At 41.8% G+C, this 553,384-nt stretch overlaps 1 protein-coding gene across 1 annotated transcript; it reads left to right on the forward strand.

Annotated features, from left to right (window-relative positions):
- The first annotated feature begins 110,922 nt into the window (after positions 1–110,922).
- Positions 110,923–473,910, forward strand: TAFA1 (TAFA chemokine like family member 1). The gene is made up of 5 exons (XM_050957609.1): positions 110,923–111,366; positions 113,518–113,638; positions 400,021–400,161; positions 467,505–467,629; positions 472,112–473,910. The coding sequence occupies exons 2-5, from the start codon at positions 113,521–113,523 to the stop codon at positions 472,127–472,129; spliced, it is 402 nt and encodes a 133-aa protein (XP_050813566.1). The 5' UTR covers positions 110,923–111,366; positions 113,518–113,520; the 3' UTR covers positions 472,130–473,910.
- Positions 473,911–553,384: the final 79,474 nt, after the last annotated feature.

Raw genomic sequence — 553,384 nt, forward strand, 5'->3', positions numbered from 1 at the left:
GTTTTTAAATAATGTATTTAGTGTATTTTCAAATTATTACAAGTTAATTTTTGAATGTATTTCACTAGTTATTTTTTACATTTCCTTATACATGTTACTATAGTATTGCAAATGTTTTATGGAAGGGGACCCCAATTTTGCTTTGCCCAAGGCCCCCTGAATCCTCTGGGCAGCCCTGCCTGAGTTTTAAGCCCTGCTGCTGTGTTTTGCCTGCAACAGGCAGGCCTAAGCCTGTGAGTGATCCCCATAGCAGCTGCCTGAAGAAGTGCTTGGGGGAATCATGCAGAAGGAGCGTGACATTTATTTGAGTTCTCTCCTCATGGAGGCTGCTCTCCACTTGGTGCAGGACAGCAGTCTCAGCAGGACTCTAGGCCCAGCACCTTGCCTCAGTTTGTAGACTTGTAAGCTCAGTCTGGCACTGTTACCCCTCACCAGTGCCCAAGAAGCAGTCAAAAAAGTTGGATGGACTGGTTAGGTTAGTTGTCGTGCTGTTGCTTGGCCAGTGTAGAGACCACTGAATGCATAATATTCCTCTGTGATGTTCTGTCCTGAGCACAATTGGCATGTTATGAGGTAGTGCCTGTGAGGGACAGGTGTCTGTTTGTGTCATCCAGCCATCATGTCTTAGGTCTTCTTGGTGGGGAGCTTTTCCATCCTGCTTTCATTGGATCAAAGTCAAAGATTATTTTCACAGGGAAGTTAGTAGGCATTTAGAGCAGATGAACATACCACCAGAGAGCACTTGGCAACCATTTGAGTGTGTGTGACCTATTTAGTTAGAAAATGGAATTTTTCATTCAAATTGAGTTTGTACCATTTGATGTTTTTAATCATTTGGAGGTGCACGGCTGGTTAGGCAGAATGGGTTCCGCAACACTCCCAGTCAGATTTTGATATGAAGGAAGGACGTATACGTGACTAAAAAAGGTGTATTTCTGATTACAATCAACATTGCTTAATTTTAAGGGAAAGTCATCTTGATCTCTTAATCAATATTTACGTCAAACAGTTGATGAAATTCAAATAGTTAATTATAGTAAGTGACATGCATTCTCTATCCTTTACTTTTAATAGTGAACAAGAGAAAGAACTGATAGAAATAAAATTTCATTTTTTTTCGTTTGCAGTTGATGCAGCTTCATGGCAGATAACAACAACAAAAAAGGTCTGGGGCACAATTTCGTGACCGTGTATTGTGTATAATGTATGTGATTTTTTTGCGGGGGGGGGGGCGGCACAAGGTGGAAGTTTCGCCTAGGGCGCAAAATATCTTTGCACTGGCCCTGCTGCCATGCATTTCTCTACTTTCTCGCCTACCTCCTCGGTCTTCTGATTGGATTTATCCTTCTGCTTCTCCAGTTTAGAGAGTTTGGGCCTGAATCTCTGCTGTGCTCAAGGCACAGCATGGGAGTAGGAGGAAAGCAGGTCATCAGGTTCCTAAGCATAGGTTAGAGCTGCCTGGGGGCTGCTCTAACACATGCTAAGTGACACAAGGCCTGCCCTGCGAACTGTGGGGAGAGTGGTGCAGCAGCATGAGCAAAAAATCTGCCCCTTTATCTGCACTCCCTTCTGCCTTTGCTCTTTGTTCTGGAGAGGCATATTCCTTCCCTTAGAGGGTCTATGGCGTGAGTGGGAGTACATGTGTGGTTTTGCCTTTAGATTTTGCCACTATAAAGCTGGTTGGTTGTAAAGTCTGGTGCTTAGTCCAGGTAAAAGGCTGTGAAGCAAACCATGCCCTCTCACAGAGACACTAATGGAGGGTTGAGAACAAGCTCAGAGCAATGTCACGGGGTTTCTGGTAAATCGTCCCTTGTTGGAAGGAGCAGCTTCCAGGACTGTGTAACACAGATTGTGGCCTTCAAGACCCACAGCTGTCATAGATCCCTTGGAAAAATAACCCGCAACGCTCACAAGTTTGACCCCTCTTGCTGCTTTTTCGGTCCATTTCCCTGGCAAGAGCCATGCTGCCATTGGCCTGTCACCTTGGGCCTGTACAAAGCCTCCTGGGCTGACAGGAGCCCAGGTGCAAGTCACAGCGAACACTGCTTCGAGCAGTGCTAACTCAGGTGTGGGTTTCTGGCCCTGGCTCCATCACCGCTTGGGCAGAGTGTGCTGGCGAGAGCAGACTCTCTTGTCAACCTCAGCCTGAAACCTGAGCCTTATACTGCACCAATAGGGGCAGAGAGGGGAGCTACTGTAGCACAGTGCTGACGGGGTTGCAGCCCCAGGAGTTCCTCGCAGGAGGGCATGACTGGAAGGAGAGTTTACCACTGATACCTACATCTGAATGCTAACGCAGAAGCAAACGTCTAGTTTTTCCCTAGAGGCTAGGCGGCACGCCACACGGCTCTTACTTTAAGAGCTATTGACCAGTGGATCAACATGACTGAGGTCTGTTCTCCTCTCTGTGTCACATAACTAATCACAATGGGAGTCATGTTCATTTATAGACATGCAGAGCACAAGCTGATTTACTAGTCCCTGGTGATATACTGCTCTATTTCTTTCTATCTCACACTTTCACCTGTTGGGAGGTCTAGTGTTCCTGCATTGAGCTGTGGTATAAACTAGGTAGAAACACAGGCTGGATCTAGCCATGCTAGGCATTTTTCTTGAACTCTTTATGTTTCCATCTTTTAAAAAATGTATTAAAACATTATTTATGTCAGCTGTTAGAGTAGCAAATGGTGTTTGAGCAATTCAACATCTGTGAGCAGTGAAGGGAGGGCCGTACCAAGCAATAAAGTAGCTGCTAGGATAAATAGTTGCGTTTGTCAGCAATTAGGCTATTAAATGACTGTGAGGAAGAGAAAATGCTATTAGGTGTTTATACAACCCTTGATTCTATAAAGTGTCTTCCCGTTCAGCCCAAGGTTTATGCTTGCGGAATCCCACAAACTCCTTGCCAGAGGGAGCTAACAGCAGAAACTCTGAGAGGAAGTTCTGTGTCCCTATAACATATTACATTAGAGAAGATGCACATTCTTATAGTTAAGGCACCTGTTTAGGAGTCAGCTCTGCCACAGACTTTTTGTGACATTGTCCAAGTCACTGAAATCGCTCAGCTTTCCATCTGTAAAATGGGAATTCCATTTCTTCTACCTTTTGTCTGTCTTGTCTTATTTGACTGTAAGCTCATTTCGGCAGGGACTGTCTTACTGTGTATGTGTGTACAGAGCCTAGCACACTGATATCCCCATCTTAGCTGAGGCCTCTACATGCTATGAAAATATATATAATAATATTAATATATATTAAACTTGTAACTAATAAGGGCCAAATTCTGCTTGTCGATACTCACACTAACTTCAATATGTTCCAAGGGCAGAATCTGGGCATAATTTTTTGTTTGTAAAGGGCTGTACTTTAGTAGAGGAAGAGTATCCCTCTTATTGGCAACATGGCTGTGAGCAAGAGTCAGCCAGAGTCGCACCTGCATCTCAGAGGGCAGCATTCAGCCCTTTGAAGACACAGTTACAACATCAACTGCCTCTAGGTTCTATAAATGAGTGAAAGATTCAGTTTCACTTGGTAATATTTTGATACGCACAAGAGAAAATTACTGTTATTACATTAGAATGCTAGTGCTAATAAAAAAAAATCTACAGAGGATCTTGATTTCAATTATCCGCAATTGTCTGCTTTTCTCCCCACTGAAAATAACATCACAGGGTCTGTTTGTTTTAATTTCCTTTGAGTGATGGTAGGAAGCACTGCACATTTCTTATTTGCTTAATGCACTTTTGAACTACAGTATTTAATGGCTGAAAATAAGCCCTAAATATCTTATACTTAATTGGCACATAGGAAAGAATTTTGGAAGGAATTTGGGCCTCTGTGACAGCTTAAAAGTTACAGCAAGACATGGTTTTATTGTAATGTCTTGATTTATCTAACTCAAGTTGAATTCTCATTGCACTAAATGAGCAAAAATAGGTTAAGGGTTACAGAAGCTTTACTGAGAGACAAAATAGGAGTATGTATTGAACTAACAGAGACTAGAAAATCCTACTTAACTAACTCATTGTATGGAAGGTCATAAATTAAATGTGAAGATAACCATGCAAAAGGGCACTGGATGTTTAGGAAAGCCATTGTTAAAATTCCATGTGACGAGCTACTGTCTACAACCACAGATACAGGGATTCAGTGCAAACAAAGAATCAAGGCCTTGATTCACTCAGAATTTGCACAGTTCACTTATTAATGGATCTCATGACTTTGGAGGCCTGATCCCTAATACTATATCAGTAGTAAACCAAGCTCTAGAAAGACATGGCTGCCGAGGCGCTGGAACAATTTTTATGGTGCAGGTGTCGAGAGCCTTTGAACCAAATTGTAAACCCTGTATATTATGGAAAACACTTCAAGCCAGGGGGGTGGCAGGATCCCCAATATCCCTATTTCCAGCATGGACGTCAGCTCTCAGTTAAGCCAACCTCTTTAATGGTAACTGCTCTGTAATGGTGGGTGGCAAGATGCCTGGGGACAAATGGATCAGAAGGCAGCGGAGCGTTCTTATCACCTGGAAGCATCAAGAAATCTCTTTTAGGCCTTGTCTTCACTGCTAACAAAGGTGTGTTTTTTACCTCAGAGTGACTAACACACTTGAGCAATCCTGAGGTAAAAACACTTGAGCCTAGGCATTTTCGTTTTGAGTGTGAGGTAGATGAGGCGAGGTCAACCCCAGATGGGAGTATAGTGCTGACCTTGGGGGACATAAGGGAGAAAATGATCCCAACGTGGCTAAACATTAAGAGGGAAACTGTAAAAATAATTTTGTATTATAGTAGCCTCTTTCCTGACTCCTCAAACCAAGATCAGGGCCCTGTTGTGCTAGGTGCTGCACACATACTTACTAAAGGTACATCTACACTGACAGTGATGTGTAAGTACAGACGCTGCATGCCCAACTAGCACGGGTATAAACAGCAGTGTAGACAGTGAGGCACTGCTTAGCTGAGTAGAGTGCCCTCCACACCTGAACTTAGGCCACATACCTTCCATGGCTTTCTACACATCCAAGTAGATGTAGTAGCCAAGTAGCCATGTCTACACTGCTATTTTTAGTGGTGTAGTGTCCCCTTTATGGAGCCTTCCCCTGCTGCCTGTGCTCTACGCACTGCCGTAAGTGTAAACATAGCTCAGAGATAGTCCCTCCCCTGAAGAGTTTAATAGTCTAAATAGACAAGACACACAAATGATGGGAGGGCAACTAGCTGTCCCAAGGCCACACAGGAGAAAGTTCAGTGACAGAGCTACTAATAGAATCCAGGTCTTCGAGTCCCAGCCCAGTGCCATACTGGCTTCCCTGTTTACTACCACCTGTCATGGTTCCTCAGTGCTTACCTGAACCCTGGTAGATTTACAAGCTGCTCATCAAACTCTTAGCATCCGGCAATGCTGCTAAAAAAACACACCAAACTTTAACATTTTCCATCATTCCACATACAGTCAGTGGCAGCTCCAGGCACCAGCACTCCAAGCGTGTGCCTGGGGCGGCAAGCCATGGGGGGCACCCTGCCGGTCCCTGCGAGGGCGGCTGTCAGGCAGCCTTTGGCGGCTTGCCTCTGGGAAGTCCACCTGTCCCGTGTATTCCGTGGCAATTCAGTGGCGGGTAAGCCAAAGCTGCAGGACTGGGGACCTCCCGCAGGCTGCCTGCCTGCCGTGCTTAGGGCGGCAAGAAAGCTAGAGCCGCCCCTGCATACACTATTATCCTATTATATCAACTGATTAAAAATGAACTCTTTCATCAATCAGGTGTCACTAGAACAAAGGCTCTATCTGAAACTGACAAACTGATTCCCTTTACAAAAGACAAGCAAACGGAAGGGTCACACCACAGTGTTTCTGTAATCCTACAGTTACAAGCACAAAAGCCCACTGAAGACCGGGGGTGTTTCTGGGGTGAGTGGAATTGAGCCTGAGGAGACTCGAGGATTGAAGTGGCCCCATGAAAAGCCATACAGAGCCAGGGAATGGATGACTCCTGATGGGCTTGGACTACTACAAAGAGCCCATTTCTTCCCTCAGGGGCAATAGCATAATCCTTTAGCCCACTGAGAGGGGGTAGGAGAGAAGCAGGTGAGAGACCATTCTGCCACTGCTAAGAGAAAAACAGCCAGGAGGGCCAGTTTTTGGTAGTGGACCTGCTCACTGGAAGGCTCTTGCCTTGCCAGTCTCAGGCCAGCTCTTCAGAAGCAGCATTAACCATCATCAGCTCCCTTTTCACTTGTGTGTCCTGATGTCTCAGCACCATCCTCACCAAGCCTCACCCTTGACCTAGGAAGTGGAGGCCAGGCCACCATTCCAGTCCAGGGCAGGAATGATGCTGGGTGCTTTAAACCACTGCTCACCTCCCTATATGCTCATCCCGGCCAGGGGCCTGTTCTCTGACGTAAGATAGAGCAGCCAAGAGGCTGCTTTTTACGTTAAGAGTAGCTGCCACAGCTCCATGTGTCTTGGTCAGTGGAACTGGAGTCAGAGGGCCCATGTTCTGTGGAGGGACTGTTATTGATGGGACGACAGTGGGGAATTAGACTGGAAATAACTCGCCTCATATACAGAGCCATCCACAGGGTTTATAAAAGGGTTTATAAAAGGTCCACTTGTTCCACTTAGCCTGCATTCAGTTTTGCTCACTGCTAATGAAACACGCCAGCTGCCATTGCATCAGATGAGAACAGCTGGAGTGCAATGGGGCGCCGGCCGGGCCTTCTGCCAACACATGTCCTATCCTGGAGCCTGCACCTGGGGAAGCCTGTATGATAAAGGTGGGCAGGTTGGCTGCCTTTAGGGTCCATTTACCTTGCTGGAGCCTACCAGGCAATGGGGAATCATGAAGCAGAAAACACTGCTGGAAATTAAAGATCTTTTGTGTTTTCAGATCCAAAGGAGGTTTCTCTATCACTTCCAGTAGTGACAGTGTGGGTCAGTGGGTGGGATATTCACCCATCAGCTGCCATTGCATAAACTCCCCTTTTCATCTTTCACAAATGCTGACTCCCGTCAAACTAAAGAGAGTGAAACTCAAGTCTAGTGCTACCTGCTGGTCTAGATGCCATGGCACATATGTCACATGAAAGCCACATAATCCAGCTTGTGGTTTTGTCACAGCTACAATACAAATTGATATTGATCTAAGTTCTAACATCAAAATAACTATTCACCCTAGTGGACACGGTTGCAGTCTGAGATAATTCATACTCAGTTTTATTACATCTTCCTTAAAATTCCTTTGCAGTTGATCTCTTGGCTATCTGAATGCTCTTGCTTAGCACAACCCTTCCAGTATTTATATCTTCAAGAATTTTGCTGCTATGAAAGAAGATTAGTGATAAAATTCTTTTGGACAGATGAATATAGAGATACATGACAGGAGTCATTCACCATATAACATCCTTTTAGGATGTAGAATAGTCAATGTATTGTGGCCTCATTCAGCTTCTTTTGCATGTGCAGTTTGTTCCTTCCCTTGGTCCATGTTGCTTGGAAGGTCTGCAGAGCTCATGTGTCACTCTGCCATGTATGTGTAATAAGATCATCCCAGCCTCACTGAGAAGGGAACCAGCCACAAAGAGAGCTTTTTATGTGTTTGGCATGTCGGGGACCCGATCCCTGATATATTCTAGTAATACACTGGTGAATCAAAGAAGTGAGGGCTTCAGGGCTTGGAAACCAGAAGTTCTGAGTTCAAGTCTTGTGTGTTCAGAGAGTTGTGTCTTGTTATTTTATAAAGAAAATTTGGATCTAAATTCAGATCCAAACTTCCCTAGAGTATATGGGCACTGAGATCTGGTGTTTTGATTTAGGTACCTATCTTTGAAACTCATGGCAGCACAACCTTAACAGAACCGTCCTCTCCCCTCAACATTATCATATACTGTCCCTTCTCTTGGCTATGCACATGCAAGTCATTTAAACCATCCCTTATGTCAAGAATATGGAAAGAATGTAAGTGTGAAACCTGCTTTCCTCATATGCCAAGAGAAAAGCTGCAGCAAGCAGTAAAGAAGCTGATGACAGGAAATGTGTCTGGTGTTATCAAGGTAAAAGACAGGATTGTAGATATGAAAACAAACTGAAGCAAGGCAGATATGGTATTTTATCTATTTCAAGATAAATTTGCTAGGTTGTAAGATCCCAATTCTTTAAGGCTGAAGGTGGTGAGAGTTTCCTTGTCAATCCACATGGCGTCAGTGAGGTAGTGTCAAAGAAAGAGTCCTTCCTGCCCTCCCAATGGGTTACAGAACAATATTGACCACTAGTACTGAGAGAAGGAAGTCTGAAGAAAGTTGAGTGACGGAAATAGAGGGCTGCATTTCAACAAACAAATGGATAGGAGCGGACTGTTTGGGATGATGGGATCAGAAGGAAGGGGTCAACCCCCCATACAAAAAAGTGAAAGAGGAAATGGAAAATTCAGAGCTAAAAAGCTGAATAGTTGTAAATAAATGTGCAGAAAAAATACTGCATCCAAAATAAATAATGCAATGCCTAAAGAATTTAGGATCTGCCTTAAATGTTACATGTGAATCCAGGACCTCTCATAATAATTTTAGAAAATATCCATAATCTTGTCATTTTAACAGCAGTACAAGTTTTCTACCCTTTTTATCTTTCCCAGCAAATTAGGAACTGAGAAGTGGGGACCTTGTCCACATAAAAATTGTATTTGCCATTATTATTGTCTTTGCAGTTGTACAAGTAACAGACTATTTGATTTCAGATGAGTAAAGTAAATTAAGAGAGGACAGCTCGGCGTCGTGGCTGAGAAGACCTAGCCATCATAAAGCTAGCTTGGAGTTGCTTTATACTGCAAGACAAACATAAACCAATCCCCAGGCCCAATCCAGCTCTGATGTAAGCAACCACAGTTACATTGACATTAACAAGCCTGTTCCTGCAAGGTAGCAGGGCTGAATTTAGCTCACTGGGTTTTAACATTAGTGGTGAACGGGAAATATCAGACTTTCAAAAGCAAAATTAAATGTCAACCATGCAGTAATATTATGAAGTCATCCAAGCAAGGAGGCCTGATCTTGCATATTCAACATCAGTGAGACTACTCAAATGAGAAAAGTGAAACATGACTGTTAGTCTGTGTATGATTAGTCCCTTGACTGGTCCGTGTTCTTGTAACATCTGCAGGATGGAAACAGAATTTATTTGTTTTTCTAGTTTCAAAATATGTCCCAGATTATAAAACAAAGAGCAAGAAAGGTGTCTGAATGAGAAAAAACAATTAGAGGCAAATTCTTTCTTTGATGAAGTGCATGCAATTCCAGCTGATTTCAGTGGGACCTGCATGTATAGATTTAAGGGCATTTCAACATGGATACACATGCTGTATGATAAGCTGGGGTGAATCTACAGCGCTTTAGTGTGCCATGTGGACGTTCCTGCCACGCATTTCCATTTCCATAGTGTGCTTTGACATCCATCCATTTCATGAACAGCAGCAGATCAAAGTGCACTATGGACCGTTTCATGAACAGCAGTAGGTCCTCATGGCCACTTAGTATGTGGCAGTCTAGACCAGTGGTTCCCAAACTTGTTCCGCTGCTTGTGCAGGGAACGCCCCTGCTTGGCTGGGTTGGTTTGTTTACCTGCCACGTCCACAGGTTTGGCCAATCGCGGCTGCCAGTGGCCGCGGTTCGCTGCTGCAGGCCAATGGGAGCTGCGGGAAGTGGCGCGGGTCGAGGGATGTACTGGCAGCCTGGCTTGTCATGCACGAACTCTCCAGATATGCAAGCCCCTAAGAACATAATCTGGTTTTAAATTTTAACAAGGTGCTCGGCCCAGTCCTGAAGTCAACGGGTGTTTAGCTATTGACTTAAATGGGAGCCTAGCTGGTCCCCATCTCTGTGCCAAATCAATAGATAAAACATTATGCAGATTTCATGTTTCTCCACTTCATTATGCACCCTTGAAACAGCTGGCTTTGCTGTGCTAAAGGCTGAAACTTTTCTTTGGTCTGATATATTATTAAATCAATGGTTAATTGAATTAACCTTAAATATTATATTCAAGCTAAGAAAATATAGTGTATTCTCCTCTGTAACACCAACCCACACCCATGCAAACCAGAGCAGACAGTGAATATATCTGATATACTGTCATGGTGGTTACCTCTTTATGACCTGAAAGCAAAAAATACAGTTATACCAACACTTTTTTTCTAAGTGTGATATCATCAGTGTAATAGTTAATTATCCATACTGACAGATGTACCAAGCCACTGCTCCTCAGATATAGCTCCAAGTGATCATAAATAAGTGGTTCAGTGGACAGGGCACTGGACTGGGACCCAGGAGACATGGAAGGGATGTATCCTTGACTCTGCTGGAGACCCTGGGCAAGTCATTTACCTCTCTGTTTCCCCCTCTCACTTTTTGTATGTTTTATTTATTTTGTCTGTAAGCTCTTTGGGGCAGGGCTGTGTGTCTCATTATGTGTCTGTACAGCACATAGCACAATGGGCCCCAAATCTCAGCTGGAGCCTGTAGATGCTAGTGTAATACAAATACATACATACATAATGAAAGGCCCTCTCAACCCACTAATCTAAAACTCTCTCCCCTTTCAGTCCATCCCACCTTCCCCTCCAGGAATCCTGGAAACCCCTGGAAAAACAGAGCAAATTTGGAGGCCCTCAGATGTGGGCTGTGTTGGTCCAATGGAGGGAATAAGTGTTAGAATGAGCAGAACCTGCTCCCTAAAAGCCCCCTCTTGTTTGAGCCAGGGGTCAGGGACTCAGCCACATCAAATGATCACAGCTGCTGGAGAAGGAGATGGGAAAAGAGGTGCCCTCCAAGGACCCAAACTGTTTCTACACCAAAAAGTGACACCTTAAACTTCCCCATAAGCAACTAGCAGCCAAGGAAGGTGCAGATCGTCAGTGCACTGAATATTTAGCCAAGTGTTTAATGACATATGCAACAACAATAAAAACAAAGACATTTAAAGGGCTTAGTATTGCAATTTCTACTCAGTCAGAAGTCCCGCTGACTTCAATAGGAGTTTTGACTAGGTAAAAGTTCCATGGTTAAGCCATACGACCCTCATTCAGCAACACGTGTTTATGTTCCACTGAAGCTAAGGCAAAGTTAAGCACTTAAAAATAAGAATATGCTAAAGTGCTTTGCTGAACTGGGGCCTTCCACTGGTTATAAATGTGCTTTGAGGAACACACACACACACACACTTAAAACAGAAAAAAAGTCTATAGAGAGCTATTTAATTTGGAAGTAATAAATCATACCAACAATGACTGTCACTTCCTTGGTCTGCGTTAGACAAGGGATCCCTTTAATAATAGGCATTCCCTTCGAGAAGTCAAAAATGGCTTCCCACAGCCAGTAACTATTACAGTGCCATGTTTATCTGCGTGAGAGAAGTGAGCCATGGCAGTGTTGCCTTATTTACATTGTCATTGAAGGCATTAGAGTGCAGGTGAAAGCTGAGGGAAAAGGAATGTATTAGAAGAGGAAAAAATTGAGAATTAAAAAAATCCTTCAGCTGTTAATCAGATTCCTATGTTGATAAAATATGTATGAGAGCTCCTTTAATTAATTAGAATAAACTATGTAACACTGTAGGAAACAAATTGAAAATTTAATAAAGTAAGTTCACTTCCAATTTCTTTTGAAGACAGAAGCTAATTATATTTAGTTCTGTAATTATAACTTTAATTAAAATATAATGCAAAATAGTCCATAAAGTAAAAATATAAAATGGAGCCTTTAAGACAATTTGTTCTTCAGGTAAAAAATCATAATTTCAAATGAACACTTTAATATCCCTGTTTCTAAAATTTTCATCTTTTCAGGGTAATTTGAATTTTAAATCCATTTTATAACAGCTAATTAATGTTAGTTTTCTTTTTCAAAATTCTTGTCTTATATTCCTGCCTATATTCAGGGAACTTTTCTACTCTGTCTTTTATATGCTGTATTTAAAACTGAGTCACATGCTTTATTTACTGTTGCATGTTGCCTCTGACAAAACCCAGTTTTGATTTAGAAGATAATTTGAAAACGCATTGAGAAGTATATCCACATAGTAACTTCACCTGAGCAAGGAAGGAGAAGAGTGCCTGAGGCGGAGAGACTCAGACGGATGCAAGAAAATTTGGATACTGTAATACAAAATGAGATTGGTGACGAAGTGACCTTCTGTTGGTGTTTTCAATGCTCATTTATTAATAACTATGTCTGAACGGTACGAATTTGTAGTTATAGCCTGTCATAAACAGATAGTTAAGGGTTAATGTCTCTTTTACCTGTAAAGGGTTAACAAACAGGGAACCAAATACCTGACCAGGGGACCAATCAGGAGACAAGATACTTTCAAATCTCGGTGGAGGGAAGCCTTTGTTTGTGTTTTTTGGGTTTGGCTTTGTTCTCTCTGGGTTCTGAGAGTAACCACACGTACCTACAGGCTCTCTAATCTTCTGTTCAAATTTAGTAAGTACAAAGGTAGAAAGGCGGTTTAGTCTTTTTAATTGGTTTTCTTTATTTGCAAATGTGTATCTGGCTGGTAAAGTTTTAATGTGTATTTGGCTGAAAGTATTTTAAATTGTATTTCTGTTGGAGGAGGCTTTTTCTCCAGTTTCTATAAGCTGACAGACCCTGTAACTTTTACCATCTAAAGTACAGAGACACCTTTTACTTTTTTCTTTCTTCTTATTAAAAGTTTTGCTTTTAAGACCTGTCTGAGTTTTCCCCCTTGTTGAGGCTCAAGGGAATTGAGTCTGTACTTAACAGGGAGGGAGGGGAGAAGGGGGAATCCCTTTGTTTTAGATTCACGGAGCTTGAATCTGTTTTGCCTCTGGGTGAGGGAGAAAGGGGAGGGCGGGGGAAGGGACATTCCTCCCTGTTTTAAGATTTAAGGAGTTTGAATCACGGTAATCTTCCAGGGTAACCCAGGGAGGGAAATCCTAGGAAAGGCAACTGTGAGGAAAGGGGTTTACTTTCCTTGTGTTAAGATCCAGGGGGTCTGGGTCTTGTGGGTCCCCAGGGAAGGTTTTGGGGGGACCAGAGTATATCAGGCACTGGAATTCCTGATTGGTGGCAGCTTATCAGATCTAAGCTGGTAATTAAGCTTAGAGGAATTCATGATGGAATTTTGGACTCTAAGGTTCAGATTGGGGAAATATACGACGACATAGCCAAATAAAGAATCTTACAAATTGTTTCTAATGCATGGCTCACAAAAGCTTCCGTGATGTCCTTGAAATGTTTTTGTTTTCAATTTCTTCACACATCTTGTGTCTATCAGAGCCATATTTAAAATCTCCTTGCATTTCTCCTGCTTCTTTAGCAGCAAAGTACTTACGCAAGTCCCACTGAAGACACTGGATGTATGCACATGCTTAAGTGCTCTCCTGAGTAAGAGAAGACCTAAGTGCTTTGCTGAAATGGGGCTTTAGAGTCTTGGACGTTTAATATTCCACTTGTTGCTGGTAGGGGTTGTCATTTCTATGCCTGGAGCTCAGATCTTGTCAGCTCATATGGCTTCTGCTACCATCTCTATGCTGATGAATCACAAACCTTGATTTCCAGTGCCAACCTCTCTGTCAGCCCTAGAGCCCTGCAACCCAAGCGTGATGGAACCCAACTACAAGTGTTGGGTTCAGGTCGGTTTAGTCTGAAAACAATCCGTCCCTCTCAAGCTTGTGTCAGGTGGTCTCTGATCCCCTGGACTTGATCTCCTCCTCTTGCCCTTGCTGGCCCCTGTTGCCTCGCTGCGCTGTGTGCACTGCAGAGTGAATGTGCCAATGAGTCACTCCACACCACGGCGAGGGGAAGGCGGATGGCAGTAGTGGGGCATGCAGCACCACCATGCCAACACCAAAGGCAGGAGACAGGTCACGGGCACATGGCCTGGGAAGCAGGAAACCTCCACCAAGCTGAGCCTCAAGGACGAGGCAGTGGCAGAGGTGGCAGCCCTAACACAGGTTTGGAAGCCAGGTGGGGGGAAGTGTCAGATTCAGATGAAACCTGAAAGCCACTTGACACTCTCGCACTCAGCTGGACTGCAGGTGTAGCTGGGTTCAGGTTGGGCTGTAAAATTAGGTCCAAGCAGATCTCTACTCAGCCCATTTCTCTGTCATTGGATGGGTCATATAAACAACTTCACATGGCCAAATGTGCACTCCTTGTTTTTTCTTCCAAACTGTCTCCAGTTCCCACATTCTCTGCCCCTATGGGCACAATCAATCCCACCTAGTACGTAGGTGGTAGTGGTCATGTTCAGGTCTACCCTCTTCTCTGCCCCTTGCATACAGGCTGTTTCCATGTTCTGCCACTTTTCTCTCCAGAACATTTCTACAAGCGGAACTTTTCACAAATGCTTGTGTTTGGGTCTTGACTATCTCCTGCTTTATTACTGCAGAGCCCTCCTTTCTACCCTCTCCAGTCTGTACAAACCCAACTGCTCGTCATCTTTTTGTCTGTCAGCCAAACCAGGTCAGCCCACCCTTTTGGTGACCCTCGCTGTATCTCTCCAAGGGCTCCCTCTGCTCTGTGTCAACAAGTTCAAGCTTCTGTCCTTGCCTCCGAAGCCCTACACAACATGGCTTCCAACTACTTACCTGACCTAGTCCTTTATCACGTCATCCCACCATTCACTCCAGAGCATCAGCATTGCTAGCCCCAACCCCCTGTGCATCTCCCCCCTCCCACAACTGTTTCCACGCCCTCCTTACACTCAAAATGCTCCTACTGAACTGATTCTCAAGCTGCTACCACCCTTTTATTCAGACCGCACTGTAAGGCCCATTGCAAAAAGTTAGTTAATCCAGATATTTTTATTTTTTGTCTTAACATTCATTATAGATCACATTTTGGACACCAAGGGTCAGCAACACAAAGATTCAGCAACACGTGTCTTTGCTGAATAACCATGTTATTGCATTCATGACGCCTCTGTCCCTACCCATCTTTACTCCACTATTTTGTTGCCCCTCTTTTAAGTTATATGTGAAATTAGTTCACAAGCTCTTCCAGGCAGGAACTACGAGCAATTTGCCCTGGGAGGTACCTAGCACAGTTAGGGTCATTGTAAAATAATAATACTTGGTGATACCTTATTTGGCACAAACAGATATGTATGTGGCATCTTTGCAACAGGTAACATATATAGCTATTTGCATGGCTGCGCAATCATATTAGACACAAGGCTGCCACTGTCAGATACATTTAGTCCTATGCCAGCTTTTAAATTTCCCCTACTGTTAGGTATCTTTTTTTACTGGAGGCATCCTTTCTTGCTGCCATTTTGGGTTATGGATGGAACATCAGGCCTACTATTTAATTTCCCGACTTTCATCTGTATGTGTCACAGCTTTACAAGTGTTTAACTGTTGATTTTAGTGTTAAAACAACACCACATCCACCATTCCCTCCACGCAGATAAGAAGTGTCAAGCGTGAGTCAGGTGTGGTAACGATAACTGAACAAACCAGCAACCAGAAATAGAACAGTTCAAAAGAAATGCTGGATTGACATATGCTGTTTTCCTGCATTTGTTGAACATTATCATCCATTTCTAGCACTGTAGTTGGAAAGCAGAAAAATAGCTGGGCATGTTTATTTTGTAGGGTTTACACTACATAGTTTGCAATACAGTCAGAGCAGATCTTTGCGGTGGGATATGAGCTTCATATTCCATCTAAATGATCACATACTTCATTTTCTCCTCCTCCACCTGCTTCTGGCTAAAAGGATGCATGTTGAGGTTTGTAGAGTATTCCTGCCACTAATTGACTTGAAAGCTGAATGTGCCACGAGAACCCACTGCTGGGTGTTACAGGTTTCTCTCTGTGCCAGTCCACAGAGGCTACAAAAGTTTGACCTTTTAGCTCAAGAGGTAGTAGCTCATGCTTTTGTCTCTGGACGACCCTGGTTTCAATTCCTGTTGCATCAGCTAAGATGGTAGCCATCACACCACCAAGTCCCAAATCCTGATTCTGCAAGTGCTTTCCGTGGGTGAAGTACAGAGGTTCAGCTCAAGATCTTGGCATACATTAGACTCATTTAAGCCCTATCTTACTGAGTAAGGTCTTGCGCTGGCTCTCCGAACAGGGGTGAATTTTTCCTCATGTGCAGAACTGGAGAGCTAACAGATTGGACTATCGGGGCATTCTGAAGTCAGTGGGCCTTTTGATAACACTTTAGTGCAAATCAGGAGCAACTTCACTGAAGTTGTTGGAATTACTCAAACCAGTATGAGAGTAGGATTAACGAGAATGTGTCTATCGCTGCATTGGCAACATAGAGCCAGATTCTGCCACCCTTATGTTCCATAGTACCTTTACTCCATAAGTAACCTTAGCACATTAGGGGTACAAGGCAATGTGAGTAAGGGTGACAGAATCTGACTCTTAACTTCAATGGTGGTTTTACATGAGTAAAGAAAGCAAGATTGGGCCCAATTGGAGTGTTCCGCAGGTAAACGAACCTTTGGGATCCAGTCCCTTGAAAGCAAAGATTAATGTATGGATCTTTTATTTAGCAGTTTCCTCTGTAACTTATTTTAAACATACGGCTAGATTTGGAAAGAGTTCAGGCCCCAGTAGCCCCCATTGTTGGAGGCTGAGCCCAAGGTGAACCATGGTAGGGTGACCAGATAACCTGATTTTGTAGAGACAGTCCTGATTTTTAGGGCTTTTTCTAATATAGGCACCTATTACTCCTCCACCCCCATCCCGATTTTTCACACTTGCTGTCTGGTCGCTCTAAACTATGCTGAGGAAGAAACATTTGTGGAGTATCTAGATCAGCATTTACAATCATATTAGTTACCTTGAGTTACAATGAGCCCCAAGCCTCTAGTCTGTAAGAGCCCCCGTTACATACCAGGACCCCATTGTGCTAAGCACTGTACAAACAATGAACACAAAGATGGCCACTGCCCCAAAGTTTACAATCCAAATATTAGTCTACGATTTAGGTATAATTGTAAAACTTCTTCCCAGAGTTGTTGGCACAAAAAAGGACCAGTTTCAGTTTTCTAGGGCAGTATTTCTCCACCTTTTTCCTGCCTTCCTAAATTGTGTCAGGGAGATCTTGGGGACCGGTGCCGGTCCATGGACTGGTCATTGAGAAACACTGTTCTAGTGGTTCCTTCTGAAAACTTAAGCACCAATTTGAGGCTCCACTTAGAAACCTATGAAGCTATTTATATCACCCCACCTGCAAGCACTGAGCCCAGGGGTTAAAACAAAGAGAACTTTACTAGGAGGAAAGCCAGCAAGCAATATCCCAAGTATCTTAACAATAGCCCCAACCTCAGATCTTCTCTTGCAGTTGGGAGGGGCTATAGCATTCTAGTCACTTCCCTCTTCCCCATCTCCCACACTCACAATTTGTTGTCCAGGGTCAGAGAAGTCCAAGAATTCTGGCAGATCAGAGCTGCCTGTGGACCTCCTGCCTCTGTATTCAAAGCTAATGTCACGTTAGATGGGTCCGGTAGCCATCTAACGTGACATTAGCTTTGAATACAAGGGCAGGAGGTCCACACCAGAGTTCCTGCAGTAGGTTGCTGCCATCAGCTGATTCAGCCCCAGCCACCTAAATTACCATCAGCTGCTTCAGCTCCATCCACTCCCTTGAAGCCACCTCTGCTCAGATCTCAACTATCTCAACTCTGCTCCATTTTCTGTCTCAGAACAATCTACTGTGCTGAGTTTTTGAGACTTCAATAGCATTCAGAATGCTTAACAGAGTCCTGATCGCCAGAAGGGCATTCCCAGTAGAAAGTAGGAACTAAGCCTGTCACCTCCCTTTAGCTGTGCCCAGGATCACTTATCCAACTGCACCTGATAGTGGTCTTGGACATGGGGACATCTCACCTCAGACCCATTCGATGTAGATCTCTTGCCCTCTCATTTCCCAACAGGATAAACAGCATTTTGTTGCCCCCAAACTCAAAACGTAACTGTCATTTAACCAAAATGCCCCAAACTGTCACATAAATGAAATGCAAATGAGGCATGGCTTATCCAGTCATAGCCCTTGCTCCCCAAGGGATGCCAGCAGAGAACTCCACCCCCTCGTGGAGCCCCTGTCCACCTGGAGCCCTTAGACAGTTTTGGGTTGCTCTTCTCTCTCTTCATCAACACGAGTCAGTACTGAGCTCTTTAGTCTGCAGGGCTTCAAGCCACAGGATTAATACAATCTGTTCCTAGCTCTGCCATTGATCTGTTGAACAAGACACTTCCTCTCTGTGCCTTTGTTTTCCCTCCCATCCGTTGCCTTGTTCACTTAGATTTTAAGCTCTTCAGTACAGTGACTGTCTGACTGTGTTTGTACAGCCCCTAGCACAATAGGGTGCTGATCTCAGCTAGGCACTCTAGGCACTATCATAACACAAATAATAATAATAACTTAGCCCATAATCTTTCTGATCTAATTGTCATTATTGCTCACGTGCCAGAGTGCTGGGAGTGAACAGGCAAACCAGCACTTTGATCAGTTAGGCACTGGTCCATTCCCCGGGAGAATGGCTGACTGAGGATATGTACCTAATTAGTTGATCAATCTGAGAGAGCTGATGAACCAATTAGCCATCAGCCAATGGGTCTGAAAGAAGACACAGGAAGGGACTGAGTAGGTGGATCTGTGATAGTTGGTTCTATTATGTACTGAGATCTTGGGTAAATGTCTGTATCTCCTTGCCCTGTGGGAAATTGCTAAAAGGCAAGACACACTGTAAATGCTTTGTGCCATGAAACTGTATTGGTGTTGGTGATGGGAGCATAAATAAACCTACATGAAATTGCCACTTCCTGGAAAGTCTGAGGGTTTCTGGGAGATCAGAGGAAATGGATGGGGTGTGCCAAGTTATACATCAAGAAAGAGAAACCTATGAAGAGAAATAGGCAGGGTTATAACACAAAGAATGTGAACATCTAAATATTTTCCTTCCTCTTCTTTTTAAGAAGTAAAAGTTCATGTTTTGTTTTGTTTTGTTTTTTGTTTTTTTCCCCATCTGTGTTAAATGAAAACATCTTTACTTGAAATTCATCATTCTGCAATGACCATTTCATCACCTAGACAACATAAATAAAAGATACTATTCTTAGTCATTACTCAGTCAGGGAAAAGAGAAAAATTGAACGTTTAAGAACATTTTACTTTTCTATCATTTTAGAGTAAATGACACTCTTAAATGATGGCCAGTCAAACCTACAGAATCTATTAGTAACTTGATAATAAGCGCAAAGGGATGGTGGGACCCAGAGGAATCTTAACGTGGCATTCATCAGGCACGTCACATCATTGCTACTGGTAATGAAAGCATTTTTGTTTTATGCTGCCATGTCTATAGAGAATATTTTTGCACATAGCTAGTAGTGATATTGCTACATTCATCACATTGTTTGATATGAAATAGCCTGAAAGCATTGGAAATAGGCTTTCATTATTCTCCCCCTCACCCCCAGTTTAGGAGCTACTACATTGGTGGAAAAGTTTTCCTAGCTTTCAAACATACACTCAAAAAGATTTTAAAGTTTCAAAAATCCAAGCATTTGTTTTTACTACAGTGCTTGTGTTTTGTTGTATTTTCAGACAGAATATTGATGCTTTGGTCGTGTTGACTGCTCTTCTGAATGACTCTTCAATGCCTTCGGTCAAGTCTTTTAATTCTCTTTGCAGGCAAAAGTCCATTGATCTATGTGAAAAGTCTGTCTGTATGCGAACTACATGATTATATCTCCCTATCTTAACTTTTCAGGAAATAAGCAGCAAAAAGGGGTGTGGTGACGGGCCTATAAAAATGGGAAAGAATTTTTAAATGTTCATCTGATTAGTTAATCTGAGACAAATTTGAACTGGGACTTAAATCTTAGGCTGAAGCATTATTGACGGTCATTGATGGATTCACATGGGCACTCATTTTTATATTGTTAAGTGCAGAATATATCAACACAATATATGGTCAATATGCCCCCTGCGCCCCTAAAAATATAGACAAGTACAGAATAAATAGAGCTGTCTTTTTAGAATCCTGGAATAAAGATGCTCCATCTACTGCCTTTGACTGATGAGCCAACGAACAGTGGCATTACGCTGCGTGTCCACTCTGCTGCTGCTTTGAATTTGCATGGTAAAGCTCGTGTGATTTTCTCTGGAAATATAGGGCTAGGATAGGCAAACTGCTTCACAGGGGTTCATTCAATAGCAGAGACCACAGAATACATTCATCATATTGAATTCATTCCCACTGACATTTCATCATTTGCATGCAAGAAGTGCTATCTGATTTTCCCCCCTCCCATAAACCCGTTGTGATCTTTTTTGTTGAAAAAAAGAAGTCTTTGTTGATTTTTCAAAACTTATTGTCTTAAGCCCTGCAAACCTATGGTTTTTAAGCCCTGCAACATTTTTTGGGAAAAACCCCACACTACAGGGTTTTGAAGGACTAGTAAAATTCAAAGAACTCTTTGTTGATCCTGCTTGTACTGCAGGAATGGATTTTTGAATTACTCAAGTCTGTTGTTGGTGTGGTGTGCTCTTTGAAACTAAATTCAGCCCGGACCATTTTATCAAACTACAGAAGTTCTCATATTGATCATCTCCAGTAAGATTCAGGAGCTCTTATTAACACTCTCCTCAGTAAACCAACCCACTCTCTGTCTGTGTGTCATAACATTTCTTCCCAGATCTGGACCTTAGCGTCCAAAATATGGGTGTTAGCATGAAAACTTCCAAGCTTAGTTACCGGCTTGGACCTGGTAGTGCTGCCACCAGCTAGGAATTATACAGTGCCTAGCTCACTGTGATCTCCCCAAAACCTTCCCTGGTGAACCCCCAGACTCAGATGCCTTCAGTCTTACAACAAAGGGAAATAACCCCCTTCCCTTGTTTCCTTGTTACTTCCTCCCAGGCTCCCCTCCCTGGACGACCCTAGGAGATTCCCTGCTTCCAGTCCTGGAAACACAAGTACCGAGAGATCTAATCTCTCTTCCCCCTCACCCAGAGGGTATGCAAAGTCAGGCTTAGCAAATCTAACACAAAGAGATTTTCCCCCTGACTTCTTCCTCCCACCAATTCCCTGGTGAGCTGCAGACTCAATTCCCTGGAGTCCCCACTAAAGAAAAACGCCAACAGGTCTTAAAAAGAAAGCTTTATATAAAAAGAATGAAAAAGGACAGACTGGCTAACCTAGTAAGGAGGGCTTTAAACTAGGTTCGACGGGGACAGGTGAGCAAAGCCCACAGGTAAGTGGGGAACAAGACCTGGGAGATGAGTTGGAAACAGGAGGGAGCACAGGCTATAATGGCAGAGAGAAAGGAGGGTCAGGGCAAAGCTGGGAGGCAAGATCAAACCAGTATCTTAGATGCCTATATACAAATGCAAGAAGTATGGGTAATAAGCAGGAAGAACTGGAAGTGCTAATAAATAAATACAACTATGACATTGTTGGCATTACTGAAAGTTGGTGGGATAATACACACGACTGGAATGTTGGTGTGGATGGGTATAGTTTGCTCAGGAAGGATAGACAGGGGAAAAAGGGAGGAGGTGTTGCCTTATATATTAAAAATGTGCACACTTGGACTGAGGTAGAGATGGACATAGGAGATGGGAGTGTTGAGAGTCTCTGGGTTAGGCTAAAAGGGGTAAAAATACAGGCCACCTAATCAGGTGGAAGAGGTGGATGAGGCTTTTTTCAAACAACTAACAAAATCATCCAAAGCCCAAGATTTGGTGGTGATGGGGGACTTCAACTATCCAGATATATGTTGGGAAAATAACACCGCGGGCACAGACTATCCAATAAGTTCCTGGACTGCATTGCAGACAACTTTTTATTTCAGAAAGTTGAAAAAGCTACTAGGGGGGAAGCTGTTCTAGACTTGATTTTAACAAATAGGGAAGAACTCGTTGAGAATTTGAAAGTAGAAGGAAGCTTGGGTGAAAATGATCATGAAATAATAGAGTTTACAATTCTAAGGAAGGGTAGAAGGGAGTACAGCAAAATAGAGACAATGGATTTCAGGAAGGCGGATTTTGGTAAGCTCAGGGAGCTGATAGGTAAGGTCCCATGGGAATCAAGACTGAGGGGAAAAACAACTGAGGAGAGTTGGCAGTTTTTCAAAGGGACGCTATTAAGGGCCCAAAAGCAAGCTATTCCGATGGTTAGGAAAGATAGAAAATGTGGCAAAAGACCACCTTGGCTTAACCACGAGATCTTGCGTGACTGACAAAATAAAAAGATGTCATATAAAAATGGAAACTAGGTCAGATTACAAAGGATGAATATAGGCAAATAATACAGGAATGCAGAGGCAAGATTAGAAAGGCAAAGGCACAAAATAAGCTCAAACTAGCTATGGGAATAAGGGGAAACAAGAAGACTTTTTATCAATACATTAGAAGCAAGAGGAAGACCAAGGACAGGGTAGGCCCACTGCTCAGTGAGGAGGGGGAAACAGTAACGGGAGACTTGGAAATGGCAGAGATGCTTAATGACTTCTTCGTTTCGGTCTTCACTGAGAAGTCTGAAGGAATGTCTAATATAGTGAATGCTTACGGGAAGAGGGTAGGTTTAGAAGTTAAAATAAAAAAAGAGCAAGTAAAAAATCACTTAGAAAAGTTAGATGCCTGCAAGTCACCAGGGTCTGATGAAATGCATCCTAGAATACTCAAGGACTTAATAGAGGAGGTATCTGAGCCTCTAGCTATTATCTTTGGGAAATCATGGGAGACAGGGGAGATTCCAGAAGACTGGAAGGGGGCAAATATAGTGCCCATCTATAAAAAGGGAAATAAAAACAACCCAGGAAACTACAGACCAGTTAGTTTAACTTCTGTGCCAGGGAAGATAATAGAGCAGATAATTAAAGAAATCATCTGCAAACACTTGGAAGGTGGTAAGGTGATAGGGAATAACCAGCATGGATTTGTAAAGAACAAATCATGTCAAACTAATCTGATAGCATTCTTTGATAGGATAACGAGCCTTGTGGATAAGGGAGAAGCGGTGGATGTGATATACCTAGACTTTAGTAAGGCATTTGATACGGTCTCGCATGATATTCTTATAGACAAACTAGGAAAGTACAATTTAGATGGGGCTACTATAAGGTGGGTGCGTAACTGGCTGGATAACCATACTCAGAGAGTAGTTATTAATGGCTCCCAATCCTGCTGGAAAGGTATAACAAGTGGGGTTCCGCAGGGGTCTGTTTTGGGACCGGCTCTGTTCAATATCTTCATCAACGATTTAGATGTTGGCATAGAAAGTAAGCTTATTATGTTTGCGGATGATACCAAACTGGGAGAGATTGCAACTGCTTTGGAGGACAGGGTCAAAATTCAAAACGATCTGGACAAATTGGAGAAATGGTCTGAGGTAAACAGGATGAAGTTCAATAAAGATAAATGCAAAGTGCTCCACTTAGGAAGGAACAATCAGTTTCACACATACAGAATGGGAGGAGACTGTCTAGGAAGGAGTATGGCAGAAAGAGATCTAGGGGTCATAGTGGACCACAAGCTTAATATGAGTCAACAGTGTGATACTGTTGCAAAAAAAGCAAATGTGATTCTGAGATGCATTAACAGGTATGTTGTAAACAAGACATGAGAAGTCATTCTTCCGCTTTACTCTGCGCTGGTTAGGCCTCAACTGGAGTGTTGTGTCCAGTTCTGGGCACCGCATTTCAAGAAAGATGTGGAGAAACTGAAGAGGGTCCAGAGAAGAGCAACGAGAATGATTAAAGGTCTTGAGAACATGACCTATGAAGGAAGGCTGAAGGAATTGGGTTTGTTTAGTTTGAAAAAGAGAAGACTGAGAGGGGACATGATAGCAGTTTTCAGGTATCTAAAAGGGTGTCATCAGGAGGAGAGAGAAAACTTGTTCACCTTAGCCTCCAATGATAGAACAAGAAGCAATGGGCTTAAACTGCAGCAAGGGAGATTTAGGTTGGACATTAGGAAAAAGTTCCTAACTGTCAGGGTAGTTAAACACTGGAATAGATTGCCTAGGGAAGTTGTGGAATCTCCATCTCTGGAGATATTTAAGAGTAGGTTAGATAAATGTCTATTAGGGATGGTCTAGACAGTATTTGGTCCTGCCATGAGGGCAGGGGACTGGACTCGATGACCTCTCGAGGTCCCTTCCAGTCCTAGCGTCTATGAGTCTATAAAAGGGTCTCTGTATCAAGGTGACAATATATAGGGTCAATTGCTTAAAGGAAAAAAATGAATAAACAGCCTTATCCAAAAAGAATATAATTTAAAACATTCCAGCAACTACACACATGTAAATACAAAAAAACCCAACAATATAAACCTATTGTCTTACTATCCTTGTACTTACAACTTGGAAACAGAAGATTAGAAAGCCCGAAGATAGAAAAATCACTCTCAGAGCCGAGAGGGTCAGACCCAAGACAAAGAACATAGAACTCACAGCCAAAACTTCCCTCCACCCAGATTTGAAAAAGTCTTGTTTCCTGATTGGTCCTCTGGTCAGGTGTTTGGTTCCCTGTGTTAACCCTTTACAGGTGAAAGAACATTAACCCTTAGCTATCTGTTTATGACACTGTGACATACAGTTGGGCAAGATAGCTTGAATAGCTAAAGCAACCTTTGCACTTCCTAGAGGCATGGTAGTGGCAATACAGTGAATAGCCTTCTACTCTTCCTTCACATCAATCTTATTCCGTCTTTATAATGTGCAAACATATCAGTTGGCTCCAAAGCACATTCCCGCTAATAAGAATATGAGGTTATGACAACTTAATACAGGTTTTCAGAGGTTCATGCAGACAGTCAATAAAATAGAAGTACACCTTTTTATTACAGTGAGATATTGAAATAATATAATGGTCAAATTTATGAGTACGATTGTATGACAGGGTTGCTAGTGATGGGGTGGAGGCAGGGCTCAGTAGCCCTGGTGCTCACTTCTGGTTTATGTCTTATGTTCCTAAAACTCATGCTTCAGAGTTTCAGCTTGACACCTGCTGGGGTGAGGAAGGAATATAATCTGGGAAGGTTTTTTATCTTCTTCCTCTAAAGCATCAGAGATGGCCACGACTGGAGATGGGACATAGGACAGGCTGGGCCAGTGCTCTGAGGTGGCCCCGAGCATTCTCTCTCTTTCAGGTACTTGGCTGGCTGGTTCTTGCTCACATGCTCAGGGTCTAATCGATCACCAGATGTGGTGTCAGAAAGGAATCCTTTCCCCCAGGTAGATTGGCAGTGAGTGGGGGTGGGGGGGAGCGGAGGGGAGTTTGCCTTCCTCTGCAGCTTGTGCATGTGGGTCACTTTCCAGGGTTATCTGGGTATATCTCACAATCTTTTCCCTGCCATTGCAGGGGTCTTGGACATGGATTGACCTTGGTCCATCATCTTCTCTGTCTGTGGCACACAATAGCCTAGTCTGTAATACTTTGGTTTAATTTGGGTTGTTGGGTTTAGTGCACAAGTGCTGGGAGGAGTTTGTAGCCTGTGATATGCAGTGAATAGTATACATGCTATACACTGAATAACTGATTTGCAAGTGGCTTTTTACTCTCTTTTTCTCACTCCTTTTATGCCAGATGCTGGCTGTATTAATCTGATATTATTTTAAGACTGTAAAATATGCTAATGAAGGGCCAGGTTCTGATTCTCTTCATTCAGCAAGCAGGCCTCTTGAAGTCACTGGGACTGCTTGTGGAGTACCGAGCTTTGCAAGTTGAGTTAAGGGGATCAGAATCTGGCCCTAAACAAAAAAAACAAAACTACTTGCCAGATTAATGAACTCTAGGAATCAGAGTATGAATCTATTCAGCTTTCATGAACTCAGTCCTACTTTCAAAATAGTGTGAAGGGTACAATAACTACAGCTCCCAGAAATAATACAGACTAGCAGCAGCATCTCCCTTTGTGAATGTCAACTCCCTGTGGATACTTGCTGCACAAATGGAAAATTATAGACTCTCCTGTGTGTGGCTGTGGTCTCCCAGAACAGACCATGGGACATATAACAACTCAATGCCCGATTACCAAATCCAAAGGAGGCATCACAACAATGCACTGCTCTACTCCAGATGCAATGAATTTGGTTTAACCTTCTAAATGTAAAATTATAGTTGTTGCTCTACATTTACATTAGCCATACGAAGAAGACGACTCCCTACTAACCTTCTCTAGTTATAAGACTTTATTTTCCCACGTGCTGGCCCTTTAAATTTGGCAGAGGTCAGCTGCTGCAGGCCTATAATGGCCTTTTTACTCGTTGGATCACTTCCTCCCTCCCACCTGATTTGCATTCTTAATTCCTGTAATGTTTTCCCTCCTTTTCCTGAGGTAATGGTGAGTTCTCACACTGAAATTATTACACTTCAGTACCCTCTTCGATTGCCCATTGTAGCGAGGTGGTTGCCTGCTCCAGCCCTGACAGGGTTAAAACCAGCCCTGGGAGAGCGGGAAGCAGGGTCAGCTGGAGCCACGCCCCAATTAGGGCCCAGCTGGCCCTATAAAGGCTTGAGCCAGAAGCTCAAGCAAACAGTCTCTCTCAGCCTGTAGAAGGAGAAGGGCTTGGCTGCAGGGAGCTAGAGGCTGGGTACCTGAGTGGAGCAGGGTTGGGGAAAGGCAGAGGAGCTGGGGAGCTCCAGCCTGGAAAGCAGGGCAGGCGCTTCCATTTAGGCGACCTAGGCGGTCGCCTGGGGCGCTAGGATTTGGGGGGGTGGCATTTTGCCACCCTCGGCGGCAATTCGGCGGCGGGGGGGCCTTCTGCGTTCCGGGTCTTTGGCGGCAATTCTGCGGCGGGTCCTTCACTCACTCCGGGACCTGCCGCCGAAGTGCCCCGAAGACCGGGAGCCGCAGAAGGACCCCCCCCCCAGCAGCATTGCCGCCAACGACCAGGAGTGCGGAAGGACCCCTGCCTAGGGCTCCAAAAACCCTGGCGCCGCTCCTGCTGGAAAGCCCCAGGCTGCAGACTAGCATAAGGCCAACAAGTACTGGGGGTTGCAGGGGGCAGCCCAGGGGTAGGCAAAGGCAGCAGGTCCAAACCCTCCTTGCCAGTGATGAGTAGGCTGATACTGCAGTCTGCCCCGGGGCGTGGGGGGTAGACAATGACTAGCAGTAGCCGTATACTGAGGCGAGGTGCAGATAGTGGGTGGCAGTTCCCCGGGGAGGGGAAACCTTAAGACTGAGGGGCTACTGCCAGGAGGCAGCACCCCAGGTAACAGGACACCTGGTCCGGGAGGGATGTAGGGGCCAGTGGCAAGGCGGATCACCAACTTGCAGGAGGTGCTCCAGATGCTGGAAGAGCTAATTCCCTGAGACGACCAGCAGGAGGCGCTGCAGGGTGAGTCCACTCGCTTACACCAATAAGAAGAAATAAACCAGGTGAGGAAAATGCCCATATTAATTCCAGGATAGTCTAGATATTTTAAAAAGTACATATGCATTCAGAAATGGATAGTGTCTGAATTGGCTTTTTTTGAGGGAAGTGAATTTTAATATGCGTCAAGGGAGAAAGCAAAAAAAGTTCTGTAGTGGAAGAATATAGAGACTGCAATCGATTGTGCAGAGAATTTCTTTTCTTTTCTCTCTCTTTTTTTTTTTTTTGAATTACGTAGCTTCATCACTTCAAAAGCTGATGTGCTGACATACCTGTGGTTCATGTTTAGCTATTCACAGTTTGTGTTCCATGGTTCTTGCAGGCTTGAGCTCATGTTCTGTTTGCTTGATTCCAAAACATATTTCTCCTTTCAGGCCACAGTTTTTTTTCCCTGCTGATTTCCAGTCTTCCCTCTTCCCTCTCTCTATTTAGCAAATTAGAGCTCTTCAAAATGACTGACTTTTGCTGTGTGAATATTTGTTTGCAAAGCTGGAGATGTTTTCCAGAGAATCTGCAAATATATTCCACAAGAAAATGTTGCCGTGATTGCCAAGAAAGGCAGCTATTCTGTGTTAGTGCTGCGAAATTACACCAGGAGCAAACCTCCAATTTGTTGCAATGAGGCAGCTTGCCATTTTTTTAATAGCCCCACTATGCAGTCTCTAAAATGTCAGTTCTTCTAGCACTGCCTGCCTGAATCCCCACTGTAGGTTCTGCTAGGTAAGGCACACTCCTTGCATGTGTGGGTTGGACACTTCCTAGACCAACATATCCATTGGGACCATAGACACGCTTCAGTCCCATCTCCTAGCAGAGGACATACATGGGGTCAGAATTTATGGAAACATGATGTTTTGTTAAGGGTGAAATTTTTCTTGCCTATCTCTATCTAGGATATATATTCCTCTTTGTTTCCACAAGTCCTTTGTCCTCTGCTCGCTCTCTCTTCTGCTGTCCAAAAATATTTTTTCTGTTCTATGTACCTTGTCTCTCTCACTCCCCCGAACCCTGTTATAGATTCTTTACTCCTTCAAATCTGCATTGCTCCCCACTCCAGCCTCATCCACCTTCCCTAGTACAATTGCTACTGATTATGCTATCCCCGGAGCATATCCTGTAAACACTTACTACTACCACCAATAGGTGGACTGGCCCCATGTTGAGCTTGCTACATGAAGACTGTTTTCTGGCACCAAATACTCAGCTATTCATTCTTTATTTTCAGATCAAGCACAGTCCTAAAGTACTTCAGAACAATGCATAAAAATGATGTGGCTATAACCAAATATTCCCAATTGAGGTGCTAACAAATAGCACTTACTTCTTTGGGCTGACTAAAATTTCAGAAAGCACAATCTAACTTTAGGACTTGAAATAGACAAAATGGAATAAGTTTCATTCCGTCAAAATGACTCAATTTTGCTCTGAAGTCAAATGGGAGGTTTTGCCATTAACTGTAATGGCAGCAGGACCAAGCAGAACCCTCTTGCTTGGTTTCTTTGAGGGTGTTCAGTAGATAATTTTGATGTTCGATCTACTTAACATTTCTCTGGTCACCTTTAAAACTAACCTTAAAAAAAAAAATTCTTCATACCAGAAGTGAACAGAGATAAAAGGACTTTTTCAGAAAAGTTCGAACCAGAGCTTCAAGGCAGATTGAAGTAGCTCTGGAGAAGTTTGTTCTGTAGTTATATAACAGTTTGAATGTGTCTGACCCGTTAAATTGCTAATCCTGGCAACAGCATTATTGTCTAGTGGTCTTGAGCTTACAAAGGTCATCTCCTGTGTATCCTTCTTGCTTGCTTTCTAAGTGGCTTAGGAACATATATAATAATTTGTGCTGTAGTGTAAACTAACCAAAAGCCATTACATAATATAAACCTTTATAAATACTCAGTTAGATCTATCTTGTTAAATATCCTGTTGCACTCTGGTTATTGCATTGCCAGCTTAGCACAGTCCAACTGTCTTTTTAAAGGAGATTGGCATGTTGTACCTGGATTATTAATGGTAGTAATAATCCATGGTGCCCCAAGTCTAGGGTGCACCATTTGATCAGGTGGGCTCATGGCAATGGAAGAGGGGGAGGAATAGCTCAGTGGTTTGAGCACTGGCCTGCTAAACCTAGGGTTGTGAATTCAATCCTTGGACTAGATGACCTTCTGAGGTCCCTTCAAGCCCTGATACTCTATGGAATCAATAGCAACAGAGAGAGTTCCAGCGGCCAAAGTGAGTCTGAGGAGCAGCTAGGCATGCATATCATAGCTGCAATTGGGCAAGACATCAGGAGAGGAGTAGGAAACATGATGCCTAGTAGGGATGCGAAAGAGGAAGTGGGCATGGTACAGCAGGAAAATGGGACAGGTATGCTAAGGAAGGAGCAGCAGAACCAATGGAGAAGAGCAGTCTGTCTGAAAAGAGCTGCAGTAAAGAGGCAGTGTTGCAGCTCTTGGCTGTCTGAACTAGCAAAGCACTGCCTCAGTGCTACTGAGATTACAATACAACATTTCAAGGCCTTATTGGTGTGACAGGTTGGACCCCTTGAGAAGCTGCCTGGTGTGCTGAGATACCACTGAGTCTACCTGTTCTGCCAGCCTGGGACACCCTTTAACCTGTCTTGCTGAGTCAGGCTCTTAAAACCTCCTCTGATACAGGCAGGGCCACACCCAGCTGCAGATCTGCTCTGGAAAGACTCAGCTTCAGGGACTTGCCCCAGCACTCAGATGTCCACCTCCCTTGGAGTGCAGACCCAAAGATATATTATGAAATTTGCCCCCTCTCTCAGTGGGGAGAGAGGTGTGCACAGTTCTTACCTCCCTCCTTCTTCCCCCCATTAGAAATGACAAAAACTAGGTGTGATAATAAACAAAGCAATTTTTATTAACTATAAAAGGCAGATTTTTTAAATGGTAAATGGGATAACAAACAGAACAAAACAGTTTACTAAGAAAATGAAATCAAACATGTAAACTAAGCTATTTTAACTAAATAAATTGGTTACAAATAGTATTTCTCACCCTACATGTTGTTGCAGGCAGTTTGCAAAGCTTCCGTGGTTCAGAGTTCCAATTATATTCCTTTTCAGACTAGATCCATCTCTGTCTGGACTCCTCCCTCACTTTCCCTTTTGCAGTCTTTCTTCTTGGGCAGACAAGCCATGGAGAGGAGGAGACCGTTTGCCTTCCTCCTCACCCTTAAATAGGATTTACAGAAAGCGGGAATCCTTGTTTCCCAAACCTGGTCACCCCCTTCCCTTCCAGTGGAAAGTTACAAGAAGTCCCAAGCAGGGCCGGCGCTACCATTTAGGCAGCCTAGGCAATCGCCTAGGGTGCCAGAATAAATGGTGGGTGCCATTTTGCCAGAGGGGCGGCAGGCAGCTCTGGTGGAGCTGCCGCAGTGGTGCCTGCAGAGGGTCCGCTGGTCCGCGGCTCCGGTGGAGCTGCTGCAGGCACGACTGCGGCAGCTCCACCAGAGCCACGGAGCACCGGACCCTCCGCAGGCACCACTGCGGCAGCTCCACCGGAGCCGCGGGACCAGCGCACGGGGCAGCGAAATTGCCGTCCACCTAGGGCGCTCAAACCCCTAGCGCCGGTCCTGGTCCCAAGTAATATTTTAGTATCAGGTCATGAGACCACCTGACTCTGTAGGATCTCATGTCCATGATTCAGCAGCAATATGAAGCGTCCACAGGAAGGCCAAGCCTTTTCAAAGTCCATTGTTCTTGCTGATGGGCCATCCGCCCTGTTTGGCTTTTCCATTGTTGTACCTGAAGTGTTAGCAGTGGGCATCACCCCAAATAGTATAGTTGAAATACAGATACATAGTCAATATTCCTAACTTGAGATACAGACATGATACAGGCATGCAAACTGGATAATCACATTTAGTAAATTATAACCTTTCCAATGATATCTTACAAGACCCATCTTGCATAAAGCAGCAAAGAGTCCTGTGGCACCTTATAGACTGACAGAAGTTATGGAGCATGAGCTTTCGTGGGTGAATACCCATTTCGTCAGATGCATGTAGTGGAAATTTCCAGCGGCAGGTGTATATATATGCAAGCAAGAAGCAGGCTAACACGGCTACCCCTCTGATATCTTGCATAAAGTACATCTCAGTTATGTCATATTCATAACATAAGCATATTTTCATAAGGAATATGGAATGGGATGTCACAATCAGCATTCATGGAATTGCAACAATCTTGAATACACAGGATCTGTGGGATGCGGGGGGAGAGAGGAGGAGACAAGGCGAACGTCCAAGCACAGAATAATTTGCATCACAATACAAGGGAAGTCATGTGACTAGTTGAAACACAAGGTATGAACTTCCAGGTCAGTGATCATGGTCAGTTGAACAGAATCAGAAAAGCTGTTTTTAAATGTGTAAAAGACAACAGACTGGTCTTCCTCCCCACAAATCTCATGCACAGCAGATTTATACTCTTCTGTCAATCATTGAACAGAGCCTAGCATACCTGATGTTTTCTAACTCCACTGACTTTGCTAAGGTGTTTAACAGCTTGCATCTGTTATCGTCAGAAGATATTATGTATAGTGTTTGGGCACCCATAGAATGGACAAACAGATTAGACAGACTGATAGATTTTTAAGGCCAGAAGAGATCATTAATGTAAATTAGTATCATACAGAACATTCAAATCACCCTGAACATTCAACCACAAATTAAACCAGAAACTTTTTAGGTTTGAAGATAGTTCTAGGGGGGGAAAAATCATTGACTTCTTCATCTTCTAGTTTCAGCCAGGTTCAGAAGTGTAAATACCACACAAAACGCAGACCAAGCAGGTTTGGATAAACAGCTAAAATTTGGAATCTTTGAACTTCCAAAGCTTTAAAAGTCCACATAATGATTTCCACCCTAAATGCTTTCATAAAATAAACCACTAATACACCTCTACCCTGATATAGCTACCCAATATAACATGAATTCGGATATAACGCGGTACAGTAGTGCTGTGGGGTGAGGGGCTGCACACTCTGGTAGATCAAAGCAAGTTTGATATAACGTGATTTCACCTATAACAGTAAGATTTTTTTGGCTCCCGAGGACAGCATTCTATCAAGGTAGAGGTGTGTTAATGTACTGATATGGAGATGAGAGTTGAAATCAGTCATCTAAAGCAGTGGCCTTTCCACATTACTGTACCCCTTTCAGGAGTCTGATATGTCTTGTGTACCCCCAAGTTTCACCTCACTTAAAATCTACTTGGTTACAAAATCAGACATAAAAATACAAGTGTCACAGCACACTATTACTGAAAAATTGCTTCCTTTCTCATTTTTACCATATAATTATAAAATCATTGAAATATAAATATTGTATTTACATATTGGATATTGAGACTGTAGAACAGTAAGTGTAAGTAAATGTAAGACAGTAAAATCCCTGAATAAATGGGAATAAAAGAGTGTTTACAGTTTATCAATTTATCGTGACATCGTGTTACATTATTTGTTAATTAGCCTGGCAAAAAGAGACTAATTCATACAAGAGAGACTAGAGCCAGTTGCATTAGCTTCAGTTAGAGATATGAGTATTAAAATGTCTGCCATCCTTGTTTACATGCAAGCTCAAGGAAAATAGTCACATCCCCACCAGTTTGCTGCAGTGACCACATTATTCATAGCACTTGAAAGTTGATACCTCTGGGACAACATTACAGCCCAAGAAAATCAGCATTTCCATCTTCTAGAAGATGCACATCCAGCAATGACATATAAACAAAAAAGTGGTACCCAGGTGGGTAGTAATGCTGCAGACATCCTATTTCCCAGTCTGACTGTGAGTAGCTAGGTATGCCTGTGCTTAGAGGTACCTAAATCTCGGCAGATGTGTCCATAACATCTTTTATGTTTGTTTATATTATTTGTGTATATGTGTTTCCAAATCAAACTTGATGAAGGTAAGAGAAATAGGGGCAGACAGCAGAGTAATGTTTGCAGGAGAAGAACTGAAAGAAGTAGAAAATTTCACTTATCTGGACAGCTGAATTGCAGAGGAAGGCAAGATTTGATGGAAGATCCATGCAAAGATTAGGTAAGAAAGCAATGCATTCTGACAGCTATCAAAGATCTGAAGCTACAAAAAGATGACTCTAAGTTCTACAATAGCAACCTCTTCAACTGTTTTCCATAGAACAGAGACTTGGCAGCTAAAACAGATAGGTAAGTGGAAATTGGATGCTTTGGCACTATGTTTGTGAAAGATTTCTGGATTTGAAAAACAGAGGGGGAAAAGTTACTAAGCAGGTGGTTTGCAGCTATTGGAAGCAAACACTGTACAGCAAAGAAGACTGCAATTTCTAGTGCATTTACGACTGCTCCATAATTCAAAGCTTGAATAGTCAAGTTGTCAACTATTGCTCACAGGAACGGCAGAGAAGTGAAAGACAGAGTGTGACACAGTGGGAGTAACAGGACTGAATACTGAAACGGTGGACAGCATGTGAATTGAATATGAAAGGAGTGCATAAATATACAATGTGGAAGAAGTTATGGTGGCCCCTGATTCTTAGTAAACAAGAGAAGTTAAACCTAAAGGTAAAGAGAGAAGGAGTGAAATCAGCTGGTACCATAAAGAATAAACCAACCATGTCACCAATGGATGTGGTGAAAGGATACATGATTACACCGTTTCTAGAACTATCGCTTTGGATAGATAGTTTATTCAGGTACACTGCCAGAAGTAACCCCCATTCCCACTACTGTAATTTTCATTCTGGCACCAAAGCCAGGTGGGAACCATTCACCCTTCTGGGTAAGAAAATTGCTTACACTGTAGAGAGCAGGCCTCTGAAAATACTCATATTTCAAAGGATTTTCTGCATACATAAGCAATGTATAATGGCCTAACCTAGTCACATGGGATATTTGTTTGGGGAGACCTGCTTAGCTAATTGCAAGAAGACTGCAGTGTGTCTATGCTCCTGAATGGCTTAAGTATCCTTAATCATTACTCAGAGGGTTAGATTTTTTTGTTGTTGCAAGTTAATAGGGATCAAAAGGGGAAAAAGAAAAATCTTACTGTTTGCCCACATATAGCGAGATCAAGGCCATAGATTTCAGGTGCGGTGTACTGTATTAATATAGATGGACTATATGGGCTAAATATGTTAACATAACTCAGTCACTGTCCAACATTAAACATGGTTCAGGATTTGATAGAGATCTCAGCCTGCTTAGCACCATGGCAAACACACCGTTAAAAATCCTTGACCTTTTACTAAGATAAATAAAAGAAAAAGGAAAAGCAGTTGAAATGTAAAGTATTAAATAAGGCTTTCATTTTAACAACATCCCTTGTTCCCTTTCCCTGTAGCTGAAGAACTTTTATGAAGGAACCCCTCCACCCTTGTTTGACAGTCAGTTAGGGGATATTTAGGGAGAAAGAGAAAAAGTTAGCTGAGATGGGCTGGAGCTGTTACAATCCATTCCTGTTTCATCCCAGGTGGTGTCCGGGATTCAGCTGGAGCCAGAATAGGTGGTGATGTTATCTGGGTCCCTCCCTGTGATCTGGTCTGGTCAGGACATCTTTCAAGATCAGTATGAAGATGGTGTGGGCTCCCATGGTGGTGCAGCAGCCATGATGCTGATGCTTGCTCTTTCTTTAAGGATCCGTAAAGGGAATGGTGGGTGGAATAGCTCATCCCCTCAGCAATTTGTCCACCAAGTAGGACTTTTTTCTGACACATCAACTTTGGTTCATTCATTTGTTGTTCCATACTTTTCTTGTCTACTAAGCATGATCTTAACACATTCTTGAGTCATGTCAAGCAGCCTTTTTTGTTTGGACTAATTCAGTCTGTCTCTCTTCTGTACTATGGCTCACAAACATTTGTGATTAGGGATTACTGTGACATCTGAAACTTTCACCGAGTTTTGGCAGTTGTGCTAACAATTAGAGTAAATATGCAGGGTCAATTATTAGAACAAGTGGATATAGCGTCTTTTGCTGGATTTCCTGGGTTTTCATAATGATGTTACCTACATACAGCTATGGTGCATGGTTTCAGGTACTTTTTTGTATATATCATTTAAATAACATTGGGACAAATTCTATCTTTTGTAGGCAGGGATGTTATCACAGAGAGTGGGCAGAATTTGTCCCTGTTTTTTTCACCTTCCTCTGCAGCATATGGGGCACAGCTCACCTGCTCAAACCATTTGCGCATTTCTCACCTTATCAAATCTCTAGTCTAATCAATTGTTTGCCATTGCAGGGGCCTTAGGCTTTGATGTTGCCTCTGTGTCCTGATTTCTGCCTGTCCAACATAACCGTTTGATCTCCTGTGGATTTATTTGGCTTAATATAGGGGATAGCTGAGTGAAATTTAATGGTCTGTGATATACCACAGGTCAGACTAGATGATCTAATGGTCCCTTCTGGTCTTAAACTCTCTGAATGTGATTGAATACAATGCAAGCGTGTCTAACAAACCCTCTATTTAAATAAAATGCCACCAATTTCTCCATTGTGTGTAGAGTTCCCTCTCAGTTTTATGTCCCTAGTCATCCAGAGCATACTTCTTGAATTAAATCCTTGGTACTATTAAAGTCTGTGTTTGCTAATACCAAATCTGTAGCCAGGTTGCTGGCTTTACCCAGCTCAACTTTACTTTTGACTCTTTCTTCCTTTGAATCATAGAATACCAGGGTTGGAAGGGACCTCAAGATGTCATCTAGTCCAACCCCCTGCTCAAAGCAGGGCCAATCCCCAGACAGATTTTTGCCCCAGATCCCTAAATGGCCCCTCAAGGATTGAGCTCACAATCCTGGGTTTAGGAGGCCAATGCTCAAACCACTGAGCTATCCCTCCCCCTGAAAATCATCCTTGAAAAATGATTGTATAGGCCTCTGGCTTGCTGCTCTGTGTCCGATGAATTGGCATGCTATTTGCACCTATTTGTCAAGAACAACATGAAAAATAAAACCTGAGCTCTATCTGTGGTTAGGTTTCTAGAAAGAAGTAGTGTATTTAGTAATATACTGGTAGGATTTTACATTTAATTGATTGCAGCAATGCATTAAAGCATGGCTTAAGAATACACACACTGGATGGGATATGCACTTTTAAATTTGAAGCAGTAAAGACACTTCATACAATTTAAGTAAACTAAGAATTTTTTTCATCATATAAAAACATAATTGTGTGTATAAATAAGTATTTATTCTTTTCCTTGAGTTTTCTTGAACGCCTTCAGTGTTTGTGGTGACTGGAATGTCACCATCTGTTCTAGAAGAAACAGAATAAGGCGGTAACTCAGCTGTGTCAGGGCATGAAAGCCCAGTAATGTTCAGAAGTTTCACGTTATGAGAAATCTATTCTGCTTCATGTAAATGTACGTCTCCACTGGTTATTATTTACACCCATTTCAAGGCCCAACCAGAACACACATAATTGAGATCCATTTTCAAGAACTGAATGCATATCACTGAAGTCAAAGGGAGTTTTGCTATCAACTTCAGTCAGGCAAGGATTTCACTAATAGACTTCAAGGATACATTTTCCAAAGCCCCTGTTCAAACTTGTGTAGGGTCTGGTTTAATAACCACTTCAGATCAGAACATAGATATCACACTAGATCAAACCCATGGTCCATCTTGTCAAGCAATCTATCTCCTACAATGGCCAGTGCCAGCTGTATCAGTGGAACGTTGAAGAAACTACAGTACACAGCTATTTTTATCATTAGCCATCATTTAGAGATCGGCTTATGCTATGTTTTCAAATCCAAGTTCTGCGTACTTAAAGTTACATACACAAAGTTGTATCTGCAAATTATAGAATGTGGTTTGTTACCCCTTTTACAATTTAGCCACTGAAGTACAATGTATATCTTTTATTGTTTATCAAATATGCGCATATATATAGTAAAATATATTCATATATATGATTACATTTGATGTCAAATTTTCAAAAGCTCTGAAGGAGGAAATTGCCATACATAGCAATAACTATTAGACCAAACTGCTGATATTGCTTTATAATCAGTCATAATTGGGGTTTCATTTTTGAATAAGAAACCAAGTATGATATTTTAAACACAAAATAGGTGTCCTATCATGAAGAAGAAAAGTACCTACCCCACAATTGGTTAGGAATCTTTAAATAAATTCCCTAACCAGGTCTCTAAAATGCATCAGTGTTAAATTCCAAACAGGAGTGGCTCCAGGCACCAGCACACCAAGCACCTGCCTGGGGCGGCAAGCAGGGAGAGTGGCCTGCCAGTCACTGTGAGGGCAGCAGTCAGGCAGCCTTCGGCAGCATGCCTGTGGGAGGTCCACTGGTCCCGCGGCTTCGGTAGCAATTCGGCGGTGGGTACGCCGAAGGCATGGGACCGATGGACCTCCAGCAGGCATGCCGCCAAAAGCCGCCTGACTGCCATGCTTGGGGTGGCAAAATACATAGAGCCACCGCTGATTCTAAATCATAGGTACCAATGTGTCAGTCTTAACCTTACATTTGTCTCAAGAAGGCTAGTGCACCAGTCCTTCGTCAGTGAGTGTTGGAGGAGAAATTCCCCATGAATCCAGAAGAGTTCTGTTTTCAAGACCTTATTAGAGTGTGAAAGATCCTGCCTGTAACTCAAAATTTATTAAAAATGTGTCTGAGTTAAAGCTCATTCCGTAGCCAGCCAAGCACTACTGCAGGAAGCCATTCCTGCCGGAGTGCTCAAAACAAGCCATAGAAGTTAAAATATTTCAGGAAGATTTGACTGAGGAATTTTCAAATCTCACTGAGCTCGTCAGTGGCTGGATTAGGACTATCCTTTGCAAATATCTATAAAAGTTGCATCAGAAAGATTGATGCTGTTATGCATTTCTGTGTACAGAGTGTGACTTTCCCAGAATCCCCATATACACATTCCAAAAGTTACAAATGAAGAACCCAATCCTGAAAAACAAAAAAAGAAAATTTACTATCAGGAGTAGCACCCACTCATACTATGTGTAAACCAGACTAACTGACGGGAGTCAGCAAGGAGATTTCTGTATGTGCAGGCTATTCCATAAGTACCGATACAGGATTTCTTGAAATTTCATCTAGTACTAGTCACTGCTGCTGACAGCATGCTGAACTACATGGACCTCTGCTTTGGCAAAGCCTATGTTCCTAAATATCAGCTCTCTTAAATATCAATTTATATGTTCTTAAAGCCACTAGAAAAGAGACAAGGAGAGATCTCAGAAGGGCTTGCACCCTGATAAGATAAAAGCAAAATTGCCAGAGCCATTACCAAGGTCATCAGAAGAAGTTACTTTGTGTGTCACAGTGCTCCCTTCATACACAGAATTTTTTTAAAAAGTTTTAACCAGTGAACTCTAATGAAATTGCAAAATGCTGGATAGGATAAAGCATTTAACTAACAAGCCTGGACTCATCACTGCTATGTCAACCTCTTGCATATACAGTATGTGCAATAAAAATAATTTTAACTACCCTCCAATGCATACCTACATTCCAGTCTGTAAATACAAGCAAATAAGGAATTCCTTCAGGTGATGAAGTCACCTTGTAAAACTACATATTGGGGATAGAAAATCTCTGTATAGAGAGAGCAAACATAATATATTAAAACATCTTCACTTGTGTGGCACACGGATTCAGCAACTGGTTTATGCTCAATGAGCAGGGGATCAGATATCTAAAAAAAATCATATTTTAGACAGAATTGTCATTTTGGTAACATTATTTTTCCTCCAAAGTGTGAATGGTACATTGTTCCATCTGGATAACAGGGCTTGTGCATTGCTCAGGAGAGGGCTGAAGCTGGATCTGAACAAACTGCATGGTTAGAAGTAAGCAAGCTCTTGAGATATTACATCAGTGCAGCAACTCCTGTGTAAAATAGCATCCACATAGGTAACCCACTGCAAATCTTCTTGATTTACTGTATTTAAATTCAATCTGAAATATGAAGCATATCAATATGCTTCAATAGCCTCCATGAAATAGAGAGTGAAGCATCTACACTTTGACATAAAAGAACATCTGTATAAAATGATGGTGTGAGATGACAATCTTTGTAATCCCCAATAACAATTTTATGTATATTGTATAGCCAAGGGCTCAACTGGGAGAAGGAAATGAACAGAAGAGGCTTTAGCTGTAGCATAGGTGAATAGAAGAGGCTTAGAGATAGAGGACAAAAATCAAATTGAATGATGAAAGACTTGCCCTATGGGAAATAACTAAGACCACAAATGAGAGATTTCCTATCCACCCTGTCAAAATCCTTTTTCACACTCAATGATGTGAATGTAACCCTTCTGCTAGGTGGAGCCAGCAGCAACCAGTGCTAGGTTCAATATGTAGGAGTCCCTTTCTATTGATATAACACAGAACCGGCTTGAGCCTCCACCCAGTAACCTGGGAAAATTACACACTGCCCCCGGGTGCCTCTGAGAAGCAATACTTCCCCACTTGCAAGCCCAGAGTCTGAGTGTAGAAAAGAGACTTTTAATAAAAGGAGGGAAGTAACTCAGCATTAATTTGGTAAAACATCGCAAACAGGTTCATAAACATAAACCATGAGCAAAAGACCCACCCCCAAGTAAGTTTGGAAATGTCCTTTTCAGCTCAGGTTCTTAAGTCCAGCAACTCAAAAGTCCCTTTCACGAGCCCAACCCTTTGCTGCACCCCACTCACAGTTGCTGTCCTTGGTCAGTGCAGATCCAGAGTTCAGAGATGCATCTGCAGAGTTCACCTCCCACCCTGGTTTGGGGGGATGTTAAAGAGGCATCTTACCCACTCTGCTGCTCAGGCACTCACTTGCCGCTCCTCTCTGCGGGGCTGTGCTCTGGCCCTCTCTGCCATCCGCCCTGTGGGCCACTCGCTGCACCTCTCCCCCTCACCAGCACTCATTCACCAGCCAACTGTCAGTCACATTCTGCTGCCACCTCCCTCTCTGCTGTGACCTCTGCACATCAGTCTTTTAGTAATTTTCACCTCTTTGCAGGCTGGGCAGAAACACTCTCCCATCTCAAGTTATTTCATCTCTCAGTGGTCTTTAACTCTTAGCAGGCAGGGCAGAAACTCAGGCCTACCACAAGCTCTGATAGAGCAGCTCTGTTTGAGCATTTCAGCTTTGACTGAGTATTTAAAATAACAAAGACACTCCCAATGAAGCCTATTTAGCTCTTTCTTTGAACGGGGTGGGGGGGGGGAAGAGGGGGAGGGAAACAGGTTAAACCAGTCCAGGAAGGAACCTTGGGGGAGGGTCTACACTTCTTGGCTGGGACACCTATCCCCACCTCTCTTAGGGTATGTCTACATCTACAATTTTGCAGCGCTGGTTGTTACAGCTGTATTAGTACAGCTGTATAGGGCCAGCGCTGCAGAGTGGCCACACTTACAGCAACCAGCGCTGCAAGTGGTGTTAGATGTGGCCACACTGCAGCGCTGTTGGGCGGCTTCAAGGGGGGTTCGGGGAACGCGAGAGCAAACCGGGGAAGGAGACCAGCTTCGCCGCGGTTTGCTCTCGCGTTCCCCGAACCCCCCAGCAAACCGCAGGGAAGGAGACCTGCTTGCACGGGGGTTCGGGGAACGCGAGAGCAAACCGGGGAAGGAGACCAGCTTCGCCGCGGTTTGCTCTCGCGTTCCCCGAACCCCCCTGCAAACCGCAGGGAAGGAGACCTGCTTGCTCGGGGGTTCGGGGAACGCGAGAGCAAACCGGGGAAGGAGACCTGCTTGATTATCAGAGGCTTCCTCAGGTATGCTGGGATACCTGCTTATTCCACGGAGGTCAAGAAAAGCGCTGGTAAGTGTCTACACTTGATTACCAGCGCTGGATCACCAGCGCTGGATCCTCTACACCCGAGACAAAACGGGAGTACGGCCAGCGCTGCAAACAGGGAGTTGCAGCGCTGGTGATGCCCTGCAGATGTGTACACCTCCTAAGTTGCAGCGCTGTAACCCCCTCACCAGCGCTGCAACTTTGTGATGTAGACAAGCCCTTACTTTCACAGCAGGACTCTGGAATTCTAGCCACTGGCTTAACAAGGTCCTTTCAGCTGAGGGTGATCCCCTCATTTGGGACAAATCAAGCACAGCTCGGCCTTCCTGTACCCACACAACAATACCAACAACATTGGAAACAGCATCCCACCATCCCTGCACTCAGCACCAAAGTGACTTGTAACCCAACACCAGCCAAAGTTCATTATTTTGAGCAGCCCTGATCTATCTGTTGGATATCTAAGCAGAGTAGGTGTGTTCATGTAAAACATTTTGTTCCAGAAGTCTCTCCACATCCCAGCTAGCTGTCAAGGAAGAATTCATTCAGACTCTGAGGTACAGTACAAAAATCAAATCAAATGGTGAAAGACTTGCCCTATGGGAAATAACTAAGACCACAAAAGGGAGATGCTGATCCAGCCTGTCAAAATCCTTTTTCACTCTCAATGATGTGAAGTATAGTGAGATACCTCTCTCTATTCATGAACTGAAGTATGTGAAGACATGGGCAAATGTTTCAGGACTTCATGAGTTGTTATATGTTTTGTTGGGCTTCTGATCTCTTTAATGGACAGTCCAAATGTAGATCATATCATAGTCAGGAATGCAAAATTATAGAGTAACTCAGATAAGACAAGAACTGAGATCAGACCTCTAAATTTTAAGACTATTTTACCCATCAGGTCAGGTCTTATGTCTCCATTCTAATGATCAATATCTGACTCAAGGGAATGGAAAAAGTCATAATAGAGTGACCCAGATGTGATATGTTGTAAAAAGGGGAAAATCTATTCCTGACATCTGCAGTTTGATTGCCTTGAAGCATAATATTTAATTCAACATATTTTAGCATACATAACAAATGTGATTGATCACTTTACCTGATCTGGATCTTTAGCAAAACAAACCAACCCAAACACAGTATCTGAATACCCAGTACTGAACTGTTAAACTGCTAAACAGATGACGTAGCTTCCATCTCTAAAAGGAAATGATACTTGCTTTCATACTAATAGCTTTGCATTTGTCAACTCTCAGTTGCATTGGCATCTGCTGGCCCATTCTCTTAATGATTCAAATCCTTCACAGTCAGATTGCATTTTCATTTTTACTTGCTACTTGCAATTTTAGTATCAGCTGCAAACATGGAGACAATGCACATTTACTTTCAGGAGGCTTTGGTGTTAAAACTTGTCATATGCTTTTTGAAAATGTAACTTTATGCTATGTCAGCTGAATTTCCCCAATTTGTCATTATAGCATTCTTCAAAGAATCCATATCAGATTAGCTATGCACTCACCTACCCTGAATCCATGATGGCTTGGCTGTCTTTCATCCTAATGTACTCCAGCAAGTGTATTCTTCCCAAATCCCTTAAAAGTGTCTCCAAGACATTGTTTGTGTCTTTCCTCTGAATCCCTCCACAATCAAATGTAATGTAAATTTGTCTATTAAAAGCTCACCAGTTTCCTTCCTTTTAAACACTCATAACTGAGGAGGAGATTTTTACCCAAAGATGCAGATAAATGCCTCATGGGATTTTAGGGGATTGGGCACTAAGGTGCTTTTGAAAATCCTGCTAAACACCTAGCTGCATCTTTAAATACCTTTGAAAAATCTGGCCCTGTGTTTTCTGAGCCTGATTTTTATTTATTTTAAGTGCATATAGTCTTGTTTGTACCATCTATATTTATCTATATACTGTGGAGATCCATCTGCTGTATATGGGAAAATTAATCGGATCCAGTCCTGCAAGTTGTTGAATGTTCTCAACTTTCACAGGAAGTGAGGCCAGACAGTTCTGTTGTGATCATCTAGTTAGATCTTCTCCACCCCACAGAGCCTAGAATTTCACCCAGTGATTTAGAATCATAGAATATTAGGGTTAGAAGAGACCTCAGGAGGTCACCTAGTTCAATCCCCTGCTCAAAGCAGGACCAAACCCCAACTAAATCATCCCAGCCAGGACTTTGTCAAGCCTGACCTTAAAAACCTCTAAGGAAGGAGATTCCACCATCTTCCTAGGTAACCCATTCCAGTGCTTCACCACCCTCCTGGTGAAATAGGGTTTCTGAATATCTAACCTAGACCTCCCCCACTGCAACTTGAGACCATTGCTTCTTGTTCTGTTATCTGCCACCACTGAGAACAGACAAGCTCCATCCTCTTTGGAACCCCCCTTCAGGTAACTGAAGGCTGCTATCAAATCACTCACTCTTCTCTTCTGCAGACTAAATAACCCCAATTCCCCCAGTCTCTCCTCATAAGTCATGTGCCCCAGCACTCTAAACATTTTTGTTGCCCTCCGCTGGACTCTCTCCAATTTGTCCTTCTCCAATTTTACTTCTGCTCTGTGAAAGGCCCTTCCTCTACCAGACCAGGCCTCACTCTTCCTGAATCAGCTCACTCCTGGGATAAATTCTGTCCAAGCTCTCCCAAAGAAGCAGTTTCCAGCAGTTACTTGTTTTATGGAAGCCTTCTTAACAAACAACATCAAAACTTTGCAGAATCTTCCCTCAGAAGTCTGTGCAGACCAACTAGACCCATCCCCAAGTCTGTCCCTCACGTCAGTAACCAAAATTTCCTCTCTCTTACCTCAGAGCCTCAGCAATGGACTCCACACAGACTCCCCTCTGTCCATTGGTTTCTGGAGCAATTACTTTCTGCAGTGGCTCCAGTAGCAGTCCATTGAGAGCACTGCCCCTGGCCCCTCAGTCTTCTAGAAGGAGTTACAGTCCCTGTCTCCATTTCCTGCTGCCCTCTTTTATAAGCATCAGCTAACTAAGTCCCAGCTCTTTCTCGGGTGCTGGAAGTGGGGTAATCAGCCAGTCAGCTGCAGGCCTCTGATGCCAGAGGAATGGTATCCTTTATACCTTCACATGTACCAAGCAGTGGTTGAGCTAGCCCATGGAAGTCAACGGCATTTGGGCCTATATGCAGATTCCCATCTATTACCTCTGTAAGGGCTTGATCCTGTTTGGTTTCTATGTGAAACACTGCATGCCTGCCACCCTCACTGAAATTGAGAAGAGTTGAGGGCACGTCCCAGCATCAGCCCTTGCAGGTGGAAATACTAGTACTGTGGAGTAACAATCCAACAGTGTAGCTGTTTCTTCATTTGCTAAAATGGAACCTGGTCTGGGATTGTCAACGGTGCCTAGGGGAGTTGGGCACCTCATTAGACGCTCTCTCTGCTCTTATTGCTCAGTGGCTCACTGTCAGTTTTGCATGCCTTTGAAAAGTCCATAGAAACACTTTCTGGAATTTCACATTCATTTATTTTTACTCCTCTAACGTTTCTATTGAACTGTTTTTAATAAGGGTGTCCATTCCTCCTCCTTCACAGTTTCTGTGTATTTTTAAATGCCATCTGTTTGTCTCTGTAACAGATACTTGGCTTTGAGGTGTGTGCGCCTATCCCAGAGCACCTGTTACAGCCCTTGGATCCTTTAAAACTGGCAGCTGTAGTCACAGGGCATGTGACTGGAAGTGAGTTTATGACCTGCATGAAGTCAGGTATAAGGCTTAGGCAGAGGAAGCAGACAAGAGCGACTTAGAAACAGGGAAATCCCAGTACTGGTCCAGCCTTAGCTGCCAAGAGAAGGGCTAGCTGGTTCCTTCTTTTTTTCATACGCAGAAAGCAGGGAAGGTCTCTGTTACCAAGTGTTCTGTGTTATTATGGGCTTTTTTTGCATCTTGTTTATTAATAAACGTGCCCGGAGGAGAGAGATGTAGGATTGAAGTCAACCATTTGTGTTTTATTTGGAATGCCTCCGCTGGTGAATCTGGCTTGCCATCTCATCCTGCTAGGCTCTGTTAGCTTTTGAATGGCACCAGGACAAAGTTGGAGGAACAGATTTCTCAACACCAGCCCCTCCCTTGTATTTATCCCTAGAATGGTCGTAATACAGACAATGACGGTGAAGTTCTGCCAATGTGCTTCAGTCATGACCTGGAGGGAGAAGACCTCTAGGGTGAGGTTCTCCTTTCCCATACACGATGTGTGTTGTAGTGATGGTGTGGACAGAGACCATCCAGTTCATTTCCCATAGACCTCAGAAGGGGCATCAGAAGCTTAATCTTTTAGCTATCATGACATGGACTGGATTTGGACTGTCATCCATAAAGTTCCATGACCAATCCTCTAAGGTTATTCTTTATAGAATCAAATAATTGGCGTATGTAAAGGGACGTTCATCCTCAGCTGACTTTTGTCCTAGATGTGTCTTTCAGAATGTGGCCGTGTTGATCTGGTAAAAGATAATGAAACAATTAATTTTACACAGCATGCCAACACCCAGTATCATTCCCTATAGCTGACTCTGGTATTAAGTAGTATCATGCAACTATTCGTATCTGGTTCTGTGCATCCATTAATTATTATAGATCAATTATTCAGTCCTTTTAAAGAATTCTAATGATGCCTGCACTACGGAGTTGTGAAATTAAAGCAATGGCACAATAAACAGAGAAAGAGGATGCATTTACATTTGCATCCTGATAATTGTATGTTATATAATGCTGGGATTGCTAGTATAACAGCATCTTTTTCAATGAAAAATTAAGTAAATCCATATATACATCTCCAAATACCATGTAACTTCAGGCTCTTCTAGCAAACACAGTGATTTTCATGCAATTTTGAGTTGCAGCAATTCCATATCTTTTTTTAGTACCTTAATCAAAACATGTACAGCAGATCTAAATATTACCCCTTAAGAGCGTGACAGAATGGGAACCAACTGCATATGACAAAGAGTCTGTTAATCACTAAATGCATATTTCACTGGGTTCCACACTTTTTCTAAGATGAGTACATGACAATCACTTGAAAAGTACCAGCTGTTGTTTTATGAAATGGATCTTAAAGTTCAGTAAGAGCTGGTCTTGGATGATCATTCCATGAAATCAAAGACACTAATGCCAGCAAAATTTGATCATTTGCTACTTGACATTTTGGAAAAGTGCTACCCCCACCCCTCCCCTGCCCCAGCCCCAGCAACTGGACTAAAAAAAGATTTCTGGTTTCTTGTAACTATTGAGCTTAAAGCAATATTCTCTGCTGATCAAAGTGTCTTGCAGTCATGCTTTTCATGATCATCTGAATACAGGCTGTGTCCGTCAAGACCTCTCTCTACTTTTGGAGAGTGAAATTTCCGGTGACGTTCTTTGTCAGTGAGTTGGCAATGGCGGTTACAGAAAGCAAGTTTGCTATTTAAAATGTGTTCTATGGTTGTAAGAACCCAAATAAAATCTATACAAAAATATTTTCATAAAATCAAAACCATTAATGAACAATATATAAAGTGTCTGCTTTGCCAGTGCCCTGCAATTTGTGCAGTCACATCCACCAGTGCAAAGTGACTATGCCATGCCAACAAATCCAAATGGCAGCATTTTTTATCACTGTGCACTGGAGAACCATGTAACATTAGGCTCATTGGTCTGAATTATCTGCCATCTTAAAAGTTCCTTTTTTTTTTTCCTATAAAAAGCATTGCATTCCATGTCTGACCTTCCTGTGATTAATTACATAATCTATTGTAATTAAATCATCTTTATATATGCTAAGATTGATATATATATATATATATATATATATATATCCACATACCATACATATATACATATACACAAACTATATGCTTTTACCAAACATACTCATCCAGCTGCTTCCTAGATTCTAGCTCATGAATATCTCTATATTTTGACTGTGGTTGGAATGGATTCCTCGCTCTGTTTTTATAAGTCCAAGTCTTCTCTATACCTCTTATTACATCAGAGGTGATTCTACGTAACCTATGTACTGGGATTTAAGCACTGCTTAAAAATGTATTGTGTAATAAGCATAAGGTCTGCTCCTCAAACATTGAAGTCAGTGAGGTGAAGTTCTAGCCCCATTGAAGTTAATGGGAATTTTCATCAGATAGATTAATTATGTCCCAAATGCTACACAGTCCCTGCCTAGGTTAGAATGTTGGCATGAAAACTTGCATTGACTTAACTGAAGCCTCATTTTCAACCTGGCATGTTGCTACTGAATCGGATCAGAAGTTATAATAGAGAGCTTAGAAATATTTAACTTTAGAAAAAGTTACATTGGTGCATTAAGGAGTGTGTAAATTTAGAAATAATGGGATGGAATGTGGGTGATTAACTCCCCTGAATTCCTTTGAAAACCTCAACCCAAACATGTTGGCTAGTTTCTTCATAAAGTACATCTTGGGCGTAAAAATTGATGAAGGTTGCTCTGCATGATGCGTTGCTTTTAATTCATTGACAAGTGCCTGGTTTTGGCATGTGGATTAATATAGCCATTTTCAGTGAGAAAATTCAGCACCTGTAGACTAGCCAAGAGCATCCTAAAGTGCTATTTCTCCATATAATGGAAATATCAGTGCACCCTTCCCGCCACCCCATCTTCACACAAGAAATTCTTTGTCTCTGAATGAGAAGCATTTATGTGTTGTACAAATCAAATATAAGGAAATGACTCTTTCATGCTTCCTGATGGATTATTTTGTGAGGCCTCATTGTAATGTTTAGCCTGCGGTTTGTAGTCAGGAGACCTAGTTTATAATCCCAATTTTCCTAATGACTTCCTGTCTGACCTTTTGCAAGGTCTCTCTCTGGGCCTAAGTTGCCCTGTCTGTACAATGGGGATGACACGTGCCTTTTACAAAGCACTTCGAGGAACTCAGAAGAAAAAATGCCTCAGAACAAAGTATTTTTATTAGATCTGGTTGACAGTGTTTTAAATTCAAAATTTCAATGACTTCTTTTTTCAACAATTTCAAAAAACTTTTCAAAATATTGTTACTAGGCTTTTAATGAGCTCTAATTATTAGTAACAAAAATAGCAAATTTTACTCCTATTTCCTGTTAACCCTCTGTTCCCCAGATGCTTTCCTAATTTAGATGAAATTATTGCCATCACTTCCATGAGCAGATCATTGATGGCCACCCTGCACAGCAGCAACCAATACAAGGGATTGGATTTTACCCTGTGACTCACTGAAAGCAGAATGTCAATGTGTGGAGTTCCCCAGTGCACTACTCCATTCCCCTCAGGGCTGGCGTGCTGTGCTGTGTTCTCTCCTAGGCGTTCTTATGTTCTTTCCTGTGAAATCAGATGCTAGAGGAGCACAGCTGAGCACTAACCTTAGCAGTAGTCACAGCTTGGAGGAAATGGAAGAATATATGGAAAACATTTCTACCTCAGGGACTGAAAACAGTCAGGGGGAACCTGAGCTGTCACTCAAACAACCCTGGTGCTTTGGTAGTTCTGAGATGCTATCCATCACTGTACTAAGAGATGATTATTATATACAGTGACTAGGGTGCCATTTAAATAGTATTTACATTTTAAAAAGTATTACAAAGCACTAACTATTGTATTATGATTTCTGTCATGATCACAGCTATGAACAAAAAGAGCAATCCAAAGCCTAGATCATAAACACCAAAGCCATGCAGATATTTGGCCTTGTAGGCAGTACATGGATAATAAAAGCAAGGCCAGTATGTAGTAAGCACATAGCAGGGTGAATATATTTATACCTAATTAATTAATTATTTTGATTTTGACTAGAAATAGCCATCCATGAACTCTGAGCTCCCTGCCAATTAATTCAGTTTACAAAAAAACAACAACATGCAATATGAAAATGCAGTACATACTCCAGTACTCCCACCTCCATTTGTCAGCCAGTACCTCAACCCATCTACCTCTCTTCTAATGCCTGGTCACACAAATGGAGACTGCCACCCATTCCTGATAGCTCCATCAGGAAACTCTTCTGTCTTTCCACACCTTTCTATTGAATGTACACAAAGTTGCCTGCATTCCAACGTCAACAATACATGCAATAGCAAGCTTGTAGTTTTTAGTGTACGGTAGGTTTACTGTAGTTTTATTCTTTGCCCAGCACTGAGCTTATGTCTATATGAAGGGGACTGATTTTTCTCTCGCTTTTGGTGCTTAGCTAATTGATTGTATGTGGACCTGACATCTCCTTCCCACTGTATCCTTTCAGTCTTTTTGCTTGTTAAACATCTAGATAAGGGATGATCATAGGGTCTGTGGTGAGTGAAAGACGTGACAAGCTGTCTCTGTGTCTAGCTAATTTTTTCCTTTAAACTGGCCAGAAGTTAAAGACAAGGGTGGGTGGTTTATTATGCCCAAAGGTTAGATATCTCATTGCCCTACAATGACCTGTAAAGTTATTGATATGGAACTAAATTTAAATATGGTCCCAGCTAAAATAGTTTATAGCTTAGTTTGCCCAGACAGCATGGAAGAGTTATAGCATGTTAGAACAGTTATTGAAAAACTAAGGGTGAAATACTGGGCTCAATTAATTCAATGGATGTTTTGCCATTGACTTCAGTGCGGCCAAGATTTCACCCCAATAGTCTAACCTACCCAGGTCTTGCATTGCATTTGGGAAACAAATGATTTATGTGGTGAAAATGCTAACACATGGGATTGACTGTAACTGGTGAACTCAGCAACTGAGAAAGAATTTGAGACTAATTTCTCAGTGATTGAGAAAGTTGTAGTGCTTTGATGCTATTGATGAGTTCAGTCTGCTGATGAGAGATTTCATGAAAGAAAATTAAGTTTAAGAATGGATCAAGTTGAAACAACACTAGGAAAATAACAACATTATATAATTGCATGACCAAATTTGCTGCCAATTGATACCCTGCGAACTTTTTTGACAATATGACTGCTTTAGACATTAGTATCTTAGAATTTCATGGTTTTCATTGAATATATTTCATAGAGTTTAAGGCCAGATGGGACCATTTGATCATTAATTCTGATCTCCCGTGTATCACAGGCCATTACATTTCACCAAGATATCCCTATATTGGGCCCAATGCTTTTAGTTGGACTAAAACATTTCAGTCCTCATGATACTTAACTGTTGTGTGCTATAGGCAGAAAACAGGAGTGACTGTGCCACCAATTCCCAAGACCCCTGCAATGAAAGGGAATTGATTAGGTGAGATATGCCCAGATGATCCCAGCAAGCGAACCCTGACCCATGATGTAGAGGAAGTTGACCCAGTCTCCTCACACTCCAAAGTCCCTGCCAATCTGACAATTCCTTCCCAACTCCAAATCTGGCCATCAGTTAGACCCTGAGTATACAAGCAAGAACCAACGAGCCAAGCAGCTGAGTGATAATTCTCTGTACACTCAAAAACTCTGGTCTACATTGTGTGGTATCCCATCTCTAGCTATGGCCAACCTCTGATGCTTCAGCGAAAGGTGAAATAAAAACCCAGGATACAGCTGGTAAATTGTGAATCTGTTTAAAAAAAAATTCTTTTCTTCATCCTTGCAGATAACCAGCTGAAACCCTGAAGCACGAGATTTGATTATAGTCATTGTCTTAATGAAAAACTGTGTGTGTTATGAGTATTTTTGAGAGCAAACCAGGAAATCCTGTGGTCCATGAAGGAAGGAAATAAAGAGGGGGGGGGCGGTTTAGAGTCACAGACTCCAAAGCCAGAAAGGACCACCAGCTTGACCCCTGCTCCTCAAATACTGGGCTAGAATTTCTCCCAGAAGCTGGGACTAAAGTATATCTTTTAGAAAGATATTTAATCTCACCTTAAAGGCTGTAACTAATAGTGAGTCCACTCCCTTGGTAAGATCTTCCAGTGTGCAATTACCCTCACTGCTAGGAAACTGTGTCTTATTCCAAGGCTGAATTTATCTGACTGCAACCTCCAGCCACTGAATCTTGACATGCCTTTGTTCACAAGATGGAAAAGTCCTGCACTTTCAGGTATCTTTTCTATATGGAAGTACCTATACACAGTGATCAAGTTACCTTTCAACCTTCTCTTTGGTAAGCTGAATAGGTTGAGTTCCTTAAGTCTAATGTCATAAGGTTTGCTTTTCAGCCCTTGGATCATTTTTGTGGTCCTCCTTTGAACTCTCTCCATTATTTCCTCATTCTTCTTGAAGCATGAATGCCAGACACATTGTTCTAGTAGCAGTCTTACCAATGCTGTGAACAGAGGCAAGATCACTTGCCTACTTCTACTTGAAATTCCTTGTTATATACCCAAGGATCCCATTTTTTGACACAGCATTGCACTGAAACCTCATTATCTACAACAACTCCTAAATCCTTCTCTGAGTCACTGTTTTCTCAAGACAAAGTCTCCCATACTGTAGATACAGCTGAATTCTTGGTTCCAAGAAGTACTAGCTTGCATCTGGGGCTATGAAATTTCATTTTGTTGGATTTTAACCATTTAATCAAGCAATATAGATCACTCTAACAATAGCCTCTCCTCATTATTTACTGCCCCACCCATCTTTGTCATCTGAAAACTTGACCAGCAAAGATTTTATATCATTGTCTAGATTATTTATAAAAATATTAAACAGCATTGGACCCAGTATCACGCTAGAAATGGAGTACCCCGCAAAAAATGGCCCCACTCATTGATATCTTCCCATTAGCAACCACATGTTGAGATCTGTCAGTGAGCTAATTTTAATCCATCTAAGGGCTTCTCTACATGAGGAGTTATTCCTGATTAACTGTCTCTGTGGATACTCTTATTTCAGAATAAGAATGATTTATTCTGAATTGGCTTAAACTATTTCAGAATAAGGTACTCTTACTCTGGATTAAGAGCATCTACACAGGGACTTAAATCAGGAATACCTGTTTGATTTTAAATTCACACCCTAACTTAATCCAAATTAATTTTCCAGGTGTCATGGGCAACCAGACCTACTAGTCTGAGCCAGAGTCCACAGTCACAGGACAGGAATCAGCTGGGTCAGGTTACCAGGAAGTCAGAAGCAAGAGACTAACAAGAGGTCAGAACCACAAATCAGATGCCACAAGTCATGCTGGAATAGAATGCCAAGAAATCAAGCCAGGGGGGTAGGCAGAACAGAGTAGAACCCAGTGGTTCAGAGAGCTGTCTGTTCCTGCTGTTGGCTAAGTAGGACCAGTAGGCCAATCAGCTGCTCTGGGACTCCACCAATAGGACAGCAGGGGTGGAGCCTCAAACTGGGGCTGGGCATCATGGGTCACAGGTAAGCAAGCATTGACATGTTAGAACATGGTTGTGCCTACTAACGCTGCAGACCTTTGTTTGAGATACAAGGTAGACAAACCCTAAGTGTTCCCTGTTAATTCTATATAATGCAAGTTTTTAATCAGTATGTAAAGTAGCACTAATTCAAATGCCTTGGAAAAATCCAAATATATTCTATCAACACAGTTTCTTTATCAACCAACCCATAGTCTTGTCAAAGGCAACATGTTTGTTTGACAAGACCTAACTGCCATGAAACCATGCCAGCTGGGATTAATTATACTTTTAGTCTCTAATTCTTTGTTAATAGAGTCCTGATTTGAATCATTCCATTATTTTACCCAGCACTGATGTCAGATTAACCAGTCTATAGTTCCCTGGGTCATCTCATTTACCCCTTTTAAATATCAGAATATTGACAGTCCTCTAATCCTTTGGAATTTCCCCAGATTTTCAATATTTGTTATGAATTAACATTAGTGGTTCAATTAACTCACCTAGATCCTTAAAGGGTATGTCTACACTACAATGTAAGCCTGTGCTTGAGATCAGGGTCAAGTCTAACCCATTTTGCATCTACACTGCAATTGTACAACTGCCTGCAATCCACTCTATTAAAAACGGAAACCGCTCTCCCTCCACTTTGCGAATACTGTAGAAGCAACTCAGGTCAGCGTTAAACCATTCATTTCTGATCACCGATCTGCAAGCATGTGATTGGAGAGCCTCCTGGGTCTGCAATGGAGAGTGAACTGATCAAGGCTTCTGCAAAGCGAGCTGCTTCCTGGTCACGTGCAGTGTGGGCAGTAAACTTTTCCCATGGTGCACTATGTTCCATGGGCTAGCACAGCCAAATTTCAGGGGAGATGCTAGGAACTTTGGGATAGGGTTACTTTGACTTGGGTCTGTGCCCTGCAGTGTGGACACCAGAGCCCTAGGTTCAAGCACAGGGTAAAAAAGCCTTATCACAGGGTTAAAATAAAACATAGATGGGCAAGCACAGAGTTCCCTAATATGGTTCAGCTGACTTGAGTCTCACTAACTCTTTTACACAGGAGTGTAGATATACCCTTAGATGTAAGTTATCTGGGCCTGTTGATTTTAAAATATTTAATTTTAATAGATGCTGCCTGACATCCTCCTTTGTTACAGATGGTAAACTTTCTGTTCCATTGACAACATCATATGGCATGGATACATCCTCCTGCTCCATTCCAAATACAGTGTTTCTAAGGTACCATGAGTACTATAATTAATTAACATGAGCCAGAAAAAGGATTTTTCTGTTTCCAGATTTGAGAATTATAATATGATCAGAATTCTGTAGATATTAAAATGCACAAATTCATTTTTCATGCACGGTGCCAGTGCACAATAAGCATTAATAATAATAATCACATTTCAAAGTGGACATTGCTGTGCCAGATCACTGTTTGCAGACTAAAGATTTCTGAGTGTCATATGAAGACAAGAAAACAAACAAAACAATCCCTGAATGTGTTCCAGGTGGATTTTGATGGTTCTGTAGATTTCACATTTGAGTACCTTACACGACGCATTTGCAGATCCACTTCCTTCCATCCCCAGTGAATGATAAGGCCTCCCTTCAGAAATTACTTGGGTCATGCTTCTTGCCATTATGGACTCCTCACATTCTAACTGTGCACCTGTGTATAAATGAGAGATAAATCAGGCTGACGTATTAGGAGAATAGATAGAACTTTCTCTGTGTCTTAACATGTGCCCTGACCATACAATACTATATTTACAGGTTATGTTGAAGGGTAGTTTTCTTCTTAATCTTGTGTAGTGAGTCAACCACTGTCCTGTGGTCTACTATGCATGCTCCCTGGCAGTTATCAGTATCAATTAAATACTACATTTGGATGGGCAGGGAAGGGGGGATCTTTAAATGAAAATGTAAAAGGATAATAATAAAAGCCACATTTTTCATTGCCTGTTTTTTTTGCCAGGCTGTTGTTAGTGGAGAAAGGATGGGTAGGTGAGATTGATGGAGCTATAAATGATGATAAATGCATTTTTAAGTATTGTCAAGTGTGCATAGAGCGGGAGATAGAGGGTGAAATCCTGGTTCTGCTGAAGTCAAAGGCAAAACTCCCATTGATTTCAATGGGGCCAGGATTTCACCCTCTTCTATATGCATAGGTGGTGAGTTATATGGGCCTGTGGTGCCCATGCTCCACCAATATATATGAAGGTGGGCCCAGCTTCACCAATGTTTGGGCCTTGGGCCCCAAGTCCCATGCTTTGGGGAGGCCCAGGCCATGGGTCAGCAACGTGGGGTGCTCTCACCTCAGGGGCAGCTCCCCTGTCCCTGGAGTACCTGCCTGCTGCGGAGATGCCCCAGCACTGACCCGGCTCCCGGCCCATTGGCCGGGAACCCCAGCCAATGGGAGCTGCAGAGGGCAGTGCCAGAGCTGCCTGGCCATGCCTCCACAGCAGGGAGTGGGAGGGAGCCAAAGGCAGAGAGAGCCCAGAAGTCTGTCACTGTCAGAGACACACAGACACAGCCGGGGGTTGTGGGGACAGACACACACACAGACACAGCCGGGGGGTTGCGGGGACAGACAGACACAGCCGGGGGGTTGTGGGGACAGACAGACACAAGGAGACAGCTGGGGGTTGTGGGACATACAGACACAAGGACACAGCTGAGGGTTGTGGGGACAGACAGACACAGCCAGGGGTTGTGGGGACAGACGGACACAAGGACACAGCCAGGGGTTGTGGGAACAGACAGACACATTGACACAGCCGGGGAGTTGTGGGGACAGACAGACACAAGGAGACAGCTGGGGGTTGTGGGACATACAGACACAAGGACACAGCTGAGGGTTGTGGGGACAGACAGACACAGCCAGGGGTTGTGGGGACAGACGGACACAAGGACACAGCCAGGGGTTGTGGGAACAGACAGACACACTGACACAGCCGGAGAGTTGTGGGGACAGACAGACACAAGGAGACAGCTGGGGGTTGTGGGGACAGACAGACACAAGGAGACAGCTGGGAGTTGTGGGGACAGACAGACACAGCCGGGGGCTTGTGGGGACAGACAGACACAAGGACACAGCCGGGGGGTTGTGAGGACAGACAGATGGAGCCATGGGCGGGGGAAAGGAGCAGCGATTGGTACCCCGGGGCTGACATAAAATACACAGTACAGAGGGGGCTTCCTGAGGGGGCTATAGCAACTCTCCCCCCGCAGAGCAGACCCAGGCTCCAGCTGCCTCTGTCCATCACTCCCCCCCGCTCCACAACCCTCTGCCCCCTCCGAGAGACCAACAGCCCTGTGCCCCTGTCACCCATTTCCAGAGAGTCTCCCCTTTGTGCTAGACAACTCCCCTCCCCCACTGCCTCCCCTGCTCCAGAGCTCCCTACAATCTCTCACTTTGCCTTCCGTCTGCCCCCTCCCCCCATCCCAGCCCATTGTCCAGGAGGCTCCCAGTCTATTGGCCAGCGCGGCCAATGGAAGTTGCACCTGAGGCAGGGCCCCTTCTTGCAGATGCAGACCTGCCTGGCTCTGCCTGCACAGGGGAGGGGAAGCCACAGGTGAGCAAGCCCTGGTCATCATCCTCATCACAGGCACAGCAATTCTCTGGATATTTAATTTCACTGAGGCAAGTAATTTAATCTACTCTTCCTTTCCACACAGTTTGTGACTTTTCCTGTAAGAAAACTTACAAAGAAGTCCATTTATAGTTCTTTCACTTGAGAAGTGTATTTTCTGGTTGTTCATAAGCTCATTTATTTTGTTAACTCAGTTCATAGGCAATTTTAAAAGTTACTTGAATTATACCTGGTTTTTTTCCATTGGTCCAAAAACACATGGAAGATGTGCAGATTTTTATTTCTGTGGGCCAAACCACCCTGTGTGTAAATGTAAATGTTGAAGCTAGAAAAGCTCTGCAAGGGTAAGAGTCCCTTCAGGAAATTGTCCTCAAGTCATTCATTCTTCTGGGCATTCCGTTCTATTGTTCCCTCCTGTAGTGATAGTGATCAGTGTTTCCACCCACAGTGGAGAGTCAGATTAACCCTGCAGCAACTCTGCCTCTACTCTTGTTCTCTGCTCCCTTTGGTCTCCCTAGGATTGTCCCTACCACTACTCTCTCTGGGTCTTCTTTCTCTGGAGCTTCTCATAAAGTAAAGTCTGTCATGACAGGTTCTTATCTCTGTAATGTATTTAATTTTGATGTATTTATTAAGTGCTAATTAATACACTGTGGGAATCTCCTTCAGTCCTCTGTATAAATTGATCCTCTTCTTTCCATATATTTTTGCCCATAGGGTTTTCTGCAGCCCTAGGGCAGACAGCAATAACCCCTGTGCCTTTGCAATGGGGTGAGGGAAGGGGACCATGGGTCCCCTATTTATGTGATTTGCAAGAAATGTTGTCATTACTCAAGGTACCAAATGTGTTTAAATGATATAAGTGCCTTGTAAAATCCCAAAGCAAGCTCATTTTCATTTCTCATTTAATCGCATATACAGTATACACACATTTTTTATTAATTACATGAGTTGAATTTATTATTATTGTTATTATTATTAGCTAGGTTGCTGTGGGGTTTTTTTTCAGTGTGGCAAAATATGTGCTATTTTATGAGTTGAATGATTGAATGACATAATACCCCCCACGGCCCCAATGTCCTTCACTAAGTCCAGTAATTTTGTCAAGTGTTCGTCACACAACATGGTGGTGCCTACCCCTGCCTTGTGCTTCAAGGGGTCAAGGGGTCCAGGGCAGCCTAGGGAGTTAGCAGGGGCCTGGTGTTGCCAGCAGTGAGTGACCTGGTCCCAGCCCACTCTGCTCCACCTTGCCAGCTCCCGGCATTGCTCAGGGGTGGGGGCTTTGGGGAAGAGGTGGAATGGGGATGGGGTGGGAAGAGGTGGGGCGGAGCAGGGTTGCTCACTGCTGTCAGCGCCAGGCACCCTGCTAACCCCCCAGGCCACCCTGGACCCTGTGTCCCCCTGAAGCGCGGGGCCCCCCCAAAGTGCGGGGTCTGGGGCGGTTGCCCCAGTCCATCCTATGGATGGGACGGATTCACTTGGGGACTACCAAAAATTATACAAATTTGCCACCCATGTCTATGTATTTTGTATAGATCTAAAGAAATGGATGCATTGTATATGTATTTCTGTACCCGACAGACATGAGTGTGTGACTATGTCTCTTGCGGGCTTCGGTAGGATATACCTCATGTAACCTAAGAGCTGAGATAGCACATAACTCTTATTTGTGCCTACTTCTTACGAGGCTTGATGTACGAGAACCAGCGTAGGAGCCATGGAGTTGCTCAGTCAGTCTGGGAGGCAAATGGCCCCGCCTCAGGATATGGACCTGAATGAAATATATGGTGGGCAGAGACTCGTGACAGTTTTGAGAGGCTGCAGAAGACAGGATAGGGATTTACATAGCCATGTAAGGGAGCTATTTCTGTGGCTGTGTAGCCCAGGAGATTGGCTAGCATGTATTTGGGGATGGGCAGAACCCTATGAAAGTACAGCTGGCATCCAGAAAAAAGGCAGTTTGTTACAATGATGTAATTAATGCATTTGGATGCTACTATGTGTTAAGCAAATATTTATTACCATTACTATTTAGTATTTGCATGGCAGTAATGCCCAGAGGTCCCCATCAGTAACAGCGCCCCAGGGTTGAATGTGTGTTGTGTGAAGAAGTACTTCCTTATGTTTGTTTTAAACCGGCTGCCTACTAATTTCATAGGGTGTTATGTGAAGGGGAAATAACACTTCTTAACACCATTCACTTTCTCCACACTATTCATGATTTCGGGGATCCTAGTTTTTCATGATAAACCCCCCCAAAATTCTCCAATAAAAAAACATAAAAATCCACATTTTTCCATGATTAAAATGAAACACTGAACTTTAGTTTCCCTAGCCACAATATACATAGGTATCAGTTGAACACAAAGTTTTATTGATATATTTACAATTTTTAAGCAAGTTCAAAGCCTGCCAGTGTCCTCAATCATTATAATAAAACAAAATTAATAGAAATGCAATTTATATTTCTTACATATACCAAATATTTGGAGAGTCGGATAATGGAGGCTCAGATAAATTGGGTTCTACTGTATATGTTTTTTTTTTTCACACAATGTAAAAACTAAAGGTTCTCTGTAAAAATGCCAGTTCCACATTTTTCCATGGCAAATGGACTTCTAGGATCCTGGTGATTTTATAGAGCCCCATCATATCCCCTCTTAGTCATCTTTTTTCCAAGCTGAACACTCCCGCTCTTATTTAATCTTTCTCATACAGAAGCTGTTCCAGACTCATCATCATTTTTGTTGCCTTTCTCATTACTTCTTCCAATTCTAATATATATATCTATATATCTCTATCTATCTATCTATCTATCTATATTTGAGATAGGGCAACCAGAACTGCACACAGGATTCAAGGTGTGGGTATACCATGGATTTATATAGAGGCACTATGATATTTTCCATCTTATCATCAATCCCGTTCCTAACTCTCCTTGGTCTCCAGCAGATGCTGGCAGAGAGCTCTGTTGCTAGTGGAGCTTCTACCTATTTGCAGTTCTTAAGCAGGTCTTGGCTGCTCATTTTCCATTTCACCTACCGGTGACTGCATGGAACCCCCTTCTCTGTCAGGCTTCAGGCCACAGGGGCTACATACATAATATACCAGGCAGCAAATACTTATGTAACAAGTCAGTAGAAGAGCCTCTGGGAACAGAACCCTAGAGTCCTGCCTTGCCATCCTTCTTGTTTAATCAGTCGATTTCGTAAACTCTGCTAGATCTTCTGAACTCTTCAGAATTCTCAATTGCCATAGCTTTGAATAACAAAATTTTCACTCTCATAAATGGGCTGATGTTGTTTTTAAAGTTAAGTCTCTTGTGTAAATGCATGGCAGGACCAGACCCAGACTATCCTCTTCCCTGCTACCCACAGAACATTGTAAATCTGAAGGAATTCTATTCCACATCTTTGTTAAGCTGTTTATGTAATAGTCACGCATGACTTGAAAATAGCAAACAGCTTCAGGTTTGTATTGATACAAATGCCTGGTCCAATGGGCAAACACTGATGAAATGTCAGATACAGTACATTGGGCGATGCTGTAATTAGATGTTCCTCCATATTCTAAACACACAGGCTGAAGATGCAAGTTTGTATTTAAAGCTCCTAAATAAAGATTGCAATCAAAACGACCCAAGAGTGCTATCAAAGATGCTAACTAAATTTTCTAACTCCTCTTTATCAGTGGTTGCGAAGCAGGTGGTGTTTTAGGAAAGTGTAACCTTATAAATATTATGCTTTTCATAAAACTTAAACTGAAACACCTGTTCTGTTCTGACAAGTGACCATAAAAATGGTATTTTGATACTCTGTGTTGACTGGCACTCAATCTCATATCAAATCTACTCAGTTTACAAGGAAAAACATATTTTGTTTTCCTTATGCAACTGATAGCCTTGTAAAACTAACCTGGGCTCTGAAAGTAGAAGTGTGTTCTTTTCTTCACTCACATTGTCACCTACAATAAAGGTTCCTCAGGACAGGTTAGATACTAAATAAACCTAGGCAACTGCATTGCCTTAAATGTGTCTGCACAGGTATAACTGTTTGGAATTTAGTATTCGGTGTTGTTCTAGCCATGTTGTTTCCAGGATATTAGAGAGACAAGGTGGTTGAAGTAATATCTTGTATTGAACCAACTTCTGTTGGTGAGAGAAACATGCTTTCAAACTACACAGAGCTCTTCTTCAAATCTGGGAAAGGTGACACGCCTACTACCTTTCCCAGACCTGAAGAAGAGTTCTGTGTTGCTGGAAAGCTTGTCTCTCTCACCAACAGAAATTGGTCCAATAAAAGCTATTAACTCAGCCACCTTTTCTCTCTAGAATGTAGTAAACCGTTCTGCCAATGATGAAAATGGAATGGCCTCCACCTGTTGTAGTCCTAGTCCTGAAGGGCTGAGAGCAATTAAAACATACTTCTGTCACATGAGTCAACAGACATGCAATGGCATTTTCACATGGTCCTTTTCCAGTCTGGAACTATACTCTGATTTTCTTTACAATGTCTGACCATTATCTCCAGTGCAGACAATCCTCCCTGAACTACAGCAAGGATACCCTAGACAATCCATCATCCGGAAGAAAAGGGGCCTACAGTATTGTAGAAGTTCACATTTAATCTGTTTAGATGACTTTTAGAAAATAGAAAGCTATACATGACTAAGCAGCAGACTCGTAAATAGCTGGATAAGGTCTATTACTTCTTTAAATGCACTTCTTTCAACTTATAGTGGTGCCTAAGTGTTTTGCTAATATGGTTTCAGTTTTCTTTTCAAAGTTTTGATCAGGAAATGTAACAAACACATATTCCTCACTGTCAAACATTTCATACATTCTTCAGTCTAGACAGTTTGAAAGCCTTTCCTTCTGGCATTGTCAGAGCAATAGTAGCCTTTATTGTTTCCCAGCAAGAGATGTAGATACTTGATATGTGACAGCACCTGGCTTAATGTTTTTGGCACCATCACCTCATCTCTTGAAAGACCTTCTCAGCTGGATCTGGGAGGTTTGCCACCACCAGTTATTAAATTACAATGTACAGAAGACAACATCACTCTGCAAGTCTTTTGAGAGTTCTTTTTCAAGTGGCATTTTCATCTGTTTCTGTTCTCGAGTTAAAAGTAAAGTTCCCATGTGAAATTTCCTCCTTCAGTTGGTGTTTAGAGAAGCAGTTTTCCAGCTGAAGCTTAGCCGGGATGTACATGAACACTACGGAATACATTTTAAAATACCAAACTTTTAAAATTATAACACTAAGTGTGTGTACATTGCACATCAAACACATAGAGCTGTTAGCACAACTCATTGCCCTTGTCTGCCCACCGTCTCTTTCTAAGTTTCCCTGCAAGCATACTTATGCTATTTATGCATTCCTAAAGCAGCGACGTAAAAAGTACTAAAATTAGCCCAGCCATAAAAAAGATCTGTTGCCTAGAACTTACTGTATGTTGCCCCAGACAGATAAACAGTGTGAGCGGCAGGTATGGAAACCTGGCTACCTTTCATACATTCATTGGAATTAAGCATGGTAGCCAAACCCCAAGTCTCAGCTTCAGTCAGAATATGGAATAGTACACAACATTGTTCTAAATGTCCATGTTAGCCCAAAAAAAATATATATCTCAGGAAAAAAGCTAGGTCTGGGCGAACTCTGTGGGTCACATATACTGGACCATGCAGGTTCTGTTCACAGGGGTGAGCAACCAAGCAATCTCTGCAAGTTTGCTTGGAGTGTGGAGATCCACAAAGCCTTCCCTCCTAGGAAACCACTTGCTTGTCACACTCTTTATGCTACAGAGATTCCCACTTCCCCGTATGTAACACATGCTTGTATGTTGTGGCTCTCTGTTCTCATCTAGTGGTGGGATCCCAGAAAGGTTTATAAGTCAGCACTGCCAATGACCCACCCAGAGTATAGCATTATATTTACATGTCTTCTGAGGAGGGGGAGCAGTTCCCAACCATTCTCTTGTCATGTTGGGTATCTAGTGGCTAGTCCCTAGGACTGGGTCTATGGTCCTCATGCTGGTAGTCTGTAGAGAACTGGATGGTCACATGATGCTGGTGCTTCCTCCTTTTCTCCAGTTGCTAAACTGCATTAAAGATGGTTAAAATGCATTAAACTCTTCCCTAACATTCCTTTTTATGTAAGCTATTACTGTAGCTGCTGCAAAGAAGTTATACTTATCTCATTTCCAATGGGACGGCAGGGAGGCCCATGAAATTAGGGGATGGAAGCCAGGTGGTCTGTGAGACAATTTGTGTTAAGAAATGGTCCCAACTGTGGAACAGTTTGAGAACCGTTTTGAATCATAGCTCACTGCTGGATATAATCAGTGCTTCTTGAACACTGCAGTGTGGATTTAGAATTCTCATCATCTTTAAATTCTAAAATGTTACTTCCTGGTTCAGGTCAGTGGGTCCCATAATTAGACACAGAATATAAGCATGGTACATGCGTGATAGATGGATACCTGATAATGGAGGTAGATTTTTCATGTGAACACCAGGATTTCCAGTTCTTTGTCTACACATGGAGAAGTCACAAGTGAACTCAATTTCATCCAAACAGTTGGGGCAAGCCACCTATTCCCTTAATACTTTCTAGATGGGTCTGAACTTGTTCGAGGCATCCAGTTTTAGTTAATGATCTAAAGTAAACTAATCAATGTGATACTGCAGTTAATACTCCCTTTGCAAGCGGGGTAAATGGAAAAATACAGTTTAAAGCCTTTTGTTCAAAGTCATGCCATTTCTGCACCTCTCGTGATTAGCAATTATCAACCCATTGTTTAAAAATTCCTTGGCTTGGCTCTGCTCATTGTGCTTGAAAAGCTAGCTTCCTCTGGGTAGCAGAAAGCTTTTTTTGCTCCACTGCATGAAAATAATAAGGGCGAGTGATTTTATGTTTAACCTCCCACTGCTGACTTTTCAAATTTGAAAGCGTTAACAAAGGGGGCTGCATGTTTTTGGTATTGAAAGCTCTGATTATGCTATGGCACAAATATATAAAAAGCAAACACATGCGGAGCATAGTGGGTTGTGATATGTGACTCACTGTTTAACCACTGACCTGCTATACTGTAAATCAAGCTTCCGTAGTGAAGAAAGCTATAACAAGAGCCTGTTGGACACCGTCTGAGTCTGTCTCAATTTTTTGATAGGTTTAGTTAACCTATCAGGGAACAGCAGTATCAACATACATCACTCTGGAAAAAATGGGCAATTGGAAGAGATATTTTTGTTTTCCTGGTTACATTTGAAAGCTGTGTCATTTGTTCTGGGTTTATTTCCCTCCTGCTAACACATGCTGTATTTTATGATTATGTGTTCACCCAGAGAAATGCTGAGGGGATATTGACAAGATTGGTTTGAGGAATGGGGGCATGATTTGAAACTGTATATGTGACACATGCACATTTGTTATCATCTGCATAAATTTATGAATTGGGAATCTGAAGAGGTTAATGAAATTCTGATTATAAAGTGCCATACAACTGACAAATAGTATTTGGGGGGAAGAGACTTTTGGATCCGCTGTTTGCTTCAATTGGCATCAGGCATGGAAAAAAGAAAAAATGAGCCTGGAAAGATGTTACTAATTACATTACTTAAATTCTGGATGTTGCACGGGTGGGATCTGTTTTTGTAATTATTCACTAGCTGGCCCTGCATCTTTTTTATCTTTTGCCGTGATCCTCAGGGTATATAAAGGACAAGGTCCCTGGTCTTTTCTAAGCCATCAGTAAAACACTGTGTGTTTGCAGCTGTCTGCCCAAGGAGATCACAATACAGGATTGGGGCCTGAGATTTCAAGATTCACATCATTTAAAATTCAGCGCACGATCAGAAAGAAAATCGAAAATACTAATGGTGCCACCACTGCTCTGACTTCCAGCGTGTTTGTTGAGGAAAACCAGGGATTAAGACTGGTGAGAAAGTTTGATGTGAAGAAAACATTTAAAACCATTTTCACCCCCCAGATGAAATAGGTAGGCAGACATGGAAGGCTGCCTATGCAAAGCAGGCTCCAAATACGTATGTACAAAATCTGTGTATGCACTTGTTTGTTGATTGAAAAATCCTACATTTGGCAAGGGAAGAGTTTGGATCACACAGATAGGTCACATTTGGTGATTACATGGCCCTGAATATTGAAGTGAGCCTTTGAAATGTAACTTTGTGGCTAGGGCTCTGAGCAATGATCACTGCTTGAGATTAGATAGTTCTGTCCTTTGTACAGGGAAAGCCACTAAAGAGGCTGATTTTTATTCAGCAGTGCCTTCAACATTACTAGCTGTTGCTAGTAGCATGGAACAGCTTGGCTGTCAGGCCAGAGCCAAAAAGCAGATGTGTGACATGCTTTTCACTCAGCTGATGTGCATGCCATATGCCATCAAATACAGTAACCCAGCTTCCTCTCACGTTTGGATAAACATCTCTTTCCTGTGATGTTCAAAAACTCATAAGAGAAAACTATTTGCTCCTGGGAGAACTACAAAATCTCAGAGATTGGATTTTAAAACATCTCCCCGAGTTTGTAAGTGATGAGGGTTGCTTATCCTTTGATATTTCAGTATATATACAAGCCTCCATCCACTAAAAGTACTTGATATAGTGCTTCACCTTCAGCAAGTGAATGGTCCAGAGACAACAGAATTGCTCACATGCCTAAAATTAAGCACATGCTTAAGTGCTTTTGCGGACTACGGCTGTATTTTCTTTGAAATTACAGGAAGCACAATTATTGTCATGAAATTTTAATCCTCTTCAACTCAGATTTTTAAAGGTACGGTGTTTAGACATTTCTGTGCTCAACATTGCAATGCCTAACTGATTCAAAGAGCAAAGTCTCATTGTCAAAAGGGATTTGGGCATTTAGGAGCCTAATGTGCCTAAATTCCTTTTGAAAATGAGATTAGACTCCTAAATCAGTGAGGAGTTGGAATGCTGAGCACAGCAATGCCTAAATTACTTTAAAATCCTGGGCCTTCATCACTTAGGGTACGTCTTCACTACCGGCTGTATCAGCAGGTAGCAATCGATTTCTCGGGGATCGATATATTGCGTCTCATCTAGACGCAATATATAGATCCCCGAACGCGCTCCTGTCGGCTCCAGAACTCCACCAAAGCGAACAGCGGTAGCGGAGTCGACAGAGGGAGCCGCAGATGTCAATCCCATGCCATGAGGACAGTAGGTAACTCTGTCTAAGATACTTCAACTTCAGCTACGCTATTCACGTAGCTGAAGTTGCATATCTTAGATCGACTCCCCCACTCCAGTGTAAACCAGCCCTTGGAGTCTTTAAAACAAGATTGGATGTCTTTCTGCAAAATATGCTTTAGTTCAACCTTGACCTGATGCTGGAATGACGGGGAAATTCTATAGGCTGTGTTACGCAGCAGTTCAGACTAGATGGTCATAATAGGGCTTTTTGACCTCAAAATCTCGATATCTCTTACATCTATACCAGAGTGCATCAATAACGACAAAAAATGTAGTAAATAAATTCTGCTTTTTTATATGTGTGCAAGTTGTCTGTGAACAAGTTATAGCATTCTTACATTTAGCTATTCATTCAGTGAATCTCTTCAGCAAATAATGCTTGGTCTACAAGATCATTCATGAACAGTTCATTGGAAATATCCCAAAGTTGCATTTGTGTTGATGAGTTACTAAAGTTGTTTTCATTGCCAGCTTAGATGACTTTTGTACATCAATGCTGTTCATTTCAAAGTAAAATCCCCATTGTCAAATTTGAAGTTCTCAGTGTTATGCGTAGGGCTATGATTTTGACTGCAAGATTCCAGTGGTCAAGAAAATTGTGAATTTGGATAAAGAACATGAAATCTCGGTGATGGCTGTAAAAATAAATGTAGTGAGTCCCCCCAACTGAGTGGCATTGTGAGCTGGTGCACAGGGTCACAGTGCCAGTCGGGTTTGGCTCATGTGCCATTCTTTCTCATTTATGGAGTGGGAACTGGGTCAAACTCAGGGGCAGCTCTAGACATTTTGCCGCCCCAAGCACAGCGGCATGCCACGGGCAGCGCTCTGCTGGTCGCCGGTCCCGTGGCTCCGGTGGACCTCCCCCAGGCGTGCCTGCGGAGGGTCCGCTGGTCCCACGGCTTCGGTGGAGCAGCGGGACCAGTGGACCCTCCGCAGGCACGCCTGCAGGAGGTCCACCAGAGCCCTGCCTGCCACCCTCCCGGCGACCGGCAGAGCGCCCCCCGCGGCATGCCGCCCCAAGCACGCTCTTGGCGTGCTGGGGCCTGGAGCCACTCCTGGTCAAACCTAAGTGGTTCCGTGACCCCATACAGCAGGCCAAAAAGCAAGGAGCTGGGCCCAGCCCTGCAGGACAGGACCTGCCACTGTGGGGTGGGCTTGCTCTCCAGCCCCCACTCCCACAGGCCTCACCTTTCAGCACCCCCACTATACTCTCGTGTATATTGATATAGTGAAAGCGTCGTGATTTGGTGACCTTTCTGTGACTTACTGTTATTCCCCCCTCAGCTCTGACATGATATTTACTAAAAATTCCCATGCCAAAATTGTACCCTTAGTTATGCCATTCAATATGTGCTTTGGGGATATATTTGAGCTTAAAAGTGGCTTTCAAATTGTGTTCACATTGGTAGGGCCTGTTTTCTGCAACATTTGTGGCAAGCAAACCAAAACAGGGGGGCAAGTCAAGTTTAAGTGGACTTCCTTAATGAAATGAACAAACGTTGACAGCCTAGTGGATAGAGCACAGGCATATGACTCAGCAGACCTGGGTTCTTTTCCTGGCTCTTTAAAAATACCTGCTGGGTGATTTTGAGCAAGTCACTTCCTCTCCGCAGGCCTCAGTTTCCCCATCTGAAAAATGGGTGTGATGATATGGGCCTCCTTTGTAAAGTGCTTTGAGATCTATGGGTGAAAAGTGCTGTATAAAAGCCAGGTACTATTTCTACCCAATCTACAAATGTGGCTAAGTGATAATGTTTGCGATGGGACTTTTTAATTAGCAGATATCTAGCAGCAGGGAATGAGATTTGGATGTCCAGTTCTTGTTAATTTTAATGGAAATGGAGTCTCCAATCCCTAAGGCAGCTTTGAAAATCCCTGCTAGGGAATATATGGATAAGTCATGTTCCACCTTGTTATTTATGATCATTTTCTCTTTTGGTGTTTTTTTTTGGGGGCGGGGAGCAAGTAGATTTGTTAATGTTATTTGGTGATGTGATATAAGACATAGGATAAATAACATTATTATTATGATTAATACTTCATTCTCACAGGGTGCTTTTCATTAGCTGTTCTAAGCATTTCACAAAGCAGGTTTGTACCATTATTCCTCTTTTACAAATGGGGGAACTGAGGCACAAAATATTGACATGGCGCTCAAGGTCGCCCAGCCAGTCAGCGGCAGAGCCAGGAAAATAACTTAGGTCTTCTGAATCCCAGTCCAGTGTTCAGGCACCTAAACTCTGTTGCTTCCCCTGTTTTGCCCTCTTTTACAGCTGTACTCTTCCATTAGTTTCAGTAACATTGCTATGATGTAAGAAAAGGATTGCTAGCCCCCTTTCCTTATTCATAGAGCTAATATCACAGGAAACTAACATGCTAAACCATTTTCTGTATTTGGGCAGTAGAAGTGAGGCCAAAGCACAGAGCAGAAGTAACAAAATGCAGGGTGCAATTTGTTGCGTGTCATTTAGCATCACCGAGACAAACAATAATTCATCATTACAGAGAGTGAGATTCCTATCACAACAGGAACCAAATTTGGGCAGCAGCTGCCTTTTCCCATTTTGGTGCATGGCCGTAAATGTCTTTACATTAGAAAAAGAAAAGATATCATCATGATGAAATGTGGAGCTTGAACAAAACCATTTGTGCTTTGTGTTCTGACTATTTATTAAAAGACATGTCTTCTCTATGCAAGGTAGTGTTGGGTTTTGTTGAAAATGTGCAAAACCAAGACTGGGTTGAAACTGATTCCCATTTCGTTTGTGCCATTCCTCCCTCCAGAAATTTGGCTTCATTCAGATAAATGGTCTGGGTTTAGGCTGGTGTATATTTTAAACAGAAATGAGGCAACATTGGACGGTGGATTTGATTTGCAAAACTCAGTCTGGTTTTGGTTTTGTCACAAACCAAGACGGTTGGATCTATGTCCCATGTTATCCAAAGCTCCTAGCCACAGGTGGATGAACAATTCAGATTTGGACGCATTTCTAGAGAGAGTGTAGTATAATGTGAGACAGTGGCTCCAATAAAACCAATGCAGATTGACTAATATAGACTCAATAAAAGCATGAAAGTGAGTGACAAAGGTTACCATAGTTTGTACTTGTATTTGTTAAGGGCAGAATAAATAAATGGAAAATGGCATAAATTGTCTGGGCACAAATTAGAGCTGCTCCTAACGACTCTAATTTGTAAACTGGCATTTTTGAAAAAATAATGTTTTTCTTTCTTAAATAAGAAAGTTATCATTCTTTGATCATGGTCAAAAGGATTTTCATTTGCCTAAATCTCTGCCCACTCTGGTTGAAGTCTTCCTGCAGCTGCAATAAGGGAGGAAGGAGGTTATGAACAGAGAAAATTGTGCAGTTGTTTTGTTCTGCAGGTTTGTACTGGCAATATAAGAAGATGGATATAAATACTCTAAAGAGTGCAGCTCATTTGTGAGTAATGGGCCTAATCTTGAAGGATGCTGAGCAGGGAATGGGAAGGGTGGGACTGTTTTGCTCAGCAGTACTCAGGATCAGCCCCCAATCAAGCACTGGCAATTCATGCACAAATCTAAAATCATCCCCAAGTTTGGGATGCGGCTAATCCAGCAAATCCCCTTTAAAATGCCAGCATGCATTACAGGGCCAGATCCTCAATTGCTGTAAACAAGTGTAGCTTCACTGAAGGAACTGACAGGATGAAAGTAGCGTTTGGCCTGGATAGATCAAAGGGCGAGTAGAACTGAGCGAATAATACACAATGAGTAATTAATCTCTGGAATATCCACAAGAAGTTCTCAACTTCCTCAGATGCATTTATGTTAGTCTGTATCCGCAAAAACAACGAGGAGTCTGGTGGCATCTTAAAGACTAACAGATTTATTTGGACATAAGCTTTCGTGGGTAAAAAAACCCACTTCTTCAGATGCATGGAGTGGATTTTTTTAGGCATGAAAGCTTATGCCCAAATAAATCTATTAGTCTTTAATGTGCCACTGGACTCCTCATTGTTATTGTCAGATGCATTTGTTATTTAAATGTATTTACTAATACACCCCACATGAGTATTTTACTCTGTTCATTGGTCTGAAATATTCATTATGCATGACATGTTATTTAATTATGACCAATATGATAAGTCATCTAACACTTTTTTCTGTCCCCTGAATGGATGAATGTGTATGTCATGGGGATATTTGCATGCACTGATTTAAAATTCCACATTTGAGAAAACACAGCCAATATGATTTTCAAATTTGTGTTCCCCAGATATTTTTTTGTCAGCGAAACTCAATTGCTCAAATATTTTCCTAAAATGAACGCAAAAGAGGCATGATTGTGGCTCAAGAGGCTGCACTAACATTTTTGGACTGATAGGTATGAAATTTTTTTAATCCCATCGTGAAAGGTTTTTCCTCTCCGTTTTCAGTGTAAGCTTCCTGGTGCTGGCAAGTTAGCTGTGCCTTAAATAGACTCCTACCCCACCCTAGCAAATCTCTCACTGCCCTTGTAAAGTGTGACAACCTTTAAATGAATCATTTGATTTCTGAGTCTTACTGACCTTTTCTGAGGAGCTTTTCTAATAAACAAAAGTAACCGACGCCTACTGGTTACCATGTTATGGAGTGATTGGTGAATAATTAATTTTGGCCTTTTCTCTATACACAACCAGTCCTGACATGTGAAAATGTATTTGTTAGTTGCAAATATCCACCAAAACCTTTAAGCAAATGAATTTCATTTACAAGGCAGTAGAACTATTTGCTATCTGTAGTGTGATTATTCACCTCAGCCACAGCTATCAATTCTGCTTCCTGACTGAAGACTGAATCTTGTTTTAACAAATAAAAAAATGTGAATAATGAGTAGCAAATGATGAATACTTTGGGCTATGCACAAATATCCTTGGTTTGCATGCAAATCCAGTTATTCGTGTGGGGGCTGATCTGAAGTCATTGAAATCATTGGAAAGATTCCCATTGCCTTTTGGGACAGGCACTTGGAGAAGAGCTGTCTCCCCAACCTTTACATGACCAAAAATCCTGGGAATATTCATGACAATTGAAAAATAAGAGGTTCAGACAGGATCAAACTAAAAATTGTGCTGAAATTTGAGTGTACATTCATACACACTGTTGTTGAACAAATCCACTGTTTTTAATTCTCATCGGCTACAATACACAGAAGAAAAGCAAACATGCAAATACCAGCAGTCTTATGAACAAGGGGACAAAGTGGTATCATGATTATAATACAAACAAGCTACTTGGCATGCATTCCATTTACTGCACCATACAAACCTTCAGGAATTTGCACGTGTAACTGGATTACAGTTTTAGTTACTCAGCATCAATGGTGTGCCTAAGTTAATTAAAAGTGTAAATAATTTCCAGTGGGCAAGGGGACCCATGCTGGGAATATCCTTTGTCCACATGTTGATTACAAGTGCATTTTCCCAGTTCTTCATGTGATAAATCCTATAGGCGGCAGAAATTTTGGGCCAGATCCTCAGCATTTAAAACGGCATAGCTCCATTGACTTCCATGGAGTTACACTAATTTACACCAGCTAAGGATGTGGCCCCTAAATTCTTGGGGAAACCAAAATTCAATTGCAAAATTCTCGAAAATCATACACTTGGAAGTCTTGTTTTTACTGTCTTCTGTGAACATTCACATAACAGTAATAGAGCCAACTGCCTTTGGAATGATGCCACTTTTCACCCTGCACAATTTCGATCATAATGCATTCTTAGGTTTAATGCTGGGCTAAAATGTTTTTTTAGTAGGTTATTAATTATTTTTCACTCTTCCTTCATTATAGTCTTAGTTTCCACCCCCTTGCAAAGAGGCATTGAAACATCTTTTGACAGAAAATGTACAGCAGGAAAGGTCAAATCACAGGAGTTATTTTGCAAGTGCCTGAGGTAGAGATGAATAAACAACTGTAGTCATCTGTAATATCGCTTCATGCAACTTTCTCTAGCCACTAGTTAGGCCTTAATATACTTAGAAGGTTGCTATTCTAATTTGAACTGTGTGAGACTCTGGCTGGAGGCTACTTCTGTGTCCCAGTGATAAAAGGAGACATAAAACAACCCAGTGCCTGATCATTCTCCCTGGCTCTCAGTGAATCATGTTTAATAGCATCTCCATTGCAGTTTTGGCCAATTTGCTTGCAATGGCATCCTTTTGCATGGGCTTACTGCTCAGCAGGCCCTGAAGCAATCTATGAATAACTTCCCAACAGATGCTGTTTATGAATTGAAGCAAATGGCTTCCCTGTTTCTCTTTTTTCTCACTTCAATAATTTTCAGTTACATTACGATGAATATTTATAGTCCTATAGCAGTGCATAAAAATGGAGAACAAGCAGACCTATGCATTGTTTCATACGTGAGTGCTGTTCTAATGGGTTTTAGCTCACTGGTTTTAATAATGTTCTGTTGATGGACTGAAAAGAGGATGCAAATTGTAGATCAGTCATTTTCATTTACTGTTTTAGAAGAGTGGGCATTGATGGAAGACTACATTAGGGGCATCTATAGCAGGCCTTATCTTCTGGAAATAATACACCCCCTAATATACGCATACAATAGCTCTTTGCTTTGCTTCCTTTGATTAATTTCAAACACATTATTAAATACAGGTTCTGACACTAACACAACTGGTACTCACCAGGTTTATTGTACTACAGATAAAATATCATGCAATTTATGATAAAATTACTGTCTACTGGTAGGAGTAGCTGTTTAGCTAATGTAACATTGCTATGAATTAAAATGTAGAAGTCTAAAGAAAGATGTTTCTGATTTGTGGTTAGCCAGCTTACTCCAGCAGCATAGTGCACAGTCATATTTCAGTGTTTAAAAGGCCATTTCAAAATGTTTTATAATTCTATAACAATTCTTTTAAGTTATTCTGCAAAGAGAAGTGTTTAGATTTATGACTGAACATGTTTATTGAATTTTATTTCAAAGGAACTTTGCTGCGGCTCCATTCATTTCCCGATGTCTGATCTACTTGCCATTTCTATTAAACAATAAAGATCCCCAAAATGTGAGTTTTCTACTATCCAATTATTTCAAAGATTAATAAGCAACTGTAAATATCCTAAATACACATGTATAAACATAATGTGTGTGTATATACACACTACATACATAGGATATATATTAAAATACAAGACACTTGTTAAACTGACCCATTTCCTATGGCTGTTTTACAAAATACATACATACTATAAACGGTGTGCATTATGCATAGACACTAGTAATATCTACCCTACATAGCTTTATTTTATTTTATTGCACAATAGCGGACTAGAAAAGAGGAAACAACTTGAATAATTTCTTGTATTTTCATATGATTGTAGTCATGTAGATTGTACCTTTTAAAATCCAACATAAACAGAGCACGTGAAATAATTAAATATTTTTGAAAAGTGAGTGCTGTGAAATTCAGTTTGTGTAGCTCCATCACTCTTCGCTCTTCATTAATGAATAAAAAACATATACTATACCATGTTATCTTATATTGCCAGTCACCTTCTCAAAAGAGTAAACTGAGAAACGCAGGAAACTGCCTTTCAGAATAATGTAATTGTGAGCAGGCGACTTTCAAAAACTGCTCTAAAAGTCCACGTGCTTTGTAGAATAAAACCCCCAAACTCAATCCCTCTGTGTGGTTTGGTTGTATTAACAATAGCATAAATTCAGCATGAGGCTTCTTCCCAACCATAGCTGCTCTTACTTCATAACCGCTTAGCCCACACTCTGTGTGCTCTCTCTCTCTCTCTAGAAAGCTATTCCCTTCTCCTTTGTGTCTGGGTGGGGGAAAAAAATCACCTGCTTGAGCAAGTCAGCAGAACCAACTTAACATTATCCAGCAAGGCCAATGCCTGCTAACAGGTTGCGGTGTTGCTCTCTAGTTTTCTCTCTCATTTGCAGCCCCTTTGGGATCTACTTCTCAGAGGCTCCTGAGAATGCCAGAGGTGTAGCCATCTGTAGTGTATCTTTTTCCACAGTCATGAGCCCAGTGCGCAGAGGACACTAAAAATGTACCTACCCTTGCCCCCAACGGTAACAGGCCAGGGCAACAGGTGGGTCATCTTCCAATTTGTGGTTAGCCAGCTTACTCCCGCAGCATAGTGCAGAGTTACATTTCAGTGTTAAAAAGGCCATTTCAAAATGCTTTATAATTCTATAATAGTTCTTCTAAGCTATTCTGCAAAGAGAAGTGTTTAGATTTATGACTGAACATGTTTATTGAATTTTATTTCAAAGGAACTTCAGTGTAGCTCCACTCATAGCAGAATTACAACCTGCCCAAAGATGGACAGGCCATGCCATGCCCTCCTACAGCAACATTTAGGTGCCTCCCAAGCCGACTAGGCCAGTACTCTCCTCTGTTTGTATGGACAAAATACAGGGCTCCCAGACAGAGCAGGGCTTGAGCTTCCAGAAGGACCAGGGCTTAGGATCCTGAAGGGATTCTCCCTTAATTCTTATGGTCTCTCCAAGACCACGTCTGTTCATCGTTGTAGACCCAAAAGGGACAACGTCTTTGTATGTTCTGCCAGTCCCCCCACAAAACAAACCACAGAGGAGTTTGTAGCTCCCCCTAGACTCTGACTTAGTGTATCTTTCAGAGTCCCAAATTCCTTTCATTTTTATCCTTCATGTTCCTTTGTCCATTCCACTGCCTTTCTCTGGTCTGCAGCCAGGACTGTGGTGATTTCTCTGGGGGCTCAGCGTCCATATTGCTCTGTGTCCAGTTCAGTCCCTTCCTGTCTACAGGGCTACTCTAGTCTTCACCTTCCTGTCAGATCCCTAAAAACTGTGCTAGAACAACTAAGTCCATCCACTTTCCCACACATATTTCATGGCAGCCTCCTTGTCCAGGCCCAATATTCACCTTCAGTCTCTCTTGTTGAAAAAACAAAGTATACAGATGTCCCAGGAATCTCTGGCTACATCTACACTGCGAAAAAGCCTCTGTGGCAGCAAGTCTCAGAGCCTGACTTGGGCTCATGGAGCTCTCACTATGGGGCTAAAATTAGCAGTGTAGACATCCCTGCTCTGGATCTGAGACCCAGTCCCCTCATGTGGGTTTCAGTGCTTGAACGCCAGCCTAGCGGGAACATCTACGCTGCTCTTTGTAGCCCATTGCGCAAGCTTGAGTCAGTTGAACCTGGCTCTGAGACTCACTGTCACAGGATTTTTTATTTTTTTTTACTGTGTGGTCATACCCTGGGTCCCACCTAGCAGCATGTCTTTCTGTTCAAAGGTGCAAGGGAAGGTCACAGAGTTACCACATGGTCCCATTTTCTACAGGCTGGCACTCACAGGCAACCTTCACTCAGGGTAACAGACCTCTGCTACATACTCCTGGCATTGCCACTCCTGTTGTGCCACCGCCTGGACCTGTTGGGCTTTCAGAATTCGCAGCAAGACCTGCTGTTCTTGTGGTGGTTCTGCAGCCTGAGCCACTTGCTGATAGTCCTTCTGCTATTTTATCTTCCACTTCATGGTCTTTTCCATTTTACCTTCTCGCCTCCTTCTCACTTTGAGTTCCAAAATTCCCACAATGTTGTGTTTGTGCTGGTGTCTTTTCCAGCCTGCTGTAAAACAAAGTCCTTCACACTATGTAGAGTCAAGAACTCACCTTTTCCTGGGAATTTGACTTCTTTAACAGAAATGGTAACAACAATGTAACAGAAAGTCCTAATTTAGGATGTTTCACCATATTTTGAGGATGAGAAAAAAGCATTATACCAACTGGCTAAAGAGTTACAAAAATATCTCCACTGTTTCAATCACTTGATACGTTTTTTTTATTAGACCATATAATTTGCTTTCACAGCTCTGAAGCCTAGACAGATTATTGAACTGTTTTAGGAAGCAGTTTTTAATGGTGATATATATTGTCTATGGTACATATTTAGGGAGTTCTTACCAGAGATACTAGTGAAATTCATAGGAGTTTGAGTTGTGCAAGCAATACAGGATTGGGCCCTCATCACTATAGTATCTAAGCACCTCACACTCATTAGTAGATTTTATTCCCATACACAGATCTGAGGTGAGGAAATATTATTGATGGTACAAGGTAGATTAATGGACAAGCCCAAGGTTACACAGCAAGTCTGTGGCTGAGCTGGCTATCTAACCCAAATCCTCTAAGTCCCCCCCAGTGCCTTAAAAATCAGGACCCTCTCTCCTTCTAAATAATGACCTACAAAAAGCAACTGTAAAACTTCATCCTATAGGAATTCTACACCAAATTTAGGTTATTCATCTCTTATAACTTAATAAGTAAAGATAAGCTATGATTAAAAAGGATGGTTTGGGAGTGTCTGAAAGCTTTTCTCTTTACTTCATCACACAGTTTGAGAATACTGAAGAATATTCCTATTAGCCTTTTTTTTCATTAAAACAACTTTTTTTGCTATTGGAATAAGATCAAGACTGTAAAGCCAACTGATATACCCTCTCTCCCCATAAGCCACAAATAGAGATGAATGATTAATCTTAAATAATTTATTTTTGGAAGGAAATCTAAATACCAACTGGTCAGTGTCAAGCAGGGCAGCGTTCAGGATCACGTGCCAGTCAATTTCCAAACAGGACCTTGGGGCTTCTAGTAGCTGACTGGAAACATCCTCTAGTTTTGGAAATTATGGATCAGAGGTGGGGACCTGAGTGATCTTTCGAAGGAGCAGTGGGCCAACTTCAGAATGTGGAGTGGCTCTCAATTTTGAAATATGCACATCTATAGTGCTTTAAATTTATTTAATTATTTACATGTAATTGTGAACAGTTTACTGTAAATTTAAACAATTTAAATTCCTAATGTTTCTAATGACTTGTTTATTGTTATGGACCTTCAATCTAGTGCCTGCTCAGCAGGCTATAAATATCTACCTAATGTAAATTATTAATAAAATCAGTGTCTTTTATCATTTTCTTGTCTGACAAACTATGATAAGCTGAAAGTCTTAGAATTGCTTTTAAGCCCCTTAATATACACAAAAAAGAAAATGTTTGCTTTTATGCAACATTGTAAATGCTTTTTTAGGGGCTAGAGTGAATTTCCTCAATCTTTTTATACTGATACTAATAATCAAATGGCTTTGTTATTAAGTAACAAAAGGCTAACATCCTTTAGTTAAAAAAAAGCCTCTCTTCCTATATCATCCTTTTCATCTCAGCCTTGTTTTCTGTTATTGTTTATTATTTTTCCCATAGACAAAATAAATCCCATTAGCACTAGGAAGATTCAGAGTAATGGTTCACAAAGACTTGGATCTTAATGTTAACATTATTGTGTGTGCAGGAATTTATCAGTCTGGGATTAAAAATTAATCATTAAAAGTATTTTAGAAACATTATTCACAGTAAACACAAAACATCAATGTATTTAATTTGATTCTGCATAAAGGACACCTTTTAACTTTCTGGGACCTACTCTGGAAAATAAAAGGAAGGAGTATGTCTTTACCAAAGCTCAATTTTAAAAAAGCACAAGTGATAACTTCATTTCCCTGCTTTTTTTTTTCTAAATTTCTTAACGTGAGATGACTCAAACAGAAATAACAGGGTAATATGGCAGATGTTCTTTTGCACTGATCACTAGTTATTGCTTTCCTCAATGATGTTTCAATACAAACACACAACTGTTCCTTCTGTTTTATCGCTGTCAAAAGTTTGTTTCATATTTAACAAATGGAAGATGATGAGCAGATGTGTCATCAACAATTTGCTTCCTTCACTGGGTTCATAGCAAGCTAGATGTCTGAAAGGATGTTTGTCACATCCACATTTTTACAGTATCTAATGTTATGCCTTCTTCATCCGTCTGCCACCCTCTAGTCAGCTATAATGACCAGTGCAAACAGCCACTAGAGGAGAAGCAGATTTGGAAGGCTACTGGTAGCTTAGTGCTCTATAAAAAACTAGCACTACCTCATTGGAGGTTCCTTATTGTCTCCCTGGGGAATTTTGAGTAAATGTACTCTTCTTCTCACAGATGTTTCCTGAAAACATTATCAATCACTACATTTATTCCAGATTTTTTAGTGTTTTACAGAGCAGCCCCCTTAGCTCCAGCATAACTTTTGGTCTTTGTCTAAGATGTGCTCAGATAATGCAGACTTTGCCAGCAGCCACCAAAGCCATATCAATGGAGGGTTTGCAGCCTCTGAGATATCTCAAAAGATGGCTATTGGTGGAGAAGTTTGTCAGTTTCAAAGAATATAACTATGGAGGAGAGTTCTGATGGCCCAGGCGGCTAGAATTCAGGTAGCAAGGTTTCTTTTAATATGATAATTTGCTGAAATAGAGAGCTGAACGAATTCTGTGAAAAGATCCAGCAAGCAGACAAAAATCCCAAGAAAGAAATGATCTCAGCATAACAACAGCCAAGGCCATAATACAGAATCAAATAAAATTTTATAAATATAAAGTGAAAATCTAAAATACTCCAGCAATTACAGCTTTCACATGATTTATGCTTTGCATTTATCTAAATCAGAGTATTGGCAGAAAAAGCTCAAATTCAGCAACAACGTAAATTATTGTGAGGAAACAGTGAATTTTTATTAGTTATCCTTCTGCCATTAACTCACCGTATCAGATGAATTTCTCCCCAAGTGAGGCACAATGAAGGGTTAATCTTTGCCAGGATATTATTGATCAATGATTTTGGCAACATACTTATCCTTAAATGAATTGTAGAAATGGGGAATGAATATGAAAGAGACAGCATAAGAATTATTCCCTCCCCCTAAAATTTTTCTGAGTTGTACTTGGTTTCAGCTTTATGACTCTGTTCAACATTCATGGCAGTTTTGTGTCTAAAAACATATGTGCCACTTAGAACATTGATGGGATTTTTCAATAAACCAACAGTGAGCTAGTATTATAATAATCTAATTGAACAATTGGTCATGCTTCTCTGAAATCAGTGGATTTCAGTGTCACATGGCATAGAATTTGGTAGCATATACCACTTGTCATATTTAAGATTGTCTCATTGAGTGCTCTAGTGAAAATGGGTCTGATCTTAAAAAAAACCCCATTGATGTAAACAGGAGTTTTTCCATTGATTATAATGGGCTTTGGGTGAATTAGACAACAGGGCTCAGCTCATCAGGTGTAAATATCTCGCATAACTTAAGGACATGCCATTGTGTTTCAAACTGGGTATTTTCATGCATAACTTGGGTACACACCATTGTGCAGGTGCCAATGCGCAAACTGAAGTTTGACCATCAGGCCACTGGTGAAGTCTTCCCTTATACTAAACTGTACTTGTCTTTTCCCCTGCTGCAGTGGCACTGAACCATGAGAAGCCCCCATGCTTCTGATGAGGACACTTTTTTTTTTGCATGCATAATTACTAGCACAGAGTGAAGAAGTTATGTCTACACAGGGTTACAAAAGTCTGTCCCCTTTTGACTAGAAGCAGCACAAATATTCCCCGGACATTATATTTTCTCCAAGATCTGCTTGTTTTTCCCTTTGCAAAATGGCAGCAATTTTATGAAGGAGAAACAAAAAGCCTCTCTTCCAATATGCTATGAGTTAGCTAGCCTGAAATGTTAGAGAGAGATGCATGGTCTATTCATCTGAGCATAAGAACAGTTTTAACGCCATCTGAGACACTGACCTCCTCTGTGGCCTTTAATAACACAATTAACCTGTATGCAACCTGGAGGGAACTTGGAGGGAGGCGCTCAGGTTGCAGGGGACGGAGGGAGAGTTTGGAAAAGGAAACAGGAAGTCAATGAATGCTAGTTCTCGCTGCAGCGCCTCTGTTAATGGTCGCTTTAATAAAGAGCCAGTGTCGTTTTACAAGCACGGAGTCCTCTCAAGTTATTGCCCAGCAAGTAGTACATGGAAAACCTGTTTTCCCACCTGTAAACTGGCAATAACTGAAAGGTATTGTGAAAAGTTAAGGTCTGTGAAGTGCTGCAAAATTCAGATGCACTATATAAAAGCTATGAAGTCATACACAGGAGGCGCATTAAATAATTGTCCTGTTTAAATAATGTGAAATGTGCAATTATTAATGAACTGGGCCTTAAAGATGAGCTATTAACTTTCAAATATTTGTTCTTGTTCCAAAATGATGACTTAGAACCATCTAAGGAAAAGCTCCCCTATTCATTATGCAGGGCCGCCCAGAGGATTCAGAGCGCCTGGGGTCTTCGACAGTGGGGGGCCCCCGCTGCGTCGGTAATTTGGTGGTGGTGGGTCCTTCCGGTCTGGGACCCACCGCCGAAGTGCCCCGAAGACCCGTGGCGGGGGGCCCCTGCCTCTGAATTGCCACCGAAAACCCTGCACTTCGGCAGTGGGTCCCAGGGCGGAAGGACCTCCTGCCGCGGGTCTTCAGGACACTTTGGTGGCGGGTCCCAGAGCGGAAGGACCCCCCGCCACCAAATTGCTGCTGAAGACCCAGAGCAGAAGAAGCTCCGGGAGCCTGGGCCCTGCGAGAGTTTTCTGGGGCCCCCGGAGCAAGTGAAGGACCCCACTCCAGGAGCCCTGAAAAATTCTTATGAGGGCCCCTGTGGAGCCCGGGTCCTTGGGCAAATTGCCTCACTTGCATCCTCCCTCTGGGCGGCCCTGTCATTATGTGAACATTCTTCACGTGGTCCTTTAGAATTCTCTGATATTCACAGCACTTGCTACAACAACATCATAGGGTGAGTGTCTCCACTAGTGTAAATCAGCATTGTTCCATTGACTTCAATGGAACTAAACTGATTTATATTAGCTAAGGAACTGCTGGCTCATGCCACATCAGAACCCACCCCCCTGCAGAGTGCACTGTGAGTGCCGGAGAACTCCAATCCCTTCTAGATGTTTGTTGCACACCCTGAACTCAAAGGCATGCACTGTAGGTGCTTCAAGCATGGGGACTTCTATACACGCATACATTTAAAATAAGTTACCCATGCCCACTCTGCTAGGACTGTCAAACATAAAAGGTTTCCAAAGCCTAGGCACAAAGACTTAGCAGTTATAGCCAAAGATCAACTGAACAGTTCCTAATCCATCCTCTACAGCAGTCCAGTAAACTAGAGTGGTATGAAAGAAGCTAGCGCTCCATGGACATCTTCAGGCCATGCATCTGGGATACTTTCTCCAGTTTATCCCTGTGCAGAAGGCAATCAAGCTCTGGCCTACAGCCCCACTGGCCAGGGATTGGTTTCTTTTCTCTCTGGTCTCATCAGGTCCTCTTTGCACTGTTCTCTTGGTATCTACACATATCCAGTTGTCCCACATTTCTGGCAGCAAATCACTGTCCTGTAACCTGTTCTTGCCACTACTACTGCCCTCTGCCAGAGATAGGCAACAAAAGCATTACACTCACGTGCAGCCTCTGACTCCCTCCTGAGCCTCAGGATGTTACCTCCTTGTCCTGTGCTGCAGGGATTGTGATGCCCTCTGCTGATAAAATGTTGATTTGGGTATCAAAATTCCCTCCACTGGTGAGATACTTTCTCTCCAGCTCACTATTCATGTGATGAACATACCAGCAGATTCACTACATTGCAACACAGGACTATACACGTGATTAGAAAGAAGAAAATGGCCTGTGAATGTAGAGTTGATTCCAAATTCTGCCCTGATTTTCACTCTTTGCAATCTCATTGACTCCAATGACTTCTGAAGCCAATGGGATGGCATAAGATTAGAATCTAGCCCCACATCTTTCGTAAAGACACATTTTAGTTAATACAGTGGTCTCCATTGCAATGTTAATGATTACTATCAAAGTCCAGATTGGATTCTCAGGTAAAGAAGCATAGATTGCCTTAAAGCTTTAATAGTGCTTGTTGCATGCCAAAGTTCATCCTAGAACATTTTTTACAGCATTTTTCCCTAAAAAACTCAGTAAATTAGGGTTTAGAAATGAAAACCCTGACAGATCCTTGCTTAAAGTGGAACAGAAGGCACTACTGTAGTAAAGGAAAATGGGATACAAAAAGAATTGTGTCACTGAACTTCAGGTCCGTTACACTTACTGCAAGGCAAGACAGCTTTACTACTGAATATAATACAGCACGCCATTACTTAAAGCATTAAAAACCAAGGAGAAGTTGTACGGGGAGACTTTGGCAAACCAGTAAAGTGCCTGAAACCACTATGGCTTATTGTTAAAGACAGCCTAGTCAACACGCTGTTAAAAGCAAGTCTCAGCTTGACCGAGGCAGGAGGGGAGGGGGGTTTAGAGTGCCACCGAAAGGCTGGCTTGGCCCTGCATCCTTCCTGAAAAGAATTGAGCTAAAATTGCTGATACATGCCTTTTCAAAGAGTAGGATATGCCCCAGGAATGTCTATTGAGGTCTCAAGGCTGCAAGTTCTGGAAAGACCCACACCTGGTTAATCAATAATCAGAAGGAACCTCTTGCTTGAAACTGCTTACTTAGCAAGATTTCTTTATACTAATGTATAAATAAGGGAGGAAAGCTTGAGACAGGTGGGACTCATTTGGGGACTCTTTTGGGACTCTCCCTCTGGATACATCTTGCAGTCCCCACTGGCAGATGGAAGATTTGGCCACCGGAAGCCTGCCGCTGTGTCACTCAAGAGCCACACTCAGCTTTGGTAATTATCAAGGGTTGGGGGTGTTTTACTAACTTCTTGCGGATGTATGTAAGTACTTGAGACTAAGTAAAGTTTAGCTTTAAGTGAAAGCACTCTTGTGTTGCCCTGTTTGTGCCAGCCATCTATAGGTCGGATGGCCATGTCTCCCCTGATTTATTTCCTGACACCTCCTTGCACAGAGTAAAGTTACCAAGAGCTTTGGGTTGAAAGAACCTCAGGTAACAAAGTTAGCAAATAGCAACAGAAAACCGTGCATCAATGGGGAAAAAAATATTGTATTTTCTTGGCCCTCGATAAGCACAGTGAGACTCATTAAAGCATGTCCGAATTCATTAACATAGCCACAACTTTCTCTTTTAATTTGGATTTATTCACCTCGACAAATTTTCATAACCTGTAGCTCTCATTTGTGTAACTAGAATTTATGCTTGAGTCGGAAGCAGAATGTTACATATTCACTTCTTGATGCAAGGAGATTGATAGGTAAAAGTCCTAATATTTCTAAAGGGACTCAAATAGGAAAATCTTCATGTTCTAAGGTAGGAATATCTGCCTGTAAGTGGAGGATTATATATATAGTTCATTATTAAATAACTGTGGTTAACGTGACATACACTGTAAGTTGTGGGTTGATGAAGCAAAGTTTGATCACAACAACAGGTTCATGATGATAACCATAGCTGGGATAATCACTTGGGTTAATTCCATCCATAACCAGGTGGATACAGAATATGATCAGTAAATGCTCTTTAAATTAAAAATAGTCTGTGGACTCAGACTTTGCTAAACCTGTAAACTGAGATGATACATTCACAATACACATTTTGATGAAGGAGATGATTGCTTTAAAAAAAAGCAATACCCCTTTCCCGAAGGGAAAAGAGTCTCATCTTATGCGGGGGTTCTGTTCCACGGTTAGCGCATAAAGCGAAAACCATGTATAGTCAAAATTACATTGAGTTGAATGGCGGGCGGAATCGCCCGCACTACAGTTACAGTATTAAAATTGTTACTTTTCTCCTTTTTTTTTTTTTGCCGACCACGTAAGGCTGAAATTGCGCATGTTAAATGCGCGTAAGATGCGACAAACAGTACTGCATTTGAATACAAACCTCACCTCAGCAGTGAGTTTTGACTTACCACAAAGGGGTGAAGACACTAGAATTTTAAAAGTAAGTCACAATGAAATTTGCATTCTGGAGGGTAAAAAGGAAGCTTTCATTCTCCTCTTGACCAATTTCATTACACTGCTCATGTTAACACACTGACTTAAAAGAAAGCCATCTCACTTGTGGTTCCTTTTAGTAATGAGGCAAAAATAACTTAAAATGTCTCCTACATTTGGTAAATACTAAGAATGACTATTACTCCACAACTGCTCATAGCACTATAGCACCAAAATAACTTGATTGTCTCTTCTGTTATGAACACCCATTTTTCAGGTATAGCATCTTGATTTCTTCTATTTTCATTGGACTGCAACAGGGAGAGCAACAAAAATAATCAAAGGTTTAGGAAAGTTGACCTATAAGAAAAGGTTGAAGAAGCTGGGCATGTTTAGGCTTGAGAAAATAAGACTGAGGAAAGACTTGAAAACAGTCTTCAGATATGTTCAGGGCTGTTATAAAGAGGACTGCAATCAATTATTCTTCATGTCCATTCTAGGCAAGACAAAGAAGTAATGGGCTTAATCTGCAACAAGGAAGATTTAGGCTAGATATTAAGAAAAATAAGTCTGAATAAGAGTAGTTAACCTCTGTAATAGTACAGAGGATATTTCAGATTCTACCACCCCATAGTCACACTGAGTAGGATCTAACTCCCCAAGTAGTTTCTCAGCATGAGTAAGGGTGACAGAATCTGGCCTATATTGAGTTCAGTTGGTGCCAGTTATCAGGTTCCTGCCTCATACTCTTGTGTGAATGACACTCCTCCTATCTGTATTGAATACGGACATTTAAGATTTGGCTAAATGGATGGCAAACCGTTAAGTACGCTGGGACTGTCTGACCCAGGAGCTCCATGATAGGGTTTTCACAAGTATTCATTGCTGGTCTAACTCTTTAACCACTGATTTCAATGGGAGCAGAAGTAGATTGATGGATTTTTGAAAATCTCACACCTATGATTGTATCAGTGGCAGACAATTGTCTTCCACAGTGTCATAGCACCGAATTTAGGCCTGGTCTACACTAGAAAATTAGGTCGGTTTAATTACAGTACATCAGTCGGGGTGTGAAAAATCCTCACCACTCAGTGGTTTCATTAAACCAACCTAAGTCCCTGTGTGTAGACATCACAAGGTTGATGGAAGAATTCTTCTGTGACCTTGTGGAGGTGGATTAGCTGGACCGACAGGAGAAGCCCTCCTGTTGAGGTAGGTAGTGTCTACACTGTAGTTTTTTAAGTGTAACCAAGCCCTTAGTTTTAAACTCAGGCTGAATCAAAACAGACTACAGCCCTCTCTAATCACGAAAACTGCAGTCAGTATTCTTACTGAGGTGACATTTTCTTTGTTAGATTTAAGGCAATGTTGTTGTCTTGGGTCAGTTCCTCTCATCGGTTAGAGTTCTGTAGGCCTGTCTCATTGCAATGCTTAATACAAACACTTAAAGGTTGATTCCTTTGCAGTTTTTCAGCATGCACTAAGCAGGGATGTCCACTTACTCTGTTATAATATGAGTTAATAATAGGGCCTGTTGCTGACAAAATTTAAAAAAAAGAAACAAGACTATTGGAATCTCAGGGAAGCGACATGCAGTTGATGACATCCTTTCTCTCAGATCCACAAAATTACAATCCACATTTTGTCAACCTGCTGGGGCGGTATAGGAATATATTCAGGGCAAACTATATTAACCAGGATATTTTTTTATTCTCCTAAGAACTGCCTTCCTAGGAATTGCACTGAAACGTTCTATGAAAATCTCCAACTTTGTAAAGTAAATTCTTTCAGGTGGTGAGTGTCATTTCTTTATTGTTGAAATTCTGCCTCTAGCTCCTTGTGAACTTTCACAAAATGATAGTGAAATTGGAATGCTGTTAACTCTTCCAATTTCATTGTCAATTCTTTGAAAAGCAAAAGCCAGAAACCACACACAGATCTACCCATTATTCTGTTTGCTGCTATGCCTTTTTGTTCCTGAATATTTGCATTGAGATATGCTTGTACTTGTTGGCCTGCTGTCATTTCTCTCTGAGTTATGGTACCAAGAGACTGAGGGTTTGTTACAAAGTGAAGAGAACTCTAGGCATGTCAGCTATCTGGACAAACGGTAAGAGCAGGCTAGCTGGGAATAACACTTCACGGTGACACAGATTTAATTCTGGTTGTATTGCTTTCACTTTCTTCAGCAAAGCTGTATTTTATAGTGCCCTGATTTCAACTGAGTGTTTTACAAGTTCCCATTGTTCCCTATCACAATCACATTGGATCCTTGGGTGCCTGCAGTCAGAGCCTTGCAGAGAGGAAGGTTTGCTTTCTTTGTTACCTTAGCTGCCTGCGCAAACACCTTGACTGTGCTACAGTTGGCATAGAAGGAGGCAGAGTCTCTTAAAGCAGCCACGTCCAGCAAGAGTTCTGGAGAATTAGAAGCATCATGACTTTTTCAGCCATAATATTCCCTGGTCAATGTATTGCTTGCCTATTCCAGTTTCGCATGTACTCACTATTTTGCTCTGCAGCTTTGAGAATACATACTTTGTATTTTGACTTCATTTTTTCATTTGATGGTCTAGCTAAACCATGAGCCTGGGTGAGCCTAAACCATGAGCCTAAGAGCAGCAAAAAGGGTGAGGTGTATGGAATGGCTGCCATATGAAGAGAGATGAATAAGGCTGGGACTTTTCAGCTGGGAAAAAAGATGACTAAGGAGGGGTATGATAGAGGTATATAAAATAATGACTGAAGTGGAGAAAGTAAATAAGGAAGTGTTATTTACTCCTCATAACACAAGAACTAGGGGTCACTGAATGAAATTAATAGGCAACAGATTTAAAACAAACAAAAGAAAGTATTTTTTCACACAACACACAGTCAACCTGTGAAATTCCTTGCCAGTGGATGTTGTGAAGGCCAAGACTATAACAGGGTTCAAAAAAGAACTAGATAAGTTCATGGAGGGTAGGTCCATCAATGGCTGTTAGCCAGGATGGGCAGGGATGGTGTCCCTAGCCTCTGGTTGCCAGAAGCTGGGAATGGGCGACAGGGGATGGATCACTTGATGATTCCCTGTTCTGTTCATTCCCTCTGGGACATCTGGCATTGGTCACTGTCAGAAGACACAATACTGGGATAAATGGACTTTTGGTCTGACCCAGTAGCCGTACTTATGTTTTGGGTGAACTATTCTTCATTCTATTGATAACATTTTGATGTTCTTCATAAATGTTAATATGCTCACTGAAATGATTTACATGCTGTATGTGGTCAGGAAACTACCTTGCTGTTTGCATCTTCATTTTGCTAATGTTCTTGTCTCAGGCAAAATCTTTCTTCAAAGGCAGTTTGATTTTTCTTCTTTCGTTTTTTATTAGGGAAATTAAAAATACAGAAGAACAATGTCTTATAGAAAGCAAAACTGTAAGCCCAGATCCTCCCAGATATTTAGGCACCTTTCTAATCTCTCATTGATTTCAGTGGCAGTTAGGTGCCTATAAATACCACAGCTGTAGATTCCAGAGGCCACAGATGTCCAGAGGAGCTAAGTCCTATTGTACTTCTCAATGACTTAAATCCTGGTCCCACTGATGTTAATCTTGGGTAACATTTTCAAAAGCCCCTAACTGACTCAGGTGCCTAAGTTCTACTAACTTTCAACAGGACTTAGGCTCCTAAGGCTCTTTAACAAACATTATTTCCTTGTACTCTAGGGCCTGTCTATACTACCCACAGGATCGGCAGGCAGCAATCTATCCAGCAGGGGTCGATTTATCTCTTCTGACATGATAAATCAACCCTGAGAACTCTTCTGTCAACTCCGGGCAAGAGGCGTAGGGCAAGAGATGTAGGCGGAGTCAACGGGGGAGTGTCAGCAGTTGACTCACTGCAGTGAAGACATCTTGGTGAGTAGATCTAAGTACGTTGACTTCAGCTACATTTTTTACGTAGCTGAATTTATGTAACTTAGATCGTTCCACTCCTCCCCCCGCCCCGTGTAGACCAGCCTAAATGTTGCGATATACATGATGGGTAAGTGCATCTTCTCTCTGAAAACTAAGAAAAGGCGGTTCTGCCCTTTAGCACCCTCTTCTGGTCAAGTGTGGTTCTTCATCACCCTGCCTCAGTTTTACCTTTTCTCAGCACCCCTTGAGAACTCCACATATTCTGCAGGTACAAGACAAAGTCCCCCTGCTGGGGTTCTACTTTATTAAGTCCAAATAAACTAGAAATAAAGCTTCTTCCACTCATGCTCAAAATAAAGTCTGCCAGGCCTATAGTCTGTCCCCTCAGGTTCAGGGGTTGCACACCCCTCCTTCTTGGGTTCTGTGTTTCTGGGTTCTCAGCAGCTCTTCCAGCAGCTTCCCTAGCTGTTTCCTTTAGGAACCCTACCAGCAGATTTCCCTTTCTTCCCTGGGACAGGCAGAGAAAGGTCCACAGGTAACAGTCCCTCACTGCTGCTGTCCTCTCCTTTAGAAGGCCCAGTTGCCTTCCCTTAAACACAATTGGGCACTGGACCCTGCGTCTTCTTAAGGGGCAGCTTGTGACAAAGGCCTTTTCACTTCGGCTCAGTGGAGTGATTTTAATAGTGACTCACTCTTACAGTCCAATATGTTAGTCTAGTTCAGATTAATGTGATTTTAATATAGCTTAATATAAAATTCCCTCTTGCACAAATGAGGCTGGTATGTTGAAACTTGCCCTGCAATAAATTTTGTTACTGAAATTCTGTAAACAATTTAATAAATCTGCAAAATCTAGTGAAATTCAAAACAAAGCAGCAGATACTTTGTTCAGCACTGGCAATAAATCCTCAGTCTATCAGCATATACTGTTTACATTTGCCTAGGGGCCCTAAAACATTACGAGATTAAATGATTTTCCTGTTCCTTAGTGTCTGGCTGCCACAGAATTAAAGTGTTTCATGAATTTAATTGTGAGAACAGTTTAACATTTTTCAACCTCCTATGGGGAAATGAGAAGAGGAGGAGCCCAGTTGGATGTTATGCTGCTTTTTTAAAACCTGCAGAGGATGAATACATATGGTGAAATTCAGAGGACCAGCACAAGGCTTATGGGCCATTAAAGACCCTCTTAAAACATCAAAATAAGGCTTAAATGTGATGAAAGGAGTGCATATAGACCTTGTGTTGGGTCACGGCTTGTGGGGTGAATATCACTCCTAGAGAATTAGTTGTTTAAATATCTTTAATAATTGAAGTATTGAACTATTTTGTAGAGTTTTCCTGAAAATCAAATGGAGTCGCTTTTAGTCCTCCATAAGAAGGTATCTTCTTTTATTGCACGAGCACTCCTCTGCCATTCTTTGTGGAGACGAAGCAAGTAAAATCTTGTTAAATACACAATTGCAATCTTTTGCTGTGGCAGCCAGGATGACAAGAACTACACCACAGCTTAGATGTAGAAAGAAATGTATTTTTTTCAAATAAAAAATTATTCTAGTTTATCTTGATTATCAAACCAAAGCTTTAAGTATACTGTACCATTTATTGGTACAATTTAGAGACTGAGAGAAAGGATTGCTTGAAAAACTAGAATAAAAGGCAAACCACTAGTTGAATCTCTTTTAAACAGACATCCTTTTATACTTTCACTTTCCCAATCTCTACTTACTTTCTCATCTTGCTCATCTTTTATTCTCTTTTATGTTTTGCAAGCAATATGGGGAGAATTTCTTTGCTGGCTGCATGTACTTGCTTCTTCTAACTTCTCAGCTTGGAATACAGAATTCAGAATGTGACATCCACAACAATTTGATGCACGGAGTTTATGACGCCAACAAAACCGTAGTATTTTATTCAGCTGCAAACAAAACCAAATTTTTTAAAACCTAAAAAGAGATTGGGGGAAAATATAAATAAGGATCTAAGGAGATAATTTTCATTTTGTGAGTGATAACATAGGCCTGTTTCGTACAATTAAATTTGTAATATATTTCAGTGAGAGATATCGCATAATAAGCTTAACTTAAATTATCCTCTGTAAAATTGTCTCCAAACAAAGAATAGAATTAAATGAACGTCATCTTATAAATATTCCAAATATCCAAGGCACTGATGCAAAAGCAGCAGTAAGTCAAAGTGTTCTGCTGACAATTTCAGTGCAAAGCCCAGTGAATCAACGACAATACACATCATCCCATATTTACTGTGGTAATTAGAGTCCTACATTCTGTACAACATGATGTGCATGGCTGTATTTCGTTCAAAATACTAACAGTGTTGTTCCTTTGATAAAAATCTTGGGTATTTGACACCAATTTAAGGAGATAGATAGATAGATAGCTTTAAAGCTCAATAATCAGATGTGGAGTATCCTGTCCTTCCAAATGGTGTAATCCCCTCTTTGACTGCAACCTCTATAATATCAAAACAAATGAATTGCCTTTAACTTATACCACCAGGCTAAGGATTATATTGGTGCAATGACATAGCAGTACTCATTCATCAAAAGCCTGGATACCAGTTCAAGAGATGCACTCAGTCATTGAAAATTAACGGGAACGTGGGCGAGTTTGCAGATCTTGTCACTAACATCAGAGGTAACGGATGGCACAGCCTGGGTGTTGGGAGTTGAAGGAAATAGGAGAGTAAATCTGAAAACAGAACAGACTGGGCACTGGAGCACTCCTCTCTCTCTTTCTCTTCATGTGGCACTGTGCTTTAGCAGATGGCAGCCTAAAAACAATATGCGCTGAGAGAACTGGAGATGCAAGGCAAGAATTCCAACACCTACGCCACCATTCAAAGTAGAATTGTCTGTCAGGGATGGTGTAGGAAATTACTAGTTGCTTTTGTGTAGATTTCTAAAGCTATTATCTACATATGATCAGTTATGAGATGTTGGAGGTAAATTTAAGACAATTTTTTACACAGTGAAATATGAGAACAAGTCACAATATTAATCCATATGTTTTCATTCCGGCACTGGAAAAATTATAGAACAGCATAGGCATTCTTATTGGTAGATCATGTAGCTATGTGGCTTATGAGAGACGGCAGTGAATTGAAACTGAAGAGCAAATCGTGATCTTACCATCTGCCTGCAAGGAATTATTATATAGGGTTTGCTGTCAGTCAATCAACCTGCTCCGAAGCAAAAGCAGGACAGTATATGAATCTTTTCCATGCTCATTTCATGCACTACTTACTTACTCAGAAACTAACCATCTACAGCATCAATAAAGTGCACAAGCCTATGGTGGCTGCTTTCTATCCAGCCCAGTAAACCAGGAGATGGTATTTGGAACTGGATGCTCAAAATGCTATTTTTAAATAATGACCTGGAGTACAATGCACATGAATTACATGTGGAATTAAATATGTAGGCCGTACAACATGGAAGCTCATTGTGTGTATGATGAGTGTAGGATCAGGTCCAGAATATTGAAACATACTGGGCAATATTCATCCTTTCTAGATACAGAGCAGTTATATCAGTGATGTATTTGGCCCACTGTGTTTTACATATTCCATATTGACTATTATTTATTTTTGTCCTCATTGGGGAACCTTCCCTACCCTCTATTTTACACTTCCTCCTTAAAAGTGGCTTCATTCGTGTTGCCTTTCCTTGTTGCATTTGCATGGATTTAACTGAAGACAGAATTTGCCCCTAGTAGTCTGAACAACTTGACCTACTAATGGGCTGTCTCACACCCCTTTATTCAGGAATATTCTTTGTTGAGTTAGGTGCAGTTTTTTCTAACCTGTTCACAGTAATAATAGTACTCTACTTTGATGCGTCTTTCATCTGAGGATCTCCAAGCACATTAAAAATGTGAATTTAAGCCTCACAATCCCCTGTAAATGTCAGTGAATTTTACAGGTGAATAAAATGAAGTGCATATTGGTTGAGGCCACATAAAGAATCTGCAGAAGAGCTGGTAACAGACCCCGGTGTCCACACCCCTGCCACGGGTGTACAGAAAAGAGATATAGTGGCAGCTAGCAAAGAAATATCTCAGTTAGTCAATGTTGTTCCACCACTAACTTACTTTGTGATAAAATAGAAGCTAATAAACAGGTTTTCAAATAAGCTATTTGGTCAATGACTAGGTGATATATTAAACTGAGATTTTCCCCTTCCACTGTGGACCAGTGCAGACTCTAGAGACCTTTATCGTTCACTGACGAGACAGCAATCTATTCTTATAGTGCTTGTAAAAACCAGAACAGTTGTCTCACACAGCTGTCTCATACACTCACCTCCTTTTTAATATGTACCAATGAGGGACTCCTTTCTGATGTTAGCTATTTGGGACAATGTCAGAATGCACCATACAGCAAGTATGCAGTGCTTGGTTTTCCAAGAAGATTGTTGATATGCATCTGAGTACATGAGACCACATTTTTCTCTAAAGACTTTTCCAAGTTAAAAAATGTATTAAACTGATAACAGAACTTTATACAGCATTCGGTATTGCACAACACACACAACTGTATTACAACACAACTGTATTAATGGACCAGTAAAACCAGCCCAGTCATGTCTTAGTATCATGATCTTAGTTTGACCAATAATATTATTTTAGCCCCAAACCTGCTTCTTTCTAGCCATTCAGAGATGTAAGGTCATTAAGGCAGCAGAACCGATGCCATTCCCCTCTACAGAGATAGCTGAATGAAGAGAAGCCTTTCAGAAAGTATTGTCATAGAACTGTGCCCCTCACAGGCACTATCTGCTTAACTAGCTCTCTTTATGGACAGGCTCTAAGTCCAGCCCATCTCTGCTTCAAGTCTTGGCCCCTTTAAAACCTAACTGAGTGGGTCATGTGACATGGAACAATATAAGGCTCCTTGTTGCTCAGAATTTGGAAAGAACTGAAGGGAGCAGTAGCAGATATTAGGGCCTTTCAACAAAGGGCCTGGGAAGAGACCTATATGTCTGTTGAAAATAACCCAAGGAAAGAGATGGTGGGATTAAAGATGGCTGTGGAAAAAGCCTTGTAGCCAAGGGCTGTTTGTGAGCCCCAGCAGTGAGGGGTGAAGGTCTGTGTTTAGGAAATGGACTTTTGAGCCTGGGGTAGTTGGATCAGTGTGGGCCTGAGGCCTGGCCTGTGTTAGCTCTACTTTCAAGGGTTCCTAGCTTGGTCTTTCAGAAGAGTGTTAGAGGAAGCTGTCCCTGTTTTACTCCTCTGTAACCCATAGAAGAGATTTTGTCTGGGAAGAGCTAAAAGATGGTTTATTTTGTTATTTTTGTTTATGCTGGAAGGAGATCCTTCTGATTTGGCTTATAGGCCAAATCTCCCCAACCAGCCCTGGAGAAGACTGTCTTTGGGGGGAAGTTAAGACACAGTGGCTGCATCCTGATGCTGGACTGGGTAAGCCACTGTTACAGTGTGAATGGGATTTGGGAGTCCAGGGGTATGGTGGATCTAGCATCTGAACTCCCAGGGCTACTGAATTATTTGATGTGTTACTCTGGGGAAGATTCTGTTTCCCAAACCCCTCACTTGTCTGCTGGTAGTTTTGGGAGGGAAAAAAAGTTGTTGTTTTTTGTCAAATTGAAAGAATCTGGTTTGGGTCAAATGGATCCTCTTTTGTTTGACCCAGAACAGATATTTTTCATGCTTTATTTGACCTGAACTGGACCATTTTGAAAGAGCTAGATTCACAAAACAGCCAGAGGAGGATGGGATGGCCTCCTTATAATTTTTAGCTAATAGTTAGGAAACTCAACTTGGATGTGTACAATCCAGGTTCAGTTCCCCTGTCTGCCTGATATGAAGAAGGGATTTGAACCTGGGTTTCCATTGTAGGAGAGTGCCCCTACCATTATAGATGCTAGAACTAGAGGTCTTGAGGGTGCTGCAGCATCCCTTGGCTTGAAGTAGTTTCCAAAATTTAGAGGGTTTATTGCTTGGTTCAATGGCTCTCAGCACTTGTGCTAATCAATGGCTATGGGTTATTCTGGTGTGAGGAGAGATGCCTTTCAAACCTTCCTCTTGAAAATGTATTCCACTTTGTACAACTAGTGATTGGAGAAGGGTCTTGAACTTGGGTCTCCCACATCCTAGATCAGGGGTTCTCAAACTTCATTGCACTGTGCCCCCTTCTGACAACAAAAATTACTACACAACCTCAGGAGGGGTACTGAAGCCTGAGCCTGCCTGAACCCCACCACTGCAGGGCTGAAGCCCTGGGGCTTAGGCCCCAGGTAGTGTGTGACTCAGGCTTGGGCCTCAGGCCCAGTAAATCTAACACCAGCCTTGACAACCCCATTAAAACAGGTCATGGTCCACTTTGGGGTTCCAACACACAGTTCGAGAACTGCTGGAAAATGCACTAACCACTGGACAATAGAGTCATTCTCTCTTTCCTTGACTCCATGACTATTCATTGTTATTACGAATGACGATGAATTGCTGTCACTATGAAATGCCACCCTGTTTTGCGTATAGCATCAAAGTCCTGAAAAAAATTGCCTTATGCTATTTGGTGAAATTGAGTCAAATAGTTTCTTATTGTCCACAATTGCATTTTTCATCAAACTATTTGTCCAAAAAAATGTTGCCTGCCTCCCTGGAATTTGGCCAATTAGACTCAAGTGTCACTTACTCAGTATCAGACAAACTATTTTTCAGCAAAAAGACCCTGCATTATTGTTGCTCTATAGTGGAATTCCCATGGATGTCAATGGGACCTGAATGCAATATTACCCTTTTTCACCCTAGCTGCCAAGCTACCTTGGAAAGGAAGCCACAGACTGAAACTACCCATGCTATTGCTATAAGAACATAAGAACAGCCATAATGGGTCAGACCAAAGGTCTATCTAGCCCGGTATCATGTCTTCTGACAGTGGCCAATACCGGGTGCCCCAGAGGGAATTAACTGAACTTGGAATTAACAAGTGATCCATTCCCTGTCACCCATTCCCAGCTTCTGGCAAACAGAGGCTAGGGACACCATTCCTGCCCATCCTGGCTAATAGCCACTGATAGGACTATCCTCCTTGAATTTATCTAGTCCTTTTTTGAATCCTGTTGTAGTCTTGGCCTTCACAACCTTCTCTGGTGAGGAGTTCCACAGGTTAACTGTGTGTTGTATGAAAAAATAATCCTTTTGTTTATTTTAAATCTGTCTATTAATTTCATTTGGTGGCCACTAGTTCTTGTGTTATGAGAAGGAGTAAATAACACTTCTTTATTTACTTTCTCCGCATCAGTCATAATTTTATAGACCTCTATCATATCCCCCCTTCATCATCTCTTCTCCAAGCTAAAAAGTCCCAGTCTTATTAATCTCTCCATATAGCCATTCCATACCCCTAATAATTTTTGTTGCGCTTTTCTGAACCTTTTCAAGTCCAATATCTCTTTTTGGAGATGGAGTGACCACATCTGCATGCAGTACTCAAGAGGTGGATTTATATACAAGTGTGATGGGGCATCTGCCTGACACTGGTGGAAAAAGGGTTAAAAGCAGCTTTGTGGAGGCTGCACAGCAGACAATCAGTGAGGGGCTCCAAGGAGCAGCTAATCAGGGCAGAGCAGGCCTATATATAAATAGAGCTGCAGGGTAGCTTCCGTCTTGGAAGCCCAGGAAGAAAGGACTGGGTTCCTGAACGACTGAGGGAACTGCCAGCACCCTGGACAGAGCTATGCTGGGTTGGGTCAGAGAAGTGAGAGGGAGCTCCAGCCTGACTGGCTGAAAGACTGAAGCCTGGATATAGGGGCAGAGAAGGTGCTAGGGTAATGGGGAAGTGGCCTAGGGAAATGCACAAAGGGAGTCGAAGGAGATGCAGCATGTGGCTGCCGCCTAGAGGGTCTATGGGTTGGGATCTGGAGTAGAGGATGGGCCTGGGTCTCCTCGCCCTCCACTTGCCACTGAGGGGAGTGGCCAGTGACCAGTGAAAGGCTGCAGTTTGTCACAGATGCGAGTGACTAGAACCTTGGGATGCAGTTGGCCACAGAGGCGAGAGGCTGGACAGAGGACTGCTGCTCCCCCGGAAGCAGGGGGAGAACGAAATGGGGCATGGCCAGAGGGCTTTGTCTTGAAAAGGATGCCCTGATCCTTGAAGCGATGCAGGTCCGGAGCGGAAGTGACAGTAGGTGAGACACCAACGGAGGATGTTGCCCTGTGAAAAGACTGAGCTAATTCCCAGAATGACCAACAGGAGGCACCATGGTGATGAGGCGGAATTTTTGCAAGAGGCAATATATTTTCTGTATTTTTATCTATCCCTTTCTTAATGATTCCTTAATATTCTGTTTGCTTGTTTGACTGTCGTTGCACATTGAGTGAATGTTTTCAGAGAACTATCCACAATGACTCTAAGATCTCTCTCTTGAGTGATAACAGCTAATTTAGGCCCCATCATTTTATATGTATAGTTGAGATTATGTTTTCCAATATGCATAAGTTTGCATTTATCAACACTTAATTTCCTCTGCCATTTTGTTGCCCAGTCACCCAGTTTTGTGAGGTCCTTTTGTAGCTCTTTGCAGTCTGCCTGAAACTTAACTATCTTGAGTAGTTTTGTATTATCTGCAAATTTTGCTACCTCACTGTTTATTCCTTTAACATATTCATAAATGATCTGGAAAAAAGAGGACTGGGCCTAGTACAGACCCTTGGGGGACACCACCATTTACCTCTCTCCATTCTGAAAACTGACCATTTATTCCTGTACTTTGTTCCTTATCTTTTAACCAGTTACCAATCCACGAGAGAACTTTCTCTTATCCCATGACTGCTTACTTTGCTTAAAAGCCTTTTGTGAAGGACCTTGTCAAAGACTTTCTGAAAATCTAAGTACACTCTGTCCACTGGATCTCCCTTGTCCACATGCTTGTTGACCCCCTCAAAGAATTCTAGTAGATTGGTGAGGCATGATTTCCCTTTACAAAAACCATGTTGACTCTTCCCCCCCCAAATTATGTTCATCTATGTGTCTGACAATTTTGTTCTTTATTATAGTTTCAACCACTTTGCCCAGTACTGAAGTCAGGCTTACCAGCCTGTAATTGCCAGGATCACCTCTGGAGCCCTTTATAAAAATTGGTGTCACATTAGCTATCCTGCAGTCATTTAGTACAGAAGCTGATTTAAATGATAGGTTACAGGCTACAGTTAGTAATTTTCGAAGAGGGGAAAGGCCTTATTTGCGCACAGACTGGCTAACCTAGTAAGGAGGGCTTTAAACTAGGTTCGACGGGGACAAGTGAGCAAAACCCACAGGTAAGTGGGGAACAAGACCTGGGAGATGGGTTGGAAACAGGAGGGAGCACGGGCTATAATGGCAGAGAGGAAGGAAGGTCAGGGCAAAGCTGGGAGGCAAGATCAAACCAGTATCTTAGATGCCTATATACAAATGCAAGAAATATGGGTAATAAGCAGGAAGAACTGGAAGTGCTAATAAATAAATACAACTATGACATTGTTGGCATTCCTGAAACTTGGTGGGATAATACACACGACTGGAATGTTGATGTGGATGGGTATAGTTTGCTCAGGAAGGATAGACAGGGGAAAAAGGGAGGAGGTGTTGCCTTATATATTAAAAATGTACACACTTGGACTGAGGTGGAGATGGACATATTAGACGGAAGTGTTGAGAGTCTCTGGGTTAGGCTAACGGGGTAAAAAACATGGGTGATGTCGTGCTGGGAGTCTACTACAGGCCACCTAATCAGGTGGAAGAGGTGGATGAGGCTTTTTTCAAACAACTAACAAAATCATCCAAAGCCCAAGATTTGGTGGTGATGGGGGACTTCAACTATCCAGATATATGTTGGGAAAATAACACCGCGGGGCACAGACTATCCAATAAGTTCCTGGACTGCATTGCAGACAACTTTTTATTTCAGAAAGTTGAAAAAGCTACTGGGGGGAAGCTGTTCTAGACTTGATTTTAACAAATAGGGAGGAACTTGTTGAGAATTTGAAAGTAGAAGGAAGCTTGGGTGAAAGTGATCATGAAATCATAGAATTTGCAATTCTAAGGAAGGGTAGAAGGGAGTACAGCAGAATAGAGACAATGGATTTCAGGAAGGCGGATTTTGGTAAACTCAGAGAGCTGATAGGTAAGGTCCCATGGGAATCAAGACTGAGGGGAAAAACAACTGAGGAGAGTTGGCAGTTTTTCAAAGGGACACTATTAAGGGCCCAAAAGCAAGCTATTCTGATGGGTAGGAAAGATAGAAAATGTGGCAAAAGACCACCTTGGCTTAACCACAAGATCTTGCATGACCTACAAAATAAAAAGGCGTCATGTAAAAAATGGAAACTAGGTCAGATTAAAAAGGATGAATATAGGCAAATAACACAGGAATGCAGAGGCAAGATTAGAAAGGCAAAGGCACAAAATGAACTCAAACTCGCTATGGGAATAAAGGGAAACAAGAAGACTTTTTATCAATACATCAGAAGCAAGAGGAAGACCAAGGACAGGGTAGGCCCACTGCTCAGTGAGGAGGGGGAAACAGTAACGGGAGACTTGGAAATGGCAGAGATGCTTAATGACTTCTTTGTTTCGGTCTTCACTGAGAAGTCTGAAGGAATGTCTAATATAGTGAATGCTTACGGGAAGAGGGTAGGTTTAGAAGATAAAATAAAAAAAGAGCAAGTAAAAAATCACTTAGAAAAGTTAGATGCCTGCAAGTCACCAGGGCCTGATGAAATGCATCCTAGAATACTCAAGAAGTTAATAGAAGAGGTATCTGAGCCTCTAGCTATTATCTTTGGGAAATCATGGGAGACGGGGGAGATTCCAGAAGACTGGAAGGGGGCAAATATAGTGCCCATCTATAAAAAGGGAAATAAAAACAACCCAGGAAACTACAGACCAGTTAGTTTAACTTCTGTGCCAGGGAAGATAATGGAGCAGGTAATTAAAGAAATCATCTGCAAACACTTGGAAGGTGGTAAGGTGATAGGGAATAGTCAGCATGGATTTGTAAAGAACAAATCGTGTCAAACTAATCTGATAGCGTTCTTTGATAGGATAACGAGCCTTGTGGATAAGGGAGAAGCGGTGGATGTGATATACCTAGACTTTAGTAAGGCATTTGATACAGTCTCGCATGATATTCTTATAGATAAACTAGGAAAGTACAATTTAGATGGGGCTACTATAAGGTGGGTGCATAACTGGCTGGATAACCGTACTCAGAGAGTAGTTGTTAATGGCTCCCAATCCTGCTGGAAAGGTATAACAAGTGGGGTTCCGCAGGGGTCCGTTTTGGGACCGGTTCTGTTCAATATCTTCATCAACGATTTAGATATTGGCATAGAAAGTACGCTTATTAAGTTTGCGGACGATACCAAACTGGGAGGGATTGCAACTGCTTTGGAGGACAGGGTCAAAATTCAAAACGATCTGGACAAATTGGAGAAATGGTCTGAGGTAAACAGGATGAAGTTCAATAAAGATAAATGCAAAGTGCTCCACTTAGGAAGGAACAATCAGTTTCACACATACAGAATGGGAAGAGACTGTCTAGGAAGGAGTATGGCAGAAAGAGATCTAGGGGTCATAGTAGACCACAAGCTAAATATGAGTCAACAGTGTGATACTGTTGCAAAAAAAGCAAACATGATTCTGAGATGCATTAACAGGTGTGTTGTAAACAAGACACGAGAAGTCATTCTTCCGCTTTACTCTGCGCTGGTCAGGCCTCAGCTGGAGTATTGTGTCCAGTTCTGGGCACCGCATTTCAAGAAAGATGTGGAGAAATTGGAGAGGGTCCAGAGAAGAGCAACGAGAATGATTAAAGGTCTTGAGAACATGACCTATGAAGGAAGGCTGAAGGAATTCGGTTTGTTTAGTTTGGAAAAGAGAAGACTGAGAGGGGACATGATAACAGTTATCAGGTATCTAAAAGGGTGTCATCAGGAGGAGGGAGAAAACTTGTTCACCTTAGCCTCCAATGATAGAACAAGAAGCAATGGGCTTAAACTGCAGCAAGGGAGATTTAGGTTGGACATTAGGAAAAAGTTCCTAACTGTCAGGGTAGTTAAACACTGGAATAGATTGCCTAGGGAAGTTGTGGAATCTCCATCTCTGGAGATATTTAAGAGTAGGTTAGATAAATGTCTCTCTGGGATGCTCTAGACAGTATTTGGTCCTGCCATGAGGGCAGGGGACTGGACTCGATGACCTCTCAAGGTCCCTTCCAGTCCTATGAGTCTATGAGTAGTTCTGCAGTTCCATATTTGCATTTCTTTAGAACTTTTGTGTGAATACCATCTAGTCCTGGTGGCTTATTACTGTTTAGTTTATCAATTTGTTCCAAATCCTCATCTAATCAATCTGGGACAGTTCTTCAACTGTGAAGACTGATGCAAAAAATTCATTTTGTTTCTTTGCAATGGTCTTATCGTCCTTGAGTGCTCCTTTAGCATCTTGATCATCTAGTGGCCAAGTGGTTGTTTAGCAGGCTTCCTGCTTCTGATGTAATTCAATTTTTTTTTTGCTATTACTTTTTGAGTCTTTGGTTAGCTGTTCTTCAAATTCTTTTTTGACCTTCCTAATTATATTTTTACACTTTGTTTGCCTGAGTTTATGCTCCTTTCTATTTTCCTCACTAGGATTTAACTTCCACTTTTAAAAAGATTCCTTGTTATCTCTCACTGCTTCTTTTACTATATTGTTTAGCCACAGGGGCTCTTTTTTGGTTCTCTTGCTATGTTTTTTAATTTGGGGTATACATTTAAGTTGAGCATCTATTATGGTGTCTTTTAAAAGTTTCCATGCCATTTGCAGGGATTTTACTTTTGGGGCTGTACCTTTTAATTTCTGTTTAACTAACCTCCTCATTTTTGTGTAGTTCCCTTTCTGAAATTAAATGCTACAGTGTTGGGCCACTAGGGTGTTTTCCTCACCACAGGGATATTAAATTGTATTATGGTCACTATTACCAAGTGGTCCAGCTATATTCACCTCTTGGACCTGATCCTGTACTCCACTTAGGACTAAATCAAGAATTGCCTCTCCTCTTGTGGGTTCCAGGACTAGCTGCTCCAAGAAGCAGCCATTTAAGGGGTCAATAAACTTTATCTCTGCATCCCATCCTGAGGTGATATGTACCCAGTCAATATGGGGATAATTGAAATCCCCCATTATTATTGAGTTTTTTATTTTTAATAGGCTCTCTAATCTCCCTGAGCATTTCACAGTCACCATCACCATCCCGATCAGGTGATCGGTAATATATCTCTACTGCTATATTCTTATTATGTGAGCATGAAATTACTATCCATAGAGATTCTTTGGTACAGTTTGGTTCATTTAAGGTTTTTACTTCATTTGATTCTACGCTTTCTTTCATGTATAGTGCCACCAGCACTCCCCCACCAGCACAACCTGTTCTGTCCTTCCCATGTATTTTTGTACCCCAGTATTACTGTGTCTCATTGATTATAGACTACAAAATTTTTATTTAACATGTTCTTAATTCTTAATATTCTTTTTTAAGAGTCTGAGAGTCTACCAAAGGACACTAAATGAATATCTAGGATAAATAGGGCATGAGAAAATAACATGCATAGTGATGGCTGTCTCTCTGATGTAGTCTAGTTCAACCAGAGAACTGTGCTTGCAGCAGGAATTGCTGGATGAAATTCTAGTGCCTATGTTATTCAGGTGGTCAGATTAGATGATCAGCATGTCTCTCTGGCCTTAAAACCCATGGATCTATTGTTCTTATGATCTATAACATGCAAGATGGCAATACTGTTTCTTCTAACTGATGTGCCATACGTGTAGAGTAAATTGTTTCCCCAAGTTCAAAAGGATTCCAGTTACAGCATAAAGCTCTTCTTTCCTAGCATTACTGTCCAGAACTTCCTGTCCTGGATGGTTGTATTTTGAATATATTGGTTGTTAATTAAATTTCATGCTCCTTGATGATGGGAGGTACTGTATTGTTGATTCCTTTTGCTAGGAGTTAGCAGAGACCACATGTCCCCATTGCTTGCGGCTGGCAAATTATTCATGACTATTGTTATGTACTGTCCTATGCAAAGCATTCTATTTATTTTAACAAAACTTTCAGTACAAAATTCCTTGACAACTATAGCTTTTTCCCCTCTCCCACTTCTATTGTAGATTCTATTGATGAATCTTTAAAAGGAACAATATATCTGTCTCCTATGTATATGGATCATGGCTAGATCTCTCTTTAAAAAAGAATAACACTTAAGGTAGGTCAGGAACAATAACTCTTGAAGTCTTTCCTTTGGCCTTCTACTTTCCTCAGTGTACAAATTAATTATTTTGTACCTTACACTTTCCTATTTTAAAAAAGTGACGTGATATTTTTATCTTTTTTAAGCGGTTCTAGCTAAGCTAACATGCCTGTAGACCTTTATCTATGGAAGAAGGGATTGGCAAAACAGCTGCTTCTGCTGAGCCATGTGAGAGCAGCTGAGATACCAGTTGCTAACTGCATTACAAATACTATAGCTATCTAGAAGCAGCTATTCTTGCACTGCCTGGTATGCTGTCTGGTTGTACTCTGCACAGTTAGCAGAGTCCAACTATTAAAAGGAAGCTGGGCCTTTCTTTCTCCCAGGGGATACCATATGCCATCATATAGTCCTGGGTGGGCATAGAATCCTTTTAAACGGTCACAGGGGGTATTTGTGTGTAGGTAATATTTCTAAACCAATATAGTTTAAGTGGTACCAAAAACTGTATAGACAAGACCTTCAGCTTGTGTGGGAAGTGGTTTGCCTTTATGTCCACTTGCTTCTGCCCTGCTTCCTTCAGTCTGCAGGTCTGTGTGACACATGCTGGGGATTGAGGCTAGATAGGAAATTGCTGGAGTAAGAGGGCAAGGAGTGGCAGGGCTTGTGTGCCAACACCACCAAGATCTTGGGCTATATCCTGGGCCCCTACATCCATTCTAAAGAGCTGGGGTTGAAAAACAAACTTTTTGGGGTTCAGCTCTTGCCTCGGGCCAGCAGACACAGTAATTCCAGCAGAGAGAGTCCATGTGCCCCAGATCAGAGCTAGAGAGAGAAACTCTAGCAAAAGAAATGCAGTTCCACCAAAAGTGAAATGCTTCGCAACATTTTGTTGCAAAAATTATGTTTTGGAACTTTTTTTCTGAAAATATAAAAACAGCTCGTTTGGACACTTTGGGGATAGGATGTTTTTATTTTTAAATGACTTCATTTTGAAATTTTTTAAATGCTGTATTATAGAACGTAAAAAAGTTAGAATTGGAAGATTTTGATAAGTCTTCATTGAAACAAGACATTTCAGTTGGCCCTTAAATTTTTTTTTTCTTCACAGATAACTTTAGAAAGTTTGGGGTTTTGTTCCAATTCTGAACAAAGCCAAATCTTTGCAAAATGGGAGTTCTCTCCTCTACTTCTGAGCAGTTATGGCTGGCATCTCTCACTGCTCTCTCTGCTGGTTTTCACTTGTGGGAGGCAGGCAGAGTGTCCTGTCCTGAGGAGACCCCATCTTGTGGATCAGAAAGGGAGATGACAGGATGGGAGGGAGAGTAGGGGATTAGCAGTATGGGAAAGAACAGAATATGATACTATAAATGAAGGGGGATTTGGGGTAGTGGAGCACCCTGTAGGAGAGGAAAAAATGATGGAGGGAGACTTTGCACAAGAAGGGAAAGGCTAATGAGGGAGGAGAATGGAGACAAGGGGCAGGCATACCAGAGGGACATGGTGGGAACACAACTGGAAAGTTTAAGGTATGTTGAGGGGATATGCCCCATGAAGATCTCAGAAGAGAAGACAGACCTATTGTGTCCCTATTCGTAGAGGCCAGCATGCAGACCACAAGCCTTTCCCTCCAGCAACAGAAAGTGGGGGCAGACATTGCTTCCTATAACCATGGCAGAGTGGGCTAGGAAGAGAAGGTGCACATGCACTTTTTGCTTTGGCACTGTATGCTTCATCTCAGAACCCACAATACTGCAGGGGAGGAGAAGAGAAAGTTGAACTTTCCCCAAAAGCTCAGTCATTGGAGTAAATGAAGGAGGCTGATGTGACTTCTCATCAGTTTCCTGGCATCTGAATTCACAGTACTATGAGGGTACGGGAGGGGAGTGGCCTTTTCTGATGAACAGGCAAATACTCATGACAAGGCTACGCTAAATGCAAACTCCCAGAGAACTAGGACCCTGACAGAATGGAGGAATAAAACAAATGGATAATCAGGGGCACAAGGCAAGCAGTAAAAATCGGTATGAAAGGATATTCTGGATAAGAGGATTTAACTATCTCTGGTCTGTCTATGGGTGGTCAGTTTGTTACCCTTGGAAACACAAATGAAAACAAAGCTCACAAGAATGGATTTCAGGCAATACCCACATCTGTCATGCCTGAAAGGGATATTTAAAAATTTACTGAAGAGGACATTTTAGAGAAACTTGGCTAGTAAAGTCATGATAATGTGATTTTAAGCCAGATCAGGCATCAAGGACTTGTGCATTTCTAAAGGAGTAAGCCAATTACATTCCCTCTTAAGTATAAATAGATACATAAACATGGGCAAACAGAAATATCTTTCACAGAGTGCAGATTTCTGTCTTCAAATGTTTGAGGCTGTGAATACTTTCCAGAGGAAACTTTAACACATTAATTAAAATGCAGTCGTTGTCTCCAGTTAGGGTGACTGGATAGCAAGTGTGAAAAATCAGGACAGAGGGTGGCGGGGTAATAAGCACCTATGTAGGAAAAAGCCCCAAATATTGGGACTGTCCCTATAAAATCGGGACATCTGGTTACCCTATCTGGAAAAGTAAACTGCTAGCGTATTAAAGATGCACACTTTTTAAAAAGAAAATGAGTCAAACTTCTTTGCACAAACAGCATTAACATACAATGTGGGTGTTCTTAGAAATGACATCTCTGTGTAGGTTACGTGTTACTGAGTTATAAGGAGATGTGTGATATTTTTGGGCCTTGCATTTGAATTGGTTATGCTCCAGAATCCCCTCTCCTCCCTCCATATTTTGGTCCTTGAATCCCTCCCCTGTTGATTTAAATCTATATTTGGACCCTAACTTTCAGAAAGTGGAGGCCAGAGGACCTTTTGTGGGTGCTTTTGTCAGCCTGCTCTGCATATGAAATTAACAGAAATGCATGTACAAAGCAATAACTTGTGTAACTGCATATGCCATTATCACATGGAGTTCAGGCTTTTATCATCTCGCTGCCCTCCTTACTTAGGTGGTAAAACCAAGGGGAAGAAGCGAGTGAATTAAATAGTTATTTATCTAGAAGGCCCCTCTTTAAAATTTGCTTTTGAAACTGTCCGGCTTCTGCTACCAGCCTGAGGAAACCTAGCGCTGCCGTCAACTCAGAGCAGCTGAGTATTGGGCATCTCCCGCTCCTGTGATGCTCTGATCTTTGGCAGCCCTGAGATGCCTGCCTGCATCCCATCTGAGATCTTGCATATTCAGTGGGGCTGTGGACGGGGGTCAGTGGCCATGGCTTCACTGGGGCTGCTGTAGCAGACAGGCTTTGCTCCTTTCTTCCTGCTCGCCCTCTGGTGCCAGGTCAGCATGGAGCTCTCACTGAGGTAGAGAAGAAAACTAATGGGATGAGGGACAGACTTGCTCCATCAGAGATTCCTGCCCTTTCTCCAGTACCCCTGACTCCTGCCAATATCCTGGTCCCCGTTGTCTCCCAGCAGCCCAAACTATTCGTGGGTACCCCACCCCACAAACCCTCCTGATTTCTGAGGTGTATGGGGAATAGGCTTCTGTTTCCCACACACCTGCTGCCACTCAATAGGGGGAATCCTGTGAGGGGGAAATCAGGGACTCCATCCCCCACATCCATGGAAAAACATCCCACGCGAAGCAGCTGAGAGTATGGCATCTACATCAGCTTGCCCTCCCCAACCTCCTACTCAGCTCTAGTTCCTCCTCCATGAGGGTCACGTCTCTCTGGCCCTCTTTGAGGGGGTGGGATGATGGCCAGGGAGAGCTCAGCTCCACCTTTAACTCTGCTCTCTTATGCGGACCTTCTGCTGGAAATCCCTCCTATCAACTAATCAGCCTTAAGATGGGTGGAGTTTTCCCACAGTTCTCAGGAAACTCTGCCTGTAATTGGCTTCCTCTGCCCTATGAGAAATTCCACCCAATGGCACAGGCTGATGGGCATGTTTTTTTTCTAAAATAATTCAATCTTGCCTTCAATTCCCCTCCACGTTAATCAGGTAGGGGGACTTACTCGGCCTTGGTGTAGGTTTCTCATGCTCCAAGCCCTCTCCTGCAGCTCCTGGCACAGGGGTCTTCCACCTTCTGCTGCCTGTGGGGTGTGCTTTCCCTAACCCTCCCCACCAACCTTTCCTGACTTCAGGACCCTATGAAAGACAGCTGGAAAATGGCTGCCTGCATCCATCTTCACCTTTGAATTCCCCTCTTGCAACTGGGGAAGAGGGACATGGAGTGGGAAGACAGAAGCACATAAAAGAGGAGCCTGTGGAGTGACCCCTTCCAGTGGGGTTTCTGGGCTATGTGATTTGATTTGCTAGCTGGATCCGGTTTAGTTGGAACCTTCTTCCCTTCCTCTGTGAGGTGCTGTCCCTCCCCGGGTGCAGCTGCCCTTTTAGAGACTGACTGACCTGACTGTGCAACCTGGAGGCCTTTTGAGCCCTGTATATTTGCTGCGGCTGCTCCCCCCTCTTCCCCTCCATCCCCAAGGCTGTGGCACAGACCATGATAATCTAGGAGGAAACATGTCCTGACATGCCTGCTGTGTTTGAAACAGTCTCAAACCATCCCTGGGGGACATCCAGGGAACAGCAAAGCCACCTATCCTTGCCTGTCTCAAGGTGTTTATCCCACCCCTCAGTAGGGATTCGATCCCTCCAGCCCGCTTCTCTGGCTGGAGCTGCCGTTTCACCTGCTCAGTGACATGACCCCCCAACCCTGGGCGTATCTCAGATTCCTCCTCCTGGATTCCTTTTGCGAGGCAGCTCACTTTTCTGTAAGTCTTGCGCTTATGGTATTTGCCATTCAACATTCACACTGATAATATTTTTCTCTCTCTTCTATTATCGCTCCTAAATTTGCAGCCCTGAATTTGACCTGAGGGCTCATGGTTGCAGGCCGGTCTTTCTCCCTCTCCCCTAGAAGCCGCTGACATCAAAACTGGATAGGCAACGTGCTCAGAGCCAGTTGTCAGTAGCTGGGAAACATGACACTGTATCTGGCTGGAACAAGGCAAGCGGAGCCTTCCCACGCCTTGTCGGTCCATTGAAAGTTGGAATTGGCAGAAAAGACACCTAAGCAGGTGTGAGAATGCCACGGCAGGAGTTGCCAAGGACTCCTCTGTTCATGTCTGCGATGCCAGGAGCCAGGGCAGGGGAGAGATGAAAAGCGCAGGCTATTTAATATTCCCTCCTCTCATGAAAGCAACATGTCCCCTGTTTCTGAAGAGCTTGTCCTGTGCCACAGTGGCAGCTGTTAGAAGTTGTGGTGGCATTAGCCTCTTTGTGCTGTGAGTTAGCAGCACTTGGCAGGGTGACAGTTACACTGTACTGTACATAATTGTGTACCTTGCATTGATCTGCCAACGCCTACCCTGCTAAGGTGTGTGGCCTGATCATTTACCCTTCTACCCCTTCCTACCTCCAGAGGATCCCTCCTGCACCCTTTCTCCTGGCAGTTCAAACACTCCTCCTCGTTCCCAGGCACCTCTGCAGCTCCCCTTTTCCCATGTTCCTGCTTTGCCTCCCCCAAACACCGCCCGCCCTGTATGTATTGCTCACACAGTGTGGTGGGGAAAAGCTTGTGCTAAACAGGCTCCTTACTTCTGCATACTGACACTCAAGCTAAAACTACAGCCAGCAGCTCTTGGCCCGGGATTCAGAAGAGCCCTGCATTAGGGGTGACCTTTTGAACTCTTCAGCTACACCCAGCACCCTTAAATAATAACAGCAGCTGCTCCACACTGTCCCCCAGAGGACTTTAACCCCTCCACCTCCTCTCCTACCAGCTTTTCCAGACCACTCCTTATCAGTGATTTGCTGCAGCATCCGCTCCCCACAACTCTTGCTGCCCAAGAACCCACCATCCTCAGTGACTGCTTCTATCACCTGTAGATCCTCTCTTTGAAGCAATTTCCACAGATCCATTTCCCCAGAGATGCTCCACCCTTCCTGGCCTCCCCATGCCCTAGTCTTCTTGTAGCTCCCACATACCTCCCTCTCCTCCACTCCATGCAATGTCTTCCTGCACATGCTCCTGGCTCCCCAAACACCTCCCAGGAGCTGAGTAAATGGGTGAGGACAGTGATAGGAGTGAGTGACCCCTGCCACCGACCCACTACCAGTTTTATTAAAAACCTAGGGAAAGTCCAGGGAAATAACATTGTTAAACTGGAGATCAGGATGCACAGCTGCACAATATTACATACCTTTACTGAAAGTACCTAAAAGACACCATAGACTTTTAAAAGCATAAATATTCAGTGTTAGCTTTCTACTGAAAAACAAACAAATGTAATGGTTCTGTGTCCGTTGCAGTGAGTATTGCCATTATATTGCCAAACAAGAGGCCTCCTATTTTTTTTTTAAGTTTGTCTGAAAATAATAAATCGGTCCTTGGGAAAACTCAGGGTCAAATTTAGCGGGAGTGTAAATGATGGGGCAAAGTGTAGTGTATGGATGTAAGTGCTAAGACTAGTGAAACTTGCACTTGTTATAACCTTAGTCCCAGATTTGGACCTTAGCATCCAAAATATGGGGGTTAGCATGAAAACCTCCAAGCTTAGCCACCAGCCTGGACCTGGTACCTGCTGCCACCACCCAAAAAATTAGAGTGTTTTGGGGCACTCTGGTCCCTCTGAAAAACCTTCCCTGGGGACCCCAAGACCCAAATCCCTTGAGTCTCACAACAAAGGGAAATAATCCTTTTTCCCTTCCCCCCTCCAGGTGCTCCTGGAGAGATACACAGACACAAGCTCTGTGAAACTACACAGAGAGACTCCCCCTCTCTGTTCCCAATCCTGAAAACAAAAAGTACTTTCCTATTCCCCCAGAGGGAATGCAAAATCAGGCTAGCAATCCAACACACAGATCTCCCCTTGATTTCTTCCTCCCACCAATTCCCTGGTGAGTACAGACTCAATTTCCCTGAAGTAAAGAAAAACTCCAACAGGTCTTAAAAGAAAGCTTTATATAAAAAGAAAGAAAAATACATCCAAATGTCTCTCTGTATTAAGATGATACAATACAGGGTCAATTGCTTAAAAGAATATTGAATAAACAGCCTTATTCAAAAAGAATACAAATCAAAGCACTCCAGCACTTATATTCATGCAAATACCAAAGAAAAGAAACCATAGAACTTACTATCTGATCTCTTTGTCCTTACACTTAGAAACAGAAGACTAGAAAGTAGAAAGTACTTCTCCAAAGCTCAGAGAAAGCAGGCAGACTCACAAAAGACTTAGACACTCAATTCCCTCCACCCAAAGTTGAAAAAATCCGGTTTCCTGATTGGTCCTCTGGTCAGGTGCTTCAGGTGAAAGAGACATTAACCCTTAGCTATCTGTTTATGACAGCACTGACCCAGCATTCTGTAGGTGAACCATGTAGCTTAATTTTTAAGCAGAAGTGGGTCACTACAGGAATTGTAGCAGGAAAAACCACCACTAGGAAGGTGTACGACAGAATAAGTGGTAGAAGAAAAGGGCTGATTCTTTATATGTTCCTGGCAGCTATTTTCCTGCCACACTTCTTTATAAGCAGCCTTGACAACTCATCAACTCATCGTGAGCCTCATGATACCTGGTATTCTTAAAGCCCCAGTTTCTGGAGTCGTGTGGTTATGTGAGACTCTCGGCTTTCTTTTCTTTTTCTTTTCTTAGAAAATATGTTTTTAGCCCTCATGGCAGTGGAGCATGGGTAACTGGAAAACATAGGCAAACATAATAACCCGTTTAAAAAATGTTAAGCCTATCTGATGATTTTTGGTGGCCTGCTTCATGGTTTTTGAACAGCCGAGTCATCTAATGCTGTATAAGTAACACTTATTTTGTACACTACTCACTGCCAAACTGGTGCACACTACACTGCCCTTACCCCTTACACCAGAGTTTCCATTGCTATTGAATTTGGCCCAACACACTGCTAAACAACAAAGGAGATTTAATATTAAACCAACTTTCTAAAGACAAGGGCTGGAGAAACACCAGCTTACAGTTAATGTTTACTCACCCTATTATGCCTAGAGCATGTTTAGGGTCTCAAAGCAATAGCATGGGTCTTATTCTTGGCTCTGCTGATGCAAAGGGGTCATAGCCCTAATCAATCTGGCCACCTGGGGATTCCCTTGGTGTGTCAATCTGCTCACAGTCTCTGCCATGGAGTGGAAGCAGTTACAGGAAAAGAGTATGCCTGCAGCAGCTCTGCATTTCTGCTAGTCCTCGCTGCCAGATGGCCCTCTGGGCTGTAGGCAGTTGCGTGTAAATTAGAGCAGTCCTAAGGAGGCTGAACCAGTCCCCACGGAGTCCTGCAGTTGTGGAACCACAATGTTGGTATAATAGCAAGTTTGTCCTCGCCCACTCTGGGTTCTGTATGAAGCACAGCTCAGCTGTATGTTCTGCAACAGTGACTCACATTGTGGTGAATTCAGGATGGCACTGAAACGATAAACTCTTGAATTCCCTTCTTTGTCAGTGCAAGTCACGCCCATGTTGCGTTATTATATCGGGGCTGTAATAAAGAGCGGTTATGATGCATTGTGTCACAGATCAATGTAATGGCTCTGTCACTCTGTCAGGCCAGTCTCTTCATATGTATTACACAATAAAATAGAATGGCTCCAAAGGAGGTATTAAAATCAGTCAAGTAATCACAAAGCACCTTCTTAATAAGACTCTCCAGGAAAGCTGTGCACCCTGAATGTTTGGAAAGGAAGTGTTTGACAGTACAGGTAATTATTATTGTTGTTTGGTGTGTGCATTTGGTAAGCAGTGGAAGTAAGATCTTTTTTATGCCAGAAATGATTAAAACATATCGTGTTACAAAGAAGGTGTTCTTACATATTATTGTATGTACTGTATTACTTAGGCACTGTGCACTTAAAGTGAAGGTTTCAGCTTTAACTTCCAATATCCTTGGGTTTTTGTAGGCTTAATTCAGCGCCTTAATGTTATCAGAGTAGTATTTAGTGGTGCAGTGAGTATATAAAATGCTGTTTAAAAATAATTACATATAGCTCAAGACGGGAAAAACCAACACATTCCTGTAAACAACCACTTAAGATGTGGGCAATAAATAAATGACTCTAATAAATAATTTGTCATGTCAGAGCTTAAGCATTTGGTAGGATGTTGAAGGAGTGGAGGGTATTCTTTTTCCATTGCATCCTGAGGTACCTTCAAAATGATTGGGGGTTAGAAGAGAAGATTTTACTGAGCATTTGGACAAGCTTTTGGAAAGCTTATACAAGTGTATAGGACTCTTCACCTTCCCGCCCTCCCTTTGTATTCCCCCTTCCCACCCTCAAAAAGACACTATCGCAAATATATGTTGCTTTCTAACTTGTGAAATTAAATAGACTTCCTTAAATTTGTGGACTGACTTTATGGATTATTTCTAGCAAATCGGTGGAAGAATGAGCCCTGAGAGTAAAGGGTCAGTAAATGCAATTAAAGGGTCTCTAATTTCTCATTGGCTACTGCAAGTTAAGTGTTTTGTCTTTCCACATACACTGGTAGCCTGCTTGTGTCACACTTTTCTGCCCATTCTTTTCTTTTCAAACATGACCTCCTTGTGGTGAAAAGGAGTTTTTCTTTCTTTATGTATAATGTAAAAAATATCAGATGTGCTGGCATTTAAATGCTACTCCAGTTGTTAACAGATCGTGGGCTAGTATAGCAATTCATTGTAGCTTGTAATAGAGGTAATGTCACTTTAAGACATGTGATACTTTACAGAGCAGAGATGTATTGAAATAGACTACCGATACAGCATTGTATAGCAATCCTGCTTTGTACATACAGCTGCTTTACTCTGCATTGAATGGGCTGTAGTGAGGCTGCTCTGTCATTAAACATAAACTGATCCTCATCTTTAAGTACACTGGAAGCTGCAAATTATCTCAAGATCACTTCAAAGGTCTCATCAAACAGAAGGTGACATTAGGAGATGATTTAAAGGTGAAAATGACAAGGTTTCCACCCCTCAAACCTTGGCCACTTTTCTGACAACACAGTCTGAGAGCTCTGATGTCTTCTTTACTCTGGGAATAGGATTGGTAACGAAAAAGAGAAATTTTTTTTTAATCCTGATAAAGAAGATTATTTAAAATCCCTTATTGTGGTACAGATGGATTTTAAAAAGTGTTAGATCTTTCCAATGAACACTAATAGAGTACTCTGCTCTTGGTTGGATTACTCAGGTAAGGAGCTTCTCTAGGATTTAAGATTCAGAAAGCAGATCTTGAACTCATCTGATAATAACTGGAGGAATACTCACTGTTGTGTGTGTGTGTTTGTGTGTATATTTATATTAGCAAGAGGCTGACTTTGCATAAAAACAGTGTGTTCGACATCAGTTGTAGTGAGCTGACTAACAAGTACATGAAGAAATGAAATGCTAGCAAGGAAGGAATGTTGGGGCTTAACAAAGTTAATTAAAATAACCTAGTTTGAAGAAGGATAGAAAAGATGTAGCAGGCGAGTGAAAACATGGGGGGGGAGGGATTTCGAAGTCATCTATTCAGTGTGGTTAAGAATATGATCCCTGGAAACATTTTAAAAAAATAAATAGGAGCTATTGGGAGACTGTAGAAGTTTGGCTTTGCTTCACTGTTTGGCTTGGATTTTAAAGTTCAGGTTAAATAAGAGCACTTTATGCTTGAAATATCAATGCATGTTAGAGTCACCTTTCCCTTTTATGTCATTGTATGAAAGCATGGGAGCACCAGAAATGACTAAAAAAAGCATTAATTTCTGAAGACATGAGAGGTCTATTGTGAGCTATCTGTTTGGAGGGAGTTGAATCTATGTTGCAGTATTACTCAATCCGAAAATGAAGGAGGGAAAGTATACAAAAGTGAACAGCGGGAAGGAAAACTAATTGTATGCTGAATAGTGCATATGACAGGGAAGCAAACAGCCTCATGGTTAGGGAAATAATGTTTTGCTATTTTGCAGTTAATTATACTTGGGTTTATTTGGGTTTTTTTTTCATCCATTAGTCTTTAAAACAATCATCAAATACCATGCTTATTGATTAAAATAACAAAAATGATCTGTGCATATATTTTATTGACCCTTAAGCATCTCTATTATTTTGAATAGTGTGTATTTCCCCAATAAAGAAATCCTGCTGATAGTTCATCTTTTGGATTTTACATTGGTTGCCTCGATCTTTCCTAAATGCATAGAATGTTCAGTGTGAAGAGAAGATTTTTAGCTTTAAAGTCTTCCATCTTCAGTGAACATGATGTTCTGCTGATTGGATTATTAGATAGAAAGGGGCATCATGTTATTGGCTGAATAAGGAGAATGCCTGAAGTTTGATTAATTTGACAATATGAAATGCAGCAGAAGGTGTTATTAAAGGAACTGGACGATATGTAGCGTAGCTGAGCCTTGCAAATTCTACAATCCTTGCAGGTATTGAGAAGGAGCTGTTAAAGTCACAAAGTCTGAGAAAATTTAATCAATTAGCATAGTAATAAATGTATGGAAATATTCACCCACATACAATATATCAAGTAGCCAAGTGTACCAGCACTGGGAGACAGAGAAAGTACACCATTCCTTTTCAGCAAGAGTCTGTCTTTAAATTTTGACACACTCTACCTTATGAAAAGATCAAACCTCCTATTTGCTACATATAAAATTCAGTCTGCCCTTACTATTGTTCTTTATGAGCATAAGCCAAACAAAAGGAAGCTGATTTTATCTGGGGATTAGAACACAATTCTGAGAAACAATTACTTTGTTTAGCAGACAGCATTCATTGCAATTAAAAATTAATGTGCACAGAAGTCAAAAACAATAATCTGTTACCTACTGGGTAGGTATTTGCCTTGAAGCCTTGGGGAAGGAGGATGCTTAAAAAGCATCTCGGATAGCTGATAATGTTGTATGACTATCCGTAATGTATTTAAAGTAATTTAAATACATTACGGATTTCCTTAAAGTAAATTTCCTTAAAGTCTGAGGAGCTCTTTTTTTGGATAGTATTGTAATTTCCCCCCCTGGTAAGTTAAATTGCAGAACAGAGTGGGAATATTTCCCTGGCTTCTATTTATGTTGTTTTTCTTCAAGTACTTGGATCATTATAGTTTCATTTGTGCCACTGAATTATTAAAGTTACCAAGTCTCCCATGCTGACATCTCTTTACCTCAACTCTCCTTGTTTTTGACACGACCTTTGTCATATAACCATTGCAGCCTGCAAGGGGGGGTGGGATCAGAGGGTGGGAGAGGAAAGAAACAAAGACTTTATAAAGGTAAAAATACTGTTGTAATCACTGCTAAATACTGTGTGTGCTCTAAGGCTATATATAATAATGCCTGTCTAATATTTCATTTAGAGAATGGCAATGGTCTCTGCAATGTCTTGGGTCCTGTATTTGTGGATAAGTGCCTGTGCAATGCTGCTCTGTCAGGGGTCTCTTCATCACACTTTCCAGCAGCATCACCTGCACAGACCAGGTAGGACCAATCAGCTACAGGATGTTGTAAGATTACAGGCACTCTATCCGTGCACTTGTCTGCCTTGATAAATGGTTGAATAATCATAAAAGTCCCATTTTGTTATTGAGTTGTTTGTCTATGTGTCTCAGAGTATCTTTCTGATCATCCTAATGTATGCCTGTTTGGTATTGGAATATGCCTCCTGTTAACATCCTTTTCCAACAACTTCTCAACTCAGGAGGCTAATCACGGGAAACCTATTTTAGATGAGAATGTAATTTCTCTATTTATTTATTTATTTATTTATTTATTGGTGTAATAACTGAATAAGTTTTGTCCCCCAGAAGAAATCCTGGTGGCAGAGCTTTATTTAACTTTATTTGCTGTATCTATGCCAATCTGGGCACAAACTGTACACTTGCACTGATATGAGCCAACTTCTGATAATAGCTGAGCCTTTTCACTCTTCCTGAGGTCAGTGGGGTGGGCTAGGTCTCGATGAGAGCAGAATTTGGCGTAGAAGTTTTAATCTTACTGATGACTAGCCATGAGGTTGCAAAGGTGCAACTCTGAGTAGAATTCAGGCCTGGGTTTCAGTGGGGCTGGATGGGTGTTACTGAAAGCAGGTTATAGTTTCTTTGTGTATGGAACGGAAAAGTCAGCTGATTTTCACTGACACATCAGAGACTCTTTATAAATATTTTCTTTACTTTGACATTCTTCAAACAGAAATTGTTGGTGTTAATTTGGTGTAATTACTTTGTGAACCACATATCATATGCAAAATGTTGAAGAAATGGCATATTAAAGCTCATTATTACCAATAAGTTAGAAATGAGAGAGCCTCATGTTGTAATTTCACATACTCTGAACCCAAGGAAAGGAGTGAAAGTTCTTCCCAAGAGAATTAGAGATGAAACGGAGACTATTAGCTGGTAATTACACATTATTTAATTTGTAGAAGCAGGTAGATCAAAGCAGAATTATGATAAGGCTAACATTTCCAAAAGTCATAGGGCTTAGCCTTCTAAATCACTTAGGCACATTTGAATAAAATTACCCTTAATCTTTAGCAGTTCTAACGTGCTGTATTGTTTTTTTTTCCAATTGTTTTCACTGCCCAAAAGTGTTAGGGTTTTTTTTTGTTTTTTGTTGTTTTTGGACATCTTCTTGCCTTCTCTCAATAATGTAACATAAAATAAGTATAATCAGAGCCTGGAGGGGAATGGTTCTAAAAATTTGACTCACAGGCTTTATCTAATGAACAACTATTATGTGTTTTATGTTGGCTTTAGTAGTGAGTGTTTTAAAGTTAAGGAATACATCCCGTTTTGAATGTTCTTTTCTGGAGTACACAGTGAAATGCCCATTAAAACACAACAGTGAAATCACCATTGGTGAGCTGAGACTGTCCCCTGGCTAAATAAACAAACAAACAAAATACTTGCATAAATAGGTAAAAGGAAAATGTAATCTCATTTTGTAAAATCTGTTGAAACAAGCAACATTATGAGAAAAAATGAGAGCCTGGCAGATCCAGAGCTTTGCCACATTTGCCTAAGCTTGAAAAATCACTTCTTTTATGAAGCAAGAACAGTCAGACACTGAATGCATACCAAGTATTGGGGAAATGTGGAAAATGACAAATCTTTCACTCAGAGCTGTGATACAGATACAGTGAAGGTTTTACAGCTGCCTCATCACCTGCTTAGGAATCTCAGAGATTTTCCTCTTGCGAGCCTTTCTCAGGCAGCTACTCCACACCCTGCACGAGTAAGATTGATGATGTTCTGATCCCAGGCAGCCAATTTCAGTCTCTCAAGAAATAATCCAGTACATTGACAGATGAGTGGAATTTGACATGGTGTTCACCTCTGATTCAGATTGCTCTGCACCTGGAAAGTACCAGCCAGGGAGGGTCCTTTAGAGGAAACAGAGATTTTGGACGTTTTCTACTGTCAGAACATGATATCAGGATAATATTTTTATAAGGCTATGAATTTTCAATCAGCTTACTGAATGCAATAGGTTTTTACATAAAAGGGATGGAAATATGTTAACTAGAGAACAGACTGATTTTAATGTATTCAGCTATAGTCCCTACGCTCTTCCAATTTATAATATTAGAAATGTGTTTGTTAGTCACTGTATAAGTAAGATTAAAACATTCAGCCAAATAAGGATTAACAAAAATGATGCAGATGAACCAATGTACAATTTCAGTAACTTAATATTTCTGTATATGGAATTTTGAGTCATGGCAAAAATGGCTGTAGTCAATAACAGATTCAGCATACATTTTCTCATTTTGTGGGATTACATGGATATTAGTCTGATACTGAATTTAAGAGACATTCTGAAAAACTAAAAACTCAATAGTAGAACTACTTTGGTATAGGCAAGGGTAATTAAAAAAGACAGATTCCTCTCTGTCTTGTGCCTCTTGCACTTGATGAATGCAAGAGTATCCATTAAATACAAGTACATGCAGTGTTAAAAAAACAAATTCTGATTTAGTGGATTTAGCCTAATAAACTTGAATTTAACTGAATGGATAAATACTGAAAGTATCTGTTTCTAATACCAAGGGTAATTCAGTAATGAAACACTATGGATTTCCGGCATGAGTCATTGAAAGGTGAATTTATCAAGTACAGTAGTCCTTTTTTTCTAAAACTTTCTTAAACATTATAAGTCTTTGCAAGAAGCTGGGAATGGGTGACAGGGGATGGATCACTTGATGATTCCCTGTTCTGTTCATTCCCTCTGAAGCACCTGGCATTGGCCACTGTCAGAAGACAGGAATCTGGGATAGATGGACCTTTGGTCTGACCCAATATGGCCATTCTTATGTTCTAATGTTTTCAGATAAACTTTTGCACATCATACATGCAAACGCAAAGTTTAAATTTTCATTTCACTGCAATATATAGTTCTATAATTAATCATTTTGGTAACCTATAGATGACTTGGCAGAAGGTTAAAAATTGCAAACAAATTGCAAACCATTTTATGTGACAGGATTTGTAAGTGACTGTAGCTTTATTTTCTGTGAAATAGTGGCTGAAGGACACATATACGATATATTAAATATTACTATGGATATTACATTGTACGTAACATATTGCACAGGTACATGGACTGTGGTCTCCCTTGTCACATTAACCCAAATGCTTGAATGCATATAATTATGTCTTAGTAAGGTATGTATTGGAGAATATACTTTTAAATGAAATAGATCGGGTGCGTGCGTGGAGTTTTTCCTTCCTCTTGACTAAGACTCAAAGGACAAAGTCTTCATTTGGTGTAAACTGACATAGCTCCAATGCAATATAATTCTCTTTAGGTAATATTGTCTTCTGCAGATCCTTGTATAAATATATTTCATTTTCAAGGAGATTATATTATACAAAGTATGTATGAAAACATGCATAGTGTATAACTTTAGGAAGAAGCAATCAATGTTCTCTGAGTACTTAGTTTGGTTTGGATTTAATAAAACACAATGAGAACAATTCCACATTGGCTATTTTAGACTCTAGCATACATACTAGTTGTATGGCTGTTGAATTGGCCTGAGAATTAGACTGGACAGGTTGTGATTTAAAGAGTTAGCTGAGTGCCAGTGATAGTTCGTTGATCATCTGATTGACAATACTGACTCAATTCTACAGAAGTAGGAAGTAGACATTAAGATTTGGCAAGACACTAAGGTATCAACAAAGCATAGCTGAGTCTTAAGAATGCAAATAAATTAAATATTCACATCAGTGTCACAAATATAGAAAATGATCTCTCATTGTTTTATTATGTAAAAGAGATTATATTTCAATTCAGCAAAGAACCTTAATTAGCATTAAATCTAAATGGAATATATACTAGTTAGACCTTGAAGTTAAAAATAAACACAAAAATTTCAAGTTACCATCACCTGGATATTACACCTTTTAGCCCATATAGAATAATTTGTTAAACATTCAGGCCGCCAAGTTGGTCCTACATGTATTCTGTAGAATATAAAGATGCAGGCTAGAAACATAGACATACTGTAACAAGGTTGACATTTGCAAAGATGTTAATTAAAAAAATAGGCCTATTCAGAGAGGGAAAGATAGTTGTATCAGCATGAGCTGGCTTGGCTTGTATCAGTGAAGTTGTGGTTAGCTTTCTCAAGGCAGTATGCCAAGAAAGTGTCTAGTAGTTTCTTCCACTTTTTTTTCTATTGGCAGTGTTTCATGTGTTACTTTGTACTGTAACAGAAATGCATCAGGCGATTAAGTTATATAAATGTTAAAAAACAGGACTTTAGGTCATACGGACACCTACTAAATACTAAGCGACCCATAGTTTTATTTACTGTGGCAGCAGCAGATCTTACATGAATCAAAAATCATCTTGAAGAGTTTGCCCATAAATACTAAGAAAAAAATCACTACGCCAAAGTAATCTTATAGAAACTCACATCAAACAAGGACCTAGGAGTTCTCTGAGCTTGTTTCATAAAAGAAAGGCAGCATCTTACAATGACTTGAGCTATGGTTGTGAGCAGGGACTTTAGTTTTAATCCTGGCTCTGCCACTTACTTGGGAAGCCTTAAGGACGTCACTTAGGTCCAAATCTTCAAAAATTGTACTAATCTGTAAAGTAAAGGTCAAGTGATCACAAAAGTAATTGCCAATATCACTTGATAATTTATCTTAACACAAACAAAAAAGACATGGGATCAGATTTTGATCTTGTTTACATTGGTGTAAATATGAACTAAGTGCCCTGAAACTAATCAACTTACTCAGGTTAACACAGACATAAAGAAGATCAGAATCTGGTCCAAAACTCAATATGCTCTAATCAATGAACTGGCTACAGATAGAATATACCTTTTAATATCATCCTAAATCTGTGTCTGCAAATACGTAAACTGTCAGCTACTGAGTTAAGAGTGGTAATATAGAGCAATGTAATTACCCCTGCTTGCATGCAAAACAGAATTGATGCTGTGTGTGTAGGAACCAAGCAATAAATGGCATAAACAGTTGTGGACTGGGCAATGTGAACAGCTAGGATGTGACCAGGCAGGACTATACACTGATCTGTGCTCTTGTGAATTGGTTGTCTGGGGCAGTGGATGTCCTAAGAAGATGTAATATTGACATATTGCTTACAAAAATCCAAGGAATTAAACCTCCAAAAGATGACATGGGCCAGGCATAAAAGGGTCCTAATTGAAGACAGAACAACATGCTGTGTAGTACTGAGTAACCTCTCTATATTTGTCTTTTGTGATATGATAAATAACTACCAGCTTTTTGGAGCTGCATTTTGTGTACTGGAGCTGTAAAGTTAATGAGACAATCTTGGATATTGGAAAGCTGTTTTCAGATCTGGTAGCTTCCCTCTTAACTTTAAAAAGTAGATTGTTGTTCGGAACATCTAATAGTAAAATATTATTGTCCTGATGCAGTAAGTACTATGCCTTGGACCTTGTGCCTTCCTCATATTTCTGCAGCTAAGTATGGCCCTGGCCCTTACATTTACAGCAGTGCAAAGGATGTAAAAAGCCCTCTACTCCCCTTGTGTGGCCTTCAAAAGAACTGTGCAGAACTGCAGTCCTTGCACCTGGGAATGCAGAGGTTGCTCCATCCCTACTCCCGCTCCCCCAGAGGTGCGGCGGGGTGTGTGTGTTTGTCATCTTCTACTAGTCTCTTTTAATTTTGCTAAGGCAAGAATGAGAAATGATTTGCTCATTGGAGAACCTCCAGACACTTTATTCTTTAACCCAGTTTTGCTAGCAGTGTTAGTTAGCATTTCTAATGGCTCATCCATGCTACTTTGGGAAGCTACCATCATGAGTTCTGTAATTAGACCATGATCTGTCTTTTGTACAATATTTCAACACATGGCTATGGATCTAGCTTGGTAGGGGAACATTGTTGATGTCTTATTTATTATTTGAATTATTGTAGTGTCTAGACATTCCAGTCACAGACCTCGACCCCACTGTGCTTGCCATATGCCTTTACCTCAGGGCAACACACAAGGTTATTTATTCTTTGCTGGTATTCAGTTTTACATCCTGATTTCACCTAGCAGATTTTCAATGTATTATTTATTATTTGATATTGTGACAGTGCCTGGAGTCCAACCATCTTGGGGTCTTATTGTACTAGATTATCATATAGTAGCTGCCACGCCTTGCCCCAAAATGCTTATAATCCAAAAGACAAGACATAACAGGTGGATGAAACAAACAAGCAGGCCGGGATCCGGTTTGGAAAAGATGGGGTAACAATAATAATTGGATGTGTGCAATTCTTAGCCAATCAAGAGCAGTAATCACAACTCACCATCTGCCTAACCATTTTTAGATTGCATATATGATCCATTGGTTATAGCATATCAAGTTATGGGCCAGATTCTCATCTTGTTGATTTCTGTGTTAACCTGGAGTAAGTCAATAGGTAACTATATCTTCCATTCACACTTTTTTGTATAGTGTACCATCTATCATCTTTGTGATCCATACCTCACATGGAGTAATTGATGTTTGTATTCTCCATACACACTATTTTGTATTCCCAAACCTGAGCCATTCTTTTTAGGTGACAACTTTGAGGAACTGTCCCAGACTGAGGTGTCATTAGAGGAAGCTTTGGAACAGATTGATAAACTAAATAGTAATAAGTTACCAGGACCAGATGGTATTCACCCAAGAGTTCTGAAGGAATGAAAATGTGAAACTTCAGAACTACTAACTGTAGCCTGTAACCTATCATTTAAATCAGCTTCTGTACTAAATGACTGGAGGATAGCTAATGTGACACCAATTTTTAAAAAGGGCTCCAGAGGTGATCCTGGCAATTACAGGCTGGTAAGCCTGACTTCAGTACCAGGCAAACTGGTTGAAACTATAGTAAAGAACAATAGTAAAGAACTATAGTAAAGAACAAAATTGTCAGACACACAGATGAACATAATTTTGGGGGGAAGAATCAATATGGCTTTTGTAAAGGGAAATCATGCCTCACCAATCTACTAGAATTCTTTGAGGGGGTCAACAAGCATGTGGGCGAGGGGGATCCAGTGGATATAATGTACTTAGATTTTCAGAAAGCCTTTGACAAGGTCCCTCACCAAAGGCTCTTAAGCAAAGTAAGCAGTCATGGGATAAGATGGAAGGTCCTGTCATTGGTCAGTAAGATAGAAAACAAAGGATAGGAATAAATGGTCTGTTTTCAGAACGGAGAGAGGTGAATAGTGGTGTCCCTCAGGGGTCTGTACTGGGACCAATCCTATTCAACATATTCATAAATGATCTGGAAAAAGGGGTAAGCAATGAGGTGGCAAAATTTTCAGATGATAAAAAACTACTCAAGATAGTTAAGTTTCAGGCAGACTGTAGAGAGCGACAAAAGGATCTCTCAAAACTGAGTGACTGGGGAAGAAAATGGCAGATGAAATTCAATGTTGACAAATACGAAGTAATGCACATAGAAAAACATCATCCCAACTATACATATAAAATGATGGGGTATAAATTAGCTGTTACCACTCAAGAATGAGATTTTGGATTAATTGTGGATAGTTCTCTGAAAACATCCACTCAGTGTTCAATGGCAGTCAAAAAAGCGAACAAAATTTTGGGAATCATTAAGAAAGGGATAGATAATAAGACAGAAAATACTCTATTGCCTCTATATAAATCCATGATATGCCCACATCCTGAATAATATGTGCAGATGTGGTTGCCCCATCTCAAAAGAGATATATTGGACTTGGAAAATGATTAGGGGTATGGAATGGTTGCTATATGAGGAGAGATTAATAAGACTGGGACTTTTCAGCTTGGAAAAGAGATGACTAGGGAGGGATATGATAGAGGTCTTTAAAATCATGACTAGTGTGGAGAAAGCAAATAAGGAGGTGTTATTTACTCCTTCTCATAACACAAGGACTAGGGGTCACCAAATGAAATTAATAGGCAGTAGATTTAAAACAAAAAAAATGAAGTATTTTTTCACACAATGCACAGTCAACCTATGAAACGCCTTGCCAGAGGATGTTGTGAAGGCCAAGACTATAACGAGGTTCAAAAAAGAACTAGATAAGTTCATGGAGGATAAGTCCATCAATGGCTGTTAGCCGAGATGAACAGGGATGGTGTCCCTAGCCTCTGTTTGCCAGAAGCTGGGAATGAGTGACAAGGGATGGATCACTTGATGATTCCCTGTTCTGTTCTTTCCCTCTGGGGCACCTGGCATTGGCTACTGTTGGAAGACACGATACTGGGCTAGATGGACCTTTGGTCTGACCCAATATAGCCGTTCTTATGTTCTTATGTATAGTGTACTGTCTACTATCTTTAAGATCCATATCTCACATGCAGTAATTATTTAGGATGGTGGTAGAGCCTATAAAGTTTCTGTAATTGGATTTTATGGCTTTCAACAACTGGAAAGAGATGTGGTGTGCCCCTCAAGAGTTCCAGGAATCAAAGGGACTATTGCAACACTACACCTTTTAATGGGTATGTCTATACTAGACTTTTTTTAACCTTGAATTAATTGGCTGTCAATAAACTCAAAGTAATTAACACATTTGTAAATGCTAGTCAGGACACTCCCTGATCAATTAACTCCAAGTGAAAATATCTAATGGAGACCAGCTCTGATGCTTTATCCCCTTATGTCGCAGAGCAAGAATTTTACGAAGGCTGCTGTGCCATCGCTGGTTTAAACAGATGCTGCAGATGTAGAGCTTTCTGGCTAAACAAGCTTAGGAGAATGCTTTGGCCAGAATGGTTGATCCATCTTCATCTCATGGGGACCCATGTACATTGGACAAAGGGGATGGGCTATTGCCGCAGAAAAACTAATGCTTGGTTGGGAGTCAAAGGGTCTACAGAATTTCTCCATTTATGTACAATTAGGCATTAGCAAGGATCCTGTCAGTTACTCAGTGTTGCAGCTCCTCATCCTGCCTCAGGTATCTGCCTAGCATCTCCAGGCTGCAGGTGTGTGGAGCCAGCTGCCAGTCACACTGCTGAATGTAGTGGTTTGTTACTTGTGATCCAGTAAGGTGAATTAAACTGAGGGGAAGTGTGTGCTGCAGTCTGATGGGCTGCCAACAACAGAGGGTCCAGCGTATGCCAGGGGGCACCAAGCAGCTGGCTGTGAGAGATACAGTTTCAAAGGAACGGTTGGAAACATTTCTGTATCTCCTAACATCAGCCCTTCCGTACACACTGTGTGAAAGAAAGAACTCCTGGGTGATAACAGGAGTATTTTGATACTAGCTGATACACGTACCTTTTGGATGCACAGGAGTTGCACATAAACCCTTGTGCCCTCAGTACACTTTGTCCCCCCTTCCTGGTGTGCCCGCTTTCACTCTTCCCCAGTGCTCGGTTGAGAGTAGACACAGCAGCTTGATCTCTGCCATTGGGCATTCTGCGTATTCTCTATGTGTCACAGAGGTCATTCTTTGGAGGTGCTAAATAAAAAGCAAATACCCAGCGCTAGTGCTTTGCCTCACATCAGCACTCAGCAGCATGAGGGATTGAATCCCTGCTGGATATTTTCTCTTCCCACACCCATGTGTCAAAACTCAGTCTCTGTTTGAGAGCAGCAGGGTGTGTGTGTGTGTGAGGGGAGGGATGATGTGAGTCACAAAGGGACCTTTCAATGCACCGTAATGCTTGTATCTTGCTGTCACAGTATTGCAAGACTGTGGGGATTCATACTGTGGTGGCTAAGCCCCAGGAAAAATTAGACACAAGTATAAACCCCAAAGGCAATATACGCTATTCTACATTGACATGTTTCTGCTGATAACATCAGAAACCTGCCTTAATTACTGGCCTATTTAAGTTCAGCTCTGATTTGTATTTGAAAAGAGAATATCAAGTGCATTTCCTCTTAACATGCAAGTGATCTCACCCTTTTGTTTTAGTCTTCTCTCCTGTAATGTTTTACATTTCCTTTTGAGTGTTTTCTTTTCCTCTCTGTTGTGAAATCAAACCTTTACTATGAGCAAGATTTATTTTTCTTGTGGGATTCAGCATTTCCACTATTCTCCAGTGTTCTAAACAGAACTGTTCTTCCAAGCTAAACTTATTTTAGCTCTGGGCAGGCACTGGAGACTCCTTTCCACAGTGCTTTAGGCAGGTACCACTGGGGCTGCAGCCCAGCTCAAGTCTAAATGTATTAGTCTCAGTCAAGGATGCACAGTGGGGAATTGGGGTGTAAGTTAAAATGAATGCAGTTCCAAAGTACCACATATAAATTTGTGACTCATATTATTAGGCTCTGTTAATAAGATTATTTTCTGGCATCTATTGCTGTACATCTTACAGAATGTTCCAAAGGGACAGCCTTCTCATTTGCTTTGTTAGTTTAAAAACTCAGTCCTGCTCCTGTCAAAAGAGACCGGAAAATTCTTGCTTTCAGCTAGTGCAGGATTAGGGCCTATGTTACTGGGTTGTCATAATCGGTAGCAATTGTATGTTCATATCTTACAGCTGTTCAGCTGCAATTCTTCCTTTACTTCAGTGGAAGAAGGAGACATGCTTTGCATTTAGAGTAGCCTGATTTTTTGGAGAACAGACTGGTGTCAGAAATGGAAGGGCCCAACCCTGAAAACTCTTGCTCATATGCTTTGTCCCATTCAAGGCAACGGAATGACTCATGAACAAGGACTACTTGTGCACATCAGGACTTACAGGAACAGATCTTAAAATGTTTATCTTTGGAAAGATCCAGAGTACCTGCAATTCCCATTGAAGTCAATGGTTGTTGTGGGTGCTCAGGTCAAATCTTAAGGCCCAGCCCCGCAAGGAATTGAGCAGCTCCCACAGGGCACTGTGATACTGAGATCAGAGAATGGGGCAGCATATGGCTTGCACAGCATGGCTCACTGCATATATCCAAAGAGACCACAAGCTATGGAGGATCTATGGACTGGAGAGGCTAGGTTTCCCTCTGTTACAATGGCCCCATCGAGATGACTTGTATGTGGAGTGTGTACTGTATGGGTGGATTCGGGCCATGAAGAATGTTTATGAATATAAGGCTGTCTTCAAAAATGGAAGGCACAGCCAGTAACTCCCATTGAGAATTGTGGTTGCTGAGCTCTTTTGAAAACCTGTCTCAAAGATTTTTCTTTCACCACTTTCAACTACTTTTTAGGGGGTGTGTGGGGGTGTGTGCGGGCGCACACACACAACAGACTGTACTTAGCACTGGCTGAATAGTGTATTCTACTGTTAGAAAACACAAGGATTTAAAATCCTTGTATCTCTGCATATTAGCATTGCTATTAAAAACATATAAATTTAGAATTGTTCTTCTTAACTTCTGAGGGTAGGACAAGAAGCAATGGGATTAAATTGCAGTGTATGCAGTTTAGGTTGGACATTAGGAAAAACTTCCAAACTGTCAGAGTGGTTAAGCACTGGAATAAATTGCCTAGGGAGACTGTGGAATCTCCATCATTGGGGATTTTTAAGAGCAGGTTGGACAAACACCTGTCAGGGGAGGTCTAGATAATACTTAGCCCTGCCTCAGTGCAGGGGACTGAAGTAGATGACCTCTCAAGGTCCCTTCCAGTTCTATGATTCTATAAGCTTATCCAGCACTTCTTGAGAACTCAAAGTTCCCATTGGTATGGAGCAGAAGTGGGCAAACTACGACCCATGGGCCGAAACTGGCTCGTGGGACCCTCCTGCCCAGTCCCTGAGCGTCTGACCCAGGAGGCTCACCCCCGGCCCCTCCCCTGCTGTTTCCCCTCCCCTGCGGCCTCAGCTCGCCCCGCTGCTGGTGCAATGCTCTGGGAGGCGGGGCTGCGAGCTCCTGGGGCAGCGCAGCTGCAGAGCTCGGCCTGACCCCGTGCTCTGTGCTGTGCGGTGCGTGGCTGTAGCACCACCAGCCCCCAGTGCTCCAGGCAGGGCGGTAAAGGGGCAGAGAGCAGGCAGGGTTGGACAGAAGGCAGGAGAGTTCAGGGTGGTGGTCAGGGGGCAGGGGTGTGGATAGGGGTTGGGGGGGTCGGGGGAACAGGGGGATTGAATGGGGACAGGGGATTGGGGGCAGTCAGAAAGGAGGGAGATGGCTGGAAGGGGCAGCTGCGGGCAATCAAGGGCCGGGAGTTCTGGGGGCGGTCAGGGGACAGGGAGCGAGGGGGGGGTTGTCGATGGGGCAGGGGTCCTGGGATTCTGTCAGGGAACAGGGGGTGTTGGATGGGACAGGAGTCCTGGGGGTGGGTCGATGCGGCCGTCAGGCCAAAAAGTTTGCCTGCCCCTAGTATAGAGTCCTGTCCTTCATATGGAGACATAGCTTTTCTTTTCTTGTAATATTACACGCTGGGTATTGTTCCTCAGATATTTTTTCTATCAGCCAATGAATTTAACACCATGGACAAAAATTTCTGCTGGCGTAACCCCGTTTAAATCAATGAAGTTATGTGAATAGTAACTTTGGCTTTCAATATTTTAAAATGTTGTAACAAATGCATTGATCAGGAAGAAGGAAATTTGGTCTTACTATTTCATGAAGTCTAAATAATACTGTCAGCCTGCGAGCTCTATAGCTCAAATTGAGAGAGGGCAAGAACCACATTAAAGTAGCTGCACACACTTTGATAAAAGTTTATTACCTTTTTTTAGTGTCCTCATTAATAGACTTCAAAACTGCAGTTAAGTATTTCTGGCAAGCAAAGCTTCAGTGTAATTTTACAGTATTGTAAAGGATTTATTAATTATAATCTTTTCTTGCAGAGTCTATTTATATTTGATCATGACATTAATTGGTTGCCAAAACAAACTAGAGTTAATTGCATTTAATTAAGTTGGAAGCAAGTAAGGATAGTTTATTTAGCAAAAAAAAGTTCCACTGATGTATTTGTTTATTTTTTAAAGAATATGATTAAACTAAGAAAATCGATATCTATTTTTATAGGTTAAGTATTTTGTGGAATGCCCTGGTAAAAACAGATGGGGGAATCTGTTAAATGGGATGCAGGGTGATAAAAATATAACAAGTATTCTTACAATATATTCTTACCTGAACCTCTTAAATCTAATAGTCTGATTCTGTATTTTTTAGAATTTTAAGAGTTGGTTCACTGTTTCTTACTTCAGTGCCATTACTCTATATTTACAGATGGTGCAACTGAGATCAGTTCTATGAACAGGTGAGGTTTTACACACACACACACACACACACACACACACACACACACACACACACACACACACACACACATATCAATCAGCTTTTCTATTAAGAAGCTTTTCAACACTAACAGTTGATTCTAGAATCAGAATGGAATGAAGAATTCTATAAAAGGTCTTGGCACCTTATGGGAAAATTGATTTAATAAGATGTAACTGGATGTGTTTATTTAAAAACGAGGAAAGCTCATAGCTTTTTATGTTTTTCTTGGTTTTTCTTTGTGCCCTTTTAAGTAAATATTTCTACCAGTGTCAGGATTTCTTTGTTATCCCAGGGAAAAATATAAAGTCAGTGATGAAGGCATTATCCTTTCAAAGGATAAATCCTGTCAGATAGCATATAGCCAGTACATTCTTCCCAAGAGAAATCCAAGCAGCACAGAGAAGGTTGGCCTGTCAGGATGTCCCTGTGTGCTTGTTATCATTCATCTCTGGAGTAACTATCTCATGACATGTAACTGTGTCTTTTGGTGGTTTGAAATGAGTGTGAGGTGTTTTCTGGCTCTTTCTTCTGCGATAAGTAGCATTACCCACATATAGCTCTTTTTATGCTTATTTCTGTAGTGGGATGCTTTAAGTTTGGGGGTCTCAAGAGGAGACAGGGAGCATTGCTATGTATTAAGATGACAAATAACGGGGTATAATATAATGGAAGGCTTTCAAAGGGTTTGTTTCTGGTTTGAATTTAGGGCAAAGGTTCAGGGAAGGGATCTGGTGGGGAATTTTTCTATCCAAACCAGTCGCCGCATCACATCTGTAATGCAGTAATTACTTTAGTTATATTAGATAATTTGAACTGAATTAAAATGTAGTTGGTTTTCCTAGTGTACTGAAAACTGACTTTCCATGACTGAAAAGCCAGTGCTTTCTCCCCCAGCCAGCCTGGTATTGTTTGCCTTAACTTGTGTACTGTCTCCCCCCACCAATAAATGGATGATCCCTTTTGTTCTAGCCTAGTTTTTCTTTTTATTTCTATATTCTGTTTCTAGTTAGTGGATGGGGAAATCAGTTATGGATCAAATGAAGCCATTTGTCATGGATTAATGCATGTAAATGCCTTGATGACAGCAGGAGACAAAGGCATGTAAGAGTCTGGGGTGCTGACTTTGGAAGAAAAAAATTAATGAAGCCAGCAAAAGAGTGATAGTATACAGCATAGTAATTTTAGGCTCTGACTGTATTCAGACTCTAAGAGTAAAATAATATTTTCTTCTCTCTCCTTCATCCTCTTTGCATTTAATTAAGCCTTATCCTAATGCACAGTGACCTCTACTGAGGGAAAAGATGTTTTTGGCAGCATCAGGTTTCCTCATAGCTATTATATGACAAGATTCTCTCCTTATTAGAACCCAACTATATGGGGTAGGGAGAGACAGACACGATTTATAGTTAGGAAAGATTAAATGAAGAGAAGCTAGGAACAGAGATGCTCATTCCAGTTGACCAGCACTTCACCATGCATGTCCCAGTTTGGCATTAAAGTCATTAAAAGCAATATATTTGGGAGCATCTGAATAGTTATGGACTATGCCATGTAAAGGTGACATTTGACTGTAGCAGCCAGGATGTTCTCATCTGGCTCTTGTTCTTAAACGTTTTACCTTTTTTCTCCCTCCGTGGAGGGTGCAATCAGGTAATTATTTGGATGTGAGGGCATGTTGACACTTACTGATAGATCGACACTGTTGCAATCGATGCAGTGAGTGTTGATTTAGCAGGTTTGGTGAAGACACACCAAACTGATAGGCGAGCACTCTCCCAGCGATTTGTGTACTCCACCTCCCTGCGAAGAGTAAGGGAGTCGATGGTAGCCACCGTAGTAAGTGGATCTAACTACGTCAACGTCAGATAAATTATTCACATAACTGAAGTTGCATAATTTAGATCGATTTAGTGCAGTAGAGTAGACCAGCCCATCTTATACTAATGGTAGTACACTGATCAGAGCTATTTAACTTCAATTCACTGGATTTTTTGCCATGTTTCCCACTCAGGTACTTACGTTAGTTTAGTTTCATTATTAGCTTGTGTTTTGACTCTCTGCAATCTTACAGTGAACTGACTTCTTTGGTCAAAAGGTAGGGCTGGTGTACATAGGGTTACCACCTTTGAAATGCAAAAAACCCAGTACCCCTCCACCCCCTTCTCTCTTGGCCCGTGCCGCTTCCAGCAGCTCCCATTGACCCAGAGCAGCGATCTGCGGCCAGTGGGAGCCACGATCGGCCGGACCTGCGGACGGGGCAGGTAAACACACCGACCCGACCCGCCAGGGACTTTCCCTACACAAGCAGTGACCTCTGTTTGAGAAACCCTGCTCTGAATCATTTCCCTTCTTCTTTATGTCTTTATGGAGGTCCCTTTGAAATGAGACACGAAGACCTGCTCCTAGGGTTGCAACCCTTCAGGATTGCCCTTGAGTCTCCAGGAGTTAAAGATTATGTCATCTGAAAAAACCTCCAAAAATACGGCCAACCAAAGTTGGCAACCCTACATGCTCCCCTTGAAGCCAATAGCCTTCGCTGCTCTATTCAGTGGGGATAGGAGTGAGCAAGAGGCGCCTGGAGAATGAAATTGCCATTTTGTGGAAAATTCCAATCTGTTGACAAAAAGTAGAAATTACAATCTGAGGCAAAAAGTGGAAATATTGGGAGAATAAATACTTCCAGAAAAAATCCAGTTGGAAACGTCAAAATGAAAGATTTCGACATGTTGAAAAGAAATTTTAATTTCAAAATATCAGTTCCAAATGAGGGGGGGGGGTTGTTTCAAAACGTAAATGAAAAAAATATTTCCTAAGGGGAAATCAAAAAACAAAATAAAAATCAACTGTTTCCTCATAGACAATTTGATGTCAATGACCCCCCATTTTCTGACAGCACAATTTTTATTGGAAATTTTTGACCAACCCTTGAGCAGGCTCTTACTGCATACAAAAAGTATATATACCCCATTATTGTTTGAGTTTCCCTTTGCATCGATTTTGTGTATTTGTGTGATAGTAAGAGCTTTTACCTTCACATCCCAAACCTCTCCTCCACCTTGATCCATCCACGAAGTAATATTGCTGTGTGTATAGCACTATTCTTCTGACATGGAGGTAAGTGTGTTGTGTGGGTGACCAGTTTATCCAACGAAGTGGGTATTCACCCACGAAAGCTCATGCTCCAATACGTTTGTTAGTCTATAAGGTGCCACAGAACTCTTTGCCACTTTTACAGATCCAGACTAACACGGCTACCCCTCTGATACTTGACAGTTCAATATAGCAACTCACGATGAGGTTGGGGGAATTGGTGCTGGAAAACGGAAAGCTGTTTAAAAGGTCTATTTTTTTAAAATGAACAAATACTGAAGAAAAAGTGTGACTCAGTTTAAAGATAAGTGGATTTGTGCTTTGTTTGAATTGTTTGAAAGTTTCTTTTATTGAAATAGTTCTTTGCTGTTTTAGCTTGGATTTCAGTTGGCTTTGGATTGGCTGTCGCTGTGTAGTGTGTTGTGGTGGTGTTTTGTCTGAGCACTGTGATATAAAGAGATATTCTGTTGTATTGGTTCTAGTTTTCTTTGGAGACTCGGGTCTTGTTTACACAGTGGGGTAATGCACTCTATGGGGGTGTGATTTATAAAGTGCACTAACATGTTGTGTCTTAATTGAGCCATGTAGACCCTGCTGGTGTGCACTAAAGGTTCCCCAGTGTGCTTTATTATAGTACCTGTATATTTAAATGTTCTAGGGAAACTTTAGCATACACCAGCAGGGTCTACACAAGTGGTGGGCAGCCCACGGGCCGCATGTGGCCCATCAGTGTAATCTGATCGCAGGCTGTGAGATATTTTGTTGACATTGACTGTCCACAGACATGCCCCCCCTGCAGCTCTCAGTGGCCACAGTTCACCGTCCCCAATCAATGGGACCTGGGGGAAGCAGCGGCCAGCACATCCCATGGGCTGCAGGTTGCCCACCACTAGTCTACATGGACCAACTGAGGCACAATAGGTTAGTTTGCTTTAGAAATCACACCCTTGTAATGTGCATAACCGCACCGTGTTGGCAAGCCCTCATATTGTGAAAATCTCCACTGGGTAAAGTGGGCCACTCTGGGAATTTTCACCCAGCTAGGCAAAAATGCTGTATCATTATTTGTATTGCTTTTTTGCTGGCTGAGAATGGGTCCTCGTTCAGCCAGCTGTGCATATTATCCCTGCAACAAGTTATCCAACCTGAAAAGGTACGTGCTGGTCAGACCAAGATGGGGTAGAAGATGTCAGCTGGTAAGTATGTGGCCCAGGACCTTGTAACATTAATCCCACCTTGGAATGTCTCTCTGCAGTTTACCACATGGGGGTCAAGGGGACAGTATTAGACAAACAACAGTTGCAACTTCTTGTCCTGCATACATGTGTGGTCTAGAGTATCTAATTGGGAGCTCTTGGCTACATGTGATTTCACACATATTCCAGACCACATCTAACATTTAAGGACATCATGTATTATGACATTCCCTGGATATATTTGTGTTCCTGACCTAATAACTTTTTCATGATTATATGTCATCTTTCTATGAAGATCTTCATTTAGTAAGTAATCCAATGCTAATATCAATACAGCAACTAATATAATTTAAATCTATTCCTCATTTTGTTTGCTGTGTCAGTATATTCTGTGTGCAAACAAAATCAAATTGCTATTCTAATCCTTTTACTGCAATCTCAAACTCCTAGTCCACCCCCATTACTTTGACTATTACATCTGATTGTTGCATTTTGCCTGACACTTGGAGTGTTGGCTTTCTAGTTGTCTTTGTTATTTGTCTGCTTAGTGCCTAGCCCAATGGGTCAGGGTTGGTAGATACTATCAGAATAAAAGTGATATGAAAAATGATATTGTAAATTGCTTTACAAGGTGAATATCTGTGCATTTTTAGTTTGTAAAACAAAGGGGCTGGATATCAGAATTGAGGGGAACAAACAATCTACCAGACTAGATGAACTAACAGTCCCTTCTGGCCTTAAAATCTATGAATTAAAATCTATAAAAAGGAGGCAGATACTATGCAAATGGAGTTTTAAATGGAACCCTTAAGTTGCAATCTTAAACATACCAAAATTAGTTTCTCTGTATAATTATATAAAACAGAATATGTTGGCCAAGTTCATTGATGCCTGCAGTTTTAGAGTTCCTGCACTGGTGTATGTTCTGTCTGCTTTTTAAAAAATGTCTCTGAAGCCCCAGTTGGATAATCAGAACAAGGCACATGGTGCCAGATATGTATAAGCCCCCATCCCCATGTACTTTAGTCAAAAGCACAGATCAAATGATTTTGCTCTAGCTGCACACACAGATCTACCCAAACAGCAGTATAGGATGTAAGATGTGCTGCCTTTACAAAGGACACACTGCTCTACTGTCTTTTCTGAGGTTTTCTTATGTTTTGAACAAGGAACAAAGTCAAGCAGTTCCATGAAGTCAGTGCAGTGGAGCTACTGATGTGAAGAAGGTTACTCACATGAGTAGAGCTTTGCAAAATCAGATCTTTTATTTGTAAGATACATGATCACAGAGCCAGAAGTTTCCAGTCCAGTCATGTTTTCTCCACCCATAGGTGCTATTTTAACAAATGTTTATTTTGCTATTTGAAAAACATCAGATGAAAGAGGGAGGAAGCACATTCTCTCAGGACACTGTTAGACCAAAGTGGAATCTCATCAGGGGCTGCTTCAAAGATCTGCTCTTCATGTCCATATAAACAAGTCAAAATTATTGTAAGAGCCATCTGTTATTTGAAATGTTGCACTACACATGATTCTCACTTGTTCATGCAATTAACAGGCTACATCCTATTCTATTTGTACTTTTTTTCTTGGAAATATTTGATTACATTTCAATGTAATGGTAAAAAGAAATGATCAAAGCAATGCAAAGCTATGATTCACCATAAAATACGATTTTTAAACAAAAAATATGCCATTTTGTGATTATACCGGGACCAAGGCATAACATATATGCAGCATGCATGATTTAAAGGAATCCCAGGCCCAGCAAGTGACCTCTGGATACTCAGAGTTGACTTTAACCTGGGCTGCTGTTGCTGGTTTTCTGAGTCGTATGGGAAAGTTTTGCTGATCACCCACTGGCTTCAAGAAACTTTCCCACAATGTAAATTGGCAAAAGGCACTGGACATTTTTCACTTTCCTCTGGGCACCCCACTGGCACAGTTGAGATGCATTTTATATTTATGTATAAGTTTCACTACAGCTTCTATGCAGTAGTAGCTGTGTCAGTCCCAGGCTATTAGAGAGACAAGTTGTGTGAGGTAACATCTTTTATTGGACCAACTTCTGCTGGTGAGTGAGACAAGCTTTCGTGCCACAAAGAGCTTTTTTTTTCAGCTTGTCTCTCTCTCCAACGGACGTCGGTCCAGTAAAAAATATTACCTCACCCACCTTGTCTTTCTACGTGCTGCTTCTAGCAGGAGTCATCTGACGTGGTGCTGTAGCAGGGCTGACTTCTGGAATCCCATATTATAGCAGAGGGTAGTATTGGTTGGGGCTTGATGATGGGAGGTGAGAGTTTCAATGTCTTACACAGGCTGAGGTACTCCTTGTCTGCAGCCCCCAACAACCCTTACATGAGGAATAAGTGGTACGGATTTCAGCCGAGGAGCTGAGGTTCCTTTAGCTGGCTTTCACGGGGAGGGCAAGCCACGCCATAATGAGTTCATGGCCTGGAGAGCCAATCTGGGACCACGCTGGATCGGTATTGCTGGATAGGTGTGATGAGTACTGTTCTAACCCCCCCAGGGTTATGCTGTGTTATGAGTAAATAAAGTTATGGCCTTTTGCTTTTACCATGTTCCTATGCCAGTGTTTGCATACCCTGCTGTGTCAATGTTTTTTTCAGATTCTTTTTACAATAGAGAGGAAAATACAGGGTAAAGATATTACATTTTGCAGGGCAGGATTTATTTTATTGTCTGATAGTCTGATGTGAAACCAAGTGTTGATTTTTGTTATATAGTCCATATGTACATTTTTGTGGCTTGATATGGGAAGGAGAGTAATGTTCAGTGCAAAGAATGGGTGTGGAAATTAAGATTGCTCTTTTGGTATGATCCCTATAGGCAACTGGGCTTTATGCTGTCTGTTAAGATATAGTCACTATGATGGCTCACTACCCATGGTTTAGTGTTCATCCTTAATAGATTACATGTCTCAATGCCATACTCGATCCTTTCTCTAAAGGTAGGGTTGCCAGCTTGGAGATGCAGAAAAACTGGTCACTTGCTACCCCTTCTGCTCTCCACACCAACAAAACGGGTCTTAATGACATTAGCTAATTAGTACTGACATGTTGGAGAGAACTATTTTACATGCCTTTTAAGCACGAACACACACAAACGTGTAGTTTTTTTTATGTTTGATCATTTTTCTTACCTTATCCTAACATGGCCCTGCAGTGCAGACCAAGAGGGTGTGAATTGTAGAGCTCTGTAATGGGTCCCAAGTGGGAAAGAACTGGCATAGCAAATCTTTAACAAGCAAGGCAGTACAAAAACTGGTGAGGACAGTTACAAACCGGGCAAGTGGCAACCCTGTTTAGAGAACAATGGTATGCAAATGGTGACCTAACCAGTAAGTGAGCCATGGAGCACTAGGAGGTGAAATATTTACAATCAAATAATGGAACACCAGTATAGTATGTGCATGATGAGGAGCCTGAGCTCACTGCCCACCAAAGGCTGTGAGTGTGGGGTGCTTAAACTGTAGACACACATTAAATATACCTTTCTGATTAATAGGACAAAATATAGAGAACTAAACTTTTTCCTGCTGGCATGGGTGGTACAGTATGTGGGCCTGCAAGAGAGGAGATACACTCAAAGGACAGAATGTGCAGGGTTTACACTGTCATTGTTAATTAAGAATGAAAGAAGCGTAAAAAGAATACACCTAAAATAGTTAAAATGAAGATGTTAGCAAACAAACCTGGCATTTTTTAAATGATGTTTATGGCAAAGTTTATCCTTTGGGAAGTTTTGCTTTTGCTTCAAAAGAAACACCTGATCCATTGCATGAAAAATGTAAAGCCATTTATATTATGCATAGAATTTTCTTCAATTACCACATTTGAAAGTTAGGTTTTTAACAGAGAAATTTTTCAGTGAATGGAGAAGGGCTGCATGTCAGCTTCCAGTAATTTCAAATTAAATTCTCATTAACAGCATTCAGCATTTATGCATCTCGCTCTTTCTCCTAGTGTTCAGTTTTGGTTGACCATTCTGAAAACTTGTAGGTTACAATAAACCAAAGTTTGTTTTGAGGTATTTAGCTAACTCTCAGTCATTTTAACATTTTATTTTCTAATTTAATGAGGCAATTTCACTCTCTAAAGTGAAGTAGTTATCAGTGTCAGAAAACTCAAATGAGTCCTTCTTAAGAAAATACACACTTGGAATATCTTGTTTTATTTTGTTCTTAAAGGAATGCAGACTAGAGTGTCTTCCTTTATATTTTCTGACTTCATTTCTGTACAGTTTTTATGAGAAGGGTATTCACTATGCCAAATAACAGACAAAAGCAGATCTATTTTTGACAATTTAAGATTGTCAATGAGTAACTGAGTTGATCATCATAATTCTTTTCCTTTAAAAGAATCCACTTAGTTGCTATTGTCTATCAGCTATAATATTCCACATGCCAGTACTATAATATCCACATCCCACTCATGTTATCTGGACTGTAACTATTTGTGCCTATTAATTTTAAGCTCTTGGGGCCAAGTCTTCCTTTTATTCTCCAATTTGTCTCTGTGTATAGATTTTACCAGTTGTAGAGCCTGGTGTTATACGCACATAATAATAGTGAGCCATTTTCATCTCGATTTACTCCAGCATCTTCACCATTAATGAAACTGAGATAAGATCACATGGATCTGAACAGTCCCCCAAATATGAGGGGAAAGGAGGGTGTGGTTTTGGATTCTGAAGCTGGATTCAAATTTCATTATAGGAGGCCTGTGCTCAGAGACGATGAGCATCTGCAGCTCCCATTGACTTCAGTAGGAGTTAAGTGCTGAGCACTCATCAGGGGCCTCTTGGTCCTGTGTCTGTGATCAGCTGAGCCAATCCCCTGTGCACTGCCAACACTAGCAGTGGGGCACTGAACATAGGAGAAATTATCTCCTCTATCCCAATTCTGGTACTCTGCACAACAGCAGCCCCCAGCAGCTAGGCAGCACAATTGCACAGAAAATCCCACTCGGTGAAAGCCAAAACACGCTCAGTTCAGAAGGAATCTTCAGAGAATTTAGCTCTAAACACTAACAAGTCTTTGTTCTGAAGGTGCATAAACTGAGATTTTCAGAGGCTCATAACTTGGCCACATCTGGGTAGATTTTCACAGGGATGGCACAGGCACATCCTTGGCAACAGGGTGAGACCCTCTGCTAAATTTCAAGTCCCTGCTGCAAAGCATGGAGGTGCTAGAGGTTCTCAATGAAACAAGCATTTATTTTTAACATGGGTGAAACAACTTATATTTCCCTGGACTGTGGTAGCTGAAACTTGCTAACAATATTAAGCCTGAGGCAGCCATCTGACATGGAAAATTTCAACTCAAACAGTTCAAATTTGACAAAGTTATAAACACCTGAAAATGGGCTTATGATGGAACACCTCAGGCAATCAGAACTGTCAGTGCTGCTACTGGTGCGGCCTACAATTCAGACTTGGTTGGTGCGCTAAGCAGTTTCAAAAGCATGGTCAATTATTATTGGTTAGTTGATTTAGTTGTGTGAAAAGATATGGAAAATTAAAGCTATTGACCAGAGTCTCTTCATTTTAAATTGCTTATTCTTTAAAATGTAAGTGGCGTTTACACCCAAATTCATATTCATATCAGTTCATTGAGGTAAGGTGGGAATCTGTTCTCAATGGGCCAAAAACCTGCATGGTGTTGAAACCCCTCAGCTATATTGTATCTCTCAGGATTAAGATCAATGCAATTAAATCCATCATTTAAAGAGGCTGGTTAAGTAGCTGTACTTGAGTGAGCCCTTCAGTTTCTTCCATTTTTTTTGTTGCACATACATAAACATTACATATATATATATTTTCAGTGTTAACGCACACTGACATTTTTCAGCCTGCTTGCGAACATTAGGTCGTGTTTTCAAAGAGTCTGAAGGTTGGTATTAATGAAAACAGCAATTAGTAAATAAAAGGATATAGTCATTTCTTTTGTGATAGGGACTCACCTGAATACTCTAGCATATTGCTGATTGGATGCACAGAAAATGCTTTGTACAAGAAGAGTTTGACACTCATGTTTGCAATTAACCAGATCAACTCTGTTGAGAGTTTAAGTGACAGCTGTGACTTTTATTGAATTTATTTAATCAAGCAGAAATCTTTCTGTGTTATATGGCAGTAAAACTTGTCCAATGCAGCCACTTTGATTTCACTAAGTGACCATATTGAGTCACAAACAGGGACCCATAACAATGGGATTCCATCTGAAATGGACATTTCAACCCCATCGCCAGCCCTTTCCTGGATGAGGATTTAGGCCAAGATTTTCAAATGATTTCGGGATGCCTCAGTCTCAGGGGCTCAGAAATACCTTAAAGAGGCCAGGTGTTCAGATGATGAGTATTCAACCTATTCTGAAAACCAGGCCTCTTTCAGGTGCTCGGGGACTGAGACATTCTGCAATCACTAGTCAAATTTGGGAACTTACTCTTTCAGCCCTGACAAAGGATTCCTGAGGTCTGTATTGAAAACTTAAAGCCCCTTTCAGCCTCCTAACACAATATAAACAGCTCACTTGCTTCAAGTACAGTTTTCTGGTTTGGAATAAAATAGACCCCACAAACAACTCCAGCTTGTATAAAGACATGATATCCTAAGTCCATGTATGTGAAAATACAGGATGGCCAGCAATATGGTGGTTAGTTGTAGCCTAAAGCATGCTGGGAAACAGAACTAGCACTGTGCCAAGAAGGACAACCAAAACGATAAATACATGTGCTGTTAATTCCTCCTCCAGGTGAAGAGGTGCAGGTGAGGAGTTGATTCTTGATTGGCATCTGGTATCAAGCGGAGTGCCCCAGGGGTCAGTCTTGGGGCCAGTTTTGTTCAACATCTTTATTAATGATCTGAATGATGGGATAGATTGCACCCTCAGCAAGTTCACAGTTGACACTAAGCTGGGGGGAGAGGTAGATATGCTGGAGGGTAGGAACCTAAACAAATTGGAGGATTGGGCCAAAAGAAATCTGATGAGGTTCAACAAGGACAAGTGCAGAGTCCTGCACTTAGGAAGGAAGAATCCCATGCATTGCTACAGGCTGGGGACCAACTGGCTAAGCGACAGTTCTGCAGAAAAGGACCTGGGGATTACAATGGATGAGAAGCTGGATATGAGTCAGCAGTGTGCCTTTGTTGCCAAGAAGGCCAATGGCATATTGGGCTGCATTAGTAGGAGCACTGCCAGCAGATTGAGGGAAGTGATTATCCCCCTGTATTCGGTGCTGGTGAGGTCACACCTGGAGTATTGCATCCAGTTTTGTTCCCCTCACTACAGAAGGGATGTGGACAAATTGGAGAGAGTCCAGTGGAAGGCAACAAAAGTGATCAGGGGGCTGGGGCACATGACTTATGAGGAGAGGCTGAGGGACCTGTGGTTATTTAGTCTGCAGAAGAGGAGAGTGAGGGGTGATTTGATTATAGCCTTCAACTACCTGAAGGGGGGTTCCAAAGAGGATGAAGCTCAACTGTTCTCAGTGGTGGTAGATGACAGAACAAGTAGTAATGGTCTCAAGTTGCATTGGAGAGGTTTAGGTTGGATATTAGGAAAAACTTTTTCACTAGGAGGGAGGTGAAGCTCTGGAATGGGTTACCTAGGGAGGTGGTGGAATCTCCTTCCTTAGAGGTTTTTACGGTCAGGCTTGACAAAGCCCTGGCTGGGATGATTTAGTTGGTTTTGGTCCTGCTTTGAGCAGGGGATTGGACTAGATGACCTCCTGAGGTTTCTTCCAACCCTAATCTTCTATAATTCTATGATTCATCAATGAGTGGGAGCAAGTGTACGCTTCCTACCCCTGCCTGTGACCATTTAACTACAGCCAGGGAAGGATGGGCCCTATTGAGGCACAGTGACTGGGTTTCCAAAATTCTCCTGAGGCAAGCAGATTTTTTAGATCTGTCTTGTGAGCTCAGGTGGGAATTTGGATCATGTTTTCATTCACCATGAGACCCGCTCCCTGTGTTTTCAATGACAGATACACTCCCGTATGCTAGGAACCTGTCTGACCCTTTGTATTCATTCAGACATGAAACCACAGCAACATTCAGGGCACCAGAACCCTCAAAATCTGAGAGAAGCTTCCCATGAATTGCTGTGGTCTGTAGCTGCCAAGTCTTGCACTGCCCCAACTGGGACAGGTTTTCTGTGAGCAGAAATAGAATGGGGTGTAAAACACTATTCGTTTTGGGGGTTTGGTGACACTTCATCATTTCCAATAGAAAATGTAAGCTCATTTCAGAGCTGACACGTAGCTGATTATTTATATTTCTTACAAAACATCTAAAAATGTCTAAATCTTTTTAACAATATAAATGACTTTCTCTCTGTTTTCACATCTTTCTTTATGGATCGTGACAAACTGAGATTAAGCAACGAACAGCCCCTGAAATCTGTCATTTTTTTGCTGTGATTTACACAAGACCATATCCATAAATTATAAAGGCCACTACCAGATACTGTGAATAAAAAGCTGCTTACTTTTTGCAGTGTAGGGTTTTTTTCTAAAGCAGCCCCCGAATTGAATGCACTTATGATAATGAAACTAAAATATTAAAATGCTGTTTAACTTTTGAATAAATCACTGTGCCTTGCCCTAAATGTTTGTAATTTCTTTTTGACATTGCCCCTCCTTCCCCCCCCCGATAATTTGTCATAAATCATATGAATCTTCAGGGCTGGATTCTGTCTGTCTACATAGCTATCTGCTTATATCACACCTTCACTGTAGTGTGTGTGTATGTGTGTGTATTCACATCCTATAGCAACAACATTTTTAATGAAAATATTCAGCATTTCATAACATTGCTCCAGTTTCATAAATATTTCACCAACTTGAGAACAGGTAAATTTTGATTTAACATATATATATTTATCAGACATATTTTTCAGCTTGCTGTAGATACTGTCTTGGTTGTGAAGCTCAGTGGGTGCTGGGAACATTTGAAAGTTGCTCTGGTGGATATGTGTTTTGCGCTGCTCTGGTGCCAATACATAGATCAACACTATCAGACTCCCGGGCAAGCTACTTCCAGAACTCCTTGGGAAGGTTACAGGAATGAGGGGCGTTTGATGGTGGGGCTGAATGAGTGGGGGCTGAACATGAGAGATCTTGGATGACAAGCCATCATAACCAAAACAGTCTGTGTATGTATCTGTGTGTATTATATGTTTACATGCATACACACACTCCCACATTTTTATTTTCAATGGGACAGACAACATATTGAGGGTGTGTGTGGGGGTGTGTGACTCCATATGCAGTCTCTCCTTCTGGCGATAAGATAAAGGTTAGTCTTAGGTTCAAACGCTGCCCTCAGTTTCTTTGCAGAATTTAGCCCTTAGTTCTTTACTTATTTCTCATCTTTGCAAATGTTATATATACAGTAATGTTAAAAAGGTCAGCAGGGATTAGTGTAACTCATTGCCACTACATAGAAAATATTTCATGCCAAATGACCAGCTATCACAGTGTTATTGAAAATGTCACAAGCTTTATGGGACTCTGTGTAATCCTGCTGGATCTTGATGGAAACAGAATGTCACAAGCTGTGCTGCTGCTAAGAATGTCTTTTCTTGTGTTTGAGTGCCAGTTTAGAAAGCAATGCTTCCCCTACTCCATTTGTCACATGCTGAAGTGATAGTGAATGACACACAGTGGGCCAGGTGACATCTCCCTGCGCAAGCAGGGAGGGGATTACCATTGCCTGCCTTCTTCAGACTGTTTTCAGAGGGAGAGTAATTTTAATCTTATATGAGTGCTCCTTAGCAACCCCACTGGCAGAGAATGCATCTCCAGGCCATTGCTAACTGCGCCCTTCCAAGAAAACACTACTGACTTTTGAGGCTGCCTAGATGCAGGTCCTCTGTGGAGGGGACATTACTGACTTCTTGTGCCACCACAAAAGCTTACACAGAGCTCTTCTTCAGCTTGTCTCTTTTACCAGCAGAAGTTGGTCCAATAAAAGATATTACCTCAGCCACCTTGTCTTTCTAAGTCCTTTTTTTAGTGAAATACTTAGAAACATAAAAACTGTGGTTAAGCTGATGAAACATGACAAGATTATAGGTAGCATTCTGCCTTTCTTTTTCTTTTTATGAGAAACAGTTTTCTAATTGGTCCTATATTTTGGATTGCAATTGCTGAAAGATTCTAAACAATCTACCAAGCTAAAGTGGAGCAAATAATGTCTATCCAAAACAATATAGAGCTTGCAATGTGCTGGTTTATGTTGAAAATACTTAACATCAATGAATGTGAAATCCAAGTTGTAAACAAAACTCATCCTTAGCTGGCTGAGTGTGTGTGTGTATGCTTACACACACATCATGGATCAAATTGTTTGCTGATTTACAATCCCTGCAGTTCCCTGGACTTCGTTCGGTGGAGATGGAGAAGATGTAAATCAGCACAGTATTTGGCTTTTTAACTTTAATCTAGTTATATTTGTAGGCAAGTGTCAGAAGTTGCAAATCTGTAAAAAGTGATTATTCTGTGAACCTTTGGTAAATAACTCAGAAGGGCTGTATAACAAATATTTGTTCAGTGTTGTGATAGACTGAAATTTGGGGGTTTACAACCATTTGCCAGCTAGCGGGTACAGCGGTAAATATCCTGCCCTGTGGGAGGTTCAGGTCCAATTGCAATCCTCTTTTTGCATTCTGAGCAAGTGAAGAGTAGATTCATTGGCAAGGTGAACATATGACTTTTAGAGGGGAGGACCTGGCGTATCACTCTTACAGCACCTCCATTCAGTTTGGTTTCATCTGACCCTTTTGGCAGTGATGGATGGATTCATCGGTTTTCAGCGGATAACGGTCTATATCCTGAAAATATCAAACACTAGATCAATTTGCAGATGAGACTTAACCACTGTGACATCACTGCTTTGAGGATTTTTTTAAAAACACTTTATTTTCTTTTACTTGTCTATATTATTAAATCACTATAGTTAGAGAACTCTATATCTGATCTCCAGGTTGTTTCCCCTCTTTAAATCTCATTGATATTATAACTAGGGAAGGTATGGTGTGGCATGGGGGATAAGATGAATTTGGCTGTAATTTTCTTTTCTTTTCAAATGGAAAATTCCATGTTTGTAAAGGGAGCATGAGGCAGGCTTCATTTTGTTTGTTTGTTTGTTTTAAATGGCAGCTGTATGAAAGTGCTCAGTGGTTTGGGATGTAAGAAAAGGTCCTCAGGGAAATGGATTAGCAGGCAGTGAGCAAGTAAGGTGATCAAAATGCATAGTAAATTCGTTTATTACGGAGCCCTGCAATTTATCACATAGAAATCACTCCCAAATATGAAAAGTCACATAAGTATGTATGCAATATCACTCTAGCCTTAAGTGTGCATTTTGGTGATATGATTCAAATAGGCTCAAATCTTTGTGAGTTCATATAGCACTTGTCAATGATTATGAAACTTTAATTATTGCACATTCTTGTTTTAACGGCGCTGAAATATTTAGAAAGTGCAATCACTTGTATTTGCTTTTGTTACAACAATAACTTATATTATCATGTCAATATGATAACGGTTCCCTGCTCAAACACAAGACAATTATTCGACAGCTTAATTAAAGAAGCAAAACTCAGAGGTTTTTTTGTCTGTAGATGTCAAGGAATCTCATCGAGACAATGGAGACTCATTACAAAAAATGTGAAATGAGTTGAAGTGTCCAGAGGTACAAAATCACTGAGTTATCATAACAAAGAATCCTTTTTACAAGGGTATAGGGCCAGATCCAATGTCCATTTAAGTCAGTGAAAATAGATGCAATTGAAAAACAGCATTATACAGCAAGAACCTTCTCTTTCTGTCTCTTTCCCTCCCTCTACTGCCAATTTCCCTAAAGTTTGCATAGCCGCCTCATCACTGTTAAACCCAGGCTTGCCACGCTGTGTGGAAAAACTTCCAGTTCTATCCTTTTACCAAGGTTAATGGGTCTTTCATTGCAGAAGCAATTTGGGGTGGGGGGCTCTAATTCTATTTTGCCTATGTCTTCAATATATACGTTTTCAAAGACTTTGGGGCTAGATTGTGCAGCCCTTGCTCATGTTGATGAGCACGTGCTCAGAAGTGTCGTCCTACAGCTTCCAGGGGAGTGCTCATGGCGGGTAGGTGCTCAGCAGCAGCATGGGGAAGGGCTGCACGATCTAACTCTCAGTTTGCATACTGAAACCGTTGGAGTGGTTAGAAACTGGGCTCTGCTAGAGTCACAATAAGGGCAAGACAGCAAAGAGATGAGGATTCGGCAGGGAGATAAAACAAAGGAGACAACAGAGGCAAGGATTATAGGCCTCCAAGTCAGAATTAATGCAGGTCAGGGACTCAGACACAGATTCAGCTTAGCCGGGTACTTGGAGGAAGAAGCACAGCATGAAAGGAAGTAGACAACGAGACTGAAAGAATAATATACTCTGCTACACATTGGGGGTTCTCGATAGTTACTTAAGTGATGCATGGAAGAAAGGAATCAAGTCTATGGTTGGCTGGAGTGTAACTGAATGGAAACTGTGCTGTAAAAATCTCAGGACACTTGCCTCGGAAATCAGATATGAACTTGAGAGAGATGTTAAGGACGGTGGGAGAACAGTGTAATTGTTCTGGATGATATTCCATTTGAGATGGACTCACTATGGTTAATTCAGTTAGGCTAAGCTGATCCCAGCTGTTCATTGAGCAACTTGACTCTGCATTACGAAGAAGTGGATTAGTCCATTCCTATTGCCAGGCACGATCCTGTTTGAAATGATTGTTCAACTTTTGTCTTCTGAGCAGCTGACTGCTTTAGTTGGAATCCCTTTATTACTCAGGCTTCTCTAATTAATTTACTTATCTCCAGGTCTTTTTTTTATAAATTTGGTAATTGGTGTATGTAGCTGGTTGGATATTCATATTTCCCTGAAGTCTGAAGTCATTTATGTACAACTTATCTGAGCCTACAATCAGCTAAATTAATACTAATTATCATTTCTGAGACTCATGAACTGTTCATTTTTTGGAATGAGAGACTTCTTGAAAAAAAGAGAGTAGAGGTCATGCAATATCACATTAATCTTTTGTTGTCTGATTACTAAAACCTGCCGGCTAGGATTTCTTCTTTCTAAAACACATTTGGTTCTGTTAATTTGCCTTTATCTCTGCATCTAATAGGCTCTCATCTTCTGTACGAAATCCACCTGCAGCCAAAAACTCTTTTTTGTTACTTAGAGGTTCATTCTCAGTGGAGGCAGCCATGCTTCAGTTTGGAAAAATACCAGCATGTCATTATGCAGAATTCAATGAAAAGGAAAGAGAAAATTCTCTTCCTCACAAAACTGAGTTTACCCCAGGATTAGAGGGGTGAAAGCCTGGTCCCACTGAAGATGATGGGAGTTTTGCCATTCACTTCAGTGGGTCTAGGATTTCACCCATAATATTGTCTTCCTCTTTAAAAGGACATTGTAAAACCGATTCGCACCAAAGCTCTGCTGTCTTAAAACTGTTATCTGAGAAAGAACATATTTTTGGTTTCTAAATGTTTGTGTTGGGGGGGGCTTAAAAAAACCCAACAAACCCTAGCCCTTTTGCATATGTGAATTGTATCTGAATTGATTAGGTATCTTTCCAGATAATAAGCAAGTCCCAGATGGTTACATCAGGGCATGGGAGCTAAGGCCTAGACAAAACCAAGAATTGCAGCTGAGGTTGCTGAGTGGCTTCGGGAAGGGGAGTTTACATTCATGGTTTCCTTCCTCTCTCACACCAACACTCCTTATTGTGGATCTACATAGGCCCAAATCTGGGGCCAGGCAGAACAGGGGTATTTGAATACCCTTATGATGGGGGCTGCACTCTATCACTAAGCAGAGCAACTTAGTAAACCCAAACCAGTAAAACATTTAGCAGATGGAGCACTTTACTGAAACTCAGGAGACCTGCATTTGGTTCCCAGCTCTGCTACTGGCCCGCTATTGTGACCTAAGGCAAGTCATTTTGCCTCAGTTTCCCCATCAGTAAAATGGGGATAATGACCCTGGCCTCCTTTGGAAAGTGCTTTCAGATCTACTGGTGATAAATGCTATAGAAAGGCAATGTGTTCTTAATAGTGTGTGTATGTGTGTATTAAAAAAGCATACTCTTAGTGGTGGTGGTCAGTGCTGTCCACGCACTGTGCGGTACAGAAGTGTGTGGGTGCGGGGCCTGCCCATTAGAGAAGTTGTGGTGAGTTACCACACCTCTTTGATTGCTACTGAATGACATTTCCCCAGATGAAATTTAAGGCTCCCCACCTTCCTTGGCATCTCTAGTCCTGTGTGGGAAGTAAATATATAGCTCATTGGGCTCAACCCTGTTTCACTGCTATTGTCCATAGATGCACCATGGTTTGGGCTGCATGGACCCTTTTAAGAATTTATTTTCTGTATCACAGCCATGAAGGAACCCATTCCCCACATTAGGATGTCACAGTAAGTCCTTCGGTCCGCGCCGCTTCCAGCAGCTCCCATTGGCCCCGAGCAGTGATCCACAGCCAGTGGAAGCCACGATTGGCCGGACCTGTGGATGAGGCAGGTAAACACACCGGCCCTACACAAGTGGCAACCCCTGTTTGAGAAACTCTGACTTACACTTTCCTTGGGCATTTCAATGCATCCTGAGATCTCAGCCCTTCTCTTTGCTGAAAATATTAAAAGTATGTTATTAATTATTGTTCACCTTAGTTTTATTGCCAAAACTCTTGTGTGGCATGGCAAAAATCAAATCTGGGTAGCTACTATAATGGCGTATAATATGGAAAGTTTATGAATTAAAAAGAATCAAATTGACCTAAATTTTACTCTGAACAAAAAGAATGAGAGGTGTGGTAGCAACTATGCATGTATCCCACTTACTACAATAAGATATTACAAAAGTGAAATATGAATATATATGTGTGTACGGAACAGGTATTGGTGTCCCACAAACTGGGGCCATATAACTGAGGTTTGAGGATTCTGGTGAAAAGATCTTTCATAGAAGTGCATGCCCTCATTTATGACAGTCCCTTCTTTGTTAGAATATGAGCTCTGCTGGCATCCAGACACCATGTCATGTCAGCCCACAGCTAGAATTTAATTAGCATCTGAACCCCATGTCAGATAAAGCCTCTAGAGTGACCTTCAGAAGAGGGGAAGAATCAGACCCTTTTAATTTCCTAATTAGTGAGTTGGGCTTAAGGGGTGCATGGTGAAACATCAATCCAACAAGAACTCTTCTTGAGTTCTTCGAATCACTTTGCTTGTATTGTTTATATCTTTGACCTAAAGAATTTGTAGTCAGTATGAAGGAAAGTTATTCTGACCCAAGCAGCTGTGTGATCACTGCCTTCTTTTTTTAAAAAGTGAATTAGATTCCAGGGAGAGATTTTGTCAGTGTAAGACGTCCTACCTCCTCCATTGAAAGTAAAGTAAATCCAACCCCATCAAAAATATATGGACAGGAAACCTCCCCAGAGATGAGATGGGAATGACCCTTGTAAAAAGACCTTCTTAACTAGTTTCAATCAATAATGCACGTGATGCCATCAAGAACAATCTTTTAGACCTGAGTCTCCAAAAAAAAGTAAAAACATGCACCAAGTTAAACCCCAGGGGATGCAACTTGTACAGTAAATAGATGGGAAAACTGGAGCCTGACGCCCACACTGTTAAACCTCAGTTAGAGCTGAGGATAGTCAGCACCTCTGAAAATCAGGCCACGTATTGAGAAACCTATATAACGTGCTTCTAAAGTGTGGTGTTCCAGAGGATAACTGACTGCTGCTAGTTTAACGTATTTAGTGCTCTGGCTCGGCTGGCAGAGCTAGAAGATCCTGGGTTTCAAACCCTGCTGACAGTTTGTGATTTGGGTCATGACACCTACATGTGGATTTAGGTCATAGTGGCAAACTATGTTTTTTTAGTAGCTCTGGAAGATGGGATGCTCATGTTGGAATTTATAATCCTTTTATACATCTCAGTAGCAAAAAGTGTACACTTTGAATTGAGTGTGTGATGCACAACCTGAGGAGACATACTCCAGCTAGTTGTCCCTGAGTTAGCATGCTAAACATAGAATGTAGTCGTGGCAGTAAAGCAGTGATAGGGCTAACTGCCTTCAGTGCATGCCCAGGTGTGTACTCAGGGAGGTTAGCCCATCCCAGAATTTGTGCAGCCACAGCTATCTCAGGGAGAGCTAGTGCAGGTGTGTCTTCTCATGCTGGGAATCACAACCGCCATCTTGAAGTCTTGACACGCCATGGTGACCTAGAACCGAGTCATTACCATGTCTGGCATTACTGGAGTACGCTACTATCTTGCGGCATTGAATTCCACATGCCATTTATACCTTCCTTTTTCTTTAATATCCCTTTAAATCAGTTTTAAATGTGTGACCTTTTAATTTTCTCTGGTGTCTCCTTGTTTTTTATTGTGAAAAATGGTAAATAGAGCTGTCTGCCCAACTGTCCATTACCATTTGCTGTTTTATATGCTTTTCTGTTGTCCTCATTTACCTCCTCTGTAAATGAAACAGACTCAGTCCTTTTAATCTGTCTTCATATGGGATCTTTCCATACTTCTCCTCTCTTTTATTCCTGTTATTTCTCCTGTATCATTTTTCACTTGGGTGCCCAAATTTTGCCCCAGTTTTGTATTTTCTTCAACTATATCCCTTAAGTAACAAACTCCTTTCCCAAGTGGGTGTTTTTCTAGCTACTGAATTAAATCTCTTTGTGACTGAACTGTTCTCTTTCTAACTTGGCTTTGTTTTAGATGTGAAATATCTTGGATAAAATGTGTATTTACACAGTCGACCATTATAGCTCCAAATAGAATTGCATCTGTTGATTTTATCAACTCTCTTATACAATTTAATGAGGTTTTCTTCTTCTTTTTGTCATCTTCTTCTTTTAAAGCTGAAAAAAACCAATTCAAATGCAATTAAAAGAATAACAATTCATCTTGGACTTAAAAATTAGGCAACGGGCCTGATCCAGATATCCTCCCTATAGGCCTGGTGCAATTTTTCTCCCTACACTGATATAAACAAATTGGAGCCACTTGAGCAGACCCTATATGAGGCAGTGCAAAAGTGTGGGAATGTGGAAGCGTCAAAAGAAATGTAATCTTCATCCCACAACAACGAGTCATTACAGCAGTTAAATTAAACAGCTCTTCTAAATGAAGTACCCGTGTAGAGGCAGCTGTTCTAGTGCCACATATTACGTCTGAACATTCGAGTAGGGGGCTTGCAAGCAGCATCAGGATCGAGTGCTACTTTCAAGTTCACATGCAGGTTAAGTGAGTTTCAATTCCCCACTTCATAAAGTGACTTCAAGCCATCACCAGTAATTGTTCCTGAGCAGAGAGAGTAGCAAGAGGATCTGGATTCCACGGAGTTAGGGGGAGTTCCCAGGCTCCACAGATTTTGAAGTCACACCTCTTGTTCTTTCTTTGTCCTTTCCCCAAATCCCTCACTTCTGAGCGGAGTATTAAGAGGTAGCTCCAGTAAGTGAAACATCTTTTGAGCGATTTGCCAGCCTCCTGCTGGTTTCATCACCAGAAGAATACAATATGGCCCTAATTCATCTTGAAGTCAGTGAGTCAACATGAAATCGATGAGGGAGTTCATCTAGCTTTTATGCGGATTGCACTTTGATGTTGCCGTGATGGGCATCAATCATAAAATCATAGAATATCAGGGTTGGAAAGGACCTCAAGAAGTATCTAGTCCAACCCCCTGCTCAAAGCAGGACCAATTCCCAACTAAATCATCCCAGCCAGGGCTTTGTCAAGCCTGACCTTAAAAACATCTAAGGAAGGAGATTCCACCACCTCCCTAGGTAACCCATTCCAGTGCTTCACCACTCTCTGAGTGAAAAAGTTTTCCTAATATCCAACCTAAACCTCCCCCACTGCAATATAAAACTCTAAGACAGACGAATGGTTTTGTCTTCATAGGAATAGCCAGATTGGGTCTAATGTGAATGAAAGCTGAAAGTTCTTCCTCAAACCTCTTATGTTACTTATATATCATAGCAGGATCACCCTCTGCTCCCAGGCTCCTGCCATACGTATCCAAATGGGTGAAGTTCCCCATAAGTGTGAATTTCTTGGCTTTGGTCAATTCCAAACTGTATCATTATTTAAATACAGATTCTGGTATTTATGAAAATGTAGCAACTGTCAAACAAATAGAAAAATAGTCATTCCAAATGCAAATTATTTCTAAAGTTCAACTGCTGCTAAATGAGAAGCTGTGCTCCTATACTTAGAAATGCTTAACATAAATTATGACCTAATTAACATTTGAATGGTAATCTAGACTTCTTACAGCTTATTCTGCTAATTAACACATGACAAATGATCAAGCATTAATATTTCATGGAAACATAACTTGACCAAGAAAGCTTATTAATGCCATAAAGAACACTCTATTCCCACACATTTTTATACTTGAAAAGTGTTTTGTGATGGTTAGGACTATTATATAATTTTTATCACAAAATTATTTTATATTATCAAAATTAGTGTGTGAAGAAAAGACTGCAGGCATGCACAATAGATTTTTCCCAGGTCGACTTAAAAATAAATCTCATGATATGATCTCCTTGGCTAATTAAAATGTGAGCTAGTTGGCACCACTCAGTAATATCACCCTGAACTTTGAATAGTAACACTCAAAACTGTTGAAACAAGTAGCACCAAGTGAAAAAACTGGGTTCTGTTTTTTTCTTATCATTATTTATTATTTGTATTATGGTAGCTCCAAAAAGCCCTAGTCATGGTCTAGGGCCCCATTGTGCAAATTTTATTGTTTTCCCTTTATTTTATTGTATCATCTCATTACTTCACCCTACAAGCTGCATAAGGGAGTTTAAGGCACCCCCTTACTCTCCTGGGTGAGCTACCTGCACTGCAGACCAGTGGGGCTGCTGCTCATCATCCCATACGGGTAGGCAGAGCACGGGCAGGCAGTGGTGGAGAGTTGCTAGAGACTTGACTCCATCTCCAGCAAAGAGGAGCTGGAGCACAGAGCTGGGGTTGAAGTAATCTTCTCCAGAAGGAAGTAATCTGTGGCAGACTTTTACTTGGTTCAAAAGTGTGTCTGCTTCCATGTTGGGAACCCTAATTTTAATAAGGTTGGACCGTTGGTGTAATTCCAGTCCTCCCATGATTAAGGACCTCTGAGTGTCCACTTAAAAATCCCCATGGTTGAAATTTTGATAATGAGTTAGGCTTAAATAAATAAATATTTCAGTGTATTTAACACGTCCACTTCTTGCTATTTCAAATTGTCCTTAGGTTCAGCACCACCACAAGGTGCTCTCTGAGCACTGAGGGCCAGCCTGCAGGGCGGTTCCACGTGGAGTGGGAGATGAAAATCTGTCTAGGCTGGAGAGCTTCCCCTCCATTGGTTTGGGTTGGTAGAGCTGTGAATGCAGTGACCCATCTCTAGCATCCACTCCTCAATCCCACTCGAAGCTGTAGGATATACAACCGCCATGGAACACAGCATGTAGGGACAGCCGTACTAGGTTAATACCGCTTAAGGCCAAAAGAAGCCATTATGATCTAGCCTGACTTCCTATATAACAATTTCAGGATGGTCACCTGCATCCCATCCCACCTGCAGTAGAACTATGCCCAGATCAATGCCTTTTTAGCAGCGAGTGGCAACTGAGGTGGAGCAGAATATGGGTGTGAGAACTTCCGTTGTGTTGAGCGCAAGGACAGTAGCACTGTCTAGAGTCAACTTTAGCAAGGCACTCAACTGGATGGGCTTTCGTACTAAGCTGTGAAAATAAGCCTGGCTCTGTAAAACCCTTGTCATTCAAATTGCAGACTTTCACCAACAGACACTTCCCGCTCTGAGTGATCCATAGTTTTGTGGTGCAGTATTGAGATTAGGCTTTCAGGTCACTTGTCATGTTAGGCAGGATGGAAAGTGAAGGTTGCATAGACACGCACTTAAAAAAAAAAACAACAACTTTTTTGGAGTGTGTCTAGAAGAAAAATGATCTAGCATTGAAACACTGGACCAAATTCTTCCCTCTGTTGAAGTCAGTGCAGTTGCAGTAGGTGAAACTGAAGGCCAGCATTTATCCACTCTCTCTGCAACTCACAGTGAAAGAAATAGATAATAACATTACTAACCAGTACTGTGTCCCTCGTCTGTGACGGTTAATTTCACTTTTTAGGAGTTTTTTTTTTTTTTTAATTTAAAGAGCAAACACACGTTTACCAGCACAAGCAGGATTTTATTTATTTATTTTTTAGTATCCTTATTTTAGAATCACAGGAAAAGGAGAAGCAGCAATGTGCTTATCTAAATAGTTAGACTTCAACTGAAGTATAAGCTATAGATAATTAACAATTAAATAATCATTAACACGGGAATCCTGTCACCAAGGAAAGCGATGTTTAAATGAGCATTAAATACATGATCACTGTAGTACAAAGAAGAATAAACGAGCTCCTTGAGTATCAGATTCAAGATGATTAAATACAGGAAAACAAATATTAAAAATACAGGCCATTTTGCCATGTTTTATAAAAGTGAGGTTTTCTATAAGCAGAGCACTGGTTATCAGAACTGAGTCTAGCAATGGAAATTCAAAGGGAAATTTTAATAAACAGAAGCAGGTCAATTTTTCTCATTAGATTATCCTTGAGTACTCCAAGTTAAAGCAACAGTCATGCTTCATCTCACTATTAGTTTCCTGATTATCAGCCCCAATTCTGCAGATATCAGCCACTCCTCTTCTTTCTGATAATACATTATCATTTCTCCCTTAAGAGCACAATCCTGTGTCCATTATCAATCAACGCTCTTGTTGTCTTAAAGAGAATTTTGACTGACCAAGGAATACAAGTTTTGACTCTTAAGGCGCGAGGAGAAAATAATACACATTACATCAGCGTTTGCCTCATTTTAGAGCCAAGTAGATTTAGCATTGCCCAAATGTGAGCAGGATCTTAATCTGCTGTAACTCTTCCTGACGTTTACTTCCATGTGAACTTCCAAAGAGGAAGGAACACATCAGCTATATTTTTCAAGAACAAATGCCTAAATTTCCACACACAGCTGTACGTAGCATAATGCACAACAGAGAAGAAAAGTTGTCCCATTGGTTTTTAGTTAGCTTAAAGTTTAGTCAGCTTGAAGTTTCGTCAGTTTAAGTTGTCCCATTGGTTTTTAGTCAGCTAGTCTCTATCCTAGTAGCCAAACTCAGAGTAGTAGAGTCTTATGTGTGTTGTCCAACCGTAACTCTTAACCTTCAGTCTTCTAAAATTTGGAACTACCTGTAAATCTTGATCCTTTGTCTACCCAGAACAGCAAGGATGTCAGCTTTTACCAATAATCATCTCATGGGTTGTGAAACTGTTTTAATTTCTTTAAAAAATGTAACAGGTTCTAAATTCCCAAACTGCTTAAATGTAGCAGTAAATGCATTGTTTGAATCTGTTACCTTCAGCAATCATGCATGTTCAGGACAGGATTTTCTCCCTTAAAATATGCAGAATACAATGCAGGTGCATGAGGTTCCAGGATAGGGGAAGGAGAATGGAGACCAGGTGTAAATCTGAATGACAATCATTAAATGACGCACCAGCCTGGTTAACAAATAACTAGCTTAAAGCCTGTGGTCCTTATTCAATTTTCCATTGTCTTCTCAGGACAGAACCTGCGTGAGGACTGAGTAAAGAATTCAGGTACTGATCCACTGTACAGCTATAGTTAAGATAACTATTCCAGGTTCAGCAGAGCTATAGCTCTGAGCCTCTGGAAAGAACAAACATTAGGAGAGTTTTCTTTGTATAGAGACTGGGCAGCAGATTGACATCAGTAATAATGATCTGCCAACAGTAACATTTTTACAGCTGGGTCTGGAAGACATTGTCTCCTAATGTCTCTCTTTTTGGCTTATTTAGGCTACTACTGTTCTGTTTGGGTTTTTTTATGTGTTGGCTTTGATACTCACCATTTTGAGAGAACTGACTGGAGAGCTGTTCATAAAGTCAGTAGTTTGTACCTATTTACACTTCCCTATTATACATCAAATTCCAAAAAAAGTTTGACCTTGAAAATATCTTCATTAAAATGTGTGATATCTTGTCATACATTGTTTATGGCAGTATCATACAGGTAACATGTCAAGGAATCTTGTCTCCTAAAACATGGCTGAAGGAGAACGTTAGTAGTTACACAGAATTTTGTGTCACCCATTCCAACTACAGGTTGGCCTTTAAATATTACCATACCTCTGTGTTCTGTATGAATTTTTTCAGGCTCTGCAGCAAATGCTAAAGGGTTTTGTAATATAAAAGTTGCACCCATAATACTAAGGAAAATGCCATGCTGGCAAGACAACTGTTTGTACTCTAATGCTTTCTTGACCTGATTAGGAAATTGATTAAATTTAGTTCAGGGATACTGCAATTCTATCTTTAAGTCTATTGTAAACCTAGAAACTGCAGCTGTTTCAGTAGAGCCCTAATGAATTTCTTCTATTTATTTGAAATCCTAAGGTCTTTAATAGGTGGATTTTTCAGAGTCAAATGGTGTTTTCTTACTTCCTAAGAAAGACCAGCAATTATGGCAAGATATTGTCTAGGCAGATTAACATTTTGACTCCTAGAGTGCTTACTACTGGATGTAGTAGGACAGTGGTGGTGTTGATATTACAGATAACATTCCATAGTTAATATTCCCCATCCAACCAAATCTCATAACTGGAGTAAGCTGGTTCATTTAGGGAAGTGCCATTCAAATCCAGTAGATCTCTTTTGCAAAACACTTCCCTTGAATCTTTAAGGAACCCCTCCTGGATGACTTTGACCTCACAGAGAGAGTTAAAAGTTTAAGATACAACATGGATGGCAAATCATCATGTGGATCTGGGGGATGTAAAGATATTAACCAGACCCCTGAATGTTTTGCAATAAGGCTAATTCCCTATCATCTCCAAATGTGGAGTTCTCCTGTGATCTTATCCATGGCTAGCTTTCTGAGTTTCTCAGGTGAACCATTTTAGGGCAGATTTAATTCCCTCTGCAGCCCACTATCTAATTGTGTTTGGAATAATTAACTGTTGATTTAAATGACTGTCCATGAATCAAACACAATAGCTGCTCCATTTGGGCAGAGCCCAGACCTCTCCTACTAAAACGTGGGGGAATCAAGTAACTTTTAAGTGATTTTGTTTCTTTTTCAGAGGAACAGCAACCTCTTCTCTCTGATATTCATTAGATGCTAGTTGAATTGGGTTTGCGAGTAAAGCCAAACTATGTGGCCTAGCACAGGGTTTAAGACTAACCAGCTGTATGAGGCAAAAGCCATTTGTAAATAAATAGTGAGTCATTAACCATGATATCTGAGAAATGCTGGTCAATGAACTAAAGAAAGACTCTTCCAATGTGGATGTCTGAATGTAATTAAATGCTTCTAGTTTTGCCACAACAAACTGCTAAATTGTCACTGTCATCTACTGAGACACCTTAAGTTATTGAGGGCATTGTTCATTTCCTAGTTTCAGATAAAGAATCTGTCCAGCTGTCATGTGTCATGAACTGTCAGGAGACTCAGCTGTGTGCCTTGACTTCTGAGGATACAAAGTGTTTGGATAGCAGTTTTCTCCCTTTGTGTATTGTGCTTTGTGTATGCTTTTGCATTTTCTGTTTGCTGAGGAGCCACTTCATACTGCAAAGGAACTTGTTAAAGGTTCAGAAAAACACCAAAGAGTTAACAGTCATTTCAGTGGGTAAAAGTTTAAGGATTGTGATGTTTTCTAATATACCATTTGGACCTGTTTCTCTAAAGTACCTTTATATTTGTACTTCTGCTCCATGCCTGTGACCACTGAAAATAATACCTTGCTATGTGTTTTTATTTTTTGTTCTTTTGGGGGAGATGTTTACATAAACAACTCGGTATCCATACTGTTGTGAGTCTCTGTTTTGAACAGCAAAAATAATATGTCAGAAGGTGTTGTGAAGATTAATTAATCTCTGCAAACTGATTTGAGGTGCTCAAATGAAAGGCATTTATACAGTGGTGCTAGGTAGTAGATGTATTCCAAACAGGGTTGGATCCTCATTCGTTCTGGGCTGCTGACTCCCTGCTTGCTCAGGCTGTTGTATCTATCCTACATTCTCTCTTGGTGAAAAACAGTCCATTATCTCAACTTGGAGCTAAGCTATCTCTTCCTTCTACCCTGCTTAACCCATGGCAGCTTGAACCAATGGAAGCAGATGTGTGCATGCTTAGCTACCACAAAATGGAAGAGCTGCTATGCAGAAAGCTAGGTACAGATGTTTAAAAAACAGTCTGAAATGTTTAGCACGCGCCAGAGATGCTTTAAGTCTGCTGGTAGGCAACATTTTGGCCACCAGAACTTGAGCTGACATTTACAGCATTTGTGTTTATTAGTCTTGCTTTGAGGACTCGCTAACTGAATGTGTTACCCTGGACAGAGTTTTTAGACAATCAATCTCTCAGCTCCTACTTCTTTGACAAGATTTTTTTTTTCCAATAGAGCAGTGGTTCCCAAACTTGTTCTGAACTAGTGCAGGGAAAGCCCCTGGCGGGCCGGGCCAATTTGTATACCTGCCACATCCACAGGTTTGGCCAATCGTGGCTCCCAGTGGAATCCCATCATAGGAGGTTTTTAAGAACTGGTTAGACAAACGTTTCAGGGATGCTCTAGATGCACTTCGTCCTGCCTCAGCACAGGGGACTGAACTAGGTCACTTCTTGAGGTCCCTTCCAACCTGACAGTTCTGCAATTCTATACTTCCTTAATATGAATATCTTGTTTTCTAGAGGGACAAAAGTAATTTATTCCTGAGTGTCTCTTTCACACGGATATACGGACAGTTCGGGTATGCATAACTTTCCAGAGGAAATGTTGTTCTCTGGCAGCGTTAGCCTTGTTTACCAATGAGACATCATGTGTCAGCATAGGGCTCAGTTGTGGCATTTAGCCACAAGTCCTGACTGGATGGTGATGTGGACTTGCACTGTCCCAGAGGAGCATGGAAAGATTGTACCTAAAGAGGACCTAAATTCTCCCAGTGTGAGGACATGTGCAGGCACACATTTTGCACCGGCTATTGGTCTGGTGCTGAGTGCCTTTTGCAGAGCGTGCTCCACTGGACAATGAAGAGAGAGGTGAGGATGTTACCCCATTGCCTTCTCCTATCCCCTTCAGACACCTTGCTTCCTTGCTGATAGAGAAGGAGCAAGCATCCTCTGTGCTCTCCAGAGCTATTGTATGCTGAGCAGCAACACAGATGGGGGGTATCTTGTGTCTCCAGCACAGCTGAGCGAGGTGTGTATTTATCCCAGCAGGCCTTTTATTTCTTTAATGTGGTCAGTCTTTTCCATAGATATTGGAATTTCACAATGTGACAGAGTTAGTATATTAAGTATATTTTGGACTTATTTTTTCACCATTGCATAAAATTGTATTTTGTGCATGATTCACACATGCAATACAAATTAAAATCTTTTAAATCTCTTTCTTCATCTCTAGCTTTCCTTTTCCGATCATTTCTGGAGACTTTAGCTAGTTGGCTAGGAGCAAAACTGTAGGTTGGATTTTTGTATTTGTCAGGTCACTGTCCCATATGATGCCCACCAGCAAAGTTCAGGCAGGGTTGCAAGCTTTGGATAAGTGGCTCTGTTTTTACACCATTGTTCTTCACTTTACAGAGTGTTCCATTTGCAGCATTTGTAACAAGTTCTCTGCTGATGATCTCCTATGATCCTTTCTCAGAAACACTTGTAAGTCGCACATTATTACAACAGAAACAGAATGTGTTGGCAAAATTTCCTTGACTCTTGCACTGTTGCTTTTCAGACCTGCCAGCACATTTAAAATATCCTGCATGGTTAGTTCAGCTTTTATTTTTCCTCTTTTAGTAGCTGTGATTTGTTGCATTGACTATTGTGAGCAAGGTTGTTTAAAGATGATGGCTTTTACTAGATCAACAAATAAGCTTTTAGAGCTAGATTGCGACTTGAGATACAACCCTGGGTTAGTGTGTAAGCTGCACCACTCCAGGAGTAGTCTTAGATTTTATGACTCAGACACACACTATTGTGTCACAAATTCCTCTCCTGCTTCCTCCTGGCTCTGGATGGTCAGCAGCAGCGTATTGTCACCTAGGGTGGCAAATTTGCAGGGGCGGCAAATTTATAATAGCAGCATTTTTGTAATTGCATCAGTGATGCTGCGATTCTACCAGTCATAGCATGTATTGAAACCACCAATGACAGTGCGACGCCATTTAGCAAACATACTCATGAGAATCCTAAATGTTATTAATATGACCAGAAGGAAGAAATTAACCTGTTCTCAGTTTTGGATCCATGCATGGTCCCGCGCTATAAGCGAAACTGTGCATTCAAGCGAGAATCCGCTGTACTTGTAATTTTATTTATAATAAAACTTGTAAATGTTCAATTATTTTAATGATATTTAGATTAATTTTAGTTCAAATGAATTTGTAAAAAAACTAAAACAAGTTCTTATGGGTCTGGAGTGGCAAAATCATTAATCAGCCACTGGTGGTCAGCAGGGTGTAGGAATTTGCTGGCCTTTACCAGCAGCACATTGACTCCCATGTACTGTCCAGCAAGTGGTAGGGAAGGGAGTCAAGACTCCACTCCTCTCATCCCCTCTAACTCTCCACTCACCTGCTACACACCTGTGTGGGCTACCAGGGTCCTTGCCTATATGCTGACACAAGGGAGTGTGAGGGATCAAACCACAATCTAGCCTTTACACATGACGAAGATTGATTCTAAAAAACTACCTAACAGAGATGAATATGGGTTCTAATATATACATGGTGGAGGTCATAAGATCCTTGTAATGGGCATGACTGGTTATATAAACGGTATCTCTTTTTCATGAGGACTAATATGCATGCAGACATTTGGCCAAACCCTGGTGCCCTCAGGAAGTTTTATTTGCTTTTTACTCCTTTCCTGCCCTATTACATTTCAATGGGAGTCTGTCTGAATAACAACTGAGTAAAATATGAGAGAGGATGTCAACTTTTGGTCCATTTTCTATTGTGCTGCTAGAGGTAGGTATAATAGGGGGTTAGGATGTGTGTGTAAAAAAATAAAATAAAATAAAAGTCCCACACAGTTTTACCAACTCTTCTGCCTCATACCTGACTTGGTAACACAACCCTGCTATTTTAGTTCTGGGCTTTACCAGAAGGGAGAGTGCCAGTCATGAAGGATTAGATGAGTTTTATGATATGGAGAAATATCTACTAGAGATGAAGTTGCAGTTCGCTTACCTTGTGTTTGGACAGATCAGTCCCAAATTATTAAACATGAGAAGGTAGTGCATTAATGCATTCTTCCATCGTGCCTTCAGTTCCTCTAGGTATTCCACATACCAACTTCCTCAAAGGTATGAAAATCTATGTGGTGTAATGTCATGACAAATATATGAACGTTATTGTATGTATTTATAAACAAATACTGCATGGTGTCTACCAAAGTTCATTTTGTAGTCAAGCGACTGTTTTCAACTCAATTTGTACTGATTTTCTGCCTTACTTCTAGCCCTCCCATTGGTTTCCTTGAACTGTTGCCTTTAATGATGTCAGAATATTAGGAGTGACACCAATGACTCTACTTCTTTCCTCTTAATGACAGCTGATAGGTAATGATTACTTTTATTTCAAGTTGCCAGGATTCTTAAGCTGTCAGGTTGATATCTACACGTTATTTGCATCTATCGTGTCAGTTCCCAAAAAGCACAGCTGTGCCAAAAGTTGTCCCCTTATAATCTCCAAAAGGAGAATAGTGTACGGTATCTGAAACTGTGTATATCAAACTCAGCTTGCCCTTTATAACCTCTTTAAATTACATAAAAACATCATTTCTCCCTGATCAGAAACACAGAGGTTAAAATTCAGAAGGTTTGAACACTATCCTACTTGTATGCTCATAATGAATTTTTATCTGCACCTTGCAGAGCAAAAAGGGTCTTTTTGACAAGATGCCCCCATGAATTGCAAGACCACGATTACATTCTTTGAGATGGAATTGTTGGCTGTGTCCACACATTTCATTGTGTCTTGAAGAGTGGTATGAAATATTTATGTGTTGTTCAAATGGTATTGCTTAGTTACTATTTAGATACCTACTGTTGTACAAGGATTGACTTTAGAATTATGGTGAGTCTGATTTGCAAAATACATAAACCTTCTTTGCACGCACAAAGAGCTCGATCCTGCAGTTTATGGATGCAAAATTTCCCTTTACTTCAGTAGGAGTTTTACCTTTGTTTGGCTTGCATTATCAGAGATGTCTATGCACATTTGGTGACCCTCTCTTACATTTTGTTATAGCAGTAAAAAAATAATCTTACCTGGGTATTCTACATATCATACAATCTACTCCATTGGGAAAAGCAGGTCAAAAGGCTCAGTTTTCAGCCTTAATTGAGTCTCGTTATTTTCACTACATATTGATACCGAGTGGCTGGATAAGGCCTGATCCGATAAGGGGTTGAGCTGTTTCTGTGAGAAGCTGAGAGGGACTTAGACTCAGCCTTACTAAACCTAAAATGTAGGCACCCTGCTGCCTAATGGAATCCATAGCCCTGAGTTAGATGCCCAGGTTCCTATAACTTTTGGGGAGAGTTAGATGCTTAAGAATGGGATCTGAGTGTTGAGCTGCCCGAGCTAGCCCATAGGAAATGCCAAGGACAGGAGTATGGTCTAGGCCCTCCCCACAAAGGGAGTTAATGTCTAATGCTGGGATCAGAGGGAAGTGCCTACCTCCACTCTGGATTCCCAGCCAGGAACCCTCTCCTGGAGGTAGGTGTCTAAGTTCTTTCGTGCAACATACAGTGGTGCTAGCCCTTCTGTGTAACTTCTCTTCTAAGGGTTAGGGCACTCACCCAGCATATGGGAAAGCAAAGTTTGATTCCCCACCCCGCCTGATGTGGAGTAGGGATCTGAACCCACATTTCCTCCATCTCAAGAGAGTGTCCTCACCATGGGGCTCTAGAGTATCCTGGGGTAGATATCTGTCAGTCTGTCCTGTTGAGACCATTCCACTTTGTTAAAATAATTAAATAGACACTTGGCCAGAAAGAGAGTGAGTAAGCGATTTGATAGCCCAGTGGTTAAGACACTCACCTTAGACTTGGGAAAGCTGAGTTCATCTCCCTTCCAATGACTTATTTATACAAAGTGGAATGGCTTCAACAGGAGAGATTGAAGGAGACCCATCCCAGAATTCCCTTTTGCCAGTGGTTGGGGTTTGGCCTCTCTCTTGAGAGATAGGAAATGTGTGTTCAAATCCTTGCTCCCCAATAGTCATCTCCTGTCATATACTTAAATTGTAAACTCACTGGGGCAGGGACCATCTTTTTTTGTTTTGTTTGTACAGTATCCAGCACAATGAAGTCTGGGTCTGTGGCTTGGGTTCCCAGGTGCTAGAGAAATACAAAGAACAAATAATATTTCTTTGTAAATCTGGCTTCTTAGCCTGAATAGTTTCTTAAAACTTTCCAAATTGACTAAAATTATAGCATTTGGTGATAGTACTTGGACTTTTATTTCCGTTTGTGCATTGGTTAAAAAAATTGCTTTGAATATTGTTCTCTGGCAAGCCTGTGTCTTTTTTGGAGCTATGCAAGATCAAATGGCTTTATTCTCCCTTGATGGATGCATGTAACTGTCAGTATCATTAAAGGGAATTCATTTTGCTCACCCAGAGGTGAAGAGACCCTTAATAATGATAAATGGATGATAATGATAATGCTTTTAACATTTAGCATACTGAACTAAGAATTGTATTAAAGCTTTAATATGAATTGTTGTCATTTTATTCTTTTGTACTTCTGTGTGCCTGAAAGTTTGCAGCCATCTCCTTTATGTCTGTTAGATTCAGGGCCACTGTTGTCTAGCTTCAAAGTCCTTATTCAGTAGAATGACAAGCAAAGATTGCTAGAGCTTTTCTGAATTTTTGACTAAAGTATTTATTTTCATTTATTACTTTGTGATTTTAATCTTTGTTAGTGTGTGTGTGTGTGTATATAAAATTTTATAATGTACATACGTAATATAACTTGTGAGTATACATACATCCATTTAATTAAATATGTATCTTTTTACAGAGGGAAGTGTATATATGAATGCCAATTAAATATTTATATAACAAAATTACATCATATAGATATATATACAGAGTGGTCACCATTAGCATTTCAGCATTTGCCAAAAATACCACACCTTTACCATTGTTTTCTAATCTAAGTGCCTGGGCAAACAGTGATCCCAAATAACTGCAGTGACTGTTGGCGGATACAGTGGTCACAGTTAAAAATGCTGCATGTATATGCAGTGTCTGATCTTTAAGTTTTTATATTCCAGTTGGGCCCAGAAGCCCCAGTTAAGAGTAGGAGTTAGTTGTTATACAGACACGCATGGAAACCTGCCCCAAAAAGTTTACAATCTAAGAAATAAAGTCTTCAGTGACAGCTGTCCTTAATGATCTCTCAGCAGATATTCATAAAGTGGTTGCTTAATAAAGATGGCCTCTTATTAAAGGTGCAGTAGCATTGTACAATTAGGAGTGCTTTCAAGTTGCTCTCAGGGCATGAAGTTAGCTAATAAGATTTCAACATGCACAATAAAACAGGAAAATACTATAAAATGGAAAGTCTTCTTATAAAGCTATTAAGGGATGTTTCCTTATAGTTTCTTCTCACTTTGAAATCAAAGAGTTAAACACAATTTACAGTCCAGTGGTAGTAGTGAAAATGATGTCTTTTAAGTTGCAGGGATTTCTGTGTTTAAATGGTAGCTTAATAAAATACAGCTTCTCTTTGAAACATCTCCTGTCAAAACTAAACACCTTGGAAACTTTGAAACAAACATCAGATGAACTCACTGTAATTGGCACCAGTGGATTGAATACAAAGCACGTTGGTATTGCAGGGCTTGCTTTCTTTTAAAATCATATCAAGATATTGGGTGGTATACTCTGAAAACAGTTTAGCATCAAGGAAAAATAATGAGTGAAAATGACTAGTAGCAAAAATTAACATGTGCCAGCAAGTATCTACATTATACCTCTGAATAAACATTATCCACTCTGTATAATGTACTAAATCAACCACTGGGTTCAGACATCCTTGATATTTTGCGTAATTTCTGATCTGAGTCAGAACTTTGGCTCTTTCTAATCGTGAATAATTTTGTCATTGAAAATGTATTTTGATTTTTAGCATAAGCAGAGATCAAGTCAGGCCACATGAATAAACTGGCTATACAATCCTGATGTGATTTTGACCATTTTGTTTATCTTCCCCCACCTTAAGCCCCTCCTAGATGGATTCTTCTGTTGTCCCAATATCTGATTCAAAGCTCATTGACGCAGAAAGTGACAGGTATGTCTAAATTGCAATCACAGGGTATGATTGCAGTTTGAGTAGACATACCTGAGCTAGCTATCATAGAATATCAGGGTTAGAAGGGACCTCAGGAGGTCATCTAGTCCAACCCCCTGCTCAAAGCAGGGCCAATCCCCAGACAGATTTTTGCCCCAGATCTCTAAGTGTCCCCCTCAAGGATTGAACTCACAATCCCAGGTTTAGCAGGACGATGCTAGCTTTGGTGCTGGATCAGTGAAGCTGTGGCAGTACACATATCGGCACGAGCTAGCCCTGCAAGTAACTACTTCAGGTTCTGGACAGGCTTGTAGAGCCCATGCTCAAGTCTGTGCTCCTGTGGCCTCACTACTGATAGCTAGTTGAGCTGCAATCACCATCTGTGACTGCAGTCTCAGCATACCCCATGTCCCTTTCTCAGTTGCTTATCTGTACAATGGGTTTAATAGTATTTCTTTACCTCATAGAGGTGTTGTGAGGATAATACATGAAATAATACATGAGGCTTCCAGTTAATGTAATGGGGACCATATAACTACCTTACACAGACAAGGGGTTGAGGTAACAGAGGAACAGAAAAGGAAGAATAAGAGGATGGTGGTGCAATGAGAATAGATAGGTGGCTGGCACTAGTGGAGAGAAAAGCAGGGAGTGGAGAGGGAACAGGAAATCAAAACCGTGAGGATGAAAAGAAAAGAAGATAGGGCACAGGGGAGATGGAGTCATGGGAAGAGCAAAAGGGGAAAGTTATTGACTCACTTGCAGTGGAAATCCTTGGCAGACATGTGAACCTTTCAAAATATTGGAGTCCTGGGGTTTTATATCATTGGTGAGACACTCTCTCTCCTTCTGAAGTGAAGCCTTTAGAAGAAATATTTGCTGGGGGGGGGGGAAGAGAAAGGCTTTATGTGCCTTGGAGCACTGTAGCAAATAGAATCATAGTGCTGCATATTGAGAAGTAAAATCATTAGGGTTGTCACTTGATTTCAATGCTGGCTCTAAATTAAAGTAGACTTCAAATGCTCCAGCCTTACAGTGGTTTAAGTCATCCTGAGAAAATTCAGATTTTTGTTTTTTAAAATGTTGCTGGTCAGGCATTGCAGCGTATTTTCCCGGCTGTAGACCCGTGGTGAAATCTTGACCCTATGGAAGTCAATGGCCTACATGCTGTTAGCTTCCTGGTGGCTAGCAATCTGTGCAATCCTGAGGACTAGAACTGGGACGGCAGGAGTACAGAAGGTATGCATTGACGTGCGTTAGGAATACTGCATTGCAGCTGTTGGCATTCATGTCTGCTCGCTCACAACTCACTGAATGAGTTATGCAATGGAAGTGAACTTCACCCCGTTCAGAGGATTGGCACGAAGTCTAAATACTATTTAAGTTCCACTCAAAACAGGTCTTAAGTGGGACTTCCAGTGTAGACCTTGTGCTGGTCCCTTGCAAAAACCAGCCACTTTCCATTCCAAGCACAAGGCACATTTCTTCAATCTTCACTTCACTATTAAAAACCCAGAATGCAACATTCACAGGCAATTTTTCCCCTGATGAGAGGAAAAAAAGGACCATTGACAGATGCTAGACATATCACTGGTGGTACATCTACCATCAAGCTGGAATGTGTAATACCAGCTCAAGAACATACACCTGCATTAACTCTGATCCAGCTAGAAACTTAGAAGTGTTGCAGTAGCTCTGTGAGTAGCAGGAGGGATTAGCCACTCCAAGTATTATCTTCTCTGAGACATTAGGCATCTACCCGGGGGAGCTTAGCCATCCTGCCTCTCATGCTGCCACACATACATGTCTACTTTTAGTATGCTAGCTGGATCAGAGTTAATGCAGGTGTATGTTCTTGAGCTGGTATTACACATTCTAGCTTGATGGTAGATGTACCTTGAATGACATGTCTAGCATCTGTCACATGGTCCTTTTTTCCCTCTCATTGGGGGAATGTCTACAGACAGGGATATGTCTATTACATCTTCAGTTTCACTGTAGACATCCCCTTAATACGTAGTTGGGAGGTGCTCTGATACCTTGATGACGAGCACAGTGTAGGAACTTGATTAGAATAGAATGGATTTGACCCTACTTCAGACCTGTGTTAATCAACAATTTAAAACATTATTTCTAAAAAAACCTCAGACCTGTTCAGAAATGTGTGGGTTTCTGAAATAAATGTTTAAAATCTTTTACTGGAGACACTGTCTCTAATACTTTTTTTTTTTTTTTTTTGCTGGAAAAAGACAATGGAAAACTGGTTTCTTTATTTCTTTCTAATTTGCTTGTGACCAACCATCTATCTTAGCTACATTCTCCTTCCTGCTAAGTGAAAATACGAGTTAATATCTCCCTCCTTCTTTCTTGCACAAAAGTTACTCACATGGATACCTTTTGAATCAGGAATATGTAGAGTAACAATATGAAATCTTCACTAGCCTGTTTTGTGGTCTAAAAATAGCAGTTAATAAAATCATGGCCCTTCTGATATGTAGTTGAAAAAAAATGTGTTTTGGAAGTTTTTATTATTTTAACTGTAACTCTGAAACATTACTGTGGAAAAACATCACTTTCTCAGTCAGTAAATCTGTTCCCCGAGTCACATCTGCTGACAATAGTGACAAAATAAGATTATTTTTTATTCCTGTTATCCCTAAACAGCCAACACAGCTGGGAGAGTCAGTTGGATTCTGTTTCTTTATGTCCATCAGAAATAGAACTATTTTATCAAATTCCAATCAGTTTCAACTGTGCAAGTCCACAGAAGGCAATGGGATAGCACAGATGTGACCAAGGGCAACAAATGTGATACTGTGTGTTGAGGTAAGAGAAGTAAAGATCCCAGCTTGGTTCTCAGCTCAAAGTCTGAGTTTGTAGGGCTAGCCTTTAAGAAACTCTATATTTGATCTGGGAATCACTAAATGACAATAAACTTGAAATCCCACAAAGACATTTTGACAACTTTCAGAACAGCAACCAAAAAGAATCATTTCCCCCCAATTTTGACCTTGTATTAGTGTTTCAAAGGATTAGTTACAAAAATGTACACAACTGAATAAATAATTGGGTCAAACACTGTTGATGGACTTATGCAGTTAAATGATATAAACAGGCACACAGCCTAGGACACAGAATATACCTGTAGTCATATAGATGTTTGATGCAACCAGGTACACAGATAAAGATGGAAGCAGGAGGCAACGCAGGACTATTCACTGCCCACTGTTACCGATATAGCAGGAAATCAAGTTGATATTTGCTCCAATAAATCAATTGGTAAACAAAGTAGCAAGAAGACAAGCCGGTGAGCCAGGATTTATACAGAGCTGGTATGTCATCATTTTGCACGAATAGGCATTTAAGATGTTTGGCGTGGTTATGTCTCATTCCCCTGGGAAGGGAAGCTAGAAGCATTGTGTGTGTGTGCGTAGTTTAGTTGAGGTCTGGAGTTGTTTGTGTTTTATTTTATGTGCTATAGTGAAAATAGTGGATCTGTTATCGTCTATCTTTTCTCCCACAGCCACGCTGCTTCCATACTGCCTTATGGACCCTCCTCAACTGTTCTCCAATCCGCCTCTTTCGATACATTGAAATCTCTCCTCAAACATCACTTCTGCCATATAGCTTATGAGATGGGAGGGGAAGGATGGTTAATTACAAAATAAATAATGCTTTTAAAGGGATCTGAGTCAGTGTGATGTGTATCGATGCCTCACTTAGTAAAACTACACACTTACTACTGTTGCCCTTGTCCTTTTCATCCCTTTCCTCTCTCTTGTCTATTCATGACTCCTACTGGTCTTGTCAAATGTAGGCACCAGTGCTGCGACAACTTAGGCACATTCTTAACTTTATGCATGAGAATAGTCCCATTAGACTTTGATGGGGCCAGGATTTAATGGACTGGGACTACTCACCTGTTTAAATTGTAGAGAGACTGGGGTGTAGGCAGTCTGGCCTACCAGTCACAGCGGGGCTGGTATCCACAAGTCAAGGAAAGCCAAGAGATGGTAGTCAGGAGGCCGGGATCACAGTAATCACTATAGCCAGGATCGATAAGCAAGAGGTGGTTAGGCTGGGGTCAGAGACTGGAGGTCAGAGCGCAAGGTATGGTCTGGAGTCACAGCAAATCAGAAATCTTTGTGGTTGCCCAGAAAACTTCCTGAGGGCACCCTCCAGGGTTAAGTAGTGAGCAGGAGCCAGTCGGAGGGTTGCAGGGTGCTGTCACTCTGGACCCTCTGGATGGTACTTCCTGTGGCGCCTAATCTCCACAGTGCTCTTTTGAGATGACTTTGCATGGCCTCCAAGCAGTGTTGTGAGACTGTCAGCGAGCCCAGGCTTCGCAGAGCTGGGGTCTGGTGCCACAGATCCTTGCATAAATTTCAGCATGTTTGCAGTGCAGAATGGGGGCCTTAGGTTTAGACTGTGTGCAGTCTGGGGCAGGGATTTGTTTTGTAAAGTGCCCAACACTGTTTTGGGATCTCGAACTGCAATAATAATAAAATAACCATTAATCTTGGGATTCCTTGATCTGGGCTGTAATTTAATTAATACAATTTATAGGAGATTATATTTCAGCAAGTCATGTCATAACGGCAGGTTTCTCTTTCCATGGTTTGGTGACACTTTTCCTAGGAGTTATTGTTAATATTTGAAAGAAGTATTGTGTGTGTGTGTGTGTGCGCGTGCAGGGGCAGCTCTAGGTATTTTGCCACCCCAAGCACGGCAGGCAGGCTATCTTCCGCGGCTTGCCTGCGGGAGGTCCCCGGTCCCGCGGATTTGGCGGCAGCCTGTGGGAGGTCCGCCGAAGCCGTAGGACCAGTAGACCCTCTGCAGGCATGTCGCCGAAGGCAAGCTGCCTGCTGCCCTTGCGGCGACCAGCAGAGCACCCCCCTGTGGCTTGCCACCTCAGGCACACGCTTGGCATGCCGGTGGCTGGAGCCACCCGTCTGTGTGTGTGTATATGTGTGTGACCAAAATGTTAGATCTCTGGGCAGTCTCAGAAAGAGGGTGACCACAGCCACTGCAGCAGAGACTGGGGACATTTGAATGTATTTTGTTAATGACAACTGGTAAAACCGAAATGGGATTCAAGAAAGCAGCTGCTGGCTGCACAGTTTAAGCATTCCACAATTAGCTCAGATTAAGAAACCACTGGTAGTTTGGTAGTAGGCCTCACATCACCACTTTGCTGATGGGCAAGTGGAATTTAGACACATTTTTCACAAATTTGAGACATAATAGGGTGTGTCTACATTACCCACTGAATTGATGGGCTGTGATTGATCCAGCAGGAGCCGTTTTATCTAGTCTAGCTGCAAGAAATTGACCGCTGAACGCTCTCCCGTTAACTCCGGTACTTCACTGGGCCAGAGGTGCAGGCGGAGTCGACGAGAGAGCGTCAGCCATCAACTTACTGCAGTGAAGACACCGCGGTGAGTAGATCTAAGTACATCGACTTCAGCTACGTTATTCACAGAAGAATGTACACAAGGCCTTAGTGACCATATCACAAAACCACTACAACAGCTTATACCTTTGATGGCAGTCTCAGGAGAAGAGTCAAGGGCTGGGTTGGGTTGCCCTGGGTTGGGTTGCCAGAGCAGAGTTAATGCGGTGTAGGGAAATTTGACTCTCTGTATTTGTGCTACCTGCTCCCTAGTTGGAAATTGTGCAAAGACTATGTGCTATTTAAGCCCTCAAAAGTGGTGCATAGGCCTGGTTCTGGCCCTTGGACAGTGCAGAATTTCACTCTAGATAAATACAGATCTGCATTGCCCAAGGTTATCAGGTCAATACTTTTTATAAGCAAGAAGATTCACAGGAAAGTATAATACAGAAAACCACCTCTGATTTTCATATTTTTACCCACGACACCAAGCAACATATAACGTAGCCCCTCTTGTATGTTTTGAAGCAGTTCTGATGATGCAAGGCCCATTACGGCTCCAAACTCTTAACCTTGAACAGAATGGGGAAAAAACAGAGCAGGATCATTTGCTTGGAAATTAGCATAGTTCCCCTATCCCCATCCCTTTTACAAAAATGCCTAACTACATTAATGCTGAGATGATTCATTCAGAATCAGAATACACTGTTCTTCAGCCACTTAGTATAGAGCCTGAGATAGAAAAGAGAGCCCAAATCCTGATTAAAACTCCCTTGGAGAACCAATTTTTTATTGAACATGATCTACTTTTAATAATGGAAGGATCCCTCTTTTGGCTTATATTTATGGGGAAAACGAAAAAGCAATTTTACAAGAGCAATAACATACTTCAGGGCATGCAGTCATAATGAAACAGACAAGTTTCTTGAGTGCTGGATTCATATCCTAGGCATACTTACATGGTATTATGACTGCATAGCCAGCTGCATGTCAATTTCTCATTCAGGGCCCAATCCAGCAGGTATTGATCTAGTATTTTACACAGGCAGCATCAGGTACGCGTTTTGCCATTAATTGTATTTACTTAACAGAATTTTTGGATTCCCCAGTGATTTCCATTATCACCACAGTGTGAGGACTGGAAATATAGCTGTTCCTTATAATTCACTACCTCAATGCATTATGGAAAATCCTTCTCTTTAATCAGAAAATGAGGCTCCACAGTACATGTGACAATAGGACATTGCTGCTTATTCTTTGGTAACTTTCATCAGGTTTAGCCTTCAAGACCAAAGTGGGAGAGAGTGATGAGGTAAAGCAAAGAGAAGGGCAGCTTACACTGATGAGGTCTATTGCTGCACAAAAGGTGAAGGCTGCCTTGCACAGGTTCAACATACACTGAGCATTTTTATTAAGTCAGTGATAAGAGTTCATGGAGGATGACCGTTGGGAGTTCTTGCAACCTATGCATGCACCAGGAGGTACTGTGACTCCTTATATAAAATATATCACTTATTCCTCACTGCAACAAGATAACCATCTTTCTATCATTTCCTGCAGAATGTTGACTACTGTATAATATTATTATATGCCTGCTACTTGTCTTCCGTTCTAGTTCAGTAACTGATTCTCCCTCAGATGTACATATAATATACTATTGCATCTTCAAGATCGAGTTGGATGGGAAACTGTGTGAGACAGGGACTGTCTTTCTGTGATGTTTGTACAGTCCCCATCACAGTGGAACTCTGGCTGCTACCACGGTACAAATGGAATAATCAGTTCCCTGAGTATAATTGAGGGACATTTCCAGTTTAATCCCCTGATTTCAGTGTATTTTATGATATTGAAAAATTACTTATTCCTTCTGGGTTTCATCAGCCCTTGTTGGAGTTACGGAGACTCGGGGAAAAGTGTTTTTCTACCTGTTAAGGTACTTTTCTATTCTCAGATAACTTAAAAACAAAACAAAGCAATGGCAGCCCCCCCCTCAAAAAAAGGCCATGTGATCTGTAATGTATTAACCAGCACATAACTGTCTGTAATATAATCCAAATGAACCACATATCTTTTCCGTAGCCACAGGTATTTGGAAGTAATATTTTGTATTGGTGGCTGCTTATATTTAGAGATCATGAGATGAAACACTTTGCTGTAATGTCTCCACACAAGGAACTGGGATAAAGGTTGTAATTGGATCCATTAATCTGAATGTCTTGGCTTTTTTTTTTTTTTTTTTTTTTGCATAATGAAAATCTCAAGTTTAATGCAACTTTAATAGCTTTTCCTCTCCTCGCTTGGGACAGACAAAAACAATTTGAAGTAAGTACATTTTTGAACCTGGAATACAAGAGAAACATACTGATTTCAAGATTTCCCTTCTCATTGCAAGGACTATATATTCTATAATAGCCCCAACTGATCTTCCTTGGGATATGCAACATATGGCACAAATTGTCAGTTCAAGCTTCATAATCCACTGCAAAAGAAATGTCTTTGCTTTTCAGGCTTTCAAAGATCCACACCAACCTGATATTTCTTAGTCTGAATGTATGTTTCTGATCTTCCGCTAGATTTCTCAAAGCCCCTGCTCCCCAGTGTTCTCAGTTAGACTAGTGTTGTATTTTCATTTTTTTTCTTGCAGACTTTCATTTCCAAACCACTGTTTTTATACATCTTATTCATTGTAATCCCTATAGCTAGAGTTGTGCTCTTAGCTACTAACTTCTTACTCAGAAGGTATAAAACGATGATTCACATCTGTACCCCCTTATCGAATGACCCTCACAGTGAACATGCTGGACTCCCTGCTAGTGGCAAGCTGAGGGTAAAAAGAGAAAATATGACAAGTTCTGGTTTATTGTTTGGCATTTTGGAATATCTGTCTTCTCAGGAGCAATCTTCAACATATATGTGCAATTTAAAAAAACGTTAACAAAATTGCGAAAGTACTATATTCAATACAGAGAGTCAGATTGTTAAGGCTATTTAAAGGCCTAGACATGGAGATACCCACCTAGTAGGGTTTTCAATAGCACCTAGGTTTTGCCAACATGCTTTTGGAATGCCAATTGGGGTTAGGTGGCTAGCCACTTATCTGCATGTTTAGGCACCTAAACACCTTTAAAAATCTGGCCCGTAGACACCTAGGAGCCTAAGTCTCCTTGAAAGTCAATGGGCCAAATTCATAAAATTATTTATGCACCTAAAGATGTAGATACCACCTAACAGGATTTTCAAAAGCCTAATCCCAATGGGAGCCTAAATACCTTCCAAACTCTTGTCCAATGAGACTTAGCCTCCAAAGTGCCTAAGTCCCTTCTGAAAATGAGACATAGGCTCCTAACTCATGTATGTGCTTTTGCAATATTTGTATGAGACACCTCCAGCCAAAGCCTAGATGCTGTATACATTTATATAGGTGTGTGACAGGTTGGACAAGGCCTAGCACCCCCTGCTGGAGGCCTCAGGGTCCTGCCACACCCCATCCCAGAGAGAAGTAGAAGTCCTCCAAGTGGCCTAGAGTGCCTGCAGGGGAAACAGCCAATCAGGGGCCAGGAGCACCACATAAAAAGGAGCAGCAGAGACAGAGTTAATTAGTTGCTGCCTGAAGCTGGAAGAGAGAGGGAGGGAGGGAGGACGGACGGACTATGTTCCCGTCTGGCTGAAAGAGTAGCGGGATACAGACAGCTCAGTGTGGGCAGGGACCAGGGGCACTAAGAAGGAGCTCCTGGCTGGCTGCTGAGATTGCATAAGGACTGAGCCCAGGGAGGGCTGCAAGAAGATAGTGTCTCCAGGGAGGAAGCCCTGGGGTGCACGGCACTATACTAGGGCCAGGAAAAAGTAAAGACTGTATATTGCGGAAGGGGTTTGTTCTGTTCCAACTACAGACAGCATGTGAGACTTGGCTGGAGGGCTGAGTCACTGAAGACTCACTGAAAAACCATTGACCAAAGGATGCTCATGAGAGGCAGGTGCCACAAACTGAGAGACTGCGGGCATACATACTCAACCGAGGGGGTTGCTTGTGAGAGGTGGGTGCCGATCCCAATACAAGGTGAGTCAGTAAATGTTACTCCTCTCTATGATTTAACACTCAGCCAACACTTTAGCATGGTGTTCATGGGCACGGAGCCACTGGAGGTGCCGTCCTTGACATGAGATATAAAACCTGTGCCTTGAGTGCTGATAGCCATTGAAGTCCCAGTGGCATTTTTCACAGGGATGGAGATGATTTATGTATCCGCATTAAATTTCACTGTGTAATTACATTAGACCCACCCAAATTCCTTTAGTTTTAACTAGATAAGGTACTCTTTGCTTTGTTATTTAACAGTGATGTATACTGCTTAAAGGGTGTCCCCTTCCAACCCACGGGTCACTGCATTCAGTGGTGGGTTGCAATGTTCTTTCCATCCATACTTTGTAATCATCCTGTAAGGTTTCTCAAATACCTTGAGGTTGTTTATTATTTTTATTTAGAAATCAGATTCTGCTTTTGAATTGAATCTTTCATATAAAATTGAGTACTGGTTAGCAGACTTAAAAGCAATATTTTAGACTAACCATTTGTCCAGTGGCCATGAGAAGCAGCAATTGAGTTTGCAGAGCACCTTTTTTTAACAGAAAAAATAATATACCAATCTCTACATCCTCATTTTTTTCTTTCTTCAAAATTTTTCAGCAAGCTACTACTTTACTATTTAAATAAACGTTCACTCTTATAACCTAGTCATTTTATTGCCATATCATTATTCCCTAATATTAGTGGAACTGTGCTGTTGTAACTTTCCAAAATGTTGCTGTACTCCATACCACCAATGTAGTTCTGGTTGGATACCTCAATACCAAACATTTATTCTTCAGCCTTTTGTGTATTGCCATCTGTAGTAAGAGGAGGCCCTAAGATATAAACCTTGGTATCAGAGGCCCGGTATGAGGCCTGAACTAAAGTAATAGTCAAGACTTTGCTAACATAAAGCAAAGTTAAGCTGTGAGCCAGAGACAAGCCCTGCTCACAGAAAATGGCAAGGAAAGGGTTGATGCTGCAAAAAGAGACATACTTAAAAGGTACTGGACACCAGATATCAGAACATTTGCATACTTGTACACTCCACACAGATAACAAGGAACAAGCTGACCCATCCCAGTGACAGGGCCAAAAGGGTAATATGATGGATGGAGTTGTTTTGTTCGAACCAACATGTACAAGGTGAGAGGCACCTTACTACGTAGAGGGGTTGTACCTTGCTACATAGAGAGGTTGCACCTCAACACGTCAGGAGTGATGTGTAGTTTGTGTATAAGAATGCATCCCTGGGGCGGTGTCTTTGTCCAGCCTAGGGGGCAGTGGAAAGTCCCGCCACTGACTGAGCTGAGTCCATTGCCACGGGGCACATACTCGTAGTATGTTCTGTAGAGTAAAATCTGGAGGGAACTATTATTGTGCTTCGTTTGACAATAAACCTGGCCTTCATACCTTACTAGACTCTGTGGTCATTGAGGGTTCTCTCGGGGTCTGCTGTGTCAGCTATCTTCAAAGAGCTGAGACAGCACACATAGGGAACACACGCACGCAGCCAAGTGATATCAACATTGAACAGAGCAAAGCACCACGCTGGTAGCATCTGACAACACCATCTATGTAAGTGTAAAATTCCAAGCTAAAAATGTTAATGCTTTGAGGAACCAATTCAGTAGGACATATCCCTGATACCTAGCAACACACAAGTTGTAGATTATGGCTCTGTAGGTGTCCAGTTTCTCCAGGAGAAAGATGACCAGCCCTGTAAGATCTAGGAGTGAAATTCTGGCCCCTTTGAATTCAGAGGCAGTTTTGACATCATTGACTTCAGTGGAGCCGGGATATTATCCTTGTGGGAGAGCATTGTCTGTATTCAGCCATGGTTGCTGAAACTTGCTCTAGCAAGAGTCCTTTCTTCTCTGCCCATCTTCAGTTGTGCTTTTGTGGACGGGAGAGAGTGCTTCTCATGCACAGCCATCAAACCTCTGAAATGTCACTCGTTCTGAAGAACATCATTCAAAATTACTTGCTCTTCACACAAATTTGGTGTCCCCCTCACTCTGGTTGTTGAAAATGGTTTACAAAACAAAAAAAAATAAACAACCATGAAGCTGAACTAACAAAGAATTATTTTACACTAAAGGAACAAATCCCACAGCATTTTAAATTTCCTGCATAACTAATTGCTTGAATTCTCATTCTGGGCCTTGGTCACACATTGCATTCCATATTTGAACCGTGGCAAAGCTGAGAAGCTTATGAAACTAACACTTTGTCAACTCAGGAAGGATCTACCCATATGAGGATGTAAGAGGACTCTGAGCTAAGTGAAGTCTGTTCCCTGCATTCTTTCAAGTTTGAGTATCAGACATGCAGATATGAGTGGATAAAGCCAGAGACTGATAGGGAAGAATCCCTGAGTGCATTAGTGAGATTGTACAACCAAGGAATAGAGAACAGCTTCTGTGTCGTAGAATCCAGTACACCTGGGCTTGGAGGTTGGTGGAAGATCCACAGACTGATGATTATTTCTACTCAATAGGGCCACTGAATCTAATTTCCTCTTGGTCACAAAGGAAGACTTCGACAAATTTTTTTATTTCCTTATTGAAAGCTGAGTAGACCTCATTAGTTGCAGCAGTCATTCAGATTTTCCATTAGTGCAGAATGTATCATTCTTTCACTTCTCTAATTCTTTGCTCACTAAACATAGCATATATAGACAGGTTTAGGCAGGATCATTTTCTATTTACTGTTGCAGTTGTTGTCGTCTTCTTCTTAGCGTAAGTACAATGTGCCTGAGGTGGCACGTGACCAGGATTCATCACCAAATTTGGTCCCCTGGTTGGATCATTAGCTTCCCCGGTTTGGGCTGGGTACTGACTGGGAGTGTGACATGAACGCTGATCCATGCCCCCGACACTGAAGACTAAGTATGAGTTTTTAAATTTACCAACAATAAGCTTAAAAAATTAAAGAATTGCAAAAATCTGATCATATAAGATATTTGGTTTAATTGGAGCCAACTTTTTGGGTCTTTGAAAACAGGCTTCCCTGATTCTGCAAATCTGTTCATTTAAAGGACAATCTCAGCTTTCTTCCCATTTTCAAAAAGTTTGTCTATCCTTTTTGCTCACAGTGGTTTTGAATATGCAAAATGATGATGTAATTCAGTCTATAGGATTGAAAGTTTGCCACTGATTTTTTTTTCCTTTACATCAAGAGTTATCCAAGAATGAGGACACTGACCCTCCCCAAATTTCAAAGGCATGATCACTGCGGGCAAAAGTCAGTTATATTGGCAGACAGAAGAACCCTTAGAAATTGTTTGGTGAAATCTTGCTCTGGTTTTAAGCTTGGCATGATGACTGGGAACCTTTTTAAAAAAAACTAACTGGAATTATACAAAGCAGGCTTGGGTTCCCCATTAGTTCAATCATGTCAAATTCAAGGGATGAGTTTCCCCTGCAGAGTCCCATTGATTTTAGGCTCCTGGGTCTCCCTTCATCGACCCAATAGCAGAAATGGGCTCTTAATCTGTGTTGTGAAAAACATGGTATTATCTTTAATTTAAAAGACTACCATGCAATATGATTCAATAAAACCCTGATTAAACACAGAATAAAATGTTATTGGAAGGTTGAAATGGATATATGTAAACTCTTAGTTACGATTTTTCAAACTAAAAAAATAAGATAAAACGTTTTCATTGCTAGCATGGGAACACCTGTAAGTATTTTCTAGCATTACTTTTACATTTAGCAACCGTGCATTAAATTGCCTTGTATATCATTCTAATCACTATGCCTGTGGGCTATAATACTCTGTTGTGATAGATTACTCAAAATTAAGTCTGTAACCTCACGACTCCTTGCATCAATTATTTAGATAGTGGGTAGATTTTGTTTTTTTGTAGAAAGGGTGATCTTAATTGTCTTGATGAAATATATATTTGCAGTGTTAGTGTTTAAATATTTGAGAAGAGCTTTGCAAAATAAACTAAAATGCTATTTTAGTATTGTATGTGCTGCAGCTGCTATGGAAGACCCTAATACAATCTGAGAAATACGAAGGTGGATACATGATGACAGAGTACTACATTTCCCTGACTGTCATAACTGTTCCCAATTCTGTGCATGTTGCTAACTGGTATCCATACTGGAATTTGCCAGAGTTGGTTGCTCATTGTTGATACGTTTATAAACTTACCCTCCTTAAGACTTTTCATAACAGACATTACATTTAAAAAAAGACAAATTCCACACTTGGAAGAAATCCTAGGCCAGGATCAGATATTTTGGGGTTTCTTTTGTTTTAAAGTATAGCCATATCACTAATTAACAAAACAAGCTTTTAAACTCAAATTAAAAAGAGTTTTTGAAGCACACAATTCAGTGTTTTTTCAATTTGTTCATATGCTTTCATTGATTTTTAGGGGGCTGTTGGATAGTTCAGTTCTACTCATTAAGATCCTAATTCTCTTAACTATTTATTAAGCACTAAATTACATTCTTGTGCCAGTTCTTAGTAATTGATTGTATTACATAATAAGGAAGAGACTGCAAAGAGTGACAAACTGATTGTTTGGTGTGTTGTTTTTTTCCCCCTAATTGTACTGGTTGGGAGAACAGTGGCTGCCACTTAAAGTCAGCATTTGTGAATATTCACCACTTTTGTCCCTTACGCTTAGCAAAGCAGGAATCTCTGGTATTATTGGCAAATGTTGACTTCTAAATGGGAGGGCAGACATTGTCATTACCTACCTTTTGGAGGATCCTTCTTGGAGCACATTCCGTACATGTAAGATGTACAATACTTAATTCCCATGGCCACATATGGTACATTTGGAATTTCAAAGTTAAATCATCATTGTGCTTTAGGAGCACCTGAATATTTCTTTAACTGCCCATATTGATCGCCTGCCTGGGGCACTGGTGAGTTTTGAAACTAGGACCTTGAGCACTATATACCTATGCCTTGGCCATTTCAGTTAATAGAGTAACTCCACTAGCTAGTAAGAGTAATGAAATCTTATCCTCCTATGTGCATCATCCACTACAGGGGGCCATGACTAGCTGGTAGGATCAGAGGCTAAAATAGGGAAAGAACAAATTACAAATTATTTAGACAAGTTAGATGTCTTCAAGTCACTAGGGCCTGATGAAATACATCCTAGAATACTCAAGGAGCTGACTGAGGAGATATCTGAGCCATTAGTAATTATCTTTGAAAAGTCATGGAAGACGGGAGAGATTCCAGAGGACTGGAAAAGGGGCAAATATAGTGCCCATCTATATAAAGGGCAATAAGAACAACTCAGGGAATTACAGACGAGTCAGCTTAAATTCAGTACCCGGAAAGATAATGAAGCAAATTATCAAGCAATCAGTTTGCAAACATCTAGGAGATAATAAGGTAATAAGTAACAGTCAGCATGGATTTGTCAAACAAATCATGTGAAATCCACCTAATAGCTTTCTTTGACAGGGTAACAAGTCTTTTGGATGGGGAGGAAGCAGCACGTGTGGTACAGCTTGACTTTAGTAAGGCTTTAGATACTATCTTGCATGATCTTCTCATGAACAAACGAGGGAAATATGAGCTAGATGCAGCTACTACAAGGTGGGTGCCTAGCTGGTTGGAAAACTGTGCCCAGTGAGTAGTTGTCAGTGATTCAGTCAAACTGGAAGGGCAGTTTGGGGGTCCCACAGGGATCAGTTCTGGGTCTGGTTCTGTTCAATATCTGCATCAATGATTTAGATAATGGCACAGAGAGTATACTTATAAAGCTGCAGACTGTACCAAGTCCTTTGGAGGATAGGATTAAAATTCAGAATGATCTGGACAAATTGGAGGAATGGTCTGAAGGAAATAGGATGTAATTCAATAAGGACAAATGAAAGGACTCTACTTGGGAAGGAACAGTCAGTTGCACACACACAACATGGACAATGGCTGCCTCGGAAGGAGTACAGGAGAAAGGTATCCATGGGTCATAATGGATCACAAGCTAAATGAGTCAAGCGTGTAACGCTTGCTAACTGTCAGAGTAGTTAAGCACTGGAATAAATTGCCTAGGGAGGTTCTGCAATCTCCATCATTGGAGATTTTTAAGAACAGGTTAGACAAACACCTGTGAGGGATGGTCTGGATAATACTTGGCCCTGCCATGAGTGCAGGGGACTGAAGAGGTGACTTCTTGAGGTCCTTTCTACTCCTATGCTTCTATGACACACACTGTATAACACAGACACTTAAGATACTTTGCTGTCCCAAATTAAACAGCAAATCAACATAAAGGCAATACAATGAGTTATAGACACGCATGAAAGATCTATCGCGAAGCATGAGGTCCAAAACAAATGCCTTTGAGTACCCAAGATATGTACTGGGTAATTTGCAAGCTAATTACCATCAGCAAAGTGTTGCATGCACTGATGTGGCTTATTGTTATTTTAAAATCTAGCCAATGGTAAACTAGCCTTCTGCAAAGCCTGAATTTCTATGGCTGAAAGCAAAAGGGCAAAAATATGTAAATGAAACTAAATAGTTCAGTCTTAATGGTACTGTTAATATGCCAGAACATTAACAACAGATTTTGAAGGGAAAAAGTCTAGAAAACAAGTTTATTATTATTGAGGGGGGGATCAGCTTTGTATAACAGGTGAAACCAAACTTGCCAGAAGGAATACTAGGCAGTTACTGAAGAGATAACAGGTCAGGTGAATGGGTTAAAAGTGCCCTGGGGAAGAACTGCAATCTCCTTTCCATTAATAACCTATAGGTCGGGTTCCGTGTCTGTCATGGAGGTCACTGAAATCATGGATTCCGTGACTTTCGCAACCTCTGCGACTTCTGCAGCGGTCAGTGTGGCTGACACCAGGGCTGCCCAAGCGGCTGGCTCCGGGACCACCAGAACAGTGGCCACTGCAGCCGGCACCGGGGACCACCTGAGCAACAGGCCTGGCGGTTGCTGAAGCAGCCGCTGCTCAGTGGTATCTGGTATCCGGCACCCGCCCCAACAGCGGCATCCAGTTCCCCACCAAGCAGCGCCTCCACCCCAGCTAAGATTTAGTCAGGGGTATTTAAAGTACAAGTCATGTACAGGTCACGGGCAGTGAATTTTTGTTTACTGCCCATGACTTTTGCTAAAAAATACCCATGACTAAAGTGTAGCCTTACCTATAGGAATGTTGGAGCAAAGAGGCCATTATAATGCAGGAGAAGCTGAGATATTACTTCCAAGTGAGAAATAAGATCAGTGTTGAACTAGTTTTTGTTTGTTTATTTATTTGCTTTTCTCTCTGCCTCTCTTAAGTAGAGATCAGCTTTGAGCAGTGTGCTGTTTGGGCTTCTGAGGATTTGTCGGCTTTGTTTCAAGTGTCTTTCTGTCTATCGGTTTTATAGACTCACTTGCAGAAAATCACAGCAGAATGCAAATCAGGGCATATTTAATTGTGTATAACTTATCAATTAATCTCCAAAGTACTACCTGACAATCTTGTTTCCACCACAGTAAATTCACTGGTGTTTCACTATTACTCTGCTTATTAATTGAAGAACTATGTCTGTAAATGGAAAATTCTCTCTCCTAAGTGCCATCTCCCTAGGGCAGTAATGTCACATCTTTGGTAGTCTCGATTATTCCAGTGACAGTCTTTACCACCAACTCCTCTGCAAAACCTCAGGCAGCTACCGCCTGCTTATTCTCTGTCAGCCTCTCTACTTTAGAAGTAGCTGAAACACCCCTTAAAGCATCACAGTATCTTTCATGCATTTTGAGCCTGCCACCACCACCTCTGAATGGTTACCATGTACGTCTTCCCAGTGGGTAATGAGGCTGCCTTCTCTCTAGGTTATATCCCAGGAGGACAATGAATTTCATTCTGTCTCTTCCTTTCCTCCTTGTTCTTCTCCCATTTGTTCTTTGGCTCATTTATTCCCTCTTCCTCTTAAATGTTTCCTATACCTCTGTCCAGACTTCCCCATATGTTACCATTTCCCTCCTCTTCTGCCCCACCTCAGTTTCTTAAAAACATAAGAACGGCCATACTGGGCCAGACCAGGGGTCCATCTAGCCCTTCTGACAGTGGCCCATGCCAGATGCTTCAGAGGAAATCAACAGTACTCGGCAATTATCAAGTGATCCAGTCCCAGCCTCTGACAGTCCAGATTTAAGAACACCTGGAGCATGAGGTTGCATCCCTGACCCTCTTGGATGATAGCCATTGATGGACCTATCCTCCTCCATGAACTTATCTAATTTTTTTTTTAACCCATTTCTACTTTGGGTCTTCACTACATCCCCCTGGCAATGAGTTCCACAGGTTGACTGTGCATTGTGTGACGCAGTACTTTCTTATGTCTGTTGTAAATCTGCTGCCTACAAATTTCATTGGGTGACCCTGGTTCTTGTGTTACGTGAAGGGGTAAATAACACTTGCCTGTTTACTTACTCCACACCATTCATGAATTTATAGACCTCTATCATATCCCCTTTAATCATCTCTTTTCTAAGCTGAACAGTCCAAATCTATTAAATCTCATCATTCTCACAAGCTTTTCTGCTTCCTTTCTTCCTATCATCTCAGCACTAGCTCCTCATCCTCTACTGACAGCCATATTCCCCCACATACTTTGGCTCCACCTTCTCACCCTGGTGATCTCTCTCTCTTCCAGGCCTAGTCCACCCTTCATTTCCATTCCTTTCCTCCTCCTGCTTGAGCTCTCATTTCCATATCTGCCCCTCAGGCTCATCTGTGATCACTCTCAGTCCCTTCCCCTGCAATCCCCGCTATCTTCCTTTCATCTGCTTATTCCAGAGCTGGTGCTTCCTTTCACAAAGGTTGTCTACCCAAAAATGGTGCAAACCCTTGTGTGGACGTTCTTAATTTGGCTTAAGTGGCTTATTTCAGTTTAGCTTAAACCTGCTCTTTATTGACTTCAGCTGAACTGAAGTTTTTTCACCACTTTAACTACACTGATGTAGATAGACAATTAAAGCCCTAAGAAACTCATAAGTCCACGCTTCTGCTCCGGCTTCCACCAGCTTGCTTTTGCTGAAACTAGGCTCTCTCCTTCCAAGTTAGCCATCTCCTCTGGTTGCTTCTCATTCTTTCCCTGCACCTCCACAAGCCATCTTGATTCTCTAAGTGGCCAAAATGTCTGGAGTTTTTTTTAACAAGGTAATGGAATCCATCCAATAGCTAACTAGCAAAGATTCAATCAGCTCTACTCAACACTCTGAAGTACCAGAGTTGGTCTTGACTATAGTTATCTTGCCTAAATTAAACTGTGAACCACTTCTAGGCTGGCTTGTTTTTCTCCAATATGTTTGCAAAGCCAATGTCATTTCAAAGCATTATAAAATTAATAGTAAATAATAACTTTGTCTACACCTTGTTTTTTAGACGCACTTGCTTTTCATCTGAACATAGCCCATTGTGCCCTACAGGATCTCTCTCTCATTTTTGTTTCTTGTTAGAAGCCCTGTTTAGGTATTAGGCATCAGTTTTGAAAAGAGTGGACTCTATCTTAATCATGCTAGTCTTGTTTTTAACAAGGCCACCCTGCGGTCCTTTAATGATGTCCTGGTGTCTCTCCATGTATGGCAGAGTGTCACAGTTTCAGGGCAACTGCACCTGTATTTCTTCTTTGTGGTCCACAAAGGGCACCCACGTTAGGTTTCTGGCTCCCAGGCATCCATCACCTGTCTTGGGAGGAGATACATGTCTCACTCATTCCTGATCAGGGATTTTAAGGCACAGCTAGAGCTCTGCCTTACACTGTTTATAAACCCAGCAATCCAGACTACCTAAAAAGGCGAGTGTCTGTGCTTTGCTTTCTCTCCAAGGGCTGCGGCCGGTGTATTTCCTGCAGTTATAAGTTACTACACAGCTCCAGCTAAGCAAGCACATTTATTCTTAAGGTAGAGGAATCACAGAGATTAAATTAATAGAAGGACCTACATGCATGCTGAAAAGATGAACAGATCACCCCAGCTCCAACCGAGCGCTCTGGTAGGTTTAGACCTTCCAAATCCATAAATGGGATTTCCTCATGGTTACGAGTTCATCGGTCTTACAGCCAGCACCTGAACTAGACTAGGCAGATCAGCTGTTTCTTTACATGGCTCAGGCTTTCATACAGTTGGTCTTCTGTAACAGGTAATCAGCAGAGAATAACCCTCTCCTCGGGGCATAGCTTCAAAAGGCTGCATTTTTGCAAACCCAGAGTTGGGGAATTTGCATTGATGTTTCCCTAGGAAATCCCCAGGAAATCTGCTTAACTCTTACTGTCCCAAAAGAATCTGCAAACCTTTTACTGTCTGGCACAATTTCACAATAATCTTTTTGAATTTCCAGGTCTCAGATCTGTCACCCCTCCTCCCTAGAGAGGTTACATACAATCTTGTCCGACAATAGTACATAAACTTAACACAATTGGGTCTTCCAAGGCTGTGGCAAAAACTAGCCGTATCTGTCATGCTGAGCATACATCTCTGTCAACAGCAGTGCTACCTATTTATAAATATCTGTGATTAACCACATTTTTATGGCTGTCAATGGAATGAGATGCCTTCATTTGTAATTGAATACATCTTTATGGGTATGTGATTTTTTTTTGCTTATTCAAACCAATAATTGATATTTGCTGCATCATTTGGTTGGACATAGGACAACAATTTTGTCTCTAATTCTGTGTGAGGGGAATCTAGGAAATGCTACATGGTATTTCCTCTTTGGCAGAAATGGTGTAAGTTCTACTGGCACCAGCATAGTCAGGTCCATGTGCCTGGAGTCCTTCAATGCTGAAATTCTGGTTACATTTGCTGCTTCACTGAGCTGGTCTACTAATCTAGATGTACCGAGGCTTTTTAAATAAATGAACATTGCCTTCAGCTTAATTGATTAAATTTTGTAATTGGGCTGGCTCTTAGCTGCTGTACTAGCAAGTAACTGGCGTTTAATTTATAACTTTCAGTAAAAAGGTTTTTTTGTTCTTTCTTGGCATTTTTTAAAGAGAGTTTACTTCTTTCCCCAGTCTTAGGTAGCTCTAATCCTCATGGAACCAATAATGTTAACCTGTGTCAAATTGTGGGAAAGCAACTACCATCTACAACACATTAAGCCCACAATCCTGCCACGAGCTTCACGCAGGCAGAGCGCTCCTGATGTTGAAGGAGCTCCGTGTGGGTGCGGGTAACTGCTTGAACTAACTGCAGGCTCAGAGCTTAGATGTTTGTGTGTTTAAAAAATCTTTTAACTCTTTAGTGAAACTACGTTTTTTAAGCCCCCGCTGACAATTTGATCTGTACTGGCAGACAGTGGTGCCTCTGTGGAGTCCTATTGACCCCATGGGATTCTGCGTGGATGCAGACATCCACCTCTTTGCATCAGGTTTCAAAATCAGGACGACAGATTGATTGCTTAAGCCTGACATCACCTTGAAGTGATTTCATTGCACCTGTGAGTTCTGTATCAAGAGTCTGCACTGGGCTTAGTCAATTGTGATACTGACATAGATAGAAACTATACCTCAATCCTAGATTTGCATGTTCTGTTTAACAGAGAAAAGAAAAGAAGAAACACTTGAATGACTCTAAGATGTTCTGCTTTCTGAGTATGGTCTTTATTATCTAGAGAAGTTTTATATTTGGTAATCTCTGCTTTTGTAACATGTCTTTTGAGAGTTTCGGGTATTTGCTGCCAATCAGGGTCAAGACTAAGGGCTTGTCTGCATGAGGAAATTTACTGGCAGAAATACCCTGGTATAATTATATCTTTATAATGGAACCAGACTAATGCCCCATGTGGACACTTATTCCAGAATAAGAGTATCTTTTTGGCCTTGGTTTATGCTACTTCCAGAATGTTTGTCTAAAATGGTGCAAAATTCTACAGCAATCTTCACCTGTAATAGAGATGTGGCTCGCCTAGTCCTATGCTGTGCCAAGCAGAGGCTGCTCAGATCTGTAGTCTCTCTGAGTTACAGCTCTGTGTTTAAAATGAGATTAAGAAGGCTGCAGGATGCATTTTAGAACCCAGTGGGCTGATACGGCCCATGAACTGCACTTTGGCCATGTCATAAACAGATAGCTAAGGGTTAATGTCTCTTTCACCTGAAGCACCTGACCAGAGGACCAATCAGGAAACCGGATTTTTTCAACTTTGGGTGGAGGGAATTGTGTGTCTGAGTCTTTGTTTTCTGCCTGCCTGCTTTCTCTGAGCTTTGGAGAAGTAGTTCTACTTTCTAATTTTCTGTTTCTAAGTGTAAGGACAAAGAGATCAGATAGTAAGTTCTATGGTTTCTTTTCTTTGGTATTTGCATGAATATAAGTGCTGGAGGGCTTTGATTTGTATTCTTTTTGAATAAGGCTGTTTATTCAATATTCTTTTAAGCAATTGCCCTGTATTGTATCATCTAAATACAGAGAGAACATTTGTATGTATTTTTCTGTCTTTTTATATAAAGCTTTCTTTTAAGACCTGTTGGAGTTTTTCTTTACTTCAGGGAAATTGAGTCTGTACTCACCAGGGAATTGGTGGGAGGAAGAAATCAAGGGGAGATCTGTGTGTTGGATTGCTAGCCTGATGTTGCATTCCCTCTGGGGGAATAGGAAAGTACTTTTTGTTTCCAGGATTGGGAACAGAGAGGGGGGAGTCTCTGTGTAGTTTCACAGAGCTTATGTCTGTGTATCTCTCCAGGAGCATCTGGAGGGGGGAAGGGAAAAAGGATTATTTCCCTTTGTTGTGAGACTCAAGGGATTTGGGTCTTGGGGTCCCCAGGGAAGGTTTTTCAGAGGGACCAGAGTGCCCCAAAACACTCTAATTTTTTGGGTGGTGGCAGCAGGTACCAGGTCCAAGCTGGTAACTAAGCTTGGAGGGTTTTCATGCTAACCCCCATATTTTGGACGCTAAGGTCCAGATCTGGGACTAAGGTTATGTCATGGTGTGCAGCTGGTGGGATATAGACAGAATCCAGAAGCCAGTGGAAATATTTTATTTTTCTCTTCTCTGCTAAGGGCTTTTTAGCAGAGAGAAGCAGTTGGTTTTGAAAGGGAACCAGAGAGAATTTTTTTTTTCTGCTCTCTCTGGCAGTTTGTGGCTTGCATGTTAAGCGAGAAGCCATTACCAATCTGTTGAGGGTCTTTTGTCATGCAATAGCCCTCCCATTAGGACGCAAGTACCAGCACTTATAGGCATGCAAATAAAGTGGTTTTTCAGGTTTACTTAACATTGAAGATTAGCTAAAGGCACTGTTGCTAGGCAGACTTCAGGAGGCAACAGAGAACCTGCAGTTCAAAAGATAAACACCGGAGGGCACCCCAACACAAGAAAACAGGAACCATGACTTCTAAGGCAAAAATTGAGGCCGAAGAACAAATCAAAGAAGCTGAACACAGGCGACAACTGGAAATAAAACAAAAAGAGATGGAGATGAAAGAAAGAGAAGAACAGATCAAAGAGACAGCCTACCAAAGAGAACAAGCAGCCCAAGAGGCAGCACACAAAAGAAAACTAGAGGAAGAAGAGTTCGCCCACCGAAGGAAACAAGAAGAAGAAGAGTTGGCCCACCGCCGAGAAATGGAAAACAACAAAAAGAGAATGAAGAGAAGGAAAAACAGAGAAAACATGAACTGGAGTTGGCAAAAGCTGGGCTGCATGTGCCAGCCAACCCTAACAACCCGGCGCCAAATATTGCTCCACAGCACAGGAAATTTCCCACCTACAAGGCAGGTGATGACACCGAGGCCTTCTTGGAAAATTTTGAAAGAGCCTGTCTTGGGTACAGCATTCCCGAAGACCAGTACATGGTAGAATTGAGGTCACAGCTCAGTGGACCTTTAGCAGAGGTGGCAGCTGAAATGCCTAAGCTGCAAATGAATGACTATAAACTTTTTCAAACCAAGGCCAGATACCGAATGGGGATAACCCCAGATCATGCCCGTCGGCGCTTCAGAACCCAAAAGTGGAAACCCGAGGTGTCATTTCCCAAACACGCCTACTACATTGCAAAAAACTATGAGGCCTGGATAACAGGAAACAACATTCAAACCTTGGAAGAACTGAACCTCCTCATACAAATGGAGCAGTTCTTGGATGGTGTTCCTGAAGACATCACACGGTACATACAAGATGGAAATCCCAAAGATATCGTTGAGGCGGGGGAGATTGGAGCCAAATGGATGGAACTGGCAGAAAGCAAGAAAGCTACTGTCAAGGGGAACGATTACCCCAGGGGGCACACAGACCATAAACCCTACAACCGAGGACAGCCAAAGACCCCACATACCACCCAAGTAAAGCCACAGATACCCTACCCTTCAACCTCACCAGTCTCCAGTAACTCACCTCGGCCCAGTGACCCATCAGATGGAAGATGCTTTAAGTGTAATGAACTGGGACATATCAAGGCCAAGTGTCCCAAGAACACCATGCGAGTGCAATTCATTACACCACCATCACACCAAAGATCCCCAGGCCCAGATGTCTCTCAAATACCCTTGGAGCGAAGGGAAAATTTGAGAGTGGGCGGAAAGAAGGTTACTGCGTGGAGAGACACGGGGGCACAAGTGTCAGCTATCCACCAATCCTTCGTTGACCCCAAATTCATCAACCCAAAGGCCAAAGTTACAATTTACCCCTTCATGTCACAAGCTGTAGACTTGCCTACAGCTCAACTGCCTGTCCAGTACAAAGGCTGGTCAGGAATGTGGACTTTTGCAGTCGATGACAATTATCCTATCCCCATGCTACTGGGGGAAGACTTGGCCAACCAGGTGAGGCGGGCCAAGAGAGTGGGAATGGTTACACGTAGCCAAACCAGGCAAGCTTCCAGACCCATTCCTGTTCCTGAACCGTCCACAGAGGCCCCGTCTGTGTTACCAGAGACCCAGACAGAGGTAGTGGACCCGGATTCCATGCCAACCACTGAAACAGCCACAACACCTCCAGTCCCAGGCCCGGAACTGGAACAGCAACCAGCACCAGCAAGTGCAACCCCGTCTTCAAACTCAACGCCAGAGGGCACCAGCGAGCCACAACTGGCAGAAGCAACAGACAGCCATACCCAAAAGGCTCAGCCAGAGCCTGAAATACCCTCAGGTGCACCAGCGGAGAGCGGTTCACCAGCAACGGAAACAACCCCATCACCTACATCGCTTCCAGAGGGACCAAGCCCAAGTCCACAGTCTGAGGAAGAACTGGTGACCCCAGCCTCAAGGGAACAGTTCCAGACTGAGCAGGAAGCAGATGACAGCCTTCAGAAAGCGTGGGCGGCGGCACGGAGCACCCCACCGCCTCTCAGCTCTTCTAATCGATCCCGGTTTGTTATAGACCAAGGACTTTTATACAAGGAAATTCTTTCTGGTGGACACCGGGAAGAATGGCAGCCGCAAAAACAGTTGGTGGTTCCAACTAAGTACTGGGGGAAGCTCTTAAGCTTAGCCCATGATCATCCCAGTGGCCATGCTGGGGTGAACAGAACCAAGGACCGGTTGGGGAAGTCCTTCCACTGGGAGGGGATGGGCAAGGACGTTGCCAAGTATGTCCGGTCTTGTGAGGTATGCCAAAGAGTGGGAAAGCCTCAAGACCAGGTCAAGGCCCCTCTCCAGCCACTCCCCATAATTGAGGTCCCATTTCAGCGAGTAGCTGTGGATATTCTGGGCCCTTTCCCAAAAAAGACGCCCAGAGGAAAGCAGTACGTACTGACTTTAGTGGACTTTGCTACCCGATGGCCGGAAGCAGTAGCTCTAGGCAACACCAGGGCTAACACTGTGTGCCTGGCCCTAACAGACATCTTTGCCAGGGTAGGTTGGCCCTCTGACATCCTTACAGATTCAGGGTCTAATTTCCTGGCGGGGACCATGGAAAAACTGTGGGAAACTCATGGGGTGAATCCCTTGGTTGCCACCCCGTACCACCATCAAACCAATGGCCTGGTTGAAAGGTTCAATGGAACTTTGGGGGCCATGATACGAAAATTCATCAACGAATTCTCCAATAATTGGGACCTAGTGTTGCAGCAGTTGCTGTTTGCCTACAGGGCTGTACCACATCCCAGTTTAGGGTTTTCACCATTTGAACTTGTGTATGGTCACGAGGTTAAGGGGCCATTACAGTTGGTGAAGCAGCAATGGGAGGGGTTTACGCCTTCTCCAGGAACTAACATTCTGGACTTTGTAAGCAACCTACAAAGCACCCTCCGACACTCTTTAGCCCTTGCTAGAGAGAACCTACAGGATGCTCAAGAAGAGCAAAAGGCCTGGTATGACAGACATGCCAGAGATCGGTCCTTCAAGGTAGGAGACCAGGTTATGGTCTTGAAGGCGCAACAGGCCCATAAGATGGAAGCATCATGGGAAGGGCCCTTCACGGTCCAAGAGCGCCTGGGAGCTGTAAACTACCTCATAGCATTTCCCAATTCCTCACTAAAGCCTAAAGTGTACCATGTTAATTCTCTCAAGCCTTTCTACTCCAGAGACTTACAGGTTTGTCAGTTTACAGTCCAGGGAGATGATGCTGAGTGGCCTGACGGTGTCTACTACGACGGGAAAAAAGACGGTGGCGTGGAAGAGGTGAACCTCTCAACCACCCTGGAACGTCTGCAGCGGCAACAAATCAAGGAGCTGTGCACTAGCTTCGCCCCATTGTTCTCAGCCACCCCAGGACGGACTGAACGGGCATACCACTCCATTGATACAGGTAATGCTCACCCAATCAGAACCCCACCCTACCGAGTGTCTCCTCATGCCCAAGCTGCTATAGAACGGGAGATCCAGAACATGCTACAGATGGGTATAATCCGCTCATCTACCAGTGCATGGGCATCTCCAGTGGTTCTGGTACCCAAACCAGATGGGGAAATACGCTTTTGCGTGGACTACCGTAAGCTAAATGCTGTAACTCGTCCGGACAACTATCCAATGCCACGTACCGATGAGCTATTGGAGAAGTTGGGACGTGCCCAGTTCATCTCTACAATAGACTTAACCAAGGGGTACTGGCAAGTACCGCTAGATGAACCTGCCAAGGAGAGGTCAGCATTCGTCACCCATGCGGGGGTGTATGAATTCAATGTCCTTCCTTTCGGCCTTCGAAATGCACCTGCCACCTTCCAGAGGCTGGTAGATGGTCTACTAGCTGGACTGGGAGAATTTGCAGTTGCCTACCTCGATGATGTGGCCATTTTTTCAGACTCCTGGCCCGAACACCTACTACACCTGGAAAAGGTCTTTGAGCGCATCAGGCAGGCAGGACTAACTGTTAAGGCCAAAAAGTGTCAAATAGGCCAAAACAGAGTGACTTACCTGGGGCACCAGGTGGGTCGAGGAACCATAAACCCCCTACAGGCCAAGGTGGATGCTATCCAAAAGTGGCCTGTCCCAAAGTCAAAGAAGCAGGTCCAATCCTTCTTAGGCTTGGCCGGATACTACAGGCGATTTGTACCACACTACAGCCAAATCGCTGCCCCATTGACCGACCTGACCAAAAAGACCCAGCCAAATGCCGTTAAGTGGACTGATGAGTGTCAAAAGGCCTTTACCCAACTTAAGGCAACGCTCATGTCTGACCCTGTGCTCAGGGCCCCGGATTTTGACAAGCCATTCCTAGTAACCACAGATGCATCTGAGCGTGGTATAGGAGCAGTGCTCATGCAGGAAGCAACAGATCACAACTTCCATCCTGTCGTGTTTCTCAGCAAGAAACTGTCTGAGAGGGAAAGTCACTGGTCAGTCAGTGAAAAGGAATGCTATGCCATTGTGTACGCCCTGGAAAAGCTACGCCCATATGTTTGGGGACGGCGCTTCCAACTACAAACTGACCATGCTGCACTAAAGTGGCTTCATACTGCCAAGGGGAACAACAAGAAACTTCTTCGTTGGAGTTTAGCTCTCCAAGATTTTGATTTTGAAATTCAACACATCACAGGAGCTTCTAACAAAGTAGCTGATGCACTCTCCCGTGAGAGTTTCCCAGAATTCAGTAGTTAAAAAGTGTTCTTAAAATGTAGAAGTCTGTTAGTTATATACTTAGGAGTATATGTAAAGGTGTATGTGTTGTATTAATCTGTTTATTTTCAAGTTCTAGAAGGAAATCGCCGCCAGTGAGCTTCCCCACTGTCTGCAATTTGGGGGGCGTGTCATAAACAGATAGCTAAGGGTTAATGTCTCTTTCACCTGAAGCACCTGACCAGAGGACCAATCAGGAAACCGGATTTTTTCAACTTTGGGTGGAGGGAATTGTGTGTCTGAGTCTTTGTTTTCTGCCTGCCTGCTTTCTCTGAGCTTTGGAGAAGTAGTTCTACTTTCTAATTTTCTGTTTCTAAGTGTAAGGACAAAGAGATCAGATAGTAAGTTCTATGGTTTCTTTTCTTTGGTATTTGCATGAATATAAGTGCTGGAGGGCTTTGATTTGTATTCTTTTTGAATAAGGCTGTTTATTCAATATTCTTTTAAGCAATTGCCCTGTATTGTATCATCTAAATACAGAGAGAACATTTGTATGTATTTTTCTGTCTTTTTATATAAAGCTTTCTTTTAAGACCTGTTGGAGTTTTTCTTTACTTCAGGGAAATTGAGTCTGTACTCACCAGGGAATTGGTGGGAGGAAGAAATCAAGGGGAGATCTGTGTGTTGGATTGCTAGCCTGATGTTGCATTCCCTCTGGGGGAATAGGAAAGTACTTTTTGTTTCCAGGATTGGGAACAGAGAGGGGGGAGTCTCTGTGTAGTTTCACAGAGCTTATGTCTGTGTATCTCTCCAGGAGCATCTGGAGGGGGGAAGGGAAAAAGGATTATTTCCCTTTGTTGTGAGACTCAAGGGATTTGGGTCTTGGGGTCCCCAGGGGAGGTTTTTCAGAGGGACCAGAGTGCCCCAAAACACTCTAATTTTTTGGGTGGTGGCAGCAGGTACCAGGTCCAAGCTGGTAACTAAGCTTGGAGGGTTTTCATGCTAACCCCCATATTTTGGACGCTAAGGTCCAGATCTGGGACTAAGGTTATGTCAGGCCAAATCTGCTGTAGCTGCTTTCATGGTATTCGGACTAAGAAAGGAGCTAACCCCCAGGAAAATGTGTTATTTTTCTGTACAGAGGACTCTTTAAAGGACCGAATAGGATGCACTTTTTACAGACATGATACTGTAGCAGATTACCATACAACTGAGGCCCAGAAGACTTTACAGAAGTACAAAAGCAGCGAGCTCAGCAAGTCTTACTTTCAGGGCTAGGAGAAATCAAGGAATACACTCATAGCTTTGCTGTGAGGCTGAGGAACTCTGAATGATACAGCAGTTACTAAGAAGAAATAATTTATTTGCAAACGTTTCCCCTGCAAGCTGTTGTTGAAAGCACCAGAACACTTATTTGTGTAACCACTATTATTTCTAAGTTGTTCTCTTCGGTGTGATGAAGTGTTGGTCCTTTTCTGTCAGTCAGTGTCAACAGCCAGTTGGAACATGTCTAAAAGTTTATTTTTTGTTTGTAATTATTATTTTTGATTAAATAAAAAATAAGGACCTCAGTTATGTTTTAAGGGTCCATTTGGCTGCATTTCTGACATTGGTAGAAAGAATGGTGTGCACTTAAAAAAAATTACTTCAATCATTAATTAGCTCCTTCGATCCACTTCTCCTAGGAGGTGGGATGCAAGGGACAGATCTGATTTTAAAAAAGATTTTGCTGAAATAGGCCACTGTCTATGCTGCACTACTCACAAAGAAATTAATGTTTTTTTACGTGGGAGTGTGGTATAAGTTTTGTTCCAGTCCAAAAGGAGAAGAAAAAACAAAAAAACTGTGATGACAGGTTGACTTCAGTAGGAGTTTTACCTGGGTAAAGATTGAAGGATCAATCCCTGTACTGTATGTGAGTTTCTTCTAGTAATTATTCCTCAGCTGAACAGGTTCACCATGGCAACTTCTCTACATAACACTCTTGGTATGCTCACCTATTTTTAAAAAGCATACATTAGAATATAAGTTAAATATATATTGAGCCCTAAGGAAGGAAAAATGATGGTTGAGGGGCAAGCAGATATCTATGGGATTCAGATGAAGGTGTCCTTTCCCTACCCCCATCCCCTTCTCTGTGTCCTAGAAGGAGGGAAAAAAAAGAATGTTAAAAATAAACTCACTATCTTGTCTCCATGTCCCCTTGCTGAGCCCCTGAGACATTATGACACACTCCTGATCAATCATTCCACAACCACCCTGTCACTTCCTAAGACAAACTTTGTTCTCTGTGCTTTCCTGAGCCATGAACATTCTGCTTTCAGACTGGCAATTAATTTTTTCTACTTCTCTCATTCTGACAAATACATTTCCTTGAGACACTTGTACTGAAGGTCAGGAATAGTTCGGTGCATTTGCTGTGTTGCACCTTCTTTCTTAAAAGGAAGGGAGCTAAATATTCCGTTGCTAAGTTTTTTCTCTTCTGTCAGGACTTATCCCACTCGTTATTTGAAATATTCTTGGCATACGGGTGCTCTTCCATTGTTTCCAAGAATCCATAATACTACATTTTGTATCCCGTCTATTTGAATGGTCCTGTGTGGGTCAGTGGGAAACCAAAGCATTTTAGCCAATATGCCTGCTTTCTCTTTGACATGGTAACCATTGTTTGAAACTAAATCCTCAAGAACAAAAGGATTCATACAGGGAATCCTTTTCTGTTTAGGTTCTATTGTTTGGGTCTCTTGAGCTAGGTCTACTTGTTGAAAGAGTAAATTCTACTGGAAGATATTTCTCTTGACATGCTTCCTAATGCAAGATTACTGCTGCATGTTGGACTGGTAAAGTATTGTCTGATTGGAGAAGGATGGAGCAACATGTGGGTCATTCCTTGTTGAGGGAAAGACCTATAAGCAAGCGCTGGCCGTATAACAATTCATATAGCCCAATGAAATGGCTATTTGTGTCACTGCGTGCTATAGGAACTCCCCCTATATGTGGAATGTCTTCTGAGCTGGTTGTGGCATCTATCATCTGTGCATCTTTCTTTGAAGAAATGCTAAAATAATAAGTACAAACCATTTTAGAGCTGGGGTTCTCAGTATTGCCACCCATAAGCATTCAAAAATCATGAGTCAGGCCACAAAACATCACAAGAATGACTTAAAAATCGTGAGTTGTTTTTTAAAGGCTTGTGATGGGCTGGGCTTACCACTGGTGCCACCTCATGATTAGATCAATGGGTCACAGCTCTCCCCTATCTCTGGTGCCCCTCCCTAGCAGTCACACCAATGCTGTGGTGGTCCACCCACCTTTCTGTAGGCAGCGACAGCCCTCCAGCCGAGTTAGTTGAGTTTGCCCCCTTCCACCTAGCAGTGGCCTTCACAGCCTCCTCCAGCAAGGAATGACCTTCAGTCTATCTCCCAGCCCCACTAAGTGCCTCGTCTTTGCCGTAGAGCGTTTAGCATCACTACCCTCTCTTTACTTCTGGGAGGGGGTGGAAGTGAGGCTTATACCCTGGTACCGCAAGGGTGTTTGGTAGGGGAGGCCAAGCTCCTGGCTCCTACCCACGGCCATAGGAGAGGCAATAACATCAAGCACCCTGGATTGCCTCAAGACTGCCTCCCGGGGCCACTTCCTCCCATTCACCTCCTTCCACAATCTGACTGAATCTTCGGCCAGGGCTGGGCTCCGCAAATAGAGGCTTCTATGGCAGCCGCCTTCAGTTCATGTTTAGAATTTTCTGTGCAACCAGGAGAGCCTGAAACTTCTTGTTTGAATGAAACCTAAGAGTCTCACCCATCACATGACTCCAGGAGCTAGGGTTTTAAAATAACACCAAGTATCACAAGAGTTAACAGCGCTTAGTTCTGGCCATTTTAACAACAGATAATCCCATTCCGCAAGAACAGCCTTCGAGTTGCAATAGCTGTACCCATACTCTTTGTAGCTTTGCTATAGGTATACTCTATAGCTATACCAACACGCTGTATAGTTTGTCACTGTTTCCTGCATACCACATTGATACCTATTTGCCACCGAGCCAATCAGTAAAAGGGCTGGAGAGGCAGCATCCAGAAGTTTGCCATTACATTTAAAATCACTACTTTTGTGTCCCTTGCAACAATCAAGGTAGAGTGAATAGTTAATAAAGCTAAACTAGTATTTTCCAGGCAAAAATCTGCCAACCTTTTGGCAAATGGCATACCTTCATTCAGATGTCTGAGAAAGCAGCTAAGTAATTAATGTTAAATGAAGGAGTTTTTACTTTCTGCCAGTCCTTACCATTGTCAAAACAATGCACAAGCCCAGTAGACATAGCAACAGTATCTAAGGTGGGCTGGGCTTCCCTTCAGTCATTCAAGATATTTTTTTCACAAGTGATATTATACCATCGGATGGCAGAAATGCAAGTTGAATTTCAAGCAGGTGGAATACATTATCAAACTGCCATCCGATTTTATTTCCCCGAGGTGATTCACATGTCCATTCGAATGTCTTTTTGTGTTTTATATTTAGCCAGCTACAAATAAGAATAACAACCTAAGTTTTATTTATTTTATAGTTCAACTGCAATAGTCATTCAATTATATGCTGTCAATCATATTAAAGGAAGTTACTTAACTCCTAAAGCTGCAAGTTGGAATTTCAGGTTTTCCCATTGATTCCACATTATCTGTTTGTTGTCACTTACTCCATGCGGTATGGTAATTAATTCCAAACTGCTATGTTGAAAGATAAATTTCCTCTGCTCTCCGGCTGGAAATGATTGAGGCCGTTCTGATGAGGGAAACAAAAATAAATGATAGCCTAGGGCATGTGCTAAAAAAATCATGTAAAGAATTACAGGATTTAGGTGCTTTGGGCAAAATTGTGCCTTTGAGCAAATTAGCCATGCTGAGGTTGGTTGCTCTTTCTGTGCAGTTACAGTCTGATTCAAAACCCACCGTAGCCAATGGAATCAGCAATGGAATTGTAGTGAAAGAGCAGGGGCACCACGTTGCCTGCTCTGAGAAATTCCCAGCATTCACTACTCTTTGTTTTGAGAGATACTCCACCAGAGGCATTGCTGCATGAGTGTGGAACAAGAGAAGGAGACTCTCTACTGCCACTTCTCCCACCACTGCAGGAAGAGTCACAATCTCACCCATTCTGCTTGTGTTGTTGAAAGAGGAACATCTTGATTCCCTGTGGTGGTGTGCCCATCCCACACAGGTGCTGAAAGGGTTAATGTAGGCTTGAAGCCAATTAACCTATCTGGTTGCACCTGAAGGCTGGGTTGGGCCTAATTAACAATGGAAAACCAACTGGGGAGGGGCTCAGTGGTACAGGAAACAGAAGAAGTTGGGAGCAGAAAAGGCTGCAGGGAGAAATTCTGGAGTTGCTTTTCTGGGAGTGGAAATGAAGAGAGCTGCAGGGACTAGGAAGGCTTTTGCAGAATGAGGATAAAGTCAAGGGAGGTGGCAGCAAGGAGTCTGGGGAGTAGAGAAGGAGGTGAAGCTTGACTATAAAGGAGATATGGGCTACAGGAAGCTGTGAGAAAGTGGCATATGGACCACTGGGCCTCAAGTGGCGGATGGCAGACTAGATGGAGGAATCAGGCATTTGTTTTGTTGGACTCTGTTACCTCAGAAGGGGAGGTTCTAAACCTGACCTGGGGGGAGGTCTGAGTTGTGAGACAAGGCAGACCACTGCAGGGCTGGAGTGGCCATCAGCATGGACCACTAGATGAGGAGAGAACCTGCTTGGCTGTGCCCAACCATGAAGAGGTGTGCCAGCAGAGAGCTGACTCTTCCTCACACTCCCCCTATGCCTTCAGATTAATGTAATCCTTAAATACTTGGGAGGAAAAATAAACAGGGGAAACTTAATAAAGTCACTGGGTGGAAATCAGCACTGACTGTATAATCCCATTGATTGCACAAAGTGTACATGAGCAAAGGATTTGGCCCAGTATTCTAATTTCTCAGTATGGAGAAGAACAATATTTTTATCAGAAAATCATCTGGCACATATCATTGTTACTATTAGTTTATATTACTAAAGTAACACCCAGAACCCCTAATCAGAGCCCTGTTGTGCTAGATGCTGAAAAGTACATTTATCCTGCTCACCGCAATGTAGGCAGAGTTTGGACAAAGATTAGTCCTATCTCATCTGGGGATCTCCTGAGCTGCCTCCCCAGCTGAGACAGAACTCCCTTAGGGCTTGTATTTTCTACAGGATACCTGTATCCTTCATTGTGCAGATTGGATGGTGAATGAGCCCTTATTGTGTAGTGAATTCAGCAGGATTGTTGCTTCACTGATGGCAGGCTTGGGATTTTATGTCGTGTATGAGGCGTGGGGTCTACACATGGAGGATAAGAATAAATGTTGAATGGCTTGTGTTATTCAATAAGCACCTTCCAGACCACATACAGGGAACCCTCTAGAACAAGGAATATTTGATCATGTAAAGATTGTATTGTAATGCACATGCACAAGGGGGCAGTATTAATGTTGCATGAGCATCCTTAACTCTGTCGTGTCCTGACTTTGGAGTGCTTCCCTTTGCAGCTTTAGAGTTCTTTTAATGTCTAATTGTTTGTGTGGAGATTGCTTATGGAAGAAGGACTTTATGGACCTACCAGCCACTTTGTTCAGGTACTCCTTTCTATCAAAACAGTTTTGTCCCATTTAAATCATGATCTGCCCTATCACTTCCAGTGAAGAATGCTTCCTGTTTCTAATTGAATAGAGGGTTTGGCTTTACAGCTGAACCAGGAAATCCCTGTTGGGCCAAGTTGTGACCCAGGTTGCATGCCCACAGAGGGGACGAAGGGTTGTTGGGATGTCTAGTGAGAGAGGTTATCACGTCTAGCTTGCTGCTAGAGAAGGACACACATGGGCAACCCTCTTCTGTAGGTTTAGACTTTTTTCCTTCTGTCTATGCACCTTCCAGATACAATGTTGCTTGAATAGTGCTGTTGAGAGATGCTGCTGCTGTCTCTCCATCAATTGTTTAGAGTACCCCTTTGCTGGTTGAACAATGCAGTTATCACCCTTCACCTGGTATCCTGCTGTGTCATCGTGCCATCACAATTAGTATATAGCAAACCAGGTCTTAAGTCTTCTCAGATGAGAGCGTCCCAGCTGGTAACACAAATTAATGACACCAAAGCACCAGACTAGATGTGAAAAATTGCTTAATGGTCCAACAGACAATTTTGAGACTTTTTTTAAAAAATAATTGAAAGTAGAGCCTGAACTTGAAAATGCCTGTTATATGTAGTATGCCTAACACATGCTTCCTCTCAAATTAAATTTCTGGCATTATAAAGTATATGAGCAGATTACAGTTTCATTTTTTTCTCAAGGCATGTTTGTTTAATCTCCATCACAATTCAGCTGCAAGGTCTGCTCTCTACATATGTTTAGTTGTATTTTTTTTAACATATTCCGTACATATATTTAGATAATATAAGCAAAAAGATTGTCATGCATCTAACAGCTAAAATGGATCCTGATTTTTTAAAAATCTATTAGAATTCATAATAATATAGTGACTTCGGCCAATAGTTACATGCCTAAGAAATCTATATGTATTTAGAATGCCTGATAGGGTAATTGGATTAGCTGGGCTTGATATTCCACTCACAGTGGGTTAACAAAGGGATGGATCATCTGTTTCTATCTCTGAAGGGATGTGACTTAATGGATTTTTAAGTTGCAATACTTATCCTACTAAGAGTATGTCTTCACTACTGGTCAGATCGGTGGGCAGCGATCAATCCAGCGGGGATCAATTTATCACGTCTAGTCTAGATGCGATAGATCGATCCCCAAGCGCTCTCCTGTCGAATCCTGTACTCCAGTTCAGCGAGAGGTGCAGGCAGAGTTGATGGGGGAGCAGCAGCAGTTGACTCGCCATACTCAAGACACCGCGGTACATAGATCTCCGCCAAGTTATTCACCTAGCTGAAGTTGTGTAACTTAAATCCTGCAACATGAGTAGAATTAACTTGCAGGGAGAAATTCCAATTTTACAGGAGAGAGAAGAATCACCCAATAGCTTGATTTTAAAAAACAAATAAAAAGCTGGCTATTTTGAGACTGAGGGGTTGATCTGTTAAAAAATAAATTCCAGAGAGATTGATTAGTGGATAGATTTCGTAGTCATGGATATGTGCTAAATTCCATGATGGTGATAGCCATGTGATAAATTGCACAAGCGTGTGTTTGTGTGAGTGCATGAGGATCAGTTAACCTGTATACATTAATAGCAAAAACCAGCACAAAAAATGTACACTATGAACTCGGAGTTGAAAAATGACAGTGAAAACTGTAAGCTGCGTCTTTTACATATAATGAAGACAAAGATGTCCCTGAAATGTATAGAAAATCTGGAACTATATAATGTGTCGATTGAATTTCCATTTCAGTCTAATCTTCAGTAGGAGAACAAACTATCTCTAGGAGGGAAAATATTGAGGATCCTTCCTTGCTACAAACGTAAAGGTTTGATTTTTATTATTTACTAAGACAGAATATGAATGTTTCTTTTTTTAACTGAGATACTGACCTGTCAGTGGTGAAATATTACTGCAGGAAAGTTTTCTTTTTATAAGCTGTGGTTAGAAGCATGGCTTCCTTTCTCGGCACTTCAGCCACAGATGCTATCAGCTAAACCATCTGCGGTGACAGATTTGTATTCTATCACTTAGAGGCTAAGCGAAGCTGGTAAAGCCTCTTACTACAGGATATAAGTAGCTTCTGTTAAGGCACGGGTGGATTGCTGTTCTTCTGGTGGCAGTGGTGTGTGATGGAGGCTGATGATAGCTCTCAATAATAGTTAACACAGGCCTGGATCTTTCCTTGTGTGGGGAAGGGGATAGGGAGTGGAACTTGCCCTGTACTGAATAAGCCATGTGGTTTGCCCACAAACCTCAGCAGAAAATAGAGTCCCAGAAAGCGTTCACTTTTTCACTTAGAGTGGGCTGGAGTGTGGTTTTTCCTGTCTTGTGTTTTCTCTCTGGCCTGTCCACTCCCCACGCCTTTCCTCATACATGACCCTGATCTGCAAATTACCCTCTGCAAGGCCTGAATGAGGGAGTGAATAATGCTACATCAGCAACTGGTCTCTCCAAGTTCCACACGTGTCTCTGGAGGCAGGGGGATTTGGGCTTGGATCCGATGGGGGAAGCAATCTAGGCCACCATAAATTATGCGCTCTGCAATCTAAATTTCCATGTATTACCGATGCAGAGTCTCTGCCAAGATTTGCCATGTTCAGCTTTCACAGAGGATGATTACCAAGCTTTGTATGGCTCTGCTGATGTGAAGCACCAGCTCAGGGCTTTATGAATACCTTTTGATCTGTGCTAAGTCTGAAATAATGCCTCCACCCATCATGCCCAAGTATGGAAAACTGACTAAAGCGATGAGATGAAAAGCATGGAAGTGAACATGCCAAAAAGGGTATACTGAAGACCTGTGGTGCCAGCAGCTTCTTGCAGTATGGCATACAAGGTTTTGCAAGATTTAGTGTGTTAAACAAAAATGCAGAGAGCTTTGTGGAGCCTAGAGTAAGAATTCTTTGGGTTTTTTCCCCCCGTCACATGTATTTCAGCCCACTGCATTTGGGGAATGTTAGGCTGGTGAAATCGGATTTTTTTTTTTCAACCACCAATGAGATGAAGTGTTCTGGGGGAAGAGTCTGAGAGTAGTTATTACACTATCAGCTGTTCTCTGGCTGAACCAAAAAATGGGGTTGGGGAGTGGGAGAGGGCAAGGGGGAAATTTTTTCAGATTGAACTGAAACAAAAGGTGTTCAGTTTATCTCTGAAAAATAAAAAGCATTTTGGGTCAGACAAAACATTTCATTTGACCTGAACCGAAACAAGGTTTCATTTAATTTCATATGCAGTGTTGTAGCCGTGTTGGTCGCAGGATATTAGAGAGAAGGTAGGTGAGATGTAGGCCTTGGAGAGAGAGCACTCCCCTGAGATGTGGGTTCAAGTCCTTACTCTGCCTGATTCATAGTATACCATATATTCCGAGAAAACCATTGGGCTATAGTGTATTCCGGGATGGACCTCCTGTCTTTCTCCTGCTGAAGTTGTCCCTCTTTAAATCAAGAATTCAATAGTCACTGGCCCAAAGAGTGTGAGAATTACTTTATAGTCCAGTGGTTAGGCCTCTCACCTGGGATGTGGAAGACACAGTTCAAAATCCCTGCTCCAACTTCTATCTCCGCCATTCCAGTTTTGTGAATGGTGCTTAAATCCCGTTGTGAATCTAGCCTGATTTAAGTCCAAAGCAGACTGTGAAGAGTTACAAAGGGATCTGACAAGACTGGGTGACTGGGCAACAAAATGGCAAATGAAATTCAATGTTGATAAAAGCAACGTAATGCACGTTGGAAAACATAATCCCTACTGTGCATATACAGTGATGGGGTGTAGTCAAAAAAGAGATCTGGGAGTCATTGTGGATAGTTCTCTGAAACCATCCACTGAATATGCAGCGGCAGTCAAAAAAGCGAACAGAATGTTGGAAATAATTAGGAAAGGGATAAATAATAAGACAGAAAATATCATATTGCCTCTATATAAATCCATGGTATGCCCACATCTTGAATACTGCGTGCAGATGTGGTCGCCCCATCTCAAAAAAGATATATCAGAATTGGAAAAGGTTCAGAAAAGGGCAACAAAAATTATTAGGCTATGGAACAGCTTTCATATGAGGAGCGATTAAGAAGATTGGGACTTTTCAGCTTGGAAAACAGATGACCAAGGGGGGATATGATAGAGGTCTATAAATCATGAATTGTGTAGAGGAAGTAAATAAGGAAGTGTTATTTCATCCTTCTTATAACACAAGAACTAGGGGTCATCCAATGAAATTAATGGGTGGGAGGTTTAAAACAGAACGAAGTATTTCTTCACACAGTGTTCCAACCTGTGGAACTCTTTGCCAGAAGATGTTGTGAAGGCCAAGACTATAACAGGTTCAAAAAAAGAACTAGATAGACCTATCCTCCATGAATTTATCGGTGGCTATTAGCCAGGATGGCCAGGAATGGTGTCCCTATCCTCTGTTTGCCAGAAGCTGGGAATGTGCAACAGGGGATGGATCACTTGTTGATTACTGTTCTGTTCGTTCCCTCTGGGGCACCTGGCATTGGCTGCTGCCAGACAGGATACTGGGCTAGATGGACCTTTGGTCTGACCCAGTATGGCCATTTTTATGATTTCTTTTTTCCCCAGAAACTATTTGGTGAATACATGTCAATTCAGGAATAGTTTTGGTCAACACTTAACTGCATTTTTTGATTGTTGAATAAACTATGTCTGAAAAATATCTCCTAGCTCTTATTAGACCAGAGAACAAAGTTTTTTGCTAGGAATATTTTTATGGGCTTATTTGCATCACTGATCTTGTCCCAGGTCTTAAGCCCTGTGCATGGAGCAGAAGAGGATTCATTTGGCTATAGGGAGAAGCATGAGCCTGTGACCTTTTGGCAGTGATAAATCCCATAAATGTAAATTGCATGCTGTAAAGAAATACTTCATTTCCAGAGGGACAGCAAACGCTAAGTTGTCCGTATGAATTTGCAAAATGCTACTTTAAAATTTTCACAGTAAAACCCTACCTATAAATTATAATACAGATTCAATGTATAAAGTTCCAAACAGATGCCCACATGAGATTTTTTTTCCCTATTTTGCATTAGAAAGGCCAGCCTGGCTAACTATCAACCCCCCCACCCCCACCCCCACTTCCATCCCCAATAAATTGCAAGAGGAGAATCATAGTTTCCCCTGTACAGTTTCCATTCACTTTGTGACCTAATAGTATTTTTTAGACTGATGGATAGATACCATGAGAGCCAACTTTATGTGTACAGCATGCAGTAGTGTCACAAGTCTCTTGAAAGATTAATTGTGAGACAAATAAACCCCCACATTGGAGAGCTACCTTAATTGGTTTTAACTATTGTCATCTAAGAGAACATAACCTCCCTCTCCACGTCTTCTATCTTATTCTCCAGTTTCTCCCTTCTTCCTGCCCACTGTTCCATCATTTTCCTATCTCTCCTCCCATCCCCCCATTTTCATCATTTGGACCCCCTATTCACCAAAGACTTACACATGTTTAACATTACGCACTGTGAGTAGCCCTGTTGACTTCACTGTGATAATTTGCAATGCGTAAAGTATATGCAGAATCAGGGACGTAGGGACATCTCCTCAGTGCGGCTACCAGTGAAAGCTGGCTAGGTGTCCCCACCCAAAAATTAATTAGCTTGATGTTTTGGACAGTTACAGTGTATTTCCTCCCAATTATGAGGTTGGTAGAAGTGTTTATGGTTACCTATGAGGCTTGCAAAGTATGCCTTGATAGAATATGGAAATAGGCACTACATGAAAGACTCATAATAATAGTGTTTGTTTGTTTATTTATAATCCCACCACTGAGATTTTTAAGTCATTCTTTTTATATCAGACTTTTAGAAAGTAAAATTTTTTTGCTGTAAGAAAGGCAGGGAAAAATCAATTAGCCCCAATAGAAAAAAGACAAAATTGGCGGACAAATAAATTAAATTTTGAAACGTCTAAGGCATTGAAAGACAATAGATGTACATTATAAACATGAGAAGGAATTAAAAAGAAGTATCTGAGGTGTCCCTTTAAATAGGCTTATTACTTTATCAGGTATTTGTCATGAGTGTTTGTCTTGTTTGTATGTATCAAAGAGGATTGAGCTAAGCTTCTGCACAGCAGATTTATTAATTTAACAGGTTTACTTGTTTTTCTGCAAAGCTTTCAATACAATTAACTTTTTTTCTTGCTGGTTCTCCACCATTCCTGCTGACATGGCAGAGGGGGTATCTTAGTCATGTCTCTCAGAAAACATATCAGTATAATGGGGTGATATCAGGCCACACATCTCATGCTATCTGGAAGTTTTTCCACAGAGACCTTAACAAGGTCCTTCCTGTTTGGTTCTACATTAAAATTCTCAGGGCACTTTTTGTGAAGATAAAATTTTACCTTAGAGTCTTTGCCTAGAATTTTCTCTAACCAGCACAGCTGTGTAACATGGATGTGTGCTTATATAGAGATGGATATGTCTCTGTATCTAGACATGGAAGGATATACATATATCCCTTCCAAAAAAATGATGAACCTTATTTTGCCACCCTTACTAATATTGTGAATACTTTCCTTTGCAGACAATCCCATTGATTTTGAACCTTGTTAGTCTGAACACCCATAATTTGCAAACACCAATCTATTATCTCTCCAGACTTCAGCAAATGTATAAGAGCACAGTGCTGCAGCAAAGCCTCATGTTACTAAGATTGAATTACTGTTACAACATGCACGAAAGTTATTATTTATATTACAACAGAGTTTAAAGGCCCTCACAAATATAAGGCCCCATTGTGTTGGGCATTGTTCAAACACATGGTGAGGAACAGTCACTGCCACAGAAAGTTTACTGTCTAAATAGCCACAATAGAGTAGGAAGGGCAATATGGTCAGAGAGATGAAGTGACTAGCCTGAGGTCACACAGCAGGTCAATGGCAGAACTAGGAACAAAACCTTTGTCTCCTGAACCACCAGGCTGTCCACTGGACCACACTGTCTCCATGGGATAGTCTACTCAGAATTACTATTAAAAATTAGATGCACTCTACTGCACTTGGCTGAAGGTAGGATGTTCATCGATTTATTTTTATATCAACAACTGGTGTAAGTGTAGTGTCTTATTATGGAGTTTTGGGGTTCTAATGCTAAACCCCTTTACTTAGAATGATGTGAACAGAGGCTTGCTAAGGCCTTGTCTACGCTTATGGCAGCATGTAGGGTATGTGTAGCTACACGCCTCAGAAAAGCAGATTACATCCATTCTGTGCTGTGTAGCTACACATGGCAGTGAAAGCTCTGGCAGCAAAGCAGGTCCTCCCTCTCTCTCCCTGGCCAGAGCCTTTTCCCACTGTCAGAGCCTTTCATTGAGGCAGGGAAAAGCTCCTCAGCAATGAGGCAGCAGGACACTACAATAGTTTGGATGTGGAAGGCGCTGCTTGGGCGTGTAGAGAGCCATGTAGGGTATATACCCTATGGGTTCAGGCATGTCTTAGTCAAATCACCTAATCAGTGCCTCATGGTCTACACTGCTATTCACACCCATGCTGGAGTGGGTATGCGGTGTCTGTACTCTACACATGGCTTATGTGTAGACAAGTCCTAAGAGTGAACCTATAGGGACAAGAATAAACAGTTTCTGCATAACTACTCTCCTCCACGATGGGAAGAGCAATGATCCACTTTATCGGGACGTCAGTGGGAATGCACTTGTGTGATGTTAGGGCTGAGCTGTGGGAAGGAAAAGCATGACTGAGAGACTCCCTCATGTTTTATGTAAGGTCCTGCTGGGATTGAAATAAAATCTTTCTCAATGACGAGTTAGTTGATGAAACAGAAGGTCCAGCTCCGAGGAGATCATCACTGATTGACATATAAAAGAAAACAAAAAACCCAGATCACAAATTCTGATCTCCTTCCCATCTCTGCAAAAGGTGGAGTAATGTCATGGAAACCTTGGGGGTTACTCCATATTTCTACCAGTGGAACTTGTATCAAAACCTGGACCTTAGGGTTCTATCCTATGATGGAGACATGATGATTCATACATAAAAGTTGCTACTTATTTAACAATATATTTAAGTTATGCCAACTGTCAGTCATTCACGAACTTTTATTGACTGTTAAGTAGAACTTGAATGATATGGGGTTTTTTGGCTGTCTTTCAGTGGTGCTTTTGCTTTCAGGTCTATCCTAACCTGAAAGCATGTAATTTGTTTCATTTGTGGTGCTGCATAGGAAATTAAGCTAGGTCTCTAGTGCTCAAAGACAAATGCAGTAATCATCTGCATGACTTGATTCCTTATTCCAGTAATATGAAAATTGTCAATTATGGATGAATTATAGATGCTACTGATACCTGTAATTTGGTTCTGCAGTTTTGTAAACATATGCAGCTGCATTTAATTGTATTTTACTTGTCATGTAATTCATTAACATGCACCTGTAATCACCTAAGATACAAAAATTAATGAAGAGCAAAGCTGTATTTTATTGTCTACTATTTATATTGACAGATCTTACAACTATTTGTGTTTAATCATAAATTTGTGACAGTTTAAAAAAAAAAGCCAAAATTGGGCAATTTAGCTGCTGTATTTGAAACTGTCTGAAAATACTTTGCCACGTGAAGCCCAAGACGGGAGGAAAGCTATAGAACTGATTTTTGCAGTTGTTATGGTAGCTAAGATGAGTAACTACTGATTCCAAGGGTATGATATGCTGACTCCTTACTCCATAGTTCCATGGTTGACTGGTAGGGCATGCTACTCCACTCTGCCCAAGTGCAGTGCACTTGCCACTTAACTTCCATCCAGTCATGTTGGGCCTCAAGGTCACACTTTTAAAATGTGTGGCTGAGGACTTGGATAATAATACATTTAATTTGCACCTTCAGTTTCTCCCACTTATTTTGATCATGTCTGTTGCTATCACTTTGTTTAAAAGAAGCAGCTGGTCTTGTTATCCATATGGCCTCCTGGTGCATATCAGGCTTGGCACAGCGCATGGAGGAGCTGCTTATTATATCAGTAACAATGACTGAAATATGTTCTTCTGTCATAGGCACCCTCTATGATCACATAGTCTTCCCTGTGCTCTCTTCTTTCAGCTATTCAGAATATCTGGTTTTCTGTAACCTCCAAGGGCAGATCCTGTTTCTATTGAACTCTTACTGTTCTCAGCAGGCCCAGGGTATAGTCTTAAATGTGAACTCTCGTCTTCCACCCTTCTGTAGGCACTCAAGAGGGACTCTATTACTCCCTGCATGCCACAGAGAATTGTGCAGCCATAGCTCTCTCTGTGGGAGTATGCAAAGTCGGGTTCTGGTGCAGTAACCCATCCTTCCACTGCATGGCCACAAACCTGGTGTTAGGAAGCATCTAGGTGGTAATAAGAGCTGTTAGCTGTCCACATAGGTGACCCAAGTCCTGCCACGAGGTTGGAGGAACTACTTCATTCCCCTGCTGCTGTTGGTCCCCCATGCTTTCCTCCATTCTACCTTCAGATCTTTTCCCATATAAACCCTCATTACATCCCCTGATAGGAAGGGACACTCTTCTGCTTCTTGTCTTTGACTGACTGACTTCTCCCGACAAAGAACCTTTTACCCCATTTTTGTCTCCCTGAGCTAAAAGCTTCATTTCCCTTCTTTCCCCCAAGCATGTCAGACAGGAATTATCCCCAATAACAGCCTACAAGACAAATTATTTTAGATAAAGCAATACTTCCTGGAAAATTAAAGAAAATCATCGTTAAAGAGTCTAGAAACTCTGAAAAGTCTTTTCCCATGCTAAAAATCGCTGGGTCAAACCTTGAATTTGCGCTGCAGTAGCAGTCCTTTCTCTCTAAAGCAATTTATTTGCTGAGGGTCTTGTCCTGGACTCAACATGAGCCTGAACCTGCTTTTGCCACGCAGTGCCATCGTCCCTTAATTCAACGTGCTCCCCACTCAAAAGAATCTTTGCATCCCTGTTCTCAGCTCGAACCACTAGGCTACACTCCCTGCCTTTCCTAAATCGATGTTGCACCAGCCGTGAGATTAAAAAAATAGAATTTAGTCCTTTTCATGCTTCTTAAAGTGCTTGGGAATTTGTATAGTGTTTTTGTATTTATTATTTCCAGGTGTCTAAAGTTTTGATGTTCTGAATGAGAAGGGATATATACAGGGTGGATGATGACTCCACTGTTCTGCTGAGAAATCATTTTTGGCCTTGTGTTAAGATTCTGTAATGGGTACTTCTGCAATGACAGTCATAAAAAGGGCTAGTTCGATCGCTTGGATGATGTACCTTGTAGTGTGGAATCATTTAACTTTATACTGATGTTTGTTGTTAGTGGAGATTAATACTCCTCATTTTCTCTAATCTATTAAGTGCTTCCAACCATCCCACTTTGATAGGTAGCATGGCATTCCTGAAGGTGCTCTATAGATCTATTTTCAACTATGAAAATGTCAACCAAGGGGGAAGAGCTGTGATACAATCAGAATAGCAAGGATTTCATAAGAGGGCATACAATCTCCAGGTGGATGGTGCAGGGATCTGAGCACCAGGCTTCAATTAAAGAGGAATTAAAGATCAGTGTTGAAGATCACTTCAGAATAGGGGGGACTCACTCAAATCAATAATCTGATCATGCCTTCCAGAGAGCTGTTAAACGTTGGCTGCAAAAAGAGCTCAAGCACTACAGAAATAATCAAAGAACTTGTTTTCTTATTAAAAGTTAACAACATATAACAACAAACAAAACAGTGAATCATGTGTTTCTTCACCATATTCATATAGAATGTACCAGTTATTAAAAGACACAGGAAAGAATAAGGAACAATTTTTATATAAATTCTTTTTTAGCTTTACAGAAACTCTCCCTTAGTACTGTTCACTAAGGGAACCCTGTTCAGATGTCAGCTTTCAAATGGGGATCTGGCTATCTTATAAGTCTATACTGATGATTTTACAGCTTTGGGATCATAAAAAAAAAAGTAATGAAGAAAAACAATGGGAATGTTAGGGACACACTTGGAAATTGCTTAGCTTGAGCTGCTCACTGAGTTCTTCAAAAATGTGACATGAGGGGAGGGCAGATCGGTAACACAAATCTGTGGCAAAGGTAGGAGAGATGGAGGATAATTTTTTTAATCTGATAAAGCAAAAAATGTCTTGCTGGTTTTTTTTACCATTATTCTAAAGTCATTTTAGAGCAATTTTTTTTACAAAGTGCTTAACAAAAGCTTATCTGCAAGTATTTGCATTTGGAAAATATTTAGAGCCAAATCCTACCCTTAGCTAAGGCCTGATCCAAAGCCCTGACTCAACTGCATTTTGGATAAGGTCTTTAACACCATTACAACCCCACTGATTTAAATGGGAAAGGAGAGCAAGATCCGGCCCTTAACCCTGGAATGGAGACATCCGATGAGGCATCAACTGTATTGTTTGCTGAGGTGCTGTTTATAGCCAGTCTTACAGGAGGATAGACTACAGAGTTAAGTGGTTTGCTAGAATTCACCCAGTGTGTGAATGGCTCCAGACACCATGAATTGGAAACTTTCTTGGTTTCCTATCCCTTGCTGTGGCTGTCAGGCAGCTGATGCTGGATTCAGCTGCACCAGTGTCTTGAGTTTTATGGTAACGTTTCAAGCACCGCAGCACACGTCAGACAGTAACAGTGATGCAACAGACTGCACCAGCATGGTGTGATTGGACGCCACCCTTCTAACACTTTACTCTGTACTTTGATATTGATCAGTGCCAGATAGCAGGGTATCCAGAAAGGAGAGACGTCTGTAAATCTCTGTTGACCAGGAAGTGCCCATATATAATTGATTCTTTAGTAGAGAGTGGAAATTGAGTTTCTTGGCTTAGCAAAAGCTATCTGTTTCTGGAGTTGCTGAGTGTTTGTAGCTCCTCTGTTTAGAGCAGTTGACATTGCCCCATGGTAGTGTCATTTGCTTGATGTTAGTGGGTTTCCAAGTACACTGAACTAATGTACTTTGGTTTAAAATCTTAATTCCTGTTAGTATAATTGAGTCTTGCCAGCTACGCCTCTGACCTGAACATTTACTCTTATGTCTTAAGTAATTTTATTTCTGACTCCACTTGTATACTTTAATGATGCACAGTTTTATAGGCCACAGAATAGTTCAGTACAACACTACTGGTAATTCAGTGTTGGTTTCCTGCAGTATATTTCCATGATAGCTATCCTAAACTCAGTTTGCCTTCCGTAAGGACACAGCTATTTCTCAGAGCTGTAGCTGCTATTGGCCTTGATAGATAGAATTATTGTATTTTCACTTTTCAAAGACTATTGGGAACTTCAGGGTGCCACAAACATACTTTTCATTAACTTTCAACTTCCGGCTGTCCAGAAGTTATCAACCGAGTATTCCTACAGAGCCCCAATATGCAACATACATAATGATGGTCTTCCTATCAAGCTCTGTCTTAATTTGAAAATGCATATGGGTTAGCTTGTGGCTTTGACTATTTGTCTCCACAAGGCAGGTAGAGGGAGCAAGAACCACCTCCCTTTATGCAGCTTAGTTGTCTGTGTACTCCCTCTAAAGAGCAGGTAGGCAGGGAGTGGGTGAGTAAGTACAGTGGACAGGCAAAAAGCTTGGCTCTAGCCTTGTCCTTGCAGGACCACAGTGGCTGGGCCAGGCAGGGATAGCTCAGTGGTCTGAGCATTGGCCTGCTACACCCAGGGTTGTGCGTTGAGGAGGCTGTTTAGGGAACTGGGGTAAAAATCTGTCTGGGGATTGGTCCTGCTTTGAGCAGGGGGTTGGACTAGGTGACCTCCTGGGGTCCCTTCCAACCCTGATATTCTATGTGAGTAGATAGTAGTTTGGTCTTATTTAGGTTAGCAATAAATTGCTAACCTTCTCCTCCTAGAGCAACTAGGAAGCAGGCAAGGAATTGTGACATGGCACCTCCTGGGGTGCTGCACCCTTCACAAGGTAGGCGTGTGTGTGTGTGTGTGTATATATAATATATAAAATATAGTATTATGGTCCACCTACTACAGTATAGCCTCTCCAACTGGGGCCAGCACGAGCTGCTTTAGAGGAAAGGGCAAGAAACCTTGTGGTGAGTAGATGTGGGATAATTTAGTGTCACATCCAGTCCCTAATAGTTAGAGATTGACTTACACCCTGAAACATGTGGTGGTTTAGATCCCTCCCAAAACTTTCAAATTTAGCTATGATAGTTGTTGCCAAAAACAGCTCAGTGTATGTGGATCTATACAGAGTGGTCAGAAGTCTGCTCTCACTTATGCCCATGCAACCCTATTGATTTCCAAGAGGTTGCATTACTGAAGATGAGAGCAGCCTTTGGACTAGTATGTCTAATCACACTTCTAGCACACTGGCTAAAGAGCAAAAGCATCTGTAGGTCAGATTGTTATGGCAGGTGTCACCAGGTGGTCTTCTGAGATATTTTTCTTAATATGCAAGTAAGTATTCAGATGTGGGAAGATGTACAGTGTAGTGGTTAGTTTGGGGTTATACAGGGTTCTATGTAGAGGCACTTTCCATAATTCTCAGATTAGAGTTGATTCCTGAGGCAGAGGTCCTTTCTGGGAACCAGGTACTGGAATTGTGTGTCTGAGATTCCGCAAAGGAGGGATTGCCCTGCATGTTGTTTATGATCACTTCTGTTCCAGGACTGGTGTGTATCTATGTAAATAACAATAAGCTACATTCGAAATAGACTCCAACCCTTCACTACTGATTCCCCTCCCCCTGCCCCCCCCCACACCCCCGTACTGGGAAGTAGAACTGCAAGGCTCCAGACAGCTGCTAACCTTCAGCAGGGGGGAGGTGTTGGTGTCAGAAGAAGGGAGGGAACAGTATTGTTTCTTGTGCCTATACTGCTGTTAGATATTTGATTAGCTGGTTTGGAAGCTTATTGAAACCCTGGAAGTATGATATCAAAGGAAAGCAAGAAGGTACTGGGCTGTGCTAGCAGTAATAAGTGTCTGGCAGTAGTGCAGTGCACTTCTCATTCCAATTCTTTATGCAGTGTGATGCGCAAAACCACATGTGGCTCTTTTTCTCTCTCTCTCTCTCTTCATAAAGTGAATTTGGCACTTGTGAAGTCTCAGTTCTCGGCACTGGAGAGACTGAGGAAGTACAGCATGAGAAGTAGCAGCGGAAACTTTTCAACACTGGCAAAGTCTCTTTGCCCTGATCTTTAGGAACCACTGGTAGAGGAGAAATAGCAGCGTAGGCTTTCTGGTCATTCAATCAATGGCTGTTCCCATCACACTGCCCATAAGAATGGCCATCAGTTCCGGGTACAGTGTGTTTTTGTGATGCAGGCACTTGTTCGTTAGAAACCTCCAACCCCATCCTCCACAGGAATAAGCCCTCCAAACCCATTTCAAATCAGTAAGTAACATGACTGCCTTCAGCCTCTGGGGCCAAATTCAAAGCAAGAACTATTGTTCTAGTGTGAAATTCTAGCGAACGAAGCAGGATTGGGAAGGACGGAATTCAGCCCTTATGCCTTCCAACTCTTGGGCTGGTGCTGGGATCATAGTACAGACACTATTGCGGCCTATTGATTGGAACTGTGGTTACTACAAATCCTTGCAGGGGGGAAATATGGGCAGCTGAATTAACCTAATCACTGATCCGGCCAGTGCTCCTCTGAACTATCCTCAGCCTCTCCCTGAAGACACCTCCATGTTGACTCATTTGAGGCCAGTACAGCTTTGCCCAGGCTCTCTTCGGGCAAATGAATATTCACCTTATCCATCTATAGCTCATTGGACGGTTCCCCAGTTACATTCTTAAAACTCAGGTTCCACTTTATATCAAACCCTTATGATAAAGTAATTGTATCAAGTTCATGTGTTGTACTTTTTGTTTCACATAATTCTGCAGAAAAATTGAGAATGGTTTTTTATCATTTAGAATACATTTATAAGGAAGGGAGAAAAACAAAACAATAATGCATTCCTCTCTCTAGAATTACTTTCTCTTAAAAAAAAAAAAAAACTGGAGTGCTTGTCTGGTGAGCTCTGTGTCCCGAATCAAAATGAGGAAAGACAAATTTTTTAAGATAAATTGGTTTGTAAAAAATTTATGTGCACTTACTGGCACAGGCAGGATGTAATCTGTTTTGTATTGAAGCTGCTCGGGAAGAAAAACACAATGTTAATGAGATTTTTTTTTTTAAAGGCACTTTTTAATTCGTGTTGGCAAAAGACAAATAGTCAGGACTTTTAATTTCTATAAACTTAACAGCTGGGGACAAAATGAAGCATTATTAACTTAAGGGGCAGGGGAAGTTGCTTTTGTTTTCGGGACAAAATAAGTTATTCTAAGGTCAGACAAATAACACTGAAACATCTGTTCCAGTGACCTGTAGAGAGATTGTTTAGACAGGTCTCCTTTATTACTTGGGAAGAAGTGGGCTGTGTCCCATAGAGTATCATCTTTTTGATCTTTCTGTTCTCCATCCTTGTATTGCTCATCAGGGCGCTCAGATATGAGTCTGTGGTTTACAGGATAACTTGTGTATATTAAATGGAATATTTACCATACTTTAAACATTTAATGATAGCCCCAAAATAGTGAGGTGTATCTTACCCTTATTTATTGTTCTTATTCTCTAATGTACCAGCTGTTAATGATAAGACATTTGCCATTGTCAGCATATGATTTTGCACTAGCTTCAATTAAATTAAATGGATAATATGACTATTGAAAGGTGAATCTAAAGAGCTATTTTTTTCCTTGTCACAATTTACCTTAAGTAATGTTTAATATTTCATCTATCATTTTTATTATAAATTTAGCAGTAAATAAAAATATCAGCCGTTGAAATCCGAGTTTGCTTTGACAAATAGTTCATTTGCTGCTGAATTTAGTTCCATTAATAAATTCTGATTTTATTGTATTCTGCCAATATATATTTTTGCTTGCAACCATTACATTTACCTTATACTTTTCCCAGACTTCACTACAGTCGTAGTTCTAGAGTATATTGTGTTACAACAAACCACAAGTTGATGTTTACAAACCAGATCTCCCTTGAGTCTCAAGTCTTCACTAACTGATCTGCCATGGAGGTGAAGGCCACAACCTCGATGTTTATGAAATCAATAATACTTGCCATTTCCGTTAAGCAAGGTTGGCTGAACCTGTAATATCTAGTATATTACACTGCTGTCAGTGTATGCCTCGTAATTCACTTGTGGCCTAAAGCTTTTAAAAAAAAAAGACTGAAAGTGGGAAAAGTTGTTTGTCAGAAATGAACTTATCCCTTCTCTAGTTCAAGTTGTGAAAATACAGAACTGATCTGAAGCTTGAGAAGAGAGGGCAATTTGGCTAGCTGAAAAGTAAAACAGAAAAGTGTGTTAATGTTTTTAATTAGTTATAAATGTCCAATTAAACCACAGCTGAGGACTGGGCATACCTTGTTGATGTGATAAAGGCTAACTAGTATTCATGTGGGGCCATATTACTGCACATCCAAATAATGCAGAGCAGCTTATGGTGGTAACCTTGGTTATCTTAAAAAGTGGATGGTATTGGTTTTTAATGGCAGGAAATGGAAAGTATTGGAGAACTAGGAAAATAAGTCATTTGCTACTGTTTAAATGGTGATTTACAGCGCTGGAGTTTATGCAGTATATGTATGTTTTACATAAAGAAGGTTTTGTTTGGGCCATCCCTCTTTCTTGGCACGCTGGTCCTGCATGCTGTGGCTGTCTTGTTTTAGTGATCATGGACATCAAGATGTGCTCTGCAGCTGCTTATCTTTAAGCACTTAGAGTTTGATAATGGCTCAAGAATGCACACCCTGGAGTGACTTGCTGCATTATAACATGGATCTGTACTGCTATAAATTAGAGAGAAGAGGTAGATTCATAAATAATTTCAAAAGCCAGCATTCTGGACTATGAAATCATACTTGTGCAACACATGTAGCATAACTGTGCAAAACTGCATACAACCCATGCTCAAGTCAACCATCTCATTCTATAGTAGATATGAAACTACATCTATCAAGAACAAGCTCCCTCTCTCCTCCCAGTCGGTTCACAACTTACATGCTTAATATTGGTGTTGTCTCTAGTCAGCAGATTAGGTGGGGGATTGTAGCCCTCCTTCCATGCTCTTTAGTTGCACACATGGGCCCTGATCATGCTGTAGGGTCAACGAAGGTAGATTCTGCATGCATTCAATTGCAGGATTGAGGTTGTGCTCATTGTTTAAGAGCAGTCCTGAAAGTGTCCTTCGTTCCTCTGCCTTGGTGTCCAGGTGGCTCAATGAAGTTGGAATGCTCATCGGCTGGTTTGGAGCAAATTACACGGTTATTGCCACATAGCACCCTTATCCGAAGTGCAGTAGAAGTGCACTGTTAAATTCACTGCTGTGAATGTTGCCAAAGGAAAATTTATTCGACATTGCTTGTATTTTATCATTTTTTTTCTGACTGCCTCAATTGCAAAACTGCCACTGCTCTTGAGCACTATGTAGTGCCAGGTCTTATACATTCTCACAGTGTATTTGAAATACTTTTGCTGACCATTAGCAGAATGCAGTAAAAATTCTCTGCTCCTGAATGGTTCTCCCTTCCCCCTCCACACTCCCAAGGTAGGTAAATCACAGTGATGATGCATTTCAGCCAACATCATTAAAGGGGCATCTCATAGGAATGCAGCAGTTAAGGCTGATTAAACATCTCCATTTTAACCTCTATTTTCAAGGATTTGTGATTTGGCCATAAAAATTCACTCAGCCTTGAAACTTGGCATACAAGGTCTCATTCCAGAATGATTTAAAAAAAAACCCATAAAATTAAAAAAAAATAAACCCATAGTTTAAATGTGTATTAACTCCCTTTCCCGCTGCACAGCATATTGGAACGCTTGCAGAAATGTCACTGTACTTTAAAAAGAGCTCTTAAGGCAATGTAGCTTACATTATCAGCTGAAACATTGCTCCTGCATCTTTGGAATGGGCTCTTGTATGTTTTGAATTGATGCTTTCTTCTTTTTCATCAAAATGCGCTTTTTCAGTTTTTTGTAAACTTTGGAAAGTATCAGCTTTGAACTTCATACACACATTTTTGAGTGCATCCATATATCTAAGGTACTGACATATACGGCCCTCATGATTCTGGTATCTGAGCAGCTCAAAATCATTAATATATTTAAATATATCACCACTGTGAGATAAGGAAGTACAATTATCCCTATTTGAACTCAGGCACAGAGAGACTAAATCATGTGCTCAATTCCCTACCTGTGGGAAGGTAGGGAATTGTACTCACGTTAGTCCCTTAACTGCTGGACCATGCTTCTCTCCAGAGCCCTAGATAGACCATCCTATTCAGGAAGCAAGCTTAAAATTGTACAGAACCTGAATGACCACAGGCTATTCCACAGAAGTTTACATCACAAATAACATTTGATGTTTAATTTCTAATTTTTCACTGTAAGGCATCTCTGCAGCTAGACTGTAAGCTACACACCTATAATTTGACATAACTTGATGTAATTGACACACTGAGGAGGTTGAAGGGTGGGGTTGTAATACGAAAAGCAACCAACTGGAGAATGAATGAGATACATTGAATTATCCTGCCCTTCCTCCCAGCCCCTCAGGTTGGCCTAGAATTGTCCCTGGCCCTTGCATGGGAAGGTAAAGGGACCAAGGCTAGATGGTCTGGGATAAAGGGCAAGCACTCTATTGGAAGGTGACTTACTTAATTGAGGACCGGTGTGAACTCTTGGGAGGGAGATGTCACGAGGCCCTTCTCTGCCTGGACAAGTCATTCCAAGCTACCAAACTGACCGACTCATGCTGAGATAAGACACAGAAATACTTCTGGGTCTGACCAAGGACTTTCTGCTACTTAAGAGTTTTAACTATATAACCCAATACTTCATAACATGCCCCGTGCTTTGCTAGCTGAGCTTAGGGAATTTCTAGACCAGGTATCTTTACTTTATTCAACTTTTGTCATGCTTTTCTTTCCTTTTTGTAGTCTACCAAGAATATTTGCTGTTTGGAATTGGAGGTGAACACTGTTACATTAGGTTTAAATGCTTTGGGGCTGCTCTCGACAAAAGTAACTGGTCCAGAGGAGGTGGTGTCAGTTGCAGAGGCAGCAGTCTGAGGATCTGATCGTGGGTTGTGGTTCCTTTCCTCAAACTGGCCTAACAGAGAGCTGGTGTATGCTAGTACGTTGGCATATGGAGAGCTAAGTTACCTGAAGAGAATAGGTAAGGTGGAGTAGCAGCAGTGTGACTTGTTCACAATGCCCTGCTAATTTGACTCTACTTTGCTCTGGAGGGATCACTTTAATGGCTGGATTTAGTCTCTTTGCCTATTTTGCTGACTGTACCATTGAATTCTGCTTATACGAATCTGTGATGATTGTAAGGGTGGGGTTTTTTGTAGTACAAGCAGCTGCCTCTAGGAACTAATTACCCAATTATTTACTCACATATTTATTTTCATTTTTCACAGAATCTATCTTGACACCAGCACAACTAGGATAAGCAGTATGTTCCACTGAAATATCTTACATCCCATATCTACTTACCATAGCTGATAAATGGCAATTGGCTACCATGATTTCAAAAGAAGGAAATTCAAATGATATAAACAAAAAATGCTTGGCTATAATAAACGGTACCATTTTGAGGGATCCTCCCAGGCCCTTCTCCTCCAGATTCCAGGAAATGCACACTTAAAAATGAAAACTCCAGTTCTGCAGCATTGACTTGTCTAGGATAGGTAAGTTCACAGCTGGCAATTAAATCCTTAATTCGGAATTTCTTTGCCCTTGTAGATTTCTCTCAGAAACCGAACACTTTTAATCATACTGTTTGCCATGGAAATTGTTGTTGGTGTTGTTCCTGTTCCTAGGGTGACCAGATGTCCTGATTTTATAGGGACAGTCCCGATTTTGGGGGCTTTTTCTTATATAACCCCCTCACCCCCTGTCCTGGCTTTTTACACTTGTTGTCTGGTCACCTGGCCTGTTCCCATTTAAGCTGGTAGGAGTTTCAATGCTGCCTTAACTAGGAGCAAGATTGAGCTTTTTATTCCTTAATGCAGAACAAAATCTTGTGTTCACAATAGTTATCTCTGTATTCCTGTCCTTTTTGCCTAATATGTTTGAGCCCTGTGTCGTTTTGATTTCATTGGTATTTAAACTGCTTGACATCTTTTGCCTTCAAGGATGCTCTGAGCTGTAAAAGCTCCTTGCTGAAACTACAGTTCTGGAGTGGTATAGGATTGGCTGGCTGCTCCATCTCCTAAGGAAATCAGAAAGGGTCTAGCTTTTCCCATTACAAATTAACACTGTGCAATGAGCAGTAAAGCCCTTAATGTCAGGCCATAAAGTAGCAAATAATGGGGGAAAATTCCTTTTTCTCGAAACTGAAGGCCTATTTAAAGCATTGGTTTCCTCTTGTTGGCGTGGTAAAAATAGCCAGCATTCAACAGCTGGGATGTGATGATCACATATTTATGCATATGCAACTGTGTGCATATATTTACTCACACCAAGCTCTGCATGAAAATAGCCAATATGTGCGCACAGATAAAATATGTGTGTGCCTGGGGTCAGTTAAGCACCTAACTGCTCATGTGTGCATGCAAATAGCTGATTGCACAAGCATGTTGGATATCTGTCCATATACATTTGGGACATATAAATCTGCATGCAGAGTGTGTGCTAATTGAAAATTACAGCTGTGGGAAATTGGGCTTAGACTATTTTCATCAACAAATGCAGGCTGTTGGCATGTGGATTAGGCCCAAAAGATAACTGATCGTAGGAGCTTCTGCTACTGATCCTTATCTATCTATACACACACAGCAATTGATAGGCCCTCCAGCTGTTATACTGACCAAGGCCTGTCTTCTTTGGCAGCTTCATTATATGGCCCCTTTCCAACTTGTTTAATATTTTGTCTTCCTCTCAGGCCTCTTGCAAAAGATATATAAAAATGTCTATTATGTTCTTCAAGTCTGCCCTAAGAACCTCCATTGGAATGTTATCCACACCTGGTGCCTTTCCACTGTTCAGCTATCTACTTTGGTGATAGATTCTAGCTTAACATCCAGATCTTCCACTATATTTGAGATCTTGGCCACTGGCTCACCATTCAGTAGTTCACTAAAGTTCTGCCTCCATATATTTACTTATTCTGTCATTAAGTTACCCTTGCTGTTTTGAACCAGTCAGTTTGTATTTGTTTTGGGTGAATTCATGGAATAAATATAGTGACTACTGGATATTTGTGCAATGAGGGGGGAGGGCTATTCAGTCTGTTTGACGAAATGGAACTCATTGGTTGGACTGTAAAAGCAGCAAAGAATCCTGTGGCACCTTATAGACTAACAGACGTTTTGGAGCATGAGCTTTCGTGGGTGAATACCCACTTCTTCAGATGCATGCTCAAACCACTGGGCTATCTTGCACACATGCATCTGAAGAAGTAGGTATTCACCCACGAAAGCTCATGCTCCAAAACGTCTGTTAGTCTATAAGGTGCCACAGGATTCTTTGCTGCTTTTACAGATCCAGACTAACACAGCTACCTCTCTGATAATTGGTTGGACTGTGATATTGTTAGATGGAGAAGACAGCATTTTAAAAATTGCTATTTTGGAAATTTTTGTCAAGTTTACAAATCCTCGCCATGTAAATATCAGAAACAAAACTATAATCATTGCAATGGTCAGCCTTTTTTGTTTTGTTTTTGTTTAGAGAAATGTTATGCAGTAATAGAATCACTGAATGTCTCTGTTTAACAGGGTATTACCGTATTACAAAATTAGCCTCTCACTTAGGAAAAATGCTCCTAAATGGATTGGGATATTTCTATTCCCAAATGAGAAATCAGTGTTTTGCCACTGAGTGTGGAAAGCAGCATTCAGAATCTCTAGTCTGACTTGGAATCGTATTTACTCATTCATAAGGACAGTGCAATTTTTGTTTGAGTTGAGGAAGTCCAGTGGTGATTAATTCTTGTTTATTAGTGTTAATTTGAGTTACATAAATCAAATATATCTGCTGCTATCCAGTAATAGCACAGCACCGGTTCACCAACATTTGGAGGGGGTTTGCCATGGAAAGATGCTTCTTTTCATGATCGTGGTCTTGTTTTACCCACGTGTTCTAGTCATCCTTAGTGTGCCCACAACTTCCAACAAATATCCTTTGAGGAGTGAAAAAAGCAATGTCAGATGCACAGAGTTTAGACCAACTTTACATTTTCTCAGTTAATTGCTACCATAATCTCTAGATAAGCACTTCTCAGGTCTATGAAGACTGGCTGCCTTTGAATTCAGAGGACACTTGGTCTTTTTGGATCCTAGCCATAGATTAAACTTCTTTGGGCTGAAGATAGCTGCACTCTCCTGCAGTTGATTGAAATAGGCTGCTGGGCGTTTCTAATGCTGGATAACCCTTCCAAAAACACAGACACTTCCTGGCCTCTGTGCAACCTCTCAACCTGAGCTGCAGATCGTTATAATTCATTTCAGTGCAGATGTTCAGTCCCAACCCCATTTTTCAGCATGCAAGAGGATTTTCCAGTTATGCTGGGAATACTTCCCCAAGACAGATAGTGACAAAGAATAATTTCAGACATGTAACAATTTATAATATACACCTAAATAAGTGAATGATCATTATAAGAAGATTTTCTTGTATATCCTCATAGTAACCTAGCTTTGTGCCTTTCTTGCTGTAAAATTACAAGATACATAATATAAAGTAATAGTTTTGTGACCATAGACACTTCCCTCCCGTGATCTCAATGCAGTCTACAAAACAATGTGTTCCTCACAAAATTCCCATGAGGAGTTATCTTCCTTTTATAGATGGGAGGAACTGAGCACAGAAAGGTTTGCTTGAGGTGACACGCAGCATCTTCTCATGCAACTGGTCAAAAAAACTTGTAGAAAAAATGGCTTTTCTGCAAAACAGAAAATTTTACCAATAATAATAATAATTCAGTTTTTTTCTAGAGAAAGCTGAAACCTTGAAAATTCCAAAAAGGTGTTCATGGTTTTGAGGGAGCAATTTTTAATGAGGAAAAAAATAATTTCCTGTCTAGAACAAAGATTCCTATCTCAGCCCTGTCTTTTAGACACAAGAATAGCCTTCCTCCTTTATAAACATGAATACTCCTATTGGAGGGCCAGATTTCTCATGCCTTTAATATCTTTTAGTAGTACCATACTCCATGAGTAGGCCATGTCATCCTTGGCAGTACTTGTGGAGTGAGATGTTTGTTATAAGACTCTAGCCCTTAATTAGGGATGGATGATACAATTTAGATTAAATAAGTCTCTGCTTTCTAACTACCCACAGCTCACTGCAACATAAAACCAATGTTTGATGTTCAGAATTATTCAGAAAGTGCCTTTTTCACTTTCAGTAAGTGGAAGTTAAGGAAATTTTTTAAATTGATAGTTGTGCCCAGTTCTGCAAACTCGAGATCTGATTATTTTGCGAACACATTCAAACCTCCACCTGGCTTGGTCCTGTACGCACTCGGTGAATAAACCTAAGATAATCTATGCACTGGGTCTAACTCAAAAATACCACGTATACACAATATGCACCCAATATGCATTTAGATTAAAGTTAACACACCTTACATAACTATTTAAGGAAGTATGGTATAACAGACTGAGATGGAATGTCACTACTAATTTAAATCAGCAAGGGGCAGTTCAGTAAATCAATTACAAATATAGTTGTAAAATGAAACTTAATTAACTTGCATTTACACTGACCTCATCCCAGAGTGTGCCCTCCTCTGGATTTTGGAGTGCTAAACACCTGCTTGCATGGGCATGCTTGAAAGTTGAGACAGTGCACCATTGGTCCAGTGAATCATCCAACCAAAGCAACAAGTTCATAGAATAGCAGGGTTGGAAGGGACCTCATCTAGTCCAACCCCCTGCTCAAAGCAGGACCAATCCCCAGATGGATTTTTGCCCCAAATGGCCTCCTCAAGGATTGAATTTATAATGCTGGGTTTAGCAAGCTAATGCTCAAACCACTGGGCTATCTTGCACACCCCTGCTGAAGATTGCAGTTGTTTTAATTGGAGGTCTGCAACCATGGGTTCTGATTTGATGAGAAGACCACACTGCCTCTTCTCAGACAATCCCTTAAAGCAGAGGTTCTCAAACTGGGGGTCACAAGGTTTTACATGGGGGTCACAAGCTGTCAGCCTCCACCCCAAACCCAGCTTTGCCTCCATTTATAATTGTGTTAAAACCAATTTTCTTTACATTTAATTTATTGTGGGGAAGAGGTGTCACATCAGAGGCTTACTGGGGTCACCAATACAAAAGTTTGAGAACCACTGCCTTAGAGTTTCTTTGCTGTTCCCGCTCCTTGCGAGCACTTTCCCCAGCAAGGATGGTGGTTACTCAAATTGTCTTCACTGCAGACCCAGCTCAGTCAGCTCTGGGCACAGCAACACTCTCTGCCCTGACTCCAGTGAAGCCCGTCAACAATCCCTACAAAATCTCCACCAAGCATTCTCAAAACTACAATACCCGCACAAGGAAATAAGGAAACAGATCAACAGAGCCAGACGTGTACCCAGAAGCCTCCTACTGCAAGACAAACCCAAGAAAGAAACCAACAGGACTCCACTGGCCATCACATACAGCCCCCAGCTAAAACCCCTCCAACGCATCATCAAGGATCTACAACCCATCCTGGACAATGATCCCACACTTTCACAGGCCTTGGGCGGCAGGCCAGTCCTTGCCCACAGACAACCTGCCAACCTGAAACATATTCTCACCAGTAACTGCACACCGCACCATAATAACTCTAGCTCAGGAACCAATCCATGCAACAAACCTCGATGCCAACTCTGCCCACATATCTACACCAGCGACACCATCACAGGACCTAACCAGATCAGCCACACCATCACTGGTTCATTCACCTGTACATCCACCAATGTAATATACGCCATCATATGCCAGCAATGCCCCTCTGCTATGTACATCGGCCAAACTGGACAGTCTCTACGGAAAAGGATAAATGGACACAAATCAGACATTAGGAATGGCAATATACAAAAACCTGTAGGAGAGCACTTCAACCTCCCTGGCCACACTATAGCAGACCTTAAGGTGGCCATCCTGCAGCAAAAAAACTTCAGGACCAGACTTCAAAGAGAAACTGCTGAGCTTCAGTTCATCTGCAAATTTGACACCATCAGCTCAGGATTGAACAAAGACTGTGAATGGCTTGCCAACTACAGAACCAGTTTCTCCTCTCTTGGTTTTCACACCTCAACTACTAGAACAGGGCCTCATCCTCCCTGATTGAACTGACCTCGTTATCTCTAGCTTGCTTGCTAGCATATATATATACCTGCCCCTGGATATTTCCACCACATGCATCTGAAGAAGTGGGTATTCACCCACGAAAGCTTATGCTCCAAAACGTCTGTTAGTCTATAAGGTGCCACAGGATTCTTTGCTGCTTTAACAATCTCTGAGGCTCTCTGCTTGATCAAAGCCCCCACAGGCTCCCAGCAGCAGCTTCTGGCTTCCTAGCAGCAGTTTAGCAGCAATTCTTGGTTTGGACAGGGTTCCATCAAGCTCCTCTCCCCAAATGAAGCCCCCCACATGATCTCCCTGCATTCCCTCTCTTCCCCAAAGGCATCAGAAAGTTCATAGTCTCCCAGGCTGGATTGCAGCACTCAGGATCTTCCCAACTGGAACAACCTCAATTAAGTTCAGAGGCTCCTCTAGTAAAGGGTGCCTATATTCTCCCCCACCCGAAAAATCCTTAAGAGACCTGAAGAAGAAAAACAGAGGAATTCAGAACATAATATATACATTCGTAATTCCTCCAGCTATCTGGGGTAACATTCAATGCAGGGTTAAGTATGGGCCATTTAGAATAGGCACAATTTAGGCATCTAGCCTGAGGCGCGCACCACTATGGCCAACAGTTGAGCCCATCCTCAGAGGATGCACATTCTTGGTATGGACTCTACTGGTGTTTTAAAATCTTTCAGCACAACCCACCCCATGATGTACTGTGGGGCTGGATACCTCACTGCTGACTCCAGCTACATCATAAGGAGGGGGCCTGACCTACAAAGTACTTTTCCCAAAGAGTTTTAGCAACTGAAGAGGCGCTTTGATATTTAATGGGAAAGGCCTGTGTATATCTTGTGAAATGATCAGTTATAAATAAAACAATACATTTTGTAATGTCAGCTTCTGGTAGGGGAACCACACTTGTAATGCTGACCCACAAAGGTCATCTGCAGCAGGGATCAAACCTGGGACTTTTAGAGCTTAATGCATAAGCTTCTACTGTGTGAACCGAAAGACACATCTCTGTTAGCCAAGGTTGTCACTGGTTTAGCAAGCTCTAGCGGGCCTAGCCACCACTAGAGAGAGAGGGACAGTGTACTGCACCAAGCAAGCAGGTGTTACAATTATCTTTTTAAAAAAATTCTTCCTGTAACAGAAAAAAATAAAACGGCCACTTTTAAAATAATCTTATATTAAAATCCATAATCCCTACTTGCAGCTCTTTGGTTCACCAGCTGTCTGTGTTTTCAGAAATGTCAGTATTATAGTTTTGAATTAATGCGTGGAAAGAATAGCGATGTATTTAAATATAGTGTCATAGAGGCACCTTGCTACAGGGAGCTAATCTTATTGTTTCCTGTGTAAGAAAGTCTGTCGTCTCAAATGCCTTTCATCCTGTACAAGACTGGGATTTTCAAAGTTCTCTGTAAAATAAAACTCAATACAACTGCAACCTGCTAGTGACTGGTCCAGAGCCCTCTATGCCTGATCCCCAGAGGAGGTGAGCAGAGCTGGTCAGAACCTTTATGAGAAAATGGAATGTTGGGTGCAACGCTTATGCTATGGAGCCTGGTGGTTAGGGCACTAGCTTGGGACGTAGGGATTCCAGGTTCAGATCCTGATTATGCCAGAATCAGAGTGATAGGCAGGGGAAAAAGCTGTATTCAGAGCCAGGAGCTGAACTTGGCTTTCTCCAGGCTCTAGAAACCAAATGTGTGGTTTTGTTTCAATACGGAAGTAAAACGCCCGTCAAGTCTAGGTGTGAGTCTGTTGCAGCGCAAGCTCCAGAGTCTTTGCACTGCAGTGCAGGCTGTAGCCGCTCACATTTGTAGCTCTGACAGTCCTTCTTTCAATCCACAGCGTGGTGGCCCTCACACAACTTCCCTGGCCTACATCCAGGCGGGACGTAGACAGGGTAGTTGAGATGATCTAGGCATGCCCCTGCTATAAAGCCACTTTTCACTGCCTCCTTCCTCTATCTAGTGCACGAATTCTTATGCATGTGAAGTGGGAAAGGAGAAGTCCAGCAGTCTATAACCTGTGGTGTGATCTCAGCTGGGAAGCCTATTTACCCCCTTCCCGGAACTTCAACTAGCAACTGGAAAGGGTCTTCCCCCATCGTTGATTTTTTTTCATGTGGTGGCTGCTAGACATGCCGGGAGTAGAGGGATGATCCCTGGTAAATGGAGAGTGCGTGTTCTTAGCATGCTCCCCAGCACTCTGAAAAAACCCTTCAAAAAGGATATTTTTCAGAGACTAGAGAGAATTAAAGACTACAACAGGGAAAGAGCTTTTTAACTTAGCGGAGCAGCCTGAGGAAACTAGCTCAACAGAGACCAGAATCTAAGAGTATTTTCTAGCAGGATTACTTCATTGCTGGCTACTCTTCCATTTCTGTAAAATGGGAACAATACTTACTTCGTGAAAGAGAATTTAAATAGTGTTGTGAAAAGCACTGAAGTTGTACAGGGCTCTATATTATTTATTTATTAATGTCCCAACTTGTTCAATGCAATGCTGCCATTGCTCCAGTCATGTTACATACAGGGTTCACAAGTAAAACAGCAGGCAGCTATATATGTGCCCAATCTGACAGGGTGATGAATGACCTCAGCTTTGCAGGGTTGGGCCTAAGCCATTATTAATGAAGAAAACTCATTACTGAATTTTCATATAAGGCGGGGATAGATTGAGTAACATTGTCCATTTAATACTGTGAGCTAGATTCCCCAGCTGGTGTAAAGCACCATAGCCCCACTGAAGCTAACAGAGCTACACTGATTTAAACATGTATAATGCAGTAGTCTCATAAATGCCACAGTTATGCCCGTAGATCATTTTTATTGTTAAAATATTAACTATTACAGGCTATTTTCAGACATCACAAATAAGAAATTCTCAGACATTTTTAAAAGTGCTTAAAAGACTTCTGCAGTGTCAGAAGGTAGTGTTACTGAATGCAGTTTATTGGTCACATAACTGACAAAGTAGAAAGCAATTCATTACGGTGGTGTTATTCATACTGCTGTTGTTAATATCAGCATTTCAGGGGCTTTTTACTCAGCTATAAAAATGTACAGCGAGTTCTGGTATCATTTGCAAAAGGAGCAAATTTTTAGCCAAATTTAGGAGGAAAAATCAATATTTTGGTCAGTGACCAGATAGCGGTGTACAAAGGAAGTGTTCTGGTGGTCACATTGTGGTATCAGGGGTTTTGCGTTCCTCTAATAATTAAAACCTAATGTGTAAATGATGCCTTAATAGATTTAACTACCAGAAATGCAAATATTAAACTAGTTTAGTATGTTCCATTTTTGCAATATATTAATTGTTGTAAATATGCAAAAGTATGCAATTAAAAGAGCAAATGAGCATTTCTAATTAGGATGGGATTGAACAATAGCACATTTCAAAGTAGGACAGAGTGTGCTACTTAGCTGCATTTGTATTTTTGCCAATTAGTCAACAAGGAATTCTTCTATGAATGACTGCACCTTATATAATTAGAAAATCAGCACTAACACACCAGAGTCCATAAACAGCATTTATATTGCCAAGTAACACAGCATTGTTCTTTGGCCTTCTTCACCCGTGGGGAAAAATATAATTCATTGACAAAAAATGAGTATGGAGGTTTCTCCTCTTTATTATTGTATTGCAGTAGTGTCCATAGAGATTCCAAGCAAGATCAGGACTATTGTTCTAGGATTTGTACAAACACACAGTGAGTGAGAGAGAGAGAGAGTCCCTGCCTTGGAGAGCATACAAACTAAATAGACAGAAGATGGTAGGTGGAACAATGTCACAGAGGGCCAAAGTCACACTGAGCCAGGATTTGAACCCAGAGCTTCAGACACCCAGCTTTATTGTGATCTACCAGCCCAGGCGGCTGTGTGTATTTTCAAGGTTAAGCAACAAAGATGGCCCCCTAGCAATGAAGTTTGAAACTGAGGCCAGATTAAGACTTCCTTGCAGGAGGGAATGGAAGACTTTTCTTTGAAGGAAGGGGTGTGGTTCTGCCAACTATAGTGATCATGCCTGAGCCAGAAGGTTTGAAGCTAGAGCCAATCTTCAGGAGTATTCAGAACTGGTGGTTTGTGCCTGTCGTTTAATATCAGCAGTAACTGCATTTTTCCTTTTTCCTTTCTTTCCATTGGGCCCTTTCAGATATCTAAATGGATGAAGGGGCTATGGGAATAGTCACCCTTCACGTCTGGCCCATCGATGAGACTGGAGTGATTCCCATCTTTTCAATCGGAACCTTTTCCTCTGGTATTAGAGAAATTATTTGCTAGACATAGTTTATTATTATTGGCATAATGTCATATTATGGGTTGCACAGCGCTTTAGCAGCAAACATACAGACAAAGGGCTACATTCTGCTGTGGGAGAAGGAGAGTTCTCCTGAGATTTACGCATGGAGGGTCCCTGTGCATGCAGATCTCCCATGTGGCATGGAGGTTTCTAGAGTGGGGTGGGAAATGGTGTTCTCATCCCATTTTTCAAAGCTTGCACTGGGCTATTGGCTATTCTGGGGTGGGTCTTCCCCAGTCTCTCCTATTGCAGATGTTCCATTTTGTATAAATAAATATTCTTTGGGCCAGAAAGAGCGAAACTGATCTATAGCCCAGTGTTTAGGGCACTTGCCAGGGATGCGGGGAGCTCAGTTAAAGTCTCTGTCTCTCCTACCTCCTAAGGTGAGTGCTGTAACTGCCAGGCAATAAAGCAGTCTCTCTGGCCCAAAGAACATTCAATTATATTCAAAGCAGAAGAGCTCCAACAGGAGAGCTTGAGAGAGACCCACCTCAGCCTAGTCAAGTGGTAAGTGAGGGCACTCATGAGGGACGTGAGAGATTCAAGCTCAGGTTCCCGCCCTAGGCTATACTTTTGCTGTTGCTCTATCTTTGGTTTTAACCAGAAACTCCACCCAGATGAAAGTTTCATCAGAAACCAAAAGTTTCAGTTTGAACTAACTGGCATTTTTGATGGGGGAAAAGCTGTTTTGCTGAAAAATTCCCAAACAGTGGTAGAGTTTTTTGGGTTTGAAGAGGTGGGAAGGGCAAGGAGACACTAGATAGGAACTCTACCCAGTGGACATACAGCCCTAGGATTTAGTACCTTTTATATAGTCTCTGTGTAGTGAAATCTCCTTCATAGGGCAGTGTATATGTCTGTATTTTGGGGCTGTGGATTCCAAGAAGCAATCATTGGTTGGGAGAACCATGCTCTTTTACCCGCTATGGAAAGCCACCAGATACCGAGAGTTTGCTAAGTGTCACGGGACCCAGGTGGATCCACTGAAGTTGGATGCTGAATCCACTGTTATTTTCAGAAGATAATCATGTCCTTGATTGAAGACATTGGAGGAAACTTTGAAGAAAAGTCCTGTGGTATGAACTGGGTATCAGTTACACTTCAGCAGAGTGACTCCAGATTGAAACTGGTTTAGCAGAGAGCTACAGTTTGCTGTCGGTCCCTGCACTGAGCACAGACGCATGTTGTTCTGAAAAGCGAATGAGAGGGCAACAAAATATATGAGAGGGCTGGATGGATATAAAAGTCCATGAAAGTCCATGAAAAATCCAGCCCCAAGCTTCAAAATAAGACATTAGTTTGCTGTTGCAAGTCAGACATTGCATTTGCTGTCTCTGTAACTCTTTGCTGGCATCTTAGCTAATAAAGTTTCATTAAATTGGCAAGAATTTGGAAATCTAAGTGAGGAGATCTCCTTAGGGGTCCATTAAAAAAGGAAAAAAAAGTAGTTTCTCATTTGTATTATTGCTTTTGGATACAGGCATAGTGCAGGATTTAATGTGTTGTTGGAGAATTGATTGACATCCTCAGTGGATGAAAGAGATGAAACAGAACATTCTGGAGTTTAAGAATAAAATAATGTCATTTGTAATATACAGGGCAGGCTCCTGCCTAGAGTCCCAAACCCTCTGCAGTCATCCTTCTAATAATTTCCTGAAATGCTCTCAGTGCCTCTTTCAGGGTGAAAGGCATCTTTGTTTAGTGCTTTTCTTATGATCAGAAGACATTGGCTTGTTTCTATTAATAATTACTGGGCACTTGTCTTTGCTAGGTCAAATTTTTGATTTACATTTTCATTCAGACATCTCCCTGGCCCATTCTTTGTTTTGCTTGCTTGCCTGCTTTAACCTGTAATAGATCTATTTTCTACCTCCACTCTGTTCAATCTCAGATAAGGATCATCAAACATCAAATGAAATGGACAACATTATTCTTAGCAAGGGAAAGTTTCTAGAGACAGGGATTATCCAAGGAGTCTGTGGGAGTTAGATTCAAGCTCCAATTCAGTGAGACCTGGGTATCTACCTTTCTTAGACTCCATTGAGAATCCCAGCCCAAGCTTTTAATGTCTGCTTCTCTCTTTCATTAGCACAGCTTTTCTCAGAAAGGCCCTGATCTGCTAGTGCAGAGGTCTATTGACTTCAGTAGAACTGCATTGGCAGTTCTTGATGCCAGACTCAGGTCTATGGCTCTTGAATTTCTTTAACTAGGTTTAAAGAGATGCATTTGCTGATTTCACGGAATGTTCAATGTTTGATTAGAATCTACTTATTTTCCACTATTCTTGTCTGAAGTGAAACAAAAGAACATGAGAATGGCTGTGCTGGGTCAGATCAATGGTCCGTCTAGCTCAGTATCCTGTCTTCTGATTGTGGCCAGTGGCAGACACTCCAGAGGGAATGAACAGAATAGGGCAATTATTGAATGATCCATCCACTGTTGTCCAGTGGAAGGTTTAGGGATATTGAAAGCTGCCGCTGGGCATAAGCAGGCAAAGCAGTTGCTTAAGGCACCAAGGAGCTCAAGGGGGAGTACCCTATTAATTATTAGTGTGTGGAGGGGAAATATTACTGCTTAGATCTCCCAATAGGCTAGCACCAGCACAGGGGACACCTGGCACATGGGGTTGCATTCCTGACCACCTTGGCTAATGGCCACTGATGGACCATGAATTTATCTAATTTTTTTTTTAAACCCAGTCATATATTGGGCCTGCAAAACTTCCCCTGGCAACAAGTTCAACAGCTTGACTATGCATTGTGTGCATCTATATAATTGTGTAACTTGATCAATCTGCTACTTTCCCATGCACCGCAAAACAAGTACTGCATAGGCATTTTTCAAAACGTGGTTTTGTCATCCCAGATGTGCAAATTCAGCATTGTGCTGCTGAAAGGTGCAGCACAGAACACCCAGCCCAGGTGGAGTGGGGGGCTATAGTAGCTTAAAGCCATCTTTGTGCCCTCCCAATTCTGGGCTATGTTGGAGGGGCCTTTGGTGAACTGACACAGATCTGGAAGGCTCTATAAGTTATGAAAGGATCTCCAGGCTGGCCAGTGGGCCACAGAGGCTCCTAGAATCTCTGCAGCACTGTATGCTCTGCCCTCAACCCCCAACGTGCCCATCACCATGCCAAGTTTGCCTCTGATACCAGGGCTTGTAAGGGAGTCCTCACAGGGTAACCTTATGGCTGTTTTCCATAGGGCCAGCACCTGGGGAGTCATCTTCCTAGACAGACACAGGGTTTGTACTCCAGCCCTTTTATCCAGTGTATATGAGTTGGAGCAGGTTGAGAATCTCACTCTGGTCTTCACTCTAGTCCTGTTTTCATCTGAAAACTTGGATATCAAAAGTATGAATGTTTGCAGAGATCATGAGAAGCAAAGGGAGAGAGCTAATTGAAACAATACTCTTGTACATCTCCCTGGTATGTATGTATTTTGGGGGAGGAAATATGAATAGACAACATGCCTGCAATGCTAATGGAAAATAAGACTCTGCTAATCTAATCTAGCTCTATTGACCTATATAAAACCACCTTCCCATCTTTCATTTTGATGGGACCACACACAAAAATGTTCTATGGAGAACCACTTTTTAAGAAGGCCAATTATATTTGACCACTGTAACATATCAAATGCCTCTCTGAGCTAAGAACTCACACAGTGGTACTTGTACAAGGATTAAAGTATTGATTACTGAACTCACTAATGATGCATCCTTCAAGTTAAGTAAACTGAAATATTCTGGGTTTGTCAATAAGGAAAAACATTTTATATCCATTTGACTTGCAAACTATTTTGCAAAGGATCTTACTCGGCATGATTTGCATGACAGGCTTTGCAGATATTTGGTTTCATATCTTGAGCAAGCATAGCTTTCATGATGTATTGAAGGTGTTTAGCACTTTTGTTTGACCTTAGCTTTGATTTGTTCATATTCGTCGCAGGGAAAAAGGTGATTAGGAAGATATATGTTACCCTATATTGATAGTTTGCAGAGAGCAGGTATGCAATACTATCCAAGTAGGCAATTGCTGATAGAAGAGTTTCAACTTTACAGTTTGGATTGCAGGCTACTGACTCAGTTAGCTCTATTTCAATATCTCCTAACATCATTTCAATATTTACATCAAACAGAATGAGGAACATCTGGAATTTATGCTGCTGCTCATAGAAATAAAAATAAAAAATGATCCTGGAGCCCTGTCTACCAAAGCTTTAACTTTCTGAGCAAAGTTAAATGGAGTTTGGCAAACAGTATAGTGGAAAACTAGGAGCAGAATGGCATTCCAACTCCTGTTAGCACTGAATAAAATGCCATATTGGGGAATTCGTGATAACGGAAACCAACCTCCCCTTTTGTGTCCAGCCCCTCAGATAAAACAAATAGGATGTAGCGTGTACACTGTATTCACTAGTGCTTCTGTATATGTATTTAAATTGCCATTGTTTTATGATACCACTATGGATTCCTATCACCCTCACTTTATCTGAACAACTCAGAAATAATATCACCACAGCGTAAATGTCTGCATGCATGGGGTTGGAGCTTCAGTTTCAATGCAGGTAAGCTAGTTTGCTTCAGCTGAGAATTTGGCCTAATGTTCTGTTCCCTTTCTCTTTCCATCTTCCCTCCTCCTCTTATCTGTGTTGCTTCAGTTGTGATTATGGGAAAGCTAAAAGCTGATGGGTGTTATACTTTGCTTTGTATGTCTTGAGGGCTATGATAGTGAATGGCTAATGTTACTGCTGCTCCTTTCTGCCTGTGTATTTTGCAGGTGGAAATGATGGTAAAGGATCATTAAAAATGATGATGTGCCAGATCCTTTGCTGGCATAAATCAGCAAATCCCACTGACGTTAATCTGGCTGATTCACCCTGGCTGAGGATCTGACCTCTGTTTGTTGCAGAAATCCAGAGCTTTTTAGTATACACCGCTACCTTGATATAACACCACGTGATATAACACAAATTTGGATATAATGCAGTAAAGCAGTGCTCCGGCAGGTTGGGGCTGTGCACGCCGATGGATCAAAGCAAGTTCAATATAACATGGTTTTACCTGTAATGCAGTAAGATTTTTTGGCTCCCGAGGACAGCGTTATATCGAGGTAGAGGTGTATCATGGTTTCCCCCCATAACAAGCTTCTACTGTCCTAGAATTATTGTCTTTTAATTGAATTTGGGTAAGACACAGTATCATCACAAATGTTTGAAGTGATCACATACATTCCATTGATAAGCTGCATTAAACCTGAAGCTTTATGTTAAGCCTAACATTCCAGCATAACTGCAAAGCAATTCTACTTTTGTCCTGCTTTCTTACTCTATGAATCCAGATTCTTTACCTAGCTCAGAAAAATTATTAGCATCAGGCCATGCCTGAGCTGACTAATCCCAGCGTGGTAAAGCAGCTCCGCCTGAGAGTTCTGCAAGAAGGAAGAGCTATTTGTAAGATAGAGTGGCTGATTTTATGAAAGAGCTAAATGTTACTCCATACTCCACCTCCCACATATGTTATGAGCCAAACTCTACAGTCTGTACTCAAGCAAAACCCATCCGCCGCTTCTTCCTGTACAGGCCAGCAGAGTTGACGCACATATGGGGGAGCACTTGCTGTACCCTGAAGAATGGAGCATGTCCAGCATACCATGTTCCCTTTATAGTGCAGGGAGGTATTGTGCCTGCCTGGAGCACGGTGCCTGCCAGAGCTTCTGCAGTGTTGAGACCTCCCCGAGTCTCCCTGTACCTCAGGCTGGGCCTTAAAGACAGAGATTACCCACGGTTTTATTAGAAGCATAAATGCATCTCAAAATAGGCTCTTCTGCCATGTGGAGTTCAAGGAAAAATGCCCTTCATAAGATAAAACAAAGTAACATGCTGGCAAAAGGGTGTGTAAGCAACACATTCGTCCCCTGAACAAACAATTCATGGAGCAGGTGTCTATTCTCTAGATTTCCATGCAATCCATGTGGCCATTGCTCACATTATACCTTGCTTTAACTTCCATTTCCATTCAGTAATAATTCACTTTGATTTACTCCTAGCAGTGTGTCTCTTGTTTTTATGTGCACATGATACGTAAATAAATCCAGGGATGCTTTTATTCATATTAATAGACCATCAAAAGTCTGCACTTCTTCTAAGCAGTGAAAAATGTGAATGATGCTGAGTATTATGAATATGTCTATAGATCCTCTGAGTATTAGTATCAGATTCTTCTCTTGCCTTCCAGTTTTCTCACGTTTCTGGCAAGTTGTGTCTTTTTTGACACTTTTCTTCATAAGCACAGTAGTTAGACATATTTTGTTGAATAAATACTGGTCTATATAAGCTAGTGTACCTCTGTTTTTCAGCACTAACTTCACTGTAATACAGTTAAAGGTTTTCACTCTGTTTAGTCTAGTGCAGGCCTGCACAACATGCAGCCTGTGGAGGCTCACTGTGCAGCCCGCGACAGGAAAGCAATGGCTAGGTTCAAAAGGCTCTGAGCTGCCTGCAGCGGCGGGGAGCCCAGAGCCCTTTAAATCTCAGCCACGGCCGGGATTCAAAGGGCTCTGGGCTGCCTGCAAAGATTCCCGGGGTTGGCTGAGATTTAAAGGGCTCAGGGCTCCCCACGGCTGCAGGCAGCCCAGAGCCCTTTGAATCCCGGCCACGGCTCCAGCAGATGGGCTGGGGCTGGGATTTAAAGGGGTAGGGCTCCCCTCAGCGGCAGGAGCTCTGGTCCCTTTAAATCCCTGCCCCAGCCCCGCAAAGCTCTGGTTTCCCCCAGCCGCCGAAGCCCCGGGCCCTTTAATTTGCCCCTGATAGCTCCCAGCCACCTCTTCATCTGGGAGCTCCTGGCTGATTTAACATCAAGTATCACTTCCCCACCCCCAACCTTCCTTTTTGGCCCACAGCTGTTTTGGTGGGGCGGCGCTGGGGAAGGAGGGTTTGTTTCTGCAGGGCTGGGCGGTGCTGGGGTGGGGTGTTTCTGCGGGCCGGGAGGTCCTGGGGGGGTGTTTCCGCAGGGGTGGGGGTTTTTGGCTCTCAGCTGTTTTCTTTGGAGTAATGTGGCCCTCGCCACTTTACAAGTTGTGCAGGCCTGGTCTAGTGTATCCATATTATTGCAATAGTTTCTTCTAGCTAGCTGGTGTGTGAATAGCATATAAAACTAATATAATATCTAATACATATTTTATTTAAAAAGTAGCTTTTAGATGACTACTCTATTGATAACAAACAATGGATGCACATACACAAACAAATATTTCAGCATAAATCGCTGTAAATGTTCAACCAGCATAACAGCTCCTGTACATTGCTCTCATCAATCAATCAATATGCCACATGTCCTGATGCATCAGATTGGAATTATTTTCTGAGATTTCTTTAACTTCACAATGTCATCTGCTCACAAGCTTATTTAAGTTCACCTCTTTTATGTTTTCCCAGGACTTCTCATTGTCCATCAAATATGTCAAGAAGGTCAAAGGTTAATGTTTCTTAATTGGCATTCATTAAGTGGTAAAATAGCACCAAGTATTGAATAGCAATGTCATAACATTAGGGTATAATGAACTAGAAGTCATGTAGCACTTCATCACCTGTTACGGTTCTCTGTATTGTCTCTAGTGAGGTATAAAGTGTGATGCATATTAATATAGTGAAATTCCAGTTTGGAGAAGTAGTTTAAACACATTTTTACAAAATGTGATAAAAGGTTTCTGATTGATGTTCCTAAGCAAGTCTGTTGCCATATAACTTTTATTGGTGTATTGTATACACATTCTCGGTCTGTTCTTTGTTATAGCAGAATACAAAGAGTATTGTACTTTTCGTTTGTGGGTAGTGCAAGTCAAAGCTTAAAAAAAAAAGTCTTTTGATCATGTGTCACTTCTCAATTTTATGGTTTGCATTTTCCACATGATTTTCAGCACTATGTAGTAGTACAAAAAGAATTAAGATATTGCATTTGTTAATAAAGCCATTCTGTTCAGAGATGTAATTGGTTATACTCAGTTTTAATTCAGAGGATGGGAGGCCATGCCCACAAAATAATCATAAAACTAGTTCATATGCCCAGAAAATAGATGAACAAATGCTGTGTAACAGCATGTGCCTATGAGATAGCATGATTTCCTTATTGTTGTTATGTAATCCAAAATATATGCACTCGAAAAGATATTACATTGCAGTAACATTAATTGAATTGCAGCTGAAAATTAATAAACTAAAACAGCTTATCCAAACTAACATTACAATGCAGTTTTAGATGATGCATGAGACATGTCTTTATATTTAGTTGGTATAAGCAGTAAGCTCTAATATAGTTTAAAATCTGAGTTCTCACTGGTCTTTTAAGAATTCTTCATATACTGTATATTCAAGCTTTTTTAAATAATGGGAACTAAAAACACATTAGTTAGTATATAGGTAAATGACTCATTCACATTGCTTTTACTTGCAGAGTTAGGTTTTTTAAAATGTTGTTGACAAGCACCAGTGTACAAAAGTTTTTTGTGTTCGCAATGTTTCACAAATTTATACCAGAATAATGTTGTTCATTGTTTATTAGTTGTTCATGACTTGTCATTCGTTTCTCCTCCTGTTTAAAAGCTTTCAATCAGGGAACAGAAGCATTTCACATGACCAGTCACAAACCATAACTTGTGAATAATAGCTGTAGTGAACAGTTTGCAAATATCTCATGTATCTCAAAATTATTCCTCCAAACTGTTCTGTGAATACTTAATGAAACACCACATTTGAAAACATCAAAAATGGTTTCTGAATGATTCAAGAACCAAACTCAAAACTACTTCCGTACCTTAACCCTCTGCTACTCATCTGTCAAAGCCTCTAGCTAGAGCTTGTCAAGTATTTTCCATCAAAAAAATTTTTTCAAAGGAAAATTAATTTTTGACTCAATGAAGAAGGTTTACATAGAGTGTCTGCTTTCCTCAAATTCAGATTTTTTTCCCTCCATTGAAATACCACAAATAATTTTTTTTGGAAGCTTTTGGCTGAAAATGTCATGTTTTGGCAGTTTTCCGATCACTTTTATTTGGTTGGTTGGTTGCTTTTTAGATTTCTGATTACTTGAGTGTGGTCGTATTTTTTTTAAATGAAAGATTACAAACAAGATAGGTCTAAACTTAGGTGCGGAAATGACTGGCTCTAATTTGGTTTCTTCTTAAAATATGCCAGTTGCCTTTTTGATTCCAAGTGGAAACTAACTTTAAATATTTTCAAAAGTAAAACTAGTTTTCAGATGGCAAAGGAAAACATTAATCTCTAGGCTGATATTGACCATTTCCTTCCGGTCTTCCAGTTCTTAGGAAAAGAGGTTGAGGGTTTTTTCAGGAATCCTGCTACATGTGCTGTCAGGTATCCTGGCTTGCATCCAGTAACTGAGTTCAACAGCCTCAAAAGGGTATAAAGCCCAAAGCCCAAGATTTGGTGGTGATGGGGGACTTCAACTATCCAGATATATGTTGGGAAAATAACACCACTGGGCACAGACTATCCAGTAAGTTCCTGGACTGCATTGCAGACAACTTTTTATTTCAGAAGGTTGAAAAAGCTACTGGGGGGAAGCTGTTCTAGACTTGATTTTAACAAATAGGGAGGAACTCGTTGAGAATTTGAAAGTAGAAGGAAGCTTGGGTGAAAGTGATCATGAAATCATACAGTTTGCAATTCTAAGGAAGGGTAGAAGGGAGTACAGCAAAATAGAGAATGGATTTCAGGAAGGTGGATTTTGGTAAGCTCAGAGAGCTGATAGGTAAGGTCCCATGGGAATCAAGACTGAGGGGGAAAAACAACTGAGGAGAGTTGGCAGTTTTTCAAAGGGACACTATTAAGGGCCCAAAAGCAAGCTATTCTGATGGGCAGGAAAGATAGAAAATGTGGCAAAAGTCCACCTTGGCTTAACCACGAGATCTTGCATGACCTACAAAATAAAAAGGAGTCTCATAAAAAATGGAAACTAGGTCAGATTACAAAGGATGAATATAGGCAAATAACACAGGAATGCAGGGGCAAGATGAGAATGGCAAAGGCACAAAATCAGCTCAAACTAGCTATGGGAATAAAGGGAAACAAGAAGACTTTTTATCAATACATTAGAAGCAAGAGGAAGACCAAGGACAGGGTAGGCCCATTGCTCAGTAAGGAGGGAGAAACAGTAACAGGAAACTTGGAAATGGCAGAGATGCTTAATGACTTCTTTGTTTCAGTCTTCACTGAGAAGTCTGAAGGAATGTCTAACGTAGTGAATGCTTATGGGAAGGGGGTAGGTTTAGAAGATAAAATAAAAAAAGAGCAAGTTAAAAATCACTTAGAAAAGTTAGATGCCTGCAAGTCACCAGGGCCTGATGAAATGCATCCTAGAATACTCAAGGAGTTAATAGAGGAGGTATCTGAGCCTCTAGCTATTATCTTTGGAAAGTCATGGGAGACGGGAGAGATTCCAGAAGACTGGAAAAGGGCAAATATAGTGCCCATCTATAAAAAGGGAAATAAAAACAACCCAGGAAACTACAGACCAGTTAGTTTAACTTCTGTGCCAGGGAAGATAATGGAGCAAGTAATTAAAGAAATCATCTGCAAACACTTGGAAGGGGGTAAGGTGATAGGGAATAGCCAGCATGGATTTGTAAAGAACAAATAGTGTCAAACCAATCTGATAGCTTTCTTTGATAGGATAACGAGTCTTGTGGATAAGGGAGAAGCGGTGGATGTGGTATACCTAGACTTTAGTAAGGCATTTGATACGGTCTCGCATGATATCTTTATCGATAAACTAGGCAAATACAATTTAGATGGCGCTACTATAAGGTGGGTGCATAACTGGCTGGATAACTGTACTCAGAGAGTAGTTATTAACGGCTCCCAATCCTGCTGGAAAGGTATAACAAATGGGGTTCTGCAGGGGTCTGTTTTGGGACCGGCTCTGTTCAATATCTTCATCAATGACTTAGATGTTGGCATAGAAAGTACGCTTATTAAGTTTGCAGACGATACCAAACTGGGAGGGATTGCAGCTGCTTTGGAGGACAGGGTCAAAATTCAAAATGATCTGGACAAATTGGAGAAGTGGTCTGAGGTAAACCGGATGAAGTTCAATAAAGACAAATGCAAAGTGCTCCACTTAGGAAGGAACAATCAGTTTCACACATACAGAATGGGAAGAGACTGTCTAGGAAGGAGTATGGCAGAAAGAGATCTAGGGGTCATAGTGGACCACAAGCTAAATATGAGTCAACAGTGTGATACTGTTGCAAAAAAAGCAAACGTGATTCTGGGATGCATTAGCAGGTGTGTTGTAAACAAGACACGAGAAGTCATTCTTCCGCTCTACTCTGCGCTGGTTAGGCCTCAGCTGGAGTATTGTGTCCAGTTCTGGGCACCGCATTTCAAGAAAGATGTGGAGAAATTGGAGAGGGTCCAGAGAAGAGCAACAAGAATGATTAAAGGTCTTGAGAACATGACCTATGAAGGAAGGCTGAAAGAATTGGGTTTATTTAGTTTGGAAAAGAGAAGACTGAGAGGGGACATGATAGTAGTTTTCAGGTATCTAAAAGGGTGTCATCAGGAGGAGGGAGAAAACTTGTTCACCTTAGCCTCTAATGATAGAACAAGAAGCAATAGGCTTAAATTGCAGCAAGGGAGATTTAGGTTGGACATTAGGAAAAAGTTCCTAACTGTCAGGGTAGTTATAAACACTGGAATAAATTGCCTAGGGAGGTTGTGGAATCTCCATCTCTGGAGATATTTAAGAGTAGGTTAGATAAATGTCTATCAGGGATGGTCTAGACAGTATTTGGTCCTGCCATGAGGGCAGGGGACTGGACTCGATGACCTCGCGAGGTCCCTTCCAGTCCTAGAGTCTATGTATCTATGAATCTTTCCACAGTTACAAATAATCGGTGCAATTTCTCTAGATTTTGGGACAGAGTGAGGCCTTCTCATTGCCGCAGGATTTACAATATTTATAGTTTGTATTCTAGATTCTCTTTGCCGTCCTCTCCCTCATTCTCTGCCTATGAATAGTAAATCTATAAACTGAGCGTAATGTTGAGAATTGGTTCAAGCAAATGATAGGCCCTGCACATTAGCCATTCTTCCTTAGAAATGCCCTATATATACTCACTCAGACAGTTTTATCCATTAAAAACAAAGTCATGGACCCATTTTCTTTCTTCTTCTCAGTTTATAAGAGCAATAACATCCCAGAAAATATCTTTTGGGCATAAATGTCCAGCTAGGAAGAGAGTCTTTGGACTTGGACACGGTTAACCATTAACAGGGCCGCCCAGGAGGGGGAGAGGGGGCAAATGGGGCAATTTGCCCCAGGCCCTGCAGGGGCCCCCACGAGAGTTTTTCAGGGCCCCTGGAGCAGGGTTCTTCACTCACTCCGGGGGCCCCAGAAAACTCTCGCAGGGCCCGTGCTCCTGGAGCTTCTTCTGCTCCGGGTCTTCGGCGGCAATTCAGCGGTGGGGAGTCCTTCCACTCCAGGACCCGCTGCCGAAGTGCCCCGAAGACCTGCGGCAGAGGGTCCTTCAGCTCTAGGATCCGCCTCCTAAGTGCTGGGTCTTTGGCGGCAATTCAGTGGTGGGGGTCCCCCGCCGCCGAAGACCCCAGCCCCCCTGAATCCTCTGGGCGGCCCTGACCATTAACACCGGTCATTCATTACATCACAGGGAATGTCTATGTACCCTGGGAGCTTCCTAGTCTGTGACTGGGGTTCTTATGGGGGAACCAAATGAATTCGCAGGGAGCCATCCCTTCTTTTGTGCCTCAGTGACTCCAGCCACTATCACAATCCTACTGATCTAGTGAGCCCACAAACTGCTCCTGCCAAAACCTGCTGGGCACTAGCCAACCCAAAGGGGGCAGAGGAGAACCATGGCTTTCGCAGGCCCAACCTCTCTCCCAGAATACAAAGCTGACCAGCCTCTGGGCAGTTATGGATTCAGTTGTCGTCCTGGTAGTCCCACTGGGGCAATGCTGATCCATGCTTTCCCAGGGTCACAAGAGTTGGAGACGAAAAACTAATCAGACTATTCATCTGTTTTTAAGCTGGAAAATCCCCATTTTTAAAATGTTTTTTGCCCCTCTCCAGTGCTGAGACAATACTGGATGTGGTTTTGTCCAGTATCATGGGTGAGGGACACCATCTTGAAGTGGGCTGCTCTCCTCCCCCTGAAGAGTGTGATGTTATGCCAATGAGGGCAGAGTGTTGTACTCTTAAAATAGCATTGTCTGTGTGGCATGACCTCTCATTCATAGGTCCTCTCATATAAGGTCATGCTGCCAAGGGCAGGGGCAAGCAGGCTTGTGTGGGCCCACGCCATTCCCAGAAGTATTGGAATGGCCAATATTCTGTGGATGTGCCAGTGGCTGTCCCAGGAAAAACATCTACTAAATCGCTATGTTTTTAATCTTTGTTGTTAAATGTATTTATTATAATACTGATGCCTAGGGCAATGGCCAGTGAGGATTACTGATATGTATCCAAACTCCACTGAAGTCAATAGAAATATGTCTATTGATTACTATGAAAGATCAAGCCCTTATTTATATATTTTTAAAACCACTTTGAGTCAAACTGTTAGGTTTTGCACTCAACTTTTCTGTGTCATTACATGTTCTTAGCACTGTTATCCTCATTCCCCCCATCCCAATCCCTCCTGTTTGTTATACCCACTGGTTATTTCTTGTTTTAAATCAGATGACATGCTCTTCAGGGTATGAAGTGTCTTTCTTTGTATTTGTACAGTACCTCACACAGTGGGGTCCTGGCTGTGATTTGGCTTTCAGGGCCTGTTGTAATGCAGGAATTATCATTCTAGCATCTGCTAATTTGTTTTAGATAACGATTGTGTAGAAACAAAAGTAATGGGCATGTATGGTACACGAAGGAAACCAACTCCTGTGTGTTTCCTGCATAGATTGTTAAGATATTTTCCTAGAGCATAACGTATTACTGTTCTTTTAAATTTGTGAAATGTGATACAAATAACCAGTGGCAGCAAGAGAGATATTTGTTGTATGTTCAGGTAGGGTTCATCTAATGGAGTTCTATCACAGTTTTAGCTGATAGATTTATGACAGTTCAATCAGTAGTACAAGACTCTCTAGCGTATGCCCTATACCCACAGGGACAATACAAATTTCAGGAAATGCAATGAGCATTCCCGGCAACAATCACTATTCAGGAAAACAGTGTCTTCCCTCTAGATATCAGTGGCAACATCTAATTATAAAGAAGAAAATGTCCATCCTTTCCTTTTATTACTAGCAGCGTGGCTGCATTAAATCTAACTTTATTTGACAGGGACTACTCAAAATTATCTCCTACAGAAATATGCTATCGGACAATAAGAGAATGTGTCTTTGTCAAAACAGCAAGCCATAGCTGATGTTAAGCAATTTAATAAATATAGTACCTCCAGGCTCACATAGAATATTTCATTGCACATTTACTGATATAGCAATTAGCCTTCATAGTGAAGAGATAAAATGGACTATGGATGCAAATACAGCTATTTATTTTCCTTATTTTGATTGTATATGATCACAGCCAGATATTGCTTCTCAAAGTAGTCAGTTAAATACATTTAATTCTTTTCTTAAGAAAAAAGAGAAAAAACTGACAGCAGAACACTTAACTGCTCAGATTTGTATGTTTACATTATGACTATATGAAATGTTGTTATTCAAGTGCCTGCGAACATTTTCTAATTTGAGAATTCAAGCTTACTTGAGCTTCCTGTAGAAAAGATTAAATTAGATCAACTTGATGATTTCTTCTGAGTTGCCTGCTAAAATTCCATGGAAGATTCCATGACTGCATTCATACCAAAGCAGCATCAGACACCAGCTCTCCCAATGTAAAAACACAGATGAATCCTTTCATCCGCAGATGGTGAGTAATAAATGATTGGATAGCGCACGAGTGACTGAAGTGAAGAAGGCCTGATATGGAGTCAATATGCATATATGGAGTGTTCTGTTTGCACCTTCCCAAAATTTCTCTCCTCTTCAGAATCTGAAATCAGTGGTGTGCAGGACTATAAAAACTTTTTGGCAAAGTCCTGAGGTGTATTCCCAGAGTTGACTTAGATGATTTTCTGGAAAGTTGGCAGGAATTAATTGCTAGTCATCATAGGAAAAATCTCATTTTTCCTGTCTCCCACTTTGGAGAATACACCCCCCACCCCCCAAAAAATCTGTCATTTGCCAGTACTATGCAAGCTTCCTCAGTATCAGATTTCACCTGTCATGGGAATCTATTGTGCTCAGCTCTGCAGTGGGACAGATGCAGTTTGAGAGTTCTAGGAGATACTGTACTTCAATGGTGGTGAACTCCCAGACATAGGGATAGTGAGGCCATAGTTACGCCCTTCCAGAGGGCACATCATATTTTTCTCTGTGCAGTCACGGATAGCCTGTTGTGTCTGGTGCAGACAGGAGAGTGGACCAGCCCTCAGAGAGTACAATCCAGGAGCAGGCTCCATAATCAGAAGAGACTTTTGCGCCTTCCCCACCAGGGCCGGTTCCAGCATTTTTGCCGACCCAAGCGGTGGAGCGGAAAAAAAAAAAAAAAAGATAAAGCTGAGCTGGTTGGCGGCAGCTCAGTGGCGCTGCTTCATTCTTCGGCAGCAATTTGGCAGCGGGTCGCCTCTCTTCAGCAGCAGCTCAAAGAGAGAGAGGGACTGAGGAACCCGCTGCCGAATTGCCGCTGAAGACCTGGACATACCCCCTTTCCATTGGCCGCCCCAAGCACCTGCTTCCTTTGCTGGTGCCTGGAGCCGGCCCTATTCCCCAATCCCTTTCTTTTGTGTACCCAAGCAGGCACTGGCCATGATCTGGGTGCATCTAAACTGGGAACCTCTTATCTTTCTAGCAATCTTCCAGCTTCCACTGGGAAGGTAACTGCAGGTGCCTACTTGCCTTCTGCTGTTTCTATCTGGGACTGTCACTGTTAAGTTCTGCTGACATAACCCTGATAGACAGAGGCTTGCATAAAATTGGAGGCACTATGATCCTCCATGGCTTTAACCTGTGCTGACTCTGTAGTGCATTAATTCAGAGCAGATTATCATCACTGGAAGGCAGCCATCCCATTCAGATTAGTTACAAGACTACATGATTTTCACCTTACATTACCAAGTGTGAGGCTTCTGGAATTTCCCTGCCTACAGATCTCTATCACTTAGGGTGACCAGACAGCAAATGTGAAAAATCAGGACAGGGGTGGGGGTAATAGGAGCCTATATAAGAGACCCAAAAATCATGACTGTTCCTATAAAATCGGGACATCTGGTCACCCTACTCTTCCTGCTCCCCTGCCATGCCAGCTACTTGTTTCCATTTCTAATCTCTCACTCCCATCAGACTTACTGCCTCTCCCTTCTCCCCCAAAAAGCCACGATCAGAGGCACTTTGGTGGCTGCTCTACCACACCACTTCATTCTTCAGTGGCAATTCGACGGCCAGTCCTTCCCTCCGAGACAGACTGAGGGACCCGCTGCCGAAGATCCGGACATGCTGCCCTTTTCCATTGGCTGCCCCAAGCACCTGCTTCCAGTGCTGGTGCCTGGAGCCAGCCCTGCTCACGTTCAGCCTCCTCTGCTGTGGCAGGATCAAATATACCGAGACGATCATTGGCAGGTGTTTGCATAAGCTCTTCTGAAAAACCTCCAATGATGTTTCCCACAGCCTCCCTTGGAAGACTCTTCCAGTGCTGAACAACCCTTAGAGTTAAGAAGATTTTTCTTGAATCTAACCTAAATCTCCCTTGCTGCAGATTAAGCCTGTTTACTTCTTATCCTACCTTCACCAGACATGGAGAACAATTGGTCAGTTTTCTTTAAAACAGACAACCTATTTGAAGAGTGTTATCAGGTCTCCTCTTAGACTTTTCTCAAGACTAAACATACCCAGTTTTTTAACCCTTCTGCATAGGTCAGGTTTTCTAAACCTTTTATCATTTTGGTTGCTCTCTTCTGGACTCTCTCCAGTTTGTTCACATCTTTCCTAAAGTGTGGCTCCCAGAATTGGATGCAGTATTCCAGCAGAGGCCTCACCAATGCTATGTGGCTGCTCCTCCTTGACCCTTGATCTTTTCAGGCTATAGCTGCAACAAGCAGTAGCAGCAGCATCTCTTTCCTGTCTTTCTCAGCAAGTGTTGCTTCTTGCTGGTAAGATGGTTTATTATGGGCTAGATTGTCCAGGGAAGGAAGGCACAAGAAGACATCCTGTCCCACCACTGTAGCATTTAACTTCTAAAAGGGCACTACACAAAAATGAGGAAACTAGTTAAATGGGAAATTAACAGGAACAGTCACGAGAGTGCAATGCCTGCAAACTGCCTGGAGAATATTTAACACCAGAACAGAAGCTAAACTAAATGTACACCCCCAAATAAATAAAAAAAAGTAAGAGGACCAAAAAGTGCCAATGTGGATTAACAGAGTAAATGAGGCAACTAGAGACAAAAAGACATCCTTAAAAAATTGGAAGTCAAATCCTAATGAGGAATATAGAAAGGAACATAAACTCTGGCAAGTCAAGTGCAAAAGTCTAATTAGGCAGGCCAAAAAAAAATTTGAAGAGCAACTAGCAAGACAAAAAATAATGGCATCTTTTAATAGATCAGAAGAAGCAGGAAGCCTGCCAAACAATCACTGGGGCCACTGGACAATCAAGGTGCTAAGAAACACTCAGGGAAGACAAGGATGTTGCGGAGAAGCTAAATGAATTCTTTGACTCAGTCTTCACAGCCGAGGTTGTGAGGAAGATTCTGACTCCTGAGCCAGTCTTTTCAGATGACAAAGCTGGGGAAATGTCCAAGACTGAGGTGTCAGTAAAGGGGTTTTGGAACAAATTAATACATTAAATAGTAATAAGTCACCAGGACCAGATGGTATTCACCCAAGAGTTCTGAAGGAACTCAAATATGAAATTGTAGAACTATTAACTATGGTATGTAACCTATTGCTTAAATCAGCTTCTGTACCAGATGACTGGAGGACAGCTAATATGATCTTGATGTAAAAAAAAAAAAGCCACCAGAAGTGAGCCTGGCAATTACAGGACAGTAAGCTGTGGTGTTTAGATGTTGCTTTTAATTATTAGAACTGGGAGCACTGGCTGTTAGGAGTCTGAAAGGACAGGAAACAGGAAGGAGAGGGGAGGAGTTGAGGAGGCAGAGTGAGAGTTAGAGGGTGCAGCAGCAGCTTGGTAAAGAGGTTTCCACTTTAAAAATAAAGTCCTGTTGAAGTTTTAGTATCTTGCCTGGTTCATACAACATTAGCCTAACTTCAGTACCAGGAAATTTGGTTGAAACTATAGTAAAGAACAAAATTAACAGACACCACAGATGAACACAATGTGTTAGGGGAGAGTCAACATGGCTTTTGTAATGGGAACTCATGCCTTATCACTCTGAGAGCATTGACAAACATGTGAACAAGAGTGATCCAGTGGATATAGCATACTTGGATTTTCAGAAAGCCTTTGACAAGGTCCCTAACCAAAAGCTCTTAAGCAAATTAAGGAGTCATGGGATAAGAGGGAAGGTCCTCTCATGGATCAGTAACTAGTTAAAAGATAGGAAACAAAAGGTAGGAATAAATAGTTGTTTTCACAGTGGAGAGAGGTAAATAGTAGGGTGTCTCAAGGATCTGTACTGGAACCAGTGCTGTTCAACATTCATAAATTATCTGGAAAGCAGGTAAATAGTGAGGTGGAAAAATTTGCAGGTTGAAGTCAAATTTGGACTTAACTAAGAGATATAAAGGGATCTAACAAAACTGGGCAACAGGGCAACAAAACAGCAGATGAAAGTCAATGTTGATCAATGCAAAGTAATGCACATTGGAAAACCATATCCAACTATACATGCAAAATGATGGAGTCTAAATTAGCTGATACCACTCAAGAAAGATCTTGGAATTGTTGTGGATATTTCTTGAGTAGAAGTTTTCTGTGTGCAGTAGCAGTCAAAAAAAGCTAACAGACTGTTAGGAATCTTTAGGAAAGGGGGAGAGAATAAGACAATATATAATGCTACTTTATAAATGCATGGTACATGTTCACCTGGAATACTGTATGCAGTCCTGATCGCATCCACTCCTCCAAAGATATTAGAATTGAAGTAGTACAGAGCAGGGCAACAAAAATGATGAAAGGACTTGAACAGCTTCCATGTGAGGAGAGATTAATAGGACTGGGAATGTTCAGCTTGGAAAAGAGATGACTAAGGGGGGATATGATAGAGATCTATGAAATCATGAAGGGTGTGGAAAAAATGAATAGGGAAGTGTTATTTACCCCTTCACATAAGACCCAGGGGTCACCCAATGAAATTAATAGGCAGCAGGTTCAAAACAAACACGAGGAAATACTATTTCACACAACAAACTGTCAAGCCTAAAACTTGTTGCCAGGGGATGTTGTGAAGACCAATAGTGTTATTGCGTTAAAAAAACAATTAGCTAAGTACATGGAGGATAGGTCCATCAATGACTTTTAGCAAAGATGGCCAGGGATGTAACTATATTCTGGGCATCCCTAAGCACCTGACTGCCAGAAGCTGGGATTGGATGACAGAGGGTAGGTCACTCAATAATTGCCCTGTTCTGTTCGTTACCTCTGTAGCACCTGGCATTGGCCACTGTTAGAAGACTGCATACTGGTCTAGATGGACCATTGGCCTGACCAGTATGGCCACTCTTACAAAAACATAAGAAAAGCATAAGAATACCCATTCTGGGTTGGAACAATGGTCCATCTAGTCCATTAGTCTGTCTTCTGACAGTGCCCAATGTCAGATGCTTCGGGGGAATGAAAAGAACAGGGTACTTATTGAGTGATCCATCTCCTGCTGTCCAGTCCCAGCTTCTGGCAGTCAGGTGTTTAGGGATGCCCAGAATATGGGGTTGCATCCATGACCGTCTTGGCTAATAGCCATTGATGGATCTAGTTTCCATGATCTTATCTAATTCTTCTTTGAATCCCATTATAGTTTTGGCCTTCACAACATCCCCTAGCAATGAGTTCCACAGGTTGACTGTGCATTGTGTGAAGTTATGTCCCTTTTGAGCCGCTCCTTCCTTTATACACAGTGTAACAGGTTGGGACTCACCACCTGTGGCACCTCCTACTGGTGACTCCGGGAATTAGCTCAATTCCAGTGGAGCGCCCCCTCCTGGTGGTGCCCATCCATTGTTCTGCCCTCTACTCTCTGCTGCTGTCGCTGGACGCGCGTTGCTCCCTGCTCGGCAGCATCCTCTTCGAGGCCACTGCCCTCCGGCAGTGTCCCTTAGTCCATCTGGACCCCCTTCCAGGGATCGGTGATCAGCAGTCCTCCACTTCAGCCACCATGTGCAACACCCCAAAGTCTAATCCCTCTTGTCAGGGATCAGGTATAGTCTATAATGGCCGCTCCCTACGGCTAATGGCTGGGTGTACTGCAAGGAGGAAGGGGGGGACCCAGGCCCACCCTCTACTCTGGTTCCTGGCCCAGGGACCCTCTGGCGTCAGCCTCACTATCCTCTTTCTTTCCCCTCCTTTGTCTGTTTCCCTGAGCCGCTTCCCCTACGGCCCCTTGCACCCGCTAGGCCCTTCCCTTCAGGTCCTGCAGCCTGGCAGCTATGGGCTAGAGCCTTCTAGCCTCCCTTGGCCTGGCCGTGCCCTGCCCTGCCCTGCCCTGCCCTGCCCTGCCCCGCCCCGCCCCGCCCCGCCCCTTGGAGACTGACCATCCCCTGTCAAAGAGTGACCACTCCTGCTCTGGGCAGCCTTTATATATGGGTGAGCCTGGCCCTGATTGGTTCCCTCCAATCTGGGCCCTGATTGGCTCCCCATAAGCCCTTTTCTGATTGGCTCCCGGGCTGCACAGGCTCCCTGGCCTGCCACAGCCCATCCTCCCAGGGAGTGGGGCAGTCCGCCCCACTACAATGGGCTAGGGAAGAGCACTGCCCCTGCACTCTGGGCACAAAGATTTCTCCTTCTTAGGGTCTCCAGGAGCACAAATCATCTAAAAGAGGACTGGGTTCATGTCCCTTTTCATAAACATCAGCTGGTAGAAGTGACCAGGCTTGGAGAGGGGAACATAAGCATCTCTCTCAAATGTGGTGAAGTGTGCATGCTCCCCTATGGGTAAGGATACTCTCAAGGGAACTGCTCCTGCTCAGCTGGATGACACAAAAAGGAACAGATATCCATTTGCAAGAGAATTAGTGACACTTCCCTTTCTGCAAAAACCCCAAACAAACAGAAAACCAACACATTTTGCAAACAAAACAGGCAAATCTGTGAAGCAAATGTGACCTGAAAGCAGGGAAAGGGGGATGTAAACTCTTACTAAGCCAATTTGTACGTGTTCATTGAATAAATATTTGTGGAAACTTCCTCCCCACACCTAGTATTCACACAGCTGGCAACATCTGAACTGGCTATTGCTATGTCAGGATACACAGGACCTCAATTTGCATGATTCTGAGGAATCATACAAACTTTGCCTATTAGCTGTAATTAATCTGCATCTTTCTGGCCTGGATCCTGCACCAAGAATCATACAAGAAGACTCACACTAAAGTTAGTGAGGCTCTTTACAGATCAGGTTGATTTCTGTGATTTCTGTTCTTTTTGTAGGATCTGGGCAATAACTATTACCTAATGTGCTAATGAAAGTTAAATTGTAAGTTACTAGGCTGACCAAATTAGCTAGAGCCAAGTGCCCCCAAATTACTATCTGGTTCAAGGAATTCTTTTTTTGTTTATTGTGCTCTATGGTAATACCCTCTACTTGGCACTAGTGCAAAAGATAATGCTATTTCACTGGTGCCCCACTGATCTTATCCCTTCACTCACATCAATGAGACTGAAATGATGCTACATTCCTGGACTTAGTTGTATAAATAAGTCATGTACAGAGGCCAAGGACAAAAAGGAAGAAAGTTTTTAAGGAACCATCCATGCTATGAAATTGAGCAACTGTAAAAATAAGATTGATTGGCATGGTTAGAGACCACCATGTAAAAGACTTATGTAGTCTGGACTAAACAGTGGGATAACCAGGTTTAAAAACATACTTAGATCTACTATGTGGGTTTGACACCTAATTATTGTATTGGTTAGCTTACATACATATGTACAGAGCCAAAGCATGTTCTAATGTGGTTAAAGAAGCACTCTTAAACAGTGTCATTTTCTTAGTGTAATTAGGTCCCTTAGAGCAAGACAGCTGGGGATGCCCATTGAGAATTAGACTATCCACACCCAGGAGAGTTTCTGTGCCATTTGTTTTATTTATAACAGAAGGTAAACTGGTTTTCTTTCTCCATCTAATCAGCAAGTGAAATATTGCTGCTAATATTATGGCTGAGACTGGAATGGCCCATAAAGAAAATCCTCTGAGTCTGAGTACTTACCTGACCTTTTTCATCTGTACAGTATGGATGTTAAGAACTGGTAATACAGAGCACTATGAGTTACACACATTTGGCTTCTACACAGGTATGCAATATGCACATTGTAAACATACAACTGTGCTAAGAGAGGCAGATTTTTTCCTCCTTTATCAAGCAACCACATTTTATTGCTGCAAAGCGCAAGACAACCTCCACTATGATTAGATATTCAGTCCAATATCATACAACCTAGAGTTAATGCTTTTAGAAAGACAGTGTTCTCACATTCTCTTAGAGAACAGTACCTCAGATTAGGGCCCGCCATTTTAAATTTTCACATCGTAATAGCTTTTGGCTCAAAATACCTCTCCCTATCCAGTTTCAAAAAAATCAGACAATAGATATTTTCAGCAGACCATGCAGATACTTATATAGGGGAAGGTTAGTTCATGTGTCTAATACCAGATTAAAAGGTCAAAGATTCAACTTCTGTTTGTTCTCCACTTACGTGTGTGAGCATAATAACAAAGAAGGAAACTGCTTCTGTTCCTCCTGAACAAACAGGACCAAATTCTGTCTTAGTATCAAATTTCAGCTCTAGTTCTAGGCAACTTAGTGGAAATTTTGCCTGTGCAAGAAGTGCAGAATTGGGCCCATGGACTGTGGGACTTTACCTGACAGCTGCAGGGATCTCAGAGTTATTCTTATTGCTAATAGGAAATCTATGATAATACATTTCCTGTTGAAGTATATCTTTCATTCCAAAATAAATAAAAGGCACTTGGTAAAATACACTAGATAGATTCTGAAGTTGGCTTACTTAAATGCTTAAATTACTTAAATGCTTTAACAACTACCTGTTATAACCTTAGTAGTCCCAGATTTGGACCTTAGCGTCCAAAATATGGGGGTTAGCATGAAAACCTCCAAGCTTAGTTACCAGCTTGGACCTGGTACCTGCTGCCACCACCCAAAAAATTAGAGTGTTTTGGGGCACTCTGGTCCCTCTGAAAAACCTTCCCTGGGGACCCCAAGACCCAAATCCCTTGAGTCTCACAACCAAGGGAAATAATCCTTTTTCCCTTCCCCCCCTCCAGGTGCTCCTGGAGAGATACACAGACACAAGCTCTGTGAAACTACACAGAGGGACTCCCCCTCTCCGTTCCCAATCCTGGAAACAAAAAGTACTTTCCTATTCCCCCAGAGGGAATGCAAAATCAGGCTAGCGATCCAACACACAAATCTCCCCTTGATTTCTTCCTCCCACCAATTCCCTGGTGAGTACAGACTCAATTTCCCTGAAGTAAAGAAAAACTCCAACAGGTCTTAAAAGAAAGCTTTATATAAAAAGAAAGAAAAATAAGTACAAATGTTCTCTCTGTATTAAGATGATACAACACAGGGTCAATTGCTTAAAAGAATATTGAATAAACAGCCTTATTCAAAAAGAATACAAATCAAAGCACTCCAGCACTTATATTCATGCAAATACCAAAGAAAAGAAACCATAGAACTTACTATCTGATCTCTTTGTCCTTACACTTAGAAACAGAAGACTAGAAAGTAGAACTACTTCTCCAAAGCTCAGAGAAAGCAGGCAGCCAGAAAACAAAGACACAGACACTCAATTCCCTCCACCCAAAGTTGAAAAAATCCAGTTTCCTGATTGGTCCTCTGGTCAGGTGCTTCAGGTGAAAGAGACATTAACCCTTAGCTATCTGTTTATGACACGCCCCCCAAATTGCAGACAGTGGGGAAGCTCACTGGCGGCGATTTCCTTCTAGAACTTGAAAATAAACAGATTAATACAACACATACACCTTTACATATACTCCTAAGTATATAACTAACAGACTTCTACATTTTAAGAACACTTTTTAACTACTGAATTCTGGGAAACTCTCACGGGAGAGTGCATCAGCTACTTTGTTAGAAGCTCCTGTGATGTGTTGAATTTCAAAATCAAAATCTTGGAGAGCTAAACTCCAACGAAGAAGTTTCTTGTTGTTCCCCTTGGCAGTATGAAGCCACTTTAGTGCAGCATGGTCAGTTTGTAGTTGGAACCGCCGTCCCCAAACATATGGGCGTAGCTTTTCCAGGGCGTACACAATGGCATAGCATTCCTTTTCACTGACTGACCAGTGACTTTCCCTTTCAGACAGTTTTTTGCTGAGAAACACGACAGGATGGAAGTTGTGATCTGTTGCTTCCTGCATGAGCACTGCTCCTATACCACGCTCAGATGCATCGGTGGTTACTAGGAATGGCTTGTCAAAATTCGGGGCCCTGAGCACAGGGTCAGACATGAGCGTTGCCTTAAGTTGGGTAAAGGCCTTTTGACACTCATCAGTCCACTTAACTGCATTTGGCTGGGTCTTTTTGGTCAGGTCGGTCAGTGGGGCAGCAATTTGGCTGTAGTGGGGTACAAATCGCCTGTAGTATCCGGCCAAGCCTAAGAAGGATTGGACCTGCTTCTTGGACCGTGGGACAGGCCACTTTTGGATAGCATCCACCTTGGCCTGTAGGGGGTTTATGGTTCCTCGACCCACCTGGTGCCCCAGGTAAGTCACTCTGTTTTGGCCTGTTTGACACTTTTTGGCCTTAACAGTTAGTCCTGCCTGCCTGATGCGCTCAAAGACCTTTTCCAGGTGTAGTAGGTGTTCGGGCCAGGAGTCTGAAAAAATGGCCACATCATCGAGGTAGGCAACTGCAAATTCTCCCAGTCCAGCTAGTAGACCATCTACCAGCCTCTGGAAGGTGGCGGGTGCATTTCGAAGGCCGAAAGGAAGGACATTGAATTCATACACCCCCGCATGGGTGACGAATGCTGACCTCTCCTTGGCAGGTTCATCTAGCGGTACTTGCCAGTACCCCTTGGTTAAGTCTATTGTAGAGATGAACTGGGCACGTCCCAACTTCTCCAATAGCTCATCGGTGCGTGGCATTGGATAGTTGTCCGGACGAGTTACAGCATTTAGCTTACGGTAGTCCACGCAAAAGCGTATTTCCCCATCTGGTTTGGGTACCAGAACCACTGGAGATGCCCATGCACTGGTAGATGGGCGGATTATACCCATCTGTAGCATGTTCTGGATCTCCCGTTCTATAGCAGCTTGGGCATGAGGAGACACTCGGTAGGGTGGGGTTCTGATTGGGTGAGCATTACCTGTATCAATGGAGTGGTATGCCCGTTCAGTCCGTCCTGGGGTGGCTGAGAACAATGGGGCGAAGCTAGTGCACAGCTCCTGGATTTGTTGCCGCTGCAGACGTTCCAGGGTGGTTGAGAGGTTGACCTCTTCCACGCCACCGTCTTTTTTCCCGTCGTAGTAGACACCGTCAGGCCACTCAGCATCATCTCCCTGGACTGTAAACTGACAAACCTGTAAGTCTCTGGAATAGAAAGGCTTGAGAGAATTAACATGGTACACTTTAGGCTTTAGTGAGGAATTAGGAAATGCTATGAGGTAGGTTACAGCTCCCAGGCGCTCTTGGACCGTGAAGGGCCCTTCCCATGATGCTTCCATCTTATGGGCCTGTTGCGCCTTCAAGACCATAACCTGGTCTCCTACCTTGAAGGACCGATCTCTGGCATGTCTGTCATACCAGGCCTTTTGCTCTTCTTGAGCATCCTTTAGGTTCTCTTTAGCAAGGGCTAAAGAGTGTCGGAGGGTGCTTTGTAGGTTGCTTACAAAGTCCAGAATGTTAGTTCCTGGAGAAGGCGTAAACCCCTCCCATTGCTGCTTCACCAACTGTAATGGCCCCTTAACCTCGTGACCATACACAAGTTCAAATGGTGAAAACCCTAAACTGGGATGTGGTACAGCCCTGTAGGCAAACAGCAACTGCTGCAACACTAGGTCCCAATTATTGGAGAATTCGTTGATGACTTTTCGTATCATGGCCCCCAAAGTTCCATTGAACCTTTCCACCAGGCCATTGGTTTGATGGTGGTATGGGGTGGCAACCAAGTGATTCACCCCATGAGTTTCCCACAGTTTTTCCATGGTCCCTGCCAGGAAATTAGACCCTGAATCTGTAAGGATGTCGCAGGGCCAACCTACCCTGGCAAAGATGTCTGTTAGGGCCAGGCACACAGTGTTAGCCCTGGTGTTGCCTAGAGCGACTGCTTCTGGCCATCGGGTAGCAAAGTCCACTAAAGTCAGTACGTACTGCTTTCCTCTGGGCGTCTTTTTTGGGAAAGGGCCCAGAATATCCACAGCTACTCGCTGAAATGGGACCTCAATTATGGGGAGTGGCTGGAGAGGGGCCTTGACCTGGTCTTGAGGCTTACCCACTCTTTGGCATACCTCACAAGACCGGACATACTTGGCAACGTCCTTGCCCATCCCCTCCCAGTGGAAGGACTTCCCCAACCGGTCCTTGGTTCTGTTCACCCCAGCATGGCCACTGGGATGATCATGGGCTAAGCTTAAGAGCTTCTCCCGGTACTTAGTTGGAACCACCAACTGTTTTTGCGGCTGCCATTCTTCCCGGTGTCCACCAGAAAGAATTTCCTTGTATAAAAGTCCTTGGTCTATAACAAACCGGGATCGATTAGAAGAGCTGAGAGGCGGTGGGGTGCTCCGTGCCGCCGCCCAAGCTTTCTGAAGGCTGTCATCTGCTTCCTGCTCAGTCTGGAACTGTTCCCTTGAGGCTGGGGTCACCAGTTCTTCCTCAGACTGTGGACTTGGGCTTGGTCCCTCTGGAAGCGATGTAGGTGATGGGGTTGTTTCCGTTGCTGGTGAACCGCTCTCCGCTGGTGCACCTGAGGGTATTTCAGGCTCTGGCTGAGCCTTTTGGGTATGGCTGTCTGTTGCTTCTGCCAGTTTTGGCTCGCTGGCGCCCTCTGGCGTTGAGTTTGAAGATGTAGTTGCACTTGCTGGTGCTGGTTGCTGTTCCAGTTCCGGGCCTGGGACTGGAGATGCTGTGGCTGTTTCAGTGGTAGGCATGGAATCCGGGTCCACTACCTCTGTCTGGGTCTCTGGTAACACAGACGGGGCCTCTGTGGACGGTTCAGGAACAGGAATGGGTCTGGAAGCTTGCCTGGTTTGGCTACGTGTAACCATTCCCACTCTCTTGGCCCGCCTCACCTGGTTGGCCAAGTCTTCCCCCAGTAGCATGGGGATAGGATAATTGTCATAGACTGCAAAAGTCCACATTCCTGACCAGCCTTTGTACTGGACAGGCAGTTGAGCTGTAGGCAAGTCTACAGCTTGTGACATGAAGGGGTAAATTGTAACTTTGGCCTTTGGGTTGATGAATTTGGGGTCAACGAAGGATTGGTGGATAGCTGACACTTGTGCCCCCGTGTCTCTCCACGCAGTAACCTTCTTTCCGCCCACTCTCAAATTTTCCCTTCGCTCCAAGGGTATTTGAGAGGCATCCGGGCCTGGGGATCTTTGGTGTGATGGTGGTGTAATGAATTGCACTCGCATGGTGTTCTTGGGACACTTGGCCTTGATATGTCCCAGTTCATTACACTTAAAGCATCTTCCATCTGATGGGTCACTGGGCCGAGGTGAGTTACTGGAGACTGGTGAGGTTGAAGGGTAGGGTATCTGTGGCTTTACTTGGGTGGTATGTGGGGTCTTTGGCTGTCCTCGGTTGTAGGGTTTATGGTCTGTGTGCCCCCTGGGGTAATCGTTCCCCTTGACAGTAGCTTTCTTGCTTTCTGCCAGTTCCATCCATTTGGCTCCAATCTCCCCCGCCTCAGCGATATTCTTGGGGTTTCCATCTTGTATGTACCGTGTGATGTCTTCAGGAACACCATCCAAGAACTGCTCCATTTGTATGAGGAGGTTCAGTTCTTCCAAGGTTTGAATGTTGTTTCCTGTTATCCAGGCCTCATAGTTTTTTGCAATGTAGTAGGCGTGTTTGGGAAATGACACCTCTGGTTTCCACTTTTGGGTTCTGAAGCGCCGACGGGCATGATCTGGGGTTATCCCCATCCTGTATCTGGCCTTGGTTTGAAAAAGTTTATAGTCATTCATTTGCTGCTTAGGCATTTCAGCTGCCACCTCTGCTAAAGGTCCACTGAGGTGTGGCCTTAATTCTACCATGTACTGGTCTTCGGGGATGCTGTACCCAAGACAGGCTCTTTCAAAATTTTCCAAGAAGGCCTCGGTGTCATCACCTGCCTTGTAGGTGGGAAATTTCCTGTGCTGTGGAGCAATATTTGGCGCCGGGTTGTTAGGGTTGGCTGGCACAGGCAGCCCAGCTTTTGCCATCTCCAGTTCATGTTTTCTCTGTTTTTCCTTCTCTTCATTCTCTTTTTGTTGTTTTTCCATTTCTTTTTGTTGTTTTTCCATTTCTTTTTGGTGTTTTTCCATGTCTCGGCGGTGGGCCGCCTCCTCTTCTTCTTGCTTCCTTCTGTGGGCCAACTCATCTTCTGCTTGTTTCCTTCGGTAGGCCACCTCTTCTTCTTCTAGTTTTCTTTTGTGTGCTGCCTCTTTGGCTGCCTGTTCTCTTTGGTAGGCTGCCTCTTTGATCTGTTCTTCTCTTTCTTTCATCTCCATCTCTTTTTGTTTTATTTCCAGTTGTCGCCTGTGTTCAGCTTCTTTGATTTGTTCTTCGGCCTCAATTTTTGCCTTAGAAGTCATGATTCCTGTTTTCTTGTGTTGGGGTGCCCTCCGGTGTTTATCTTCTGAACTGCAGGTTCTCTGTTGCCTCCTGAAGTCTGCCTAGCAACAGTGCCTTTAGCTAATTTTCCTTTTCTCTCTCTAGCTAATGTTCAATGAAGGGAAACCAGAAAAACCACTTTATTTGCATGCCTATAAGTGCTGGTACTTGCCTCCTAATGGGAGGGCTATTGCATGACAAAAGACCCTTAACATGCAAGCCACAAACTGCGAGAGAGAGCAGAAAAAAAAATTCTCTCTGGTTCCCTTTTAAAACCAACTGCTTCTCTCTCTGCTAAAAAGCCCTTAGCAGAGAAAAGAAAAATATAATATTCCTACTGGCTTCCGGATTCTGTCTATATCCCACCAGCTGCCACTCATGTAATAACCTTAGTCCCAGATTTGGACCTTAGCGTCCAAAATATGGGGGTTAGCATGAAAACCTCCAAGCTTAGTTACCAGCTTGGACCTGGTACCTGCTGCCACCACCCAAAAAATTAGAGTGTTTTGGGGCACTCTGGTCCCTCTGAAAAACCTTCCCTGGGGACCCCAAGACCCAAATCCCTTGAGTCTCACAACCAAGGGAAATAATCCTTTTTCCCTTCCCCCCTCCAGGTGCTCCTGGAGAGATACACAGACACAAGCTCTGTGAAACTACACAGAGGGACTCCCCCTCTCCGTTCCCAATCCTGGAAACAAAAAGTACTTTCCTATTCCCCCAGAGGGAATGCAAAATCAGGCTAGCGATCCAACACACAAATCTCCCCTTGATTTCTTCCTCCCACCAATTCCCTGGTGAGTACAGACTCAATTTCCCTGAAGTAAAGAAAAACTCCAACAGGTCTTAAAAGAAAGCTTTATATAAAAAGAAAGAAAAATAAGTACAAATGTTCTCTCTGTATTAAGATGATACAACACAGGGTCAATTGCTTAAAAGAATATTGAATAAACAGCCTTATTCAAAAAGAATACAAATCAAAGCACTCCAGCACTTATATTCATGCAAATACCAAAGAAAAGAAACCATAGAACTTACTATCTGATCTCTTTGTCCTTACACTTAGAAACAGAAGACTAGAAAGTAGAACTACTTCTCCAAAGCTCAGAGAAAGCAGGCAGCCAGAAAACAAAGACACAGACACTCAATTCCCTCCACCCAAAGTTGAAAAAATCCAGTTTCCTGATTGGTCCTCTGGTCAGGTGCTTCAGGTGAAAGAGACATTAACCCTTAGCTATCTGTTTATGACACTACCATAATGAAAAATTACTGCAGCTGAAACACTGAGCTGATATGACTCAGAGTAGACATAACAAATAGTGAGTGTGAGTAAAACTGCTGTGTGAAAGATAATTATTTAAGTAAGGTGGTTCTTCACAGATGTGAGGAATCTCACAATTCAGTTCTCTCTGCTAATATTAAATTCATGATAGTTTTCTCTCACTGGTAAGTCAACTTAGAGCAATTTGTTTTGTAATAAGTACTTTTTGTTTTGATGGTGGTTTTCTATTTTATTTTGATTCTGGAGGTTTTCATGAAAGACTTTGAAGTTCTATATTTTTCTGTAAACAATTTACTTTTACTGAAAAAAAAAAACCAAAAAACCAACACTCTTCCCAAAGGACGGGTCTTTGTAAGTAAAATACGTATAAATAAAAAACCCAAATCCTATGTTTGTAGCAGGATACCTTTGTTGGTTCACAACAGTTCAGAAGAGAATATAACCCATATCCACATAGCAGCATTCTGACTCAGCAATAAGCCACAGTACCCAAGACCAGAGTTCAAATGTAAAAAGTAGGAGTCCCTTCTAGTGATTCAGGGCTCATTTATACCTGGAATCAGCTATTCCTGTATAACATCGTGTGGATGCTCTTATTCCGGAATAAAAATGCTGCTTTGTTCCACTTTTTAGCATAACTGGGTAACCTTGGTGTGTCATAAATGTTCTTTCAATAACCTCAAACCCATAGTAGACAGAGACCCTTTTAGTAGATCTACCCTTCAAACACCCACAGGCTGACTGATTGAACCACTTATTAACCTTCAGAAGCTGAACAGTGCATGTGTGATCTAGAGATCTTCTCCTCGACTCAGGGATGAGGAAAAAGTGTAAAGCTTGACTTTGATCTTGGCTGAAGTATCATGTCTGACTACATTAGGCCTGTTTTGTAAACATTTTATGCCTTGTTTAGTAAGTAATGCAGGATGATTAAGATGATATGAATAACAGTGAACAAGGGAATATGCAAATTTTAACACGGAAATTGAACCTTTTGTAAACAAGGATTTTTTCTCTAAGCTCATCTTGACATTCAGGGAAGCATTCATAATACTTGCATTCCTGCAAACAAAACAAAACAAAAAACCCCTTTGTATTACATTTAGTGTCAGTATTTTGGAATAGGTTATGTGGGACTTTTATAGATTTTTAAAATATCTTGCTGTCCCTAAATCCTTCAGCCTTCTTCATGGGAGAAAAGCAAAACATTTACAGCTCTAGTGCTCTTGTTTGCTGATATGCAACCTGAGGGCAATTTTCATCATTAAAATAAAATCATTGGGTCAAATCCTGCCCCCTTTCACTTCAGTGGGGCCAGGACTTCACTGATTGTCTCCAGTGGATTGACGCTAGGGTTAAATTGGACCCACTGAGTGATTGTAACTTTTATCTTGAAGACCACATCCTAAACTCATTCCTTTCATTAAAACAGGAAATGTTGAGTTTAATAAAGAATGTATCTAAGAAGCTAACAAATGGACTCAGAACTCACGGTTTGATCCTACTTTTTACGCCCCCCCCCCCACTCTTTGTTCAGAAGCAGCAGTGCCTTCTACAATAATTGTCATCCATGTCTATTTGTCTGCCTTGGTAGTCCCCATCACTAACTGAAGCCGAATAAACACTGCGGGCTAGATGGAGTGTGAACCCTGCCTAGGGGCCTATCCAAAGCCACGTGAAGTCAATGGAAAGGCACAAGCTGCCAAGACTGAAGTCTCTGCACTTTCCCTGCCAGTACTTCTGACGTAGGACCAGCTCCAGTTGAGATGGGGAGGATGTAGAGCTGACCCTTCTTCCCACTCCACACCTGCCTGTGGATGGGAGCACATGAAGTGGGTTCGCAGTAGGTATGCTCTCCCTGCAGACCCAAACTTGTGGGAAACTTCGTGGCCTCCCATGCTCCAGCTCGGAAGTGGGGCTCTGAGCAATGTCCAGCACAAGGTTGCAGCAAAACACAACAGCAGAACTCTGTGCATGTAATGTTTATTCACTACATGTTTACTGTACGTTCAAAAGCATGCAGCTGGTGGTTGATTATTAATACATTTAATTAAGTGATTTAATATTTAAGATGTTTTCTAAATATTTAATTCCTAAATCACTTTTTAAAGTGGGTGACATTTATTAGAGATGTTTTATCCAATGGGCAGTTATTTTTACTCCTTTAGGAAGCATTTAATTGGCTAGTCAACATGTCCAGTTCAGCACAAACACATTTATTTCAACATGCATTATATTTATAATACCCAATTTATTCTGCAATTGATTATGGTGCACCATCTAAGGTTTTTATTAGTATTACTGTATGTCAAAGTAGTTAATGTACCAGTTGTAATGTATAATATTCATATATAGTACTTCTGGAATAAATGGCTTTCCTGTGTCCATAATATTTTATCACATCAGTAATAAGCTATTACACAAGTATGAAACTAGTTTAATGTGACACAAAGACACGCTATTAATACACCATACCATTACATTCTCATATCAAATTAGTGAAGGTATGTTTGAAAACTATTTCTAAAATAACATCACACCATATGTTTCAAGATGAGAAATGTGACCATGAAAAGTTGACACAGTAACTTACAATCATGATAAATGGCCCATTACTTCTGAATAAGAAACCTTTGTTTTATATATTTTTACATTTCTCCATCTGTGATTCTAAAAATTAGAGTGACTAGGCCACTAAAAATGCTTGCCAGGTAGCCCAATGAGATACTGCTTTAGCCTCCCGTTACCACAGATCTAATTTAATTAATACCGTGACTTAACTGCAAAGCAAGAAGGTTGAGTGTTCCCATCTTAATCACCACTTATCCACACAACAACTAGATATGCTCTCATTCAAACAGGAATTATTTCAGGTAAGTTCTATGGTCTGTTTTATGCAGGAAGCCAGGGTAGATGATCACCGTGACCTCTTCTGGCCCTGGAATCTATGAACAAAACTATTGTATGATTTGATACGTGTAAGCACAGCATGTCTCCCAGTTTCCACTGCAGAAGAGCTCCAGGACAGGGACAGCATGTGCCTTGTCAGGATTACAGTGTGTTTTATATTGCTTCTTGGGGCAGTTTGTATGCCGGCTGTTTCTGTTAGCACAGCTGACTAACGGACATTTCCATTTCATGGCAACTTTTGAGGTTTCCCACTTGGTTTTCGTTCCATATTGGAATGAAACTAAAACCTTCAGAAGAGTCTTTCAAAAACAGATGTGCATATACCATTCGATAACTTGGCGATTAGGGTATGATCCCGGGATGTGTGAGATCCACTTTCAGGTCTCTCTTCTGTCTGATTCAAAGCAGAGTTTTTCAGCCCCACATGTAATGAACTCATATTCTGCACACAACTGAGACAGTTACCAGATAAGGTGCATGCTTATGCCTGGGAAACTGGGACCAGAGAAACCTTCAATATTAGCTCCAAAACCACAGCCTTTTACCACTTGAGCTAAAGGAGACCTCTAGTTTTCACTAGAAGTAGGACCTGTATCTCCTCAGTGGATTACCTTATCCAAATGGCTGAACTACACTGGATATCAGTGGGTGTAGCCTCCTTGGGGGTGTCATAACTTAGTCCCAGATTTGGACCTTAGCGTCCAAAATATGGGGGTTAGCATGAAAACCTCCAAGCTTAGTTACCAGCTTGGACCTGGTAAAGCTGCCACACCCAAAAAATTAGTGTTTTGGGGCACTCTGGTCCCCCCAAAAACCTTCCCTGGGGACCCCAAGACCCAAATGCCTTGAGTCTCACAACAAAGGGAAATAAACCTTTTCCCTTCCCCCCTCCAGGTGTTCCTGGAGAGATACACAGAAGCAACTTCCGTGAATCTAAGCAGAGGGATTCCACCCTCCCCCGTTTCCAGCCTGGAAACACAAGCACTTCCCTCTTCACCCAGAGGGAATGCAAAGTCAGGCTAGTAAATCTAACACACACAGATTTCCCCCTGACTTCTTCCTCACACCAATTCCCTGGTGAACTGCAGACTCAATTCCCTGGAGTTCCCCACTAAAGAAGAACTCCAACAGGTCTTAAAAGAAAGCTTTATATAAAAAGAAAGAAAAATACATAAAAATGGTCTCTCTGTATCAAGGTGACAAATACAGGGTCATTTGCTTAAAAGAATATTGAATAAACAGCCTTATTCAAAAAAAATACAATTCAAAGCACTCCAGCAACTATAGACATGTAAATACAAAACAACAAACCAACTTTGTACTCACAACTTGGAAACAGAAGATTAGAAAGCAGGAAATAGAAAAATCCTTCTCATAGCTGAGAGGGACAGGCAGAAGACCAAGAACAAAGGACCCACACACAAACTTCCCTCCACCCAGAGTTGAAAAAATCCTGTTTCCTGATTGGTCCTCTGGTCAGGTGCTTCAGATACTTATTTCCAGGTGAAAGAGACGTTAACCCTTAGCTATCTGTTTATGACACGCCCCCCAAATTGCAGACAGTGGGGAAGCTCACTGGCGGCGATTTCCTCCTAGAACTTTAAACTAAACAGATTAATACAACACATGCACCTTTACATATACCACTAAGTATATAACTAACAGACTTCTACATTTTAAGAACACTTTTTAACTACTGGATTCTGGGAAACTCTCACGGGAGAGTGCATCAGCTACTTTGTTAGAAGCTCCTGAGATGTGCTGAATTTTAAAATTAAAAATTTTGGAGAGCTAAACTCCAACGAAGAAGTTTTTTGTTGTTCCCCTTGGCAGTATGAAGCCACTTTAGTGCAGCATGGTCAGTTTGTAGCTGGAACCGCCGTTCCCAAACATATGGGCGTAGCTTTTCCAGGGCGTACACAATGGCGTAGCATTCCTTTTCACTGATTGACCAGTGACTTTCCCTCTCAGACAGTTTTTTGCTGAGAAACACGACAGGATGGAAGTTGTGATCCGTTGCTTCCTGCATGAGTACTGCTCCTATACCACGCTTAGATGCATCCGTGGTTACTAGGAATGGCTTGTCAAAGTCCGGGGCCCTGAGCACAGGGTCAGACATGAGCGTTGCCTTAAGTTGAGTAAAGGCCTTTTGACACTCATCCGTCCAGTTAACTGCATTTGGCTGGGTCTTTTTGATCAGGTTGGTCAGTGGGGCAGCAATTTGGCTCTAGTGTGGTACAAATCACCTGTAGTACCCGGCCAAGCCTAAGAAGGATTGGACCTGTTTCTTTGACCTTGGGACAGGCCACTTTTGGATAGCATCCACCTTGGCCTGTAGGGGGTTTATGGTTCCTTGACCCACCTGGTGCCCCAGGTAAGTCACTATGTTTTGGCCTATTTGACACTTTTTGGCCTTAAGAGTTAGTCCGGCCTGCCTGATGCGCTTAAAGACCTTTTCCAGGTGTAGTAGGTGTTCGGGCCAGGAGTCCGAAAAAATGGCCACATCATCGAGGTAGGCAACTGCATATTCTCCCAGTCCTGCTAGTAGACCATCTACCAGCCTCTGGAAGGTGGCGGGTGCATTTCGAAGGCCGAAAGGAAGGACATTAAATTCATACACCCCCGCATGGGTGACGAATGCTGACCTCTCCTTGGCAGGTTAACCTAGCGGTACTTGCCAGTACCCCTTGGTTAAGTCTATTGTAGAGATGAACTGGGCCTGTCCCAACTTTTCCAATAGCTCATCGGTGCGTGGCATAGGATAGTTGTCTGGACGAGTTACAGCATTTAGCTTACGGTAGTCCACGCAAAAGCGTATTTCCCCATCTGGTTTGGGTACCAGAACCACTGGAGATGCCCATGCACTGGTAGATGAGTGGATTATACCCATCTGTAGCATGTTCTGGATCTCCCGTTCTATAGCAGCTTGGGCATGAGGAGACACTCGGTAGGGTGGGGTTCTAATTGGATGAGCATTACCTGTGTTAATGGAGTGGTATGCCCATTCAGTCCGTCCTGGGGTGGCTGAGAACAATGGGGCGAAGCTAGTGCACAGCTCCGTGATTTGTCGCCGCTGCAGACGTTCCAGGGTGGTTGAGAGGTTCCCCTCTTCCACGCCACCGTCTTTTTTCCCTTCGTAGTAGACACTGTCAGGCCACTCAGCATCATCTCCTTGGACTGTAAACTGACAAACCTGTAAGTCTCTGGAATAGAGAGGCTTGAGAGAATTAACATGGTACACTCTGGGCTTTAGTGAGGAATTGGGAAATGCTATGAGGTAGTTGTGTACCAAGGAGCTTTCTTCACTCCCAGTTCATTTGTGTCAAGGGCCAGGCACAAACCCATTTGGCCCTGATTCAGAAAGGCACTTAAAACTAAGCACATGCTTATGTGCTTTGCTGAATCAGGGCCCCAGAGAACAGAGTCGCTGTTCCCTCTTGGTGATTCTTGGATGTTAGCCACTTGAAAGAGGGCATAAGCGGCTGGGGTTGGGGCCATCATCCCCCGCCAGACAGGAGATCATTGAGGGGAATACACACCACACCCCTTGAAAGGGTGGTGGAGGTGCCATTTCAGCATGAATTTTCTGGGAAATAGGGTGACCTCTGCCCGAATCAACCAGAATTGCACCTCAGGATTCCTGCTGATATCCTATTCTGTTTTACCACCAACGTGCTGGGCTTCTACACAGAAAGTCATAGGAATTACCATACTATATCAGCTGAGTGGTCTGTGCTGGCTAGTGTCATATCTCTGGCAGTGACTAGAGCCAGATGCTACAGAGGAAGTGTCAGGAAACCCCATAGTTGATCATTCTGGAATAACCTACCCTTAGGGCACTTTTCTTCCTATCTCCCTGGCATAGCTGGCTTATGGCTGTGAACATGAACATTCAATATCTCTAATCATTTTCATTTCTTTTCAGTCCCATCTGATGTTCTGATCCATACAAATGTCTAATCATTTTCAGATTCTTTCTTGACTCCTGGTCTCAATTATAGCTTGTGGCAATGAGTACCATGGATTGATCCTGCGTGGTGTAAAACAGTTCTGTCGGGAAAAATGCCTTTTTTACAGACCTATACAGTTTACCAGAGTCCTGTGCTGCTGCTGTAGAATTCTCTGAGTTGGCCTGAAAATCCATAGAATATATGTCATTCTTTTTTAATTTTTTAATGAGATTTGTAGAATCCTATTTAATTTCTTTAGAACCCACTGGTTTGCATCCCTGTTAAATTTCATATGATGTATCCAGATGTAGCCTCTTTGATAAAATCAATAACTTAATATAAATGATTATGAAGCAAGGACCCAGTCCTGCTTTCATTCATGTTCACTTACAATTTTTTGTGCAATAACCAGAGATTCTACATCAAATTTATGCCTATTGCAAAGCCAGTTATGGAGTCACACCGAGCATGAATCTGATCTACTGCAGCTGTTTAGTGTGATGTGAATCTGCATAGCCTACTGAGGCTTAATCAAATTGTTTCATTTTTGATATCATGAGCTTCTTCCACGTTTCAGCAGAAATCACTGTATCGAGCAAACATTTACAAGACGTCATCCTCCAAAAAATGAAGGGTCAAAATTAGAGGTGCCCTGAAGTAGTCATTAAAAGTGCATAAATACACACACACAGAGAGTACCCCAGGGTCGAGGTAGCTCTATTCATGGAGAGTTCTTATTTCCTGCTATGATCTTTAAGACGCATGAATTCAGGAGACAATCTAGCCCTAAGGGACAAATACTATGACCTTTGGCAAGCTTGAATACATAGGCTAGCAGCAGGGCATTCTTTATCCTTAATAGGTTTCCCCCACAGGCTTATCTGTGATTGCTATTGGGGACTCAGGACTGCAGTAGTCCTGTTTGGGGTGTTTTTTCATACATGGCCCTAATGTGACTGTAAAAAGGAACCTGAAATATAGGGTCCCCAATGACTAGAGATATAAAGTAGTCAGCAGAAATCAGCCGTAGTACAGTAGTCAGTGCTTATATTACAAGAAAGATCCAGGCAAATATACTGCACTCTGTTATTTTGCTTCGACTTCAGCACCACTGTTTGTTTAGAAGATCCTACTTACTTCAATGGCAGACATCATTTTCCCCACCATGATCTTGACTCATCTTCTTATTGACCTGATGTGTAGCACTCAGTAAATCTTTTCACTGTTGGAATCCAACAGTGAAAAGATGATCTCTAATTTTCTTCCCATAAGCCGGGAAGTTTGGTTCCTAAGTGGCCAGTGAAAACTGTGGCTCTTTTTCAACTCTTTGACTTAAAATGTGGCCACCCTTCTGAGTGTCCTTGAGCTTGGTGCAGCATTTCTACACAGCCCTACATTCTTAAGCATTCCTTTAAAAAAAAAAATTTTTTTAAAGCAAGATGTTCTCTAAAAGAATTTATAACTTACCATTAAAAATCCTCTTCATTGCTTTTTAGCCGTTTAGGATTTTGCAGGGATTTCTAAAGGGATTTTTATCACTAGGGAAATGTGGCTTCAGCCATTTTATCTTAAAAAAATAAATGTTAAGCATGGCCTGTCAGTGAAGCAAGCAGCGCATTTATATTCCCCTCTAGAATAGCTTTCCGTGTACCACATTTCAGTGAGGTGTTTTAATTTTGTGTCAAAGTAAAACGGTTCTGCCTGAGGCAATCTACCTGTACGTAGAAATTAGTTTAGAACTCTCTCTGCAATTGCTTGACTATCAAGACTTTGGAATATTTAACTAATGTGTATGGGTTTAAAGGTTTCATTGTAATGCTTTCATCTACTACCTACCTTTGCAAGCGGGTGTTATGAAGGCCAACACTATATCAGGGTTCAAAAAAGAACTAGATAAATTCATGGAGGGTAGATCCATCAATGGCTATTAGCCAGGATGGGCAGGGATGGTGTCCCTGGCCTCTGTTTGCCAGAACCTGGGAATGGATGACAGGGGATGGATCACTTGGTGATTACCTGTCCTGTTCATTCTCTCTGGGGCACCTGGCATTGGTCAGTGTCGGAAGACAAGATAATGGGCTAGAGGGAACATTGGTCTGACCCAGTATGGCTGTTCTAATGTTAATGCTTATATACTGAAGGCTGACATTCACTAAGAGGTAAGTTATGACTTCATGCTCACCTGCTCTGGCCCCAATTCAGCAAAGGATTTAAGCATTGCTTAAATCCATCTCTATACAGCAACTCACTGGGACTTAAGCATGTGCACAAAGTTAAATAAACACATGCTTAAGTTTCATGCTGACTCAGGGTCTCCCTTCTTACATGCTGTACAAGCCAGAGCAGGGAGAAAAAGATGCCCTACTCCTGCTTAGTCCTGCCTGCCCAGACCCCTGGTCTGGATAGCCCATGCAAGGAGAGTTCTTACTGCCTTTTATGCCCATTTGTGAGCATACAGTCCAGGGCACAATCTAGCCCTCAGGGACAAGGACAAGTTGAATATGTGGGCTATGAGCAGGGTGTTGCTTATTCTTAATGGGTTTCCTCCATAGGATTCCCTGTGACTGCTGTTGTGGACTCCAGGCCTGTAGTAGTCCTGCTTCAGGCATTCTTTCATCTCCTACCTACACATGTAAGGGGAATGGCCAGTAGATCCATGTAGTCACAGGTTTTCATGGTCTAACCCGCTGTATGTGTAGTGTACAGGCTACATAGTTCAATATGTCCGTAGTCCTGTCCACCACCTGTTTGTGCCCCTCCATTATATCCTTTATGCCCCAAGATCAGGATAAGGAGAGTCACTCTTGGTAAGAAATATTCTTGAACACAGCACAGAAAAGCAACTGCAAGTTCATCAGTCTTAAGCACACGCCTCAGAGTTGCAAAAGCTGTAATAGATGCAGCAGTGGATTTGACCTAAAAAAGATTCTGGCTGCAGCAGATTCTTTGTTGTTTGTGTTAAAGAAGGAAAAAAATGAAGAAAAACTCTTCATTCCCTGCCCCGCAAAAAGAAAAAAGAAAACAAAAAAGCACAAAGCAATGCACATAGAGCCAAGAGTGTTTTCAGTATGCCCTTCCCCACTCCTTCACCTACAAAGCAAAAACACATCTGATAATGTGGACTAGATTGTTGTCCTAAGATAAAGGTTCTGAGTCAAAGCTGTGGCAGACTCTCTTTAAAACAGGAGGTGTTTGTGCTGTGACAGCATTCTGTTTCAACAAGTGTTTTTCCAATGGATACGTTTTCTCTAGAAGGTTGGCTCTGTTATCGGATCTCTGTGTTCTAATGACTGAGAGAGGCTGTTTGTTCTGTTCAATCAGTCAAAAAACTATTTGGAAAAAAAATTAAAAATATGGGCTTTTATGGTTTTGTTTACTGCATGATCAGAAATAAATATGCTGAGTTTCTGACCAGGAGAATGTATTTTTGAGGACTAAATAACGGTTAGCCATCCAGCAACCTGACTGACGTTGATTTAATTGGATAAAATACATAACACTGCAGAAACTGATGGGCCACATCAAATCTCCGAAGGCCATCTTCTGCTTTTTGTTTTAAAAAAGTTCATTTAAAATTGTATGTCTGGGGACATGCTGCCAAATCTGCCTTATGCCATGTCAAATATCATTATTTAAATTAACTTTAATCCATTATTTCTTAGAAGGTCTGAAATCCAGCTAATAAGAATTAAACCTTATGAGCACAGCTTTTCTAGCCACTAACCATTTTAGATTTGGCAACTTTCCAGTACATTGGGGAGTTTTCTCTTTCTGAGCTTTTTCTTCTTATCTGTGTTCTGAAAGCTTTCTGGAGCAGTGCTGTCAACAAGTAAAAAATATGGAAATTCTACAGAAGGGTCCAAAATCCTCACAATAATTAGCCTGGTCCATCTGGTTCTGTGTTCTGAGACCCTTCTTGAGCAAGGGCCAGGGTCTGTGTGTGATCCACATGCAGTGTTCTCATTTACAGCAATTTTTGGGATTTGCTCCAGCTAATTTTTGACACATTTCATTTGGTTGAAGAGGGCTCGCAGTAAATAAATGTATGAATTTTTCTGAAACGGATGGATAAAATCCTCCCAGCTGGTTGTTATATGATGTTTGCAACGTAAATGATCTCTCTCCCTATGTATTTATTCTGGGCCAGATTGTGGTGAACGCCTGGGAGGTGTGGGCATGCAGAAGCCTGCACTATAGGGCATTCCCACAGGAGCAGTCTTTCACGCTGAGGTGTACAGGGGTGGCTTGCTCCCTGCCACCCCTTCAGTAGCTTCTGCACCAGCCCACAGAACAGGGTTGTTGCACCAGGGTGAATGCTCTGCTCTATTCCTCTATTGCTAACCTCAAAAATCAGGGGTCTGGCCCCCCAAAATCACAGGCTTGGCTCAAAGAACATGCATTTAAAGAAATACTAAAAGTTGCAAGGCTCAGTGAAATAGCAAGGGTTGGCTACACTGGTCCTTGGTCCTCCTCTTTCTTCCTGCTTCGCTCTATGAGAGCTGTGAAGTCATGCTTCAGCCCGGGAGGGGAGGGAGGAACAACTCCTGCACTCTGAAAATGGTTAGCATCAGACTCAGATCGCCCCCTACCCCTCATTCCCAAAAGGACAGAAAAGTTCTCCTACTATTCACTGGGAAAGAATCCTAGAGTGGCTCAGGATACTTAAGTATTAAGAACCATGGGATATAACCTCATGAGTTCTAGCAACATAGATAGGTGTGTAGATAGGTACTGTGTCCTCACAGTACACACCTAACATCAGTATAGCTTCCTAGTGTGGGGGGCTGAGACTGGGTTACCCAATTTTATATTGCAACGAAGACCTATGCCTGGAGAATACAAGGCAGAAGTAGTTTTAACCCATATTAGCTAGGTTTTACTTTGGTCAGCCAAAGCAAGTTAAAACTACCACTGCCTTGTCTTCACTAGGTTGTAATACCAGTTAGTGAATATGGATTAGCTTCACCACAGTTCAAAATATACCAGATATTGCCCCATGCAAGACACAGCCACAATGGGTCAGTGGTGCAACAACCTGCATGGAACCTGTAGGTAGCAGCGTGGGTTGCAGAAGGCACGATAAAGTGAGGGTATATGCACATTGCTGGGAATGCCAAGAGGGAGCTGGAGCAGCTTTGTCAACAATTGCTTTAATGGAGCCTATTTTAATAGGAATGGAATCCTCTCGTGTTATCTCCTAGCACACAGCCCATGAAACAAGTAGTGCCGCTCTCCATAAGCAGCCCCGCTGACATCAGCTGGACTGCCTGCAGAGAGGGGTATCAGTCCAGATGAGCAGGATGGATAGTCCTAACTCAACAAGACCATCTGCATGTTCTCTAAAAGCCTAGAGTTTGAGATAGCTGCACTATTTTGAAAGGGTTAAACCAACACTTAAAATGCCTATTTTGTATGGTTTGCAGTTTGGGGATCTTGGATAAAATTTTCAAAGGTGCCTAAGTCCCATTTTCAAAGGAGGCTTAGCCCAGATCCTCAAAGGCATTTGAGGATCCAGTTAGGCCCTTTCGAAAATCCCACTAGGGAACCGATTTGCATATTTAGGTGCCTAAAGGACAGATTTTCAAGTGTTCAAGAGCCTGAGACTCATGGGACAGAGGCTCCTCAGGGGAAGATTGCAGTGGGTGTTTTGCCACAGTGTGCACTGCAGGATTAGACCTTTTGGTCCCACTGATTTTGTTTACAATAATTTTACAAGTGCAGTGGACAATGGCTAGCCTTACTGTCTATAACAGCAACTCACAAGACTGGTAAGGAAGTTGAAATTATTTTTTTTGTCCTTTCATAGGCAGAAGAATAAAATCTCATTCTGTCTCTTTTTCTCTCTTTATTTTATTATATTTTTTAGTTTGTTTAAAATTTCATGTCTGAAGATATACTGCCAATTCTGTCATAATGCCACATGATTAAATATATTTATTTAAATTAACTTTAATCCATTCATTTCTTAGAAAGTCTGAAATGCAGCTAATAAAAATTAAATCTTTTAAGCACAGTCTTTCTAACAGCACACCAACACTATCCAATACTCCCAGTACCTCGGGGAGCTTTTTAGATTCTTTTCTAGCCATTTTCCAGAGGTCTTTGCCCAGTTTAAAAAAAAGGGGGAGTCCGTGCTCCAGATGCAGAAATGATGGACCAGAGCCTCGGCTGCTGAAAATCAGTTACTTTATTTATGTCAATGGAGCTATGTTTATTTATACTCGCTGAGGACCTGGTGCAACAGGTGGCAAAGCCAACAGCTAGGTGAATACTGCAATATTTTTTAGTGAATATTAATTGAATGATTTAGTGACTTCACTCTGATTGTGGTCACACATGCTTCTTGTATTTCTGCCTACAACTATTTTAATGATGAGATGAATAGCAGGAATCCATCCATAACGCTTATCTAGCCCCCAATGAGTACAGTATTTTATCACCTCATGCTACGTATTTAATGTATTTATCCTCACAACTCCCTCCGACATAGGGAATTACTTTTCTCCCCAGTTTCCAGATTGGGAACTGAGGCTCAGAGATTAAAGGTCAGATTTTTAAAGACATTTAGGTGCCTAAAGATGCCAGAACTAGGCCCCTATCTGCATCTTTCAGCGCTTAAGTGCCTGAATGCCCAAGGTCACACCCAACATCTGTGGCAGAGTAGGGAACTCAGCCTAGGTCTCCCAAGTCCAGCGCTAGCAGGCTAAACACTGGACCACCATTCCATTTTCTCTCAAATGTTAGATTGCTTCTGGGAGCAGCACTTGTTAAGGGACTACCGCAGGATTATGGGGAAAATAACATGTTCCTCTTGGAAAGATGAGTTTTTATGGAAAAAATTAAGTTACACTCATCCAATCTTGCAATTGAGACATGCCACGTATCCTGTGTCTACTGTATACGAACCTGCACCGCTCCAGTTTTAATATTGAATACTTGCAACTTCTTGCTCACAAATAAACTATAGATCAAGAATTATTTACAGAAATCATTAGGCTAATAACAAATATATTTGATTTAAATCATAACCTGTTTGTCACCCAGCTCTAGGAAAAAAAATACTTCTGCTGTTCCCACAGTGAAGTGTTCCTCCACACAGTATATTTCTAGTGCTTTATCCAGTCGAATTTGAAATGTTTCAGGCAACAAAGCTTCCCACCCCGGCACTTCAAAGAACATTTCCACAATGTAATGAATATTTACAAACAAAAGTCTTTGGTAAACAGAGATTAGGTTGAAAGTGTGTTTCAAGGGAGTCCAGCTCATGCCCCAAAACATTATTACACTTTCTTTACACAAATTCTCTATTAAATTTACATTACCCACCCAACATTAACTTATCCCTTTGCAACTGGCAAAAATAAATGCAAATGACAACAGATTATTGAAGATCCCAGTAATGGCAAGGAATGTCTTTTTTGTTATATGCTTGTCCAGTATCTAGCACACCACTCCTGGTCCATGACTAGGGATCTTATCTGCCATTTACTTCAGTAAGGCAAGGATCCACCCATTATGTTTTAAACACCATGGGTCAGTTTCTAAGATGCTGTAGCTGCACTGAAGTCAAAGAAGTTATACTAATTTACACTAGTTGACGATCTTGTCCCATAATTTTAAAATTGCTCTTCTGCCTTTTTCCAAAGTTAAGAAGAAATTTTACCCTAGAATGAGGTGTACAGCATTTTGAAATTTCTTTGACATTGGATTCTTTTGGTTAAGGGGCACGCTTGAAAGTTCAGAGTTTTATGAAGGAAAAGCGATCGTTTGCCTTTGAAACTAGCATCTTCATCCCAGAATTATACAAAAAGATTAACATCAGAGTGCTTACTTTCCACACAAATGTTGTCTATAACTAGTGCCAAGTATAATACCACACAGTTCATGTTCCTTAGCCACAATTTTTAAGTTAAATTTGCATAATTTCAAAAGATACTGTTTACTTTAGTCTCAGGCTGGTTTATTAAATATCACTGAATGATATTTACAAGTTTGCAATACTCCCATAGACCAGGTGCAAATATATTTCTGTGTGTGTGTGTGCCCGTGTGGGTGTGTGTGATCTGAGTGGGAAATCAATGACAAATTCACACCTACCACACAACAGGTGAGCTGCAGTGTTCAGTAGATAGCACTGAGTATCATAAATTTAATCTAATTTTTTCTCCAGTCAGCTTAGTGTTCAGTGAAAGGGGCCAGACTTTTCAGTCCCAAAGACTGAATCATATAAAGTATTTGCATGTAAAATTGTACTGAATATTAAGCTGTTCACACCATGTCATGGATTTAGGTCACTGCGTCCTTCTACACATCTACCACCAGCCTCATCTCATTCCCTTTGCAAATCCTGCAGCTGTTGGTATTAGAATTTTCCCCTCTCTCTAGTTCCAGCCATCTGGAGGAGACTCCATGCCGCTCTCCACTTTAATAACTCTCTTTTCAAATCTCATCCATAAATGTCTTCTTTCCCTTGCCTATAACCCTTCATTTCTCTCCCCATCTGCATTCCCTTTTTGAATGTTGTCAGCAATTGTATCATTTGATTCTGTGCAGTGTTTTGGGATGTGGGAACCAAAGCATAGTCCTGGTGCATCAGGTCTGATTTGACTGCATGACCATGGATCTCTTAGCTGATCTTGAGTAGGGAATACAAGCCCAAAGGAAGCTGCAAAACCCCACTACCTGCCCATAAACTCTGCCCCTTCCTTTCTGATGCTTTAGAGATGATGTCCAAGAGGCACTGTCTACACGTGGGGTACCTCTGACTCAGTAGTGGGATGCTTTCCTCCCTAGCTGCCAGTCAGCTGGGAAATTGTGTAGGCGTGAGCTCCTGAATAGGATAGTCCAGTGATAACTTCTATCTGGCAGCTCTGGAGTGTTTGACCAGATGCTAGATAAAGCCAAATACAAATTTAGGCCAAGATTCTCATTAAATTTAGTCGAGGATTAACCTATCACTAGGCACTTAGCAAACATCCACTTCTGGGCCCCTGCCTTTTAATACGAACAACGACAAACAGCAATAAATGGAAAGGGGGGAGGGGAGGGCAACCCTTCAGTGATGTTTCCTCTCATACATGCCACTGCAGTAAATTTCCATCCCAGCCTCTTCACTTACTACTGTTGAAGAAGGAAGCCATTTCTTTACCCAGTACCCTCCTGTTGGGAATGGCAAAGCGACTCTCAGCCATCTGTGATGACTATGTCTGCCCACTTATCCATTGGTGCAGATTTGTGTGCAAACTGAAAGAATTTCACTCCCTTGAGTGAGCTGGCACTCGGGGCTGCAACGCCACTCAAATTTGGTCCACCCCTCCTTCATAATGAGGAGCAGCTGGATTTGGCCCATCCACCCCCCATCATGATGGAGGGGGCAGCCGGGCCAAATTTGAGTGGTGTTACAACCCAGTGTGCCAGGTCCCAGTGCCACTCACTCAGCTGAGTGAAGTTTTCAGGTCGTGTGCAAATCCACATTGGTTTAAAAACAACAACAACAAACAAAAAACCCTACCACCATTTTGGGCTGCCAACAAATTCGGGGCTTAGGGACATGCCTAATTTGCCTATTCATTAATCCAGTCTTACTCAAACAGGCCTAAATACCTTTGAGGATCTGGTCCTTAGCTACCATTGGTCTGACCCAGCAAAGTAGTAAGCACTTTCCGATAGGTGCTGATCTCCTTCAACTCTCATTAAGCTCAACTGACGTCTCAGGAGGTACTCAGCACCTTGTACCTGTCGAGCCTGCTGGTACTGGTAGAATTATTCAATGCCAACAATTTCTTCTGCAAGTTTTGGCATTTCTCTTTAAATAAACTTGCAGTTAGTTTTTCTTTTTTTGGCTGGCTCAGTTACATTAACTTATAATTAGAAATAATTGGACACAGTTTCCCCCTAAATTGTCAAATAAAACTATTCCTAAATGTTTTCCTAAAGAGGATCAACTAAATGTCAGTTTAGTATAATATGGCACCAAATAAAGGCTCATCTTAAAATATTTACATATGCAAAATAATCACCATAACCACAGAATAGTTTAGACCAGGGTAGTGAATAAGTGGACTGGGGACCAAAGCCAGACTGCCAGATGCTTTTGGATGGACTGCAAAAACTTTTTATTTACTTCTTATTGTTATTTTTGTATTATTTTCTCTGGAGTCTGGACCCTGACTATACCTTGACAAAAAATAATTGATTACCTCAGGTTTAGACCTGAGTCCTTCATAGGGATCCTCACACCCACACAGAGCCCCACTGAATCTTGACCTCATAGGTGCTCCGTGAGAGTGAAGGAATCTGCTTGCACATTTCTCTTTGTAGGATAAAGGCCTTAACCATCCAGATTGCTACATGAGGTGGTTACTGTCAATCTTAAAATGTCCTTGGTCGCATCACTAATCAGTTTGCACCTGAGAGTCAAATTTCCCTTTTTAATTTCACCCATTTTAGGTGGGCCCAGGACTAGCTTGTCTGCACAGAAGTTATTCTTTGTGCATCCCTGGTAAATTTTTAATTCTTATGAAAATACAGTTACAATATCAAACACTGGAGACAAATGTATTATAGTGATTCTAATCCAAACCATGTTCATGAATTCAATCCACCAGAGGACAGAGAAAGACTATTTGATTGATAGAAAAAATGTGTGATCTATCAGTCTCTAGGGCGCCATCTTTTCCCATTGTCCCTTTGAGCTCTTATATCTGACACAATTAAAAACAAGGGGTCAGGTTACTGCTCAAAATGGAAAGATTTTATGCCACCTACTAATGCTATTTCCTTGTAGGCCAGCTGTAAAGCTGGAAGTGTTTGACGTGCTTTTATGCCCCTTACAATAGGATACTGAAGATCTTATTAACATACACATTTTCTCTGTCACTTTGTTTTAATGTTTAGATGATGAGATCTAATATTACTATTAAGAAGATTTTGTTGTTCTTACTTGAAAGATTTCTTACCTTCATCTCTAAAATACAAATTCTTAACGGTACTTCAGAAACAGTAATGAATAAGGACAAGTGATCTTAATGACAGGACAAGTGATATCCTTGTATGCAGTGTTGTTGTAGCTGTGTTGGTCCCAGGATATTAGAGAGAAAAGGTGTGTGAGATAATGTCTTTTATTGGACCAGCTTTGTTGGTGAGAGTGGCAAGTTTTCGAGTTTACACAGAGCTGTTCTTCAGGGCATCACGGCTAACTACAGGGGGAACAGGTTATTCAGCATATGTAGTTAACAGATATTTCAAGGGCCTATGCAAGGTGAAGTGGCCAGTTAATATCTTTCTAGTCATTTGGGGGTGAGGGAAAAGGAAGGAGAAAAAAAGCTTGGGGGAAGGGGAAGTAGTGGGTTATAGGTTATTGTAATGGTTTTTAGTGTCTAGCAAAAGTTATCTCCCCATACACCAGTATCCCTCACAATGATGGCGTTGCTGCTTACCTCAGATGCCTACTAAACAATGGACAACACTCAGATATTCGCCACTCATCCATTTCATCCTCACCCATAACAGTTTTACATTCAACAACAAAAACACTTTGTCCAAACCATGGGAACAGTCATGGGTACTAGGATGTCTCAAATGTTAGCCTCTTCATAGGCCACTTTGAGGAAGAATTTCTGGACAAATGCGCCACAGAAGTAATAATATTCCTGAGATGCATGGTGATATTTTCATCCTCTGGACAGATGATCTAAACTCCCTCAGATTTCTACCACAACTTCAACAATGACCCCTACCCACTAACTTTCTAGAACACCTCCACAATAGCATCAGCTTCATCAGTGCAACCAACCCAAACCCACTAAGAAATCTGTTATCTACAGCCAGGCAGTCATACCACAGAATATGCTCTGAAGAGGAAGTCTGGGATATACACATTAACACACTTGAAACTGCCTTCACCAAACAAGGACATCCTGCCATAGAAGTAGAGCACATCATGGAACGGGCCACCCAAATATCCCCAAGAGAACCTGCTTCAATATGGAAATAAACTCCCCTCCAGCTGCATACCCCTAGTTGTCACCTACCAACCCACACTGGAATCCATACAGGGTATCATCAAACAATTACAACCCATACTCAATGAGAACGACATCCCGAAAGAAATCTTTCCTAACTGCCCTCTTCTGGCCTTCAAACAACACCACCAACTCTCCAAGCTCATCATCAGAAACAAGCTCCCCACAGTCCAGGACTCACCAACTCAAAGCTGCAGCAGACCCTGCAAGAACAATAGATACAAAACCAGCAACCTAACATCCTTCACAACACACCTTTCAAAATCCAGTGGTCCTACACATGCTTATCACAACATGTGGTATATCTTATCCTGGGCACTATGTGGGTGAAATCAAACAATCACTAGGCTCTCAAACGAACTCACACAGAAAAATGATAAAAGACAGAAACACTGTATCACCAGTGGGTGACAACTTTTCACAAAGCAATCACTGTATATCTGACCTCTCAGTCCTCATCCTCAAAGGAAACCTGCACAACACTTTCAAAAGACGAGTCTGGGAGCTTAAATTCATAACTTTGCTATCATGGACTGAATAGAGACACTGGATTTATAGCTTATTACCACAATCAATAACCCACTAAGCTTCCCCCACCCCCCCTGAATTCTGAGCTGCCAAAATGGAATAGAAACACAGTTGTAGTGTTTTTGTATTTTTCCTTTAATCATTCAGGTGTGTGTGTGCACGCTTCACAAATTATTATTTGTTTTGCATAGCATTTTTCACAATGGACTGCAATGTGCTTTATAGGCTGGCTATGCTTAATTTCACTTGCAGCTGAAATACAGACAATTCGGTGAAGAAGCAGCAAGCCAGCAAAACACTTAAAAACATGCTTAGCATTAAGAGCATCCATAGTGCCATTATGAAGTCTAGTTTAAGAGTGCTAAGAAGCTTGATGTTAACTAGGTGCTTACGTTCTTTGCCAGATTAGGGCTTAACATACAGCACCTCGGAGAATATACACCATTTTAGGAACAGCAATGAGGAATATTTTTCAAAGTAAAACTAGAGATGGGACTGGAGTTGAAGAGGTTACCCACCCCTGCAGCTTTGTCATCACAACTGGCATTTCTGCTGGTGCCAGATCATTGTGACTGTAAACCAGAAATCTTTTTAAAACAGATTAACAGAGGGAGGAAGAAGCAAGACTCTTACTTCTTCTATTCCCATTCAAATCTAATTTTCCTTCACTGCAAAATTGCCCCAAATGATTTTTTGATGAGCGTTCAGGCAAGTGAAACTTGACTTTCAAGGTAAGCGATTTGAGTAGAAGCATCAGCATAATGAATCAAAACATTTTCTAACACAATGTAAATATACTGATGGAAGAAGTTTCCATCTTTGGCCAGCTTCAGTGGCTAGGCAATGCCAAAGTGACCAGCTAGGAAGGCAGTAGAGTTGGTAACAGTTAGTCAGGTTCATTCCATTCTTGGAGCTCACGATGGCACATGATGAAAAGAAGGGAGGAAGTTCAGCATTTGAAGGATATTTTGTTTGAACGTTATGATAAAATGTGCTGATTTAATCACTTATGAATATAGGTGACTGAGGGGCCTGTGTCCAGGTTGAGTTTAGGGTTTGGGGAACAGTTTCAGGGACATCACATAGGTCAAGGTTAGATTTGACAATACAAAAATCTTAAGTATATTTGAGAGGCTTAAGTTAAAGCTGTGAGAATTGTGCAAGGTCAGCAGTTACCATAAGGTTTCTGATATATTGAGCCAAAATCTCACGTAACAAATATAAAACAGGACTTTTCTGGTTTTGGGTGTGACCCAGAAAGACGACTGCAGGGACTGTTTGGCTCTTGGGCTTTAAATTTGAATGCCCCTAAGCCCCTGCACCCCTAAAAAAATTCTCAGATGTTTTCAGGTTTAAGATACTGGTTTGGGCCAATCTTTACTTACTGGATTAGAGTAGCAACTAAGACTTTGCAAAGTGAGGCAAATATCAACTTATGAAATACCTAAATTAATCAACTTTCCACGTTAGCTATAAGAACCCAATGTTCCCTCCCTCACAGTAATTAGTACAGCAGTAATCCAGTGGAAATACATCAAGTGGACGCCAAAGACAATTTTTTTCTGTTCAGAATGTCTATTGCTTCTGCCTAATGGTTTCAATATAACTTGTACAGAACTCCCTGAAACTTCTTTTGATGTCAGAACAGTTTATACATTTGGGAATTTAAATTAAAAAAAAAAGAGGCACCAAGAACCTAGACCTGTGAAAACTAATCATTAAAATAAATAAATAATTAAATAACATTCTGTCTTCAAATAGGTAAAACATGTTTTGGGAGATAATTGTTAAACAAATACCTATTACCACATAACCAGCTGTAAATAAACTATACATTTCAAGGCTCAAATGTGCATACAATCCTAAATCTCCATCCGAAATAAAATCTACAGGAGGAAAGCACAGGCCATTAACAAGCATTAATCGTTTAAACAAAAAAATTCCAATTAAAATATCTTTTTTTTTGTACTATATAAGTCCTTGCCATCTATCTTGCAACTGAATACTATAAATAAGAAAAAGGATTTTTAGTTTATTGTAGCTTTAACTGCAGAAAACAAAAAATCAGAGACTTTCCCTGATGTCAACAAATCTTCCCCTGGCACCCTGCAACAATTTGACTGCATTCTTGCAGTGCTGTGTGAATTAATCAGATAGAAAGAAAGGCAGCTATAGTAGTCTGAACATGAGGCAGGGAGCCAGATACCTGTAAGTTCTAATCACTCGTTGACATTGTATCCAAGGAAGGACCCATCTCTTAACTTTTCTGTCTCGGTTTCCTCACATGTGAAATGGGGATGATGGTCAATAGAGATGATCAGAATATTTTCCCATACACAGAAATGTTGATTTTCATCAAAACTTCAAAAAATGAAATATTATGATTAATTTCATGCTCTCATTCTTCTCTGCAGGCTGGGGTCCTTCCTCAGACTACATCTTCCAGGATGCACTTTGTTTTGTCAAAAACCCAATTTTCCATGGAAAGACAGTTTCAACAGAAAAATTTGTCAAATAGCCCTAATGATGAGACTTGTCTTGCAGAGATGATGATGCAGTGGGAAGATTAATCTTTGTGAAATTGTATACAAGTGCTAGGTATTGTGATTATGACTTATTAGCAGTAGTTATGCTACCACTTTCCACTGTCTCTTGACCCTTCTGAGGTTAATATGAATGGAATATTTAATCACACAGGTAGACACAGTGTTTTCCTATTTTAAAGATGGTGTTTCTTTTTGGTTTACAATTAAATGCAAATGGGACAAAAAGCAAGTCATTAAGCCCATCTGTAATAGGTGGGAGACACGTTAGAAGGGTCATGGAAATCACTCATCACTGCTTCATCAGGCTATGCCATGGTATTCATTGTTACGCTGCCAAACAATTATAACATTTCTTTAGACTACGTCTTGGGAAGATCAGCCCTGCACCTTTCTCTTTGATGTGTGCAAGAGCATGTTAAGTGTCCTGAGATCCTTTGCCTTTATTTCCCCTAATGGAGTCAAACATATTTATTTCCACAACCAGCAGAACTAAAGTCCCTACAAGCTATTTCTACCCTGGCACCAAGCTATTAAGCTGGGCCAAAAGGACTCTCTGAGTGTACAAAAGCTGCAAACCCTCTGATTTGGACAAGCCTTCAGTTGTTATGAAAAACACCACATAAAAATGCAATTCTGGGGCCAAAGTTTTGTTTTTCTCTCTTGTGATGTTAATTTTGTTTATTATCAATGTCCTTCTTGTGAGGCAATGACATGCCTCACTCGGCGAATGGCAGTTTGCGGTAAAGCTTTCTGGGTACCATGCAACTAAAGACTTGTAGATGTGACTGCAACTCTGGAGCCACATTCTGAAGCAGCAGACGGAAGGAGAGGAGGGGCAGAAGAGGTTGCACTTGCCTGAGCTTTGACACTGATATTATTTACCATTCTGGACCTACTATGGCATTAAAAAGTTCAGCTGCCTATGTGGGCCCTGCTCTTCACAAATGGCCTTGAAATTCACATATGCCAGGTCCAAAACCGACTATGCATGTTCAAATCAGCTAGCTGTCCAACTACCAGACTCCTCTTCTAGTGCACACCCTTGTATTAGGGTTGCCACCTGGACAGTTTTTACCCAAACAGTCCAGTTTTTGGCTTCTGGGTCCGGGTGCCATTTTGGGTTGCCAGGTGCCTAGTTTTTGGGGACCCGGCAACCATAAATGGCACCTGAATCAAAAGCCCAGCCACTGCTGGGTAGGGATCATTAATCCATGCTAGCCCCTGCTCAGATAGGGCTGTCTGCAACCTGCAGGCAGGTTCCTTGAAATGATCCAGTGAGCGATGGGGCTAGGGGGCTTCAAGGGGAAGAAGCAGAGCAGGGGCTTGGCACAGCTCCAGAAGGAAGATTTCAATCTGGCTTTGAGCCACCGTTCCTGACTCAGGCTGGATGATGGTGTAAACTGGAACAGTCTGACAGCTCTGCTCTAATTACAGTGGCTTCTAATAGTCCCGAGGGGCCAATCTACCAGCTGGAGACCACCAGGGATTAGGTAGCCCAAGCCACACCCTCTTTCTGCTGGACACACCCCTGTGCCTGCAGGGAAGTGGTGGTGGAAGCACTGTAAAATACCCTGATGCCAGGAATAAGCTCCCAGGAGCTGGATAAGCAAGCCTTTAGGGCAGCTTTGCTCTGGGCTGGTGGCGATACGCTGCCCTAAGGCACCAGGAAATCTGTCCCATAGCGCGTGGAATGACATGAGCAGTTATAGAGGGTGAGCTCACTTATAGATTCCTGGAGCCAACTGTACGGCTGATATATCCTTGACTAATATTTATTGCCTGTTAATAAAGGGTTCAAAGCTGCTATTGATTTGGGCAGGAATAGATTCCAGACCTATAGTGAACCTGCATCAGCTCTAGCCACCAGCATCCCAAACATGTGCTTGGGGCGGCACTTTTCAAGGGGCGGCGCTCCGGCTTTTTTTTTTTTTTTTTTTTTTGCTTGGGGTGGCAAAAAGCCTGGAGCCGGCCCTGACCTGCATAGTGTACTAATTACACTGGTAGGATACCTTATCTCATTTAAAGCACAGCTGAGGCCTTCCTACTGCTTAGGAACTACAGTATTAACTGTTCTTATTTTGCCTGTTCATTTTAAATAGAGTGAAGAATTTTTTCAATAGTTTAGGGTCAGGGACACAGGGCAGGTGTCCTGCAGCATTCCTAGCCTTGCTAGCAAGTATACGGGTGGGAATGAAGGCTATGTTCCCACCTTCTCCCATCCCCTCCCCAGCCTCTTTAGAGCAAACATCATCTTGGCCATAGCAAGGGACAAAGCTGGGACACACCCAGGCCAAAGACATGAGCCTCTAGAGCCTGAGGTGAAAGGCCGAGTAGCCTAACTGGCATCTAGCGCAGTGTCAATATATCATCTGTGGATGAGGAATCGAGGGGGAGACATTGAAGAATGAGTTAGTATCACCCCAGGGCACGAGGGAAGACCGTCTGCTTGAGGTACTGCAAGATGTGTGCCATGCCCTTATATGATGTGTTCAAAGCCGATCAAGTTGTTTCTGTTCTCCCCTCCAAACCACCCCCGCACAAGGGCCAGTCATAGTCTAGCCCTTTTCTCAGGTAGTGACAGTTTGGAATTTGGTACCTAAAAGAAGGGCAGGAGATGCAGTGCTGTGAAATTGTAACATAGCCGAGAGCTGCACTTGCCCCTTTCCTGTTTGGAAAGGGTAATAGGAGGAGAAACTGGAGACGTGTCCTCTCAATTCTGCTTCCAAGCAGCAAAGAATATGTGCTAATTTGATTGTCCTTTCCTTGCTTCAGTTAAATGACCAAGATCAGTTTGTGTCTAATGGATTATAAGATGTTCCATGGTTACTAGTCATTTCTGAGGCATTGATTGAAAATCATATGTTCTGGGGGGCAATTGTCACCAGCTGGTATACAGTATATGTGCGTGTGTGTGTGTGTGCGCGCATGCACGCATAGCTCATGCAAAAAACCCTATGGTTAGAGAACACTGTTAAGTTCGCAAAGTGAGGCATTGTAACATGCCTGAAGTCGGGCAGCCTTTGCACCTTTAATTCTGTCCCTATGATGTGCTCTTTAGTTGTACCCTCACATACGATGTTTCCCACAGTCCTTTTTTAGAGCTGTACATCTGGACATTCTTCATTTTTCTAACAAAATGCCTTTTTTTTTTTTTTTTTTTGCCTCATCCCCCTGTGATGGGGCACTCCACTCAAAGCTGGATGGCACCTCCTCCTAGCAGTTCTGGGGATTAGCTCTGCCAGGCTGACACCCCTTTCTACAGTTGCATGCCATCTCTCTGTCTCGGTCTGCAGCCTCTCTCTCTCCACAAGCAGCATCAGGCAGTCCTCAGGCCCACTTACATGACTGTGTCACTCCCACAGTGATTGCAGCAGCCTTCCTTTCCACTGCTTTTAGCAATACCACTGTCAGTGGTTGGCAGGAGAACCCAGGCCCATTCTGTATGCTGAGTATCAGTCCAGTACCCCATAATGAACAGTTAGGATCTGCAACCTTATGGCTTTCACCCCTGGATTCCTTCCTACCATGCTTCTTCTCCCTTACCTCAGGGAAAGGGACTACAGGCTTCCTCACTCCTGCTCCCCTACACTAATTGCAGCCTCTTGGTTTAATAGAAGCCCCTGCCTGTTCCCTCACAGGTGAACTTCTTTCTAATCAAGACTCTCCACACAGCGTAAATCTCCCTTGTTTGCCATTTAATTGGCTGACTGGGCCCACCTGGCCTAATTCAGCTCTCTCAGGGCCAGTGTGGAGAGTACACCCCATCACGCCTCCGTTCCTCTGTTGCTTACTGCTAGTAATCTCATAGCTCAAAAGACTCCTTTATTAACTCTGTTCCAAACGTACCTTGTCAAGGCTTGACCACGTGTTTTCAGGAGTGCTTTAATAAGCAAGCTACAACTCCACCTGGACTGGCGTTACTATGCCTCTGTCCCCTTTTGCATCACAAGGGGTATATTTAAGAGCTAACAATCCACTTGTTATCTATTTGAATAACTTCTTTAATTCTCTCATCACTGGTTTGATGCCATGAATTTATTCCAAAGGGACCCTTCATTTTATAGATTAGTGATACCCCAATTTTTCTAAATACCTGCCAAATTGGTCCCATGATATCCGTCTTACGGCTTTGGACCGCTGAAACATTCTTTCCACATCCTGCACAACTTTTCTCTTATAAAGTTCTGTACCAAGTTTGCCACATGTATTTGCCATGTTATTTTTGCTTTCTGTACTAGCTTTATTGCGTGCAAATCTGTATATCTGCAATGCTATAGACATCATGGCATGTTGTGTCAATACAGAGACAGCCACACATGCACACAAACTCCCATTAGCATTAATGCTTAACACTGATGGGAGCTTTGCTAATGGGAAAGTCATTTTACTCTGTGCAAGAATGGCTTCTTGCATCCATTAAATGCTTCATGTTTCTTGTGTCTAAAAAGTCTATCAAAGGGTGGGTGGGAATAAACTACAGAAAAATAAAGTGAATTATTCAATGCCTCAGCTACTGTATGTTGACAATAATATAAAACATATTTATTAGGTCACTCTGGGCTTTCTACTGTAGTACCAATATCATATTATAAGCCTTGGCAATGTCACCAATATTTAGCAAAGCCTGTCTGATATATCAGAGCCATAGAGAAACAAGATGGATATGGTATCAGATTGGTGTTCACGTTTAATTGCGCGGTCTTAGGAAAATGATGGAGTATATGGATGGATACTGTGTATCAGTGGTTCTCAACCCAGGGTACATGTACCTTTGGGGAGTACACAGAGATCTTCCAGGGGGTACATCAACTCATCTAGATATTTGCCTAGTTTTACAACAGGCTACGGAAAAAGCACTAGCGAAGTCAGTACAAACTAAAATGTCATACAGACAATTATACTGCTCTATATATTATCCACTGAAATGTAAGTACAATATTTATACTCCAGTTGATTTATTTTATAATTAGATGGTAAAAATGAGAACTTAAACAATTTTTCAGTAATAGTGTGCTGGGATACTTTTTAATTTTATGTCTGATTTTGTATGCAAGTAAGTTTTAAGTGAGGTGAATCCTGGAGGTACGCAAGACAAATCAGATTCCTGAAGGGGGTAGAGTAGTCAGGAAAGGTTGAGAGCCACTGCTGTATGTGGTCTTAACTGGTGCATGTTATGATGTTTCTCAGATAGAACCAAAGAAAACATAAGGAAAGATGGAATATGTGTGAATACAGCCCTCTCTGCTGGACACTGTCCCCCAGATATTTGGTTATCTCAGACACTTTGCTTCTCCCAGATTTTGGCATTTCTTAAGTCAGTGGTTCTCAACCAGGGGGCCAGGGGCTGCAAGTAGGTTTCAGAGGGTCCGTCAAGCAGGGCTGGCATTAGACCTGCTGGGGCCCAGGGCAGAAAGCCAAAGCCCACCACAGGGGGCTGAAGCTCAGGGCTCCAAGTCCCGACACCTGGGGCTGAATCCAAAGCCTGAGCAACTTAGCTTTGCAGGGCTCCGTGTGGCATGGGGCACAGGGCAATTGCCCTGCTTGCTACCCCCTAATGCTGACCCTAGCTTTTATATGCCAAAAAAACAGGTGTTGTGGCACAGGTGGGCCATGGAGTTTTTACAGCATGTTGGGCGGGAGCGAGCTCAGAAAGAAAAAGTTTGAGAACCTCCACCTTAAGTGTCTTATTCTGGTTTAAGTTTGGGTCTGAGTCAAAGGCAGAAGGCAGGGACTAGCCGACCTCATGGATATAAAAATCTTTTAGAGTTTTTCTTTCTTTGTCATGCAGATAAGGTTTTACTAACAATCTAGATCCCAAATGAAAACAAACACTCCAGATTGAAGCCTACAGGCTGATAGAGGTTAAAAGCTTTCATACATAGCAGGGACATAATGGATCCAGGTAAACATTTTGTGACTGGCAAAGGGATTAAAAAAAGTGTACAACTTATCTGAAAGCTTAATACAAAGTTATAGCTGAAGGGCTGCTAACTGAAGCTGATGCATATTGAAGAATCTCAAAGCACCCACTGGAATTTTCTTAACAAAATGTTTCACATTTATTAAACAAAGGAAAAGTTTCCAAGGAGTGGCAAGGATTAAAACAAAAGGTTAACTAGTTTCTAGACAACTCTCTCTCTAGTAAGTCACAAACTGTTTATTTACAGAGCTGTCTCTCCAGGCTAATTAGACACACACACAGGAGAGCAGTAGTTGCAGAGATGTATCATCTTTTGTCTGTTCCCAGGCACTTCAGTTCAGTAAGAAACAGGGGGCATGTGGTATTCTAATTAAACAGTGTGCAAGAGAGTTAGGGTATTTCAGATGCAGAATTATTTCACTGCGCAAAGCCCATATTGTTTCTAGTATACCGAATGCTAAGTGGCTTCCAAGGCAGATTTATGGGTTGCATTGTAGTTTCAGGTCTCCCAATATGCAGTTATGTTGCTTCCAGGAAGACTATAGAATCCACATATTTAAATTCACAGGCAGGCTCAGATCAGCTGACTCCGAGGAAGCTTTTTTGTCCTGAACTTTAAAATAAACCACATAAGAAGATGACCTCTGTGCTAAGCAGGTTTCCGACACTGATCTTACCAGTCATTTTTTCATGCATGTGAATAAAAAACAGGGCACAAACCAAAATGTATTTGTTTAAAAATTAAAACAAATCTTTGTGGGATTTTGCTTGATAGCAGTCACCCAGATCTGTTAGGAACCCAGAGCTTTGGCAACATAAAGAGGCTGAACGTACACTTTCACTGTTGCCTTTCCGAAAGTAATAAAGCCAGCTCAAGCCACTATTAAAAATATTCCTGACCACTTCAAAAGACTGAGAAAATATACAAGAAAAACCTTCGCAGCATAAGCACTCATCACATTTGCAGTATGTTTTTTTGTCTTTTCGAACCTGCAATCTTTTATGCTGTTGCCCCTACGTCTTACACAAATGCCCTGTCCTGACATCAGCATCACCCCTCTGCTGAGCGGCACAGCAGCCAGCAAACAGAGCTGTAAACAGGGGAGTTTCAGTGGGAGTTCTGTTGGAGGAGCAGGTTTTTGTATTCGGTGTCTTGTATTTTGTAGTCTGTATGTGTGGAGGCTGGTAGGGGCAGTGTGCTGGGAGAGGAGCTGACCCCTGATTAGGGGGCGGGATACCAATGTGGACACAAGAACAAATGGATATAAACTGGACACTAGGAAGTTTAGACTTGAAATTAGACGAAAGTTTCTAACCGTTCGAGGAGTGAAGTTCTGGAACAAACTTCCAAGGAGAGTAATGGGGACAAAAGACATATCTGGCTTTAAGACTAAGCTTGATAAGTTTATGGAGGGGATAGTATGATGGGATAGCCTAATTCTGGCAATTAATTTAGCAATTGATCTTTGATTATCAGCAGGTAAGTATGCCCAGTGGTCTGTAATGGGATGTTAGATGGATTGGGATCTGAGTTACTATGGAGAATTCTTTCCTGGGTGTTGGCTGGTGAGTCTTGCCCACACGCTCAGGGTTTAGCTGATTGCCATATTTGGGGTCGGGAAGGAATTTTCCTCCAGGGCAGATTGGCAGAGGCCCTGGAGGTTTTTCGCCTTCCTCTGCAGCATGGGACACGGGTCAATTGCTGGAGGATTCTCTGCAGCTTGAGGTCTTCAAACCACAATTTGAGGACTTCAGTAACTCAAACATAGGTTAGGGGTTTGTTATAGAAGTGGATGGGTGAGATTCTGTGCCCTGCATTGTGCAGGAGGTCAGACTAGATGATCATAATGGTCCCTTCTGACCTTAAAATCTATGAGTCTATGAGCCATAACAGATGTTCAGAGCCTTGCAAGTCAGCTTTCCAGTGGAGGAGAAATCAGCAATGTGGAGTCTAGATATGTTCTAAGTGTGTCTTACTTTATTTACACACACACACACACACACACACACACACGTTCTCAAGTGAGATGGTCGAACAGCATACTGGAGAATCCCCTCTTCCAGGAATCTCAGCCCAACACCATTGCCTAGTTTCCAGGGAACTGTTCTGCCTCAGGAATTGACACTAAGCAGACCTCAAGGCAAAGCGCAAAGTCTCCAGCTGCTCACACTGCTCTCTCTCTCCTGGAGGTGCCCCTACATAAAGACACTGCATAATTCAAATTTCACAACTGCACAATATGTTGTTCCAAGATCCAGAACTTGTTTGTGCACTAAAAAAAAAAAAAAGAACTTTGAAAATGATGTGTAACAGTGCCACCAGATGATATCTGCCATAACGATATTCGATACCTTGGGCCAGAGCCTCAACTGATGTACGTTAGCATAGCTCCATTGACATCAGTGGAGTTACAATGATTTACAACATATGAGGATTTGGCCTCATACCAGTATGACAAAGTACAAACATAGTTCCTAGTGTTTCATGGGTTCTACTAAAACACCCCATCCTCACATCAGTGCAGGGTCCTAGTGCTTAGTTACTACCATACTACTACCAGCAGTATTTCTGATCCTGCAGTCATATCATGGAGCATAGTCAAAGTGATGAACCCTGTGCTCAGTGAGAACATTTGCAAGATTGGTCCCTTAGTTCACACACACAAAAAATTCATATATTATGTTATACAGGAAATACTGTTGTGTCAGACTGAGATTGTGCCATTTGTCTTCCCTCTCTCTCTTTGATTGACAAGCAGTTTTCACTTTCCTTCAAATATTTGTTGACTATGTTTCAGTGAAACAAAGAAGTTCAAGGTATCCCTTTTGTTTGCTAATCTAAACACTTCAGCAAACAGCTATGCTTGGCTGAAAGTAAGAATTGTTGATGATCCTGTGAACCTAAGGGGTATAAACACACAGCTGAATATTTCCAACAAATTTTTCTATTTGCTGCAGTCATGAGCAAAGGTGTAACATGATCTAATGGGTGGAAGCCGAAGCTAGACAAATTCCAATGGGATATAAGGTGTAAATTTTTAACAGTGAGTGTAATTAACTGTTAGAACAATTTACCAAGAATCGTGGTGGGTTCTCCATCACTGACAATTTTCCAATCAAGATTGGATGTTTTTCTACAAGATCTACTCTAGGAATTATTTTGGGGAAGTTCTCAGGCCTGTGTTCTACAGGAGGTCAGACTAGATAATCACAACGATTCCTTCTGACCTTGGAATCTGTGAATCTATGATAATGTCATTGTTCTTTGTTCTCTGACTTATTCATTTAACCAAACTTTCAAGCTCAGTAATGCTGACATTGATGCTTCTTACTGAGCTTATTTAGTAACCCTTCCCCTCTGTGATTGAACGCTGAAGGGCAGGCAGTCATCATGACCCTAATGCCACTGTTGATCTCATAGTCTTGCACAGATTCATCCATGGGACATGGAATCATTCTGGTTTCCTTCTATGACACTGGCTCTTGGCAGTAGAATTGCAGGTGGGCATACTGTGCATAGTAATATTGTGATATAAGCAATCAGCATTGCTGTCTCAGAACTGCCATGATTCTAGTCACTTTCAGTTTGATATGAAGAGTTTCATTTCTAGGTTACTGATTCAAAAGCAACTGAGGTTGGTAGTGAATATAAGCCTTGTACTCCTGACAGCTGTTCTGTGATCCTTGTGAGAACTCAATGGACTTAATCCAGATCTTAATGAACAAGTCTCCACATCCCAAAACTGCACCCTCATTTGCCAGTCTGAACAAGAGGCAACTGAGTGGATGAGTACAGAGACCGAACTCCACTTTCTGTCAAAGCGGTGGTTCCTACAGCTATAGTGAGAACAACTGTAAAAAGGCTTGCACAGATGCTGTCTGTGCCACATCTATCTCCCATTCCTTTTAATGGAAACCTTTTGTGAGTGCTGAAAATTCATTTAAAAAGTAAATTAAAAATCCCATATGGAAAAATCCTGTAGAATTTAGTAGCAAATTATATCCTTTCTATGGCAAATCTAAAGAAAGCTATAAAATTCTGTTAAATTCTCTGTGGTTTTTAAGGTAATTTCTATAGAAACCTATTATTTTCATCCTTGTGAAATTCCATAACAGCTCCTGTAAAAAGCTATTAAAGGACTTACAGCTGTAAAGTAACAAGAAATCCCTTTAGAGAGTAAACTATTTTAATCAGTGACACAGCTATATATTTGGCACATTTCCTAATTAATAGCATGTATATTGGTGCTATAGGAAAAGGATAAATAATAAGAAGAATCTACTATATACTGTGAAAAGGAGATTGCTTGTGAATACATCCATAATAAATAAAGTAATGTCACACTGAGGGTTTTGTCCATTCTCCCAGTACCCTCTTTCTGAGTACTTCGGTCTGAGTGATCCACTTGTACTGTCATTCATTGACTTTTGAAATAAAATAATTACCCTCATGGTAACGCTCAGTGTAATTACTAAGGCCACGTCTTAAATAACTGCTGGAGTCATTCCACCTGTGAACTGCATGAAGCTATGTAAAATAATTCACAACCCGTGTAAAAGAAAGAGAGGGACATATAGGGAAATTGCAGATAACCCCAGAGCTTAACAGCAGGTCTACTACAATTAAATAAAAGAGTTTCTGAAGGTGACCTTGCGGATGTTCATTTCTTACTCTTGTCAACACTGGACCACGATGACAAGGCAGGCAGAAGGTAATAATGAGACCGTTTGATTGATCGGTGAATGGCAAATTAATTCATCTGGAAGCTTGCCAAAACAAAACACAAAACTGCCTGGTGCAATAAATAGAAGAGTGGATTTGATACTTTGTCTAGAACAATGTCCTGATACCAGTGAAAGGATGGCCTGGGCATGGAAAGGTAAAAATGAATTCTGTAATGAATTACTTGTCACTCACGACAAATTTGGTTTTACATCAGGAGATAAAAACAATACCTAGTCTCAGCAGTCTTGCCAAAATAGAAATATATCAAAGGAGCATTAGTGGGGCAGAGGAAGAATAGTCTACATTTATCTTTAGGAAACCTACAAAATCATTCTTTCCGATGAAAATCAAAGACACCAATCTGGAGAGTTCAGTTGCCTAAAACAAGGAGAAAAAAATTATTTGGTTACATTATCAAATATTATTTGGCTCTGTTAATTTTTCATTTATGAACCTTATTAATCAGTCATCTTCAGAACCATTTTAAAGAAGGTTGTCCCATTAAAGGTATTTAATTAGATTTGATGGCAATTGACATTTATATTTATGAAATTTTTATAATGAAAATTTGTAATTACACCAAGTGTAATCATGGTCCCATTGAAATCAATGACAAAACTCCCATTGACTTCAGTAGGGTCAGGATTTCACCCACTGTATGTAAAGACATAAGACTTCACCATGGAAGATCAGTTTTACTGAATTCAGCTGTAGATTCGATACACATAACCAAACCTGGTAAGTGGTTTTTAAATCTATGTATTTCCATTTACTATGCTTTGCTTTGAAAATGCATGTTCGATGCCCAGTTATGACTACTTCCCCACTCACACTCTTCACTTGTTTCTGCTCATTATAAATGGTCAACACCTTTCTTAGATACCTTGCTAGATGTGGAAAAATAACTTAACAGCTCAGCATGGGAAGATGTGGAGTGCCATGACAAGGAAGGATGAAACAGTGTACCTCATAATGTACCCTTGCCCTCATTTAAGCTTTGCCTACACTCCATTTTTCTTCTGCAAATATCCTGTGAAGCAGAACAAAAGCAAATTACCAACCCTCAATATGCCTACTCCTTTCTTGGGTGGTGTTTCTTTAAAAACTGTGTGAATGGTTCTGTTTAATTGAGCAGTTGTCATGGTAAATATGAGTGCTCAGTGAATGTTTTCAAGCAAAACTTCACATCATGTAAATGCCAAAAGCACAAGTTCGACCAGCCTCTGGCAGCCCATAATTACATAGCTGCATATTGGGAAATGTTCTGTTTTTCAATCAAAGGTGCATTTGTCCTATTTGGACTAAGAATGCTTCCTTTGCAGCTGTCTCTATCACAGGGTGGATTTTAAAGGCGAAATGCTGATCTCCATGGGAATGTTGCCAGGGACTCAGAGGAGATCAAGATTTTGGCTACAGTTACAAGACCTACTGGTGTCAGTGTAGGAAAGTATCTGTGTTCTGTTTTATCACATCTTTATGAATGTGACATTCGACCACTGCTGGAGGTCCCAGAGTTCAGTGGCTGCAGTGCAGTGTTGATGTTGGAAGTGCAGAGAGAACTATTGTTGTTAGAACTACTTAAATAGCACAAAAGTCATCAGAATTGTGAATGAGTTTGCTTTGGCCATCACTGGGGTTCATTTGTGTTCATTGTCGATGAACATTTCTGCAATACACTTTTACCAGCACAAATGTTGGCAGAAAGAACATTTCTAAGCTGTGTGCATGAATATATGTGGTAGTTGCTTGTCACAAAGATACTTGTGCAAGTATTTGTTTTGAAAACACTGTGGTGCTCATCCAATCAAGAAACCAGAACAATACCATGTGACTTATTTAATCAATCACAACTAACCAGCTTTGAATAGTGAGCAATCGCAGAAAGCTATTTGTCATCAGTAGTGGTGTTTTTTTAATTCACAAAAGAAGTTGAATAATTTCAAACAACATCAGAATTTGAGGGAACTGAGAGGCTAAAATAGTCAAGTAAACTTGGGAAAACTCTGTCTCAGTCAGTGGCTCCTGCATCCTCACATCCAGCTGAACTCCATGAGATTGGAAGAAGTTTATTACTTCACAGGCTGAGACCCTAAATACTTAGGTGAATGACCTTTCTCATATTTAGTGTGATATTTTAAAGCGCACATGGAATGTGGACAGGGCTCCAAACCTGCCTCATTCTATATGACAGAGTGCTCTAGTGCCGTCTAGTCACTAAGTCCATGTTATAGAATTTCTTGTTTTTAAAAAGACCTAGAAAAATACATTTAAAAACCTAGATGAGAAGACCATTAAGGTTGCAAAATTAAGCAGTCACAAGTAAGGAACTGCTGACATTGCACAACAGTAATTCTGTCCTATTGTGCATATATAGAGAGTTGGTTGGAAATTTTCCACCAAAACAAAGTGTCAGTTTGTCAAGCCCAGAATGTTTCACCCAGAACTCCAGGAGTTGATGAACTTTCAGTGAATGCAAAGAAGGGTTCCCACAGAACTGTAGATTCTGGGAGCTGCTAGATGACAAAAACAGAAGTTTCACGCAGCAGCTGCAGAAACACCCACGTTCGGCATTTACAAAAGTATTTCTTTTTAAAATGTATTTCTGTATTTGATGAGAACCCACAACATTTCGCCTTTGGTGAAATCTGAAATGAATTTTTTTCTGGTTTCACAATTTGTCCCCCAAACCAAAAAAATCAGTTATTCATTGAGCTCTAAATATTCATCCAATGCAGTCTTTGGGCCAGATCCTCAACTCCTTTCTGGCAGCACAAATGCACCACAAAGGTAGCTTTAATAGCTGAATCTTTGGGTGGTGTACAAGCTGGCTTTTAGACCTGCCCCCCACACCCCCCCATATACTTTAAAGATTGCTTTGGGGGAGTGGACAAAGTTCCACTGTGCTCCCATGTTCTCTAGTTGCCTGAATGGCCTCTGGGGGCCATTGCAGTGAGGTGCATGGTGGAAAAGCCCTGAGGCTGCTTTATGTTGTGCCAGGGAATGATCTGGCCTCAGGATGTTAGGAATGCAAAGACTGAATACAGCTACCTATGTACGCAATCAAGGTCCTGGGCTGAAGCGATGTTCAATTATTGCTACTTCTGCACTACCCCTGTTTTTTCAGGGCTTGACCTTGTAAGGTACTGTCAATACTCGTGCTTAAAGTTAAGCATATACTGAAATGCCGTACTCGTTTGGGCCAGAATACAAGATCAGTCCTGCAGCGCTCATTTTGATCAGTGCACACTGAATGGGGCAGGTCGTGAATAAGACACAGGTCCTGCTTATTCTGTCTGCAGTTACCACCAGGAAATAAATCTGGAATAAATCCACTGATGCTAATACATTCACTCTGAAGTTACAGCAGTGCAACTGAGAGCACATCTGGGCCTTTGGTGCACAGATTGGATAGTGTGTAATGAAAGAGACATAAAAGATTTGCCACTGATTTCAATGGGAACCAGATCAAGCTTAAGATTTCACCTTGTTGTGCATTCTCTACACTGATTCATATTTTAAGAAGCCAAGGACATCCACTAGCCACTAAACTATCTGTTTCTGGGCTCCAACTGTTCAATTATCAGCCAGAGAAGTATTTGTCCCCATCTGTTGGTGGTTCACATTATCACTTGATAAATATCTTAGGACATGATGCATCTTTAATCTAAGTTTACACCTTTGAGACTTTTTGCGTAGCTTCTCTCCTCCCAATTCTAGAATTTTCATGTAGCAGTACAGAACATTGTGATTTGATGTGACACATTAGAACCTGAAATACCTTTGACATTGTATATGAGGTACCTTTTCAACCTTCACACACTACAGGTTTTTAATGGCTTATTATGTTTCTATTGAAAATCTTTACTTTTTTCATTTGAATGGAAATTTATCATATACAGCTGCACAATTAGTCATCTTGATAGAGCTATGCAGTTTCTTGATTCATTATGTATAATTATGTGACCTTTCTCAGAGTCTGCACTTGTTCTTTTACAGCATTTGCAAGTGTATAAAAGGACTTGGTGGGGGAGGATGGTTCGTTTGGGGGTTCTGTGGGGTGTGTGTGTGTGTGTGGTTTTTTGGGCTATGCTCTTGATAGACAGCAAAACTCCCATTTATTTGAATGGATTTTAGTGCACGCACTGAGTAGTATAATGCCTTCAGCATCTTTGTACTTTAAGGGATATATTTTCTGAGATGCATCTATTTACACAATTAAAACTTGCCTTAGCGCATCAATATCAGGGAAATCCAATTTAACTTTATATATAACACATGCAGAAACAGCATTTTGCCTTTGCAAAGTTAGTTCTATACACATAGAGGGGCAGACACAGTGCTGCACTTGCAATTTCCGTGGCCAGTCTTGAAAATATGATCCCTAAGAATTTCTGATCTTCGAAAGCCATAGGGCAGGATTTTCAAAAGTGCTTATTGTTAGAATAATTCTACTCCTCTTGAAATCTACGCACAAATTCCTGTTGACTTCCCTGGGAGCAGACTAAGGCCAGAACTGAGTACCTTAGAAAATCTCACCTATAGTTTTGTAGAATATTAACATGTAGCCTCATCTCCAGTATAACACTACTTAACGCTGAAATTCATTTTAAATATATCATCCCCTAATATTTACTATACTGTTAGAACATTTGTGCTTAGTTCTCAATTTCCAGATAATATCTCTAAGTCTATATGACAACGTTTTGATTTTTTGGCCAGTGTACATTTCTTGGTAATTCCATACATGATTGCAGAGCCACTTCCCTGCATTCCAAGAGGGATACAGTAGGACTGAAACCAACATAAATCCACTTTTAAAAGGCTTTTATCTTAAAATGAGTCACAAAAATCAAGTGCAAAGCATTCCATTGATTAAAGATTATTTAGCATGTCTGAATAGCGTTCCGAAAAAGCCAAGTATCTGAAATTTTGCAGCATTTCTGTAAGCCTGTATTGATGTGCCTAGCATGATTTTTATTAATGTTTAAGCAAAGGAGATGTGTTTGATTTGTTCCAGTAGAAAGCAGTGAAAGGACAGCCATCCTTTGCTGAGACTTCAGTCAATGCTGCTGTTTGGATGGCCTTTGGGAAGCCCAGAACAGCAACAACAACAAAAAAGTCCTTGTGCTGATTAGTTTAGATGAGGTCATATTCCAACATGGCATCCCTAGAACTCTCTGAGGGGAACTCTGTGATGCTTTTTGCCTGTATCAGTCTGAGATGAGAGAGGTTCCTAATTCTCACGGCATAGACTTTGGCATGATATCCCACTGTGCAATCAGCCAAGCCACTGAGTTGTTCACATGACTCACCACATTCAAAAGTTTGCATTCTGCAGTGACCTTATTACTAATTAAAGGGTCAAGCAACAGCAGTCAGCTTTCACTTGTGGAATGTTCATAGCAGAGATATGTCAGTCACACGTTTAGTGAGTAAAAGTTTTAAACAAAGAAAAAACTACACCAGATTTCTGCTTCTTAAGTTTCTAAACTGACACTGTGATAGTAGAGGAGATTACTGCAGTCGGGTTTTCTTTTCTTCTCCTTAAAATGTTTCACCACAACATTTTTTCAGTGTGAAACATTTTATTTTTCAGTGGCGGGCGTGGAGCAAGGCATTACAGATATGGATTCTGTTAAGAAAAGTGGTCAACTTTGGAGCCGACCAGCAGGACAAGATTGAGATAGAACTGCAGAGTCTGATTTTTCATGTCATGTAATTTAATTTAAGACCATGACTATCACTCACACTTTTACACATTGTAATAAATGCCTGCATGCAGCAAGTACATTTTAGTAGCATCTGATACATGGAAAGTATGAATATGATATTAGGCTCTTTTAATTGCTGAATATTTGGTGATTTTTAAAAGAGTATCTCAGGGATTGGGGTGTTTTTTTAAACAGTCTTTGCAGGGCCTTCTTAGTTCTTCAGTGTGTATTGAGATATTGAAAGCAATTTAGAGTTAGAAAGCATTGAAATTTTAATATTTAGATATGCTAGTAAACCACCATTTTTCTACAGTAACATGTAATATAATATACTACTTTTATTAGGCTACTTTAAGTGGCTGTCCTAAAATAACCCCAAGCATATTGGCCCAGATTCCCTCCTGCATCAAGCTCTCATCAGTGCAGTAGGGGGTAGGGCATCAGCTCTCTGATTCACAAGCCACATCTGTGCCAGTCCTGCGGTAAATTAGAGCACCTTAGGGGCTTCTCTAGCTTGCACCCGGTGGCCACAGTGTGTTGGAGACCTGTTAAGAGTTGGTGGAATGCAGCTGTGTTCCTTCCCATGCCCTCTCCCTACACCAATGTCAGGGGTGTAGTAATTGCCATTGGAATAGCCTATGCCAGCTGTGTACCGCCAGAAAGCTCCCCATTTAGGGCCATATCCCACCCCCCAGGGGCACGCTGAGCGGTGGGGGTTAATGCAGAGATGATATGGTCCTTTGAGTATAATTCTACTCCACATTTATTAGATGACCACCTCTCACCAGCCCTCCTGGCCTAAAATGAAATAATTATTAATGGTATAAAAGAAATACAGCAACAGCACAACATGACCGTAGTTCGTGGTTTTGGTTTTGTAAGGAATTCGTTCACAGTATGAAAACTTGATTGAACCCAAATTGAATCATATTTGTATTTGTGTTTTCTTCTGGTAAATAGATATGAGTATACAGTGGCTGAGGCATATTGCATTTACTCTGTTGTACAAACTCCATCAGAATAGCATGGTCTGGAAAGGAAAATTGCGGACACCGTGGTAGTATTTGCTTCAGTGACATTAATGCCCAAAGGACATGACCAGTACTTTTATGTTTACGGCCAAACTTTTCATGCAGTCCATCTGAAAACACCAGCCTACAATTTAGAGCACACCATAGTCTTGTCACAGAGATAAGAAGGATTCTGACAATTACATACATGATTATCTCTAATTTTAAAAATTACTTGTGGCAAGTAGGGTTGCACATAATTTGAGCCAGGGGAAAAACATATCCTTATGTCCATGGAAAGCAAAGATGGCATCCAACCAAAATCTGCCTATCTAGCGGCTTAAGAAGCTTGGCTCACTTGACTGAAAAACACATGATCTGACTTCATAACTGTAATTGCCAGAAACCGGAACATGTTACACAATAGATTTGATAGGCTATGAGAAGCTTTTAGGGCCAAATCCTGGTCCCATTGAAGTCAGTGGTAAAACGCCCACTTACTTCCATGAGACAAGAATTCGATCCCTAAACTTGATGACAAAAAAATTGGAAAACACCACCCTTGAAATTAACAAGGATTTAAAAACTTGTGATGAGGGAGAGCTCAGGCTTGGGAGATGATGCTATTTTGGATGAGACATTTATTTTAAAAATACAACAAAAAAGCAGTACTAAATAAGGCTGATATCCTTAAATATCATGCTAGTTTAAAATTTTAAAATGTGCTGTTCTGCTCGATCAAGTGGAATGAGGAGGTCCTAGGAAATTCTTTATTAACTGGTTCACTGAGAGTTGAGGCATCTGAACCCTGGAGTAAAAACTGAATTTACCTTGGCTAGAAGAATTCTTGCCAAGAGAGGTTTTACTTTAACAGCTGTGAAGACTATACTAGTGATGTGAAACGGTAAAATTACTAAAAGACAATCTTCCTGCTGTAAGAATCAAGGGCAAGCCTGAAGTTAAAGAGAATTGAATCAGAATCTTTTAAAATTATACTCCTGGGCTGGTGAAGAGGAAAGTTTTTTACTGATGTGAAAAAACCCAGTTCTGTGAGTCTAATACCTGGCATTTCCTTGGTGGTCCTATACTCTGCCCTTTAGAGCATTGGCTGTGCTGAACAGGTTTCTGTTTAGGGCCTCTGAGCAGATTCAGGACTTTGATTCAGCCAGACAAAATGAAATCATATAGGGGATACCTGAAGGAGACATAGGAAGAGCTACAGGCAGACTTTGTCTCTAGTGCTGGGTGTTGTGTTGTCTGTACACACTACAGTAACTACAGTGTCAGCCTTCATTAATAGTATTTCCTTCAGTTTGTTCTTCCAGGAGTGAAACTCCCAGCCACGAACAGTTTATTCTAATCTAAAGGCGTGATATTTTGGACTAGTCTCCTGAGAGTTCCTTGATAAAATTCCAATCACTGATGGAAGGGAAGGTTGGGATGAGTTTATCCCCTCTCTGGATACTGTTAAATCATGCCTGCCAGAGATGACTTTTCCCTGGGGCTCAGAAGAAATGCTCCACTCCAATGAGCACATTTTTTTTCTTTTTTGCCTTTGGAAGGGATTAGATTGCACTTAATGGGAAGTATTTGCAAAATAATTTTCCTGGGGAAGACACCCTGATTGCTGTACAGGGGGTGTGACCCGCTACTTCAGATTAGCACATTGAACCCTGTGCTGCACTATCAGCATATACAGGATAATTTTTCATGGACAAAATAGAAAAAACATTCTTGGCAGAGTGGATCTTAATATAATCTGTTTTTCCTTATTTTCTTATTCGCAGTTAGTTATAGCTATGAGAGAGCAATTTTGTTTCATTTCCCAAACCCTCACCTCTTTTCTCCATGTGCCTGCATTCCCCTGAGTCACAGAATTTATCCCGGGGTCCGGAAAAAGAAGGGATCATGGAGGAGACCTTTCCTGTGCTTATTCCCTCAGCTATAGATTTGCCAATGGATTCCTCATTTCATTTCCTTTATAAATCACACTTTCCAAACAAACTACTGGCCACTGACAGTGCTGGGTGTTCTAGGACATACCCGACCGAGGAAGATCTAGTTCTTTCCTGAGTTGGAGGGGATTCTAAACTCAGAAGCATTGTGTTGCAGTTAGGAACATGTTCTTCCACTCCATTTGCCTTCAAATGCAGAGGGGATCTTTTTTGAAGAGTGGTTGCACTGGCTCCCACTTTTAGAATTCTGCATAAGTGAGAGGAGATTTGGTTTTAATAGACAATGCTTAAACTTATAGGTGAAATCACAATGCATGGATGGTGTTTTCCATTTTATTCTGTCCATACAAATCTAGAATTCTATTTTAGCTTTTCTGGAAGAAGTACTAGGTGAGAGTGAGGGGAGAGAATGATCACTAAATTTCTAAAGGATGACAGAATCATGAGCAGTCTGTAGCATTATTGTATGATGTATATTATACAGTTAATATTTAGCTTTTATATAGCCCCTGCCTGCAGTATGCTCAGCACCATGCAAAATATACATAACACTGTTCTAGCATCAAGAAATTAAATACATGGAAATTGATCTAAATCTAAAGACTAGATTCTGCTAGACAAAGATTTCTTTAGATTCATGCCTACATGCAATATAGAAATATCTTAGTGGATGATGGGAAGGAGGTAGAGCGAACACATTTGAATTCTATCATTCGTAAATGTTGTAGTCAATTGCTTGGCTACACTTTGGTTCATTATGAAATATGTTCAAGTGACCAAATAACCAATATCAGCTAGGTTAATTGTTAAAAAGTCAAGAAGAGTATAATACAGGAAGAAAGGCTCCAGTCTTCAGTAAGCCATCTTGAGCAGTGTTGTTGTATTCACTTTGCAGAAGGCTTGTTTCCAAAGTTACACCCCCAAAGCTATCCTTTTTATACCCACCCTGTTTGCAATAAAAAGGAACTGTGTGCATATCTCAAATTAGATTTTACCAGTCAGTTTTCTACCTTGTTTTTTCTGCTTCCAGGGTGTACAGCGTATCTCTTTGTTCTGAACAAAAGCATTCCAGGAACACAGGGGTGCGTAGGCACTTCCTAGATTTCTACCAAGGTAGAACAGTCATATGTCTTGTTCTTTTTTTTCAATACATTTCAGTACTGGTCTGTGAGACAGACACCCTACCTGTCACTATAGTAAAATACCCATATGTCCAGTTTTCCTATTTACTTAAGCCAAAGCTTACTGCAGCTAATACAAGATACTGTGGGATACTTAGCATAAGTGAAGAGGATTATAGAAAGACATAGGCCAATTAACTTCTAGAAACATATGTAAGTTATAGTGATATTGTGTGCTTAATGCTTATTAATATAATTGGTGTGAATAATACACATTCCGGATGTGAGATGTGTGTAGGAACAGCTATCTGAGGAGCTTCTGAATCATCTCAGAAATTCTAATTAGACAGACTTCTATGGACTGTATGCTGGCTTTGAAGGCCTTCAAGCTTCATGATGCAGTGGTGGACACCCTTTCAGACTGGACTGAGCTTCTTGGGTCAGAGACGGCAGCAGGAGGTCGGTGGCCTCCATTAGGGGGGCTGGAAGCTGGAACAGAGAGCAGCTTCTGCCTTCGGATCTGGGCTGAGGAGAAGCTGTGAGAAGTTGTTGAGTTGCTGGGGTTGAAGACACATGACCAGGGTGAAGACTACACACCAGCTGGCAACTTGTTAGTGTGAAGCACTAGCTCACACACTCCTTCTCCACAGCTAAGAAGCTGGAGACTGTCAGTTGTGCAGCCGATCTGAATTCCACGTACAGACAATTGAGGAAAGAATGAGTTAGCCCTGCTCTATTTCTCTCTAATGTGTCGGCTGTTACTGCCCGCTAGTGCTGGGCAACCTAAGCTGGTCACAATTAAAAATTGCCTCACTCCTTGTTCCATCAGGACTGCCTTTGCCAGATTTAGAGAGTGCAGGTTTGAACTGCCCACCCACTGTGCCACCACAAGAAAGAACCCAAGACCATAATGTATATATTAGCCCAGCATATAGTGTTCAACAGTAGTCAAGTGTTTCATCAACTCATACTCTCAAAACTCATTAAAATTGGCTTGAATATGCTGTCATGTGGTCTGAAAACTGGCTGATGGCTCATAGCTGAAAGTAACAGTAAATGGTAAAATATTGAATTAAGGCAAAATGTCCCGTGGGGCAAAACAGGAATCTGTGCTAGGGCTGCTCTAACATTGGTATTCATAATATAAAAAACAGGACAGAGGGACCTCACGTTGCCCCAGGTGGGAGAGATAGGAGGAGAGGCAGATGGAGGTCATTCCTCTGTCCCCTCCATTGCACCAGCTCTTGGAGACAGCAGAGTGAACCATGGGAAGCACTGTGCTCATTCATTGCTCTAAGGAGTGTCCTTCAGCTCCTCCCTTCCTGATGCTCCTGGTGTCCAGGAGGTGCTGGGAAGAAATGGATCCCCCCAGTGTTGACAGAGCTCAGAGTGATCGTGGATTACAAACCACATACCAATTTGCAGAGCAATCTGGTAGGAAAAAAAGGCCAACTATGTTCTGAACTGAAGAACCAGAATTCTGAGATGCAGTTTTCGTGCTGAATGCTGTCACAGAACAATGCAGCAATAGCCCCTCCCTTGATGGGCCTGTTGTGCCCATGCTGACACGACCACAGTCAGTTCTGGGCATGTCGTTACTACATAGAGATGGAGAAATGGAGCCGATTCAATAGAAAAGTGGCAACTTGTTTGGAAGCGGGAAGGATTGACGGACAAGGCAAGACTGAAAAGAGCTAAAGAGCTACATCACAGCTGGGCTAAGCGATGACTAAGGCCAGAAGCGTTGGATGGCTGCGAACACCCAGGAGGGTGAGGATTTCCTTCAGAGAGTTCAAGGGGGCCCGACTAGATGAAATTAAGCTGAATACTAGGCAAAACTTGCTAAGTGCAAGATCGATCATACTACGAAATAGCTTCCCGAGGGAAGTAATGGACCCTCCACTGCTTGGGCACTGAAAAAGAGACGGCTCGAAACCTTTGTAAATACATTGTAGGTAATGAGCCTGCATTGGTGGGTGCAGCTGCTAAGTGACGAGGCTGCCGGGCGACGGGGGCTTGTGCGGATTCTGGGTGGAGGCTTTACTGGTGGAGACAGTCGTCCACCCTCACAGCCCTCAGTTAGGGGGCTGCATCACAGAAAGAGCCTCTGAAGCCAGGCTTCCTCTTCCCTGGTGAGCAGGGGCTGATGTGCCTCTCTGGGATTTGGTGACGGGCAGAGCAGTGGCAGAGGCAGCAGCAGATGAAAGGGGGAATGAAGAAGCTGCTTCTGTCTTCTCCCCAGACTCCTAGGACCCCGTAGATTATGCTGTTTTCTTCCACCTGCTCTGGAGGCTCTAATAGCTCTTTTCTGTCTTTAGTGTTGTGCGCAGTGATTTGCATCAAGTGCTTCCACCTTCTGTTCTCCCATAGGCTTTGTTTTGAAATTTCATCTCAGTCTGGAAAGATGCAAGCCCCAGACACTGTATATTTTTATTTATTTATTTATAAAAGCTGCTTCACACAGTAAGTGCAGATCTGGCACAAGGTACAATGACACTATAACATTTTCCACTGTCTCGCAGCGGGGTTGTTGAAAGGGTCAGGACTGCACAGCAGAATGGACACACTTCCCGCTGGGTTTGCAAAGCAAAGGAAATTCCCTAATTAGGGCTTGGATTTATTTGCAGCCTCTGGGGACTCAGACTAACAGTATCACAATCCAAAATCTACAGCGATTTTGTGTCTTGCTTGCTTGATTTTAACCGACACCCAAACAACATCACACACATTCACACCAACTTTGTAATTATCCAGCAGGCTATATTGGCTCCCACCTCCCCAGCCACGGATACCAATCTTTTCTCCCTAACTGACTGGCTAGGCTCACTTTTTAAGTCTCCTTAATTGGCTTGTTGGGATCACTGGAGTTTCCCTACTCTGCCTGGCCGATTTGCTAACAAGGTTCAGCTGCCTCTCTTCAGCCCCTGACGGACTGGAGAGGGATTTATAAAGCTTGGCTACGCTGATGGGCTTTTGAATTGCTCCTTTCAATTCCCTGCTCCTGGTTTCTAGTGTGGCCACTAGTGGACTGTATGTGTCCTGATGGGGGCACTGAAAATGCTGACTTCCCTGGAATCGAAAAGTGGGCAGGTTGTTTGTCTCAAGTGGTTTCCTTCCTTCTTCCTCCTGAAGAGCTTGCAACCCCAGCAACAAGGACTGTATGCTAAATATAACTAATAATTATCCTATATATTTTGTTGTCTTGCTATGTGTATGTATTCTGCAATCAGATTCATTGAAAGTAATGAGATTTATAACACTATTATAGTGCTGTTAGTTGCCTGTCTCAATGGTTAATCTTATTTTTCTCAGAGCGTCTCTGTCTTTCATTGTGCTATGATTTGATTGCTTGAGTGTAGTAATATCAATCTCCAGTAGGCACTGTTCTGCCACAATTAAGGTTATTAGATGATGCTGTACATAAAATGAACAAAAAAAACCACGACTTGATCCTAGAGTTTTTCTTAGTTACAGAATCATTAGAAGAGTCTTCGCCTCTTGTTCTTGGCAGTTGAAAGCACATTTAATCAGGGGTTAGTGTGATGAAATCCTAGCTCACAGCATTTGTCACAGACCTATTTCATGATCCCTCTAAAGCTCTATATTATAACACTCTCTCTAAAGTAAAACTGCTGACCCATGGCACCATATTGCAGCACATTAAAATACAGTGATAATTGCCCTCATTATGAGAGCACCTCTTCATGGCAGCCAGCATGCTTGGCTCCACAAGGAAGAGGCTGGAGTGCACATGGGGATATGGTCTACAGTGGGGGAGGGCCAGAAAGTCCAAAATAAAGCTCCACTAGACACAGGGTAATCACTGGCCAGCGTAATCGTGTCAGGAGATGGTTCCCTGGTTGCTACTACCTTCCTCTCAGTGGAGAAACATTGTCAATCTGCTTCTACAATGTGCCTCTGAGAGGGCGTGTACTCCCCACACCGAGAGCTGCAAGCTCTGCATTAGCCAGGTGGGCTCAATCAGCCAATTAAGCTGCCAATGAGGGAGATTTAGGCTGTGGGGAGTTAATTAGAAGGAAGCTCACCTGTGAGGGAACACGCAGGGGCTTCTATAAGCCAGGAGGCCAGCAACAGTGTAGGGGAGCAGCAGGGGGGGAAGCTAGCAGTCCCTCTCATTGAGGTAGGAGAGAAGATGTATGGTGGGAAGGAGTCCAGCATGAGAGCAGCAAGACCAGTGTAGGCATAACCTTAACTGCTCACTATAGGGAGCTGGACTAGAGCCCAAAGTAGAGCGTGAGGCTGGGTTCCCCTCCCAGCCACCGGAGAGTGGCATTGCATGGGCAGGGAACAGGAGTGACCTAATCAGGGCAGCAGATGTGGGAACTGTCTGACACTGCTGGTGGAGAAAGAATTTGAGAGACTCCCTGAGCCCACGTCCAGACTACCCCGCCGTATCGGCGGGTTAAAATCGATTGCTCGGGGATCGATATATCGCGTCTAGTCTAGACGCGATATATCGATCCCCGAGCGCGCTTACATCGATTCCAGAACTCCATCAACCCAAACGGAGTTCCGGAATCGACACGGAGAGCCGCGGACATCGATCCCGCGCCGTCTGGACGGGTGAGTAATTCGATCTTAGATATTCGACTTCAGCTACGTTATTCACGTAGCTGAAGTTGCGTATCTAAGATCGATTTTCCTCCCCTAGTCTGGACGAGGCCTGAGAAGGGGGAAATCACTGTGTGACCTGGCTGGAGGGCTGAGTCTCAAAGCAGCCATACCGTGACTCTGAGTGGGAGGAGGGCAGCATCTGGGGAAAGAAGAATGGGGGTGCTGAAAAGGGTGGAGCTAATCACCAGAAGGAGGTGCCACCTAGACGAGTAAAGCACATTGTGACAGCCTCCTTGCAAAACATTACCAAGTGAGAGGAACATGGGTGCAAATCATAAATGGCAGACTTAAGATTTCCAAGCACATTCAGATCCTGGGAAACAAATGGCTGAATCCTAAGGCCCTATGTTTGTCCTCTTCCTCCACTTGGTCCCCCAATTCAGCACTGTTGCCAGGGAAGCTGCTAATCTAGCCCAAATCCAAGTGATTTCAGCAACGAAGTAGACTGAAAACTCTTAAGGAAGAATAATTACTTATCTCTATATCCAAGCAGGAACAATCTGGATTTCCTGGTCTGCTACATGGAAGAGATTATTTTTTTTTTGAAACTACAGTGGAGGAGAAAAAAGAAATCTTCTCTACCACTGCTGTCACAGCCATGGAGCTCAGTAACCATTCAAATGTAGTGACTTGTTATAGCAAATTATTTTTTTCCTGATGGGTTGAAGAGCGCCTGGACTACAATAAAACTGCTTTCCCTGATTCCTATTTTTTCCCTGTCTCACGTATGTCAGATGTAAAGCTGGTCAGAAAGGGTTGAGGTTTTGTTTTGTCCCCATCCTCCATGCCCAGAAAAATATTTACTTTTAGTCAGAAAACTAAAAACTTGTTTTGTTTTGGGGTTTTTTGGCAGTTTTCAAACTGCCAGAAACTAAAAAGATTTTGGTGGAACATGAGAAGGTTTTGCATTTGGGGGGTTTTGGTTTTCTGATGAAAAATGTAGAGTTTTCAAGAAAGCAGATGCTTTGCATGAAAAGCTTTGTGTGATGAAAAACCCAATTATTCATTGGAAAAAAATTGATGGAAAACGTTCACTACATTTTAGACACATGTGATGTGAAAAGATTGCTTAGTTTAAGAAACTTTCTTCTAGTGAACTACGTTCTAGAACTAGCCACAGCATTGAGCAGTAAAAGCATCCCTCAGCATTTATTACTTACTTATTACATCAGTGAGGCTGTACCAGTGCAACTGGCAACAAACTCTGGCTCTTTATATATGTACTATGTGTGGTGTAAAAGTTTGCTGACATCTGTGCTTGCCGCATTTTATTGCTCATTCGTAGACTCCCATAGGCATATTAGTAGAAAACCAGTCAGTTGGGTAATCATGGTAATTAAAAAAGATGTAAAGTTTCAAAGTAGCTGACACTTAGTCATTACACCAAGCTGTCGTGCTTGACTGAGCTAACATTAATTTCAATATCCCATTTTATCTAGTGGATATGAGTTTAAAACATGTTTGCTGCATTTCTTTGGAAACCTGCAACTGTAGTCAGAGTATTGATTGTAGTGCAAAGTTGACAGATGTGAGCTGTGTTTGAGAGGAGTTATGGCTTAGCTATTCTTTTATGTAAACTGTTCAATGCCATCAGTCATAAAAATGTATTCTCTTTCCTGCATTTCACCTGTGAAATCATGTAATCATCACCCTGCCAACAGGCTCAATATGTGGGGAGACACCTTGTTTACCATTGCAGAAAGTCACTCTCCAGGCTAGTAAAGAGCAGAGTCCAGATCTGCCTAGCGTACATTTGTTTGAATAATTTCAAGGTGCGTTTTGGGTTTTTTACTGCCATCTGATTTTGTCAGACCTTGTGAGATAAGCAGGGTTTTATATGTTTAGGACTTGAATGAGTGACCTCAGAGGAAAATGCACATGCTGGGTAATGTGGTATAGGTGGTATCCTGCAATATGATGGCTCTGAGGTATATATAGCACTTTCCTTTGCTTCATGAATGTGTGATCATGTTCCCTAACAGTGACTGGCATTCAATTACTTTAGTTGTTTGAGGGCTAGATAACTTTGGTCCAAGCTGGAAGCTGAAGCTAGACAAATTCAGCCTGGAAATCAGGTCTAAATTTTTAGCAATGAAGGGAATTAACCATTGAAACAACTTAACAAGGGTTGCAGTGGATTCTCTATTAGTGGTGACTTTGAATTAGAATATACCTTTTTAGACCAATCTTGACTTAAAATGGGAATTAATTCCAGGAACTTCTATGACAGGAGGGCTCAATAGATGATCACAGTGGACCATTCTGGATTTATAATCTATGAATGAAATGTATTTTGGGACTGACAACAGTGGCGATGGTGATTAAAGCCAGATACATCTCATGATGAGAGATTCACATGTAAGTTGCCTCACTGCATGGTATCTGCTAACTTGAATACTAGCCAAGCTGTTCATTCATGGGTCTGATGCGAAATCAGTGGGAATCTCTTAATTGACACTAGCAGTCTTTGGATGAGGATCTGTGTGCTGTAGATTTCTGTCCCTAGAGAACTATCTAAATGGTATAAAGTTATTTTAGCACCTGCTTCATGTTGGTATCAAATCATTCTTCCAGTGGCTAATAATTTTTGGCCTCGTCTTGTTAGATTTCAGTGAATGTTAAGGAGAAAGTTGATAGGACTGGCTAGAGAGACATAATATAAGCACATACTATGTAGCTTCCTTTTGCAGGCCATAAACGCTATGGAAGTCACACGAGTTGTCATGAAAATTAGCCTTGTTTTAAACAGATGGTTACAACAGTTTCCTTATTCAACTCTGAAAAGGCTAATAAAATCATTGTCAGGTCAAGAAGCAGCTCAGGTAGGTGTCTCCTCAGACCAGCATTCCACTTTCCACCCCAAGTCCAAATGTGAACTTTGAGCCATACAGTTACCATGACTGAATTTCTCTCCATCAGGAGGAAAATGTTGACAACCTTCATGCAGTTAAAAACTGTGCTGCAAAAATAATTCACTGTTCATGCTGAACTCTCTTTTCTGTCTTTTAAAATGATGGTTCAGTTCACAGCGAGGCGTGAAAGGCCTGGATTGAGAGCATAGACTTGCACTCACCTGGAGACTGTAAAGTGAAATAGGCAAAATTCTCCATATGTATATTTGTCGGTTTGTGTAAAAACTCCTGCTTGAGCACAGCTGCATAGACTGGCATGCCAGCACTATGAAGAAGAGGCCTAAGTTCAACTTTGTCTAACGATTCGAAAGCTACCTTCAGATCAATGTATGCCTTGCAGCATTGCTTGCAAAAATCGTTTTGCCACTAATATCCTCAAGGACAAGATACAGTTTGATTTGGCTCTTCCAGGAGTTATTCTTGATTGGTTCGGAAAGCAATATTTTAAAGGTATGGGGCTGGGGGGTTGAGCTTTATGTTTAAAGCTCAAATAAATCACAACATAAGACAGCCACAGAGACCCTCTTCCTTTCTTATTCCGTCTCAGCTCTTCTACTTTATGCCAGATTGGAAATTGTTTTAATGAGAACTTGGCTGTTTTCTGGAATGTCTTAAGTAGGTTGTTTATTTGTTTGTTTTGCTTGGTTGTATGCTGTAGTGTTAACATTTTTTTCAGTTTACCCAATTATGTAGTAGTCAGATTTAAAATACTATCCAATGCTGCTTAGGAAAGTGCTGTTTACGATGGTCTAGCTGTTTAGTTCTCATTTGTTGAGGTGTTATAATGGGGACCGAGGTTTTGACTTTGTTTTAGATGCTGATTGACACAGAAAATGAACATGGTAAACAAACATTTGTGCTACATTATTTTAAAGTGGTGAACAGGCTTCTGGCACACATCGCAGAGGTGTGATAGTAAGATTTGTGTGCAAAGTTCCCACACGGTGCTTTGAAAATATACCCCTTGACATGCAAATTTGCAGCCACCCAGCCATTTTTAAGTGCAGGAGCCTAACATGCCTAATTCCTATTACTTTATTCAGTCAGTGGTGCTTTATTATTGCTGCTGCTATTATTACTATTTTGGAAGAAAAATCTTCTCTCATTTTGAAAAGCAGTTTTTTTCCCCTTCCCTTCATCATGACTAAACTGTGACTATTACCCTGGCCAAAGCAGAAATCAAATGCATGTTATGAATTATTGATATAGAAGTACTTGCTAGAAAAACTCTCCATAGAAAGCATTAATCACAAAGGACTTTGCTCAAGGGATCCTGTAAGGACTAACTACTGCAATAGGAGGGTTAATGGGATGAAGTCTCCTTCCAGGCAAAAGAAAGCGCTTGCTTAGAAGCTAGGTTCACTGGGTGATGGTAACAGTTGGAGTTCCATCATGTAGCAGAGCAGCTGGATATCAAAAGGGTCAGTGCCCAGGCCTCCCTGAACCAACTCCTACTCAGTATGGAGAATGCTGAGGCTGCTTTTCCCTGCTGAGAATGCCGGGATCAGTGTGCTGAAAGCAGGACAGAGAAGCCAAAGTCAGAGGCAGCTTTGGCTAGAAGACTGCAATACCACTGCCTTAACTGGGGGTAGTTTTTCTGTTGGTTTTGCCATCAAGCTAGGCAGAGCATGTCTTGTGGATAAAACCAGGCTAGAAGAAAATACTCACCCAAGTTTGTGTGCACAAGCAAAGAGCCCATAAAAGAGTTATTCCATTTCCTGCAGCAACAGCAACAGCACTTGCTTGCCTCAGCCATCAGCTAAGATTATATGCAGAAGAGAATATAGAAGGAAATCAGGATTGGGCACAGCTGGACAAAACCACTTCTTTCTAGTTGCCCTTGGCTCAATCCCTGGATCTAAATAAGTGTGTCACTTGGACTCAACAGAGTCTTAAAATCTATCCAGCATGTATTGTTGATCATTAACATGACAAATAAAAAAACACTAGTTGGCTTGCATTTTTCAGTTTTGTTCATTAAGGCTTGTCACTTAAGCAGCCTCTGAAAAGTCACTCCAGCTGAGCTAAATTGGAGATCACCTCGGATTAGTCTAGTCAGCCAAAACTTGCGATGCTCAACACAGATTTTCTACTTATTTCTCATCTATAAAATAGTATTGCTTCAAATCACGTGACAGCGAGTCAAAGCTGGAGTTATTTGATCCTAAAAAGGCTGCTGGGTAATTTGTTGTCTTCCTGTCTTATTTATCATTTATATTAGGGTAATGACTAGAAGACAATAAGGATGGGGCCTTACTGTTAGGTGCTCTACAAACTTCATCAATAACAGCCCCTCCCCCAAAGGGCTTATGGTCTAAAAGACTCTATGTAACATATGGCATAGACAAACAAGTGGGGGGAAGGGAAGACCTGGATCCACAAAGAGCCTTAAGTGTTGCAGTGCTGAGCACCGCAACACCTAACTTTTAGGTATCTTGAAATCACTGGGATCCACGAAGCCCTGAGTCAGGCACTGAGGCTCCCTGTACAATGCCTGGGGAGGAGAGGCCCCTAAGAATGGGAGCCACAAAAGCCAGCAGGCTGTGAGGAGCTGCCTTGTCTAGACAATCGAAGATGCTCAGAAGAGTCTCTGAACTCCCGCCCCCTCATGGAGTTAGGCACCGCCCTGAAACCCAGACTTAGGTGCCTATTTCTACTAATCAGGGGGGAGCCGTTTTAGTCTGTATCCACAAAAACAACAAGGAGTCTGGTGGCACCTTAAAGACTAACAGATTTATTTGGGCATAAGCTTATGTGGGTAAGGTTTGTTATCTCTACTAATGCTCCACAACCAGGAACCCCTCCCCTGGAGTCATGCAGCTTAGGTATCTACCCTGTTTTTGGCAAGAAATGAAGGTGGTGTTACTCTTATGATTTTTTTAGCCTAGTGGCTAGAGCATTCACCTAGGAGGTGGGAGGGCTGGATTCCATTCCCCACTCTGCCTAACGGGGGCAGTAAGGATTTGAACCGAGACCTCCCACCTTTCAAGAGAAAGGTCATAATGACTGAGGGACCCCACATCAGAATATCCTCAGTCTCGCTGGTTGAAGCTGTTCACTTGGGAGAAATCACTAAATATTCATTGGCTCAAGTGTCCCTGTCCCAGGTGAGTGCCCTCATGTCCAGACGTTGGTCAATCTCACTCCCTCTTTAGGGCCCAATGAGTATTTAAGTAGTTATACCAATTATACCAGTTATACCAATGGCACATCTTCAATAGGAGAAATTGGAATGCCCAATGAGTAGGGCATTTACCCAAGAGGTGGGAGACCCTGTTCACATTTCCTCTCCCCATCAGGCAGAGGAAGGAATTGAATCCAGGTGTACCACATCCCAGGTGAGTACTCTGACTGCTGGGATAAACGCTATAAGGGAGGCCCCTCCTCCTTCTGGATTTTGAATGGGGGCTTGATGTGATAGGCATCTTCTGAGAACACCTGCCAGCTTGGGTGCTGCAGGAGAGATAGTTGGGGGCAGTGGGGACACCCTCCTTCCCCTTGTTTGAGGATTGTGCTGGGGCTTACTTAGGTATGAGCAAGCCATCTGGATGCATGGAGTGAGGCATTGTGTGCATGCCCAGAGTCCAGAACATACCCAAGGGAAATTTCACATGACAAATGTAGGCACTGGATGAGTTTAGGCACCTATGGACTTAGCAAGCTGCTGAACAGGAGAGTTATGAATTGCAGTCATACCTAAATCTGGGATTTAGGCGCTTAAGTGCCTTTGTGAATCTGGGACAAAATCCTCTGTTTTTGTGTATGCCAGTATATACCCCACAATGGCACAAATCTGGATTATTTTGCCAGCTCTGTTCTCTAATGTGCCTTTCAGTATGATTTTTGAAGCAGTTAGTACTTAGAGGGTATAGCTGTCATCAGAGAAGTGACTGTGTGAAAATGCTGCCTTCTTTATTCAACAGATTCCCTTCCAGTATCTGTTCAGAATCATAGCTGCTTATTTTAGTGACATCTACTTTAATTACTTTTTACTCTGTTAGCACCGCATCTCAAGCACCACCCTGAGAGAGTAGCTGGATTCAATTCTTGTTCCTGCGCCATCAAATGAATTTAATTAAGTTCCAATTACAGCACCTCTGGTGTTGCAGGATGAACCAGAAGAAGCACAGCTTGCAGCAGGTGTGAGCTTGCAGCAGGGTTGAGTTTAGAGCCCGAGCAGTTAAGCGAAACATCTTTTGACTTGAAAATACAGCAGAGTTGATATGAGAGTCACTGACAACTTGCAATGCCATTTTTACAGTTGCTTTTCAGTCCAGCTGCACTTCATGTACTTAAAGGATGCCTGTTAGTCATTGCAGAGTGCTTTTATCAGTTAAAGAGGATTGGAAAATACTGTTTAAAAAACCCCCAATATTTTGAACTAAAAAATAATATTACAGCATTGAAATCTTTCATCAGTGACCTTTGGAATGCTAATATTGGGCTGGTAGCTGTAATTGTTTCAGTCTTTAAGGTCAATAATGTAGTTTATCACAACTCAGTCTCTCCATACCATTGATCATTGTAACAACCCTAGCTGACAGTCGCTCCAGGTATGTTACTGTTGTTGTAACATATTAGCATGAATTCTGAATGATCAGGAAGGTGTGGAATCAAAGGACAAAATTCTTCACTGAATTACGCCCCAAGTAATCCCACTGAATTCAGCAAGTTTACATGGGCTGTAAATCAGTGAAAAATTTGGCCCTGAGAGTGCATTGTTCTCTATTCAGAAGAGACATGAAGTGATCACAGAAACAGCACATAATCCTATCTCCTGTATTTACAACATAACATATATAATTAAAATCAGACAGTTCTTCCAGAAGAGAAAAGGTGTAATAGAAGTGGATATTAAATAACAAAAATGGTACAGTTGAAATGTATTTACTTTATAAAATTGCTGCAAGACGGGTTCTTTTAGGGCTAATTGCCATCTGAGAGAGCACAAATTCAATGGGCAATTCTTGGTTTTAATTTCTCTTCAGCACATGTGGCCCTACTCATTGATATTACACTTTATATTTATTACAGTAACACTATCCAAAATCACACTTCTACGTGATTTTGTAAATCTATGATTGTTACAAATAATGCCTAAAATGACACTAGCTGTAAGACTGGTGCAGGGAGGTTTATTCTCTTCTGGAGTTTGTTTTCTTTGTGCATTTGACACTTTATAAATAGTCAGTTTCACTGTTTCCCCTCTATGTTCATCCCAGGAGGCCCACTGAACTCATGTTTAATAAACAGCTGTCTGGAGAGCCAGGCCCTTAGTGTCTTGTTTTGGTTGTATGGATCTAACAGGTAGAAAAACATTCTAAAAACAGCTGATTTTGATTGTAGAGCCACTGAAGGACTCAGAATTGCTGTTAGATTGTCACTGCTGGCCAGGGCCGCCCGGGGGGGTGGGGGCAAGTGGGGCAATTTGCCCCAGGCCCCAGACCCCACAGGGGCCCCCACAAGAATATAATATTCTATTGTATTGCAACTTTTTTTTTATGGAAGGGGCCCCCGAAATTGCTTTGCCCCAGGCCTCCTCAATCCTCTGGGCAGCTCTGCTGCTGGCAATGGGACTGCTAACATGAATAAAGTCTAAACGTGTGTATTTGCAGGATCAGGGCACCAGGCACTAGTTTCTATAGTCTGTATTGCCCAGTAGGGGCCAAACTTACATTAATAGGAAATAGAATTTTTTGGCTAAATACCTGTTTTGGCCCAAACTTTCAAACGTTTTTAGGTTTGCTCACCGCTCCCTTTGGGTTTGCAAATGAGCCTAACTAATTAATATTCTGATGTGGACTATGAATGCAGGGAAGTGCGCGATCGGTGCTACATTTAGTTGTTAAAGACCCTCTGACCTCTTGTAGGGAATTGGCGGGGAAAGGAGGTTCATGTGCACAGAAATAAAATTCCTACATTAAATCACTTTTTTTATTTTTAAATGTAACTTTTCCATCATGACTGATGATAGAACAAGCTACGTGAGAGATTTCTCTATATAACTCAGGCATGCATGATTTTATTTTGTATGCATATTTCATGCCAAAGCCATGTACATGGTACTGAGTGACCCAGAGGATGGTAAAACGGATGTCCTACAAACCCCCCTGGCTTTTTACTTTTTTCTCTACCTCTGGTCACAACTTTAAAAATACACATGCACTAATCATGGACACAAGGAGCCAAAGGCAGATTTTTCTATTTCCACCCAGCCCTACTGACTTCAATGGAAAACTGTACAATTAGAGCCGAGGGCAGAATTTTGCCCTTCAGTTTAAATTTTCAATTTGAGAAACAAAACAGCTGAGTTCTGGGAGCTCAAAATAAATTAGAAACCAACATTCTGAAAGAGATTCTCCTTCTCTGAACTGATCACTTGAAAACAGCCTAATATATTTTTCATATTTTCCTTGCTTTGCCTCTTGCATACCACCTTCTGAATCTGAAATGCCACTACCAGCAGCAAAGCTGTCAAAACCTGAACTGTTGTGTAATTGCATAAATTAGGGCGTTATTAAATACTTGTTAGATGAAGTTAGGATTTCATTCATCATCTGATAACTATGAAAACCTAATCAAACGGCTTTGTACTTAATGCTTGTGGTGCCTCTGACCTTTTTGCACTCCCCTTTCATCCTCAGGTAGGTGAACTGCATTTTGGGTTGCACTTGCAGTGCATGTAAATCACAGTAAGTGGCAAAATGACTTTTTCTTGATTTGACAGAGAACATTAAGTACTATGTCTTTGTTCCTTACACTACTGAATATAAGAATTGGCTAACTATACATACTGTGAAAGCTATCGTATCACGCTGTTAAAACCTAAGGAGTTTTTTATTGGACTTTCATGCTAAATAACTGTAAAAGTACCTCCTAGTGTTTTTATACAAATTTTAAATGTTTAAAAAATGCATCAGGAAAAAAAATACTTTAATAGCACAATTTCCTAGTGTGGAGTCCCATGCTACGTAAATTTTCAATTAAGGCTATTTGTCCCTTCTCCCTCCAAAGAGAGGCTGTTGCGTAAGATTCAATTATAGCTGTTTGTTCAGTTTGAATAAAAGATTTCTTCAGCGCTGCAGCCCACAAAGTCTTAATCTTTAGCATTTAGGCTTGCTAGGAAATTCCAACAAACTCTTCCTCTGAAATCCGCCGTTTACTTCTATGAAATTTGGCATAATGATATCCATAGAACTCAAAAACAGGGTACTGGCCGACTTAAGAAACCTTTTCTACATTAAACATCAGATCCTATAATTTTTTTAACATGAATTCCCTGCCACTTACCCCCACATGAGCTTTACTGGGAGCTGTGCTTATGGAATTAGACACTCTGATGATCAGCATTTTATACGTACAATAGGTAGGTGCAGAGACAGTTAAACAGGTCAGATCCTGAAGTTATTTTTTAATCTGTGTATATCGTGGCTAAGGGTAAGTAGTGCACAGCAGTCAGTTTAAACAGAAATCCTACTGCTGCCTTAACTACTTAGTCACTAGTGCTCCTCAATAATAATAAAAAAAATTTCTAGAGATCACATTCTGTTTCACACATTTCTTTATGCTGGGAGTTTGGTTGTTCCAATGCAGAATAATCTGTAACTGTCTATGATAATGTCTAGAGTTATAGAAGAAGAAAATATTATCCATCAGTGAAGGGTGCCTGCCCTGGAATATGTTGTACACCACACATGCTACCTACTCTTCTTTCCAAGTGTGCAGTTGAAAGTAGTTTATGGCAAACAGCACCAGTCTGAACATTGCCGCAGGCACAAAGAGAACATTTATTATTTAAGCCTGTGCACTGAGATACAGCTACCTTGGGGCATGAATTTGTATTAGTCAGTGAAAAATGGCCTGGACAGGGAGAAAATCAAGGTAGACAAAATGCACTTGTAGAGAATGCAACATTTTGTTGTCCACACTCCCTGAAAGTAACAAGCTATACAATTACTGCAGCGTCAGAGTAAACTTTACCCCTGCAACAGAGCCAGCAATGGCCAATGTGGTACTGAAGCCTCCAAAATGGATCTTAAATGAGATTTAAGTGGTTCATAGATGGTGCTATTTGTTCGTTTAACCCATTTCAATCCTTGTTTGTAATCTAGTCAATTTCTCTCCCTCAGTTTTCCCCTGTACCTATTTCTACATTAATATTGACTCTAAAAGAATCTCTTGCATCCTACTAGAAGCATTAATAATTTTAAACATAAAAGTCTTCCTCAGCCCAAAACACGTAGATGGACGCACACAATGTTACTCAGTAAGGAGATATTTAATCAGAATTATAGTACTTAGATGATACTGTGAATTTAGAAATGAGTTGCATGGTAGTCCATACTACATATCAAAGACATGTTTTTGTCATTCCAAACAGTTACAATCTCTAAGGCATACCTTTTGTGATAAAAGTATTGTTTTAGATTGTCTCAAAACTGCTGTCTGAAGTTGGATGTCAGCTGTTACAAATGTTGACAGAAGTGAATAGTATTTTGTAACCAATGTAGAGTTAAAAATAAAATTCTTACTATGGCACTTGCAAACACCCAAACCTGGCAAATATTTCTCTCTGCTTTCCTGTTTATTCGTAATTTATAAATGGCAAAATGTCTCTTATCTGCCCTTTCTCAAGGGCAGTTCCCTGGTGCCATAATAATTGAAAATTAAGAATTTACTGTGTCATGATTAAATTCTACCCTTTGTACGCTTGTAGACTGTAGCTGCATATTAACAACATTCCACTCAGATCATGAGTGGCAAGGAGTATTTTGAACACCAACTGCTACAAGATAACATAACAAGCTTTGACAGCTCCCTAATTACCAGACTACCCAGTAGTTAAAAATTCTTTAATACAGTAGCAATGTCTTCTTTGCACAGAAGTCAAAAGGTGTAGCTAATTTGCTCTTTAATTGATATCTGTATTGCTGTTGTTTTGTAAAAAGGACACTTACTTCTCCAATACGCTAAATTATTAATGTGTAACCAGTGATCTGAATGTGGGAAATAATTAGAGTAGCAGAACACTGTAAAACTTGCACCAGGTAACTTTTATCCTTAGAGTTGATCACTACTGCCCTAATTCTGCAGCCTTTGTTCCTATTGGGTAGTATTATGCAACTATTCTCACTGGGACAGATTCTCTACTGCCTTGCACTGTATGGCATCTGTAACGAGGGGACGTGGCCTCCCTCCGAGACCTGAGGGAGGGCCATACACTCCTACACATCAATCGCTTCTGAGCCAGGTGGAGGTAAAAGGCTTCCAAATGAGAATGGTAGGATTTTTCATGTACTCTATCTCGGTGTAGATGGTTGAATTATAAATACTAGGAAATTAAGACCCAGAGTAGGAGTTGTAGAATTGCAAACCAAACCACGACTAAGGGTATGTCTGTCTTGCAATCACACCTGATGATTTCAGCTTGAGTAGACATCCAAGTGTAACATTTTGAGCATTACTCAGATTAGTATGGGGTGGGGGGATTCTGTCCCAACCTGCCCTGTAGCCCTGGTTGCCTGAATGTTCCGCTGCTGTAGCTCAAAGGTCTGACACCAGAAGCCAGCCTACAAGCATTAGGATCTCATCCTGGTTTCAGCCTACCTGCTTATTCCTTGCAAGGGTGACCTCAACAGCTCTTCTGGTTCCAAGTTTTCCCAAATCCACTTACCCCAACTTCTTAACTACTAAAACCTTGGACTTTTCCCCTCTGGGTCATCCAGGGCCGGCTCCAGGCATCAGCCCAGCAAGCAGGTGCTTGGGGCGGCCAAGGGGAAGGGGTGGCACATTGGACTCTTCAGAGCAATTCGGCAGCGGGTCCCATGGTCCCTCTCGGAGCGAAGGACCAGCCGCCGAATTGCCGCTGAAGACTGAAGCGGCGTCGGTAGAGCTGCCGCCGAAGTCCCGCAGATCGCTATCATGGCTTTTTTTTTTTCTGCTTGGGGCGGCAAAAGCCCTGGAGCCGGCCCTGGGTTCATCACTGCCAAAAGAGTGAAACCTTCTTCCCAGGTTATCAGTTTGTCCCTGCCTGCAGGTATATGGGATCTTGGGGAGCAATTACCACACAGCTGGGGTTCCAATTAATTTCTTTATTAAAGGAAAAAAAAGGAAGTGGTGGGAATTTAATAATGAAATACGATGGGATGGGGTGTATAGGGTGTTTACAATAGACAATGATGGGGGGGTTCTTCTTATTGAACAGTGTAGGGAGTTCTATTAGTGGGCTACAGCAAGTGGGGTTCAGCACAATGGGATACAGTACAGTCAATAAGCAACTCTAGATACAGTGTGGAAATGCAAAGCGTACCCAAAAGAAATGCAAAATAAAATGGTAGCTTCTATATGAGTTAATAGCTAGATACACAATGTAACACAGTGGCATCAATGTAAATACAAAGTATATCAGAAAAGTGGAGGCAACCAGTGGGGTGTTATAATTACAAGTAAAATGTGAGTTACAGTACAACAATACAATATCAATATAAAGGCTGGGTCAAGAAACAGGAGGGGGGGGGAGTGAGTGATTAGTGGTATGCAGACGAGCGGCTGGAAGCAGCGAGAGACTCTGAAGCCCTGCAGGGTAAGGACAACGGAGTAGTGTGATGGTGATCTTCGGTAGGGGAGGGGCAGCGGGGAAGTGTAAAGAAGGGCTAGAGAGAGGTTTAAGCAACAAGCGGACACCAAAAACAAAGGTAAAAAAAAACAGCAAAGGGTTTGGGAGGTTTCACAGGGGGAGAAGCAGCAAGGGGTTTGGGAAGTTCGGAGAGAGTGCAGATGCGGGGGGAAAAGCAGCAAAGGGTTAGGGAAGTTATACAGGGGGAGAAGCAGCAAGGGGTTTGGGAAGTTCGGAGGGTGATGCAGACGCGGGGGGGAAGCAGCAAGGAGTTGGGAAGTTCGGAGAGAGTGCAGATGTGGGGGGGGAAGCAGCAAGGAGTTGTGAAGTTCGGAGGGAGTGCAGATGCGGGGGAAAAGCAGCAAAGGGTTATAACAGGGAGACACGGAGGAGCACACAGAGGGGGAGAGTGGAGCGGGGGAAAAACAGACACTGGAAAGTTCAGGGAGAGATCGGGACAGCAGGAAGGCGAATTTAAGCAGTAAAAAACCTTATCTATCTTAACCAACGACTAGGCAAAACAACAAATATCACAATTCTAAGCAAAGCTATAACAAGCAACTATACGGAGCAACAAAACAGTAAACTATAACAAGGCAGCTGAAACTTACAAGTTCTACAATCTTAACAAACTATGACTTATTAAACTAAAAAAAACAAGACCTATGGTGCACCTTATGCTATGGGGAGGTTACAGAGGGCAGAGTGGTATGTGTCCAGGACCCAGCTCCCAAGGAAGCCAAGGGATGGTGGCTACAGCGGTGGATACAGCTGAAAGCAGAGAGCCCCAAGGCAAAGCCCACAGGAGCGGAGCTTAGCAGCAGCACAAACTTATTTTTAGCGGCAAAGAGCCCTGGAGTTTGAGAGAGGTTATAAGACACCGACCAAGGTTTAGCTTGAGTCTGTGTGCTGGGGAAACAGAGCCAGCAGCTAAAATAATAAAATAAAAGTATAGAAAGTTTTACAGAGGGATTCTTACCAGTCCCCAAGGCAGCAGCAAAGGCAGAAGCAGCAGCAACATCAGAAGAAGCAAGAAGGGCTCGGTACAGTCTCAATAATCAGGAGATCTCTCAGGTAGCAATTCGTTCTTCGTGGGGGGGGGCGTTCAAAAACGGGGGTATGCTCAAAATAAAACGAGAGCGGAGAAAGGACCCCCCAGAACCCCTGGCTGATCAGACCAGGTAGCAATGCAGGAACCTTTCTGAGGTGTGTTTCAAAAATGTCTGGTTTTAAAGGCAAACTTGGGCAGTTTCCCGCCAGTAATCCTGATAGGCTCCCTCTGTCACAGGGGAGGGGGCACAGGGAAAAAACTGAAGGTAAGCCCAGAGACATGCCTGGACATAGTCCTGTGCAATAGGTGACTCAAGAGCACATGAGGCCTATGACTCATGCCCAGGATCTTAAAAACACATTAGGTCTTGCAGCTCTGGACATTGCCTACCCTACACCAAGCCCAGGCTCAACGAGGTGATAACAGGACTAACCCTTTGAACAGGGCAGTGGTCCCACTTAGCACGCAGCACAAGTGGCCATCCCTTTGAGAAGGGCAATGGCTCTTGTTAAACAACTTAAGGGGCCCTCCCTTTGAGAAGGGCAGTGGCCCTGCTAAACAACTTAACAGCCAGGGAAGGGCGACCACAGGAGAACAGAAAACAAAATGGAGTCTGGGGACAGCTGTAAGAAACAAAATGGAATAGGGGATAGCTGTAACAGACACAGTTCATTTTGGAACACACATACTCCACACAGTTTGCAAGCAGAGACCCCCTTGGGGCCAAAATAAACCAAGTTTACTTAATAGAAAAGTCAGAGATTCAACGGTGAAATAGTGAGGGAAAGCAAATGCAGAAAATCAACATAAAGATGCAACTTCAGGCTTTACACTGCTGTATTAGCTAAATTCCCTTTTTTCTAATACAAGTTACCTATTGCCTCTGAACAGTTGCCCAGTGTTTGCCCTCTATCACAGAGAGGATTGAATGGACAAGACCCCACCTAGATGCTGGCCCTCCATTTCTGGATAAAATCCTCAGGCCCAAGCCTATTTGTTTGGTTCTCCCCTTCCCCCCTTTTTCTTAATAAGATGGCTCATGCTCACTCAGAGTAGGAGAAATTCCTCCTTTCCAAGACTGAGGGTTAATTTTCAGTTTTGATGTCTTTCCTTTGACTTAAATGGTCCACCACTGTCTCTTCCTGACTAGACAATGGGTGGGTATTTTAAGATAGTTGTGTGTAAACAACTAGCCTGGGAGGAACACATACCTTCATGCATACATTCATCTGTAACCATAACCTGTATCCATATCTCCTAATAACGATCAAATTCAGATATTAAAAAGACTTTACTTGATGTATTTTTGCACACACTAACATTGTCTACAACTAGCTGATTTAATTGAGGGTCCATCCCCTCCCTTTTCCCTTTGGGTGTCTGGACCCTCATTGCCACACCAACCTAGGATCCCAGAACAGTGAATCCACAGCAGCACGGGTTATATAAATGTACCCAGAACCCGAGATAACTACCTGTGGGGCTTGTGACTCCATGCTGTGGCATGTGCTGGCATGGCCATGCTCGCTAGATTACAGCTATCTCAGGTATGTCTGCTCGAACTACAGTCACACCCTGTGTCCACCCCACATGGGACTGGAAAGGATTAAGGGGGCTAGGCAGCCTATGAACTCCACAGGCTGCACCTGGATGAAGAGCCGGGAAGCAGGGAATTGATTGCAGCTGTGCAGGAGCAGGTGGGACCTATAAAGCCAGAAAGCTGGCCACAAACAGGGGCTGCTGCTGGGAAAGTGTAGTCACTCCCTGGGAAGAAGGAGTAGGGGTTGGAGCTGATACTCCCAGGGAAAGGGAGGGGAACCAGGAGTGGTAGGAAGCAGTCCAGGGAAGGAGCAGTGAGGGCTGGGAGAGGAAAGCCCATTATTGCTGGGTTGAGGGTCCCTGGACTGGAACTCGGACTACAGGGTGGGCCTTTGTTCCCCTACCAGCCACTGAAGGAGGAAGAGGAAGACTGCATGGGGCTGCAGAAGGAATGTAAGGACTGTACCCTGGAAGGGGGACTGCCTAGTGACCGAGCCAAAGGGCGGGGTCACAAAGAGGATGCTGCAGTTCCTGGGACAGGAGGAGCTGCAGGCCTGAGAAAGACAATATGACAGCATGCAACCACAGCATGGGGCGTCGACCTTGAGAGCTAATCCCCAGAGTGAGCCAGAAGGGGTGACAGAGAAGCGGTGAGTGGTACACCCCATCCCACACCCCAGGGTTGCAGTATAGATATACCCTGAGATACTTGGAGGCACAGAGGCTGATGTATTCCAGGAAAGGGCCAGAAAACACACTACTATAATCTCATTTCAGACACAATATGAAAGAATATGCATGTAATTTAATGTATATGTACATGGTGCTGTACAAAATAAATAAACCAAGGTCCCGGTTGTGGACAGCCTATAGGTTAGCACAGTATAACAAAACCTGTCACAACAGTTTGGATGCTGGCATTTGAGGAGGGTGTGAAGGCAGCTTTAGCCAGGTGATCAGCATAGGTGGGAGTCGCAGGCGGGATGTGAAAGTGAGGGAGTTAATAGGTTGGTTAGTCCAGGATGCTCCAAGCTACAGAGTGCCGTGAGTAAAGACCTTTTTCACAGTCCACTCAGCGCCCAAGTATCGCCAGCTTCACAAGGAAGGAGGGTTCACACTTGGGCAGTGACCAACAGTATTGTACAAATCCTCTGAGGGAGGCAATTTGCAATGATTAATATGTTAATCTGCCTGCACAGCTATTGGAGATGAACAGGCTTGGGACAGAGGTGCACAATGACTATGCTGTGGGTTTCTCAACTATTTCTGGCTTTCTGTTCTTCAGCACTTTATGATCAGGTCGTGACAGAAATAGTCTTTTAAAGTACACAATCGAAGGAGGGGGGAGACCACTGATCAGGCAGTTCTTAGGCAACTTCATTGTGCTATATAAATACCCCTTGGAGAGCAATGTCAAAAACTCTGCTGTGCTGTAAGCAAAAGCATAGTTAATTAACGGTGCTTGTTTCCTTTCTCTTTCTTTTTATTTTTTTTCTTTTCAATACATGGAGTAAAATTACTAGACAATGTTACCGGCACTATTTGAGATTGCACATTAATCAGACTGAATGTTTTCCACTTAATGACAGTGGGCCAGATTTTTTTTAAGGTGTTTATCTGCATGTTTGGCACATAAATGCCTAGGCGCCTAACTCCAATGGAAGTTCCAAAAGCAAATAGGTGCCTAATTCCCATTGGACTTAGGTGCCTGGGTGCTTTTGAAAATCCCACTAGATCCCTATCTGCATGTTTAGGCACCTCACATACCTTTAAAAATCTGTCCTTAGCTGCCTGTGCTGATAGAGAAAATGCATGCCGTACACTTTGAATATTGTCACATCTAAAACATATCACCCACTATATGCAGTTCTTTTAATGTGTAACTGTTGAATTGAAACCAGGAGCATGCTTTCCAATGTGACACCTAGATCTATGTACACTTGTGATACTTACAGATTTGATTTATCTGAGTGCAAAAAAAAAACATTTTTAAAATGTCTTGACTGGTGAACACTGTTTTTCATGCTTTAGTCTCTCTCAAAAATGGCAGAGCAGAATTTTAGCCAACTTGCCAGCAACACTTTCCTCTGAGAAGAGGACAGGCTAACAGAAAGCTTAGCCAGGAAAAGCCAACCCCATCAAGCAAAGAGGCGCGAGCAAAATGGATGTGGCTTCAGAGACCCACTTATTGATAAGGATTGAAACTCTTTTGTCACATGGTTTTCTTAGTGTGGGATTTCCCGGTTATGCTTTGTGGAGCAGGGACTGTCTTGTTTCCTGTTAGGACAGTACCTAGCACAATGGGCCCTGGACCTTGACTAGGGCTCCAAGGCACCGTGGTATTACAAACAATAATAGTGGCCTCCATAGTGTGTCATGAGCTGGTTTATTTCTCAAGGCTGCATATGTGAGAAAAGGAAGTAACCAATCAAAGGGTGACAAGGTGGATGAGATCTTTTATTGGGCCAGCCTCTGTTGGGCAGAGAGACAAGATTTCCAGTTTACAAAGAGCTGATAATGGATTTACTTCTCATCTAGGAAGAGAAGGCAGTTGAGGATATGAATGTGATGATGTAGTAGAAGACTATGTACCACCACCAGCAGAATTGTTAGACTTACAGTGTTTCTGAGGAGAAACAGAAGGATTGCTAGCAGTCCTTTAAGGCATGACCAGTGTTGGAGGAAAGTTTTCAGACTAATAGTTCATTTACCAAAAAATGCAGTTGCAGATTGGCTGAAACTGTTTGTGAATTCGGGTTGAATTCAGTGAGTAATCTTGACCAAAACAAAAATGGGGGGATGCAAAACATTTCATTCTTGGTTCAAAATGGCATTTCTTTATTAAATTTAGTTGGGTTTTTTAAATTTTAATTAAAAACAAAACAGACATTTCAAGCTGAACAAAAGGTTTTATTTGACCTGAAACATTTTTTTTTCCATTTCGGCGAGAAACTGAAAAAAATGGTTTGTTCGACCTGAAAATATAAATATAAATATATATATTTACTTTTCTGTTCAGCCACCAATTATTCGCTCATCCCTAATATAGGCTCCTTTCTGCCATTCTACAGATTTCTGCCCACAAAGAGAAACCCAGCTTGGTTTATAGATGTTTCCAAAAGTCTTTCCAAGGACAAACCAAGAGATTAAATATAAGCCAGGCATTGGCAACAGCATGGAGAGGCAGCAAAGAATCCTGTGGCACCTTATAGACTAACAGACATTTTGGAGCATGAGCTTTCATGGGTGAATACCCACTTTGTCGAATGCATGAGAGGGAAACAGACAATCAGCCAATAAACTGGCATATACAGTTGTCATAACTTTAGTCCCAGATTTGGACCTTAGCGTCCAAAATATGGGGGTTAGCATGAAAACCTCCAAGCTTAGTTACCAGCTTGGAGTTGGTACTGCTGCCACCACCCAAAAAATTAGAGTGTTTTGGGGCACTCTGGTCCCCCTGAAAAACCTTCCCTGGGGACCCCAAGACCCAAATCCCTTGAGTCTCACAACAAAGGGAAATAATCCTTTTTCCCTTCCCCCCTCCAGGTGCTCCTGGAGAGATACACAGACACAAGCTCTGTGAATCTAAACAGAGGGAGTCCACTCTCTGTAATTCCAGTCCTGGAAACAAAAGCACTTTCCTCTTCACCCAGAGGGAATGCAAAATCAGGCTAGCAAATCCAACACACACAGACCTCCCTCTGACTTCTTCCTCCCACCAATTCCCTGGTGAGTACAGACTCAATTTCCCTGAAATTTCCCAGTAAAGAAAACTTCAACAGGTCTTAAAAGAAAGCTTTATATAAGAAAGAAAGAAAAATACATACAAATGGTCTTTCTGTATTAAGGTGACAAATACAGGGTCAATTGCTTAAAAGAAATATGAATAAACAGCCTTATTCAAAAAGAATACAAATTAAAGCACTCCAGCCACTATATTCATGTAAATACAAAAGAAACAAACTTTTTGGTACTCACAACTTGGAAACAGAAGATTAGAAAGCAGAAACTACTTCTCCAAAGCTCAGAGAAAGCAGGCAGACAGAAAACAAAGACTCAGACACAACCTTCCCTCCACCCAAAGTTGAAAAAATCCGGTTTCCTGATTGGTCCTCTGGTCAGGTGCTTCAGGTGAAAGAGACATTAACCCTTAGCTATTTGTTTATGACAACTGTGTTGTGAGAAAACAGCACTTAGAAGTGTAGCACTCCATATCAGCAACAGTTAGCTAAATCTCCATCGCAGATATATGTTACACAGTGGGTCAAGTTGAGAAAAGGTACTCCAGGATTTAGTGCTTATTCTCAAACTACAGCACACAGGCGCAGGGATACTATTGCTGAATTCAAGAACACATTGACCATTATGTATTTCTTACAATGAGAGCCATGATGGTGACTGACAGGAACCTTGATGACTTATAAATCAAAGGAATCTGACTGTGCACTCAGGGGCAGGCTATGTTCAATGAAGGATACTCCACTATTTCACTGTATACATTGTACATCTTAACTCAAAGATGACATCCTCTACATCCTCCAATAGTTGTGTATAATATGTGCAATTGACATTGAGTACTGCTTGATTGCCCCTCTGGAGCAACAGCTGGCGTAAAGGTTGAAGCTGTGGTCATAAATGGACATAGAGTTAAATTAGAATAATTCTTATAGAGCTTTACAGATAGAATGTGATGGGTAATGGGGGAGTTCCCAGTCGCTGTAGAGCTGGAACTGGTTTCCTGACAATCCTACCTCTTTCTGCTATACTGAGCACACTCAGGATAAAGTAGGGAATCTAGCCTTCTGCACTGACTTCTGCAACATGTGCTTGTATTTTCCAGACACACCTTCTGATAGAAATCTATTCTTAGTTCAGTTTCTCTTCTGTATTAAGCGAGCGCCTTTGTAGCATTACTTTTTATATCCTGTAATTATGTTTTGCATGAATCTTTCATAGTCATCTAACATTTTAGCAACATTTTGTCTCGTGTTGAGACTTGATGTCTTCTCTGCCATCAAAAACTAATATATTATGACAATACAGAAGCTACCTCTAAGTACTGTTATTACTTGTTACTGTTGTTCAGCAAAGAAAAAATTACTTCTGGTTATTTCAGGTAGTCAAAATCGGATGTCAGCCAGCCATGAAGATTACATAAACAATGGATATATTCTAAGAATATCTATGCAAAGTACATTGTTAAATACACCACTTACTGTGAAGTTCTTAATTTATTGTCTGCATCAAGAAAACAACACACACAATACAACGAACAAGAGAATGAAAGCAATGCTATCTCTCATTGAAGACCTGAGTATGCTTTTTAACTGTCTGCCACATGCACCCAAGCTTAAACTCTAATTGATTACATATATATATGTGTGTGTGTATATGTATACAATATACACACACATACTTGCTAGCTTATACAAATGATGTACTGTGTAATTTCTAGAATCCTAGAATCAATAAAAGGAGAATTCAGGTGAACAGTTTATAGAATGAATACCTTATTCTCATTAACTTATCATAGGGAAAAGAAGTGCTTCTCTCTCTGTGTGTGTATTTCCCTTCCCCATCTGTGGTGGTAGACTCTAGCCTACAAGTAATTACCATTAAACTGGCTAAATTTCAAACAACGGTTTAATGATTTAGTCTATTAATGCTTTGAATATTTTAACATTTTCATTCAGAGAGAGAGAGAGAGAGAGAGAGAGAGATCTTGTAGAAACCATGAACAACTGTTTGAGAGAGTATCATCTGTTTGGCTGATGTTTCTTTAACAGAAAATGTTGCTTCTTTTTTGTTGTTGTTGTTCCTTGTTTAACCTCTCCTCTGGATCTCATTAGCTAGTAACATAGTCGCTACCATTTCCGCCTTAAGGCAAACCCTGTGATGCTCACTGAACAAAGAGATACATTATGAAGTGAGAGACAATACTGATAGGACACAACAATAATTCTGAATAGTATACTTTTTTAGCTTTGATATTTTGCAGGTGACAAAATAGTTGTTTGAAAAGCACTTTGAAGTATATATCTGTTTCCTCATGGCCCTGACAATAATATTAGACCAAAACGATTTTAAAAAAAAGCTTTTCAGAGACTATAACCTGATGAGTCTGACTTGAACTTGCAACAGCAAGAAAACTGAGAGCAAGGGCTGAGTCAATATTGTGTGTAATTTAAATGATTCTGTCTCAATCACGGTAAAAGCAAATGGCCTTCAATAAAGAGAGACTGTCTCTTATAAAGATGGTTTGAAAACCCACTCCCAGTACCATACTTGTTGGCTGCATTAAACAATAGTAACTTAGAGAGGGTCCACTTCCTTTGTACTTGTAAGACAATTGCAGCAAACGTAGGGCCAGCCCATGTCCCTAAACTCACCTTGGAAAGTTTCCCTCCAGGAACAGATTGGCCCTGACCATGCAATTTAGGTCCCCCATACCTCAGCTATTTATCATCATCAGCCTCTTTTTCTATGACCCCACATGCTACTCTGTGCAGGTCCTGGATTCTGTGCAATGGGAAGGGGAGGGGACCAGGGAAGGCAAACATCATAGGCCCCAAAGCCCCCACGGAAAACACTTGCTGGCAACATTATGCAAATTCTAAAAAACTCTCTTCAATGTAATTGAAGGAGCTGGCACGCTGGGCGAGACAGACACTTACCAAGCCACCACCATCAGTGTGACCATCCTGCAGGATTGTTTTGCTGAGATGACACTTTATAACTCTGGTGGCTTCAGGTTCTCTTTCCAAGGGTAGTTTATTGTGTTCTGTGAAGTGAAGGGCTGTTTATTATAACAATTTGGCAATTAGAGCAAAGTACACTCATGCTCTGGCATACCACAGTACATTTACCCAATGCCTTATTTCCAGACTGAAAGAGAACAATTAACTATATTGTATCCTTGCTGGATGGCCCATGGATATAACAACAGTGCTATAAGAAAAGGAATATTTGTTTTCTAGTACCTTTTTTGCTCAACCACCATTCCACTTTGATGGGCTAGAGAGGCCCCACAGTGGAGGGGATTAAGGAGGCTGATGTGCTCCCTGCTGGCAATGAAAGGTTGGGAAAGCCAGTGGGCCCAGCTGGCCCCACCCTGCTACACATACAACCATTGTCAAGCGTGGAGAGGGGAGATAAAAAGAGAGGGCCAAGCCCAGTTGGGTGCTGACCAGAGCTTTGCTTGCAGTCCTGAGACCGAGCTCACTTGCCAGCTGCATCAACCCTCCTGGGAGGGACAACCAGATCCTGGCATTGTCAGAAGCATAAACTGCTTTGGAAACCAGCCCTGACTAGAGGGGTGAGGCCCCACTCACGTTTTGTGGGATGACCCTGGCTTCGAGTTGTGTTTATTTTTATTCCTGATTACCTTTGAACTTCATAGCTCAAAAGAAAGTAAAAGCACCATTACCCTGAGGCCTGGTCTACACAATGCGTTTATACCGATTTTAGCAGCATTAAACAGATTTAACGCTGCACCCGTCCACACAACGAGGCCCTTTATATCGATATAAAGAGCTCTTTAAACTGGTTTCTGTACTCCTCCCCGACGAGAGGAGTAGCGCTGAAATCGGTATTACCATATCGGATTAGGGTTAGTGTGGCCACAAATCGACGGTATTGGCCTCCAGGCGGTATCCCACAGTGCACCACTGTGACCGCTCTGGAAAGCAATCTGAACTCAGATGCACTGGCCAGGTAGACAGGAAAAGCCCCGCAAACTTTTGAATTTAATTTCCTGTTTGCCCAGCATGGAGCTCTGATCAGCATGGGTGGCGATGCAGTCTCAAATCCAAAAAGAGCTCCAGCATGGACCGTACAGGAGATACTGGATCTGATCGCTGTATGAGGAGACAAATCTGTTCTATCAGAGCTCTGTTACAGAAGATAAAATGCCAAAGCAAAAAAATCTCCAGGCTATGATATGGAGTCCACAGCACAGTGCTGTGTGACAAGCATAACGGAAAGCCAAAGAATCAAATGGACACTCATGGAGGAAGGGAGGGGGGACTGAGGACTCCAGCTATCCCACAGTCCCACAGTCTCCGAAAAGCATTTGCATTCTTGGCTGAGCTCCCAAGGCCTGTAGGGTCAAAAACATTGTCTGGGGTGATTCAGGGTATATCTCGTCAATTTACTCCCCCCCGTGAAAGAAAAGGGAAAAAAATCATTTCTTGACTTTTTTCAATGTCACCATATGTCTACTGCATGCTGCTGGTAGACGCGGTGCTGGGGCACTGAACAGCAGCATCCTCTTCCGTCCCTTCCCAGGTGGCAGACAGTACGGTGCAGTAGGACTGGTAGCCGTCATTGTCATGATCCCATGAGTGCTCCTGGCTGGCCTCAGGTGAGGTCGGCCGGGGGCGCCTGGGTAAAAACAGGAATGACTCCCGGTTATTCCCGGCAGATGGTACAGAATGGCTGGTAAGCGTCCTCATCATAGCAACTGGGGGCTGAACTCCATCAGCACCTCCCCCTTTCATGTCTAAAGAAAAGATTCTGTACTGCCTGAACTATCATAGCAGCAGGATGCTGGGCTCCTCTCCCCTCCATCGTTTAATGTCCTGCCTGGACTATCATGGCAGCTGGAGGCTGAATCCCTCTCATTTTATCTCACTAAAAAGTCAGTGTTTCTTATTCCTGCATTCTTTATTACTTCATCATGCAAATGGGGGGGACCCTGCAACGGTAGCCCAGAAGGGTTGGGGGAGGAGGGAAGCAACGGGTGAGATTGTTGCAGGGGCACCCCCTAGAATGGCATGCAGCTCATCATTTCTGTGGGATCTGACAGGGAGCGGCTGTGCTGTCTGGTTCTCTGGTACACTGGTTCTCTAGTACACTTGCCCCATATTCTAGGCAGGACTGACTCTATTTTTAGATACAACATAAAGGTACAACATTTAGATACAACATTTTTGCCTTTGTGCCCCCAGCCGACCTCAGCGAAGGTCAGCCAGGAGCAACCATGACAGCAGCAGATGGTACAGAATGACTGATAACCATCTCTGCTACCTTGCAAAGGCAAATGAATGCTGCTGTGTAGCACTGCAGTACCTCCTCTGTCAGCGGCATCCAGTACACATACGGTGACAGTGACAAAAGGCAAAACAGGCTCCATGGTTGCCGTGCTATGGCGTCTGCCAGTGTAATCCAGGGAAAAACGGCGCGAAATGTTTGTCTGCCGTTGCTTTCACGGAGGAAGGAATGAGTGACGACATTTACCCAGAATCACCCGTGACACTGTTTTTGCACCATCATGCATTGGGATCTCAACCCAGAATTCCAATGTGCGGGGGCGACTGCGGGAACTATGGCATAGCTACGGGATAGCTACCCACAGTGCAATGCTCCAGAAATTGACGCTAGCCTCGGTACATGGACATACACCACCGAATTATTGTGCTTTGTGTGGCCGCGTGCACTTGACTTTATATAATCTGTTTTACAAAACCGGTTTATGTAAAATTGGAATAATCCTGTAGTGTAGATGTACCCTGTGAGACAGAAGTAGACCAACAGAGACCTTCAGCAGAGTGAGTTGTGCCCTGAAGGGCCACAAGAGGGCACTACCCCAGCAATGTCAGAGGTATCTCAGGTGCTGGAATAAAGTAGATAGTGTTGAAGACGTTGTTTGCCTTTCTGTACAGTTTCTAAAGAGCACTATCCATGTGAAGATCAATGAAGGACATGTAGAAGTAGTTGCATCTTCTGTAATTAATGGCTTGTTTTGGTTGAAATGCCATTTTCTAACCAGTTTTGCACATTTTTATATTTTTTTTTATTTCACACCAAATCACCCATGAAACATAAAAACGCTCTCAGTTGTTATATTCATTAACCTAACAAATGGCACACACACAGCCCCATTTAAAACATGCGTCCTAAATAGTATTCTCATTATGTGGAATCAGATTATAGTCCCTAATCAAATTTGGTTTGGAGCAAAAGGTAATGAAGTATGACCCATCATGTAAAACAATGATAGGTGAAATAAATCTCGAGCGCCACACAACCTCCATTTTGTGCTGTGCTAAATAATTCTGTTTTTAAAGTATTTTCATTATTTAATTATAAGTAGAATTGTACTCCTGTAAATATAGTTCTTCATATACATATATGGCATCTGTTAGGATATTTCCAGCTATTTTTTCCAAACATCTTAATATTTTTGCATATCGATGGCATCTTTGTGTTTATTAAAAAAAGGAATTTTCTGCTATTGTTTATTATGGTAGAACCTGAGGGTCAACCAAGAATGGGGTCTATCATGCTACAGAGTAACAGACTCTGCTCTAAATAATTTAGTCTAAATAGCTAGACACCCACAGGGTGGGGAAAGGGGTAGAATACAGAGCGAGCGAACTATCTCTACCAGCTTATTGAGCGCGTCAGCTGGAACGAGCTATGCCATCCAGGGCAATGTGGGCACTTTTATGTACACCAGGGAGGGATACAGGCACAATTATTTGGGGTGGGTGACTCTGCACTGATGATGCCTGTTCAGCACAATTTGGCCCACACTGAGACAATGGCAGGGACTGAACTAGTCACCAGTACCCTTTGTTCCAAGTCCTTAGTTCTAACCACTAGATAACATCCCCTTACAGTCGATCTACCATCTACTCTAGTTTCTCATCTCCTGTATGTTTAGTGTTGCAGCTCAGAGGGTATATGTAACCTTCGTATTAATACATATGAGTTACAACAGATTGATTCCATTGGCCAGATTCTGACATCCTACTACACAGCAATAAACTCCACCAACTTTGGGCTAGGGCATTCACTTTGGTGAGCAGTTACTAACACGATTTCTTCCCTTGAAGTAAATGGGACCACTCGTGAGTAACTTGCTCACTAGCGTTAATAAGGGACTCAAGATCTGGCCCTTAGTGAGTTGCCCTGTTGAACTGATGCTGTAAGTCAAAGTATCAAAATATGTCCCTGTGTAATAAAATAGCAACATGCCTGGGATTTTCTGTCTTGTGGAAGTTCTCAGTCCTGTCTAGTTGAAAACCGTTTGTGGATTTGCTAATATTAAGTCCTTTCAAACTGTCCTATTTCACCCACTACAGTATGTGATTTTTGTTACCATTAGCCACTTAAATTCACAGCTGGTTCATTTGATAAATGAACACCATAGCCTCCAAGTCATTTTAGATCTTCACTCATACATCAACAGCAAGAAGAAGGAAAATACTGCATTTAGAAAAGAGGATGGCTAATGAAAAAAATACACCCTCAGATATTTGGAAGTCTGCTGTTTGGAAGCTGGAGACAAATTCTTTTCAAATGTGGTCAAGGACATGAAGTGAGCTTCTGCAAAGCAATTTAGCTGATAAGAGAGCCTGCGAGGGTGTTGAGGTCATTGCAAGCCTGCTCACGTGCTGTTACCAAACTGATTTGTGATGGAGTTTTATATCTATAATACTCATTGCAATCATCCTATAGCATCTAATGCTCTATCAAGGTCTTGTATGTACGCTCCTGTTTTAGGGTATGGCTTCTTCCTTTTTTCCCTACCTGATCTGGTCCACTTCACTGATTTTCTTATTTATCTTAATTTTCCATTATGAATTTTTAAAGTCAGCCTTGAGAGTTTCCGTTGTTGAATTTCTCCTGCTTTGTTATAAGCTTTTTTTACTTCAATAAATAAATAGGCAGACCTGGCAAAACTACTCAGTCTGCAGCAGAGTTTGCTTTAAAATCAAACTTTGCAATCCTTTAACTTTTACACTGCACTTGCAGAACTGATTCAGTAATAAGAAGCTAACTCTGGGATAGGCTCCAGACCAGCCCGAGTGATTTGTGTTTGATGTTCAGGAGCATGCATTACAAAGCCATCATTCTTAATTTGGCACTGATGCTTATGAAATGATCAGGACCAAACTGATCTACTGAAAGCTGGTGTGGAAAACGATGATCCTAGGTATGCTGGAGCTCTAGGTGAAGAAATTCCTCTTCTCATCAAATCAGTTTCCTCCATCTCTTTTCCCTTCCCTCTTTTCAGGTAATTTTTCCCCATCCTTCTCATTTCCTTCCCCCTCCCAATCAACCACAACTATCTTCCTGTTCTCAATATAAGAACAGAACACTTGTCTTGTGTGCAACCTTCCTCCTTCTGCAACCCATTCACTTGGGTTGGACTCCCATCTTCTGCAGGTCTTCAGCTGGGATGGCTGCTTGTTGCAGTGAAATTCTAGCCTGGGTCCTGATTCTCCTCTGAAATGTGGTGCATTGCCTAAAATGGAACACACGCCTGTCTGAGAAAGGTGGGCCATCCAAGGTCAGGGTTAGTGATGGTGGTGAGCCAATAGGAAAAGTTCTGTGTAGAGAACAGCCTGGTTTGTGCCCAAGGGAGTGGACTTTAATAGCATTTGAAATAAAGTTCCTTAACTAGGTAGCTCATACACCATATCCTCTCACAAAGAATTAGAAGGTAAAAATAGGTTAGTTAGGCTGAAATTTTCAAGTAGGTACTATACTGGAGAAAGAATGGGACAGTTGATTGTCTTGTGATTTTTTTGTTTGTTTTTTTCCTTTTGTGTGTTTGATTTTTCTAAAACTGTATCATTTAAAATTATATATGTGTATAGGGTGAAATCCTAGACCTGTTAAAGTAAATGAGAATTTTACTGTTGATTTCAATAGGGCCTGGATTTTACCCTTTGTTTCTTCATTAGAAAGGACAGAGCATTTGAGCTGGGTCAAGAAGCTTTCTATCTGCAAAAGTCAAAGGGCCACGTTCTGCAACTGTTAGGATAACCTAACTCGAGTAATCACCACAACTACTTGCAAGTAGCCATAGCTCAGCATGAGTAAGGGTGGTAGAATCAGGCCCCAAGAAATCCCTTTCAGCTAAACAATAGTTTGAGAAAGAATAAAAGTAATATATAGCATGGGTTTAAAAAACCAACCACCTTACTCCTATTTGTGTTGACCCAGGACACATTCATAGGCATTCTGTAACTTGAAATACATCCTTTATATGAGAGCCCGACTACATATTGAACACCTGGTTCTAACAGAAAACATAGCTACATTGGATGGCAACACACTGGCATGTGGGTGAGTAGGCAAGTGCACTTTTTTATAAAATCCAAACAGGGAACACCTGTTCCTGCACACAGAAGGATGGATCATATGTTCACAGTTGGAATTTATTTGAATACTTTTATTCAGAAACGAATGCAGATCTGCCTTTTAACTGTGCAAAACAATAAAAATAAAACCAAGCTTCATGTAACAGCCTGGTAAAGAATTGTTGACACTTCAGCAGTGCCATGCATCCACAATTTGCAACTTTTAGTTCCCTTAACTGTTTAATATGGATGGAAGAAAAATATGTTTTTATCCAAATAAACCATGTTGGATACCATGGACCATACATAGTGTAATAATCAGTTAAATGTGCTGGAAGTGAGAAATATGCAGTAACACTTCTGCTAGGGGGGGAAAAAGCCTGTATAGTAACTGGGTACTGCATAGCTAACTATGCTACAGAGGTCCACTCCAATTTGGATTTGTATTGGTTTCATTTCAGTTGATAACTCAGCAGATGAGACCAATGGTGTTCATGTGATCAGGAGCATTACTCTGGGAAGGATGCAGGCAAGGTAAAGAGTGAGAATATTCAAAATGATGGCCTTCTTTATCTAAACTCTGCCCCAGTTATATGCTTGTAACTTCCAGTGGAAGAATTGAATGTATATTACAAAGTAGAATTTGGCCCATGGGGCCATGATCCAACTACGTACTTAAGCATGTGCCCAACTTTAAGCATGTGAGTAATCCTATAAATTAAAGTGGGCTACTCACCTGCTTAGATACCTTGTTGGATCAGGGCCCTAGTGAAGTCTAGTTACAGCACCTTGATAGAGAACTTTAGGCATGCACTGATATTTCCAAAGCAGCAGATGATTTATTATTATTATTATTAAGACTGCACTGCATTGTATGATTTATGAATGAAATCGGAGTAGGAGTTTAGGGAGGAAGGAATAAGATATCAAGAGAAGTTGCTTTTTCTTGAGATTGTCAGCCTCTTCTGTTGTAGGATTGCTAATAATCCTTCCCAGCATCTCTTTTGATAAATAGAAGAACCCTGGGAAAGGTTGACCTTTCTCTTGCTTCTAATGGTTTTTTTTCATTCTTCTTTTTCACTTGTTTTTGTTAGGATTGGATCAATTCAGCTATCATTCCTGCCACATTTCACTTCTTGAACCAGGCTTTCCTGGAAGTGATGCTACCTGTCTGGCATTAATAAAAGGGTGTCTTACTTGTGAGAGACTTTTTGTTCTGAAGCTCTTTCCCTATGGAGAAAGGGTAGGACACAGCAATGGTCCAGCATACTTTAGAGGGTATCTTACCATAGACAATGAGGTTGTGCGCAGAGTCACTTGCAATTTTGTGTCAAAATGGAGATTACAATAGGCAGACCTATATTTAGATCCCTATAATATTCCTGCAGTTGGTGAGGTCATGTGCATTTCATTATGGAGGGTAAAGAGCTCAGAACTGTGTTATGCACTTCTAATAAGCTCTTGAGCACATGGGACAGGCTCAGGTAATCAGGGATTCTGAAGAAATAAACTGTGACTTCATCCAGCTGTGGAAACCCAACCAGCTTAGAAAGAGCTTGAGAATACACCACTAAAAGCTGCATGGACACTTTAGTTTTAGTCCAAACAGGGTAAATAGTTAGCACCATACTGCATGTCAACAAAGTTTTAATTGATGTGAAAAATGTTGCAGGAAGAACACAATTTTCCTGGAAGTTCCACAGACACAAAAAAGGCAACCAGTGGGTGTTTTTTACACAAGGCAGATGTCTACAGTTCTATGTAAAACAGTGCCCGATGCCTTGCACTGTCTTTACAAAGAAGGCCTGAAGTCAGGTAGCGGATTTATTTTTCGGTTTTTACTTTCAAGCAGAACTTAACATTCCAGAGTGTACTTCTGTGATTCATAATGGAGGGAGAGAGAGACAGGCAGACACACATAATATCACTTTCTTCATTCCCCTTTTTGTGAGGCTGAGAGTGGTATGGCAGGCAGGAAGAGGATGGGAATGGAGGAGAACAGACAAGGAGACAGCAGGCGCACAATAGCTAATGGAGGCCAGGGAAACGGAAGCCTGAAGAATAGAGTTTGTGCTGGTACAGTAAATGCATAAATGTGGGAAGGAGGAATTTGTGGTCCCAGTCACTTAGAGTAGATGGCTGTTTAATTTAATATTAAAGTCATAATGAGATGCAGTGGTTGGAAACTGAAGGTGAGCAAATGCAGACTTAAAATAAGGCACAAATTATCAGTGAGGCAAACTGAACGCGGGAACAACTTACCTAGGGATGTGGTGGATACTCTAGTTGTAGTCTTTAAATCAAGACAGAGTGGCTTTCTAAATGCTGTGCTATCACTCAAACAGAAGTTATGGGCCTGAAGTAGGAATTATTGGGTAAAGCTCTGTGATCTGAGTTATGTATCTGGTCACACTAGATAATCAGACCAGTCCCTTCTGGATGTAATCTCTATGAATCTATCGCATTACAGGTGCAGCTCAAGACCACCCATAGAGTTGTTTTCAACTATGCCTGTAGCCTCATTCTCTACTAAGAGAACTGAGATGGCAGCAAGGGCAGCATTGGCAGCAGCAAAAGTCCATTAGGACAATGCCTAGGATCTCTGCTTCTGTCTAATGGTGTGTGAGTATAAAGCTGGTGCCAGATTATTCATGTAACTCTATCTTTCTTATCTTTCTATGATACTTCTGTTTTTCATTGATATGTTCCATGGTACATCTGAACATTAAAATGCATTAATCCTAACAGGCATCTGACGAAGTGGGTATTCGCCCACGAAAGCTCATGCTCCAATACGTCTGTTAGTCCACAGAACTTTGCTGCTTTTACAGATCCAAACTAACACAGCTACCCTTCCGATACCTAATCATGTGGTTATTCCATGGTGTCACCACAGGGCGGTGTTAAGGTTGTTTGCGTGTCTTGATTAGTGCTTTTCCATATCCTTCATATGATTGGATTTTTTATGTTACTAATATGCACTCTGAAACTTAGCTCCATCTTATTATAATTTTTTTTGATTTGGAATACATTTGTAGCATGTGGACACAATAAATTTTTCTGACTCTGCCCTTTCATGCTTTAACTTGAGTTGACCACCAAGAAGCAAAACACTCCCACAAAATCCAGTGCTCTGAAATGTCATGAATGAAATAGTGTGGGCATAAAATCTTCTTGGGTGAAATGGAGAAATGTTCATGTGGGAAGATGATTTGCACAGCTCTAGCTTTACCTGGGTTCTAGGATACATTATTCCCTGAGCACATAGCCCTTATTTTCTAGGTCAACTGTCTTGTAAGGATTCTGCATTGCTTTCAAACATCTTGTTCTGGAAGGTGCCTGGATTGGGGCCCAATGTAATTCTCCAATTAAATTCAATAGAACCAATGAGTTAAATGGCCATTGGATCTGGTCCTTTGAAAAAGTGCAGGTTTTTTTTTTTTTTTGGTATAATGAAATTGCCTGTGTTATTTGTACTTCATAATACTTAGATATGTTTCCTTAGAGGGCACACATGCTTTCTCTCTCTCTGTCCAAAAACATGACTAATGATCGATTTCTAACGTTTATTATTCAGTTCAGCTCACCCTTCCTGCATGCATGTGCAGAGTTCTGAAAATCTGAACTGTCGCTACAGTGATGCAATACATTGGGGTGGTTACACAGAAACTTGCAACTATCCTGGAATCTGACAAATCAAATCATGTTAATGAACCACAGCAAACAGCTCATGTTGAAACAGCTGTAAGCAAAACATGCAAATCATGTTTACTGGTAGCTTATGCACCAGAGAAATAATCTTTATATGACTGCTTTATTATTTACAGCAGTTTCGAAATTTAATTTTTGTCAACATTGACAGATGCTGTCCATGTGAATACTTGGACTGCTATATATGGAAAATGCTAAGCATATGCAGAGATCTCATGTTTGTGAGCTGATAATATGGTTGACAAATGGGTTTAACAATATCCAGTCATTTCTGAGCAGTCGACTGAAATTCACCTGAGGTCTGTGGTAACAGAGTGAAGAGGAAGGTCAGAGGAATATGAATGAAGAAGAAATAAAGGAATGACTCTAGAGAGCAGTGGGTATAATAAAAGCTTGACAGAAGATGATTAATTATATTTTAGTTAGATAATTCCCAGAGAATATATGTGCATGAGAAAAGTTTCTAACCGTTCGTGTTGTAATTAAAAGAGAGATACACTAATCTAGGGAAGTGTAAAGACTATTCTGTTCCTAAAGCAGCACTAATGCCCATATTAAAAATGTGTTATTTTAAATAAGCAATCCTGCTCTGTGTGCATAAAGTTGGAGGAATTGAAATGCAAATGTTAGAAAGGAGAGTACACCACTGAATTAAAAAAAATTAATGATCTACCCATAAAGCTGTAAATCACAACGTGTGGAATGCAAGGAATAGACTTATTAGCGGGAACAGCCTTCTCTAGAAGATACAGGGATATACCCTCAGAAAAATAATTCTTGATTTTGTACTATTTTATGTTGTGAAGAATCCCATTTGGAGCTGGTTTTGCATTCTTTGAGTGTGCAAAAGTTCTTGACTTCAGTGGATGTTTTAGGGGCAGAAAGAATGCAACACTGTGATCTTTTGATCAAAGTCTCAGAGGATGTTCTTAGGTTGTGGGTTTGTTTTTGTTTGTTTGTTTGGGGTTTTTTTGATAAGACTCTTTAGACACTGAGCCTGCAAAGGCTTCAGCATGTGCATATCTGTATACTTACAACATGAGTAAGGGGGGCCATGGATCAGCGTTCATGTCACACACTCAACAGTACCCGGACTAGGGAAGCTAATGATTCAACCAGTGGACCAAATATGGTGATGAATCCTTGTCACATGCCACAGGAGGCACGTTGCACATATGCTAAGAAGAACTAGTAACATTTAAGCTGTTCTTTTGGATCAGACAATATATGTGGGTGTATCTGAACATGTCCTCTCCTGTTGCTTGGTTCCAGGTTAGACAACTGGTTCCAGATCTGAAAACTCAGAGCTGTTCCTTTAGCTCACGTGTAGAGGCCTGGATTTTTGGCACTGATGGACCAGGCTTTCATTCCCAGCTCTGCACCACATGTGAGGGAGTAGCTTCACCATAGTTAAGGTTGCAATGTTTCCCATTTAACCATATACTTTCAAAGCAAATGTTTGCATACTGAAATAAAGATAACAAAAATAATACATTTTTAAAAACAAATCTTGGACCAGAGTTAAAGTTTTGATATGATGAAGTATCTGTGTCTTTATATTTGATTTTGTTGGGAATGCAAGATGTGACGTCTTTTACTATTCATAGACTCATAGGTCAGAAGGGACCAATATGATCATCTAGTCTGACCTCCTGCACAAGGCAGGCCACAGAACCCTACCCATCCACTTTTATACAACCCCTAATCCAGGACTGAGTTATTGAAATCCTCAAAACTGGTTTGAAGACCTCAAACTGCAGAGAATCCACCAGCAAGCGACCCATGCCCCACGCTGCAGAGGAAGGCGAAAAACCTCCAGGGCCCCTGCCAATCCGCCCTGGAGGAAAATTCCTTCCCGACCCCAAATATGGCGATCAGTTAAACCCTGAGCATGTGGGCAAGAGTCACCAGCTAGCACCCAAGAAGGAATTCTCTGCAGTAACTCAGTTCCCAACCCATTTCCTTGCTTGCAATACTTGGGTTTTGTAAATCATGTTTATATTGGACAACAGTGTTGTCACTTATCAACCATAACCAATTTCTGAAGCAAAGGTTTTGGAAATTTTGTTTAGTTCCCAATTTTCAGTTTACTGTACTAGACGAGATATGTAAGCATGATGTTTTTGAGGGCAAGATTAATTCTGCAACTGGTGCAAGCATTGTTTCTCTAGGATGTCTTGAGCTGGGTTAGTGTTCCGAAAACATCACATTTTTGTCAGTTTTGCAGTCTGACCTATCTGCCTCAATGAGACACCAACTATTATGAGACAGAGAAGCTAATAAGACTGCAGAGCTCCAAATTCTAGTCTGGGACATAGTCTCCTTGGGAATTTTTCTTCAAAAAATGCACCGGCAGTAGGCTGGTCTACCTTTGGAAGAAGAAAACAAACAGCTTTTTTTTTTTAATTAGCTGAGAAAGAAGGGTTCTTGGGGTCATGGCAAGGAAGGTCTTATTTTTTGTTATCTCCTTGTGTTTGATTTGTTAGAAAGCCTTGAGAAAGGAACTCTGGAAGGGAGTGACTAGGAGGTTCAATCTTTTCCTTCTACAACCCCCTGAAGGTGTTCCCTTTTCAATTTGTAGTTTCTTCTCAGTGCTGGAAATCTCTTCTTCAGCTCTTGGTTGATGTGCGAGACACAGTGAATGAAATGTATTTAAATGTCGCTCTTTTTCTTTTCCTCTTCTGTGGTATTTTGTCTGTGTAGTCCTTCCTCAGAACACTGAAGGAACCATCCTGGTCACTTTGCCCCATTTTCTTGTTAATCGGCAAAGGCACTGTGTGGTTTCAGCTCAGCTGAAGTTGCGGAGAGGCTGCTCCCTAACGATGGGAGAGGAGAAAAGCCATAGATTAGTTTGTGTTTTCCCCCTTTGCAGTCCTTGGATAGAGGAAAAACTATGGTACCAGATCAGGACATTGTAGTAACCTCGTGTAGTAGTATCCATTCTAAATGAAACCTTTTATCAAAATAACTGATTTTAAAATGTGTCTGGTCCACCAACCTAGCATTGATATTAGTATGAAGAGACACTTGTCCTGTTCCTTATCATTTAAATCATATTAAAGTCTTGGGACTATTGCTTATAAGATAACATGCAGGAACAGCTATTATTATTTTTATTTTTAAGTGTAAATTTCCTATTGTGATCAGATGTTTATCGTCTAACGGATTTTAAAACATTATGATGTCAGTAGAATGAAGGAAATTTTTTTTATACCAGTTATCATCCAATGAGTTAATAGGAAATAGGACTGAGGCCTAAAGTTTGCATCCATATCTGAATTTCCCCTAAATACAGGAGATGGTTGAGCATGTGTTTAAGTATTTTGCTGAACTGGGGCCTTATTTGATCATGGTGGGATGTGGACTTGTAACCTTTGGATGGGGTAGAGTTTATTTCATTGCCCTTTTCCAGTGCCTAAAAAGCCCAAGTACATGGAATCCCAGAATTCTGTCATTTGGGATCTTCTGCAAGACTTGCATGGGGCCAACCTCCCCACAACCAAGTCCAAAAGAACAAAAGGAATTAACTTAATTCTTAAATACCAACATTATGAAAATCATATGACAGAAACATAACAATAACTTAATTCCTACAACATAACAAGGCTATTTCATAATCCACATACATTATCTTCAGTTATCCATAAATAAAGACAACAAATTAAATATAAACAGGTCAGTCCCCACAGAAACATAAGTAACTCAGCTCCCAAAAGCTTAGGTTGAGTTCACCTAGCTTCGGTCTTTGATGACTCAGTAGACAGTATGGATTTTGGTAAAGAGCACCACAACAATATCTTCTCTCCTCTTGCTTGCAGAAACCTCCAGCTGGAATCCATACAGACTCTTCTTCCTCCTCTGCTGAAGTCACTCAGCTAGCTAGTCAACTAACTAATTAGCCAACCTATCAGATTAAGTATATACATTTAAAAAAAAAACCTGTTACAAGAAAAATACACAATTGAGAATAGCAAAATCATCATTTAAATAAAAGAAGAGTTGGTAAATCATGCTAGTTGAGACAATTGAACTAAAACAGTTTGGCTAAAATCAAAACATTCAAAGTATGCAATTAAAATAAAAGAAATTAGCTTCCCCTCACAATTTCCCCTTTCTGTAATTAACACTGCCAGGGCTTCCCTGCTGGAGGGTTAATCAATATCACTAACCTGCTGCAAAGTATTTCAAAATTGGGGTGGCAAAACCTTGCCTGCTTTCTGCTCCTGTGGCTCAGCTTTTCCCAATCCACACAGGTCACGTGGCCTTTTGTAAAACAGCTTCCCTGACTACTTGCCCTCAATGGAGTCTGAGTCCTGCTACAGGGAACCTATTGACCATGCCCCAAACTACCACACCCAATTCCAGAAAGTTCTGAGTGTGGCGTGTTAATTGTTTGTTTGCCTAGCAACAGTGACCCAGACATAACTCATTTTTACCCCTTCTCTATAGATCTCTTAAAGAGGTCTCCCTATTAGGCATGTGGATTACAGACTCACTCCAGTGTGTATCAAGTTTATTTTCAAGATTTCTAAAGAGCAGGTATTTTTTTCTGAAGTTCTTGTTTATTTTTAATATGCAGAGTAGAATTATGGTTATCTTCTCCCTCTGATCTTGTACTTCTTAATGTCATGGGCTTGATTAGCAAATTTAAAATCAAAGCAGTTCCTGTGGCTTCTTAGATTAAAGTTGAAAAATGCAGTTCAGCTGTTTATATATAAACATGCAGCAGTTATAATGAAAAAGTTACCCACAATGCCACTGTAACTATAGTAACCTGCATTCATAAAGATCTCCATTTAGCAGTGGTTAAAGCCAAATATCTATTTCTTTGAAATAAACAGTGCAGTTCCTGTAATAACAATAACAGCAAAGAAATGAAGATAATAAATAAAATAACCCAACTTGCTCATCCATGGGAGAGTGGGAATCAAAAAGACAATACTATAAATTGTTTTTTCTTTGATAGCATTATTTTTAAAAACAGACAGTTTTACAGAGATACACAAGTGCACGCATCCATCAGGTTAAATGTATCATGCTGTGTTTATTTTCCTGAATTTTACAATTACTACATATTAGAAACACCTCAAAAACCTTGGTTATAAAATAAAGTTAAATCACCAATTCAGCAATTTTCAGGTTGCTTCTTGAGTTTCCAGTCTTTGGAGCAGAATTATTTTCTTAATATAGATTAGTTTGGTGTCAAGTTTCCTCTACAAGCTTGAATGCTGCCTACACACCTCCAAGAACAGCTGAATTCCTAAAGAATTCCCCAAACATGCTTGCAGACAAGGTCTTACAAAATGTCATAGAATCGTAGGGTTAAAAGGGATCAGAAGGGTCATCTAGTCTAATCCCCTGCCAAGATGCAGGACTTATTGTGTCTAAACCATCCAAGACAGATGGCTATCCAGTCAGTACAATCATACAGGCCAAAGAAGTCTGGCTTATTAGGGCTTTAATCCTATATTGTGATTTCCCCCTAGTGCAGACTTCCTCTCCCATGGAATCTCATTCACTTCATGTCAGCAGGACTGTACATGGGTGATATGTTCTGTGCTAGCCAATCCCAATGCAAAATCAGGGTTTAGGTATGTGACAAGTCTGATTCATCAGGTACCAGAAGATGGGAGAGGAAAATAGTAAAGAAGAAACAGAAGGAAAACAGGGGAAATGATCAGTGATTTAGATAATGGCATGAAGAGTACACTTCTAAAGTTTGAGGATGATGCCAAGCTGGGAGGGGTTGCAAGTGCTTTGGAGGATAGGATTAAAATTCAAAACGATCTGGACAAACGGTCTGAAGTAAATAGGGTGAAATTCAATAAGGACAAATGCAAAGTACTCCACTTGGGAAGGAACAATTGGTTGCACAAATACAAAATGGGAAATGACTGCCTAGGAATGAGCTGTGCAGAAAAGGATCTGAGGGTCATAGTGGACTGTAAGCTAAATATGACTCAACAGTGTAACTGTTGCAAAGAAAGCGAACATCATTCTGGGATGTATTAGCTGGAGCGTTGTAAGAAAGACACGCAAAGTAATTCTTCCATTCTACTCTGCACTGATTAGGCCTCAGCTGGAGTATTGTGTCCAGTTCTGGGCACCGCATTTCAGGAAAGATGTGGACAAATTGGAGAAAGTTCAGAGAAGAGAAACAAAAATGTTTAAAGGTCTAGAAAACATGACCTATGAGGGAAGATTGAAAAAACTGGGTTTGTTTAGTGGGGAAAAGAGAAGCCTAAGAGGGGACATAAAAATAAAAGTTTTCAAGTACATGGAAGATTGTTACAAGGAGGGAGAAAAATTGTTCTTCTTAATCACTCTGAGGACAGGACAAGAAGCAATGGGTTTAAAATGCAGCAAGGGAGGTTTAGGTTGGACATTAGGAAAAACTTCCTCACTATCATGGTGGTTAAACACTGGAATAAATTGCCCAGGGACGTTGTGAAATCTCCATCTCTGGAGATATTTAAGAGCAGGTTTGACAAACACCTGTCAGGGATGGTCTAGATAATACTTAGTCCTGCCATGAGTGCAGGGGACTGGACTAGATGACCTCTCGAGGTCCCTTCCAGTCCTATAATTCTATGAAAAGAGAAGAATAAATGAACATAAAGCATGATCAAGTGGGAATCACTTGTTTGTGTGAGTTTTACATCCTAATAATATATCATTGTGGTATTAGATAAAAAGAAAATCCTTTTCAGTTCCACTGTTCATTGAATTTTTCACATGATTGATATATTGATTTGGTGGTCAAATTGAAAAGAATTTGGTTAGTTTAGAACCAAAACTAAATTTTTCTTGATGAAACAATACACCAAAAAAAGTCATTTGGGTCAACTTGAATCAAAGTTTTCAATTTTGTTTTTGTTTTTGTTTCCAAAAATGTCAAAACCAAACTTTTTTTTTGAAAATTGTAACTCATTTTATATTCAGACAAAACTATTTTGTCAAGTTTGTCTTAAATTTGCAAATAGCTTCTTTTGCCTCTGAAAATGCTTTTTTTCAGTGCATTTCCTATTTCGTGTAAAAACAAACAAACAAAAAACTACCCAACCCTTTTTACAACAAAAATAATAGTAAATTAAATTTTCAGGTGAGAGTCTGAACTGTGAATTCTCAAGATATTCACTGGGCATAATTATGGAGACTGTATAATGAATGTGTCAAAGGAGCTGGTAACTTGTTTGTTTTATATGTAATTCCATATTTATTCAACAGGTTCTTTGTATGATATGTGTTTCACTTAGTGTACTCTGCCCTTTCAGCGTGCATAAAAGTTATCAGCCTAAATATATTAAATTTTGATGTAAAGAATTAATTTGTTCATGTTTAATTGGAATGAGTAATTAAGACAGGATACAGTTGATTACATGGCCATTTACAATTTTTCAAAGTGTTTCAATGAAAACTACATGTATGTCGTGTATTCTTAAGCAATAGAGTCCAATAACTATAATATCTCATCCCTAAAACATTCAATTCCTGTAGCAAGTAGGTTGGCAAATTCCCTTCATAGCAAACTTAACTCTATATGGGCTCAATTCTCTTTCTATATATATTGCTGTAAATCAAGGGACAGTCCATAGTGTAAAAACCCGTGTGAGAGGACAACTGGGCCCACCGTGTGTCTTGTGAACTATATATCAATAAATCCAAAGGAGCTTGTATCTAAAGTAATACAATGAATTGCAGCTAATTCTGAATCTGGGGAGAAGAATATAATGTTAAGTGACCAGGAAAGAGCCCTTGCTCGTGACATCCATTGCATATAAAAGTTGAATGCAAAGCAATCCATAATATTAATAATAATAAGAGAGCACAAATGCGGGTGTGAGGGTTGGTGGTGGAAACTAACATTTTAATAGAAACAGTCCACTTTCCATTAATATATATAATTCCCATCCAGTCTGAGGCAAAAATGAGAAAGTGAGTAAATATATAAAGCACTTATATAAATAGAAGAATTAAAACTCAGAAGTAGGTGGCAATATGGTCAGAAGGTAATAGACATAACAATGTTCTCAGCACAGAATGTAAGTAAAAAGTTGTTCCTAAATCAATAATAGACAAAAATTACTGTACTTGTTTTCTCTCTAGTCAAATGGCTTTGTATTTCCTTTTCAATTGCAAGGAACGCAGGTAGCCATAACAACAAAAAATTATCAAATCTCTCTCTATTTGTATAATTTCTGAATATCTGTAGACAAACAGCTGAAATTTGTCTTTCACTTCCACTCCAACTTGGAAGCTACTACATCAGTTGTAAATGTGAATCCCCTGGTTGTGTTCAAGAATAGCTGGCTCCACATTATCTAAGCTTATGCTACCTAGATACAGGGTAAAAAGACTGGGATGCCAGAAGGCCAGGTAAGTCTGGGTCAGAACTAGAGAGCGTGGATATATCATCCTATATAATGCACTTCAAGAAGGTACCCACCTATGTAAACCAAATACCAAGGGTTGATCTGGTGTTTGGCATGCTTTTATGTAAGGCTTGGTCTACACTACGCGTTTAAACTGATTTTAGCAGCGTTAAACAGATTTAACGTTGTACCCATCCACACTACTTTATATCGATATAAAGGGCTCTTTAAATCGGTTTCTGTACTCCTCCCCGACGAGAGGAGTAGCGCTAAAATCGGTATTACCATATTGGATTAGGGTTAGTGTGGCCGCAAATCCGGGCGATATCCCACAGTGCACCACTGTGACCGCTCTGGACAGCAATCTCAACTCAGATGCAGTGGCCAGGTAAACAGGAAAAGCCCTGCTAAATTTTGATTTTCATTTCCTGTTTGCCCAGCGTGGAGCTCTGATCAGCACGGGTGGTAATGCAGTCCCAAATCCAAAAAGAGCTCCAGCATGGACCGTATGGGAGATACTGGATCTGATTGCTGTATGGAGAAACAAATCTGTTCTATCAAAGCTCCGTTACAGAAGATGAAATGCCAAAGCGTTTGAAAAAAAAATCTACAGGCTACACAGTGCTGCGTGACAAGCATAACGGGAAGCCAGAGACTCAAATGGACGCTCATGGAGGGAGGGAGGGGGTACTGAGGACTCCAGCTATCCCCAGTCCCCAGCAGTCTCTGAAAAGTATTTGCATTCTTGGCTGAGCTCCTAATGCCTGTCGGGTCAAACACATTGTCCGGGGTGGTTCAGGGAATAGCTCGTCAATTTACTCACCCCACCCACGTGAAAGAAAAGGGAAAGAAATCGTTTCTTGACTTCTTTCAGTGTTACCCTATGTCTGCTGAATGCTGCTGGTAGATGCGATGCTGCAGCAGTGAAGAGCAGTATCCGCTCCTCTCCTCTCCCTGGTGGCAGATGGTGCAGTAGGACTGGTAACCGTCCTTCTTATCAGCCCGTGAGTGCTCCTGGCTGGCTTCAGGTGAGGCTGGCCGGGGGTGCCTTGGTGAAAATAGGAATGATTCTCGGTCATTCCCAGTAGATGGTACAGAACGGCTGGTAACCGTCTTCATCATAGCCACTGGGGGCTGAGCTCCATCAGCCCCCTCCCTTTCCTGTGTAAAGAAAAGATTCTGTCCTGCCTGGACTATCATAGCAGCGTGATGCTGGGCTCCTCTCCCCCGCACCGCTTAATGTCCTGCCTGGACTGTCATAGCACCGGGAGGCTGCCTTCCCCTCATTTTATCTCACTAACAAGTCACTGTTTCTTATTCCTGCATTCTTTATAACTTCATGACACAAATGGGGGGGGACACTGCCACGGTAGCCCAGGAAGGTTGGGGGAGGAGGGAAGCAACGGGTGGGGTTGTTGCAGGGGCACCCCCCATGAACAGCATGTAGCTCATCATTTCTGCAGGATCTGACACGGAGCAGCTGTGCTCTCTGATACACTGGTTCTCTAGTACACTTGCCCCATATTCTAGGCAGGACTGACTCTATTTTTAGAAACCATAAAGGAGGGATTGCCTCGGGGAGTCATTCCAAGTTTTGCCTTTGCGCCTCCGTCCGCTCTCAGCCAGGGGCACCCATGATAGCAGCAGACAGTACAGAAGGACAGATAACCATCATCTCATTTCCAAATTACACTGGCAGCAGACGGTACAGAATGACTGGTAACTGTCTCTGCTATCATGCAAAAGCAAATGAATGCTGCTGTGTAGCGCTGGAGTATCGCCTCTGTCTGCGGCATCCAGTACACATACGGTGGCTGTAAAAAAAAAAAAAAAAAGCTGAACGGGCTCCATGGTTGCCGTGCTATGGCGTCTGCCAAGGCAATCCAGGGAAAAAGGGCGAGAAATGATTGTCTGCCGCTGCTTTCCCGGAGGAAGGAATGACTGACGACATTTACCCAGAACCACCTATGACAATGATTTTTGCCCCATCAGCCACTGGGCTCTCAACCCAGAATTCTAAGGGGCAGGGGAGACTGCGGAAACTATGGGATAGCTACAGAATAGCTACCCACAGTGTAACGCTCCGGAAATCGACGCTAGCCTTGGACCATGGACACACACCGCTGAATTAATGTGCTTAGCGTGGCCGCGTGCACTCTACTTTATACAATCTGTTTTATAAAACCGGTTTATGTAAAATCGGAATAATCCCATAGTGTAGACGTACCCTAGATTGCCTTTGGATTATCTGCTCTTATTGCTTTCATAACTTCTGGTGGCCTTTCTGAGGGGAATAGGTATCTTTGGCACAGCTCTGTCCCTATTTTTTAGGTTTGGCTCATAGTATACTGCTAATTATACTTCTTCAAGTATCTACCCTTGGTGTTGCTGCGTTTAAATTCTGTCTATAGTGTTTTCATCCATCTACCACACAATACAAAAGGATGTTCCAATCTGACAGCCAGCACTCACATGATTTCTCCACAAGTGAACAGATTTCAGTTGGACAGTTCACCTGCATAAGGGCTGCACAGTCAGACTCATGTTTTGCACTGTTTTGGACATATTACTCATATGAATACATCCTTCCTAGCCAAATGCAACAAATGTAATAATTCTCTTGCTTTTGTCACAGCCTTAACTGCTGTTCTTTCCTGGATGAGTAGGAATTGCCCAAATTAAGTGGGGTTAATTAAGATACCCATAGGTTTCACTAATGTTGCCAATCTCTGATTCTGCTTAACCCATGAGAACTTTGTAGATAATTTACACATTACTTACTTACTCAATGTATTTAGGTCTCTTTCTATTCTTGTGTAATGTTCATAAGTAGAGCTGGTCAATAAATGGGAAAAGATTTAAAAAATTTATGATTCTCTCTCTCTCTCACACACACACACACGCACACACATGCGCGCACACACACACACACACACACACACACACACACACACACACACCCCTTTTGAGCAAATTTCAAAGTGTCAATAAAAGAATCCAAATTTGAATTCTATCCAGGAGCTGATCATTTTCTCAAATGTATTGTTTAATAAATCTGAAGAGACAAAAGTCTCAATGCTTTTGTAGTGTAATGACTCAGCCATTCCCAGTCTCTATTCAAGAATGGCTTGAATCTATTTTCTTATGATAACTATCCTTACACCTCTTGTCAACTGTCTGTAATTGACCATCTTGATTATCACTACAAAAGTTTTTTTTCCTGCTAATAACAGGTCATCTTAATTAATTAGCCCCTTAGAGCCGGTATGGCATCTTCTCTGTATGTGTATATATATACTCTTCTTATATGTTCCATTCTATGCATCCGAAGAAGTGGGCTATAGCCCACGAAAGCTTATGCTCAAATAAATGTGTTAGTCTCTAAGGTGCCACAAGTACTCCTCTTCTTTTTGCAGATACAGACTAACACGGCTGCTACTCTGAAACCTTACTTTAAAACTACATTAAAGTGAAAATCAGTGGAATCGTATGTTGTAACTTTTTTGTTCTACAGAATGCAGAAAAAATATGTGCCTTTCTTTCTAGGCAGAAAATTTATTTTATTTAAACTAGCTTGTAATCATCAGTCCAGTTTTTGTGATTTGTTTAATATGTCCCATGAAGGAGTGTGGAGGGAACTGTATAAATCAAATGTATATTTTATCCTGTTTACACTGTGCCTCTAGCAGCTTGGAACTAGAGAAGAGCAGCATGAAGGCTGTTGGCCCTCCTACCAAACATCATTAGGTTACTAAAGATGACTTTGTTAGTTTTCTAATCGCTTAGAACTTTCTTGTCAAACTAGATTAGCTGCTGTTCAGGTTCTATTCGATTTAAGCTTCCCTTGCGTATAGTTCACTTAAGTGTGGATATGTAGAATCTTTTCTCCCACGTGACCTCTGTTCTACTGCTTATAGATCCTTCTTCCTTTAGTCAAGCGCAATTAGCAGAGTGTATGCTATGGGGAAGGTCTAAGTATCTTGTACATTTAGTTCTACTATGGGAGCCATTGGTCATTTCTTACTGACTTCTCCTTGTAGCCTTTGAATCAGTTGTAGTGTTCTCTCTGTGTTCAGAACTGTGGCTCTGCATTATTCTGAGCAATCACATCTATTAGCTCCAGAAAAAGAGTACCTTTTAGCCAATTAGATTCCCTAGTAGGGTTGCCAACCCTCCAGGATTCTCCTGGAGTCTCCAGGAATTAAAGATTAATCTTTAATTAAAGATTATGTCCCCTGATGAAACCTCCAGGAATATGTCCAACCAAAATTGGCAACCCTATTCCCTACTAGAAAAACTAGTCCTTTGCTTTTCATTTATTCCCCTGTTGTCTTTTACCTGGAGAAGGAAATTAAAGGAGCGGGGGCGTGGAGGTAAAAGTTGAGATTTTCTTTCCCCAGTCAAAATGCCCATCAGTCGCATGCTTTTATTGGTTTTCATATCTGAAGATGACATGATCCAACAAATTGGGGTGTTGGTTTTTTTTAATTTCTGATGTCCTCTCTCTGATTTCTTGTCTTTTTCTTTTAAAAGGCATCTAGTGTCTATATTCTCTGCTTGGTAAATGTCCTGCTGAGAACAAGTAGCTTTAATGCTAAAAGCAGATAAAATCCTTCAATCATCTCCACCCATGCAACCATAATCAATTTGCCACAGATGGTGAAAACCGCTCAGAAGCTTCACATAAACAGGTGTGTGTGTATATGTGTGTGAGTGTGTGTGTGTGTGTGTGTGTATATATATATATACACACACACACCTTTTTGGTTAAGAAATCAGTAAGGTAGAACCCAGTCCTGCAAATCCTTACTCCTGTAAGTAGACCTTACTCTAACTAGTAGTCCCACTAGAGTCAATAAGAATACTTGAGAGTAAAAGGATGATTTCCATAAGTAAATCTCTATGAGATTGGTCCACAGTTTGTGCAATACATCTGCAGTCACTAAGAAGACTAAACCGAATATTAACACTTGAGGAGAAAAGTATAGTGTCATAAGTGTCTTGAACTTTAATGCTTTGGGGTGGGAATTTCAAATGCACATAGCATTTGTTAGTTTAGCTCTGCTCCTGTTGAAGTCGAGGGGAGTTTTACCATTGTCTTTAACAGGAGCAGAGCTAGACCAGGGCTTCTAAAAATCCCACCCTTACCTTTGACATTTTAGTTTCCCATGGAACTCTGCAGTTCCTAACAATGGCAGTTTCTCATTGATAACTAGAGCTAAATGGAATATTTCATCAATTTCATTTTGGAGAAATATGCTGGTTGGTTTGAAGTTGCCATGAAAGTTACTTCAGGAACAAAGAATTTTGAAGCCTCAAAAATTGCTACAAAACAGAATTGTGGTCCTCCAGTGAGCCTCTACTCAAGGAGGGAAGGATGTTAAGGTCTGGCCTGCTCCCATTGATATCACTGGTAAAACTCTCCCTGAAATAGGTCTGTTTCCTTGCGAGAATTTGCAGTACAGGTTCAAGCATCTGAAATGCATGTAAATGTTTTATGTCCATAAATAAAGGGGCTTTGTCTCAGGCATGTTACGCATATTATATATTCATGTGAGAGATGCATTATATCTGTAATTTGCTTCAAAGGATGCAACTGCTACTGTGTTATGCACCCACCTCAGAAAGTTGTTTCTGGAAATATGGGATAGGTGCCACTGGGCACAGGTATTGCAACTGTTTTAGGGAGTGCTGAAACCAGGCTGCTTACTGCAAACATTCCTCCTGGACTATTTACCCATGAAATAGTGCAATTCTCCATGCTAGCTGGACCTACTGCCATCAGGGGGGACAATATTGGACCAAGGAGAGAGATGTTTACTTCATGGCTGCAAAATGCAGATAATACTGGCTAAACTGAACTTTAAGGTTAAGCCACATTTTAAAATATTTTTCTTCTGTTTTAAGCATAAAGTCCTGTTGAAAATAAGATTTTCACATCTTAATTGTAATACAGAATGTGTCTTATTCTTCCTATGCTTGAGATAGCAAGGCAATTTCAGAACTGAAAATGATTGTCTCAGACATTCACCACTGAAATATTTAATCTAAAGGGGAAAATTCCCACAGTACTTCTCTTTATCACTTAGTTCTATAGAGAACAAAAGCTCCAACCTTATATGATCTGATATTATTTCCATTATTGATACACCTCTAACCCAATATAACGCTGTCCTCGGGACCCAAAAAATCTTACTATATTATATCGAACTTGCTTTGATCCATCAGAGTGTGCAGCCCTGCCCCCCCCCGGCGCACTGCTTTACCACGTTATATCTGAATTCATGTTATATCAGGCCACGTTATATCAGGATAGAGGTGTATTCTGCTGTAGGCAAGTATCCTTCAAGAGGTAAAATCCACTTCTCCTCTGTTCAGCAAGTTAAGTGTCACAAAGGCCCAATCTGTCCTTTTACACTATATGCTGGAGATACCTTGTAATCAGTTGAGAAATTAATAACAATACTTTTATCTCATAGTGTAGAGGCTTTAAGATGTAATATAAAATTCGTCTGTAGCCTAGGGTATCTTTTGCTTCATGAGACTGTGAGAATGGAATGAATTTTTCTACAGATTTAAAAGTTTAAATAGAAAAGTGTGCATGTGTGTGTGTGTGTGTGTGTGTGTGTGTACTGCATGTGTATATACATACCTGCATGCACACACTTCCTCTGTCTACACTCACCCTGATTTTATCATTTAACTATATTCTAGAGCAACCTGTTACGTAATGGGATGACACAAACAATTCACTCCTATGCAGTCGATAAGTATTTGGATTCTGATCACTGGATATGAAAATAAAAGTAAACATGTACTTGCATATTAAGCAAAGTCTTATATTTTGTCAATAACGTCTCGACGGTTGTTATGCAACAATAGCTACCATCTCAGAGTGATAGAACAGCCAGATAAGAAGCTGTAGATGGCATGCACTGTAATATGCCAAACTACAAGATACTCGCTATTTGACAATTGAAGAGTATTATATTGTGCCTTAATTCTAATACAGAGAGGATCTCTTGATGATAGCAGACAAAATTCTGATGTCTTTATTCAATCCTGACTGAGCAAAAATCCTATTGATTTCATTGCTTCAGTAAGGACTACATGATTTTATCCATCATGCATGATATCATAATTGTATGAATATGGATTTATTTTTCTTTTTTTATATATATATATATATATATATATATATATATATATATATATATATATAATTTTAAAGAAGCAGGATTCAGAAAGTTTCTCAGTCATTGATCACTTGTAGACACAGAATGAGATTCTAGAGAAGACTGCTGAATCCTGTAGCACAAAAGTCAACCTATGGACTGTGAAAAGGAGTTACAAAATCAAATCGAAACTTTGAAAGTGATAGGGAGACCCTGTCACTAAAACACATTGCTTTCTGTCTGGAAAACATCTTTGGAGAACTTGTTTGTCAAGAAAGGCACCTTGAAATAAACAGAGTTGCTGAGTCACCACGTTTGCAGATGACACTATTTGTCTTTGATGAAACAAAATAGATACAGAATTGAACACCAAAAATAAGAAATTGTGATGTAGGAGACCTACCCAAAAGGCTCATATCAGTGCAACTGAACAAGAAGAGAAATCACAGAATATGTCAAAGAACAGGAAGTTGTTAATGTGATCTAAGTTGTCCCTCGTATTAAACAAGATGAAGAGTGGAATCAAGGCTGAAAGAATGAAAGGCTGAACAATATCGCAAAGAACAAGTTCCCTTTCTTTTCAAAGGATTCCACAGCTGTGTTCTCCTAGTTGTGATATGTGGAGAAGCAACATAGAAACATGTCAAGTTGTAACCTTGACTTCACATGAGCAGATAAAACAATACACTAAGCTGAAGGCTAATTAACTGCAAAATGTAACTAAGGTAAAATGGCAATGATCTAAATTTCTCCTTAAAAGAAGAGATGACTACAATTAGAGTGATTTTTAGGCTCTTATCCAACCCCTATTGAAGTCAATGGAAGGATTAGACAATGGGTAGTAATATATGAAAGCAGTGAGGAAAGAAAGCAAAATAAATTGCCATTTTGCTGAACGTTGTGGTTTGACAGGCAAAGGTATGCTTGTGATGACTCTCTACAGTAGTGGTGCTTGGTATATTTTGCTTGAACTAGCTAGTTGAATATTTTGATATAAATTAGCATAAAATCATTTCTCCAAAAATTTAGATTTGATTGTATAAATCATCTGCCTAACCAATTGAATTGAACAAGATTATCTTAATTGATCTTTGAGTAGGAACCAACACTCAACTGCTCAGAGTGATGAGAACCAGATAAAATTAGTAAAGTCAAATATAATGACTGACACAAGCAAATAAAGATAATGACTGACAAACAAATGCTGTAGAAAAACAGATTCCACTATCTGACATGCTGACATTCTAAACGAAGGTCTGCAAAGACACTAGAAGAGAACTGAGCAGAAGTACAAAATTGTAACAGAAAAAGTGAATAACTCCTAAGCTAGCTGTGTAGTTAATGGAAATGTTAACTCCGGATCCCAGAACCTTAGCTGATGGAAAGTGGTGTAGTTCCACTGAAGTCAAAATAGCTATGTCATATTATGCCACTTAAGATATAGGCCCAAATTCTTGCCTTTTGCTCAAAAGAGAGAGAATAGAACTGCAAGTCCATGATTCATTAGGTCTAACAACCTTAATTAGCATAAGCATAGATATATAGATCTAGAAGGAGGACCCTGAGAGGTCAAATCCAGCTCCCCATAGTGAGGCAGGACTATCCCTGACAAGTGTTTGTCCAGCCTGTTCTTGAGAACCTCCAATGATGGGGATTCCACAACCTCCCTTGAAAGCCTATTCCAGAACTTAACCCTACCCTTATTGTTACAAAACTTTTTCTAATATCCAACTTAAATCTTCCTTGCTGCAGATAAAGCCGATTACTTCTAGTCCTACCTTCAGTGGACAAGGAGAACAATTGATCACCGTCCTCTTTATAACAGCCGTTAATGTATCTGAACACTGTATCAGATCTCCCCTCAGTTGTCTTTTCTCAAAACTAAACATGCCAATCTTTTTAACCTTTCCAGATGGATCAGGTTTTTATCACTTAGATCAGGTTTTTATCACTTTTGTTGCTCTCCTCTTCACTCTTCCAATTTGTCCACATCTTTCCAAAAATTTGGTGCCCAGAATTGGAAACAGTGCTCCAGCTGAGGTCTCACCAGTGCCAAATAGAGAGGGACAGTTTTCCTCATACAACATAGTCACCACTGGAACACCTCCTTCTGACTACATCTGGGGATTAGCTCTGACCAGCCAATGCCTTTTCCTTTGATTGCACTCTGTCACTTTCTGTCTCACTCTCTCAGGACTCAGCTGCTCCTGTTTGTGGCTTGGCCCTCCAGTCAGATCATTGTAGTTTTCCCCTTCCAGGGGAGCAAGTTGGTCAATGCCTCAAAGTTTCTCAGGACGCACTGTCTCCAGCAGGCTTCTCTTTCTCTGACCCTTAAGAGTGCCACTTCCTCAGTGGCTGGTAGGGGCCTGCCCTCTACGCTGGGTTCGAGCCTAGGGATCCAGAACAAGCAGTCAAGGTCTGCACGCACCGTCCACAACCTTACTGCTGTATCCCTGAGTTACTTCCTACCTTGTCTTCTCATCCTGAGAGTGACAGCAGATACATGCTCTCTGCCCATCCGCCTCTTCTCTCAGCTACTGGACTTTATACAGGCCCTCTTGTTCCTGTCCAGCTGAGCCTCCTCTTTAATCCTCATTGCTCCCTGGCTCCCTCTCCAGGTGCAGGCTAGGCAGTTAACTGGCCCACTAGCCATCTTAACCCCTCAGGCTTTTTGTAGGGAGGACACCCCAACACAACCCCCCTGAGTGATATTAGTCTTTTTTACGACTGCATCACTTTGACTTGCATTCAATTTGTGATCCAATATAACTCCTGGATCCTTTTCTGCAGTACTACTACCTAGCCAGTTATTCCCGTTTTGTAGTTGTGCATTTAATTTTTCTTTTCCAAGTGAGATACTTTGCACTTGTCTTTTATTGAATTTCAAACCAATCCTCGAATTTGTCAAGGGCATTTTGAATTCTAATCCTGTCCTCCAGTGTGCTTGCAAACTCTCCCAGCTTGGTGTCAGCTGCAAATTTTATAAGCATACTCTCCACTCCATTATCCAAGTCATTAATGAAAATTATTAAATAGTATCAGACCCAGGACTTGCCCCTACAGGATTGCACTAGATACACCCTCCCAGTTTGACAGCAAACCATTGATAACAACTCTCTGAATACAATCTCTCAGTCAGTTGTGTACCCTCCATACAGTAATTTCATTTAGAATAGATTTCCCTAGTTTGCTATTGAGAGATTCTCCAAAGCTTTACAAAAATCAATATATATCACATCTACAGCTTCCTTGCTCCCATCCACTAGGCTAGCAACACTGCCAAAAAGAAAGTTAGGTTGGTTTGGCATAACTAGTGGACACATCTGTGCTGGCTATTACTTACTGTTAGCAAATACGTACATGTTAGTGTATACTGTGCCAATGTTAATAAGTGTATGGTATTTACATAATATAGTGTGTGTGTTGGGGAAAGTCAGGAATCTCACAACACTTTGCAAAGCTGATGTCAGGAAATGCCTCAAAGACAAAATACATTCATGTTTCACCCTGGTACAAGTTGGAGAGGTACTTTCATGCACTGGTACCTAGACTGCTAGTGTCCAAAACAAAGATAAGGAAGTTACAGAAAACCAAGTTGAGGAACAGGTAGAAACTGGTGGGTTGAATTTTAGTGACATATAGAAAGTTTTGTAATTTGTAAAACTGCACTATACATAGCGCTAGCTGAAATGAGTATCTTCAAAGCACACCTTCTATGTAAGGTGAACACGCTGTGAGAATTTCCTTTCCAGAAGAAGGATATGTATGTCTCCTTTTTGTATCGTACTGTTGTCTTTTTAGACCAGTGGTCTCCAAACTTTTTTTGATTGCACACCCCATCAGTAAAAAAATTTTGAGCACGCACCCCCTGCTGCGCTAGCTCTACCATTTTTGCTGAAGCACCACCAAAAAAAAAAAAAGAAAGAAAGAAAGCCACTCAGACTCCTGCTCGAACTGCTGAAGCAAAAAAAAAAAAAAAAAAAAAGGGGGGTCCTCTTGCCACGCACCTCCAAGGATCCTCTTACCCTCTGGGATGTGCACACCCCACTTTGGAGACCACTGTTTTAGACAACATATTTGGCTAAGCTTGGTTATTTGTTCTCTTGAACATTTTTAACAATGAACCGTGAGTGAAGTCAAACAATTGGCTAAACCTTTGCGTTAATGAACCTTACCTACCAATTCTGTGAGTTTGTTAGTCTGCTTTTTTGAAATCTATTTTCCTTGTTCTGCCTTCTTCCTTCCTTAGAAATATGAAATCTATCATTTCATCATCACTTTCACCAAAATTGCCTCCTCCTTCAGATTTACAACACATTCCTCCTTGTTGGTCAGAATAAAGTCTAAAATGACTGTCCCCCAGTCACTTCCTCCACTTTTTGAAACACATTGGCCCAAGAATGTTCTAATACACTCCAAGAAATTGTTAGAACTTTTGTGTTTTGCCATATTACTTTAACTACTCACACATCTGTTGGAAAAGTCCCTCATTACTATCTAGTCTTGTGTTTTGGATAAACTTTATCCACCTCCTCCTCCTGATTTGGTGGCCTACAGTAGACCCTTATGTCACCCCTATTTTGCCACCCCCTTATCTTTACCTATAGACTTTAGATCATCAGTTTGGCCATTACATTTGTGGGATGGAGCAAGAAAACTGATGGACTTATGTGAATTTAGTATTCACTTGGTGACCCAGAACCTGACATTTTCCTCTAGAAAGTGATCTGTGTACTTAATTTCTTGACCAGCTTGCAAATCACATGTAAATGTCAGAATATGCCAGATGACATTATGAAGGTTATTCAAGCAAAGAGGTCCTAAACAAGTTACTACAGCCTGTGATGATTTTTAGCTGTAGAGAAGACATCTACTTGTTTTCCTCTTATTTCCTAACAATATAGCAAATGAAGGAAGAGTGCTCCTTCATTTGGTAGATACATCAAGCTGCCAGCTACGCTGCACAGATTTTTTTGATACAGTGAGTGACTTTTTAGGAACAACGTGAAATTAATCTATATCTTGCATGCAAAACCTGAGTTTAAAGATATTAGGTTTCCATCAGATGCCTAAGTTTGAGCTATACTGCCATGTATGTTTGTTTATACCCTTCAACTGGCATTAGAAATACTCCATTTAAACACAGAATAGGTCAGGCCCAAGTCAGCACATGATATTTCAAATCTCTCTCATTCCCTTTCTTTTGATTTTCAAAGAAGAGGCTTGTAAGAATGGAGTCACATTCAGGCTCTTGTTTTTTAGGTAAAAGTAGATAATATCCCTTTGGCACTTTATTGATTACCCTCTTCTTATCTCCTCCTACTTGCTCTGTTGAACAAACATAATGCAGCCTATTGTGGCATGAAAGCTGTAATAATAATGTCCATTTGGTGGCTTGAAAATAGATTTCTCTTGCTTTAATAGAATTGGTGGTTCTAAAATGGGTATGTGGGTAAGTACTCAATTTTGTATTTATAGCAACTACTTGCTGCATAATCTGGCTTTTCAGAACAGAGCTCCAGGAGAGGTCAATATTCAGGAACAATTGTTGGACAATTCTAAAGATTGAAATGAATTAGAGGAACAGCAGGAAAGTAATAAATAAGAAAAGAGGATGAGTCACTAGGAAAATGGTATGGTGTTCCAGTTACAGGGAAGTCTGCTTCCAAAATATTAACACCTTGTGATCCATCCTAAAGTATCTCCCCAAAGACACAAACACAGGGCCAGATTTTGACCTCAGTTGGTGCACAGATACTGCAGTGTCTGGCACCTTTATAAATACCATTGATATGTCCATAATAGCTAGGTAATGAAAATAGCGTCTTTCCACTGAGCTCACTAGGAGAAGCTCAATGTATGAGCTCACTGGGACAGATCCTCAGCTGCTGTAAATCATTTTCATTCCATTGATGTCAGTGGAGTTATGCCAGTTTACACCAGTTGAGGATCTAGTCCGTGATACCGACAAAGTCAAGTGGAAAGTCACAGGTATGAAAGTACCACAGGTATCCACGATTTAGTGTGTTTCGGCAACTTCCAGTTTCCTGTAAAAAAACAAACCAGTTAAAAGTAATTTCAGACTTTTTGTTAAGATTATAGCCTTCCCCACATAAATCAATGCATTGCCCTGTTAAGTCAGCCATGCAGAAAACAGTCTTCAGCCAGACAAACAATGGCTTTGTTAAAGAAAATGGACTGAATTCAAGGTAGCACAGAAATGATGCTTTGGACCACAATTCTATCCTTAATAGACACCATCTAGAAAGATTACACACAGTTCTCCGCTAGCCCACCAGATGCTCTAGGATCTCCAAAATTGGGAATTTTGGTAATGCCACTACAGGAGACCCATTCTCCCCTTCCCTTGGAAGGGGGGTACAAGGGCCAGGATAGATGAGCTGGGTTTCTCTATGGTTGTTCAATATGGATCACTCAGATCATTCTTCAATAATCTGATATGATAATTTGGGTCAGGCCTTCTCCATACTATGTTTTTTGTGGTAGGTAACGTGATCCCCTTGTGTGTATACAGCATATTTCCAAAACTGCATGTATTAAGTTATGCACACACTTTACCACATGCATTCAAACCCTGATTTGTGAATGTGCATAGTTTCTGCTTGCACAAATCAGGGTTTGCATGTGTCAGTGTTTCTCAACCCACGGGCCGTTTGTGGTCCAATCAGCATACAGCTGCGGCCCATGTGGCATCCTCAGGGCCATATAGGCAGTATACAAATTGTGTAGATGTGGCCCACACAACACGTAGAGGGCCGCATATGTGGCCCACAATGGTAAATACGTTGAGAACTATTCCGTGTGTTCACAGGAGTTTAAGGGAGAAATTACACTAATACAGATGGCCAGCACAAAGCTTATGCATCATTTTTGTCCTCAAAATAGGGTTGAAGTTTGACATAAGGTGTATACACCTTGTGCTGGTCCTCTGCATGGGATGGATTTCATCTTACATGCGCAAGTCAGGTTTATGCAAAAGGATATATTCAATTTAGTTCACTCATCTTCCTTGTGGAAAGCTAATCCCATAATTTATAACTGCAGGGTTACTTACATACTCTTCTGAAGCATATGGTCAAGGCAGGCTTTAGCATGGGTTTATAAGTGCAGTTGCTCCTACAGAACATGGGGTCACAGCACCCAGCAATGGGTGGTATTTTGATCTGACACATGGCACTGCAACCTCAATCAAATTTGGCCTGTCTGCCAGTCTGTCATGAGGGGGGCAGCTGGGCCAAACTTATGTCTTGCTACAACTCCATGTACCAGGTTTCACCTCAAATGTGGCCTGGCCACCACTCCATCACGATGGCGAGGCAGCCAAGTGAAAGTGAGTGCCACTGAGACCCCATGAAACAAGTCACAACACCTTGAGCAGGGACCTGGGCCTAACCCTATGGGACAGAAGCCGTCACTCGGTGTTGAGTGCAGGGAGGGGTTACCCTTCAAATCCACTCTCCCTCATACCACCCCTCTGTATCCATTGAATCAGGAGGCTACATTCATCTCTGCGATGGCACTGGCCACAGTTGGAAACACCAGCATTACCAGCTCCACATAACAGGAAGTCACCAGACAAACCCCAAAGATTCGCTAGATGTAGATGTTTAAGCACTCAAAAAGAGTCAAAAATGTCGCTAAGCAAAACGTCCAGAGTTAGTCAATGTTACGTCTCTGCTGAGTATGTCCTCAGAAGGAATCGCATTCCAGGGCTTCTTGGGCTGAGATCACTATAATCTGCAGGCGAGAAAAAGACCTTTGTGACAGCTAATTAAATATTATGCTAAAGTCAGGTGCACTTTGGAGAGCAAAGCATGTTAGCCAGGGCTTGTTTATAGCCAAATGTGTTCTTTCTCACTGCTCCATAGTAGGGAGCACATCCTGTGATGCAGGGAAAGATGGCTAATGAAGTGGGCAGTGTTGGGGAGGCAAGTTAGCCAGCGAAGAGAGCCACACGGATGGAAGGTGGGGTGGGATGAGACAGGGCCATGTGCCCCAATGGGGTAGGGGGCACCATGCCTCCAGGGAGGAAGCCCTTACTACAAGAGCAAAGGTGGAGCTACCTTGATTTCGGCTCGCCTTTACTCCTTCCCCCTTAGTTGCCCAGCTCTTTTCAGAAATCAAACTCTGGAAACAGGAGGAAGGGGTCCAGCTAGCAGATTTTTGTTTTTAAATCTACTTTCTTGGATCCCTTCAGTACTGAGCACAGGTCAGGTGAATACCTTCTTCCCCCTCAGCTCTGGGCCCTCCCTTTCACTAACCTATGGGTTCAAATCCAGGCTGGCAAGAAAGGGAGAACTGGCAACCCCAGCCGACCTGGGCCACAGTGGAATGAGGATATTTTGCAGGTTTAAGTATGCGCAGTGCTTAATTTGTGCTGAAAGAGGTGCCAGCTGCCCTCAGTCCCGGCAATCCCCGGCACAAATTAAGCACTGCCCAGAGGTGCTGGGGCTCTGACCTGCCAAATGTGTCTGATTGGTAGGAAGGACCCTCCGCTTTGGGGACTAATGAATATTCCCCCTTTAATTATGTGTGTTTCTTTTATAAAGCAACACCACATTATTGCACCAGTGGGTTTTTGTTTGTTTGTTGTGCTTTTAATTACAACGATTTGATCCAGAGGGGAAGTGGAAGAGGAGGATTTACAAATCTCAGCTGTACAGACTTTGCTGTTTGTCTAATTGAGAGTCCAATTTCCACCCATTTAAGGGGGCCTGGCTGCAATGGCAGAATCTTCCCTGGCCCTGTTAAATGCTCTCCCCCTCTCCAAGCCTAGTCAGCCGAGGGCTTAAAGTTTGTCAGTGCACTAGTGGCCTTCTGCTCGTTGGGAACGGCTTTCTGTACACTGCAGCCTAGATCGGCCAGGTTGGTTAATTTCAGCCAAGAACACATCTGTCTAAAAACAAGCTGCTCTCTCCAAAGTAAAAAGAACGAGGAGTGCTTGTGGCACCTTAGAGACTAACAAATTTATTTGGGCATAAGCTTTCATGGGCTAAAACCCACTTCATCAGACCCACAAAAGCTCATGCTGAAATAAATTTGTTAGTCTCTAACAAAGTACTCCTCGTTCTTTTTGCTGATACAGACTAACACGGATACCACTCTGAAACCTCTCTCCAAAGTGCGCTTGTCTTTAGCAAAGTATTTAATTAGCCTCCACAAATTTATTTTGCTTGCCTGAAGATTATAATTTCCAGCCCAAGAAGCCCTGGAATGCAATTTCTTCGGAGGACATGCTCAATTGAGAAGTAATGATGTTGACTTGGTATGCAAAGGAAAGTAGTAAAAAGAGCATGGAACAGATTTTATGAATGCTACTGAGCTGCTTGTGAATGATTTTGTGACCCTACGTACTGGTGACTTCTTTCTCTGAATGTCACTGTAATTGGCAGTAAAAGTCACTAGATTTGTCACCAGACACTTTGACACTTATTTTCTCACTAGGGAAACCAAAAAGTTGCTAAATCTAGTGACAAAGTAGCTAAGTTGTCAAACAGAACTTGTCTGATCCACTATGAAAATTCCCATGCTTATGTTCCCATGATGATTTGACCCACAGTTTTGCATACTTACATATTTATAGTGTAGACTGTTTGGGGGTAGGGACTGTTGTTTTGTAACATGTTAGTACAGTACCTAGTACAATGGGGCCTTGATCCATAAATGGGATCCATAAGCAGTATAAACAATTAATATCCTAGAACTTTGGGACTTGTGACAGAATGTACCTGGGTCCACACATTGCACTCTATTGCAATATACTTTCTGCAAAGTATGCCTTGTGAGGTATCATTTGAAAACTCATAATTTGCTGATCATTATTGCCCTTGTAAAATATCCGTGTTAACATTGTCTGAGAAGCTGTACAATTCCCCTGTATAATGTTATTAATATATGTTCCAAACCACAGCTCTGTGTGAGTAGAAGTTGAAAAATAGATCTGTCCTAAACAAAGGAATGTGTGCTATGCTTAACTAGCATTTAAGCAGTAAACTGAGGCTTCAGTCAGGAAGGGGAGAAAAAGAAGCTCAAACAAGTGAGAAAAAAGCAGCAGGGAGCATCCTTCTACATAGACTTTTTGTCTCCCAGTACCCAGCTGGAATTTTTTTCAAAAGGGGGACTGAAACTATAAAAAGGACAGGCAAACCCCCTACGACACCTCCCTCTCTCTCTCTCTCATTCATTCTTCTCCTTCCATTCATGGCACCAGAAGTGACAAAGCATTTGTTGGATTCTGGGAGGAGAGTCCTGACCTAGAGGGTTTTGTCAGTAAGACTACTGAAAGCATAGTGGATTAAACTTTGCTTGAATTGGATATAGTTTAAGTTAGGCACCAGTGGTGTGTTAACTTTATTTTCTTGTAACCATTTCTGACTTTTATGCCTCAATTTTTATACTCACTTAACTGCAAAGAGAGATTTTAATAAACTTGTTTGATTGTTTTATCGAATCTAGTGTGTTTAAATTGAAGAATCTGGGAAATTCCATTTGAGATGACAAGTTGTGTCCATATTACTTCTAGGTGAGAAATAACAGACTTCATATTGTCCAAGAGAGTGCTGGGCAGTACAGGATGTACATTTCTGGGGAGAAATCTAAGATTGGGGGGGGTGTTGGGGTCACCTGGCAGAATAACCAAAGCTGGTGAGAGCCAGTGTGTAACCCAAATGTGTCAGGCAGGCTGCAGCAATTCACAAACACTCAAGATATGGCTGGAAGGCTGTTTGTGAGTGGCCCAGGTAGGAACTCCTTCAGCAAGGCATCATAAGGCACCCAAGGTTGTAGGGCAAAGGTGGCACAGCTGCTCACTAGTTTAGATTGTATTCTGGTGTGTCACAGGCTCCTTTCAGATAAGTTTCCTAATACATTTTAAATATTTATATTAATATTAATTTGTCAAAAATGTTTCACTTGAAATTTCACCTCGGACAACATTTTTGACATTTCACCAGAAAGACTAATTCTTAGTATTTTTCATAATTCTGTTGCATTGCACTGTATGTGCAGTACCTTTGCAGTACTTCATGGAAAATTATGGAATACCCAGACATTTTTACTACTGAAAAAATGGCAAAAATTTCTCCAGCTGTTTCCACAAGTATCACAGTTATAGATGGAAAAAGTCAGAGCTGAAGACTGAAACTTATGACTCATGAGAACTTTATTATCTTGCTGTCCAAGATAACATATTTTTATGCTTTTAGTGTAAAAACGACAGTGTATCTTCATTATCAGTATTCTTTTGCCTTTTTCATAATCCTGTTGTTTGGAATAATTTTACTTAGAGTTCCTAGTTCAGTGCTGACCATAATCACCTATAAAATGTATAGATATATCTTTTGAGACCAACCAGATAGCTACATGCCCGTCATCTTTCCTAATAAATTCCAGTTGTGGTTTGAAATATTCCATTTCTTTACAATAATTTCAGCAGACCTTAGTTGTATGCACAATACTTCTTTACTGTCTTTCATTTCATGCTATCCAGTGTACTGATTTTATAAGTTTCTCCTTTTGGACAGAAATCAGAGGCTTATAAAAGAACTTAAAACATTGTCCAATAGTGAGTCCATAATCATGGTATGTGGTTTGTTTCTAACAGAACGGTTCTATAGCAGATGAGTCATTCTGTATGTAAGTTACAGGTAGCTGGGTAACTGAAAAACAGCATCAAAATGCATTGGGTTTTCAGCTGACTAGCCACATGTTCTCAGAGAAAGCACTTTAGTCAGGTGCTCAGTCACATCTTCAGTGGTTGAGTTCTGACTTTTACTTGGTTCCGGTTGTTGCAGCCCAGTAGTAGTATTGTCATTACTAAGGCAAGGTTTCCTTTAGTAACAAGATGACAATTTCAGTTGTCACCTGACAAAGACTAACAGACTAAAGGATCTATGGATAGAAGGAAAAGGGCAAAACTCACCTCATTAGTAACTCAGTAGGGATGTCATTTAATGCAATTTCTATCACAACAGCTCACTCAGCGGGCTGAGAATTTGTCATATTTATATTACTAATATTGTTGTAGTTAGTCATTTGAAATACAGTCTATACCAATATATATGACATATGCCGTTATTTAAATTCACAGTTTGGCATCATACTAACACACAAACATATTAAAAGAACTGATTTATATGGAAATCCTAACATTTTATGCTTAACAAGAAATCACTGTACTATACATTAGCATGCTGACAACATAATGCAACAGGGTAAAAAAAAGTGTTATAGTATTCTAATGAAAACAACAATTTATTAACCCCAGTTACTGTTTACATGGGCTTGGGCAGCAGTATCTTATCCTCTAAATCAAAAGATTTGGAGTCCATGAAAAATAACTACACTGTCACTTTCGGGCTATTATTGCATATAACACAATCTAGCCTGTCATTTTACAAAGGAAGACTAAAGGACAGCCATTTAAATAGACTATGCTCGTTTCAGTTGGTGAGTTCACTTACATTTATATAGCCAAATTCTACAATCGGTTATCCTGATGTTAATCCAAAATAAACACTATTTTTATGTAAATGTAAATGAGATCAGAATTTGTCTCAATGTCTGTTTTACTGAAGCATAAAATGTGATTACATAGTACAGCTATTGTGGATAGATAGATAAATATAGATATAGACATTTTTAAGGACATAAAAATACCACATGCCTTTATTTAAAGAGTTTTAGGGAATAGTGATCTGCATCACTTCTGGCTTACCCTTTTGAACTGCTAAAGAAATCCCCCAAAACATACATTAAAATAGACTTTTCATGGGAGGGAAGGTGGTTGAGTCCCTTCTGTTCCAAACAGACACATTGATCTGGTGTTGAATTTCCCTTTGAACTTTTTATTTCATCATTTCTCTTTTTTTCTCCCACTGCTTGGCTAGAAAACAAATAAGCCTGTCTATTTGGTGAGGAGCATAACTGTGGGAAGCTACATCAGTAAAGAAGTTGCTTTTGTGATCATTCAGTCGAGGAGAGACTTCGGTTCTGGGTATTGCATTGGGTAGACTTTAAAAAATTTTTACAGTTGCTCCTTTGTATTTATAAGTCATCCAAGTCTGTCTTACAGAGAACGAGCTTTCCCACTTGTTTTTCCTTTATAAGCAAGAACTTAATACAAATTCTAATGGGTTAACATGATTCCTGGGTAAAGCCAGGATTTTATTTTTAAATTTATCAAACCAATTGTCCGGTGCACTATGGGCAGTCTGCATCCACCCTCTCTATCTCAGAAACCTCTCCTCAGTCAGCTTCCCCTGCTTTGAACAAGGTGTAGAATTCCATTGTTGATGCTGAATCAAGCAGTACAAACATTTATCAGTTTTGCTGTGCAATAGCTTTTTACCTTTTCTGCATTTGCTCTTTGATTGGCATCAGGAATCAAGCAGTGTTGTAGAAAGTCATTGACATATCCCTTACTGACATCCATTACCTTGTGGGCATGGATGGTATTCAGTAGAATAGGTTTCCATGAATAAAATTCTAAAGCTTCCATACAAAAAGCCCAATGTCAAATATTCAAACTCTGCCACTTCAGATATAATACACAGACTTCCAACATAGCCATTCTTGAAATATTGCTACTCTGGAAATTAAATTTGTGAAGAACACTGGACATACACTCCACTCCTCTTACTCTATTGTTTAGCAACATTCTGCATTGTGTACTGTAAGTTGTATATACGGTATAAGGGTTTTTTTGAATGAACTGAGCTAAAAACCTGTTTCACAACTATGAAAAATGTACTGTCCATCCCTTATTGAGCCAATTTTTCTATCATGGTCCAAGGGGTGCATCTGTAATCGCTCTGTGACTAAGTCCACAGTCAAGCATTTTGCATGTACAAAGCAGGTGATTGCACACACAAATGGATACTGATGTGCACAATTACTCAACTTGTGTATGCACATTCAGAGTTTTTGAAGACCGACATGTACATCCACAATTGATAATTTGGACATTGTGCTATCATGCATCCTGTTTTGACAGTATGTTATTTCTTGTTGCGAGTATATCATCCTAGATTTAAGATCTCTTATTTAGGTAGCCAACAATAAGTTCATCCATGCTATTTTGAATATTCACTTTTAATAATGGAAAGGTTTTGAGTTTTACATGGTAACAAAGGCAATGGAAAAACAAAGTAAAAATCTACATTCTGTCCTTAACTTGCTGACACTATCGTTAGGTATTTCCAGAGTTGAACAAGCACCTTGCATCGATTGCATCATATACATTTATATTATCTATTAATCTTCAAGTAAACACATTGCTCTTAGGGAAATGAAACTTCTCAAAGATTTCAACAATGCCCTTGTAAGTTGGCAAAGGGGAGACATCAAAAACATTTTCTCATGAAGCTTTAAGGGGAGATTTAATTAGTGGACAAATCAAAAAACAAAGGAGGCAATTTTGTTTAACAAGTATTTCACTGGAAGAGTAGATGCTTCACAAGATAGACTGTAGAATATGGAGGTTTTCAATGCTGGGTCATGGGTACAAATCAGGCTCAGACTGGTTGTAATCCAAAGTCATTGTCGTCCGACAGTCACTTGATCGCTCATATGAAATAATTGGATGATCTTAGTCCAGTTGCTAATGGGCAGATATCCACCGTCCCAAAGTCTGAACCCTTGAGATGGTCGTCACCAAAGATGCCTGATGAAAATTTGTCCAGATAGTTATCATGTGCCCATTATAATGATTTCTGGGTGCTAGAGAAAATTGTCAGAAACTTCACAGGGACTTAACAAAAGTAGGTTGAATGGGCAACATGATGGTAGATGAAATTCAGTGTTGATAAATGAAAGAAAATTGGAAGGAGTCGTTTAATACACAGTGCTCAGATTTAAATTAACTGTAATCTGTCTGGTGAAAGACCTGGGCATTCTTTTGGACAGTTCACTGAAAACATCTGCTCACTGTGCAGCAGCAGTCAGGAAAAAAAAGTGAGGATGTATTAAAAAATGGGGGGAAAATGACTGTAAATATTTTAATGGTATTATAGTTATCCGAGATCCCAGAGAAAGCTGAGATAATGAGTTAAGTTCTGGCTGTCATAGGATTCTGAAACAGGGTATTAAAAAACAGGATTAGAGACTCTAAATACTTCGTATGGACTTGGGACTGTTTGGTTTAGTTAAGAGATGATGGGTGGAGACATGACAGTGATATGAAAAATGAACAATGCAGAGAAGGCAAATACAGGTGCTCTTGTTTTCACTTTCTAGAACAATGAGACATCCAGTGAAAAGGAGAAATGCGCAAGGAAATGCTCCCCCCCACACACCCAATCACAACATATGATTTACCCGTGGAACTCAGAGCCACAATATATTATTGAGGCTGGTGCACAGTATTATTCAAAATAGCATTGAACCGCTGTATGGATCATGAGATCTTTCCATCAGATTGGATTAAAATTGTTTAGAAGGCATATAAACTCTCATACTTAGGGGACTCAAAGGGGTTAGGCATAAACTTCTCCTATGTGCAGACTATTCCGTAATTGTCCACTAGAGGGTTTCTTGCACCTTCCTCTGAAGCTTTTGATATTGACCTGTCAGAAGGAGGACAGTGCCCTTAATGGAGAGAGTCTGATCTGCTTCAGCAATTTTTATTCCAGAAGGAACATATTTGCTATTAATAAATGCTAATATTTAAAGGAGAGTTTTGCAGGTTTGTGAGGCACACTAGAAAGCGAACTGGAAGTTTTTATATTTAATTCTGGGTCATCGAGTTTTCTGAGGAGATGGAGTGTTATCGTCAGAAGCCAATGTATTAGAGGAGGTTTGTGGAGAGAGTGTGAAAACCTCAACACTTTCTGATTTATTTTCTGTCCTATGATAGTGACACAGGACAGAGTTTAGCAGGGCAGGCTGACAGATAGTAAGCAAAATAAATAAACTTTATTAAACAGTACTCGTGGTGGTGTTTAATAGGATCAGGCTTGTGAGAAAGAATGTCAAAATGGATGTAGCAACAATACAAAGAAAAGAAATGAGGTGGAAGGTTGAAGGAGATTATAGACTGGAAACTGAAAATAAAAATTCTCCCAGTGTAGCAGTATTCTGGAAACACCTGTGCTAATCAGAACTGGTTGGAATATTCTAATGAAACCCTGTTTGATCAGCAATTGCCAATTCTTCAAACTCAGAACGTTTTGCAGAAATGTATCTGGTTTGAACTGTTGATGAACCACAAGCAGGTTCTGATGGAACCCTGCCAGTTTTCTTTCTAGCTTGGCCTGGGGGGCTACCAGAAGTCCAAACTTTCAGGGTTCATGACTCTGGGGAAGCCATGCCATGTGGACTGCCCCAAGGCTATAGACTCGAGGTCTTCCTGGCTGCACTGCAGGTTTCCTGGAAGCCCTGAGAACCCCAGTTCACTGCGAGCTAGGAGTCTGGGAGTTCTGGGAGCCACTGCTGAACCAAGAACCTTAGAGCCATTAGGATTTTAAATATTAGGATTATTATTTTTAAAATGACACATTTTGTTTATTTCTAAACTTTTGGATTTCCCTTCTGTGGAATCCAAAATTCTGCCCTTTCATTCCTAAGTTAAATGAACTCTGCCCCCCCTCGAATTTGAAATTACTCATGGAAGGGAAATTGTGGCTTTCAACTACCTCTTGTGTTAAAAAACTTGATGCTAATTCTCAATGGCCACTTTTTTCAAAACAGCTGGCAAATACTACAAACAGTTTTTCCACCAATATTTGTTCTCATGTTTAAATGAGTGTAGTTGGGCCATGTTTGTGCCCCTTTTGGCAAGCACTTTCTCAGTTTTTGGTCTACTGAGTTTTGTTACACTATCAGCTATTTAATATAAATTAAAGCAGCAGCTAGGGCTGAAAGTGGCCTGATTTTCAGAGAGTTGGTCCATAGCACTTTCTGAAAATCAGTTGCCCTTAAAATAATTCAAGTTGGGAAGCCAAAAATAGAGGCACTCCAAATCACTAGTCACATCTTGGTCTAGACATATTGTTAGCCATCTGTTTCCGTGAAGAGCTACTTTGTTCATAGGAGTTAAGTGATACCATTCAGTAATCCATAGACTGCGGATGGCAGAGTTGCTGTTTTGCAAGATCGGTTGCTCAGAAAAAAGGCTGTCAAATATAGCAGCTGCATTGCAGTTGCCACTCAGTTTCCTGCAATACTGAAAGTGCGTTCAAGAGTTCTTAAGACTGTCTGTCAGCACCTTACCTTCAAGGTGCATGTGGGCTTCTTTGAAGTTTGCATTTCTTTGGTTGTGCATTCTGAGTACACTGCAAAGCATGATTTTTATATGTTAATAGGACCATTCATCCTCAGATCTCAAAGTATTTCACATATAACAGGGCAAACTCATCCCTGGTGTAGCCCTACTGACATGAGTGAGCTTGCACCTGGGGTAGATTTGGCCCATTAATCAGTTAAGCCTCTCAACAATGTGAAGTGAATAAGGGATATATAGAGCTCGCTTCAATCACCATTATAATGCAGTCTTGTGTGGAGTGCAGCACAGTAGCTATTTGAGTTCTCAGCATGTGTTTATGATGGACTGGAATAATGAGCAGGACACGAACAATATCTACCTGAAATTATAGGGGGAAATTGAAGGTGTAGATAGAATGCAATTCTCTAAGTTAGAATTTTGTCTTATCTACATTCTTCTTGCCTAAGTTTGTAGTCTAAGTTCTTATATTAGCACGCATTATGATAGTATCTGACATCTCCCAACAGTACCGAGCCACAATCCTATTGCTATCTTCTTTCCTTACTGGCAACAAGCAGGGGCGGCTCTAGGTATTTTGCCGCCTCAAGCACGGCAGGCAGGCTGCCTTCGGCGGCTTGCCTGCGGGAGGTCCCTGGTCCCACAGATTCGGCGGCACGCTTGTGGGAGGTCCACCGAAGCCCCGGGACCAGCCGACCCTCCACAGGCATGCCGCTGAAGGCAACCTGCCTGCCACCCTTGCGGTGACCATCAGAGTGCCCCCCGTGGCTTGTCGCCCCAGACATGTGCTTGGCATGCTGGTGCTTGGAGCCGCCCCTGGCAACAAGCAATTCAGGATTTGTGTTTTTGTTTCATTATTATTGCATAAGAGAAGAGTATGCGCACTAAAGGTGGGTGATCGTACTGCTGCAGGAAAGCAAGGCAAAGAAGCTGACTCTTCTGTACCTCTGAAGGTGGCGAGGGCAGTGGTCATTCTTATGTCATCTGCAGAGAATTTCATAATCTTGATTCAGCTCCCTAAATGTTTTGTTTCCCACAGACACAACCCTCCACCTATTGGCTGGCAATGAATGCAACTATCGAAGGAGATCATAACTGTGGTGCAAGAAATGGTCTCTTGGGTAGTTAGGACCAGTTCCACACATAGCAGCATGGCGACCTAGACCCCATGTTCCTGCAGTTGTTCCAGAGAGGAGTTCACCAGTGTGGTATTTCCTCAAAGATCCGTCTTGTTGAAACGGCAGCTCCTTCGTTTTGAACCTCTTGGAATTTTCATGAGGCTTCATTCCTAGCTTTGGGGAATTTGGCCAGGACACCAGATTTAACTTTATGTCCTACTCATCTGAAAATTGCCAGGTGAATTTTTTTTAACTTGTGAATTTACTTTTATCATATTCAGTTTAGCAAAGCTCTTGTTCTTACAATAAATCAAGTTTTAGATTCAAATAAGTCCTGCTTCTTCATGAGGCCCATGCATTTGCCATTCATCTCTGCATAGGAGACAAGTGAAAAAACCAAAGTCAGGTGACTGAAAAGACCACATGCCAGATGATCAGAGCACTTCTGCCCAGTTATCATACTAATGCTCATGCCAGCCAATGAAACTCAGAGCATAATTAAAGGAATATTTATTGAGTGAGGGTCAGTCCATGAACAGCAGCTGCAAGGAGCTTGTTTGTCAGGACATTGATCAGCGCATATTTTATATAATCTTAAGTATCAGCCTTTACAAAGCAGTCACTTTTAGTAATTTATTTAGGACACAGAACCTCTAACACAAACAGGAATTCATCTGGAAGAAAACTAACAAAGACAACAGCTTTGTTCTGTTCCTTTTGTTTATTTAATTAATGTTCAGCATTAAGTGTTCACTCAGCTGATACATGCAAGGTACTGGGGAAGTTAATTCATTCCAATGCAAACAGTTTCTGTCGTATTGTTTTTAGGACTAGGCAGTACATTTGTTCAGTTCCCCAGCAATGCTTTAAAAGCTAATTAAATTGAAAAAGTAAACAAATGAGTATGCAAATTTACATCCACAAATGCCAGTTGGTTGTCTTGAGTTTTCGGCTTGAAAGAAATCCAGTAAGATAGAACCAGGAATTTGCTAAATTGACTGCCGCAGTAGCCTTTGAAAGTACATTGCCTATTGCCATGCTCTACAATAGTTTCATCATCTCACCTGGTTAAAATGAATTGGAGCTAAAGGTGCAGCTTTGTGAAAAATTTCACACAAGGGAAACCAGCAAGATGGACAGTGCTGATGGCATGACAAATGGGCGGGAAATTAATTTGTTTGACACAGAATGCTTGGAATAATCAAGACTTGTGAGAAACTTTGAGCTGAACCCATAAAGCCGTGTTCATCGCTTGGGCTGGCGAAGATATTATTTTAGTTCCCAACAATGAAAGTAAGGAGGAAACAAAAACTCACCCAAAAGGATGGGCAATAAGCAGCTTCCTAAAAGAAAAAAAATTAAGAAGCAGTGTGGGCTAATGCCTGGGGCACTGGACTGGGAGCCAGGACACTTGGGTTCTGCTTATGACTCTTGCTGACCTTATGCATGACCTTGGGCAAGTCACTTCATCTCTTTGTGCCTTTGTTTCTCAATCCACTCTTTGTCTTGTCTCTTGAAAGGCAAGCTCTTTGGAACAAGGTCTCTTACTACGGATATGTCTACACTGCAGTTGGAGGTGTGATTGCAGCATATGTAGACATAACCTGCTGGCTCTAATCTAGCTCGAACAACAGCACAGGCTTCAGCATCCATGCTAACAGAACTTCATTGGTGCTAATATCTGAGCTAGCTAGATTAGAGCTATTTCAGGTATGTCTACATGGGCTGCAATCATACACCCTGATCATTGTGTAGATGAGGGGTGGGCAAACTTTTTGGTGTGAGGGCCACATCAGGGTTCCGAAACTATGGAGGGCCAGATAGGGAAGGCTGTGCCTCCCCAAATAGCCTGGCCCCCGCCCCTTATCTCCCCCCTCCCACTTCCTACCCCCTGACCATCTCAGAACCCCCGACCCATCCAGCCCACCCGCTCCTTGTCCCCTGGCTGCTCCTTCATAGGGTCCCCTGCCCCTAGCTGCCCCCCGCCCCCTGACAGGCCCCTCGAGACTCCAATGCCTATTCAACTGCCCCTGTTGCCTATCCCCTGACTGCCCCCCCAGGACTCCCTGCCCCTTATCCAACCCCTCCCCCACACTCCCGATCCCCTTACCATACCACTCAGAGCACTAGGGCTGGCAGCCGCGCCGCCTGGCCGGAGCCAGCCATGCCACCATGCAGTCTAGAGCACCAGGGCAGACCAGCAGCTCTCACAGTCGTGCTGCCTGGCAGGACCTTGCAGCCCCGCTGCCCAGAGCACTGGCGGCACAGCAAGCTGAGGCTGTGGAGGCAGGGGGACAGCAGAGGAGAGGCCGGGGGCTAGCCTCCCCACCTGGGAGCTCAAGGGCTGGGCAGGAGGGTCCTGCAGGCCAGATGTGGTTTGCGGGCCGCAGTTTGCCCACCTCTGGTGTAGATGTACCCTATGTGTTTGAACAGTGCCTAGCACAATGGCACCCCAATCTTGGTTGGAATCTCCACTTTCTACTGTAATACCAATAAATAATGTTTGTTTGGACACCTCTTCATCTCCAGATAAATAGCTGCAAAGTTCTATGTCATTAATTATTTAGTTTATACCAAACATCCTGGGGCTCAGTCATGACTATAAAGCTCCTGCCTATGTGTGGGGAGGTAAACTGCCTTCTGAAATCTTATTTGTACGCTCATTCAGCCCTGCTAAGGGAGGAGAGGCCATGGAATCTACTCTCCACCTCTCACAACCCGCTGTGGATTTCCAGAAAGCACAGGGACCATAGCTGTGTCTGACAGCTCTGCAGGGCTACAGAAATGGGGGTGCATGAGAGCACATCCAGAGAACAGACAGCCACAGTTTGGCCCTTTGTTTTAGTGTATCCAGGACCATGATTTCTAAATGGAATAAGTATACTAATAACACTTAGCACCCAGAGAGCATTTCTCACTGGACGATGTCAGTGGTTAACACAGAAGGACAAACATTATCCTCATTTGACATGTGAGGAATCCAACGCAAGGATAACCTAAGGTCAACATTTTCAAGGGCAAAGTTAGGCACCTACATTTCTTAGCCCTATCCAGACTCCTGAGTAAGTGGTCTGTTCAGAGGAGTCCAACACTCACATTGACAATCTGGCCACTTAATTAGGGTCCTAACATTAATTTTCATTGCATAAAAACTTTGGTTTAAGTAGGTTTTTAAAGGCTACGCAATAAGTCTACTGAGACTAGCACTCTGGTTTCCTGAGTTCTCTTCCAGGACCATAATCCAGGATCCTGTACTTGCCACAATTGCTGTTTTCTCAAAACGGCGCTGAAGTCTAAAATTTCAGTAGATTATAACTAAATATTAGATGTTTTGATATTCAACACATCTCTGATCCTGAAAGTACTTGCACACAAGCTTAACATTAAGCAACTGAGTTGTCCAATTAAAGGTTTAAAGCCATGTAATGAACAAATTTAAGCCAAAGATTGGAGACTGGGTTATACTTTTTAAATAAGAGTACAGCTAAATGTGCATGAGATAATAAAGAGATGATTGCAAAGTCTAAGTAATGAATGGATTATATGAACTTTTTAGTAATTTTAATTGCTGACCAGCTCCAGACAGTATGTAAATATATTTTTTGATCCTTCATTGACTATAATTTATTCACATCCAGGACAGGTGAGAACAGTCATTTACTTTGGATGTGTTGATAGAGTGTAACATAATTTTTTTTAGATATTCTTCCTGGTAGTGATTTCATATAAAGCCCAGGTTATAATCTATTGTGGCAGCATCGTGGAATTTCTGGTTGCATTACCTTTTCCCAGATGGTTAGCCTTTGCCCCAGCAATCGGATTGTTCACTTCGGCAAAACGTTAACATAGATCAATAAGAAAACTGTCTTACAGAAATAACACTTTTTTGCCAACCACAACTGCCTTAAAGGTATCTGGAGGTTATAGGTTGTTGTTGTAGTTCTGTTCAGAGCCTGTAGTTTCATAGCTGCTGAGTTACATGCCCTCTTTGTTACTGTGGTTTAGTGAGTGATTTGGAGGGGCCTCCCTTTGGGGGGAGAAAAAAGAGCCTTACCTTTATGACTTCTGTGATGTACTTTCTGGCAGAAATGATAGTATCAGACGTAGATTAGGCTTAATGAGATCTTGGTTTTGTACTGTTACAATTACTCCTCCTCTTCACAAGACCATCTCTGATAACCATTGTAACAAAATCTGCATTCTGCTATTGAATTTAACATCATCTCTCCAAAATAGGGGGCAGGGGAACTTTATGTAGCCTGTACATTTTGTGCAAAGCATTACAAATCACTACATACAAAAATAATGTTTAAAAATTAACTTCCCTTGAGAACTCTGGAAGAGCATTCCAGAGACTGTGACCAATCTAAAATTGAGCAACTGCTTTATGAGTATAATATAAGAAATGATGAATGGAAGTAATATGACAGTGTGATTCTGGTGTCCATGATAATATGGGCACCTGAATTGGATGAATTTACATAGTTTTCGAAGAGGGAGTAAAAACAAAATAGTCATTTACTATTATTATTATTTTATTTATTACAAATATTTTTATTATTTGTATTATGATCAAGCAAAAGGTCTCAATTGAGATAAAGATTCTATTATGTCAGGCACTGTGCAAACACATAGAGACCTTTCTTGATCTGAAGAATTTACTATCTAACTTGACAAGACAAAGGAAGAGTGGGAGGGCAAATGAACGCACACAAATATTAATTGATTTTCTCAGGTTCATACAGTTGGCTAGTAGCAGAACTGGGAATAGAAATCAGGTATCCTGACTCTCTGCCTGGTGTCCTGTCTAGAGGACCACAAAGGTGGCACCAACTATGAAGACAAATTCCAAAGTCTGTTAATGGACAACAGCACCCTTCTCACAGGACAAGGAGTCAAGGACATGGTAAATCATAGCCATTCTACATTGGCCTTGGTCATTGCCATGCTGAGCCTCCAGATGGCCCATCCTCCCCATCACACACACAGTTGAAGTTGGATTTCTGACACACTGTGGTGGATGAGGAGAGAGGGGTGGAAACTCAAGCACCAGTGGTGGGGGAAGGCTGCTTCAGGCATGATGAAACTTAGCATAGGCTTTGAGGAATTTGTTGAGGCTGTGTTACAGGCCCAGAGAATCTTCCTATCACCTCCTTTGAGGCTGCCAAATCCCACCTCCAAAGAGTTATCCAGATTGGTAAATCACTTTGTCAATCTTGAATGCCTACAATCTGCAGAAAGCCAAGCACCAAGTGCAGCAAAGAATTATCATCTTACTCTGCTGGAAAGATCCTACCCATTCAGAAAGTCATCTCAAACAGCATGGATCCATTCCGCCTACAGCCCACTTGCATTCCTAGAGTTCATCACATTCACTCATTAGGAAGTTCTGGACACTAAAGGAGTCTTGACCCAAAACTTGTGAAGCAGAGCAAGGTCCTTCCTATCTTGAGAAATGGAGTCATGAACAACTGGTGCCTCTTCTGAAATAGCCATCACCTCATTCAAATAAAGAATCTTCCCCTCCTCATTCAAACACCAATATTCCAACCAACACTGACTAACCCACCTGGATATTCAGTCCTAACCAACTATCCCCCAGTGTCAAACCTCTCATTCTGAAGGAAGCTAGCTAAAAGCCAAATGTAAGCTTACCTAACTGTGCCAGTCTAGAGTGCTGGCTTCAATTTGGATTCAGGCCAGGACACGAAACTGAAACTGCTTTAGTGTGATTGATAGATGCTCTCATCCTGTCAATGGATTGAGGACAGACATTCATTCTCCTCCTCCTGGACCTCTCCACTGCATTTGACACTGTTAACCTTGAGATTCTGGTGTCTTACCTGAGGGAGGTGGCAGGAGCCCAGAGTAATGAACTAAAATGGTCTGAGCCCTTCTTGGATGGATGTACCCAAAGAGTGATGGGGAACTGCATCTGTATCCCTAGACCCTCACTTGTGGAGCTCCACAAAGATCAATTCTCTCTCTGGGCCTTTTCATCACATACATGCAACCACTAAGTGAACTGGTCAGACGACATGAACACAAGAGCCAGCAATATGCAGATGGTGATATGCAGCTCTACCTATCCTTCACCAAATACCATCACAGCACAACCCCCAAAATGGCCCAGTGCTTGGATGTGATCAGCTCACTGATGAAGAACAGCTGGACAAAACAGGCTATGCTGGTGGGCAGAGGAAAACATTCTGAAGTGTTTGTAGCCACAGTGTTGTCTCCTTTGACTGAAGGTTCACATCCACAATTGGTCAACTCAGTCCATAATTTAGGTGTACTCTGAGATTCCTCACTGACATTGAGGTCTCCTATTGCAACAGCCATAAGTAGTGCTTTCTGTCATCTCTGATTGGCTAGGAGGCTCCATCCCATCCTGGAAAACAAAAGACCTGGACTCAGCTGTTCTTGCCTTCATTACTTCTCGGTTCTACTACAGCAGCAGTTTACGCCTGGGTATGGAACTGTCAGCACTTAGGAAACCCCCACTAGTACAAAACACACTGCAGTGCATCTCCTCAGCAACACAATCTACCACTGAGCACATCACACCTATTCTCCTCTTAATACACTGGCTCCCCATAGAATTTCAAATCAAGTTCAGTGTCTCAGTCCTTCTCTTCAAAGTGCTCCAAGTTCTAGGGCTGGGGTACCTGAAAGACCCTAACTCTCTGGGATGAAGACCATGGTCCACAACTTCACTCCTTTTCCACAATGGAACTCTCAACAACAAAAGTAAAACTCATCTGAGCGGGAGAAAGAATAAATCAAAGTTTAAGGCACATTTCTTTGATCTTGCCTTTGCTAATATAAACACAGAGCAACAGGTATATTTATTAAATAAAGAATGATTACAAAATCCTACCAAAATACACTCCATTGCACATGCTTCTCCTTCTGGGGAGAGGACGAGAGAATAAACAACATATGACAGATGTGTAGTCACATGGCTTAATGTGCTTCTGGAAGGCATTCAGATAGTACAGAGATGAATGCACTACAAAAACTGAGATACAGTAGAATAGACAAATAAAGCAGTATCCCCACAAAAAATGGCCTTTTGAGTTTACTAGTGGTCACTATTTAAAAAAAACCCACCATTGTGAGAGAGCAATGTGATCTGCTGGTAAATTATAACTCTTTAACATTTTGCAAGTGATGTTAAACGCCGTGGTGTGGCAAGCACCAGGGAGCACGTAGTGCTAATAATAAAAAGAATCAGAGAGATTTGGAGGGGAAAAAAATAGGCACAGGAAATAACAAAATTGAACTGGCCAAAAATGTGAGCTAATTCATGTATAGAGAAAGTAGTATTCAGGTATTAATGCTAGAAAATAATTAGTTGTTCTATGGCTTGCTTTTTTTAGGTCCACTATGATTAGCATATTGTGAAAGACCGGGAGGTAATTGTTTTTCTGTGTAGTGATGGTGAAAGCATTACACATCTATAATACCATTTCAACTGGATATGGTATTCCTCTTCCAGTCCTAAAACTGTTGGCTAGTTTTTTTCTGTTAAAAAATGTCTGTGGCTCTATATTTGTACCTAAGTCTCAATCCATCGTAACTGAGTGTCTCAATGGTAATAGGCAAATGCTGTGTATCCTGCACTCTTCCTGCTCCTGACACTCAATAGTTTCCAGACTTTGCTAATTTAAAATGTGTCCCTCATCCTTAGTTTAAAAATGCTGTAATGGAGAGGCAGCCTGGATCAGTGGATAGGATGTGGCACTGGGAATAGAAAAACCAGGCTTCCCCATCTGTAAAAATGGGAGTGATGTTACTTTTTTTTCTCCTTTTGTAAAGCACTTTGATATGTACAGATAAAAAGCATGTCTTTCTAGAAACCTCAATACCAGTGCGACAATGCATTGGAGACAATGCAGGGAAGAGCTACAAAAATAATTAAAAGGCTGGAGGGCCTGATTTGTGAAGCAAGATGAAAAGAACGTACAAGTTATAGCTTAGCTAAATGATAACTATGATGGGGGCAATAAGGGAGGACTAGGATGTGTGGAGACATGATGACTATCGGTGTATAGCTGACGTGCCAACACCGAGTAGGGAATAGGGTTGTTCAGTGTGGTTATGGCGGTTATCTGGGATTAACGAGGGGAAACCGAGCCAAGGAAAATATAGGATGAAAATCAGGGAAAATTAAACTGTGGAATAGTCTCTTCAAAGGATCCCCTGTTTCTTCAGTAGAAGCCCAGTTTCTTGAGTAACTTGAAAATAAGTTGAGCAAAGGAGTCCAAAATATATGGAAGGGAACAATTTGATGTTGGGTGGAGAATTGATAAGATCTCTCTCTCTCTCTCTCTCTCTCTCTCTCTTATTTCTGTGACTCTAATAAAATAGGACAAGTTAGGCAATTTGGAAATCTGGTAGAGACCCATTCAGGTACAATGTTGAAGATCACATAGTCAGTAGGGTTGGACATAAAAGCAGGTTTTTTTCCGAAGAAAACTTTGAGAAAACTTTTTTTTTCATTTTTGGCATTATCTCCATGGGGGGGGGAATACTTTGCAGTGAAACATTTAAATCTTAAATATTCTGGTTAAAAAGTGAAATATTTCTATTTAAAATAGCACCACTGTGCCTCATGGGAGTTGTAGTTCTGGTGCCGTGAGGTCCCATTTTCTTGTGAGGGCTGGACTACTTTCTTCTCCTGGATGAGGGGAAGCGAGGCATCATAGGAGAGTCTGATCATGTGTCCAACCGCAGAGTCTTGCCCATAGAAGAGAATGGAAGCATAAAGTGCCCCAACTACAACTCCCATGAGGCACAGCAGTGCTATTTTGAATATAACTATTTCTGTTCTTGGCCAGAATTTTTCAGGTTTCAGGTGTTTGGGCTTTTCAACTAAATAGCAAAGTTTGCCAAAGTAAGAAGACACTTTTAGCAAAAAACAAACAAACAAAAATAGTTTAATAAAAACCAATTTTCCATCAAAACAGCCCTAATAATCCAAGATAACACTTGATGATCACTGCTTGCTGCCAGGAGTTAAGAGAAAAATAGTGGCATCTATCTGCCCAGCCTCCTTTGTTTTTCTGAACTGCATCTTCTGTCTTCTGTGTCTGTATCATAGGCTGTAATCGACTCTGGTCAGGGTCTGTCTTTACACATTGTTGGCGTTTAACTAATAATAAATAATGAGACTAAAGCCAGTGCTGTGATACATCATATGCTGCTTTCAAAGTAGGAAATTATTCACTCACTGGAGTTCGTCTATCGCCACTCAAGTATGCAGCCCTCAGTATTCATGTCACAAAGGAGCTGAGTGAACCAGGCTGTACGTGTATTCAAGGAAGCAGTATAGATCTGAACAGGAGCCAGATGATCAATGATCAGAGAGTGGTATTGTATTGTTCACCAGGAGGTTCAAGAGAGACGAGAAAGAAATTGTCAAAGAGAGCAACATTAACTACAGTTACTAAAAAAATAAAAAGCCAGAGGAGCCAAAATAAATCGTGGTTAGAATTGAGTAATGGGAGTTGAAGCAGAAGGGTGGAGAAAATCCAGTTGAAAAGAAATAAATTATTGATCGTCAGGGGGAATGGAGAGGAGAGAGAAAAACATTGAGACCTGAGGAAACAGCCACATTAAGATGGTGACCCAAGGAATGTGAGGGCAGGAATACACTGGAATAAACCTAAAAAACAAACAAAATCTTTAGTGAAGGGATCAGAACTGTGTCCAATTAGCTAGTAAAGAAACCCCATCCCCCTAAAAAAAGAGAGAGAGTGGAAACAAGGATATTTAAAGACAAAAGGTTAACCATTATCCCAACCTCATGATGATTTTAGGCAATGGTGGTGAGTTACTGATTTAAACAGAGTAGAAGCAGCACTGATAAATGGCTGGATCTTGAGTACCAAAAAAGAAAGAAAGACAAGGCAGAGAGGAATAAAAGCTGAACCAAAACCATTTCCCCCTTGTGAGCTCTCAGCCCTGACCAATAATAGAACTGCTAAAGCACATGTTGGGTAAGTACAGTTGAATTTGGATGAGATTTAGTAATTTCAGATAACCATTTGCTAATTTTAAAAATCACTCCTCTTTATCTACAGTCTATGAATTAAATTAGTTCAATTCAGATATATGATATGCAAAATGTGTTTAAAGTTACACATTTTCTTGAAAGCTTGGCTAGCTTGGAGCCTAAGTGAAACATGGCAAGGAGTGTGGGATTGTATGTATAAATTCTTTGGGTCAAGGATCATCTGTTTTTTCTGTTATGCAGCAGTGTGTCATGTAAAACATTTTTACCGAGGCAATCCAAAATTGATTAATAGACTCCTTTCCTTAAGTTCCGTCCACTGTCTTTTCATATCACTGTATAGACGAGAGATGGACAAATAACGGATTTTTCCGTTCGCTGGCAGTTCTGGAAAAACAAACAACTGGTTCAACCCAAACTGAACCCAAAATTTTTCAGAATTGTGGTGAATTGTAAAAGGCTGTTTTGGGGTCCAACTTTGCATTTTGTTCAACCTGAAACGTTTTGTTTCCAGATAGTTTTAAAGGGCTACATCCACAAAAGAGAGGTTCAGTGTGTGGGAGGGGAGGTGGCACTGATGGCCAGTCTAGACACTATGGCAGAGAGCCTCATCCCAAGCCCATTTTGGGGACCAGATGGGTCAATCTGGGTGTAGAGTGATCCTGAGAATTTCTGTGGCATTTCTCCACTGGAAACATAACTGAGAACTAAATTCCCTGAATTAATGTGATTGCATGGTTGTTACGGACAGTAGAATTTAGACCTATGGCCTTTTGTTCTCCAGGTGAAATGTGGCATTTACTGAATTTTGTAATGTGGTCAGTGTTGTTGTTTTAAAATCTCTGCAGCCATACTTGGCAAGCCATTAAACCCCCAAACCTGATTACTGTTTTGCAAGATATCCCGTCTGAGACATCTGCATATTGATTCAACCCTCAACTCTCAGTTTTTAGTACGCTGGCCAAAATCTTTTAGTCCTGTTCCTTCTGGTTATTTTATTTATTAAAATTCTTTGAAAGATTAATGTACCTTCTGCACTGGTAGTAACTCTGTACATCAGTCTGTCAACAATATCTCTGTAATCATAGCCTCTTTGTCCGTGTGCATTCTTTGTGGATCGCATTATGTTCACACACACACTTTATCTAACTACTTTATTAAAACAAGGGCATGCATGTGTAAAGCTTTGAGAAGAACATTACCATAAACCATGTTACTGTTCCCTGTAAATATATTCTAGATTCTCCGTAGGCTAATCACTTTAGCAGATAAGCTTATCGTGGGATATATTTGTCAGGAATCTGATTAAACAATAATCTGCAAAAATGTCTTGTTTCTCTAATTCACAAAAGTTTAATATTCTCCTATGATTTTATCACTGCTGAACCTCGATAAAATACTCTTCTCTAGCCTTATTTTTCAAGCTAGTTATTACAGATCTCCCTTTGCAGTTGACATCTTATTTATGTTTTTCTGTGAATAATAGGTTTTTTTTATTAAGAGATGGCTCAGGGATGATAAAAGGTATATAAAAGGTACAAGATACCATGGATGGAATCTTCATGCATCAGTAGGATGAGAATTTCCCTCTCTGTATACAAATGCATGTATGTCCTTTAATAACAAACTATATTTGATTATGAATTTATCTGGTAAATCCTCTGTCTGAGATCTTTATACTTCATTGTCAGGCGAATGGATTCAGTAATTTACTGTATCTATATCTCCCATTGATTTCATATGAAGCTGAGTTTGCTCAGCACCAATTACAATCAGCTCCTATGTGTCTAAAGTTTTGCACTTGACAGCTAGAGGTCAATTTTCAGAATGTGAGCCTAGATCATTTGTTTATGTGCATCAGAACTTCAGATCCCTTCAAGGTAGCTACACACTGGACACTTACCCTGGGCGCTTCTAATACTCAGCTGTTATCTAAGGGTACCCTATCTTGAGTCAGAATCAACCGATCTGTTTTGCATCCTATAAATCTAATTTTATGTGTTTAATTGAGCTTTCCATTCTTCTAACATATCTTTCCTGACAGTTTTCCCACTGTGGAAATATTCTTCATGCATGGAAAGGTTAGAAGAGCAAAACATAGCCATTTTGAGTTTCCTATCGCAATATTGATGTGGTTCCCACAACTTCTGGCATACCGATATTTCCACTTTCATAATCCCCCAAATAAGTTTAGCTGTCCTCTGTCAGGAAAAATGTCAGTGTTAAAAAGCACATGTCTTAGTCTCACCATGTAGTCTCCTTGACTGTCTGTCTAAAAATGTATCATAGAGAACAATTCTGTAATTGCAAAGGGTCAGACTGGATGGCATAATAGATCTTTTTATCTCTAACTTCTATTACTGCTGCATTTAGTTTAAAATCTACCATAAGTAACTTCATAGGAGTTTAGTACAATAACTAATTCTATCTAGAGGATAAATTTATGCTGGTGAAAGCAGGCATATTGCATCTCTTTTGCCAAGGCTTAAATCAAAGAGCAAATACACATCTATCTCCTCTCTGTAATCTTCTGAATCTTCTTCAGATAAGGTAAGGATCTGCCAAAGGCACTGACCAGCCACATAAAATATTGATCTAATAGATTAAGGGTCAAATTTTCAAAAGCACCAAAAGTGATTTAGGGCCATATTTTTAAATGTTTTTAAGCATTGCTCCACTCACCATTGCGAGGCCTACATGATTTAGATAGCCAAGTCCCAGTTTCAAAATTGACTGGGGCTTTAAATGCCTACATTAATTTTTAAAATGTTACCTAGGCTCCTGAATCCCTGAGATGCTTTTGAAAATTTCACCCTTCATCTCCTGAAATGGTTAGAAAATTCCTAATTTTCTGGTTAAGTTTCGTAATATAATTCTACAATCGTAGATCCCACCAAAATATCTGATCTGCCTCATCTGACCCATATTTCTGAATCTTGATATTGTTGGTCTGCCTTTGAAGTCAAAAATATCTCATTAAAGACTAAAGAGCCCTATCAAAAGCATGTTGGATTCCTAGGTGCCTCGTGGGTTACATATCTGCTTTTTATAGCTCATCAGCACAGGAATGCTAATACTACCTATTACAATTCACTTTTAACATTGTCTGAGAAAACGGCAATGCAATTTACACTATGTCTGCATGGTGCATCCACAGGCATCCTTCCCTGATAATTTTCTTTTCTTTGACAGTTGGGGACAGTACACACACATACACACACACACACACACACACACACCCATAGGAGGCATTTTGTCATGCACACATGTATCTTTCATACATGCACTTAAGCCCATAATTAAAAATTGCCAGTACTCCCATAATAGCTAGACAGAACCTGTAATCTGTTGTTTAAGACTATGAGTTTTTGGCCATTTTTGCCCTGATGACCTCTTGAATATTTCAGCCAATGCTGCTTGTTGTTGTAAAGTCAATTGAAATGCTGTGTGCCAGAAGTGTTAGTTGCCAGAAGCCTGCCTTGTTCTTTGGATGCCATTTTCTTTTGATTCATCTTTGAGAGATTTTTTTTATATGCAGAAGACTAAGGTCCTGTGTGAATTTCTCATGAGATCAATTTGCAAAGCTCTTTAGTAGAAAGACATATTCTCTAGTGTGTATATTGGTTTGATATGGAAATACATAAGCTTGCCCTAGATCCACCCACATTTTGCGTGCACTGTGCTTTGGGTTTTCTTTGTGAATTCAGGAGCAGAAACCGTAGCATCTTTGCCTGACAAACACATTCACTTGTATTATCTGTGTATAAACCTGTTCTAAAAGGCTACTTTGGTTGATGGCTGGGAACGTTAGCAAAAGGTTTTAGAGGATTACAAATGTATGTGTTAGTTATTTAGGCCTGCTTTTCCCATCTACATTGAATGAAAAAGAGCACAACGTGAATGAAGTCGGCAAGCAGGAGTTTCAATGCTGAGGATAGTCTCTTACAGTAGGATGTGCAGAAACCTATAGCAAATTTATTCTCGATTGTTATTTTCTCTGGGTACGTCCAGACTACCCCGCCGTATCGGCGGGTTAAAATCGATTGCTCGGGGATCGATATATCATGTCTAATCTAGACGCGATATATCGATCCCCGAGCGTGCTTATATCGGTTCCGGAACTCCATCAACCCCAACGGAGTTCCAGAATCGATACGGAGAGCCGCGGACATCGATCCCGCGCCGTCTGGACGGGTGAGTAATTCGATCTTAGATATTCGACTTCAGCTACGTTATTCACGTAGCTGAAGTTGCGTATCTAAGATCGATTTCCCCCCCCTAGTCTGGACGAGCCCTTAGGGTTGAGATACTGAAACAAAATTTTATCTGATGGGGAGGAAGAATGGTGTGGAGCACTGAGGGTTGGAGACCTGGATCAGACAGATGCTCTCTCTATAACCTTGGTTATGCCACTTAATCTACACTAAAAACAACAAGGAGTCCTTGTGGTACCTTAGAGACTAACAAATTTATTTGGGCATAAGCTTTTGTGGGCTAAAACCCACTTCATCAGATGCAACAGGTTTGTTTTAGCCCACAAAAGCTTATGCCCAAATAAATTTGTTAGTCTCTAAGTTTCCACCAGGACTCCTCATTGTTTTTGCTGATATAGACTAACACGGCTACCATCCTGAAACCTTAATCTACACTGTATCTTTTTTCACCATCTGTAAAATAGGTTTAGTATTTTCCCACCACGCAGGGAGTGTTGTGAGGGTAAATTCATTTAATGACTTTGAGGCTTTCGGATAGTATTGTGGTGAGGACTATTTAAGTAACTCAACAGAGCAAATAGATTGTTAGAATACGCAGGCTGAGCAAAGGACATGATGTGATATTTGGATTTTGTACACAATTGCAATTAGATTGTATCTTTAGATAAAATGTATGTATATGGTTGAATTTGGGGTTTTGTTTGTTTGTTTTAAAAGAAAATAGATAGAAATTGGCATAAGAAGCATTTAAAGTATCCATTAAAGCCATTACATTTGCTTCTTTTCTGACATCATTGCAATTGCTACTGAATAGCAGCTTTGCGAATGCCTCAGTGGCCGGCTAAGGTTTGTGAGCTCAGTTCCCACCTTTCTGACTGAAAAGCCCACAGCCAATAGGTTATTAACATCGGCAACTGCAATAGAACGATTAATTGGCTGTATAATGCTGTCATAACCAAGAATACCAGAACAGAACACAAAGTTTGTACTGGATTCTGAACTGCTAAAGCCTCTCACTTAGTGCCTGAAGCTCAGATACCATCGCGATGGGTGCAGAACCTGAGCAGAATGGTTGCTCCGATACAGGAGTTCTGGGTTTAGATATTGCCTCAAGAGGGCTTTGATGTCAAAGCTCATGGCTAAAGAGTTATTAATGAGCCTAAATATTGAATGATCCAGTAGAGACCTAACTCAGACCCCATCCCCTCCCTCCCCCCAAAAGCTGTTCTTTTCTTTTGATAAGATAGTGGTTATACTTGTCCTGTATTCACTTATTTTTAAAAGCATTGATTCTTTGTAATATTAATAATAATATTTAGCTGTTAAGCACCATAGCTGTTATGGTAATTACTTTAGATGGGTAAATAAATACATATAGCGTACCTTTGGGTTTTTTTCTTTATCTTGAGTTACCTGTCTTTAAGCTCCAAATCCACAGCTGAGATAAGTGGAGGAGTATCTATGTCTGCCTCTGTAACACATTGCTAGAATCTTAGCAGGGTTTCAGGAAGATAACCTGTAGCCCTGAGATTATTGTACAAGAACAATAAGAGTTCATTTGAGTGAAGCCATGACTCCAAAATCTATTAAAACTTTTGCTTTTGTATTCCACCAAATTGCTTTGTAGTTATAGTGAGCTCAGAGATCTGGTTGTGCTGACAATTTTAAATGTTCTTCAAACTTGCCATTCTATCAGAGGAAAGTCAACCCTTGCACTGGTGAAATCTGCAAATACAAATGAAAGAGACCAAAAAATTTCTGGCTTTGACGAAGGGTCTGATCCAAAGAGCAGTCATGTCAGTAGCATTTGGATCAGAGCTTAATGCTGTGAGCAGTGAATGTGGCATACGTCAAGCAGTGGAGAGAAGAACGGGAGATGGAAGGGACATGACATACTGTATCATATGCATGTTGTTACCGCTCCTCTAAGTCTGGTTGAGTCAGCAAAAATCCCAGCTGGGAGTTCTAGCTCAGTGGTGGGCAGCCTGCAGCCTGTGGGCTGCCAAACCGTTTATTTACATTTGCACGGCTGCCCGCAGATTCCAGTAGCCACGGGTCGCCATTCCTGGCCAATGGGAGCTTCAGGAAGCAGCACCGTTTGCCCACCACTGTTCTAGCTGCAGCAAGGCCACCTCACCAGCATGTCTCTGTCTGCAGATGCCATAATCCATTCCATAAAAGATTTGTCACATTTTTGCTTTCACGAGAGCTCAGTTTAAGCCTGTTAATGAGAGAGGCCACTTTAGCATTTTTTTATGCCATGGCACTTTTAACCTGGTGACAGAACAAACAGGAGTTTTCCAGATCTTAAGTCCATATGTTTTTGATCGTACATCTGTGACTTAGTCTCCAAAAATGTTTGGTTTTTCATGCAAAATTAAATGTTCTCTGTATTTTTCTTTATAATCAAATGGATTTTTCTTCAGAGAACAGACCCCGTGTCTATAGAACGCTATCGTTCTAACCTTGTATTTGTGAAAATAACTTTCCAGGCTAAAACTTAATGATCCACAGCAGCAATCTTTTATGATGCCATTGCTGTGTGGAATAGTTCCACGCTTGAAATAGCATATCTCCTTTGGCCCACATAATGAACAATACAAATAATGGGTACTAATGAAAAATGTAAATACGTATGTACCACATAGACCACAAAAAATCTTTTCTGGTCTGTTGGGTGAATAATGCACCTAGTGTAAAGGGATAACTTTGCTGAACATATACTCTGTATTGTAAATTCACAACTTATGCTACATCTTAATATATAATGTATAGCTTCCAACTTTACTATATCAATCGTCACAATGGGATAAGTTAAGGATGAACTGGAAGTGTCTTGAGGGCAGAGTTTTAGCTTTAGGATTAAATTTGCATACTTTTGTTGCTGCTCTAATGCTGTTAAACTTTATGGGCCATATTCAGCCCTTGTATATCTCCATTGAAGTCAATGGAGTTCCATCAGCTTAAGTCAAGGCTACAGTTTTCCCTTGGTCTACAGAAATATCAAAATCAAGTCTGGTTTCTTCAGACATCCTCACTTCCCCAAATCCCTGTGATGTGCCACAGTGCATCCCTGTAACATTGATTCTTTTCTTTCTGAAGCAGATATTGATTGTCACTGGCTCATGGAAATAAAAATTGTGGTACGTGCGGTGTGCCTATGATGAGTCTTTTGTTTGTTGACTTATGAGCTGCCTGATGGCGTAACATGGGATTTTGTGTTTTCCATCTGTTGTATTTTTGCAGGTCAGAAGCAAGAACCTATTGTGCAGCTAATGTAGCAGCTATTTATTATTTCTTAGAATAAAGTGAAGTATAGTATTTTCCCCTGAGTCCTGGGTAATTGGTAGTTCTGGCACATTAACTGACATAAACATTTTGATTAAAGCTTATGAATGTATTAATTACAGCTGGGAAGCTTCCAAAGCTGACTCGAACCACAAAACTGTTCAAATTGCAACCTCTAAATCTGTATTCTTTTACAAATTGTGAAATGACTATCGCAGCATTGCCTTCGCTTTGTCTAGACCAGTCATAAAATAACATGGGATAAGCAGACGTGTAAAATTTCATTATTCCATATTAGTTCCTGTAAGCTCACTTTTGAATATCTTTAAAAGGCTCAGGTGTTTTCTGTGTTACTGTCAGGCTGTTGAACATTTACTTGAAGTCTAAAGCACTTTAATTCTGTATGGAGGTGTCAGTGATGTTTTATGAGCCTTTAGTAATAGTTACATGTATTTCAGTAAAAGTCAGAACAACAGCTCCTCTTGTTAATTAGGTAGTTGACAACATAGGAACGTAGACAAAGTAAAGTCCATGCTTGTATAAATACACTAAATTCTTTAACACCAGTAACAATTCCGGCAAATTGGATGGAAATGTTTTGGTTACAGAACTTAAGCCATGTTCTTACCCTTTTTTACTCCTCCCGCATGAATTGCATGGGTGTAACACTTGGCAGAATTCAACCTATTAAGCCTGCAACCTTGTTGCCTGTTTTGTGAATAACACACAGCGTCTGACAACATTTGAGTGGATGGAAGTGTCTGGTGTCATGGTGATTGGCTGGAGGCAAATCTAATAGAGTGTCTGAATTCTCAAATCATTGGTTATGTGACCCCAAAAAGAAGGGTATCTCTTATCTATCAACTCTCTATCAACCACCCAAGAAGTCTCAACTAAATGCCGTTTTACTCATGCATTCATGCACACATGCATTCATGATGACTGACCTGCCTTACGAAGGTCCATTAAGGTGAACTCATTTCAAGCACAGATGGTTCTGAATAGTTTAATGTCTGCCTAGTGGCCAGAATAAGTGAATTCTTGATGGCCTTAGACTTCTGATCACATACATGCAGCCAAGGAGGAAATGAAAACATGTTTATCATTTTGATAAACAGCCTCTTTCATTGCCGCAGGATGCTCTATGTAACTCAGTGGAGTCAAATACTATTAAATTGTCATCACTGTCAAAAAGAGAACATATAAGTTTTGCTACCTGACTCATAGCTAATGACTTTCACAATGCATAACACAAATCAAGACCGCTGTTTGCCTTTTTTATGTTTGTTTACTGATAAGTTCTGGGTCTGCGAGACTGCAAAGGCAAGTTATAGTTTTGAAGTGCGAAATATGCTTTCATTATTACCTCTCAGCTAAAGATATAAAAATTAGAGAAGACTAGAAGATGGCTTTTGGCTTCTTCCAGGCATGCGCTTAAGCCCTGTAGCTGATTAGATATTTTAAATCACAGCTGTACACAGTAGGTTCATACTTAGGGTAAAATATTTCACTCTGTGGTATGTAAACACAAGGTAGCTTTATAATAGAGAGATAATTGAACACCTTTTCAGGAGTTCAGGATTCTCCAATTAAAATTAAACCATTTGCAGGAGTTAAATTGTCCCTGTTTTGCTTATAGGCGCTGACTCCATGGGTGCTCTGGGGCTGGAGCACTCACAGAAAAAAAAAGGTGGGTGCTCAGCACCCACCAGCAGTTCCCTGTGGCCCCACCCCACCCCTTCTACTCCAACTTACCTCCACCTCTGCCGCCTCCTCCTCCTCCTCCGGGAGTGCACCGGCATATCCTGCTTCTCCTCCGTCCCTCCCATCTCTTGTGCCACGAAAGACCTGATTTGCAGGGCAGAGAGGGAGGGGCAACGTGGCGTGCTGAGGGAAAAGGCAAAGCCGGGATGGAGATTTGGGGAAGGGATCCAATAGGGGCAGGGTGGGGTGGAGTTAAGGCGGGGACTTTGGGGATGGGGTTGGAATGGGGCAGGGCCAGGGGCGGGGATGGCGTGGAGTCGGGGTGGGGCTAGGACGGGGGGTCACAGGCACCCACCGGTGCTGGAGAAAGCTGGCACCTATGGTTTTGCTGTAAGAATCATGGACATAGGCCTAATAATTTTCACTGTTTAACATTTTAAACCCATGCATGGCAAAGATTTCTAAAGCTGGTAAAAGCAAAAAAGCATCCTAATGTAATAGATGGCAGGTGTATTGATAACCCAGAATGCACTCAAGCAAATTCTATCTATCCTACTTTTCCCAAAAAAATGAATTTTTCGTCCAAAATTCCAAGTCCCTTGTGAATTTGTCACTAATAAGGGGTTAGCAGTAAAGATGGTGAGAAAATATTCATTCAAACAGTTTGCAGTTGGAAAATGCTGCTTCAACGAAACTGAAATTTTTCACCAAATCATATTGACATCAATGAAAATTTGTTTTGGAAAAAAAAGCAGGGAGGGTAATATTTAACAGGTAAAAAAAAATCCTGTTTTGACCTTTTCTGGAAGAAAGAGATTTGATTTTTCCTTTTTGTTTTGAAATGACTTTTCATTTTGAAATGTACTTTATTTCATATTTTTTTTTTAAATACATAGGGTCAAAATTGAAACAAAATGTTTCACATTTATCAAAATGAAACATTTTGCTTGACCTGAAATCATTTTCCCCCTCAATTTGGTTTTACAGAAAATTGCAAAATTTTGGCTTGTCATCCCAATTTGGGATAAAAAAAAAATCACCAAACTGATCATGGGATGCAAAATCCATCTTCTGTCTACTGATAGTTGCCAGTTCTTGCTGCGTTCCTCTGCCATTGGTCTTCATTATTTCCTGTAGATGTCACTGCTCTGATATGTGGCTCCATACAGCTTGAAACGAAGACTTTGGTAGAAAGGGATTGCCTCTGCAGTCAATTTGAAAAAGAGCCATTGCAGGGCACTGAGCCATTTCAGGGCATTTCCACTCACCCCTGTAGCTTCTTGGAGGCAGGACAAGAATATTGAAATTTTGCAGGCTCTCCATCCTGTTATGGGTTTGTTCTGTTAGGTATTTTTGTGGTGGAAAAAAAAGGATTTTTAAAGTTATTTTTCTTAGAGCTTGTCTACGCTTGAAATGCTACAGCAGTTCAGTTTCATCTCCTCCGTGTAGACTAGTGGTTCTCAACCTGCAGCCTGTGGGCTGCTTCTGGCCAATCAACACACAGCTGTGGCCCATGTGACATCCTCAGGGCCACACAGGTAGTATATATATTGTGTGAATGCGACCTACATAGCACAGAGAGAGCTGCATATGATAAATAGCCCACAATGATAAATAGGTTGAGAACCACTGGTGTAGACACTACCTATGCTAACAGAAGGAGGTCTAACATTAGGGTAGGTAATCCACCACCCCGAGAGGTGGTAGCTAGGTCAACAAGAATTCTTCTGTCAACCTAGTACTGTCTACACAGGGACTTAGGCTGGATTTTAACTACCTCATTCAGAGGTGTGGATTTTTCACATCCCTAAGCAATGTAATTAAGATGATCTTATTTTCTAGCGTAGACTAGGCCTAAGTAAATAAATTTAAGTAGCTGCCTAAATGGACAATAACTTTCAGCTAAAGTTTCAAAAGGATCTCTAGCCAGACAGTGGCAGATATAGAGTTAGTGGGGCCCTGTGCCCAGCTTCATTTTTGGGGGGCCCCCCTAGGGACCCAGCCAAGAAACAGAACACTCTCTCTTATCTCCCCTCCCATCCTCCCCATTTTTCATTCTTTTCTTCTTCATCCTCCTCCTATATTATAAATAATAGGAAGTAAATGAAAATAAAGTGAGGTACCTTGATTGGGGCAGAGGGTTAGGGTGTGAGAGGGCGTACGGGGGTCAGTCTCTGTGAGGAAGTTTAGATGAGGGCTCTGGGCTGGGGTAGGGGGTTGGGGTGTGGCACTTACTTTGGGTGGTGCAGCTCCCAAAGTGACCAGCACACTCCTCTGGCAGCAGGTCCTAGGTGGGGTAGCCGGGGGTCTCTATGCACCGCTGCCCCCAGGCACCTCCCCCACAGCTCCCATTGGCCTCAGTTTCCAGCCAATGAGAGCTGTAGAGTTGGCGCTCAGGGCAGGGGCAGCACACAGACACCCCACCGACCCACCCCGAGGCCGCAGGGACATGCCAGCTGCTTCCAGGCGTGGCGTGGAGGGAGGCAACGTGGCAAGTAGCCACGTTAGCCCTGCTGCACTGCTGCTGGCACGTCTCTGTGCACCCCTTGGAGGGGAGGGGGGCAGCAAGGCACGCAGATGCCTGGGGCGGGGGCAGAGCACAGAGCTGCCTTCCTCCTGCCAGGGACACGCAGAGACATGCCAGCAGCCTGCTGCTTCCAGGAGAGCTGTAGGGCCACCAGCCACAGAATGCATGCACCCTGCCTTCCTGAGCCCTGCTGCGCCACTGGCCGGGACTCAGGGGCAGGTTGTCAGATGAGTTTAGTCCTGCATTTTGGGGGGGCCCCCTGTCATGGGGGCCCCATGCCACCGCACTGTTTTTCATGGTAAATCCACCTCTGTAACCAGAGGATTTAGTGCCCAGTACATTTCCCTCTAAAGTCAATGGAAAGTCTGTCCTTGACTTCCATGACAGTTGCATCAGGCTGTAAATGTGCAGACAAAGCCAATAGCTACATTCGCTCAGTAACCCATTAAAAAAAAAAAGCCTTTCTCCTCTTTTGTGACAGTGCTTTAGGCTGTAACTCCACCAAGAGTTTATCAGGTCAATAAGCCACATTTTTAGTCCCCGAATACTTGTTTATGACACAGAGAACAATGGCTCCCAAGGAGCGGTTACAGTTTTGAATCAATATTCCATGCTTTCTTTAAAAGTCCAGAAACTTGAGTGTACATTTATACAATCCATATTTTGGTCCATGTCCACACTGATGTACTTCTATACCTGGTCTTATAGTCTGTCGTTTAAAAAACAAACTATATCTATACAAATAAAAATTGTAACCAAGACCATGGGGCTGAACGAGTGTCATAGCTCCTTTGAAATCAATTGATAATTTACATCAGCCGAGGATCTGCAGCCCTCTGTTTATAAGGACAATGGCATGCAGTCCTAGGGCCTTAAAACTGCACCCGCGCTGCAGGAAGGGAGATATCTTTTCAACAGGAGCCCAGTGTTATTCAATAGAATTTACCTCTCTAGCCAGTAAATCCCCTGCAAGAAATGGGAAATTTCCAGGCTCTAAGCATGTAGACAGATAACACAAACTGTTCAAATGTAATACTTCCTGCCAAATATTCTCTCTTTGAACAACATTTGACACATGCTATTTCACCATCACAATAGCAAATGGCGTCAGAAAAGCACAAAGCAGCATAACATACTGTACAGCACAAACGCTATTCTTCGAGATCTTAAAAATCCCCAAATTCTGAGTGTTGCCAACGCCTCAGAAAATACCCTTAGAGTGTTTGTGAACAACTCTCATCTTAGCAGGATAAGTTACTACCTCTGTTGCTTCTCGCACTAGTTTCAGTGAAGCTGATCTTGAATATTTAACTGGCAAAGCCTAGGCAAATAGGCGTAAGGAAACTATCTTGGGGTCGTGGGGGGGATTTGAGCAGGGAAGAGTTCTGTATCTGTGGTGCTAGTTAGATTTTTTTCTCGAGCAGAGAGTGAGGGAAAACATCACAATCCTTGTACACATTTCCATATAATTATTAGTAGCAGTAGTATAATTAGTATTTTATTGGCAGGTTTGGGTTTCCAAGCAATTTTCAGGAAAATGAGAATGGAAGGCAGTTTAGCCATAGTCATTGCTACTTCCCAATATGAAACCACTGTGAATATTCATGTTCTGAAATGCTAGCCAAGAGCCATGCTGTCTTTCTCATGGGGACATAATGTGATCACACATGAAATGGGAAGTGGCCCAAGCATTAGTAAGCTGGAGGCGAGAGGGCCTATGAAACAGTCTTTCTGAGATGTGGTCTGCACTATGAAAGGGTTGAGGAGCTGATTTATGATGCTAGATGATATATGAATAAATGTGTTTGTTCTGGATCTGAATTCCAAACACCCAAAAGTTCAGCATATTTGGATTTAGTGTCTTCCCATTTCGTTGTTGAATCAGAGCTTTAGTCCAGTCTCACTTGAGTTCTGTAGTCTATCTTTATGCAAGTAATATAGTCTTAGGGTATGTCTACACTGCAGTGTAAGCTTAGGCTTAGTGGAATTCAAATCTGTGGATCCTGGATTCAAGAATCTACCCTGGTTGTCAACCCTATGTTAAGAATTTTCTAACCTGGGCCTGAACCTGGGGCTCCAGGGTCCACACTGCAGTATGCAGACCCAAGTCCATCCAACCATATCCCAGACTTCCTAGTGCCCTCCTGAAATGTGGATGCTCTAGCCCTTTGTTTGCGACTTTCCACCAAACTTGACTGGTCCCTTGCCAGGTCCCTGAGCATCTACTGCTCCACCCCCATGGAATCCTGGGACCCTGGGTTCAAGCCCTGGGTTAGCACAATTTGTAGACAGAAGAGTGCTTAGCCTGAGTTTGAACCCTGGGCTTATACTGCAATGTAAACATACCCTTAAGGGTAAATTTTCAGTGCGGCCTTTTCCTCGCTTCCCCATTCATGTGCACAAAATTGCATGGACACACGCATGCACTTCCACTTGGCATGTGCACCTTTAAAAGGTAGACAGCAGTGCACATACAATGTTAGAATTTGCTCCTGCAAAACCCAGAGCAGCTGACAGATTTTGCAGAGGCAAATTCTAATTATTATATGCAGGGCTGACTATGTAACAGTGTTTGCCTGGAAATGTATGAAACAAGGGGCTGAAAACATACCCCTTATAAATTGAGAGTTTCATAGACTACAAGGCCGGAAGGGACCATTGTGATCATCTAGTCTGACCTCCTGTATAACACAGGCCAGAGAACTTCCCCAAAATAGTTCCTAGAGAATAAATTTTAGAAAAACATCCAATCTTGACTTAAAAATTGTCAGTGATGGAGAATCCACCACGACCCTTGGTAAATTGGTCCAATAGATAATTACTCTCAACATTAAAAATTTACGCCTTACTTCTGGTCTGAATTTGTTTAGCTTCAACTTCCAGCTGTTGGATCATATTATTACTTTCTCTGCTAGATTGAAGAACCTGTAAATATTTGTTCCCCATATAGATGCTTATAGGCTGTAATCAAGTCACCCCTTAAGATTCTCTTTGTTAAGCTAAATAGTTTGCGCTCCTTCAGTCTGTCACTGTAAGGCAGGTTTTCTAATCCTTGAATTATTTTTGTGGGTCTTCTCTGAACCCTCCCCAATTTATCTTCTTGAATTGTGGGCACCAGAATTGGACACAGTATTCCAGCAGGGGGTCACACCAATGCCAATATAAAGGAAAAATAACCTTTCTATTCCTACTCGAGATTCCCTTGTTGTGCATCCCAGGATCATGTTAGGGTTTTTTCAGCCACAGCATCAGATTAGGAGCTCATGTTCAGCTGATTATCGACTGTGACCCCCAAATTTCTTTGAGTTGCTGCTTCCCAAGATTGAGTCCCCCCATTCTGTAAGTATGCCCTACATTCTTCATTCCTAAATGTAAATATAGACATTTGGCCATATTAAAACAAATATTGTATGCTTGTTCCCATTTACCAAGTGATACAGATCACTCTGTATCAGTGACCTGTCTTCATTATTGAGCACTCCCTCAATTTTTATGTCATTTGCAAACTTCATCAGTGATTTTTTTTCTTCTTCTAAGTAATTGATAAATATGTTAAATAGCATAGAGCCAAAAACCAAACCCGGCTGGATCCCACTGGAAGCACACCCGCTCAATGATGATTCCCTGTTTACAATTACATATTAAGACCAATCTGTTATCCTATTTTCAATCCATGTGATGTGTGCCATGTTAATTTTGTATCATTCTAGTTTTTAATCAAAATATCATGCAATACAAAGTCAAATGCCTTATAGAAGTCTAAATATATCCTGTCAACACTATTACCTCAATCACTCAAGCTTGTCATCTCATCAAAAAAAGATAACAAGTTAGTCTGGCAGGATACATGTTCCATAAACCCATGTGGATTTCCATTAATTACATTATACTCCTTTAATTTTTTATTAATTGAGTCCCATATCAGCCACTTCATTATCTTTCCTGGGATCGAAGTGAGGCTGAGAGAGGTCATCTCATTTACCCTTTTTAAAAACTAGCACATTAGGTTCTTCCACTCTTCTGGAACTTTCCCAGTGTGCCAAGACTTAGGGTAGGTATACACTGTGGAACTAATTCGACCTAATTTCCGCAACTCCAGCTATGTGAATAATGTAGCAGGAATTGACGTACGTTAGGTCAATGTATTGGTGTGAATACCATGCTTCATTGATGGGAGAAACTCTCCCATCAACTTACCTTATGCTTCTCATTCTGGTGGAGTACTGGAGTCAACAGGAGAGTGATCAGCAGTGGATTTAGTGGATCTTCACTAGACCTGCTAAATCGATCCTTGGTGGATCATTCGCCACGTGTCAATTCCCCAGTAAGTGGATACAAGCCCTTACAGAAAATCAACATTACTGGTCCTGTGAGCTCCTCAGCTGGATTTTTTAAAACTTTTATATCCAGACCTGCTGATTTTCAAAGGTCTAACTTTAGTAGCTTCTATGTAACATCCTCCAGAGATAATAGTGGAATTGAAAGTGTTATTGTCACCATATGATAAGATTATATCATCTGGTTTTTCCCAAATAAATACAGTTTCTGCACATAAGATTTTGCTCTATTTGTGTGGAATAGTTGGGAAGATACTTTTTATATGAAAATTAGAGGCTGTGCAGAAAAGAAAAGTCCCAGTTAATAAGAGTTTAACTATGTATGGTAATAAAAGTTTTTTGGAATTGTCTTAGTTCCATTATGTTTTTACCAGCTATAACCTTTAGAGTTTTTCTGCAGCAACTTGAGGGTTTCCACATTATAATTATATACGCGTTATAAAGCTCATCAGCCACGACCTATTATTTTGCACAAGACTAACTTTTGTTAACTGACCTCAAGTAGTTATTAGTACTCATCCACAAAATTAAGAGGAAATAGAACATTTAGCTTACTAACAAGTATTTACTGTACTGTATGTGCAGCGAAGGATAGGGTTGTCTCATTGTGTACATTTTTGCCTGTTAAAAGCCAAATTTACACACAGGGCTGCCCAGAGGCAGGGGGGAAAGTGGGGCAATTTGCCCCAGGCCTCAGGCCCCATAGGGGCCCCCACGAGTATATAGTATTCTATAGTATTGCAATTTTTTTTTATGGAAGGGGCCCCCAAAATTGCTTTGCCCCGGGCCCCCTGAATCCCCTGGGCAGCCCTGTTTACACACACAAAAACCAGAAAATGTACTGGAGTCAGAACGACAGATACACATTTTCATGACATATATATGGCCTGATCTTAAAGCCAAGCAGATCAATGGGAGTCTTGCCTTTGACATCACTGGGATCCTGTTAGAGCTTTGTTCATAATTCATATTAAGATGTAAACACATAGGGCTAAATCTTGAGCAACACTGAGTGCCCGCAACTCCTCTTATTTCTCTGGGACCCTCAATGGGGCTTTTGTCATAAGGTAGCGCCTTCAAGCTGTCTGAATTGTGTGATCCGTCTGCTGTTGCACATCTTGGCTCAGAAAGAGCTTTGTCAGATAGCCAAATATGTGTATACACAATACAAGAAATACAGGAACCAGCTCTTCTTGTCAAGAGTAGTTAAATATTAACAACAGTGCCTGTCTGGCCTGGAGCTGGCAAGCTCATCAATACTAAACCTCATGAGTATGTGACCAAGGGTAATTTACCTCAACAGACATTAACCAGCTTTGATTGACTCATTCCTGAAAGGTGAAGGTTTGAATATTTAAAGTTGTAAAACATGTCCACGCAGTATGAGGTCTCTTGTGCCCCGCGTACTTTGGATTGGCTTGTTCCTTGACACTGCTCTGAGTTACTGGAAATACTTGGATCCTCTTCAAACCAAGTAGCTTTTCCTCAGTCAGTAAGCACAGGGCTGCATAAGATCACTTTTTTGGTAATTTCTGGATTTACTGTACTTCCCGTACTGCACATGACTGTAATTACGGCAATGGGTCTCATTTATTTTGGGCTAGATTTTCACAGCACTGGCTGAGATGTGCAGAAGAGTGAGGAGAGTAGGAGGGAAGAAAGTTTGCCCACTCCCCTTACTGCCCTGCTGAGATTGTGACCTCAGCTGTAGGGAGGAAAGCAGTTGCCCACTACTTCTCACTGCAACCGTGTCAGTGGGCAGTGAGGGGCAAGAAGTGAGGGAAGCCCTGGCTCATGTCTTCTTCCAGATCCCGTGTCACCTACACACTATTCAGAGTAGCTGGCTGGCTGGTTGCACAGGCCAGGAGTAGCCACATAAAGAAATGAACTAACTTACTCCTCTCCCAGAGCAAAAGAAAGCAGGGGAGAAATTGAGTCCTAACTTATCTGGCATGCTGTTGTGGGGCAGCTCCTCATTGCCTGTTCTCATGGCTGATTGTAAGGTTACAATCTAGCCTTTGGATGTTTGATCCATGGAAACAATGGACCTTTTCCATTAGGCGGTTCGCTGTTGCTAAAGCAATGCGCCGTAGCATCTCGTGGTGGGATTAAAATAATATTGCTTTCATAGTCTACCTAGTAAGCCTTCTGACATGTCCTGGTCTTTTATGTGGATATTTTTGTATTGAGATTACACTGATGCAGCAAGTTCATGATGTGGACAAATATCTGCTAACGAACAGCCTGGGACTATAAACACTTAATAATTATGAGCGAAATGCAATTGGAATTCAGGTCTGGAGAGATTAATGAGTAGCACAGTAACCCACTGTGCTGCCTGATCTTCCTATACTATACTGCTCAAGTGAAGGGGGCTAATGCTCTGGTCGTGTCATTTACGTGCGAAGCATATGCCACAAGCAATGTGTTGTCGGAAGCCCTACACTATCTATCTCTGGCTGTGTCTACAGTTGGCTCTAGGAATGTGGCTCCTGGCTTGCGTAGCTTTACTGGGACCTGCTCTTATTAAGCTAGTAGGCTAAAATAGTAGCATAGCACAGGCTGTGAGCAGCAGGGTCCAAGAGGGGTTGTACTTGCTCGCCATGTTGCCACACACCACTGCCCGCGTTACAGCAGCTACACTCCTACCTTTAGCATGGTAACTTGATGAGACCTAGCCCGCTTATGTCTGTGTGAGGTGGTAATCTCACCTCTAGCCCCACGTGTAGACTCCCTCTCCATTTATCTGTCGGTGTAATCAATCATTTGGGAATGCTCTGAGTAAAACACAAAATGAAGGAAAGGAAAATTTGGGCCTCATGACATCAGACTGAATGGGAATTTTTCCTGTATTGGGACTGCCAGATCAGACCATTGTTTTAGGTGTGAAGGACAGCAAAATTGGATCATGCTGAGTCCTAGGGAACTGATTCTCCCCCTGCAGAATATGGGTACCTGGTTAGAGGCGAATCTGAGGATTTGGAAGTGGGTTCATTTCAAGGTGGATTCTCTGAGATACTGGGATTGTGTCAGAGTGTAACCTAGTGGTATGGGAGGAGAGAGAGGAAATAGAACACATGTAAAACAGGCAGACATTTTCATTCTGCATGAACTGTAGTCTGTATGCCTTCAGGTCCATGTTGTGATATATTCCTTAGGGGGTTGGACTAGATGACCTCCTGAGGTCCTTTCTAACCTTGATATTCTATAATTCTATGAATTCACACCAAAAATTTCTATTCATGTCAGTGGAGCTACTCACAATGCAGAGAAGCAGGCTTTGGTGCTGTATCTACTCTTGAGCATTTATTTTGCATTTCCTATTGCCTCTGAAGTATACTAATGCCTACCTTGGACAAAATTGTCCATAATGGGAGACAAAACTTTCTTAATCCCTCTTATATAGAACCTTTCTTCACAAAGGGTGAGAGTAGCATGCTTGGTTGCTTAGACTAGCCATTGCAGTTCTTCCTAATCAGCGTGTCAATATTCTCTCTTTGTTGCCAGAAGGAGGAACGTGTGAAGTTATAGCAGCACACAGATGCTGTAATAAGAATCGAATTGAGGAAAGATCACAAACAGTAAAATGCTCCTGCCTCCCTGGGAAAGTGGCCGGGACAACACGAAACAGACCTTCCTGTGTCGACGGCAAGTAGCTCATCCAATATATGTGTGAACTGAATATGTAATATCCAGTATATACCTAACACTATATACATGTTATGTAGCAAACATACTTGTATTCTCTCATTTAGCTTTTTAGGAAAAGATAAACTATAAGCATAAATGGTTGACCAAGGAGATGGCCTTTTACATCACCAGTATACCTTGTCCCCCACCTTAGAGCCTGATTCTGCAAGTCTTACCCAGTTTAAAAAGGATTTACTATTGCTAATAGTTGCATTACAGTCTGTGGGCCTACTCACATAAATACAGCAAACCTGGTGACAAGAGTGAGCCCTTAGTAAACAATGGGCAAAACCTCTCCTTTGTGTCTCTCTATTGGGCCCTCATGTCTCAGTGGCTGTGTTTCAGAAATATTTCAGGTGACAATAAGTTGTTCTGATTCCATTTCTGGCTTTAAAAAGTCAGCCCAAAAAATCCAGTGATCTCATTTTTGTAATAGCAAAGACGAACAAAAACTGCAAAGCTGATTTTTGGTTCTGAAAAAAAAATTCCATTTCTGAATAGATCCGACATTGGCCCCACTCTTCTGAAAGCTTCAGGGCAGAATCTTGTCATGCATGGTTATCTTTGCAAGACAAAACTAAAACATGAGGTGAATCACATCTGGGTCCCATTTTTATCCAAATGTCAGTACTCTGGGGTTCTGACTTTGTGACTATCTTTATCATTCCAAAGGTGAAATAAATATACACATGTTCATGGGAGACTTCTCTTTATGTTTCAAGTAATCCTAATTGAACATTAGTGAGGTGTACAAACGTGCACCAAGTAGAGAATATACCGTGCTGTTTGGAAATGGTTATCCAAATTAAATGTCTTCATATTATGGCTTTAAGAAGCTATTGACTTTAGTGGGACTAATCTTTGGTTTTATTTCCCCCACACACTGATAAGTGATGTCTGATCAGTAGCATCCTTGTGTAGCAGCCCTATTAAATGGGCTTGGATTTTAAATGTTCCTTTTCTCATCTCTATTTTGTGGAAATGATCTGGTAGCATCATTGACTGTAACCCCCTGGGGTGCCAAAAGTCATTAAGAACTTGAGTTTGCCTTTTCTGTTTGAATGGGATTGAACATCACTCTGCCTCAGCTTCCTGCAAGTAGCAGGACCCAGCAGTGTTGCTGCACAGCTGATTTGTCAAAGCATCTTTTGTTTCCTGTTCGGATTCACATTTTAAAGATGCAGCCTTCCATCAGAAAGAGAGACGCGCACACAGACGTTTGTAAACCTGCTTCCCTCAGTCACGTGCAGCAACATTTTCAAAGGCACAGCCAACAGAGCAACAGCTGTGCCAATTTTCATTGAAGGTTAGATAAAAGTTCCTGTTGGCTTTATGGGCTGCAGAAGCATTGCAGCCTGAAGCCTGTGCAGGCATCATTTCATAGTAAGTAGATAGAAAAATATGGTGTATGTCAGAGGGATGGAATCTTGCAATGTTCTCAACTGCTGTTCGATGGTGTGCATGTGTGTGGATCTATCTAGTTTGTATGTTAAAATATAAAGAAAAACATCTTATAATTGCAAAAAGACACTTTAAGTGTTAAATTGTGGGGCAATAATTCACAGCTTGTTACAACTGGAAATGCCATTCAGTCCCTGGAATCCTGCCTCCAAATGCACTACAGTAGCTGTGAATTAATACACTTTAATTCACAAGCTGACACATTTTATTGCTTAATTATTCAGTTACAAAGAATTTTATTAAACAAAAAAAAGTCATGAATCTGTAGGCAATATCTTTGGTTGGGCCTAACTAAAAACAAACTGGGTAAACTTTGGAGAGTCACATTTTCTTCATTAGGTCCTGAAAATCCAGAGCCAATAGATACAGTAGAGTGGCGGTGTTAATTCAGACCTGGTAGTCGTATTCAGAGAACAGTAGCTCTGAGGGGAATTACGTTTAAAAAAACAATCAGTGTAGGTATGGACTTGAGTCCCTCTGCTTAATAGCTGTCTCTGGATTACAATGAAAACAAATGTTATCAATTGGCATTTTGAAAGGAGAAAAGATAAAGCAAAGGCTACTGTCAGAAAGGCATGTGATCCCACACTCAGGCCATGTCTACATCTAAAATTTTGCAGCGCTGGTTGTTACAGCTGTATTAGTACAGCTGTATAGGGCCAGCGCTGCAGAGTGGCCACACTTACAGCAACCAGCGCTGCAAGTGGTGTTAGATGTGGCCACACTGCAGCGCTGTTGGGCGGCTTCAAGGGGGGTTCGGGGAACGCGAGAGCAAACCGGGAAAGGAGACCAGCTTCGCCGCGGTTTGCTCTCGCGTTCCCCGAACCACCCTGCAAACCGCAGGGAAGGAGACCTGCTTGTTCGGGGAACGCGAGAGCAAACCGCGGCGAAGCTGGTCTCCTTTCCCGGTTTGCTCTCGCGTTCCCCGAACCACCCTGCAAACCGCAGGGAAGGAGACCTGCTTGTTTGGGGGTTCGGGGAACGAGAGAGCAAACCGGGAAAGGAGACCAGCTTCGCCGCGGTTTGCTCTCGCGTTCCCCGAACCACCCTGCAAACCGCAGGGAAGGAGACCTGCTTGCTCGGGGTTCGGGGAACGCGAGAGCAAGCCGGGGAAGGAGACCAGCTTGATTACCAGAGGCTTCCTCAGGTATGCTGGGATACCTGCTTATTCCACGGAGGTCAAGAAAAGCGCTGGTAAGTGTCTATACTTGATTACCAGCGCTGGATCACCAGCGCTGGATCCTCTACACCCGAGACAAAACGGGAGTACGGCCAGCGCTGCAAACAGGGAGTTGCAGCGCTGGTGGTGCCCTGCAGATGTGTACACCTCCTAAGTTGCAGCGCTGTAACTCCCTCACCAGCGCTGCAACTTTCTGATGTAGACAAGCCCTCATTGAAGTCAGGGGCAAAAGTCTCATTGACGTCAAAGGAATTTCTTCCCCTTTTAAGTTTAATTGTTGTAATCAAGACATGGGTTCTTTTGTCAAAGATTGGTGATTGGTTAGAAAGCCAAGACCCTGTTCACAAAAATTAAGGGGCATTCTTTTTACGCTTAGTTTAATCTTCACGCTTTGTTTTAGATTCTTGACACACTGACCGTCTTGGGTAAAAACCCTGAAGTCATTTTGTAGTTTTTTAGTCCTTACTAAGGCAAAATTCCCATTTTCTTCTGTGGGAAGTTCCATTAACTTCAGTAGGAAATTTTCCTGAGTAAGGATTTGGTATTTTGCCTGTTTTCTGGGAGGTTTTATTTAGTACATTACAAAGGAATTTGTTGCCTCCTTTATCTACTATATTAAGATGATTAAGTGCTGTGAGTCACAGTCTTATACTTTGTACAGTTTAAAGCTATGATGTGCCACTTAAAAAAATATTTTCATTGATCCCTTATTTTAAAATGTATTATGGATGCCCTTGCATAAATAGCATAAATAATAAACTAAATCATAAAAATGTACTAAAAGGGACCTTGGAAAGTCTTCAAATTGAGTCCCCTACTTTGTGGCAGGACCAAGTAAACCTGGACCATACCTGACAGGTGTTTGTCCAACTCGTTTTTAAATGCTTCCAATAATGGGGATGCCACAATCACCCTTGGAAGCCTATTCCAGTGCTTTATTACCCTAATAGTTTGAAAGTTTTTCCTAATATCTAACCTAAATCACCCTGACTGCAGATTAAGCCCATGAGTCCTTGTCCTACCGTCAGTGGACCAGGAGAACAACTGATCTCTGTCCTCTTTGTAGCAGCCCTTAACATATTGGAAGGCTGTTATCAGCTCCCTCCCACCATGATCTTTTTCTCAAGACTTAACATGCCCAGTTTTTTTAACCTTTCCTCATCGGTTGGGTCTTCTAAACCTTTGATCATTTTTGTTGCTCTTCTCTGGACTCTCTCCAATTTGTCCACATCTTTCCTAAAATGTGATGCCCAGATGTGGCCTAATTAGTGCCAAGTAGAATGGGACAATTACCTCCAGGGTCTTGCATACAACACTCCCATTAATACACCCCACAATCATGTTAACTTTTTTGCAGCTGCATCACATTTTTGACTCATTCCATTTGTGGTCTACTGTAATCCCAGATCCTTTTTAGCAGTACTGCCACCTAGGCAGTTATTCCCCATATTGTAGCTGTGCATTTGGTTTTTCCTTCCAAAGTGAACTTGCCAATACATGCACACCCAAACAGAACCAAATTGCTCTGGAATGGGACTGGATGACTTGTTAAATTGGTAACAGCTAGTAGACACCCTGTTGCTAGTTGCATTCCAGGCTCAGGTTGATCATTATTTTCAGGTATCTAAAAGGGTGTCATCAGGAGGAGGGAGAAAACTTGTTCACCTTAGCCTCCAATGATAGAACAAGAAGCAATGGGCTTAAACTGCAGCAAGGGAGATTTAGGTTGGACATTAGGAAAAAGTTTCTAACTGTCAGGATAGTTAAACACTGGAATAGATTGCCTAGGGAAGTTGTGGAATCTCCATCTCTGGAGATATTTAAGAGTAGGTTAGATAAATGTCTATTAGGGATGGTCTAGACAATATTTGGTCCTGCCATGAGGGCAGGGGACTGGACTCGATGACCTCTCGAGGTCCCTTCCAGTTCTAGAGTCTATGAATCTATGAATCTATGAATCTATTATCATGAGTCATTGTTACACTCTGCTGGGAGTGTTCTGTTCGCATTAAAATCGATGGCCAAACTCCCATCAACTTAACAGGATCAAGCCCTTGGTGGTTCTCAGTCCATTGCAGTTGCATCAGAGAACTCGTCCTCAGAACTGATGCATTTGACTGTCTCAGCTGATACCAGGAACGTAATGGACATGAGACTGAGCTTTCCCTTTACCCCTGATAGTGGTCCCCTTGAGTCAATGATTAAGTATGTTAGGGGACAGCATGGGGGAGTTTGCAGTGCTGTTGTCCTTGCTGTTTCTCAGCAGGAGGAATGGTCTGTGGTTCTCCTTGGTATTGATAAGCAGTCTCCTACTTCCACGTTCTGCAACACATGCCCATGTTAACTAGCATTTACAAAAGCAATCCCCCTGGCTAGTGTTTGAAATTAAATAAATTCTGCCTCTGCTATAGAAGATGGGACGTTGCCACACATCTTGCAGGACTTCATGCAGAGTCTCACTCAGTGTTGCTGCTGATGGATTCTCTCCTACTCAGAGAAAGGAACCATTTGCAGAGACGTAAACAGAGAACACACCCAGGATAGATTATATCAGCATCGGGGCTGTGCTTACTTCAAAAGTTATTCCTTGTTGTTAGTTAAATAAATTGTTATCCTAAAGCCTGCTTCAGTCAGGTGGGAATTCTAAAATACCCGGAGTGGAGACCATTCAAATGCTAGTCTGTTCGTGAAGGCGTACCTCATCTGTTGCATAAATTATTTGCTACTCTACTCCAAGTCTCTATTTGAAAGAACAGTTGGGGTAGTTCTGCTGCTCTCTAAACATAATGTGTGTCACTGAGAGACTCCTTTTGTGCTGGGAATTAGTCTGTTCAAGTTTGTTACTAGACTTCTTATTCCTGCTCTTTCTTTACATGCCATCTCAAATAGCCCAAGCACCTCATGTTAGGCCCAAGGCCACTTGTTGTTTTCCTCGATATATGAACAAAAACTTCTGCTTTACTGCCCTGCCCTTGTACCTCAGTAACTGTTTACACTTTTTTGCCCCTTGTTTTAGGGTTTTGACTTTTCTGACTTTACACTTTCTTTTAACTATTTCTGTTTTCTGTTATTACATTCACTTGTGCTCTCATGTATCATGTGCAGGTTATGTCTGCATTCCAGTCACTCACTCACTCCACTCATGGTCCTGGACCTGCAGCGCTGTCCTCTTCATAGCTTAGCCCTCCGGCTAAGTCACATTAAAGTTCTCCCCCACACCCCTTCTAGGGTACCGGAGGTCATTTGAGGCAAACTGTCCCAGGTGGTCTGCTGCCTGGTCTGTGCCACTCCCACGGTGACTGGTAGGCTCACCTTCTACACCAGCTTCTAGTTCAGGGACCCTCAGCTCAGGGCTGGGAGAGTAAAAGCCCATATTGCACCTTCCCTGGACTCTCTTTGGTGCCTCCTGCCTTTCCCTCCTCAAATCAGGGAGTTCAACTGCAGGTTTCGTCCCCCAACCTGACAACCTCCTTTCTTTGTGGATCCTACCCAGCTCCTCCCCCACAGCTGGTTTCCATCTGCAATTAGGCCCTAAGCACTTCCTTGGTTTCCTCCAGCCTGGTGCAGCCTAAGGTTTATTGGCCTAATTTATCCCTTTAGGCCTTGTGTGTGGGGTGGATACCCCATCACACTACATGTTACAAATAAATATATTATATTATATTATATTATATTATATTATATTATATTATATTATATTATATTATATTATATTATATTATATATGGTGAAATCCTGGCCCCACTGACAAAACTTCCATTGACTTGAAAGGAACATGGATTTCCACCCATCATTCACAGGGAATATTTAAGGGAGGGATGCAGTGATTCTTAAACATTTTCATTACTTCTTCAAAGCTTTCTTCCCCTTTCTCCCCTACCCCATCATTCTCACTGTGGAAATCAGTGTATATATCCAACCCTTGACAAGAACAATGCATTTTTTATTCATCCTCCATTTTACCAGCCTCTCTGGTTTTTGAACGCAGTTCACATTTCTGTTGGAATACTCTTTCCAGGTCTGCTCAGCACGTTCTCATAATTTGTAAAGGTTGGTGGGGGTTTCACAGTCAAGCTCCATGGCAGCCCTGTTTTACCGTTCTCCTGGTTATAATCAATGTCACTTTTGCCAGATTTTTGATAGCTTACCTGCTTGCTCTTTTCCTGGATCTGCCGGATCTCTGTACCTCCTATGCACAGTACCATGTGGTATTTCAGTGACTTCTGAGGCAGGCTTTAGGATAACTTATTTTATTCAACTATCAACAGGAAATAACATCTCAAGTAAATTCAGTGCTGCTGCTGTAATTAAGCACGCTTCTATTATTTGCCTCTGATTGTCCATTATCCTTCTCTTTGTGCAGTCACTTATATCAGTGCAAAGTGGGAGGAATACTGACTTGGCAGAATTTACACTTGCTTTGCCCCGGTGTGAACAAGTATGCAAGATGCAGAGCACTGGAGAACTGGGTCCACACTCTCTATCTGAGCAACTGATTCCTGAATGAGTGAGAGTCAGCAGGAAGTGTGGCACTGCATAGTGACCTGCAGAACGCGTGGCAACGCAAAACTTTAATCTAAGCCCTTTTTAGAACATTAGTCAACATGGGTTGCAGAATTAGGCCCTTAGTGGTAGGATGGGTTAATTATTCAAGATTTTCAGTATTGGATTGTGCATCAAATCTGTGGCTCATTTACTGTATCTGTCTCCTTTTGAGGGAAGAGTATTTTCTGTCTTGCTGCGTAGAGAAGGAAAACAGCTACCAAATCTGATGATTTAGCCACTCCACCTTTCGCCCTCCCATGGGAACTTAAATGTGAGTTCCATTCATGATGCAGCTGCAGGACTTGGTCCAAAATATTTGGGGTCACTCATACTTAAGCTATTTCTGTATTTGTTTTAATCAGATATTATATCCCTGTGTTAAAGCTAACTGTATCCGCAAAAGAAAATGAACATTTTGATCACTAGTATGATTTTTTTAATGAAATAATTCAATGGTTTAAGCACGTAGGTCCTTATCCTGTAAAGATTTGCATGTATGCATAACTCTACACACTGTGAGTGAAATCCTGTGTGTGAGCTCCATTGAAATCGATTGCAGGACTCTCCACTGACTTCAGTGAAGTCAGGATTTCACCCTATGAGTAAACCCATAGACTCAATGAGATTAATGTCTACCCTGCCAAAAAAAGACCCGCAACAATGAGACGTTCCTGCTCAGATGAGTTTCCGAGCCCAAGTGGGAATGTCTGTACTGCTAATTTTAGCACCATAGTGTGAACCCCATGAGTCCAAGTCAGTTGACCTGGGCTCTGAGACTTGCTGCCACAGGGTTTAGGGGTTTTTTTGCAGGGCGGGAGGGGGAGGGTGTTTGCAAGAAAAATGTATGCTGAAGGACTACTCAAAACACATAAACAGTTAAATACCTGTGTAAGTAGCATTATGAGTTTCAATGCTAAAATGAGGAATGTTTCAGTAAATTCTAAAACAGGTAGGTATATAGATAGAAAGATTTCTCCAAAGTCATGTTCTTTTTCCAAAATAGCACTATCTTTATGTAGCCCCTCTTCCTGTTCAAGATAGTGAAATCTGCCTTGTGACTTTCTGCACAACTTTGGGGAAACTGGGTCTGAGGCTCTTCTGTGTGCTCTGCGTTGTGTGTCAGTGTGTATTCACCTCAGACCACACGCACTCAGACAAATCACCAGGAACACGGTTTTATTCTGTAACGAAACATAGAACAGGATGACAGTCCAGCAGCCTCCTCTCTGGTGGCCTGCCTCACGCTGCCAGCTTCCATCAGTGCTGAAACTTCCTGCTGGGATGGGCACAGGGGACTTCCTAGCAGGAACCAGGAAAAACACCCAACTTGCCCAAGTTTGTAGACCACAATTTATAGTTCCTGCAGCAGCTGCTGCTGAAGCACATTGCACCTGGGGCTACATTTATATATTTGTAAAACTGTTCTTAATATTTTTATGCATATGTATTAGAGTAGATATTTCACAACAGGTATCTAAATATCTGGAAATATACATAATTTCTCATTTATATCTTAATATGTATATTTATTAACTAGGTGCTAAAGTGTATAAATTGCACAGTCTTTAGAGGAACAAGTTATAATATCTGTACTGAGCCCTGCATTGTAAAATCACTTAGGCCTGGTCTACATTGGGGGGGGGGCGGGATTGATCTAAGATACGCAACTTCAGCTATGAGAATTGCATAGCTGAAATCAACGTATCTTAGATCGACTTAGATTGGCTTACTTCGCATCCTCGCAGCGTGGGATCGATGGCCGCCACTCCCTCGTCAACTCTGCTTCTGCCTCTTGCCCTGGTGGAGTTCCGGAGTCGATGTGGAGCGCGTTCGGGCATCGATGTATCATATCTAGATGAGACGTGATACATCGATCGCTGATAGATCGATCACTACCCGCCAATTCGGCGGGTAGTGTAGACATACCCTTAGCTAACCCCTCTTCTATTTTTAGGATTGTTAATAATTGGTAGTCAATAATATATTCATAGACTTTTGCCTCTTTACTACTTTGTGAACTATCCACAAGTGGATTATGACTTTCTTGAATCATTCTACAGAATATTTTGCTGAATGCTTTGTGTGGAAAATTCTTTATCCTTACATTGTTTGCAAGCCGTTCATTTTAATAGCTCAAATTTTTCATATTAAATATGTTGGTTAGTTTTGATTGGACAGACATTTCATATGACTTTGCTTCTGTTCTGTTTCTGGAAATACAGTCCAGTTTGATGCTTCTGCAAACATTTCTGGCAGTAGATTGATTAGCTAGATTATTCAGTGAAAGAAAACACAAAAGATGTGTGAATAGAGCCCGAGTGAATCCATGGGGATTTTTTTGAGTGAATGTTAGCAGGTCCTTGAACTGTTCTCTTGGCTCAAATGGTTTGTACGAGGGCTATAAAAACCAAATGGGAATAAAATATGTTTACAATAGCAGCAAAGAATCCTGTGGCACCTTATAGACTAACAGACGTTTTGGAGCATGAGCTTTCGTGGGTGAATACCCACTTCCTCAGATGCATGTCATGCTCCAAAACGTCTGTTAGTCTATAAGGTGCCACAGGATTCTTTGCTGCTTTTACAGATCCAGACTAACACGGCTACCCTCTGATACTTGACACCATGCAAGGCACCTTATGTTTACAATTTAATTCTGTAATTTTTGGATTGTAAATGTAAATGGCACCGTATCATTTACAAAGAAATCAAACTGTTATGTAAAGTCAATAACTGGTTATGTCTGTGTCTTTTTCAAGGGCTGTAACAATATCTAATGTGTTCATCTATACAGAAGTTTGCTCTGGTATAGCTAATAATGCTTTCACATATGCATCTCTGTAATACTTGGATTTATTGGCCTCTTCTCTTCAATCTTCTTCTAACTTTAGCGTTGTTCATCTCTTTCAAGGGCATTCTCTATTTCTCTTGTAATTATGTGTAATATTTGGTGATTAAAAAAGCAGAGTTTATGGTAACATTACACCCAGTGGAGCTCTACAGTGGATCAAGGGATGGGCAAAACAGTGGTGCAATGGATGAGAAAGTCATGGAGAAAAAAATAAAATTCAGTCTCTCCCCTTTTCCCTCCCCAGCATTGGATCATATCAAGCATCAAACCATTCTAAATACTGGGGGGTGGGGTGCGGGGGAGTGTTCATACTGGAAATACTGAAGTACCAACAAATGCTTATTCTTACCCTGTGCTTCTGTTTGGGTCAGAAGTTGTGTATCAAAAAAAAATCACGCAAGCAGGAGCCCATACTCATGAGCTTCAGAGATATCAAAATGTATAGATGCTTTTTTGAGCCTAAGGTCTGGATCATTGGCGGTTCACCCATCACTAGCCAGCACATGGCCCTGTGTATTTATATATTAAATATAGTTTGGTGCAAATGTGCATACACCGCTAATGAGATTTTGTCAAGTATCACCCTATGAACTATGCCATCCTTGGTCACAGACAACTCATTGGTGTCTTGGAGCACTGTGGTTTTTCAGGGCTCCTTAGTCCTGCACTGATTTACAAATCCTAGTCAATCTACCGTCTTCTAGAACAGTGGTCCTGGAGCGGGGAGTTGATGCCGTCCATCCTTAATCTCCCACTTCCTATTGTGGGGCCAGCACAAACACAGCTGTGCCCTTCCAGTAACTTGGCTCCCTTTTCTTTCTTAGGACAATGCAGATCAAAAGGCTGTGCTATCTCAAGGGAGTGGCATACAGACAGTAAGACGTGGCTGTTACCAGGAGCTAATTTACTTTAGTTTTTAATTATAGATAAGACGCCTACTATAGAGCAAGCATTCATAATTAAAATGGGCTCTGTTTTAAAGGGCATCATGATATCTAGCGGCATAGGGTATTGGGCCAGATCCTGAACTGCTGTAAATCAGAATAAACCGACTGGAGTCAGTGGAGCTGCACCAGTTTACACAGGCTGAGAGTCTGGCCAGAGGAAATTTAGAAACTTGGTGGTTATACAGAACATATGTGCAGTTAGGGCCTGATCCAAAGCCTGTTGAAGTCAATGGAAAGATGCCTGTGGACTTCAATAGGCTTTGGGTCAGGTTCTTAGAAGATTATATGTAACAAAGTATTTACTATCTATCACACTTACATCAAGTGAAAATGGTTCACAGTCACAAAGCCAATAGTTTTCTATTTATCTAATGTGTATTTTAGGTGGCATCAAAAGGATGGTTCTTTTTTTTTCTCTCTCTATAAAAGAACTTCCAATCAATTCTTAGTTCTTCAAGAAAAGGGGAAAAATGTTATTTTAAATCCAAGGAGTCAGCTTCTCATCCCTCTAGCTGTGCTCCGGCCTAGATAAGAAGAGATCTCAGGGTCCCATGTTATTAATGCTCTGTCTGTATGAATAACGAGCAGGCTTGCTGAATTATTTCACACTCCTGGGAAAATCTATAGCCCTATCCTCCTACAACACCACTGGAAACTGAGCAGGAGATTCGTATTTTTCGATTTGGTGAATTCAGATGACTTCATTTGTAATGGGAAGGCGGGTGGGGGAGGGGGAGAGTAGACTGTACCCCACTGAGTCCCATTTAGCAATCTCCAAAAAAATGCATAGTACACAATATATGCTTCAAAAGTGAGGAGAGTTTAACTGTGTGCAGGCATGTTCCAGGGCTTTGTATTTATCCAGAAAAAAATCATCTTGAAATGTCCTTACAGCCGTGCTATGCTCCCCTAAAATTGCTTTCATGTGGCCTGATCTTGAGTGCTACTGCCTTCAGTGGGAGCAGAGGGATCTTGTTAACTGGCAATGATGTTGTGGAGTCACTGATTTACTTAGCAAGACCCTGTAGCTTTCAAAATCAGTGCAAATCCTTGCCTGCTGATAGCACATTAAAGGTATGCACCTGACATTAAATGGGATTTGGGTGCTCAAGTCTGTTAGGCTCCTTTGAAAGGTCCAGCCAAAGAGCATAGGGATTGGTATGTACAATTCGAGCTGCTGTTCATCCAGTCAAGTATCCTGTCCCCAACCGCAGCCAGCACTGATCGCTTTAGTGGAAGACACAAGAAACCCTGCAGGTCTCCAGATAGGGAGAAAATCTTCCTGGGCACACTAATTACAAACTGGAGTATGTCCTGAAGCATGAGGGATTATTTCTCTTCTAAAAGTCACAAGTTTTTTTATTTAATTCATGTAATGCTTGTGTGTGTAATTCTGGATGTTCTTGTTAGCCATGTAACCATTTTTTGAGTCCTTTCATTCCAACTTTTTTAACTCCTACTAAGATCTTGACCTCAATTATATCCTGTAGCAGTGAGTTCCACAGGTTAATAGTTTGTTTAGCTAATTTTAAAAAAACCGCATGATATGAGGTTTGTTTTTGCCACTGCCCTCAAAACTTACCATCACCTCATCCACCACAAAATGGCCACTTCTTTTTTTGGCTATGTTTCTATCAGTGTGCCGCACACTTTTCCACGCAGCCCCACTTTCATGGAATGCAATTTTAGTTGGAAGAGCCACAATAACATGCTTATGAGAGCATCCCCTCAACTGGAAGAACTGAAGGAGTGACCAGGCTGTGTCAAAGACACTTGAACTTAATCATTGAGGACTTATTCTATATCCCGGAAGTTAATGGGAATTTTGCATTGGCTACAGTAAGAGCAATCAAGCCCTTAGGGCTTAATTTATCTAGCTGCACTTATTTATTTATTTATTTGCACTTAGTCAGCACACAGGTTTTAGAGAAAAGGAATATGCTGTGCCAAAAAGAAAGTTGACTTGACTTCAGTAGCTTATGCTCAGTTACAGCACCTATCCTGTCAACAGTACTAAGGAAAACAGTAAAAATTAAGAATAAATTCTCCATCCACCTGTAACTCTTGCCAGGCAAGGCCAGAGACAGACAGATTCAGAAACAGATAACTCTGCATTCACACAGACAGCCACTTCACTCTCCAGCAACTTCACACACCCCAGCACCCTTTACACGACACCTGCAAAATCCTTCAAGCCCTAATTTTCCAAGCTGCTTTCTTGATGGGTGTAGACTGCATACCCTCTGCTGTCATTGTATGTGACTGTATGCACCATTGCAGTCTGAACATCTGCCTCACCTCAGGATTAATTGTGACTGCAGTATTCCGTATAGTTAGGATAGAAAATGTTGCTAATATTACAGTACTTTAACTGTGGTGTGTGATTAATTTCCTGGCTTTAATGAAAATCCAGTGTACATTCCTTCTGCCTCATTCTCTGTTTCCCTCTTTCCCTCTGTTGCTAAATCTCATCAGCTATAATAATACCCAGCTTTTATGTACTGCTGTTCATCAGTAAATCTCAGTGCACTTTACAAAGGAGCTCAGTATCTTTATCGTCATTTTACAGATGGGGGAACTGAGTCACGAGGGTGAAGTGACATGCCCAAGGTCATCCAGCAGGCCAGTGACAAAGCCAGGAGTAGAACTGAGGTCTCCTGAGCATCAGTCCAATGCTCTGATCGCTAGACTGATGAGTATCAGTATTATAACCTAGCTATGGAGTCTTGCACAGGATTCAAAGAAAAAAAGTCCCATTTTGCAACATCCATATCAACCAAACTTTGTGTGTGTGTGTGTGCATGCGCGTGCACGCGAGTGTGTGCGTGCATAGGGTTTCCATTGATTTCATTAGAAATCATTGGAATCTGAAGGCAAAATTTGTCACTACAGGGTTGATCCAAAGCCCACTGAAGTCAATGGAAAGACCCCTGTTGGCTTCAGTGGGGGATCAGGCCAGTTTCCCACTTCATACAAAATCTAAGGTACACCTTGGAGTGGAGTAGATCCTCTGTTCTTGGTGTGGAGATATTGCAGCTAATGAGATCATCAGACTGCAATTTTATGTGACTAAATCTTCATCTTGGCTATAATTTGTCTCCCTAGCTATGTCGTATATTTCCTTCTTTACCAATTGACATTGCAGTTTCCTGGATAGCACAATAACCACCCCTTTTAATATCCGGGAGTATAGAATAGCTGACTAATCAATCCATGATAAAGTGCAGCAGGCTCACATGAATTCCAATGAGGTTTTTCTGGAGGAAGAGCATATCTGTCCTTTGAGAAGTAATGGAAGTGACGGCGCTCTTTCCATCTGAATGATGAGGAGATCATTTCTGCGCACACTTCAGTACAGGCACAGGAGGGAAAGAACCCGCGAGTTTACCTATACTGGAAACACAGATAGAAACATTGTGGCAAAATTAAAGAACTGCGTCACCATAAAACAGTATGAAAATACGTAAGAACATATGGTTACTTCACCACCGTCCATCAGAGAATAACGTTCCTGTAAACGACTAATTACAAGCAAATCTGGAAATCTGTAGGAGTTTGCTGCCGATAATGGCAGCATTGGTCTTAGTCGCTCCTTGGAAGAGTCATGTAATGAATAATGCAGTGAGGTCTGTCCAGTGACTGAGGACCACCCAGCAGGCCGCTGTGCCAACCTACAGAAAGAAAAAGGAGCGAAACGTGGGAGAACAGAAAATATCGTTTGGATCCTGTTTGCTTGCAGCGGCCAGGCAGGGTGCACAATAAAGCAAGGGAGTGAGGCTTGAATCACCCCCTTAAGTACTAAGGGCTCCCCAGGGCTTAAATCGCAGTCCCAAAGTGTGTGAATAGCATCCATCTGACAGCTGGGGGTCCCCTGAAGCATTCTGGCTGAATCAGCCAGAATAACTGGAGAGTGGACACTGGAGTGGAAAGACTTTAAGAATACACACTCCTCTGTGCGTCTCAGATCAATAGACCACAGAGCCATTACTCTGTCCTAGCCAATCCCTCCTTCCCTCTCTGGGAAGTCTGGCACAGGCAGTAGCTTTGCACTCCTGCATGCTGTGAGCGTAGGGAGCACAGAGCCTAGCAACAGGAAGTTTCCTTTGCATAGTCTCTTCCCCCTCTCTCGTGCACCGTGCAGGGCCAGCCACAATTTGGCCCTCAGTCAGTACAAAGCCAAGCCAGCACCCTCCAGCAACACGTCCCTGTACAGAAACTGGTGGATGTATCTTTTCAGTGATGCTTAATGAGGCTCCTGATCAGCTATAGTGAGATGCCAGTGGAGAGATTTCCAAATGACGGGCGCACGACAGGAAAAATGTTAGCCAAGTGAAGAGCAAAAGGCTGGTCCTAGGAGCTGAAGATCAGCCAAAAGCCTCGCTTTGGGGTAACACGTACATAGCTCACAGGATAGTGCCAGTCTATGAGGGAGTTTGGTGCCAGAACTTTGATGTAGTAGGACCCAGCATAGCAACTGCAGTAAGAGTGTAACGAGATGAGTGAATTTAGTCCATATAAAAAGTCTAGCCTGTAGCCACCGTGGGAGAGAGTGAATGGCAACAGCAAGAAAGCCAGTGAGAAGAGTGACCTACATTTCATAAACCCATGAAGACTCTCTCCAGCTGATAGAGGGCGTGTGATGGCTTAGTTGTAAAAGTTACAGACCTTTACTCCAGGCCATTAAACAAATGCTGAGTTTATTTAAATCACACTAGATGTAATGCAGGTCATTTGATCTCGGCTGAAAGTAAAATATTGCAGATTAGTAAGGGAAATGATTTGACACGTTGGGTTAGATTGTCAACGGGTGTAAATTGGTGTGGCTCCACTGAAGTGATAGAAGGATGCTAATATATTCCAGTTGAGGATGTGGCTCTCTGAGCTTGGGAACATGAGCAGAATTGTGATTTACCATTAATCCCTCTCCCCAGAATTTCAAGTCTGTTGAGAGTAAAGAGAATGGGGTTCAAAGCAGCACAGTTCTAATTAGCAAGTACAGCTTGGAGAAGCATCTAGACCAGATTTTCAGATGTCCTCTTTGCACCCCCATCCAGTGATGTGGGGTTAAAAAAATAGTGGCTAAACTAACGTTTTTAGTGTTCTAGGCCGGGCAGTAGTTTGCCACTCACTAAGGATGTGCAGTAAAAGAACGGTTAACTTGTAAGTATAATTAATACATGAAGACAAGCAACAGCGTGTAGGGGGACTGTCCGGTGTCAGAAACCAAACTCAAACTTGCCGAGGAAACATTTTGTATCATTCCCAAAACGAAAAGGCCTTTTGATAGCTGACCCTTCGTTTTCTACAAAATAAAAGTAAATTATGTAAAATTGTACCAAAAGAAGAGTTGCTTTTAATGGTCAGCAATCTATTCAATAGGAATGACCAGTAATATTTCTAAAGCCAGAGCCAGGCTACACTACAGACCTGTACTGGTATAACAACGATGCTCAGGGATGTGAGTGACGTACCCTCCATGTAGACAGCGCTATGTCGAATGCAGAGCTTCTCAGAGTCAGCATAGGAGCATCTTCACGTGAGTGCTACAGCAATGCAGTTGCATTGGTACAGGAGAGCAAATGCAACATTTTAAGTGTAGACCTGCCCTTAAACTTCAATGAATTCTTAAGGGCCTCACCCAAAGCCCACTGAAGTCAATGGGAGTCTCCGCTGTGACCAGTCTGTTGCCAAGTCTAACTAGCCTGTAGATAACGCACAAGGCAGTTGTGGTGGTCGTGCAGCCAGGATTTGCTTATCACAGCAGAACAGGAGTGAGTAAACTCTTTATTCCTCAAATGAGAAGTGGGTAAATGCCATATTCCTCACGTGTAATGAGTAAACTCTGTTTACCCACATTTACCCTTAACTACACTGCTGACCACATCCCTAGTGTAATTTCGCTGTGAATCCATCTTACCCAACTCAGGGAAGATGGAATTTGGGGGAGCGTGGAAGGGGAGAGAGAGGAAAAATCCCACAATAGCCAACAGCTTAGTGGTCATGGCACTCACCTGGGATGTGGGAGACCCAGGTATAAGTCTCTGATCCAAATCAGACAGAACAGGGACTGGAATTTGGCTCCCTCTCTCCCCCACTGGGTTATTCGGCAGTTTCTCTGTGTGGGGAGGTGGGGCAGTTGTTTGCTTTGTTTGTTTCACAGAAACTTTCAAAACATTTTTTTTCCCTATAGAGAATGAAAACAAATCCCGAAACCTCAGAAATGTTCACAAAATGAAAGTCTTTTTTTCTAGTCAGTTGTATTCAGTATACGTGGGGGATCATCCCACCACCTGCTGCTACATTTTCAGTGCCCTGTGACCATTCAAGGCCAGCATGCATTAAAACAGTTTATGGACTGCTTTAACATAGCATAGAATAACAGGGTTGGAAAAGACCTCAGGAGGTCACCTAGTCCAATCCCCTGCTCAAAGCAGGACCAATCCCCAACTAAATCATCCCAGCCGTGGCTTTGTCAAGCCTGACCGTAAAAACCTCTAAGAAAAGAGATTCCACCACCTCCCTAGGTAACCCATTCTAGTGCTTCACCACCCTCCTAGTGAAATAGTGTTTCCTAATATCCAACCTAGACCTCCCCCACTTCAACTTGAGACCATTACTCCTTGTTCTGTCATCTGCCACCACTGGGAACAGCCTAACTGCATCCTCTTTGGAACCCCCCTTCAGGTAGTTGAAGGCTGCTATCAAATTCTCCCTCACTCTTCTCTTCTGAGACTAAATAACCCAGTTCCCTCAGCCTCTCCTCATGAGTCATGAGCCCCAGCCCCCTAATCATTTTTTTTGCCCTGCGCTGGACTCTCTCCAATTTGTCCACATCCCTTCTGTAGTGGGGGGACCAAAACTGGACACAATACTCCAGATGTGGCCTCACCAGTGCCGAATAGAGGGGAATAATCACTTCCCTCGATCTGCTGGCAGTGCTCCTACTAATGCAGCCCAATATGCCGCTGGCCTTCTTGGCAACAAGGGCACACTGCTGACTCATATCCAGCTTCTCATCCACTGTAATCCCCAGGTCCTTTTCTGCAGAACTGCTGCTTAGCCAATCGGTCCCCAGCCTGTCGCAGTGCGTGGGATTCTTCCTTCCTAAGTGCAGGACTCTGCACTTGTCCTTGTTGAACCTCATCTGATTTCTTTTGGCCCAATCCTCCATTTTGTCTAGGTCACTCTGGACCCTATCCCTACCCTCCAGTGTATCTACCTCTCCCCACAGCTTAGTGCCATCTGCGAACTTGCTGAGGGTGCAATCTATCCCATCATCCAGATCATTAATAAAGATGATGAACAAAACTGGCCCTAGGACCGACCCCTGGGGCACTCCGCTTGATACGAGCTGCCAACTAGACATTGAGCCATTGATCACTACTCGTTGAGCCCAACAATCTAGCTAGCTTATAGTCCATTCATCCAATCCATACTTCTTTAACTTGCTGGCAAGAATACTGCATAGGGAATCCAAGATCCAGAGAAGTGCAAAGGAGAGCTTTAAAAGCCAGCCTTTCACCCTACTCCTGGACTTGCCCTCTGTGCATTTTGTCCATATGTGATGATCTGGCCCAAGATGTTTAAATGTGGTTTTGGATTATGATTTGAAAGCTACGGAAATGAATGCCTATGTAGAAATTTAAGAAGGTAGACAGTGCACTTTCTGCAATTTAAGAGACAGGAACCTGATATTATTAAGCACTAAAGTTTAAGGAGTCGTGATCAAATCTTTCTGAGAAGCACATGCCTTGTAATATTTCTCTATTGATAGGATAGAATAAAATGAGATTTACTAATTTAGCACAGAGGCTGTCTGTTGTGCTGAACTACCCAAATTAATCTGGCAACTGCAAACTAGAGGAGAACAGGTGAACAAGATTTTAATTGATTTCAGAGAATTGATTACACCTAAAAACAATCATACTATGCGTTTAATCATCTTCTTTAGACAATATAGAAGTAGCCAGAAGACCCAAAGCTATGCAGGTTTCATCACCTGTTCTAGATAATTAGCATGCATTACTATTGCAGTGTTTCCTTACATTTGGGAATCAAATAGGTGTACTACCACTCAGAGGATTTATTTTAAGCCATCTATCCAGTGCAGTGGAAGTCTACAGCATGTATCCTGCAGATTTTAAAATAAGTCTTGATACATATATTATTTCTTTGAATGTCAAAAAGCAGTTTACTAGTCCAGTCTCAGGAAGAAGTGTAATTCCCCTTTGGGAGTTAGGTTTTTCCATGGATCATTCAGTTCTTTGCAGTAGCTGCTCTAGGTTAAACAAGCACAAATCTTGATGTGGTGTGGCAAAATTCACATACTATATTCACAGCTATAATGTAACATGAACAGAGGCAGTGGGAAGAAGAAATATGATATATTTTAATATTCTCACCTGCATCGTCTGTAAATAAAGGCTATTTCTATAGAGAGCTAGAATGTTCTTAATATGTAATCTTGTTTGGTCTTTTCCTTACAGTTACAGTTTATAGAGAGCAATCATACAGTAGAATTTTTAAGATACATGCATGAGGTCTGTTCAAAGGCATTTTTTATTTCCATGACTTAGGAATACACACAGAGATCTCATAAATAGCAAGGTAAAGCATCAGCACAAGTGATTTGGTCATCATTTAACAATGGAATTGAAAAGAGAATGAAATAGATCATCATAGGCTCATTAAAGTCAATGGCAAAACTCCCACTGATTTCCAAGGAAGCAGAATCCGTCCCTGTGTATTTTCATACCTCATCCTTTCTCTTATCTCTGTACCACACCTCTTCTTCAGGATACCAACAGAAATGTGTATTTATGTAATATGTATTAAGCAGCTCCAAAATGAATTCATTTTTAGTCCCTGCTCCTCTGGAAAATTTTATAGTCCAAGACATTCTGAAGAAACCTAGCTTTTATTTTCCCTTTTGAGTTAAAATTGCTGCCCTTAATTTAATGAGCAATTGTCTGACATTACTGAGATAAATACACACACTCCCCTGTTTATTCTAAGCTGAATGAGGAAAAAGAAGGTGAATGTTGCTTTGTATCAAATACAGCTGAAGTCCTTTGCAGATGAGTGAACAGCAGAGAAGAAAACCTATGTAGTTTTTTGATAGCTTTTGTAATGCAATAGAGTAGCAAAGGTCTTGCCTCATTATGGCGGTTGTGCTTTTCATTTCACTCGTTGACCTGTATACCAAGATAAATGCAGTTAATCAAAATGTGGATGTGTAATTCACTTAGCATATATAATAATTTAATTGGGCATGATCCAGTGACCTACTTCCCCAGGCACATAAACACTGTAGATCTATAAACATATCATGGAGAGAAATCCATATTTAAAATAGCACTAACATAATCATGGTATTTTCTAGGAATGGTTGCAATTTCTTTCTTTTAGGGGATGTAAAATGGTTTTTCAACAAACATGAACATTTTGTGGCAAAACTTTGTTTTCTTAAGCTGAAATGTTTTGCCATAAACAGGAAAATTTATTGAAAATAGTATTTGAAAATTTTTTGGTTTTCAGTTTTAGTTTTCAATTGGAAACTGAAACATGTCTGAGAAATTTGTGATTTTTTTTTAATTTCCCATGAAAAGGAACTGCCATTTTTTCTACCCATTCTAGTATTTTCTAAACAGATAAACTTGTATATTTGTGCAGATTTGCCATGGATACATAGAAAGGTCATCAATGTGCCCACATGCAGAATGCAGAAGGCAAATTCAGGTCTTGTCCATATGATCTGCTAGCAAGCATTGTGGAGAGTTTCATTTGTCCTACTTTTAGCGTTACTGAGTGTAGGTTGTACACAATGTATATCTAAAGGACTATTTGGCACTTGAAATAAATTCAGTACCCTTATATTCTTTTCAATCAGAATTTTTGTCATAAGTAGCCCATTTAAAATGAAACATCTTCAATACAACTTTAAGTTCAAAGGATCAGTTTAGTACCACTGTTATTGACCTTAGCAGTGGCGCTCAACTAGGGGTATGTGTGCCCCTGGTGGTATGCAGAAGTTTTTCAGGGGTACATATACTCATCTAGATATCTGCCTAGTTTTACAGCAGGCTACAGAAAAAGCATGAGCGAAGTCAGTACGAACTAAAGTTTCATACAGACAATGACTTGTTTATACTGCTCTATATACCATACATTGAAATATAAGTACCGGTACAATATTTCTATTCCAATTGATTTATTTTATAATTAGACGGTAAAAATGAGAAAGTAAACAATTTTTCAGTAATAGTGTGGCTGTGACACTTTTGTATTTTTATGTCTGATTTTGTAAGCAAGTAGTTTTTAAGTGAGGTGAAACTTTGGGATATGCAAGACAAATCAGACTCCTGAAAGGGGTAAGTAGTCTGGAAAGGTTGAGAACCACTGGACTATAGCATTAAAAGACACATTTTTCCATATGAATTAACTCTATAACAAAACACAGCAATCTAAAACCGTTAAATATTAATTTGCCCAAAACACAGAAAAAAAAAGGAAAAAAAATTTGATTCAGTAGCAACATACTATTGTTAGTTTTACCCAAAAGTGACTGAAGTCAATGGAAAATTTCCCATTGACTTCAGTGGGCTCTGGATGAGGCCCTTATGAATTCATTGACTGAAGTTTTAGAGATATTACTAGTTCCTTGTTTCCACACATTTTGTTGTACATCATTATGACTTGTGAATACAATTTATACTTAACAATTGATACATAAGAAGTACATTAGGGTCAGATTTCTAATCTGTACAATTCAAAAGCAATCTCTTATCTCCCAATCTTGATCTAAGACAGTCTAATGTTTCTTTACACTGTAAACATTTTGAAGGCAGCTGGAATTTCTTGGTAAAAGGAAAGAGCTAAGAAATCCGATGGCTTATGTAATCCATGAATGTAATGACCATTATATAAAGCTATTTAATGAAAATACCATTGAGTGTTTTCTGTATTTGTATATTTTTGAAATAAGGAACATTCATTTGTTACAATCATTGGATCCGATTCTTTCCGTATGATCCACTTTCATTTTAAAACTCCTTATTTATTTGTGGGAAGTATAACTGTATTCATGGTGCATATTCAATTTTTAAGTCAAAATAGGGGAGCTAAGTGAGCTCAGCACCCCCTGCAGGTAGAAAGCCCCTGGCAAAATCATGCTTTATGTCACCAACTGGTAATGATCAGGTAATGATCAAGTGATCTGTCTCCAGCCATCCATCTCTACCCTCTGATGAACAGAGGCTAGGGACACCATTCCTTACCTATCCTGGCTAATAGCCATTAATGGAATTAATGTCCATAAATGTATCTAGTTCTCTTTTAAACCCCATTATAGTCCTAGCCTTCACAGCCTCCTCAGGCAAGGAGTTCCACAGGTTGACTGTGCGCTGTGTGAAGAAGAACTTCCTTTTATTTGTTTTAAACCTGCTGCCCATTACTTTCATTTGGTGGCCTCTAGTTCTTATATTATGGGAATAAGTAAATAACTTTTCCTTGTTCACTTTCTCCACATCACTCATGATTTTATGTACCTCTATCATATCCCCTCTTAGTCTCCTCTTTTCCAAGCTGGAATGTCCTAGCCTCTTTAATATCTCCTCATATGGGGCCCGTTCTAAACCCCTAATCATTTTTGTTGCCCTTCTCTGAACATTTTCTCATGCCAGTATATCTTTTTTTGAGATGAGGAGACCAAATCTGTACTCGGTATTCAAGATGTGGGTGTACCGTGGATTTATATAAGGGCAATAAGATATTCTCCATCTTATTCTGTATCCAAGGTCCCTCTTTGGTACCTTCTGTTCCCTTTGCAGGGAGGACAGTAAGAGGGTTCAACAGAGCAAGCTGAATCCTTGAGCTAGGCAGTGGAGAATCAACCCTGGGTTATGAGCATTCTGATAGGAGACCTGTAAACCCAGCACTGGATCCACCTCAAGGCATACTATGAAGAAATGGGGCAAATAATGCCCCTTTCCAGTGTTAAATTTAATAAAGTTGCAGCCTGCCACTTATAGCCTATCCTATGTCTATCCTCATTCACTTGCACGTCCAGATCAGTGAACCTGTCCCTTTAACACAAATATAACCCACACGCTTATATTGCAGCATTTGATTTTTTTTTTTAAGTACACAGAAAGGGAGAAGCACCGGGGAGGAGAGATGGATTTCAGTTAAATCATCCGTGTCCTTGCACACATTCAGAGATCAGGGCAATTTACGCCTGAAACACCCAGAGGTAGGGTGCAGAAGTCACTAGATGTTTCTGAAGGTGTGCAGGGGATTTCCATTGAGGACAAGCAGTGTGGCAGGTTCCACACATCCGGCATCTTAGAGCTGAGCCAATCAGTGCTTCATGGGGAAAAGGTTAGAAAGAGAGGAGTTGGAGACAGTCCTGGGACTTGTCCGCTGAATGACGCAAGGCTAAGTTTTGTCCACTGTGAGGGCTGTGTCTCAGATCCTGAGCTACCCTACTCTCACTGGAAGCTGTGGAGATGGCCAACTATTGACTCTGGGACTGGAATTAATGCTGGCTGTGAGGCTCTTCAGACTGCATTTGCTGGAGAGACTCTATAGCATTTGGAGGGGAACTATGGAGCTGCCATTCTCCTCTGGCTCGGATGAGTCCAGGTGACACGCATGCATTTCTGATGCCACACTGCAGAAACTGAGAATTCATCTCTGTGAGACGATCAGAGGGGAGTGTGTACATGTGTATGTATTAAGTTATACCTTCCACTGCAAACCCGTTATTACAATATTACCTCAGCAACGACCTAAACATTACACAAGCAGTAGAGGTTTATGCTTTTGGATCCAGAGATCTCAAGTTTAATCAACTCATCCAGGGATGGTGTTGGAAGAGTCATCTAATCAGGGACCAGAAACAGCATGCAACTTAGGTCATCCGTCACACAGCACAGATCTTGACTTACCAATAGTGATTACTGAAAGCCGTTGTCATGCTCAGCAGTTCAAGAAGAGGCTGTTGGCTGAGAAGTGTTTTGTATAAACCAGTCATCAGATAATCTGGAATAACAATCAAATGCATAAATATTCCAGTCTTTTAACACATAAGTTACATGCAGGAAAAGTATTACAAATAAACAGCTTGCTGTGAATAGTTCTAGCTCAGGTTGAAAGGAATGGGAAATGAATATTACACTTTGTCCACCAGTAAAAGTCAACAGGGCCACCAATTTCAACACCACAGTATCTGAATGCTATTACAAACCCAGGAAATAAACTGTGGTAACACAAGTACAGCAGTGTGGCATAATGCATGGTGAATGCTGGCTTTTTAGCACGGACCAAATCGAAGTTAGTGGAACGTTGCAATATACCACACCCACTGTTACAAGGTTCAGCACCTACCACTGGTGAATGCCATATTACCACTTTAGAAACTAATCATTACAGCTCCCTAAAATTACCAGAATGTTATTCTCTGACATTATGCTTTCAGGCATTTCATCTTTTAAATGTCACAGTCTGGCAACTGATAGCAATGGAGCAAATGCATCACCAGGCAAATCAGGAGTATCATTGGCTCATAGATGGAGTGAAAGAGCCAAGATAGCATTGCCTGGCTCTGTTGACAAGGCAATGCGTGAGGCTAAAAGTGACGTGGCTTAACACAGTTTTCTTTATGTGCAGAAAGAGGGTCATGAGATTGTTCTGTCTTGTTTTATTGTACTACTGGGTATTGGTAAATCTAGCCTTTTTAATTATATTAATTAGTCATGCTAACGTAGTGACCTACATGTGCAATATCTGAGTGATATGTCTAGCATTATATTTACCCATAACTTCTTGGCTTAGCATGATGTGTTAAGAAATGTAGATGTTGCCTTTCTTGTGCAATATCCTGAGCTAAAATAAGGGATCATTATAATTATCAGATAATTGCTTTGTGTCGATAAGACTAGAGTAAATATTAAGAGAGGTTCTAGCTAGGAGTTTTACAGTAAATGATAAAGGTGTACTTGCTTTCAGTGTTTGGTCTAAAATGGAACAACAATCTACTAGGCTAGGCTGAACAGCAGAAACAGGAAAGTCAAGGAGGGGCAGGGGCATAAAATTGTCCTTTCTGACTTGAAAAGAGGGAAGAATAGTTGGGATGCAAGGCAACCGTGCATAGAGAAGGATTGTGCTCAAAGGAGACAGTATAGTCTGCATATGGGAGTAACAGTAAAAACGGTAGATAACATGACTGAACTAGATGACCTAACGAGGTCCCTTCCAGTCCTATGTTTCTATCATTCTGTGACACATTCTTTCAAATTTGTCAAACCTCTGAAAACGTAGAGTACAATTAAACTGGCTAAACGTGACCTGCGTAGTGTTGCTTATCTTTGTAGATGTAAGGGATAAGATAAAAATGTAATATTAGAAAGAAAAGGAAAAAATTGATTCATGGAGATGGGCTTCATTTTTTGTTCTTGTTTTGAAGCCCTCGGGAAAAGGAAGTAACTTTCCTACAGTACCTTTCACTTTCTGGTTTAGAAACTCTCTTCGTTCCCATTTTATCTGTCTTCTGTGACAAATTGAATTAAAACTACTTCATGGACTACATTGTCTCTGGTTATGGAATGAGCAATGATATGAACACAGATAGTCAAAAAAAATGGGAAGCAGGGAGATTTTCACAAAAATAGCAAAGAATCCTGTGGCACCTTATAGACTAACAGACGTTTTGGAGCATGAGCTTTCGTGGGTGAATACCCACTTCCTCAGATGCATGTAGTGGAAATTTCCAGGGGCAGGTATATATATGCTAGCAAGCAAGCTAGAGATAACGAGGTCAGTTCAATCAGGGAGGATGAGGCCCTGTTCTAGCAGTTGAGGTGTGAAAACCAAGAGAGGAGAAACTGGTTCTGTAGTTGGCAAGCCATTCACAGTCTTTGTTCAATCCTGAGCTGATGGTTTCAAATTTGCAGATGAACTGAAGCTCAGCAGTTTCTCTTTGAAGTCTGGTCCTGAAGTTTTTTTGCTGCAGGATGGCCACCTTAAGGTCTGCTATAGTGTGGCCAGGGAGGTTGAAGTGCTCTCCTACAGGTTTTTGTATATTGCCATTCCTGATGTCTGATTTGTGTCCATTTATCCTTTTCCATAGAGACTGTCCAGTTTGGCCGATGTACATAGCAAAGGGGCATTGCTGGCATATGATGGCATATATTACATTGGTGGATGTGCAGGTGAAAGAACCAGTGATGGTGTGGCTGATCTGGTTAGGTCCTGTGATGGTGTCGCTGGTGTAGATATGTGGGCAGAGTTGACATCGAGGTTTGTTGCATGGATTGGTTCCTGAGCTAGAGTTATTATGGTGCGGTGTGCAGTTACTGGTGAGAATATGTTTCAGGTTGGCAGGCTGTCTGTGGGCAAGGACTGGCCTGCCACCCAAGGCCTGTGAAAGTGTGGGATCATTGTCCAGGATGGGTTGTAGATCCTTGATGATGCGTTGATGACAATATATATCTCCAGATCAGTGGCACTGCTATGGGCACCCGCATGGCCCCACAATATGCCAATATCTTTATGGCTGACCTGGAACAACACTTCCTCAGCTCTCGTCCACTCACGCCCCTTCTCTACCTACGCTACATTGATGACATCTTCATCATCTGGACCCATGGGAAGGAAACTCTGGAAAAATTCCACCACGATTTCAACAGCTTCCACCCCACCATCAACCTCAGCCTGGACCAATCTACACGGGAGGTCCACTTTCTTGACACCACGGTGCAAATAAGTGATGGTCACATTAACACCACCCTACCGACCGCTATGCCTACCTTCATGCCTCCAGCTTCCATCCCGGACACATCACACGATCCATTGTCTACAGCCAAGCACTGAGGTACAACTGCATCTGCACTAACCCCTCAGACAGAGACCAACACCTACAAAATCTCCACCAAGCATTCTCAAAACTAGAATACCCTCATGAGGAAATAAGGAAACAGATCAACAGAGCCAGACGTGTACCCAGAAGCCTCCTACTGCAAGACAAACCCAAGAAAGAAACCAACAGGACTCCACTGGCCATCACATACAGCCCCCAGCTAAAACCTCTCCAACGCATCATCAAGGATCTACAACCCATCCTGGACAATGATCCCACACTTTCACAGGCCTTGGGTGGCAGGCCAGTCCTTGCCCACAGACAACCTGCCAACCTGAAACATATTCTCACCAGTAACTGCACACCGCACCATAATAACTCTAGCTCAGGAACCAATCTATGCAACAAACCTCGATGCCAACTCTGCCCACATATCTACACCAGCGACACCATCACAGGACCTAACCAGATCAGCCACACCATCACTGGTTCTTTCACCTGCACATCCACCAATGTAATATATGCCATCATATGCCAGCAATGCCCCTTTGCTATGTACATCGGCCAAACTGGACAGTCTCTACGGAAAAGGATAAATGGACACAAATCAGACATCAGGAATGGCAATATACAAAAACCTGTAGGAGAGCACTTCAATCTCCCTGGCCACACTATAGCAGACCTTAAGGTGGCCATCCTGCAGCAAAAAAACTTCAGGACCAGACTTCAAAGAGAAACTGCTGAGCTTCAGTTCATCTGCAAATTTGAAACCATCAGCTCAGGATTGAACAAAGACTGTGAATGGCTTGCCAACTACAGAACCAGTTTCTCCTCTCTTGGTTTTCACACCTCAACTGCTAGAACAGGGCCTCATCCTCCCTGATTGAACTGACCTCGTTATCTCTAGCTTGCTTGCTAGCATATATATACCTGCCCCTGGAAATTTCCACTACATGCATCTGAGGAAGTGGGTATTCACCCACAAAAGCTCATGCTCCAAAACGTCTGTTAGTCTATAAGGTGCCACAGGATTCTTTGCTGCTTTTACAGATCCAGACTAACACGGCTATCCCTCTGATATTTCACAAAAATGTTACCACATTGTGTTTTCCTGCGTTACTATTGTTGTCATTGTTGTATTTTGTTTTCTCCCCAAGACTGAAAGTTAATAAACTTCAACTAACTCCAGATATATATGTATTGAACTATGCTATGGTATGAAGGAGGTTATTCAGAAAAGTGAACAGTTCCTGGTCACATCATGATGATTAGCTCCCTTTAACCTTATCTTCTCCTGAATAAAGTTTTGAGTGTGTCTTAAAATTTAATTTTGTTGGCGCATCTCTTTTTGTTTAATTTTCTTAAACCACTTCAGTGATGTCTCTCAGAAAGTACCCTGCCACTTGTGTCATGCTATGTGTAACCCCTCCTGTATTTACACATACTCTTGGAGTTGCTGAGGAAAAGAAATGTCCATTCCACACGTTTTCTGTGCTGAGCAAATCAGATTCAGACATCACATTGTTTGCATGATGTTCCTTTTTATTAGTGATGGCTCCAAATCAAAAGTCCAGCTCTGAAAACCCAAAACTTTGCTTAAATTTCGATATGGATAAAACAGCTTAGATCTATCGATATCGTCTTTATACATGAGGACTTACAATTATTACCTAGGCTGGAGAGTCAGTGCTCAACAATATTATTTTTTTGCTACAATTGCGCAATTTTTTCAAATTTCCATTTTGTCCTCCAGATAGGGTGACCAGACAGCAAGTGTGAAAAATCAGGGCGGGGGTAGGGGATAATAGGAGTCTATATAGGAAAAATCCCCAAATATCGGGACTGTCTCTATAAAATCAGGACATCTGGTCACCCTACCTTCAGATAAGGTGATATTTTGTTTATACTGCTGTATATGAGAACCTTTTAAAAATTGCTTGAGATTTCAGTTTGCAAAGGTTCTGTGGGGCTTAGGTTGTCAAAATATAAGACAAACTACAGTGTTAAGGCTCAGAGCTGTTCATTGTAGAAAAAAAATGTGTTCACCATCACAGTGGATAATCCCATTTTTAATTATTTTATAACTCTTTCTTATTGATAGGGTTGTCTGTAATTATTATAATTTAACCAGAAGGGGCATCAGAGGAACTAGAAACTTGCGGAAATAGATTATCCAGTATGATGTATTGATCAGGTCAGACAGTAAATTAACAGGAGCAGAATGCCATTAAATTTTAAACTTAATTGCCTTCTACTCTTAATTTCTATTGGATATAATCAATAGGTGCCAGAGGAAAGTTAAAGGAGTTACTTAGCAAGCATCTATTTCCTGCAGCATAATGGAAAACTACTGTTTCATCCTCTAGTTGATGCAAATAATTTGCAACTCAAGGGTGGCCACTTAAGCATTTTATCAAAAAACTCGCTTTTGCTTCTGTCTTGATTAGTCTTTTTCCATGCCAAGGAAAAGTGAGATTTAGTTCTGCAATTTGTTTTGTTTTATCTCTCCATTTGCTCTCAGTACACAGACCAGCCTTTGTAGCGTGTCTCCTTTCTTCTACGTCTCTCTGGCTGGTGTTTTGTTTCTAAATATACCTTCATTACTCCATGCATTGATTGTTATGAGTGGTGCATTTGGGGTGATCTCTTTTAAGACTATTTCTTTTTTCTTTTTGTTTTGTTTTGTTTGAAAGGATTAATTGTGGGCAGAAAAGACCGGCAGTGTTTTGTCCAGTAGACAGGGCACAGAACTTGGAATTAGGAGACACAGGTTCAATTCCTTACTCTGCTACTCACTCTCTGTCTCTGCTCTGGGCAAGTCACTTCTCTCAATGCCATATTTCCCCCACCTGGAAAACAGGGATAATGAGACACATGCACCTTTATGTAAAGTGCTTTGAGATGTATAGGTGAAGAGGTCCATATATGAGCTAGGAGGAGCTAACCAATCCTGTTCTGTGCTGGTATTCACTGAAATTCATTTTCTAGTGCCGCCCTTGTTGTGTTCACTACTATACGTTTGCAGTCCAAATAAAATTTCCCAGGTGATAGAACCTCCACTACTACCCTAGAGAGATTATTCCACACTGAATTTACCTTTCTATCTTGATGTTTCTTCTGTATTTTATCTATTTTAGTTGTTAATGCTAATGATATCCTTGTGTATCACACTAAATTTCCCTACTGTGTTAATATCCTTCAGGTATTTGTATTTTTTGTCTCCTTTTAGTTGTTGCTTAATCAACAACCATATGTTAACTTTAACTAATTCCTGATAAATCAGTCTCTCCAGTCCCATTATTATCTTTGCAATTCTTCTCTGAAACCCACCAAGTTGTTGATATTTTTCTGCTAGTGTAATCACTGAAGTGACCACCATATTTCAGGAGTGCTTATGCCAAAGTTGGTAACTCAAAGTAACTTACTATGGGTCTCCCAGGGGCATCAAAACAGTCACCACTAAATACTGGGTGGCCCTCTGATGGAATTTAAAGGATTGTTGCAAACCTTTCAGGGGATTGTTTATGTTTAATATAAAACACTGCCTAGTGAATTGTCGAGTAATGTGTAGAATATGAGAACGGCCATACTGGGTCAGACCAATGGTCCATCTAGCCCAATGTCCTATCTTCCGACAGTGGCCAATGCCAGGTGCCCAGAGGGAATGAACAGAACAGGTAATCGTCAAGTGATCCATCACCTGTCACCCATTCCCAGCTTCTGGCAAACAGATGCTAGGGATACTGTCCCTGCCCATCCTGGCTAATAGCCATTGGTGGACCTATCCTCCATGAAAATGAGACTGTCCTACCTGTATGTACGTTTGGTCAGATTCTACTCTCAGATACAGAGATGTAAATTCAGTGCCAATGGTGTTATTCCAGATTTACATCATTGTAAGAGTTATGAGTCAATTCCCATTGAACGGGAACTGAAGTTAGCCTCTTTTGTGCAGTTTTGTAGTAGAAATTATGATTGGAAACTTAACTACTATGACTGAGATTCTTAAAAGTGACTAATGATTGTCGCTGCCCAGATTAAGATACCTTACAGGTTCAAAGTTCAAAAAGAACTGAGCACTCCCCCTCTGAAAAACAAATCCCTCTAACTTGCATCAAATTAGGCACCCAGAAATGGACGTACCCAAACTAGTTAGTCATGTTGGTAATCTTAGGCTACATCTATCTATGATTTTCCCCATGATTAAATGCAGATAACAGGCCCTTTATTGTAAGCACATTTCTAATATACTCAGGTCCAGTATCTTTGAAAGACACTGCTTGCTGCCTGTGCAACTTTAAAACTGCCATATCATCAAAAGAGTTAGAACATGAATTCCACCCCGTGACAATTATTCCTTGTCTAATCATTTTGGTTAGATGACGGGTCATCCCAGGAAAAAATTTCTCTTGACTGTAGAAGGAATTAACTGTACAAACATTTTCCAAAGGAAGGCTAGAGGCCAGAGTTCTAGCATGTGGTCAAGAAGTGCTTAACCACTATGCTGAAGCAATAGTGACTATCATGTGAGATTCTAAAGACTATTAGCCAAATATGCTGGATACAATTAAAAAGGGGTCCATTTACATTTTACTTATAGGCTCTTTACTTATGTATTTGTATTACAATAGCAACTAGATGCCCCCAAATGAAATCAAGTCTGTATCTTGAGGTTCTGACAACATGTACAGTTGGGATCACTCCACATTCCTTCTTGTGATTTATCATCACCCGGGGAAGTTTTTTTTTCTTTTGAGAAAGCCAACTGTATATCATTGCCTCATCAGAAGCTTCCGTCACTCTAATACATAAGGTTCATAGTCACTGGATGGAGGACTGCTAATTCACACATTCCTCTTTATTATTATTTACTGACATTATGATAGTGCCTGGAAGCCTTAGTCAGGGTGGGGACCAGTTGCACTGGTGCTGTACAAACACAGGAGCTGACATTGTTCTTGCCCCGAAGTGTTTATTAATAGAGCCATGTGATATTTTTTCAATTAATAGTTGGGTTTTTTTCATTGAAAAAAAGCATTTTCTGGGCCCAAGACCTATTTGTCAAATTTGGTGAAAGGTTGTGGTTGAAAACATTTATTTTATTATTTTGTTCGAGAGAGAGAAGAAACATTTCATTTCATCTTTTCGATTCAAAGCACCATTTCAACTTGACATTTGGCTAATTAAAAAAAAATAAAAACAAAAAGTTGGAAAACAGCCAATTTGAAATGAAACCTGCCCCCCAAATTCATTTTCAAATGTGCAGTAAATAATATATTTTGAGTTTTCATTTCAACAACAATTTTTTTGGGGAAAAATCTTTAATCACTCTGTCATATTTGCAAGTGTCTTTATATTATGATTATGCTCTGCAGTCATGAGAGATGTTCAGGGATGGATTATATGCTCAGACAGCAGGACCATTTTATACCTTCACATATCACTATAAAGGAAATTAGGCCACAAAACCAGCTGCTGGTTCTAGCCTTACAAAAAATGATCCCAATTTTTTGTTTTGTGAGAGGTGCGAGTGGGGATAGTTTATTTGTTGGGTGGTTGCTGAAGGAGCATTTGAAAAGTCCTCACAGAATTGCCTTCAACTCTTTCTATTCACTTAACATGTTGGAGTTCCTCAAAAGGCCACTCAGTGGCATGTCTCAAAACGTCAGTTGTGGCAGCCATAATGTGCCCTGCTTCACGCAATGAATGAAACCCTGCCCTTTTGGAGTCAATGAGAGTTTTTACCAATAACTTGCAGGAATACAAAATAATACCATAGTGCAAATGGAAGGTTAGTTGTGATGATATTGACAGCACCGTAAATGTTGTAAGAACCTGAGATGCCTCTATACCTGTGGTTTTCAACCTTTTTTTCATGGTGGACTCCTAAAAAATATTTTGAATGGAGGTGCAGACCCCTTTGGAAATCCTAAACATAGTCTGCAGATCCCAGGTTCTATGCTAACGACAACCTTTTGAGGACCCTTAAGACATGGTCTGCAGACCCCCAGGGGTCCACAGACGACAGGTTGAAAACCACTGATCTATATGCATTCATTTTTCAAATTTCCAGCTCAATCAGCTACTCAGGATATGGTCATCCGTCTGCCCTGAATGGTGAGTGAAAGGTAACTTGGTTGCTAATGGCTGGATTTTCATGAAGACAGGCTCAACATCTATATACATTTCAATGTTTAATTTTACCTTTGCAGGAAGGTACATAAAATACAGTTCCTTACTCAAATCCCTGATTTGCAAGTGCATTTGTAACAATTGTGCACGCAAATATGAATGCAGATTTCAGACCCTACTGTATAAAAATCTCATTTTAGAACTTATTCCAATATATAGAGACTTTCTTCTACATACATTATGGATAATTTCCTACAAACATAATTTTCTTAAATATGACAGATGTATCTACGGTATTTTGATAGTCCTATTTGTTAGTCTATCATTGCAGAACAATAACATAATGCAGCACACTAGGCTGACAGACAATGCCTTAGGGATATTAAAATAATAGCTTCATTGTCTTTGTGGACCTGATTTTCCATACCCATTCATTCAGTGAAAGTTAGCAAGCTCTTCCAAGATGCTGTAAAAATTCATCTCTGGGAGAGTTAACCATTATTTTCTACGTAAGATGCTACATGGGGAGATAGTGCAGCAAAGAAGTATTCCTATTGCACGTATCTTTCAGTGCTTGGAGAAGAAGATCAAAGACAATGTCAGAAAAACATATCAGTCCTCTTTCCAGCCATCCGGCTTCACTGAGTTGCCCAGTTCTTGACCACCACGTATGGTTAGTTCATGTACATTTAAGACAGTATTTTCAAACATTCATGTCTGAAACTGAGCAGCTAATATCCATATTTGGGCAACTAAATAAATGGTCTTAAGTGCTTTTTTAAAGTTAAAATTTATAATGGAAAAAGAAAGAAAGGAATGACACCTTTACTATTCATTTCCTCAAATTTGTTACATTTGGAAGTAATAGAAGATATGACTTTCCTCCCTCTCTTTCTCTGTTTCTCATTTAGCTTGGAAGAAGGTTTTTCATTATCTAGCAATAGTAAGTACATATTTGTAACTCTCCTGTAGGTCAGTAGATTTTTTTAAATTATATTACAATACTTAGTTTTCTTAAAAATCAATAAATATAGAAAAGTTTATAGTTCCACAGGGTAAAGTTGATGACACTTCCTTTTAGTGGCTAGAATTCCATATTACTGTCTGATCTGGAAATGATAACTGTATAAGGGTAAATTAAGGTTTCTACTGGGGAGATACAGGGAGAGGTGTGAACGGAGGTGCACTGGATTGACAGTGATGGCTGGTGGCATATATCTTGCAAAAGGTAGGAGCAGACATAATTCTTCAAAACACAGTGGAGAAATGGAATTCACTTATGTAAGGTCCCTGCTATAGCCTCCCTCTCGATCTATTCATCCATTTATATGGAACCCACCACCACATATGTGAGAGCCCTTGAAGATTTATCATGTGCTTTCTACAGTGGAACCCTCTAGCTGCTATCTGGAGTGCATATGTTTATGATCACATGCCCCCACCGCACTCAGATACAACTTCTCTCAGCTATTGAGTGTAGAGCTGTGAGCATAACTGAATTTTCGATTCGCTGACCAAACTGAAAAATAAAATAAACAATTTGGGAACTGAACAAGCAAAAAGCAATCATTTTGTTTGTAAGTTTTTTTACCTTTTTAAATAAAATTGAAGTAAAATTTGAAATGAAACATTATTTTGAATTGAAAAATCAAAATCTTTCATTTTGGAAATGTCAAAACAAAATGTATCAATTTTAATTTTATTTTTTATTTTTTTATTTTTTGAAATTTTTGGTTTTGGTTGAAAGAATCCAACACAAACTCATAAAATGCTTCACTCAACCCAAATCTGCATTTGTCGGGGAAAAAAACAGCTTCAGCCAAAAAATGTCACCCAACTTTAATGAAGGTCTACTGGCAGCGCTAATTCCCATACCCCCCATCCCTGCTTGGGGAGGAGACGAAGCCAAACTATCAAGGACTCCCATCCAGTGCACCTGAGATAAACCTGTTATAATTTGGCCCCAAAATATACATTTTAGTAGCATCTTGTTATGAAATATGATATTTGACCTGTTATAAGAATACAGGATTAATCAACCACTGTCTAGAACAGTGGCCAATATCTGCAACTTCAAGGGAAGGTAAAAAAAATAAGGACCCAATTCTTCCACGTTTGTGCTGCTTGCTGTGTGAGATCCCAATCAATATGAATAAAAGTGGTGGAACTGGGCACTCAGCTAACTCTGCAGCATTGTGCTTAGATAGAAAATTGCTTCCTGGAGGCGATAAAGCCCTGAGACACCAGTTTGTATGCTCTAGCATCAAAGAGAGCAGAGTGAACGCATTTGAAAATAAGAACACATAACATATAAGAACACATAAAAGATTTGCTATTGCTTTGCTAATTACCTGTTCCTAATACTCTTGCTTTTCTACATAGAAATATGATGCTAACTTCCAGTAATTATTTTTCATTGTCATAGTACTGTACCCTCCTCTGTCCCATTTACATATCATTTACATAAAGCCAAATTGTCTTTGGGGAAAAAACTTCTGAATTTACAGTAAATTGTGACTTCTTTTGACTCAGTAAAAGTGGATTAATATTTTTTCTAATCTATTAATTTTTTCTTAGTTTTATGCAAATACATGATGTCTTTCTGAGCCTGTTAAAGTGTATTCTGTAGAGTATGTTTAGGAGAAGAAATGCAATGTTGTGGCTTATGCAGCAGACTGGCAGGTAGGAGAGCTGTGTCATATTACTAGCACTGCATTGAGTTACTTCATGACCCTAGTCAAGTAATCTGTCAGAGCCTCAGTTTCCCCATCCATAAAATGGATTGTTTATCTCAAAGGAGGGTTGAAGACTTAATTAATTAGGTCCGAATTGTGGCATGGGAATCAAGAAGCTTGTGCAAAGTGCTGTCCCATCCTTATACCTCTCCTTAGGGGACACCAATTATTCTGACCTGAACAGGAGAATGTTGTTGCTTGCAGTGGTGCTATCTTAATAAAATAAATTAAAAAAAAACCTCACTGGTGTATCTGCAGTTTAATGGCCCCAAACCCTGCAGTATCATTGTGTAAACATAGAGATGAGTATGGTAGTGTTATTTTTATTAGGATAGCCCTACAAAGGGGATGTGAACATGGCACTGATCCCTTTCTACATAAACTAGTGTAGTGCAGTTGACATGGGCAGACTTTATGCTATTCCTCTAAAGGAAAAGGATAGGAGCCACTTCACAGCATGTCTTCTCCCAGCAATTCTGGAGGCCTTCTAGCTGTTTTTGTAGTCTACAGTCTTCCAGGGATTAGCCCCCGGTATGCTTTGCCTCTGAAACTCTTCTTCCTGCAAGGCTTTGCCTTTTAAAGGCACAACCGGTCTTTAGCGAATGCAGCTTGCTTTGAGACCCTTGGATGGGAGATTCTAAAGAAATGCTGAAAATCGTTGTTACATTTGGGTGCCTCAAATTTGCAATAGTGGGGGCCATGTTAGCAATTTGCCAGGAGTTCAAAGGCTGCACCTAATTTGCATATCTCCTTTGATAGAATATAAACCATTATTATTTGAGCTGAGGACCAATAAAAGCATGCAGAAGACAGACGGTGGCATGTTTTGGCCAGACCTTGCACTTGGAACCTCAAAATTCGATCCTTGTATTTCAGCAGAACTATAAGGGTCTATCTGTGAGCATCCAAGTGCAGGATCAGGGCTTTTAACATTCCGTTGGCCACAACTGGAGCACCTCAATGCACATAGTAGCTGAATGTTTGTTTTGACCCTGATTCAGCTACATACCTAAGTACGTGCCTAACTTTAAGGCCAGGAGAAGTCCCATTGAAGTCACGTGCTTAAGTGTGTACAGGAATCAGGGCTTTTACCGCCACTGATACTTCTACCTTTTCCTGTATTTTTGTTTTGTCTCAATAGGAAATTAATAAAACCAAAGTATTCAAAAGCTAACAAAACAAAACAAAATCCCAAGAGAGAGAAACAACCATTGTCATAAAGTGATCTAGGTTGTTGTTCTTTTCATTATACAGTATTTGAGATCATAAGAAAGCAATATGTATCTATATTGCATGAGTAGGTGACATTAAGGGTTTCAACATTCTGAACAGAAATTACTTAAGGTAAAATTTTTCCTCTGATTTAAGCTCCACTCGTCATCACACATATTGTCATTAATATTACATGCAGGGCCAGGCACCTCAAATTTCATAATCTTTGGAGAGGCAGCTTTTTAATCTATATTTGGTCCTGCTTTTTCCCCCTCTGAGATTGATTTCTCTTTGCATGTAATGCTACAGTATTTTCAATTTAAACAGAAACCAGAAATAAAATTGTTGAATATGAAATCTTAGCAGAGAGAAGAGAAACAATTATCTTTCAACATTTTTTCTGAAAGTAAAATTCTAAAGAGAGTACCCCTGGCAGAAGTAGAATTATGCATATTTTAACTAATGCTTCAAACTATAGATTATTTTAAATAGAAATAGAAGGGCATATTCTCCAGTACGTGACCATAAAACCAATTAATCTTAATGGGGAATTCTCTATGCACAAGAGATGAATATAATGTACATTGGAGTAACTATGGTTTAGCAGCCCAAAAAAAGAATTTGGAGAGCAACTAGCAAAAAACACAAAAACTAACAGCAATTTTTTAAAAAATACATCAGAAGCAGGAAGCCTTCCAAACAATCAGTGGTGCTACTGGACAGTCGAGGTGCCAAAGGAGCTTTCAAGGAAGACAGGGTCATTGCGAAGAAGCTAAATGAATTATTTGCAGTGGTCTTAACTGTAGAGGATGTGAGGGAGATTCCCATATCTGAGACATTCTTTTAAGGTGACAAATCCGAGGAACTGTCCCAGACTGAGGTATCAGTAGAGGAGATTTTGGAACAAACTGATAAACAGTAAGTCATCAGGACCAGATGGTATTCATCCAAGAGTTCTGAATTCACTCAGATATGAAATTGCAGCACTACTAACTGTGGTTTGTAACCTATTGCTTAAATCAGCCTTGTACCAGATGATTGGTGGATAGCTAAAGTGATACCATTTTATTAAAAAGGCTCCAGAGACAATCCCGGCAATTACAGGCCAGTGAGCCTGACTTCAGTACCGTGCAAATTGGTTGAAATTGTAGAGAAGAACAGAATTATCAGACACACTGATGAGCACTTTAATGATCCCATAGCTCTTTTCTCAAGAACAGATGTGTTAGCTTTTGAGATTTGGCCACTTACTACATCAGTTCTCCTGTAGTTTCAGTAACACGGTAATATTCTATGCTTCCAATCCTAAAATCTGGGCTATTAAATGGTTGTTGTATTTCACTCCAGAGCGAGATGCATTTCAATTGCAACTCTCGTGATCTTGAACGGGGATGGAGCCAGTCTCAGGATGCTACAAGAAGCGCCAGACCCCTTGCAAATTTTAGTCCTATGTGGGAAACCTCCTCTGATTGGCTGCCTTCCCCACTTGCTTGCCTCCTGGGGAAGAGCAGCCAATCAAAACTGCTGCAGGAACCAATACCATTCTCACATCAGAAGTGGGAGGAAAAGAGAGCAAGAAGAGCCCAGCAGCTCAAGATGGCCCTATTCCCTCTGCTTCCCTCCCTTTCTATGAGCAATAGGATCACTGCTTTCTGCCTATCCCCGACTCATCTCAATGAAAAGAGCAGTGGGAGAGGAACCCTGGGAGCTGCAAGAGGAGCAGAGGTGCTGGGTGTGCACATTTTATGTGTGGGCTGATGGGGACAGGCAGATGTGGGAGCAATGAGGCAGAACTGGGAGGGAACAGAATTAATTCCTGGACTGAAGGGGTGTGTTCAAAAATCAAAAGACGTGTCCAAAAAATTCAACATATTTAAAAAAAAAGAATCACATGATTTTTGGACTAATCCCATGCTTTGGGGTGGGGGGCTGACACATGATTTTTGAATTGTTGGCATTGACAGTACTGCAGTTGTGAATGAAGTGCTCCCTGTGTATAGCTTGTCATAGAGTTTATGATGCTTTGGGAAGAAAGATGCTTCAGAATGTGATACTATTAGTTTTACTGATTTTAAATAGGATACATTCAAGAACAGACTAAGGAAAGGTTGGGAGTTAAAAAGAAAATCATGATGCTGATTCTTTGCCACCAATTAACACAAATGAGTTCATGTAAACACTGATGGAAAGATGCATGTTTTCGTGACAGGCCAAGAGATACACAAACTTCAGAGATAAATTACACCCTGGCAGATATGCTTGTCAAATACAACTTACTGGGCTTGATAAAGGGGTAACTGGCTCAAATTCTATGTCCTGTGTTATAAGGGAGGTCCAACTAGATGATCTAATAGTCCCTGATGGCCTTAAAACTAGAAATCTAGAAAGCAAAAGCCCCCATCTCCAGCCATGTCCAAGGAGCTCACAGCACAACCTGGGATGGGACAGAATGGTGCTGTTAACATAATGGTTGTAAACCATTTTTGCACTTTCCCAGGCTTTCGTGGGGTGGAAAGCAGCCCCCATGTGGCCAAGGTGTAAGTTTATTCTCAGAAATACATGACCTACAGCAGCTACAGGTGATAAGGTGGCATTTCTGTCAAAGGTTTCTGGTGACAATGAAGGCCTAGAGCAAAACTCAAGTGATTGTACATATCTTTGGGCTCTTGAGGTAATATAAGACTTTAGTTTGTGTGCTATTTACACTTCTTGGGTTCCACACCCCTCCCCAGCCCCCAGCTGTCACATATTTAATTAGTGCTCAACAATTTCAATCAAACAGTTGTCATGTGGCTCCTAAAGCACACTCTCTTGTAGAGCTGAATTTGTGTGTTTATTATCGTAAATGCTGAAATTTATGTCACCATGAAAAAATGCTTTTTACACCAGATACGCTATGTAATGAACTGGAAACTAATGGTTGAAGTATGTGTGTGTATATATATATAGATACAGATAATACACACACACACACTCTCTGTGGGGAGTTTGTATTTACTTGCTCTTCACATTTTTCTCATTGTACATCAATGAGAATAGAGTCTCTGAGCATTTTTTGCTACCAGGCAATAACCAAACTTCCTTTTTTAAAAGGTTACACGGCCTGGGTAAGATACTCAGCTGGTACAAATCAGCACAGCTCCACCAGCTGAGAACCTGCACCCCTCCCAATCATAGCTTTGTTTTCCTTTTTAACGGTAGCCATTTTATGTAAAATGAATACTGAAAAACATCACTGATCTACTTGCTATAACTGAGCTGCATTGCACAACCATGAAATACTGTGATCCTATGAATTAATAGATGTGATGTATCCAATGGAATTTGAGTACCTTCTCTTTTTCCTTCTTTCCTCGATGTCATCCTTACTTTGCTTGCTCATACATAATCTCAGGGGCCATAGGTAGTGATCAAGAGTTGCTTATAGTGGAACATCAGAGAAGTGAGTTTTGTTGCTCGGTTGGTGTAGACTCCCTGATTTCTTAAGTTAAAAGATAAAGAAGCAAGGTTTGTTGATACTTGAAAAGTCTTTTATTGTTTTTCAGCACTTTTGACTGGGAAATAGGTTATTGTTTGTTGTTATCTAAAAATTGTGAGAAAAAAACAATCTCCCCCTTCCACCAGCATTACTTTGCGAAAGGTTTGGGTTCAAGATCAGACTCTGAGTTCATACTGCCTGGAGCAGTGAAAATTATTGGCATCTCAAAAGCGTGGACTTCAGAACAAGTAAGTCCCATTACTTATTTAACAGTTCAAAAAAGGAGCAACAGGTAAGGTGGAAAATCTGTAAGGGAGGGCAATCTCAGGGAACAGCGCATGCAGGTTGCCTCTAGTGGAAAGCTTGAATCTAGGAGGTGCTGGGGAAAATGACTGCAGGAAGGTTTTAGATTCCTGAAGGGGACCCTGGGGCTACAGTGACCAGATGTCCCAATTTTATAGGGACAATCTCGATTTTTGGGTCTTTTTCTTCTGTAGGATCCCCCATCCCCCAACCCCCATCCCGATTTTTCATACTTGCTGTCTGATCACCCTACCTGGGTCTAGGATCAAACTGCAAACAGAAGCAAGTGGATATAGTTAGGAGGACCTCTAAAGAGGGGTTCAGTATGAGAGGGGTCCTAGTAGACTGGTGATGGCAGAAGGCCTGCATGAAGGGGGAACTTTTGGGATGAAGAGTCGGTAAAGCCCTACTCAAAGTAGCAGAGTGTGCTCAGTTTTTGCCATTGGACAATAAAAAGACAGCCTGAGAAAAACATGTCTGGCAGCATTTGTGGCATGGTGTCTGTCTTTCCAGGTCTGGATGTCCAGATAGACTGGGGGATGAGGAGGAAAAATGAGCACAGATAGCCTGGACAGGATGCTCAACGATGGCACCCGTCACAGGCAGTTAGACCCTTGGACAGTCATCTTTTATTACGTTAAATCTAAATTAAATCAATAAATAATAAACCACCATATAGATCCATGGACAATTTGGCCCAGCATACATTTTTTACCATTTTAAAGAAAGCTGCGCCTTGAAAGCATGTTTATGGCAAGCTAAAATGTTGACAGTATTCATTGGATCTTAGAATTAAGATCTTCCAGCTCTCCCCTACCCAAGAATTGTAAAAAGTTTTACTTAAAACTTAGCAGAGTCCTTTACGGAATGAGAGCTGGGATATAGTCTGGCACTAGAAATTGAAATAGAATTGCTCAAGAAACTTGAAAGACGATAAGAATTAAAACCATATTTTGACATCTGTAATGAATACTGTTTTTCACTCATTTATAGGAGTCAAAGACTGGATAAACCTGTTTCCATGTTTCTTGGTCGCCAAGCTAGGGCATTGATTGGTTTTCTGTTTGCTTTTTTCTCACCTGGTAAAGTCTGCGTGCTGCATACCTAACCACTGCTATACAACAATTTTTTTCACCATGAAAACATCTCAAAAAACTTGGACAAAGGTCAGGTAAACTTTAGACACAATCAATTATTTTTTTATTCATGTAGTCTATCTGTGGTGTCTAGCACCTGAACAGACTTGTCTGCAGATTATATTCATTTTGTGAATATAAACAGTTTATTAGAACTCCTGTATTAATAATTTAAATGAGAATATAAATAATTGAGCCCAACAAAATGTACTCATAATAAATTATCACATTCTAACATTGTTGAAAATTAAATGACAAAACTCCAAAAATTACTCTCATTGCGAAAGACATTTGTGCTATTCATCATCATCATTAAGTCCATGATAAGGTTATGTCACTAAATGAAAAACAATGCCTAAGTGTTTAAAGGGAAATGTCAGGATTTGGATCTTGGTAGTTTTCCGATCAGATGCAATATCGAGTCACACTGAAATATCTGATGATTTAATTATTCTTGTTCACTGTCATCTGGAAGAAAACCCTGGTCTTCCAGCCATGACTTAGAAATCAGAGTTGTAGGCATTGAATTAATGAATGGAATGGAATATATAAATATTGCAGAAAAGCCTGGAGCAAGTGAAATAAGATCATAGTGATCAGTTGATTGAATGAGGAGTCAAATGCTGTAAGTGGTTCTGGGCAGAAAATCAGTCCTACAGTTGTAATGGCAGATAAACTGGGCTGGTGCAAAGGGACTCATTCTCTGGGGGAAAGATCTAAAAAAAGGCAGACAGCTGGAATCTCTCTCCACCAGAAATGAAGCATCAGTCCAGAAAGATCTTTGTTTTGATGTGGCCTCCAAAGTTATATTGATAAAGATCCCCCCTTTACATGTACTTTCAAAATGTTTGCACCTTCTGGAGGGCTATCTTACTTCTATGCACATGACTACATCATGCGGTGTAGTATGTTGTGAATGGCAGGGGCCATTCGGAACAGACATAGACAACAGGAATTTTGGCCAAGTGGCCACAACTTTATTAACAAGAAGAGACCTCTTCCAGCTGGCCTGGTTTGGCTCTTTTATTAATTGCCCTGTGCCCCAGAAAACCAGTCCAGGAGACTGTTGCAGACAACTGGATTTTGGTGGAGCCCCCACCCCTGCAGTAGAGCTGGCTTATTAGCTGACTGACATCGCAAAGCAGCCCAGGGGGTGTTGCCCTCTACCCCAGCTTCACCCATAAGCCCATGACTGTTAACAAGGCAAGTGTGCTTTAATGATGGGTACATCTCCAAAAGAAGAGTCAGTTCAAATAAGCCTTCAAATGTCCAGAGATGCAATCCAATCTCCCCTCTCTCCTCTTGCCATCTTTCCCTCTTCCTCATGGTCCCTACTAAAGCTCATCAGTCAACGGAAATCTTAACTGAGAGCTGCAGGATCAGGCCCAGTAACTCCCTTTGTAATAACCTTTCTTATTTATGTGCCTCTAGTTATCCTTATAGTATTTGTTTGGAATTAAAGCTCAGCTACTCCAGCCTTGTTGGATGCAAATTTGTACCATATTAAAGAGCTGTAGAAATATAAGCATGACTGTTATTAAGCTATATGTAAAAACCAATCTCATAGACTATTAGTAAGTGTAGTTGCATTCAATGATAACATATTCAAATTCATCAGCTTTGGAAGGTCTCTGATGACATACATCCATGCGCATGAAGAGCTGGCTTACTCTGCAAAAAGCTTTCCACTAATATATGCTTAACTTTATCAATGAATTGGCTTTGGTCATGCCTGTACCCCGCTTGTGTTCATTTTCAGCAACCATTCATGAGATCAAGTTTCACAAGCATGGCTGGTCATGGAAACCAAATTTTTTAACTCATGTGTGCATCTATCCTTGTCAAAAATGCTTGCATACTCATCCATGACTATTATCTGACCAATCACAGAAGATCCATTGTATATTAGAAATAGAGGAAATAATGATCCTTTTATAAATTCAAGGAATAGCCATGATCAGGAAAAGAGGCTAAATTCTAAAGCTAAATTGTTTGCAGTGAGTGAATCATTTTCTTCTGCTCGTAGGTATAACCCAGGCTGCTTTTCGCAACTAAAAATCCACTGTAAATATTAGTAAGTTTCCTTCTATTGAAACTATTCAGACCTAAAATTAATTGAACTTGGCAAGAGGACCTGAAATCTGCCTATACCTGTACAGTCATGAAATTCCAACAGGCTTCTCAGCACTGTATAATGATTCGGAGTAAATAAACATCACGAACAATCAAGGGAAGATATCTTTTCAAAGCAAAGCTTATCATTAGTTAAGGTCAGTTTAATATCCATTCATGATTTACAGTGTTTTTAACTGATAAACTCGCATAATTTAGCTTTTGCCTATTTTTCTTATTCCAGACTAACCGAAGCAGTAATTAAGCAGTGATATGCAGTAGAACATATTACATGCTCAATTCATCAACTTGTCATCAATCTCACGGTTCCCACTTCAATTACATTGGCATTGTTGCATGGAAGTCTTTCAAAATCTATCATGTCAAGATTACTGCGTGACATAATTTATAGTAGCACCGAGGGATTTGTTTACAAAAACCAATAGTTTCTTTAATCTTTAAAACACAATTAGACTTGTCTTATGTCACAGAACAAAGGAATTTACATGAATAGAACACTTTTTAATAAGTTATTAATTACAGCATAGACATGGCAGTTGGCTCATTTATAGTAAGATTCTAAATAGTTTCTTCTATAAAGATTTTAAACTGTTCCATTCTGAGTTACAGTTTGAGAACTGGAGTGTGGAGGTCTACTTTAAATGCCAGGTACGTGTATTATTATTTGTTATATGCGTTACTGTGATGCCTGTAAGCCTCAATCATGGATCGGGATCCATTGTCTTTAAGACATGCATCTGAAGAAGTGAGGTTTTTTACCCATGAAAGGTTATGCCCAAATAATCTGTTAGTCTTTAAGGTACCACCGGATTCCTTGTTGTTTTTGTGGATACAGACTAACATGGCTACCCCCTGATACTTGTCTTTAGGACAGGGAGCAAACACAGAACAAAAAGAGGTCCCTGTCCTAAAGACCTTGCACTCTAAGTATAAAACAAGAGCCAAAAGAGGGATACAGACAGACAGATGGGGGATACAAGGAAGCAATAAAACATTATTGGTCATTAGGATAGGCATGATCAAGCAAATGCATGACCGGACTTGTGCTCACAACAACCATAGTTCTGCATGTGAGTCTGGTACATACAAAACAACCCACTAGGATGGTGCATAATTGGCTTTTGAATACATAAGACTTAAGAAATTACCCTTTCACATGCATTCACACTTTCCTGATATTTGGCACACATGCCAGCTTCTGCTTTACAAGATTTAACAGTCAATATTGCTAGGCCAGTAGGGATTTTAAAGATCCTCCAAATCTCAACACTCAAAGCCTACAGAAATGTGGATCCATATTTATACGCAAACTTTACAACTAGGGCTCATCTTCAGGCCTTTTACAGCTGAATCTAGGACAGTTGTGTGGACTGGTCTAAATGTGGCCATAGAGGCCTAGCCATGCATTGAAATTGGACTGATGCTTTTATTAGATGATTGGCTTCCTGGATCATTCTTTGAATAATGAGCAGTGTATTTGAAAGACAACCATCTAATACCCTGTCCCCCTCACATGCCTTTTCATTATGGTCCTGATTTAGGTAACCAATTAAGCCTGTGAGTAACTTTAAGAATGTGAATAGTTCCACTGAAATTCATGGAACTACTCATATGCTTAAGATTATATATGAGTTTACGTGCTTTGTCTCAGGGCCTTTATTACTATAGTTATTCCCAATAAAGCTGTCACTGCTGAGTATGGAAAATAGATAAAATGGAAAATTTATTTGCAGTCTAATGCTCTTACTGAGCTATATGTAAAGGTACAAAAATAGAAAAATGCAACTTATAACAGGTTTAGGGCATGTTTACATTTACCTCTGGAGTGCTCAGTCGTTAACGATAACAATAAAAACTTCCTCTTTTACTGAGTGGGACTTCTGGCAATCTTTGCCTTCGACAATTCCCTTGAAGTTTGGTTTGTGTTCAGTTGTGCTCAGACACATCAGTTCTCTTAAGTGGCTATCTGTTAAAACGGTTGCTGGTGAGTATTTGCTTCAGGTTGAGAGGCTGGATTTCACATGGTTAAGTGTCGAGAAAACAGACTCACAAAGACAGATTGAGGCAAACATTGAGATTAATTATAGGGCTGCACCTCTATATTGTGGTATTTATCCTTTGATACAGATTTCCAGAAAGTAAGGGTTCCCTCTCTCTTCTGATCAGATTTCAATCTGTCATCATCCAAAAGTTCTATTATTTCCATCTGGGATGTTGCTTCATCAGTGACTAAACAGGGCCTCAGACAATCAGCTTCAGCACTAAAAGGGTCAATAAGAAATTTGATCTGAGGTCTTTTCCACTGCAAAGCTTGGAATCTTTCCTCAAAACTGTCCTTAAGATCTTTAATCATGCCTGCATGTCTAGTTATGCTCCATTTTAGGGGTTCTGCTGCATCTTCTTTTGATCTAGCCTGAAGTTGTAACATTGTGGGAAAAGGTGTCAGCTCTCCCTCAAGCATTTCTGTGAAAAAACTGCAGTTTGTTCATGAACACAAATACGCTTTGCACTAGATCAGACAGCAACCAGAATTTTCATTGTAAGTCCACGTTTAGTTTATGCAAATGCAGCAACATGTCTGCAGGAAATGTCAAATCTAGAACCCTCCCAGGATCTGTAAGCTTGAGGTGTATTCTATGCTTCTCCTCCATAAATAATTTTACTAGTTCCAGGAGCTTGAAAAAATGAGAAATAACTTTATCTCTTGAGAGCCTTCGAACTGTGCAGTGAAATGGCAAATTGACAGGGGAGTCGTCTTCATCCAGTTCTTCAATTAGATTTTGAAATTGTCTGTGATTGAGTGCATTTGAGCGAATGAAATTCACAATGTGCAAGACAGGTTTCATGATGTGATCAAATTTGAGATTCTTAGATACCAGTTGCTCCCGAAGAATAATACAGTGAAATGTCCAAAATTCAGGAAAACTCTCATCAGAATTACAAAGCCCTACTAATCCAGTCGCAGATCCCCACATGGACGGAGCCCTGTCCATTGCAATGGCAGTGAGCTTCTGTAAAGGCAAGTTGTTTTTCGCAACTACCAACATTAACGCCTCCTTTAGATCTCATCCGCGAGTTCTGTCCTTTAGTGACACAATATTGAGGAGTTCTTCCCTTAGGACTCAGTCATCAGACACACTGCAGACAAGTACCAATAATTGAGGCTTATCCTGTATATCCAAAGTGATGCTCAAATACGCACATTGCTGAAGTTAGAAAAAAGAACAGGAGTACTTGTGGTGCCTTAGAGACTAACAAATTTATTTCAGCATGAGCTTTCATGAGCTACAGCTCACTTCTTCGGATGCATAGAAGGGAACACACAGACAGGAGATATTTATACATACAGAGAACATGAAAAGGTGAACTATGCATACCAACAGGAAGAGTCTAATCAATTGAGATGACTATCATCATCAGGAGAAAAAAACCTTTTGAAGTGATAATTAAGATGACCCATAGAAGGTGTGAGGAGAACTTAACATAGGGAAATAGATTCAATTAGTGTAATGACCCAACCATTCCCAGTCTCTGTTTAAGCCTGAGTTAATTGTATCTAATTTGCATATTAATTCGAGTTCAGCAGTCTCTCTTTGGAGTCTGTTTTTGAAGTTTTTTTGTTGCAAAATTGCCACCTTCAAGTCTGTCACTGAGTAGTTAGAGAGGTTGAAGTGTTCTCCCACTGGTTTTTGAATGTTATGATTCCTGATGTCAGATTTGTGTCCATTTATTCTTTTGCATAGAGACTGTCCGGTTTGGCCAACGTACATGGCAGAGGGGCATTGCTGGCATATGATGGCATATATCATGTTGGTAGATGTGCAGGTGAACGAGCCCCTGATGGCGTGGCTGATGTGATTAGGTCCTATGATGTTGTCACTTGAATAGATATGTGGACAGAGCTGGCATCAGGCTTTGTTGCAAGGATAGGTTCCTGGGTTAGTGTTTATGTTGTATGGTGTGCGGTTGCTGGTGAGTATTTGCTTCAGGTTGAGAGGCTGTCTATAAGCGAGGACTGGCCTGTCTCCCAAGATCTGTGGGAGTGAGGGATCATCTTTAAGGATAGGTTGTAGATCTTTGATGATGCACTGGAGATATTTTAGTTGGGGGCTGTAGGTGATGGCTAGTGGCGTTCTGTCATTTTCTTTGTTGGGCCTGTCCTGTAGTAGGTGGCTTCTGGGTACTCTTCTGGTTCTGTTAATCTGTTTTTTCACTTCAGCAGGTGAGTATTGTAGTTTTAAGAATGCTTGATAGAGATCTTGTAGGTGTTTATCTCTGTCTGAGGGATTGGAGCAAATGTGAGTGCAGTTGCGATTCAATGTCACTATTCAGATCAGAGATTCCACGTTCTATTGTGTGGTGTGAAAGCTGCAGGCCAGAAATTTTCTGATGTAGATTCTCATTCTCTGGTGGCAGGATTGAAATCACATCAGTGAGGCACATTTTTATAAACTCGCCTTCAGAGTAGGACTTTTTTGCATGGGCTATGTGCCAGGCCCTATAATAGGAGGCTAAGGTTACAGTCTGTGGTCGGTTGGCAAATCTGATGAAGAACTGGGCTTCTACATCTGTTTGTTCTTTTAAAGTTTTCAGTTTTAAAGTGTGGAGTTCAGAACCTTGTAAGAATTCTTGACCCATATGTGCATGGCTCAAAGCGAAATGGTGCTGCAAGTTTGAAGATTTGAACTGAGAGATACATGTCTGGCAAAGAAGACAAATGGCCTTACCATAACATTCAAGGAAAAAGTAGGGACAACAGAGACCATTTTCAGCTAGGTACCTCACACTTCAGTGCACTGACCAGTAGAATCTGGGACTTTGCTTCTGTTTTAAACAAGGATTGTTGCAAGTTAACTAAGTTAACTTCACAAGAAAGCTTCTAGGATCTATTTTGTAAGTATCACCATGCAGCCAGCATAGAGTTTCATGACACTTGCCATTCAGCTTCATAGTAAGATTAAAGATTAAAACAGTAAAACGTGATTAAGACAGTAAAATTGTGATTCCAAATTAAATCTGCAAATCAATGAGAGTGCTGGATATCTGAGCCTTGTTCACAATAACCCTTTTAAGAAAGAACACTTTGATCAGCTATAAATCCACTTATTAAAAATGTATTTTAATGGTTAAGATGGCCTGTGATGAGCTGAAACACAGAAAAGGCCAATTTCATTTCTTCCTGTAGCACAATTGATTTTAATGGAGTTCCAGAAAGGATGATTTTGTCCCAGTACGTCTGTGCACTCAGCCAACCAGAATGCCAAAGGCCAATCGTAAAATAATGAAGGTCTGCCTTTCTTCTGCATAAACATCCATCAGATAAAATGTATTTTGTGTGTGTGTATCTATGTGTGTGCATTTTTATTAGGCCGCAGGACACAACAGGCAGGATATTTCTGGGGGAAGACGATGTACCAAGAATGTGTTATGAGGCATTAGGTCAACTGCAGATGACTTCAGCTACCTGAGAAGTGTAATGATGGCCTAGCAATGAACTAGTTAGACTGCTTTATTGCTATTATAAAGAAAAAAACATGCATTCACTGGGCGTGCTTGACACAGAGATGACCTCGCTGGCAGACAGCTGCCCTGATGGAGCTGCCCAAGGAAATGCAACCAGAGCACCGCCCCTATCCTGCAGGAAGCTTCAGGAGGTAGACACAACCCCTCCCGGAGTTCGTTGCAGCTTCACATCCTCACCAATGAGCTCCTACACCTATTTGGCACAATCTAACCCCCTCAGGTTGTCCCTGGTAGAAAAGATCTTTTCATAAGTGAAGGAGATTCCCATCTGTGGCACATGTGTTGAGGTAAAATACAATGTGAGTTTATCAGCCAGAGCATAAGGCTCTCTAAAGAAGCTCAGTGATGCTACCAAGTTGTGATTCCTTTTATCTGCCGCTAGTGTTAATGCTGCAGACAGAAAATGTTAAAACAAAACAGAAAGGAAGGAACTGTATCTCTCTGTTAAAGAGCAGTCAGGCATTGCTATGGAATGCTCTGATGGAACCATTCCTGGAAACCTGCCTGTGTATATGCCAGTCTGCAGAGGGGCAGTGTGGTCGAATGGACTCAGCCTGATGCTGGAGAGCAGGGATCAACAAGATCTATTCTCAGCTCTGATGCTAACTTTGTGTTGGATTCTCACAGCCCTAACTCAGCTGTGCAAGGTGGTAAGGGAGAGAAAGGCCTCCACTTTGCTTCCTTACCATGGTGTAGATAGCAGAGGATACTTCCCTCTGTGAGCAGGTGGGGAGAGGGATGAGGAGTAGGATGAGACTTCACTTCTACTCCATTCGCTAGCCAAAACAACAGACCAGTCTTGTGGGGTAGTAACCTACTGTATAAAAAGGGATGAAGTAATTTACTCCTCCACCAGAGCAAAGGGTGAGCAGGGAAGAATTATGGTTCTCAAAGCCACAGCTCATTCATTGGTTTGCTCCTGGAGGAGTGCAGCCCTGAGCTGCCCTGCCTGTATAGAAGGCAAATGGACAAGTTGCAATCCAGCCCTTACTTATATGGCCTTGGCCGAATTGCTTCACATAAAACTTCACTCAATTTAGCAACAAAATCCATATTTAATTACCTGGGAGGAGACTCAGGCCCTCAGCCATGTTGTTACTAGTAGGGATAGACCCGCAAGGGTGATTCCACCCCATAAAAGCCATGGGCCTACCTCGTATTCAGATCCAGGTAGGGCTTCAGAGACTGTGAACACCCTCAATGCTGAGGGGTGTTTGGATCCAGTGGTTTCTTATATTCCAGCCCTTCTTCCCACCCTTTATGGTTGGAGCAACAGCTGAGTTAATATACTTCAAGTCCCTTCTCCTCCTTCCTTCATGAACTCCTTGAAGCCTGTTTGGTGAAGGATCAGTGCTGTACCGCACATATGCATCCCTGTTGTTCTGCTTCATCTCTCATCTTCTAACGGTAATCTCCTTCAGCAGTGATCCTCTACCTGGTTTGACAAATCTTATCTATTCTGGGTACAGATGGGCCTGACCTAAAACTCCAGAGCCAAGCGTTTCCCAGTTTTGCCGTGTTCAAAATTTGGATGCAGATCAGAATTTGTCAGCTTCTGGCTCTCTGATTATAAAGTACCTTGTATATTTGCAGCACCAGGTAAATAGTAATAAGAGTATAATGACTGTCTCAATGTAAAAATCAATCATGGGGGGGCGGGAAGCACATACAAGGCTAAAGGCAGTGTCAGGCATGTGTTAGCGAGGATTATTTTTCACTGAGATTGACTGATAAAGCTTAATTATTTCATTGTACTGTGGAGATCTGTATAAGAGGGATAGTGTTGCATGCTTATGTGTTGTATTTATGGTAATCCCGCCCCCTGCCAAGGAATGCACAAATTACACAGTGCTTTGCTGCTAAGACGTGTTTCAGGAATCTAATTCAGTTAAAGTTCCGTAATAGATCTTTTACACCCAGGGTCAGTCCTGCAGTCTTAACTTACTCCTCACTCAAGTCAATCTCATGAAGGGGATTGAAGAATGAGTTTTACAGACAGCAAGATTTCCCTGAAATTCAATAGAGGTCTGATCCACAGCCCATTGAAGTGACTGGGCATCTTTCCATCAATTGTATTAAGTTCTGGATCAGGACCTAAATGTGGTTTGTTGATTTCTAACGCAACCGCTGGTAGGGGAAAAAACAGATAATTGTTCCTCCTGGGTACTCGCTTGACTCACTTCCACCAGCAAAAGGGAGCTGGCATGTAATTAGCCCTTCGGTTTAGCCTGGTCACTTCCTGGCATGTAATGTTTTGTGTAAGCAAATGTTTCTACAACAGCATCAGAACGCAACAATTCATCAGGGATCAATGATTTTTGCTGCCCGTAACAGAAAATGCCACACTACCCATAAACCTTTACTCACCCACATCCCCCCTCATCTTTCAGCTTCTCTTCTCGCTCTATATTTCTACCCATCCCTTCATTTTCTTAATGAATTCTTACTGCTGAAAATTTTACATTGTGTGTTGGCATTTTTCTTCTTTGATAGCATTCCAGTTCTCAATCCTAGCCTGAAACGTGCGTGTGAATATTTATAAGCACTTTGCTATTGTCTTTCCACAATGTATCATTATGCCGCAGTTCCTTGCCATTTCATTAATTATATAACAATAAGGTTAAGCGTTCAAGACACTATCTAGAAGCAGTTCAAATAGGGTGTAAATAACTGTGCTAAATTGCACAAATATTTTATCAGCCTGCTCCCAGCTTCCTTGCCCACACAGGGCTGGATTCAGTTCAACACTCTATCCATGACAGCAATAGCAAGTATGATTAGTCTGTATAAGATCTTTTCCCCCAGTTCCTTTTCTGAATGTATACATATTTCGTTTTCACAGTCTGAATGTGGTGACTTTAATGTTTTTATTAATTTCATTAGTGCTTTGAGAGATTGTTAGCAGGTTATTTCATGTGATCCACTCCCGGCTTGAATGTGTCAAACACCAAGACACCACACCTATAAAGACCAGATACTCAGTTACTGTCAATTGCCATTGGTTTACACGCACCAGTTTATACAAGCTGAGCATCTGGCCCTGTATCTATATTGTGTGCTGTTTTGCACATGACTTTTGTAATTTCCAAAAATACTGGGTGACATTCTGGCTCTACTGAAGTCATAGAGAAAACTCCACTGGTAATTATTTCAATGGGGCCATGATTTCACCCATAGTCTCTTTTATTACTTAAAGCATGTCCTGCCTCCATGTCATAGATGCCCGCACAGCCTCTGGAAAAAAATCTATTTTCTCAAGGCTTGCTCTGCATTGTCTTGCATCAAAGCCAGACAAACGCAAAGTTTCTGTGAATGTTTCATTAAAATCAGATACGATACATAGCTATCAAAGAAAAATGTTTAATATTGGTCATCTGAGACTAGTGGAGTATGGAATATACAAAAAGCCATGTATGTGACATGAGAGCAGGATTAGTAAGTGAAAAATGTACTAGAACAAGATTCACATAGAGGTACGGAAACCACACACACTTTTTGAGTGACCCAGGGATGGTATATAATTTTGCGGGAAAGTTTAAGGAGTGAATTGTTTTTGTCCTGAAATCCAACAACATTTAGTGTTTTTACCTGAGTTTCACTCTTAGTTTTTTAATTCATGAAAACCTGAAACTGTAAGCAAAACTCATAGGGTGAAATCCTGACCCTAGTGAAGTCAATGGGAGTTTTGCCATTGACTTTCCTGAGGCTAGGATTTTACCCGGAAGTGTGCATACCTTACATGAGGGTTTCTCAAACAGGTGTCACCACTTGTATAGGGAAAGCCCCTGGCGGGCCGGACCGGTTAGTGTACCTGCCCCATCCGCAGATCCAGCCAATCGCGGCTCCCACTGTCCACGGATTGCTGCTCCGGACACCGCTGCTGGAAGCGGTGCAGGCCGATGGACTTACTGACCACTGCTTCCAGCAGCTCCTATTGGCCTGGAGGAGCGATCTGCAGCCAGTGGGAACCGCTATTAGCTGGATCTGCGGATGGGGCAGATACACAAACCGGTCAACCAGGGGCTTTCCCTACACAAGCGGCAACCCCTGTTTGAGAAACCCTGCCTTACATGAACCAAAACCCAAAAAAAGGTTTCCATGAAACCCTGGAAGCCAAAGCTACTGATACAAAGTTCTAGCTCCAGCAAATGCTGTAACTCAGCATTGAATATTGAAAATACTGTGGTTGTCCTTAAAATCTTTACAAATTTGCCTTTGTGACCAGGTGGCATAACTACAGTATTCCCTACAAGCTAGTGTAAACAAAGCTTCTGAGATGTGAAGGGATACCTCACCAAGAACACCTCTGTGACCTAAGTAGTGCCTAAATCCCAGGGTAATTGGTGCACTAATGGAAGTGCAGAACATGTATTCATTTCAGAAAGGGTAGGAAACTTCCTCGAGTACGTCTCATTGTGATACTCTTCCCTCTGAGTCAGCCCTGCATCAGCGCCTCCTCTGTTTATTGCAGCAGGTGGAGCACTGTGCTGTCGGATGTGACGTAACACTGTGGGGAGAACTGGGCTAAACCCATCCCTAGTGTAACTGTATCAAAGTTTGTGGAGTTCTACCAGATATGAGTTTTATCCATTGTCTTTTGAAATGAGCTGTAAAACCAGGGTCCTGGCTGTTTAATATCATGGTACCTCTTGCAAGAGTAAGGTATTAATTAAACCTGTTAGCCTCAACAAATTCCAATTAAGTAATTTTATTCTGTCTTCCTAAATGCCCCCTACAGATTTAGATGAATTCAGCTTTCTTCTCTGCATGTCCCAGACTCTGGATACCATTGCTATTCGCTGTTACATGGTCCTCATTCCTCCCCAGAGGTGGCTGCTTTTTTCCAGCGGTGCTTAAGTGATTTACATTTCAAACCCTCCAGGAGAAGAACTCTTACATACATGTAGAAATATAAAATGGTGGACAGCATTTTTCACTGGGATGAAGTTACATTCTGAGGATTTTTTTCTGTAATTACTGGAAAACCTTTGTGCCCTAAAAATTGGTCAGTCCCTTGATGAAAAATCAGCCCCAATGGGTGGGATTTCAAAAGTATCTAAGTCCTGACTTTCAATGGGACTTGTGCTCCTAGCTCCGAGTAGCATTTTTCCTCCTATTGCTTTCTGTATATATGTTTTATTTTCCAGGTTATACAATGTTCACCATCTATATGCTCTTTGGAGTGCATGTGGACACCCCACAAGCTTTTAAGCCTAGTAGGACCTTTAAGTGCACCATAGTTAGCAGCATGCTTCCTGGTTTGAGCAAGCGCTCTGGACTGGCCTGAGAGTGTGCTTTTAAAAATTGCAATTTCTAAAAAGGAAATGGAAATAGTTTTTGAGATTGGAGCTTGGTCTTGATCCAACTTGAAAACTGAGTTCAGGTTAGAATACAGGGTTTTTTTTCTAAGTGGTTCTCAAAAAACAGTATCAATCTGAAAAGGTCTGTAAGCCACAAGATGGGTCAGTTTAAAACAGTTAAGAAGCTGCAAGAGAATCACGAGAGGTCCTTGGGGTTTCTGGCTCCTTTGGGGTTCTAAAGGTCATGTGACATTGTTTAAATGAGGTTCATTTAAAAGAAAAGATTCCCTCCCTCCCATTTTCTTTCTATTTGTTTTTCTCTTTATGGCCAATGTGTATTTCTCACAGACAATGACAAATCCATTCCTTTCCGCAATGGAGTTGCAGCTGACAGCCCCTCCCAAAATGAACTGGCCAAGGTCCAGACATTCTTTGCAAACACGCTGGCCGGTTAGGACTCAATCTCCAATTCAGCAGCCAGCCATATTCAGCAAAGCACTGAAGCATATGCTTCAAGCTAATGATGCACTTTGATGCTTTGCTGAACAGGGATGGAGTTAAGCATGTGCTTAAATGCTTTGCTGAGCCAGGCCTCAAATGGGTGGCACAGTGTATAATGAAGATTTGCTAAAATATTGTCCTCATGGCCCAGGGTTGCCCTTTTATGGTGATTAATATGTTCAGCATGTTTGCAGTGCTTTAAAGCTTCACAGCACCAAGGGCATGAAACATTGATTATTATTATTATTAATTTAGTTGTATTATTGTAGCATGTAGGAGCCCCATCATAGGTTAGGAACTTTACAAACACAGAACAAAAAGCTGGTCCCGACCCCAGAGAGCTTACAAGCTATGTATAAAACAGGAGACAAACGGGAATACAAGAAGACAATGAGACAATAATTAATTGTCAGAACACACATGTGAATTAGGTGAATAATATTATCCCTCTTTTACTGATTGAGACCTATGAATTAAGTGGCTTCTCTACAGCAATACTGCAATTCGGGAGCAGAGCTGGGATTAGGCGTCAGAACTTCCTCGCTCCTAGTCTGTTGCTCATGACATTAAGACAACACTGCCTCTGGAGGTGTATTTCTCTGATAGAAGGTAACATAGCTACTCTACACTAAAGTATCACTTTTCAGATACTTAGTAAGCACCGTGCCAACTGATTTGAAATATGGCAGTTTAAGTGCTTTTCCACAAGGGATTCTTTTCATGTTGTTGAATTAACAACCTCCTTGTTGATCTCTGAAGATCAATTTCCCTTTAAATGTGAAGATCAAGTATTTTTTTCCATCTAATCAGACCTTCCTTAAAGCTTAGAATACGTGCTTTAAAAAAAAAATCTTGCTGCTGAATATATTGTAATGAAAAACAGCAAGAGTCCTATGCAAAAAGCAATATATTCCGCTCCAGTGCTTAAAGTTTCTGCAACAGCAGCAGTCAATTGGAAAGAAGATTAGAAAGTGATAAAAGAAAAATAACAATATGATGATGTCTTTTGATTGTTTGCCACAATTACAAAACAATTAAACTAATATGGTAAACCAGAAACCAAGGCAACCAGGAGTCCTTAGATATCACTTGCAAAATTGTTATCAATGATTGTGGTATACTTATATTTTAAACATGGGAAAATATCAGTTTTTCCAATAACACCAACAATCTGTTATCAAAGACTGCAAAGTATCCTGGCTCAGTGATATGGCTGACCTGGCAGCTAACATACAACTGGCATTTCCACATAAGGGGAATGCGCAAAAAGTTCAAAGCTATTTGGGCTGATTTTTTAGAGGGCTATTAATGCAGACCACAAAAATAGATACAGTATGGCATTTCCCATCCCCCCTCTTTACTTACTTTGTGTATTATGAGAATCTGGTATTTTTGTTGTATTTGGAAAAAATAATAAAAATTATAACTATAAAAGACTGCAAAGTATTACACTGCATGAGCATTGGATTAATGTTTCTAAAATTGAATTAAATTGAATTTAAAAAGCTAGCTTGGTGAACTCCCAACAGAAAACATCTTGTATTTCTGTTAGCATTAGTCAATCTGAAATCTTTTGTTTTATGTTTTTATTCTTTTACCTTATCCGACTCCTGCTTTACAACTCCCTGAGTAAATGCCATCTCAGTCTGTTTGTGAAATACATAATGCTTTAGATACCATATCCCTTCATACTAGTCTACTCCTCCTCTTCGAATTTTCTAGTTCCCAGGCTCGTAATTCACTCTGCACTCCATGACATTCTAATGAAATAAGAGAAACAATGTGCCTCATTCAATTTCCTGAGATTTTGTTTCTTAAAGAATAGGTGAGCACAGCATTACAGATACTCCTGTTCTGGTCTGTATCATTTTTATAGATCTGAAACTGCCTGAAAGGTTTTAATCTAGCCCTGTGCTATTTCCCTTGTCTAAAGTCTCCATCAGTGGAGAGAGTCTCTCGCTGGGAGTTTGAACTTTTCTTTAATCCAATCCATTTAGAAAATGACTCTCAATTTATTGAATAAAGTGGAGAAAATTGATATCTTTTCATTAGGCTGACAAAGTCTTTTTCACTGCTGGCATCTGAAATGTGTTCTCTATTTAAATGTTATTTATATCAATCTTCTCTAGTGGGAACTAGATTAAAATAGAATGCCTTACACTTACTCGACAACTTTTCCATTATTGCAAACGTTACCAGACTGGGTTTGTAACCTAACTCTCTGCCTGGTGATTCCTGCAGTAACTTCATACCTGCAGTCAGGAGAAGGTGTATAGTAATATTTCTCTTTCTTGTTTGAAAACAAAATATGTATACTTTATCAAAGCCAAAAGGATGTGGATTGCTCCTGTAGTTTTATTATAGGAAATAATACCTTGGTGTATAGTTTGTCCTCTCAAAATAGCTGTAGAAAGTGGCCAAAATACTTAGCAATACTTTGCATTTCTGTCAGGCTCTTCTTTTCATGCCTTGCAAACATTAATTAAATCTCCTAGTATACTGTGACTTAAATATTGTTATAGACATTTCATAAGCTGAGGAACAGGGAGGTCAAAGGAAAATTGTATCTGCAAAATTTGTGTCTGTAGTTTTACACCCACCATTCATTAGCAGGAGTAAATCTGACTACTTGAGCCCATGACTTCTTGATATGTGCATTCATGATGCCTCTCAGAACTGCCCCTGCATGGCAACCGGCTACTTATGGCTGCACCTTAATAACACAAGCTGGCCCCCAGTTTACTGCCAGACCTGGAACTGTAAGAAACTTTTGTAATAAAATGTTGACACGAGAGAGTACTCACACAGCTTGGGTTTTGTTTCAAAGCGGACACATCAGTCATTTTCACCAAACGGATTGTGAACCTTTTGTTAAATATGCCCTGAGTCTAGAACAAGCCTGGTTGGATTTAGGATTTTAGCTAGAAATGATGAGAAACTTGATCTATTCACATGATTTTGACATCAAATTGGGCACATTTTGGTATTTTCAACAGTTTTACAGTGACTTGGGGATTTTTATTTGATCCTGAAATTCAAAGTGGAAATATTATTTCTATTCCAGCAGTGGCTAGCATCCCCGGTCATGATCAGGACCCCATTGTTCTAGGTGCCATACAATTGCAGAACAAAAAACCCCAGTCCCTGCATTGCAAAGCAAAACCAAAAGGGTTCACGTGAACCCTGGCGGACTGAAACCCACTGAATTCAGAGCAGATCCTTGCAGACATTCTAGTCTTTCAGGTAAACCATATGTATTTTTAAATGCAACAGAGTTATGTAAACAGAGATAAGATTACTTTCAATAATTGTCATGCTCCTTGAATCTTTGCACTGTACCCTAGCTCCACACAGCCCTTCATACACTATAGAAGGATACTGCTGATGCTCTGACCACTTGGTAGTTTCTTGTTTGTCCTCTATTAAGTAGATTATTATATTTTAAACTTTCCATTAAAAATTAGTTTTATTGAAAAAAACAATTATTTTTGGCTTAGGCTAACAAGAGACAGGAAAGACATACTAGCAGTAGCCAAACCTCCTTTTTCCTTGTATCTGATTTCTCTCTCCATCCTCAATAGCTGGGGGCAGCTGGCTCCATAAAATCAGTCTTGCATCAAAAAATCTGTGCTTAGTATATTCCCCAGATGTTGACAACACAAGGAACACCATACTGGAGGGTTTGTTGTGAGCTTCTAATTCAGCATGATCTGAACGTCCAAGCTCCATGATGTTATTCTATGTCTGGTGACTGAGTTAAGGTTAAACATGATTTTGTCACTGGAATCCTGAAATTAACAGATAATACTTGAAAAAAGCTCTGGTTCTCCAGCACCGATTGTTACCCGGGGTTCTTTCAACCCAAAGCTCTTGGTAACTTTTACTCTGTGCGAGGAGGTGTCAGGAAATAAATCGGGGAGACATGGCCGTCCGACCGATAGATGACTGGCACAAACAGAGCAACACAAGAGTGCTTTCATTTAAAGCTAAACTTTACTAGTCTCAAGCACTTACACACATCCGCAACAAGATTAGTAAAACACCCCCAACCCTTGATAATTATCAAAGCTGAGTGTGGCTCTCGAGTGACACAGCGGCAGGCTTCTGGTGGCCAAATCTTCTGTCTGCTGGTGGGGACCGCAAGATGTATCCAGAGGGAGAGTCCAAAAGAGTCCCCAAATGAGTCCAACTATCTCAAGCTTTTTCCCCTTATTTATACATTAGTCATAAAATGACATGTCCCTGAAAGAAACCTTGTTAAGTAAATTAAGTAAGCAGTTAAGTAATCAGTTTCAAGCAAGAAGTTCCTTCTGACTATTGATTAACCAGGTGTGGGTTTTCCAGAGTCTGCAGCTCTGAGACCCTGCTCTTTTTAAAATGCATGTATCAGCAACTTCAACACAATTCTTATCAGGAAGGATGCGGGGTCAAGCTGCCCTTTCCGTGGCACCCAAAACCCTCTCCCCTCCTGCCTTGGTCAAGCTGAGATTGCTGAATGATCAATTTACAGCTTGCTGACTAGGTTGCTTTTTAACGATAAGCCATAGTGGTTTTAGGCACTTTACTGGTTTGCCAAAGTCTCCCCATACACCCTGAGGCCTGGACTGGAGACCTCCCTAACGAAAAAGCAGCTTAATCTCACCAATTTGCTCTCTCCCACACAAGCATTGTGTGAAACTAAATTCTGTTTCCTGTGCCATTTGTTCTAAAGAATATACCAAACCCCAATCAAGGTAACTAGTAAAATCCCACAGTTCATTGGAAATTTTTTACCTGCCTCTTTGAACTGAGATGCAGGAGTAGAACTTGGAAATCAAGTAAAATGTAAAAGAGCAGCAATTCTCCCCAGAATAAGTGGTGATAAAGAACAGGGGACTTTCCCTGGAACTGAAAGGAGGCAAATTCAAAACCTGATCAAAAGGAATACTTTTCCATACAATGCACAGTCAGATTGTAGAACTCTCTGCCACAAGATTTCTCTGCAGGCTGCGAACGAGGAACTTAACAAGAATAAAAAAGGCAATAGATATTTATTTGGATAACAAAACTATTCAGAGTTATAATTAGGCTTGACAGAATTCAATTTTTATATAATTTTGACAGACAATATTAATGTTTATTTTTAAGCAATTTTTCATTTTTTATTCATTTAAATTTTCACAGTTGTGGAAAATTATGTAGACATAGCCTTTGCCTAGGTATGCGTTTTGATTATTAGGGATGGAAGTGTTTTTGTCAGTTTGCATGCATACGATGAAATCAACTTTTATTGATACAATCTAATACCTCAAAGCCTAGCTACAATATTTATTGCTAAACGAAGAGTTCTGGAAAGAATATAAAACCTCATGCTTCAGGCCAATGTCTACCTGTTTGGGGTTAGGACAAGACTTTCACATGAGGCAGATTATCCCTCATGTGCTTGCTGCAGGGTTTCCTGCACTTTCCTCTGAAGTAGGATACTGGCCTAGAGGGATGATGGGTCTAATCCAGTCTGGCCGTTCCTATGTTCCTATTTGGATAGGATGGTATGTCTATTGTTATTCTTGGACCATTTCCCAAATGCCTGTTAAGTTTTCGTGAACTTGAAAGATTCCTTGATAAAGAGTATAATTTGTAAGTTGAACATGATTATGTTGGTTTTGGTCTTTTCATAGATGCAAGAACTCACCATCAGGGTCTTTTGGGATCTCCTACTCCGTGGAAAACCAGCTACAGAAATGATGTCAGCCAAGACAACAGCCTATTTTATCAAACCTTTTAGGTTTCCCTTTCCTGCATTAAAATGACCCAGGAGGGAACTTTGTCCCTTGCTGTGACATGGCCGCAAGGCGGGCAGCGCTAGCAGGAGCCAGAAATCAACAGAAAATGTAGGACCGTTTCCCATGGATCTCAGCATGTCTCTGCTGCTTGCAGAACTGCCCTGCAGCATGAGTCTTCTCCCTGCCTTTCTACCTTGTGTGGTCACTATGCCAGCTCATACCTTCTCTTTGCATCTTAAACAAGCAATGTAGGGCTTAGGTGTGACTGCTCAGGTTAGCAGCAACTGACAAGGTTTTTGCGTTATAACTTACACTGAGAAAGGACTGTGATAGGTTCAGTTGTTACTCCCGAATCTTTTCTGCTTTTACTCTAACCATGTCCACTGCCCATGTGGAGCAGCAGAGCTCATATAATGCAGAAGAGGCTTGGCTGCAGTGGGATGTTACTTGCTATTCCCCTCCATGGACCCTACCCACTTTCCAATCCCAGAGCCTCTCCACCATACTTCAGAGGAGAATTGCGGCCTAAAATCAGGCCCTTCCACCCAGCACCATATTTTAAACAAAATGAACCTTCCCAAAGTGAACACGCACCCTTTTTTGTTTTGTTTTTAATTTGGAAAATGCCCAACCAGGCTTTGGAAAACCCTGCTCAAGTGGAATGTGTGAAGCCCAATTTTTTTTTTAATGTCTCTTGATGGTAACTTTTTCAGTGTTTGATTTACGAAAAGGTTTTAGACCTCCACTATAAGGTACGCTGGGCCCTACGTCAGGCAAGTTCCCTTCTTTGCTGGGTCTTCTGCCTATAGATTTCCACTCCCATATGGAGCAGTAGATCTGTGAGAGTTCGGCCTCTCCCCAATCCTTGGAACAAGTTTCCGTGACTGCCTTGTAACTCATGATTTCAGGGTACAGCTATGGGTAACATTTTGCCCATAGGAAGGGGCTCTTAAATGCCAAAGATCACTTCAGACTCTGCCCTTCATTGCTGACAGATTTCCAAGATATTATCCATTAGCACACTGAATAAAGAAGCAGAACTAGGGGAGACGGCTACTTGGTTTTCTGATCTCTCTCGTTCAAGCTTACTTGCCACATCACTAAATACTTTATAAGAAAGACTTTGGAGCTTTGTGAGAATCCGTCAGCAGTTATAATAAGTCTTGAGCCAACTGTTCAGACATCTTACAGTGCACATTACACCACAGAAAGATGCTGCAAGCCTCATCATTAGGAAATATCTTTCATATTTGGGTGAGGAGGTGATTCTACAGAGTAGCTCTACTTTGATAACATTTTGTACTTGTGTTGCAGTTTCTGAGATTCATTTGTGACTTAGGCAAATAGATGTAGCGTGTGATTCATTCTTTGAATGCTTTTGTGCATGGTAGCCCGATGGATAAAGTCAGCATATGAAAGCCTCGACTGGTTTCCAGTGGTAACACCATTGCTAAACATTCCATTAGAAGGGTACAAGTACATCCCCTGTGCTGATATGCTTGTGTTTCCAATTGCATTCTGTGACAATCACAAGTGAACATTTATGCTAAAATGGGCACACTGCAACCTTGATACGAGTGGGTCTTTGTCTTGCCAGCTGAAAGAAATGCGGCCTTGACTCTTTAAGGGCTCCCTTGCAACAAGGGGGAGAAGAGGGAAAGCTTACAGGGATGGACAGGCAGGGCAGGATGCAGGCGGGCCCAGATCAAGTTCATTGCATTGCTCTCCCTGCTGACTGGAAGAGTGGGAGTAGTATTTATACCCCATGCAGCCACATGGAGGACTTCTTTACCAGGATCAGAACCTGGCAGGGGCATGGGGGAGGCAGTCAGGCATTTTGCTGGTGCCTTCTTGTGGCAGATGTCCAGTGCAGGTACTCGGCATGGTAGGATATGTTTATCAGATAAGTGGGAAAGGATGTGAAGGAAATCAGCCATTATGGAAGATGATTATGGGAGTTGGAGCTTATATGTCTCATCAGCGGGGAGCCGACCTCCCTCCTTTTCCTGGATCTCTTTAAGGTAACTGAGAAATAGGGGTTGGGGATCCTACATCTGGATGAGCAGGGAGCTGATCTCTTCCTCCCCACACTGTGCAATTGGTTGCTGTGTACTCCCAGATATAATAAGTGAATAAAGTTGCAGCCTAACTAAACAACATTCATGGTCTCCTGCCTTTCTTCCATGTCAGATGAAGGCATCCAGGTCTCTGTGCGAGACAGAAATTGGAGAGAATAACATAGGAATAGGTCATGGATGGCTGTAATATTTTTAAAGATAGATTGTGCATTCCAGAGAGAGCAAGGAAAGAGGAGGGGGAAGGAGGAGGTTAGGAATGGTAGCAGGGAAGGAGTGGAGATGGGTGTGGGAGGTAGAGAGGGTGGGGATGGAGGCGGGGACAGGGTTGGGACAAATGTCCCTAGAGGTGGGGAGGAAGATGCAGGCATGACACCTAGATGTGTGCTGGCAGGGGGAGATCAGGGTGGAGAGGGGAAGAGGAGCAGGCAGAACTGGTGGGAACTGTACAGTGGCATGGGTAACCAGGAAGGGGAGATGGTGCCAATGGGAAAGAAGATGGAGGACAGATGCTACAATGCAGAAGAGGGGTGTAGTGAGAGCCATTGGTGAGTGGCAGATGAACAAACAACCCCCTCCCCGGAAAGGTCTGAAGGTCTTCTCCTGGCCCCGGCACTAGGTCTGAACCAAATGGGACATGCCCCCTGTTACAGGCAGAGCTCTCCAATCAGATTCCCAGTTGGTGGTGAGGAGACAGGAACAGCTGTGATGTGCCAGCACCTGCGGCTCTTTGCCCCAGGGTTTCATCAGGAGAGAATCCAGTGCCTCCAGTGGTTGCTGGTGATACTGATCTCTACCTTTCCAAGGGCAGTCTGACCAGGAGGCATTTTTAAGAAAAATCACCCAGGAAGAGTCAGACAAATTCATATGTTGATCATCTCATGGCATTACCATGGGTAGTAGTAACCAGCACTCTTGCTTTGCAGGGGTCATTAGCAGTTTTGTATAGAAATCAGCTGATCTGTGGGGAAAGTCACATCACTTTTCTTTGATTCATTAAATCAGTTACAGTCATTTCAAAATCATTTTTCTTCCTCAGCCAACCTCTTTGTCTTGGTGATAGTGATATTCTTTCCCAAGTGTACTTGTGGGCATTCACACGCGTGTGTGTACACACACATATACTTGCTGTTGGTTAGTCTGCAGCAAAGTAAGTAGGCTCAGAAAGGTCTGGGAGCATTAACAAGGACAGGGAATGGGGTGTGTGGTTGTCAGGAGCATGCGAAGTCACAGAAAGCTAGCCCTGCTGGCAGTAGTTCATTTTTTCCCACACTTGACTGGAAAACCAGTGACGAAATACTAAATTGGAATGGTGCTGGGGAAAGGCAATTTCCCCCTTGGAGCTAAGATCAGCAGCAATGTCAGTAGGGTAGGTGGGACCTGGAGGATACGCACATCAATCTGCTAGAGCAACGTGAGCAGCACATTGAAGTATACTGCGATGGGTGAATTTCAGAAGACTTGGGCCAGATAGTCCCCACCCCTCCAAAGGGTGGGGGGCAGAATATAAATACAAAGTCTCTCTCTCTCTCTCTCTCATGTCCACTGTTTTAAGCGTGTTCCAGCTGTCTCCACCCCTTCAGCCCAACTAGATACTTCTCCCATGCTGTTGATACCACCCTAACCTTCCCTTGGCCCTACATCCCTTTCCCCTTCCACTAACATACCCCTTAAGCCTCAGACTCCTTTTCCCTTAACTTCTACAGTCAACAAAATTCTCCAACAACCTCCAAATCTCCTGGTGTGAGTAGGTCTCAGGTCAGTCATCTCCCTAATGTTCTAGTCAAATCTGGCATTAACCTTCTCCCTACAGCCACTCATCTCTTCCAGCCTTGGAATCTTCTATACATTAAGACGACCCCAGCTAGTCCAATATGCAAGGCAAAATGTATTGTGATGGCAGATGAGTGGCTGCCTCACAGCACCCCCGGTGGCCTTAGGGCAGCACTGCCACCTCAGTTTCCCCTCTTGAATCCCCCAGATAAACTCCACAGAGGGTTCTTAAAGTCCAATCACAACAGCCCTCCTTAAGGTCTGATTTATTAACTGAAAGTGCAAACGTCTTCCCTAAAGCTGGGTACAGCCCAAATGCCCCAGGTCTGGTCAGTTCTTCCTGCCTTAGCAGGCTATGCCCAGTCCTTTCTAGTTGGAGCAATTCCTGTTGTCTTAGGTTAGGCTCTTCCCTGTAGGATCCTCTCTCTCACACTCTCTGCAGTCTCCCTACAGCCCCCTTTGACCTTACTGCAGCTCCCTTCTGCTCTCTTGTAAAATGCCTGATCCTGCCCCCCATTCTGTAGACGGGATTGGCTTGGCCCCAAGCTCTCCAGCTCAGTGATCTCCAGAGGTACATCAACGAAGGGGATGTGGTAGGGCCCAGCTAGAGGGGAAGGAGTTGTTATCTAAGCACCTCTGTGTCTGATAAGGGTTTAAGTTTGGTTCTCTTTGACTGAGGTTTTGGTCTGTGATTTTTTTTTAAGTGGTTTGCCCGCTTAAAGATATAGAGATGTAGCCTTATAGTACTCCATTATTATATATGGAGTAGACCTATCTCATAGAACTAGAAGAGACCTTGAAATGTCATTGGGTCTCATCCCCTGCCTTCACAGCAGGACCAAATACCATTCCATCTCATGCAACGACTAGCTGGAAATTGCAAAGTCAGCTAAACTTTGTCAAAATCCCCAGACAAAAATGTCATTAAGGTACAATTAAGGTTATAGACAGAGACCGATTCCCAGGCAAAAAAAAACTTCATTAAGATACACACAAGGTCGTAAACACACACATTAGTTACAGTCAAACTATATGATTAGAACAGTGTAGTTATTAAAATGATCAGTGTTTGGTTATTCAAAGTTAAGGTTCAGGTTACTAAAATAAATATTTGAATGTCAAGAAATTCACAGTTCTGTTTCCACAAACATACTCTGACCCCATAATGCTACCCACTATCCACTTGCCTTCTGTTGTGATGTTCTGAATCATTTCAGAGTGTTACAGAGCCATGGGGCCTTTCATTCACTATACGTTTGGTGGGTAGAGGAGCCAATGAAATGGTTGCGTTTATACAGTGTTATTTCTGGACTGTGGGGGAATGGATAAGACACAAGAGGCTAGTGTTTCTTGCTGTCAAGATGAGGGAGCTGAACAACGGTCTGTATCTGAGTCTGTGTGTCGCTTGGGACATACGACAGGAAGATGGGATACATGGATCTGTGTCATTAGCAGTTGGTAGTTCCAGTGCAAACCAAAAGTAAATTAATACAGCTACAGCACAGAGACAATTCTGATAGTTCCAGTTCTCTATATCTTTGCAGTACAGTCTGGTCAATACTGGGAAATATTGATGGTAGCATAAGTTAGCAGGATATGAGGGTTATAGGTAAATATACCAACTAGATTATATTTATTGAAATGGCGTAAGAGTTACTGTACGTTTGTCCACTGCAGTTGCATTTTCTGCTTAATGAACTACATTTTTATAGAAATGCTGATAACTGCTAAACACTAGATCCTGTCAGAAAATGTTCATTGACGCAGTTTTTCAATGGAAAATTCTGTTTATGTCAAAAACTTTTGAAAAATGTGTGAATTTTGATTAAATTTTTGTTGGACGGGGTAAGTAGAAAAGGAATGAAACATTTTGCATTTTGTTAATGTTGAAATGTTCCTTTTTGACATTTTCAAAATGTCCCCTTTTGATTTTGTTAGTTTTGAATTTAGGAGGGAATTTAGAAATGATTCGTTTAGTTCCGTTGCAGAACGGAAAATCCAGTTCCTGCCCAGCTTTACTAAATACATTGAAAACACGTGGAACACGTACTGGCCTAGAAGAGCTGCATTTCTAAAATAATAAGAGGAGTGCTAGATTTCTTCTATGAAGGGTAAATTCTTTTCATGTCACCCTATTGGTCACAGTTCTGGAAAGTGATAATAGAACAGGACACATATATAATGAGGCTATGCCAAAAAATACCTTATCACAAAAAGTGTCTCATGTTAGAATGACATGCAATATAAGTAACTACCTGATGAGATCCTTGCACCTACATTTAATTTTCAGGGCTGTTAATGGGAAATGGAGGTTTGAGTTGTTGCTTCATTCAATCTAACTTTTCATTACGATTTATCAGGATGTAATGTAATGTAAACATTATCTTTTTCTTTTTAGCTTCTATAGTGATTGGGAAATGGTGGTGTGAAATGGAGCCCTGCCTAGAGGGAGAAGAATGCAAGACTTTACCAGATAATTCTGGATGGATGTGTGCAACTGGCAATAAAATCAAGACCACCAGAGTAAGTCACATTTCCATTTGTATCTACTGAAAAGGAGTCACTTGCCCTTGTTCACCCATACACCAAGACTGCATCTTGCTTTTTTATAGAAGGCTGGCTGGCTGCCTTGTCAGTAGCCAGTGCCCTTAGCCTCTCCTTACATCTGTCTAAGGTTTACAGATTCAGAGATCTCAGCTGAGCCAGGTTTTCTAACTGGCATCTCAGCACTGTGTACCTTTCTGAACGTCATTGCCTCTAAGGAATACAATAGCCTATCAGTAGGCTCACTTTTGGTGGTTAAAGACACAATTATGAAAGCCAGGGGTTTATAGGTATGAGATTTTGCTGTCTACTACTTCTTAGTAATAGCTAATTTCTGAGTCCGTAGCTTTTATTTCATCTATAGTAGACAGTTAAAATGAAAGCTCATTCTGCCCCCAGTGCGCCGTGCAGAAAGGCACAAACACATGGGAAAAGACATGGTGGTGCTGTGCAGCTGGGCAACACTGGCTTTCCCTCCTCCATTCAATCATCTCCCAGTCACCCTGTTGTCGAAATGAGCCCTGGTTGGATGAGGAAGCAGGAGAACATCTACACTGAATGTCACATTCCCCCTCCTCACATTAACTATGCTACATGGGCCTCACAGAACTCAGCCCAGCAGCTCCCTGGGGAGATAACCTTGTTGTGCAGGAGCTCTTGGAAGGCATGTGAATGAAGAGACCATCCACCAGGGCAAAAAAATGTTGTCCTACAAGTTTATTCATTGAAAAAGGAAACATTTGCAGAAATGTTTTTTACCTCATCCAAATGTTCCTGCACCATAAAAAGGGACTTAGTCAATCATTCGCCCTCTGCCAGAAAAAAGAGAAAAATGGGGAAGGAACTATGATTCACTGAGTCTCAGTTTCTTGCTGGATCTCTTTGTGGGGTGGCAGAGCCAGGTAGCACCGAATGTTTATTGCTTGTCTGTTCTAAATTGAAATAGCACTTAGAGATTAGGCCATATAGCATAAAAACAATTACATGTCCTAGTAACTCTTTCCCTAATGAATCACAAATTTCAGAAAGGGCAAATATTTAACAAGTAACGTGAGGAGAAATTTAAAACTTTTGTTATTTACATTATTATTATTATTATTGTTTTTGTGCTAGATTTTTAATGTAACACCCTACGGTAGTCTTGCATTCTGCCTTGCAAATATATAATTTAGGAATCTTATTAGTTTTTGTATGAATTTGTAATTTCTTAAGCTCCACCATCCAACAGCATCCTGTGAACCAAGCTGTAGGTAATAGTCAACATCTAGTAATAATAGTTAGAAACTTAGCAGTGAAACTCATTAATATTCAGATGTGTGATCCAATCTAATCAGTATGGATTATTGTATTTTATTTAAATTTAAAACCTACAGGTATTCAGAAATGAAAAAAATATTTCTGTCATTTACCCACAGGAGTTATTTTAATTAGCTTGTGTAGGGTAAGCTTCTAGCAGCATTTTGTTTTGTTACCTTGAAACATTGTTACAGAACAGAATTGATGACGGCAAAGTGGCAAAACGCTTAATAACTATCTCTTAAATACTGAAGGCAGAAATCTTGCATATACTTTTGGATTAGTTAAACTTTGCTTGAAGTCACCTACTTGATCCTTAAATGGCAAAAAAAATAAATAAATAAAAGCAATCAACTCCTGAAATAGGAAGAAGCAACACCAGTCAGCCAATATCTGGATATATCCATGATGATTAGAAAAGAGTTTAGCACAAGTCATTCTGAGCCTTAAACTGCTTTGCTGTGGGTGTTCTCCATACACACAAGAACTCTGGGGGACTCGGGCTGGTATCCTGACTATGAACATTTCTACAATTATACATGGGATAAAAATCCACATGCTTCAGGGCATAAACCTGAACTTAAACCTAACTGATAGATAGGAAGAAACTCCCCCATGGTAGGTTATTCCACAATTGTCCATTCCAAGCAGAGCTGAATGAATTTTTTTCAGTGAACAGTTTATTTGCTGAAAAATGCATTTTTCAGTCAAATGAAAGCGTTCACGAATTCAGGTCAAATTCAGTGAATTAAAATGAAATAAAGAATTAGCGACAGTCAAAATGGTTTGCTTTGACATTTTCAAAATGAAACGTTTCAAGTTTTCATTTTGAAATTACCTTTCCTTTCAAAATCGATCTAGATTTATTACAAAAATACATTTAAAGGGGGAGGGGGTAAAAAAAAACACCCAGAAACAAAATGAAAAGAAAAAATGGATTTTTTTTCAGTTTCCATTGAGCAGGAAAGAACTAAAATATTCAGCTTCAGTTTGACTTGAAACAATTCTTTTCTGATTTTTTTTTTTGTTCTGCCACCAAACTGAAAAATATGCATTCCACTCTAGTTACAGGAATGCTTGCACCTTCCCTGAAGTTGGCTGCAACTGGTTCCTGTCAGAGAAAGGATATTGCACTTGATGGACCATGATCTGCCCCATTATTCCTTTTTCTCTAGCCCTTTAACTTTTAATATGGTTGAGTATTTAAGATGTTCAAGGCCAAGACTGAAAGAGCTGTCCACAGCTTCTGCAAATTGATTTATTTTCTATTGATAGATCAGCTGTCTGAAACATTGGCCAGAAACTGGGGTTTTTTTAAAATTTATTTGGGTCTCAGATCAAACTTTTTATCACTTTTCACTTGTTTTAACAGCAGCATGAGTTTTGGAGATGATTTGAAAAGCTTTGATTTTTCTCTTTCTTCACAAAAGTATCAGACCCCTGGCTGTGAGGTCACACTGCAATTCACAGAGTGCACAACCCGTTCCAACCAGTAGAGCTCTACTGGATTGGGCTCTCTGTAGGCAGAGGCTGGATGGGTTGGGAGGTGGAACTCTACCCTCCCAAGTTGGTGACAATGAGCAGGGCTACTATGTTGGGGACTGGAGTAGTAGCTGCTGACCCTCTGATCGTGGTCGTTTCCCTGGACTCAGCTGTAGCTTTCTATACAGACCTGTACAGGGCCAGAGATCCTTGCACAGCATGTAAATTTTCGGCCGGCATCCCAGTGCAGTCAATTCACTCTCCATTGTATCATTCCTGTTCAGAGCTTAGGTGATTCAGAGGGCTTTGTGCTGGCCCTCTGTGCCATGTGTGAATTTCACCCAGTATCCTGGTGATTCGGCAAATTGTCCTATTTTTACTATAATCTACACTAATAATAATAGTGCCCTCAAAGCACTTTACAAAAATAGGTATATTTCTTATCCTCGTTTTACAGATGGGGAAAACTACAGTGCACAGAACTTAAAGGATTTGCCCAAAATCACACAGCAATTCAGTGGTTGAGTAGGATCCAGGTCTCTTGATTTCATATCCCCTGCTCTAATAAGTAGGCCAAGCTGTTTCTCATCAATAACATTCAGTTTACAGTATATTATGCTATCAGGTCATTTTTATATTATCTCCTGAGTCGTATAGGTGAAAAAACGACTCACATTTCCTAGACGTTTGCTACTTGCCCAGTATTACAACAACAGCTGATGTTATGGTCCCTTGAAACCTGAATCCCAGAGCATATTCAGCTCCCTCCGTGCTTGAGCTGATAGCTGCAGTAGTACACCAAAGAGAGTGGGATTTGTTCTGTCTGTATGAGAGAAAACCCAGCATAGAAGATCATTTGTTAATGGCAAATCAGGACAGCAGAGAATAGGACCTGGAAAAAAAATATTCTGGAAGGTTTTAGGATTTTTTTAACAGGCTGAACAGGTTAATATGCTGGACTATATTTCAGATTAAATTTCTATTTAGAGCACTGACTAAAGCCCTTTCTTTTTGTGTGACAGTCATTCTAATTAAGAGGTCACCTCAAAGTAGTGAAAAGAACACAACAGTAAATATCTGTTGCTAAGACAATTTCTGCTGCATCCCATCCTACAGTCTACTGCTCTGCTAATAATTGTTCTAATTTAAGGACTGAGCCTCTGAAGTCAATGTGAGTATTGCTACTGACTTAAATTGACTAGAGAAGGACTTATACTAGTCATTTATGTGTACTGATGTAACCCAAAAAACCCATGTCTTCTCAAGAAAGCTAATAATTTCAGCGTCTGATGGGTCACTCTTATTTCAGAGTCATAGAAACCTGAACAATGGCCAGTTTTCTTGCAGGGTTTTTAGCATGTTCAGGTAGATCAAGTGTCTATAATCTAATGTAACCAACCCCTCAGCTGTCTCTCTATGCAAATCACTGGTGTTCCACAGGCTAGTCATTCAAGAGAGCTGGAAGATGCTCTTGCCCATACATCCCTACAGGAGCTGACCATAATGCCTCCTGAACACTGTCAGACCAAGCTGAAGCACAAAGCAAAATGCTGCTCTCAAGATGTGAACTCAGACACCCATTTGGCAGAGTCGTGTGCTACCACCAGCAGACGATCAATCCAGCTTTTGTGTTCATTTTTGTAACGTACTGTCTATAATTGATTATTTTGCACTTCATTGCAGATTCACCCAAGAACCTAATAGCATCTCCTAGATGAGGGAACCACTGATTTACAGAGGACAACATATTAAAAATTTAAACCATCTTCAAACATTGACAAGCCAAATGGATTTCTTATTTGCACTTTGACTGTTGACCAGATACTAACAGTGGCTTTACTGTGTGAAATAAAAATATTCTATGGAAATAACACCCCAGATTTTTGACAACAGAAAAGAAAGATGAAGAAAAATGGTTCTTTGGTAAAGTTTTAGTGATTATGAAGAATGAACAACAGTCTTATAAGTTTGGATCTACAATTTACTTTATACTATTTAAAAGTATATATATAAATATATATGATATTTTGAAATAAAGCCTCATTCTTCAAGAAATTAAATAGTACCACACTTTGCTGCAGCTGCTGTAATCCTTTTTTTTAATGATCTGAAAGACACCTACCAGTTTCAGAGCAGTCAAAAGGGAGAGCAAACATGCTGCAGCACCAGGACACCTGGAGCTAGAAGAATCATGAAGATGCTGTGTCAAGAGCTTCCTTTTTCTTTCAACAGAATACTGGAGAGAATACATTATTCCATTTTCTTGTGTTCTGGAGGCTTTTTCCCCCTTGTGCAATACTAGCATGCTGGCTTTACTTACATAACTATACTTTATACTTAACAATGATGAGTCTATCCTCTTCCAGGAAAATATTTTTAGAGTTATTAGATATTCAATGAGAAAGAGAAGGACAACTCTCAAATAAAATACAGTATGTATTAAGAGTTTATTTGGCAGAGTTTGGTAGACTGTGGGCTGCCTTCTTATTAAAGGTGTACATACAAACAACGTCTTCAGACTTTATATAGGTGGCATAGACTCCAGTAAAAATGTGATTGCTAACTCCAAAGTTTTGCACTGTTTACTCGAGAATACAAAAATGGATTTTGTTTCTTAATGTTTGATTAAGCTGAGTTGGGATTTGCACAAGGTTTGATTCTTGCTAGCATGTCTGGGTTGCTCCTTAGTCCTTTCTATAGACAAACATGCACTGTTTAATTAAACTGGTTTACTTAAACCGATGAAACCCTCCCACGTGGACCCTCTTATTTCAGTTTGAGTGGCTCATTTTGATCTAGCTTAAATATAACTGAGTTAAACTCAGCTGATATAGGACACTCTTAAAACGAAATGGGAGTTATCATGCAGGGGTTTGTACCAGTTTAACGAAACCAGTTCAAATTAACGCCTTTATTTAAAGCAGCGCAGCTATCTGTGTAGGAAAGCTCTTGGAATGATTATGGCAGAGGTAGAACCTCAGGGCCGGAATGTGCAAACCTAATTTATGTTTGTAACTATTTACTCACGAGTAGTCCCTTTAGTGGGAGTACTCATGCGAAAAAGTGCTTGCCAGCGTGCATGAAGGCTACACAGTCTAGCCTTGGGTATTTGTATATTCAGGAGGTGTATGGAAGTGCAGAAGGTATTTTATCCAGTCTCACTTTCTCTTCTTTAATATTTTCAATTTCCTTTCACCCTAGTTACCTGTCTCTCCCAAGACCGCCTTCACCCAGACTAATCAGTTTTAATCCAGTGCAGAGTAACAGCTGAGCTCGCTGACCCAAAGTCAGTCAAAATTATCCCACCAGCTTTCTTCTTCCTCTAGGGCAACCACTTCAGCACCTGATATTTCAGGAGGTGGAAATTTGTCACTGTAATTACAGTATCAGAGGGGTAGCCGTATTAGTCTGGATCTGTAAAAGCAGCAAAGAATCCTGTGGCACCTTATAGACTAACAGAGGTTTTGGAGCATGAGCTTTCGTAGGTGAATACCTACTTCATCAGATGCAGGTATTGCATCTGACAAAGTAGGTATTCACCTACGAAAGCTCATGCTCCAAAACCTCTGTTAGTCTATAAGGTGTCACAGGATTCTTTGCTGCTTGTAATTACAGTGTATGTTAAAGCAGCAGTGTCAAGTGTCACACCAAATTCCACATGGACTTTATACGCTGGTAACTGGAGTGTTGATCCTCAAAATAAAAATGGATCTATTGCTTCGTAAGAAGTAGTTTACCACTCTCCCCTTTTGAATAGATATTTGGTCAGTTTCTGTAAGATCAAAACATGTCTGAACATATATTTTCTCAGGTATATTTTGAGATCAGAATCAGGCCATAAAACTTAATGCTGGTTTCTCTCAACAGTCTTCCTCCACTCCCCACTCCCACTCTCACTCCCCACCCATTTTACTTTTTGTCCAACAAATACCTTTCTCCATCACTCTTGTCAATAGCTCAATCAAACTCTCATTGAAATCAAAGAGAACTTGTCATCATAAGAACTGAGGTCTTGTCTACACAAGGGACAAATTAACTAACAGGGTGAATTAAAAGTAGATTGATTAAATTGAATTAAACCCCTGTGTGGACACTCTCATTCAGAATTAAAGTGGCCTTATTCTGATCTAATTTAATTCACTTTGAAACTGAATTAAAGTATCAGAGGGGTAGCCGTGTTAGTCTGGATCTGTAAAAGCAGCAAAGAATCCTGTGGCACCTTATAGACTAACAGACGTTTTGGAGCATGAGCTTTCGTGGGTGAATACCCACTTCCTCAGATGCATGAATTAAAGTAAACTGTATTAATGCCACTTTAATTCTGAATGAGAGTATCCATAAAGGGGGTTAATGCAGTTTAATTCATCCACTTTTAATTCACACACTCCATTAATTCAGACTAACTTTCCTGAGTGTCCCCATGTAGATGAGCCCACGGGTAAACCCCAAGCAAAGACATCTGGATTTGGCCCTTAGGAGGACATCCACTCCCCACTTCCATGTCCCTGGAGATTCCCCCGAGGAGCGGAACAGATGTGACTTAGCTATGTGTGGGAGAGTTTAGACAGTGGCATGAGTGTCTTGCACCAGATGTGCTCCCACTGCACAGCACATAGACCAGCTGTGCTGGGAGTTCTCATGTGGCAGTGCCCAGTGGTCAGGGAGCCTGGGCAGGTCCAGTAATCTCCTGGTCCTCTGCCTGTCGGGGCTGCAGAGGTCTAGATCAGTCAATAAATAAAGTAGCCTAGTGGAGTGGCTCTGTGGATGCTCCAGGCCATGGTTTGGAATTTCTTCCCCCCTTCTCCCATTCTCTTTGCAGAGAGACCCACCTCACATTTGCACCTTCAGGCTGGGTAGTGGTCCCTGGGTATAGACCTCAGGAAATCAACTGGTAAGAGTGCTGCCATGAGCTGAATGAGTGGGCCCAATTCTGGTCTCAGTTACAATAGTGTAAGTGAAGAGCAACACCACTGAAGTAAATCATCATTACTATTTATTTGTATTATAGTAGCACCTTAAAGCCCCCAGCTGAGATCTTTATGCTAGGCACTGTGAGTACACCCACATGATAAGATACAGTCCCTGCTCTCACAGAGCTTCCAGACCAAGTAGAAGAGGCAGACCAAGTGTGGGAGACAGAGAAAGCCCTATTTTGCACGTGACAAATGGAGGCACAGAGCGATTAAGTGTCTGCCCAAGTTCACACATCAGTTGGAGAGACAGGAATTGAACTCAGATCTCCTTAGTCTCAGAGTAGTGCCTTAACCACAAGACATCTTTTTCGCAGATGTAACTCAGATTAGAATCTGACCCCTTTAGCTTGTCTCCCAAACTCAAGGTCCAAGTGAGAAATACTTGCCATCTTTTGTCTCACGTAACCTGACCTCTGATTGATCATGTAAAGGTAACTGTAATGCTTGGGTCAGAGGTGGATTGCTGCTTTGTGGGGCCCTGGGCCAGAGCAAGTGGGGGCCCCTCCCCACGTCTTCCACCTCCAGTCGCCCTCCCCTTCCCCTCCCTCCTCCTCTGGCGCTCCTGCTAGGGAGCAGGGTTGGAGCATGGGGGCAGAGTGGGGCAAGCTCCCGCACCCAGATCCTGCTCCCTGGCAGGAGTGGGTCAGGGCATAAGGGCACCCATTTTTCCAGGGCCCCCCAAGTGACCGGGGGCCCTGGGCACAGGCTTTGTTGGCCCAGTGGCTATTCTGCCTCTGGCAGCAAAATTTTGCTTACTGAAGGATGAAAATACAAAACCTGCTAAAATTATAAAGAAGGAAATATTGTTTATAAGAAACAAAGTTTCTTGGGCATGCTCAAGATTTTGTCTTTGCCAGTCGGCAGCATTAAATATCACCCCACCAAATTCAGTAAACATCTGCAATTCTTTGAAGTTACTGCAAACTCACATGCAGTATTGAGAAATTTCTGTTTCAGTTCAAATGATTAGGGAAAAAATGAGACCATGACCATAAACATAACAACCATAATGGGTTAGACCCAAATTAATGACTAATAAAATGCAAAGTCAAGTTAGGATGCAGGCAACCTTCATTTTTTCAATGTACCCTCCCAAACAAAAAATTCCTACCAGTCTAGTGGCACAATGATTGCATATTTCAGTGATATACAGGACAAAGCCTTGTATATCAGGAAAGTCTTGGAGTTCCTTTCTTCCTCTGCTGATGGAATATTGTTTTTTTTTTTTTTTTTGAGGGTATGGTTCTCTGGATCCTCATGAGAGGGCATGAATCATGCTGTTCTTTGCACATCCATAAAGGAGTATTGACATCATCCTAAGAGGAAGCTAAAGGTCCTGCTTTCTGGCATAGATCCAAACACAGTGATGCCAGTGGGAGGGAAATGAAATATTTGTAAATGTACTGGAGATAAATTTTGACTTAGGTCAGCGTTTCTTCTTCAGATATGTGAAACATGAAGCTGTTGTTTAAAACTAACGTGTACAAGTTGGAAAAACATTTAAAATATGGTTGCAACCATCTGCCTATTGATTCAGATAATTTAAATGATGTACTTTTTATCCAAAATCTCTGGTAATAAAGAGCTCAGTGTGGTATGATTTTAATATTGCGTTCAGAATGCTATATACTGTATGTCGATACACTTGGAATACAGGAGGTTGGGGGAGGAAATCAGGGGCCAACATTATGACCTCGAATTATAAATGTGATAGTAGGAGATGCAAATCCTGTCTTACATAGGGTGATGCCTATGTAAAAATGTTCAGAGTAAAAATATTTACAGTGATTGCTGCTTTGTGTAATCAGAAAATATTGATTGGCCATTAATGGACTTTACAGGTATATTCAGAAGCTTATTGCTTAGATCTTTTCCTATTATAAAATTATTAACAATGTTTCTAACTGTCGTAACTGGACATATGTTACACTTCATATGATAACTTTCTCAGAGTAAAGTAGTAATTTTCTGGTATACTGTTTTGTCAACATATAATTATAATTGATATATACGTTATGGTGGATATAACCATGGTTTGCACTGGAAAGTATATTAATCATGACATAAAGCTGACAGATTGTTTTCTTAAACTGATAGAATGAACACGATGTCACAATACAAGTTTTTATTTTATCAGTGCCTCAGTCACATTCCATCAAGCAGGGTTGGAGCTGGCCTGAGAGAAATGTGTTTTGCTCCTTTATTTGGTATTCTGCGTATCTTTATCAGATGCATCAGAGATCAAATTAGAATTGTGTGCAGGAATAATTTTCAAATAGACCAAACACTACAGCTGCGCAGGAAAGTTGATTTAGTCTTTAGCTCTGTGGTCAGAAGTCCACCTACCTGTGGTCACTTAGAATCCAGATTGTAGGCCTGATTTGACTCTCATATATGTATAGACACTCCCCTATGGCGCTTATCACCTTGATATTGGAACATCCCACAGATATTAATTAATTTATATTAACACCACCCCTGTGAGGTACAGAAGTATTATTATCCTGTTTCACCGATGGTGAACTCCAGGCACAGAGAGAGCCAAGGCCACAGAGAGAGTCTATGGCAGAGTCAGAAATGGAACCCAAGACTCTCAAGTCCTATCCCAGTGCCATCTATTTGTTCACATCGGTGTATTTCCATTGACAACTGATTTTCCATTGACTGTGCTGATTTTCACTAATGTAATGAAGAGCCGAATCAGGCCCATTAGCTGTAAGATGCGGGGAAAAGTAATCATTAATTAATGAAATGTGGCAGAGTGCTCTACTGGGGGTCAATTTGTTATAGAGAGAGCTGACCATTTGGAGAGGGTTTTCTTGTAGAAAGTAAGCATAAGATGAGCAAAGAAAAATTGAGCTCCCAAATCACAGATTGTCCAGAACCACTAACTAATGATATTAGGAGCTTAGCAAAAAGCCATAACAACTGGTGACAATTGATAACTACAGAAAAATTCCATTATTTTGAACAAACACACACCTGTGGCCATTCGCCAAGTCCATTTTTTAGGACTTCTTATTGCAACTTTGGGAGTAAATCTATTTCTTTGACTGCAGATGGCAAATGTACAAAGTGATCTTTCTCAAACATTGTGCCTATTTACAATGAGTTCCTCTTCCAGCAGATGTTATTTGTCAGAATTTTAGAATGTATATGCTATTTCGAAAACACATGCTCCTGAATTTGACAAAGCCAAAATCAATATATGTAGTTAAGCATTAGGTTATGATCTGTTTCCCACAATTCACATCCCTGTGATCAACTCAGTCAATGATAGGCCCCTTTTCGCTTATTGTTTGCTATCGCCGTACAATGTTTTGTTGTCCTTAGCTCATAAACTGTTTGATCTGCCAGTTTTTAAGATGACTATTGCTGCTTTCAGAAGTGAGTTAAAGATAAGGGCTTTAAGGCCTACCTAGGACAGGACCAAAACTACCACAGCCTAGAATATTGCTATGGGGAATCAGCAATTTCCTCCTCCCTCTTGCCTCTTCATTTCCTCTTTCCTTTTGTTCTCATTTTATCTCATGCCCTGTTTCATGCCACTTAATTATTTTTATCCATCTCTATTAGTCTTTTACCACCACCGCTGACCCACAGACTAAAAGAAAGCAACTTGCTGCAAAGATCTGATTGGGTAAGTCATCCACCCAACAGCAATGATGTATGTGTTCTACCTTTTTCACTTTTGCACTCTACTGGGCCTCACTGCAGGTGCCATGCCATTACCTCCCAGTCCTTCCCCCATCAAGTATATAATGGCATGACCACCCAAGCAGAAACAAAGGGTGGAGGGGCATGGCAGAGGTATTAGTTCATTCCAGCAATCCCTGGCTGAGGCAATGCCCCTTGGTAGCCATTGCCACTGGGCCCAAATCACAGCTGATTTGAAACTGCTCTAACTTGTACCAAAGACCCAAACTGGCCACTGGTTAGTCCTAGTTAAGGATATTGTAAGGGTGGTGGCTCCCACTTCTGCTTCTCCAAACCTCCTTCTTTGTGTACCTAGTGCAGCCTGCCTAGACCCAAGAATTGAGACCATTGACTGCCATAGAGTTATGCCTGATTTACACCAGTATAAAGAAGAAGAAAATGTGATTTTTCTCAATTAGATTTGACTTGATTTTCTGGATTTGAAACAGAGAGAAGAGGGTAGAATTTAGATGATCAACACCTTACAACATGCCAGCGCTGCTCTTAGTTGGGAACCCAAGTACATAGACCATGTCTGCCATGTGCATGAAAGTCGATCTAAGCTACACAGTTTGAGTTTCATTAATAGCTTAACTCAAGTTGACATAGCTTAGATCTACTTACCGGGGGGTCCATACTACGCAATGTCAACTGGAGACACTATCCCGTCAACTCCCTTTACTCATCTCGATCCAGTGGAGTACAGGAGTCAACAGGAAAGCGATCAGTGGTCAATTTTGTAGGTCTTCACTAGACCCGCTAAATCGACTGCCGATGCATCGATTGCTGCAGTGTTGATCCTCTGGCAAGTGTAGACAAGCCCTAAGTGATACTGATGTTTTCCTAGTTTCACTTATGTTGGATTTGTAGCTAAATTTTTCTCTGCAAAGCACAAGGGTCAGATTGTTAAAGATATTTAGGTATCTAAAGAAGCAGATAGATGTCTAGTGGGATTTTCAAAAGCACTTAGGTGCCTATGTCCCTTTGATTTCTTGGGAGTTAGATATCTAGATGCTTTTCAAAATCCCATTAGGCACCTATCTATATCTTTAGGTACCTAAATACCTTTAAAAATCCAGTGCCAAGTCTCTTGGCCTGATTAGGAACTTATGTATGTGGATGTAAATGAGGAGCAACTCCTTTGAAATTAGCATAAAAATGGGAGGAGAATTAGGAACTCTGTGTCTAATCTCTGCAGCAAATATTTATCCACTGCAAGTATCATCAAGACATGGCATAAACCTGCACTCGGAATCTGCCATCTGAAGCACCCCAACTGAAAAATCAAAGTCTGGGATAACATAAAACATTTTTGAAGACAAAATGTGCTGTGTTCTTATTGAACGCAACCCTTTGTCAAACCACCCAGCCTCATACTGTAGCCTATTTCTGCCTTGAGGATGTCCATGGATGACTCACCTTCAGACTCCTTAAAACGTTAGCACCTAACAGCAATTAGGAGGAAAATTGCATCATATTCTCAACCACGAAGGCAGCATGGCCTTGCGATGGAAACGTGAGGAACTCCTCCATCTCCTGTCCCTTGACTCTGCCACTGGCAAGTATATTCTTCCAGGGCTGTTCAACTCATAGTTTTCTGATATCTCCCACTCTCTCTCTAATATCGAGTACCTCTCTAATTCACAATGTCATTTTCAAGCCAGGCGATTTGTTTACTTTGGACACTGCATCGATCATTTGTTGCCATTTATAATAAATGGATCTAACATGGATCTGGTGTAAGTGGTTTCAACCACACCCATGGCCATAGAGTTTCACCCACATACACTGAGTCGCAATTTGGCCCTGTATATATAAGCTTTACCATAATGACTTGACTTCGCAGCACAGCAGAGGGGTACAAATAAAGGATGCCTTGCAATGGGAGGCATGCATGCTTACTGTAATTCCACATTCAGAGTGTGGAGGAAAATCTCTTCAGAGCTGTTTAAGTTGAGTGATCAAGCTATGGTGCTTTTCAGTTCATCAAGCAGCTTCTTTTTCATTTAATACAGTATTCAGCTCAGCCTCCCGGCTCTTGAAGACATGTGCAACTAAGTAGCAACTGCTTGCGGAATTGAAAAGCACCACAGCCTGGACGTGTGCCTTGAAGAGCCTCAGAGCATCGTCTTTTTTTTATTTTTTTTTCAACTTGACTTCTAAGAACGGAAGGCCTCAAAGCAGCGCTGAACTCTGACTAGATACAAGCAATGAGGAAGCATGCCATTATCCTAATTGGGATGCTCTTCTATCTCTCTCTCTCTCCTGAACTGACAGGAGGGACAAGTCAAAACCTGGGAGACACAGAAAAATGTAGACACTGCCTTAGGGAGAATGGAAACTCGAAAGGAGAGAGGGCTGGAAAAAATGAGGCCCTAGGGAGTCCCCTTTCACTCTCTCAGTCTTCTGCCCAGGCCCCTTTCTTTCTCCTCATTTCCATTTCAGAAGGGCCCAAAGCACAAAGTTTAGACCCAGATTCAAACTGCCCTGAAGTATAATAGCTTTTTGGTGGTTCAATCTGCAATAAAGATGAAGTTGTTCAGCTGTGAAATTTAGGTCCTGGCTACATTACAACTTGAGGGTGTTAAAATCTTGGAGTTTGATTCAAGTCCATCTCATCTCTTGCCATTCTCCTTTCAGCCGTCTGCTTTCCTCTTTTCAGTTCCCGACTAGCTGGTTTAGAATTCTAGGTCAGATTCTCTGGTCCATCCAAGCTGCATTTAGTGCAAGGCCAGGAGCTTAGAGCGAGGGTGGCTACTTGAATTTACCAGCCTAGTTCCATCCCCACTGCCAAAAGCTCTAAAGGTGGCTACGGTTCGACTGTGACTTAGCGGCCCCACCTTTTTGCCCGGGGATGCTGTCAAAGTGCCTCTCTTTTATCGCTCTCTCCTTCACTTGCTGAACGAGCTGATTGTTAAACATTTGTAGAAACCATCTCTTTTCTCCCCTACGCCCTCCCCTTTCCCAGGGCATTGAAAAAAATTGACTGAATGCTATTAATGCAATAGCCTCTTCTGGTACATGGGATGCAAAATAAAATAAAAAAGATGATGACGCACTCCTTTTCTCCCATCATCGTGTTGCTCTCCCCTGCTCATTCCATAACCGAACTGTAGATGTCACAGAGGGAAATTGGGTGTTATTTTTTATCCATTTGATCCTAAATTCAAAATTGTTTGGCATTGTGCTGTTAGCTCAGGCCCCTATTTATGATACAGAGCTATTCCCCAGTCTCTTGATAAGGTATATTTGAATGAAGATGTCAAATACTGTGGGCCTTGTCCTACAGGTTTTCTCTGTGTGTAACATCCATTGGATGCAATGAGAGTTTTGCATGTGACAGATTTCCCTTAAGGGTTGTATACTGTCTGCTGACCATCACCATGACATCTGGGCACTGTTGATCGCAGTATGCAACTTTTAGTTGATGAGCGTCTGGATTACCATTTTTGACAAACTACGGAAGCATCACATGGTTTAACATTCAGCACCCAATGGTGACATTTAACCACTGAACTATATGCAGGGCAGAGCAGTACCACTCTGCTCCCAAAGAAGCTGTGGGAGGGTGTGTATCTCAAGACTACTTGGACAGCTCTGTCTACTTTGCACAGAAGAGGAGTCCTGACTACTTCCCTATCCCCTGGGGGAATGCAGTCACTGTGCAGAGATTCAAATTGTGACAGCCCATGTGCAGGCCATGCAAGTGGTGAACTTCCTTCCACACACCTCTTCTGCTGTGTGTGTGCCCCTGGTGGAGTGGAGTGACGTGTGATGCAGTGAGAGGATGACTAGACCCACATTGTCCCATAGCATCTAAAGTTGGGCCGGTTACTCCTCCAGTGGCAAAAGCCATTGGTTAGGACCAGCAGTCTGAATTTGGTCTCCGTGGCAAGACTCTGTAATAGAGTCATAATGAAGCTCAGATAGATGTTTTCACCAAACAGCATTTTAATGGAGGAAAATATCCTGAGGGAGTTCATTACTTTTGTGTATTCAGAGCTATGAAGGTTAAGGCTGTGTGAGTGGAGCCTTTATATTAGTAGTAGTGTGTAGAATTACATTCTGTTCCAGTCATTTATAATCTAGCTATAATGATTCTTCATACTGAAAGTTGCTGAATTCTATTTACATTCTTCCCTCCTCCCCCGCAACATAATGGGGCATTGGGTGTTAAAGGCTGCATCCTGTCTTCAGTGGTGCCATGCTAATTTACACCAGCTGAGGATCTAGCCCTCACTATTTACAGATAAGGGATTCTATTTTGCACTCCTACTGTAGAATTTAAAATGTCTTCTTGAACCATAAATTATTATTATTAATATATTAGAGCCCGAGCCAGCTAAAAGTAGCCCTATTACCTGCCAGGCCTAGGAAGTTTCAATTACTAGAGACCAAAAGCCTCCAGCAATTAGTGCAATTCAAGGTGGGGGACACAAAATAAGGAATAGTGTAGCACAGGTGACGGGAAGTTGATCCACGTGAGCTGTGTTCCCCCCTCAGTAAGTTGACAGCTCCTCGGTGTGCTGTACCTTCGCCAAGATACAGTAAAACCAGCATTCTCAGCCTGTGATGGGGCATGCATGCCCCACACTGGGACTGTAGGGGTTCCTCTTTTGGGGCCGAGGAGGCCACGCCCCCTTGACCCTGCTGGGCGTGTTTCAACTGGAGGCCACATATAAAAGGGAGCAGCCCAGTTCATTTGGGGCTGACCGCTGGAGAGGAAGAAGAGGGTAGAATTTAGATGGCCGACGCCTTACAGCCCCTGGAGAGGAAGGAGGTGTGCTGCAGACTCCAGCTGAAGGACCGCCGACACTCCACAACGCGGAGGCCAGCCAGATGGCAGTAACCCATGAACCCAAGGCTCCGGACTCCACACAGGGAGGAGAGACCAGGGGAACCGCGAGACCAAAAGCTGCAGAGAAGCAGGAAGTAACCCAGGGAAGCTTTTCGGGGAGGTGTTTGGAGATCCGGAGAGTAGCTCGGCGTGTTTTGGCCAGATCCCTGCTGAGCTGGTGGCAAGCAACCCCACCACCGACAGGGCCCTGGGTTGGTACCTAGTGGAGAGGGAGGGCCCTGGTCCCCCTATCCTGGCCACCATTCACCCTGGGGTGGTGGCCCACCCCACCAGCCCTACTGACTGGCCACTAGGCCATTCAGCCCTGATTGCAAGGGCCTCTCTACTGACCCTGGCCACTAGGTCGCACAGTCCTGATAGAGAGGGAAGGTAGATTGACTTTGGCTTTTAGAACACATTACTCCTAGACCCAGATGGGTCATGCAGACTTGCCTGCAAGCCTATAAGGACCCCTGCCCTATTCCAAAAGGGGACAGGGTGTGCATGACCCACGACAAAGCCATTCCATTCTTGTAGAGCCCTGAAAGCATGGCAGGCTAGAAGGAGCAGGTGTGGAACTGGCAGATCCACTGCTGTGTGCATCCATGGGCTTTGGCATATGGAGAAAAAAGACATAGCAGCAGCAGGATGCATTGCAGCCTCAGGGCTAAAAAAAGAGCCATGAAGTTATTCCTCTTCCACCTTACAGCTTTCCCCTCCTGACCTTGTGGGCCCACCATGAACCCATGAGCTTGGTGCCAAACGGGGCCTTATGCAAAGACATCTAAAGTTACAGATGTTGAGGGTTCAATTTAAATTATTGATCAGACATCAGGTAACCAGGCTCAATCAGTTTATTAATCAGAGACAGATCGGCACAATACAGAAAGGGTTAATACTTTATCTAATCTGGGAAGCAGGTTTGCCGTTTACAGCTTCATTGTTCCAAAGTATGACCTCAATCCTGCCTTTCTTTTATAACTCACTTGTTTACAACAACTAGAAAAGATCTCAGTTATTACAGACCTCTCTTCCCTTCTCTTATCTAGCCTGTACCTCCTGTGTTTCAGGGTATTGAGACACCTATGCCAATTATTTTTAGCACTTTAGCTATTTAAGATACCTGTACCAATTATCCTAGTTCACTGTTTATAACTGCCATCACTTCTGAAAGGTTCTATATACACAAATAACAGGAGTTACATGCGTTCACCTGCTAATAAGTTTCTGCAGTGAAGCATGGCATAAGGGCAAGGCATGCTGGGAGTTTGGTTCATAACTGTGTAGCTTAAATCCAAGCTGTCTAGAAATAACTGATACTGGCTAAACACAGATGAAAATTCATTGCCATGTCTGCCCTATGTGACTGCTGTGTTGGATTAAGATGAGTGTGTATTCTTATGTAAGGACTTACCTACGTAGGGAAACTGGTCAGAATAGCTTTTGTTGAATTAATTAGTCAACAGTAGATATTCCCAAATAGCTCCTCATGTGTCTCCATGGGGCACTCTGTTCTGAAATAAAGATCACTCTATTCCAAAATAACTAGTGTGCTCACAAAATGCACTAATTATTCTGAAATAAAATGACTTTATTTTGGAATAGAGTGCCCACACTGACAGCTATTCTGGAAGAGCTGTAGCAGACTAGCTTATTTCACAATAACTATTCTAGTCGATTTCCTCCTGTAGAAAAGACCAAAGATACATTGCATTGCCTAGGGAATCAGTAGTTTATTATTAATTTATTGTGGTGTTTCTGGGTACATTTTTCTAAGTTGTCTATGACTGACATTTCTGTGCACTCACAAGTTTCAGTTTAAATAAATTAAAACTGAAAGCTTAACCCAAAAATGAATATGCTGAACCTTAACTTTGGATTTGTTCAGAACCTTGCTGTGCCTGTAACCTAGGGTACTGTATTGAAACAGGAACGTTCTGCTTGTCATTCTGATGGCAAAAGTGAACCAGGCAAGGCCCGATTCCCCACTGCCGATATCCACCAGGTGAGGATACGACACACAGATGACATAAGTAGGGATAGAGTATATACAATGTTGTATATAGATTGTGTTGATTGTTTCCATAAGATTTATAGAAGTGAGCAACTTAAGCTTTATAGGCTTCATGGTTGTTTGATCTCACTACAGTAAACAGCTCCATATTTTTCCTTTTCATGTTTTATCCTGAAGCAATAGAGCATTACATTAATTGACTTGTCTTATTAATTCAATAAGCAGCTTCCAAGATGAAATGCTTAGCTAAGCTTGCTTGTTTCTGGCACTTTTTGGTTGTTGGAAGAAAAGCTTTAAGGCTAGAATTGCTCTTATGTTTTCCATAGTTCACTGAATAACGTTATGCACTACTGAAGATTTGCCACATTTGGAATTACTACAAACTGCTATTTTTTTCATCATATTATAATTTAATTCACACTTTATAGTATGATCAAAGCAGTTTGCATATTGTTGCTGTACATTTGTACTGCCACAAAGTTGTGGCTGAGCAGTCATTTATATATCACTGTGTCCCCGGGTTTATAATTTGGGCATAAAAATTAAAAATATCATTGAAAATTGCCATTTAAATAAACTATTTGTAACAAAATTCAGGGGGGAAAATTGACCTTGCTGTAAACTTGAATGGTTTTATACCATTTTCACAACTTTAACTATTTTCTGGGAGGAGGGAGTATTTTTAGTGTGTAATAAAAATGTATTCTTATGAAGATTGCCACATTTTGGGGAGAATTTGGAAAATTTTCATAAAACTCTAAAATGTCAGCCCTCCCTGGGAAGCATGACCTTCTGGTTTCTGTTTAAATTTGTGACAAATTGATTTTTATTTATAGTAAAATTAGTGAATGTGATTTTCTTTTCACTATATTTGTCCTTTTTTATTTCATTTCATTTAGTTATTTATTGTAAGCCTCATTTTGCTGACTTGCAAGTTCTAGAAGTTGGGGGGAAAGTGTATTTTCTGGTATACACAACATTTTTGCCTTTGAATAACTTAAGAATGCACTTACTTAGACTCCATTGATTCCATTGCCAGAAGGCTAGATTATGCCAACATGATCTGGTTTATGTGACTGAAGGTATGTAGTTGTGCTACCCAGGGGGAAAATGGTGCCTTTGTGAGATACAATCACTTCCTTCCTGCTCCTGCATTGCTCCTGGGGGATAGTAGTAAAGTACTAACCCCCTGCACCATCTTACTGCACTGGCTGGTCTAATGGGAGAAAAAACTCCCAGTAGTTCTTATATAGGGGAAAACAGCCCCATTACCATCATTGGGCATTGGATCCTGATAAGGACTTCACCTGCAGTGAGCTCCTATTTTTAAATTTATGGTATTTCTTCTGGTTACTGTACTTTTAAATAAATTAGAACAAAATTTACAACTGAAATTGACTGGTATGTTTTCTTACAGTAGCTAATGCCAATTGTTATGGTAATGCATCTGAACAATTTAAAATAGATCTTTTCCATCAGCATATTATCAGTACACCTACTACCTCTAACTCTTCATTATGTGTCCCTATACTCTTTACATTTTAAAATTATTGTACTGTTCAAAGCTCAATTCACCTCTTAAATGAGTCAGGAACATCTGGTGAGCTGAGACTACTGGGACTCCATGGACGGATAAAGTTGTAACATTTTTCCTCTATATAGGGAATTGCATCATAAATTAAATCTACAGATCATATGATAAAGGCGCAGGTCAGAAAGCAGGTGGGGAAATGCCATTCTTTGTGCCAAGGTCAAATTTGATGTGAGAACATCTTCATGTGCAAATCTGATTCGAAACTATTTGCAATTCAGTGCAGACGAAACAGCTATTTGCCCAATTTTATTATGATTTATATTACTGTAGGGCCTGGAGATCCAGACCCATTGTGCTCTGCACTGTGCAGACAGAGGGAGATTTAGGTTAAATATTAGGAAAGCCAAAAGGTTAGTTACGCTCTGCAACAGGCTTCCAAGGGAGGTTGTGGAATCCCCATCATAGGAGGTATTTAAGAACAGGTTGGACAAATACCTGTTAGGGATGGTCTAGGGGGCTGGACTTGATGACTTCTCAATATTCCTTCCAGCCCTCCATTTCTATGATTCTACAGTAGGAGAGAATCCTTGCCCTGAAGAGCATATGATGTAAAGAAAGAAAGAATTAGAGATATACCTATCTCCTAGAACTTGAAGAGACCCTGAAAGGTAATTGAGCCCAGTCCCCTGCCTTCACTAGCAGGACCAAATACTGATTTTTGCCTAGATCCCTAAGTGGCCCCCTCAAAGATTGAATTCACAACCCTGGGTTTAGCAGGCCAATGCTCAAATCATTGAGCTATCCCTCCCCAAAAATGTAGATAGAAAAGCTGGCCAGGAAACATGGGAAGTTTTTTTCCCCACAGAAATTTCAATCTTGTACACAAAAAACCCTTAAAAACTAAAACATTTTCAGGTTTTTTGGTTGCTGAAGTTTAAAGCTGAAAACTGACCAATCTGAATTTTTTTTCAGGCATAACTTATGCAAAACAGAAAGCTCTTTATCAGGAGACTTGCAAGAAGCTCAGAAAAGCTCAGCTTGCCGTCTCTGCCCTTGCACGTATTGAATCATAATAGATCAGTGTGTTACATATATTTTTAAAGAATGTTTTCACCCCCTTATTTTAAATTTTAACATAAAATCCGTGTTTTATATTGATGCCTGGGACACGATGTTTTGACCTTTTTCAAACTCCAAGACCATGAGCCTATAAAATATGACAACTGTGCAGAAAAACCTTTTGAATTAAATGCGGAATAATGCTGATAACTCAACCTGAAGCTCCCTGAAAATGAACTGCTGGCTGCTCTCGGGCCTTGGCAGAAAAAAGAACAAAATTGTGCAATAGGCCAGCTGCCGGATAGCATAAATGTCTTGTAACAGCAATGAGCCGAGAGCTGTGAACCACTTAGCCTGAGGGAGAAGATGTTTCGGCAGGATGAGTGGCAAGCAAAGCCACAAGGAGACCAGCGCTGCTCTCTTTCAACTCAGGCGCCATCAGCGGTGAAGGACAGCTCTTGTACAGAGTCCGGTACATTTCTACAGAACCCGACAGCTCCTGCTGTCTCACGTCTTTCTTGTTTGTTTTTATGCAGACACACTGTAGCTGGTATTAGTATCAACAGTGCAGGTGATACCCTATCATACTACTATTATTTATAGAACTCTGCTAGGTGCATTAGATGACATACAAAAAGACAGACCGCCCAGGTCTTCATTTAGTTACAAGGGAGACACTCAATATAAGCCTGTGGGAGGCTATGACAAAAGGGGGTGGGGGCAGTTCTTGTTTTTTTTCAATGGTTTGTATGCGAGGGGGTGGGACGCAGTTGCCCTGGTGTTACTGGTTTAATGAAGTGATGGGAGAGGGAGTTTGCTGTTACAGAGGACCAGCGATGGAACTTGGGACCCCGGCCAATGGCTTGGAGACTGGATACTCCAGAAACTGGTGACCTGGTGACTGGGAGGCCCAGCTCGGGAGTCACAGCCGGTTCTGGTCAGTGGGAGGACAATGGGCTGCGAACAGAGAACCCTGGTGACCTGACCAGCCAGTTCCAGCCAGAGAGGTACAAAGGATGGCTGAGAGGAGAGGAGGCCTAGGCAACACTGTTTACCTGGATAGAATACAATGGACAGAGGCAGGACTTTGGGGAGGTGATATCAGATGCCAAACTGGAAAGCAGGGGTCTCAGGACTGGAGAGAGAGAGCAGGCAGAGCTCACCTGGATGCAGGAGAGACTTAGATGCACTGTGCTGAGGAAGGCTGGGCCTGAGGGCCCTGAGAGTTTCCTATGCTGTGTTCAGAGGCTCAATAAACCCTCCTGTGTTACACTGGCTGAGAGTCGCTCTGGTCTAGAGATCAAGGTGGCATTATTCCCTTTGGGAGTGGAGGCCCCGGGGGTCCAGAGCGAGTGGAGTCCCTGAGGGGGTTCACAGCAAGAGACAGGCATGCTAAGGCTCAGAGAGATGCAGTTCCAGGGGGCAGAGGGTCTAACCCCCGAGAGAGTGGACCACCGAAAAGGGCTGTCACACTGAAGGGGGTTCCCCTCAGGGACGGTACAGGCCAAGAATGAGCATGACCTGTGAGTCCATGACAGAGGCACACAGTGTACCTTGAGGGCAGAACTGGGACCAGCATCCCATCTTTGAGGAGCTCGTAACCTGCCTTCACTCTAAACCAGCAGTTAGAGAGCAAACACCCCAACAGCACCCACCTGATTCTGGGCAAGCTCCTTAAGTCCTTCTATGTTCTTCTCAGTACAGGAACTGAGTATGGCTGGGGGATGGAGGTGCAAAGGTGGTTGCATTCCACCTTTACAAACATCACTGGTCTTGTTTCAGTCCCTGGCACCAGTCAGAGCAGCCTCAGGGCTGCAATGATCCCCAGATTAAAACAACCCATTCCCCAAGGGCTATTCCAGATACCAGGGATAGCTGGATTACAGGGACACTCAAGCCATGCTCCTTTCCCAGTCACATCCACCAGCTGGCTAAGCCAGGAGTGAGTGGTGTAGAGCCAGCTACATTGGTCCAGGGATCCCCCCTTCAGTGGAGGAAGCCTTTGGTAGCTGACTAAGCTGCTTTGTGAGTATTTTGAGCTGGGTTTTTATTTTTCCCTTTTTGGTTATTCTGGTTTACCCTGGAAGCAGGTGGTGGATTAGCCACTGGGCCTATGGGGCGAGTGGTTGGGATGGAGAAAGCCTCCGTGCCCCAACTCCACTCCCCAGTAGCAGCACCGGATGGGCAGGCTAGTGCAGCGGGGGAAGCCCTTGCATCCCAACCACGCTCCCCGGCCTAAGATGGGGGATAGCAGGGGACACCCCAGTGCCCCTGACCCCATTCTCCAGCAGAAGCTGGGGGCATCAGGAGAAGCCCTCATGCCCCGACCCCACTCTCCAGCAAAAGACGGAGGTGGCAGGGGAAGTTCCCAGGGCCCCCGATCCCATTCCCTGGCAGAAGCCAGGGAGCAGCAGGGGATGCCCCTGCATTGAGACCCCCGCTGCAGCCCCGGGACTGGAGGAGCTCTCATGGCTGGGGGAGCTCTCACTCTGCACTGCAACCTGGGGCCATGGCAGGGGGACAGAGCTTCTCCAGTCTTGGGACCACAGTAGAGGGGGCAGAAAGTAGCAAACAGTGGGGGGGCGGAATGGGGGAGACCCTGGATGGAACAGGGACAGGGCACCGGAGAAGAGGCAGAAAGGGGTGGGGTCATGGGTGGGGCCACAGGCCGAGAGGGCAGAACGGTGGCAGGACCGCAGTTGGAAGCGGTGGGGAGGGCCCCTCTTGCGCTGGCGCAGGGCCTCAGGAAACCTTAATCCACCTCTGCCTAGAAAGGGTAGTTTTTGGTTCAGCCAAAGGGCTAAATCACCCAATTAACAGGAGAAACCAAAGCCCTGGCCAAATCTGACAATGGGGAGGTAAGCTGTGCTGTCACATGAATGCACGTTCCTTTTTTAAACTGAGCGATAAGGTCATGCAAATGTATTTCCTTCTGATCACCAGTTAAGCTTATGGTGACCAATTTCAGGCCACATCTTGCCACCCAAACAAACACAGACTCTGCTGCCAAAGCAAATTCCCTGCAAAACCCATCAACAATGCATGTAGTCAGTCCTCAAAAATCATACTCACATACACAAACTTAATTATGACCTCACATAGTTGAAGCAGAGCTGGTTGGGGATTTTAACAAAATATTTTTAAATCAGAAAATGTCAAAACAAACTATTTGCAGGAAAAGGTGAGTTCTGACAAATCTCCCTACTTTAAAAATTTTGGGAACAAGTTTCAAAATGATCAAAATGTCCCATTTTGACTTTTTTGAAACAAAAAGTTTTGCTGTCTCTTCGAACTGCCTTTTGGCTGTGAAATTTTAGATAATTGATACTGTTAAAAAGAGTTTTAGAAAGGTCAATGTCTAAACAAAATGTTTTAAAATGTTTTTTTAATTGTCAAAATGTTTCAATTGACCAATCCAATTTCATTCTCAGTTCACAAAAAGATTTAAAATTTTGACTTTTCAGGATGTGGAGTAGGGGGGAAACACATCTCCAGTGGGGCTGGAAAACAGTTTTGTGTCCATGTCTAGTTTTAGGGTAATATTGTTCTTTTCAGTAGAAGCGGCAAAGAGTTCTGTGGTACCTTTTAGGCTAACAAACGTATTGGAGCATGAGCTTTTGCGGGTGAATACCCACTTCGTCAGATGCATTTTCAGTAGAAATCAGTGGGTTACATATATTAATGTAGCTGAGGTCTGGGTCAGGTTATGTGTTTGTGGAAATGGGTCTGTGCATTGTGAGTGGGTTTATGCTGTGAAATGAAGTTCAACATAGCTGTGTCCAGGATAGAGAGGCGCTCAGTATGATGGTGCTAGGCAACTGTTCCAAGCAAGCAAGCACAAGCTAGAGCAGCCCTGACGCTGATCTAATTCTCACCATGGATCTGAACTAGCCCCTGGGTTACCTTGGGAATTAAGGGAGCACAAAGGTAGCTAAAAGCCAATCCAAGTGAATTCATCTTACAACCTTAAAATGTCTAATGTGACTAATAAATTGAAGTGTACAAGTGGGACATTTAAAACTGTACAGAACAGTTTATGTCACTATGGAACTAATAACAAAAGACAAGCCACTTTTAACATGAAGCAGGGTTAAGCCTGGTCAAGGCTGCTAAGTAGAATCAGTTTAAAATACAAAAGGGAAAAGTAAAAATTCTTTCTGAACAGTCCATGATTCTGTGTCCATTTGAAAGACAAAAGCAGCATTGTCACCTGACAGCGATTGTCTTACTGCTGTTGAGATAGCATTAAGCACATTAGACGGCTGAGTGGTAAATGGTCATAGGATGATCTTAGTAATAATCTCAAGTGGCTACAATAGCTGAGGTTGACAGGGAGATAAATGGTTCTTCAGATTTGTCCTTTTAAGGAATTATTTAAACAAGAGCAGAAATAAAAGGGATGAATCTGCAGATGGCTCAGATGTCAGAGATTATTTGTCTGAATGCCAATAAGAGTGTGAAAGTCTAGTGTTCTCTGGTCTGATGACCATTTTAAGATAAGAAGATAATTATGAGGGGTACACCCCCTTCTGAGCACAGTTCTGCCTGGTTAGCAGGTAGCAATGCTATTACGTCTTTTGTCACTCTGCCTAATACACATTCTTTCCCTGATTCACAGTGAGGGTCTCTCTAGGCACGACATCAGACTTGGAAGTTCTGCAGTGCCAGCTGGTTATCTCAAAGCACTTCACAAACAGTCAGGTAAGGAAGCATAAGCATCCCCATCCCTCAGATTGGGGCCTGAAGAGGCCTGAAGCGTGAAGAGGCTGTGCCCATGATCACCTAGTAAATCTGTGGCAAAGCAGGAGAAAAATCTAATTCTCTTTACTTCCACTCCCTTGCCTTATCCACATGATCACCCTTCTGAAAAGACACATTTATTCCATGTATAGATCTTTGATTGACATCAATTAACTATTCTGTGCCAGGACTCAACACAGCAGAGGAGTGAGGAGTACAAAGATCGCTTCACACCTGAGCCAAGGGGCTATAAGATGCTACTGTTCTGACTTGTGTGATGGGGCAAGGCCAGATGGCTACAGTAAAGTAGTGAGGAACAGGTATGTTAGCCCCAGGCTAAACCAATCCCTGGTACCATGGTAACCAAATGGCAGTTGCTCCAGGTTAATCAAGACGGTTTCTGTAAAGGGAAATCGTGTTTACTAATCTATTAGAGTTCTTTTAAGGGGTCAACAAACATGTGGACAAGGGGGATCCAGTGAACATAGCGTATTTAGATTTCCAGAAAGTATTTGACAAGGTCCCTCACCAAAGGCTCTTACATAAATTAAACTGTCATGGAATAGAAGGGAAGGTCCTTTCATGGACTGAGAACTGATTAAAAGACAGGGAACAAAGGGTAGGAATTAATGGCAAATTCTCAGAATGGAGAGGGGTAACTAGTGGTGTTCCCCAAGGGTCAGTCCTAGGACCAATCCTATTCAATTTATTCGTAAATGATCTGGAGAAAGGGATAAACAGTGAAGCGGTGAAGTTTGCAGATGATGCTAAACTACTCAAGATAGTTAAGACCAAAGCAGATTGTGAAGAACTTCAAAAAGTTCTCACAAAACTAAGTGATTGGGCAACAAAATGGCAAATGAAATTTAATGTGGATAAATGTCAAGTAATGCGCATTGGAAAAAATAACCCCAGCTATACATACAATATGATGGGGGCTAATTTTGGTACAACGAGTCAGGAAAAAGATCTTGGAGTCACCATGGATAGTTCTCTGAAGATGTCCACACAGTGTGCAGAGGTGGTCAAAAAAGCAAACAGGATGTTAGGAATCATTAAAAAGGGGATAGAGAATAAGACTGAGAATATATTATTGCCCTTGTATCAATCCATGGTACGCCGACATCTTGAATACTGTGTACAGATGTGGTCTCCTCACCGCAAAAAAGATATTCTAGCACTAGAAAAGGTTCCGAAAAGGGCAACTAAAATGATTAGGGGTTTGGAGAGGGTCCCATATGAGGAAAGATTAAAGAGGCTAGGACTTTTCAGCTTGGAAAAGAGGACACTAAGGGGGGATACGATAGAGGTATATAAAATCGTGAGTGATGTTGAGAAAGTGGATAAGGAAAAGTTATTTACTTATTCCCATAATACGAGAACTAGGGATCACCAAATGAAATTAATAGGCAGCAGGTTTAAAACAAATAAAAGGAAGTTCTTTAGATGGACCTTTGGTCTGACCCGGTATGGCCATTCTTATGTTCTTATGTTAAGACACCTGGGGCCAATTAAGATCTTTCTAGAAGGCAGTGGAGATAGCTACATTGATTGGGACACCTGAATTCAATCAAGGGCTGACAGGAACTAGTTAAAAGCCTCCCAGTTAGTCAGTGAGATGCATGTGTGAGGAGCTGGGAGCAAGAGGCGCAAGGATCTAAGAGTGAGAGTGAAAGAGTGTGCTGCTGGAGGATTGAGGAGTACAAGCATTATCAGACACCAGGAGGAAGGTCCTGCAGTGAGGATAAAGAAGGTGTTTGGAGGAGGCCATGGGGAAGTAGCCCAGGGAGTTGTAGCTGTCATGCAGCTGTTACAGGAGGCACTATAGACAGCTGTGATCCACAGAGCCCTGGGCTGGAACCCAGGGTAGACATCAGGCCCGGGTTCCACCCAAACCTCCCAACTCCTGATCAGACATAGGAGGAGTTGACCCAGACTGTGGGTTCCACCAGAGGGGAAGATCACTGAGGTGAGTAAATCCGCCAATAAGCGCAGACCCACCAAGGTAGAGGAGGAACTTTGTCACACTTGGTAATATTTTACACGTGCTTTGCACAATGACCACCCAAGGTAGCAGAGGGTTGGTCCACTCCTTATAGTTTCCTTAGTTAAGTTTGCCCGTTTGAGATTGCTGATATTAATGAATGCACAAGATCAGAGTTACTCAGCTAGACCCAGCTAACCTGTCACTGCCATTTTTTTAAACATCGTCCCTACCATACATTATGTGTTTTCAAGGACAAAATAACCCATTAAAAAAGTTCTTACAAATCCCTTGTATTTGATTTTCCAAAGTTAAACCCTCGACTGCTTAATGAAACAGGAAATAGCCTGGTATCAAATGCAACTTTTAAAAAGAAAATCTTTCACTTTGAGGAGGGGAAACATAATATGTAGGTGATTTATCTCAAAGGAAATAATTTCAGTTATGTCCAGAGTCAACCACACTGAGGGGATGGGAAATACAGACTATTCTTTGCTTGTACTTAGCGTCGCAGAGAGATGCCAGAGTCCTCCATAAAGGGGGAAAACTTTGCCTATTTTACAGCTTTTCCCCCCATGTATTCACTAATCCTCTCATCTTGTTTTTATTCTTGCTTTTCCTTTGCTACAGGTGAGATTCCTACGTTTTTTCTCTCAGACCTTAGTCTTTTGTTTAAGTTTATTTAAAAAAATGTAAGTTTGCTGCTTCATTTCTATCCATGGTACAACAATGTCCAGGTTTAGGCCCTGATTCTCATCTGTGTCCAATGTCTGCTGTGCATTGGTTGTAGTAGTAGTATTTAGGTGCCTAGTCATGAACTGGGACCCTGCTGTGCTCGGGGCTGTATAAACACAGAACAAGTCACTTTCCCAAGGGGTTTAAACTCTAAGGCCTTGGCTACACTGGCGCTTTACAGCGCTGCAACTTTCTTGCTCAGGGGTGTGAAAAAAACACCCCCCCTGAGCGCTGCAAGATATAGCGTTGTAAAGCGCCAGTGTAAACAGTGTCGCAGCGCTGGGAGGACTGAAAGGAGCAGTAGAAGACTTTGGAGTCATCTGGTTATCAAAGTACAGTCAGTGAGTGAACAGCGGCTAATAAAGCTTTTCACTATATTTCAACTCTGCCTTAGAAGGATCAGCACTGGGGTCCAGAGGAGAGTCCGTGTATGGTGAGCATTCCATCTTTGACCACAATGTTGTGAATGCCAACATGGGTGTTACTTGTTATCATGGGGAGGGTGTATGATTCTTTCTACCAGTTGTCCATTATGACTGAGACTGAGTCACTTCACATACTGAGCACTACCAAACATCTACTAGATGGACTGATTTTGGCCAAAGTATCAGGCGTGTTTGCAGTTGAACTAGTCATGCAATGCTAACTTCAGGATCCAGTTGATCTCTCTTGGCAACGTGATTATTTATTTGTATTGCAGTACTGCTGTCAGGGGCCAGTCATGAATAAGGGCCTCGTTGTACAAAGATGGTTACTGACCCAAAAAGCTTACAGGCTAAGGATCAGTTGAAAGATAAATGGGTGGTCATAAAGAACATAAAGAAACAACGATGTATTTGTAATTCAGTTCTATTGCAGTCATACCTAGATGTCACCACTGAGATCATTACCCTTTTGGGATAGGCACTGAACATACAAATACGAGAGACAGGTGTTACCCTAAAGTACTTGCAATTTAAATAGAAAGAGAGACAAAGGAAGTATTATTAACCCCACGCTTTGAACAGGAAGAGGAGGCACAGACGACAAGGTGACATGCCCAGAGTCACAAAGGACATTTGTGGCGGAGCCAGGAACCCAACCCTGATTACTTCAGGTCCAATCCAGTGCCTTAATCACAAGATCATCCCTCTTCCCTTGCAGAACGTGTGTGTTCATGGCTTTCTATGGGAAACGTGAAGTTTGCTATCAGCTTCTGGGATCTGGCAGGGCTTGGAGTTAGGATTTCTTACAGCAAGTGTGCTAGTTGCTGTGGCTATGAAATCCTTATTTGGTAACAGACACCTTGGCGTGATGTTTCCTGGGGGTAGTTAGGATAGCAAGGAACCTCGCAACCACCTGCCTTAGCAGGAGGAGCCTATTCTGTGCCCCCAACTCCAACAGCCATGGGCAACACATGCATGCCTCTCTGGGCCTGTGCAGGTCCTGCTTTCTCTCTGCAGGTTAGTCATGGACACATTCCTACCATCTCCCTGGAGTATCCAGCTCCTGTCCCCTGGACACCAGCAGTATTGACAGGTTCACAGCTTTTAAAGAAACAGTACAGCCCAGCGTAGACCAGAGGAAAGTCTATAAAATCATGACTGGTGTGGAGAAATTAAATAAGGAAGTGTTATTTACTCCTCCTAACACAGGAACTAGAGTCACCAGATGAAATTAAAAGGCAGCAGGTTTAAAACAAACACAAAGGAAGCATTTCTTCACACAACAGAGTCAACCTGTGGAACTCCTTGTCAGAGGATATTGTGAAGGCCAAGACTATAACAGGGTTCAAAAAAGAATGAGATACATTCATGGAGGATAGGTCCACCAATGGCTATTAGCCAGGATGGACAGGAATGCTGTCCCTAGCTTCTGTTTGCCAGAAGCTGGGACTGAGCGACAGGGGATGGATCACTCAGTGACTGCCTGTTCTGTTGATTCCCCTCTGAAGCTCCTGGCACTGGCCACTGTCAGAAGACAGGACACTAGGCTAGATGGACCTTTGGTCTGACCCAATATGTCCGTTCTTATGTTCTTACCAGTTTCACCTCCGATCACCGCTCTGCACTATGAATGTATCTAAGTGCTGTGAGTTAAGCAAACAAGTAAATTTATTGAACAAAGTATACAGAGAGTCTATTATGGCAAGTAGAAGTATTGAAAACACATGGTTACATATAAAAGTAAAGTAAGATGCATTCTAGATCTAGACCTACTTAAGTAGATTCTTCCATGTCTGATAATGTAAGGCTCACTCAAAGGGTGTGCAGCACTTTACAGCCAAATTTGCATTCATGAGACAAGTCACAACATTACCTCCCCCCACTGAAAGATCCAGGGTGCCTATCTGCATGCCCAGACATGCCAGGACAATCCACTGTCCTTCATAAACAGGACATCCCCTACAGGTTGTTTCTTCCGCATAGAATTCTTTCTTGGCGATTTTACAATCTCTTCATCGGCATCTGGCATACATTATGAGGCACACAATGACCACAGAGGGAGACAAATGTCTGTTACCCCCTATCTGAAAGGAACCAGAGGCGCCGAATTTGTGGGTGCTCTGGGACTGGAACACCCATGGGGAAAAATTGGTGGGTGCTCTGCACCCACTGGCAGCTCCCTGCCCTGCTGCCCCTATCCCAGCTCACCTCCGCTCTGCCTCCACCTCCTCCCCTGAGCTTGCCGCATCCCCACTTCTCCGCCTAGCTCCCAGCTGTTTCACAGCAGCAAGTGCTGGGAAGGAGGGGGAACGCAGCACACTCAAGGAAGAGGAGGGGCCGGGGCAGGGATTTGGGAAAGGAGTCCAACGGGGACAGGGAGGTGGCAGAGTTAGGATGGGAACTTTGGGGAAGGAGTTGGAATGGGGGTGGGGCAGGGATGGGAGGGGGCGGGGTAGGGGTGGAGTCTGGGTGGGGGCAGGGCCCGGGGCGAGCACCTATCAGCGCTGGGAAAAGTTGGTGCCTATGAAAGGAACCTGTCAAAAACATGTCACCTCCTGGTGACCCACCCTTAAGAACATAATTTCAGCATACACATACAACTCCTTAAATATTATCTGTACATACATGTCACAATGTTTATAATGACCTGTAGGCTACTGCTTCTAGGTAGAGACTTCACATGCCAGCCTTTAGTGAATTGTTATGCCTACATCCAACCCAAGGGATCTCTCTAAAATCCTGTGTTGCCTCCTCCTTCCCCCCATGCCCTCTGCCTGTTGACATCAAGATGCCCTTGGGCCAGGGTCCCTGGATTTTGAACATACCGTTTCAGAGCAGCCTCTTGAAGAGCAGAGAAAAAGTCTAGATCCACAGGAAAGAGTTAAATCACACACCTGTTGGACCCAATAGATTGTTGCTGCAGGAAATTTGTTTAAGGTGGAAAAAAAAGCTACTTAGATACATCACAGAATTAGCACTTGATTTGACATCTTGCAACAGGCATCATTGTAGGCTTGCATAAATGGTACTGGGAATACAAAATTACTCAACTGTATGTCAATAATTAAGACTAAAAGATAAGACTAAAAACCCACAACAGTTCTTAATGGGACTGATTGAACTCCTTAAGGATTTGGCAATCATCATTAAATCCAATACCAGATGACAAGGTCATACTCTGCATTTATTTCAAGCATACACAGAAATCCAGTTGATGCCATTCTCTTCTTTATTCCAAGTTAATTGACCAACTGAGAAACAGTCCTACTTGCCTAACACTAGCCAGGATAAGATAAATCCTCTAACAAGAAATGTGTTTTCAAGATTGCTTACAGAGATGGCCTCAACTGGGAAAACAATATGGATAAGAATTAGATAGAGTTATCAAAACAAATTAAGCAGCTCTGGGGGAGATGATCAAGGCTTGTGTTTCAAGCAGGAAAAGGACAATATTATTTCTATTTCTAAGGTGGTTTGTAAGTATGAAAGAGGAGCAGCACCTTGAACCTTTGAAAGTGGTAACCCCAAATCATATTCTCTTGAAATTGACAGCTCTGAATGCAACAGTTCAGTATTAGTATTACGTTTCACTGATCTTCTGCCAAGAATATCTAGGACTACACTTAGTCCATGTTTTGCTTCCATTTCAATCACGATGTCGCATACTTGGCAGTGATGGGACAGTCCAGTCCCTGGTTAATATGCTACCTTTGTGGAAATACTCTGCTGGAATTTCATATCCTTACACTAGAATTTGTGCTTTTCACCCAGGAAAGGCTTTTTCTTTCACTCCTCTTGAGGAAATTTTGGGATTTCCTCAGTCTTCATCCTGGTTAGGAAACAAAACATTCATGTTTACCCCACCACCTCCTCTTTATGGCTACTTGAAACACTGCTCCTTCAGGATGGCTCATCTTCTAGAGGGACCTGCTCCATAATTTAGCATCGCAGTCCTGAAGTACAACCCAGACACATCAGTCGCCTTTTCTTTCTTATACCATAGATCATTTACTTATTTATACATAGCTTTCTATCTTCCTGTTTGCTTTTGTGGTTCAATTGCTGCTGCTCTGAAGTATTAAATTATCCAGTTACATAAGAAGACGACTTTAGAGTATCATTTGTACCTGCACAGAGTCACTATTAGGCCCTATTTCAAAGTGATTTGATCCTAAAGTCACTTTTCCTTTCTCTGGAGATTTACAAAAAATGCAGAATGGCTAGCTCCAGAGCCACTCTCACTGATCCTCGCACACCCACTTCATTGAGACAAGACAATTAAACAATAAATAGTTCATTGGGTCTCTCAAGTACCACTGTAACCCTTCTGCCCCTCTGAGTTGGCAGCAACAAGAGCCGGGTTCAGTATCCGTTTCAATAACACAATGCATAACTGGCTTGAGCCCCCATCCAGTGACCTGGGACACTTACATACCACCCCCCCCGGGCACCTCTAGGAGGCAATACTTCCCCTCTTGCAAGCACGGAGTCTGAGTGTATCAAAATCCTTTTAATAAAGGAGGGAAACAATGCGGCATCACATTGGAGAAACACCACAAACAGGATTATAACACAAACAATAAACAAAAAAAAACAACCCACCTCCAAATACATTTGGCAATGTCCTTTCCCCCTTAGGGTCTTAAGTCCAATCACCCCAAAGTCCAACAACCCGAAAGTCTCTGGTCAGTGCCACCCCAGAGTTCAAAATTTTATCTGCAGAGTTTTACCCCTCCAGCCTGGGAGGAAATGGGGGGGGAGCCCACACAGGGTGTTAAGGGGCACCTTACGTGGGCCAGGGCCAACTGCTCCGCCTCTCCATGGAGTTCTGCTGCAGCCTTCACCACAACTAGCTCCACTACACCTGCTGTCCTGCTTCTCCAGCCGTCCCTCCAAACCACTCCACTCTGCTCACTGTTCCATGGGCTGCTCCAACACACTGCAAACTGCTCCACTCTGCCAGCCACTTAGCGATAGGTCTTCAGGCTCCCCCACTAGTTAACACAGCACTCAATGATCTCAGCTCAGCTTTTTTAGTGATTTCAGCTCTTAATGATTTCAGCTTGTAGTAGGGGAGCCCTGGTGTAGGTGCACCGTTGGCCCAATGTGAATTCAGCTCAGTAGCCTCTAGATGGACTCCTAATGGAATCAAAATTAGCTCTACTCTTTAACTGTGGAGAGAGGAGGATGTGCAATTGGTGTTCCAGACCCTCAAAGGGGGCTATACCATCAGGTAGACACATCAGTCCCCAGCCTCTCTCAATTCACTGGGTTTCAGAACCCATGTCTCTTGTCTAGCAAGTACTACTTAATTGAGGTTGAGTCATTTCTGTCATAAAGCAGTCTTGTAGTTCCTCATTCACATAATCAGGATGACAACACTTTATTCCTCCTGCCCCAATAACAAAGAAATTGGGGATCCCAGAGCTGTCAAAATAACCATCCCAGGCTGCCGTGGGCTATGCTAGGTGCGGTGGGTGTGCCAAAGCACATACCTGAAATTCCTTTCCACACTCCCTGAAATTCTTTCCACACTTCCCATAATTCACCACCAGCTGTCAGGGTAGAGCTCATCCTGACTCTGCTTACACCACTTTCAACTTTCAGGGATCTGCTGGTGAGTGAACTGTTTGGAGGAGTAAAGCCAAGTTCCTTAGGGTTCTCTTAAAGAAGATTATTTTTATATTCATGAATGGGTCTTTGCCAGTGCTTAATTTGTGCCAGAGCTTGCCACGGTTGAGCCTCGGCACTTCTAGGCATGGCAGTTCATAGCCCCGGCACCTCTGGGCTTGCCATGTCAGTTACAAAAGTAAAAAAAATTGCTTGAGCCCTGGCCCCTCTTTCATTACAAATTAAGCACTGGTCTTGGCTGTAAGAGCTTTATCAAAAATGTGCTGAACTATTAAATTTAACAGCTAGAGACTGATCCAGACCAAATTTGAAAAGCCCTCAACAGAGAGATACCTCTGAGTGTTTTAAAATCTGGATGTAGATTTTGCAATTAAGACCATCTCCAACATCAGCTGAGCGGTGAGTGGATTATGAAGTGTACACTGTGAGCCAAATACAGGAGACATTTATTACCTCCGTGGAATAGCTGGAAATTACTCTTGAGGATGAAGATTTCCACAAGAAAGAGAAATGGACATGATGCAAACAGGCAGCCAGAAACATGGGTGTTTATCTGACTCAAATCACTAAGCATTTTGAGGCTAATCCAATGGCAGTTTTAGGTGCACATTTTAGATATATGGGATCCTTGCAGTACATATAAAGACATGAGTGTTTCAGCTAGCCTTTCCTTTCCTGCTGCTTCTGTTTCAAAATCCAGGGCAAATGTATTTGACACATTATGAGACACTGGAGTAGCTCCCCCTTCCTGACTTATCTGAAATGGCTACTCTGTTAAATTGAGAGCTATGCAAAATGCAAACATTCATTTTTCTTTGAGTGGGGCTATGAAAGACCTACATAAAAGATCACCTAAGCTTATTTTTACCAGCTTAGGTTAAAAACTTCCCAAGGCACAAATTTCTTTCTAGCCTTAGTATCACTGCCACCACCAAGTGATTTAAACAAACATTTAGGGAGGGCCACTTGGAGCCCTGCCTTCCCCAAATATCCCCCCAAGCCACTACATCCCCTTTCCTGGGGAGGCTTGAGAATAATATCCTCACCAATTGGTACAGGTGAATACAGATCCAAACCCTTGGCTCTTAAGAATAATGAAAAATCAATCAGGTTCTTAAAAGAAGAATTTTAATTAAAGAAAAGGTAAAATAATCACCTCTGTAAAATCAGGATGGTAAGTGCCTTACAGAATAACAAAAAACTCAAGAACACAGAGGATTTCCCCTCTAGGCAAAATCTTAAAGTTACAAAAACAAGGATAAACCTCCCTCTTAGCACAGGAAAATTCACAAGCTAAAACAAAAGGTAATTTAACGCATTTCTTTTCTCCTATTACTTACTATTTCTGCAAGACTAGATGCTTAGTTTAGATATACTTAAGAAGATGGAATTTCCCTGCCTGGTTTCTTGGCTGGCTCTAAAAGACACAGAGCAAAACCTTCCCCCACAGATCTGAAAGTATCTTCTCCTCTTATTGGTCCTTTTTGTCAGATGTCACCCAGATTATCTGAGCTTCTTAACCCTTTACAGGGTAAAAAAAAGAATTAACCCTTTACAGGGTAAAGAAGAGGAATTTTATGCTACCCTTAGCTGTATGTTTATGACAGGGGCAGTGTCCTTGGCACATCAATGGAAAATACCATCACACATTAACCCACAGTATGACACTCTTGTAGGGTAGCATACTCACTCCGAGTGCACACCTGTGTGACAAACATGATGTTGCAAGACCTTTCATCCCTGCACCCCTTGCAGGCCATCTATCTTTGCACGCCACTCAGCAACTGAGAAGCAGCTAGTCCAAACTCCATCTGGGGCAACAATTGTCCAGGTGTAGTTTAAAGTCTTATATAATCTGTGTTCAACCCTTCCCTGGGGTTCCCCTGTCTTTCCGTAGCTCAGGAAGATTTTGGCTGGGAGAAGTGCTTAATACCAAAGGCCACCAACAATCTCTAGCCTTCAGAGGCACCAGCTTTCTTATCAGCAGTTGATGGCCTCCCACAGACTACTTATAAGGCTCAGATGTCTGAGTTATCACCTACTCCTGCCTTCTCTGGCTAACAAGTAATTACCCAGTTACCACCCATGTGGCGTGAATCTGGCTCACTAGGTGTTTAGCCCTTTCTGACCCATGAGATGTTTCACCACCTCACAGCATTGTGTTCCTGAGGCCTTTTCCATCTGTTTGTGTCATGAAGAGCATTTGCTGTTCTCCTGGAAGCCGCATTGGCACGGTGAGTCCATTGGGCCATGTGAAGATGCTCGTGAGTAATTCAAAAGGGTGCTTGGTGCATGCTTTATAGCCTTATGCAGGTTCACGTTATTGCGGAAAACATTTCATATTCCGCCTACCTTTGACTCCACCTTTGGGTTTGTTATCATCACAGTTTATAGATGTATTTTGGCTAAAAGAAAATTCAGACCTTTCACCTCACTGGTTCCCTGAGAATCATAAATAGTCATAGTAACAGCAATTCTGCCGCCCAGCTACCGCTGGGACGCTTGGGCTGTGGTTATCTCCATGGAGTGGTACTTGTCTAATTAATGCACAGAAACCAGCCAAAAGTTCCAGCCCCAACTTTTGATTCTTCTCTTTGCAGTATTCAGTATATTTCAACTTGGTGCAGGGAAAAACAAAATTACACCAGCAACCGCCCTCATTACACTGGAAACCATGTCAGCAAGATCAGCATTTTTAAACTAAAGGAGAGGAGAGCTGACATCAGGCCAGGTAATTAAATACAATAGCAGGAAGCTGCAATTTTTTTAACCTGAATTAGCTGGGTTCCATCACTTCTGAGTTCTTTGTTGTTATAATAGCGTGCTGCGGCATCTAAATACAGCGTTCACATTTCATTATTTAGTTCTCTCCTGTTGGCATTGTAAAGGGAGACCCTGACACAATAAAGAACTCATTAAAAAATAATCCCTGCTCCTTCCCCTCCCAATTAACAGTCAATGTCTTGAATTGGGTGGCAGGAGGTTGGTGCTGGGTGTCAATGCAAGAGCCTTTGGCTTAAACAAACATCAAAAGGGGGGGCACAAGCAGCGAAGGTCTGATAAAACTTTGGCTCTGAACTTCTTCAAAGTGCAGAGCTATAGTTTGCTATTACTTTGGATTAAAGATGGTCCCAAAAAAGGAGTGAATGCTTTCCTGCTTATTGGTCCTGTCTGGTATGAGTTTACAAGAGTAGCTGGTTATGTGAACTAAACTGACTAGGTCAGGGCCAGCTAAAGATGCGTCTACATGGCACATAAATTACAGCTCTGTGTAGAGTACACACACTGCACGTCCCACACTGCAGATATAAACAGCAATGCAGACAGCGAGGGTTTGCTGAGGCAAGTAAAGATACTCCTAGACCATGTATGTACCCTACATGACTCTCGACAGGCACAAGCAGCGCTCCCCTCATCTACATTGCTTCCTTTTTAGTAGTATAGTGTCCTGCTGCTGGAGCCTCTCCTATAGCAGTAAGCTACTGGAGCCTTTCTCTGCCTCAGGAAAAGACTCTGATGGCAGGGGAAAGCTTTGGCATGGGGAAGGAAATGGGGAAAGGCTCCAGCAATGAGGAGCTTCCAGAGCCTTTCCTCACTGCCTTTCCTGACCAGAACCTGTCACTGATGCATGTTCTACATACCACAGCATGCACACAGCTTGCTTTTCACTGGGGTGTGTAGCTGCACATACCCTACTCACTGGGCCACTGCTGTGCAGTGCAGACATACCCTAAGCGAGAAGGGGATGGTGGTGTTGTTCAAACACCAGTTTGGGACTCTAGCAATCTGCATTCAATTCCCATCTTCGGCAGACTTCCTGTATGGCCTTGGGCAAGTCTTCCTGTGCCTCATCTGTAAATTGGGGATAGCAATCCTTCCTTTTTCCCGCTCTTTTTCCCTCTTGTCCATTTAGACTATTGACTCTTCAGAGCAAGGTTATCCATGAGCAACAATAGGTGGAGATGTGTAAAGCAAGAGACAGGGGCACAGTTACGTCTACAACAAGAGTACGGCCATGAATAACAGGCATTCGAGCTTTAACTATGATGTGTCCAACTCACCTGAGTATGCTGAAGCTATCACCCAATATGTGGTGACAGAATTTTCTGCAGTCTAGCATGACAGGCACTTCAGAGCTATTGCTTTCCTCTAGAGCATGAAGCAGGGTGTTTCCCACACTGTCGGCTTCCCGCAGTAGTCAGGGGCTGCTCGTGTGGCGGCATCTCCATTATTCCCTATTACACTTTGCCATTCTGTCATGCATAGTCCATGACAGTGAGCCGGAGTCCTTCGTCCTTGGGGAACTTTGTGCAGTAATGTGACAGGACTCCAAGGCCTGTACAAAGGGAAGAAACGATCAGGGACCGGTGGGATGCAGTGAGTCCCCTTCTCCCCCCGTACAGAATACTGTGACACACACACATCACACCACAGGGCTTGGCTACATGGACAGGATACCACTGAAAGCCAGGAAGTAAATTTAAAGCACTAGAGTTGTACCAGTATAACTCCCTGTGTGGACACTCTTACAAGAATGCCTTTTTCCAGATTATCTTGTGTCACGCTGCATGGGGGAGTTATAGATCTAGACCTATAGCAATTTGACTATAACAGTATGTATGGGAGTGGGGGAATCTCCCTTGTAGGCAATGCCTTAGAGCAGATTGGGCCTTTGCTGCCTCCTTCCTGGTACCTGGCATCCCCAAAGCATTAGCTTCTGATGAGCCTTTCCCACATGTTGACAGTCACTGAAAAGCAAGGTTTTAAAATGATGCTTTTTGAAATGATGCTTTCGCTCTCCCACCCAGGTGCTCTACTTCTCCATGGGACACCCCACGCTGGTCTGAGTTTCGGCTGCTCTTTGTTCTCAGCTCCTCTGCTGCTCATGTTGTGTTTTGTCTGAGGAGACCCAGTGGCTGTTGATGTCTGATGTGTTAATATATAATCCCAGCACCAGAATGCTAGTGCCCACCCACACACACACACACCTTTTGTTACACCACTGCCCTTACCCTTACCCTGACTCCCAAGCACAGGGTTAAAAACCCAGAATCCACTCCTCTTCCATGTTATCATGTAAGGGACTGCTGTACGTGAGGTCTCGTGGGGGATGTGATGTGAACCTTCACCTCAATGCAACATTCAGTTAAAGAAACAATATGCAAGGAGCCCAGGCAGCCCATCAGCAACCTAGCAGAGCATCAGAGCCAAGCAGAACTGCAGAGCTCTCTGCAACAGAGCCGGAAACTACTACTAGAGGAACAAGGGCCAAAAAACCCACCAAATCCCTGATTAAGTAGCGTACAAGGGCTAATGTAAACCTCCACATACAAAGGCCCCAGGAGCACAGGCAGACCCTCTGGGCCTGACGCTCCACTCCCCACATGTTGGGAGAGGGGAACAAAATCTGGGGCAGCCAAAGGGTGGAGTGGGATGGTGGAGGCAGGGAGGAACTGCTTTACTCTGTATTATCCTCCTCCTCTATTCCCTCCCAGCCTGGTCCTGGGAGCCCAAAGGGGAACCCTTCCCTAACACGTCTGTGTAACCCTTGCCTGCTTGCTGTGGCACTGGTCCCCCTCTCATGGTGGGTAGAACAACTAGAGATTGATAAATCTGCTACAGCCTCGGCTGAAAAACACCTCTTTTAGCTTATGCAGTAGGGGTTCATGCATTAAGCTTCAGAGGTTCCAGGTTTGATCCCGGATAAGCCCCCACTTGTAACATCAACAGAGCCTGGCTGACGATGAGTAGGGTCTGTTGGCATTACATCTGCACAGCTGGAGCTCCCTTGACTGGGAAGGGTGCTCAGGGTAATCTGTCCCTCCTCCCCAGTTTAATAGAAAAGCTCTGTCCCTATTCACCTATCTTTCTCCACAAACACGCAGCAGTTCTGGACACGTTCCCTCCCCAACCTCCCCAGAATGCATGAGACAGGTGTGTGCAGGAGGTCACACTGAGCCTTAGGCATCACAGCCAATAGGCCTAACTATATATAGGCCTCATCTCTTTTATGTACTCATCAAAGGCCTCCCTGTATGCAAGGGTAAGCTGCCTTTCCACTGGTTTTGTGTGGCCCCAGCACACTGGGGAAACAAGATCTACCTTCATGAGAGTCATGAATGGATAGAGACACGCTGTAGTAATTGAATCTGGGTACTTTATTCACTCTGGCCCCATGGTGCTAGGATCACAGTGAACCTAGACTGATTTACTAGGACCAAACTCTACCCTCTGCAGTTCCTGGGCTGCAGGCACGTGAGAAAGGGCAATATCTTTCTGAGCTGTGACAGATATTTTCAGAAACGTGGGCAGGTAGTTTCAACTTCAAATTCTACCTGCAATCTTTTTTGTTTTTCTGCATAGTGCAGTCACAGGTGCAATCTAACAATCCAGCTACCCCAAAGCTTCAGGGAGAACTGAGGGGGCTCAGCACCTCACAAGAAAGTTGCAGTCCCAAGCACTGCCTTTGTGCTCTGAATTGTTGATTTCCAGTGTAAGATAGGTTGAATATGTCCACCATACATGAGCAAAATCAAAATGGGTGGGGCGGTACAATAAAAGAAAGGAAGACAGTATTCCAAAAAAGAAACCTACACAAACTGATCAATTAATTGGAAAGTTGTTGCATACAGATGTGGTCTCTTAATTGCAAAAAGGATATACTGGCATTAGAAAAGGTTCAGAGAAGGGCAACTAAAATGATTAGGGATTTGGAACAGGTCCCATATGAGGAAAGATTAAAGAGACTAGGACTTTTCAGCTTAGAAAAGAGGAGACTAAGGGGAGATATGATAGAGGTATATAAAATCATGAGTGGTGTGGAGAAAGTGAATAAGGAAAAGTTATTTACTTGTTCCCATAATATAAAAACTAGGGGCCACCAAATGAAAGTAATGGGCAGCAGGTTTAAAACAAATAAAAGGAAGTTCTATATCACACAGCACACAGTCAACTTGTGGAACTCCTTGCCTAAGGAGGTTGTGAAGGCTAGGACTATAATGGGGTTTAAAAGGGAACTAGATAAATTCATGGAGGTTAATTCCATTAATGGCTATTAGGCAGGATGGGTAAGGAACAGTGTCCCTAGCCTCTGTTTGTCAGAGGGTGGTGATGGATGGCAGGAGAGAGATAACTTGATCATTACCTGTTAGGTTCACTCCCTCTGGGGCACCTGGCATTGGCCACTGTTGGTAGACAGAATACTGGGCTGGATGGACCTTTGGTCTGACCCAGTATAGCCATTCTTATGTTCTTATGTTATGTTCTTATGGGCTTATGACACAGACACCAATGTAAAGCATTATGAGCTCCTGGCATTATTACATTTGCTATTACCTGAAACAGCATAGTTACAGTAGTCCCAAGAATACAGCGTGTGTATATTCTTGGATTTAGAATAGTAGTGCGGCACAAAATCCAACACTGATTAAAATAAGAAAAGCTATTCCTTCTAGATTGAGGAAGAAAGAGTGAAAATTGATTGTGCTGTAGACATTTTGACAGAAAAAATATTTGCTTTCTCCAGGAGCGAGCTAAAGCATCAGTCATTTACTCAAATATCAAAAGTATTTGCTTACACTAAGCACCATTCTTGACAAGTACAGCTTTATTCGATTTCACAGCTCATCGTTATACAGTCCAGGCTCACAAATACCTCTGAGAGGCACCCCTTAATTATGCGAGCAGCTCTCCTCAATTCAAGTAGAACTACTTGCATGAGTAAAAGCTTGCAAGATTGGGACCAAAGATAGGCATTGTGCAGATAACATTAAGCTGAGTGGTGCAGTAATACTGATGCTGATATCTTCCTCACAGCAGCCTGTAGATTTCTTAGTGTGTCTGCATGGGAGAGGAAGGGTGAATATTCTCATTTATGCTGACTTTGTTCATTACAGGTGAAATCCTGGCTCCTTTTAAGTCAATGGGAGTATCATGATTGCCACTTGTGACCAGGATAGCATTGTACATTTGTAACATCGATTACAGCATCTTGGCTACTGCTAGCTGAATGTCACGGATAACTCACACACTTACATCCTATACTCATTAATGTTTCAGGGTAAAAACACTTGACTCAGGGTGGGTTTTAAGAATGAATTGGCAAGGTGCTTGTTTATGATGATGGCATCAATCCGGGAAGACATTTCCTTTCAGGATTTATTTAAAATCATTTGTGCCAGGACCACGGCAAGGGTTTTTGGAAATCCTGCCCCATGCATTGTTCAAACACTGTCCAATCCCATGTAGCGGTGTTTCTCAAACTTGGGACCACCTCTTGTGTAGGGAAAGCCTCTGGCAGGCCGGGTCAGGCCAATGGGGGCTGTGGGAAGCAATGCGGGGTGAGGAACATACTGGCCGCCCTTCCTGCAGCCCCCATAGGCCTGGAGCAGCGAACCACGGCCAGTGGGAGCCGCGATCAGCCGGACCTGTGGACGCAGAAGGTAAACAAACCAGCCTGGCCTGCCAGGGGCTTTCCCTGCACAAGCGGTGTCCCAAGTTTGGGAAACACTGCCATATAGAATATCTCACGGACATTGTGTTAACGGTCTGTAACTTTCTGCCCTTGTAGAAATGAAGTCCCAGATCCTCTTAGGTAGCTAGGCACCTAACTTCCATTGATTGAACTTTGAGGTTCTGGGCCAAAGTGATGGGGTGTTTACATACGCAGTCCTATGTGCAGATCTTTGCCTAACTTATTTAATTGCCTCTGTGCCAGGACTTTTGCATGGGGTTTTGCGAGCCCTCTCCACTGGATGTTCCAGACAGTATCCTATCCCACATCCAAATATACAACTTCTAATGCCAATAGTGGAGTGTGCAAGTTACAAAATTCACTTTCCATGAGCAAAACTTGATTACTTGAGCATTCACAGAAACAACATGGCTGAAGTAAATTCATTTTGAGTAAATACATACAAACAAACACACGCACCAAAAAAGTTGGAGTATTTACCCAACTCTAGCTACAGGCATTTACTCTTCTGCATGGTATATGTTGCCTTTTTCTCAGATTTGTACATGGCTGAAAAAGGGATGAGGGAGGATAAATTTACAATATTTTAAATCCCCTCTTTTGAAAATTTCAAAGCAAATTCTCATTTTCAAAAATCTAGAAGAATTACTACCAGCTATTTGACTGAGAAGTACCCAATGATTACAAGCTATTTCTGAAATATCTTTGCAATGATATAGAACCAATTTAAGAGACACTGGGAGAAATCTTGGCACCTTTGAAGTCAATGTGAAACTTCACTGGTGTCAGAATATCTAGCAACAGGATTTCTAGATTGGCCACTAAGATTGTTTTGGTAAAGTTAGTTACTTCAGAAAGAGAAACAGCTTCCAAACATATTTTAATTTCTCTACTAGAAAAACTGGAGTTTGTTTGTTTGCATCAGCCAAAGTTGGTATTCAAATAACAAGTGACTAATTGTCCAGCAATGTGACAAAAACAATACATTTTTAGTATCATTGGCTTCCAATCGGACCATTGCAAAGCAAAAAATGAGGTCTCTGTGTTTGAGATTGGGTTGGAAGATTTAAACATCCTGTTCCACATTTTATTCCATTCTTTGATATTTATTTTTTTTATATGGGGTGATAAGCCTTCCAATGGTCTGAATGTCTCACACGTACGTTATTCATATATTTAGGGTGTTACATGGGAAGATTTCAGTAAAGGGAAGTTAGGTTTCAACTCTTTTCTCTTGACATTCATGAGAAAAGGAGCAATATGGTGTTTTAATTGAATGTATTGATTAAGTGTCAGGGAAAGCATATTTCTCCTGCAGTTGAGAAAACAATAGCATTTTACCCTCTTTTGTTACACTATCTGGAAAAAGAATAACTTCCCTTAGCCACTGTTTCCAATTAAACATTTATATTTTTAATCTATGTGAACCTTCAGATTAAACCACAACACTGTTTACTTTGGTGTAATACTCACAGCTCTATTCAAAGCACCAAAGACCATAATAGTGTTAAATATAATTGGATTATTTTCCAAAGACTCAGAAAGAGTCATTGTAGCAGTAGCCAGTTTTATTTTAAATACTGTAAGTAACATTGTTAAGATTATTGAATACCTTTGCATAGAAGGATAATGGGAAATTAACTCTACTGTTTGTTTTTAGAAATTATTGTTTTGTTTTGATTTTTTCATCATTTTGGGTATCAAATTTCAAATAAAAAAGACAGAAATGCAGCTTTGATAGAGGACCACATCAGGCGGTTTCAGAATAGAGTGTAATTTTATTCCACTCTGAACCTGTTCTGTCTAAGCATTAAGGCACAGAATAAAACCCACTGTTTCAAGATTCCATCCATTACCTGATTTAGGTCCTACTCTTACAAGGCCTATGAGGTATGGAGTTCCGCTACCTCTCTACATTGAGCATGTTTGTTACTGTTCCAGGAAACACTCAGCACTTCTCTGGATTGGGGCCCTTAACCTGGGGTAGTCATTTCTCCCATAGCTCTAAAATGGATGGCATTACAATCCTGCTAAAAGAGTTCTCTGTTAGAATGATGTTCTGGGCCTAAAAACATTTAATCAGACATTGAAAGCCTGTATCTTCCTGCAAAGAAAAAGGAAGGCTATCAAAAGAAATCATGTCACCAATTGTATTGGTTATTTTTTTGAGCAAGCAGGTGATCGTAGCCGAAATTACTTTTACTCTCAAAAGCTGCTGCAATTGTTTCCTGTCTTGTTTCACACCTGAGATCTGTGTCTTAATGGACATTTCTAAGTCATCGTGGACGACACATCTGGCATCTCAGTCAGAGACTGAAGCTTCCTACTGACCTGTTTGGTAGGAAGTCAGCGCTGACTGTCATTGTAGCTGACATGTTCTAAGAAATTTCAGATAAGCAGAAGCTGATAAACTGTTAGCTGTCATACATCTGGCAGTTTGGGATTTACAGTATTTATAACAGCTGCTGTTACATCCCCAGGTTCCTGGAGAAGGAACCAAACTTCCATACAGCAGGGCATATCTCACACGGGCAACATAACATCAGCAAGCATGTACAGCACAGAACTTAGCTCAGATGTCCTCTTCATAGCTATGCAATACCTTTGCTTGTGAATGATACTGATTTGCATTTGAGAAGCTCTGCTAATTCCAAAGCATCTTTATATGACATACAGAAATTACTCCACCCACCACTAAAATTCTGGTATCACTAGGCTGGACTGCGACAGCCGTTTAAAAGTGCACAGCAATGCTAGACAATATGTTGAGGCAAGAAATAAAGGATACTGTATTTAGATAGGCAGAATGGCTGAATAACGACAGAAAAGAAGTCCATGAAGATTAGTATGCCTCTGTAAATGGATTCTTTTCAGACAGGTTGGTTCCCTAGTTATGTTCACTTTCCACAAACATTTAAGGGGTTGAATTTACCGCTAAAATGTTTGCAAAAAATGGAATTTTACATTTGCAAGGGCAGGTAACTGAGTCATCATGTTTGCACACTCCTCCAGTCAAGGAACAGAAGAACCAAGGAATTCATCTGACTAATCATAACAAAAGCAACATAGGTCAACCTTCAAATATTCTCAGTTAGGCCAAGAATGTAAAAAGCATCTATACCATATTAGGCAAACAATCTTGCCCAATGAATGAATATAAGGAGATCATGGTCTACTCTATCAGATGTTATTGGTCCTTATCCTGCAACTGATTTTGTCCGAGTGGATTTGTATGCCTACAGAGCTCTATTGACGCCAGTGGGGCTCTACACAGTGATGGCTGTGTTCTCGAGGGCTGCTATTTATAGCTTTGGGGATGGACTCTCTAGGGCAATGACTACATCTGCATTTGTGGGATGGCCGAATGTAAATGTTAAACAATAATAGAAGACATTCACTGAACATTTACTCTACTCTGTTAATTACCCAAATGAATAACAAAGCCAGAGCAGCAGTAACCCTCGTCTTGCAAAAAGGGCCAAATGATCATTAATGATGTGAAACAGTTTTTGTAGTTTATCATCTCATCTGAAAGATGGCACCTCCCAAAGACAGTCCTGGGTCGCTGGGCCAACAGGAAGGTAGAGAGAAGAATGCCACTGTACTGAATCAACCATGCCAATTTTCTGTAGCCCCCTGGCTTGTTCCTCAAGGTCTTCCATCCACAAGAAGGGAGCGGGCCTAAATCAGCTTACCTTGCAAGATCGCTGTCCAAATTCCTATGGTTTCAGACAGGTGAACATAGGGTGACCAGATGTCCTGATTTTATAGGGACAGTCCCAATTTTGGGGTCTTTTTCTTATATAGGCTCCTATTACCCCCCACCCCCATCCCGATTTTTCACTTTTGCTGTCTGGTCACCCTAGGTGAACATAATTGTTTCTGTAACAGCCGGGTCCAGCAGACGCAGTAAATGTGCTACTGCAGGCTGCAAGTCAGATAATACAGCAGTATCTCGGCTTTTATGGCTGCAGCACTGGCTATGACAACTGCAGCAGTAGTTCAATATAGCCTGAGACTCCGTTTGCCATCCAAAGAGAAGAGTGAGGTGAAAAGGCAAAAAGTCAGGCATTAAACATTTCTCTTTCATATTTGTTTAGCCTGAAAAAAAATCTGCAGTCATGCCAATACCACCTCATTCCAAGCAAACCTAGAACTGGGATGGTGGGAGCCACAAAGCTGCTCACAGCAGGTAGGATATTTTTCTCATGGCTTTTGAAGCCGCAGCAATAGCACCAGCAACTGGTGCTTTGAACCAGGCTCAGAATGTGCAATTTTTTTTTAAAATGTGGTGACATTTGGGTTAGAAATCCCAAAGTTCTGGGCTCTGCACAAGATGTTCAGACGGCCTGAGCTCAGCAGCCACATGCTGTGGTTTTAGCGTCACAGTTGGGCTGCCCATTTGGTTTGTTTTTTATCTATTTATGTTTTCCAAAAAGCTATATACCCCCCCACACACACACACACAGGAGAAAATTAGACATATGTGCCTCAAGCGAGGGGAAGCCTTGTTTCTGAAAGGTTAAAAACTCACCATGCGATACATTGGTTAAGGGAACATTAGGTGGTGCCAGCAGGGGATTTAGGAAACTTGCAGTCAAGCATAAAACATCCCATCAAGAAGGAGTTGGTCCTGGCCAAGCCAACAGTGTTATTACCATCCCCACAGGGCTCTGAGTTCAGAATCTGCCCCTACATGCTGGGCACCTCCGCGAAGTTTCTCCCTGGTGCCCCACATCGCCCTCTGATTCAGAAGTAACACTGAGGGACTCTGTAAGAAGCTTCTTTGATGAGAGGCGACATGGTCTAGCCCAGGGGTGGGCAAACTTTTTGGCCTGAGGGCCACATCTGGGTTGCACAACTGTATGGAGGGCCAGGTAAAGAAGGCTGTGCTTCCCCAAATAGCCTGGCCCCCACGCCCTATCCGCCCCCTCCCATTTCCTGCCCCCTGACTGCCGCCCTCAAACCCCCCCACTCATCCAACTCCCTCCTGCTCCTTGTTCCCTGACCATCCCCTCCTGGAAACCCCGCCCCCTATCCAACAGCCATGCTCCCTGTCACCCGACTGTCCCAACCCCTATCCACACCCCCGCCCCCTGGTAACCCACCCCCGGGACTCCTACCCCTAGCCAACTGCCCTCTGCTCCTTTTCCCCTGAGCACCCCCTCCCAGGATCCTCGACCCTAACTTTAAGACAGATGTGACAAACCGGAGACAGCCCAGAGGAGAACAACAAAAATGATAAGAGGTTTAGAAAATCTAACCTATGAGGAAAGGTTAAAACAAACTGGGCATATTCAGGCTTCCAAAAAAAAATGGGGTGGGGAGGGTGATAGTTTTCAAACATGTTAAAGACTGTTATAAAGAAGCTGATGATCAATCATTCTCCATGCCTACCAAAGGCAGGACAAGAAATATTTAACTTAATCTTCAGGCAGGGAGATTTAGGATCAATATTAGGAAAAACTTTCTAATTACAAGGATAGTTAAGTTCCAAGGGAGATTATGGAATCCCCATCATTGGAGATTTTTAAGAACAGGTTAGATGAACATCCGTCAGGGCTCATCTAGGTTTACTTGGTTCTGCCTCAGCGCAGGGGACTGGACTAAATGAGCTCTTGAAGTCCCTTCCAGCCGTACATTTCTATTATTTTTTTATTTGGGTAGTGCCCAGGGGATGCACTCAGCACTGAAGCCCCATTGTGCTAGCTGTTGTATAAACACTTAGGAATACACTATCCCTACCCTGAAGAATTTACAATGTAATATACAAGGCCTTTCTTTTTCATCTGAACTCCTTTGTAGGAAAGGACTGTTGGCATAAGGTGGAGTGTTTGTGGGGGAGACAGAAAGAAAATGGAGGGAATCCTTGGATTCAGCGAGGGATCTGGAAGCTTCCCACCCCCGTTTGGAGAAAAACAAGTGCCACTCTACAATGGAAATCAGAATTTAAAAAATGTAGGTGCCCTGTTAGGCCTAAGTGGTGTAGAAGTTATTGAGTCAGCTCCTCATCTGAGGTATATTGGCCTAGCTCAGAGAAGTCAATAAGGATCTGACCTATTGTCTAGTGGTTAGGTAGGAGTTAGGATTCCTCAGTACTATACTTGGTTCTGTTAGGCTAGGTCTACACTGGAAACCTTTGCCCATATGGTAATGTTGACTAGTGGCTCGGACTTTCTTGCAATATTTTTATATTGGCAAAAGCCCCAACGTAGATGCAGTTATATCAACATACGTGTTTTTGCCAATATAGCTTATTTCACTCACCAAATCAGTATATGCAGCACCTACTAGTGAAGCGTTTGCCAGTCTAGCCATGCCAGCAAAAATTGTCTAGTACAGACCTGACTTAGAGCTTCAGAGCCTAATTCACGTTTACGTTAAGGGCTCCTTTATACCACTCTGCCTTAAGGTACCCGTCCGTAAAATGGGTAGAAAAAATGCTTCTTACCTACCACAAAGACCTGCTGAGTGGTCTAATCAATCAACAGCGTAAAGTGTTTTGATTTCCTCAGGTGGAACTTCTAAGTTCTTAAAGTCAAACCTTGATCTTTAGTGGAAGTTAGGCACCTAAATACCTTTGAGGATCTAGGCTACATTGGCTTCATAGGACTGTAACCTGGGCCAAAGTATTCCAGGCTATATTTTGCATTTACCTACATTATTTTTCTATTTGTTTGCTTGCATTTCAAGTGTAGCAGGTGTTGGCAAGCGTTTCCTTTTTACGTCCAAGAATCTGCTGATCAGTACACAGACTGGAAATACAATGAAGTGAGTGGATTTATATGTGGGAGAAGCAAGTAAAATCTAGTCTGCAGTCTAATGCCATATTTGTGTGAAAACAATAGGGATCTGGCATTGTCTGTGACAAGTACTCCACCTGATGCAATTTTAAAATGGCCAAGTGATAAAATGCAGATGTACTGGAAATGCTCAACTATAGCCCTGTCACAGTTCTGGCTGGCATGTCCATAAATAATTCAGGCATTGCATTGTTTGAATACTTCTGTCACATAATAGAGGGGAAAGATGATAAACTACCAGTTTTCTGCCTCATAATTTGTCTTTGTCTTTGAGAATGGAGGCCACAATTACAGAAGACTTTCAAAGAAGTCAAAGAGAAAAGTCATTTTTATGTAACAATCCAGTATGATTAATATTATTGTGAGTACATACAGTACCTTTCATCCTGACGGATGCCGGAGCATTCCACACACTATATATCCATGACCTACAAGTGAAATGCATCCATTCCTGGACTGAAGGTACTATTACACCCAACTGAATAGCACTGGCAAGGTGGCAGGTCTTGATACTTTTGCCAGGGTCAGAGACCCTGAAGCAAACACCTGCTATTACGAAAGTGCCATAAGAATACAGGCTGTTGTTTCTTGGGGGAGGTACTCTGTTTTTTAAGGTGGGATTCTTTGAAGCCATTGTTGGCAATAATGGGCTTAGACAGTCACTAAGGCTCAAATGTTTTAGAGTTTAACCCTTTGATACCTGCCCATATCAAGATTTCTACACACCTCTGTGTGGCACAACCCTGACAAATTGTGCGGTTTGCATGGGCTTACGGTTACAAAAGTTTAAGTTTATTTCTACCTTTAAACTCTGGTTTAGTTCATCTCATTGAAACAGTGTGCAGTAATAGTAAATCTAAAAACATTTTAGCCAACCAAAGAATTGGCGAGCAGAATGCTGTTATGATAACTTCACTCACTGGTTAATTTTGATTATAAATATCAGTTGATCTGTAAATGAAAGTCGAAGTTCATATGCTTATTTCAGACACCAAAATAGGTAGTGTTTTCCAATTTGCATTTAATTTTTTTAGCAACCTAGAAGCAGGGTCTGTTTTGTGTACCCAGCTATATTGGCATTAATCTGCGGCATGGACAAGCTAGTTAGTGCTCACAAAGCATGACCCACTTATTCCCTGCTCATTCCCATTGAAGTATTCACAAAATTCATCTGTCCCATTTTCCAAAACATTAAGTTTGAGGCCCACGAAGAGAAGTACATGCCATGGGTTAGTTAGTGTATTACTCTCGATATTGCAAACACCAAGCTCCAATGGGATAATCTGCATGAGCAAAGAGAGCAAGATTTGGCTCTAATGACCATACAGACTGATCCAAAACCATTGAAGTAAATGGAAATAGTCCCAGTGATTGCGCCTCAAATTGCATCGAACAGCAAATAGATCCTCAATTTTGCAGCAATCTTGATGATATGCTCTAAAGGTGATTGAAAATTGTAATTTCTGTCCTGTGGGAAATTACAACATTTTGACATTTGCTGTCATCCTGAATTGGGACAAAAGTCAAAATATTGAAAATTTGCATTGAAGAAAAAGTTTTTAAAAAAATCGATTTGGCACATCAAAATGTTTGGGCTCGGTTCAGTATTAATCTGCCTCCATCTGAGTTGTCTCATTACCTCATAAGCATAGTAATTTGGGTTCCTCATGCTCCAACTCTCCATTGTGGGTCAGGCTCCTTGGCCAGATTACATTTCTCGTGATGTATTGAGGTCATGTGACTCCCATGATACACAGTTCTACCAGAGGAAACACTGCAGTGCATGATGGGAGATGAAGTCCAGCCCAGAGGGGAAAATGGAGGCATGGGCTTCCGCATGCTGGAGGCCCCGCAGCAGCTCAGGCAAACATGGATTAGTGCCAAATGGATTTGAAACTTTATGTTTCAATTCAGTTTAACAAACTGAAATGGTCTATTCAAGTTGACCCAACCAAAAACAAACCATTTAATGTCAACAAAAATCAAAGTTTTTGTTCAAAAAAAATTTTGAATGAAAATTCCCAACCAGTTCTAATAGTCAGAAAAGATCAGAAGTGATTTTTCACATGCATTGTGTAACCAGAACTTGTATGTGTCATACACTGAAAATATTACATGCCATAATATGCAATAAATCAGCGTACACATTATTTTTTACATCAATCTGTAGGCATCATTGTTGGAGTTATTTATTTTTAACAGTCATAAAAACAAAAGACATCAAAATCCTGCTGCCTGCACACTTTTTTCCCTTCAAGTTAATGCTGTTCTGAAAAAACGCATATAGCCAAAATTCATACTGGAGCTAAATGTTCAATGCTTGTCTCCTTTAAAATAACAAAACTGAAAACAAAGAAAAACTGATTCTGAATATCCCCCTGGTCTGTGAAGCATTCCAGCCATAAATACCTCATGACACTTTGTGTGTGTGTTTGTCTAGCCCTTTAGATTATAAAGTATTCTTGGTAGGGTTTCTACCTTTCCTTTAAAGTATTTTACATATGATGTGGAGGTAGAGAAAGAACTGATATATAGAGTGGGTTTAAACTTTTCAAACAAAAAGCTTTTTGAACCGTGTCAAGAACTGGCCTTTTTCTAAAACAAAATTATTTCAAAAAATTGACAACCTTGACCAAAATTTTTGTTGTCCAAGAAAAATTGTGTGACCTTTTTAATCAAAATTGTAATTTAAATGGTTATCAAAATGCTTATTGGAATAACATTTTATTTGAACATTTTTCTTTTAAAAGTTCAAAAGCTGTTTTAACATATGGGTCCTCTGTGAACACTTTCAAGTGAAAACAACTTTGAAACTTTTTGCATAACTAGTTCTTCATTTTTCAACTAGCCATAATTATATGCTACTACGTATGCCAATGCCATATAATACAAGCGACCAACCCAGTTTTAAAATGGAAAAGTCATCCAAAAAGTCACTGTTTTTACAGTTATTCTAATGGAGGGGAGCATGAATTTGTACAACTCCCATTGGAAGGTTAAAGGACTTGACCAATTCAGTGGCACAGCTGAAACTACAGACCTCGAGTCCTAGCTCTGAATCCTGTACTATGACTAACACAGACAACCCAGAAGCAAAAAATAAAATAAAATTAGCAACTTCACCAAGCCCCAAAGCTGAAGTTTGTTTATTAACATAGAGCATTTACATGGCAGGTGGAAGGGGGAGACAATTTACAAAAATAACTGAAAAAAGTAGAACGTTGTGTGTTTCTGAGTAGTTTTTGCTTAAAATACTCTACGTTTGTTATATCAGTTTTTAAGCAAGGTTCTGCTAACCGAGATAATACTGATGGCGTTCTGTGCATAAATTTGCATTGATCAACCTAAACTGGTAACCAAATCTTGAGGCAGCTGAAATAGCCATCAAAATTCATTCCAACAAGATTACGTTATTACAGTGTTGAAACTATGCTTATTTGAGAAAGTTCTTGGAAATAGCAGTGCCTTCCCAGTTTTCTCCCATTCTCCTGTTGTGATGATAAAACAGAGTGTCCTGGGTGAGAAAGTGTTAAAGGTGGAAGAAAATTTTGCTGCAAATTAGCTGCCTATTCAATAATATTAAACATTGTCCATCGACGGTAGAGTTGCTGTTGGAAACTCCCGTTCCAATTCCTCTATTCAACAGTTTTATAGGCCATTTTTCATTAACTTCAGGGGGCTTTGGATCCGGCTCTATATTCCTTCTTTAAAAATGAGCTACTGGCAAAGCTTGAAATATTTGAGCTGGTTGTGAGACATTTTGTTTGAGATGTATCTTTTGTTTCATCCCTACCGTATAGTGATTCTTCCAGGAGGGCTGGCTGAGAGTCACTGATAATCACTCCTCCTGACTCATTATTACCTACTCAACTCCTCATCAGCCTTACTTGCAGCTTGCCTGGGTAGGGCCTGAGCAGAAGTTTGTGCATGCTGCTCCAAAGAACAAGCAGGACCACTTGAGTAATGTGTGAGTGATTGGTCTCCTTTTGGGGTCTGTCTTTCTACGTGCTATGTCTTATCTTGTTCCTTCTATCACACAGCAGCCTTATGCTCCTTTTCCCTTTGTGTCTTAATCAGCCTGTCCTTCCTGCACATCATATCTCCGCACGCTTCATTCGGCAGAACGGTTAGGAAGAAGCGTTTATTCTATAAATCCTACTGCCATTTGTTCTCTGCCTAATGGCTTTTCAGGATATAGTCCTTCACTCAAATACCAAACAGTTTCCAACATCTCTGAAATGATACAAGATTAAAATGTAAAACCTCTGGATTTGTTAATCTGACCGTAGGCAAGACATTGGCTGCTTTACATTGCAGCAGTTTTACATCTAATCCCAATACAAGACTATCCTCCAACTGTTCTTATTTGTAATTTTTTATCTCACCATCCACCCAGTTAAGCAAATAATCCTGTGCTGCAGGGTATTGAATAATAGAGAAAAACCCTACCAAAGAGTGAAGGGCTTTCCCTATTGCTATGCAAATATGTTGAAATAGCACCCTCCCCCCCCCCACCCCCACAACTTGCCAGATAGGGCCATCAGTTCTTGATAAGATTGTTCCCTTTCTCTCAATGGCAGAGATGTAAGAATCACTCATGTTGAGATACTCCCTTGGAATAACTAATCCCAAGAAACAGTTTCATCATCAAAGGCTCCTTCTCCTCTGAGTTAAAAATGACATGCAAGTTGTTCCCAATTAGAGTTTGGCATATGCCTGTTTCTTCAGTAAAGGGCTTATCCAGCTCCTGTTGGAATCCATAGGACATTGTCCAAGGACTTTAATGGGATTTGAATCAGGCCTTAAGACAGTACATCTTCCTTAGTGATGGGAGCTCTTCAGGATGTTTAGAGTTTTGGTTCGGTGAAAAGAAGTGCCACAAAGTTTGGGTGTTTATCCAAATGCCTGCAACGAGATCTCTTGTGGCTTCAACACTGGACAGGAAATTTTGCATGAACAGAGTTCGCCATAAGATTTCCTGCCCATCCTGCTTCCGGACACATCGAAAGGGTAGAAATATCTTAAAAGCAAGCTTTCTAACAGTGTTTTAACAATCCTAATATTATGCCTCATGACAGTCCCCTGGTCATCAGCAGGGTTTGAAAGCAGGCGCTTCATCACCAGAATACTTGTGCTAAAAAGTAACTTCATTCACTGGTTTCAGTGATAGCTGTGGTGGTCTGTATCAGCAAAAAAACTGAGGACTCCTTGGGCCACCTAAGAGACTAACAAATTTATTTGGTCATAAGCTTTCATGGGCTAGAACCCACTTCATCAGATGTATGAAGTAAAAGAAACAGGAGCAGGTATAAATACATGAAAGCTTGTGGGTTGCTTTACCAAGTGTTAAGTCAGTCTAACGAGATAAATCATTCACTGGTAACCATAGCAGGCTGTTATCTTTTAGTGGGCCTGCCACTAGAAGGGGATAGGACGCACACCCTGCCAATGTTGTGTTGCCCGTACTCCAAAACCACAAGGGAACTGCTGTTATCAAATACTTTTGGTGGGAAGTCAGAGTATAACGGTGAGTGGAAACGAAGCATAATGCAAACAACAATTAGCTGAACCATTTTACATCTAAAAATGTCAGTTCCCATTTGGTTCTTATTTCCCCTGACCTGGGTTGACCACCTCTAATAATTTTCAAGGGAGTTATCTCCTCTATGGAAATCTCACTTAATTCCTGCTTCACATCATGAAAACTGGGTGGACCTTGAAACTGTTTTACAGGTGAGCCCTGGAATTCTGCGCAAAGCCAGACTCCTGTGTTCTCTCAGTATGGGCTTGATCCAAGTCCCACTGAAATCAATGGAAGGGTTCTGTCTTCAATGGGCTTTGGGTCAGGTGTCACATTTTCATTACTTCCAAATTGCTTGTTACATCTCTTAAACCCTGTTGTTTGTGCATGTTCTCTCTCGCACACACTCACACGCAACACACTCTGGAAAGTATTAATATATGCCATACTAGAGCTTCTGCCTCTCTTTGTATCACCCCACTGCTGCTCTGTAAACCATTCTTCACAATGGAATCTGCTTTCTTAAATCTTTACAGCGTGCAGTTTAACTGTAGCTCTCCCTGATTCTTCAGGTGCCATACTCTCTAAAGCTCTCCTCCTCTCTGTCTTGCTCTCAGTGCAGTATTTCACACTACTCGCAGGGGTAGATAACCTATGGCACAGGTGCCGAAGGCGGCACGCGAGCTGATTTTCAGTGGCACTCACACTGGCCGGGTCCTGGCCACCGGCCCTGGGGGGCTCTGCATTTTAATTTAATTTTAAATGAAGCTTCTTAAATATTTTAAAAACCTTATTTACTGTACCAAAAACAATAGTTTAGTTATATATTATAGACTTATAGAAAGAGACCTTCTAAAAACGTTAAAAGGTGTTACTGGCACGCAAAACCTTAAATCAGAGTGAATAAATGGAGACTCGGCACAGCACTTCTGAAAGGTTGCTGACTCTTGCACTACTGTCTTACAGGATTTCTTTTTCTTAGTTCCTGAGGCAAGGTAGGGGTTGCCTCTGTTACATCCTTCCCACCTCCTGCTATTCAGCTCCCCAAAGGTAACTGAATCAACCAGTGACGGATGGAAAGAAAACTCAGATTGTTGCCATCTCTGCCTGGGGATCCGTGTATAATATAACGGTGCTACTATGTCAGTTACTCTAGCCTGTAGTTGTTCACTAGAAAAAAAATCCTTGGCATTTATGATTGTGAACAAAATCTTCTAAAGGTAGGTTTTCACTGCACAATTAACCCAGGTTTTAGCCCAAACTGCCCTACCATCCACACAAAAAACCCTCTGATTCAGGTTTGTAGTTGGTTTAAGCCCAGGCTAGTTTACACAGCAGGGAGTATAGGTTAGATCCCAGCCTCCAGTTTAACTCAGGCTGGATCCTTTCTACTTTACAGTGAAGACTCAGGCACAAATCACTTAATTGCTGATAGTTCTCCAATGCCCTTCCCACAATTCACCACAAAGGACAAACAGGTTCTCCCACATTTGACAGGGAAAGAATCATAGAGCATCTCAGTACAAAAAGCCTTGGGATATGTCCCCCGGACACACACAGGTAAGTGCAGAAACAATGACAACACGGTAATGCAGGTAGGGCTTTGCTGCGGGGACACTCACCCCCAGTCAAGATTAATCTGGGTGCACAGATCCACATGCCAATCACTCAAGTTAGCTTCAGTAAACACATACCCAAAATGTGAACGAAGTGTAAACAAAGGCAGTGGAGTCTCCTTGCCCTGAGTCTGTAGACAGCCTGAAACAATAGCTCCCATCCTCAATGGTGTGTTGACTCTGATTCCTAATAATGACAGTTTAATAGTCAGTATTAACCTTTTGACTACTGATCGTTTTAGCAGATACTCAAGCTATTCTGCTTAGTTGTCTTTTTTTTTTTTTTTTTTTTTTTTTTTTTAGGTAGAAGCCAATATTGGGGCAGGGAGGCAGCCATTTGCTGAAGTGAGGAATGAGGACTTTTAACATCCCTATTTCTCTCCCAAATTTAAAGTCACCTCTACACCTGCTCAAATTGGAGATAGAAAGAGGAGAAGCATCCTCTCCGCAGCACCAAAAGTCTCAATTGCCTCCTGAATACCCAATTCAAACCTTCAAGGTCACCATAACTGTCAGTCTTCCTCCCCATCTAGGGTGACCAGATGTCCCAATTTTCTAGGGACAGTTCCAATTTTGGGGTCTTTTTCTTATATCTGTTCCTATTGCCCCCCCACCTCCATCCCGATTTTTCACACTTGCTGTCTGGTCACCCCCCCCCCCCCCCCAGCAGTTGTCAAAATCTCCAGCTTTTACCTAACAACACCGCTGAGTTGACTGACTGACTGAATGAGACTGAGGCTCTCAGAAGCAAGCAGGTTGCTTAATTCCACAGTTCCCAGCCCACAATTTAAACTGAACATGGCACATAGGACACTTCAACTTAACTATGGATACGCAGCCATGTAAAGAGGCCAATTTCCAAAGCCTCTGAGTACTTCTATGTTCAGAGGACACCATATTGTTGTAGAGATTTTTTATGATAGCTACGTAGCTTATTACATTTTTGAATGCTGCAAAAAAAGACGTTATGCATTGTTGTTGTAGCTCTGTTGGGCCCAGGATATTAGAGAGACAAGGTGAATGAGATAGTATCTTTTACTGGACTAAATTCTATTGTCTCTTTCGCCAACAGAAGCTGGTCCAATAAAAGGTGTTACCTCATCTTGCCGCAAGAAATACATATAAGATTTCCTCGTGAATGTCCAATGAAATAATTTCACTCAGAGCAGCTAAGCTGCATATCAAATAAATGAATAAAACAAAATAAACATCTTTAATCAACATCAGCCACATGTTCCCATGTGGATCCCATTATACTATTTCTCTTATTGATTCATATATTAAAATCATTTTGTATTAGGCTAGTACAAAATTGATGACATAGAAGTATTTTCCTATTACAGCTCCTTGGTTGGATAATATAATCCGCTTATCCTATTTTCTGTTAAAAATTCAGAAAGTCAATGGATACATTATACATTGAAATGAACAAATTAACTACTGAAAAGTATAGTATATCACTAAAAAATTACATACCGCTCACATAAACGGAAATGAATATACAGCGCTGAATGGTGACTTTGATATAGTTCAGAATGAAATGCATAAATCAGCTAATGGGGAAAAAATTATGTGCTCGGTACAAAGGGAAAAAAATCACCTGTAGAACAAGAGATCTGATCCATTCATTTGGATACATTGTATAACCTACATGATTATGATCATTTACCACTTGAGTCTGCCATCCCTGCCCATGCTGGTGCCAGATGCTCCTAAATTGGTATAGTTCGACTGACTTCAGCACTAGATCTACTTGCCCATGGACTAAGATACTACACAATGTAAGTCCTGCTTTGAGCAGGGGGTTGGACTAGATGACCTCCTGTTGTCCCTTCCAACACTGAGATTCTATGATTCTGAGGGAAGCAGAATTGATCTGTCAAAGAAGAAGGCATAGAGAGCATATACGAAATATTCAGCATTCAGAACAGCGTGTGCCACAGAGATGGTCGAAAACTTTCCAATGGAAGATTTTTCTTTTGGAAAAGGGTATTTCATCAGAACTGACACTTTCTACAGGCACTTATCAATTTCAATGAAATTTCATTTCGATAAAAAAGCTTTTCAATTATGTTTTAAAAATGACTTTTCATTTTAAACTTTTTACATTTTACAGTACAAGTTGTAATGTAATATAAAACAAAGACGTGAGCACTGAAACAAAATATTTTGATTTTAGCAAAAAGAGTTATTGTTTCCAATTTTATCTTGTGAACAATTTCAAAAATTCTTTGTTTTCATTGAAAACATTTCAAAAATCACAAAATTTCCCCATGAAATGGAAATTCTGATTCCCACACAACTCTAATATACCACCACACTTCAGTTAAATAAAAGCTAAACTGCCTTTTAAGAGGTTGGACATCCAGCATCCAGCATCATTCCACCTGGCCAAATTCCCATCACAACTACTGGAGCAATTCAGTAGAAGGTAAGGGCCTAATCAAATGCATATTGATGTCAAGGATGGTCTTTCCACTAACTTCACTGGGCATTGGATTAGGATCTAAGCAAGGAAAGTTTCCTAACCTTTACAAAGGATCGTGGGTAAAATTTTCAAAAGTGCCTAATGACTTAGGCTCCTAAGTCACTTGGCTGCTTTTGAAACTGTTACCCCTTACCAAGCAAACGTTCTTCAGTATTCACCAGTTTGTTATTCTCAATTTCTGTCTCCTCCTTGACCTATATTAACATTTTCCTTTTTGTTGTTGTTAGAGATACTCAGTTATCTCTAAAAGCTATAAATTATCCATCTCCATGCCACGTATCTATCTGAGAAACAATTACAGCTTGGCATGAATATGTCAGGAATACAAAACAATCTGCATCTCCCTCACAATCATGTTTTCATCAGCTCCTATGCGGTTGGCAAAACATGATGCAGCTGGAGGTTCAGCCTTTGCTCTAGATCTCTTTGAAGCTAGTTAGTCTCAGTATTGACCACTGGATATTGTTTAGCCATTTGTAGTTTGTGTTAAAGAAACAAAGGATGACCCAATAGTACTGAAGAACACTCAATATTTCTTTTAATTGAATGAGAACATAATGGTTTTAATGTGCATGTATGTACGTACATGTACACAGACAAACGTGTACACGAGCAAGTTCAAGACTCATCTTTATGTTACTTCTGTAATATTAGCTATAGCATGTCTCCACCTCAGTACAGCAGTATAGCCAGACAAGAAGCCATATTCTCTGTGGGTGTAACTCCACTACCTTCCATGGCTTTAGGCCAGCAGAGACTTTGGCTCAGAATTTTTACACTGTAATTGAATTGCCTATCATCTTCACTATACTGTTATATAGTTAAATAGCTCATAGCTTTAACTAAACTCAGGAAAATGAGAGGGAACACATGTTTTTAAATTGATAAATAAAACATGACCAATCCATTCAAAAGTTCATATGCTCATACTACAATATTCATTGAATGACAAGTATTGTATCACTATTATGCTAATTCATGACTGCCACTATTATGAGCATCGTTTGCTTTGTGTCCCGATCTGTCCTTGTCTATGTTTAAACATTTTCTTCCTATGGTCAGGTCCCCAAGCCTTGATGCTACAACTAAATCAGTAGAATGAGGTAGTTTAGTCTTTCTAGCAACTTGCTGTATGTGATTCAACGATTCATCTCCAGTTGGTTCATCACTCCTTTTCCACTTCCTTGATGTTAACGTGCATCTGGTACTCAGGCGAGAGCTTATTGAAGATTCATGCCTCTCAGAAGCAGGTTCTATCTGTGTAGTTACAACTACACAGACCAGACAGTAAACCAGTTCCAACAATTTTTTTTCCTCATTTCGCTCCCAGTACAGTGTAATTTACAGCAGCCTTAAAATACAAATTAATTAATCCTTTTCATTACCTCCTTGCCAACTTGAAAGTTTATTATTTGCTCCAGCTAGTTTGACTAGGGCCAGATGTATATGAAATGTTTCAGAATCATATAGTGCATTTCAATAAAGCATGATCATTTGGCAGAATTCTTTGATCTCTTTGGTATAATGCAATCCTGTTCTTGTCTAAGGGCTTGATCCTATGCTCAATGACAAAACACATTGGCCTGAATGGAAAAGAGCTTTGCTAGATTCCCATTTTATTCTTACACTGAATCGTAAGATTTTGTTTAATAGTACAGTCACTGACCTGCAAAGCTCTGTAAATGTACCGCATTGTCTGCCAGTTTGGTGTTCCTCTAGTAATACTTTGGGCTGAGGTATGTTGATATTGATGAACCTTAAAACTAGGTAAACATGGGAGATGGGAATTTCATCTGAGTGTATAAAAGGCATGGTGGGTTCTGCAAATAAGTTGAAAAAACTAGTGTCTATGGCCTCACTCACTTGGAAAGCATGTTCATCATAAAGAGCCAGATTTTCCAAATACTGACTTTTTCTTGGCATAACCAATTTTGCGTATGGTAAGCACACATGCGTGCATTTATCAGCTGTTACTTGTGGGAAAGAGTGCCCAATGAATGCTTGTGTTTGCACTGTAAAAGTTTCACACATGTATTTACATATGAAAAGTTTCACTTATGTATTGATGGTCCTTAGAAAACGTGGCTTCATGGAGTCTATGTACATTGACTGAAAATCAAAGGATAATTAGATACATTAAGCCAGATCCTAAGCTGATCCAAATCAGCATAACTCTATGCTAATTAACATTATCTTGCAAAACTGGCCCAAAAACTGGATTCCAGAATACGTGGGTTCTAATATATATATGTGGAGAGTTTCCTTTTTATTCTATTGACAAAATTGGTGGGTGGGGAGGTTATATCCACTATGACTGGAGATATCACCATCTCAGATAATGCTCCCACTGGGATTCAACTTAAAGGCTTACAAGAAAATCACTGGCTGTATTTCAACAGAGAAAAAATTATATTTTTCCAGCAGCAAAAATGGGTCTTTGACACTTATCAGTGTGGCTGGACAAATCTTGTGGAGTCTGAAGTATTTGCCAACCTGAAATTCACAAGCACAGTAAGAATTTGGTGAACCCTTTTCATGTGCACCATATGAACTCATTTTTCCCATAATAATTTATTTTTTATTTTTAACCGTGATTTGCTAGCTAAAGGGAAGCCTGTGTTCTGTGTTAAAGCCAGCAAATATCCCATCCTTCAATGCAAGAGAGGCAGGGCCAAATAGGTGGCCAATTTACAGTACACCTCTACCTCGATATAACACAACCCGATATAACATGAATTCGGATATAACGTGGTAAAGCAGCGCTCAGGGGGCAGGGCTGCGCACTCCGACGGATCAAAGCAAGTTCAATATAACACAGTTTCACTTATAACAAGGTAATATTGTTTGGCTCCCAAGGACAGCGTTATATCAGGGTAGAGGTGTATATACCAGTCCAGACCCTCAGCTGGTCTAACAGCAAGGGAACTGTGCCAATTCACATCAACTAAGGACCTGGCCTCCTATATTTATTTTTCATTCTAATTAGTTCTCCTCTCTGCTCCTTTTTTCACAGCCTTTCTGCACTTGATTTACATTCTGCCCATTCTCTCTTCCACTTTCCCCTTAGTTTTATAACGGACTCCTTTGCTCTCTGTTTCCCATCTCTGCACCTTTTACAGCCATCTCAGGAAGAATGCCAACCCATCTGAGTCCCACAAAGTAGGAGTGGGCTAGAACTCGGGCACAACCTGTTTGCCATCCCTGCTTATCAGTCCTTTCAGCAGAACCTAGCATAGGTTGGGATCAGATGAGTAACCCTGGGACACAGCTTGCAGTCAATTTCCATTGGCCAAATACTTAGAACCAATTCAACGAGCCGAAGAGATAGGAAACAAGAGACATACATGTTAAAAATAAATACTGGCATCCTCCAGAGGGCACCTCTCATTTCAAAACCCTCTGACATTTTAACTCAGCTAATAGCTGCAAAAGCACTTTTAAATGTGAGAGCAGAGCAGAGTAGAACAATGAGACTGGAGGAAGTCTCCCTGCTGGATGAAGAGGTCAAATAATCATATTGTGCGGGTTTGGGGAAAGCAATACCTTGTTTCTTTTTGTTTTTTCGTGCCTTCTATTGATTTTTTTTTTTAGAATGAGGAAAGGTCGTTTTGCAGGTGAAAAGCTGTCATCTTCCTACTGAACATATATCCCATAGAAATTGGCAGTTTCACACAGTTCCAGTACAGAGCCTATTGACCTAAAGACCTGTCCTGACGAGTACACTGCACTTCCAGGCTAGTCACAGAGAGGGCTAAGGATATTAATGCACTGCTTGAACTCAGTCGGCTTGGACTGCAATTCCGTTGGGGCAGGGACCATCTATTGTTTTAGTACAGTTATTGTCCAGTGCCTAGACTTAGGTGCTTCTGTAATATTATAATTACAGTTGGCTGAAAAATATAAATTTTTTTTTAGAGATACCAAAAAATTTTTTTTTTCTAAATTCCCAGCAAAAAATTTTCAGCTTTTCAATGCAAACCCCAAATGGAAATATTTTTGGTTTTTTGAAAACTGCTTTCAATACAAATTTTTGGTTTTCAAAAACCAAATATTCAAAACTGTTGATGAAAACAAACATTTTACCAAAAAAATCAAAATTTGTAATGAAAACATTTGGGTTTTTTGCTCTTCATTTTAAATGGAAAATTTAGATCAAAATGAAAATTTTCAAGAAAAATTTTCTTTTTGGTAAAAAATCCACTTTTGGTCAAAAAAATGTGTAGACCATTTTTTTTGACATCCCCTACTAGTCCTAATGCAGACGTGATGCCTGCAGCTTCTATAAATGTCTCCCTATTTCTAATTAAAGCACTTTTCTGCACTGTCCAAGCAGCGGTTCATTGAAACTCATCAGACAGCTTGAGCCTTGTGGTTCAGCCCTGAACTATAGATTCATAGCTTCCAAGGCCAGAAGGAACCACTGTGATCATCAATAAGTTTAGGTTTGAAATTCGACAAAGGTTTTGAATCATCAGAAGAGTGAATTTCTGGAATGGCCTTCCAAGGAGAGTAGTGGGGACAAAAATTCGAACTTGTTTTAAGACTGAACTTGATAAGCTGATGGCGGCGATGGTATGATGCAATGGCCTACAATGGCATATGGCCCATCCATGACTACTATTAGCTTATAGCTCCAGCGGCCAAAGATACGATACTAGAGGAGGTAGCAGTGGAGTAGGGCTGAGCACAAGTCTATTGAGGTTCATGGAAAGCCCAAGTGGGCTTTGGTTCAGATATCCTAGAGGAGTAAATGCATTACTACAACAACACCCTGACTAATACTAGCAACACCACTGCCCATACCAATCTCCCTGACACAAAATGTAGAGAGAAAACTCCATCCCTGATGGCAAAAAATGTGGTTTGATGATTCAGATACATACACTGAATATCTACAGACCCTCTGCCACTGCTGCAAAGGTGGTAGCATGCTCAATTCTCCTCCACCTCAGAACAAATCTGTTCCACAGACTGCTCTGTAAACCCAGATATTTCCATTTACCTCCAGAACACAACATCTCTCAGAATGAGGCATCATGGCCTCAGTTCTTTGCGTTTGGAATGGGCCATCATACACTACCCAGAACAACAAACTGACCACAGGGCCAAGGACAATGCTCTCGTTCAGAGAATTTGGTCTATTCACCTTTCACGCAAGTGTTCATGGAAACAAAGCATCCTCATCTGTAGCTGGGGCCACTGGCTTTTCTAGATGGTAAAAGAGGGGAGACAGAACAGCTGGTATCCTCACCAAAGAAACTGTGAACACCCAAAACCGGCAATAGGCCAACTGGTGCTAAAGACACCATCACTTGACGCTAGTAACCTTGCAAACCCATTGTCTAACTTCTCTTTTCTAAACAAGCTAGTCAATAATGGAAATCTATTAATAGGAGTCTCCAGTGCCACTTGACAGTGTGTTGGCTTCCTCTCAACAAACTGACCACAGGGCCAAGGACAATGCTCTCGTTCAGAGAATTTGGTCTATTCACCTTTCACACAAGTGTTCATAGAAACAAACATGGGGGAGGGATAGCTCAGTGGTTTGAGCATTGGCCTGCTAAACCCAGGGTTGTGAGGTCAATCCTTGAGGGGTCTACTTAGGAATCTGGGGCAAAAATCAGTACTTGGTCCTGCTAGTGAAGGCAGAGGGCTGGACTCAATGACCTTTTGAGGTCCCTTCCAGTTCTAGGAGATTGGTATATGTCCAATTTAAAAAAAGAAAAGAAAAGAAACAGCACAACACCTCTTCCCCACCAGACTTGATGTCTCCTAGCTCTTAGCTGGAAAGAAATTTATGTAGCCTCAAGCTCAGGAAAATGTATTTCACAGGGTGACTGAACTATAAACATGAGGGGAAAAAAACACCCCAAGTTCTCTCTTCCTAGCCATCTCTCTTTTCCACCTAAGATGAGAAAAAAACAGCCTATGCACTTTGGGGGCATATCCTGACCTGAAACTTGGTCAATAATGATACTGGGACCCTGTGCTAAGAGCTTCACCTTAAATCAAGTCTAGTCTGTTAAGTTTAGTATTAGGAAATATTTTATCTGTATTTTTCTTGTAGCCATTTCTGACTTTAATGCCTTAGTACTTGCATTTGCTTAAAATATCTCTCTTTGTAGCTAAATAAACTTTTTTGTTCTTTAATAAAAATTAATCCAATGTTGCAAACTGTGTGGTTAACTTCATTTGAGGTGGCAAGTTGCTGCATAGTGTTCCTTGCAGAACAACGAACCTTTGTTATCTGAACTATCCAGGAGAGGGCTGGACAGTGCAGCACAGAATACAGATTTTGGGAGAAGGGTTGAGATTGGAAGTGTGTTGGGGGTCCCCCTTCAAGTGATAACTCAGGCTGATGGAAGACAGTGTGTGACTGAAGAGAAGCTGTCAGGCTGCAGTTACACACAGGCACTCAGGGTGTGACTTGCATGTTGAAAGACTGTTTGTGAGCAGCCCAAGTGGGAGCTGCAGCAGAAAGGCATTGTAAGGCATCCCAGGTTGCAGGATAGGGGTTACACAGCCCCTCACTGATCTGGATTGCATTCTGGAAGTTCATAGAGGGCTCTGAGTTACTACAAAGAATTCTTTCCCAGGTGTCTAGTTGGTGGATCTTGTCCACATGCCCAGGATCTAACTGACTTCCATATTTGGGGTTGAGAAAGAATTTTTCCCAGGTCAAATTGAAACAGAGTCAAGGGCGAGAAAGGGACTTTGCCTTCCTCGGAAGCATGCAGCACTGGTCACTTGCTGGTTGAATTAGAATAAATGGTGAGTTCTCTGTAACTTGAAGTGTCAGGACTTCAATAACTCAGCCAGAGGTTAGGGTTCTAGTACAAGAGTGGGAGAGTGAGGTTCTGTGGCCTGCGATGTGCAGGAATCATAGAAGATTAGGGTTGGAAAAGCCCGTAGGCTGTCATCTAGTCCAATCCCCTGCTCAAAGCAGGACCCACACCAGCTGAATCATCCCAGACAGGGCTTTGTCAAGCCAGGCCTTAAAAACCGCTAAGGATTGAGATTCCACCACCTCCCTAGGTAAACTATTTCAGTGCTTCTCCACCCTCCTAGTGAAATAGTGTTTCCTAATATCCAACCTAGACCCCCCCCCACTGCAACTTGAGGCCATTGCTCCTTGTTCAGTCATCTCTCACCACTGAGAACAGCCTAGCTCCATCCTCTTTGGAACCCTCCTTCAGGGTTGAAGGCTGCTATAAAATCTCCCCTCACTCTTCTCTTCTGCAGACTAAATAACTCCAGTTCCCTCAGCCTCTCCTCATAAGTCACGTGTCCCAGCCCCCTAATCCTTTTCATTGCCCTCTGCAGGACTCTCTCTAATTTATCTACATTCTTTCTGTAGTGGGGGGACCAAAACTAAACACAATACTCCAGGTGTGGCCTCACCAATGCCGAATAGAGGTGATTAAGATTAGATGATCATAATGGTTCCTTCTGGCCTTAAGAGGTCATCTCATCTGACCTCCTGTATAACACAGGCCACAGCACTTCCCCAAAATAACCCCTAGAGCACAGCATTTAGAAAAAACATAAATCTTGGTTTAAAAAAGGTCAGCGATGGAGAACCAACCACGGCCCTTGGTCAGTTGTTCCAATGGCTAATTAAGGGTGGTGAGTAACTGCTCCATGCCAGGAGCAGCCTTGAGAAGGATTTGTGCCTCTCACTCCTCTTTTGCTCTGGTAGCAAAGTGACTGCCATCTATTCTGGCACAATTCTGCCTACTCCTTTACCCTCTCTGTCACACGCCCACCCATTTCCTTGCAGCAGGGAATATCTGGAGAGCAAGGGCTGTGGTCTGCACCATACTTAGATACAAAACCCTAGGTAAAGGATTAGGGTGGGGCTTTACTTCTCCTTGTCCCTCTGCTTGGCTAAGTATGACAAGAGCACAGTCCAGCGCTCTGCACCACTAATACTAATTCTAAAAGTAGGGAGGAGCCCTCATTCCGCAGCCCCTTCTGAACAGACTGCTTCCTTCAGTCCTGGTTCACCACTCCATTACAGTGCAAATATCTCAGCCTTGAGACTTGCTGAAATAAGTTGTGTCTCATACACAGAGATCATGCAGGATTTATTTCTAGATGAAACTGGGCTGATAAAACAAAGCAAATTATTAATCCACTCAAGCCAGCCATCTAACACCCAAAGCCTGTTACTCTGGCAAAAAGGTATTCAGTTGAATCAAGGGGGATTTATTTTGCCTTCTCTTCTTGTTAAGTTTGGAATTTGTATCTGGCATTTAGGCCTTTTGTATCAACAACCAACTGGCTGGACCTTCATTATCAGCGAATGATCTGACAGTTTCCAGTTAAGCGAGAAACAAAAGCCAGGATTCATGCACTCTTTGCTACATTTTTATCTGGTGTCAAAGTGCTGATACAGGAAATGAATTAATCTAAATATTCAGGGAATTGACCAAGCTTGAGTTATCCATTAAATATCTCCTGGTCCCTCTACCTCTCTGACCATTTTTTTCAATGTCTTTTTGGCGAGTCCTCACTCAGTGGCACATCAGAGGGCTGCCAGTCCTTTATTCATCTTCCGTTAAACTTTTCCTGTGGGACCTCATCCACTCTCTCTGCTTCACTGTCATCTGAATGACTTACGACTTGTACCCTACCTGTCAATTCCTGACTTGTCTTCATCTAGCCAAACCTGCTGGCCAGCGAAACTCTCTTGTGTGTTCTCCTTATTGTCTGGCCCTAAAGTGTAACGTAGCTAACTGAGCTCCGTCTTCCTTTTCAAGCTAGCCCTGCTCCCATATCTGGTCACTGTTGAGACCACCACCATCCCTTCTCAGGTCACCTTTTACTCCTCACTTTACTTTCTTCCACACTCCCAAACCACAGCCAAATCCTGACCCACCAGAATATTTCTAAAATGTGTTCTTTTCCTTTTCTCCCTACAGCTAAAATTCTCTGAGGCACTCACTTAGGTAATCTACTCCTGTCTGGTCTCCCTGTCAGTCAGTTTACCTCCTTTAGTTCAAATAAAGCCAACCACTAAGATCAGTTTCCATACCTGTGCTGATGACGGCATTCCCCACTTTTAATCCCTTACATTAATTTCAGACTTATTGTCTCAGCCCACAAGGCCCTGTATAATTTTGCGCTCCCTACTTAACTGACCGTATCTTTTTACAGTGTCCCAATCACTTTTCCCTATCAGTAATGGCAACCTCAACATGCCCTTTTTCTACTTCTCCCACAGCTGCCTTGGCACCTTCCCCAGTCATTATGAAACAGCCTTCCGGAGGCACGTCAAGGTCACTACTCTCTCCTCACTAACTTCCCCCCTGAAGTTGCCTCTGGGTCCAATCCAATAGGAAGAACCTGCACTATTTCCAGTGCCACCTGCAGCTACAGACAGGCCCAGAGGAATGAACATGGACATATTTCTGATGTCAACCGACAAGAGGAAGCCATCCAGCAAGAGCTACCTCAGTACTATGCCCTGAATTGTAGCCTGACTGAGAGGGAGCCAACACACTGGCATCTGTCAAGTGGCACTGGAGACTCCTATTAATAGATTTCCACTATTGACTAGCTTGTTTAGAAAAGAGAAGTTAGACAGTGGGTTTGCAACGTTACTAGCGTCAAGTGATGGTGTCTTTAGCACCAGCTGGCCTATTGCAGGTTTTGGGGTGGGTAAAAGGTGTTGGCAGTCTCTTTGGTGGGGATATCAGCTGCTCTCTCTCCCTTCTTTTACCATCTAGACATGCCAGTGGCCCCAGCTACCGATGAGGATGCTTTGTTTTCATGAACACTTGTGTGAAAGGTGAACAGACCAAATTCTCTGAACGAGAGCATTGTCCTTGGCCCTGTGGTCAGTTTGTTGTTCTGGGTAGTGTATGATGGCCCATTCCAAACGCAAAGAACTGAGGCCATGATGCCTCATTCTGAGAGATGTTGTGTTCTGGAGGTAAATGGAAATATCTGGGTTTACAGAGCAGTCTGTGGAACAGATTTGTTCTGAGGTGGAGGAGAATTGAGCATGCCAACATCTTTGCAGCAGTGGCAGAGGGGCTGTAGATATTCTGTGTATGTATCTGAATCATCAAACCACATTTTTTGCCATCAGGGATGGAGTTTTCTCTCTACATTTTGTGTCAAGGAGATTGGTGTGGGCAGTAGTGTTGCTAGTATTAGTCAGGGTGTGGTTGTAGTAATGCATTAACTCCTCTAGGATATCTGAACCAAAGCCCACTTGGGCTTTCCATGAACATCAATAGACTTGTGCTCAGCCCTACTCCATTTCCATTTAGTTGGATACAATTTTCTTTAAGTAAATATTGGCAGTTAGCAGGATCCAGAAGTTTCCAGGGGCATCCTGTGATAACCATCAACAAAAGGTCGCAAATAGGAATCTATTCGTTTTTTATTTCAATTTAAAATAATAAAAATAAAATTAATAAATAATGATAAGCATAATAGCATTTGATTTCCTTTTTGCGCCATCCCCTGACAACTAACCAATTTGAAGCAAAGATGTAAATGTTTTTAACCAAAAACCAAAATGAACTTGGCAAGGGGGACAGAGTAAATAAAAAAAGATGATTCATTAATATTTGGGTGTGACAGAAAAGGCCTTAGTCTTGCGCTCACGTCATATATTCTGGAATCTTTCCAATGCAGGGGTGGCCAACCTGTCACTCCGGAGCCACATGTGTTTCTTCAGAAGTTAATGTGATGCTTCTTGTCTAGGCACCGACTCCAGGGCTGGAGCTACAGGCACCAACTTTCTAATGGGCTGAGGGTGCTCACTTCTTAACCCCGTCTCTGTCACAGGCCCTGCCCCCCACTCCACTCTTTCCCATCCCTCTCCCCTGAGCCTGCACTGTCCTCGCTCTGCCCCCCCAACCTCCTGCACATCACCAAACAGCTGATCGGGAGGTGCGGGGATGGAGTAGGAGGTGCTGAGCGGTGGGGCTGCTGGAGAGCAGGAGGCGCTGGGGGCTGGATGTAGGGGAGCTGATCAGGGGCTGCTGACATATTACTGTGGCTCTCTGGCAATGTACATTGGTAAATTCTGGCTCCTTCTCAGGCTCAGTTGGCCACCCCTGATGTAACTAGTTTATCTTTCTTTTGCTATTTACCTGCATTGTACATAAATGCGACACAATTCATCAGCTACTCACAGAGACGAAGAAGTAGATCTTGAAGCGCCATGACGTGTTGCCAAAGGGATTGCAGACAGTAGGTTACTAAGCAGCCACAGTAAATGGGGACAGCCCACATGTGCTCATAACAAACCAAAAAAACTAAGTGTGATGTTGTGAATTACACCCACACTCTGGCTTAGACATGAAATACGCCAACATACACTCCAAAAATAAATGAGCAAATGATGTATGAAAACGTGTGACAGTAGAAGCCAAGCATTTGGCTGAAGTGCAGTGCGCAGAAATTCCCAGGCAAAGGAAATTTATTTTGACTTATGGACTTAGTGAAAATACTTATAATTGACCAACTATAAATCAGAAACCACTAGGGGTCTATTCCTGCAACACATACACATGTGAGTCCATATATCACCTGAGAAATCGCACTGACTTCAGTGGAATTGCTCACATCGGTAAAGTTACACAAGTGTAAGTACTCGTAGGGTCAGGCCTAAATGATTTTATCCCATTTAGGCTCTCGTTCTAGCTATAGATCCAAGCTATAAGCCAAATATTTTGACCCCATGTTTGATTTAAATAGATTTCCTACTTCTCAAATGAAATGAGAGGAAACATACACTGGGTTGCTAGAGCAAGGGATTGGGTTTCAGGAGGCTGCAGTTCATTTGGGCTATTGGCTGTATGGCAGCAGTGTCCAGAAGACCCTGTCATGGTTGGAGCCACAGTGTGCTAGGTGCTGTACAGACACATAGAAAAACATGAGCCCTGCTACTAAAGAGCAGAGGCTTATAGAAAAGAGACAAATGCTGCGGGGAAAGGAATATAATGTGTAAGCAAAGTGACAGGGACTGCAGGGTGTCAAACATTATTTATAATTGTTGCTTAAATATAATACATAAATTATATTTTCTGTGTCTATATTACATTTGATTTGTACTCCAAGGTGGGAGTAAGGGGGAAACGAGGTGATGAGAGAATACGGCCAAGTCAGTGACTGAGGAGGAAGGAGGGGAAAGTGTGATGAGGAAAGGAAGGATGGAGGAAAAGGAAGAGAAATAAAGGCGTGGGGGGAGTCACGCTGATCAAGGAAGAACTGTATGTTGGGATTCCCCTCCCCAATTTCCTTTAAACACATTTGATGAGGAGTTTTTTGCTTCCCAGTTCATTTTAGAGGGTTCGTTACCGAAGTCAGACTCAGTCCTCACATCACTTCCCTTCTCTCTGTGCAAACGCCTGCCAGCTGCTTCTTCAGTTTCAGCTTTGCTGCTGCTGTTACTAGTTAGCACCATCTTGCAGGACCTTAGGAAGGGCATGCACCAGCGACAGAACAAAGAAACTGACTCTTCATAACTTGCTGCCTCATGGGCAAAGTAAACATGCTGAAAAATAGAAAGGAAAAAAATGCCGTGTGCTTTAATCCCATTCGGTTATAGGAAGCATGGCAGTTCCTTGTAACAATAGTTTCAGGCAGAAATGTGACTGTCACTGTGACAGTGTCCCTTCACAATTTTCACTAATGATATAATTCCCAGAAATCCCATCTCCCCTGAAAGTATGTGACCAATGCCATCCGGCTGACGTGGGCTGTGCTGTTTATTCTGCATCAGCTCGCCCCTTTGCAGCCACTAGTTAGTTCTAACGTGGAAGAAGAGAAGTATCTATCCATGTACACTGAAAGCTCATCTCACTTTAAATGAAATCAAGCTAACAGTGGCTTTTTAGCAAAGCAATTTTCAGATAAACAGATTCTGAAACTTAAAGAAATCTTTAAACTCCATTAAATAATACAGTTCTTTAGCAGGAATTTCTCCTGGGAAGGGATGTCTTCTATTCAAGTGCCATGTTATGACAAGCATGACAGACTTGATAGTGGTCTGTTCCAACTCATGACATTGCTTAAATTAGGTTAGATAGCGTCTGTATAGGCTTTCTAAGAAAAGCTCCTCTGGGTGAAAGCACTATTATTTTTGTTAATGGCTGTGAATTATGATTTTCTTCTCCTACGAGTCATAAACTACATTGCTATGTGGTAGTAGATCATGTAATGTATACAATACGTGGTACCTTAGTAGAAAAACTACATTTGCAAACATTAGAGACAAACTTGAAATCAGAATGGGCTTTCTCTCCCCCATGCTTGCCCTTCCATTGCACATTTATGCACGTCTTCCCCCCTCTAGATGTGTCACTTGGTTGACCTGGTAGCTTGCATTCTTTCTTCAAATATTGGAGGGGAGCATGTTTTTTGCACATTCCTGTTTCTTTGCAAAATCCCAAATGATTCACCTGATTTCATCTTATTTCAACTGCTTTCAAAACCCCACACACACACACACACAGACACACACACACACACCCTGTGTGAAAAAGACAGATGCAGTCGAGCGGGCAGTTTAACTTCATCCTCTGCAAGCTCAGGCTATCATTGCACAAGACAGCAACTGCAGAAACCAAGGACAGTTGGGTAAACAAGGGGAAATTAAGGCTGTATCTAAACCCTACAGCCTGTGTGGACCTGGTTTCACCATGAGCAGTAGGTGTCACAATGCGCCGTTGATTGCTGCCAGCACAGGACCAAGGGAGAGAAGATGCAGTATGCCCCCACTCAATTCAGGTCATCTCATAATATGTCCCAAAGATATGGGGTTGGAGATACAGTGACCAGCTAGCAAGGGTGAAAAATTGGGATGGAGGGTGGGGTGTGATCGGCGTCTATATAAAACAAAGCCCTAAATATCAGGATGTCTGGTCACCAACAAGTCATGTGACTCCAAATCCCCTACCCACAGCTAGCTATCGAGGGAAAGTGGGAGTTTTTTTTGCAGTAGGATCCCAAAGGTTTGGCGGTAAATCTTAATTTGTCTCTGCAGCTAAACTGCTGGTGGCCACTGTGACGTACTTAGCTGTGACATTGTGATGTCTTTGTTTTCTGTAGACTGCGCTTTTACATTCCTAAGAACTGTGACTTTCAGTGAGATGTGAGCTACCAAGTCACTTAGGTCTAATGCCTCAAAGCTGCTCAAGTGCCTGACTCCCACTGAAATCAATGAGTACTTTTGAAAATTCCAATGAGCAGCCATTTTGTTTCCAGGAGCTACTGCTGTATCGTATAGGAGGCACAAACATGGGTGGTCCAGTACTTAGCCTGGGTCTTTAGTTCCCTGCTGTGCCACCAACTAGCTCTGTGACACTTAGACAGACAAGTGGGTGAGGTAACAATTTCCATGTGACACTTACTCATCTAAGTACCTTTGAGGATCTGAGCCAGAGAAACTATGGTCAAGATCCGTAAAGGAATTTAGGTACCTAACTCCCACTGATTTCGATGAGAGATAGGTGCCTACATTCCTTTGGGGATCTGGGCCTGCCTGCCTCATGAGGCACCTAGGTCCACCATTTGGGCACCACTAACATTTTCAAAGCCACTGCTGAGGTGCCACCTAAGTTCCCTAGGAGCTTATGTTTGCACCTGTTGGCATTCACAAAGCCACTTCAGCCCCACAGCTAATGAGCTACTCGGAGTCCTACCTCAAGCCAAAGCCCTGGAAGTGTGATTCTCAAAGTACGCAGGGTAACATCTATATTGCCAATGGAGCCTGATCCTGGAGGCATGCTCAGGCCCTGCCTAAGACTTGTGCCTCTCAGACCCTGCAGCAGGAAGGCTGGATGCAGGCCATGCACCAATAGAGGGGACATAACTGGTGCAAACTTAGCTGTCTAGGGACTGTAGGTGCCTACAGGGTTAGGCAGGGGTTTTGAGGATCTACATTTTGGATTTAGGCACCTAAATCTAACTCCTCTTTGTGCATCTAGCCCCCAGTGTCCATTGTTAGGCTGAAACCAAATTCATCTCTTTTTGCCTTAATCCAGGTTTCTAGAGTGACACGTTATTACCTAGCTCCGCCTCCTGCAGCTTGGTGATCATTCAAGGCATGTACTAAGTGTCCTGGCTGGCACGGCAACCTACAGGCAGTGTAACACACAGCCATGGCCAGGTGCTCGTTTTCATGTCCAGCCGGAGCTGCAAGCACCGTAGAAGCAGAGTGGGCTGTCCCTGTAGGGAAGCAAAAGGAGCACTTTGCTTCCCTGGATAGTGCTGTCCCCTGGACAAGTGAAGATTTACAGCTGGTCAGTCCAGGAGGAAGCTGCCTCTTCTCTTCACTACAGAGAAGGCAGCTACAACATGAAACTTACGAGTGTGAGCGGAGGAGAAAAAAATGATTTACATGACACAGGACTTTTTAACGTGGGCTCAATGGAATACTTCAGGCAAGATTATCCAGGGCGTTTCAGTGTCTAAAGATGTAGACAGGCACGTAGTAGGGTCTACAAAAGCTCCTATCAAGTTAGGGCTCTAAGTCAATGGGAAATGAAATCAGGGGGAGTTCCATCTTAATCGCTTCCATTTATATCAGACAAGGGTTGCGAGATCAGTCCTTGCACTGATACACAAGCATCCAATCCTTAAATGGACTGTGCGCATGTGATACCTGAAATACTCTCTCAGAGTATGTCTACACTGCGAAGAAGCAGCAGCAGCAACGAGTCAGCTTGAGGTCAGGGTCCCAGGAAGGCTTTTCCGGCCTGTGCTGCTAGCCGCTTCACTGCTGTTGTTATCTGAGCTAACAGAGCCAAGCTAGCTCACGTATGTCTACACAGGGTGGAGTCACACCTCCGACTGCAGTGTAACTCTCCCCTCAGTGAGAGCAAAGGACCTTAATGAAGCAATGTTCAGGGAAGCTTGATGTTGTCTTTATCGTACTGTACTCCTTTAGCTGATGAACAGAGGACTTCCATCTGCAGTGCTGTTAACCTGGCATCTTTCATGAACACTAAAATCACTTTCAAAGAGAATTGGATATTTACAGCTGACAAGCATTATCTGATCAGTTTTGTAAATGTTACATTTAAGTTTGCATGCATGGATACTTCTGAACTACGAAATTGCACTCAAAGCAAAAGTCATGTAAATCATGAACAAAATGACACAACCCCCACCCCTCAAGCATACAGCAGGGATTTTTATCTAACCACAATGCATGCAAATCCAACGCAAATTAAACAGGGATGGGGTGGCATGTATGCAAATTTAGAGTCCAACCTGGTCCCAATTTCCACTTTATGAACTGCCTACAGCTATAATTCCTAGATTTTATGAGACGCCCAAATTCTAGTACAAACTTTGTCATTGTAATGAGGGGGAACGAATGGGAAATGATACAAAGTCAGCCCTTTGCTTTGTGCACATTTCTTGTTGACAGTTTGACCTTGCATAGAAGTGGCATCATACAAGATGTACAGATAAGATATGGGATGGGAAGGTGCGGCTATTTGTGAAAAAAAAACAAATGTACAGTGGGCATAACAGTGCCCCTTTGTTTCACGTAATGCTTACATAGTCATCATCTGGGATTCAGAGGGGGCATATAACGTGATCTGTAGTGGCCATCATATTGTTAATTTCTGTCAGATCACTAGCTCCACACACAACGCATGCGTCTCCTACCTTCCATCTGCATCCCTCCCAATTTACACTGGACATAAACCAACTCTCCTTGGCACCACCCTCTCCCTTCCATGTCCTTCCTAGCATTTCAACACCATTCTTTTTCTGTGCTTTTCACCCATCATGAACATGGCTCCTATCCCTCTACCAGAGATCAATCGCTCTTCTGTGTTTAAAGGGAGTGCTCTTGGGTGGTTCGGGTCTAAAAACTTAGGTTTTCTTTTTCTAGCATGATTTCACAAACACTAGCCAAGTCTTCCAGACTTCAGACATGACATGGCCCTTTTCTCAATCTAAATTCACATTCTTGCAAGAACACAACCAAAAACTGATTCAGCTTTAGAAGACACTTTACATATAAAAGGAGCTGTTAAGGCTTCTGCTGTTTATAAAGGCAGATTAAGTATTTTCTGGAGGAAGTATGATGTCTTAGTGGCCAGGGCACAAAGGATCCATCTGGGGACCTCCGAAGTTAAGACGTACAAGCTGCTAGAGTCTGCGCTAAACTGCTCCAGCTGGCTGTGAAACAGACACATTCTCTGTGGCTCAGCCACAGAAGGGAGCTTGTAACACTCACTCATCAGTGGGTTGCAGAAGCATCTGCAGAAGCAAGTTTTACCAGGATTCTCCTCCTCCATCTCTTAAGCTAAGGTTCCAAAATTTCCAATTGAATCACCTATTAAAAAACTCCCAGTTGGGTTTTTGGCACTGACACGTTGTGACAGCCCTGCTGTGTTTGCCTCAAGATTTCTAGCAGAACCTTCAAACTGCTGCATTTTGCGCCAGTGCTCTCACTGGGAAACAGCAGGCATCAAATTTACTTTCAAGAGCCTTGATAGCAGAGAAACTTATATCAAGCGCAACCTTTCAAGACCTGGCAGATTTAAGATGAACAGATGAGTTCCCCCCCCCCCGCCATATTGGCATTTTAAAAGGGTTCTGATGGCGGTTTCAGCAGCAAGGAAACATGATGGGGATAAAGCAGCTTCAGAGTCTCCCCTTCAGGTTCCATCTACCTGATTTGTCATCTAAACATTAGAAGAAGCTAATTTCTCCAGGGCACCGGTATCCGATTCATCAAGTTTGTCTTCAGGACCTTTTTTGGGGACATCTCTAAACCCAAATCCTTCTCCAAAACACAAGCTGACAAGCAAATTCCTCCAGGTAGGAAGTGAGGGGAGCCATCTTCCAGCACCACACAGAGGGACTAAAACTCACTGTTTTGAGACCATTCTCTCCAGCAGAAGCAGCTTCTGATACCAGAAACACTACAGGGGGCAGGATGGGAACTGAGCCTTACCCCAAGCCCCTGCACTTCCACAGAAACAGGATAGTGGGGCAACCAGCCTTAGTTGCTACCCAAAAGCACCATATACACTGTAGGCCACCAGGGAATTTCCCAAGGGCTATGGCCCTTTAAACTAACCCCTGCATTCTCCGGCAAGGAGGCACTCATCAGCCACAGGCAGCACTCTCCACACTGAGCAAAGCCTCTGGCTGTGTAAAAGGTTTGGGAAAAGCACTAAGCTAAGATTAGGTAAAACATTTCTTTCCTCTTCCTGTAAGTTTTGCTTGGGTACAAATCAGAGTTTAGACTTCCCAGGATGTCTCCCTATCTATACACTAGACCAGGGGTTGGCAACCTCTGGCACACGGCTCGCTAGAGTAAGCACCCTGGAGGGCCGGGCCAGTTTGTTTACCTGCCGCATCAGCAGGTTCAGCTGAGTGCGGCTCCCAGTGACCGCAATTTGCCGCCCCAGGCCAATGGGGGCTGCAGGAAGCGGTGCAGGTGAGGATGTGCTGGCCGCCCTTCCTGCAGCCCCCATTGGCCTGGAACGGTGAACCACGGCCAGTGGGAGCCACGATCAGCCAAACCTGCTGACACAGCAGGTAAACAAACTGGCCCGGCCCGCCAGGGTGCTTACCCTGACGAGCCCCGTGCCAGAGGTTGCCGACCCCTGCATTACACAGAGCTAAATCTCTGAGAGAACAAAAGTGACACAATCTCTAAAGGAAAAGCATTTGCTCGCTCTCTCTAGGTCTATATATATATATGGCCAATTGCTTATCTATCTATGACCACTGGCCTATAAGTCATGAAATAATTGTGAATGTTGACAGTTAACAACTTAACTATAACACATTCAGAGGAGTTTTCCCACATTTAGTACTTGTTACCACCACAAATTCAATGTTAAATATAATTATGCAAATACACACTCCCCTAGGGCTCTTCTAGGAGGATTGACCTTTCCCAGGCTCTGTAGAATGGTGTCCAAACCTCTGTAGCTCCTTCAAGTCTGGGGAACAAGTGGGAGTCTCACAGTCTCCTTCAAGCTCCCCTTGAGTTTCTGTGTTGTCATGCTGCAATTTGCACAGCCTGCAGCCATTGTAATCATCTTTTTCTCCTCCAGTGGGGTAAGGTAGCCTGCAGCCTAGATCCAACAAACTGGCAAAGTCCCTGGACCACAATCCTGACAGCACAGCCTTCCGGCCAATGAACCGCTCTGCCAGTGTGTTTTCCCACTCTGGCTCCCACTCCTCCCATTTATAAACTCCTCCCATTGAGATCCCATTGGTTCCCCCTCACAGAGTGATGGTGGTTGTGTCCTGCCAGGCTGCTTGCCCACAATGGAAACCCCCCAAAGTAGCTTCAAACAACTAATAAGCCCATCTACTGCCTGCCATACCCAAGTTCTGGATGATTCTGGCCCATCCAGATGAGTCATCCCACCTGGTTTTGCATTGGTCTGCAGGCCCAAAAAGTACGCCTAAAACAAAAACAAGGACTATGTAACTTCCTCTACTTTCTTCCCTTGTTTACATCAGTAAATGCTGTCATGCAGGCGGGCATATCACAGAAACAACAGTGCTAATTCTCTTGATTTTATCATGCGTGACGGGATTTCCAGGGTTCTGGAGCCCATCTCACTATAGTCCAAGAAGCTCCGGCCTCCTTGTAAAGTCCAGCCCTTGCGGGAACCAGCAAAATCTTTCCCCTTCACTCGCAGGAGAGGAGGGGGGCAAAGAGCCCAGCCACTCAGCCTGACTTCACTCCCTCCTCCCCACCTATGACAAAAGAGGCCAGTGCCTCTGCTCCTCCCGCACAACACCCTGCAACACCCAGCCTGGGAAGGGACAGAGGATATTAAAAGCCCCTAAACTTGCCCTGCCCTGTAAAGGAGAGACGGGAGGAAACCCTGCTGCAGCCCCCAGGCCTGGGGAGAAGGGGGTTGAAGAGCCATAGGAGATGCAGAGGTGAAGCTGAAGGGGCTGAACTGGGAGGGTAGGGACTGATAGGGGCTGCACTGATGGTGGGGGCTGGAGCAGTGCTGCTGGGCTCAGGAAATGAGAGAGACCCTGGGGGCGGCAGCAGGAAAGAATAATTAAAATAAAAATGAATTATTGTTAGTTATTTGGACAATTAATTATGAACTTTTTTTAAAAAATGAAATAATTTATTATTACTGGATAATATATATATTTACATAGTTCTCAAAATTATACAAAGAAAGAAGAGTGATTTAATGTTCTTTCTGAAACACTTTGACTGTGACTGAATTAGTTACTTTACAATGTTAATACAGTTAGTGCACTGAAATGAAGAAAGCTCTGAAAAGTGGTTGAGGTTGTAAAGCGATTTTTGCTTGTAAAGATCTTTGCAGCTCAGAAAAACCTTTATTGAAAAATAATTGGAAAAATTAATACGTAGAGAGAATATTTCCTAGATGTTTGTTGTTCATTTTCCAGCTTCAATTTGTAGGACTTGTACAGTATATATCTAAATGTGTGTGAAGTAGGCTTTTACATCATATTTTAACTTTATCACACTATGGCGCGCTCCTCTGAGTACCTACGATATATATGTATAAAAGAATTTAATATAAATACTCCCACTTTTTCCTGCCAGCATGGATGCTTACCTTCCACCTCTTTTCTCCATTTTTGAATGGATTTTTTGAAGGGACATCCATCCCTGTAATGAGCTGCCATTAACAGAAGCATCCCAATTATATTGAAATGAGTCTCTTGATACTTGGGACTAGCCCAAATAAAACAGTGTTTCTCAAACTGGGGTCGTCGCTTCTGTAGAGAAAGTCCCTGGCTGGCCAGGCCAGTTTGTTTACCTGCAGCGGCGAACTGCGGCCAGTGGGAGCAGTGATCGGCCAGATCTGCGGATGAGGCAGGTAAACAAACAGCACAGGCGGCAACCCCAGTTTGAGAAACACTGAAATAAAACAAAAGCCTTAACCATTTTGCAGCTTCTCCATTCTAATGCCCCTTAAATGGGTTTGTGAACCTCCAGCATACACTAAGTCGGCACGTGAGCAGAGAGGGAGAGGCATGTGTGCATTAAAGGTTGCCTTTTCAACCTACAATGATACACACCCACACAGCTGGAGGCGGAGAAGGGAGTTAAAAAGTTAAAGGACAGACTAAAAGACATGGTTGGATTAGTTTTTTTCTAAATCTCATGATTTGTGGGGACAATCTTGTGATTTTTTTAGGATCCACCTCATGATTCCATCAGATTTAAGTTAAAAAGATCCTGAGATCTGAAACTATGATTGCACTAAAATAATTAGACAATTGCTAGAAGCAGGTTGTGTGGATAGCAGGTGGCTTCCCCGTGTCTTTATCAAGGGATTGCACAGGATTTACCTGAGGGCAGGATTAGTCACATTGTATATGTGTGTGTTTATTTTGGGATGAAAATTCAAGCCAGATGTAGAATGAAAAATGTCAAAACTTAAGAAAACTACATCAGTTCTTGGGGTGAAATTAATACACACACCAATAACCCAATACCAAGCAACTGGACATTCACACACACACACACACACACACACACACACACACACACACACACACACACACCAAGTGCTTGGGGTTCCTGAGCCACTGGATCAGCATAATCATGGCCTAAGCAATCTCCAGCCCACACCTAAACCTGTCTATTGGGGACCAGCATAGGAACCCCTCCACAGTGCACAGTAAGTATAGAGACTTGCTGAGCAGCTGCCCTGTCCATGCTGTCCCCTCCCTCAATGCAGCCTCCCCATGCAGTTTAAGAGCTATAGAAAGCCTCTGTACCAATACTCACCCTTGGAGAAGCAACGAGTCACAGTGACTATATAACCAACTACCCATGGCTGCAAGGAGCTTGTGTTCTAGAGGACAGGTATAAGCCTCCTGTGAAGCCAGAGCTGCTCAGATGGCTACTTTTTTCCTGAGTATAGATTAAACAGCCCCCTGAGGTTTCAACATGCAACTTCTTTTAATACCTGTGCAAATCTGGCACTGGTAGAAGACGGGAGGTGCCTCTTTCTGTGTGAACCTGTTTTGGAGTTTGCCTGTCCTGCTGAGAATCCAGAGCGGAGTCTGGAAACTTCTGCACAAAGGAAGAGGGTTGGATGAATCTTCGAGGAGAATATACCACATTTCAAAAGAGTGCAGAGTGGAGGGTGCGCTTCTGAGAGCAGCAGGCACGGACCTATCCCCCCTGGCAAATGGAACATGACCTATTATGGATCAGGACTTTCAGCAGCCACGACCACAAATGAGGGCAAGAGGATGGACTAGATAACTCCTTGAAGTCCCTCCCAGCCCTACATTGCTTGCACGACACTGAGGTAGCTGCATGTGTGATTTATCCTGTCTAGTCCATTTCAAGCTAATTATCTCTCTTTTTGGTGGAAAGGAAAATTGTTTAATTTGTTTTTTTTTGAAGTTCATCCCATCAAATTAGACAGCAAAGTACGGCACATACCTCTCATTGCCAACAAAACCCACCTCTTGCAATTATTAAAAAATTAATGGCTTGTCTACATGTAATACTTTCTTTTTGACAAACTCCACTATCTTCTCAGAGGTTTGTATTTGTCATAACTTGCTGGGAAAGCAGCCTGCAGCACAACATGCTTGCATTCCCCATTTTACAGCACCCAGATGAAAAACAAAACTCTGCCTCTTTTATTTCTCTTTTATGTGCAGTGTACGTGTTCAGAAGAATTCACTGTAGGGGTTCCCCCCCACCCCCCAGCCATATGAAAAGACCAAGAGTTCCTCTTCCTTCTGCAAAGAACAAGTCTGGATTTAAATAGCATTATTTTTTCTTGTTGACAAAGGGGGCTCGGGCATGATTGCCATGGTATGGAACATTAACTCTGGTATGCTCCAATATTATATAATGTATGCTCACTCAGACTAGGTATTACGCAGCTCCTTTGGAAATCATGCAGTCTCACAGAGGTCGAGCGAGCATACAGCTTTTGGATTTGCAGAGTTATCCATCCGTTAGGGGTACCTACCCATATTCTGAGCCACACTGGCTAACGGGAGGAGCCATTTCTACCCAAGAAGTGGTCTCCTTGGGGTATTAACATTTCTACACTTTGGCAGCCCTGGCTAGCGGTCAGCATTTTATTTTATCTGTTGCTGTTAGGCAGTACCTGCACTCTGGTCTCCTGAGTCTGTCAAAGTAATAATCCACCTGACATCCCCTCAGTCTGTGCCATGTTTTATGGTTTTTATAGTGTATTCCTCTATGCAGTCACTATATACATACACTTGAGAGAAAACCCGCTCTCACGTAACTGAGTCAATAAATCCACATCCACCCTTTTATTCTTCTGCTTTCTTTTGCCTTATCCTCACATTGGCCCAAGCCTGCTCCCATCGGAGTGAATGGCAAAACAGGAGTGATGGGGCCACTTCTCTTTGTCCTTTGCTCATGCCACTCTAAGCAAATAACTAAAAACCTGTCTTCAGGCATAATCCTTCCTTATTCAGGTAAAGATAATTGAGTAAATGTTTGCAGGATTGGGCCATAATTTACTAATGTTTAGAAGTGGGATGGCTATTGGAGACATCAGCAATATACCACCCGTGGTCTAACCACCACCTCATCCAGGCAGAAAGCAGAATTTTCCCACCGGGGCAGTGAATAACCAAAGCTGGTCCACTCCTGAACTCCCTAGGTTTTCAATTGGTCCTCAGAGAACAAGCCACCCAAATGTAAGGCCAAAGGGCCGATAAGTTAGTACAACAGTGTAATCACATGATGTCCACTGCCATCAACATCCTTCATCCCAATTCATTGACGCCCCCAACACAGATGAAGATTACCATGAACTATGGCAGCTGAGGCACACAGGCAGAAAGCTAGAACATCAATGGCACAGAAGATATTCTGAATCCCTCTGCTAGCAACATGAATAATGTTTATAGGACTACATCCTGAAGAAAAGGAGCCTTCTACTTCTCCACTAACACCACAATGGAATTAGTCAGCAGGGCTCGCTCAACCAGCCTGCATAGCCCAGACACCAGACCAACCGAACATGTATGGCTCTAACTGGGATCGTCATCTAACACACTCAGGCTTCTGATTCGTCGGGAGGTTGTGCAGCCCACACACAATCCAATCACGCGGCCCCACAAGAACCACTTTTTAATTCTTCCTGTTGTTCAAGTAAAATTTTTGGTAACCAGGTGAGTCTGGTATTTTACTACCTGCCCATATCAGCTGCATTGGCCAAAGGGTGTCCAGGGTGGCATCACCTTTCCTGTGTCAAACGTTGGAGCACAGGAAGGTTGATTTTTCTCTGTGTTGTCCAATGAAAATAGTCGGTTATTTTGTGTGGAAAGAATGCAGGTCTTCCAGACTCCCCCCATCCCTAAGGGTCACTACAGAATGATGGAGTAGCCAGCCCAGCCTATAGGCAGAGTAATGAACTCAGCTAGATTGCGGTAGGATTGCCCAATTGACAGGCCTGCCTGATTGGCTGTAGGGAACAAGCAGGTCTACTTTTAAACTCAATAGTTATGGGTGCAGCTGTGATCACTTCTGTAGCTTGCCTTACTCCAGCCTACCCCTGCCCCTGACTGCTCCTGAGTGGCTCTGACCCTGAGCTTGACTCCACATCCCTCGGACATCTGGCTCAACTCCTGGTTCTTGACTCTGGTTCTGACCCTTAACTCCAGTTCCTACTTCCGGACTCTTGCTCCAGCCACTGGGCTCAGTCGCCCATGCTCCAGTCATGACTGCCATTACTTATCTAGTTGAAAGCTGACATCAAAGGGTGTGGCTTCAATGCAGAGCAGGGAATTCCATCCTGATCCAAAACTGTCTGGAAAGACTGACATTGAGTTCAGTGTGCTTTGGATAACCCTCAAAGTCTGGAGAAAATCTTGGGACATTTTCAAAACTGAGGATAGGGCAAGCAGGAGCTTTGAAAATCTGGCACATGCAGCCACTGGGTCTTTCAGACGCGTGCTGTCAGATGAGGCTGTGACACGCAGTCATTGCTGCTTCTCATTTGTTATCAATTGCCACAGCTCCCCTCTCTTTTTGTGGGCATCAGGTACTCAGCAGGAAGCCATGCAGGGTGCGTGTGGTACTAGAAAGAATCAATGCAGACCTAAGAAATATACATGGCATTAACTATGCAAAAGGTGCCCCAGATGGGCACGAGCAACAGCTCGCATCTATCATATTGTGCCCTTAAATACACAAGTTGAAGGACTTTTCAGTAATTAAAGGGGTAAAGGATGTGATTGAAAGCTTAAGGTAGGGAGTCTCTTGGGAAAGTGAGTTATCCCAGCAATGCATCTGTGGATTATTTTTTCTTTTCTGATCCTTTGTTTCGAAGGCTCGAGTTTGTAAATCAAGAGAACGGCAGCTAAATGCACCTGATTGTAAATCTAGGTGTGTTAGTATATGCTGAGCAGATTAATATATTTTATGTCTGACACTGTCTATGCAATAATCTGGTTTCGGTTCATTACTGTCCACACCTGAAAGCTGAGAGTGGGTTTATTTGCAATGAGCTTTCTATTTTTACTGCATGTTTCATTTTTAACTCCACATTCATTTCTGTTTCCCTAAACCTTTGAACATATTTTAATCGTGATTTTTTTCTGTTTAACATTGTTTCATGTATTCCTAAAATATATGTTTTGCTCCAAGACAAAATATTGAATGTGCTGCTTCTTCGTACCTTAATAAGACATGATGGGGAACTTTTTCAAAAGTGCTTATATTCCATTTGCAAAAACTGATTTATGCCTGGTCTACACACAGATTTTGTATTAATTTAATTATTTCAGGTAACAGTGTGATTTTTCTTTTTTTTTTTAACCTTTTTTTTTTTAACTAAAATAGCTATACCTGTATGCACAGTATACTGGTATAAATGTGTTTACACTGGTTAACTTATTCCCATATGGGAAGGGGAATCACTTTATACCATTATGGACACAGTTATACTGGTTAAAAGGCGCCTTATAGCTGATTTTCCCTTCCCAAGCAAACACATTTGTGCCTGTCTAACTGTGTCCGCAGTAGGGGAGTTGTACCTCTTTAATTATACCGGTATAGTTACAGCAATACAAACTTACAACTTTTGTGTGTAGACAAAGCCTTAGGCATCTAGAAGTCTAACATTATATCTGGAGCTAAGTGCAGCTTACAGCAATGGAATTTACCACATCTCCAGTAAATGGGCTAGGAAAATATCCACAGTTTCTTGATGAGGATTTGGGGGTCCTGTATCTCCAAACGCAACAGACAGCTGGCAAATGATGTGCCAGAGGGATGTGCATTTTTAACATGATATCATAGCAAAGCAGGAAAAAGGCCATAACTGAAGCAGATACCAAGCTACAGCTCTAAAAATCCCAGACTGTCTTCCATTCAGATCCCTGGGCATCAGGTTCAGACCAAACCAGAGCCATTAGAGGAAGGATTGTCCCATAGTGCAGGTGCTAGTCAAGGCCTTG

Source organism: Gopherus flavomarginatus, chromosome 6 (assembly GCF_025201925.1).
Source record: "Gopherus flavomarginatus isolate rGopFla2 chromosome 6, rGopFla2.mat.asm, whole genome shotgun sequence".
Classification (NCBI taxonomy): Eukaryota; Metazoa; Chordata; order Testudines; family Testudinidae; genus Gopherus; species Gopherus flavomarginatus.

What these genes read in the sequence shown, in the direction of transcription:
- TAFA1 (XM_050957609.1), top strand. Translation starts at nt 113,521, where the DNA reads ATGGCAATGGTCTCTGCAATGTCTTGGGTCCTGTATTTGTGGATAAGT. An exon ending in GCATCACCTGCACAGACCAG is followed by an intron (nt 113,639 to 400,020) that starts GTAGGACCAATC and finishes CTTTGTTGCCAG; the next exon opens with AAGGAGGAACGTGTGAAGTT. An exon ending in CAGACCTTCCTGTGTCGACG is followed by an intron (nt 400,162 to 467,504) that starts GCAAGTAGCTCA and finishes TTTTCTTTTTAG; the next exon opens with CTTCTATAGTGATTGGGAAA.